Raw genomic sequence first — 576716 nt, 5'->3', positions numbered from 1 at the left:
AGCTAATTATTTACAAAAAAAATATCGATTATCAATTTAATGGTTATATTTTAATTAATGATTAAATATCTATTTTTTTGTAATTTACACGCGTGAAAGTAGACTAATATACAGTACTGTAGCTAAAATTTTCACTCGGAGCGACGACCGGCCGCGCAACGTACACTTTTAATAAATAATGTATGCTGCGTGTCAGTCGCTTCGAGTGAACATTTTAGCTCCGACTCTGTATCAGGCCTACTTTTGCGCTAAAAATTACAAAAAAAGTATTTTTAATCTTTGATTAAAATATAAAAATTGCACTAATTTTTGACATTCTTTGTGAGTAATTAGTTTGTACCATAGACTCACATTTAAGCTTTGAAACAATTATAACAAATTATAAACAACGGAGAAATCGTATATTTATTTTGCGGTTTCATAACTTTTTTGCAAATGGTTGGAAAAATTTTTTAAAGCATTCATTTTTAAGACCAATGAAATACGCATTTTAAGTATTTTTTAAAATTAGAATATAATAAACAATTTCTGAGAAATGTTAATTTGTTTATGATAATTTTTTTTAAACATTTAAAGATTATGCAAAAAAATTAAAAAATTTATATTTTGTCGACAAAATATTAAATAGGCATCACACCTTTATAATCTTTCTAAGTTTGATCAATGTCTCATGATTATTTTGGTTGTTATTGCGACTGTAAATTGTTAATTAAAAATTGAATTCTTGCTAAAATATTCGTTTTATTTTCACCGGCTTCTGAATTTATAATTTATACCAAGAAAGCTTTTATTTCACCAAGCTATATAATTATTGATAAATAATTACTGGCCCAAAAAATTTATTTGAAAATTCGAGATTTTGTTGGGAAAACCCACATTTTCCGAGGAAAATTTTCGTCGGAGCAAATCGGGAAAAACTTGCCACTATGTAGAATTAAATTGGGGTGAATTTTTATTTGAGTGTTTTTGGTATAAAGCTAAAATCTTCGGAGTTATAGAGCAATAATTGAAAAAAATACGATTTGTCGGCGCCATTTTGTTTATAAAAAAAGTAGCACACTATCTGCGGACTTTGCATACCTATATCAATAATATATAGGATCTTATAATTCGATTTCAGCAATAAAATTGCTGGTAAATAACCTTTCTTTGTACTTTACTAATTAGACCAATGTATTATAACTATTTTTTTTTTAATTTAAAGATTATGCAAAAAAAAGAAAAATTTATATTTTGTCGATAAAATATTAAATAAGCATCTCATTTTTATAATCTTTATAAGTTTGATCAATGTATCATTATTATTTTGGTTATTATTGCGATCGTAAATTGTTAATTAACAATTGAATTGTTGCTAAAATATTCGTTTAATTTTCACCGGCTTCTGGAATTACAATCTATACCAAGAAAGCTTTGATGTCACTAAGTTATTTAATTATTGATTAATAATTACTTACCTAAAACTTTATTTGAAAATTAGAGTTTTTGTTAGGAACACCCGCATTTTCCGAGGAAAATTTTCGTCTAAGCAAATCGTGAAGAACAGATCTCTATGCAAAATTTAATTGCGGTGAATTTTTATTTGGGTGTTTTTGTTGTAAAGTTAAAATCTTCGGAGTTATAGAGCAATAATTGAAAAAAATACGATTTGTCGGCGCCATTTTGTTTATAAAAAAAGTAGCACACTATCTGCGGATTTTGCATACCTATATTATTAATATATAGGATCTTATAATTCCATTCCAGCAATAAAATTGCTGGTAAATAACTTTTCCATGAATTTTGCTAATTAGCCCAGAGTATTGTGTCATGCTCCTTGCCTACTAATTTGACTTACAGTAGTTTTCCTCCATTCGTCCCTGTTTCCAACCAATAATTCCCTCATTTCTGAGATCTTCCTGTACTCTATCAAACCATCTTTGTCTGGGTCTTCCTTTCCCCCTTTTCGTGATTGGGCTCCGTTTTAGGATCATCTTTGGCATATTGTTCCTTTCCATTCTCATCACGTGTCCCATCCATTTTACTCTCTGTGCTTTTATGAAGCGACTGATGCTTCATTCGTTATACAGTTCCTCTAATTCCCTGTTTGTTCGTCGTACCCAACCGTCTTACGTGTTTCTGCCTCCATATATAGCATTTTCCTTTACCATCTTTTCATTTTATTCGTATTTGCTTTTTTCATTGTCCATACTTCGCTACCATACGTCACTGTGGGTCTTATTACTGTTTTATATATCTTTAGCTTTGTTTTTCTCGATAAATATTTGGATTTTATCAGTGGTCTTGGGCTTCCCATCTTTTTATTACCCTTTGCTAATCTGGCATTCTTTCTGACCTTTCTCATCTATAATAACACCCAGATACGTGAAATAGACCACTCTCTCCAAATTCGTCCTTTGTGGACGAATTTCGTCCACAAAGCTTTCAATTTTTTTATATGTGATTATAGTGCATGGGCCTATTGTAGTCGGATTTACTTGAATCATGTAATATTGTCTTTTCTACCGAACTCTTTCTTTTGCATGTTCTTTAACTCAAAGTTATATCTAGGCCTCCATGTTCAGTGTTCACAAACCCCTCCCAAGATTATTTTTCTACTGCCGTGCTAAAACAGCCACTTTCCCGCATGCATTTACTTTCCGAAAGTTAGTAGTGCGGAAATAGTTATTTTTCTACAACCACTATTCAAAGTGCACTTTTCTGCACGGTTTTATATTAGCAAACTTGATATTTTCTCACAGTATAAGATACTTGACATTAGTGTGCAGAAAAGTGACGTTTCTGTGCCGGAAAGTGACGTTTCTGTGCCGCAAAGTTCTTTTCTGCACAGTTGACTACCTCATTCTGAGTAACGTTATATTCTGTTTACATCCGTGGACTACCGCATTCTGAGTAACGTTATATTCTGTTTACATCCGTGGTTAAACGTTAGACAAATATATAACCTATAAGACAATTATTATATTTAACTATAGCATAGAAACTAAATTATGGATGTTACAACTGTTTTATTTTACAATTTTATTCTTATTAAACATTTTATAATTATCAAATAACCAATAAGGATTTAGCAACCTGTGCAAGAGACGTCGAATGAAGTAGGTTTTGTGTAAATCCGTGACTGCATAAATATAATGTAAATAATGTGTAATAGTTGTTTAAATTTAAACAAATTAAGGCAGTGCATTAATTTTTTAACTGATTTCTGTGCAATTTATTTAGGTATAAGGAATTTAAATTGATTAGTAGGTATTAATTAAATACAGTTTAAAATTTATCACATAGGTACCTATTATAATTATATATATTGTGGAAAACCATATATACCTATATATTTTTAGGAAAAACTGTGCTTGTGGAAAAAGTATAGTGTGAAACACGTGCAGAAAGGTAATTTCTCACTCGTTTGAATTGCGGCACTCGCTTGCGCTCGTACGGCAACTTTTCAAACTCGTGAGAAATTAGTACCTTTTTGCACTTGTTGCACAATATACTATATTTCATCGAATTGTCGCGTTAATTTCATTAAAACAGGAACACAATAAGATACATTTGAAATAAATTAGTAAATAATATCTAAATATTAGTTTATTGCATGTATTATAATTTCTTTAAGGCCATATTAACATATCTAAATTAACACGCGTGCGGAAAAGTAAAAACCGCGTGCGGAAAAGTAACACGCGTGCGGAAAAGTGAAACTTTCTAAACTAAAATGCGTGCGCGAAAGTAGACATTTTTGCACGCTCGTAGAAAAAATAGAATACTGTATAGTAATCTGGCTTTATAATTAGTATACAGAGTGTACCAGACTAATTTACGAATACTAATAAACGAATATAGATTTTCGAATGGGACAAAAGGTGATATATTCTACTTGTAATACACTTTAATATGGCGTACAAAAAAATCATCCCCTAAATAATCATCCCTTAGTTACAACCCCTAACTTTAATTTTTTTAATAGCACCCTGTATATTTTTTTTATAGTTTTGGATGTGGTCTTTTATCGTCTATTCAAAACATTTTTTGAAAATAAAATCGGTTAGTACATAACCTAGAAACTATCAGTTTATTTTTGTTAAATTGTGTGTCCCAGACTAATTTATTCAGGCTATATTTCTTAAACGAATAGAGATTTTCGAATGGCACAAAAACTGATCTATTTCATTTGTAATACACTTTCATATGGCGTAGAGAAATTCATCCCCTAAATATTCATCCCTAACTTACAGGGTGCTATTTAAAAAAAATAAAGTTAGGGGTTGTAACTAAGGGATCAATATTTAGGGCATATTTTTTTCTACGCCATATTAAAGTGTATTACAAATGTAATAGATCAGTTTTTGTCCCATTCGAAAATATCTATTCGTTTATGAAATATAGCCTTGATAATTTAGTCTGGGACACATAATTAACAAAACTAAACTGATATTTTCTTGGTTATTTACGAACCGATTTTATTTTCAAAGAATGTATGAATGAATGTATGTTGAATAGACGATGGAAGACCACATCCAAAACTATAAAAAAATATACAGGCATATAAAATTAAAGTTAGAGGTTGGAACTAAGGGATGATTATTTAGGGGATGATTTTTTTGTAGGCCATATTAAAGTGTATTACAAGTAGAATATATCACCTTTTGTCCCATTCGAAAATCTCTATCGTTTAAGAGATATATCGTGGGTAAATTAGTCTGGGACACCCTGTATTATAATACATACAATTAACTAATATTTAGATATTATTTACTAATTTATTTCAAATTTTTCTTATTGCGTTCATATTTTAATTAAATTTACGCGATAATTCTCAACACAACAAGACAAAGTAATCCAGTAGTATCTGTGATAGAAGCTAGACCAAAGAAAATAAGAAAAACCATTATCCTAGCGTTAGACTTAAGCCAGCGAGAAGAAATAAGCACCAGCCTCAATCAAAAGCAGTTTTCAGCAGAAAGCCAAATCCGCAAAACAGACAACATAGATGAAAAACCTAAGTATGTAAACACTACAATAACAATTATGAGAAAGATACACCTAACCAAATCTGCAAAGAAACATAAGAAGTGGATGACACCAGACAAACTAGAACTTATGAATGAAAGACGTAAAATGAAAAATAATGCAGAAAAATACAGAGAGGTCGATAAGAACATAAAGCAAATAATAAAGAAGGCCAAAGAATTTATCGATTAAAGAAGACATCAAATAAGTTTACTTAAGGACAAAGGCGGAAATATTATTATAGATTTAACAGAGAAAATTAATAAATGGAGTGAATATCTCACAGAAAATGTGTTGGAAATCCTCGTCTCACTAATTAATGATTCCTTTGAAAGAGGCAAATTCCCAGAGTGCGTAAAGATAGCCATTATTATTCCCCTTCATAAGGGTGGTGAAAAATCTAATGCTTGCAACTATAGACCTATTGCCTTACTACCGGTACTTTCAAAAATTATTGAGAGACTCATAAAAACCCGTCTTATGTCCTTTCTCATTGATAACAACATCTTATCCCAAAATCAGTTCGGCTTTTTAACCCGGCACCTGCCACGTGGCTTTGCAAGGCGCCAACTGCCACGTGGGGTGCTCACAGCACCCCTTAAAAATTTTCTGTGATCTATTTGTTTCAAAAACAGCATAATGTGTTCAGTAACACAAGAATATAAATAAACATGTTTTATTAACTTATTAGCCACTAATATGTTATAAAAGTTAAAAAATAAAGTGAAAAAGGTGTTATAAGCAAATTAGCAAGTACCAAGCCATAATAAATGAAGTCAAGTAAAATATCTAAAAAAATTAAGATTTAGTGAGTATAGAGTCTATATTAATAATTTAAATCAGGTACTTCAATAAACAATGTAAATTTGACCTGTTTATCAAAAATACAAAAAAAATTTAAAACTTAAAGTGCCAGATGATGACACCCCAATTCGACTTTAGAGCTATAAGTTCAGAATGACACTAAATAACCACTTCAAACACTAGCACATATATGCTATATAATATTATAGAAAGCTACTATGACGCACAGCTCGGTTACCAAACTTGAAGTACCAAATATTTGATAAAAATGTGTTATGGGGTGCACCCCACGTGGCAGGTGCCGGGTTAACTAATAAATGTACCACTGATGCCTTGTTTTCTGTGCTTCATGAGGTTTACCAAGCACTAAACAATAATCTTTATACTGCCACTGTTTTCTGTGACTATGCCAAAGCTTTTGATTGTGTAAATCACGACATTTTGATTAAAAAACTAAATTTCTATGGGATTCGAGGTATTTCTTTGAATTGGTTCCAATCTTACTTGAATAATAGGAAACAACTAGTTAGAGCAAATGATACTGACTCTAGTCTCAAAAACATTGTATGTGGAGTACCACAAGGTTCAGTATTGGGTCCTCTACTGTTCCTTATCTTTATAAATGACATCACTAACTTAAAAATCGATGGAAAAATTTTTCTTTTTGCTGATGATACCAGTATCACTTGGAGCAACTCAACTATTGCATCTCTTCATGCAACTCTAACTTCTGATTTGCTTACGATAAAAACCTGGTCTGACTCTAATTTACTCTCTTTTAATGTGGATAAGACAGTAGCACTATCCTATAAAAGTGCTCTTCAACCCCTGCTTGTTAATAACAAGCAACCTCAAATGGTCCCTTCATATCGATTTGTTAAGTAAGAAACTCGCCTCAGCCTGCTATGCTATAAGATCTGTTTCGAAAGAACTCAATTTAGCATCTTCTAAACTAACATATTTTTCCTTGTTCGAGTCTCATCTTCGATATGGTCTTACTTTTTGGGGTTCTAGTACAGCTGCCCAATTAGATGTTATTTTTAAATTACAAAAAAGAGCAATAAGGTACCTGTTTGGCCTCAGAAGAACAACACATTGCAGAAGTTACTTCAAAGATCACGGCATTTTAACCCTTACATCTTTATATATTTTAGAAGCTGTTTGCTTAATTCGTAAACACATGCATGTCTTTCCAGCAAGGCCTCGTCATGACTACTCCACCAAAAAAACTATACAACCATCTTCCTTTACAACTCAAATCTGCAACATCTTTCCCCAAGTTCCGTAAAATGACAAAAGCTCATCTATCTAAAAGACCATATTATTCAGTAGAAGAGTTTCTTAATGACTAACTAAGAAATTACAGTAATGTACAAGTAACCAAACTTATCTATATTTGGGTGTCACATGCAGCAGCTTAAACTTATTAGTTCCTGTGTCTATAAATAGTTTACTTTGTTGTATGTTCACTTTGCAATTTCTATAAATTGTTGCAATATATCGATTTTGTTTTTTTTTCTTTACTTTATTAACTTATATTTTGTATTTATGTATATTTTTTTTATATTGACGATTTATCAAATTTCAGAAAATTGTATTTGTTATTGTTATTGTTAGATATTATTTTTTTTCTGACTTTAATTAAGCTTTGTCCATAAAATTTGTATAATTTTCAGTGACAATAAAGCATATTTCTATTCTATTCTATTCTATTCTAATAGGTTCGAGAGAACATAAGAGAATTGTTTGAGGATATCAGAAATAACATTGTTCAGGTAAATGGTGAAACGGGAACCAAAATCCTAAAAAGGTGAAGTAGAAATGGCACTTAGAAATTCCAAAATTAGAAAGGCAAATAGACCTGATGAGGTTGCTACTGAATTGCTAAATAATAATAATAGGTAAAATATTACTATCTAACGCAATACACAATACTAGTTAGGGCTTCCAATCCCGCAGCCTGAGTTCAATCTCGGTATTTGCGGGACTACGAATTTTCAATCCCGCGGGATCTCGGTATTTGCGGGATCCCGCATGTTGAAAATAGTCATATTTATATAAGGCAAATAAAACAATAAATTAATCAAATAACTCCACATTTATTTAATTATTAATATTAGTATGAGATCAAAACCGTTCTTTCTTCACAAAAAACAGTAACACATACTGGAAAAACAAAAAATCTATCTTCAAAAAATACACCAACAAAATTTTAAAAATCAACCAAAAAGCCCATTTTTAACTGAAAATTAATATAGTTTACTAAGTTAGTTGCTATATTACTTATTACTATTATTTAGCTAAAGCATTCAATTGAAAATGTTTGCAAAGGAAACACAGCATATTGGATGGTATGAATAAAAACGGAGTATAAACTCCAAGTGCGTTCTCATGAGTATGAGCATAAAGTATAAATTTGTACTACATTTCATATGAATAAAAATATGTTGATGTGATGAGTTTCTACTCACCGTACATAAGAGTAGATATTACCCCGTGGAGTATGTACTCCAAAATATGGAGTATAAACTACATTTTTATTCATACGAGCAAATAGCTAAATCCAAACTGTCATCTGCCAAACTCCTGTGTATTTTATTACACACAATATAGCCAGCAGCAGAAAATGCCCTTTCGGCTTCCATACGTGAACGGTATTCCTTTTTAGGCTTTATATGTAAATTTAAGATATTTTCCCGTTGACTCCCCAGATTCATTGAGTCATTTCTATTTTAATAATGGGCTCAAGTGTATTAGCTCGAGATGACGACGGGCAAAGTAAATACATTACATGCTGACGATATAGTTAACTCTAACTCCTGTTGCAATGTAAGATCAAGATCGGAACTCGATGATGGAACCTCTACATTGTTTCTCACGTGTTTCTTACTTGATCAGCCTCTTCGTCATCATTGCTCTCAGATGAATTTAAAGGGCTGAAGTTCATTCCCGTTACAAAATCATTAATTTCTTTTCGAAGTAAACTTTTCGGTGGGAGATGAACAGTTTCATCGTGACACGACGCTTGGTAACTACGAGGCTTTTGGAGATAAATCAGTAGTGCAGTCACATTTCTACGTCGTTGTAAAATATGGCGCAAAGACAGTTTTTTGATAATTTTGAGCGTAGCTACAGCAGTAATGTACGCTTTTTTCAGTCCCGCAAATCCCGCGGATCCCGCACCTGTAATCCCGCATCACGCGGGATTGGAAAATGACACGGGATCCCGCATTACCGAGGTCTCGGTATTGCGGGATTGGAAGCCCTAATACTAGTATTATACCTCAAGAGTGGCTGTTGTCTACATTCGTTACACTGCCAAAGAAATCAAATGCAAAAGAATGTTCAGAACATCGAACAATCTCTTTAATGAGCCATCTGCTAAAGATATTTCTAAAAATCATCCACGACCGAGTTTATCAAAAGTTGGAGTCAGATATTAGTAACACGCAAATGGGGTTAACAAAAGGACTAGGTACTCGAGAAGTTCTCTTCGGTTTGAATGTTCTTACACAAAGATGCCTAGTCAAGAAATACATGCATGTTTTATCTATTTTGAAAAATCGTTTGACAGAGTACGCCATGATAAGCTAAAATACATTCTTGAAAAAGGACATAGATGATAAAGATCTGAGAATAATTCTTAATCTATATTTAAATCAGAAAGCTAACATCAAAATAGAAAATGAAACATCAAAAGCAATATTACTTCACAAGCGATATTACTTACTCAGAAGGTTATTATCATTAATAGAAATACGTAGAGGAGTACGACAGGGATGCATTTTGTCACCGCTGCTATTTAATGTATATGTTACATACAGTGCAAGTTGATTGTCAATTACAGTTGACTATTCCTAGTTCGAGTAAACGCCGACTAAAATGAGCAATAAGAGTTGATTTGAAAAATATAATTCAACTTTTAGTAGATGAAGTAGACTCTTCCTAACCCTTGTTAGTAAAAGTAAATCGCGGGAGAAATAGAATCAACTTTTACTATGTTTGAGTTGACTATTCCTGGATCAATTTAGTAAATGTAGATTAGACGAGTATAATCTCATGTGCTCTTTTGATGAGTGTACGTCTCTTTATTTTGACCGTTTCAACTACTTATCTCGATTTGAACATACCCAGTAACATTTAATTTCTCGAATCGGTTGTTTGTGTGAATCAACTCTTACTAAATGACATTGAGAAGAGTATACTTTTTCTAGTTGGAGTCTACTTTTACTAGTAAAAATGTTGAATACAAATTTTTATTTTATATATTTATAATCAACTTTTAGTAAAACTAGCCGTTTGAGTTGACTCGAACTAGGAATAGTCAACTCCAACTGGATAATCAACTTGAACTGTAACATATACATATAGTGAAAGCATCTGCCAGGAAGCCCTTTTGTAAGAAAACGAAGGAATCGTAATCGATGGAGAGGTTGTAAATAATATTCGATTCGCGGACGACACTGTACTAGTTGCAAGAACAGTAGAAGAATTACAATGATTACTTACAAACATAAATGTTGTTTGCAACAATTATGTTATGGCATAATATCAATATCAAAAAACCAAGTATATGGTATTCAGTAAAAACATGACCCAACCAGCACATATTAGTATAAACGCCACTTAAAATGAAAAAGTATCAAGTTACACAAACACTTGGGAACTTTAATCAACGACACTGGGGGCTAAAACAATGAAATAAAAAGACTTATCGAAAAGACGTATCAAGGTGCCAGGGTCACCTTCATAAAGATGAGAAAATTCTTCTGCAACAGAGATATAAACATCCCTCTACGATTAAGAATGCTAAGAGGCTACGTATTTAACACGCTATTATACGGTGTAGAGGCCTGAACTCTCAAACAAAACAACTTAAAAAATATTGAAAGTTTCGAGATGTGGTGCTACCGTCGAATGCTGAAGATAAGTTGGGTTGAAAGAGTCACAAACTTTGAAGTAATACATCATCATCGTCACGTAGCGCTACAACCCTGAGTGGGTCCTGGCTGACTGTACAACTTTCTTCCAATTTGTTCGGTCTTCCATCAACCTAGGGTCAAATGGAATGTTCATTTTTCGGAGATTTGATTGGATGTTATCTCTCCATCGCATTCTGGGACGTCCGAGTGGTCTTTTGCCTGTAGGAATCTCCTCCCATACCAGTCTTACAAGTCTCTCGTTATGAAGTCTGTGCACGTGGCCTGCCCATCTTAGTCGCTGTGATTTAGTTTCTTGGACAATATCGGTGTCATTGTAGAGTGCTTTTAATTAGATGTTGGTTCTGATATTATACTGGTTTGTGTTAATGTCATGGTGAGGTCCGGAAATTTTTCTAAGTATTTTTCGTTCAAACGTCTGAGCTTTTCTTCGTTTGATTTGGTCATGGTCCACATTTCGCATCCATATGGTAGTACAGGTCTGACGGTTGATTTATAGATTTTGATCTTCTAACTTCTTGTAAGACTTTTTGATTTTATAAGCTTATCCAGTGCGAATAAACAGCGATTTGCTGATTGAATTCTGTCTTTTATTTATTCAGTAACATCGTTGTCACCTGTGATTACGGCCCAAAGATACTGAAAACGTTGTACTCTTTGAGTACTCTTGACCGTCACATTTTGTCCTATACTGTCTTTTCGTGTCGTTCCATTTATACACATATATTTCGTCTTCATTAATCCTCAGCCCTACTTCGCTTGTTGCTCCTTCCACCTTGTTGAGTGGATAGGATAGGATGTTGTGGATAGGATGGAGCCTCCAACGAGATCAGTGTCATCTGCGTAAGCTAGTAATAACTTGGGACCTTGAACCGATAGCAGTTCTGTTTTTATTTCGGTCGACCTCATAGCTTTCTCTAATACAAGGTTAAAAGTAGTGGAGATAACGCATCACCCTGTTTGAGTCCACTATTGATTTCCAAGCTGAAGTTTGAAGTCATAAGAAGTTTAGGAAAGACCCAGAAATTTGGTAACGATAAAACGAAGAAAACTAGAATATTTGAGTTACGTGATGAGAGAACATAAATAAACATTATTTTAAAATGTAAAGCAAGGAAAAATAAGTCATGGTTGCGGAATTTGAGAGGGTGGTTTGGCTGCACCACTAATGAACTTTTTAGGTCAGCTCTAAACAATGTCAGGATAGCCTTGATGATTTCCAATCTCCGAAAGGGGTGGCACAAGAAGAAAATGACTCGATAATTTGTTGAAATAGAATTATTTTGACAAAGTATTCAAAAGTCAACTCAGTAGACAACAGCAATGCTTTTTAATCGTCGTCATAAAAATTGAAATAACTCTATTTATTGTGGCTTTTTTCCAAACATACGGCCGTAGAAAAAATATTTTCCTAACTCATGCGAAAAGTATCTTTTCCACACTCGACTGCTTGCCAAAACTCCGCTGTCGCGTCGTTCGGGTCAACGACCGGCGCTTGCGGGAAAGTATCACTTTCCACACTCGTTAGAAAAATATTTATTTTGGTATTATTGTTTGAAAAATAGGTATCTATATAAGATTCATCCGATTTGATTAACGTCCATTTATGTATCGTACGGCTCTTAGTACATATTATAGATAAATTATATAGAACTTTCTTCTTCTTATACTTCTACAGTCCATGTTTGAACATAGGCCTCTCCCAACTCCTATCGATCCATCGATTTCTATACTGAGCAACATATGTATTTACCAATTTGTTCTGGCTATAATTTTTTTCATATCATCTCATACGTGGTCTTCCTCTGGGTCGTTTACCTTCGTGAGGTCTCCAATGTTGTATTGTGGCATTCCAACGTTAGTTTTTTGTCTAGCAGTGTAGCTTGTGAAGCTCCTTTCAGTTTGGCAATTTTTGTTGTGATATCCTCGGCTTTCTGTTTTTGATCATACCCAACGGTTCCTCTTTAATCTGAAAGTCATATACCTAACATTGCTCTTTCTGTTGTGGCTAGTTTATTCATATGTGCCTTGGTTAGGGTCCAGGTTTGACATCCATTTGTCATGATAGGAAGGATGCATTGGTCGAACACTTTGCTCAAGTAGTTGGGTATTTTGCGGTTCTAAAAGTATGCAACCAAGTTTTCCACATTCTTTCCATGCCAGTCTTGCTCTTCTAGTGATTTCCGCACTTTGGTTCTCTTTTTCAAGTTTCAGAATTTGACCTAGGTAGAGACATTTCTGGTCTTGTTCTATCTCACTACCATAGTTATACGTCTGGGGCATCTGTGTTTGTCATTGTTTTTGTTTTTGTCATATTTATTTTTAGGCTTTTAAAAATTACTAATATGAACTTTGACCACGCTATGTCTTATATCATTTTACGTGGCGTTAAATGTCACATGGGGTTCCCATGTCTTGGGAACCGTTTGGGAGAGTTTGAATGCGTTGAGTTCCCATTGAGTTGAATTCCCATCGAACCCATAAAGTGAGTGAGTAAAGTGTCAACTTATCGTCTTAACTTCGGACTGGAAATGTGCGAATATATTGCGAGAATATACGTACAGAACGCATAATGTGACCATCTTAATTGGGAACGTAATAATCAATTTATACCGGAAAAGAAACAGCATTTAATAGGGAATCATACCAAAAGGGATAAAATATCATTTTAGCGGTTTTAACGAATATTTTTAACGAACTTTTTTATGAGTTCATAGTTTCTTATTTCGGAGTAATAAAGTGTTTTTCGACTATGAAAACCTTTTTATAAGAATAGAAGCCAAAAAATACATGGGCTCGGTTCGAATCTTGTCCTCATGCCCATAAATGAAATTTTAAACTATATTACCTACGCATAAATAAACACCTTGGGTGCAACTTTATCAGAGGGCCGCTTCAATTATTTTTGTTTTTATGAGACAGAGTCAACATATTGGCACCAATAGAAAATATGAAAAGACCCACTCATTAGTTTTATAAATAATAATTTAATAATAATAGTCTCCCGTTTTATACCGCTGACGCCGACGCGGCTTTGGGATTATAGCAGGGTAGACTGCTATCCGGTCCGTCTCTGGCAAGCAAGTAAGAAACACAGTGTTTATTAGCTCCCGACTAAAAATTATAATTAAGTGGTATAAAGAACAGCAAAAAAATTAATATTTATTGGAATTATTTAGTGAAAGTGCAACGTAAAATATGTAAAAAATCTGGAAACTGTAAGTGATTGCATGCTTTTTTAACAAATAGGTACTCTGAATTTCAAACGTATAAATGATAAAACAAATTGATTATTATCAATAGATTCAATTTATCGGCAAAAAGAGCCTAACAAAAATATACGAAAATTTAACAATCAACTACACTAACTTTACAATCAAGATGCAGTAGAAATAAACAAACCAAGACACGTTAAATGCTACTAGGAGCGTAGGAGCACTTCCGAATCATAATTTACAATGTATAAACTTTGGAAATCATGATTTGGGATTTTGGGATTTACAATGTATATACATTGTAAATTATGATTCGGGAGTGCTCCTAGTAGCATTTAACTTGTGTTGGTTTGTTTATTTCTACTGCATCTTGGATTTACTATAAGTAATTACTAAGCCTAATTGGATAGAAAAGACAGAACCGGCTTGTAAGTATTAGAAACTAATATAAGTTAAATTTAAGTTTAATTAATTAATTCATTTAGGATAGACGAGCATTCTAGAAAACCGGAGTGTTGTTTGAGAGGGACATCTGCTTTCGACGCGATGATTGAAGCGGGTGAGCTTATCGCGAACAATACTACGCGCAGAAAGAATAAAAACAGGTAAATAAAAAATTTAACAAATAATAATAATAAAGCAGATAAATGTCACACATTCTTAATAAATAGGGCGAAATGGATGCAGATGATGAAACGTCCGAAGGTAACAGGAACAGAAACAGAGAGGAAGATGAAGAAATATAAAACAGAAGTAAGAAAACAGCAAGAATCCCAGTCAAAAGCAATAGTCAGGATAGCAATATAGATAAACTGATCAATATGATAAGTGAATTAACGAATGAAACACAAACATTAACGACAGAGGTCCAGGAACTAAAAGAAGAACAAAGAGAATACAGGAAAGAGCTTAGAGAAATAAAAAAAGGAAGTAGAGCAAATTAAACAAGGTAATCACGCAGAGCAAATCGAGAAGGCAAAAATGAAAAAAGAACTGGATGATACGAAAGCTAGACTGGAGAGATTGGAAAGAGAGAAAAAGGAGAAAAATTTTATAATTCAAGGAATTCCAATCGAAACAGACGACAGAAACGTACTGAAAGAAGACATCAAAAACAATATGAAAAAAGAGATGAATGTGGAAGTAGCAATAGAAGAAGTGATAATACTAGGTAGCAAAACTTGCTTGGTTAAATTAGAGAAAAGACACAAAAAAGACATGTTCATGCAGTATAAAAGTAAATTAAAGTACATAAAAGATCATAGGATTTACATGAATCATGATTTAACAAAAGAGGAACCACAGATACAGGGAAACTTAAGACAAATAGCTAAAGAAGAAATACCAATGGGAAAAATCGTTAAAATCAAGTTTAACAAGCTAATAATATAATAATAGATAGAGAAGTGGGGAAATGGAATAGAGACAAAAACTAACTAGAAGAAAGTTTATTATCCGGCAATTCAAAAAACTGATAAGCAATAAAATGAACACGAATAAAAAAGAGATGACGGACTTGACAAAGAAAACTCAAATATGCGAGATAAAAAGGAAAACAAAACTGAGAAAGAAAAATAATACAGAAAGAGACATGAGAAATACAACACTTATTGGTACATGGAATGTAAGACCATTATACGAAATAGGCAAGTTGAAGCAAGTGCATTAAGAATTGAACAAATATAACGTAGAAATTATGGGATTAAGCGAAACACGTTGGAATGGCAGCGGGGAAATCCGGGTAGGAGATCGACAGGCAATGATATACTTAGGTAATATAAATGAAAACGATAAACATGAAAAAGGTGTTGCAATAATGATGTCAGAAAAAGGAAAAAATGTTCTATTACAATGGGAGGCAGGGCCGTCTTAACCCGGGGGAGCAAGGGGTGCGAGGCACCCGGGCGTCCAGTCCAAGGGGCGCAAGCCGAACACTTGCTAAGCTCAAACTTGCGTTTTTGTCCTTAAAAAACTACAAATAACAAAAACATACAAGTGCACTTTCGGTATCTTTTACAAAGGCTATTAATGCTTACTACACCTACGATATGCAAATAAAATATGAAACCCATTTAGATTATTCGGACAATAATTTCAAAAAGGTGACGCGTACACTATTTTGACCAATATTGAATGTCGAGTGACAATAATCACCATCTTGTATAAATTATCAGCGTTTCCGATTTCGTTGACAAAAGTATAATTGCTGTTTGGGGAGCTATGTACCTATGTAGAAGTAAGCAGTATTTTAAAAGCGACGCATTATAATATAATATATTATAGTCGGTATTTTTAAAGGTGGCGGTATACGGTATACCTAATCTTTTATAATAGGAAAATATAAATGCTGCTTTTCAAAAACCTAATTTTCTTCATTACGTTTGCGAAAAGAAAGACGTTCATAACGTTTTTACAAAGATACGAGAAAAGTTGTAGTCACTTAATTTGTGTAAAAAAATATGTAGATCTAAAAAAACACTTACTAGAAAGTCATACAGTAGAACAGGGGCGGCCAACCCTTCGATCGCGATATCGCGGCCCCTAGGTCAGTCGATCGCTGGCAAGGCAAAATTATCTACCTAGTACCTACCTACCTATTCCCGTCCTGAATATTAAAAAAATTCAGTAGATCGCAAAGAATTAGAAAGGCAGACAGTCGATCTCGAATCCAATTAAGTTGGCCACCCCTGCAGTAGACTCTGTCAATTTAGCAGCAATTGAACGCGAAAGAAAAAGGTGGACGGCGGATTTAGAAAGAACTATCGAAATAATAATATTTTTAGCAAGACAAAATTTACCATTAAGGGGAAAGGCGCAAAATGTCGCCCATCAAAATGTTCAATGTGTTTTAAATGTATTCATTTTTTTCGAATCCTGAGAAAAGTGATAAGTATTTTTGAAAAATTTTAAAGAATAAAAGATTACGTTATTACCGAGGGCCGAAAGTCCCTTAGAATAAATAGTTTCTTTTGAAAATCACACTAAATTTTCTCTTTTATTTTCACCCCTGTAACTTATTAAAATAAACATTATAGAATTTTTTAGGAACTTTCGGCCCTTATTATTAGCAATCTTTCATTGTGCGTTTAAATTTTTCAAAAATATTTATTAGTTTTCTCAGGATTCGAAAAAAATTAATACATTTAAAACACATTGATCATTTTGATACGCGACATTTTGCGCCAATGTCCTTAAGAGGAACCAGTCAAAGGTTGTGTGGATCGGATAACGGTAACTTTTTAAAATTAATAGAATGTATTTCCAATTTTGATAATACGCTATCAGAACACATTGCATGAATTCAAAGTGTTCAGGCATCGTATGCCTTATGATCTTGGTAGTCCAGGAACCGAAGCATTTCACCTCGCAATTTTTACAGAATGGATCGATTTGCTTGAAAATTTGAGAATAAGTAGTGGATAGTTCAAGGATCAAAATCTATATGATGCCGAAAGGCGCTTTTACCATGGGGTCGGTTGCCACCCCATCTTAAAGGTGGAAATTTTTTATTATATTTTGACAGCAAAAGTTGATAAAAACATTCATTCTAAGCAAAAAATGTTCTATACATTTTTTTGATAAAATTAATACTTTTCGATTTATTCGCTATCGAAAGTGTTGGTTTTATATAGAAAAAATCAATGTTTTTCGATATATACTCATTTACCAATCACTCAATTTTTGACGTAGAAAAACTTTTTTCAAACCAAGTTCTTGGGAATTAAATAACCTACAGTTTCATATTAAAACATTTTTTCGTATATTTGATGCTAATCTTTCTATTTTGAAGAAAATGGCATTTTTTACCAAACTACAAAAAGTCGTTATTCGCTTTTAAATCTAGTTTTTTTAAAACTAATCATTCTAAGCCAGTCAAACTTTTAAAATCTATTAATAATACATAAATAAAGAAGAATTAATAAGGCCAATGACTAAAAGCAAAGCTAACTTATATTATTATGCTTCCAATTAGATTTCTTTTTTTTTTGTTTTGAAAAAAATATATTGATTTTTTAACCGTAACCTTTTTAATTTTTATCTTAGAAAGTTTGTTAAAAAATAATTTGGTAGGTTTTTATAAGATCTATAAGACTTATAATATCACATCCTTTTAAAATCCTCAGTCGCAAAAAGTGGTGACTTTGAAAGGGTTGGTAAAGGTGATTTTTGCATGTAATTACAAGTTTTAATTGTCAATAGCTCACTCAATTTTTACCGTAGAGAAAATTTTTGCAAACCAAATTCTTAGAAATTAAATAAGCTACAATTTTTGTATTAAATATTTTTTTGTATCTCTGATGTTAATCTTTCTATTCTGAAGAAAAAGGAATTTTTTACCAAACTTCAAAAATTCGATATTTGCTTTTGACTCCATTTTTTTTAAAACTAATCATTCTAAACCAGTTAAACTTCTAGAACCTATTAATAATACATAAGTAAAGAAGACGAAATAAGGTCAATGACTAATTTTGATCAGGGTGGTGATTATGGGTTTGCTTTCGATCACTTTTTCGCTGAAAAATATAGGGTCTGACATTCTTTTCATTATAAGCCACCTAATTTTTGAGCTAAAGACTTTTTATTTTATTTTTGAAGATAGATATTTTTAAATACTTTCAATTAGTTTAAACAAGTAATCCTCGAAAAATGCATAGTTTTCCCGTCTTTTGACTTTGAAAGTACAGTATTTAGCATTTGCCCAAGAAGACATAACATATAATAAAGTATAGCTCGATTACTGTTGGTCTTAAAGAAAATTTAAAAACACGGTTTTGTTGATTTTTTCAAAAGGTACTTTTTTAAGCAAAGTGGTTTTGATAAAACAAAAACTTTTTGAGTTATTTGCAGAAAACTGATTAAAAACATTAATTTTTTTAATATAAAACTAACACTTTCGATAGCGAATAAATAGAAAACTATTAATTTTATCAAAAAAATGTATAGAACATTTTTTGCTTAGAATGAATGTTTTTACCAACTTTTGCGGTCAAAATATAATAAAAAATTTTCACCCCTGACATGGGGTGGCAACCACCCCCATAGTAAAAGCGCCTTTTGGCATCATATAGATTTTGATCCTTGGACTATCCACTACTTATTCTCAAATTTTCAAGCAAATCGATCCATTCTGTAAAAATTGCGAGGTTTTGTCCTATTTTAAGCTTCATTACTTGGACTATTGACATAATATTCAAAATTAATTAATAAGTGTAATTGGTGAAAAAATTTAATGCACAATTGTTGATCTTTTAAAATAATCTAAATATTATTCTATAATTTTAGATTGCACACTTGATATTTCACACAAGGAACAACTTACTATTGTTAGGTTCGTTTATCTCAAATCGTCAACAAAGCTTGCCGAAGTTAGAGAGCATTTTCTAGGTTTTTTACCGGTTGCTGATACTACCGGACAAGGATTAGCAAATTATTTGTTAGAATTTTTGAAATTATTGAATATTGATTTAGATGATTTACGAGGCCAAGGGTATGATAATGGGGCAAATATGAGAGGAAAAAAGATTGGACTTTATCGCTAGATTGCGAAACTAAATTTTCTGAAACTGTTCGTCCACGTCCCCGAAAAAGACATTTTATTATCGAGGCTGTAGACGAGCCTTTTTAAGACGCAAAACAAAATTTTAAAGTTAACTTCTATTATTATGTATTGGACATTGCCATTGCAAAATTTAGTGAAAGATTTGAAATGTTGAGAGAACATAATTGTAATTTTTCTTTCGTGGAAAATATATTGAGTTGGAGAAACTCTGAAGAAAACTTAAAAAAAACACAATGTTTAAATTTCCAAAAAAAAACTAGCGCATGGAAATAGATCTGATATAGGTGGCGAAGATCTATTCCATGAGTTAGAATTTTTACCAATATTTTTATTATTAATATAGACACAACTCCACTCATATTTTAAGTTATATAATATATTCTAATAATTTACTCTCCGTTTTCCCAAATCTTGCTATTTAACACTTCCAGTCTCAATAGCTGCAGGAGAAAGGTCTTTTTCTAAACTTAAATTGATTAAAAATTATCTGCGCTCGACAATGGACCAAGACATACTAACAAACCTGGCTTTATTAAGTATAGAAAATCAAGTAAAAATAGATATCACCGAAGCAATAAAAACTTTTGCCAACTTAAAAGCTAGAAAAGTTGACTTTGATACACTTTAAAAAGTATGGTATAATGTTATAAGATTAATCTTTTTTGAATACTAACACCATGTTTTTTAATTTATAAATAAAGAAAGCAAACATAATTAATTTTAATTTTACCGTCCCCATTACCTATATAATCTTCTGACAAAAGGGGGCGCAAAGATGAGTCTTGCACCCCGGCGCCGTATATGCTTAAGACGGCCCTGATGGGAGGCAACATCTGAAAGAATTATATCGGCGAGATTCAATGCATAATACTACAACATATTAGTAATCAACGTTCACGAACCCACAAATGAAAGCAGTGAGGAAGAAAAAGATGAGTTTTATGAGCAGCTCCAAGCTACATACGAAATGTAAATAATAAATACAAAAGAGACATAAAAATAGTAATTTAAGATATGAACGCCAAAGTAGGGAATCATAACACAGGACATTAATCAGTTATGGGAAAGAAACGATTAGGCGAAAGAAATGATAATGAAAGGCGACTAATACAGTTTTGTGAACAAAACGAGATTATAATAGGTGGAAGTTTGTTTAACCACGAAAAGATACACAAAGAAAAGTGGAGGTCTCCACAAGGAAGATACAGAAATGAAATCGACCATATACTGATCCAGTCCACATGGAAAAGTTAGCTACAAGATGTTAGGAGTCTACGAGGAGCAGATGTGGAATCAAAGCAGATGCTAGTAAGGGCCAAAATAAAGACTAGCGAAAGACAAAAACTGGAGGGAAAACAGAAGAAGAAGATACAATGTCGAAGCTCTTAAACAAGAAAACACAACAATCTAATTCAGAGAAAACTAAAACTAAACCGAACAGCTGTGTCCAAAACTGAGAAAACAGTGGAAAAAATATTGAAGAACTTCAAAGACATAATGTCAAAAACTGTAAACAAAATCATAGGGATCATAAAAAGAGAAAACAAGAAATGGATAATCAGAGACACATTACAATTAATAGAATAAAGAAAAAGGCTTAAAGAAGAAATGTTACAGAAAGAAGCAACAGAAGAAGAAAAAGAGCCAGAAACATAATACAAAGAAAAAAATATAAAAGTTAAAAATCAAGCCAGAAAAGACAAGAGAAACTATGTAAATGATGTGCTAAAAATGTCAGAAAAGGCAGCGCAAGAAAACGACCTAAAACACAATACACTATTATACGAAATTTGACAGAGGAAAGACTAATAGTAATAAACAAATCAAAGATAAACAAGGGAATATAATTAAATCAGAAAATGAAATATTACAAAGATGGAAAGAAAACTTAAGGGAAATAAACTCCAAACACGAGGAAACATCAGATATAGACGAAAAAATGTAATACAGGAGTTATACATTAGCACAGATGAAAGTATGAAAGAAGAAATACAAAACACACTGAAAAAAACTAAAAAATGGCAATGCCTCTGGAAGCGACAACCTACCGATACATTTAATAAATGCCGACACAAACGAATCAGTAGAAAAGTTATATAAATTCTTTAACAAGATATGGACCGACAAAAAGCTCCCAAAGGAATAGAACAAGGGTGTAATCATTAAGATACCAAAAAAAAGGCGACTTAAGCAAATGCGAGCATTGGCGAGCAATAACACTGCTAAGTGCCACATCCAAAAGAATGCCCAAGATCATATTGAATACAATGAAGCCAGAGCTAGACAAGAAACTAAGAAGCAACCAAGCAGGCTTTCGCGCTAAACGCTTCACTATCGACCACATTAATTTGTACTCTAAGAACTAAGAATTATCTTGGAACAAGCTAGTGAATGCAAAAAAATATAAACATAATTTTTATTAACTTTGAAAAGGCCTTCGATAGTGTAAACAGGGAACAAATGTGGAAGATTCTAAAACTGGATCGACTACCAATGAAATATATCAATGATTATTCTACAAGGAATGCAGAGCCAGACTGAAACATACGGTAGAAATGGTAGAATATATAGCTATACAAATCTGAGTTAAACAAGGATGCGTGCTATCCCTGACATTATTCCTAATAATAACGGATTGGATCATGCAGAAAGTAAGCGATAAAAAACAGATATTAGGTGGAATTTGCATGACCAGTTGGAGGACTTAAAGTTCGCAGACGACTTTTGTCTCATAGCCGAACATAGCAGCCATATGCAAAAGAAGATCGACAAGCTTTCAAAATACTCCAACGTAATGGGGCTGAGGAAAAATACAAAAAAAGAACAAAACTCTTGGAAAACAGCAACCAAGAACCTAAAATTGAAATAAATGGAACACAAATAGAGGAGGTACTTAACTTTACATATCTCTGATCAATCATGAAAAAAAAGGTGGTGGTAGATCAGATGTAGAAAAAAGAATAGTAAAGTCACAACATGCATACAACGCATTAAAGAAAATCTGGAACACACGCGGTATATCAAAATTAACCAAAATCAAAATATTTAACAGCTGTATTAAGAGTATATTATTGTATGGCGCAGAATCTTGGAGACAGGAAGAGACAGCTACAAAAAAATTAGAAACCTTTATAAATAAATCGTTAAGAAAAATCGTGAAAATATACTGGCCAAATAAAATAACAAACATAGATCTATGAGGAACAAAACAAGAGAAAATAACAGTCACGATTAAAAGAAGGAAATGGAGATGGATTCGACATACTCTAAGGAAGGACCGATATAATATAACTAGACAAGCACTCGAATACCAACCAGACAGAAGAAGAAGAAGACGAAGACCCGATAATAGATGGAGAAGAACTGTAACAAGAGATCATGAAAGAATTGGCCTGGGATGAAGAGAAGTCAAACAGAGAGCGAGAAATAGAGAGGAATGGAAAAGACTTGTAGAGGAAACCTCGAGGGAGAAACAAAAGAGGATGCGCTGATCCAGCCAATCAGCCATCTTTCACTTTTGGCTAAAAAATGCAAGAGCGCCCAATACCGGCAAGAGAGAGAGAGAGAGAGAGAGAGAGAGAGAGAGAGAGAGAGAGAGAGAGAGAGAGAGACTGCTATCTCTAGGGCCTACACGGTATACAAGGAAGGTAACAGGGCCAGTGCTACGCTTCAACCGCCTATTATTAAGCCAAGTTTTACCCGAGGTACTCATTTTATTGAGGCTGGGTCGAACTAGTGTCTATAGACATTTTTTTAAAATGTCTACTTGTTCTCGCCGGCGCTGGGATTCGATCCCCGGCCTTCCTACGTGGAAGTCAGACTCCTACAGCCTGAGCTATTTGGTCCGTTACTTTTTATAAAGTTTGACGTAAATTAACTGTCGGTTCAACTACATATACAGGGTGTTTCATTAGGAAACGGAAATACTTAAATGGTAAATAGAGATCACCGAGGCGGTTCTAGATATACTAAATTTTTTGATCTACCGACTTTTATAACCGAGTTACAGAACTTTACATATCTCTGATCAATCATGAAAAAAAAGGTGGTGGTAGATCAGATGTAGAAAAAAGAATAGTAAAGTCACAACATGCATATAACGCATTAAAGAAAATCTGGAACACACGCGGTATATCAAAATTAACCAAAATCAAAATATTTAACAGCTGTATTAAGAGTATATTATTGTATGGCGCAGAATCTTGGAGACAGGAAGAGACAGCTACAAAAAAATTACAAACCTTTATAAATAAATCGTTAAGAAAAATAGTGAAAATATACTGGCCAAATAAAATAACAAACATAGATCTATGAAGAACAAAACAAGAGAAAATAACAGTCACGATTAAAAGAAGGAAATGGAGATGGATTCGACATACTCTAGGGAAGGACCGAAATAATATAGCCAGACAAGCACTCGAATACCAACCAGACGGAAGAAGAAGAAGACGAAGACCCGATAATAGATGGAGAAAAACTGTAACAAGAGATCATGAAAGAATTGGCCTGGGATGGAGAGAAGTCAAACAGAGAGCGAGAAATAGAGAGGAATGGAAAAGACTTGTAGAGGAAACCTCGAGGGAGAAACAAAAGCGGATGCGCTGATCCAGCCAATCAGCCATCTTTCACTTTTGGCTAAGAAATGCAAGAGCGCCCAATACCGGCAAGAGAGAGAGAGAGAGAGAGAGAGAGAGAGAGAGAGACTGCTATCTCTAGGGCCTACACGGTATACAAGGAAGGTAACACGGCCAGTGCTACGCTTCAACCGCTTATTATTAAGCCAAGTTTTACCCGAGGTACTCATTTTATTGAGGCTGGGTCGAACTAGTGTCTATAGACATTTTTTTAAAATGTCTACTTGTTCTTGCCGGCGCTGGGATTCCATCCCCGGCCTTCCTACGTGGAAGTCAGACTCCTACATCCTGAGCTATTTGGTCCGTTACTTTTTATAAAGTTTGACGTAAATTAACTGTCGGTTCAACTACATATACAGGGTGTTTCATTAGGAAACGGAAATACTTTAATGGTATATAATCGCCGAGGCGGTTCTAGATATACTAAATTTTTTGATCTACCTACTTTTATAATCGAGTTACAGGGTGTTTTATCGATTTTGCTCATTTTTTTCTAAGCCATAACTTTAGAACCACCCTGTATATTTTTTTGATATTTGGTACACATGTGTCTCATTCAAAACTCAACGACCGACATAATAATCACTGGAAAAATCCAGGTCCGGATTAACAAAAAATTATAAAGTAATTGTAACTTTAAAACAACACCCTGTATTTTGCAGAATGGTAAAAAAACAGTAAATTGATATTTTGATTTAACAATGTTTACATTAATAATTTTACTTCTGTTTGACATTTGTCAGTAATAATGTACCTACTTGTTAGTTTTAGTTCTCTACTTCTCTATCTTGTTAGTTAGTTACCTACATAAATAAATTATTTAAAAATGAAAAAATTACTTGTTATTTGAGGAAGCAATTGAAATTGTCAAATTGACGTATATTTCATACCTACTGTTATTAAAGAAGAAAAATTATATGTTGCTCCACAATATTGATATGATATGCAATTATTATATAAAAGTAAATTCAATTAATTGTATTTTGGTTGTGGTACTGCATTCTAATAATCAGGGCCCCCGCTACCATATGTGCAAAGTGTGCAATGCACACGGACGCCATCCTTTGGGGGCCCCAAAACAGAGGGTCAAAAATTGCAAAAATATTTACAAAAAAAAATCAAAAAGCAAAAATTAATTTTAAAATAAAAGTTGAGAAATTAAATAGTTCAGATTTACTTTATTTGGATGGCATTATTAGTCTTTCTATAGATATAGAATAAAAAAATCCCGCTATAAAAATAACAAACACCCATTCTGTAGATAATAGATATCTAACTATACCCTGATTTCGTGTTAAAATTCCACACATGTAGGTTTTACATTGGTTGAGCAATAGTGTGTGGACGGTAATTCTATCTCATCGATAAGCGAACGATTATGTGGCGCTCCAATGATGAATCGGCAAGATTTAAAAATCGCATACCTATCAAATAACTAATTAGATCGAGCTGTATGGTCGTCGCCGTTAGCGAAATTATTCTGATTCGATTTTTTGCACAAACTTATTAAAAAAGAGGTCCTTATAACAAATCCACAGGATGCTAGGCGTTGCCGTGGTTGAAAAATTGTTAAAACAATTTTTTTAAACCAAATTCACAAAAATACTGGTTTCATTTCGAACAATTTTTTTTAAGACAACTGGGGTCATTCTGAGTAAAAAAGGTCTCTTGTCATTTTTCACTTAAATTGATTGTTGTCAATTTTAGTGAAATACGCGATTTAAAATTTTAAAAAATGTGAAAATGGCTATTTTTAATGCTTAATAACTCGATTAAAAATTATAATTAGGAAAGTGAAAAAGTGAATTATAAAGTCAAATCAAAGTTTAAAACCCCTGCATGAAGATACTGAAGAAATGTTTGTCATTATTTTATTACAAAGCTGTCATTTTTAATTATATTAACAATTAGCGCTATAGTCCAGGCTTTATCGTTGCCCACGTTAACGAAATTATTTCGGTTAGAATTTTTTGCAAAAACTTACACAAAAAGTCGTCCTTATAACAAATTCTGAGGGCTCCAGGCGGTATCTTGGTCGAAAAATTGTTTAAACAAAATTTTTTAAACAAATAATTCACAAAAATAATTTTTCACTTTGAACAACTTTTTTTAGATAATTTGGGTCATTTTGAGCAAAAAAGGTCTGTCGTAATTTGTCTCTAAAATTGATTTTTGTCGAGTTATATGGCCATTTTCGCATTTTTCAAATATTAAATCGCGTATAACTCGACAACAATTAACTTTAGAGAATAATGACAAGGGACCTTTTTTCCTCAGAATGACCCAATAGACCTGGATCCCGCGTACCAATAAAAAGTTGATTAAAGCTGAAAATTTGTTAATAGTTTAACGGTGTCTAGTACGATAAAGTTTGATGTATGGAAACACTGGAGCAGGGAAAGTTTAAAATGTGGAACAGGTTAAAAAATTTGAAACGTCAGACTACGAAAACGTCACATGTATTTTGTCGGACAGAACTTCAAATTGATGTGTTACCCATTCATTAAATTCTCATGCAAAAATCGGACTGGTATTTATCACCAACTTGGCGAGTAGTCCAAGTCCGACACGTAGAACATATTAAATGACAGGAATTATGTTGGTGATAAATAGCAGTCTGATTTTTGCATGAGAGTTTAATGAAAGGGAAACAAATCAATTGGAAGTTCTGACCGACAAAATACATGGGACGTTTTCATAGTCTGACGTTACAAATTTTTAACCTGTTCCACAATTAAGACATTCCCTGTTCCAGTGTTCCCGTACATCAAAGTTTGTCCGACCGTTAAGCTATTAACAAATTTTCAGCTTGCTATTAATCAACGTTTTTTTGGTACGCGAGATCCAGGCATACAAGTTATCTAAAAAAAATTTGTTAGAAATGAACACATTTTTTTTTTTTAATTTGTTTAAAAAAAATTGTTTAAACAGTTTTTCGACCACAGCACCGCCTGGCACCCTGTGGATTTGTTATAAGGGACCTCTTATTGAGTAAGTTTGTGCAAAAAAATTGAATGGGAATAATTTAATCAGTATTTTTTAAAAGGGCTTAAGTGACCAAATCTAAACTTTGGGAAATTGAAAAAAACTTTTCATCAGCTTAATCAGCCCTTTCAAAACAAACCAAATATTTCAAACAAAGTTTTGGCATAGAAAGTAACGTTGAACAGCTGCCTTTTAAAACAAACTGATAGCTCCAGTACCAATAATGAACCAAAAACTTCATTAAAATAAAAATGAAGAAAAATGTTGATGACGCCCTTTAAAAAAAAGGGATTCAATTTCGCTAACGGGGGCGACGATACAGCCCCGTCTAAATGGACAAAATTTGTAAATTGCGGTACTCTAGGTTCGCCATCCACAAAAAGGTGCGATGTTGTGAGTGGGGTGAGAAAAAATTTTCTCGGTTTAAGTTTAAACCCTCTAAGTGTGACAAGATGGTCCAGAAGAATTTATTCAATAAAGCCCCTTAAACCTTACTCAATTAAGGTTTGCTATGATGTTATTTGTACCTATTTTACTTTATTTAAAACACCTACCTACCTACCAACCTTCAAAAAAATTAAACAAAAATCATTATCAAAATGCCTTGGGGCGTCAATATCCTTTTTTGCACACAGGCGCCAGTAGTTCTTACGGGGGCCCTGCTAATAATTAATTTTATTTACTATATACAATTGTTTTTAATAACATAACCTCGATCTTACTTTGTCTTCTTATATTTTTGGGCTGTGGCCTGTGGCTTGTGGATCCAGCAACCAGAACTAATACAGAGTGAGTTTTATGTATGGAAACACTCAATTATCTCGAAAACGGCTTGCACGATTTTTATAGATTTTGGTAAGTAGGGGTTCTCAAATGTGGCATATATTATCATAGTGCTAATTATATTGTTGTCAGATCTTTCGTTTTTCTGGAAATCAAATAAACTTTCTTATTTCAAATAAAATACACTGTATATTTTTTAGCTTTTGAGGTCCTTAAGAAATACTGAATATTTTTTATGTTATATTCCCTATAGGTACCTAAATGCCATAATTTCGGAGTCATTTCTACATCTATTAAAACAAAATTAAACAAATTATAAAAATCAATTTTTTCGGCACGTGTAGACATTATTTTACGTTCTTTGGATCATTGGGAACAAAAAAGGTCTTTTGTAATTTTTCTCTAAAGTTAATTGTTTTCGAGTAATAAACAATTAAAAACTGAAAAAAATCGAGTAATGACGATTTTCACGGTTCAAAAACACAAGTAAAAGATATAACTTTTAAAATTACGAAGTACCTAAATTCAAGCTCATCTCTTATTCTAATAGCTTGCCATATCATTTTTTGGCTAGTTTTATTTTAAAATATTGTTTTTTAATTGCTAATGGAGTGCATATGATAGAACGGGCCATCGGGCTGCATTAACAACTAAACAACAGTGTATTAAAATGAAACAAGCTCAAATTACTTATCGGCAACTGATAAAATAAGGCTTGGTCTTGAATTTAGGTACTTCGTCGTTTTAAAAGTAATATTGTCTATTTGTGATTTTTAACCTTGAAAAATCGTCATTATTCGATTTTTTTTAGTTTTAAATTGTTTATAACTCGGAAACGATTAATTTTAGAGAAAAATTATAAAAAATCTTTTTTGTTCCCAATGATCCAAACAACCTAAAATAATAATTACTCAGGCCGAAAAAATTGATTTTTATAATTTGCTTAAATTTTTTTTAAATAAATGTAGCAATAACTCCGAAATTATGGCATTTAGATATAGGGAATATAACATTAAAAATAATCAGTATTTCCTAAGGACTTCAAAACGTAGAAAATATACAGGGTGTTCTATTTGAAATAAGAAAGTTCATTGGATTTCCAGAAAAACGGAAAATATGATAACAATGTAATTAGCACTATAATGTTGTTCTGAAGCTATTTCCTTGTGGCATTTTTATAATTACGTATTTTTTATGGGAAATAAGCCACAATTTTATTAAAAAATGAATTTATTAACGTTTCGAAGCCCAAATCGGGTTTCGTTGTCAAAATACAAAATACTATTAAAATAAAACAAACATGTTGTTGCTAAGTAAAAAAATTCTTCTAATAATTTATTTAATCTGACTCATTTATATTGGCAATTCAGACGTATATTATACATTTTAAAGTAGAAGACTTTAAAATGATATCGCCAATATTTATGAGTTGCGTTCCTGGGACGACTTTACTAAAAGATAGTTCATTCGATTACATGAAATCAATCCCAACTCAAGAATTTCCGTCGCAAAAAAAATCATAGCATGTGATCTGTCTTTAAAAAGACAACCAAATGCAACGATGACAGTAAAATTCTCGCGTTAGAGATTCCATAGTAAATCACGAGGGAAAACCAGAATTTTCCCTCGTGATTTACTATGGAATCTCTAACGCGAGAATTATTTTCCCTCGTGATTTACTATGGAATCTCTAACGCGAGAATTTTACTGTCATCGTTGCATTTGGTTGTCTTTTTAAAGACAGATCACATGCTATGATTTTTTTTGCGACGGAAATTCTTGAGTTGGGATTGATTTCATGTAATCGAATGAACTATCTTTTAGTAAAGTCGTCCCAGGAACGCAACTCATAAATATTGGCGATATCATTTTAAAGTCTTCTACTTTAAAATGTATAATATACGTCTGAATTGCCAATATAAATGAGTCAGATTAAATAAATTATTAGAAGAATTTTTTTACTTAGCAACAACATGCTTGTTTTATGTTAATAGTATTTTGTATTTTGACAACGAAACCCGATTTGGGCTTCGACACGTTAATAAATTCATTTTTTAATAAAATTGTGGCTTATTTCCCATAAAAAATACGTAATTAGAACTATAATATCGGCCGCATTAGAAACCCCTTACCGACCAAAATCTATAAAAATCTTGCAAGCCCTTTCTGAGATAATTGAGTGTTTCCATACATAAAACTCACTCTGTATAATTGGCCAATATAATTAAAAGTGCGAAAAACGTTGCCGAGCTATGAAACCAGATGTCGCTTTTCCGAACTTGCACGGTCCCAATTAGTTCGCTTCAATTTTTCGGCCAGACAATTTTTTGACTTTAATTTTGGAATTATATTGAATTTTTTAAGAACTCTCAAACTAAAAAGCAGGTATGGTATTATTAACTTTTAATATTATAAATGATTAAAGTTAATGAATAAATACTCATTTTAAAAATAATCAATAATTATTTACCACATTGGAACGACCCAATTACCTACTAATGACAAAAAAAATCCAGGTACGGGTTAACAAAATAATATAAAGTGATTGAGACCTTGAACCAACACCCTGTATATTGAAATTTCGAAAATTTGCGCATTTTAAAAGAGCATAAAAACTGTGATTGAAGGTTCATTTTAATTTTTTGCGCAGATGATTTAATTACGTCAATGTTGAAATTATATTGAAATATTAAAGAACTCTGAAATTAAAAACCATGTGTTATTAACTTTTAATAATTTAATATTAATGAATCAATAAAATTTTAAAAGTACTAATACTTATTTACTACGCTGGCTTCATGGATTCTCTGGATTTGTAGCTGAATTCACATCATTAAAAATTAGAATTGTGAGAATTGGGATATTTTAATGATTTAGTAGAGAATAAAAAAAAACAGCTATGTCTAATAAAAAAAATCATTTAAACAATTTAACAAAAATATTTGAACTATAACAGTTGTTTAAAATGTCCGCCATTTTGTTCGATGCATTTCCTTCATCGTTTTAAAAAATTTCGAATCGATTTCTAATTACATTGGGATTGTTCTTAATTTATCTGGCAGGTTTGTCACCTGCAAAATTGTCGTAATACTCTGGGCTAATTAGCAAAATTCATTGAAAAGTTATTTACCAGCAATTTTATTGCTGGAATCGAATTATAAGATCCTATATATTAATAATATAGGTATGCAAAGTCCGCAGATAGTGTGCTACTTTTTTTATAAACAAAATGGCGCCGACAAATCGTATTTTTTTCAATTATTGCTCTATAACTCTGAAGATTTTAACTTTACAACAAAAACACCCAAACAAAAATTCACCACAATTAAATTCTGCATAGAGATAAGTTTTTCCCGATTTGCTCCGACGAAAAGTTTCCTCGGAAAATGCGGGTTTTTCCAACAAATTTTCTCAACCAATTTTCAAATAAAGTTTTAGGTAAGTAATTAAATAACTTAGTGACATCAAAGCTTTCTTGGTATAGATTGTAATTCCAGAAGCCGGTGAAAATTAAACGAATATTTTAGCAACAATTCAATTGTTAATTAACAATTTACGATCGCATTAATAACCAAAATATTAATGATAAATTGATCAAACTTATAAAGATTATAAAGATGAGATGCTTATTTAATATTTTATCGACAAAATATAAATTTTTCGTTTTTTGCATAATCTTTAAATTTTGAATAGTTATACGTTGGTCTAATTAGTAAAGTACAAAGAAAGGTTATTTATCAGCCATTTTATTGCTGGAATCAAATATTATGATCCTACATAATAATAATAATATAGGTATGCGGTATGCAAAGTCCGCAAATAATGTGCTACTTTTTTATTAACAAAATGGCGCCCCCAAATCGTGTTTTTTTTTCAATTATTGGTCTATAACTCCGAAGATTTTAACTTTACACCAATAACATTTAAATAAAAATTCACCCCAATTTAATTCTATATAGAGGCATGTTTTTTCCGATTTGCTCCGACGAAAATTTTCCTCGGAAAATGAGGGTTTTCCCAACAAAATATCGAATTTTCAAATAAATTTTTTGGGCAAGTAATTATTTATCAATAATTAAATAACTTGGTGAGATAAAAGCTTTCTTGGTATAGATTGTAACTGCAGAAGTCGGTGAAAATTAAACGAATATTTTAGCAACAATTCAATTGTTAATTAACAATTTACAGCGGCAATAACAACCAAAATAATCATGAGACATTGATCAAACTTAAAAAGATTATAAAGATGTGATGGCTATTTAATATTTTGTCAAAAAATTATAATTTTTTTATTTTTTTGCATAATCTTTAAATGTTTAAAAAAATAGTTAAAAACAAATTATCACTTCTCAGAAATTGTTTATTATATTATAATTTTAAAAAATACTTAAAATGCGTATTCCAAAGGTCTTGAAAATGAATGCTTTAAAAAAATTTCCAAACATTTGCAAAAAAGTTATGAAACAGAAAATTAACCATACGATTACTCGGTTGTTTATAATTTGTTTTAATTGTTTCGAAGCTTAAAAGTGAGTTTATGGTACAAACTAATTACTCTCAAAAAATATCAAACATCGGTTCAATGCTTATATTTTAATCAAAGATTAAAAATCGTTTTTTGTAATTTTTAGCGCGAAAGTAGGCTTGATACAGAGCCGGAGATGTTCACTAGAAGCGACTGACACGCTTTAAACTCGCGCAAGTTGTGTATGTGGACGGATATAATACATAATACATAGCTACGGTGCTGTAGTAGTCTACTTTCGCGGGTGTTAATTACAAAAAAAAATATTTATAATCTTTAATTAAAATATAACCATTAAAATAATAATCGATATTTTTTGTAAGTAATTAGCTTGTACTTGGAAACAAAACTCTTGGAAAACAGCAACCAAGAAACTAAAATTGAAATAAATGGAAGACAAATAGAGGAGGTAGTTAACTTTACATATCTCTGATCAATCATGAAAAAAAAGGTGGTGGTAGATCAGATGTAGAAAAAAGAATAGTAAAGGCACAACATGCATATAACGCATTAAAGAAAATCTGGAACATACGCGGTATATCAGAATTAACCAAAATCAAAATATTTAACAGCTGTATTAAGAGTATATTATTGTATGGCGCAGAATCTTGGTGACAGGAACAGATAGCTACAAAAAAATTACAAACCTTTATAAATAAATCGTTAAGAAAAATCGTGAAAATATACTGGCCAAATAAAATAACAAACATAGATCTATGAAGAAGAACAAAACAAGAGAAAATAACAGTCACGATTAAAAGAAGGAAATGGATATGGATTCGACATACTCTAAGGAAGGACCGATATAATATAACTAGACAAGCACTCGAATACCAACCAGACGGAAGAAGAAGAAGACGAAGACCCGATAATAGATGGAGAAGAACTGTAACAAGAGATCATGAAAGAATTGGCCTGGGATGGAGAGAAGTCAAGCAGAGAGCGAGAAATAGAGAGGAATGGAAAAGACTTGTAGAAGAAACCTCGAGGGAGAAACAAAAGAGGATGCGCTGATCCAGCCAATCAGCCATCTTTCACTTTTGGCTAAGAAATGCAAGACCGCCCAATACTCCACAAGGAGGAAACGCAATAGAGAGAGAGAGAGACTGCTATCTCTAGGGCCTACACGGTATACAAGGAAGGTAACAGGGCCAGTGCTACGCTTCAACCGCCTATTATTACGCCAACTTTTACCCGAGGTACTCATTTTATTGAGGCTGGGTCGAACTAGTGTCTATAGACATTTTTTTAAAATGTCTACATGTTCTCGCCGGCGCTGCTCGCCGGCGCTGGGATTCGCTCCCCGGCTTTCCTGCTTAGAAGTCAGACTCCTACAGCCTGAGCTATTTGGTCCGTTACTTTTTATAACGTGTGACGTAAATTAGCTGTCGGTTCAACTACATATACAGGGTGTTTCATTGGGAAACGGAAATACTTTAATGATGAATAGAGATCACCGAGGCGGTTCTAGATATACTAAATTTTTTGATCTACCGACTTTTATAACCGAGTTACAGGGTGTTTTATCGATTTTGCTCATTTCTTTTCTAAGCCATAACTTTAGAACCACCCTGTATATTTTTTTTAATATTTGGTACACATATGTCTCATTCAAAACTCAACGACCGACATACTAATCACTGGAAAAATCCAGCTCCGGATTAACAAAAAATTATAAAGTAATTGTGACTTTAAAACAACACCCTCTATATTGAAACTTTAAAAATCTGCTTGCAGTTTGCCTATTTGAAAAGAGCACAAAAAACTAAGTTTTCCATCTACCTCTACCGAAAGTATACTTTTCCGGACCTGATTGTAGGGAACAAAGTCTTACTTTTCCTCCCTAGGGAGTAAAAGAACTTTTCCTCCCTAGGGGGAAAAGTAAAAGTGACGTCATGGTATTTCATTCATGAAATTTTAATATAACTTATTGACGCCCTGTAGAATATCTATTTTCTATTACGTGAGTATCTATACATTTTAACGTTTATTTATAAAACACCCTGTATTTTGCAGAATGGGAAAAAAACAGTAAATTGATATTTTGATTTAACAATGTTTACATTAATAATTTGAGTTATGTTTGACATTTGACAGTTATAATGTACCTACTTGTTAGTTTTAGTTCTCTAGTTCTCTATCTTGTCAGTTAGTTACATAAATAAAATATTTAAAAATGAAAAAATTACTTGTTATTTGAGGAAGGTGGAAAAATCATATGTATAACATGGGAGTAAAGTGCCTTTTCCTCCCTTGTTATACAAATAGCTATTATTCGCGGTGTGCAACTACTTGAAAGGGATACGAGAAACGATCGTGCGCGAATAGTGTAGCAATCTTGCAACTTTCTTAAATAATTGATATTGTCAATTGAAATTGTCAAATTGACGTATATGTCATACCTACTGTTATTAAAGAAGAAAAATTATATGTTGCTCCACAATATTGAGATGATATACAATTATTATATAAAAGTAAATTCAATTAATTGTATTTTGGTTGTGGTACTGCATTCTAATAATTAATTTTATTTACTATATACAATTGTTTTTAATAACATAACCACGATCTTACTTTGTCTTCTCATATTTTTTTGGGCTGTGGCCTTGACAATTATCCAGCAACCAGGACTAATACAGAGTGAGTTTTATGATCTTTCGTTTTTCTGGAAATCAAATAAACTTTCTTATTTCAAATAAAATACACTCTATATTTTTTAGCTTTTCAAGTCCTTAAGAAATACTGATTATTTTTTGTGTTATATTCCCTATACCTAAATGCCATAATTTCGGAGTCATTTCTACATTTATTAAAAAAAAATTAAACAAATTATAAAAATCAATTTTTTGGGCCCGTGTAGACACTATTTTACATTCTTTGGATCATTGGGAACAAAGAAGGTCTTATGTAATTTTTCTCTAATGTTAATTGTTTTCGAGTAATAAACAATTAAAAACTGAAAAAAATCGAGTAATGATGATTTTCACGGTTCAAAAACACAAGTAAAAAATATAACTTTTAAAATTACGAATTACCTAAATTCAAGCTCATCTCTTGTTCTAATAGCTTGCCATAACATTTTTGGCTAGTTTTATTTTAAAATATTGTTTTTAAATTGTTAATGAAGTGCATATGATAGAACGGGCCATCGGGCTGCATTAACAACTAAAAAACAATGTTTTAAAATGAAACAAGCTCAAATTACTTATCGGTAACTGATAAAATAAGGTTTGACCTTAAATTTAGGTACTTCGCCGTTTTAAAAATAATATTGTTTATTTGTGATTTTTAACCTTGAAAAATCGTCATTATTCGATTTTTTTTAGTTTTAAATTGTTTATAACTCGGAAACGATTAATTTTAGAGAAAAATTATAAAATATCTTTTTTGTTCCCAATGATCCAAACAACCTAAAATAATGTTTACTCAGGCCGAAAAAAATGATTTTTATAATTTACTTAAATTTTTTTTAAATAAATGTAACAATAACTCCGAAATTATGGCATTTAGATATAGGGAATATAACATTAAAAATAATCTGTATTTCCTATGGAGTTCAAAACGTAAGAAATATACAGGGTGTTTTATTTGAAATAAGAAAGTTCATTAGATTTTCAGAAAAACGGAAAATCTGACAACAATGTAATTAACACTATAATATCGGCCGCATTAGAAACCCTTACCCACCAAAATCTATAAAAATCTTGCAAGCCCTTTCTGAGATAATTGAGTGTTTCCATACATAAAACTCACTCTCTATAATTGGCCAATAAAATTAAAAGTGCGAAAAACGTTGCCGAGCTATGAAACCAGATGTCACTTTTCCGAACTTGCACGGTCCCAATTAGTTCGCTTCAATTTTTCGGGCAGACAATTTTTTGACTTTAATTTTGAAATTATATTGAATTTTTTAAGAACTCTCAAAGAAAAAAGCAGGTATGGTATTATTAACTTTTAATATAAATGATTAAAGTTAATGAATAAATACTCATTTTAAAAATAAACAATAATTATTTACCACATTTGAACGACCCAATTACCTACTAATGACAAGAAAAATCCAGGGCCGGGTTAACAAAATAATATGAAGTGAATGTGACCTTGAACCAACACCCTGTATATTGAAATTTTGAAAATTTGCGCATTTTAAAAGAGCATAAAATCTGTGATTGAAGGTTCATTTTAATTTTTTGAGCAGATGATTTAATTACATCAATGTTGAAATTTTATTGAAATATTAATGAACTCTGAAATTAAAAACCATGTGTTATTAACTTTTAATACTTTAATATTAATGAATCAATAAAATTTTAAAAATACTAATTCTTATTTACTAAGCTGGCTTCATGGATTCTCTGCATTTGTAGCTGAATTCACATCATTAAAAATTAGAATTGTGAGAATTGGGATATTTTAATGATTTAGTAGAGAATTAAAAAAAACAGCTATGTCTAATAAAAAAAATCGTTTAAACAATTCAACAATTTAACAAAAATTAAAAATATTTGAACTATAACAGTTGCTTAAAATGTCCGCCATTTTGTTCGATGCATTTCCTTGCTCGTTTTAAAAAATTTATTAATGCTCTGGGCTAATTAGCAAAATTCATGGATTAGTTATTTACCAGCAATTTTATTGCTGGAATCGAATTATAAGATCCTGTACATTAATAATATAGGTCTGCAAAGTCCGCAGATAGTGTACTACTTTTTTTATAAACAGAATGGCGCCGACAAATCGTATTTTTTTCAATAATTGCTCTATAACTCCGAAGATTTTAACTTTACAACAAAAACACCCAAATAAAAATTCACCGCAATTAAATTCTGCATAGAGATATGTTTTTCCCGATTTGCTCCGACGAAAATTTTCCTCGGAAAATGCGGGTTTTCCCAACAAATTTTCCCAACTAATTTTCAAATCAAGTTTTAGGTAAGTAATTATTAATCAATAATTAAATAAGTGACATCAAAGCTTTCTTGGTATAGATTGTAATTCCAGAAGCCGGTGAAAATTAAACGAATATTTTAGTAACAATTCAATTGTTAATTAACAATTTACGATCGCAATAATAACCAAAATAATCATGACACATTGATCAAACTTATAAAGATTATAAAGATGAGATGCTTATTTAAAATTTTATCGACAAAATATAAAGTTATCGTTTTTTTGCATAATCTTTAAATTTTGAAAAAAAAATAGTTATAATACGCTGGTCTAATTAGTAAAGTACAAAGAAAGGTTATTTATCAGCAATTTTATTGCTGGAATGAAATATTATGATCCTACATAACAATAATATAGGTATGCAAAGTCCGCAAATAGTGTGCTACTTTTTTTATTAACAGAATGGCGCCCCCAAATCGTGTTTTTTTCAATTATTGGTCTATAGCTCCGAAGATTTTAACTTTACATCAAAAACACTCAAATAAAAATTCACCCCAATTTAATTCTACATAGAGGCATGTTTATCCAGACATTTCCCATGTAGGGGAAAATGAGGGTTTTTCCAACAAAATATCGAATTTTCAAATAAATTTTTTGGGCAAGTAATTATTTCTAAATAATTAAATAACTTGGTGAAATAAAAGCTCGGTGAAAATTAAACGAATATTTTAGCAACAATTCAATTGTTAATTAACAATTTACAGTCGCAATAACAACCAAAATAATCATGAGACATTGATCAAACTTAGAAAGATTATAAAGATAAGATGCCTATTTAATATTTTGTCAACAAAATATAAAATTTTTATTTTTTCGTATAATCTTTAAATGTTTAAAAAAAAATAGTTAAAAACCAATTAACACTTCTCAGAAATTGTTTATTATATTAAAATTTTAAAAAATACTTAAAATGCGTATTCCAAAGGTCTTGAAAATGAATGCTTTAAAAAAATTTTCCAACCATTTGCAAAAAAGTTATGAAACAGAAAAGTAACCATACGATTACTCGGTTATTTATAATTTGTTTTAATTGTTTCATAGTTTAAAAGTGAGTTTATGGTACAAACTAATGACTCTCAAAAAATATCAAACATCAGTTCAATGGTTATATTTTAATCAAAGATTAAATATCTTTTTTTTTTGTAATTTTTAGCGCGAAAGTAGGCTTGATACAGAGCCGGAGATGTTCACTCGAAGCGACTGACGCTTTAAACTGGCGCAAGTTGTGTATTTGGACGGGTATAATACATAATACAAAATATATTTTTTTTATTTTTTTGTATAATCTTTAAATGTTTAAAAAAATAGTTAAAAACCAATTAACACTTCTCAGAAATTGTTTATTATATTATAATTTTAAAAAATACTTAAAATGCGTATTCCAAAGGTCTTGAAAATGAATGATTTAAAAAAATTTTCCAACCATTTGCAAAAAAGTTATGAAACAGAAAAGTAACCATACGATTACTCGGTTATTTATAATTTGTTTTAATTGTTTCAAAGTTTAAAAGTGAGTTTATGGTACAAACTAATTACTCTCAAAAAATATCAAACATCAGTTCAATGGTTATATTTTAATCAAAGATTAAATATCTTTTTATTTGTAATTTTTAGCGAGAAAGTAGGCTTGATACAGAGCCGGAGATGTTCACTCGAAGCGACTGACCCTTTAAACTCGCGCAAGTTGTGTATTTGGACGGGTATAATACATAATACATAGCTACGGTACTGTATTAGTCTACTTTCGCGCGTGTAAATTACAAAAAAAAATATTTATAATCTTTAATTAAAACATAACCATTAAACTAATAATCGATATTTTTTGTAAGTAATTAGCTTGTACTTTAAACTCACTTTTACGCTTTGAAAGAATTAAAAAAAAATTATAAACAACGTAGTAATCGTATGTTTATTTTGCTGTTTCATAACTTTTTTGCAAATGGTTGAAAAAAAGTTTTAAATCATTCATTTTCAAAATCTTTGAAATACGCATTTTAGTTATTTTTTAAAATTAGAATATAATAAAAACTTTCTGAGAAACGTTAATTTGTTTATAACTATTTTTTTAACATTTAAAAATTATTCAAAAAAATTTAAAATTTATATTTTGTCGACAAAATGTTAAATAGGCATCTCATCTTTATAAGATTTCAAAGTTTTATCAGTGTATCATAATTATTTTGGTTATTATTGCGACCGTAAATTATTAATTAACAGTTGAATTGTTGCTAAAATATTCGTTTAATTTTCACCGGCTTCTGGAACTATAATCTAAACCAAGAAAGCTTTTATTTCACCGAGTTATTTAATTATTGGTAGATAATTACTTATCTAAAATTTTATTTGAAATTTAAAGATTTTGTTGGGAAAACCCGCATTTTCAGAGGAAAATTTTCATCCGAGCAGATCGGGAAAAACATGTCTTTATGCAGTATTTAATTTCGGTGAATTTTTATAAGGGTGTTTTTGTGTAAAGTTAAAATGTTCGGAGTTATGGAGCAAAAATTGAAAAAAACACGATTTGGGGCGCCATTTTGTTAATAAAAAAAGTAGCACACTATCTGCGGACTTTGCATACCTATATTATTAATATATATAATCATAAGCTTTGATTACAGCAATAAAATTGCTGGTAAATAAGTTTTCTCAAAAATGGCCTATTCCCCGATAATCAGCCCAGACTATCATTAAATTATTTGCGCAAACATTTGACATGCATCTTTTAACGCAGTTTTTATGCTCTTTTAAAATACGCAAACAAATTTTCAAAATTCCAATATACAGGGTGTTGTTTCAAGGTCACAATTACTTTATATTTTTTTTGTTAATCCGGACCTGGATTTTTCTTGTGATTAGTAATTGGGTCGTTCCAAGTGGTAAATTAGTACTGATTATTTTTAAAATGACTATGTATTCATTAACTTTAATAATTTATAACTAAAAATTAATAAGACATGCTTTTTAAGCTAACCGATAGAGCCCCCGTAAACTGCAGACTTTTATCGGCCGATAGTGCCGATAGTAGCGGCAAATTTTTAAAATTGAAGAAATAATAAATTATGTTTTTAATATTATAAAATATGTCAGAAATAGTCAGTGTTGTAGGCTAAGTTTTAAAAAAGGGGTGCATCACTGGATGCCTCCCTACATGTCATTCCTAATTATTGTCAGTCCTATTACTTATTGTCTGTTATCTACCTAAACATTTAGGTTTAGATTGTATAGATAGATTGTAATAAATGTGGGGTTAAAAAAAAAAAAAAAAAAAAAATATTATAAAAAAAATACCCCGCACAAACCTTTTGGGAATTAGGTCCCAGTGGATTTCGTTCATACTTTGGGAAAATACTTTTTGAAGCATCCTGATAAACAGTTCTCATGGGCACAACTCAATCGTATGAAGGATTTTCAAGATATAGAGACACAAACTTGGAAAAGTATAACACTTACTGGGTATTCCAATTTCCTGAGTTACTGGTTATCTGGCAACATGTAGAAGTTTGGATCAAGGAAAAGTGCTAGTAGTCTAGGATTTTTCCTAGCTATCCAATGGCGACCTTTACTTTGACCTTGACCTTCAATGGACGTCATCTTCTAGAGTTTCGAGGGTTTTCGGCATTAAATTGATATAAACAGATTACTCATGGGTTTTTGGTATCGCTAAACACGAATATGCCATCAGAATATACCTCCGGAGGACGTGGAGGCCAGGACCATTGCAAGGGACATCATTTTCTATAGAGTTTCGATGGTTTTCTGCATTTAATTGATGCAAATGAATTACTGGAGGGTTTTTTGAGGTCGCTAAACACGAATATGCCACCGGAACCGATTCCCGGAGCACCTGGTTTCCAAGGTCAATGAAAGGAGCTCCTGGAGTTTCGAGTGTCTTTGGTATCACATTAATGCAAACGGATTAGTTATAGGTTTTTGAGGTTGCTGAACAAGAATACGTGATCAGCACATACTCAGGAGCACCTGGTGCCTAAGACAGGTTATCTTCTGGAGTTTCGGAGGAAACTCTTAGGTTTTTAACTCCAGAAGATAACCTGTCTTAGGCACCAGGTGCTCCTGAGTCTGTGCTGATCAAGTATTCGTGTTTAACACCCCCAAAACCTATAACTAATCCGTTTGCATTAATGTAGTACCAAAGACCCTCGAAACTCTAGGAGCGCCTTTTATTGACCTTGGAAACCAGGTGCACCGGGAGTCGGTTCTGGTGGCATATTCGTGTTTAGCGACCTCAAAAAGCCCTCCAGTAATTCATTTGCATCAATTAAATGCCGAACACCATCGAAACTCTAGAATATGACGTCCCTTGCAGTGCCCACGTCCTCCGGAGGTCAATTCTAATGGCATATTCGTGTTTAGAGATCCCAAAATCCCATGAGTAATCTGTTTATATAATTTTAGTGCCAAAAACCCTCGAAACTCTAGAAGATGACGTCCGTTGAAGGTCAAGGTCAAAGTAAAGGTCGCCATTGGATAGCCCGGAAAAAATCCTAGACTACTAGTACTTTTCTTTGATCCAAACTACGTATTGCCAGATAACCAGTAACTCAGGTAATTGGAATACCCAGTAAATCTTAAATTTTTACAATTTTGTGCTTCTATATCTTGAAAATCCTTCATACGATTGAGTTGTGCCCATGAGATCTTTTTATTAGGATGCTTTAAAGAGTATTTTCCCAAAGTATGAACGAAATCCACTGGGACCTAATTTCCATAAGGTTTGTGCGGGGTACTTTATGAACAAAAGCGGCGAAACCAATGACAGTCACCTAGGACTATCATCAGCATTCACATCTGCTGCCGCCTCTCTCAGTCCAACGACAGTCATCTAGGACAATCATCAGCATCTACGTCAGCTACTGATGACACTACTACTGTCTACTGTCACAGGTAACAATGTTATTATTTATTATGATCCAGCAAAGTGGCCCAATAAAATTAATGATTTTGTTAGAAGCACTTTGGTAACAAGAGGCCCCCGCCAAAATTATCCATTGCAGAGGCTCAGTTGTGCCCGAAAGATAATTCAGATTTCTAGATAGATGCCCGTAGATTTACAACTAACTACTACAGTTATAAAATCTACAATAGTGAAACTCTTGAGAGAAAGTGGTTAATAATTTGTTCTAAGACAAATACTTCTGTGTATTGGTTTTTCTGTAAAATATTTTCCAATGTCAAAATTAAATTTAGTGAAAATGGATATAATATTTGGAAACATATGGCTGACTTTGTCCAGCCACGCTAAGTCTCCAGCTCATCAACAGTCACAGCGCAAGAAGAAAACCATAGACGAAGAAACACAAAAAGTTATGTAAAACGACTTATATCAATCATAGAGTTCCTAGCACAACATTGTCTTCCATTGAGAAGCGATTCTGATAAACTTTTTTATCACAACAATGGTAATTTTTTAAAGCTTGTTGAGCTCTTTGGAAAATTTGATTCTGATTTACAAGAGCACATTAGGAGAACAACAAATGGTAGTAACAATCAGCATCACTACTTGGGAAAACGTATTCAAAACGAAATTATTTAACTCCTCTATGACCAAATCAAAAATAAAATTTTAAACTTTTTGAAATCAGCAAAGTATTATAGCATAATTTTAGATTATACATCCTAATATTTCTGGAGTGGAACAGATGACTATTGTTTGAACGTTTTGTCGATTTAGGTTCCTGTTCTTCACAAAGTGTAAAGATTGCAGAAGATTTTCTTAGATTTGTGCCTGTACTTGCAACCACTGTCTTGGGACTTATGGAAGTTATTTTTAAAAAACTGAATGAACTGGGAATGCCTTTGGAAGATATGAGAGGACAAGGGTATGATAATGGGGCAAACATGAAAGGGAAGAACTTGGGAGTTCAAAACAAAAGTTTGAAAATAAATCCTAGAGCATTTTTTGTCCCATATTCTAGCCTAGCCATTCACTCAATTTAGTTGTGAACGATGCTGCTAAAGCCTCACAGTTTGCAGTTTCTTTTTTTCCTTAGTGACAAAAATCTACAACTTTTTCTCAGCATCTATTTATTGTTGGGTTGTACTGAAAAATCATATTTCTAGTCTAGAATTGAAACCTTTCTCCGAAACTAGATGGTAAAGTAGAATTGATGCCATTACTCCCATCAGATACCAAATTGAAGAAATCTACAATGCTTTTGTAGAAACGACTATCAATAAAAACAACGATAAAATGGTTGCTCATGAGATAAGCTGTTTGGCAAATCAAATTCGTGATTTTACTTTTCTTTGCTCTGTGGTAATATATTTGACATTTTTCTTTACATCAACGTAGTCAGCAAATCACTGTAGAGTATTGATATGGGAGTGTATCAAGCTGTAAGTTTATTAGAAAAAACGGAAATCCATTTTAGGTCTCTCAGAAGTGATTTAAAATTCCAGGGCTATTTGACAGACGCAAAAGAGCTATCATCAAAGTTAGAAATCGAGAATCTGAAAATTGGAGGCACAGGAACAGACGAAAGAGAAAAGTGAAAAATGATATTAAGTTGACTTCTATTTAAAAATTATACACACAACCGTTAATGCATTAAGTGATAGATTTCAGCAAATTAAGAGCCATGGTGAAATTTTTGAGTTTTTGGGTCTACCAAGGGGGGGAGGCAGTCGCCGATCTTGCCCAGGGCGGCAAATTCCCTAGGGCCGGGCCTGGCTGTTAGTGCGCATACCGAGCCAACTAAACAGTCGGGTTGGTAAAGGGGGCGCAGACTAGCAACAACTGTCGACCAACTATTCTCGAACGATTTATTAAGGCTACGGCTCCACGGGCGAGAAATTGACGCTAGCAGTAGCAGTAAAATGAACTTAAGGTTCCGCGGAACGGAATAGGAATAGCCGAACTGTACCTACTACAGGACTTGTGCGTAGTCGGTTCAGTTCGGCTATTCCCATTCCGTTCCGTGGAACCTTAAGTTCATTTTACTGCTACTGCTAGCGTCAATTTCTCGCCCGTGGAGCCGTAGCCTTAAGTTCGTATTTGACTGTTGAAGTGAGTGGTTGCATAATGAAAAAATTGTCCAGAAATGTGATTATTGCTCTCATACAACGGAGGAGGAAAACCAAGAAAAGATTCCGAGAGTATTGGGAAATCCAATTTTCAGTTATACATTATTGAGTGGAAAATTTTACACGTTGCATACTAAATTACTTACTTGATTACCCAAAAAAGTTTTGCGCCTTTTATCGGATGAGCATGTCCAGCTTCAATTTCTCGTTTTCATGTTCTCGATACTGAAATATGGACTTGAATGCTGGACATTGAAGCAAGAACACATAAATAAGCTACAGTCATTTGAAATGTGGTGTTACAGAAGGATGTTTAGAATAGAATAGACACAGAAGAAAAGGAACACGGAAGTATTGCGAGAAATGGGCAAAGAATGCGAATTAATAAACACAATAAAAATAAGAAAGTTACAATATCTGGGACACGTAATATATACAGGGAAAGATAAGAGGCTGAAGGAGTGTAGGAAGAAGGAGAGTGTCGTGGTGGAAGAATTTAAGGGACTGGTTTAAATGCAGTTCTATAGAACTCCTTAAAGCAGCGGTAGATAGAGTAAAGATAGTGACGATGCTATCCAACCTCCGATTAGTAGACGGCACTTAAAGAAGAAGAAGTAGCAAACTTCGGTAGACCAACCGAAATTTGGGTAGCCCTGGCAACACTGCCCTAAACCATCTTTCTATTCTTTTCTCTACGAAAATTTCATGGGAATTTTGGCCTGGAATCGTGGAAATACCAAATTACATATTGTCAAAGTAAAAAACGCTAATACATTTTCTAAAGAAAGGCTATTCTCTTATCCATTGCCTGCTATTCTCTTTGTTATTTCTATTTATATTGTTAACATACGTGACTTACAACAATGGAATGGATATTAGGATATTTGCATTTTGTTTATATTACTGTAGTTCTCTGCTTCTCTGAAAAGATAACAAAAGGCTACCTTCCTTCATTGTCTTAAACATGACTGTATTCAAAAATTCAAACCGTCATTTACATTTCGGGTTTCCGAATCCGAAAATTGTCCGAGAATTCTCCAAACTGAATTATTAGCCGATAAAACAATCGTCATGTGTGCGCACTTTGTAGTTAGCCAATACTGATTAAACAGTCGGCCGATAGTTGGCCGACTTTTTAGTTTGAATGCAGTCGGGAAGCCCATCAAACTTTTTTGTCGGCCGAGACTGAATCGGTGTAATGTGCACTGGCGAAGCGTCCATGTAACCACTGTTACCACTGGTAACAGTTAAAAATCTTACAAATAAATATTTTATGACTATTATGAAATAATTCCATTTATAGTTTTTACCAACAGAAATATTTGTTAATACGTAGTACCTACCTAATTCAGTAAATAGCCAATTAGACGCACGAAAATATTGGCGAGATTACATGTGAATACATTTGAATCCGTTGCACGTTATTATACTCCGTTACCACTTCTAGTTCTGGTAACGAAAGATGATTCTCGCTGTCGCTCGGGACTGAAAATTTTTAAGGAATGACGGCTCCAGAGACGGCCGGGCACGCTGTGTATATCAGTATTGTAACCATTTTACAATGTGGTAACGTTAGTTTAGTAGCTATTCGTGCATTTGAACATGGAAGAATGTTGCTGCGTAATCGATCAAATACTTGAAAAGTCATTATCTTTGTATTTTTTTTTATATATAATTTTGAAGAAAAAAAATGAAATTATTGAAAATAGAAGATTTAAAATATAAACACTAGTTTTCAAAATATGTTCTGTTTCCTAGTTGCTTATTTTTGATGTTAATTTATTGTAGAATAATCTGTTTAGTTTGTTTATTATTTATTGTTATACCTATTACATGCATATAATACATGTATACATAATTCCATGCATATAATTTGGGAATAGTGATTTGTTTAATTTTATCCCACAGGATTGAAAACAAAAACTTATATTTGGGAGGTTCAAAAATAATTTTTATCTACTTTATGTCATACAGTCGAACCCGCTTATTAGAATACCCCTTATAGGAATATCCCGCTTTAAGGAATAGAAAGTTGAGGCCCTGAAACGTTTCTACTATCCACGAATGATCGGTTATTAGAATATCCCGGCTATAGGAATACTTTTGCTTAGCACGAAGGGTATTCCAATAAGCGGGTTCGACTGTATTACGTATAAGTTTTTAGTTTGTGAAAACTGTCATTATAGATAGCAGTGCGTGAAGGGTTTAAAGTGTGCGTGAAGTAACAATGTATTTTAAATGGGATTTACTTTTTCGCACACTTTCAATGGGTTTTTTGGCACACTTTCATATAATCAAGTATCCTTAACTTTCGCGTTGTCATGGTGATGACAATATGAGCAATGACTTACAATAGGGTGACCAAACGTCCCGAAAAAACGGGATTTTCCCGTTTTTTAACGATTTGTCCCGGTGTCCCGAAAAAGTCTCTCGGGACGCCTAAATGTCCCGTATTTGCGTTAGGTTGATTTTATGTATCTGACTTTTTGTCTCTTATTTTTTTCTTCAATTTCAATTGTTTCTTCAATTTCGGCATTTGTTTTTATTATTATTTCTCCCTCTCTTATAACATTGTCGTCCAGTATTGTTCTCATTATTGTTCGTTCAAATTTCGGAATGCTATATTCCTCTTTCTTATTAATCGTCGTTGTTTCCATCCCATATGTATCAACAGGTCTTATTAAGGTATTATATTGGTTCATATTATACTTGTCTTGTTTCTCAACAGATTTCTAATCATTCCATATGTTTTTCTGCCTTTCAGAATTATTTCCTCTGTTCTCTCTTTTCCGGTTTTCCATATTGTTACTCCCAAGTAGCTAAAGGTGGATACAAGTTTGTCCTCCTTAGGATTACTTTCAATATCAGATTAAATAATAGTGTCGGGGAGACAGAGTTACCTTATTTCACTCATTTATTTACATTTATCTCCTTAGAAGTTTTTCGTTGAAACTGATCCTTGCTTCGGTGTTCTTTAGGCTTACTGTTAACATAATTTGTCTTAATATTTCTGGGATTCCAACATTCTCTAGCTCCTTCATCATTTTCGTCCGATTGATTATATCAAAAGCGCTTTTGAAATCTATGAATATTCGGGGAATTTCTCTGTTGTATTCTCTAGATTTTCGAATTATTTGTTTCACTGTATGTGTGAAATTAATCATCGACCTCCTTGGTCTGAATCCATTCTGGTATTCTCCTAATATTCGTTCAGCGCATTATTTAAGTCTCATGTTTAGTATGTTTGCTAGAATGTTATATGTGATATTTAATAAAGTTATTGCTTTTTAATTCTCGCACTCCACCCGATCTCCTTTTTTTTCATATATTATAGGTACTATAATACCTGTTTTCCAATCTTCTGGTAGTCAGTTTTGTCCATAATTTGTTGTATTAGTTTGTTTATTTCTTTATGTAATTCTCTTCCTCCGTATTTTATTAATTCCACTGCTTTTTCATCTTCTCCTGCTGCTTTTCCGTTTCCTAGGTTTTTAATATTTGTTTTTGTACTTCTTCTGCTGTGAAAATTTCGACTTCGTCGTTATCTTCTACGGTTTTATTTCTTCATCGCAGTGTGTTACCTTCTTCATAGTGAATAGCATTTTTTCGTAATATTCTTCCCATATTTTGCTGATCTGTTTCTCTTCAAATACTGTTTCTCCTTTTTGGTTTTTTAGTCCTCTTGTTTTGCTTGATTTAATGCCGGGCTTATTTTTTGTTGCTCTGACTTTTTTGTAAAATTGCTTTATTTGCTGTTCAGTTAACCACTGTTTTGTTCTGACAAATTGTTGATCCATGATATTCTGGCTGAGTTTTTTAGTTTGTTTCGCAGTCTTGATCGTACGTAAATTACATATTCAAAGGTAAATTGAAAAGGATTTGTAGGTCCCAAATTAGCTAAAAGACCATGTTTCATCCTGTCTGTTTGGATATCGCCCCAAACCCTCCTTGGCAGTGGCGTACCCGGAGAGGGGACTTGATTAAGGCTTGGGGACTTGATGCTTTAAGCATCGCCGCTAGAGGCGCAAATGTTCGAATAGGTGCTACAAATGCATTAGCTCTTAGGGAGTTATTTATCATTTAACTCATTTTATTAATGTTTTTAGCCTAATTATGTTATCTTTTTAACACATTGACTTGTAGTACAAAGTGTATTCTTCCTATACCATTGTAGATGGAGATGTGAAATTAAATGTAATATTGTCATTACTTTAATTTGGGAAAGCTTATTTTGAAGCGGAAATATTTTTCACGTTATTATCTAACTGCCACATTTATATACCAATGATATTTCAACTGCAAATTAATTGATATCAAAACATTAGTCTTTTTGTACCTACTCAGTCAACAAGACAAACCCAAACTTTTCACATAAGCTTCCATCCCAGGCAACCAAATAACGTTTACAAAACGTTGAAAAAACGTCATAATTATCACCAAACGACGTCAGTCATAATTATCCCCCAGAGCATATGAAAAATATTTTAAAAAAGTAGGAATATGTAACTTGTCTTTCACAAACAATCCAAAAAAAAGCCAACCCCCTCCCCAGAGAAAAATTCTACGCTACTGCTCCTTGGATGTGTCCCGTTTTTCAAATTTATGATCTGTTCACCCTAACTTACAACAACATTTTTGAGAGTTTTGTGGTTTGAAAGTAGTTAGGATTTTTAAATGTCGAAGTTCTAAAAATTGTAGAATAGAAATGAATTACGCGATGTATAGCACTCGCTCCGTTGTCGCTCGTGCTCTAAATATCGCGTGCGTTCGCAAAAGCAAACTTCACGAACTGTTTCATAAATAACTATTTTTCAATAAGATTTTTTTACATCTAGTTTTGGTAACACTTTAGAAAAAGTCACGCTTCGCCACTGGTAATGTGCGCATCTGCATACCCCTCTGTAATGATTAAGAAGCCTACCAAACTATCGGCCGATAAAAAGTCTGCAGTTTGCGGGGGCTCTTCAAACGTAGTTTTTAAGCTCTTTTGAAATATGCAAATAGGTTTTCAAAATTTGAATATACAGGGTGTTGTTTTAAGGTCACAATTACTTTATAATTTTTGTTAATCTGGACCTTGATTTTTCTTATGGTTAGTATGTCGGTCGTTTGGGTTTTGAATGAGACATATGTGTACCAAATATCAAAAAATATACAGGGTGGTTCTAAAGTTATGGCTTAGGAAAGAAATGGGCAAAATCGATAAAACACGCGGTAACTCGGTTATAAAAGTCGGTAGGGCAAAAAATGTCATATATTTAGAACCGTCTCGGTGACCTCTATTCTCCATTAAAGTATCTCCGTTTCCCAATGAAACACCCTGTATACAAAAAAGGAAGTCTGAAATGCAGGTGTGAAGTAGGAAGGGTCAAGGTAATATAATGAGCTGTGTGGTGATGAAGCTCTTAGGCAATGCCCTCACCAACGTGGCAACCAAATGGCGTGAAAATGGCGCCGAAGTGATGTGGTGACCCAGTGACAAGTAGAATTGCTAAACCTGTATAAATATATGTGCAGTATGGAGACCTGTAAGAAGGAGTGGAAACGCAATGCATCGTTTGTGGGCTTATTTTTTAACATCTAATTCAGCTTTCAGCATCGCCGCTAGAGGCGCAAATGTTCGAATAGGTGCTACAAATGCATTAGCTCTAGGGAGTTATTTATCATTTAACTCATTTTATTAATGTTTTTAGCCTAAATATGTTATCTTTTTAACACATTGACTTGTAGTACAAAGTGTATTCTTGCTATACCATTGTAGATGGAGATGTGAAATTAAGTGTAATGTTGTCATTATTTTAATTTGCGAAAGCTTATTTTGAAGCGGAAATATTTTTTCACCTTATTATCTAACTGCCACATTTATATACCAATGATATTTCAACTGCAAATTAATTGATATCAAAACATTAGTCTTTTTGTACCTACTCAGTCAACAAGACAAACCCAAACTTTTCACATAAGCTTCCATCCCAGGCAACCAAATAACGTTTACAAAACGTTGAAATAACGTCATAATTATCACCAAACGACGTCAGTTTATCACGTTTTTTTGACGTCGAAAATCAAGTGAATATGTCCCACCATAATTTACGTCATTTTTATCACGTTTTAAATACATGATATGAAAAACGTAGTTTTTACGTCGATTTTGCGTCGTTTTTTAGATTTATTTTTCATTTTATGGTTTTAGAAATACACAATAATTGAATGAGTCCGCCACATGGTTTGTTTTTGAGAAGTCAAAGAAAAAGTTTTACATTGTGATAATGGTGAGTTTATACATTTTAAAGGTGAGTAACAGAGTTTGTAGTTTGTATTTAAAAACTGTATTACTAACCCTTAAAATGTATAAACTCACCATTATCACAATATTAAAACATTTTCTTTGACTTCTCAAAAACAAACCATGTGGCGCTTACAACGTTATTCGGCAGACCCATTCAATTATTCGTATGGGCATTTGCAATTTTTCCATTTAAGTAAAACCAAATGGACGGCTCGTTAAAATGCATAGAATTACAATATCCTCAATGCCACATATATATGTAACATACATAGAATTTTCACTTTTTATATTAGAAGTATTTACTGTGTCAAAAGTGAAACAACATATAAACTAATAAATCATTTATTAACCAATTTAACATTTAAGTCACAATTTAATAACAAACTTAAGTTTAAACCATTTAAGTAATATAATATATATAATTACAGGGTGTAACAAAAATACAGGTCATAAATTAAACCACATATTCTAGAACCAAAAATAGTTCGAATGAACCTAACTTACCTTAGTACAAATGTGCTCATAAAAAAAGTTACAGCCCTTTGAAGTTACAAAATGAAAATCGATTTTTTCGAATATATCGAAAACTATTAGAGATATTTTATTGAAAATGGACATGTGGCATTCTTATGGTAGGGACATCCCTAATAAAAAACATAGTGAAATTTGTGCACCCCTAAAAATTTTATGGGGGTTTTGTTAATATATTTAAAACTTTTTTGCCTCTTATTATTTTTTCGATAAGGCAGTTTTTATCGAGTTGCAGCTTCTTTTTTAATATGTTTACATACAAATTTTATGAGGGTTTTGTTCCTTTAAACCCCCCAAATGCTTGTGAACGTTCCAATTAAACTATTACTGCGATACCATTAGTTAAACACAGTGTTTTTAAAACTTTTTTGCCTCTTTGTATTTTTTCGATAAGGCACATTTTATTAAGATATGGCTTCTTTTTTAATATAGTTCAAAATATACCTAAAAATGTAAATTATAAATAAATTTTTATATTATTACAAAGTCTCCATAATCGTACTTAACCATATACAAATATGTGGTGAATTTGACAAATATTCAAAATATCTCGATAAACACTGACTTTTCGAAAAAGTACTAAGAGAAAAAAGTTTTTAAAACACTGTGTTTAACTAATGGCACTACAATAATAATTAAATTGGAACGTACACAAAAGTTTGGGGGGTTTAAAGGAACCAAACCCCCATAAAATTTTTAAGGGGTGTCCAAATATCATTATAATTTTTTCTAAAAATACTACTGCCATAAGAATGCCACATACCCATTTTCAATAAAAAATCTCTAATAGTTCTCGATATATTGAAAAAAAAAACGATTTTCATGTTATAACTTCAAAAGGCTGTAACTTTTTTTACGTGCACATTTGTACTAAGGTAAAGTAGGTTCAATCGAACTATTTTTGGTCCCAGAATATGTGATTAAATTTATGACCTGTATTTTTGTTACACCCTGTATAATTATACCACACACTTTAAAGGTACGATTCCGACAACGACTGCAGACGGCAGTTACATGACAGATATCATTATTTTGCACTATTAATTTGCATAATTATTAGCAACTGACGTTCTGCCGACAGCAGTTGCAGTCAGATGTCGGTATCAGTCTCATACAGATACATAGTGCAAAGTAGTAACATCCATAACGCCCAGAAATGCAACTGACGTTTGCAGTTGCAGTCTGCAGTCATTGTCGGGATCGTACCTTTAGTCAGAAATGAATACATACAAATAAGACCCAATATATTGAATTTCAATGAAAACTATCTGCTTTATATTTATAAATTTTAGGGAAGACGATTGAATGATGAAAAATAGGACAAAACTATAATAGTCTGTGTTCTCACATATATTTCCATACTCTTATAATCCACAAGTTGTTTTCAAATAATTATTTCAAATTTTTGCATACAAAAAGATCTACAGACACCAGAAAAATATGTTTTGTGGTTAAGGGACTGTAATGACCAAATTAAAATGATAAAAACAATTTACACGTGATATCTGATGATACACACTTAAAAGACTAATAGGGCTTTTCATCGACTGTCATTTGCTTCGACCTTCTGTCATGTGTCACATAATATTAATATATCTACGCCATACGTCTTTGGTTTGTATCATTGGTATATATCAATAACATATGACGTAGATATATTAATATTATGTGACACATGACAGAAGCTCGAAACAAATGACTGTGAATGAAAAGCTATACATAAATACTCATGATGAAGAAGTACAATATAATTAAAAATGACTAACCATTTTCATATCGCTGCAACATGAAGCCAAAGCCGTCTTATATTTCAGTTCGTTTAGAGAGCGCAACAAGCACTCTGACCGAACAGTTTCAAAACTCATTAGTTTTTCATCAGAGAATGTACATAGCTGTAACATCCGTACATGCATTGGGTTCTTCTTCTTCTGTCTTGCTGTGGGCATACTCAGCTGCAAATAAGATTGCTGCAATATGGCTGCAAACTTCACTATTACCGGCCATACACATACAATGTGAATTTGCTATGCCATTGGAACTGGCTATCACCCAAGCATCTAGTGGTTTAGCATTACCTTTTTGGGAATGCTTCACCTAAAAAAAATATTTTATCTTTTTGGGAATGCCTCAACCACAAAAATTTATTTTTGTTAGAGTATTTGCGTTCTTTACAATGATTGAGAATATTTTAAAATCAGACATTCATATAATATAATTTTAGAACAAACAATCATGACTGTCTATTATTCTCTTTTCTATCATAGCAATTACATGTCGTCTACCTAATTGCGTAACTCCATTTATCCAAATTTTACAGAGGCACAAAAAATTATTTCTCTAAATATGACTAATGTGAATACTACGTATCTCTCATTTTAAAAGATAGGATGCTAAAATGGAATATTTTATAGATAGGTACACATATCACTAACATTTGTACCTATATTGTTTAATGAATGTATTTAATATTATTTATCACCAACTTTTTCTTGAAAATATCACTTTCTAAACAGTGAGGTCAGTCATGTGGTATGACAAACTGGGGAGTAACAAATTTTTTGTACTAAATTTGCCGCAAGGAAGATACAGTGTATACGAAGATGTCACTGTTTACTCTTCTGGCAAAAATATGCATGTGCATCCTTTTTTAAACGAGTAGGGATTTTTTCAAATAAATGGCAGTAATAACTGATTTTCAGAGAAATATGGAGTTACATGTCTGGTTTCATACAGATATATAAATGTAAATAAATCTAATATTTAAAAACAATTTATCCAAAAGACACTAATACTGTTATCCGTATATTTCTTAATGGTGAATAAATAAAATAAAGGCTTACCTTTCCAACAATAATATAAAAATCATTACCAATTTTTACTCAAACTTTCAAAACAAATCCAGTTGTGAAGGCTTTTATGTTCCTGAAGGCTTTTATATGCTTTCATCTGCTACTTAGAGTAGTAACTGTGAGACTCCACCAGATATGTATAAACATCTATAATAGTGATTGGTGGGATAACTTTACTTTTTACTGTAAAATCCAATTCTGATGACTGAATTGTATAGGTATGGATCTAAATCTCCAATTATTTTCAGCTTCAATGAATATCTAAAACAATAAAAGAAATAATGTTATTGCTTGCAAAATTCATCATTATTGATAAATATAAGGGAAAAATAAATAGTAAATAAAAATTGTTTCGCTTACCTTTCTCCAACATCTGCGGAGTTTCCAATAATAATTTCCCTAAATAATCACTTTGCATTGTGGTAAATTTATAAAATTCACAAATGACAAACAAAATTTTTAAAAAATACACAAAAAAACAGCCAACAACATTTAAATGAATCCAAAATAGTCAAAATACAAGACAAACAATAATGAAACGACAACGACGATACAAACATAACCTAACCTTTGTTTTGTAACTTTTAAGCTCCTACCAATTGCGTGACGTCAGACTTAGGCTGTCTGAAATGAAAACGTCTTTTAACCGTATTTTAACGTCATCAATCTTACGTATTTAAAATCACATACAAAAGACGTCGATATGACGTAATGTTCAACCACGTGTATATATTCCACCAAAAACTTACGTTTCCTCGACGCTCTTGACGTCACTTGGTTGCCTGGGATAGATATAACTGTGGGTTTTCTTTAAAGACAATCGTAATAAACAAGTATATTCAAATGGGAAATAAGCTCCACTGAACATAGAGTTCAGTGGAGAGATTCAGGTATAGTCCTAAAAGAAGCAGATAGTAAAAAGAGAAAAATCAAAGAAGCGGCTCTAATTATGCTAAATGAAACCAATTGTGTCGCAAATTCCTCGGTAGAATGCAGTAGGATGTGGTTACCCATATTAAAGGAGGAAGTCAATAGAAAGAAAATACCACAATTAGTAAATCAGTAACATATCGAGTTAGTACATATTTAGTATTTTAGTATTATTTAAAATTTAAAATATCAAGTCAGAATTTGGTATTAGTTTTGAGAGTAAACTAAATGTAAACCCAAATACTTACGATGTCGGGATAGTATCACGAGGTTTTTCCTGGTTTTCCCTCGTGATTTACTATGGAATCTCTAACGCGAGAATTTCAGTGCCACCGTTGCATTTGGTTGTCTTTTTAAAGACAGATCACATGCTATGATTTTTTTTTGTGGCGGATATTCTTGAGTTGGGATTGATTTCATGTAATCGAATGAACTATCTTTTAGTAAAGTCGTCCCAGGAACGCAACTCATCAATATTGGCAATATCATTTTAAAGTCGTCTACTTTAAAATGTATAATACGTGTCTGAATTGCCGATATAAATGAGTCAGATTAAATAAATTATTAAAAGAATTTTTTACTAAGCAACAACATTTTTGTTTATTTAGTATTATTTTGTATTTTGACAACGACACCCGACTTGGGCGTCGAAACGTTAATAAAATCATTTTTAGGTAAAATTGTGGCTTATTTCCCATTTGAATATACTTGATTATAAAAATGCCACAAGAAAATAGCTTCAGAACAACAATCGTAATAAAAGTCCGTTTGATGTTTAACAGTTTTAATTAATAAAATAGATGACTAAATTATTGATACTATTAAATTGACGAAATGGTTGTGTAATTGCGACTAAAATCTTACGTGTTCTTATTCTTACAAAAAAGAAATGTATTTATAGATAATTTGCGTCTAATCAATATAATACCCGTCTTAATTCGTCTTTTTACATCTTATTAACCCTAAGAGCACATCCGTCGCGTTTATGATGGTAAAATCGACTGAATGTATTCCTTCTCTTTCCCTACGCTAAAACAAACCCTCTTAGGCTAATCTCCTTTTTCCTGTGAAACAACCCAATTAAAATTGGTTCAAAGCATATACCGACATCTTCCAATAACCCAAAACTACAAAAATTAGTCAAGCTAGCTACTTCGCTACTTGTTGATCTTTAACGATCGGAAATAAACACAACGATTAGATACGCCCACACAGCTGCCCTAAGGGACGGCCGTTAGTTTCGTATTTCTACTAATAATCAAGGAAAAATGATATACAGGGAAACTATTTACAATCCTACATTCGGCCATCCTGTTCGAATTCGACCCGAATTCCGTTTAGTTACCTATCCGCGACTTCATGTACTCTGCACACGTTGAAGTGCTTTGAAGTCCACCATGGTATCCAGATTTCTTTACCTCGTAACTGTCATTTGGATTCACTTGTACTACCACGTACGGTCCTAAATATTTCTTCTGCAGTTTGAGTCCTCCACCAAACTGTGTTCTCTTGATTGCCATTAAGTCGCCCTTTTTATACATCCTCGGCCTTTTTCTTCGTAGATCATATCTGCGTCTATTTTCCTCTTGAATTTTGACTAACTGACGTCGACTCTCGTTTCTCAGCATCTCTCTATCTTCATCAAATTGTTTAATTATCTCCTGTTCTATGATCTCCTTCATCCTCCGATCTTCTTTGTTCTTCATCTTCGTTCCGAACAGTACTTCAAACGGCGTCGACTTTATGCTTCTTTGTTCGCAATAGTCTTCGAATTCCTTCGCCGTAAATACCTCTGTCAGATACTATACGGAGCGGATTTCCGAAATCCTTTTGATGTCTCTTCACACATTCTATAACTTCTTTTTTGCTTCCAAGTATACATTTAACGCAGTTCCCTATGCAGTGCTCGATTTTTTCCCTAAGATTTGGAATGTAACATCCTCTTCGAATCAAATCTTGTGTTTTTGTTACATCAAAATGTCCTACCTTGTGTAAGCTTCTAATTACTTCTGTTTGCATTCTTTTCGGAATGACTAACACTTCCTTGCCGTCTTCGTATTTAAACAAAATATTATTTTTTATAAAGAAGTCCTCGTATGCTTCCGTCGTCTTTGTCTTTTCAGGTTCGTAACTTTCGACTAATTCTTCTACGTCTCTAAAAGTTAAGGCAAATGAATCATTCAGTCTGCCTCTCGTCATTTTGTTTGATTTTGATCTATTCCTCGTAAATAAATCCGTCGTTCTTTTATCTTCCCTATTATCATCATGATTACTATCGTCGTCGGTAACGTCTTTACCTTCTTCTTCGTCTTCGTGATAAGCGTCTTTATCACTATTAACGTCGTTATACTCATTATCGCCATCGTCGTCGGTAACGTCTTTACCTTCTTCTTCGTCTTCATGATCATTCTCGTCTTCAAGATTGAAGTCGTTCAAAAATGAACAAATACGTTCAATCACGTCGTCCTCTGAACCAGTGTAGTTCAGAACTAAAACATGGCAAACTGCTACTAAGTCCGGCATACTTAGTTTGTTTTTCACGTCGTCTATTTTTGTGGAATATTCCTCGGATTCTTTATCCCATGCAAAATTTGTGAAATTCCGCAAGTTCTTCCTTGTTTGTCGCGGCAACCCTTTATCACCGTATGCAACAACATGCAAGGCCTTAACAGCACTTAATGCCGAATTTCTAAGGTTTAAACTAATTTTTGGAAAATCGTTAAGAGTTTGTTTAGACTGCATTTTAAAAAGGTATATAATAACAATAAAAAATAAAGAAAAACAAAAATAAAAAGATAAATTATCTTTGAACTAAAAAGTAAGATTATTTTTTCCCGTGTGCAAATTGTATTATTGTGAACTGTAGAATTGTAGTCGCTTTTACTCCAAAATTATCAATATCTACTACAAATAGTAACAAAGTTATGATTTAAAATAAATAAACCCAAAGAAACAATGAAAAAACAAAAAGAAGTTAATCGTTAAATAATTTATGATAGTTCTTTCTCAACATTCACTGTTTATCGTCAAAGTTCCAGTTCACAGCTCCTCGAAAAAAATAATCTTTAGTCAGATTTCTAATTTCCAGACACAAGACCGAAGTGTCTTGACTACTTTTAAAATATTGGAACAAACACACCTGATTTCTCCTTGGTAATACTGCTTGCTATGATTGCGTCTCGTCGTCGTCATCGTCACTGCCCAAACAGCCGTCGTATTTGTCTAACAGCGTCGTCTACACTGTACTAGCCTGCTACTCCACCAACACAACAATTCACCAACAGTTTCCCAATTTGTGAAAGTCACCAATAGTTTAAAAATACGAAAATCACCAACAGTTTCCGCGTTTCCCGAACAGTCATAAACAGTTTCCAAAAATTAGGTCACGTCACCTGAGCCGATTTTTTAATTACACGTCACTTTACGGTATTTCGCGAACTTTACGACGAAATTGTCTTTCTTAGATCCGCGATTGAGCCCCCAAGATGTAGGGATTCATCTAAAGACAATCGTAATAAAAGTCCGTTTGATGTTTAACAGTTTTAATTAATAAAATAGATGACTAAATTATTGATACTATTATATTGACGAAATGTAAAAGTGTTGTGTAATTGCGACTAAAATCTTACGTGTTCTTATTCTTACAAAAAAGAAATGTATTTATAGATAATTTGCGTCTAATCAATATAATACCCGTCTTAATTCGTCTTTTTACGTCTTATTAACCCTAAGAGCACATCCGTCGCGTTTATGATGGTAAAATCGACTAAATGTATTCCTTCTCTTTCCCTACGCTAAAACAAACCCTCTTAGGCTAATCTCCTTTTTCCTGTGAAACAACCCAATTAAAATTGTTTCAAAGCATATACCGACATCTTCCAATAACCCAAAACTACAAAAATTAGTCAAGCTAGCTACTTCGCTACTTGTTGATCTTTAACGATCGAAAATAAACACAACGATTAGATACGCCCACACAGCTGCCCTAAGGGACGGCCGTTCGTTTCGTATTTCTACTAATAATCAAGGAAAAATGATATACAGGGAAATTTAAAATATAAGGTAAACTATTTAAAATCCTACATAACTATACTTACAACAATTTTTTACCACGCACACTTAGACTTGCGAATTCTCTAAATGACTTAAATATATTCTGCAAATCAGCAATTTTTAAGCTTAAACCTTGGTTGGTTTTTAGATCGTAATGTATTAGCTTTGTTATCCAATAGATATTGTAATATTTGTTCTTTGTGTTGACACTGTTTATGTTTTTGCTTTTGTCTGTGTAATATTTTTTTTGTAATAATATTTTCTGAATTGGGCTTGCCCGTAAATAAATTAATAAATAAATAAAAAAAAATTGTTCGTTGAAAAAATTTAATTTAACTGTGCCTAATTGTTTTTAAGTTTAAAAAGTTATTTAAATTATTTGAAGTTGATTGATCAATGTTTTTTAATTAATGTTTTTATCAAAATTTAAAATGCTTTTTCTTCTGAATACTTCATTTATATTTTGAAAGCTTAAGATGGTTAAGTTTAGTTAGTTAATAAAAATATATGTAAATTAACTACAGACGACAGTCTGAGTTTTATAAAATTAATGTTAGATAATTTTTGTGAAATATTTTGTCTCAAAAAATGCATTGTTTCGACAGAAAAACTTCAAGATCCTCTTATTACCTATAGGTACCTACAGGGCCGGATTTAAGGGGTAGCAGGCTGGGCAGCTGCCCGGGGCCCCCACATTTCGGGGGCCCCCACAAAGCCCCAAACATAAGAGGTTTATTTAAATAGATACTGGCAGGAGATACAGGAAGTCGACAATGTATGACAAGTACAAAATGAAGGAGCGTAGGAGTGATAATATAATACATTGTTCATGGTTAGTTATTCACCTTCCACCGGGGTGTATTGCTTCGTTTGTAAATTCTTATCTAGTGTTCGTATACATTTTAGCCACAGAGGATTTTGTGATTGGAAACATGCAGATAGTAGGCTTATAGATCACGAAATGTCTAAAGCCCACGAACGAATTGTGCGTATTGATATTTAAATAGCAAAACAGGCCGAAGAAATAAAGAATTATTGGAAAATGGTAACTCAAAGACTAATTTTAGTGTTGTAAAGTTTATTTGTGAACAAGATTTAGCATTTCGCAGCGAAAATGAGTTGTCGAATTCATCACAAAATGAAAACTACTTATTTGGGAATACTCCTGATATTATCTAAATATAATTAATTTTTGAAACACCATATTAATAAATATTCAAATCCTGGAATCGGACATGTCAACTATCTTTCATTAACTATATGTGAGGAAATTGTACATCCGATCGGTCAAAACGTATTAAATGAAATAGTTTCAAGGAATAAGTGAAAATACTATTCAGTTCATATCAATCAATTAAAAATCAATTTCTTAGAATAATTTTTTAGAATTTCTTGTATTTTTCACTTCCTCTACATATAGATACAACTTAACAGAATGTTTAAAAGCTGTATCTTTAAGCGACAGAAAGTGGCAAAAATATCATTGTTTCTAAAAGAGCAAATACTACAAGATGGTAATGCGGCAAAAGGACTAGTTAAAGGTTATATTCAAATTAAAGGAGCATTATCCAAAATTTCGGAAAACTATGAGCAACAATTTAAAACTCGTAGCATTGCAAATGGTTTGTACCTATAATCGAATGTGTTTACTGGAAACAGAGAGGATATTAGGGAGGACAAACAGCACAAGTCGTATTCTTCAAGATCCAAAATTGACCTTAATTCAGGAGTGGCAGAACTTAGATCACTTAAATAAATTATGTAGTCAAGACGTGACAATTTCGAAAGATATAAGAACATCAGATAAGTTTAGAACTCAAAATTTCAGTCACTTCATTACCTCTTTAAGTCATAGGCTTTCTACATATGAATCCATTCATCCAATTTTGGATTTTTACATTATTTGGGAAAATTGGAAAATTTAACTCTCAATGAAATTGAAACTCACTCACCAACATTATCATCAACTTACCAACATTTATAGCAATGATTTAGCTGAAAACTTATGTATTCATCTGGTACAGTTTGTAAGATTTTTCAATTCATTTAAAGATGAAATCAGCTCATCAAATATAAGCAAAGACAAAAAAAATGAATAAACATTTTCAATTTCGTTGCAAAACGAATATACAGCCGAACCATATTCTAGTCCAATCAGAGAGTGCTGCAAGCACCTCTACCGGTTTCGAAACTTATTAGTCTCTCATCAGGAGGCACATATGCTGCTCTCCCTGATCCAACCAAAACAAACCCCAGCGTGCAGTCTCGGATTGCAACGAACGAAATGGCATAGATGCCCTAGCGGCAACTGCTAGCAAAAAGACTAAGTTTTCACTCTAATGGCATATAAAACAACATAATGCTATTCTACATCCCACCAGAATGAAAACAATGGGAACCTTCTCTGGTTACACCTCCGAGGCTTCTACATTTTACAATTGGCTTGCAAATTGTAAATTAACCGGTAGAGTTGCTTGCAGTACTCTCTGATTGGACTAGAATATGGTTCGGCTGTATTTTCGCTTTACAACGAAATTGAAAATGGTTATTCATTTTTTATTTACATTTACTCTGTGTGAAGTATGAAGGGAACCATTCTCGTTGGAACTTTACCGCGCTGAGCAGATGGGACGTGAATTGTAAATTGTAGAATTCCCTCATCTTCCTTAGTCTCAGCATCCGTATGGCTTGCAAATTGTAGAAGCCTCGGAGGTGTAACCAGAGAAGGTTCCCATTGTTTTCATTCTGGTGGGATGTAGAATAGCATTATGTTGTTTTATATGCCATTAGAGTGAAAACTTAGTCTTTTTTATAAGCAAAGAACTTCAAATGTACCAACTGCTAAAAGAAAAGAATATGAATGATGCTTTTCCAAATGTTGAGGTGACACTTTGTTTATATTTAGTTGTGATGCTAACTAGCTGCAGTGGTTAGAGGTCATTCTCAAAATTTAAGTTAATTAAAAATCAACTTCCGTCTATGATGGGCCAAGAGTGTTTGAATGATCTCTCTACAATGAGCATTGACCACGATGTCTTAATGCAACTAGATATGTCCCACATAATCAGGAAATTTTCAATTAAAATATCTCGAAAAGTTTCCGGACTTTAAAACAATACATCTTACTATCATTTTTAATGTACTACTGTAACACGTTACAGCTCTTGTACTTTTTATTATTTAAAATTATATTTATAAAAGTAGACCAACATTTTTTTAATTGTAGGAGGTAGGGCCCCCACACCAATTTTGCCCAGGGGCCGCCACTGCCTTAAATCCGGCTCTGGGTACCTACATACTATTATCATTATAATTTTCAGGTTGAAATAAAAACCAATAATGGGTAAAATACAAATTTTATTTACACCGAAGAAAATATACAAACGAATTTAATCCATGAATGTATAAATAACAAAAGACAAATATTCATAAAAAGTCTTGTATTAACTTCATTAAGTTCCCTTTTGAATTTTTTATCGGATCGATAACCCGTTATAAATCCCGGTACGAAGCAAGTTCTTCTAGTGTAAGCTTTCTTGGCACTCATATTTAAATAATATTAACCACTAAAACCAGTAATCTTATATTAACTACGAATAATTAAATATTTTTCGAAATTTTCACATTCACTCCAATGCAAAATAACATCTATCTCTACACCAACGCCGCCATAGCGAGAAACCACAGCACACTGCGAGATTTCAGTTTCTCCAGGACTTGTGTTATGGAAGAATTTGGACCAATCACGGGTCACAGATTTTCTATTTGACACTTGACAGTGCGATGTGCGATTATCAGCTTTCGAAAATATAAAATATATCCATTTTTTACCTTACCACAATAAAAACAAATTTGTTTTTTATAATACTGTGTGTTTACCTCTTCCATTTTGTTATTTTTATCCATTTCTATTTTGTTCTATAGTATTCTGTCCTTTCATTCATCATTGTAGCCTGTAGGTGAATTGGATTTAAAGAAGTATAATTATTGGATTTACATTTATCAAAATATAGTGCGAACTCTCTAAAAATGAATTCAAATTCAGAAGATGTAAGTGTAATGTATGTAGATAATTAATGATAATTTTAATTCTATGAAAATGTAAAATAAATACACCTTAAATATAAATACAAATGTTTTAATTTATTACCAAAACAAATTTTAAATAGTAAATTTAAATAGTACCAACACTTTTGTTAGATCCAAACCCTCAAAAATAGACAAGTTACAATCAAAGAAATAAAATGATTGGGATTTTTTAATTTCCTAATATGTAGGTGTGTATTTTACCTTTCATTATAGGACTTTTTCTATGCTTGGAGTCACACAAAATAATAAAATAAATACTTGGTACTTGTGGATTTTATATAATTTTTTATAGAAAAACAACCAATATCATCTTGTTCTTATGGTATTCCCTACAGTACATAGTACATCTACTTATTCAATACTTTTGCTTATATAAATAAAATATATAAAACTATAATGTAAACCAATGTGTGTTTATACTTTTCAATACATACCTATACAATTTTATTTTAAGTATATAATCATACACATTACCCATTAAATTGTTAAACGTACACACAGTTAAAAAATGGACAGGAAAAACCTAAAATGAAATAAATACATAAGTACCATTCTAAAACTCTTTACCAAAATCCAAATTATTTATTAAGCTGGATTTATAGTTTGACGGACTGTAGACATAGACACTCTGAAAAAAGATCAATCAAAAAGAAGTTTGTATACTCTTGTTTATAAAGCTTGCCACGCATGAGGAGCTATACTATATCATATCGCTCACTATAACGATTCCTAACTAGGAACCTAATTAGTTAGGAGCTAATGGTTCCGTGCGTGCAGGTTCACTCATAATTACTATAATATCATATCACTCACTACAGCGATTCCTAACTAGGAACCTAATTAGTTAGGAACGAATGGTTACATGCGTGCAGGCTCACTCATTACTATAGTGAGCGATATTATGTATTATAGTATAGCTCCCAGTGTGTGACAAACTTTATAATCAAGAGTACATAAACATCTATGTTGATCTTTTTCCAGTGCGTTTTTCTCTACAGTCTGTAAAACTATAAATCCAGCTTAATAAATAATTTCGATTTGAGTAAAGAATTTAGAATGATGCTTATGTGTTTAACTCATTTTAGGCTTTTTCTGGCTATTTTTAAATGTGTGTATGTTTATTGGGTAATGTGTGTGATTATATATTGTAGCTGATTTGCAAAAAGAGGCCAAGTAATATTTTTTTTTAACTAAGTGGAACTTTAGCTCCCTTTTACACAACCAGTTTAAAACAAAATGTTACGTGGCACCAAAAAATTATGAGACTATCTCAACAACAATAAGTAATACAGAACCTTGTTTACAGAATAGGTAGACCCTTCGTACCTATCATTTTGGTCCCTCCTTTGAATAAAATGCCACTTGGCACCTTTTTGCAAATCAGCGAGGATATTTAAAATAAAATTGTATATTATGTATTTTAAAGTATCAAGGCACTTTTGATTACGTTATAGTTTTATATATTTTAATTATATAAGCAAAAGTATTGTATAAGTAGATGTACTATAGTGAATACCATAAGAACAAGATGACATTGGTTGTTTTTGTATAAAGAAATTATAGAACATTCAAAAGTATTTACCTTATTATTTTGTGTGACTCCAGCATAGAAAAGTCTTATAATGAAAGGTAAAATACTTACATACTAGAAAATTAAAAAATCCCATTAATTTTCATTATTCAAATACCTTTACTATTTGATAATAAAATTTGTTTTGGTAATAAATTAAAACACTTGTATTTATATTTAAGGTGTATTTATTTTACATTTTCATAGTATTAATATTATTATCATTAATTATCTACATATAATTACACTTACATCTTCTGAATTTGAATTAATTTTTAGTGCACTTTGATAAATATGTAAATCCAATTATACTTCTATAAATCATCCAATTAACCTACAAAGATCAATAAAAGTATAGAATACTACAAAACAAAATAAAAATGAATAAAAATAACAAAATGAAAGAGGTAAACACACATTTAAAAACAAATTTGTTTTCAGTTTTTTTATTGTGGTAAATGTAAATAAATGGATCTATTTTCGAAAGTTGACAATCGAACTGTCAAGTGTCAAAAAATCGAAAATCTGTGACTCGTGATTGATCCAAATTCTCCCATAACACAAGTCCTGGAGAAACTGAAATCTCGCCAGCACACCCCCACATAGCAATGCAAGTTCCGTGTTAACGAGTGAAACGACGATTGTCGCATAAGCCAGTGGTAGGGCGTGTAACTATACGCCATGTGGCGGTAAATTCAAAAGGGCTGTAAAATTAACTTGGATTGAGAACTCATTTTAATGTAAAGGAAAATCAATATAACCTTAAAATAACAAAAGAAAACAAAATCCTTATCCTATACGATAATACTTATTATATCGTTGATTGATAAAAGTATATCTGTATGTATTTATCAATCAACGTTTATAATAATTCGTATGCTATTTGGATTTTCTTGTGTTATTTTGAGGTTATATTTATTTTCCACTACATTAAAATGCCAAAGTGGTTAAAAAATTAAAGAATAAACATAAAATACAATCTTTATTTATAAAAATGTTTATATGTATGTTTATAAAATATGTTTGTTATCAATTATCAATGTAAAAACTTAAACACAACTACCTTATTACACATATATTATTTACACAATATTATTATTTATTCATCAGTCACCAAAATTGTATACATTTGAAATAAAACACAACTGCTGTAATTCACTTTACACTTTTTGTTGCTGGATGCACTATTTTGCACTATTTAAACGCTATTTATGAAAAAATAAAACAAATAAATATGGCTTCGTATTTTTCTCAAGGAAATGAAAACTGACAAAGAAAGTGACAGAATACAGAACGAACTGAACGAACGATGTGCAGAAACCTGCAGAAATGAGACTAGTGGTGCCATCCCGTGCAAGGGGATGTCATTATTTGATGTTGCACAGCCAGGTCATTTGTCGACTACCCGGGCCGCGTCTTCCTTCTATTTTCCCTTCTTAGAAGGAAGTTATACTGCCGTGCTAAGCCCAAAGACCGTAACTGATTTTTTATCGAAAATGAGATTTTGGTATTTTTAGTTAAGAGGGAGTATTTAGAATATATTTACAAAGTCTTTTGAGTTGTAGAAGCATTATATTTTAAATAAAATTGTAATTTTGTTAGCGGTATCTACACTTTTCGGTTAAAATACTAAGCCATTTGGCGGCAAATGTTAAATACTATGGCGTTTTGTAGGTATCTGCTACAGTTTCCGCCCAAATACCTTAGCATATTGCACTTACCCCTAATAAACTTTCAAAAACGCCACGCCTACAATTAGAAACCGCCAAATCGTCTTAGTATTACCATTGTATAACTAGACAATGTGTAGATTGTGTAGATAGATACACTACCATTGTGTAGATAAACAATGGTATTACAAAGTAAATTCGGACTAACTTTACAGAGTTATATTTATTGTGTTAGTTAAAAGAGTTGTTCGCAGAGTTCGTTTTGGTGTGTTTTGGCGAGTTAAAAAGTGATTTTGTTTGAACAGAAAATAATTAATTTTTTATTACGTTTGTGCCTTCCTAGCAATGTCGAGTAGATCGAGAGACATTTTAAAACGGGCTTTATTGCTATGTAAAAGCCAGGATTATTCCGCTAGTGAAAACACCGTAGAAAATATTTTGCAAAATAATTCATTAGGTAATGAATTTCAACAAAATGAAGTTGAACAAAGTTCTAAAAAGTTAACAACTAGTGGTTCGCAATGTCAATTAGAGGTGTCAGATAATTCTAATAATATTAATGCCCAGTTATTAAGTACAAGACAGCCTATTGGAGAAGTAATTAGCGAGGATGGTAAGAACTTTTCGAGATTATTATATCTATTGAAACTTATTTTTATTTTTGTTTATAGTATTTCAAGAACTAAACAATTATGTTGTCCTGGATGATATTATGACTCTGGGCCAAGTGGATAATTTATGTCTTGAATTAGGGGGTAAGAGCTTTTCATAGTTAAAAAATATTTCTTTTTTTTTAATTGAGTTTTAAAGTCTTTATGTACAGTGAAGACGTTTGAGTAGGAATAAATTCATAATCTCGAGAAGGGAGAAATTTGGAGAGAAATCCTGAGACAGGTCGACTTTTGTTTTTGAATTATGACTTTTTGGCATTATCATACTAGTTGCGTCATCCCTCTGAGCGTGATAGCGTAATCGATGATTTTTTTAAATGAGAGTAATGGTCGCGTGATAGCTCATTTGAAATATTATTTAATTATATATTCAGTAATGTAAACGTTAACATAATTATTTATACAGGTGTCCAAAAATTTGTTTTTTGAAATAAAGTACATTGAGACAAAAAGAAGGATGTATGTAAATCCATTTGATTCAAAATACATTTTAAGTGCTGCCATAAAACAGACAGAAATATTTATTTCACAAATAAACATTGTTTGTCGCTTAAATTGTTTTCGCATTGTTAAAACTGTCACCCACCCATCTCAGCAGTTTGAATATTGAATTTAAGCTACACGCAATATTTATATTTGTGAAATAAACATTATTATCCGTTAATCTTACAGTAGTAAAATATATTTTGCGTTAAATAAATTGCTTACATTCTTCTTTTTGTGTAAATTAATTTAATAAAAACCATTTTTTGGACACCCTGTATAAATATCTATGTTAATGTTTATATTAGTGAATACAGAATTAAATTCCCTATCAAACGAGCTACCACACAACCCCTATTCTCATTAAAAAAAATCATCGATTACGTCATCACGCTCAGATGGATGACGTCACTAGTATGATGTATATGCCAGAAAGTCATAATTTAAAAATAAAAATCAACCTATCTCAGGATTTCTCTCCACGGCATTGTAGCTTTGGGGCATCTTTAAGTAATCTTTTGAGAATCCTTTACGTAAGTTTTATACAAAAATGCTGTAGGCCTGGATCCCGCGTACCAAAAAAAAAGTTGATTAATAGCAAGTTAAAAATGTTTTAATAGCTTCTATCTGTCTAGTTAGACAAACTTTTGATGTATGGGAACACTGGAACAGGGGAAGTTTTAATAATTGTGGAACAGGTTAAATATTTCGAACGTCAGATTACGAAAACGTTCCATGTATTTTGTCGGACAGAACTTCCAATTGATTTATTACCATTTAGTTAAACTCGCAAAAATCAGACTGGTATTTATCACCAATTGGGCATTTTAATAAGTCCAACACGAAGAACATGTCAAATGACAGGAATTATATTGGTGATAAATAGCAGTCTAATTTTTGCATGAGAGTTTAATAAAACAGTAACAAATCAACTGGAAGTTCTGTCCTACAAAATACATGGGGTGTTTTCGTAATCTGACGTGCCAAATTGTTAAATTGTTCCACTATTAAAACTTTCTCTGTTCCAGTGTTCCTGTACATCAAAGTTTGTCCGACTAGACACCGTTAAGCTATTAACAAATTTTCAGCTTGCTATTAATAAACTTTTTTTTGGTACGTGGGATCCAGGACTACTAACTGGTTTTATTCCTTTATAAATTTTCTAGGTACCTGATTAATGATACAAATATTTGTTCAAAAATTAATGATGGTATTCAAAACTATGAATCAGTTCGATTAAATTTGTTTTTAAATCAGAGCTTTGTTGAGAATATTTCTGGACCTCGAAGATAAACTACACTATGTCATTTTAAGCAACTTTTCAGTAGAGCAGTTTGAATATTTAAAAATTTTTATACATATATCTCATAATTAGGTATCTTTTGGTCTGAAAGACAATGTGATCATATTTTAATCATAACATAATATAACTAGTTTGTACAATACAACTAATAAAATGTTAAAATTTGCTCTAATTACTGTAATTAATGGTATTTTACCAAACATAATCTGCGAAATAGCAAATAATATTTTATTGCTTATCCTTCTTATCTAAAATGAGATTATAACCTGCACAATAATAATAGTTGGGCCGATATCGGCGATCATAAAGTTTTTAAAGCTCTATAAATTATCGTAAAATAGGAAACCTTTGTCGCTGACAAATTATAATAGATGAGAAGAGAAAGTGAAAAGTATAGTTTAAATTTACAAAACTTGGACGAAAAATATGGTGTCGTAAAATGATCAAGCTGTGTTATAAAAAAAAATAAAAGTGAGTTTAACAATAAAATTCTTTAAAACGCATAACCTCAGATGTTTACCAGCTGATAAAAATCTGACTAGATTCTGTTTTTTTCCGTAGTCCGTAGTAGGCGTAGTATACAGTTTCTGGCTAAATTATTAGACGCATTATAAAAGATTTTATAAAAAATGTTAATTATGAGGTAATACCATTCTAATACTAAATATTTTTTCTGTATGTACCAGACACAAGGTATGTTGTTTGGTTGTCTATTTAATTTATTTGTCTATATTTTATCACAAATAGAACATTATTATTAATGAACCAATATTAGGCTTGGATCCAGCGTACCAAAAAAAAGGTGATTAATAGCAAGCTGAATATCTGTTATTAGCTTAACGGTGTCTAGTCTGACAAAGTTTGACGCACGGGAACACTGGAACAGGGGAAGTTTTAATTATTATGGAACAGTTTAAAAATTTGGAACGTCAGATTACGACTTGTTGGACAGAACTTCCAATTGATTTGTTACCGTTTCATTAAACTCTCATGCAAAAATTCGATTGCTATTAATCATCATTATAACTCCTGTCATTTGACATGTTCTTCGTGTTCCACTCATTAAAATGCCCAGTGAGTGATAAAAACCAGTCTGATTTTTGCATGAGCGTTTAATGAAATGGTATCAAATTAATTATAAGTTCTGTTCGACAAAATACATGGACATTTTTCGTAGTCTGACGCTCCAAATTTTTAACCTGTTCTACAATTAAAACTTCCCCTGTTCCAGTGTTCCCATACATCAAAGTTTGTCCGACTAGACATCGTTAAGCTATTAACAAATTTTCAGTTGGCTATTAATCAACTTTTTTTGGTACGCGGGATCCAGGTCTACATGTATTTATTGACTCTTGAAGGAAAACAGAAATAACGATAATTAAAAAAGATTGTCAATTTGTTGTTGTCATATTGTGGCTCAGCAAAATAATAACATTTAATAATACTTGTTGTTATTTCGTTTCTTTTATAATTCTTTTAAATTTAGCATAATTTTAAGTGATGCATATGCATAACTTTTGAAACTATGGCTATAATACCAATAAAATAATTCCTGGAAATAGACTAGTGTTTTGGTCAACAATTCCGGTAGTAATTGATAAATCAGAAAATGATGAGAACAACTGACGTATATTATCTTTAATTGTTTCAATTTAATAAACTTTAATAGACAGAAAAGCTTTTGATTTCATATCAATCAGAAATGTAAACCACATACCGCTAATAGGCTTAGTTTTATAGTAATTTTTGATAAGACGTTTTAGCGGTATCTACCTTTTTTTCTATAAAACTTTGTTTTAAAATATAATTAATGGTTCCCTTAATAAACTGACACATATATCTATGCATAAAAACTATTAGCTAGTCCATAAATCCCTAACGGGCCAAAATTTTATCACTCAATTTTGAAATCGATTTTGCCACCATTTTATCAAATGTTAGATACCGCCTTTGGGCTTAGCACGGCAGTATACCTGTTGTGTCTAAATATGTGCCCAAGAAAAGATGTTTTACGTTTCTTGACAATTTCTGTGAGTTCACGTTCTCTATTCATACGCCTTAAAACTTCTTCATTTCTTACGCGGTCGCTCCATGGAATTTTCAGCATACAACGAAATACCGACATCTCAAAGATCTCTAAACGTCGTAACGAGGTGACTGTTAACGTCCAAACTTCCACGCCGTGTAATAGTACACTACATACCTAACACTTTATCATGCGGTATCGTAGGGACAGATCAAGATTGCGGGCAGTGAGTAACTGTCGCATCTTTAAGAAGATGTTTCTTGCCTGCTATATTCTACATTTATTAATCTCTTGTTCTTGGTCTAAGGTTTCATGTATCCAACATCCTAGGTAGTTAAACTTTTTCACTTGTTTAACGAGGTTGTTGTTGACTAGGATGTTTATAGCTGGTGTATGCTTTTTTTAAATTACCATTGTTTTATTTTTTTACATTCACATTAAGGCCATATAGTGCGACTACACATACAGGTTTAGCAATTCTACCTGCCACTAAGTCACCACACCACTTCGACGCCATCAACACGCCATTTGGTTGCCACGTTGGTGAGCGCTTTGCCTTAACAAATGCTGAGAATATATTTCACGTAGCTATGTTGCCGGTTATTGACCAAATGTTTACAAAACTCAGTGATTGTTTTAACGACGTTCTACACCTTCGTTGTGGGGTATGCCTCTCAGAGGAAAGGGGGGAAACTTATATGCAAGCGAAAGTTGGTAACAATGCATTTATTGCAGAATATCCAAATCATATGTTTCAGTATTGAATACTTTATAAAAATAAATTATAATAAATTACGGAAATTACGGAATTAATTATAATAAATAAATTAAAAATAAATGGTACGGTAAACAATCCTCATTTTTTAATATGTTATTCCTTACAAAAAAACCTTTAATTTAAGCACAAATAATTTAAAATACTAAATTTGGGTCAAAAGTTATTAACTTTTTAAGAATTACCATAAGAGCCCGTGTTAAAACTTAACTTTGTCCCTTAATAGTAATTAAACGGCACAGTAAAATAATTTAAAAAAAATCAAATCTTAGTTTTTTGAAGTAAACTATAACATACTAAAATTTCATGCAAATCCTTAATTCTTTGCCGAAGGTGTAGAACGCCGTTAAGGATTTGGATAAAATAAAAAAAAGGTTGAAGGACTGATAAGTTTAAATAATTTAAACAAAGAGTTTAAATAATTTATTTCTTTAGATGAGCGCTTTCGGCATAAACGTCATCATCGGAGCTAATGCTAAAATAAAAAAAGAAATCTTGTAAGAAAAAGAAGTACAAAACTCTTTTTTTACTTACGTTAATTAGCAAAAAGTACCGCTACATTGAGGCACATGCGTGAGCACCTTAAGAATATTAATATGAATTTGCATTACAACTTTACTAAGTACGTTGTCCACCGTACAACCCCAAACAGCAAAAAACAGAAAAAATGGCCACATACACGTTAGACAAACACATAATAGTTATTTATGTACCAAGTCAGTAAAGTGACTCTTTATCGAACGAGTCTGATATTATGAGCCGAGCGAGCGTAGCGAGCAAGGCGAATAACAGACGAGTTCGATCAAGAGTCTTTACTGACGTAGTGCATACAAAATTTTATCGCCAATCATAAAAAACATTAACACTTACTTAACACTTACTTAATTACATCCTTCTAATGAAAAAGGCGTGTGTGTACTTTGTACGCACAGAAGTTATACTTCTATTATCATGATTTCAACGAAATAAATATATTTTAAACAGTTTTATCGTATTTATATTTAAATAATATACTAATTTTAACACTTAAAGTAAAATACCAAAAATAAAAAATACCGTTAATAGCTACGTCATTGTTTATGAAGTGTAGCGTGTAGCCTGCCGCAGCGAAGTTAATTTGCTGTGATGAATAGTAGAAAATCTAAATAAATACAATATAGGTATTTGCTAACAAATTATCAGTACCTACATATCTATGTATCTATTATATTATGTATTATGTATCTATTATATTATATTATGTATCTATTATATTATAATTGAATTAATAAAAACACCATTTCATACTATATTCGCATTAATACGAAACTTAAAAGATTTAAGAATTCTTTTACTTTTACACAAAACAAAAATTTCGTATGACAGTAATGACAGAAGGCTCTTGCTTGCATGACGGCCGATTTCGATGTTTAATCGATAGTTGTTAGGTATCAATATTGAATACCTAATTACTAAATCTGTAAAGTTTTGATTAATGTTTTATAAATATAATTGCAAAATACTAGAGAATTTCATTTTCTGACATAAATTTAATTAATAATAACGTAAATTTTGTACAATATTTTTAATAATTAAAGTAAATAAATTTTAAGGTCACTCAAATAAATAATCGATTACTGCCATCGACCACTTACATTCAATCTCAGTTAATTTGATTAATCGCGGCAGGTAAAGTAAAATTCTTTTTTCAGTACAATAAAGTGTTACTTTACTGTCGCAAATGGCGGCAAATGAGTACAATAATGAATGACTTTTTAGTGACGGTTGGCGATAAAAACTTTTATCATGGTATGGTGTAGGTATCACCCATCACCCATCCATTTTGGCCTAGTAGAGACAGCTGACTGACAAAGTTGGATATTCAAATCTGCTTTTTTCTGTTTCGTGTTGACGTTTAGTTTTTACTCACACGGTGTGTATCTTAGGCCATTTAGTCTTAAAATTAATCGTGTTATCAATTAATACAGTGTGTCCACGTATGGGGTGCCCAAGAGGAAAAACTTTTTTATTTTCAATTTTAGCGAAAAACGTCATTCTTGATAAAAAGTTTTGCTTGTTCTAAGACCCCATAAAACGAAATAAAATTCAAGTTTTTCAAAACCTGCTTAATTTTGTAGCCAATTTTATGTAAATCCCTACACATTTTTCCACTAAATTTGAAATCGTAACAATAATCTAGTGTTGCTAAACTACAATGTAGCTTAGTAACTGTCAACTCCGATAAATAATTTGCCAATTGTCATTTTTTCGACAATGTTAAGCATTCAACAAAGAATTGATCTAGCATTTTAAAATAAAAATTTAAAATTTATGTCAAAAAAATGACAATTCGCAAATTATTTATCGGAATTGGCAGTTACTAAGCTACATTGTAGCTTAGCAACACTAAATTATTGTAACGATTTAGAACTTAGTGCAAAAATTATAGGGATTTCCGCAAAATTGGCTACAAAATTAAGCAGGTTCTGAAAAATTTGAATTTTATTTCATTTTATGGGGTTTGAGAACAAGCAAAACTTTTTATCAAGAATGACATTTTTCGCTAAAATTGAAAATAAAAAAGTTTTTCCTCTTGGGCACTCCATCCGTGGACACACTGTATATTAGTTGATTAGTACAGACATCTAAGGTACATACATTTCCTTATCAATTCTATTGTAAAATTTTCAATTTTCCTTGTAAAAATGTTAAAAATATTCATATTTTAACCCCTTAATTAATGTAAACGGTTCATTCCATGTCAAATCACTCAGGCAAAAACTTTTGGATCTCCGATTTTTCTGAAACTTGGTGTATAGTTTCTGCTGGTGGTAAAAATAAGATATTTAAGGTCAAAAATCTTCTTCTTTTTTTTCTCAAAATGTTATTTTATGCGATTTTACAGTGGTTTGGTGATTATTTAAACAAATTTGCATTTTCTATCGTAAAAATCAATGGAAAAAATAATATTTTAATAGAAGGGAGTCAAAAATGTCATTATGTGGCATTATAACAAATTATTTTGATTCCAAAACAAGTTTTTTATTAAATTTTATAGTGTAGAAAACGTTAAAATACCGTTTTTTATATTTTCCTCCATTTCCAAAATACGTCATAATCGATTTGGCTGAAAATTTGCCCACAGATAGCCAAAACATAAGACGTTAAGTGGTTAGAATGATTTGAAATATATTGCAATACCGAAAAAGTTACATACAGTAATATCAGACTCAAAAGTATATTAGTCCAGTCTGGATAGCATTTGACCTGCATGCCAAGCTGCCCAAAATTAAATTTTTCTAATCTTTAGGGGGCTAAATAGTAGCCTAAATTTAAAATTGCGAATGAATTCCTCCGTTACGTTAGCTGCCATCTTGATTTTAAAGGAGAACGGTTTTTGCTTAATATCTGCGCCATTTTTAACTTTTTGACAAAAATGTTAGGAACTGAAATTGTGCCAAATATATCGTGTTTACAATTTTTACAATTTTTTTTTAACAATTTTTGTCGTGAGGTCGATATTTTCCGAGTTAATTGTACTTACAGTAGACGCCTATATGTTTGACTATGATATTGCATGTAACTTTTTTGGTATTGTAATATAATTTAAATCCTTCTAACCACTTAAAGCCCTAAATGTTGGCTATTTTTGGGCAAATTTTCAGCCAAATAGATTGTGATGTATTTTGGGAATAGAAGAAAATGTAAAAAGAGGTATTTTAACGTTTTCTACACTATAAAATTTGATCAAAAACTTGTTTTGAATCAAAAAACTTGTTTTATTGCCATATAATGACATTTTTGAGTCCCTTCTATTAAAATAATATTATGTTTTCCATTGATACTTCACAATAGAAAATGCAAATTTGTTTAAAAAAATACCAAATTACTGTAAAATCGCTTAAAATAACATTTTGAGAAAAAAATAGAAGAAGAAGAAGAAGAAGAAGAAGAAGAAGAAGAAGAAGAAGAAGAAGAAGAAGAAGAAGAAGAAGACGAAGACGAAGACAATTAGACCTTAAATGTTTTATTTCTACATCCCGCAGATGCTATATACCAATTTTCAGACAAATCGGAGATCCAAAAGTTTTTTTGATCCAAAATTGAGTGATTTGAAATGGAATCACCCAAACATTAATTTTGAAGTTTCGGTTAAAAAATGATCGAATTTTTTTTAAGTGAAAATGTTGTGTTTATATAATATATTTAATTAAATTGAAAAACAGTAATTTCAGTGTCGTAGCAGCTTTACTTAACCTGAGGATGAGGCGAGTTATTAAATTATATTTTCTTCATATGTAATATATAAAAATAATCTACATAAAATCTCTATATATATATATGGCATCAAATAGTTCTAAGAATAAAAAACAGGATTCACTTCAGACTGCTTCAAATATACTAACGCTTTGTATAAAAACAAAATACTGAAAATTCTACAAAATTCAATAATTCTTATCGATTTCAATGGTTCGGGCTGCAATGTATTAGAAAATAAATCTCATTTTACAATGTCTTAACACTGGCTGGCAATAAAAAAACGTATCTATGTACCGCTGTGTAGTACATAGGCCTTGGGCCCACATATACAATTATTATTTATGACCACCGTTGAAACTTTTTGTACTTGTTATTTGGGTGGAGTCGGACAAATTTGGAGCTTGGCGCATTATGGTAGTGGGGCGTTTGTCTGTCAAGCAGTGACGAAGTTGTCAATTTTATGCAAGAAAAAAATTTATAACCACATTGGTCATTTTATTTTAATCAATGGTATCTATCATATAAAGAGCGAAAACAATTTTGTCGGACAAAAATATTGGGGCATATGACGCGTCGGACACGCTGAAGATGTCAAATTTATGAAAAAAATAAATTTATTACCACATGGATAATTTTAACGGTATCTACCATAAAACCTTTTTACAATAATGTGGTAACCTTGTCGGACAATTTTCACGGGGCATATGCGCAGTCGGACGCGCCGAAGATGTCAATTTCCTGAAATTTTTTTATTTACAACCATTTTTCCAACAACATTAATAGGTTATAAATAATTATATTCTTAATCAAAAAATCAAAGTGTCGGACAAAAATATTGGGGCAAATCCAAATTCGGACAAAAAATTTAATTTTTATTGATAAACTATACTTTTAAATTATGCTGGGTTCGTGTATCCCTTATCTTTACAACCATTTTTCCGACAAAAGTAGTAAGTTACAAGTAATTATATTCTTAAACAAAAAATGCAATTGTCTGACAAAAATGTTGGGGAAACCGAACAGAAAACTTAATTCTTTTAGGCTATCGACGAAGAGGTATTATCAAAAAAAAGTTTAAAACAGTTTTTCTCGGTTATTTTTAAATCGATTTAGCTGAAAATTGGTACACACACTAAGTAAAACATTTAAAAGGGTATGACGTAGATCTGAACCCAAAATTTTCTTAAAAAATTTTCCGACAAGAGGGAAAATTTTAGAAAAATTTTGATCTGATAATTTGTGTACATACTCCTTGAACAACGACAAACATCGTCCTGTACTTTTTTTCTCGAATTAAAAAAAAAATTTCCGACACGTGTATCAGGTTATAAGTAGTTATATTCCAAATCAAAAAATCTAAGTGTCCGACAAAAATATTGGGGCAAATCCAAAGTCGGACAAAAAATTTAATTTTTATTGATAAACTATACTTTTAAATTATGCTGGGTTCGTGTATCCCTTATCTTTACAACCATTTTTCCGACAAAAGTAGTAAGTTACAAGTAATTATATTCTTAAACAAAAAATGCAATTGTCTGACAAAAATGTTGGGGAAAACGAACAGAAAACTTAATTCTTTTAGGCTATCGACGGGGAGGTATTATCAAAAAAATTTTAAAACAGTTTTTCTCGGTTATTTTTAAATCGATTTAGCTGAAAATTGGTACACACACTAAGTAAAACATTTAAAAGGGTATGACGTAGATCTAAACCCAAAATTTTCTTAAAAAGTTTTCCGACAAGAGGGAATATTTTAGAAAAATTGTGATCTGATAATTTGTCTACATACTCCTTAAAGTCGCGTTTACACGATGGCAATTGGCGAGACAATTGTCATTGAACAGTTGTCATCACGTGGTTGCGGATTGTCGGAGGCCAGTTCAGTTGAAAGAGAAGATGTTTACACGGGGCCAACTAAACATCATGGCCCCGTGTAAACATCTTCTCTTTCAACTGAACTGGCCTCCGACAATCCGCAACCATGTGATTACAATTGTCCAATGACAATTGTCTCGCCAATTGCCATCGTTTAAACGCGACTTTTAAACAACGACAAACATCGTTCTGTATTTTTTTTTCTCGAATTAAAAAAAAATGCCGACACATGTATCAGGTTATAAGTAGTTATATTCCAAATCAAAAAATCTAAGTGTCGGAAAAAAAATTTAATTTTTATTAATAAACTACACTTTTAAACTATGCTGGGTTCGTGCATCCCTTATCTTTACAACCATTTTTCCGACAAAGGCAGTAAGTTACAAGTAATTATAATCTTAATCAAAAAATCTAATTGTCTGACAAAAATCTGGGGGCAAACGTACAGAAAACTTAATTCGTTTAGGCTATCGACGATGAGGTATTATCAAAAAAATTTTAAAACAGTTTTCTCGGCTATTTTTTAATCGATTTAGCTGAAAATTGGTACAAACACTAAGTAAAACATTTAAAAGGGTATGCCGTAGAGATGTACCCAAAATTTTCCCAAAAAATTTTCCGACAAGAGGGAAAATTTTAGAAAAATTTTGATCTGATAATTTGTGCACATATTCCACGAACAACGACAAACATCGTTCTGTAGTTTTTTTTCTCGAATTAAAAAAATTTTCCGACACATGTATCAGGTTATAAGTAGGTATATTCCAGATCAAAAAATCTAAGTGTCCGACAAAAATATTCTGGGTTCGTGTATCCCTTATTTTTACAACCATTTTTCCGAGAAAAGTAGTAAGTTACAAATAATTATATTCTTAAACAAAAAATGCAATTGTCTGACAAAAATGTTGGGGCAAACGAACAGAAAACTTAATTCTTTTAGGCTATCGACGGGGAGGTTTTATCAAAAAAAAATTTTTAAAACAGATTTTCTCGGTTATTTTTAAATCGATTTAGCTGAAAATTGGTACACACCCTAAGTAAAACATTTAAAAGGGTATGACGTAGAGCTGTACCCAAAATATTCTTAAAAAATTTTCCGACAAGAGGGAAAATTTTAGAAAATATTGATCTGATTTGTGTACATACTCCTTGAACAACGACAAATATCGATATGTAGTTTTTTTTCTCCAATTAAAAAAAAATTCCGACTCAAGTATCAGGTTATAAGTAGTTATATTCTAAATCAAAAAATCTAAGTGTCCGACAAAAATATTGGGTCAAATCCAAAGTCGGACAAAAAATTTAATTTTTAATAATAAACTATACTTTTAAATTATGCTGGGTTCGTGCATCCCTTATCTTTAAAACCATTTCTCCGACAAAGGCAGTAAATTACAAGTAATTCTATTCTTAATCAAAAAATCTAATTGTCTGACAAATATCTTGGGGCAAACGAACAGAAAACTTAATTCTTTAGGCTATCGACGAGGAGGTATTATCAAAAAAAAATTTAAAACAGTTTTTCTCGGTTATTTTTAAATCGATTTAGCTGAAAATTGGTACACACACTAAGTAAAACATTTAAAAGGGTATGACGTAGAGCTGTACCCAAAATTTTCTTAAAAAATTTTCCGACAAGAGGGAAAATTTTAGAAAAATTTTGATCTGCTAATTTGTGTACATACTCCTTGAACAACGACAAATATCGATCTGTAGTTTTTTTTTCTCCAATTATAAAAAAAATTCCGACTCAAATATCAGGTTATAAGTAGATATGTTCTAATTCAAAAAATCTAATTGTCCGACAAAAATATTGGGTAAAATCCAAAGTCGGACAAAAAATTTAATTTTTATTAATAAATTATACTTTTAAGATATGCTGGGTTCGTGCATCCCTTATCTTTAAAACCATTGTTCCGACAAATGCAGTAAGTTACAAATAATTATATTCTTAATCAAAAAATCTAATTGTCTGACAAAAATCGTGGGTCAAACGAACAGAAAAGTTAATTCTTTAGGCTATCGACGAGGAGGTATTATCAAAAAAAATTTAAAAGAGATTTTCTCGGTTATTTTTGAATCTAGTTAGCTGAAAATTGGTACAAACACTAAGTAAAACATTTAAAAGGGTAAGACGTAGAGATGTACCCAAAATTTTCCCAAAAAATTTTCCGACAAGAGGGAAAATTTTAGAAAAATTGTGATCTGATAATTTGTGTACATATTCCACGAACAACGACAAACATCGTTCTGTAGTTTTTTATCTCGAATTAAAAAAAAATCCGACACATGTATGAGGTTGTAAGTAGTTATATTCCTAATCAAAAAATCTAAGTGTCCGACAAAAATATTGGGGCAAATCCAAAGTCGGACAAAAAATTTAATTTTTATTGATAAACTATACTTTTAAACTATGCTGGGTTCGTGTATCCCTTATCTTTACAACTATTTTTCAGACAAAAGTAGTAAGTTACAAGTAATTATATTCTTAAACAAAAAGTGCAATTGTCTGACAAAAATGTTGGGGCAAACGAACTGAAAACTTAATTCTTTTAGGCTATCGACGGGGAGGTATTATCAAAAAAAATTTTAAAACAGTTTTTCTCGGTTATTTTTAAATCGATTTAGCTGAAAATTGGTACACACACTAAGTAAAACATTTAAAAGGGTATGACGTTGAGCTGTACCCAAAATTTTCTTAAAAAATTTTCCGACAAGAGGGAAAATTTTAGAAAAATTTTGATCTGATAATTTGTGTACATACTCCTTGAACAACGACAAACATCGGTCTGTAGTTTTTTTTCTCCAATTACAAAAAAAATTCCGACTCAAGTATCAGGTTATAAGTAGATATATTCTAAATCAAAAAATCTAATTGTCCGACAAAAATATTGGGTCAAATCCAAAGTCGGACAAAAAATTTAATTTTTATTAATAAACTATACTTTTAAGATATGCTGGGTTCGTGCATCCCTTATCTTTAAAACCATTGTTCCGACAAATGCAGTAAGTTACAAATAATTATATTCTTAATCAAAAAATCTAATTGTCTGACAAAAATCTTGGGTCAAACGAACAGAAAACTTAGTTCTTTAGGTTATCGACGAGGAGGTATTATCAAAAAAAATTTAAAAGAGATTTTCTCGGTTATTTTTGATTCGAGTTAGCTGAAAATTGGTACACACACTAAGTAAAACATTTAAAAGGGTATGACGTAGAGCTGTTCCCAAAATTTTCCCAAAAAATTTTCCGACAAGAGGGAAAATTTTAGAAAAATTGTGATCTGATAATTTGTGTACATACTCCACGAACAACGACAAACAGCGTTCTGTAGTTTTTTTTCTCGAATTAAAAAAAATTTTCCGACACATATATCAGGTTATAAGTAGTTATATTCCAAATCAAAAAATCTAAGTGTCCGACAAAAATATTGGGGCAAATCCAAAGTCGGACAAAAAATTTAATATTTATTGATAAACTCTACTTTTAAACTATTCTGGGTTCGTGTATCCCTTATCTTTACAACCATTTTTCCGACAAAAGTAGTAAGTTGCAACTAATTATATTCTTAAACAAAAAATGAAATTGTCTGACAAAAATGTTGGGGCAAACGAACAGAAAACTTAATTCTTTTAGGCTATCGACGGGGAGGTATTATCAAAAAAAATTTTAAAACAGTTTTTCTCAGTTATTTTCAAATCGATTTAGCTGAAAATTGGTACACACATTAAGTAATAGATTTAAAAGACCCAAAATTTTCTTAAAAAATGTTCCGAAAAGAGGGAAAATTTTAGAAAAATTGTGCTTTGAGAATTTGTGTACATACTCCTTGAAAAACGACAAACATCGTTCTGTAGTTTTTTTTCTCGAATTAAAAAAAATTTCCTACACCTGTATCACAGAATAAATAACCATATAATATGTGGTTATACATTCCAACCATGTGTTTATATATTCTGTGCCTGTATCAGGTTATAAGTAGTTATATTGCAAATCAAAAAATCTAAGTGTCCGACAAAAATAGTGGGGCAAATCCAAAGTCGGACAAAAAATTTAATTTTTATTAATAAACTATACTTTTAAACTATGCTGGGTTCGTGCATCCCTTATCTTTGCAACCATTTTTCCGACAAAGGTAGTACATACTAATTTGTGTACATACTCCTTGAACAACGACAAATATCGATCTGTAGTTTTTTTTCTCCAAATACAAAAAAGATTCCGACTCAAGTATCAGGTTATAAGTAGATATATTCTAATTCAAAAAATCTAATTGTCCGACAAAAATATTGGGTCAAATCCAAAGTCGGACAAAAAATTTAATTTTTAGTAATAAATTATACTTTTAAGATATGCTGGGTTCGTGCATCCCTTATCTTTAAAACCATTGTTCCGACAAAGGCAGTAAGTTACAAATAATTATATTCTTAATCAAAAAATCTAATTGTCTGACAAAAATCTTGGGTCAAACGAACAGAAAACTTAATTCTTTAGGCTATCGACTTAATTTTTATTAATAAACTATACTTTTAAACTATGCTGGGTTCGTGCATCCCTTATCTTTGCAACCATTTTTCCGACAAAGGTAGTAAGTTACAAGTAATTATATTCTTAAACAAAAAATGTAATTGTCTGACAAAAATGTTGGGGCAAACAAACAGAAAACTTAATTCTTTTAGGCTATCGACGAGGAGGTATTATCAAAAAAAAAATTAAAACAGTGTTTCTCGGTTACTTTTGAATCGATTTAGCTGAAAATTGGTACATACGCTAAGTACAACACTTAAAAGGGCATGACGGAGAGTTGTACCCAAAATTTTCCAAAAAGATTTTCCAACAGGAGGGAAAGTTTCGGAAAATTTTTTTCGAAAAAAGGTTTTATGATAGATACCGTTAAAATTATCCATGTGGTAATTGTAGTAATTAGTGATTACCAGATTGTTAATAAAGAACTTTATTGAATAAGCAAGGTTATAAACATTGTTGTTGTTCCACATGGAACATCGAACCCCCCTCACGTCCAAGGGCGATGCCCTGCCCCGTGACCGCTGACAACCGTCCATAGACACTGTTGCCAGATGTCATCTTAACATTACAACATCTCCCTTTTTCCAAAAATATAGAAACATATAAAACTAAAAATATAATACTTAATTTAAGTGCAATAGTCCTTCAGATAGGCAGGTTTTCTAATAGTTCGTCCAAACTTATTTGTAGGAGGAGATCCTGTTTCATTATTGCTAGGTTGAACAGTCTTAGCAATATTATTGTGAATGTTACTATCAGGCAAACTTGGCCTGGGTATACCTTCTAAAAGAGGAACATCACACTTAGGATTAACTACAACATCATTGTGCGATTTTCTTAACTGAAAAGTGTTTCTTTTCAAAAACCGACCATCAGACTTTTGTATTACATAAGACCTAGGAACCTGACAAGGTTGAACAATTTTGGCAGGCGACAATAACTTAGATCTACCGTCTTGAACTAAGACATTGTTGCCTGTTTCAAATTTTTTTCTAGAAATTGCAGTCTGATCATAACTTAGTTTAGAATTAGCTTTAGACGCTAGTATTTGCTTACTGACATTTGTACAAAGTTTAGGCTTTAGAAGCTTTGTGTTACATGGTAATTTATCGCGCAACACACGTGACATTAGCATTTGGGAAGGTGAATAATTCATACCCGTGATAGGTGTGTTACGATAAGCGAGTAAAGCCAAGTTTACATCTTCATTATTTTCAGCACATTTCTTCATCAGTCTCTTGGCTATACCCACTCCCTTTTCCGCTAACCCATTGGATTTAGGATACATTGGACTTGATGTTATTATATTTATCCCCCACTCCTTAGCAAATACCTTAAGCCTATAACTACTAAATGGCATATTGTCAGATAGCATAACAGATGGTATTCCGAACAGTGAAAAAATTTCTTTTAAAACACTAATTACACTTTCTGAAGTTTTGTTTCGTAATTCCTTTATTTCTAGCCATCTGCTATAATAATCTACTAGGACTAAATAGTCTTTATTGCCAAATTGAAATAAATCAACCCCTACTTTATTGAAGGGCAGGTCTGGGACTTGATGGGGTATTAAAGGTTCCTTTGAATTTGATATGTTAAATTTTTCACAAATGGAACAACTTTGTACCACCTTAACAATATCATTACTCATGCCCGGCCAATATAGTACAGATCGTGCTCTATTTTTAGATTTGTTAATGCCATAATGGCCAGTGTGTATGATGTCTAGCATTTCCCTTCTTAAGCTTTTTGGGACTATTACTTTTAAACCTAAATAAAGAATACCATGTTGGACCGTAATGTTATCTCTTAGTTTATATAGGTTTTTAAGTTCATGACTCTCTATATTTGTATTATTTTTAGGAAAACCAACACTGTACCAGTCTAGAAATGTTTTAAGATTTTTGTCCTTGGCTGTTTCTAACTTTATTTGAGCTAAGCGATTATCACTAATGTGTGAGTCAACACTTATACAGTGGACTACTTCTAACAAGGTTTTATCTTCACAAGCTGTGTTTTTTAAAAAATTTCTTGAGAGAAAATCTGCCATAAACATTTTTGGCCCCGGAACATATTCAAAAGTCAAGTCATATTTTAATAATTTTAATAGCATTCTTTGCAACCTAGAACTTACCTTATTTATGTCCTTTTTTGCAATCGAAATTAGGGGCTTGTGATCAGTTTGTATAGTTACTTTATAACCATAAATGAATTGATGGTATTTTTCAACACCAGAACAAACTGCATACAACTCCTTTTCAATAGGAGCCCATCTTACCTGAGCATCTGTAAGACTTTTAGAATAAAAAGATACTGGTTGCCCCTCTTGTAAGAGGCAAGCACCCACCCCTTCTTTAGAACTGTCCGTTTGTAAAATTATGGGCTGGTCCTTGTTAAATATTTTTAAAGTAGGCGCTTTACTTAATTTATTTTTTAATTCTAGAAAAGCTTTGTCTTGCTTGTTACCCCAATTCCACATATTTTCTTTTTTAATAAGCTCTCGAAGGGGAGCTGTACTTTCAGTAAAATGTGGTATGAATTTGCTTAAATAATTGCACATTCCCAGAAAAGATTGCAAAGTTTTTACATTTTTGGGTGTTTCTAATTTTAATATACTTTCTACATGATCAGGATCACATTTAATTCCAAATTCAGAAATTATGACTCCTAAAAATTTAACTTGGTTTACCCTGTATTGCAATTTATTTTTATAAAATTTAACATTATGCTTTTTAGCTCTATCAATGACATTTTTAAAAATTATATCATGTTCCTGTATACTATTTGCTGCAATTATTAGGTCATCAAAATAAATTTCAATCCCATTTATGTCCCCAAAAATATTAAAGTTCAAATTCTGCATTACCTCAGGAGCTGATGACAACCCGAAAGGCATTCGTAAATATCTGTAAACACCATGAGGTGTACTAAAGCAACACATTTTACTGCTATCTTCATCTAACACTACTTGAAGAAACCCATCCTTCATGTCCAGGACTGAAAAGTATTTTTTTCCTGCCAATCTACTAAAAATTTCCTCCGCAGAGGGTATTAAACACCTCTCCCTTATGATGCCCTGATTTAGATACTGTGGATCAAGGCATAACCTTAAACTACCATTAGGTTTCTCCACAATAACTAAATTATGGCACCACTCAATAGGTCCCTGCACTTTTTGTATAATGCTCTCCTTTTCTAATTTGTCAAGAGCCTTTTTTAATTTAGGTTTTATAGACTCAGGAATTCTTCTCTGAGGCTTAACTACTGGCTCTGTTCCTTCTTTTAACTTTATACTATAGCTACCTATGTTACCTAGTCCCTCAAATACTACTTTATCTTTAGCAAAAAGGTTTTCTAGCTTTTCTTTGCTTGTGAATATGGTATCTACCCTTTTTATCAAGTTTAAACTAACACAATCCCTTAGGCCCAAAATAGGTACAGTGTTGTTTTGTTGAACTATAATGAATTTAATTTCTGTTTTCTTATCTTTAACGTTACAGTCCAAAACTGCTGTCCCAAGAGGTCTTATTTTGTTGCCATCATACACTACTAGAACAGTATCAGTAGCTACTAAAGTGGTTTTACTTTCATCAATTTTTAAAAAATATTTATGTGGCAAAATAGAAACCTCACTGCCGGTATCTAGCTTAAAAGGTATGTCAACATCATGCACACTTACCCTCTCTATCCAGCATTTATCTTCATGTTTTTCTACAGAATCTACTTCTATACAGTCAATTTGTAAGTAGTCACCTATATCACTACCACTATCACTTTCCACTTCCCGAAGTTCATGCACTTTCCTCTGACCAAATTTGCAGACATTAGCAAAATGATTTTGCTTTTTGCACACAACACATATCTTCCCATAAGCTGGGCATTCTCTGGGCTTATGCATCCTGACACAAAATTGACATTTCTTCTGTACTGCTACTGCTTGACTTTTATTTCTTAACTTGTTTTCTCTCCTGAAGTCCTTCTTCATTACTGCATCTATTGCTTTCTCATTATTAAGTGCTTTTAACTGTTTCTTACTCATTTCTGCAGCCCTGCAATATTCTACTGCTGTTTTTAAATCCAAATTTGGTGTTCTTAATAGTCTTTCTTGCAGCTCATTATTTTTAATTCCAATTACAATCTTGTCCTTCAACAGGCTGTTTTCAAGAGTACCAAAATTGCACGGCTTTACCAAAGTTTTAATATCCGTGAGAAAATGTTCAAAGTCTTCATTATCTCCTTGTAGCCTGTTGAAGAACTTGTATCTGTCATAAGTTTCATTTTTAACAGGAGCGCAGTGATTCTCAAAGGCTTGAATTACTTCTTTATATATTTTTTTCTTATCATCCTCTAGTTCGAAAGTTTCAAATACAACCTGCGCCTCCTCTCCCGCTATGTTTAAAAATATAGCTATTTTTGTCTCGTCATCTTTCTTTTCGTATCCCGATGCCTTCATGTAATACTTGAAACTATTATGGAACTGTTCAAAGTTTTTTGCTATGTCCTCATCGAATTTTAGGTTATTTGGTGGTTTAAAAGAAGCCATAATACCTTACTTATTTTCACTACTACTAGTTAGTTGCTAAAAGTTATTTGCTAAAAATGTTCTTGTTCTTTTATTTTACACGTGGCCTTTTTTCTTTAAAGCTTAACCTCAAAGTGGTTTTTATTTTTCCTGTGTTCACAAAAACACTATTCTTTCCTCTTTATGTTTCTGATGTTTTTCACCTGACACCATGTAGTAATTAGTGATTACCAGATTGTTAATAAAGAACTTTATTGAATAAGCAAGGTTATAAACATTGTTGTTGTTCCACATCGAACATCGAACCCCCCTCACGTCCAAGGGCGATGCCCTGCCCCGTGACCGCTGACAACCGTCCATAGACACTGTTGCCAGATGTCATCTTAACATTACAACAGTAATAAATTTATTATTTTCATAAATTTGACATATTTAGCCTGTCCGACGCGTCATATGCCCCAATATTTTTGTCCGACAAAATTGTTTTCGCTGTTTATATGATAAAAACCATTGATTAAAATAAAATGACCAATGTGGTTATACATTTTTTTTCTTGCATAAAATTGACAACTTCGTGACCGCTTGACAGACAAACGCCCCACTGCCATGATGCGCTAAGCTCAAAATTTGTCCGACTCCACCCAAATAACAAGTACAAAAAGTTTCAACGGTGTGGTCATAAATAATAATTTTATATGGGGGCCTAAGGACTAACACTAACGCTTCGAATAAAAACAGATTTTTAACAACTCAACAAATTTCAATGTATCAATAATTGTCAATGCTTCACATTGCAAGTTATTAGAAAAATAAATATCGTTTTACAATGACAACACAGTCTTGGCAACAAAAAAGGTATAGTTGTAAAAGAAGAAGAAGAAATGTAAAAAAGATTTTACCGCTATTTAGATAATGTATACGCTTTTATACTAATACTAACTTCGCAAGTGTTTGAAAAATTGAACGATTAAAATTTAATGGTCGCTCGTGTCAGAGTCGAGCGTGTACATTAAGGGGTTAATGTCAGCTGTCAAACGTCAACACGAAACAGATAAAAGCAGATTTGAATATCCAACTTTGTCAGTCTTTTGATGAAAGAAGAAATACTTTTTACAATACAGAACAAAACAAACACAACAGGCATACAACCACTACAAACGAATCAGAAACGAAACGAATACTCTAGTGAGGCAAATAAAAAGGGAGCACTTTCAGAGTTTCTCAAAACAGATGGAACACGACTTCTACGGAACACAAAAAGAAGTATGGAGAATGATCAGAGGGCAAAGAGAGGAGATGAACGAATTAATCAAAGCGAAACACATTCAGAAGGAAACATGGGCGATAATGAACCAGTAACACCAGAAATTACGACAAACGAAGAAATAAACATCGAGGAGGGAGAGGTAAAGGAAGCATTAAGGAAGAAAATTAAAAAATAGAAAATCTCCAGGAGAGGACAGCATATCGAACGAACTCCTAAAGTGCGGAGGACAAGATCTAACTAAACAACTATTAAAACTAATACAAAAAATAATAGAATAAAACAGAATACCACAAGAATAGAGATCAAGCATCCTAATATATCTTCAAAAAATGAGACAAATCAGACCCGGAGAAATACAGAGGGATTAACTTATTAAACAACACAACATTAAAATTAACAACAAAAGTGATAACAAACAAATTGAATGAAATTATAACATTAGCAGAAGAACAACAAGGTTTTAGGTCGGGAAGGTCATGCACTGACGCTATATTTATAATGAGGCAAGTTCAAGAGAAATCGTTGGAATACAACAAACCGGCATATTTATGTTTCGTGGACCTTAAGAAAGCATTTGACAGGGTCACATTAAAGGACGATATCCACTTGTTACACTCGCGAGAGGTACATCTGGGAATAATTAAAACGATAGAAAACATCTACCAGAACAACAAAATAAAAGTAAAAGTGGAAGATGAACTAACTGACCCAATTAAAGCCGGCAATATGATAAGACAGGGGGATTCCTTGAGTCCTTTATTGTTTAACCTGATCATGGACGAAATAATAAAAAAAGTAAGAACTAAAAAAGGATACCAAATGGGAGAAAAATAACTTAAAATAATCTGCTATGCGGACAATGCAATACTAATCTCTCAAAGTGAAGATGATTTACAACGTATGCTAAACCAATCCAACATAGTCGCCAGAAAATTTAGCATGTTAATTTCCTCAAAAAAGACAAAATGCATGGTTACAACAGCAGATCCAATAACATGTAAATTGGAGCTGGAAGGTCAGATAATAGAACAAGTGATGGAGTTTAAATACCTAGGCATCACATTATCTAGCTACGGAAGGCTCGAAACAGAAGTAAGTAGAGCAAACAGAGCCGCAGGTTGCCTGAATGACACAATATGGGAAATAAAAATATCGGAAAAGAAATGAAAGGCAGAATTTACAAAACAGTCATCAGACCAATAATGACATACGCGGCAGAAACACGACCCGACACAGAGAGGACAAAACGATTGCTCGAAACAGTGGAGATGAAAATCCTTCGAAAAATCGATGGTAAACTCTATGGAACAGAGCTAGAAATACAGATATACGACGGAGATGCAAGGTGGATAACATATATAACTGGGTAATAAACAGAAGAATAGAATGGAATGACCACATAAGCCAAATGACAACAAATAGGGTAGTCAGGACAGCGAGAGACGGTTCCCCAATAGGAAGAAGATCAGTGGGAAGACCACGAAAACTATGGAACGGCAACTTACTAGAGGCACACTGAAAAAACAGACAGAGTCAGTTCTATACAAAAAGAAGAAGAAGAAGAACTTTGTCAGTAAGTTATCTCTACTAGGCCAAAATGGATGGGTGATACCTACACCCATACCATGAAGTTTTTTATGTGTTTTCTAAAATACTCTCTACTAAAATGCTCTCTAAAATACTTGGGTGGTCCGATAAGTGTTTAGCCTAAAACAAAAAATCATTTGGAAAAAGTTGTGATTTATTTATGAACATGGTCTCCTTTTAGCTCAACACACTTGACCCAGCGATACTCCAACTTCTTTAACCCGTCTGAAAAATACGTTTTATCGAGGTCTGCAAAGTAGACTTTCGTGTCGATAATGAACTTTTCATTCTACTTAAATTTCTGCCGGTCACATGACTTTATAATGTTTGGAAACAAAAAGAAGTCGTAAAGGGCCAAATCTGGAGAATCCGGTGGATCAAATAGCAGATCGTAGCCCGATTCGCTCAATTTGACCGAGATGTGAGCCGGTGCGTTGTCATGTTGAACGAGCATTTTTTCTTCGCCAAATGGGGCCTTCACCCCTATTTTTCTGAAATTCGTCATCCAATCGACCAATAATTGGGTATAGTAAATAAAAGCTCTGTGATCGTTTTGTCCTTTTCCAGAAAGTTGATATAAATCACACGTTATGGATCCCAGAAGACGGTGGCCATCACCTTTCCGGCTGATGGGACAGTGTTTGCTTTCTTCAGAGCGTAACGTCAACTGTTTCGTGATGCTGGGTCTCTAGTCTCTAGTGTGTACTAGTGGATGCATATTTCGTCAGCGGTGAAACAATATAGAAACTCCATTGGATTTCGCTTAAAATGTCTCAAACACTGCTCTGAATCTTAAACACACTGCACAAAATTGCATGCAAAGTATGACTTACGCGATTTTTGAGATGTCTACTGTCTCAGCTATCTCACGCACCTTCAGTCGGCGGTCTTCCAATAAGAGATCGTGGATTTTTGACGTTATCCTCCGTGGTAGCAATTTTCAGATCATCTGGGAGCGACTTACAAAAACCGACGTAGAATTTAGTTGAAACTCTCTAAACCAATTTTTGACGGTCGCCAATGAAGGAGACGGTTAACTGTAGACAGCATGGTAGGGATAATCTTCCAATAAGAGATCGTGGATTTTTGACGTTATCCTCCGTGGTAGCAATTTTCAGATCATCTGGGCGCGACTTACAAAAACCGACGTACGATTTAGTTGAAACTCTCTAAACCAATTTTTGACGGTCGCCAATGAAGGAGACGGTTAACTGTAGACAGCATGGTAGGGATGGGAAAACCTACCGGTTATAACCTAAAACCGGGTTTTTTACTTCGCAATGACCGGTTTTTTCTTTCTAAAGTAATAACCGGTGAAAAACCAGATAAAAATTACCTTCGAAAAAAATAACCAATTTGGAGAAAAAAGATTGTTTGCTTAAATTCATCAATATTTCTTAATTTTTTAATATTTATATTCGTTAAACACTCACTGAGAAATGTTATAAGCTGAATTGACTATTTTGATGAACTTGAGAATAAGCACGTCTTGTTTGCTAAATTTGGGAATCCTTTTAAAAACACATATTAGTATCAATCAGCTGTGAAGTCATGGTTGTATTATAATAAATGCTATACCTACACAAATGAGTCTGTGGATTGTGGAATATTGAATCACTTAAAAAATAAAAAAAAGTTAAACAGTTTTGTGTAGCTATCTTTTGTAAAAAGTGATTTTTTTTTTCGGAAATACAACAAATTTTCAAAAATATTTAGGACCATAATACATCCAATTCAGAATTTTGACAATGATTCATTATTTGTTTTTACTACTTTTGATGTTCCATTTTTGGTTTTGTTTTATAATGCATATACATGTACATACACGTTATAGTCTCATTTACTTAATATTACGTTTATAGTCTTATAAATAGGTTCCTAATTTTACTACTTTTGAATTTTTTAATTGTTTGGTATTATTAGTTGGACCCGAACTTTTGATTGCGTTAGATTATTATAAAGGATGTAACAAAAAGGTAGGTCATAAATTAAATCACATATTCTGGGACCAAAAATAGATCGTATGAACCTTACTTACCTTAGTACAAATGTGCACTTTTAAAAAAGTTACAGCTCTTTGAAGTTACCAAATGAAAATTAATTTTTTCCAATCTATCGAAAACTATTAGATTTTATATTGAAAATAGGTATGTGGAGTATCACAAACTAAAGGGCAATGTAAATTTAGCATTGTAACCTATTGGCTATTGAATATTAATTCAAAAAACCGAAAACCGGTTTTTGGAGGAACCGGTTTTTTTGACCGGTTATAACCGCCAAGTTAAACCGCAAGTTAAAAAACCTCTTAACCGAAAACCGGTGTTTTATCAACAACCGCCATCCCTACAGCATGGCCCTGTTTACATTTTTTCTTAAATCCCTAGATACGTCCGCTTCCCCACACGGTGAAAACAAAACTTTCGATTCGGCTGAGATTTTGAAGTAGGCCGTTATACAAGAATGTATTACACGACAGTTGATTTCTTTTTTTATAGTCGCACCCTCGGGCGGAGAGGCTAAGTACTTTTTGGATAATTGAATACAAACAGGCATCCCTTATCAACATTATCAGTACATTTGCAGCTAAGACAGCTCGAAGAAATCAATTTTAAGGTATTTACAATACATAACAAATTTTTGCGTACTTAGTTGCAATTAAGTAACAGAACAAACAAATTATTGAATTATCGTTTATATCGAACTTGAGAAAAAACTTTTTCATTAAAACTTTTTAATAGCATACATGTGTGTGTAATTTCAATTAACGCTTCTAAAAAATTGCTTATGGGGTAAAGGTAAATAACATAATAAACAAGAATATTGTTTACGAAATAAAATAAGCCAAGCAAAGGAAAAGTGACTAAAATAACAATGCCAGGAAGACGTTACATGAGCAAAATTACTCATTTAATATCCATAAGAAAGTTAAACAGGTTATACTAAATGTACAATCAAGATGCAGTAGAAATAAACAAACCAAGACACTTTAAATGCTACTAGGAGCACTCCCGAATTATAATTTACAATGTATATACATTGTAAATCTCAAAATATGATTTCCAAAGTTAATACATTGTAAATTATAATTCGGAAGTGCTCATAGTAGCATTTAACGTGTCTTGGTTTATTTATTTCTACTGCATCTTGATTGCAAATTTAGTATAGAGTATCAGGAATAAAAAAATGAATTTGCAATTTTAGTTGAGATTACACCACAATTTTACTTTAAAATTAAGTTTATTTGGCATTTCAATTTCCACTTGTCGATATCAAAATAAACAAGCTGAAAATGCGAGCATTATCATAACGAAAACTTTGTTTATACAGGGTGTCCAGAAACTTTACCGACAAACGAAGACAGAAGATTCCTCAGATAATTTTAAGACAATTTAACCCAATTCACCTAGTCCGAAAATGCTTCTTAAGGGAGCTAGAGGTCTTTGAAAATGGCGTCATGAAATTAGTTTTTCTTAAATACCTCCAGAACGCTTAGATTTAGAAAAACGAAAATTGGTATGCATATTTAGTTTTTAGAGGTGAATCGATTCCATCTATCGCAAAATTCTAGTACCGGTCATGGGCGTCCGTTTTGGGTAGAGCAACGAGTATTTTAACGCATAACTTTTTTGTTCTTAACTTTTATGCATTTTTGACACCGTATTATTAAATTGTGAGGTATTCTAGTACTAAAAGGTACTCTTGCTTTAAGTCGGTAGGACACACCGTTTTCTAGAAAAATCGATTTGAAATTTTTCATTTTTGGAATTTGGAAAAAAAATGAAAAGAACTTTTCAACAAAAAACGAAGTATTTTACCAACATAAAGTAAGAGTAACTTTTAGTACTCGAATACCTCATAATTTAATAATCTAGTGTCAGAAATGCTCAAAAATTCAAGATAAAAAAGTTATGCTATAAAATAACTGTTGACCTACCCAAAACGGACGCCTGTGACCAGTACTAAAAATTCGCAATTAATGAAATCGATTTATCTCTGGAATATAAATAAATGTACCAGTTTTGGTCTTTCTAAACAGTTTTTTTTTTGAAAAAAATTTTTTTAATTCAAAGAGCGAAAAATTTTCAAATCGATTTTTCTAGAAAACGGTGTGTCCTACAGATTTAAAACAAGAGTACCTTTTAGTACTAGAATACTCCATAATTTAATAGTCCAGTGTCAGAAATGCATAAAAGTTAAAGATAAAAAAGTTATGTGATAAAATAACCGTTGCCCTACCCAAAACGGACGCCTATGATCGGTACTAGAAATTTGTAATGAATGGATTAGATTTATATCTTGAAGATAAATACGCGTACCAACTTTTGTTTTTCTAAATGGAAGCGTTCTGGAGGTATTTAAGAAAAACTAATTACAAGACGCCATCTTCAAAGAGCTCTAGCTCCCTTGGGAAGCAATTTCGGACTAAGTGAATTGGGTTAAATTAACTTAAAATTATCTGAAGAATCTCCTGTCTTCGTTTGTCGGTAGAGTTTCTGGACACCCTGTATACGTATTTAAATTCATAATATGGAAAATTGCTATTACGAAAAGTTGTTTAGAATTAAAAATTATGTTTTAATGTGCAAATATATCATTCTAATTTAAATGTTGTGTACTACACTGCGCGTCATAGAAAACGGGCACCCCAAAAAATGGGTAATTTTTCATGTCTCGTATCTCGTAAACCTGTGGTCCGCTTTAAGTAATTTTTTCAATATCTTATAGCTTTATTCTTTAACAATATCGCTGTATACAGGGTGTTTCATTAATAATTGTCCATATAGTAACTGGAGAAACCTTATCACAAAATAAGAAGATTTAACCTAAAACACTTAAATAAAATGTGGTTCCTTACTGAGTTACAGGGTGTTTTATCTAAAAATTTAAAAATTATTTTTGCTCAGCATTTTAAAACTATTCGACGTATCCTTTTCATACTTGGCAGAAAGTGCGACTACTAAACACTCTACTAAATTATGATAAACAAACGTTTCTAGCTACTACCAGAGGCGTACGACAGGAGATGGTGAATGGTTGACCCTTTTCAAATTCTACGCCACTGGAGTAATTACTATTTTGGTGCCATTTTTAGATTCTAAAATACTTTATACGTAAATAATATACTCTTCATTGGTAACGATAAAGTCATTAGTTTTCGAGATATTTAAAGTTAAATATGAAACGGCACAGTTATTTTGATTAATTTGTGATATGATTCATATGATTAAAATTTAAAAATTATTTGTACCCAGTACTTTAAAACTATTTGGCGTATCCTTATCATACTTGGCAGAAAGTGTAGGTACTGTACACCCTACTAAATTAAGATAAATAAACGTTTCTAGCTACTACCAGAGGCGTACGACAGGGGATAGTGGCTGGTTGATCCTTTCCAAATTCTACGCCACTGACGAAATTGTTATTTTAGTGTAATTTTTTGATTTTGCAATAGTTTTTATGTAAATAATATACTCTTCATTCGTAACGATAAAATGATTAGTTTTCGAGATATTTGAAATTAAAAATGAAGCGACACAAATACACTGATCAAAATAACCGTGTCGTTTCATTTTTAACTTCAAATATCTCGAAAACTGATGACTTTATCGTTACGAATGAAGAGTATATTATTTTCATAGAAAATTGTGAAAAATCCAAAAGTTGAACTAAAATAGCAATTTCGCCAGTGGCGTAGAATTTGGAAAGGGTCAACCATTCACTTTCCCCCGTCGTACGCCTCTGGTAATAGCCATAACGTTTGTTTAACATAGTTTAGTAGCTTGTACAGTACTCATACTTCCTGCCAAGTATGAAAAGGATACGTCAAATAGTTTTAAAATGCTGAGCAAAAATAGTTTTTAAATTTTTAGATAAAACACCCTGTAACTCAGTAAGGAACCACATTTTATTTAAGTGGTTTAGGTTAAATCTTCGTATTTTGTGCTAAGATTTCTCCAGTTACTATATGGACAATTATTAATGAAACACCCTGTATAGTAATAATGTTGTTGCTAAACAGGTACATTTTCATTGTATGCCTACCGGGTGTACCAATCAAACTGTGTTTTTTCCTTAAAGTTTGAAACACCCTGTGAAATATTCTAGTATTTATAAAACACTGAAATTAAAGCCCTACATATAGCCTCAGGTTTTCTTAACATTATGTTTCATGATTCATTCGCTTATGTTGGATAGTACAAAAGTTATTAGGTACTTTAATAATTAGACATGGTATTTATCAGTACAGGGTGTTTCTAAATGCGAGAACCAGTGCGACAAACTTTAAGGGATAATTCTGCATTAAAAAATAATGACAGTTTGCTCTACAATCGTATGCCTGCAAATGCTTCGCTGCCGAGATACGGGATGTTGAATTTTTTCTTACAAACTGACGATTTATTTATTGCTTAAAAATTGGTTGAGATATGCAAATAAAATTTGGTGGGTTTCATGACGTAGTTATTGCATATTTTTTTTTTGACATACAATTAAAAATTTTATATTCACCATTGGCGTGCATACGTGAATATAAAATTCTTAATTGCATTTCAAAAAATGCGCAATAGCTATTTCTTAAAATCCACCAAATTTCATTTGCATATCTCAACCGGTTTTAATGCAATAAATAAATAGTCGGTTTGTAAGAAAAAATTCAACATCCTGTATCTCAGAGGCGAAGCACTTGCGGACATATGTTTATAAAGCAAATGGTCATTATTTTTTCATGCAGAATTACCCCTTAAAGTTTGTCGTACTTATTTAGAAAACACCCTGTACTGATGATGAACATGGCTTGTTGTTAAAGTACCTAACTTTTGTATTATCCAATATAAGCGAATGTATCAATAAACAGAATGTTAAGATAGCCTAAGGTTATAGTTGAGTTGTAATTTCAGTGTTTTATAAATGCTAGAATATGCCACAGGGTGTTGCAAACTTTGAGGAAAAAACACAGTTTGATTCGTACACCCGGTATACAATCAAAATTTACGTGTTTAGCAACAATATTATTACAGCGATATTGTTAAAGAATAAAGCTATAAGATATTGAAAAAATTACTTAAATGGGACGACAAGTTTAGGAGACACTTGACATCAAACATGACCCATTTTTTTGGGGTGCCCGTTTCCTATGACGCGCAGTGTATAAAGATACTTTACTCGAAATTCATATTTTTTATATACCTCGTATAAAATTAATAAAATTTGATTCGTGATAGTTGCATCATAAATCTTAGACCAAGAAGAGCTTTTTATGAAGAATAACTTTTCTTCGTCAAATTAAAAATAAAAGATTTATAAATGAAAATGATGTTGGTATCCATAATTTGAGAAAATTCGTCAATTATAATTTTTTATTCCAAACAACACTTTAAGAACAATTTTCAAATATTGTGAAATACATAATACATAAAGATACTTTTTACTGATGAACTGTGTGTGACTGTGTAGTGTAGTAGTACTTATGGAACAGTATATTTTTCATTAAAGGGGAGGCCGTATACTTACTCGTACAAACCTTTTGAAAGTTATTAATACATTATTGCTTTCAAAATATACTCAAATTTTATTTTTATACATTAATTACACATATTATTTTATAATAATTAAATTCACTATAAAATTAGTTTGACATTCACGAAGTGTCAAACTCAAATGTAAATAATAACACTTGCTTTGCTTAAAAAATTCAGATTAAAAAAGTAGCCTACTTCCTAATCAAAGATTTCAGCGTGGTAGTGAAATAACCGGATTGTGACGTCACATTTTAGATTTTGAGGTCGATTATCTCGAAGACGGTTAGAGATATCGAAATGCCGTTTTCAGATTTGGATTCAGAAGACAAAACTACATAAGAATCCATCGATACATCTGCTCTAAGTATTGCAGGAGCGGCAACGCAATAACACACAGACTTTTGCAAATTTATAAACAAAAATTTTCGTTGAAAATATTAATAAATTAAACAAATTTTGTTGCTTGGTAAAAAATTGGTCTAAGAAGTTCAAGAGTTAGATTGTTTTAAAGAAGTTAAAAAGTTTTTTTTGTTTGTGGCTTTAGCACTTCGCTATTTAGCCAGATATTATCCGGTCAAGTTAGCATCAAAAATAGGGGTAAGGTTACATTAATTCGCACCTTCCTAAAAATTGGCATGGTTGTTGGGAACCCTATTATACACAATTTGTCAATTATCCACATCAATCCGGAGTGTGGAAAAAATTTATTCAAGGTCAAATGTTGCAAAAATCGGTTTTTTGAGTTTTTCAGCTAAACGGTAAGTTTTATAATAAAAATAGGTGAGACAAAAATGATTCATCATGCAATTATCTATAAAAATTGTTCCTACACATTTTTTCCTAAGAATCACCATTTCGAAGATACAGCGATGCAAAATGTTGAAAAAGTTGTATTCTTCATAATATGCATGTCAATTACCGTAATATACTTTACAGAGCGATAATATAAGTAAAAATATTTATTTTCGTAGCGTATACATACATATTATACAGTTATAAAAATATAAACTCGAAAAAGAACCAGTCCCTCATTTTATATGACGTACGGCCTTGAGCAACATCTGTCTGCTATTCCATTGTCCACGTGGCGACGTTCGTATACCTGCTCCTTTTTGAAGGGCCTTGCTAGATAGAATAGTATTAGTCTCAAGCATTCCTTCGTAGTAAGAACACGTAGTTATCGCTTGTATTTTCAAACAATTTGTGCAGTTTTGTGTTTGTAATAGAAATGTCGGAGTTGTGCTTTATTTGTAATAAACATTTGACCGAAAGTGAAACAGTTACTGTTGATCGTGGCCTACAGACATTAATTAATGCAAGTATTGAAAGAGGTGATGAATTCTCGGAATACCTGAAAGGTCAGACTTCTGTGACAGTTCATGTGCAGTGTCGGAAAAACTATACTCGGAAGGGTACAATCGCTGCATTGAAAAGAAAACAGGATGAAGAACAAGCTAGTACATCAAAAATAAGTCCACCTCGTACTAGAGCTCGCGTAAGTGAATCATTTTTTTGTTTTAAAAAGTGTTGCTTATTTTGTGGCAATGAATTGAATGAAGAGCTAGAGAACAGAAAAGCACTGAAGTATCGGCGTAAAATTTTTCATGTAACAACGCTTTCATTCAAAGAAACAATCCTGAATATAGCCCAGACTCGTTCTGATCATGTAGCAAAGGCAGTTATTACTCGAATTGGGTTCGAACATGATTTAGTTGCTGCCGAAGCTAAATATCATAAAGACTGTCATAATGCCTTCTTGAGACCGACTACGGGGGGTCAAGCCGGTCGTCCTCAATCTGAAAGTACGAATCTTTTAATGGAAGAAATATTTGCACACATCGAAAATAGTGATGATTGTCAATTTTCATTGGACGAATTACAAAATATTTGCAACAATTCGTTAGATAATAGAACCATTAAGTTACGATTAAAGTTGAAGTATGGCGATAAAATTATTATAACAGAAAAGTCAGGAGCATCAACATTAATATGTTTTGTTGATAATCATTATGACATTTTAAATCGAGCTAGTTACGAAAAAAAAACAACAAATGAAAAAGAAGAACGATTTAACATCGTGAAGGCTGCGGCAGCAATCATTCGAGAAGATATCCAATCTGCAGCTTTTGACAATTCTCATTACCCCCCGCCAGGTCGTATGTTCGAAGATATTAACAGTCAAATTCCAGAGTCACTGACTTATTTTTTGGAAAAAGTTATTTTGAAAAAAAAGCGATTTAATTTACAACATTTGAAATTAGTATGCACAAATATTAGCCATAGTATTATGACTGCTGTTCGACCAAGATCTTTCAAATCAAAGTTACAATTGGGTCTCTTTGTTTTTTCCATCGGCGATTTGGGTCAAAACGTCTTATACAAATTTTTTCGTCTTTCGGTTTGTGCGCATCTTATAATGATACTATATTGTACGAAGCAGCAGCAGTTTTTCACCGTCCACCTCACATTTTACCACCAGAAACTGGCACATTCATTCAGTATGTTGCAGACAATGCTGATATAAATGTAAATACGCTGGACGGTCATAACACACTTCACATAATGGGTATCATTCAAGTTGTTACTCCAAAAAGTTCAGTTTTACTAGAAGAGCCGATACAACGGATAAAAAAAGCTCCTTCAGCAACAGATTTCGCGGCAATAGCTCATGTGCCACTGCAGATATACCAAAATGATGGTATAGTAGGTTATAGTAAAATAATTGTCCATGATTTTGCTTATGATAGTGAAGTAATAGTATCTGTACTTAAAAAAGTCGATGCGATATGGTTCTATGGTAAATGGAAGAATTTTTCAATACCCGGTTGGAATGGTTTTATTGAACAATTAACAACTAATGTTACGAATTTTTCAACATCCAAAATTTTATTTTTACCATTTATTCACCAGCCGGCTAGTAATTACAATACTATATACACGACTTTACTTTGTGCATTAGAAAATGCAAAACGCTATGGTCATGATGTATGCATTGTTACTTTTGACCAGCCTCTGTATGCAAAAGCTCGAGAAATCGTATCAGCCGCACCTGAAGGGTCTGAATTATCGAAGATCATAATTAGGCTCGGAGGATTTTATCTACTCATGTCGTTTCTTGGTGCAATTGGTTACATTATGCAAGGAAGCGGCATAAAAGACATATTTTCTTTGATTTATGCACCTGGGTCATTAGAAAAAATGCTCAATGGTCATGCTTATGCGAGAGCTGTTCGAGCTCATACAATACTTCAATTAACATTAGCAATAATAATATTGAAAGCTTGATATTGATGACGTCATGGACGCAAATCTTATCATTACTGCTGAAAACATACTAGACAACACTATTTCATATAATGATGTTGAAAATAACGACGAAATATCTGGAGCATTACTCGATCGATTCAATGAAAAACTAAGAGAATATGAAGAACGTGGACCTACCGCAAAACTTTGGATTCAATATTTTTATATGGTATCAATTGTGAAGGAGTTTCTAAGGGCTGAGCGCATGGGAGATTGGCAAGCTCATTTGAACAGCGTTAAAGAAATGCTTCCTTACTTCCACGCTTCGGGACATTTTCCGTATGCTAAGTCCGCACACTTATATTTACAAGATATGTTACAATTAGAGAACTGTATGAATCCTAGTGCTTACAAACTGTTTACAGAAGGATGTTTCACTGTTCGACGTTCAGATAAATTAAGTTGCGGAACTTCAACAGATATGGTGATCGAGCAGTCAATGATGAAAGCTATGAAGACAGATGGGGGTATTGCTCGAGGGAGAAGTACAAAAGACAGTGTAATAAGTAAATGGGTTTATGGTATGCATGCAATGAATACTGTTTGTGAAGGATTGGAAGATCTCGCTAATGTTAGAATGGATACAACGGATCAGCATGTAGATGCAAGTGATTCAAGAGTTAAGAAAGATTCAAAAGGCTTACAAAACCTTCTGCAGTGGTTTTCATTGCATGATCCGTTTCCGGAAGTTAAAAAAATTGTATCTATTGCTAATGGAGTCGTTGGTGATGATAAAATTAACTGTCACAAAGCTCGTGAAGTTGGAATTGCCGCCATGTCCAAAATGACAGGAATGACATTTAATAACATAAAATTAAAACGCGCTGATAAAGTAGTACCTCTCTTAGCTATGAGTAGCACCGTAAAAGTTCACGATCAGAAAGTTCCTGTCGACCCTGTGTTATTATTTCAACGCATGAGTATTACTAGCGCTTTCGAAGATGAAATTGAGAAATATTTCGAATATGAATTGGCTCCGTATCCGTTGTCACTGTTCGATGATTCTGGAATGCGTAAATCACAAAAGTCAGCTATTTACGATTGTTTTGAAACAGTAAACATAGATATTGACAACATAAATGCTACGTACATAATCGACGGAGGATATCTATTACATCGTGTAGTGTGGGATCACGAAGAAACATTTAACCATATTTTAGATAAATACGTGCAGTATGTACATAGACATTTTGACCATAGAGTGACTGTGGTATTTGATGGCTATGCTGATTCTACAAAAAATATTAAAGCTGCAGAACAACGTCGTCGAGCTACAACAACATCTTCATCTTCGGACGTCATTTTTGATGAATTTATGACAGTTACCACAAGCCAACAGAAATTTCTCGCAAATACACACAACAAGTCTCGGTTTATTTCAATGTTGAAAGAAAAATTTACGTCTGAGAATATCTCTGTAAAGCAAGCTGATAATGATGCTGATGTCCTGATAGTTGAAACAGCAATAGAACATTTTAACTCGACAAATCCAACTATTCTTGTTGGTGAAGATGTTGATTTGTTGGTATTACTTACTGCTCGAACACCAACTGAAAAAATTATTTATTTTTTGAAACCTGGGAAGAGTCAACAACAATCAAAAATATATTCATCCAAGAGTTTATCTGCTTTTTCAAAATGCCAAAATCATATCTTATTTCTACATGCAGTAACTGGTTGCGACACGACATCAGCATTTTTCAGGAGAGGTAAAAGATCAGTTTTGAAATTGTTTGAGAGACAGGATTTAGTTGATTGTGCTGAAGTTTTCAAAGAAAGTACCTCTACTCCACAAGATGTAATGACCAACGGAATTCGCTTTCTTCTTTCAATGTACGGAGCTCCAAAAAAAATTACATGCTTAGATAAGTTTCGATACTTATCTTTTGCAAAAGAAACATATAAAAAGAAACAAGTACAATTAGCTTGTCTTCCTCCAACCTCTGCTTCTGCTCATCAACATCTATTTCGGGTATATTATCAAGTTCAAGTATGGCTTGGTAATAAACTAAACCCAGAAGACTGGGGTTGGAAGTTAATTGACAATATATTGGAACCAGTTCAGACTTTACTCCCTCCTGCACCAGAAAAACTCCTCAATTCAATTTTTTGCAATTGTAAAAAGGGATGTACTGCTAAATGCGGCTGTAAAAAAGTTGGTTTGTTTTGTTCATTAGCATGTATCAGTTGTCGAGGCCAATCGTGCTCCAATGTTGAATCGCCAGTAGAAGAGGATTCTTACGATATAGACGGGGAGACATCTGATGCATCGCTCTTTGAACAATTTATTTGTACCCAGCAAGAAGAAAAAGAAGAAGAAGAGCAAGACAGTCTGGATTATGTTCCATTAGAAGAGTATCTATCAGACGAATAATTTTCTTAATTTACACATTACTTACACCGCTCTTGTTATTTACAATAGTACCATTTTCAATTTAATATAATAGCTTTTTAACTTAACAGAAGCACAATAGATCGTGGAATAGGCCTACCGGGGAAACCACGTAAAAAAAAACGCGCCATGTACACTACCTCACGGGTGGCGCGGAAACGTGTGCATATTATGAAGAATACAACTTTTTCAACATTTTGCATCGCTGTATCTTCGAAATGGTGATTCTTAGGAAAAAATGTGTAGGAACAATTTTTATAGATAATTTCATGATGAATCATTTTTGTCTGACCTATTTTTATTATAAAACTTACCGTTTAGCTGAAAAACTCAAAAAACCGATTTTTGCAACATTTGACCTTGAATAAATTTTTTTCCACACTCCGGATTGATGTGGATAATTGACAAATTGTGTATAATAGGGTTCCCAACAATTTTTATAGATAATTGCATGATGAATCATTTTTGTCTCACCTATTTTTATTATAAAACTTACCGTTTAGCTGAAAAACTCAAAAAACCGATTTTTGCAACATTTGACCTTGAATAAATTTTTTTCCACACTCCGGATTGATGTGGATAATTGACAAATTGTGTATAATAGGGTTCCCAACAATCATGCCAATTTTTAGGAAGGTGCGAATTAATGTAACCTTCAATGTCTATTTTGACCGGATAAATACATGTTACATGTTGATAATAATAATTAATACTAATACAAAAAAACAAACTATTAAAGCTAATACAAATTATAAAATACGTATTATTCTAATTTACTTAATACTAAATAAAAAAGTGTCTATCTATACCTACTATTAATTGCTATTGCAAACAGGTCATTAGAGTCAAAGAAAAGAAAAGAAAAAAAACCTCTTAAGAACTCATAAAACGATATCGATCAGCAGGGCTGCCTAGGGCGGCAAATTGTGAGAGGGCGGCACAGGGGCTTGAAATTTTGATTGGGGGAGGGCAAGCATTATATAATATACAATAGATTATATTATATGATGTAATGATGAAAACTGAAAGTATTTTTTGTAAATTTCAGTCATTTTCAGTTTCAGGGGAGGGGGCAACTGTCTCCCCTCACCCTATCAAATTACGCCCCTGGGGCGGCAAAACTACTGTACAAAAAAATATTTGTATGTTCATCATTCATCCATCAATGAAATAGAAGTGGGCGTTCGTTTCTAAATAAAAGAAATTGCATTCATATCAAAAATAAAACAAACATAGCATTCTGTTATCTTAAACCTAACACTATTCATCCAAAAAACGAAAGTCATAAATTTAGTGATTATTGGGCCGCCAGAAGCTCCGCAAGGACGGTGAATTGACTGATCACATCAATATTGCACATATTGCAGAAACTAAAGATTACCAGTAGGAAATCGAGTTAGAGTTGGGATTTTCAAACTGAATTATTACAAGGAGATAATATTCGTGTCGTCGCACTGATATAATACTCCAGCCAGGGAAATAAGCAAGAAATAGACCATGTTCGGGACAATGAAATTAATATCAAGGTAGCTGACTACTTTTTAGTTATTGTGGACTTGACCTATAGGATGAAAACCATCATGTTTCCTGCCTAGAGTTCGTGTTTTTTAATTATTAACAATTTGGTGCAATCAACGCGATTTTTTCCATTTTTTGCACTCAATTAAAAAGCTAAATAGTTGACATAAAATTACAAAATTTATTTTTTTAGAACATTGAAAACCTTCAAAATGACGATTTTTTAAAGTCAAAAAGTTAATTTGTAGCTTCGTAAACTGCAAAATAACTGAAAATCATTATTTATTAGTTTTCCTAAAACTAACTTAGAACTGTAGTGTTTCGTTTTACTCAAAGTTATGTATTGGGGTACATAACAAACTCCCAAAATTTGAGACGGATCCATTAATTAGTTTAAAAGTTAGGTATTCTATTTGTTTATCCCAGAGACCTTTGTTTTGCAATAACAAATGACAGAAAATAATGAAGATAGGACAATTCTGCCTATGCCAAATGAAAGTAGAAAAGTGATCCTATCAAAATGTATTAAGAAAAGATAAAAAATTATCTAATATAGTAAAAAATACTAGTTTATAAACATTTACAATAACTTTAAAAATTTTGTCCGTAGAAAACATCTTTTACATAGGTATTCGGAAAGATGATATTTTACTCGAATTTTTAAAAATTTAGTTCAAATGATGATTAGTCATCAGATTAGTCAAGTGAAGGGGGAGCTTCTGCGTTGATTGCACTAAATTGTTAATAATTAAAAAAGAACGCGAGCTCTAGGCAGGAAACATGTACGTTTTCATCCTATAGGTCAACAATTAAAACAGTTGTCAGCTACCTGGCGGGAGCCGAAAAATGCACGAGTTCAAAAACTAAAAAAGCAACTTAAAACTACTACCATTTTCTATATCTTGGGATCTACTCAATGAATTTTGATATTTCTTCTTTTAATTTGTATGTACTTTTGTGTAAATTACAAATATGCAATTTGTCTAGACATTTAATAATTAATAAACAGTCTAATTTTTTAAAAATTTTTGAAAAAATAATATTTTTTAAAAAATCCATTTTTTGTAATGATACTATCATTATTAATCATAGAAAAAGTTAAGGTATATTTTAATGAATAAATTATGTTCAATAAATTATTATTTAATAAAAATAATTTATTTATTAAAATATACTTTAACTTTTTCTATGATCATTAATACTATGATAGAATTGATTCAAAAAATGACAACCCAGACATCCAAAGTGAAAGTTATCCTCGAACACCAAATTGTTCTATATCGTCCATGTAATGTTCAGAAAAAGGTACACTTTTTGAGCGTCGGGTTTGGGGGGAGAGGGGGGAGAAGGAGAAGTCGGTAAATTCGTAGTTTTTTACGTTTTTCGTCAATATTTCTAAAACTATGAGGTTTAGCATGAACAACATTTTATACAAAAATATTCTACAATAAATTTGAAATAAAAAATGTCCTATACATAATCCTTCTAAAATGAACGATTCCAAAGTTACGGAGGTAGTATAGTATAATTGGTCCAAAAAAAGGCCTAACCTAGACATCCAAAGTAAAAGTTTTCCTCCAACACCAAATTGTTCTATATGATCCACATCCTGTTCAGTAAAAAGTTACACCATTTTGAGCGTCCGGTTTGGGGGGGGAGATGTGGGAGAAGTCGGTAAATTAGTTATTTCTTTACGTTTTTCGTCAATATTTCTAAAACTATGTTTAAGCGTAAACAATGTTATATACAAAAACATTCTACATAAAATTTAAAACAAAAATGGTCCTATCCTTAATTGTTATAAAATCAATGGTTCCAGAGTTACGGAGGGTGAAATGTGGAAGTTTTCGATACTTTATATATTTTTTGGGCAATTGAAGATGATTTTGGGTGGTGAGGTTGACGTTTAATTCTTCAAGGGATTATCACTAACATGCCATCGGCCACAGAAACAGCAAATCCTGTTAAAGAAAATTTATTTCAATCAGTAGAAATATTATAAATTGCTCAACAAATATAAAAAGTATCGAAAACCTCCACTTTTCACCCTCCGTAATTGTGGTATCGTTGATTTTATAACAATTATGTATAGGACCTTTTTTGTTTTAAATTTAATGTAGAACATTTTTGTATAGAACATTAAAGCATATTTTTAGAAATATTGATGAAAAACATTAAAAAACTACTAATTTACCGATTTCTCCTCTATTTACCCCCAAACGGGACGCTCAAAATGGTGTAACTTTTTACTGAATAATATCTGGACCATATAGAACAATATGGTGTTGGAGGAAAACTTTTACTTTTAATGTCTGGGTTAGGCCTTTTTTGGACCAATTATACTATACTGCCTCCATAACTTTGGAGCCGTTCATTTTAGACGGATTATGCAGAGGACCTTTTTTGTTTCAAATTTAATGTAGAACATTTTTGTATAGAAGGTTGTTCATGCTAAACCGCATAGTTTTAGAAATAATGACGAAAAACTTAAAAAACTACGAATTTACCGATTTCTCCCCCCTCTTCCCCCTAAACCCGACGCTCAAAATGGTGTGACTTTTTTCTGAACATTATGTAGACCATATAGAACAATTTGGTGCTGGAGGATAACTTTCACTTTGGATGTCTGGGTTTGGATCTAGTTATACCATACTATAATGATATGATTAAGAAAATAGGTATTTGAAAAAATAGTACATTGTTTACCGGGTAGGAAAAGCTTAACATTCCTGGACGACTGTGAAGATTGCTAAGTCGAGGCGCAAGCCGAGACTTAGCAACACAGAGTCCAGGAATGTGGCTTTCCCTACGAGGTAAACATACTATTTTTCCGCAAATCGTTTAAAATTCGACAGATATTGATTGATTTAAAAAAAACGCGATAATTTTATTCCCAAATAAATGGTGCTTTGAAATTCCTAATAAAATTACTTGGATTACTATGGAAACGTATTGAGGTTGAATTGTCAAACTTGACGATTATAAATTTAATTGCTGGTGTTCTCGAAAGTAAAATGATAAGTGATGATGAAATTTCCATTCCTGGGACTCCTCCAGAGCTGGTTGAGGCAGTGAATACTGCTTCATTAGAATTATTGCCAAAGAAATCAAGAGAAAAGTACGAAAATGCATACAGACGTTTTATGGATTTATGTAGAACACTAACAACTGTACGGAAATATCATTTCCTTACAGTAAGGAAATGACATTTCCTTACAGTAAGGAAGTCCTGACTTTTTCTTCAAGAAATTTTGACAGGAATGTCAAAATTTCCTGGCGATTTGCGGAAAAATAATTTTTTCAAGAAATGTTTAAACAAAGTAGACCCTTTATTAATTAATACATTTATAATAAAATTGCATATATGTAATGTATGTAGAAATTACATACAAATTAAATTGTTAATAATTAGAAAAACGGACGTGAACTCTACACAGGACACGGGTAGGTTTTCTTCCTATAGGTCTACAATAATTAAAAAAGTAGTCAGCTACCTGAATATTTCAGTTGTTATTAAAATGATGTAACAGTGTGAAATAGCTTCAGTGAAATAACAGTTAAAAATAACGGCTACTGCTATCGCAACACATTCCTATCTTATACTAGTGCAAATTGCAAATTATACATAATCATAATTTTTCATTTTTATGTAAAACATTCTGTGTTTATTTCACCGGTCAAAAGTGAATTCATACCATACTGTGATCAGTGTGATTTTTGTTCTTCTCACTTGTGTAAAATATTATTTTTTATAAATTCTATGTTCCTCATTTTAATACATTTCCAAACAATACATTTCTTATTTAAGGGACCGTTCAAGTATTACGTAACGCAGGTTGGGAGGGGGGTCAAAAATCTTCAAAAATTGCGTTACGCAGGAGGGGAAAGCGGTCAAAAATCTTCAAAAATCGTGTTAAATAATACTTGAACGCTCCCTAAATAAAAAATTCTTCTTTCCTTTTTTTTTCGCAAAAATGGTACATGTTTGAAGGGCGGCTACTAGAGAATTGCCTAGGGCGGCAATTGACCTAAACGCGGCCCTGTCGATCAGAGACCTATTAAGGTTGTGTTTACTTAATAAGACATTACTATAAATAGGAAAAACGAGGGTAAATAAAACAATTGGGTTAAAACAAAGGTTAATGAGATTAGATAATATTGATTACAGACACACATTTGTACTACGTATAAATTTGATTAGACAGTCATATACTCTTTTATCATTAGTAGCCGATAGGTTATTTATTTGGTATGGAGGAAATATTTGCACCGTTTGCAAGTTGTTTAAAATAGTTCCTGAATGCTGAATATATTTGGAACACTTAAAAAAGATATGATTAAGGTCTTCTTGTTCTTGACATGTTTTACATAAGTCCGAATTGTAAATTTTGATTTTAGCAAGATGAGCAGGATAACAAGCGTGACCAAATCTTAATCTTTTAAGGTTGTTATATATTTACGGGTGTTATTAAATTTCTTAAACCATCTCGAATTTGGGATGTGTGGTTGTATATTAACATATTGTGTTGTTGAGTGGTCGCAAAAAGATTGCCAAGAAGTTTTCCAAGGATCTATTTGATTTCTTTTAGAGATACAAAAAGTGTCACGAATACAAATTCTCTCATCTGGTACAATTTCAGCTGAAGAGGTTATTGCAGCTTTAGCAATAGAATCAACATGCTCATTATATTTTATACCAACATGAGCTTTTACCCAAATAAAATTAATAGTTTTATTTTTATTTTTAAGGTTGACAAGCATGTTCTTAATTTGGTAAATGAAAGGATTAGAATTATAATTGGGTAACTTTGAACTTTTGAGAGATAATAAAACTGACCATGAATCGGAAATTATTAAAACTGAATTATTGTTTAAACTATCGAAATATATCAGGGATTCAAGAATTACAATTGCTTCAGCACTAAAAATTGAATAGGGTAATTTCAACATTTTTTATGTCGACTTAGATGGAATGTAGAAAGCACATCCGGTCCCTTCCGATGTTTTGGATGCATCTGTATAGATTACAGTTGCTTTGGGCCATTTGTCTATACAGGAATTTAAGATGGATTAATCTAATAATGAACTATTATAATATGTCGGTATATGTATATCAGGTTCATAAAAAAATGCGAAATAGTCGTTATTATCAAGGTTGTTAATATTGTTGATATACTTATTGTTACACATGGCTCTAAAGACATAAAGTATACATCCATAGTCCAGAATAGATCTGTTGTAAGATTTGTAAAAAAGCAAAGCTGTTTCTACATCAGCTCCCAACCAAGTTTTAGAAATGGATTTTAAAAAGTTAAGACCTTTATTGCTTTTGTCAATCATATACTCGATGTGTAATTTCCATGTTAGCTTTTACCACTGTCACTATGACCGTTTTAGTTGACATAATCCTCTGATACGTATAAAGGTGGGAAACAATCAATATAATGTGAATTAATATGTTAATATCGCTAAATTTCCCAGCTCGACTAGTTTCATTTGTTTTTATCTCACAACTTAATACGTTCTCCATCTTTTGCGCTATTTTGCTGGTTATTAGCACGCTCATCACTGTATTTAGATTTATGCATTTAGTCCAGAAAGCCACTGCGCATCCGCTAGGAAAAATATTCTGATTCGGATTTTTTGCACAATCTTACTCAAAAAGGACTCCTTTTAACAAATTTGTATGTTGCCAGGACCAAAAGGTGGTCAAAAATGTTTTAAACGTTTTTTTTTTGTTTTTTTCCTAAAATTATTTTTTTTGCATGGAAAAAAGTTTTTTTTTTAGGTTTTTGGATCATTCCAAACAGAAAAGGTCTTTAGTGACTTTTCTCTAAAAATGATAGTTTTTGACATGAGTATAAGCAATTAAAAATTGAAAAATTGCGAAATCGGCCATTTTTAACAATCACACACTATGTGAAAAACTGAAAATTTGAATGTTGCCAAGGTAGGTAGATATTCTTTAAACATGGATTGATGAAATCCCGAAGAGTTTTTTGCAATGCAATATTCAAAACTCCTTTGTTTTTTAATTGCTAATCAAGCGTGCGCGACACTATTTTCCACCGACATTGACAGTATGGTGCAAATGAAAGGAATAAATTCGTTATTTCGTAAACCGGCGACTTTAAGGAAAAATCCCGAAATAGGTCGATTTTTATTTTTAAGTTATGATATTGTGGCATATATGGTATACTAGTGACGTCATCCGTCTGGGCGTGATGACGTAATCGATGATTTTTTTTAAATGAGAATAGGGGTCGTGTGCTGGCTCATTTGAAAGGTTCTTCAATTCTTTATTCAGTAATGTAAACATTTACATAATTATTTATACAGGGTGTCCTTCTACTTCTTTTTTTGTCAAATAATTTAATTTAATAAAAATTTTTTGGACACCCTGTATAAATAATTATGTAAATATTTATATTACTGAATAGAGAATTGAAGAACCTTTCAAATTAGCCAGCACACGACCCGTATTCTCATTTAAAAAATCATCGATTACGTCATCACGCCCAGATGGATGACGTCACTAGTATACCATATACGCCACAATATCATAACTTAAAAATAAAAATCGACCTGTTTCGGGATTTTCCTTAAAGTCGCCGGTTTACGAAATAACGAATTTATTCCTTTCATTTGCACCATACTGTCGCGACAGTCGCAGTCGGTGGAAAATAGTGTCGCGCACGCTTGATTAGCAATTAAAAAACAAAGGAGTTTTGAATATTGTATTGCAAAAAACTCTTCGGGATTTCATCAATCGATGTTTAAAGAATATCTACTTACCTTGGCAAAATTCAAATTTTCAGTTTTTCACATAGTTTTTGACGGTTAAAAATGGCCGATTTCGCAATTTTTCAATTTTTATCGCTTATATGTCAAAAACTATCATTTTTAGAGAAAAGTCATTAAAGACCTTTTCTGTTTGGAATGATCCAAAAAACCTAAAAAAACTTTTTTCCATGCGAAAAAAAATAATTTTAGGAAAAAAACAAAAAAAAAAAGTTTAAAAAATTTTTGACCACCTTTTGGTCCGGGCAACATGCAAATTTGTTAAAAGGAGTCCTTTTTGAGTAAGATTGTGCAAAAAATCCGAATCAGAATATTTTTCCTAGCGGATGCGCTGTGGCTTTCTGGACTAATTATAAAATGCATCACAAACAGATGTCCAGTTTTTTTTATATTCGATTGTCCCTTCGGTTGCCATTACAAAGTCTATAGGGTCGCCTGTGTATGCTCTGCGTGGGCAGTTCTGAACAATGTGTCTGATCGTTTGTCTTGCAACGCCGCAGTCACAAGAAGGTGAAGGAAGTTTACCCCATCTGCAGAGGGGGTCAGCGCATCTTCCACAGTTTGTTCGAATTCGATTAAGGGCTGCCCAAACCTTGCGGGGACGTTCAAATTCGCCAGGTTTTTCTATTATGTCCGGTAGACTATGGTAATGCGGATCTGTCTTACTTTCCCAATCTTCTCTCCATCGGGTATTTAAGTCAAAGTTGGATTGCTGCAGCGCTTGAGCAGATTGTAGAGGGGGTAACCTGGATCGGAGACGGTTTCCAAGAATATCGGGGATGTCGTTGTGGACTAGAAGCTGTCGACTGTCCATTATTTTGTTGTATTCTTTAACCAATGCATGTTCGCGGCGTAGGTTGGGTGGTGCTATATTACTAAGGATGGGTAGCCACATTGTAGGGGTGGGCTTAATTGTGCCTGTTATCATACGCATAGCAGGGTTTAGTTGAGTGTAGACCAGGTGGGTGTGCCTGCTATTTAGCCACACTGGTGCACAGTATTCTGCCACCGGATATATCAGGCCAAGAGCAGAGGATCTTAAAGTTGATGCTGTGGACCCCCATGAAGTGCCGCAGAGTTTCTGTATTATATTGTTGCGTGTTTTCAATTTTGCTGCTGTTTTCGTCAGGTGTCCTCTGAATGTGAGCGATCTGTCTAGAGTAACCCCAAGGTATTTCGGGTATTTATTGTGTTTCAACAGCTTGGTATTAAAATACACTCGCAATTATCTGTTTGCCAGCTTGATGTTGAGATGAAAAGCTGATACTTCAGTTTTTGTAGTACTTGGTTGTAGTCTCCATTTCTTAAGGTATTCGCTGAGGATGGATAAGTCATTCGTGAGAATGATTTCTGTAGTTTCCAAAGATCGGTGGCTTGTTGCAAGGGTCCAGTCGTCAGCATATCCAAACTTCCGAGATTCGGTTTCAGGCATGTCAGCAATATAGAGGCTGAAAGTAAAGGGGCAAGGACAGAACCCTGTAGAAGGCCATTGTTAAGTTTCATCTGTCTACTCGTCTCCTTTCCCATTATAACCTGGAAGGCTCTGTTTGTCAGCATGTTGTCAATGAGATTAATTATCTTCCTGCAGGGGATAATATGGGTCAGTTTATATATTAATCCCTGTCTCCAAACAGTATCATATGCTGCTGTTGGATCTATGAATACTGTTCCTGTTTTTTGTTTCTTTTGAAAACTAGCTTCTATAAAAGTTGTTAATGACAGCACTTGGTCCATACAGCTTCGATGAGGGCCGGGATGTTTCAATGGGGACGTTTTCTAGTATCCTGTGACTAATTCTGTTGAGAAGAAGCTTTTCTAATAGTTTATATACCATGCTGAGTAGAGCTATGGGACGGTAGTTTTCAGGCTTATCGTTTGATTTGCCCGGCTTCGGAATTGCACATATCTTTGTTCGCTTAAGTGAGAAAGGAATTTTACCTGACTGAAGTATATCATTAAAGAACATTGCAAGCCACTGTTTCGTATATGCACCACTATGTATCAAGAACTCAGGATGGATACCATCAAACCCAGGTGCTTTACCTGACTTCATTTCTTTCAGCGCATGTGTGATTTCAGAAATAAGTATTCTTGCTGAGTATTTGGAGTTAATTCTGTTCGTTTGTTTTAATGCCCTTAAATCTCTTTTCACGTTGGTGGTATGTATTCGATCTCGTGGAGCTCTGAATAGAGATACTATATGGGAGGCAACCTTGCTAGGAGACATTTTAGACTCTCTGGATTCCAGCTGGTTAGCTCCTCCAATTTTCCGCAACAGGGACCATGTCTGCTGGCTTGATTTTTTGAAGTCAAGGTTTTCGACAGTCTTTATCTATTTTTGGCATCTAGCTGTATCGATGTTGTGTAAAAGCTCGTCGGCTATTTCTCGGTCACCACTTTCGAGAAACTTCGCGTATAAGTCTTCACATGTTTCAGTCCACCCCGGCACATATTCTTTGCGATACCCCCTAGGGATGGTATCCTTGGCAGCGCTTATTACTGCACCCACAAACCTCTCGTAATGTTTGCTGGTTGGAGGGACCCAGCTCAAGGTCCGGTCTAGTTGTTCAGAGAACTTCTTCCAGTTTGCTTTTCTAAGATTCCACCTGGGTCGAGGATATGATCTAATTATTGGAATTGATATTCCGATGGTGCTAAGCACAGGATGATGTTGAGTATGTGGGAAGTCTGCAAGGACACTTCTCGCAGTTGTTAGTGGTCTGTCAGTGGTATCTTTTGAGACAAAACGTAGGTCTGGGTTAAATTCTTTTCTCCATGCAGCTGATTTAAATGTTCCTCTGTCTTTGGCATCAAAAACTAGATATGTGTTTTACTCTTCGGACCATTCTACTAGTTCCTAACCATTTTCATCATTCGTGGTGTACTTCCACATTTCGTGGTGGCTGTTGAAGTCGCCGATGTATATAGTAGGATGTGAATGAGTCTTTAGCACTTCCGGGTTCCATGTAGTGGCTGGAGGTTTGTATATGTTAACTACGGTAATCTCTCCAATTTTGGTAACCACTTCATGTATATTATTTTCATTGGAAGCAGAAAGCAGGAGACCATTTTCTATATTGCAGCGAATATAGGTTGCGACGCCGTAATGTTTATCATAAGTGGCTCCCAGTAAATCGTAGTCAGGTGTCTTTCCCCTTAAATCAAGCTAGGGATGGGAAAAACCTACCGGTTTTAGCCCAAAACCGGTTTTCATACTTCGCAATAACCGGTTTTACCGGTTGTTTTTTGTCCCGGTTTTACCGGTTGTTTTTTGTCCCGGTTTTAACCGGTTTTTCTTTTTAAAGTAAAAACCGGTTATTAGGTTTTTACGGTGATTAGGATTAGGTTAGGTATTAATTATTCTCAAGTAATTATTCCAAACAAAACCATAAGTTTATTTTATAAATACAGATGCAAACAGAAAGTGCAAACTCACATCAGCCAAAAACAAGTTTTATTATAATATTTCGTTGAAAAGGTATTTCTAATCATAATATTTACATAAGAAGTGATCTGGTTGAAGTAGACGCAAACATCATCTATTTTTCACACTTGACTCTTGACATTGAAAGTGGGTAAATGACTTTTTCTGATTACCAAAAAAAATGTATGAATATCGAATTACCGATTACGAATACGAATCTCCAAGGATTTTCCTACGTTTTCAAAACGATACACCCATACAGGAAGTATTAAATAAGTTAAAATGTAAATACCTATTATATTATACAAATATATACAAACGTGTTAAAAGAAATGCATGATAAATTTTTTTTGATTGTAGCAAAAATAAAAGATAAATTGCATTATCCAATTTATTTTTAAGTAAAATATTTATGTTGATATTTTTTTTAAATCGCATTTGAAAGAGTCTGGGAAATTTTTTATAAGTTGAAATGGTTGGGTTAAATTGTATATTATTGCAATATGTACATATTAATCTTACGCTATACGCTGTGAGCTCGTACGTAGAGGGGATATTTATAAATTCGTGAGCGCCAGTAGTGACAAGTCTGTAAACGTTTACCGGAAATTTGACATAAATGTCAAAGTGATTAATTTTAAATTAAAATTAAAAACATTAGTTATAAAAAATATTAGTTGATCAAAGCTCTGGTTTATATTTTTATCTTAAATATACTTACGTTTTAAATACTGAATTTACGTTTTTTGACGTTTTGTAATATGTAATTATAAATTAATCTTGGCGCCATCTACATGATAATTGTGAAAGTATTCGAAGTAAGAAATTAATATTTCATCAATAGAACGTCAAAATGATTAGCAAAATCTTAAAAAAATCTATTACAATTTAATTACTTTTTAGCGTTGTAAATATTAAGCAATAACAATTAAATAATAAATTTAAAAATTACCGGTGAAAGTTGAATTAGTAACCGCTAGGGGCGACACCAGCGAAGCTCAGAGCGTATATCATATTTAATATTAATCAATAAATATATAATAAAATAAAATAATAAATAAATATAATAATTAATAGAATAAAATGGTTTTATTAAAAATTGTGTTTTATTTATATTGATATTGATGTTCTTTCGATAGTACTAATTTTGATCATATTTATATCGAGTATCGAGTCGAGTGGAGTATCGCAAACTAAAGTGCATTGTAAATGTAACACTGTAACCTATTGGATTCAAAAAACGGAAAACCGGCCGGTTATAACCGCCAGGTTAAACCGTAAGCAAAAAAACCGGTATAACCGAAAACCGGTGTTTTGTCAAAAACCGCCATCCCTAAATCAAGCTGGATTTTGTCTTCAGTATGGGTCTCTTGTATGGAAACCAGGTCAATGTCGTTATCGTGTAGGATTTTTTGCAACACTTGGCATTTTGCCTTGCTTATGCCCTCGATGTTAAGGTGATAGACTCGGATACACGGTCGGAGATCTCTAGTCAGTTGGTTCTGAGAAGGACCTTTATTTGTTCCCATCGTATGTTTACGTATAGATAAGATTTCTGTTTGTGATCTGGGATATTGGCAGGATTTTTTTTCGTTCGTCTGCCGCCATATTTTACTAGTTCATTTAGCGTTACCCAGGGTTCACCACGTGGAGGCGAACTAGCGTTACACCCCATCAAAAAATGTGTTGGTTACTCTTAGTTCGTTTTTTGTGCAGAAGTCTACCATTCTCTTTCCGTTCTCATTGAAGACTCTCTCGTTAAATCTTTGTTTTATTCCTGGTATTCCTTTGTCTCCTATTCTGGCATTGAAATCTCCCAATAATATAAGTAATTAATTTTGCTTTACTACTCTTTCCACTAATGTTTGTAGCTCATCAAAGAATTCTTCTTTATCGCTGTCGGGTTTGCAGTCTTCTGGTGCATATATCCTTATTATGTTTATAATAATTTTGTTGTTCGCCCTAATTTTTACTAACAGTATTCTCTGAGATATATACTGGCAATATTTAATTTGATGTTTATATTTTGTTTTGATCATTATTGCTACACCTTTCTTTGCTCTTTCTTGTTTCGGAACCCCACTATATATTAGTAAATATTCTCCAAGTCACGTGTGTCCTTTACCTTTCCTCTTTGTTTTTTTCTGTAGGGCGCAGATATCTATTTGATGTTTTCTCAACTCTTTTTCTATTTCCTGATCTCGATTATTTAGGCTTTTTATGTTCCACATAGCCACTCTCATTATATTTTTCGTTTTCCAGTTCGTCGTCCTTTTTTTCGCCTTTGTCGTTGCCATATTTTCCGTCCTAATCCGAGGCTCTTCACCGGTTCTTTGAGCTTTTTTATTTTTTATATATGGCACGCTGCTAACCTTACCCTACACTACAACCCTTCTTCTTTATCCGGGCTTGGGACCGGAAACATCACTCACCAAGCTACTCGATCCACCTAGTGAGTAATGCAGGCGAAATTGAAAATGCAGCCATTAAGAAGTAATAAACTGCTCGTCAAAATGTAATACACGAGCGGCACACCCTCAAAAAAGCGCTTAGTTTTCGAGATACTGACCACGGAGGGGTGAATGGCCAATTTTATTCATACTTTATATTTTTAAAGTTGCTGAAAACGAAAATGAGGTTTATTTTGAATTTTATGTGGGGGAAACATTGTCAAAGTCGCAATTTTAACCTAAAAATAAAAAAAATGAGATCACGTTTTTTTGCGTTCACCTCGCTACAACTCTGTTCCATTTTAATATTTTTTTCTGAAATTCTTACAGTATATAGCTCTAACATTTCTGAAGATAACAGTACTGAACAGAACTGTTTCAAGCTTCTATTCTTATCCTGATAAAGGTTATGAATTTTTCAAACGAAAAGGTGCAGATTTGTGCATTGCAAAGTTTAATCGCAAAAGTTGATGAAAAAGTTTTAAAAAAATTTAGCTTCTTAATCACGTTTATGTTGAAATGGAGAGTACAAAGAAGTTTTCTGGTAAGTTTTAGATCAAAATGTTTTATAGAAAAAAAATAGTGCAACTTTTAATGTCGACATTAGAAATCCCCAATATAACGCTTATTTTTCGAGATACTAACCATGGGTGGTGAATGGCTAATTTTGGTCTTAGATTATGTTGTTGACCATTGTACAAGAATTCATCTGTACTCAGTAGATATATCTTAAAAACACCCTGTAATTATCTACGATAATTACTTTCAGTTATTTATGTCATCATAACAATATTACAACCTTCATTCGATTATATAAATATTGTTATCCTAGATCACGATTCACTAATAATTGCAGAGTCAATTATAAACACTTTTCATGGTCGATGCTGAATAGGCATTTCTAAATATATAAACAGCAAAACTATAACAAGGGAATTCTTATTATTATATTAGACATTCGTCATTCTATTTTGATCAGACGTAATATTTCCACATTAAAGATAGTGTCTCTTTTTCTTCACGAGACGTTCTTTGGGTGCGGTGCTACCAGCTTATGCTCATGCGAGTGTAAATAAAACAACTCAACAAGTAAAAGCGTATCAATTATTCCACCCCTCGGATAAGGGATAACCACCCTCACCGGGAGAAGATAGCCTTAATGCCAGGGCTGTCATATGGCGATCCAAGACCAGGCGAGAACTCAGAACTAGCAGTCTAGAACGAGAAATGGGAAAACACGTCAATGTTCAGGCACCTAGACCACCTTAGACAACAGTGTGGTATGTAAAATGGATGGAGACATCAGGCCGACGCGGAGCTGAAAATGGAATAGTATGGAGATGGAACATCGTGGGACAATGGACAATGGACAATGCTATGGAACGTGCAGCGAGGACTTGTGATACGAACAAAGACGTGTAAAAGTGGTAAGTCCATATTAGCTATTTTTATGGTATTTCCTGATTAATATAAATTATAAAGTATAAACATTATGTGCTACCTTAATTACATTAATATATGTTTCAAGTTTACCTATTTTTACTTAATTATTCTATTCTATTACCAATATTTATCAATATACAAAGATTTTTTTTTACCCTCATATTAAGTTATTATAGGACGCAATGATACAATTTTATATGATTTTTTACATATTTATCAACGTATACTTTATCCTTGCTGACTTTTATTCATTTATTATTTGACTACTGATTTTTAGTACATTTTTGCAATTTTTTATGATTTTAATATTTGCTATCGTAAATATACCTATCAAAATAAATATACGATATATAACAAATATACGCTATATGCATAATACATTTAAATTATTACTCTAACTACTTATTTACAAGGGTTAATATTTTTTTTTTTTTATTTAAACAATATAAATACACCTAATCTACAAGATTAATCAGTATTTTTTCTTTACCCTAATTTCCCTAAAAAATGTTTGTAAACTAGATGTCACCTGGTCCATCCTAGCTTTTTTTTACATGAAATGTCCACTTCTTTGTTGTGGCTACACAGCACAGCACTGACTCTGCTTTTCACTAATTGCTCACGTATTTGTTGTGGCTACAATACAATGCACAACACTAACTAAGCCCGGCACAACTTCACACATTACACGAGCTCGAACGGTTTAGTCCTCTTGAGCCTTCGCATCTGGGGTTCGTTGACAAGAAGCTGAAGTGCTTCATGGTTGGGATGCTTATGGAGCCTGTCTTCATGTCTCCTGGCGACTTTCTTGATTTCATTTGGAATAGATTCGATTTTAAGATCTCTACGCAAATCGTCGTTCCGAACATACCAAGGAGCACATACAATATTCCTTAATATTCGGTTCTGGAGCGTTTCTAAATTTCGGTAATTACTTTTTTTGGTACAGCCCCATAATTGTAGGCCATAGGTCCACACCGGTTTCAATATCTGTTTGTAAATTAGTACTTTGTTCTGGATGGAAAGTTGAGAGTACCTACCTATTAGCCAATACATATTTTTGTACTTTATCTTCATCTGTTCAGTTTTCTTTTTAACGTGCTCCTTCCATTTTAGTTTGACGTCGAGATTTAAACCCAGGTATTTCGCTGTTTTTTTATTAGGAACAACGTTGTTGTTTAGGATAATTGGAAGATTATTGATTTTCTTGTTAGTGAAGTTAATATGAACTGACTTCTGTTCATTAAACTTTATACGCCATTTTTTGGACCAGCCTTCTATACCATTAATTGCATTTTGTAAGTTAATCGTAGATTCCTCTATAGTTGCTCCTATTGTCATGACTGCTGTATCATCAGCAAATGTGGCCAGTTGGATGTTTTCCCTCTCCGGAATGTCAGATGTGTACAAAAGGTATAGTATTGGTCCAAGAACGCTACCTTGTGGAACCCCTGCATTTATTTGCTTTAACTCAGAGTACTCGTTTTCCATTTTAACTCTAAATGTTCGCTGGTGTAGGTATGACTTCAATATTTCAACGAGTTGCATAGGAAATATTTTCTTTAGCTTCATTAACAGACCATCGTGCCATACTTTGTCAAATGCTTTTGCGATATCCAGGAATACTGCCGAACAAATTTTGTCCCCTTCCAGTGCTTTTTCTATTTCAGTTACTATTCGATGGATCTGGTCAATTGTGGAGTGTTTATCACGAAATCCAAATTGATGAGTTGGAATAATATTTTTTTGTTCAATTATATGGTTCATTCTTCGTAGTAGTAATTTTTCAAACACCTTTGAGATTATGGATAGTAAGGAGATTGGCCTGTATGATGTTAATTCATGGTTATCTTGTCCTACTTTTGGTATCATTATAGCCTCTGCCGTTTTCCAAAGGATGGGAACATATCTAAGCCTAAAGGATGCATTTATTAGTGTAGTAAGCTTTACTATGGCTTTTCTAGGTAATTTTTTTAGTATCTCACCATTGATCAGGTCAAACCCAGGCGCTTTTTTTGTATTGATGTTTTTGATTAATTTTTGAACTTCTTTTGTAGTAGTCAGTTGTATGTTAACAGAATCAAAAGCTACTGGTTCATCGTCTACATGAGTTTCCCCAGGGTTTGGCTGAAATATGTTTTCTAAATAATCAGCGAACGCATCCACTTTCTCTTTGGGATTTCTTGCCCATGTTCTGTTTTCTTTTCGTAGAGGAGGTACATGCTGAACTGGCTTATTTATCTTTTTGGCTGCCTTCCAAAGGGAGTAATCGGTGCATTCATCATCAGTTAGTTCTCTCAGGTACTTATTGATTGATTCGTTTTTAATTTTCGAGATTTCCCTTTGCAGCTGTTGTGTGAGCCTATTAAGCTTATTTTTATTTTCTTTAATTCGAGTTCTTTGCCATATCTTCCGAGCCTTTCTTTTTTCCTGTATCAAGTCTCTAATTTCTTTGGGGTAATTGTTTCCTACTGTTTTTCTTTGGATTATAGGTGTGTTGTTCCACGCTGCCTGCTGGATGTTTATCATAAATAGATCGGTTTCTTGTTCCAATTGTTCTGTCGTTTGAATAAATCCACTGAACTCAATTTTCTCATTAATTTCTGATTGGAAGTTTACCCAGTCCGTAAACTTATTGGTCAACGCGGGTTTCATTTCAGTGGTAACAATTTGCTCACTAATTGTTAGTAGAATTGGAGAGTGGTCAGATATAAGCTCCTCTACATCCTCTACTTTTATAAAATTTGTTGCTACACCTCTGGATATGAAAAAATCTAGGAGGTCTGGGATTCTGTTTGCATCACTTGGCCAGTAAGTGGGTTTCCCAGTAGAGTGCCATCTACAATTGTGTCCGGTCACAACATGCTGCAATTCTTTACCTTTAGGTGTTGAGAGTCTGGAGCCCCAACAGATATTTTTTGCATTAAAGTCTGCGCCAATTATGTATTTTTCACCCAAGGTTGACAAGAAGTTAGCATAGTCTTCTCTTTTGAGGTTATGTCTAGGAGGGAAATATGCAGCTGCAATGTTAAGTGTGTATTTCTTAGTTTTAACACTGATAGAGGCACATTGTATTTCTTCGGTTTCAATTTTTTCACGTTCCCAGTGGAGAATACTATTTTTAACAGCGACAGCAGCTCCGCCTCTGGCTGAATTTTGTGGATGTATGGCATGATAGATTTGATAACCTTGCAGCTTAATAAATGATTGTCTAGTTAGATGTGTTTCTGCAATTAGGCATATGTCTATTTTTTGTGTTTGTAGGGTTACTAATAACTCTTGCTGGTGTTGTAAGAGTCCATTTGTATTCCATTGGAGTATCCTAAGGTCCGGGGGCATTCTAGTCTTATTATGATCGGCTTCTGATATTTTCAAGTCTGTCCAGCCTTTCAAGTACTTTTTTGTTAAATTCTTCTTGTTTGCTCATTTTCTCCATTATTTTTTGCAGCATTTCAGTTACTGTGTCTGTATTATTTTCAGTTTCTGGTTGTGCTACTTGAGCATAAGATACTCCAGCTCTTCTTAAAGTTTGGTGTCTATCTTCCATATTTTCTATATTTAATCTGCTCTCAGGAGCCTTGTTATTTATATTTTTATTTCTTAGTGTTTGCAGAGCTTTTGCAGTGCTACATCCTCTATAATTAGCTGGATGGTCATTGCCGCAGTGAACACATTTTGGAGCTATATTTTTGGGTTTTTTACAGTCTTTTGTTAGATGTTTTCCAATGCATTTGACATATCTTGGTTCCCTTTTGCAGTAATTCTGTGTGTGTCCATATTCCTGGCAGCGCTTGCATTGGGGCAGTAATTTAGGTTTTCTGAAAGCCTCTATTTGTACTCTCATATTTAATATTTCATTAATGGCTTATATTTTTTTTATATCTTCATCTTTATCAAAGGATAAAGTAAAAAGCGGAAGTGGCGTTTTATCTTTCCCGGTTAGTATTTGATTTACCTCCAGTATTTTGAAGCCTTTGTTCTTTAGGTCTTTTACAATTTGTGCAGCTTTGCATGACTGGTGTAAGTTTCTTGCAACTATTAACAAGGGTTAATATAACATTATTTATTTTTGAATTTTTTATTACCACTGCAATTTTTACATATTTTTACCATATATTGACGTATTATTTTATCTCCATATTTTTTTACTATATATCTATATACTACATATCTATATACACCGTAAGACTATCGAATTTATATTTTTGCTAAGAAGTGCAGAAGCTGGAAAAAAGAAAAAAATTATGTATAAATGAGTAGCAACAAAGTTACTTGGGAAGATTTTGTCAAAATAGTTGAGGAAATTGCACAAGAAATAGACAGGCAAAGCAGAAGAGTCTTAAAGAAAAAAGTTCCGAAATCTAAGGACATAAAGGAAGAAGTGACGACACAGCTAATTAAAGCTTATAACAAGTTCACGCAATTGACTAGGAAAAACTGGGAAGCACTTTCGGACAAACAAAGGGAATCGTGCAACAAATATTTTGGAAAAATCAGAGACAAAGTTATACGATCATTTCAAGCAGTAAATGTGAGAACAGTGGTTCCAAGTTCAATACATCAACCAATCGACAAGGAAGTTGAAGAGGAACAAAGCGATGAGGAAATAGAAGAAGGAAAAAGCGACGAGGAAGGAGAAGAAGAAATAATTAACGACGGAACAAAAGAGGAAAAAGGCGACATAAAACAAGATATAACAATATTAAACATGGCTTTGACAATCAATGAATTTTTGAATATCGCAAGCAAGATATTGCCCAACGAGTTCGATGGAAGCGCAGGGAAATTACAACCATTTTTAGACGCATTAGAACTACTTGGAAAATTGGCAGAAGGTCATGAAGACACAGCTGTAACGCTAATAAAAACGCGACTCACCAATAAGGCTAGGAACCTAATAACCACAGAAGATACGATTCCACGGATAGCTGAAGCACTAAAGAAAGAATTAAAAGGTGATAATCCGAAGAATTTAATAGCCAAATTAGCCAAAAAAAGGCAAGGGCATAGAGATGCAGCAGTGTACGCATCTGAAGTGGAAGAGTTAGCAGAACAATTAAAAGTAGCATACATAGCGGAAGGAATGCCACTTGACTTAGCAAAGAAATATACGACGGAAGCAGTAGTAACAACAATGAAACGAAACGCTAATGCAGAGAAAGCTAAGCTAATACTGGAAGCAGGTAACTTTACATCACCGCAGGAAGTAGTATCTAACTTTTTGTCGATCGATACGACTGAAGAAAATGCACAAGGAAGAGTCTTAAATTATAGGACAAACTACGAGAATAGGAGAGGACAGCAGCAATACAGAAGAGGATACCATAACAAATATGACAGAGGAAGAAGAAATAACTTCGGACAACGGAACGAAGGAGAAGCAACGGACAATCAACGAAATTATTCGAACAGAGGATACAGACAATTTAACAATCAAACATACAGAGGAAACCAGAGAGGCGGACGTAACAGGAACGTAAGGTTACTAGAAATAGAAGACAGTCAAGAAGAGCAAGAAAACCAGCAGTTGGGGTTTTGAATGAACAAGAAGTTGGAAGCACACAGGCAGAAATAAAATATAACATTTACAACTTCGACCTAAACCTAACGAACTTTGTACGAATGAAAACAGGAATTCTTGAAAACACAAGAACTTTTATCATAGACACAGGAGCTGACATTTCAATACTAAAATGTTCACAAGATTTTATGAAGGAACAGGTGAAACCAAACACAAAGGCGAAAATAAAAGGAGTCACTAAAGGAGAGTTGCAAACAATGGGAGAAGTTGAGACAACACTCGAAGTAAAAGGAACTCGATTCGAACACATCTTTCAATTGGTAGAACCTAACTTTCCAATTCCAACAGACGGAATCATTGGGAGAGACTTTATTTCTAACTTTCAATATATACTAGATTACGCAAACCTTAAAATGCGCATTAAAGAGGACAACGATTGTTACATTAGTACGAAAATTCTGGATAATATAGACAATGACACCATAATAATACCGCCTAGATGTGAAATTTACAGAATCGTAAAAATTTTTCAAACGTTAAAGAAAGACAGGATAGTGGAACAGCAAGAAATACAACCAGGAATATTCATAGCAAGAGCAATTATTTCAAGTAATAATCCATACATCAAAATTTTGAACACAACGTACGAAACAGTAAATGTAGACGCAAGCACAATCAGGACGTTGGATATTAAACTATTCAATATATAGGCTAGTCAACGACAGCAAGGACAGAAAAAAAGAATTACGAGAATCACTGAAATTAGACATACCAGAATACATGCGAGACAACTTAGTATCGTTATGCGAGGAATATTCAGACATATTCGCCCTAAGGCATGATATGTTAACCTGTAACAATCTCTACGAACAAAAACTAAGAGTTAAAAACCAAACTCCGGTATATATCAAGAATTATAGGACACCTCATGCGCAAACAGAGGAATTAAATCGACAAGTACAAAACCTAAGAGACCAAGGAATCATAGAACCATCTACATCCGAGTACAACAGCCCAGTAGTACTGGTACCGAAAAAAGCTATAGATGGAGGAAAAGCATGGAGATTATGCATAGATTTTAGACAACTGAACAAGAAGATAGTTACAGACAAATTTCCATTACCAAGAATAGATTCGATATTAGATCAACTAGGAAGAGCAAAATGGTTTTCAGTTATAGACTTAATGTCAGGCTTTCACCAGATACCATTAGAAAAATCATCGAGAAAATACACATCGTTCAGCACAGAAAATGGAGCATTTCAATTTACCAGATTACCTTTTGGATTAAATGTAAGCCCAAATAGCTTTTCAAGAATGATGTCAATAGCATTTTCAGGATTAACACCAGACAAAGCATTTCTTTACATGGACGATATCGTAGTAATTGGAATATCCGAAAAACATCACTTAGACAACCTGAAAAAGACATTCGAGACATGTCGAAAATTCAATTTGAAACTTAACCCAGGAAAATGTCAATTCTTTAGAAGGGAAGTAACATATTTAGGACATGATCTTTCTCAAGAGGGAGTATCACCAGACAAAGCGAAGTATGCGGCAATTGAACAATATCCGACACCTAAGACAGCGGAAGAAACAAAGAGATTTGTAGCATTTTGCAACTATTACAGACGTTTTATTAAAAATTTTGCGGAAATATGCAGACCACTCAACAAATTATCGAGGAAAGGAGTAGAATTTTCGTGGACCGAGGAGTGTGAAAAAGCATTCAAAAAGCTTAAAGCATCTCTGACGAAACCACCAATTTTAAAATATCCTGATTTCAACAAACAGTTTATCTTAACAACAGACGCATCCAATGAGAGTTGTTCAGCAATCCTAAGTCAAGATTACAACGGAATTGACCTACCTATAGCATATGCATCAAGAAGTTTTAGTAAAGGAGAATGTAATAAACCTATAATCGTTAAGGAATTACTAGCGATTCATTGGGGAATTAATTATTTTAAATGTTATCTATATGGAGCACCAACATTCAAAGTAAAAAACAGACCGTAAACCTTTGACACATCTATTTGCAATGAAAGAACCAACCTCAAAACTCACGAGGATCAGATTAGACCTAGAAGAATATGACTTCGAAATAGAGTATATAACAGGGAAAAGTAACTACGCAGACAGCCTTTCAAGAATAACATTGCATCAACTAAAAAACCTATACATAGACAACGCCCATATACTAGCTATAACAAGAGCTCAAGCAAAAGAAAAGGAGAAAGAAGCAAGACAAACAAAGGCTGAAAGTGAACTCGCACTACAGCCAGAAGCCACCAAACAGACAGTAAGGAAGGTACTAAATAATTTAGAGGCGCATAGACTACCAATTTTGTCCTTTGGAGCAGAACTAATCTCACCAAGACTGAGCATTAGGGCCAAAAACAAAATAAAATGCAGCAAAAGCATAGCCAAAGGATTGAATCGTTTCGATTTAAACCAAGCGTTGGTACAGCTTGATAAGCTGGCGGTAGAGAATGCAGTACGTAAAGTAAAAATATACGTAAATGATATTATTTTTAAAATGTGCACAATTGATGAATTTATTAAAGAAGGAAATAAAAAATTGAAGAATATAGAAATATACATATGTGAAGTACCAGAAACAATAAAAGATGACAAAGAAAAACACAGATTAATAGGAGAATACCATAATCACCCGATGTTCGGAGGACACGTAGGGAATAACAGACTAATTAAGAAGCTAAAGGCAAGATTCCGATGGAAAAATTTGGAAAAAGACGTAAGAAAATACGTAAAACAATGCCACAAATGTCAAATTAACAAACCGAAAAGAACACATGTCGAATATATGGGCTGTCATAGATGAAAACGATAATTAAATTTATGTTAAATTTTAGGTGGGGGAATATTCTACCCTAAAAATTAAAAAAAAAGAAATCACGTTTTTTTGCGTTTAGCTCGCTACAACTCTGGTCCGTTTTAATATTTTTTTCTAAAGTTTGTACACTATTTATCGCTCACCTTTTTGAAGACAATGGTTTCTGCTTTAAGCATTTTGTCTTATTCTAGTAAAAGTTATGAATCTTTTAAATTACAAGGTGCAGATTCGTGAATTGTAAAGTTTAATCGCAAGATTTGACTGACAAAATTTGAAATATAGATTTTAAATCAAATTCAAAGATAAAACATAAGTACAAAGAAGTTTTCTGGAAAGTTTTGGATCAAAATGTTTTATTGTTGTTCTGAAACTATTTCCTTGTGGCATTTTTATAATCACCTATTTTCAATGGGAAATAAGCCACAATTTTAGAAAAAAAAATTTATTAACGCTTCGACGCCCAAGTTGTATAAAATGTTTTATAGAAAACAAACGGTGCAACTTTTAATATCTACATTATAAATCCCCAAAATAACGCTAATTTTTCGAGATACTGATCATTGGTGGTGAATGGCTAAGTTTGGTCTTAGCTTATGTTTTTGATGGTGCTGAAAATGAAAATCAAGTATATTTTGAATTTTAGGCGGGAGAACATTGTCAAAATCGCAATTTTGCCCTAAAAATAAAAAAAATTAAACCACGTTTTTCTTAAAATTAAAAGTTGCACCATATTTTTTCTATAACACATTTAGACCTAAAACTCCCCACAAAACTTCTTTGAACTCTATGGTTTAACATAAACGTAATCAAATAGATAAATTTTAAATTTTGTCACTTAATTTTTGCGATTTAACTTTGCAATTCACGAATCTGCACCTTTGGTTTTTAAAAATTAATAACTTTTATGAAGGAAAGACTGAAAGACTACAGTTGCTTTCATAGTGTTCACAAAGGTGAGAATATATGCTGTGGAAATTTTAGAAAAAAATATTAAAATGGAACAGAGTTTTATTGAGTTAAACGTAAAAATTCGTGACTTCACTTTTCTTTTATTTTTAGGGTAAAATTGCGATTTTGACAATGTTCCCTCACATAAAATTCAAAATAAACCTATTTTTCATTGCTAGCACCATCGAAAACATAAAATAACAATAAAATTAGCCATTCACAACACCGTGGTCAGTATCTCGAAAAATAAGCGTTATTGATTATTATTATATGGGTTTTTTCGATGACATCCGAAACGATTATGGGCAATCCACCGTCATAATTCTGAAGGAGTGGACCAAAATTACCATCAAACTTGCTGATTTACACAATCAAAGAAATTTTTTAAAAATTGATATAAAAACTTTTAACGTCTATATTAAAAGTTGCGATATTTTTTTTTTATTAAACATTTGTAACTAGAACTTTCCAGAAAACTTCTTTAAACTCTATGTTTTAACATAAACGTGATTAATAAGATAAATTTCTAATTTTGCCACTCAACTTTTGCGATTAAAATTTGCAATTCACGAATCTGCACCTTGTGCTTTAAAAAATTCATAACTTTTACTAGAATAAGACTAAAATCTGAAAACAGATATCGTCGTCTTCAAAAAAGTGAGCAACATATAGTGTACATAACTTAAAAAAATATATTAAAATGGACCAGAGTTGTAGCGAGTTAAACGCAAAAAAACGTGATTTGACTTTTTTATTTTTATGGTAAAATTGCGATTTTGAAAATATTCCCCACCTAAAACTTAAAATAAATTTCATTTTCGTTTTCAGCACCGTCAAAATCATAATATAGGACCAAAATTAGCCATTCACCACCAGTGGTCAGTATCTCGAAAAATAACCGTTATATTGAGGATTTCTAATGTCGATAATAAAAGTTGCACTATTTATTTGCTATAAAACATTTTGATCTAAAATTTTCCAAAAAACTTCTCTGTACTCTCTATTTTAACATAAACGTGATTAAATGGCTAAATTTTAAATTTCGTCACTCAACTTTTGCGGTTAAACTTTGCAATGCACAGATCCGCACCTCTTCCTTTGAAAAATTCATAACCTTTATCAAAATAAGAATTAGAGCTTGAAACGGGTACCGTTGTCTTCAGAAATGTTAGATCTATAGACTGTAAAAATTTCAGGAAAAATATTAAAATGGAACAGAGTTGTAGCGGGGTAAACGCAAAAAAACGTGATTTTATTTTTATTTATTTTTATTGTAAAATTGCGATTTTGACAAGTTTCCCCCTCATGAAATTTAAAATAAATCTCATTTTCGTTTTCAGCACCGTCAAAAGTATACAGTATGTCTAAAATTGGCCATTCACCTCTCCGTGGTCAGTATCTGGTCATTTTTGGGGTGCCTGCCGCTAGCCTGTATAGTCTAGACAAACTCAACGGTTTCGGTTTCTTATAGGTTTTTGGCTGCTGATTACGAATTTCGAGGGTGGATTTCGATCCGAGTGGTCAAAAGATTGTTATAAACAATTATAAATAATTTAATCGTTTATAAGGCTCATAAACTAAAAGAGATTGAAAAAAATGTTTCAAATAAAATTTGTTCCTTAATAAAAAAAACCAAAAAAAAAACGTTTACTAAACTTAAATCTAACAATTAGTACTCAAGATATTGTAAAATTAGTCCACAATGCAAACTGCAAATTGCAAAATACGTATTTTTGGAAGCTTTATCGATCGTAACTCGGCTTCTGCGTACGCAAATGATCCTTAGAAGGTATCATTTTAGAGGTTAATCAATAGGTTTCCAAACAAAGTTTGTAAATTACTTTCTCTTCATTTGTTAAGTTATACCCGTTTGAAGTTATAATTTTCTTGAAAAAATTGTACATCAATTTGTTTATAAGGGTTTCAAGCAAATTTGAGCTATAAACATTTATATTTTAATTAACAACAATGATAGAAGAACTCAAAACAAACAATTTGAGCCTACGAAAATGTTCGTAAGCTCAAAGCTCGTAGTTTATTTTTAGCCAAGGTATCGATATTTTAGTGGCGCGCTATGAGGCGCAAGATCGGCTCACAGTCAAGTAAGTATTTTGCGACGCTTTATCGATCGTAACTCGGCTTCTACGCATGCAAATTTGCTTTTCAAGGTCTCATTTTAAAGCTTAATTAATAGGGTTCCAAACAAAGTTTGTCAAATTACTGTCAAATTATCTTCATTTGTTTTAAAGTTATACTCTTCTTAAAAAATTGTACATTAATTTGTTTATAAGGGTTTTTAATAAATTTGTGGAATAAACATTTATACTTTAATTAACATTAATAATATTTTGACTTTAGGAAAGTGTTCGTAGGCTTTATTTTGTAGGTTTATTTTTGGCCAACATACCGATATTTTAATAGCACAAAATTCATTTATGAATTGCTCGGAGTTATCTATTCAGAAAAACCTTAAACTAGTGGAAGAATTTTTGGCAAATGTTCTGAATAACTCAGAAAATGTGAAAACTTTTGATGAATTGCGCTTTTGTTTATAGGACCATGGAGGTGTTTCTCTTGTTGAAGATATGCCACCAACATCGAACTCAATACAATTGCATATAAAACGAGCATTTTATGTGGTGTACACACAATGAACGTGCCTCGAAGATACTTCAAAAGAACTTGATCCACTCCTTGTATATGGATATCATATAGATAACGAAACTCTGAAGCCCCAAAAAGTTTTAATTTTAATGCCTTCAAGATCAGATTTAGTACCACCATGTATCTGTAAAAAATGCTCTAAGAATTTATGCAGATGTAAAAAAGCTGAGATTCCCTGTATATCTCGATGCAGATGTATGAAAGAAAATGTTTATGAAAATAGTATTAATAAATAATATCAACTAACCTTTTAGTTATATTTCTGAAATATTAGTTTTTAATGAATTTTTTTCTCATTTAGATAGAAATCTCATTAAAAATAGAAGACAAAGTAAATAAAATGAAAGGTGATAAGAGGTACAGTATGATGATTTAGTTATAAGAATTATATGATAAAATTTTATTAGGATCTTCAAAAATGAAAAATGAAGATAACGTATATATACATAGAAATTATAATTTGCATCGAGAAGCTAGCGCGTGAACCTTTACGCTGTGAGCCGATATTGCGCCTCTATTGCGCTATCTATTAAAATATCGATATCTTGGCCAAAAAATAAACTTACGAACATTGCGTAAGCTCAACATTGTTAATTAAAGTATAAATGTTTATAGCCCAAATTTGCTTGAAACCCTTATAAACAAATTAATGTACATTTTTTTTAATTATAACTTCAAAATCAAATTTTCAAATAGATAAACCGCAAGAACATCTGCCAGATGCAGATGTAGCAAAAAGTGATGGTGAATGGGTAGCAGTCCACCACAATAAACATCAACGCAAAGACGACAGTCTTGATTTGAAAAAACCAAACAAGCTACACTCAATGATTATTGGCTGAGTAAAACTGTTCATACATCTAACAGATACGAGTTACTTGAAGATGATACATTTCGTGAAGAAGTTGTAACGTTGGAAGACCGAAGAGAGGAGCAGCCACCACCCATATTTATACAAAATTACAAAATTACTACAGCAGATAACTCCAGGTAAATATACTTTAAAATGTCTTGCTAACAATCAAATTAAAGTTCAAGCTGATTCATCAAAAACCTACTCAATAATCGTAAAATCTCTATCAGAAAAAAATACTCAGTACCATACATACCAACTAAAACAAAACCGAGGATTCCGAGTTGTTATACGTCATATCCACCCTTCAACAGATCCAGACGACATTAAAAAAGCATTGCTGGATTTCGGGCATACTGCACTGAACATCTCTAATATTAAGCAAAGAGGCACAAAGAAAGATCTGCCGCTATTTAATATAGAACTGGCTATTCACAGCAATAATAAAGATATATATGAGATCACGAAATTACTCAACACCATTGTCACAGTTGAGGCACCGCATCCGAAGAGGGAACTACCGCAATGTCAAAGATGTCAACATTTTGGCCATACACACAATTATTGCCACAGGAGTTCGCGCTGCGTAAAATGCGTAGGAGATCACCTATCGTCTAAATGTCCAAAAGAAAAGAATATAAAAGACGTCCAATGTGTAAATTCATCCTTCAAGTTACAAGGGATGTTCTGTATACAAAGAGCTGCAAAAGAAAAAATTTTCATCGCTTCGAGAAATAAACGCAAGTCTACCACCTCGTGTTGCACATTCGGCAATCACTCAACCAAATATCAGTTATGCGAACATTGCTGCAATAAAAGATAATAAAAATACAACTAACACAAATGAGACTACTCACGAAATAGAAACAGCAACTCCCCAACATATACAAAACAATTTATAACTTGTGGTACATAAGCTAATGGAAAGAATGGATAAGATGTTTGATCTAATAATGTCTCTGATATCTAAGCTTAACCTTTAACACTAAACTTAAGATGTGCTGTTAAAATGTCAATGGCTTAACTAATCATTTTGACGAAGTAAAAGCTTTTATTTATTCTCATAATTTTTTTTTGAGATGAGGTTCTTCAAAAGACCGTCTGGGAAGGTGTCCCAGGTGTGTCGGATTTGATCCGTCACGCTTCATCGTGCCGAACCGCCTACGAGCATGTCTGATCCGTCGACCTTACTCATAACTCCCCCCGGGCACCCTCTGCGTGCACTCCGTAGATTAAGTGGCCACCCAGCCGCCCCGTCCCGCACACACCCCGCACAAACACCGGTCGGTGAAGACGACCGTCCCGTGCAGCCCATGTGCGGGTGGGGCGACCGGGGTGCCCCCAATCCAACATGAACTAGCAAAAGGATACCAGTCGACAGTTACGAGCAAATCCAAACATTCGTGCTTTAATCAATTCGCACTCACACTCATACCCTTCTTCTTCTTTGAGTGCCTCTCCTATCGGAGACTGGATATCATTAGGGCGAGTCTAATTTCATTTACTGCTGTTTTGAACAATTCGTTAGTGGTACAGCCAAACCACTCTCTCAAATTTCTCATCCAGAACATTCTTCTACGGCCTGGATTTCTTCGTCCTTGGATTTTTCCTTACACTCATACCCATTCATTCTACAATTAAAAGGAAGCAGTCAGTAAGGTTGGGTGTAAAAATTCTTCCCCACTACCTGATACAAAAAAAACAGACTAAAAAAACAAGACAAAGCAGAAAGTAAACAAAACAGTACAAAGGCGGTCAGCATGGGTCAGATGTAAAAAGTCCTCCCCCTGCTGACTACCGCTTACAACACCCAACACATTTGACTATTAAAATTGATTTAAAATGATAAATATTGTATAAATAAGATTGAAGAAGTAAATAAGGAAATAAAACAAGATCAAATAAGTAAATAAGTAAAACTAGTTAAAATAAGACAGACAGCGCAGGTTGGATGTAAAGGATCCTCCTCCCACTGGCTGCCATCTACGACACAAAAAAAACGTTAAAAAATAAATAAATAGACGGTCATCCCGCTTGCAGTCGCCTCTCTTTCTCCTCTTTGTGCTTCATCGTCTTCGTGACAAAAGCAATGATCAGGTCGAAGTCTCTCTTGCTATTGATAGCTTTATCAATTAGCTCGTGAGGCTCGCCTAGAGGGGATCCCAGTCCCAGCTGCAGCTCGGTACGTCCCGCCTGGTATGCAGGGCACACGAATACGACATGCTGCGCGTCATCCACTACTCCACACTCAGGGCATAGATCGTCTACGGTTTTTCCTATACGATGAGTAAATTTCCTGAACGATCCATGTCCCGTCAAAAATTGTGTGAAATAGTAGCTGACGCGCCAATGCCGGCACTCGTACCACCTCACCACATCTGGAATCAGGGATCTCGTCCAGGCCGCCTTCTCGACTTCGGCTGCCCATTCCCTCTGCCACATCTCTAGACTTCTTTTCCTTTCTTGTGGACCTGAACCTATTGCCCCGTTGCCCCTCTGGTACATTCGGACTCTTTCTCTGGCCAGGATGTGCACCAGTACAGACCCAACCACCACCTATAAGGCAATGGCTGATACGGTTCTGTACGCGCTGCACACCCTGATCAAAGGTTTCCTTTGTGTCCTAAGAAGCACGTCTTTATACTTTTTCATTCGAAGGACCTCGTGCCACACTGGGGCTCCATATAAAACTATCAATAAGATGGATTGTGCCATCACTATTCTCTTCTGGGATCCAGGACCCCTATATTTGGCATAAATTTATTTAGTATAGAGATCCTTTCTTCTGCCTTCCGACATGCTTCTTGTACGTGTTGTCCGAATTTAAGCTTGTCTTCGAAAATAATTCCTAGGTACTTAACCGTCTTTTGGGGTCTTATTACAGAGCCTTTGTATCCAAATATTATGTCATCTCTCTTTCTTGGTCCCCTCAAGATAATGGATTCTGTCTTCTCTACTGCTAACTTTAGATCATTTCTCTCTATCCAATCTGCGGTCTTCTGTATTGCTTCGTTTACTTTTTGTATTATTCCCCTATTCATGTCGTCTTCGACCAGTAAGGCTAGGTCGTCCGCGTATGCAATCGCTCTCACTCCTCTCTGCCTGTTTACTTCTAGTACCCCGTTGTATAGTATATTCCAAAGTAAGGGTCCCAGGACTGACCCCTGGGGTACACCCGCGGTCATTTCTTTCTTCTTTTTTTTCGATATGCATACGGTTCTTTCAGATAGGTAGTCCTTTATTATGTTGGACACATACTCTGGAGCCCCAAATTCGACTATTCGGTCTATTATGTGACCCCAGTTTGCTAAATTAAAAGCATTTTTTATGTCCAACAGAACAAGGACCACCCATCTTTTTTTACTTGCTTTAGCCGCGTCCCTTATCCAGGTCGCGGCGTCGACTGTCGATTTACCTTTTCGAAATCCATATTGTTGATTTGATAACACTCTCTGATCTTCCAACACGCCCTCCAGCCTCTTCTTGATAAGCCCTTCGTAGAACTTACCAAGGCAGTCCAGAAGGCATATTGGCCGATAAGAGGCTGCTGAATCAGGGGGTTTCCCAGGCTTTAGGAGTAGAACTAAGTTCGCTTCCTTTAAATCCCTGGGAAACTCTTGCTTCTGCAGTAGGTCGTTGTATATTCTTCTGATCAAACCTGGTTTCTCCGTTGCTATTATTTTATTGCCTCTGGTGGCAGCCCGTCAGGGCCGGGAGCTTTCCCTGTCTTCATCTCCTGACCAGCTGTTCTAACTTCCTCTTCCGTGAACTCCTCTACCATCGTTGGAAATATCTTGATGAAATTTTGATGATCCTTGGTAGGAAAGAGTAGCTCAGCTGATTCCATCCGCTGGTCTTCGTCGAGTCTATATGGGGCGATTATTTTCAGCGTCTTCATAGTGATCTTGTATGCATCGCCCCATATATCTTCGTCGAATGCTTTTATCAGGGTCTGCCACTTTTCTTTTTTCTCTTGTTTTATTTTTTTATTTAACGTTTTCTTTAGATCTTTATATATTTCCTTGAGCTCGAGGCTGCCCTGGCTTCTCGTATAATTCCTTCGAGCTCTGAGGCATCTCTCCCGTAGACCTTCTATCTCATCCGTCCACCAGTAGGGGGATTTTTTATTATCCTTTCTCTTCACGGTGGCCAAATTTGCTGCACTTTGCAGTGCTCTTCTCAGTTGGCCAAGGTGGGAAATCTCTTGTTCATTAATCTTCCTGAGCTCCGATAGGTACGTGGTTTTGTTGAAATAAATTTCCGTGTGTCCTATCGGCCGTCTTATTCCCCCTTTAACCTTTATTTCGTATTGTATATACCGGTGGTAGGTGAATAACTGATCGTCAAGGACATCCCAGCCGTGCACTCTCCTGGATAGCCCTTCACTCGCGAACGTAATATCAATGTGTGTTCGGCTGACCCCCCTTACGAATGTTGGTTTGTTATTGTTTAATACTTGGAGGCCAGCCTGGGCTATCCATTCATTCCATATTTCCCCCTTTCTGTCGTTTATTGGGGCACCCCACAACCTCGATTTCGCGGTAATGTCCCCGGCGATCACCACTTCTTTTTCGTTCGTGGCTGCGCTCATTATTTCATCTACGATTGCTTTGTGTCTTATCATAGGGATATTTGGGGACATGTAGCATGCCAGCAGGCTGAAATCCCTCAGTTTGATGAGGATATGATTTCCTCCCCTGACAATACCACGCACCCCCAAACCCCTATTTCTAAAGAGCACCGCCACATTTTTCCCATTATCCTGGACCCAACCACCGGCTGATGTTATTTTTTTGTTTGGTTCCGGGACGATGAGCAAGTCTATTTCTAGCTTGCAGGCTTTTGCGTGGACAAGGTCGTGTGCTCGGCGTGCGCTGCCCATGTTCACCTGCAATATCCGTATACCAGGTTGATCCTTGAGGTCCACTTTGGTTCAGTTCCCAGAGGTCGTTTCTGCGTCGGACTCACGTCTTTCGAATAAATTAAAAAGCATAAAAGCTAAAACAAATAAATAAATTAATATAAATAAAATAAATAGATACGGTATATAGATAAAATATGTAAAAGTAAAAGAATTCAATAAATAAAAGTGGTTTAGTAAAATCGAAATAATAAAGTAAAATAAAATAAATAAAATAAATTTTAAAGATATAAAATAACACCTAGGTGGGCTGTATATGGGCCCACCTTCGTTTTCCAAGGAGTCTATTTTATGTTTGTTTAGCATGTTTTAGGGGTTCCCCTCTCCTCCCCTACCGTATACAAGGGCTCGGTACGACGGACAGGCCATCCTGTCCATCCTATGCCCTTCTTCTTTGCATACCGAGCAGTACGGTTTATTACCTCAGCTTGCAACGGTATGTCCTGTTTGGAGACAATTATAGCAGCACGCCGCCCTGCTCTCTTCCTTGCAATCGTAAGTGTTGTGCCCGAACTTTAGGCACTTAAAACACCTAACTGGGTTGTGTCTCTCCATTATTGGACACACGACCGACCCTATTTTTATTGAGCCGTAGGAGAGGCGTACGGCTATCGTAGCTACCTGCTCCGCATATCTGTTTGTTCGTAGAGCCTTGACTTCTATATCTCTCTCAGAAACGCCTGTATAGCTCTTTATCATTTTCTTTAAAGTTTCCTCACCAATCCCGGGGTCCAACCTCGTAATCGTGAAGAAAGTTTCTTTTCTTCTGATTGCCGTGTCCATCCCGTTCATTTTGCTGTCTAGTTCAGCCCTCAACTTCTCCGCAGCCCCTCTTCCCTTTAACTTTACAAGTAGATCTCCCCCATTCGTTCTTTTTAACTTCTCCACTTGTAGACCGATCTTGCCGATGTCGATTTTTTCTCTCATTTCGCTAAGAACTTCGTTATATTCCCCCGCCCCCCCATCTTTATAAGGAGGGCTTTTTCTTGTTCTGACTTCTTCTCTGCCTTGAGTTCCTTCCCTCTTACTATCATCTCCCATGAGATATTTTCTATCCGGCCCACATATTCGAGGGCTTTCCTTATGATCTCCTTGTTAAGGTCGTTACCGGCTACAACCCGTACAACCTCTGGTGTTTCATGCATCTATTTCTTAATTTTAGTTATAGCCTTTTCTTCTAGGTCGTATATATCGCCACCCCTTTCTTTTTCTATTCCGGCGACGAACGTGTACCAAATTGTTTTTTTATTTTCTTTCCTCCTAAAGTTCTCAAGGAATTTGATTTCTCCCTCGTTCACTTCCTCTAGTGTTTCTGCCAGGTCCTATTCCACGTCCTTTATTATATTTTCTACCCCCTTGTCCTTCGCATCCTTTTTTGTTACTATCAGACATGTTTTCTTCTTGACCGTTTCTCGTGACCCCCTTGTTCCCACTTTGTCTTTATATATGCTTTCTCCTCCCATTTGCTGTTACATATACTCATGAAGGTTTTTTTCCTCCCCCCATGTTTAGAGCCCTTTTAATTTTTTCTTGCTCTTCTCTCTGTCTTTCTTGTTCCACTTTTAGCTTGCAGTGGTCGCATTTTACTTCTTGTTGTGTTATTTCGGCTATACTGTCGTCTTCTTTTTTGTTGTTGGTGGATTTTATGACCACTAACAGTTTTTTTAATTCCGTGTCCAACTCCACCTTTTCTCCCTTTTCTTCACTTAGGCTAGTAAATATCTCTATTAGTTTATATTCTTCGGCCACGTGTGAAGAATGTCGAACGAGAGGCTAACAAAACGAGTGTTCGAAACGAGAGTGCAGGGGAAAAACAGAAGAGGGAGACCAAGAGTTATGTGGGTGGATGAAATCAGGAAAGAAGTCGAGAAGAAGGGATTGACATTGGAAAGTGCAAGAAACCTAACGCAAGGTCGGAAAGCATGGAGACTACAATGCCAAACTCAACTCCACCAGCCTTACACCTAAAGGTAGAAAGGCTTAGGACTAAATAAGTAAGTAAGTAGTTTTATATTTAACTCTTCGAGTTTCCTGTTTATTTTTTGTTGTTTGGTTTCGTTAGGAAACTTAATACTCTCTTCGAGTCTCTCCCTCTTCAGATCATTTATTCTCTCTAGACTGTCCCTTTCCTTTTCTTCTTATTCATGGTTTCATCATCAAGCAGGAAAGAGGCTAACACCCTCTCCTGAATATTTTGCCATCCTTTTTCTATTTTTTCCACTTCCTCTTGTGATCTTTCCTCCCCTATCTCATCGTCATTATTTTCACTGCTTTCCAGCATTTCATCCCCTACTAGTGTCGACTGTTTTCTTCTGTTCATCTTCTGTTTCTTTTTATGTGAGTTTATGAGCTCCCTCTCAAAACTGTTCATTCCTTCTTCCCATTTCAAGTCGTCAGGCGACTGTTTTTTCCTATTCTCATTTCCATATCCGTTCCATTGTCCGTGTCTCGCCGATGGTCGTCTTCACTCACCCCCGTCTGTTCAGGATTTTGTTTATTGGTACTCATATAAATTTCCACGAGTTGGGACGTACTATACGTCTGGCGCGGCAGTGCGCCCTTACGACGCCAAGGCTTGGTTACTTCGGGAGGTCGCCAGGTATCCCGAAGGGATCGTTTGTGATGCTCTAACCCTCGCATCTCTCATATTTTTGGCACGATGCCTTCCACCGTGATAGTGGGGATTGTTTTATTGAGGTTTACTCCTCTAGGCTTTTTTTCACGGTTGCCTCCGGACGCAGTGGCAGTTTGTATTCACAGGCTACCTGGAGTTTCCGCGTAACTGCTGCCTCCCCTGTTACGCGGGATTTGGAATGGATGTGTGGTGAGAAAGGTGCTGGTGAGGTAAGACATGACGGCTACTCGTAGTGGGTATGTCGAAGAAGTTTTCGAATAGAAATTTGTGATCAGAGTCCGACGGCGGAGCCCCCCGCACAGTGCTTTGGGGCCCCCTATCGACCCCCGGTCACAATGCTGAGGTGCACGAGATTAACTTTTAGGGATTAGAGTAGCCGTAGGGAAGTTGGAGGGTGATATACATCTGCTGAAGGCGAAAGGCGTCGCAACTGCTCTGTAACCCTTATAGTAGGGTTATATTTTTTTTTGGTACTAAAATTTGATTGATGAAGAGAAAGGAGTAGTGAGAAACGGCTTAACAAGTTAAAATTAGAATGAAGATAACAAATTAATTATGAGGATGAGGATGAGACGTAAAAGCTCAGGAAGTGGAGATCGGCTTATTTTCGTGCTGTTGTTTAGGGGAGAAAGAGATAGTGATAAAGGAAGAAACCAGAAAAATTAAAAAGTAATGAAATACTTAAAAGAAAAGAACTGACCTATGATCAATAAACCAAAGATGGGCGCCAGAAGTAAATGCCTTTTTGAGCCTTTACTTCGTTGATAGAACAGTGTGGGAGACTAGAAAAGAGAGAGAGAGAGAGAGATATAGAGAGAGAGATATATAGAGAGAGATATAGAGAGAGATATATATATAGAGAGAGAGAGAGATATAGAGAGAGAGAGAGAGAGGGGGAAAGAGAGAGAGAGAAAGAGAGAGAGAGAGAAATAAGGAGAAAGATATAAACAAACCAAATAACTTAATCCTGAAATAAAATATTATATGAACCCATATAGTTGAGAGATATCAGGTGCAGGTGAAATGATACAAACCCAATAGGTATACCTTATTTTTATTGTGTAAAAAAAATATCTAGATATATGTAAAGTAAGATTTTGGTAACTAATGTATATATATAATGTAAAATTTCTAGCTAAAAATATAAATAATGTATAATAATGTAAAACATTGGCTTGCAAGATGAATATATAATAGTAAAATTTAATTAATAATATAAATAATGAATATAAGTAATGTTAAAATTTTGGTTGCCAAGATATAAGCAGATAACGTCAAAGTTTCCGACTATTAAATGATTTCTATGAGTTTACGTTTCTTTCAGATACAAACAATAAAGAGACAGAAAAACAATAGTGAGTGCTAGTCAACAGAACCAGATGATATTCTTCATAAGACCGTATTAATATACTTGTATATTATCTACCACAATACCTAAGTTATTATGTAATGAACCCTATAGAGACCAATGCTTTAGGTCTATAAGTACTTATGTTCCCTTACATGCATTGAGATTTAGATGAAAAATTGACAAAATATTATTTGTTGTGTAGACACAACCGATAGTAAAAGATATGATAAGGGAAGTTAAAAAAAATAATCTAGTACTTAACAACAAATGTCCAATAAATATATAATATATTGCGGAACACAATTCGGTCTATAAATGAGAACATTAATTAAGTACACTTATCTTTGTTCCAATCTAGATGAAATTCCTTCAGCTCTAATTCCAAGTGTTGGCTTATGGACGTGCCGGTTTATCAGACGGTAAGCGGCTCTATGAGTATACACATCTTAGGGAAGATTTACGTTCCAGATAATTAATAGGAATGTTATTCTTAGTGCATTTTCCATATAAGTTGTCTTTGTGGGATATTAAAAGCTTGGTTCTATTTTATAATTCTCTAGGTACGGCTAAAAAGAGAGGTTCTCATTAGGTATCTAGAAATTTTTTCCTGGATACAAGGTGAGACAGACCGGTTACAAAAGATAACCGAACATATTCTTCCACATAAATGGGAAGGTCATTTATCCAAAATGAAATTACATTATTACTTAAGTAATATATTTCTAAAAGTAGCTTTGCTAGATTTGACTTTTTAAGGTATAAAATTATTCATTTTGATATATGTGTTTCCTAAATTTCCAAAAGAAATTTTTAAAATAAAATCACTTACCAGACGTTCATTTTAGGTATATTATATCTTTACAGATATATTTAGCTTGCTTTGTAATTGCAATTCCAAAATAGATTTATTGAATATCTCCTATTCTTTTATGTATGACATCTGCCGTTTTTTCTCCAACACATATTTGTCTGTATTTGACCTTCTTAAGTCGTTGGTTAGCTAGCACTAATTCTGTTTTCATTTTCCTACCTCGATCGTAAGGTAACTTTTTGTTATTCGATGTTAATTATTACGGTTGTCGGGAGTGGCTACTCGTAAACGTAGCGGAACGCTACATTCCCCCTCCACTCGATATAATTTTCCTTCAGAAAATTATTCTGGCAAAAACCAAAACGAAGTTTATTCTTGGCAGGGTTAGTACTTTAATATGGGTCAGGAGTAGTAGCTCCTAGCAGTTGTAGCTGTAGTTACAGTCACAACCACTCCACAAAGTTAAAGATAGGATTAGTACATCAACTAACTAATCTAATCTAACCTAAAACATTAATTTTGAATTTGGCTCAAAGTGGGTAAACATCCACATTATACCACATATTTACACAAGGGAAATAAAAGGCAACACTTCTCATGCTTCCGAGCATGGAAGAGTGCGGGCACAAAAGTATGACACACTTGTGTGGATCCAACACAAGAGTGCATCAAGGTAAGTTCCCAAGATTCCGGAACCGGTATGGTTTACGGAGATCGCGAGAAAGGAACTTTTCCTTCCTTAACGTAGACAAGGACTAGTCTGATGATCTGCATCCAGACTTTATTTACGAATGAACCGTATACTAGGTATCTTAAAGTTTACTAATAGTTATTCTTGTTGTACCCTTACTTACATCAATTAAACTTATTAAATCGTTCACATTAAAGGCTTAGATTACACGTAACCCCAAATTGTGATCAACGTGAACTAAAGGTACTAAAAAAAAATATTCCTGACTAAAACAAAGTATCCACCCAACTACATAAAGAACCATTAAATTTGGCCTTACTCACTATCGGACTCACTATCGATTTGGATATTAGCACCTAAGTTAATCCAAAGATGAACACAAAATTTATTGTTGACATATTCAACCGAGAGTAACCAGGATATTCTCCAACCGATTCAAAACATGGTATCAAAGATAACTTAAGGTAAGGAAATAGAGATGTAACATAACTCTCTTAGGTAAGATAAGATAAGATAAGATAAGATAAAGTGAAGTACGATACGCTAAGTTAAATATATTATATATCCAATGCAGATATAAACCAGGTAGTTAAGAATGCACAGCAAAACAAAAAATGGACAAACAAAACAGTTCCACAAATGGATAGCCATTATCGTATCCATCCAAATATGGTTCCGTCAGTATAATTCATAATCCATTCCCGAATTGACTTAATATAATCACAGGTAATAATCATTGAAAGGTAACCTAAAGATAACCTAACTTAATATCTGTATCCGATAAATCTATAGCCTAAGGCTACAGCTGATTTCAGTGTACGATATACCAAAACGTTTGATAATCAGTGTATTTTTATACTAACACATGTATAAGCATCAACACAAGTAAGTTCTTAACTACAATTTCTCAAAGGTAAAACTAAAATTTAAGAACCAAAATCAAACAATTTCATCTGAAACCGTATATTTATAGGTCAGTTCCTAAAATCAATGACAGAAGAGGTCCGAACTGGACTACTATAGTGGACCAATGCGTAAGAAAACGAAAACCAAATATTAGAGTAGTCACTAAACAACAGCTAATGAATGTATTTTCCAAAATTATTGATATAACAACCATCAACGAAATTAATATTAAAGGTATTGGGTTATCGCCTTGTACAAGAAAAAAATCCATTGTATAACTTGATGAAGACTTAATCTATGCTACTGAACCGAAGATGGTCAACGACCATATTCGCCACATAGCGACTCCAGGTAAAAGTACATCCATCACAAAATATAGCATGGATTACGAAATCCGCTAACGATCTAGTCCGGAATTTGATCAACGAATTCGAACCCACGTATTATGCTTAGATACACCTATATACCCATATACAACAAAATTTACTAATAAAAGTGAAAAGACAATATTTAAAAGCAATTTACCTATAACAGTCTAATATTTTGAGAAGTGATAATAATGGAATACCCTGTATAATGCATTTATTACACCAGACAAATGTTATGACATTCCCTGTGCAAACGCTGAGTCCATAATATATGTGAACACTTAACTATCAAGGTAAAATCAAGAGCAGAGGTAAAAATAATAATTACCAAATAGCAAAAATAAGAGTTTTTTTAGGAAACTAGCAAGTTGCAGACTGCGATAAAAGGTTCCAAAATTAATGCAGAACGCAAGTTAATACCTAATCATCCTCTGAGGTCGAGGACTCAGAATCCATGACTGTTTTATCAGGTAGGAGATCTTTGACATGAAAACGACCAATTCGTTTATTGGACGAATTGTCTTTTAGTTCATAGACAAGAGGCGATATGACTTTTAAAACCGTACATTGAATATACTTCTGACAAAATTTCGCCGCTATGGCATCATTTTTACTTGATTTCACAAAATTTCGTTTTAGGACTCGGTCTCCAGGATAAAAACGTAACGGTCTTTTCCTTAAATTATAATATTTCTGGGAACGTAAATAAGAAGATTTCAATCTCTTCCGAATATCGGCAAATATAGGGGGTAGGTTTTGGAGATCCTCTAGTCGATGAAGATTCTCAGAAACTTGTGGTAAAGTAGTTGCATTATCGGAAATTAAACCAAAATAATCGCCTGAGAGAGGAACATTTCGACCAAAGTTAAGATACGCGGGAGAACATTTAGTGACCTCGTGAGTGGAAGTCCTTATGGCTTGGGCAACAGAATGAATGTATTGATCCCACGACCTATGGTCCTCAAATGTATAAGACCTTAAAGCGGTAACAATACTACGATTTACACGTTCTGAGTGGTTCGCTTGAGGGTGATATGCAGCATTATAGAAAATCTTCTGCACCCTATATTTGGACATAAGAGTCTTGAAAGCGTTCGAGATAAATTGGGGCCCATTGTCACAGGAGACAATTTGAGGAACACCAAATACTAAAAATACTTGTTCTTCCAAATACTTAATAATTGCTGGGACTGTGGCTTTCCGAAGAGGGCAAACCAAAGGAAATTTGGTGAAATAGTCCACTACTACGAGACAATAAGTATTTCCTGTATAGCTACGAGGGTATGGACAAATTAAATCGAGAGAAATCATCTGCCAAGGGAAATTAATATTTCTAAAAGAACCCATAAGGCCAGCTTGTGGTAAGTTACTTGGTTTACAAGTAGCACAAACTATGCATTTAGAGATGTACCTTTTAATGGATTTGCGCATGCCAGGCCAATAATATAACTCAGCAATACGGTGGTAAGTTTTATAGAAACCAAAATGGCCAGCAGTAACTTCGTCATGACACATACGCAAAATATTTTCCCTGTTTGGCGTAGGTACAACTATTTTCCATTCGGTCATATTCGATAATACCTCAACAGGACTTAAAATGTGTTTGTACAGCACATTGTTCTCCACCTTAAAATCGGGATATCTTTGTGGGTCTTGAGTAACCTTATCGACCATATTTTGATACCACGCATCAGGAGTTAATGAAGATAGATCTAAAACATTAATATCAAAAACACGGGAAAGAGCATCAGCAACCACTACTCCGGCTGCCTTTCGATGGACAATCTTATACGAATAGGCAGTCAGTTTACATATCCATCGGGAAAGTCTCTGAGAAGGGTTTTTCATGCTGTGAAGCCATACCAAAGAACTATGGTCCGTAATTATCGTGAAATTACGACCCTCTAAATAATAACGAAAAGCTTCTAAACCCTGAATAATAGCTAATAGTTCTTTCTCCGTAGTCGAATAGTTTTTCTGCGCCTTATTCAGTTTCTTACTTGTATAAGCTATTGGGTGTTCAGAGCCATCTTTCACCTGAAATAGCACGCCACCAGAAGCGGTGTTAGAACAATCGGTCATCAGATAAAAATGTTCGTTAAAATTAGGTGAGATCATGACTGGAGCGCTCGTTAGTGCATCTTTAACGCGCCTAAACGCTTCATCGGCCTCAGGAGTCCAAATAATCGTTTGGCCTTTTTTCCTATCCTTCAGAAGATCAGTAAGGAGTGATAGTAAGGTAGAATAAGACGGAACAAACCGACGATAATATCCACACATGCCTAAAATTCTGCGAACTTGGGTGGTAGTTTTTGGGATGGGAAAATCTCTTATAGCGGCGACCTTTTCAGGGTCTGTCCTAAGACCCTGGTTATCAACCATATAGCCTAAAAACTTCAAACTTGGTCGACAAAATTGACATTTATCAAGATTAACCGTTAAATTGGCCTCTTTTAACCGGACAAATAATTTATTCAAAATTTCGATATGAGTAGAAAAATCCGGGGTGACTACCAAGATATCATCAAGATAATAAAACACGTAGGGCTCTAACTGAGGACCTATTACTATATCCATGAGACGACACATAGTTTGGGGAGCAGATACTAACCCAAAAGGCATTGTTACAAATTGAAACAATCCTTTACCATTGACGGCAAAAGCGGTATATTTCCTACTTTCAGTACTAAGAGGTATTTGTAAAAAAGCTTTTGAAAGATCTATAGACGATATGAACTTCGAGTTTTGAAGTTTGCTCAAGATAATATCAATTCGAGGGATCGGGTAAGCATCCCGATTTACTGTGATGCTGTTTAACTTACGTCCATCAAAACAGACCCTAAATGATCCATTCTTTTTTTTTTTCGTGAGCCATAATGGACTACTATAGGAAGAGATAGACGGTTCGATGATATTAAGTTTAAGCATTTCATCAATCTCTTGGTCTAAATCTTTTTGCCACGCTTGGGGTATCGGATATTGGTATTGCCTAAATGGTGTGGGATTATTCACTTCAATAGAATGGGAAAGCAAGGTAGTACGGCCTAACTTATCCGTAGAGGAGATAGAATTAAACTTGGAGATAGTTTCTTGTAACTGATTTTGTTCCTCATTTGATAAACTAGAAAAATCTTGTACGGCATTCAAGCTCGAAATATTAAATGAAGATATAGACATAGAAAAATCAGAGCAGTTAAGTGTGCTATTAAAAACATTAAGAAAGTCCATTCCAAGGATAACTGAATTTTGCACTGAGGGGATAACATAAAAAGTAACATTTCTGCGTATATTCGCTACAGAGACTTCTGTTACGAATTTTCCCGTGATGGGTTGTACAGTGCCATCAGCAGTCGATACTTGAAGAGAAGAAATCGGGTTAACTTTGACTTTATCGTTGTCTATTAAACGAAGAGATAAAGAACCTAGTAAAGATATGTTTGAACCACTGTCTAGAAGTGCTAAACAAGATTGACCTAATACTTCGATAGGGAGATACGGACGATTATCGTTATGTTTCCTAACTAATAGAGAATTTAAATCTAAGGTTGTTTTATCAATCACTATGGTGTTGCCAGAAAATTGAGATAAAGGTAGACAGGTATCTCCTTCCTTAATTTTTCTGGAAGAAGAAGGTAAAGGTAACGGAATTAACGCAGAGTTAAGTTCTTGCTCGAGACAAGGAGATGGGAGATTTAATGAAGATACTGAGAAAGAAACACTATCATTATCTGATTCGACATTAAAGGGTGTCTGCTTCAGATAACTTAATCTTGAGATAGGTTGTTGTTTGAAGTTGTTGTCTTTTTGGACGAAATACCTTTCCCTTTTCGACTGGTAGAAGGTACGGGAGGGCTTGACGTGTTTAGTCCTGTATTGTTTATGGAAGTTACGGAATTCCCTGATGGAGAGACTGTCAGAGGAGGGCTCAGGGTACAATCCTCTAAACGACCGTTTCCCTGACAATTCCTACACCTGGGTTTAGTGGTATTTTCAAGGCCACACCCAAAACAAAAGGGACGCAATCTGGGGTTTGGGCATGCAGAGAAGGCATGTCCCTGAGTATAACAATTCCAACATACGATCGTGGAGGTAACGGTAGATACATTGTGTTTCGGTACTTTATTTTGCCATGATCGATTTCGTGAAAAGGAATTCTGACTAGAAGACGGGAAAGGACGAGACGAAACTACAGTTGAGGGTTGATTAGACCAAGAAAATGTTTCTTCTAACCGCTTACATTTTTCCGTAAGTTCGTCGATACTACGGATTTCTACAAGAGCTAGTTGAGAGTGATATGAGGGTAACAAAGATTTCATGATGATTCTTACCTTTTCGGATTCCGTGAGAGGAATGTCAAGACGACTACACAACCCAAGGATGTTGTTGATAAACATAGTAACGGGTTCATTCTGGAGTTGTTTCCGCTTTTTAATGTCATCCAAAAGATCATCTTGGTAGGAATATGGTAGGAAATCAGCTTTAAGTTTTTGCACCAGATCTTTCCAGCAAGAAAGGTTAGAGCGATTATTCATAAACCAAGTGAACGCAGGACCGGTAAACAACTCAGCGGAGGCTGCAAATAAGTCATCCTCTGGAATACATCTAGAGATTCGTAAACATTCAACTTTCTCTAAGAAAGCGACAACAGTATCACGATCACCTGTACCAGAAAAAGAAATACCCCATTTATGAACTTGGGCAGATTTAGAAAATGGGAAGGGTGACGCATTGTGTACGGGTGCATTTGGAGTGGAGGTAGCAGCTGGGTTTCCACGAGCATCGAGATCACCTTCAATATCCAAGATTTTGACTGCGACGGTTTTCTGGTATAATTCCTGTTCATCGGTATCACACTCTAAGCGACTTACTCGTTCAGATAAATGAGCTACTCTAGACGACAATCTAGCAAAGGTAGGATCCAGTATTGTACCCCTGAATATCCCGATTTTCTGGGTAAGGTCTTTCAGTGTGTCCTCAATCTCCTCCTTATGTTTGTCAAAGGGAATACAGGAGGAAGAAATTTGCCGAAAACTCCTATTTTCCTTCTCCTGTCGCAGAGCTCCACGCAATATTTTGCGTTTAGCCTCGACGGTAGGATATTCAGTAACATCAATACTTCGGATTTTAAGCTCGTAATCTAAATCTTTTACCAGTAAATGATCAACTTTAAAAGTGGACATTTTAAAAAAGAAACTTTCAGTATCAAGACAAAACACCCCAATGAAGTTTAGATAGATAAACTCAATAAAAAAATTTTACAACTGGCACAAAGCCCGCAAATTTAATCGCATACAGTAATCTAAAATTGAGATAGAAATCAGAACCTAATAAACATATACCTATAACCCAAAATATATAATTGTGTGGATACAAGTGCCAGTACAGGATATCATAATAATTATAAGATACCAAAAAATATGTAACGTATAAAAATGTAAAAATTCAGTTTATTAAATATTAACGTCACCTTCAATAAACATTTATATATTACCTTTTAACTTATGTTCGTATACCACCCAACAATTAATGCTATATCCTCAATTCTAAAATAATTTCCCTTACACCTGTATACTCTCTCAAAAAAAAAACAAAATGATACACTGCTACTATCAACTTTTTCTTTTTTTTTTATTCCAAAACAACAAACAAACTGTAAGTGATAATTCGCAATAACCAAATTGAATAAGGGAGTGTAGTGTAACTAACACTAAATCACCACCTAAATGAAAAACAACATCCCCACGTTGGGCTCGCCACTTTGTAACCCTTATAGTAGGGTTATATTTTTTTTTGGTACTAAAATTTGATTGATGAAGAGAAAGGAGTAGTGAGAAACGGCTTAACAAGTTAAAATTAGAATGAAGATAACAAATTAATTATGAGGATGAGGATGAGACGTAAAAGCTCAGGAAGTGGAGATCGGCTTATTTTCGTGCTGTTGTTTAGGGGAGAAAGAGATAGTGATAAAGGAAGAAACCAGAAAAATTAAAAAGTAATGAAATACTTAAAAGAAAAGAACTGACCTATGATCAATAAACCAAAGATGGGCGCCAGAAGTAAATGCCTTTTTGAGCCTTTACTTCGTTGATAGAACAGTGTGGGAGACTAGAAAAGAGAGAGAGAGAGATATATAGAGAGAGAGATATATAGAGAGAGATATAGAGAGAGATATATATATAGAGAGAGAGAGAGATATAGAGAGAGAGAGAGAGGGGGAAAGAGAGAGAGAGAAAGAGAGAGAGAGAAATAAGGAGAAAGATATAAACAAACCAAATAACTTAATCCTGAAATAAAATATTATATGAACCCATATAGTTGAGAGATATCAGGTGCAGGTGAAATGATACAAACCCAATAGGTATACCTTATTTTTATTGTGTAAAAAAAATATCTAGATATATGTAAAGTAAGATTTTGGTAACTAATGTATATATATATAATGTAAAATTTCTAGCTAAAAATATAAATAATGTATAATAATGTAAAACATTGGCTTGCAAGATGAATATATAATAGTAAAATTTAATTAATAATATAAATAATGAATATAAGTAATGTTAAAATTTTGGTTGCCAAGATATAAGCAGATAACGTCAAAGTTTCCGACTATTAAATGATTTCTATGAGTTTACGTTTCTTTCAGATACAAACAATAAAGAGACAGAAAAACAATAGTGAGTGCTAGTCAACAGAACCAGATGATATTCTTCATAAGACCGTATTAATATACTTGTATATTATCTACCACAATACCTAAGTTATTATGTAATGAACCCTATAGAGACCAATGCTTTAGGTCTATAAGTACTTATGTTCCCTTACATGCATTGAGATTTAGATGAAAAATTGACAAAATATTATTTGTTGTGTAGACACAACCGATAGTAAAAGATATGATAAGGGAAGTTAAAAAAATAATCTAGTACTTAACAACAAATGTCCAATAAATATATAATATATTGCGGAACACAATTCGGTCTATAAATGAGAACATTAATTAAGTACACTTATCTTTGTTCCAATCTAGATGAAATTCCTTCAGCTCTAATTCCAAGTGTTGGCTTATGGACGTGCCGGTTTATCAGACGGTAAGCGGCTCTATGAGTATACACATCTTAGGGAAGATTTACGTTCCAGATAATTAATAGGAATGTTATTCTTAGTGCATTTTCCATATAAGTTGTCTTTGTGGGATATTAAAAGCTTGGTTCTATTTTATAATTCTCTAGGTACGGCTAAAAAGAGAGGTTCTCATTAGGTATCTAGAAATTTTTTCCTGGATACAAGGTGAGACAGACCGGTTACAAAAGATAACCGAACATATTCTTCCACATAAATGGGAAGGTCATTTATCCAAAATGAAATTACATTATTACTTAAGTAATATATTTCTAAAAGTAGCTTTGCTAGATTTGACTTTTTAAGGTATAAAATTATTCATTTTGATATATGTGTTTCCTAAATTTCCAAAAGAAATTTTTAAAATAAAATCACTTACCAGACGTTCATTTTAGGTATATTATATCTTTACAGATATATTTAGCTTGCTTTGTAATTGCAATTCCAAAATAGATTTATTGAATATCTCCTATTCTTTTATGTATGACATCTGCCGTTTTTTCTCCAACACATATTTGTCTGTATTTGACCTTCTTAAGTCGTTGGTTAGCTAGCACTAATTCTGTTTTCATTTTCCTACCTCGATCGTAAGGTAACTTTTTGTTATTCGATGTTAATTATTACGGTTGTCGGGAGTGGCTACTCGTAAACGTAGCGGAACGCTACATGCTCGCCTCAGTTGCGACGCCTTTTAGCGTCCAGCGGCGGTGTCCGGCGCTCACTCGGTGCACAGTCGCTGGACGCTGGGACTGTCCTTGGTTTCACCGGTCGTGCTCCCCTCACAATTTTAGGGACCACGATCGGTTAATCGGCCCTCCCACCGTCGTCGAGGTAGAAATACAATCCCAGAGAGGGATTCTTATAATCTAGATGTTATGTTTATTTCCGAAGCACACATGATTATTAAGAGTTATTTTAATATTTCCAAATATTCAACCTATGTAACTCAACATTTATTAGGAAAGGCCCATGGGTTACGGCAATTTTTATAAGAAATAATATTAAGCATCATGAAATAAACAAAATTAGCAGAGTTAACACTCAAGCCACATCAGTGTCAGCAGAAGATTCACAAGGCTCGATTATTTTATTCGGTGGACTGTAAACAGCAGATAATTTTATTTTATTTTATCTGCTGTTTACTGTCCACCGAATAAAATAATTAAAGCTGATCATTTTACTGAATACTTTAAGATACTCGGACACCGTTTCATTGCTGCAGGAGATTACAATGCCAAACATCACAAATGGAGCTCCAGAATCATAACCTTACAAGGGCGAGAATTATTAAAAAGTATTAATGAGAATCATTTAACTCCTCTCTCTACTGGACAGCCTACGTATTGGCCCACTGATAGACAAGAAATTCCCGATCTTATTGATTTCGCTGTATTAAAAGGAATAACACACACCTATATCTAAATTTCTCCTTCTTTTGACCTATCATCGGACCATTCCCCTTTCTTCATAGACCTACTAAGCCAAATTCACAATTGTCCTAAACTTCTAACACTTTGTAATAAAAGAACAAACTGGAATAGGTATAGAGACGAAATAAAATCATCCATTAACCTAAACTTGCCTCTTAAAAGTGACAGTGACATAGAAAATGCAGTCACTCACTTAACTACAGTTATTCAGCAAGCTGCTTGGTCGCCCACCCCAGAAATTACCTACACACACAACTCCGAGTCGTATCCTGCTCACATAAATACACTTAAACTGGAAAAAAGAAAACTAAGAAAGAGGTGGGAGCTCACTAGGCACCCAGAAGATAAAACAAATTTTAATAGAGCCTTGCAGATTACTCAAAAGAAACTTGATTCAACATAAAGACAATGGAATCAACAATTATTTAAAGAACCTCTCACCTTCAAATGATACAAATTATTCTCTGTGGTAACTAATAAGAAAACTTAAAGACAACGAACAAATGAATATGCCAATCAGGAAACCAAATGGCACATGGGCTAAAACTGACAAAGATAAATCTTATACTTTCGCAAATCATTTATGCGAGGTATTTCAACCGCATCAGAGGGAAGTCTCAGCTGAAGAAGAAGAAGAAGATATTCATGAAGTCATAAACGCACCATATCAAATGGCACCGCCTATTAAAATTTTCAAGAAATCTGAAGTTAAAGAAGTAATTGATAATCTGGAGAATAAGTCACCTGGGTATGATATAATACCTAGTTTGGTACTAAAAAATCTACCCAACGAAGGTGTAAGTTTAATTACTTATATATTCAATTCAATATTAAAAACAGGTTACTTTCCACTCCAATGGAAAGTAGCTCGAATTGTTCTAATCCCAAAACCTAATAAGGATCACGCGGAAGTATCTTCATATCGTCCAATAAGCTTGTTGCCTATTATATCCAAAGTATTCGAGCGGCTTTTCCTGAGAAGACTAGAGCCTACATTAGACAGCAACAATGTTTTACCTAACTATCAGTTTGGCTTTAGGAAACAACAATGGTACCATCGAGCAAATTCATAGGGTAGTAAAAACTATCAGAAATTCGCTCGAACACAAAAATTACTGTACGGCTGCATTTCTAGATGTCTCACAGGCATTCAACAAAGTTTGGCATGTAGGTCTTATCTCCAAAATTAAATCCATATTTCCTTATCCCGTAAGTTCACTATTAAGATCCTATCTGTCAGATAGATTTTTTCAAGTCAAAAGAGGAGGGGAAATTACTAACTTGTTTCCAATATGTTCTGGAGTTCCACAAGGAAGCATATTAGGACCAACACTCTATTTAATATACACATCGGACCTTCCAACCACCATTAATACAACAATTGCTACATATGCGGATGACACAGTTATAATGGCTTCAAATCCTATAGCAACAGAAGCATCCGATGTATTGCAAAATCATCTGAATAAACTAGAGAGCTGGCTGAAACTGTGGCGAGTATAAGTCAACAGCTTAAAATCCACACAAATAACATTTACTTTAAAAAAAGGTGTCGCGCCTCCGGTTTCTATAAATAACACTCCACTACCAGTCAATACCGCCGTAAAATACCTGGTAATTCATTTAGGTAGTAAACTTAACTGGGGCACCCACATCTGGAAGAAACGTCTTCAACTCAGCTTAATCTACAGGAAAATGTATTGGTACATGAGTAGAAAATCAAATCTTAGCCTGGAGAACAAACTTATGATTTATAAATCTATTGTAAAACCGGTATGGCTATATGCAGCACAAATATGGGGAACAGCAAGTAATACCAACATTCAAAAACTTCAACGGTTCCAATCAAAAGTGTTGCGCCAGATCTGCAATGCCCCTTGGTATGTTACGAACCAGATATTACACCACGACCTACAGCTACCAATTGTTAGCGAAGCAATATCTGCTGTAAATTCTAGATACAAGACCAGACTATCCTGCCATCCAAATCCGCTCGCCACCGACCTGCTCAACATTTCTCATGAAAGAAGATTAAAAAGACCTGACCCTTTTGACCTCTAGTACATCTGAACATCAGAGCAACAACAGAGTGCAGTGTCCTAGTGCAGTGTCATAGTGCAGTGAAATAATCTTGTTTTAGCTTCAGTGATTTTTTAAACTTCTTTCGTATTTTTATTCATGTTTCTTAGACTTTTAATAATCATATTTGTTGTCTGAACTGTCCACTATACAAAATTTTATGTATTTATTATGTTCCAAGTTATTGTTATGTCTTATTTTAAAATTATAATCTTATATGTCTTACTGGGTGCTCGCCACTGGGGGGCTTCCATCTATGTTATTTTTCAATAATTATATGTATTGCTTATTGTTTGTAATGAGACAGAATGCAATAAACATTGGATGTTAAAAAAAATAACTTCAAACGAGTATAACTCTAAAACAAATGAAGATGAGGTAATTTGACAAACTTTGTTTGGAAGCCTATTAATTAAGCTTTAAAATGAGACCTTGAAAAGCTCATTTGCTTGCGCAGAAGTCGAGTTACGATCGATAAAGCTTTGAAAAATACTTATTTTGCAATTTGCAATTTCCATTGTGCACTAATTTTACAATATCTTGAGTTCTAATTATTGGATTTAAGTTTAGTATACGTTTCTGTCTTCATTTTTTATTAAGGAACAAATTTTACTCGAAACATTATTTTATATCTCTTTTAGTTTACGAGACAGAGCCTTACAAACAATTAAATTGTTTATAACAATTTTTTGACCACTCGTATCGAAATCCACCCTCGAAATTCGTAATCAGCATCCAAAAATCCATAAGAAACTGTTGAGTTTGTCCATCAGAATTGAAAAGGACACGATGACCTCTATTTGGCGCCTAAACTAATAAGGGATATAGAAAATTATACTGATTTTCATAGTTGATTTTTTCGCGAACGGATTAACGGATTCCGCTATTTTTTTTTATTATTTTAGATTTTTCTTTAGTAATTACACAATTGTGTAAAATTGTATAAAACTCTGAATAATGTAAGAAAGGAATTCAAACCAAGGCTAAGACTATGTAAGGATAAGGAGGGGCACATACTCAATACAAAGAAGAAATATTGAAAAGGTGGGTGGAACACTATAAAGAACTACTTACCATCGAAGTAGAAGATCCAAATCAACCACACCCAAGAGCAACCAACAATACACCATTAGAGCCTCCATCAATTCAAGAAGTAAGGGATGCAATAAAACACCTTAAAAATAATAAATCTCCAGGAAGTGATGGTATATCCGAGGAACTTATTAAATATGGAGGTGCTACTCTGACTAATTAAATATATAAAATAATACTGAGAGCTTGAAATGAGGAACAAATCCCGGAAGAGTGGTGTATTGGAATCGTTTGCCAGCTACACAAAAAGGGTGATCAATTGGAATGTAGAAACTATAGGGGAATAACCCTTCTTAATACATCATCATCAGCCTCTCTCAATCCACTGCTGGACATAGGCCTCCCCTGTTTGTCTCCAAAGTGCTTGTGTCCAAAGTGTCTCTATCTTGTGCTTGCGGTACCCAGTTTTTTGTTGTCCTTCGTAAGTCATCGTGTCATCGTGTTGGTGGTTTTCCTCTTCTACGTTTATCGGCTCTTGGTCTCCATTCAACTAGTTTACGAGTCCAACTTCCTTCATTCTGGCAAAGTGTCCAGCCCATTTCCATTTTAAGTTACAGCTTCTTTAAATGACGTCTATAACTTTGGTCTTAGCTCGTAAATCTTCGTTTCTAATCCTGTCTCGCAGAGTGGCCCCTATCATTGATCGCTCCATCCTTCTCTGCGCTACTCTTAGCTTTTGTGCGTTTTTCTTTGTGAGCGATAATGTTTCTGTACCATAGGTCATCACTGGTAGCACGCATTGGTCGAAAACTTTTTTCTTCATATTAGTTGGAATGTCACTCTTAAAAACGTTCCTAAGAGCTCCGTATGCTGCCCATCCTTGTATTATTCTTCTGGATACTTCGGTTGTTTGATTGTCCTTACCTATCTTAATTTCGTGACCTAGATATATATATATATATTTGTCTACCAGTTCATTTGTTCATTTTGTATTTCAAGGTGTTTACTTGGTACTAAGTTCGTCATATATTTTGTTTTTGTTATATTCATTTTTAAGCCTATTTTATGACAGGCTGTACTAAGTTCTACCAACATTTTCTTTGTTTGTCCCAAATCGTCTGCAATCAGGACTATATCGTCTGCCTAGCTTAGGTGGTGTAGCATCTCTTCGTCCACATTTATTCCTTTGTCACCCCATTCGAGGTTTTTGATCGCTTTTTCTAGAGCCGATATGAAAAGTTTAGGTGATACAGTATCACCTTGTCGGATACCTCTTTGGATTTTTATTTGGTTGCTGTTAGCGTGTAGTTGTATCGAGCTTGTCGCATTTTTATATATATTACATATTAGCCTCGAATATCGGCTATCAATGCGGCTCTCGTTTAGTGCTTCTATAACAATGTCGAGTTCTACTGAGTCGAATGCTTTGTGGAAATCTACAAATGTTAAAACTAAGGGCTTGTTATATTCTATGGATTTTTCGATGAGTTGTTTTATTGTTTGGAGATGATCGTTGGTTCCAAAGTTTGCTCTGAATCCAGCTTGTTCTCTACTTTGATATAGGTCTAATTTCTTGTCTAATATTGTGGTAATTACTCTCGTGAAAAGTTTATAAAGATGGTTTAACAGACTGATTGGTCGGTAATTTTCCAGATCAGTTTTTTCTCCTTTTTTGTGCAGAAGAATTGTTTTGGCTCTATTCCATTCAGATGGTATGGATTTCTTTGTCAAACATAGATTAAAGATATCTTTTATTTTTCTCATTAGAGGTTCACTGCCATTCTTCACAGCCTCGATCACTATTCCATCGTCACCTGGTGATTTATTGGATTTCATTTTATTCATCGCTTGTCTAATTTCACTGAGAGATATTTCTGGCATGAGTTCAGAGCCTTGATTTAATATTGTTTTGTTTATTGCATCATTTAGCTGTGTTTGGTTCATCCGTCTGCTTTTATAAAGTTCTCCATAGAAGTCTTCTACTATTGTTAAAAGCTCCTCTCTATTTGTTGTTATGTCGCCCTTGTTGTTTTTTAATTTAATGATCTGGCTTTTTCCATTATTTAGTTTTCTTCGCAAACTTTTTAGGCCTTTATTATTTTCTATGGTTTGTTCGATTTTTAGTGTATTGTACTTTCTTAAGTCTTTTCTTATTGCTTTCTTGACTTCTCTGTTTATCTTTCTCTTTTGCACTCCATTTGGATCATTTCTTCTTAATACAGCTTACAAAATATTTTCGAGTATCTTATATGGTCGCCTAAGTGCACATTCAGAGGAGCTTCTTGGAGAATATCAAAGTGGTTTTGAGCCTGGTCGATCAACAACAGACCAGATCTTTGTACTAAGGCAAATACTGGAAAAACCAATGAATTCAATATCGACACATACCATCTTTTCGTAGATTTTAAATCGGCCTATGATAGTGTCCTAAGAAATAAATTTTATGAAGCCATGGATGAATTCCACATTCCTGATAAACTGATAAGATTGGTTAAGGCTACAATGCGTAACGTCGTTTGCAAAGTCGAAATACAAGGCGAACAATCACAGGCGTTTGAAACGCATGTTGGGCTGCGACAAGGATATGCGCTAACGTGTCTCCTCTTCAACATAGCTCTGGAAAAGGCGGTCAGAGATGCTCGAGTAGACAACAGAGGAAATATTTTTAATAAATTATCCCAAATTTTGGCATATGCCGATGACGTGGACCTAGTTACCCGCACAACACGAAAACTAGAAGAAATGTATACCACCTTCTCAAATACCTCAAAAAATGGGCCTGAAATTAAACGATAAGAAAACTAAGATCACACCAACACATCAACACCCAACAACAGAGCCAGAAACATGGGTCACCAATTTACTGTTGATAACTCTACCTTTGAAGTGATGGACAAATTCACATACTTAGGCTCCCTGATCACCAAAGCGAACGTCATGATGGATGAAACCAAGCGAAGGATTATCCTAGCGAACAAATGCTATTTTGGACTGAGTAGACATATGAGAAGCAGAAACTTAAGCCAAAAAACAAAAATAACCATATACAAAACCCTCATACAACCAGTGTTGACATATGGATCGGAGACATGGACCATCTCCAAGGCAGATGAAAACCTTCTGCTTATATTTGAACGAAGGATCCTGAGAGGAATATTCGGTGGCATCTGTGAAAATGATATTTGGAAGAGGAGGTACAACTACGATGTGTACCACAGATATAAACATATATATTTGGTGGTAAAGACGTAGTATCTCTTATAATGTTGTACTGTTGTACGGAGTTGAGTCGTGGACTCTCACAGACGCCACCTGCAAGAAAATTGAGGCTTTTGAGATGTGGCTTTATCGTCGAATCCTGAAGATATCTTATACCGACCACATTACTAATGAGGGTGTTTTGCTGAGAATGAAAAAAGAAAAAGAGCTGTTAATCAAAATAAAAACAGCCAAAATCGAATACCTCGGTCACATCATGAGGAACAGTGAGAGATATGGACTGCTGCAACTGGTCTTGCAGGGAAAAGTAGAGGGAAAGCGAGGACCAGGAAGGCGAAGGATTTCCTGGCTGAAAAATCTACGAACGTGGTTCAACACAACCACTACAAATCTTTTCAGATCAGCAGTGTGCAAAGTGCAGATTGCCATGATGGTCGCCAACATCCGAAACGGATAGCCACTACAAGAAGAAGAATCTCTTATAAGAATAGGAAGACTAAGATGGGCAGGACATCTAGCAAGATCACAGCATAACAACCCTCCTAGAAGAATCCTTATGTCACAACCTGTGGGAAGTAGAAATAGGGGTAGACCAAAACTCAGATGGAAGGATGGTGTAGATGAGGATGGGAGAAAAATAGGCGAAGCAAACTGGCAACGGTTGGCAATGGATAGGACTGACTGGCGTAATAGACTTGGAAAGGTCGAGGCTCTTTCATAGGGCTGTAGCACCATTGATGATAATGATGATGATTTACACAGTTGTGCTAAGGTTTACTCAAACTTATTTTTTGTACTTATACCGGGTGGAAGAAAAGAAATGTTTTTCTTATGTTAAGTTTGAGACATCCTGTAGGGAGAACGAGGTAGAAATGTGAATTGTTATCTTATCTTTTGTGAACATTTTAGACCATTTTTTAATTTAACATGTGTTTTAACCGAATCAAAAGTTTGAGACACCTTGTAGGGAGGAAAAGGCACAAAGGTGAGTATACCTCGATATTTTGTTGTCGTCTCATATTTTGTGAAAATTTTTTTTTTTTTTTAATTTCTCTGATGTCTTTAACAACAAAGAAACTAGACGGTATTACTCTTTAATGGGTGTTTCTATGTTTAATGTGTGTGACGCATGTCGTCAGATAAAACACATATTAAAGAGTAATACCGTCTAGTTTCTTTGTCATTAAAGATATCAGAGAAATTTAAAAAATCAAATATTCACAAAACATGAGACTACAAAATAACGTCGAGGTATACTGTACTCACATTTGTGCCTTTTTCTCCCTACAAGGTGTCTCAACTTTTGTTTCGGCTAAACGCATGTTAAAATCGTCTATTTTTTGTTTCTAAAGATATCAGGGACTTTCAAAAAAACAAAATGTTCACAAAACATAAGACTATAATACGATTTCGATGTATAGTAACATTTATACCTCGTCCTCCCTACAGGGTGTTACAAACATAACATAAGAAAACATTTATTTTTATTAATTTAATTTAATTAAATTACATTTAATGTTTTTCAATATTATTAATGTTGCTATTAGGATTGAGAACTTTACCTTTCAATTGCCAGATGACGCTAGTCACCTAATCCATACACGTCGGTTGCAATGTGGGGATAAGCTTTCATGGTTGGTCACTTCGAGTAGAGAGCAGCAGGCCTGGGCCTTTCCGATGATGACTCCAATAAGGGTCGAAAATCGTCGATTCAGAGTGCTAGACTGCGCTCCCTATTCTAAGTGAAAAATAAGATTGTATTGCCTTCGCATTGCAACTGAATAAAAGTGGTATACATTTTTATTTTTACTTTCTTCTTCTTCTTAAAGTTCCGCTCCTATCGGAGATTGGAAATCATTCTGGCAATTATAATTTTGTTGGTTACGCGCCGGAATAATTCAGTTGAGCTGCATCCAAACCATTCACGGAGATTGTGTAGCCACGAGATTTTACGTCTTCCTACGCTTCTTCTGCCTTTGATTTTGCCCTGCATTATATTCCTTAATAGTTCGTATTTTTCACCTCTCATGATGTGCCCCAAGTATTCCAACTTCCTGATTTTTATGGAATTTAAAACTTCGCATTGTTTTCCTAGTTGTTCGAGCACTTGTGCGTTTGTTTTACGATCTGTTCATGATATTTTCAGAATACGTCTATAACACCACATTTCAAATGCTTCCAGGTTTTTAATGTTGGATTGTTTTAGTTTCCAATCCTTAACCCCATACAAAAGGGTGGAGAAAATATAACAACGAAGCATTCCTATCCGGAGCGTTATATTGATATTGCGATTACAGAAAAGTTTCCTCATTCTGTTAAAAATGGATCGTGCAATTTCAATGCGGCATCTTATTTCTTTTGTCTGATCAGTATCTTCTGTGATCCATGCTCCAAGGTATTTGTACGAAGATATTTCCTCAATTTCTGTATTATCCAGTACTAGTCTAACTCTGATGTTTTGTGCTTTTGTAAATACCATGAACTTGGTTTTCTTCAAATTTATTTTTAGTCCATAATCGTTGCAATCTATATTTAGTTGTTGAGCAAGGTGTTGCAATTCTTCCAGTGTTCCCGCTAGAAGTACGGTATCGTCAGCATATCTTATATTATTAAGTGGCTCACCGTTTATTATTAGGCCCTCATTGACTTCGGCCAACGCTAATTCTGAGATGGCTTCACTATATAAATTAAATAACAATGGTGATAAAATACACCCTTGGTGCACCCCACGGTGAATCTGGATATCCTCAGTCAGTTCATTTTCAACTTTTGCTGTTTGATTCCAATAGAGGTTACATATAATTCTAATGTCTCTACTGTCTTTGTTTTTATTTAACAAAATTTCTTTGAGACGATTATGCTGCACTTTGTCAAATGCCTTCTCAAAATCAATGAAACAGGCATATACTTCCTGATTCATATCTAGGCATCTCTGCGAAAGAACACTTACTGCAAACAGTGCGTCCCGTGTTCCCAGACCTTTCCTAAATCCCATTTGTGTATCACTTATGCATTCGTCTAATTTCTTACGTATTCTATTGTGAATCACTTTTAAAAACAATTTCAAGACATGACTAATTAAGGCTATGGTGCGATGTTCATTGCACTCCTTTGCATTGGCTTTTTTTGGGTAGCAGTATAAATGTCGATTGGAGCCATTCTTTAGGTATTATACCTGTTATATATAAATATGGTGTTAAATAAATCCAAAAGAAGGTCAATAGATTCAGTATCCACAATTTTGAGTAATTCGATAGGAACTTCATCAGGCCCATGAGATTTACCACTTTTAGCTTGTTTCATTGCATATTCGACTTCTTCTCGTATAATGTCAAGTCCAGTATCATCTTTAAATTCTTTTGGTGCTTCTGTTCTCTCTTTGTCTTCAAAAAGCTGTGCTATATATTGTGTCCATCTCTGCATTTTCTGGTTTATATCTGTCATAAGTGCACCACTTTCATCTCTTAGTTGCCTAGTTTGAAGTGTATTTTTACTTGATATTAGTATTACTCCTATAGAGTAACTAGGTCCATTTTCCGTTGGAACTTTACCAAGCTGCAGACGGGGGTTTTGAATTGCATAGTGTAGAATTCCTTCCCCTTTGTCTTCACTGCAGCATCCATCTGGCTTGCATATTGTAAAAGCCTTGGAGGTGTCACCAGGGAAATGGACCAATCAATTTTCAATTTAAAAATCTTTTAGTAATATTTTTCAATATTATTAATGTTGCTATTAGGATTGAAAACTTTACCTTTAAATTGTCAGATGACGCTAGTCTCCTAATCCATACACGTCAGTTGCAATGTGGGGATAAGCTTTCATGGTTGGTCACTTCGAGTAGAAAGCAGCGGGCCTAAGCCTCTCCGATGATAACTCCAATAAGAGTCGAAAATCGTCGATTCAGAGTCCTGGACTGCGCTCCCTATTCTAATTGAAAAATAAGATTGTTTGGCCTTCGCATTGCAACTGAATAAAAATGGTATACATTTTTATTTTTTATAACATTTATTTTCTTCCACCGGGTATAAGTACAAAAAAAAGTTTGAGTAAATCTTTGCCCAACTAAAAAAATAAAAACCTTATTTTGTAAAAGGTATATTTAAAATCCCTAAAAAGGGCTGTATCACAACAAAACGTTTTCGGAATCAATATTCCATATATTATGATGGAACAACAATAATTCCATATATGATGGCTGTATCGCAACAAAACGTTTTCGGAATCAATATTCCATATATGATGGCTGTATCACAACAAAACGTTTTCGGAATCAATATTCCATATATGATGGAATATTGATTCCGAAAACGTTTTCTTGTGATACAGCCCTTTTTATGGGATTTTAAATATACCTTTTACAAAATAAGGTTTTTATTTTTTGTGATTTATGGTATATAGCCAGTAGGTACAGGAATTTTTCCTTGTGATATATTTGCCTAACTGTGTAAATACTAAATGAAATCTTCAATAATAGAAAAAAATTAGCGGAATCCGTTAATCTGTTCACGAAAAAATCAACTATGGAAATTTAGCATAATTTTCTATATCCCTAACTTTTGACGAGCAGTTTATTTTATTCATGTCTACTGATCTAAACAATACCGAAAAGAATTTCAGAACTGGATGAATTTTACGTAGATAATATTTAAAATTTCTTCTTCTTCTCATAGTGCCTATCCGTTTAGGATGTTGGCGACCATCATGGCAATCTGTACTTTGCACACTGCTGCTCTAAAAAATTTGTGCTTTTCGTGTTGAACCACGTACGTAGATTTTTCAGCCAGGAAATCTATCACCTTCCTGGTCCTCACTTTGCTTCTACTTTTCCTTGCAAGATTAGTTGCAGCAGTCCATATCTTTCCCTGTTCCTCATGATGTGACCGAGGTATTAGATTGTGGCTGTTTTTATTGTAATTAACTCGGCATCCGACAGGTGGGGTGTGGTACACCCCAACAATGCTGAAGCTCCTAAAACATAAGGAAATTTTGTTTTTACACATAGTTTTTAGTCATCTGTTTAGTTTCAGCAAGTACATTTGGATTGAAAGTGGTCACGCCCCACGTTTCTGATTTTGTACTTTTTGTAGAATTGTTTTTATTTTGTTTTACTCCTATAAATAAGTTAGTATAGGTAAGTGACTAATACTTATTACAGAGTGTAACATATTTTTTATTAGTCTAAGCTAAAATAAATTACGCTCGAGAATAAACACGTCTTCAGGTCTTATGGGATGAAACAAACAGTGACGAATGACGAATGTATTGATAGTCCAGTTAGGTTAGAATTGGTCGGCAAAGTGCGGCTCCAGAGCCGCATGTGGCTCTTTGGCTCCTTAAGTTCGGATCTGGCACAAATATCCATGGAAAGAGCAATATTTTTTATTAAAAAAAAAAACGTTGTGAGAAAAAATTACATCTTATTTTAATAAACTAGCATTTGCAAACTTTAGCATTAAATGCTAACAAATTTTGTCAAAAATCCTCTTAATAACCGAATTGAAATTTTCTTCTTTTGATATTGACATTTGTAGCGTTTAAATACAATTGATGGATTTAAAAACCAGGAGAACGTCTAAAAGGCGTTTTAAATTCGAACGTCTTTGTGTTGAATTGGAAACATTTGGAGAAGAAAAATTGTGATCTTAGTTCATAACACAACTGGTCTGCATTAAATGATCTGGCGAAGGAAGACATGATCATTTTCAACGCTTGGAATAGTATTTGTGACTCTTATGATCATCTGAAACAATTCGCGTTTTTTTGTTCTTTCCCTTTTCTGTTCTACATAAATATGCAACATGTCACATTTAAGATGAAGACACTTCCTATATTTCGACTATCAAAATAAATACAGATTTGAAATTTTGCATCGTCATACAGTATACAGGTTGATGGTTCACATTTTTTAACCTTCGGATGACCAAGGGGGGTAAATTTTGACCCCAATGTATGTTTTTATTGAATAAATTCAGAAATATTTTCAATTTTAAACTCATTATTTTTTTATGTGACTTTAATATGAGATACCCTCATACAGTGGAACCCCGATAAGTCGGCCCCCGATAACCCGGAACTCCGGCCAACCCGGACCGATTTTTGTCAGACAAACATTTCAACAATAAAAATGTATGTAATATAATATTTGAGAGATAATGGGTATTTGTGTAATTTGAACTACATATACCATAGTAAAAATGACTCATGGCAGACCACATTCATTGTCGTGTTATCGAAAACAACAGGCACCTGTAGTATCCTTTATTTATTTGAAACTGCCTTAGCATTGTTTAGAAAAAAATTAAAGACTATTAAAATTCTTTTTTTAACAATGGTCTTAGTCATCACTGTTATTAAATAACATAACATCAGAGACGGTATTGTGTGTAGTAAAGTCGTATTGTTCGCTTCCGTTCTGTAATCGTTCGTAAATCTATTCAGATTTTGTGTTTGCGTGTTTTTTGTCTACGTAAGGGCAACAAAACGTAAAATGTTGTAGTGACAATGGAAAATAAACTAGAAGCATTAAAGTAGAATTGATAAAGGCGAATATTGCAGCATCATATGGTGTCGGTACATCTACAGTATCGGATTGGAAGAAAAATAGAACTAAAATCTAAGAATAATTTTGTTTCAAAATGATATCAAAAGACAGTTTGGACAATCGGTGCAAAGCTAAAAATGAGACTCTCGACGACGCTTTGTATGTGTGGTTTTGTGCGTAACGCGAACGTGGTTTACCAGTGTCTGCGTGACAATTATAACGGAGTTTATCTGTAAGCATGCCATATTATATTAATTTTTACCATTTTCTCCGGCTAACCCGGATTTTCGATAACCCGGATCGGTCGCGATTAATCCGAGTTAACGGGGTTCCACTGTATTTTGTAATAAAAACATTCCCCCACGATTTTTTTTTTAATTTGGGGTCAAAGACGAACTCCCTTGGCCTTCCATGGCCCAGTTTTATATTAAGTACCTAAATACCGTCTATTATGTGAAATTGTTTGTTAAACCTGTGGTGGCGTAAATTAGTGTATATTTTAAAATTTCTTTAGTTCTATGTTGAGAATGATGATTCCTGTTTTGTTCAGTTGTAATAAAAATATGTTTTTAATCAATTGTCATTTTTGACTGGGGTCATTTTTGACCCCCGTTGGTCATCCGTGTAACAAAAAAAGGTTGGTCAGCGGATTCCACAAATAGGGTGAATTTTCGATATTTTGCTTCGCGTTAGAGATATCGGAAAAAGTTTTCTTTCAAATATTATTATAACCCCACATACCAAATTTCATGACAAAATCCGCACTTTTAGTTTGTTCAGTATTTGTAGTCAGATTCTCAAACCTACAATTGGCTGTCCCGAGACGCGTCTCTGGACAACTAATTGTAGGTTTTAGGATCCTGACTACAAATACTGAAACAACTAAAATTGCGAATATTGCCATGAAATTTGGTATGTGGAGTTATAAAAATATTTGGAACAACTTTTCCAAATAACTTTTATTCCAAAAGAATGGAATATCCACATAAGCAGAAAGGGTGAGACACGTGTTGTCAAAATAGCAAGAAATCACCAATCTGTAGCAGTGGTGTCATGGCAAAATTAGCAGTGCGAGAACGCAGTGCCGGAACACACTGCTAATTTTTGTTTACAAAACCTAAATTCTCTATTATTTTTTTTTTCGTTGCTTAACCAGTGCGGGAAAGGCGTTCCCATGCGTTCCCACACCATGACACCACTGATCTGTAGAAGAAGTATCGGTCGACCTCGCAAAATATTGAGTGACAACCTTCCATAGAGAATCTATCCGCCAATGAGCAATCAGAATTGCTTATCAAGAGGAAGAAGAAGAAGAAGAATGAAATTTAGTTTCATTTAGTATACTACTTATTTAGTGTAATAAAAGTTTACTAAACAAGCGGATTTGGCTCCCAAATTTTTTTTAAATTGTTGCAATGTTCATATATTTGGCTCTTATAAGTTTGCCGACCACTGGGTGAGACGAATAACAGGCCTAACATTGCATTACGAGCTGCTCCAAATTTTATTTTTTTAATCTTTAGAGGGGGTCAATGCTAATGTAAATTTAAAATCTCGTCTGAATTCCGCCATTGCGTTAGTCGCCATCTTGATTTTAAACGAGAACCGTTTTTCTCAATATTTCCGCCATTTTCAACTTTTCGACAAAAAGTATACAAACCAAAATTGTTGAAAATATGATTCTCTATAATTTCTTTTATTACAGTTTTTTCGTGCGGTCGATATTTTTGGAGTTATTGGGAGAAACAGTAACAGTTAGAGCATAATTATTGAATTATTGAATTATCTCGTTTATTACTAGTTTTACAACAAATGTGTTTCTATATAATAATGAAGAGAATTAAGTTTTGCACAATTTTGATCTCTTTCATTTTTTTGATAAAATTAATATTTAAGGTAGTACGTATGCGATAAAGGTGTGAGTGTAAGACCTGATTGATTTTATAGCAATTTTTTTTGTTCAATATTTCCGCCATTTTCAACTTTTCGACCAAAAGTGTAAGGACTGAAATTGTTGCAATAACGATTTACTACAATTTTTCGAGAGAACCAGTGGCGGGTCTACGAGGGGGGTGGGGAAATTCCCCCCAACAGGGTCCAAAATAAAGAAAAAATTGTTAAAATATAAAAATATATTAGCTGACATGAAACTTAAAACAGACAAATTCAAGACAGACAAATTCAACCAATAAAACCCGCTAGTTAATAAAATTTAGTGAACTTGCATACATGTAAGTCATTATTTATGTCTTTTATGTAGGTACTTAGTTTGGTTGGTGTTTCATTGGAAGTTTCAAAAATTGTGTAAAATAAGTTCTCTTTATTTTTATTTATGTACAATTATGTGGTAAAGTTAATAATAAATGAGACAATTCAATAATTATGCTTTCCCTACGCTTCCACTATTTTCCCCTTAACTCGGAAAATATTGACCGCATGAAAAAATTGTGTAAAATAAAGTATATGAAATTGCATTTCCAACAATTTTAGTTCCTACCATTTTTGTCGAAAAGTGGAAAATGGCGGAGATATTAAGCAACGACCGTTCTCCTTTAAAATCAATATGGCGGCTAATGCAAATGCGGAATTCAGTCGAGATTTTAAATTTACACTAGTATCTATCTCCCCTAAAGGTTAGAATTATAAAACTTGGGGCAGCTCGGAAACAAGATTCAATTCAATAATTATGCTTCCCCCACCACTTTTCACTATTTTTGCACTTAATTCGGAAAATATCAACCGCATCAAAAAAATTGTTAAAAGGAAATTGTAGGAAATCATATTTGAAACAATTTTAGATGAAAATGGCGCAGATATTGAACAAAAACAATTATTGCTATAAAATCAATCCGGTCTCACGCTCGCGCCATTACCGCATACGTACTATCTTAAATATTGATTTTAGCAAAAAAATAAAAGAGATCAAAATTGTGTAGAATTTAATTCTCTCTATTTTTAGTATAGGCGCCAAATAGAGGTCACCGTGTCCTTTTCAATTCTGATGGACAAACTCAACGGTTCTTATGGATTTTTGGGGGTCTAGGACATTTCGGCGTCGCCGTTTCGGCGTGGCCATTTCGGCGTGGCCGTTTGGGCGTAGAGCCGTTTCGGCGTAGGCCGTTTCGGCGTCGGCCATTTCGGCGTCAGAGATTTTATTTTAGTTGACTAAATACCTACATTGGAGTCTATTAGTAAGACATTATTTTGAAAAAAATCTTTTAATATAGTTATTTAAGTAGATACATTGGAGTCCATTGATCACAAAATTTTAATATTAATGGTAGATTTGTATATGTCAATTTTATACTTATGTGTGTGTGCTTGTTATTTAGCTCATAGTTAATGTAATATCTGTAATTGGCTTCTAGCTGTAGATATTATATATAAATAAATGAATAAACAAGATTTTGGAAAAATGAATATTTTATTTTAGTTATTATTTACATGTTATAATTAGATATGTGCTAGTCCAATTAAAAATTCTGAAACATTTATACTTACATACAAGACATTTATATTTAACCTACAAAACTTATTCACGAAATATTAATTAAAATAAAGTACCTACTTACATATTATAATTATGTGCTAGTCCTCTTAAAAATTCTAAAACATCCCCGTTTGCATCAAAATTTCCCACAAGCCGTGAAATGCGATCATCTGCGTCTCTGTATTTTCTTAATTTCAATGGTGGGAGATTACCTGCCACAAGTTGCTCGAAATAGACATCTCGACCTTTCTGCACCTGACGCAGGCCATCTATAAATTTCCATATGGTTGGATGATCTGCTCCCAATTCCATCTTGAGTCTTCTATGGGCGGCCTCAGCGTGATTATTTGTCCGGTCTTCTCCATCCAGAGTTCTCTGGTAGAGGTTCCACATCCTTTGGGGAAATAAACTTGGTCTTCTGCCATTTCCTCTTCTGTTCATACGTCCAATATAGTAGTCTTCAAACCAGTCTACAAGTGGTTGGTGTTCAGCAGGTAGAGCTTCCGCTAGAACGGCAAAGGCATCATCTAAATGTTCGATAGGAACAAATGCTAATGCTGTCAACATTCTGCAATTTAAAGCGAATTGTGGATCAGCATTATACTCTCTCGTATATCCCATAGCAGCCACTTGTTTCTTCATATTTTGTGCCAAATGGAAAAAACATCCATTGATGTCGACGCCTGGAAAACAATCTTCCATTGCCTTAAATGCCGCCTGTTCGAAATCGCAATGGATTGCTCTGGGTTGCAAATTTGGTACAATTTGTCTGATCAATTCAAACATACGGGTATATGTGGATCTTGTTTTATTCGGCAGCATGGCATAAAATATTGGATGGACTCCATTATATTTTGTGGCCATAACTGTGTATACTTGTAAAAATAGAGATGGTGCTATAGCAAATGTACCGTCACCATACCACACATCTGAGGTCTGTAGATGTTGCAGCCACGATTCTCTCCCGAAAATCAAAATTCTTTGCAATCCTTCTCCATCATCTGCTAATAAAAAATTTTCTTCTACACCATCTTGTAACGTGTAAACACGATAAGACTCGGGAATTACTAACTCTTCAACAGTTGTCGGATTTGATGGGGCTGCATGAACTTCGTTACGTTTTCGTCTGATGAATTTTCTCATCGCGCCAGTGTTTGGGAGCCGACCATGACAAGCTTGACTTGTATTTCTCAGGCACTCATTGATTACCACTATTGTCCCTTCGTTTGTTTCTGTAGCACGCTTTTTCATTTTTGTAACAACTTGTGCTACTTCCACGTCCATCGCCGAGGAGTCGTGAGTGTGAACATTTACTTTCTTGATGACTTCACCATCTCTTGTATGTATTCTTGCTTTGCACGTTTGTTTCCTCTCACACCTCCAAAATTTTAGGGATTCATCGCTTTTACTAACAGCGTCAAAAACATACATGAAACCATCAGTGGTAAATTTCTCTCTTCCTCTGGTCGATAAAATTTTTCGTTCCATAGCTTAAAAATTCTTCGTCTGTATATCGTATAAATACTACTATGAAATATTATAAGACACTACATAAACTCTTAAACTGATCTCTGTTCGAGGTATTTCCTAATAATAGTACATTATATACCGCGGGACTGAAGTAGTACATTTAATCCTGAAGGTAAAGTTTATGGCCCGACCGCAGGGAGGGCCATAATTTACCTGAAGTTTTACCTAAGTTTTCGAGGAAATGTTAATAACATTATTATGTGATTTATAGAATTTTGTATTTAAATTTTCGAAGAAACTGCAATAAATATAGGGATAACTAATATTATACTAACTAATGGTAAATATTTTAAAAGCAGATTCCTTTCAAGAAAATATTGTATAATTTAATTTTTTTTAAAAATATACATTCTGCAAATATTTTTGCTTAAAAAAGATATTTTAACAATATTAAAATTCTCCGTCTATATACCATATAATGTATGTCTAATTAAAGTTGAAAAATGTCAGTTATCATCTAATTAGCTCTGGGACAATTAAGAGAACAGCAATTATTATTAATATGCATTAATAAAAAATCCAATATAGGTATTTGCAGAATAAAATATAACAAAATGTTTATAAAAGAAATATATTTAGTTTATTTTTCTACTTGACCATTAATGTTAAAATTGTGTGACCAATGAACTCCAATGTATTTAAATAACTATATTAAAAGATTTTTTTCCAAAAAATTGCCTGACCAATAAACCTCAATGTAGGTATTTAGTCAACTAAAATAAAATTTCTGACGCCGAAATGGCCGACGCCGAAACGGCCTACGCCGAAACGGCCTACGCCGAAACGGCTCTACGCCCAAACGGCCACGCCGAAATGGCCACGCCGAAACGGCGACGCCGAAACGTCCCATTCCGGGATTTTTGGCTGCTGATTACGAATTTCGATGGTGGATTTTGATCCGAGTGGTCAAAAAATTGTTATAAACAATTAAATTGTTTATAAATTAAAAGACGAAGCAAGTTTTCAATCCTAATAGTAAATTAATAATATTGAAAAATATTAAAAATCACTAAAAGATTTTTAAATTGAAAACTTATTGGTACATTTTCATGGTAACACCTCCAAGACTTCTATAATTTGCAAGTCATATGGATGCTGCAGTGAAGACGAAAGGGAAGGAATTCTACACCTTGCAATTCACATCCCCCGTCTGCAGCCGGCAAAGTTCCAACTGAAAAATGCACCTGGTTACTCTACGGAGTAATACGAAAAATAAAATAAAAATGTGTACCATTTTTATTCGGTTGCAATGCGAAGGCAAACCAATCTTATTTTTTAATTAGAATACGGAGTGCAGTCCAGTTCCTTTAACCGCGATTTTCTGCTCTTATTGGAGCTTCATCAGAAGGAACGTAGGCACTGTTAGCACTGTAGAGCAGAAAATCGCGGTTAAAGGAACTGGACTGCACTCCGTATTCTAATTAAAAAGTAAGATTGGTTTGCCTTCGCATTGCAACCGAATAAAAATGGTACACATTTTTATTTTATTTTTCGTATTACTCCGTAGAGTAACCAGGTGCATTTTTCAGTTGGAACTTTGCCGGCTGCAGACAGGGGGATGTGAATTGCAAGGTGTAGAATTCCTTCCCTTTCGTCTTCACTGCAGCATCCATATGACTTGCAAACTATAGAAGTCTTGGAGGTGTTACCATGAAAATGTACCAATAAGTTTTCAATTTAAAAATCTTTTAGTGATTTTTAATATTTTTCAATATTATTAATTTACTATTAGGATTGAAAACTTGCTTCGTCTTTCAATTGCCAGATGGCGCTTGGCACCTATTATCATCACTTTGGTTGCGATGTGTGGGAAAACCTCTCGATGCAATTTGGTTGGAGTATGGAGAACAGTGCCTACGTTCCTTCTGATGAAGCTCTAATAAGAGCAGAAAATCGCGGTTAAAGGAACTGGACTGCACTCCGTATTCTAATTAAAAAGTAAGATTGGTTTGCCTTCGCATTGCAACCGAATAAAAACGGTACACATTTTTATTTTGTTTATAAATTGTTTATAAGGCTCTGGCTCATAAACTAAAAGAGATAAAAAAAAATTAGGGCACTCGTGGGAGTGCCGACAGAAGTGAAAACTTCTTACGAAGCAAGTCCCTTCGGGTACACACTCTATCCCTCCTCCAACCATTATAACTTTGGTCGAACTTATACGCAATTTAACCTATAGTATATAAATTACTAATATCTGCCGTGTCGATAACGATCGCGAGTTCAATGCTTTTTCCCCATCCATAAAGAAGTGATAGACCTACATTATATACCCATTGGGTGCATCCTATATTATTTATATATACATACACATAATACATAAACGTACAGAATTTATTTCGGCGAAGCGATGACGGTCACGAATTCAATGCTTTTTCCCCATCCAGAAAGTGCACAAAATCGCTACAGAAGTTTTCACTTCAAAAATACTTTAAACACTAATCACTTATAATGATTGGAGTAGGGACCGTGTGGCCCCTTATGCCCTTGCCTCGAAAGCTCCTTCGGGTACACACTCTATCCCTCCTCCAACCATTATAACTTCGTTTGAACTTATACATACGCAATTCAACCTATAGTATATAAATTACTAATATCTCGCCGTAACGATGACGGTTGCGAATGAATTGCCTTTTCTCAATCCAAAAAGAAGTTCTATACCTATATTATACACGCGGTCCGTGCGTCCTATACTATTTATATATGTATACATACACCTAATATGTAGGTACTACAAACGCGAAAATTTCAAACCAATAAGCCTGTTGCCACATCCGTACAAAATGCTCACCAAAATAATTACTAACAGTCTATCAAATAAATTCGATAGTTACCGGCCTGTTTACATAGTACCATAGAACACCTACAGACAATAACGACACTTATCGAAAAGTGCAACGAATACAATGAACCTCTTCATTTGGCATTTGTGGATTACAATAAGGCATTCGATTCCATAGAACTCTGGGCCGTATTAGAAGGAATGAATAACACGAGGATTGATTCTAGATATAGAATACTCCTCAAATACATATACGTCAATGCAACTATGCAAATAAATGTATCAGAAGGTCTAACAACAAGCAAAATAAGAACGGAGAGAGAAGTTAGACAGAGGACAAAAACAAATAAAACAAAAGAGATGACAAATCAATATATCATAATCGACTTAGATGGAAGTGATATCGAAAGTGTCGAAAAGTATATATACCTAGGGCACACGATCAAACTAGGCAAACAGGATCAAACGGCAGCAATAACTAGAAGAATCCGAATGACTTGGGCAGCAGTAGCAAGACTCAGTGATGTGTTGAAGAACAAAAAGATAACAATAAATCTAAAGAACAGGGTATTCAACAGTTGTATTCTACCAATTATGAGCTACAGAATGGAGACGATGACACAGAGGTATCAGCCAACAGATTGAGAATGACACAGAGTGCGATCAAACAAGCCATGTTAGGGGTATCTCTGAGGGAACATATACAAAATGAGGACGTGCGAAGCAGGATGAAAGTGGAATATGTAATTGGAAGAATTGAAATGCAAATGAAACGTGAACGAGAAACGTTGTACATTGGAGACCACGCGAGCACAGTCGTAGTAGAGGAAGACCAGAAAAACAATGGCTAGACGACATCAAAGCAAAAATGGGGAGACACTGACAATAAATAGCACAAAACAGAGACGAATGGATAACTCATGATGAGGCCTTTGTTCAGGAGTGGATGCAAACAGGCTGAAGAAGAAGATAATATATATGCATACAAAATTTATTTCAACTAAACGATGACGGTCGCGAAATCAATTCTTTATCCCCATCCAAAAATAATTGTTATACCAATATTATATACGCGTTGCGTGCCTTCTACACTATTTATATATACATACACATAATAATATACATATACGTTCAAAATTTATTTCGCCGAAGCGATGACGGTCGCAATGACGGTCGCGAATTCAATGCGTTTTTCCCATCTATAAAGTGCACAACGTTCTTAAAGAAGTTTTCACTTCAATAATATTACTATTATACGTACATTATAATAATATACGTACAAAATTTATTTCATCGAAGCGATGACGGTCGCGATGACAGTCGCGAAATCAATCCTTTCTCCCATCCTAAAATAGATTTTATATTTATTTTAAATTTAAATACTTCTAGAAAATTTATATAATACATACACATAATAAATATAGGCACAAAATTTATTTCGCCGAAGAGATGACGGTCGCGATGACGGTCGCCAAAAAATTCTTTTTCCCCATCCAAATATAGGTTTTACATTTATTTTAAATTTAAATATTTCTATAGAATTATTATTTATATATACATACGTACAAAATTTATTTCGCCGAAGAAATGACGGTCGCGATGACGGTCGCCAAATAAATCCTTTTTGCCCATCAAAAAATAGGTTTTACATTTATTTTAAATGTAAATACTTCTATACAATTTATATACAGTGCTAGTCAAAAGTCCGTACCCCCCCTCGTATCTTTTGAACGGTTACACCTACAATAGTGAAATTTGGAGGGAGGAAATAAACGGACGTAAGCTTCTTAACTAGTCATGACAGGTGACGTAATAGTGACAGATGACGTTACAGAGCCACTGTGACAGATAATTTTAAGTAGGACCCTATGGCAAGTGATACTTGGTTTGAAAGGTATTTAAAATACCTATTCAGTCACACTAATTTTTTTGGGTTTAAGTTAATTTTGATTTTGGTGGATAAATTAAATAAATATAATATTGTAGTTTTGAATTTAATTAATAAAAATTCAAATGTCCGCCTATGGATTTTTTGTCAAAAAAGTTGACGTTTTTTAATCCTCTAGTAGTTTTTACGTCAACTTCAACCTGTTTGACAAGTAATTATAGGCGGAATTTTGAATTTTTATTAATTAAATGCGAAACTACAATTTTATATTTATTTCATTTATTCATTAAAATTAGCTTAAACTCAAAAAAATTAGTATCACTGAATAGGTATTTTCAATACCTTTCAAACGAGGTATCACTTGCCATAAGGTCCCATTTAAAATTATCGGTCACAGTGGCTCTGTAACGTCATCTGTCACTATTACGTCACCTGTCATGACTAGTTAAGAAGCTTACGTCCGTTTATTTCCTCCCTCCAAATTTCACTATTATAGGTATAACCGTTCAAAAGATACGAGGGGGGGGGTACGGACTTTTGACTAGCACTGTATACATACACATACTGTACTGTATATACCTACAAAATTTATTTAGCCGAAGAGGTGACGGTCGCGATGACGGTCGCCAAAAAAATTATTCTTCACCATCTTAAAATATGTTTTACATTTATTTTAAATTTAAATACCTCTACACAATTTATATATACATACACATAATATACAGCATAAGCGATGACGGTCGCAATGACGGTCGCGATGACGGTCGCGATGACGGTCGCGATGACGGTCGCGATGACGGTCGCGATGACGGTCGCGATGACGGTCGCGAATTCAATGCTTTTTCCCCTATCCAAAAAGTGCACAACGTCCCTAAAGAAGTTTTCACTTCAAAAACATTAAAAACTAATATGTCAGAAATACAACTAAAAAGTAAGTTGATATTATTTATTATGTACATATTACTATTTTTACAGACATTTTCTTTCATACATCTGCATCGAGATATACAGGGAATCTCAGCTTATTTACATCTGCATAATATGTTCTTAGAGCAATTTTTACAGACACATGGTGGTACCAAATCTGATCTTGAAGGCATTAAAATTAAAACTTTTTGGGGCTTCAGAGTTTCGTTATCTATATGATATCCATACACAAGTGGACCAATTTCTTTTGCAGGATAAAATACCCGTTTTATATGCAATTGGATTGAGCTTGATGTTGGTGGCATATCTTGCAAACTTTGTTTGGAAGTCTATTAGTTAAGCTTTAAAATGAGACCATGAAAGGCTCATTTCAATGCGTAGAAGCTGAGTTAGGATCGATAAAGCGTCGAAAAATACTTACTTGACTGTGAGCCGATCTTGCGCCTCATAGCGCGCCATTAAAATATCGACATCTTCGCCAAAAATAAACTTACGAACATTTTCTTAAGCTCAAATTGTTCCTTTTGAGTTCTTCTATCATTATTGTTAATTAAAGTATAATTTTTAATGTACAAAATAGTGTACAATTTTTTTAAGAAAATTATAACTTCAAATGGGTATAACTTTAAAACAAATGAAGATAAAGTAATTTAACAAACTTCCTTTGGAAGCCTATTAACTAATCTTTAAAATGAGAAATATAAGACCTTTAAAATTACCTTCTAAGGCTCACTTTCATGCGTAGACGCCGAGTTACCATCGATAAAGCTTCGAAAAATACTTATTTTGCAATTTGAAATTTGCATTGTGCACTAATTTTACAATATCTTGAGTTCTAATTCTAATCCATCGCAATGGAACAACGTATCGGGACGAGGCCCCAACAGTGCGTTGCGCTGCGACACGTAGATCAGTTGTGATGTTTTAACGGATAGACGGACAATGGTGTTCTTCGATGGCACTATCATCGCAAGCGTTAATTGAATACACGTTGATTAAATACACGAATTCGTGTATTCAATCAACGTCGGAAGGCAAATGTGCCATACAATACGTTGTTCCGTTGGGCCACCATTGTCCACTAGTAGAGCCTCGTCCTAACAGCTCTTCTTCTTTTTGCATTCTCAGCAAAACACCCTAATTAGTAATGTGGTCGGTATAAGATATCTTCAGGATTCGACTTAGTATTAAGGAGGGGGGGTATAGTTAAATCTGCGTTTTTTTGCATAATTTTAAAACGTTTTCCCTTGAAACTGGTGGTTTTATGTTAAATGGGTAAAATGCTATCTTAAAGAACAACACTTGAAGATTATTCAGTTAAATTTTTATTGAAAAATATTAAAAAATGAAGTGTGGCGTCATTTTTAAGTAGACGATCCAAAAAAAGATGATTTGCGGTGTACACTATATCTTATGACAGAATCATTTGAAACATACACACCAAAAAGATTATTTTAGTTTAAGAGTTTCTTGACGTAGTGACGTCGAGTTTTTATGATTATATTGATTTTTAAATTCATGGTATAACTTTAAAGTTAAAAAACAAGAAAAAAGTGTGTTCGGTAAAGAGAAAAATGGTAATATAAAAAAATTGTTAAAATAACCAAAAACTCGACGTCACTACCTAGTCAAAAAGGAAGTGTGCAAAATTTCAGAAAGATCAGTGCATTACTTTTTGGGTTATGATGTACACCGCCTCAAAAAAACATGTTTTTCAGAAAACTCGTTTAAGAAAATGTAGTTTTTATAATTACGTATTTTTTATGGGAAATAAGCCACAATTTTACTAAAAAATGAATTTATTAACGTTTCGAAGCCCAAATCGGGTTTCGTTGTCAAAATACAAAATATTATTAAAATAAACAAACATGTTGTTGCTAAGTAAAAAAATTCTTCTAATAATTTATGTAATCTGACTCATTTATATTGGCAATTCAGACGTATATTATACATTTTAAAGTAGAAGACTTTAAAATGATATCGCCAATATTTATCAGTTGCGTTCCTGAGACGACTTTACTAAAAGATAATTCATTCGATTACATGAAATCAATCCCAACTCAAGAATATCCGTCGCAAAAAAAATCATAGCATGTGATCTGTCTTTAAAAAGACAACCAAATGCAACGATGACAGTAAAATTCTCGCGTTAGAGATTCCATAGTAAATCACGAGGGAAAACCAGGAAAAAACCTCGTGATACTATCCCGACATCGTAAGTATTTGGTCTTACATTTAATCTACCTTCAAAAAACTAATACCAAATTCTGACTTTAATATGTTTAAATTATAAATAATATTAATATTACATAGATATACAATAAGTAATACTAAAATATAAAATTTGTACTAACTCGATATGTTATTGACTTCTAATCGTGGTATTTTCTTTCTACTGACTTCCTCTTTCAGTATGGGTAACCACATCCTACTGCATTCTACCGAGGAATTTGCGACACAATTGGTTTCATTTAGCATAATTAGAGCCGCTTCTTTGATTTTTCTCTTTTTACTATCTGATTCTTTCAGGACTATACTTGAATCTCTCCACTGAACTCTATGTTCATTATCCCATGCGTGTTGACATATTTGAGATCTATCAAATTCTCTATTTTTAATATAAGACTGATGTTCACTTATTCTAACGTTTAATGGTCTTGATGTTTCACCTAAATAAAATTGTTCGCATTGACAAGGTATTCTATAAATGCAATTCTTTGTTCTTTCTTGTTCATTGTTAGGTTTAGTTTTAGATAGAATAGATCTCAATGTGTTTGTTGTTTTGAATGTTGTTGAAATGTTGAATTTATTTCCTATCGTTTTAAGTTTCTCGGATAGTCCTTTTATATATGGTATTGTTATTTTCCTCGTATTATTTCTTGTGAATGTTGTAGGATCCCGTTCTAAGTTGTTCTGTTCCATTCGATCCAGTCTTGTAAATTCCTTATTTATAAACGATAAAGGATAATCATTTTTTAATAAAACAGATGTTAACAATTGTTTTTCTTCTAAAAATTAATTTTTGTTAGAACAAGTAATTTTGGCTCTATCATATAAGGATTTAATGATTCCCTTTTTAACGTTGATGTTGTGATTTGATTTGTAATTGAGATATCTGTTGGTGTGTGTTGGTTTTCTATACACTTGAGTCTCATATCCAGTATCCTTCTTTGAGACTAAAACATCGAGAAAAGGCAAAGTGTTATTGTATTCCTTTTCCATTGTAAATTTTATTGTCTCTTCTTGATCGTTTATGATATTCAGGAATGTATCCAACAATTCTGATCTATGAGGCCATATTGAAAACACATCATCTACATATCTCCACCATACTGTGGGTTTTAAATTTTGTTTAGAAATAATATTAGTTTCGAAATCCTCCATAAATATATTAGCCAATAATGGAGATAAAGGAGAGCCCATTGCTAGACCAAAATTTTGTTTATAGAATTCATTATTTAGTTGAAAATAGGTATTATTAGTACATAATGTCAATAACTCCATTATAGCTGATACATTTAGTTTTGTCCTAGTTGTCAATGTATTATCATTTTCTAACTTCGTTTTAATTATGTTTAAAGTTTTATCTAATGGCACATTTGTAAATAAACTGTTTATGTCAAAACTTACTAAAATATTATTTGGATTAAATTCAATATTTGTTAATTTGTTTAAAAAATGTTGTGTATTTTTTATAAATGTGTCATTGTTATTTGCAAATGGTTTTATAATATTTAATAAAAATTTTGAGAGCTCACTACAAGGAGAATTGATGGTACTACAAATGGGTCTAAGTGGAATATTCGCTTTATGAATTTTCGGTACTCCATAAAAATGTGGTGTCTTACTGTAATGAGGTGTCATTAATGTTCTTTGATAGTACGTTAGATCATTTTTAAATTTGAATAAAGTTCTATAAATTTTGTTTTCCAGTGTCTTCGTTGGATCCTTCGTTAATTTGGTATAAGGTCCATTTGTAATTAGATCTGTAATTTTGTCCTCATATTGTATTTTATCCATTATTACAGTTGCATTTCCTTTATCTGCTGGTATGATTGTTATGGAGTCATCATTTTTTAAAGTTTTTAAAGCTTTCATTTCCTCTTTGCTGATGTTCTATTCAATTTTATTAGATTTTTCCAATTCAAGTTTACATAGTACCCTATATTGTTCTTTTTCATGATTTGGTAAACACTGGGATATTTTTTCCACTGAGCTAATTATGTCTAATTTTGGAATAGATGGATGAGTAACAGCATAGTTTAAACCTTTTGACAATACTAAATTTTCAGTTGCATTTAAATTTCTATTTGATAGATTGACAACTGTCGCTAATATGTCATTATTTCTATTTAGGTTATCAAAAGCATGTAAACTATTTTTTTTTTATTTACACAAATAAACCCGCATCAACCACTAAGGGTTATTAGCGGGGGGACATACACAAACAGTAAGATACATATTATTATATAAAAATGCTTTACAATCTGGTGTATTGTTTAGTCATTTTGAGATAATTTAATAAGGAGTTTAGGTTTGAAGTCAGTACACTTTTAATATTGTCACTAAGAGCACACGCGATCCTTTCTTTCTGGTACACTGGACACTCGATAATTATATGTTTCACTGTCAGTTGCGTGTTGTAATTGGTACACATCGGAGCGGCCTCCTTGTTGAAGATATGCTTGTGTGTTAGTAACGTATGTCCTATTCGGAGTCGGTTGATGATGACTTGGTCTTTTCTATTACTTGGTAACATGAGTTTAGTTCCTACTTGACTTAGGCATTCTTTTAGTTTGTTGTTAGTCTGATCCCAAGTAGTTTGCCACGTTCTGTGGACATGACCTTTGATATTTACTTTGTGATCAGTCCAAGGTATTTGATCTGTGATAGAAATACTTTGGTCGGTAGTTGCATTGCTTGCTAGAGAGTCCACTTCCTCGTTGCCAATGTTCATTATTAATTATTTTTGGCAATAAATTACTTGAAGAAATTCGCAGTTTTGTTTTTACTAGCCGATTTAATAACATTTGTGAGGGAGCATATCCTAATCTAGGGAGAGGTGTATTTCTATATTCAAGCAAATAATATGGGAACTCATCAATATGTTTAATTTTTTTAAGCATAATTTTAGAAATATCAACATATTTTTTGCAAAGCCATTTGAGGAGTGATGATGGGGGCTTGAAAATTCACACTCAAAATTCCAACTCTTAGCAAATTCTTTAAATTCTAAACTATTGTATGGGACATTATCTGAATAAAAAATGTCTGGGCAACCAAACTTTGAAAATATATCTTTACAATGTTTAATAAATGTTTTAGCAGTTTTATCTTGTGTTAAAAAATTTCTAACCAATGAAAATATGAGTCAAAAATTAATAAATAACTTTTGCCTTTATAGTCAAAAAAGTCTGAAAACAATATTTGCCATGCTCCCTCGGCAGTTTTACGACTAATAAGCGTTTCTTTTTGGTTAGCAGGCTTGTTAAGTTGACATACTTCACAATTAGCTACAAGATTCTCTATGTCTGATGACATGTTTGGCTAAATCATTATCTCACGCGCTCTTGTACTTTTGTTTTCCAAAATGTGCAGAGTGAATTAATTTCAGCATATCTTGCCTCAAATTGGAAGGAACAATATTTTTTCTTTATAAAAAAGTAAGTTATCTGACAGAAGTATATCCTGTCTCAGATTATAAAAATATTTAAGATCTGAGCTAAGTTTTTTATTATTTTTAGGCCATTCAGTTAAACCAAAATTCTTAACTTCTTTTAAAAAAAACATCACTATTAATTGCATTTTGAAATGCTGATTTCTTTTCTTTCGTAATGGGCAAGGTTAAAGAAAACACATGGACTATGTACTCTAAGTCAGTATCAATAGGAGTCTCCTGTTTAATGTAAGACCTACTTAATGTATCAGCAACATACATTTGTGATCCAGGCAAAAATTCAATTTTAATATTATATTTCTGCAGCTTTAAGAGCATTCTTTGCAATCTGTTACTGACATTATCAAGATTCTTTTGAAAAATAGGAATTAATGGTTTATGACAGTGATTCTCAACCTATGGGGCGCGCCCCCCTAGGGGGGCGCGCTTTTAGTAATGGGGGGCAGTGAGCATATCAAAGAAAAAACACCAACAATATTGACTAATTTACTAAAGTCAAATCAAAACAAAATTCTGACAAAATGAAAAATAAAATACACATGAACACTGATAAGGAGCTATAGTTATAAAGAGCAGGGAATATTAAATTAATTATCAACAAGTTTAATGTAAATTATAGACTTTCTTGGGTCTGTTTTGCAGAGCAAAGTTTATCGAAACAGGGTGAAATATAAGAAATAGATGCTCTCAGTTCTTTTTCTATATTTAGCTGTGATCTATATTTGGTCTTCGAAGCAGCCATCGCGGAAAATCCTGTTTCGCAAAGGTAGGATGTTGAAAACGGTAATAGTATACGGAACGCTTTGGTTTTCAGTGCAGAAACATCATACTGTTTTTGTCAAAATACTCAAGGTATATTATTATTGCATAAATAGATTGTTATTGTACCAGGGGGGGGGGGAGCGCGGTGAAAATAATTATGGAAAATTGGGTCGCAAATGGTAAAAGGTTGAGAAACGCTGGTTTATGATCCGTTTTAATGATAACTTCACGACCTAAATCCAGAAGTGAAACTTTTCACAAGTTCTTAAAAGTTCTTTCTCAATTTGAGCATATTTCTCTTCAGCTTCAGCCTTGCTTAAAGATCGTGAAGCAAACGATATAGGGTGATTGTTCTGCATCATACAGGAACCAATCCCCTTACTAGAGGCATCGGTTTCTATTACAATTGGTTTTTCTCATCAAACATTCTTAAAATTGGCTTACTTGTGATTAATGCTTTTAAATCATCCATTTCTCTTTGATGTTCCATTAACCACTTAAATGGTATATTATTTCTTGTTAACTTCCGCATATTATAAGTTAAATTTGACAAGTTTGGTATAAATTTTACAAAAAAATTTAAAAAGCTCTAATATTCTCAGAAACACCTACAGCTTGAATGTTCTTTTGTGAAGGTTTAATACCTTTTTTTGAAATAATTTGCCCTAGAAAGTTGACTTCATTAAGCTTGTACTGTAGTTTATCAAAGTTGAATTTAATGCCTGTAATGAAAGTAAATGCCAGTTTAAGTAGAGCTTTGAATGATATATCATGTTCTTGTTCATTTAAACCTGTTGCAACAGAAGGAGAAGGAGACAAGCCACAGTAGTTATTGTAGTAATCAACATGGCGGCGGAACATTCCCGTGTGTGTAAACGGAAAATAGACTTTTCTGAGTTTGATTCTGAACACAGTGACCAAGATCCGTTTTTAAATGAAAGCGAAGATGACAAAGACTATACAGTATCCGGAAGTAGCAGCGATTCGGAAACAGGTCCGAAAAATAGCGTAAAGGCTGTATGACACTATGCATTTTCTTGTATCATTTCTAATATCGTTTCTGATATGTCAAAAAAATGTAAAGTGTCATACACAGATACAAGAAACGATATCAGAAACGATACAAGAATTTGTGTCAGGCACAGATTCTTGTACAATAACAGCGCCAATTTCTGCGCAAAGAGCAAAAACGTAAAACCTGCTGGTAAAACTTCTAAATGTCATAATGGCGGCTGAAAATGAGATCATATGATTTATGTCTTGATGAATTTATTTGTGTTTTGTAGGTATTATTTATAAATATTTTATTGATACTTAATATACCGTTTGGTATGGACTACTGTTCTACTAATAACCATATATTTAGAATAACTTTGGGTTTCATATTGCATAATTTTTTAATAGAGGAAAATACAATAGTTCCAATTTGGATCAAACTGAAGATAATTATAATGCAAATATTTTAGCACAAATATCAAAACAAAATAAAAAACACAAATAATCAACAGTCAACGTAAAAATTCTAGTTATTATAACATTAAAATATTTGTTTTTAAAAGTTTATAAATTTTATAAAATCCTTAAAATCAGCTGTAGACACAGTACTACCATAAGTACCATACCAACGTAACGTGACAGGGTGACAAACAAAATTTCGACCAATCACGTGCCGAATTTCATACAGTTTTCGATACAAGAACTTGCATAGTGTCATACAGGGCACAAATGTATGTACAAGAAATGATACAAGAAAATGTATACAAGAAACGATATCAGAAACGATATTAGAAATGATACAAGAAAATGCATAGTGTCATACAGCCTTAACGCGGAGCAGTTCGGGTCGGTGGTCTATCTATCTCTCTCTACCGGCGCTTAGCTTTCTCTCTCTTGCATATGATGGCTGCCGCCTCTGTGTCACTGTCGTTCCATTACTCCCACCTCTTGGTAGATACGCTCACACTCGTACGACAGACAAAGATAGCTAGACCACTGTACTTGGCGTTACACCCCGATGCATTGAGTGGCGTATCCCTAGCCAGATCTATTGTTGACATATCTCTGCGCCTTCTATTGGCTCCGTGCGTCTCCCCTCTACTTACAGTCACGTGACACGCTGTCAGATTTTGTCAGGACGTTTTAACATTGAGTCTTATGGGATTATTTTGTTAAACTTGAATATTTTATTTTGTAGTGATAATAACCGAATACAATTGTTAGAATTCATTAGTTATTAATTTATACTGTAATCTATAGTGCAAAAAAAATATTTTCCACCTACCTCTACCGAAAGTATACTTTTCCGGACCTGATTGTAGGGAGCAAAGTTGTACTTTTCCTCCCTAGGGAGGAAAATATTTTTCCTCCCTAGGGAGGAAAAGTAAAAGTGACGTCATAATATTTCATTCATGAAATATAACTTATTGACGCCCTGTATAATATCTATTTTCTATTACGGAGTATCTATACATTTTAACGTTTATTTATAAAACATCCTGTATTTTGCAGAATGGTAAAAAACAGTAAATTGTTATTTTTATTTAACAATGTTTACATTAATAATTTGACTTATATTTGACAGCTGACAGTTATATTGTACCTACTTGTTGTTTTAGTTCTAATAAATTTTGTTGGTTAGTTACATAAATAAATTAAGTAAAAATGACAAAATGACTTGTTATTTGAGGAAGGTGGAAAAACCATATGTATAACATGGGAGTAAAGTGCCTTTTCCTCCCTTGAATGATTACTGCCCTCCGCTACGCGTCGGGCAGTAAACTTCATTCTCGGGAGGAAAAGTTACACTTTCCTCCCTTGTTATACAAATAGCTATTTCTTTGTCGTTAATAAAGATTTATTGACATAAACTGCGATAGTGAGGTTATGTATACAAAATCAAACTGATAATCAAGATTGGAAATAGAACAATTTATATCAGATTAAGTGCGTTTTTATTTTCTGTTTATATTAATACATAATATCACTAGTAGTCCAAGTAATGAAGCTTAAAATAGGACAAAACCTCACAATTTTTACAGAATGGATCCATTTGGTTGAAAATTTGAGAGTAAGTAGTGGATAGTTCAAGGATCAAAATCTATATGATGCCGAAAGGCGCTTTTACCATGGGGGTGGTTGCCACCCCATGTCGGGGGTGAAAACTTTTTATTATATTTTGACCGCAAAAGTTGGTAAAAACATTCATTCTAAGCAAAAAATGTTCTATACATTTTTTTGATAAAATTAATAGTTTTCGATTTATTCGCAATCGAAAGTGTTAGTTTTATATTAAAAAAATTAATGTTTTTAATCAGTTTTCTGCAAATATCTCAAAAAGTTTTCGTTTTATCAAAACAACTTTACTCAACAAAAATATACCTTTTAAAAAAGTAAACACAACCGTTTTTTAAAAATTTCCTTAGGACCAATAGTAATCGAGCTATACTTTATTATATGTTAGCTCTTCTTCGTCAAATGCTAAATATTGTAGTTTCAAAGTCAAAAGACGGGAAAACTATGCATTTTTCGAAGATAACTTGTTTAAACTAATTTGAAGTATTTAAAAGTATCTATCTCCAGAAATAAAACAAAGTCTTTAGCTCAAAAATTAAGTGGCTTATAATGAAAAGAATGTCAGACCCTATATTTTTCAGCGAAAAATTGATCGAAAGCAAACCCCTAATCACCACCCTGATAAAAATTAGTCATTGACCTTAGTTCGTCTTCTTTACTTATGTATTATTAATAGGTTCTAGAAGTTTAACTGGTTTAGAATGATTACTTTTTAAAAAAATGGAGTCAAAAGCAAATATCGAATTTTTGATGTTTGGTAAAAAATTTCTTTTTCTTCAGAATAGAAAGATTATCATCAGAGATACGAAAAAATATTTAAATATGAAATTGTAGCTTATTTAATTCCCAAGAACATGGTTTGCAAACATTTTTTCTACGGTAAAAATTGAGTGAGCTATTGACAATTAAATCTTGTAATAACATGCAAAAATTACCTTTACCAACCCTTTCAAAGTCACCACCTTTTGCGACTGAGGATTTTAAAAGGATTACATATTAATAGTCTTATAGATCTTGTAAAAACCTACAAAATTATTTTTTAACAAACTTTCTAGGATAAAATTTAAAAAGGTTACGGTTAAAAAATCAATATATTTTTTTGAGAAAAAAAAAGAAATTCAATTGGAAGCATAATAATGTAAGTTATCTTTGCTTTTAGTCATTGGCCTTATTTATTCTTCTTTATTTATGTATTAATAATAGATTCTAGAAGTTTCACTGGCTTAGAATGATTAGTTTAAAAAAAAACTGGAGTGAAAAGCGAATAACGACATTTTGTAGTTTGGCAAAAAATGCCGCTTTCTTCAGAATAGAAAGATTAGCATCAAATATACGAAAAAATGTTTTTATATGAAATTGTAGGTTATTTAATTCCCAAGAACTTGGTTTGAAAAAATTTTTCTACGGCAAAAATTGAGTGAATGGTAACTGAGTATAAATGAGCAAAAAACATTGATTTTTTCTGTATATAACTAACACTTTCGATAGCGAATAAATCGAAAGGAATTAATTTTATCAAAAAAATGTATAGAACATTTTTTGCTTAGAATGAATATTTTTATGAACTTTTGCAGTCAAAATATAATAAAAAATTTCCACCCCTAAGATGGGGTGGCAACCGCCCCCATGGTAAAAGCGCCTTTCGGCATCATATAGATTTTGATCCTTGAACTATCCACTACTTATCTTCAAATTTTCAAGCAAATCGATCCATTCTGTAAAAATTGCGAGGTGAAATGCATCGGTTCCTGGACTATAGCGTGACACGGCATTTTTTTAATGTCTCATTTAAACATACACAAAGCGTCCTGATAAAATTTAAAAAAACCGCCACCATGAGCAGGTCGGTCGATTTTGCTTTGACACTTTGTTAACGCTCAGAGCGAATAGATGGAGACACAAGGATACCCAACGACATAAAAAAATTAAACTCAAGACTAAAAGAAATCTAGGTTACGAATATATAAATACAAAAGGGAGAAAAATAGAACCACAAAAATTAGATGCACCTTGCGGTTGCACAAAACACCCGTGTTGAGCTGCCCCCCCCCCCTCCCCACTTGCAAAAATCAAAAAACAAATAGCCCTGATTTATGAGCTATTTATGAGCTCTCATATTCCGCAAACTAAAAATTTTAAGCTCGTTCCCCTGAGCAGAAATTTGATACTTTAGTGGGGGGCTGAGTCAGCCGCCCCCCCCCCCCACTACTTAAAAATAGGAATATTGAATCGGTTTTGCCGCAGAATTACGAGCTATTTATGAGCTCTTGAAATTATATAGTTTAGATTTTTGAGCTCATCCCCTTCACCCCCAAACAACCCTTTAATTGATTTAACTTAAGAGAAAAATGCTGAGAAAACTTAAAATATATCGTATTGCGGATATAATTCCTATAGCTTATATACTCTAAGAATAAACTATTAAACCACGTGCATTTCGATTATTGAGCTACAACCCCTTCGCAAGAAAACCACCCTATCTTCCCGGCTTAAGAGAAAGTTGTACTTAAAATGCATTAAACTAATTATTTGGCGACTACATATCATTGACTAATTTATAAGCTTCCAAATTACGCGCATTTAGATCAGTAAATTGCAATTTATTTTGTATAGTGCAGTCACTGAAGGTAAAAATCAATGATTACCTTCAATTTCGGCGAACCTTCATCGATTTTCACGAAAATTGGTCAGTGGTTAGAGGATACGTCAAGAAACAAAGGTGACATGGTACCACCTTGCGCCTTTACCCTGAGGGTGGATACCGCCCCTTCTCGGGGGTGAAAATTGTTTTATTAAAAATAACTGCACAAATCAATAAAAGAACAAATTAAAAGCAAAATTTATTATATAAAGTTAATAAAATAAGTCAATAATTAAGTATTTTCTATGGGAAATAAGCCACAATTTTACTAAAAAATGAATTTATTAACGTTTCGAAGCCCAAATCGGGTTTCGTTGTCAAAGTATAAAATACTATTAAAATAAATTATTGAATTAAAATAAATTGTCAAAATAGAAAATACTTAATTATAAAAATGCCACAAGGAAATAGCTTCAGAACAACAATAAGTCAATACTTTTTAAGTTATTAAAGATCAAAGATTTTAATTATTCGTGAAAAAAATGCATGTTATGAAGTGGTTTTTCGTAAATCACTGAAAAATTGTAAGTTTTTACAAAAAAGTTAATAGTAGTTTAATTCGTATAGCTTATATTCTAAGAATAAACTCTTAAATCAAAACTCTTAAATCACGCGCCTTTCGATTATAGAGCTACAACCCCTTCGTAAGAAAACCATCCCATATTCCCGGCTTAAGAGAGAGTTGTACTTAAAATAATTTAAATTAATTATTTGGCGACTACATATCGTTTAATAATTTATGAGCTTGCAAAATATACGCATCTCAATTATTGAATTGCCATTTTCTTTTTATAGTGCAGTCACTGAAGGAAAAAATCAACTATGACCTTCGATTTCGGTAAATCTCCTTCATTTCCACGAATTAACAATAACAACTTGGGGTTTTAACCTGGGGTATATGTCACCCCTTCTCGGGGGTGAAAATTACTTTATTAAAAATAACCCCACAAATCGAGAGAGGGACAAATTGTAAGCAAAATTTGTTATATAATGTGATTGAAATAAATCAATACTTTTTGAGTTATTAAAGATCCAATATTTTAATTTTTGTGAAAGAAAATGCATGCTTTAAAGCGATTTTTCATAAATAACTCAAAAACTGTAAGTTTTTACAAAAAAGTGTTCATCACCTAAATTGAAGCTAATAAGAAATATAATAAATTGCTTACTTGAAAAACCCTTTAATGTTAATTTAAAGTAAGTTATTGGTAATTAAATGTATATTGTTTCTGCGACTATTCAAATCTAAGGATTCAAACTTAAATAATGGGAAAGAGATGCATTTTATAACACTTAGGTACTAAATACTTGTCAAAGTACTTAGAAATACCTATCAAAAATGAGCTCCAGAAAAAGTTGATAGCATCAAAATCCGCTCACCAATTTTCGTGAAAATGAATGGAGATTTACCGAAATCGAAGGTCATAGTTGATTTTTACCTGCAGTGACTGCACTATAGAAAGAAAAGGGCAATTCAATAATTGAGATGCGTATATTTTGCAAGCGCATAAATTATTAAACGATATGTAGTCGCCAAATAATTAATTTAAATTATTTTAAGTACAACTCTCTCTTAAGCCGGGAATATTGGATGGTTTTCTTACGAAGGGGTTGTAGCTCTATAATCGAAAGGCGCGTGATTTAAGAGTTTATTCTTAGAATATAAGCTATACGAATTAAACTACTATTAACTTTTTTGTAAAAACTTACAGTTTTTCAGTGATTTACGAAAAACAGCTTCATAACATGCATTTTTTTCACGAATAATTACAATCTTGGATCTTTAATAACTTAAAAAGTATTGACTTATTTTATTAACTTTATATAATAAATTTTGCTTTTAATTTGTTCTTTTATTGATTTGTGCAGTTATTTTTAATAAAACAATTTTCACCCCCGAGAAGGGGCGGTATCCACCCTCAGGGTAAAGGCGCAAGGTGGTACCATGTCACCTTTGTCTCTTGACGTATCCTCTAACCACTGACCAATTTTCGTGAAAATTATTATTATTATTATTATTATTATTAACATTCAATAAGAATAGAGGATTAGAATCCTATTATACTCTAAAAGCTAAACAAATTTTGGTACTTAGCTGTTTTACACTTATGCTGATTTACATATAATTAAATTAAAAATACAATCAATTATTATCGAGTCTATTCTTAAAACTATTTGTACTAGGAGCCATAGCGACATAAACCGGTAATGAATTCCAAGCATAAACAACCCTATTTGATAAAAAGTTTAACCTGATGTTGGTTCTGCAGAGTTCTCTTCTTAGCTTTCTGGGATGGCCTCTTAACCGCTCATCTGTATTTATTGTAAATAAATTTCTGAGTGAAGAAGTTTCGTAATGAAATGAATTGAATGTTGTAATTAAGTCGCCTCTAAGTCTGCGGGCGGATAATGGAACTAAATCCATGATCCTTAAACGATCTTCATATGAGGGACGCACCAATGAATACGGGATCCGTGTTACTCGTCGCTGTACATTTTCCAGCATATTTACATCACGCTGAAGAACCGGACACCACACTGAATTAGCAAATTCTAATATAGGTCTCACATAAGTTTTATACAATTTTGCTAAGGTTCGACTGTCACAGGACGAAAAAACTTTACTAATAAGATATACCATGCGATTGGCTTTATTACACTGTTGCAACGTTTGAGGAGTCCAGGACAATTGTGAGTCTATTAACACGCCGAGATCAGAGTGACAATCGGTCTTTTTTAAAACGGTGCCGTTAATAAAATAATTTAACCGAGGGTTATTCTTGCCGAGATGAAGAACGACACATTTTTCTATATTAAGCGGTAGCAACCAGTCAGTACACCATCGAAAAATGCTGTCCAAGTCTTTTTGCAAACACTGAGAGTTTATTTTAGGATTGTTGTACAGCTTTGTGTCATCCGCATAAACCGAAAACTTTGATGAAATGATGTATTTTAGCTCCGATGTAAATATATTAAACAGTAGTGGCCCTAAAACAGATCCTTGGGGGACTCCACTTATCACGTCATATAGGGGGCTACTTGAAGACTGTATTCTTACTGAAAATTTTCTTTCACTTAAGAAGGCTGAAATCCAGTTTAACAGTTGCCCGCGAATTCCAATCCTGTTTAATTTTTTCAAAAGCCTTTCCCTTGGAACTTTATCGAAAGCCTTGCTAAAATCTAAGTAGATAATATCAATATCCTGTCCCATATCTACTTCGGCAGTCCAGTCATTTAGGCAACATAACAAGTTGGTAACAACCGATCTTCCACTGGTAAAGCCATGTTGTTCGTTCGGGATTATTTGATGCTGGTTCAAAAATATGTGTAAATTATCCACAATAATTGATTCCATAACTTTGGATATAACTGGAGTGAGACTAACAGGCCTATAATTTTTGGGGTCGAGTTTATCTCCTTTCTTAAAGATTGGTTTCACCCGTGCTTCTTTCCAAATAAGTGGCAGAGTAGCAGAGTGGAATGATTGTTCCATAAGCAAATGGAGTGGATATTTAAGAGCATTTGCACATGATTTCAAGAAAGTAGGAGAAAGATTATCTGGTCCTGGAGATTTGTTGGTGTCAAGTTCTTTAAGTTTTTTAAAAATATCATCAGGAGAAAATTCTACTGAGGTAATAGAACTATGATTTACGGGTTCATAATGTAAGTCTGGGAGCGGGCCATCAGGTTCTAAAGTAAAAGATCCGTAAAAGCTCCTAGCAAAAGTTGTAGCCACTTTCAAATCATCATTTGTAATATCACCTGAGTCTGTTTTTAATTGAGGAACAGAAACTTTTGTGTTTATGGAAGTTCTAATATACTTATAAAACTTCTTTGGATTATTGCTGTCTATAATATTTTTTTCATAGTTTCTCCTAGCATTGCAAATTTTTGTTTTCAATAGATTGGCAACTTTCCTATGCGTAACAAAATCATTCTCCAAACGTGATCTTTGATACTTTTGCCAAAGAGCTTTCTTTCTCTTAATCAGTCTTTGAATATCCCAATTAATCCAGGGTTTAGAAGGAAATGTAGTTATAAGTCTTGAGCTTGTATTCTTTTTTATGATGTTGCTACATTGTTCATGAAAAATATTCCAGTTTTCCTGTACATTTGGTAACGACAGGGCGGAAGCCCAGTCAACCAGTGACACATCATGATTAATACCTCTATAATCAATAAAATATCTTGATGAGTATAGTTTTTTTGGATCAGTAACAAGAATTAACTGCATTTGGAACTGAAGAATTGCATGATCGGATTTAGCAAAAGGGGGATAGTATTCTAGATTGTTTATTAAATCATTATCAGAAGTAATAATTAAATCCAAGATGGAGGGTTGCTGCCCAGAACGGAAACGAGTTGGTTCAGTAACGATTTGTTGGAGATGTGAATCTTGTACAAAATCAAGAAGAAGTCTAGATGAAGCATTTTGAGGTACAGGATGTGGCCATTTTAAATCTCTATGATTGAAGTCACCAGCAATAATTAGGTTTTTGTAAGTTGAAGCTAGAACGGATAAAAAATTAATAAGTTGAACATAATTATTATAAGCAGTATCAGGCGGTCTGTAAACACAGCAAATCGTAAAAGATAAGTGTTTATTATGAAAGAGAAGACATATTGCCTCGAAGCCAGGAATATTGGAAGGTAAAACAGTTACTGTAAATTGAGAAAAAACAGAATCTAACACATAAATGCATACTCCACCTCCAGTCGAAAGCCGGTCGTTGCGGAATATAGTATAACCTTGTACATCTATGATAGAATTAGGTATATGTGGTTTAAGCCAGGATTCTGTTATAAGCGTAATAGCAGGCTTCTCTAAATCCATATAAGGAACAAATTCATTGAGTTTTGCCATTAAAGAATCAATATTAGTATAAGATATAGAGAAATTAAGAAAATTTGACTGTTTCAGTTTTTTGATGGTACAATAGAGGGGGTTCCTCTGATGAACTTTATAGTAATATCAGTCTCGCCTTTAGCCTTTCGATCATTTAGCTCCTTTCTCAACTGATCCAAATACTCCATTTGCTTAGGTGTTTTATCATCTCTAATAATAAATTTATCAAAACGGGTTCCCGTTAATGAGTTCTTGCGTTTAAGAATATCCTTTGCAATTGATGCATTGTTAAATGAAAGTTTCATTAATTTTGGTCTATTGGGTGAAGGTTTGCCAATTCTGGTTATGCTAACAGGAATATGTGGGGTTGAATTCCCACACACTACCCCCAAAATATCGGATGCTAATTCTTCATCATGCTTTTTACGTTGATCGATACTGCCTGTACTTTCTGGAGCACCAACAATAATTATATTCTGAGCTCGCACCATCCTCTCAGTTGCCTCGGAAACAACTTCTTCAAAAGTTTGTGGTGACATCTTTTGGTTTGTAATTTGTGTGCTTAGATCATCAAACTTTTTATTTAATTCTGACATTTTAGTTTCAAACTCATTTTTAAAGCCTTCAAAAAAAGATTTTAATTGATCAAGATTACCAATATTTCCTGAACAATTATTACAAAGAATCTTAACGCTTCGTGATTTATTTCTAGTCATTCTAACATCTTCGGCGGATTGCATTCCAACACACTTCAAATGAACAGTAGATCGACATCCGTCACACATTGTTGTTGGCGTAGACCCTAAAGCTGATCGACAATTCTGGCAGTCACTCATATTTAAAGCTGTTTGACCTTGGTAACGATAAACAATTATTGACTAACCTGTTTATACGGCAGAACAGCTTCCAGATATCTTCTAATTACTCGCTTAATTTATGTTGCACAGATTTTAATTTTTCACTAATATTACCACTATAATTAGACGATTAAATTGATGCCAATTAAACAATACAAAAATAACTATTTCCTTGCAAAAATAGCAAATAACTACGAGCGATTTTAAAAACGTTCTACACAGTACCGTGTTGGGTTATAAATCTATGAAGGTTCACCGAAATTGAAGGTAATCGTTGATTTTTACCTTCAGTGACTGCACTATACAAAATAAATTGCAATTTACTGATCTAAATGCGCGTAATTTGGAAGCTTATAAATTATTCAATGATATGTAGTCGCCAAATAATTAATTTGTGCAGTTATTTTTAATAAAACAATTTTCACCCCCCGAGAAGGGGCGGTATCCACCCTCAGGGTAAAGGCGCAAGGTGGTACCATGTCACCTTTGTCTCTTGACGTATCCTCTAACCACTGACCAATTTTCGTGAAAATCGATGAAGGTTCGCCGAAATTGAAGGTAATCGTTGATTTTTACCTTCAGTGACTGCACTATACAAAATAAATTGCAATTTACTGATCTAAATGCGCGTAATTTGGAAGCTTATAAATTAGTCAATGATATGTAGTCGCCAAATAATTAGTTTAATGCATTTTAAATACAACTTTCTCTTAAGCCGGGAAGATAGCCGGGTGGTTTTCTTGCGAAGGGGTTGTAGCTCAATAATCGAAATGCACGTGGTTTAATAGTTTATTCTTAGAGTATATAAGCTATAGGAATTATATCCGCAATACGATATATTTTAAGTTTTCTCAGCATTTTTCTCTTAAGTTAAATCAATTAAAGGGTTGTTTGGGGGTGAAGGGGATGAGCTCAAAAATCTAAACTATATAATTTCAAGAGCTCATAAATAGCTCGTAATTCTGCGGCAAAACCGATTCAATATTCCTATTTTTAAGTAGTGGGGGGGCTGACTCAGCCCCCCCCCCCACTAAAGTATCAAATTCCTGCTCAGTGGAACGAGCTCAAAATTTTTAGTTTGCGGAATATGAGAGCTCATAAATAGCTCATAAATCAGGGCTATCTGTTTTTTGATTTTTGCAAGTGGGGGGGGCAGCTCAACACGGGTGCACAAAACAGTGTAGGCAGAAAGTGATGCTTGTCAATAGATTCTACCAGATACTGAGAATAGGGCTTTTCATTCACAGCCATTTGTTTCGAGCCTCTGTCATATGTTGTATTTTGTATAATCCGTGTATATTAATATTATACACGGATTATACGACATTTGACAGAAGCTCGAAACAAATGACAATCGATGGAAAAGTCCTATCTGTGAGCTCGTACCTAGAGGGGATATTTCAGAATTCGCGAGCGCCAGTAGTGACAAGTCTGTAAACGTTTACTGGAAATTTGACATAAATGTCAAAGTGATTAATTTAAAATTAAAAATAAAAGCATTAATTATAAAAAATATTAGTTGGTCAAAGCTGTGGTATATATTTTTACCTTAAATATACTTACGTTTTAAATACATACTGAATTTAAGTTTTTTAACGTTCCTTAATATGTATGTAATTATAAAATTAATCTATTAATATTAGAGCCATCTACACGATAATTGTGAAAGTATCAGAAGTAAGAAATTAATATTTCATCAATAGAATGTCAAAATGATTAGCAAAATCTTAAAAAAATCGATTACAGTTTAATTAATTTTTTTACGTTGTAAATATTAAGCGATAACAATTAAATAATAAATTTAAAAATTACCGGTGAAAGTTGCATTACTAATCCGCTAGGAGCGACACCAGCGAAGCTCAGAGCGCCACTGGATGGAAGACATTGAACATTTGGAGACTTTTCAGATAGGTATTGAAAATTTTGACCACTGAATTATTTTATTGTTGCATCTTATGTTCATTTTTTAGAATATAATTTTTTATACAAAACGGGATAAGCCTCATATTTTTTCAGAAAATGTTCAAAAACCGTTAAATAAACATTTGTGTTACTTTTCTTGGGTGTTTAATAACATATTTGCAGACGATTATGGACCTTACTTCGGAGAAAAATGTAAAAATTGGATTTCACATTTCAGGATTTGAAAATAAGTTTAAAATGATGTTATCTCGAAAATATTGTTTGGTGGCATGTCCCCTTCTGGTCCCAAGGTCTTCAATTATTAAACTGTATAATTTGCATTTAACATAATTTAGGCAATCTAGCAGTTAGTATTTAATTAAATTTAAATTTTTTTCGAAGTATTTAATTCAATTTAGGATTATTCTTGTTAATCTTCTAATGCAGCGGTTCTCAATCTCTGGTACATGTACCACTGGTGGTACATTTCATTATTTGAGGTGGTACGCAAAACTCAAAACAGCCAAAATCAGCACCACCATTGGCACAATTATAGTTAATTAGATCACCTAGCTAGACAGGTATTTTAGTTAGGTGGTACCAAAAATAATAAAAAGTATTTGGTGGTACCTGACTCAAAAAGATTGAGAACCTCTGTTCTAATGACTTCCCGTCTTTCTGAAAACACATTAGTTGATGACAAATAAGTTGATGTACTAAGTGGTAAGTGACTCATAATACAATGGAATGTATAAGGAATTGCCTAACAACTGATTAATAATTTTGCCGCCATTAACTGTATATTGTTTAAAATTAAAATAATGTAGTTTTCCCAAGTTTTCCACATAAGAAAAATGTCTGCAGTTTTATTACAGAAATTAGTAAATAATGAAATTAATTTTTATAATTTTAAACAATGGATCTTATCACAGGTAATCTTTAAGAACCTCTTACAAAATGAAAGTTAACCTAACTTTTTGATTTTAGGACCAACTATGCAATTTTAACTGTTCCCAAAATGAGTTTTTAACATATTTTTTAAATTTTGTACATGAGGATATTAGTATGTAAGTAACTAAATGTATATTGAACGTTTTGTGTTTCTAATTGTCGAATATATTTTAGTCACAGTAAATCTGGAACCATTTCTCAAACATGTACACCCAGAAAGATAAAACCTACTACAAACGAGCAGAAAACGCTAAGGCAACAAATCAATTTAATAGAAAAATCATCAACTTTTCCTGGTTCGTCTGTAAAGTCACTTGACAAAAGTTTCGTAGACCTTTCATGCAATTCAAATGTAAGCACTCCAAAATGTATCAAAAACAACTCGGACTCACGTTTAAATTTAAGTTACTATAGTCCAGTATCTCCACTTTATAGTGAACATAGTTTTAATAATTCAAAAGGTAAAAAACATACTGTTTGTCTTGGAGATTTTGTTATTACAAATGTAATGAAACCTACAAAGAAGAAAACCCCACTGAAAAAAGGAAATGATGATTTCAACAAGAGGATTACTCCAACAAGCATTAATAACATACCTACTAATGAAGCTTTTAAATCGTCCAATAGTTTTAATGAGTTTAATACAAAAGCAGTTGTTTGTGATAATGTAAATACATCTAGAATGAATTTAGCTAAGGAACGCTTAAAGTTTTTAACGAGGAATGATTCAGATGATAGATCAGCATTGGTTAGTTCAAGAAAGATAATACTACCTGATCAAAGAGAACAAATTGAGCCTCAGTTGGATTTAATTACTTATAAAAATGAATTAACTATCTTGTCAGATATTTATATCCTTATATTAAAAAACAACATGGTATTAAACATTACCGGAGAAATATATTTTTTGACATCTTTGTTAGTTAGTAAACAATACATTTCAGATCAAGTTGATGATCCACATGTAGGAATAGATTTTTTAAGTGAGGATGTAAAACATGAGTTTACATCAAAAAGCAGAGTGCTAAGTTGTTCTGACTATTTTGATAACATTCACAATGTTTTATATTTTGCTGTTAGATGTTTAGAATCACAGTTTGATATACTAAAATATTATGATAAAACAACACTAAAAATGTTATCTTTTAATAAAAGAATCAAAGAGTTTTCAATCAAATTTTCTGAGAAGCTAAGAAAGTGCGCTGAGAAAAAATTAGATAGGATTGTTGAAATATTTGAAGGGAGAGCCAATGTTGGATACAATCTGGATACTGACAGTAAAGATAACTTCCCTAATGACGTTAGCTTTTTATCGTTCCGTAAGCAAAGGGATTTATTTTATGACATTCTTAGGATATGGGAGAAGAACCATATTGTTGCTGGATGGAATTTTCAAATAGGAGTAGGAGGGAAAATTAAAACTTTGTTGGGATTACAAGCTGATCCTACAAATTTTATGCACTTTTGCAGATTATTTAAGGCACAGTTGTTGAGTTCATGTGGATTTTCAGCAATGGTAAGTCTAGCTATTTATTTATGTATATTTTTGAACATCATGTGAGCCTCTATTTCAGTCATCTAAATTGAAAATCTAGATATATCTATTAAAATGAATTTTAAGTAAAACCTAAAAATCTTATAAAAACTTTGAAAAAACCTGCATCAAGGCTATTTCAACACCTAATAAATGTTGCCCATAAATTTTATTGTATCAGAGTTTTTTTAATGAAATTTAAATTTGGATGCCTGGTTTTGCATGTTGTTGGCAGCTTGGAAATGTTATGTTCTGGCCGCAAACTCTTGCTTAAATTGAAAAAACTTCTGATAGACTAAATTTTTGATATTTTTTATTAAACAAAAATACATATGCATACACCAGTAGTATGAAAAAGTGCAAAATATTTCAATATTATAATGTAAGTGTGTTATTTGAAAAAGAATTTTTTAGTTCTGTTGTCATCAGATTCGTACTTCCTCAACTAGCTTCTTTTGAGTAAGATGCTGTAGGATTTCCATCAAAGGATTTATTAAAAAGAGCAATGTTTTATTTGTTTTTCTAAGAGTCTCTGTCTTCTTTTCTTTTTCTTTTGCCCTTTAATTCGTCCATTTTTCATAGGCTTCTCCCAGTTTCCTCCATTCGCTTCTGTTTAGTGCTTTCTGTTTCCAGTGTGCTCTTCATATCTATCTAATGTCATCTCCCCATCTCATCTGGGGTCGTCCTCTTGCTCTCTTTCCTGTTCATGGTCTCCATTGTTATATTGTGGTATTCCACCTATTGTCCGTTTGTCTGGCGTTATGACCTGCAAAGCTCCATTTTTTTTTATTAAGCGCAACAGGCCTTGTAGGCCTAGGGCTAAAATGTTTACATTTCTGATTACATAAATAATAAATAACTTAATATAACTTATAAATTTTATTTAATTATACTTCAGTCTTTTTATACACTCCTTCACCACCTCCCTCCATCTCATTCTGTCCAATGCTAGTTCTTTCCATCTCTTAATGTTACTTTTCTTCAGGCCTTCGTACACACTGTCCTTCCATCTTTTCCTTGGCCTGCCTTTCCTTCTCTTTTGTATTGGTCTTCCTGAGAGTACCATTTTTGGCATTCTTTTACTTCCCATTCTCTCGAAGTGCCCCAAATATCGTATTCGCTGTGCTTTGATTGTCGTCGAGATCGTTGGCCCTTTATATAGTTCTTCCAATTCTTTATTGGTTCTTCTTCTCCACTGACCTTCTATTTTCACACCTCTATATATATTGCTCTTTGCATTTTTCTCTTCCATCTTTCTAAAAGGTCTGTTTCTTTTTAGCACCCACGTTTCGCATGAGTATGTTACTGTAGGTCTGATAACCGTCTTATAAATTCTTATTTTTGTTTTTCTTGATACATATTTGGATTTCATTAATATGAGTAATGCTCCATATTTTTGATTTCCTTTAATAATTTCTTTGGTTTTTTTTTTGAACGAGTATGTTTTTTCTCCATCTATTTGTACTAAGATGTTATTTACTTTTTCTTTTTGGATCTCTCCCATTCTCATATACTTTGTCTTTTTTCATTTATTTTAAGTCCCAATTTTTTTGCTTTTGTTATTATGTTTTTCATTAACTTTTGTAGTTCTTTCTTGCTTGTTGCTAATAGTGTCAGATCATCTGCAAACGCTATGCATTGGTGGCCGTTTTTAAATATCGTTTCTTGCATGTTTATTCTGCTTTTCCTGATTTTTCCTTCCAATATTAGATTGAATGCAGTTGTTGATAGTGGGTCTTCTTGTCGTAATACTTCCTTGGTTTCAAACTTTTTGGATGTATACTCTTTCCATGCTATTTCATTTGCTGTGTTTTCCATCGTCATCTTTACCATCGTGACAATTTTACTTGGTATCCCCAATTCTTTCATCAGTTCGTACATCTGCTGTCTGTTTACTGTGTCGTAGGCCTGCTTAAAGTCGATGAACAAAACATATAGTACTGTTTTATGTTCGTAACAGGTATTTCTTTTAAGGCAAATATTTGGTCCGTAGTTGATCTGTTGTTTCTAAAACCTGCCTGGTATTCTCCCAATTATTTTCCGAATATTGATATAGCCTTGTTCTTATACTTTATGCCAAGATTTTGTAAACTATTTCTACTATTGCGATGCCTCTATAGTTTTCGCATAGCATTCTATCACCTTTTTTCTTTATAAGGCATATCCTTGCTATGGTCTACCACCAATGTTTGGTTCATGCCTTCCCAACGCCATATTTCATGATCGTCAATTTTTTATACCCACTTTTCTCCCTTCCTTTCTTAGTTCTTGCTTTTTTTGTTTGACATGTTTCTGTACAATTCTGTCGTTCTTGACTGATGATTTTTCTTTTATCTTCTTCCTTTTCAAGTTCAACCAAACAAACTTTTTCTCCTAACTTCAGGATTTTCTCTATTTGTACATCTACTTCTAATTCTGTCTGCATAAAATTTTTCATTGCGTGCTTTAGAATATCTGGGATATTTATATCTATGTTCAAACCCTGTATAATTATACTTTTTCGCCTTTTTTGATTTTGCAAACTTTCAAGCCATTCTTCTATTTGATAAGCTTCTCCTATCTTAGCTCTCTTATTTCTTCTCTATATTATTTCTGCTCTCTACGAATCTCGCTGAGTTGTGTTTATTGTTCTTCGATCTTTAAAAATCCTGCCATCATTTCCATAATTTTTTGTACATTTTCCTCCGTTTTCTCCTTTCTATAGGACGGAGATCTGCTTATTTTTCGACTTTTGTTAAAAGCCTGTTGCAATTCTTCCTCTTTTCTCTTGTCGTTTTCGTCTGTCGTAGTACCGTCACTTTCTATTCGAAATAGATCTTCGTATTTTTTATCTTCTCAGCTCATTACAAATAGTCCGATTTACCGCGATAAAGGTCTCGTTCGGATCGACTCCTCATAAACTTGACCCTTCTCAGTGTAACGTCTTACTTTTCAGTGTGATTTTTAATTTCAAATATCTCATTCAAAAGAAACTTTTTGGTTATTCTAAGGGACCATTGGCCCTCGGTAATAATGCAATCTTTGATTCTGCGTTAAAATTTTTCAAAAATGCTTACCTATTAGTTTTCTCAGGATTCGAAAAAAAATGAATGCATTTAAAACACGTTGGGGCCACATTTTGCGCCTATGCCCTAAACCAATTTTTGCCTTTGTCAGAAAGTAAAACCTAAGTTGTTTGAGATGAAACTTATAGATTATATGAACAATACATAAGTAAAGTAACTTTTGTGAAGTGATCAAGATAATTTCATTTGGTATGCTAATTAGGGGGTGATTTTCACGATTTTTTTTACCAAAAAGGGGACCAACTTTATTGTGAGGGTAACTTGCTTACTTTTGATAGCTAGCTAGCGGCTTAATCAGCTAGCCTGATTCTAACCGCAACACGGCTATATTCTGTTTTGACTATGGGGTCACGAGTATGTTGGAATAGACGTAGGAGCCGTATTTTGCATTTGATTTGATTTACTATGTGAGGGGGTAGTGGAGGTCTAGTAGGGTTGATAACCTCAGAATTAGGATCAGGGACTGATATATCAATTGCTTGATTTATCAGTGTTTGACGGACCGTGATATCGTGGTCGATATCTGCTTGGGTGTTGCGATTACCTAGCTGTGGGATATTGTTATTTAGAAAATTGCTGTATAGGTTTCAGTTGGCCTGCTTATAGTCTCTTATTGAATGAAGGGTTTGAGGTGGGTCAGGATTTAATACCTGCTCTTTTACCAAGATAGGAAGGTGATTCGAAGTCGAAGTTATAGAATTACCAATGATTCACCTACCATCAAGAACGTCGACACGATCGACGGACATACCTTTATGATTAAAGAACGTCGGTTCCCGGTTTGTTATTCTGTGGATAGGTAGTTCTAGGAGCTATCTGAAAGGTAGTTGCCTGCATGGTTTGTGACCGTGTCGCCAAATTGTGTGTGACTGGCGTTATAGATCGCCTTATTCTGGCAGGAGACATATTCAAACAACTCTTGTGATAGGTATTGTTCAGGGTGTTTGTAATAAGTCACTACAGTTAGTGTAGTGTTATCGGTTAGGTGTATTTCCACTGCCAGGAAGTCTTCGTCAGTAAGGGCTATGTGGGGAGGGATGGTGTGAGGTGAGAAAGGAATTCCGTAATTGATAAGGAAGCCGTTACCTTGAGATATCCGACATTTAGGACGGTAAAGGGTACAGTATCCAGGAAAGGTTGGAGGGGTGGCTAGACGGGTGTCAGTGAGGGCAAGGATTTGGATGTTGTAAATAAGGAGTAGGTTTTTGATGATTGAGCGTTTTCTCCTTACACTCTGGCAGTTGACAGCACCTAGTATACTGTCCATTAGTAGTGTGGTAAAAAGGTGATGGAGGCCGTTGCTATGCGCCAAGAGCGTGCTCGTGTGGGCAAACATCAGGGAGGTTAAGGAATTGATGACTTGTATGATTAATTAGCGTCTATCTGGAAGGAGGTTGATAAGGAGGAGGGTAGTGAGTATCATGACTGTCTTCATGTCTGATGACAGTTCGTAGAGAGGGATACGTTTGTCAGTGGATATTGGTTGGGTTTCATATTGTCGTGTTTTAGGAACCACCTTCCTGAGGGGACATTTGGCCGAATAGACCGCATGCTCGCCACTACAGTTATGCTCCCCACTACCAACAATCCGCCATTTACGGGATTGTTGGCTAGGGCATGCGACGGATTTGTGATCACAAACACAAGTAGGGCAGCGATATTGTCTATCTGTGCATTCGGTGATAGAGTAACTGTTTTGAGAGCATCTGCTGCAATACCTAGGGGTGGGAAGGAGAGGGTTGTCATTTACTGGGAGCTCTACATGCAGGCAGGGGCCATCAAGGAATACTCCTCTCGTAAGCATCTCAGTGTATTTGTTTTCACTGTTCGTAGTGACTTTTACAAAGGAGGTAGCAGTCTTGGATACTACGGTTTATTGGTTTACATCACATATTTATTAAAATTTTATTTATTAAAACGACTCACTGTTTATTTTTCTTAGTTGAAGCCATTCATAAGCTTTAAGAGCACACAGCGATCAACAGGTAGCAACAAACGCAGTCCAAGATTGCGAAAGTTCTGCGAACTTTCAAAAGTGAGGCAACAGTGCGTCGGTAATTCGACACTGACAGTGACGTTTATACTATCAAAATAGTATATTATTCAACGAGTATGTAATGATGGCTATTACCGTAAGGTAGCCGTAGGCGAGTGTCGTAATTCATCAGAGTGAGTAATAGACATTACATGCGAGTAGAATACTATACTTTTTCTACGACCTTTTTTTATTTGGATTAGTAAAAAAATATAATTATCAACTACTAACATTATTTAAAATCAAAAGATTTTATTTTTCATAAGAAAACATGTTATATTGTATTACCTATATAATTCTAACATTCATAATATTATAATTGAATATAAGTCAATGTCATTTTTTACGTTTTCATTAATTATGTTTGTTCCTTTAAAATTATTTAAAAGCATCCGCTCAAGAAGCTTATTATTCTGACGATGATTAAAGTAATAATTGAAACGTCACCATGAATTTTAATTTAGTTATGGGTTTTATCTTTAAATTTATTATTTTTATCAAATTCTAACATTGTTAGAATTACGTTTCTTGAGCTAGTAGTTGTCATTAATGTCATGCATGGTATATAATGGTGGTGGCTTTTAAAAATATGACATATTTTAAGGCAATTACATGAAAAAGAACATTTGCTCCCAATAAATATCTATTGTACAATCAACAGTAAGTGACACATGATTACATTGATATAAATTTCATGTCCGTAAACCCTTTTACGGAATTGGTACCTACGCATTGTTTGTTTACCTTTTAATAACGTCAATCTTAAAATGTCAAATGTTGAAATTTATAAGTAAAAAATGTACTGACGCATTGTTACAGTTAAAAATCCTTTAAACATTTTCGAAGTTAATTGTTGATATAAATTACAATGGTTATTTTATTCAATAAACAAGTTTAAGTAATTTTATTTGTTAATAATAAGTATATTAAAAGTGCCATACACCACTTGAATCTAACTTCAACCCGTGAGTAATGACCCGTGTGTAACTTCAGCTCGTGAGTAATGAAATATTACTCACGGGTAAAGTAATGGGTGTCATTATCTATTCAAAAATAGTGAATAATGAGCATATTATTAAACGGTCGTAGAAAAACAATAATTTTTATACATATAGGCGCGAAATGTTGCCAAGTTAGTGACGTTCGATTTCTTGTTATAAAAAATCGATTTTTAGTAGTTCTAATGCGACACAAAATCTAGGCATGGGATAAAAAGGTTTATTTGAAAAAAGTGTATTTTTTGTCTTTCTTAATGGCGGTACAGGCTCCTTTTTTCAATATTTTATTTATTTATAGAGTAATTTCCACATACTAACATATTTCTGAAATTGTGCTCTGTGCCGCAATTTTTTATTATATTACGAATATGTGTGCCAAATATCTCGACAAAATATTCAAAATTAGAGCCGCAATCTTGGAACGCGTTTGTTGCTACCGGTACTATCACTTCCAGGCATTTTTATAATTACATATGTTAGACCCTCCCTATATTACCGAATTCTTCTAAATATTTCTTTCTATTTTTTAGGAAGAAGGTCAATCGGAAGAAGATCAATTTCCAATTAACTTTCCTAGTGTAGACCCCAACAAACTATGCAAATTAAAAAACAGATTAACTACCAAACAATCATCTAATGGATTGAATTCACCTCCACATTTTAGTGGCCATCAAGAATTTTTCAAGGAATTTATTGTAGTAGCTGCTAACCATTCCTTTAATATTCATTTGCAAGATACATTTGTCAGTGAAATTGTAGAATTGAATAAGAAAAAATTTGTTGGTTTGGAAGAGTCAGGTAAAGGATTTCCTAATAACTTGTAGTTAAGTAAGTGTAGCTTAAAATCCACAGTACCTCTTAATTTTCAGGAACAGATCAAATCTGGGATGATCTTTGTTCTTATGCTTGTTTAAATCTTACTCTTGGGAGAGTATTAAACTTTGTAAGATACAACCGCAGGCATAGGCTCTGTCCATGCGGAGATTCAATAATATTCTAATATCTAGAAAACGCACAACATCATTATCAAAGGAAGCTATACATACGTAGATCAGAAACTAGTGATCTTACGTAGATCCATTGTTAAGTAGAATATTATTATGTTGTCTTCTGAATACAATAATTACCTAAATTATTATTTGGGTAATTATTACTAATTATAAAATAATAATAATTACCTAAATTATTATTACCACCATTATTCTTTAGGGCTCACCTATCCACAGAGAACGGCAGTTCTCACCAGTGGCGCACAACACCCCTACAAGCGACACTATATATACACGAAATTTTCGATTTTCTAAACCTGACTGAATTGAAAATTAAGCCAAATCCCATCTTAAAGTATAGAAAAAGACTCGTCCAGCCATATGTTACATCTCCATTTTGGTCCAAGGGTGTGGATTTTACGACCCTTCCCATTTAGAGTCTGTTTTTTCGTTCTCGTCCCCAAAACTCCCAAAAATTTCAAAAACTTAAGCCCGACCTTTGCGGCTTCTGATAGCACAGATCATTATTACCTTTCCAACGCATGTTTAATTTTGAAAATCGGTTATACCATTCAAAAGTTATCGAGCTCAGAAGTATGACTCAATTTTTATTTAAAAAAGGGAAAATGTTTGTATGTATGTATGTATGTATGTATGTGTGTGGAAAAGTTACACCGATCTGAATTTTTTTTGTGTTTCAAGAGGGTGTGAGGGCCGATTTAGAACCGGTCTAATTTTTGACTTCTGACTACCCGTAAGCCAGCTAGAGGACTAGGTAGATACAGAATAGCATATTTTTTGGGCGTATATATCTTAGGTTCAAGGAGAGACAGGAAAACCGCAAATACACCAAATCAATAGGGTTGGGTTAAGCTTTCAAATGGTGCTTAAGCGATCAACCTGAGACATACACACTGCTCACCATAGCCGAAAAACTGAAAAATTAAACTTTGAAAATTTTGTTTTTTCGACAATTACTCAAAATTTCAACCTACGAATTGCGCCAATAACTGAGCGTTTGTAGGAGGACTCAGGACGCGTCTAACGGTGTATATCTCATATCTGAGAAAATTCGAATTTTTTAGTTATAGGCTTCATAAGTATGATCAAATCTATTTCTTATGGGAAAAACCGTTTTTCAAGCTCAATAATTCATCAGATACTACTTGTCAATACGTTTTAAACTCATGTTTAGTGATAAACATCAGTTCAGCCGTTCAGAAGTTATAGAGCTCCAAAAGTATAATTAGTCCAGGAACTGAAACTTTTCACTTCGCATTTTTTACAGAATGGGTCGATTTGCTTGAAAATTTGACAATAAGTAGTGGATAGTCCAAGGATCAAAATCTATATGATGCCGAAAGGCTCTTTTACCATGGGGTGGTTGCCACCCCATCTCGAGGGTGGAAATTTTTTATTATATTTTGACTGCAAATGTTGGTAAAAACATTAATTGTAAGCAAAAAATGTTTTATATTTTTTTGATAAAATTAATAGTTTTCTATTTATTGGTTATCGAAACTTAGTTTATATCGAAAAAATCAATGTTATTAATCAATCATGGTTTATGTTCTTGTAGTGGTTACGATGCTAAGTTTGATTGGGCAATCCGAGTTCATTCGCCGGCCATAATTACATAATTATTAGGATGGCTGGGATATGAACTCGGATTGTCTTATCACTGGTGTCTTAAGTACTAGATCATTTAGGAGAGAATACGACCAAGGCGACCCCAGAAAACGGCAATTCTCGCTAGTGGCGCACAACCCCTCTACATGCGACACTATATATACACGAAATTTTCGATTTTCTAAATCTGACTGAATTAAAAAATTAAAGTTTAGGAAAAGACTCACCCATCCATACGTGAACATTTCATTTTGGTCATAGGGTGTGGATTTTACGTCTATTCCTATTTAGGGTCTGTTTTTCTTTCTCGTTCTCAAAACTACCAAAAATTTCAAAAATATAAGTTCGACCTTTGCGGCTTCTGATAGTACTGATCATTACCTTTCCAACGCACATCTAATTTTGAAAATTACCAGAGAACGGCAGTTCTCGCCAGTGGCGCACAACACTCCTACATGCGACACTATATATATATATATATATATATATATATATATATATATATATATATATATATATATATATATATATATATGTCTTCATATCAAGGCGAGATCCGTTTGTATCATAAGCTATACAAGATGAGATCCGTTTTGCAAGGCGAGATCCGATTTTGGATCTCACCTTGTATTCACGTGTATATAGTGACATCTCGATGTAACAATGGTTAGGGTACAAGGAAATCGATTTTTGTCTGGACCTCATTTTGCACCCCTTTTGGTGAATTTTATATTGCAGTGGTTCCACTAAATCCGCTGTAGAGGGCAGCGCGCGCGATCCGTTGTGTATATGGTAAATATATATTTTGCAGACAACCCGAGATCCGGTAAATTTGGCAACATCGCAAATGAATTTCACGGCCAGCTCTCTCACTCGGCTTATGTCTAGCTTGAATAAGAATGTTTACATTATTTAAGGGCTCTGTCCAGAAAGGCGATTGTCAAATATCTCGAGAACTAGACGGCATATCGAAAAAACTTTGGAATGCTTTTTGAATGGTTTTTCAAAATCTATATACTTATGCAATAGCAGGGTTCTTATTCTGCCTGCGAAAGCGGTGGGTGTAGCAACTTTGAATTTTCAACTGAAACACTTTATTTTTAATTAAATAGTTGAAATTTAGAATTAAAAATACACAACTTTTGTTTGAATCGATAATAGCTTCTTTAATCCAGTCGGAAGAGCTTCAAAATCGTCCTTTTGATGACATTTTTAGGGTTTAGGGGTACCTCAGGTAGTTAGCTTAAAACGTAAGAAATAAATTTGAATAGTTAATGTTTATTGATAAACAAACCTCCAATTCTATTTTGCTTCAACTCATTTTAAGGCTATTTCAATAAACTAATCGGTTCTTTTTTCAGTTTTTTGGTAAAACATTGTAACTTATAGACGAAAATTCTTAAAATCGGCTATTTTTCATTTAAATTGTCAAAAAATAATTAAATTGAGAAAAAATTGGTCAGATTTACATAAATTTTGTTATTCCGTCCATATAGAAACTAAAACAATTGTTACGTAGTTACACTGAGTGTCATAAAAACCGTGTATTTTTACTCATTTCTTTGAGCTATTTCACGTAATATCGAGATATAAGTTGTATTTTTTACATAAGTTATATTAACGTTAAACTGACTTAATTTATAGTTTTATAAGAAACAATTAAGTATAGCGAAATTTATAAAACCTTGTTTAAATTGTTTTACATGCTCTATAATGCGGTTATCTTAAATTTTGTTTTGAATATTTTTCTTCTTACTGGTAGACAAAAAATGGCAAAATGTGCATTTTTGACATCAAATTGTTGATAACCAACATAGTTACTACTCAAAATATTAAAAAAACTAACCGTCGGTATAACAGGTTGCCTGGAAACCAGATGCAGAACAGTACCATAAATGTTTTAGACTTTTTAGCACTTTCTTTAAGTGAAATTTAAAATCATTTACCACCCATGTACACTCATTATGGAATCTGTTACAAGAATTTCAGCGATTTCAGCCATTTTTTCAAAATTTATTTGGATTTTCTCTAGTAATCCTTCCAAAAGACAATACATAAATGGTGAATACCTTTTACACCAACTTCAAGGAGGGTAATTTATACAGGTACATACCTGGAATTATTATATGGACCGTTCACTCTTGTCAGAGTATAGTTCGCTCAAATATGAGCTCTTTTAATCCATTTCACGCGGTAAATTAGTCCGCTTTTCCTTTAGGTCTTAGTTCATAGGTTGTGATGTTTTTTTGCCCTCTCTACTATCTTCTTCCACTCTCTCCGGTCCTGAATCTTTTCTCTCCAGTTTGCAATTTCCATCTTTGATATATCGTCTAGCAGTTGATCTTCCCATCTAATTTTTGGTCTTCCTCTTGGTCTATTTTTTACTGGTTTCCAGTTCATTATCTTCCTGATCAGTTCTTCTACCCCTCTTCTTTGTGTGTGCCCAAACCATCTGATGCTTTGTGCTTTAATGAATTTTACTATATCTTCTCCTTTATTTATATTTATTCTTTCATGGTTCATCAGCTTTCAATATTCCCCTGTTTCTGTCTTTACTGGGCCATGTATCCTTATAATTTTTCTCTCAATTATTTTTAACTTTTCTTCGTCTTTTTTCGTAAGGCACATTACTTCTGCTCCATAGGCTATCACTGATCTGATTGCTGCTGTGTATATTTTTGATTTTGTTTTTTTTGCTCAGGTTTTTGTCCTTGAGTAGTTGGTGATATTTCCAATATAGTCTATTACCTGCTTTAATTCTGTCGTTTATCTCTATACTCCTTCCGTTTTTGCCGTCCACCATCACCCCCAGGTATTTGAAGCAATCTACTCTCTGGAAAGTATTTTCACCTATCTTTATTTCTGCTATTCTGTTTACATTGTCTCGTGTGCTTATAAGATATTTTGTTTTATTCTGATTGATTATTAGTCCTCTCGTCTTTGCTTCTCTTACCAGGGTTAAAAGTGCCTCTTCTAGTCTTTTTTTATCTCGTGCTACCAGTCCCAGTTCATCTGCATATCCTATGATCTGTGTTGAGCTTTGAATAATTGTCTTTTTCAGCCCTGTGTCCCTAATTACTCCTTCTAGAGCGATATTAAATAGTGTCGTTTGTCGTTGACAGACTGTCTCCTTGTCTTACTTTTTCTATTTGTCTGTTGTCTGTTGTCTTATTATCTTATTTTTCTTTACAAGTTCTATTTTGATGTCATTTGTATCGCCCTCATTTGTTTTAACTTTTGCTGTTGTCTCTTATTGTCATTCTAGTTAGTCTTATTAATTTTGGCGGTATCTCCATTTTTTTCATTTCTTTTAATAATTGTTGTCTGTATATGCTGTTGAAGGCCTGTTGGAAGTCGATGAATAGTATGTGTAATTCTATGTCATGTTCATAGCTTTTTTCAATTGTTTGTGTCAGTACGTGTATTGCATCTATTGTTGATCTTCCTTTGATCTATTGTTCTAAAACCCTGTTGATATGGTCCTATAATTTTTTCTGTGTATTGATTTAGTCGGTTTCTTATAATTGTGGTCAATATCTTATACGTTGTATTTAGTAGCATAATTGGTCTGTAGTTGCATCACTTAGTTGGATCTCCTTTCTTAAAGATTGGTGCGATGTGTCCGTTTTTCCATTCTATGGGCATGCTTTCGTCCTTCCAAATTGTAACCATTAACTTGTGCATTCGCTTCGTGAGCTCCTCTCCGCCGTTGATGATCAGTTCTTTATTGATTTCATCTGGCCCTGGTGTTTTGTTTACTTTTAGTTGTTTTAATACCTCCATGAATTCCTAATAAGTAGGTGCGACTTCCTCTTCATCTCTGTTATCTCTTATATCCACATCCTCTGAATATGCCTTATTGTCGTTTTTGTATAGGTCCCTGAAATGTTTTTCCCAATCTTTTTTGTTTATTTTTGTGACAGATTTTTTGGTACTGTGTTGTTGTTTTATCTATTCGAACAATTTCTTGTTGTCTTTATTATTCGTTTCTAATTCTTGCATTTGTTCAGAGATCCATGTGTTCTTCTTTCTTCTATAGAGTTTCAATGCTTCTTGTTTTTCTTTTCTATATTGGTCCAGTTGTTCCTGTTCGGCACTTTGTAGCCATTTGTTTCTTGCGAGGTGCTTCAGTTGACTTTTTTGGTGACATTCCTCATCAAACCATTCTTTCGATTCTTTGTTTTTTTGGAATCCTATTATTTGTTCTGCTGTCTCTATTATGCTGTTCTTTATGTTTTTCCATTCTCCTTCTATTTCTATGTGCTCGTACTGACCCAATTTCTGTTCCAGTTGTTCTGTATATTGTTGCTTTGTTTCTTGCGTTTTAGATTGGCTATATTTCATTTCCTTCTTTTTCCTTCCTTATGATTATTTGCTTTGATTATTTTCATCTTAAGTTTAGCTATCAACAATATGTGGTCAGTGCCTCCATTTGCCCCTCTATATGACCTTACGTCTTGTACTATTTGTGTCCACTTTTTCGAAATTAGAGTATGATTTATTTGGTTTCCATCCATTCTTCCTGGTATCATCCATGTTATTTTGTTTTCTTTTTTATGTTTATGCCCAGTACTAACTATATATGTATTTGTTGCTGCTGCTAGGTTGCAGATTTCTCCTCCATTATCATTCGTAGTTTCATGAATGGTTTCTTTGCCAGCTACATTACGATTATAGTCCTCCTTTCCGATCTTTGCATTGAAATCACCCAATACTATTAATATGTCATTCCTCGGAATATTTTCACAGATTTCTTCCAGGATGTCTTAGAATTCTGTTTTATCTTCTTGGTTTGCTTCTTCGGTGGGTGCATAGCAATTGACTATCGAGATGTGGGCTTGTTTATTTTCTTATGTAAGATATCCTTTCATTAACTGCTTTGAATTGTATCAGTTTTTCCCTCATTTTTTTGTTCACCATAAATGCCGTACCATTCGTTCCCTGTGTGTTTTCTCCCGAATAATACATGCTAAAGTTTTTCTTCTCAATTTTTCCTTCTTTCTTCCATCGTATTTCCTGTACGGCTAGGATTTCTAGTTGGTATTTTTTCATTTCAAGAGCTATTTCTTGCATCTTACCTGCTGCCAGCATGGTTCTAATATTCCAAGAGCCCATTCTAATGGGTTTTGTTCTTTTCTTCTTATTGAGATTCTTTCTTTATTTTGTGTGCGTTATTTTGTTTTCGTTAACCGTTTGCATTTCCGAGTCTTTTTTTGCCATGTCAATATCATATTTCAGCCGCTGTTCTTCGTTTATTAGTTTTTTGAATTTTCTATCAGCTGTTCTCTCTCTTCGTCCCATATCTAGATTTTGCCATTCACTATTAATTTCTTGTAGCCGATTTTCGTTTGCTTACCTTTGCTTCTTTCGTCCTTTGCTATTTTAGTTATTTCCTTTTGTATTTCTTTTTCTTTCGATGTCCAATCGTTGTTTATATAGATACAATCTTTATGCTGTTTTAGTTTACGTTTCTTGTTTAGGATTTCCATTTTATCCGTGAGGGCTTCTGTTTCTATTGCGCATACTGTTTCTCCTATTTTTTTTGCACTTCTTAGTTTTATTTGTATTTGCAACTCTTGGGCTCTGAAATTTTCCATTTCTTCTTTTAATTTCTTATAATCATTTGTTTCTACTTTCAACCCAGTTACGGTCAAGCTTTTCTTTTTGCTAAATTTCTCCAGTTACTCCATTCATTCATGTAGCTGTTTTACTTCTTTTTTTAGTTTTTGTTTCTCTGCTTTTACACCCATTAACTCTTTATTGGTTTGTTGTTATTCTTTCCTTATTGGTTTTATTTCCTGAAGCATTTCATCGTTTTTATTCATTAGCTCTTTCATTATTGTAATCATAACATTTTCCATGTCTTCCTTGTTTTCGTTGCCTGCTTTGCTTGGTGACCGTTTTTTAATTTTACTTCTATTAAAACAATCATCCAAGTTTTCTCTTTTGCGTTTCGTTTCATCATCGGTTTCACTTCCTGTGACATTTTTTCCATTTTCTAGGAGTGCAGCGCTAAATACCTGGAATACCGATATTAGATTATCAACAATACTTAAAAAATGAAAGTTACCAATTCACCGGTAGTTAATGCGTTATTTAAAAATTACCTGCGCACCAGAGTTGCCAGTTGGTCTGTAATTAGGATGGGGATTAAAATATATACGAATTCACCGGGACCCGGAAATATGCACACCCTGATATTCTAGTTACGTAAGCTCGTCCGATTGGCGCATGACGTTAACAACAGAGTAAAGCATAGTCCCGTCTATGCGTTCGTAATACGAACGCGAATGAAATTTGAGAATAGTACAAATGAATGAATTATGACTAAAAGAAACTAAGTGATTTTTATAGTTTAGAGGAAAATTATTAAACTATTTACTTTTATTTAAATTGATTTTCAGTTATTTGTAAAGTTCCCAGTTTCTTGATTATATTGGTATCCGGAAAATAAAAATATTCATATAATCGATATCTACTAAAATTATTATATTTCGTTAGTTGGCAAAAATTGATTAGTGGCCTACACATTAGTAAATATAATTTTTACCAAGGGGAAGAAAAGCCCCAAAATAAAACCATAAATTTAATGGATTGATAAAAAAACAAAATTTTTTATTTTTTAAATAATGTATTTCATCAGATTTAAGTAAGAGGCTTGGAAAAGACAAAAATAAGTTTTACAGTTTTCATGCCATGCACTTTATTTAAATTTTGTGCATGTGAAATAGACGTACATACAGCAACTATGTAGCAATTTTCATAATTTTTCTTTTACGCAATGTCAGGTTGTTAAGAGACTTGTTTAATTCTTTAATTCGGAAGTACATCCGAGACCTAAAAAATAACTTGTTCGCTTTGTTAGAACAGTCTACAGTTACACTTTTGGACATAAGGTTTTCTAAATAATTTTTAGTTACCAAAATGGAATCACCATTCATGTGGAAGGAAAAATTGTCTCCAGTTACTTAATATATGACAAGAGAGTGTCTGATGGTTTACATAAACCACACTCACGCAAATGATCAACCCACGTGTACGTTGAAACATCTTCGGATTGAATACTGGAGTCCTTCAATTTATGGCAGATATAACCAGCCAAATTCTCCAAACCATCATACTCGAGGTCACTAATGTTTTTTCATTCTAACTCTCATTGAAAACTTGAAAATCCACAACTGTTTCGTTGTTAGAATCCAACCTTTGGATCAATTGTCCAGAAATTGGTAAATCTGGGATGTCGTCTGTTTAAACGTTCGAAAATTCGTTCCGTTGTCTCTCCTACCCGTATATAACTTTTATAAAATAAAATAAAGCTTTTTGTTAACACTTTAAAAAAATTTTAATGGGTTTTCCCCGAAAAGAGCTTCATTTTTTGGTACTATGTATCACGTTAAAATATTTGATTTGGAATTTGAAGGATAAGATCGTCTTTTTTATGAGCTACAAATTTACTTTTACTGGTTCTATAGACTAAGAATATACCATTTTTTCGTTTTTTTTATATGCTACATTTTTTCCAAGAATATTTTTTCGATATAATACTTACTTTTTGAGTATTTGCGAAAAACCGCCGAAAAACGTGTTTTTTTTTTGTTGAAAAGTAAATATTTTTAGTCGCAAGTGACTCTAGTACCTACTACCAAATTAACCTAGTACCTAAGTTAAAAAAACTCTATAGAACAAAAGTTGCTTAAACTTAGTCAGATCTGTTTCCGGACTTATTTTAAACGTATATTTTTTCACCCTCCAAGTAAAAGCAATCAACGGCACAAATTCAACTTTGAAGTGGGTATGGGTAGAATCTAAATCCAAATTTTCATGCAATTAGAAGTTGACCCTGAAAATTATGTGTGTTTCTTTTTATCTTTTAAATCATTTTACTTAAAATCATTTTTTAACTATCAAATAATAATTACATATTGAGTTATTTTATTTTTTAAACTTTAATAATATTTATAAAAAATTTTACTTTCTTGTAATGTATTTTTAAAACAAGCAATCATTTAAATAATTATTTTGTAACAATTTGTATTATTTAAGAATATAATAATTACATTTTGGTTTCGTAGTAAGTGTTTTTTAAGAATATTAATGTATAGTTTTAAAATATTGTATTGCAAATAATTATCATTATTAAATGGTTATTATTTGTCAAGTATTCTTTTTCTTTTTTCACACCCTTATGTATGTAATAAAACTAAGGAACTTTCTGAAAGGTCAATCGTAGACTTTAAAGACACAAAAGAAGAGATACTTAAAAGTTACGCCCATTATATATCTTTATATCGTGGGAAATATACAATACAACACGAGCTCCAACCGCTCGACTAATACTCTTTAGAGCTGGCATCAGTGTGTGATCTCGCGTTGAACGGTAAATATCTAAAATTTCGTATATAAGTCCTCCCCTTTACTTTTCAGCGACGGATCTCGTTTCGCTGTAAATTTATCAGAAAAATTTAAGTACAAAAATCTTTTCCCCTCTAAGTGTGCCATGATTAATATGTTAATTATAAAGATACTTATGAACAATATACTCCAATAATTAATTTCCTATTGGTGGATCTCGGGTTGTCCTCGATTTAGTCGGATCTCGCCTTGATATGAAGACGTATATATATATATATATATATATATATATATATATAGTGTGTCAATTTTAAAACTTACAATGGCTATATCTCACGAACAAAAGCTGAAAATGAAAAATGCTTGAAACCGTTTCTAGGATAGTAAGGGGGAACTAAAATGACATGAAAGAGAACTCACCCCCATCAACCCCCTAGGCCCCACCCACCACAACCAAAAAAGTTTAAATTGCAAACCCCTACTTGTGATACATCATTGAAAAGGCTATAAAAAATGCTATCCAATGGTATAAATAATAATTATACAGGGTGAAGCAATAATTGTGAAACTATGGCTTAAATGAAAAATTTAATGAGGTTTTGTTGAACTACAAATTTGATAAAAATGTCAGTTAAGTAAATGTTCAAAGTGGGTTCCGTTGTTTTGTAAACAATAATACAATCTATTTTCAAATTCTGCACGAAATTTGACAAATGTTTTTCTAGTAAAAGGGCGACATGCTTGAGTAATTATTTCTCGCAATTTCTCAAGTGACGCAAGTTAAGTTTTATAAACAACTGATTTAAGTCAAAAATGGAAAATTAAGTTTTAATTAACAAAAAAGTACGAGCGGACGCTTACCATTTAAAATAATAGTCCGGGAGATAGCATTACAAAGAAAAAAGTCATAGTAAGCCAGCTGATATTAACACCCTGTATAATTATTATTTATACCATTGGATAGTAGTTTTTATAGTAGAATAGTATATTACTTTTTTCTAAGGGGTTACCCTAAATCAGTTGTTTATAAAACTCACCTTGCTTCACTTGGGGAATTGCGAGAAAGAATTACTCAAGCATGTCGCCCTATTACTAGAACATTTGCTAAATTTCGTGCAGAATTTGAAAATAGGTTGTATTATTGTTTACCAAACAACGGAATTCACATTAAATATTTACTTAATTGACATTTTTAATAAATTTGTAATTCAATAAAACCTTATTAAATTTTTCATTTAAGCCAAAGTTTCACAATTATTGCTTCACCCTGTATAATTATTATTTATACCATTGAATAGAATTTTTTATAGCCCTTTCAATGATGTATCACAAGTGGGGGTTTGCAATTTAAACTTTTTTAGTTATGATGGGTGGGGCTTAGGGGGTTGATGGGGGTGAGTTCTCTTTCATGTCATTTTAGTTCCCCCTCACTATCCTAGAAACGGTTTCAAGCATTTTTCGATATCAGCTTTTGTTCGTAAGATATAGCCATTGTAAGTTTTAAAATTGACACACTGTATATATATATATATACGAAATTTTCGATTTTCTAAACCTGACTGAATTGAAAATTGAGCCAAATCCCATCTTAAAGTTTAGGAAAAGACTCGTCCATCCATATATTACTTCTCCATTTTGGTCCAAGGCTGTGGATTTTACGGCCCTTCCCATTTAGGGTCTGTTTTTCGTTCTCGTCCCCAAAACTCCCAAAAATTTCAAAAACTTAAGTTCGACCTTTGCGGCTTCTGATAGCACAGAACATTACCTTTCCATACATACATACATAATCGATGATCCTCTTATACCGTAAGGTGTCGAGGTGTCTTTTTTACTCGTTATTCTCTGCGAACTTACGCCACTTTTTTCGGTCCCTAGCTAATTCTTTGGCTTCCTGCCACGATTTTCCTCTATTCTGCAATATTTCCATCACACTGGTATTCCACGTTTTCTTTGGTCGGCCTCTCCTGTTTTCCCTATCGGCCTCGCTTCCCATGTCATTTTAACCTGGCTGCCGTCGTTCATTTTAATTTCTTTTCATGAATTTTTTCCTTTAACTATTTTACTTTTAATTATCTTCTAATATCTTCGCTACGTCTTTTATCGATTCTCCTAGCTCCCACAACTTTTCTTAAGTACCTCGTTTCCGCTGCTTGCAATCTCTTTTCTTGTTTGTCGTTCAATACCCAGTTTTCTGCTCCATATGTGGTGATAGGTACGTAAATTGTTTTAAATATTATCATTTTGGTTTTCCTAGTTATTTCTTTTGTATTTAAGAAGTTTTTATACAGCGAATGATATGTTCTTGTCGCTGCTTTTATCCTATTTCCAATTTCGTCTTCTTGTGTCCCCTTCTTATTTAAAATTATTCCAAGGTATTTAAATGTATCTATCTGTTCTATTTTTTTTTCCTTGGATTTCAATATTTAAGTTAACATCTTTCTTTGATATTGCCATTACTTTTGTTTTTTACATATGAATTATTAGATTGTAATTTTTTAATTCTGCCTCCCAGATTCTTATGTTCTCCTCCAGAGCTGTTTCAGTTCTTGCCACAATAACAATATCATCCGCAAATACACAGGCTTCAATTTTTATTTGTTGTAGGTTTCTGTATCCTATGGTATATTTTTTTTTGTTTTTGGCCAGCATTTTTTAATTACTTCGTCTATTACACAGATAAACAGTAGGGGGCTCAATACCCCTCCTTGTCTGACTCCGTCGGTATTCGTAAATTTGCTGGAAATAAGATTGCCTGTTCTTACCTGATTTATGGTATTGCAATACAAACTCTGGATTGTGGTGTATCCTTTACTATTACCTTTCCAAGGCATGTTTAATTTTGAAAATCGGTTATACCGTTCAAAAGTTACCGAGCTCAAAATTAGAACTCAATTTTTATTTAAAAAGGGGACAAATGTTTGTGGATATGTATGTATGTATGTATGTGGAAAAGTTACACCGATCTGAATTTTTTTTTCTGTGTTTCAAGAGGGTGTGGGGGCCGATTCAGAACCGGTGTAATTTTTGACTTCTGACTACCCGTAAGCCAGCTATAGGGCTAGGTAGATACAAAATGGCAAATTTTTTGGGCGTATATATCTTAGGTTCAAGGAGAGACAGGAAAATCGCAAATACACCACATCAATAGGGTTGAGTTAAGCTTTCAAATGGTGCCTAAGCGATCAAGCTCAGACATACACACGGCTCAGTATAGCCGAAAAATTGAAAAACTAAACTTTGAAAATGTTGGTTTTTCGACAATTACTCAAAATTTTAACCTACGAATTGCGCCAATAACTGAGCGTTTGTAGAAGGACTCTAGGCGAATTTAACGTTGTTTACCTCATATCGAAAAACGGTTTTTCAAGCTCAATAATTTCTGTAACAGCTTTAGTTTTCATACTTGAACTCAGATGCATCGGATACGTGTCAATACGTTTCAAACTCATGTTTAGTGATCAAAATCGGTTAAGCCGTTTAGAAGTTATTAAGCTACAAAAGTATAATCCAATTAACGATTATTCCCGAAATGGTTTATGTAGTTGTAGTGGTTACGACGCTAAATTTTATCTGCAACGGGCAATCCGAGTTCATTTACCGGCCATCCCAATATTTTTATTCAATCTATTTCGACTAGAAAAAAAATCTAGTGTACATTCGATGGACACTAGATCATTTGGGAGATAATGCGACAAAGGTGACAATTTATAAAGCTTAACGTGTAATCGAGAAAAATTGCATTCAACTTCATACATTTAATTTGTATATAACTTGAAAAACTCCTGATACAAGAATAAAAACCGCTAAACGCCGTAAAAATGACTGGCGCATACAATATTCCAGCTACAAAAGATCTGATATGAAAATTACGTGGCGCGAAAATGTATTTTCATTTTGATGCAAAACAAAATTCTAGTTTTATTTTAAAAGATTTTTCCATAATATTTGCTAAATTTTATGGAACAATCTTTTAAAATAAAACTAGAATTTTGTTTTGCATCAAAATGAAAATATATTTTCGCGCCACGTAATTTTCATATCAGATCTTTTGTAGCTGGAATATTGTATGCGCCACTCATTTTTACGGCGTTTATCGGTTTTTTATTCTTGTTACAAATAGACAAGGCGACTTCGTTGGAAAAAATATTCCCATGAGATTTTTTGCATAATCACATTTGTGAGACACCCCAGAATAAGGTTCAAGAAGTCGTCCACGCGAAAAGTGGTCCCAATTTGTTTAAACAAATTGCAAAAATCAATATTTTCGGCACCGGACAAAGGTCTGTTGTAATTTTTCTCTAAAGTTGATCGTTTTCGAGTTACAAGCAATTTAAAATTGAAAAAAAAACGAAACATGGCGATTTTCAAGGCCCAAAAGCACCAGTAAAAAGTATTATTTTTGAGTTACCAAGTGCCTAAATTAAAGTTAAAATCTTCTTGTATCCGTTCCCGATGAGTATTTTGGGTATTTTATTTTAAACTATTGTTTTTTAATTGTTAGTGCAGCGCTTATGACAGGGCGGGCGCTCGGGCTATAGCACGTCTGGACTATATCATATTATGTAGTTCGGGCGTTCTTGGCGATTTTTTATACTTGTTAAATATAAATGTACGTTTTGGTAACCATGATTTTGTTTCTATAAATCAATATGATTTTTTGATGTTTATGTTAATTTTTGAAGGTATAAATAAATAACAATTAAAAAATTAATAAAGCGTTCGAAATTTTACAAATGTGTAGCAAAATTGATTTTTTTTAGTTTTTATCATTGAGATCTAAAATTTTTTAAGATTAAAATAAAATTTAGTAATTTTTAAGATTAAAATTTTAAAGTATAACTTGAAAGCAAAACCGCCGATATCAAAAATAGAGTACAAAATTATTTAGTCATAGTTTACGAGTATATCGCCTATGGTTTACGAATTAATTTACAAAATATCAGGTTTTAAATTTTCAAGTTTTTGGTTACGTGGCAGATGAAACAGGAGTATTATCACCCAAGTTTATGTCAAAAAATCCAGTACCTAATGAACTGATTTAACGATGCAAATGTACAAAAACTTGGTTAACTAAAGCATGTAATTGTAAGAAAAATAATGTTACTTGTGTACATTTATGTGGTTGCAACGTATACGAATGCAAAAATATGAATTTTAAATAAATTTTGCTACACATTTGTAAACTTTCGAACGCCTTATTAATTTTTTAATTGTTATTTATACCTTCAAAAATTATAATAAACATCAAAAAATCATATTGATTTATAAAAACTAAAATACATGGTTACCAAAAACGTATGTATATTTAACAAGTATAAAAAAGCGCCGAGAACGCCCAAGTTACATAATATAATATAGTCCAGACGCGCGACAGCCCGAGCGTCCGCCCTGCCATAAGCGCTGCATTAACAATTAAAAAACAATAAGGGGGAAAGGCAGTTTTGCTTTAATTTGATTCAGAGTTGGACCACCATCTACAGATAGTTATTTCTGCATCTTATGCCTCATCAGTGTAGCTATGCAGTCCCTAAAAATCCCTCCCTAAAAATTACTCCCTAAAAATCTAATCTAATCCCTAAAAAAAACAATAGTTTCTTTTTCATGAAAAATGGCTTTGATAGAGCCAATTAGCCAGACTTGTTTGTGATTGATCGCAGATTCATAGTCACAAATTTCTTATTTCATAAGCTAAGTACTACAATATTATTGTTATAGCTTATAGGTACATTGTGTTGCTTTTTTTATTTTGTTTTTTCATTATTTAAACAATAGTTTAAAATAAAATTAGCCCAAAATACTCATCGAGAATGGATACAAAAAGGTTTGAACTTTAATTTAGACACTTGGTAACCTCAAAAGTAATATTTTTTACTGGTGCTTTTGGGCCTTGGAGATCGCCATTTTTCTTTTTTTTTTTCAATTTTAAATTGCTTATAACTCGAAAATGATCAACTTTAAAGAAAAATTATAAGAGACCTTTTTTGTTCAGAATGGTCCAGAAAACCTAAAAAATGTCCGTGCCGAAAATATTGATTTTTTGCAATTTATTAAAAAAAACATTGTGTACTTTTCCACTTTTCGCGTGGGCGACTTCTTCAACCTTATTCTATTCTAGGGTGTCTCATGAATGTGATTAGGCAAAAAAAATCTCATGGGAATATTTTTTCCAACGATGCCGCCGTTTTCGCGTTGTCTAAAACTATTTTTGATCGTCTAAATAAATTGTTATTTGAATATGGTTCTGAAACCACAATTCTAATTTAAAATAACTTATGTTTGACATTCAAATGTTCTATATCGAACATCGTTCTCAAAATACTTTACCAAATTTTTACAAACAAATAACAAACTTTTACTTCTTAAAAAAATAATTGTAGCATATGACAGCACTGCTGTTTGTAAAATTGTATAGTTTTGCTTCCGCATTGAAAATTTACAGAAAGAAAAACAACATTTTTGAATATAAATGTTTGTAGATAACATTTTTGATATGGAAGTACTTCTACTACAATGAGGTTCAGACATACTTTCCTGCATCTATTCTTCGTTGGATCAATTTTCACAGTCCGTTTATTTTAACTTTTCCTGACCATATCGTGGGTTCTCTTCCTGGAATGAATAGTATCTGTCAAATATAATGAACACTTTTGTGGCGATTTGTGTGTCAATTGTCGACCACTGCAATAGTTTTGTCACATCGGACGTAGAAATGGGAAACACGGTGAGCTTGAAACATGTTATTATTTAATTTACGATATCTTCAACTTTTTTTGTTGGAATATCTTCTATAACTCAAAAGTAAACAATACAAGACAAAATTTAAATCCGCTAAACGCCCCTTTTTGAAAAAAACGATTTAAAAAAATATATAAATTTCTGAAATTTCTGAAGGATTTCTTGAACCCTCCCGCATATCCTCCACCCGCTGCATTTTTTTTTAATTTGCATACTAGTGGATAAAAGAAAAAAAAGTAGATATGTATTTATTTATACAGGGTGGGCCAAAGAAAAGAGTTCACCTCGATATTTGGCAGTAGTTATTAGATTTTATGGAAATGCCGAAACAGGCCGTTTTTCATCTTTAAATTACAATTTTTTGAAATATATTTCATACTAGTGACGTCATCCATCTGAGCGTGATGACGTAATCGAAGTTTTTTTATGGTAATAGGGGTCGTGTGGTAGCTCATTTGAAAGGGCGTTCTCTATTCAGTAATATAAACAATAATATCATTATTTATACAAAAAAAAATATTAAAAAGATATTTTTGAATTAAATTAATTGACACAAAAAGAAGAATATATGTAATTTATTTAACTCAAAATACATTTTATTGCTATCAGAAAATAGAAAAAAAATTTTATTGGGCAAATAAGCATTGCTTTTCGCTTAAATTAAATGTTAAAACTGTCACAAGAGGTAGGTGGGAGGCTGTTTGTGATTTAATTTAAGCGGAAAAAATGTTTATTCGTGAAATAAACATTTTTTTTCTATTTTCTGACTGCAGTACAATGTATTTTGAGTTAAATAAATTAAAAGTACATTCTTCTTTTTGAGTCAATTAATTAATTCAAAAAATATTTTTTTGGTCGCCCTGTATAAATAATGATATTAATGTTTATATTACTGAATAGAAAATTGAACACCCTTTCAAATGAGCTACCACACGACATAACTATTGCCAAATATCGAGGTGGACTCTTTTCTTTGGCCCACCCTGTATTTATTATTGCTGTGTTCATGTACTATTAATATAGAAGTTTGAATAAACGTTTCTTTCATTTTGAAAACGATTACGATAGTTATTGCAAAATATTTATGTGAAATGTTACTTTTCAGAAATTTATATTTTCTAGAAAAAATCGTTTTTTTCAAAAAGGGACGCTTAGTCGATTTACATTTTGTCTTGTATTGTCTACTTTTGAGTTATAGAAGATATTCCAACAAAAAAAGTTGAAGATATAGTAAATTAGATAATAACGTGTTTCACGCTCACCGTGGAAATAAATATGGGGCGAATGGTGGAGCTGTAAATTTGGGAAAAGAGAAATAGACGAAAACCGAGAAGATGGAAGCACTCTGCGGCAGAGGTCTTGAGTGAGAAAGGTCTAAATGAAGAAGACACGATAGACAAAAATGAGTAGCGAAGAAGAGAAGGAGTAGGGACCCCTGAAAAGTAGTCGACGACGAATTTAACTACAGGTTTTTTCGTTTTTATTTTCGTTTCGAATTTATTTACATTCGTTCAATGTGATTATGAGTGTATTATTTGTGCCTAAGTATTATTATTGTCTGAAACCATTTTCTTGTGGATTCTTCCGCAAGAAAATGGCTTGTTGTGTAAAAATTACGTTTATTAAGAAATAATAATTAATTAATTTTAAAGTAAAATTGTGGCTTATTCCCAACAAAAATAGTAAATTGTAAATATTATTCGAGCATTTACTTATTTGTGTATTATATGTATCTAACTTGATCCATATAAGGTATTTTTCTATATTAAAGTAACGATTATACAAATATAAGTGGGTGGGGGGTAATTGGAAAATAGATGGACATGCATGCAGTAGAATTAGGGTTGAGTTGATGAAGTGGAAGGAAGTGATGTGTTGTGTGACAGAAATATTCTAATAAAGCTGAAGGCTGAATTCTATAAAACGGCCATAAGACAAGCTTTGATGTACGAAACTAAACGTTGGGTAGCTAAATAAAAAGAGGAATAAAATTAAGAATGAGTATATTTAAGGGTGGCACCAATTGATGCCAAAAAGAGAAAACATAGGATAAGTTGGTTCGGGCGTGTTTAACGTTGAGACGCTAATCACTCAATACATAAAGAGAGACGCTTAGGCAGGATTGATATTAGTATAACCCGAGATAGAAACTTAATAGTAGGGGAGCCTTGGTTACTAATTTTGCAGTTACTGAAGCGGCATGGGGACCTATTGGGTTGTGAAGATGAGGTCCTAAAACCAAAAAAACCTAAGTTTTCCATTGTAGTGGAGATTTTTCATTTTTTAATTTAATTTTCCCTTTCCATCTATCCGTAATTCGAAAACATGTCTCGAATAAAAATTACTTAAGGCCCATTCTCACGGTTCGATTTTAGTTGATCAACTTTAGTGGATCAACTAAAATCAAGTATTTTCTATAGGAAATAAGCCACAATTTTACTAAAAAATGAATTTATTTACGTTTCGAAGCCCAAATCGGGTTTCGTTGTCAAAATACAAAATACTATTTTATATAATATAATTCATACGGTTATAAATTCATTTTTTAGTAAAATTGTGGCTTATTTCCCATAGAAAATACTTAATTATAAAAATGCCACAAGGAACTAGCTTCAGAACAACAAAACTAAAATCAACAAAATTGAAGCAATTGGATTTAATAAAATGGCGCCACGTGTAGTTATACGCAAAAGCATAAATATTATTAGTAGTTTACTGATTCAGCAACTCACGAAAATTATGTTAAAACGGAATAAAGAACATAAAAAACGTTTCTGAATACGAAATTGGATTAAAATGAAAAATGAATGTGGTTTTCACAAACTCTGCTAAAAGAACTTGCTTTGGAGGATACAGAATAATATAAAAATCTGTACATTACACTTTCTGACTACTTTAAACTCATTTTGATATAATTTCACTCCCCGAAATTAAAACTGTCAAAGTGTCACTCGGGAAAAATTCGATAATTTTAGAGCTCTTGTGCAATTACTACTGATAACTTTTTACGCATACGGACGAGATAGTAGTAATTCAAGTTGACCAACAAATGTTCATAGGCTTCAAACGATATTCAACTCGTCTAAAAAATGTCAATTTACTCATAACTTTAACGATAAAGTTTGACTCGATCAATCTTTTGTCGAATCAAAAAAGTTGACCGATTAAAATTATTGAAACATATGTTCTCACAGCTATTCTCATTTGATTTTAGTTGATACACTAAAGTTGATCAACTAAAATCGAACCGTGAGAATGCGTCTTTATTTTTACGTAAGGAATCCAAATTTGCAATAACAAATGGGGGTTCCTATTTAACACATTAAACGTTACATGAGTTGTGTTTAACTTATTTAATTTATTTTATTGATTATTTTGATATGAAGATGTTCTATTGTTTTGCATATTAGTTTTTTAGCTAATAGAAGAGACATACAAATTTGTTTTATTTTTTTTTTAATGCTTCTACAGCGTATTTCAAACATGAGATGCAGTGTACAAGGATGAATGAATGCAAACTAAATGAAAATTTTTTTGACAACGTTGTTGCTCTTCATGGCAGCGGCCATGAAAGGTAGTATTAGGCAGGTAATTGTAGAGAATGATCGCTGTTAACTGTGGAATACTAAAGGAGGATTTATTTATGATAATTCACAGGATGACAAACCCGCTTGCAATATACAACCATACTGATTCTAACGTTTCAAACGGAGTATAGGTGTGTGTATATGTGTGTATGCCTGTTTGTGTATATGTATTTCCTACGACAAATTTAGTTACAGTTACAGAACGCAAATATAAGATTTGAATATTTGACACTACTGTTCTCGATTACACATCTCGTTTGTTTCTAATCCGCTTTCTCACTAACTAAATTCATATCAAAAATAGCGATATGCCCTAGCATATAGCCATTTTTTTTTTTCATTTTTGAGTCCTCTTTACGTTAGGTTCTCTGTCTTCAAGATTCACTTCCACATTTCTGCCACTTACTGAGCAACCGTGGTAAATCCCGACTGGTTATTTCACAAATTTTGGGTCCGCTCATGAATGCAAGTGGAATGGCGCATGGAACTACTTCTTTCAGTATTATAATACTAGGTCTTGCTGCATTATATTAATGTGTTTTCTACACAATTTTTTTATTCCTGCTACATACTAAATAAACTAATAATCTTTGATGGTTATAAGTCTCATAAGCAGATTAGTAGTAGTGTCGTAAGCAGAATTAAGTGAACGTAATGATGCCACGTATTTTATTATTATTATCCAGATTTAGCCATACGGCTCACACTCCCTCTAAGGGGAAAATTGACTCATCCCAGATACCTACGGTATCAAAAGGATTGAGCTCTGGTGGGACTTTTTCCGTGTTATCGAGCCCTAGGTGACTTGGTATGCAGGTGTATCTCTTAAAAATTTTCGTACGCATCTGGCCGTTGCGAGTAGTACTGCTTTCTGCATGGTCTTATAAAGATGTTAATTAAGACCCAGCTTTTTTATGCTTTCGAGGAGGGTCTTCGGAATGACTCCAGCAGTAGACATAATAATCGGTATCGTCTGGGTACTTTGCATTCTCCATTGTCTCCGTATTTGAATTTCCAGATCTCTGTACTTGGCGATCTTTGTGGCGACTCGCCACATCAATTAGGGTTATTTGTCTCGTTAATTTATTGACTAATACGAGATCTGGTCTATTATGCGCCACTGTTTAGTCTGTGAGCACAGTTCGGTCCCAGTATAGCTTGTAGTTGCCATCCTGAAGCATACTCTCAGGGACGTATTGATAATATGGGAGATGGTCCGTTTGGAGGAGTCCCAGCTTGATAGCTATCTCTTGATGAAGAATTTTTCCCACTGCGTCATGCCGTTCCTTGTATTCACTTGCAGCAAATGCCTGGCAGCCCCCTGTAAGGTGTTGGATGGTTTCTTGGGCTTGACATCCATATCGGCATCTGTCGTTTTGAACCTGAGGGTCTTTGATGATATATTTCAGGTGATTTCTGGTTGGTATAACCTGATCCTGAATGGCCAGTAATGAACCCTCCGTTTCAGGGAACATCTTTCCTGATGTCAACCAGTAGTTAGACGCTATATTGTCGACATAATCTTGGCTGACCTCATTGGGATGTCGCCCGTGCAGAGGTTTACCCATCCAGGCGCGCACTTTTTCGTCCTTAGTAAGGTGGTTTATGCGCATTTCTGGTTCCCTCAGTTTGATCGGTGTTGTGTCATCTACTGCGCAGATAGCGCGGTGTAGAGTAGATGTCTCAGCTTGCATCTGAAAATAAGTTCTTAAATTAGCAATTTGTTTATCTAATTGCTCACCTATGTCCATAAGTCCTCTTCCTCCTAGATTCCGTGGTAATGTTGTTCTTTCTACTGCACTTCTAGGATGGTGTTTTTGTGCCTTGGTGAGGTGTGTTCGTAATTTTCGCTGAAGATTTTCTATATCTGTTTTTGTCCACTTAACAATACCAATAAATGAATAGCTAAGCGCGGAACAAGCGTAGGTGTTTAGTGCCTTAAACAAATGTTTACTGTTAAGCTGTGAACGAAGCAGCTGTTTTATCCTTCGTATAAACTCAGTAGTTATTTCAGTTTTAATTTGTGTGTGTGTGTGTGTCAGAGTGGTAGTTGGCTTCGGACATAATCCATTAGCCACAGATTTTTTTATTTTAATTAATTTGTTAATTAATTAAGATTAAATACGAATTTGAGATTGTTTCAGGAAATCAATTAGTACATCAAGAACCTCTTTATCAGAAGTGCATAATAACGTACTAATACTAGTAAGAAACTGTATATTACGTAAAATGAGCGAGTTTACTAAAACTGAAGTATTATTTTTATATTTAGTGCAAGAAAAAAATACGTGATTTAGGTCTCCATAAGAAGAATTATCACAGTCACAAAATGGAGTTCTATTGATACCTAATCTATATAAATGAGCCGGAAAGCATCCATGATTAAATCTTAATCTGGTTATGGTAGTGGCATATGCCCTACTGATAGTATACGAAGATATATGTGGAATAGTTCTTGGAAGGGTCGGGTGAATATCGGCATAATGATTGGTCGAAGTTGTTACAAAAGTAGTCCAAATGTTTTCCCAGTTTGTACGTACTTCTTTCTTTAATACACAAATTAAATCATGAATAGTAAAAACATTCTCTATCTGTTCAAAGCCACAAGCCTGTTTAGCAGCCATGTCCACAGTTTCATTTCCTTGGATACCAGTATGACTCTTAACCCATATCAAATTTATCTTTACATTTTTTAAGTATAACTGGTATAATAAACTTCGAATGCCTATGACTATTGGATTGTTATAATATTTTAATGCATGGTGCTCTAAAGATTGTAATACGGATTTAGAATCCGACATGATTACTGCACTATTAACTTGTTCACTGATGCACCATTTTAAAGCATACTCTATTGCTTTCGCTTCAGCTGTGAAGATTGAACAATAATTCGATATTCGTCTTTGATACAAACACTGATACAAAGCTCGGAACAAACACTGCATACGCAGTACCCGCTCCGCACCTCGACCCATCTGTATAAATGTGTGTTGATTTTTGGTACTGTGAAAGTATGGATTTTACGAGAGTATGATTATAAATATTAAGATCACTATATTTTGGATATGAGACTGTAAACTTGGTAGCAGTGACCTTAAAATGCTGGTCAAAAAGTGGAAATTTTGGCATATTTATGATATCATTATTTAATTTAGATGTTTCGACAAATGCTGCTGCCAGCAATGGAGATTTTTTCTTAGACCAGTAAGGACTGATTAAATCTGAATTACTTAATTTGGAAATAGAGTGGTTTAAAAATGTATTATATGCTTTATATTTTATAATTAATTTATTAGCTAAGAATTGCCTTCGTAAAGATAAAGGAGGCTCTTGTGCTTCAGCAAGAATTGCACTGCATGGAGATGATGCCATTGCACCAAGGCAAATTCTAATTGCTTTATATTGTATTTTATCTACTATTTTTAGATTAGAGCTAGATGCTGAGCCATAAAACACACTTCCATAGTCCATTATCGATCTTATATAACTTTTATAAAAAATGAGTGCGACTTTAGGGTCAGCACCCCATTTAATTTTAGTTACATATTTCAGCATATTAATACCTTTATCACATCTATTTTTTAAATAATGTATGTGTTTGGTCCATAGCAATTTTGTGTCTAGTACTATACCTAAATACTTGTAGTGGTTTACAATAGGGTAGTTAGTATTATTTACAGAGAGGGTTTGGTTAGTAGTACTTCATCTATGTCGTGTAAACCACATTACTGCAGATTTTTCTGGAGATATAGTTAGCCCCATATCTTGCAGCCAATTTATAGTCTGAGACATTGCATTTTTAATATTACTGAAACATTGTTGGTATGAACTATGGACAGTGTATATAAAAATATCATCTGCATACTGTATTACTTTAATTTCATCATCTAAGATGCTATGCAGTTCTGCTGTATAGATATTAAATAAAATTGGTGAGAGCACAGACCCTTGTGGAAGCCCATCATAAATAACTCTAGGTCCATGTAATACATTTTTATGGTCTCTGATATATATTTTTCTGTTTTTAAATATTTCTATTATACTAAGGCTACGGCTCCACGGGCTGGAAATTGACGCTAGCAGTAGCCGCAAAACGAACTTAAGGTTCCGCAGAACGGAATAGGAATAGCCGAACTGTACCGACTACGCACAAGTCCTGTAGTCGGTACAGTTCGGCTATTCCTATTCCGTTCTGCGGAACCTTAAGTTCGTTTTGCGGCTACTGCTAGCGTCAATTTCCAGCCCGTGGAGCCGTAGCCTAACAGCACTATTTCTGTCCACACCTATGGAAATTAATTTACTATGAAGCAAATCCAAGACTACAGAGTCATATGCATCTTTGATATCTAAAAAGAAACAAGCAAAATAATCATTCCTTGTAAACGCATTTTGAACGTCAGTTACTAATTGCACTACTGCATCTATTGTACCACGTCCTCTCCTATATCCATATTGTGAGAGTGGTAACAAGGAATAGTATTCTGTATACCACTCAATCCTTGTTTTAATCATTCTTTCTAGAGTTTTTGTGAAACTAGAAAGTAGGGAAATTGGACGATAAGAAGTGACTAAATTTGGATCTTTAGAGGACTTGAGCTGTACACAGACTACTATTTCCTTCAGCTGCTTAACAAAGTCGCATTTCAACCACCAATTATTATATAAGTCTAAAAGTATTATTTTAGCATTATTTGGTAAATGATTGATCATACTATATGTAAAGCTATCTAGTCCCGGAGCAGTATTTTTTGAACTTTTTATTGCAATATCTAATTAATCGTAAGTAAATGAACCACTAATTACATTACTTTTTTTGGGATAATAAAATTTAGGTATTGCTTTTCAATCAGCTGAAGCGGGAGCATAGAAAGGATATAAAATTATGCCCTCATGCAAATTTTTAGCTTCCCAGAGGTCCTAAAACGTCTTAAATCAAGAAAAGAAGAATTTTTATGTTTTATTTTTTTGTGAGCGCATTTTACTTTAAAAAATCTGAAAAAATTCAAGAAGTTGTCTCTTTCGAATACAAAACAACCTAATTTTTTTCAGATTTTTGTAATGAAAAATGAGCCCAGGAAAAATTTTTGAAATTTTCAAACAATTTTTAGGTTATGATAATATGATTTGGCCAACTTTTAAATAGTATTTTTTTGTGTACTTTTTGCCGTTCTTTTAAATGGCAGAGGCAGAATTTTTAATATCTGAGCGGAAAGAACCAAAAAATCGAAAAAACCGTTTTTGGCTGTCTCGAGATGCGTCTCGGGACAGCCAATTTTTAGGATTTAGGATCCTGACCACAACAACTGAAAAAAAAACTAAAATTGTGAATTTTGTCATACAATTTGGTATGTGGGGTTATAATAATATTTGGAATAACTTTTCCAAATACCTTTTATCGATATCTGTAACGCGAAGCAAATCGAATCGCATATCGAAAATTCACCCTGTTTGTCGCGTTTAAAATTTAAAGTTCAGTTGACTATTTTAAAAATTGTGAGCCATCACCCTGTATGACTGTGCAAAATTTCAAATATGTATATATTTTTATAGCCGAAACATAGAGGTGTCTTCATCTTAAATGCGACACACTGTATCTTATCAATTTGATAATTTATTGCAACTAATATAGTCGTATTATTTATATATTCAAAATACACAATCAAGGTACTGACTAATTCACTAATTTTATCATAAAAAATTCAAATTGATTGCATTGAAGTATTGAACCAATTATTAATGTGTATTTATAAAAAATAATGTTTATATAATTATGTGTATATTTATAATTATGTGTAATGTGTAATTATATAATATAATATACTGAGTGAGTTTTATGTATGGAAACCCTCAATTATCTCGGAAATGGCTTGCACGATTTTTATGGATTTTGGTGGGTTGGGGTTTTCTAATGTGGCCGATATTATAGTAATACTTACATTGTTGTCAGATCTTCCGTTTTTCTGAAAATCTAATTAACTTTCTTATTTCAAATAGAACACCCTGTATATTTTTTGCGTTTTGAAGTCCTCAAGAAATACTGATTATTTTCTATGTTATATTCCCTATACCTAAAGGCCATAAATTCGGAGTTATTGCTACATTTATTTAAAAAAACTTTTTAAACAAATTATAAAAGTCAATCTTTTCGGCCTGCGTAGACATTACTTTACGTTCTTTGGACCATTGGGAACAAAAAAGTTCTCTTGTAATTTTTCTATAAAGTTAATCGTTTTCGAGTTATAAATAATTTAAAACTGAAAAGAAATCGAATAATTACGATTTTCAAGGTTAAATAAAACAAATCAAAAATATTATTTTTGAAACTGCCAAGTATAGAAATTCAAGCTAAAGCCTTATTTTATCAGTTACCAATAAGTAATTATTTGAGCTAGTTTTATTCTAAAATATTGTTTTTTAGTTGTTAATGCAGCCCGATCGCCCGTCCTCTCATATGCGCTTCATTAACATTTAAAAATCAATGTTTTAGAATAAAACGTGCCAAAAAATTTTATAGCGAGCCCCTGGAAGAAGGGTTTTGGGTACTCCGCAGTTTCAAAAATAATGTTTTTTATTTTTGTTTTTAAAACTTGAAAATCGTCATTATTCGATTTTTTTCAGTTTTAAATTGTTTGTAACTCGAAAACGATTAACTTTAGAGAAAAATTACAAAAGACCTTTTTTTGTTCCTAATGATCCAAAGAACGTAAAATAATGTCTACACTGGCCAAAAAAATTGATTTTTATAATTTCTTTAATTTTTTTTAATAAATATAGCAATAACTCCGAAACTATGGCATTTAGGTATAGAGAATATAACATAAAAAATAATCAGTATATCTTAAGGACTTTGAAACGCAAAAAATATACAGGGTGCTCTATTTGAAATAAGAAATTTCATTAGATTTCCAGAAAAACCGAAAATCTGACAACAATATAATTATCACTGTAATATCGGCTGCATTAAAAAACCCCTACCTACCAAAACCTACGAAAAACGTGCAAGTCGTTTCCGAGATACTTGAGGGTTTTTATACATAAAACTCACTCTATTATAAATATTATAATAATTATTATAATAATATTATATTAATACGTATTAATTGGTTCAATCTTTCAATGCGATCAATTTGAACTTTTTATGATAAAATTAGTGAATTAGTCAGTATTCTCATTGTATGTTTTGAATCTATAAAAAATACGACTATATTAGTTGCAATAAATTATCGAATTGATAAGATACAGTGTGTCGCATTTAAGATGAAGACAGAAAATATATACAGATTTGAAATTTTGCACAGTCATACAGGTTGATGGTTCACAATTTTTAAAATAGTCAACTAAACTTTAAATTTTAAACGCGGCCTACTGCGAATCCACAAACAGGGTGAATTTTCGATATGCGATTCGATTTGCTTCGCGTTACAGATATCGATAAAAGTTATTTAAAAAAGTTGTTGCAAATATTATTATAACCCCACATACCAAATTTTATGATAAAATTCACAATTTTAGTTTTTTTTCAGTTGTTGTAGTCAGGATCCTAAATCCTAAAATTGGCTGTTCCGAGATGCATCTCGAGACAGCCAAAAACGGTTTTCTCGATTTTTTCGTTCTTTCCGCTCAGATATTAAAAATTTCGCCTCTGCTATTTAAAAGAACGGCAAAAGTACACAAAAAAATACTATTTAAAAGTTGGCCAAATCATATTATCATAACCTAAAATTTTTTTGAAAATTTCAATAATTTTTCCTGGGCTCATTTTTCATTACAAAAATCTGAAAAAAAATAGGTTGTTTTGTATTCAAAAGATACAACCTCTTGAATTTTTTCAGATTTTTTAAAGTAAAATTGCGCTCACAAAAAAATAAAACCTAAAAACTCTTCTTTTCTCGATTTGAGACGTTTTAGGGCCTCCGGGAAGCTAAAAATTTGCATGAGATCATAATTTTATATCCTTTATCGAAAACATAAGTAGCGGGGCTGATCGGTGCGGGGGCATTTTTGACCATCTTATCCCGCTATAGCCTTTAACAAGTTTTCAATCAAATCGAAGGAAAAAACAGTCTTTTTAAATTCAACTGAACTATTTTTTATAGCCTTCATATATGTCCAAATATCAGAGGCACTAGAATGCTTATTTAATTTACTTAAAAACTCTTTCCAATTCTTCCGCTTTTTTTGATTAAAAAGTAATTTAGCCTTAGCTTCAACGTTTTTATATTTTAAATAATTATCAGAATTTGAAAGAGTTTTATATTTAATTAAAGCATTTTTTTCTCAAGCGGACTATATTTGAACACTCATCATCCCACCAAACTGGTTGTATTTTAGATGGAGTGAATAATTTTTTGACAGGCATCGAAAGATTAGCACTGTCAACAATAGCTGAAGACAAGATAGAAAATATTTGACTACTATTTCTGTTGTTCAAGTTATCAGCCGAGATTCTAAGTTTCTCTTGGATTATGTATGAAAATGTTGCCCAATCCGATTTTTTATCATTCCATTTAGTTGAAGGGTTAATGGTAAAAACATTTGCACCACATTCGTATTGTATTATAATTGGTAGATGATCTGAACCTAAAGGTGAGTTAATTACTCTCCAATTTAATTTATCTACAATATCTGTAGATGTATTTGTAAGGTCAACAGCTGAGGGATTTTCATTTGGTTTGCTTATTCTAGTTGGAGTACCATCATTAATTACAACTAAATTTGCTGAATCTATGGCTTCAGTTAATATTTTTCCTTGCGAGGAATCTAGAACAGATCCCCAAAGGGTATGATGACAGTTGAAGTCCCCAGCAAAGATGGTTCGACCCTTATCAAATTGATTAAAAAGACAGTCCCAATCTTTTTGGAGAACTTTTTTATCTGGGGATTTATAGATTGAAAGTAGAGTCAAATTTAAATCTGTTAATTTGATTGCGCATACTTCAATATGGTCACTAAAATTTGCTTTTATATTCTGTTCTATATAGGAAAGCTCATGTTTAACAAATATTGCAATACCACCATAACCATCTGATCTAATTTTTTTAATAATATTATATCCCTTTGATTAAAAATTGTATTTGAATTCAACCATGTCTCTGATATAATGAGAATATCTGAGGGATATTCTCTTAAAAATTGAAGAATATTTGGTCTTTTATTATTTAAGGAACCTGCGTTCCACTGTAAGATGCGAAATTTAGTATTCTGACTGTTCGCCATCACTAATTTATATCTGAGATTCTTTTATAGTATTGATATTACTGTCATTAGGTTCTGTTATAAGGGTAGAAACAAATTTTTCTATTTCGTCTTCGCTGACTATATGTTGATTTTTTATAGAAGTATTAAGAAAATGTGTTATTTTAAAAATAGTTTTTTCTTTAAAAAGCATAAACTCATCATGAGCATCAAGTTAGCTAAACACCTATCACAAATCGATTCGAAAGTAGGTGGATAATTTGCCGCTAATTAGTCGTTAATTAGTTGTGAAAATACCGATTTTGTCGTTTCTTTTTTTTTTTATTTTTTTAGGTGCTTTGCTAACTTGATATAAAGTTAGCAAAGCACACCTCCGAAAAATGACTTTAGAGCGTTCGTAGGAGAATCGGAATAGGATTAGTTTTTGCCGCTAATTAGTCGCTAATTAGTTGTGAAAAAATTAATTTTCTAAATTTATTTTTTTTTTTTGTTTTTTTGGGTGCTTTGCTAACTTGATATAAAGTTGGCAAAGCACGCTTCCATAAAATGATTTTAGGGATTTCGTAAAAGAATGAAAATAGAATGAGAATTTGCCGCTAATTAGTCGCTAATTAGTTGTGAAGAAATTAATTTTCTAAATTAATTTTTTTTTGTTTTTTCGGGTTCTTTGCTAACTTGATATAAAGTTGGCAAGCACACCTCCGAAAAATCATTTTAGGGTTATACTGTCATTAGGTTCTGTTATAAGGGTAGAAACAAATTTTTCTATTTCGTCTTCGCTGACTATATGTTGATTTTTTATAGAAGTATTAAGAAAATGTGTTATTTTAAAAATAGTTTTTTCTTTAAAAAGCATAAACTCATCATGAGCATCAAGTTAGCTAAACACCTATCACAAATCGATTCGAAAGTAGGTGGATAATTTGCCGCTAATTAGTCGTTAATTAGTTGTGAAAATACCGATTTTGTCGTTTCTTTTTTTTTTTTTATTTTTTTAGGTGCTTTGCTAACTTGATATAAAGTTAGCAAAGCACACCTCCGAAAAATGACTTTAGAGCGTTCGTAGGAGAATCGAAATAGGATTAGTTTTTGCCGCTAATTAGTCGCTAATTAGTTGTGAAAAAATTAATTTTCTAAATTATTTTTTTTTTTGTTTTTTTGGGTGCTTTGCTAACTTGATATAAAGTTGGCAAAGCACGTTTCCATAAAATGATTTTAGGGATTTCGTAAAAGAATGAAAATAGAATGAGAATTTGCCGCTAATTAGTCGCTAATTAGTTGTGAAGAAATTAATTTTCTAAATTAATTTTTTTTTTGTTTTTTCGGGTTCTTTGCTAACTTGATATAAAGTTGGCAAGCACACCTCCGAAAAATCATTTTAGGGTTTTCGTAGAAGAATAGGAATAGAAAAAAAATTTGCCGCTAATTAGTCGTGAATTAGTTGTGAGAATACCGATTTTGTCGTTTATTTTTTATTTTTTATTTTTAGGTGCTTTGCTAACTTGATATAAGGTTAGCAAAGCACACCTGCAAAAAATGACTTTCGAGCGTTCGTAGAAGAATGGGAATAGAATGAGAATTTGCCGCTAATTAGTTCTGAAAAAAATAATTTTTTTAATTAATTTTTTTTTTTGTTTTTTTGGGTGTTTTGCTAACTTGATATAAAGTTGGCAAAGCACGCATCAATCAAATGATTTAAGGGTTTTCGTAAAAAAATGAGAATAGAATGAGAATTTGCCGCTAATTAGTCGCTAATTAGTTGTGAAAAAATGAATTTTCTAAATGAATTTTTTTTTTTCGTTTTTTTGGATGCTTTGCTAACTTGATATAAAGTTGGCAAAGCACGCCCCCATAAAATGATTTTATGGGTTTCGTAAAAGAATGAAAATATAATATGAATTTGCCGCTAATTAGTCGCTACTTAGTTGTGAAGAAATGAATTTTCTAAATTATTTTTTTTTTTTTTGTTTTTTTGGGTGCTTCGCTAACTTGATATAAAGTTGGCGAAGCACGCCTCCCTAAAATGATTTTAGTGTTTTCGTAAAAGAATGAAAATAGAATCAGAATTTGCCGCTAATTAGTTGTGAAGGTATTTCATCCATAAATTCTGTTTTTTTTTGGTTTTTACGGTGCTTCGCTTACTCAACATTAAGTAGGCAAAGCACGCATCTTTAAAATGATTTAAGTTTTTTCGTAAAAGCATGGAAATAGGATGAGAATTTGTCGCTTATTAGTCGCTAATTAGTTGTGGACGAATTTTTTTAGCAATTTTTTTGATATTATTTTTGTTGTTTCAGGTGCTCCGCTAACTCGATGTAAAGTTAGTAAAGGACACGTTCAAAAAATGACTTCAGAGCGTTCGTGGGAGAATGGGAATAGGATTAGTTTTTGCCGCTAATTAGTCGCTAATTAGTTGTGAAAAAATTAATTTTCTAAATTAATTTTTTTTTGTTTTTTCGGGTGCTTTGCTAACTTGATATAAAGTTGGCAAAGCACGCTTCCATAAAATGATTTTAGGTATTTTGTAAAAGAATAAAAATAGAATGAGAATTTGCCGCTAATTAGTCGCTAATTAGTTGTGAAGGAATGAATTTTCTAAATGAATTTTTTTTTTTTTGGGTGTTTTGCTAACTTGATATAAAGTTGGCAAAGCACGCCTCAATAAAATGATTTAAGGGTTTTCGTAAAAAAATGAGAATAGAATGAGATTTTGCCGCTAATTAGTTGCGAAGGAACTTCATTCAGAACATTTTTTGTTTTGTTTTTTACGGTGCTTCGCTTACTCGATATAAAGTTGGTAAAGCACGCCCTGATACAATCTTTTCAGGGTTTTCGTAAAAGAATATGAATAGAATAAGAATTTGTCGCTAATTAGTCGTGCAATAGTTGTGAGAATACCAATTTTGTCGTTGTTTTTTTGTTTTTTACGGTTCTTTGCTGACTTCATATAAAGTTTGCCCGACCGCCCGCCTTTTTACCACTCATATATAAAAGTTATTCTACAGTAGTAATTTTTAAAAATGAATAGATTTTGACTTCGATGGTCATCGACCACCAAATTCTTATTATGTGTAATTTCCAATCTAATCTCAAAGTCCCAAGGAAAAACAAAGAGTAAAATAACAAAATAGTTATAAATGAAATTTAGTGGAACGTATTTCATTATAAACAATTTACCATTTTTGACAATAAAAAGTTAAAAACTTTTATTTTCTCTGATATTGCGTTGTATTTTTTAAAAAAACACGAAATGGTTCAAAAAAAATTTTAGTTGACTGATGTTTAGTATAAGAAAATAGTTGTTTACAACAAAATAAAGTTGTAGACATTGTCTCTACTCAATATAGTAGTCATACGAGTCCTTGAAAGAACACGAATGGATGATTCTCTGAACTATTTTACGTGTAGGATTATATCTGACTATCCCGAACGGAAATTCTGGATTATTCTTTTGTATGTATCTCTGAAAATGCATGGTCAACGACCCAGTGAGCCCGCTGCTCCCTGAGGACCAAGCCGGAAAAGCTAACCATTGGTTGCACCTAAGAACAATGCATTCTTCTTAGTCGCATCGTTTCTTGAGACAGTTTGCTTCGTCAAAGGCCTAGCTGTGAGTCTGATTTCACAGAGTTCGACAATTTATTTCTTTCCGTGTTTTCAAAGTGTCCTGCAAAATGAATCCTTTTATATTATTACGTGTGACATTACAAATCAATCACGATTAAAAAGTACATTTTCCATGGTGCAAACGATTTTTTAATCATAATGGGAGAAAAAGCCGATTTTTGTCCGCTAAGCGGGCAAAAAAGGAGGCTTTTTGGACCGCTTTGATAAAAAATAGTTATTTTCATTCCTTGGGGAAAAAAAAATTTCTTGCGAAGGAAATATTCACTTGAGGGAAAATAGCTATTTTCGTACGTGTGAGCAAGAAGTCGATTTTGGCGAAGACGTGATTTGACCCTTTTGACGGTCTGAGCCTTTTTTTTATTGCCTGCTCTGCTAAAGATATATCAAATGACAAACGCACCCGTAAAAAGAAAATTTTAAAATAAACGCCTCATATGATAAAAGTAGAATTTATCAATAGCATTCTATCATCTGAGTCACACTTTCAACAATTACACTTACAAAAGTTAGACTTTTTTTACACTTTTATCAACATATATACAAATTTTTACACATTTTCAACAATAACACTTACGACAAAAAAACAACAAAAAGATTGATTGAAAAAATTAATATCTTTACAACTAATTAGCGGCAAAAACTAATCCTATTCTCATTCTTCTACGAACGCTCTGAAGTCATTTTTTGAACGTGTACTTTACTAACTTTATATCGAGTTAGCGGAGCGCCTGAAACAACAAAAATAATATCAAAAAAATTGCTGAAAAAAATTCGTTCACAACTAATTAGCGACTAATAAGCGACAAATTCTCATCCTATTTCCATGCTTCTACGAAAAAACTTAAAAAATTTAAAGATGCGTGCTTTGCGAACTTAATGTTGAGTAAGCAAAGCACCGTCAAAACCAAAAAAAAAACAGAATTTATGCATGAAATACCTTCACAACTAATTAGCGATTAATTAGCGGCAAATTCTGATTCTATTTTCATTCTTTTACGCAAACACTAAAATCATTTTAGGGAGGCGAGCTTCGCCAACTTTATATCAAGTTAGCGAAGCACCCAAAAAAACAAAAAAAAATTAATTTAGAAAATTCATTTCTTCACAACTAATTAGCGACTAATTAGCGGCAAATTCATATTATGTTTTCATTCTTTTACGAAACCCATAAAATCATTTTATGGGGGCGTGCTTTGCCAACTTTATATCAAGTTAGCAAAGCATCAAAAAAAACGAAAAAAAAATTCATTTAAAAAATTCATTTTTTCACGACTAATTAGCGGCAAATTCTCATTCTATTCTCTTTTTTTCACGAAAACCCTTAAATCATTTGATTGAGGCGTGCTTTGCCAACTTTATATCAAGTTAGCAAAACACCCAAAAAAACAAAAAAAAAAAATAATTAAAAAAATTATTTTTTTCAGAATCAATTAGTGACTAATTAGCGGCAAATTCTCATTCTATTCCCATTTTTCTACGAACGCTCGAAAGTCATTTTTTGCAGGTGTGCTTTGCTAACCTTATATCAAGTTAGCAAAGCACCTAAAAAAATAAAAAATAAAAATAAACGACAAAATCGGTATTCTTACAACTTATTCACGACTAATTAGCGGCAGATTTTTTTTCTATTTCCATTCTTTTACGATAACCCTAAAATGATTTTTCGGAGGTGTGCTTGCCAACTTTGTATCAAGTTAACAAAGCACCCAAAAAAACAAAAACAAAATTAATTTAGAAAATCAATTTGTTCACAACTAATTGGCGACTAATTAGCGGCAAATTCTGATCCTATTTTCATGCTACTTCAAAAAAACCTAAATCATTTTATGGATGCGTGCTTTGCGAACTTTATATCAAGTCAGCAAAGAACCGTCAAAAACAAAAAAACGACAAAATTGGTGTGTTCACAACTAATGCACGACTAATTAGCAAAGAATTCTTATTCCATTGCTATTCTTCTCCGGAAACCCTAGAATGATTGTATGGAGTCGTGCTTTGCCAACTTTATATCGAGTAAGCGGAGCACCGTGAAAAACAAAAAAAAAAATTTTTGTGAATAAAATTCCTTTACAAATAATTAGCGACTAATTAGCGGCAAATTCTCATTTTATTCTCATTCCCTTACGAAAACTCTGAAATCATTTTATAGCGGCGTGCTTCGCCAACTTTATATCGAGTTAGCAAAGCACCCAAAAAAACAAAAAAAAAATTAATTTAGAAAATTCATTTCTTCACAACTAATTAGCGACTAATTAGCGGCAAATTCTCATTCTATTTTCATTCTTTTACGAAATCCCTAAAATCATTTTATGGAAGCGTGCTTTGCCAACTTTATATCAAGTTAGCAAAGCACCCAAAAAAACAAAAAAAAAATTAATTTAGAAAATTAATTTTTTTACAACTAATTAGCGACTAATTAGCGGCAAAAACTAATCCTATTCCGATTCTCCTACGAACGCTCTAAAGTCATTTTTCGGAGGTGTGCTTTGCTAACCTTATATCAAGTTAGCAAAGCACCTAAAAAAATAAAAAATAAAAATAAACGACAAAATCGGTATTCTCACAACTAATTCACGACTAATTAGCGGCAAATTTTTTTTCTATTCCTATTCTTCTACGAAAACCCTAAAATGATTTTTCGGAGGTGTGCTTGCCAACTTTATATCAAGTTAGCAAAGCACCCGAAAAAACAAAAAAAAATTAATTTAGAAAAATAATTTCTTCACAACTAAGTAGCGACTAATTAGCGGCAAATTCTGATCCTATTTCCATGCTTTTTCATAAAAACCCAAATCATTTTATGGATGCATGCTTTGCGAACTTTATATCAAGTCAGCAAAGAACCGTCAAAAACGAAAAAACGACAAAATTGGTATTCTCACAACTAATGCACGACTAATTAGCAAAGAATTCTTATTACATTGCTATTCTTCTACGGAAACCCTAAAATGATTGTATGGAGTCGTGCTCTGCCAACTTTATATCGAGTAAGCGGAGCACCGTGAAAAACAAAAAAAAAATTTCTGAATAAAATTCCTTCACAAATAATTAGCGACTAATCAGCGGCAAATTCTCATTTTATTCTCATTCCCCTACAAAAACTCTGAAATCATTTTATAGCGGCGTGCTTCGCCAACTTTATATCGAGTTAGCAAAGCAGCCAAAAAAACAAAAAAAAATTAATTTAGAAAATTCATTTCTTCACAACTAATTAGCGACAAATTCTCATTCAATTTTTATTCTTTCACGAAATCCCTAAAATCATTTTATGGAAGCGTGCTTTGCCAACTTTATATCAAGTTACCAAAGCACCTAAAAAACAAAAAAAAATTCATTTAGAAAATTCATTCCTTCACAACTAATTAGCGACTAATTAGCGGCAAATTCTCATTCTATTTTTATTCTTTCACGAAATCCCTAAAATCATTTTATGGAAGCGTGCTTTGCCAACTTTATATCAAGTTACCAAAGCACCCAAAAAAACAAAAAAAAATTAATTAAAAAAATTAATTTCTTTACAATTAATTAGCGACTAATTAGCGGCAAATTCTCATTCTATTCCCATTCTTCTACGAACGCTCGAAAGTCATTTTTTGGAGTTGTGCTTTGCTAACCTTATATCAATTTAGCAGAGCACCTAAAAAAATAAAAAAAAAAATAAACGACAAAATCGGTATTCTTACAACTTATTCACGACTAATTAGCGGCAAATTTTTTTTCTATTTCCATTCTTTTACGATAACCCTAAAATGATTTTTCGGAGGTGTGCTTGCCAACTTTGTATCAAGTTAACAAAGCACCCAAAAAAACAAAAACAAAATTAATTTAGAAAATCAATTTGTTCACAACTAATTGGCGACTAATTAGCGGCAAATTCTGATCCTATTTTCATGCTACTACAAAAAAACCTAAATCATTTTATGGATGCGTGCTTTGCGAACTTTATATCAAGTCAGCAAAGAACCGTCAAAAACAAAAAAACGACAAAATTGGTGTGTTCACAACTAATGCACGTCATTTTTTGCAGGTGTGCTTTGCTAACTTTATATCAAGTTAGCAAAGCACCTAAAAAAATAAAAAAAAAAAAAGAAACGACAAAATCGGTATTTTCACAACTAATTAACGACTAATTAGCGGCAAATTATCCACCTACTTTCGAATCGATTTGTGATAGGTGTTTAGCTAACTTGATGCTTATAAACTCATCCCCATAGGGATTGGGAATAATAGACTTTGAAACTGGATTAGAAACATTCCTTTTGGATGATGACGCTTCTGGAGGAGAAAAAGGAATTTTCCGTTTTTTCGAGTTAGATGTTGAATGAGATGTATTAATAGACGAAAGTTTTGGTTTTTTTATTGCATTAAATTGATGGTCTGAAGAAGAAGGTAGCTCAGGAAAATTATTAACTTGGTATAACAAATCAAATCTGTTATTCGTGGCTACTTTTGCATAGCTGGGGTTATCTACTATTTTTTCTGCATCCTTAAATGTGATATTATTTGTAGCCATTGTTTTTTTAATTTTTTGTTGCTTTAAATAAGCTGGACAATCTTTAGATATAGTTGAATGTTGACTGCTTTTACAAAAAGTGCAAAAAATATCTTTAGTACAGGTTTCCGTAGCATGTTCACCTGTACATCTCTGACAACGAATTTTCCCACGACATTGAAACTTTGTGTGTCCAAAAATTAAACATTTGAGGCACTGAACCACAGGATACACATACGGCTCAACTACAAAATTGCACATATTTATCTTTACATGTTGTGGAAGAGTATTACCTACAAAAGTTAAAATTATTATCTGCCTATCAACATATTCCACTGTACCATCACTATTAACTTTTCTCCGTTTCATTCTCTTAACATCAGATACCTCTTTCACCGAAACGATGTTTTCTAATATCATCGCCTCAGAGAAAAATGTGTCGATTTGTCTCACGATTCCCTTTCTGTGTGTGAAAAACTTTGGTATGTATGCTATAAGATTATTTTTAAGTACAATTTCATGATTTACTAATGAGTTTGCAATACTAAATGTTTTGAAAATTACTTTCACTCTATTCTTGCCAATATTTTGTATATCTAAGATGTCCCTTTTAAATTCTGGAACTTGTTGAAGATAGTGTCCCACTCTAATAGGGAACAACTTTCCCAAGCTCTTATCCTTATGCTCCAAGTAAACGATATATGGACCATTATCAAAAATCTTATATTTGTTGTTAAAGTCATAAGTATAATTATTATTAACAGAATTATCATTAATACTACTAGAATTATTATTAACAGAATTATCATTAATACTACTAGAGCTATCATTTACCTGGGGCGACCCGGGAGACGGGCCGCCCGTATCAATATCCATTGTTAAATTTTACACTAAACAAATTAGACACTATAATTAACTTTTTAAAAAGTACTTAGGTTTTTCTGTGAATGCTTATCGGAACGTCAACGTTACAATCGACTAACCACTGCGAGCGATCACTCAAGACGCAGTTTTCATTTGCTTGTGGTCAATTTTCCGCGCCTGCTTTACTCCAAGATATTTGTATATATCGTTTTCACCCATGGCCTCGATGTTCTGGCCATTTTGCATATCGAATCCACCGGGCTGTATCTTTCCTCTGACTATATTTAAAACGCGGCACTTGTCTAGTCCAAAGTGCATATTAATATCATTAGAGAATGTTTCTACTGTTTTTAGCATCTGTTCTAGATTCTCTCGAGTAGAAGCCATTAATTTCAAATCATCCATATACAACAGATGATTAAGCTTCGCTACTACAGTATTGTTGTTTTTAATGCTAAAACCCGAGTCAGTGGAGTTTAATAGCTGTGATAGGGGGTTCATAGCTAAACAGAACCACAATGGACTCAGCGAATCTCCTTGAAACAGGCCCCGGTTGATTGCGATATTTTCCGTTTCGATATTGTTTTCGCCAGGTATTTGGAGGTGAATTTTAGTTTTCCAACTTGTCATTATATGCCTTAAAAAAGTCACTATGTTATCATCGACTTTGTATATTCTTAATATATCTATAAGCCATTCATGCGGCACTTAATCAAAGGCTTTTTTGTAGTCAATAAAAGCAGTAAAGAGGTTCCTTTTTTTAGTGAATGCCTGGTTAGAAATGACTGAGTCGATGATAAGTTGTTCTTTGCAACCAATAGAACCCTTAGCGCATCCTTTCTGTTGAGGCTCTATGATATTGTTTAAAGCACAGTGTTGGTAGATACGCCGGGTTATACAGGATGTGACCAATTTGTACAAAGTTGGAAGACAAGTAATTGGGCGGTACTTGGCTGGATCTTGGGTGTTATTTTGATCCTTCGGTATTAAATAAGTGGTCCCTGAGTTAGAAATGATGGTATTTCCTGCGGGTTAGAGATAACATGATTAATTAATGTTGATAAACACTCATGAATACTCCAAAACTTCTTAAGCCAGAAGTTCTGAACTCCGTCTGGTCCAGGAGATTTCCAGTTATGAAGCTCTTTGATGATATTTGAGACCTCTTCAGTTAGTCTTATTATTACACAGTCAATACACAGTTAATACTTACAGTCTTATCCAGATTTAGCCATACGGCTCACACTCCCTCTAAGGGGAAAATTGACTCATCCCAGATACCTACGGTATCAAAAGGATTGAGCTCTGGTGGGACTCTTTCCGTGTTATCGAGCCCTAGGTGACTTGGAATGCAGGTGTATCTCCCAAAAATTTTCGTACACTTCTGGCCGTCGCGAGTAGTACAGCTTTCTGCATGGTCTTATAAAGATGTTCATTCAGACCCAGCTTTTTGATGCTTTCGAGGAGGGTTTTCGGAATGACTCCAGTAGTAGACATGATAATCGGTATCGTCTGGGTACTTTGCATTCTCCTTATTACAGTCTTATCCAGATTTAGCCATACGGCTCACACTCCCTCTAAGGGGAAAATTGACTCATCCCAGATACCTACGGTATCAAAAGGATTGAGCTCTGGTGGGACTCTTTCCGTGTTATCGAGCCCTAGGTGACTTGGAATGCAGGTGTATCTCCCAAAAATTTTCGTACACTTCTGGCCGTCGCGAGTAGTACAGCTTTCTGCATGGTCTTATAAAGATGTTCATTCAGACCCAGCTTTTTGATGCTTTCGAGGAGGGTTTTCGGAATGACTCCAGTAGTAGACATGATAATCGGTATCGTCTGGGTACTTTGCATTCTCCATTGCCTTCGTATTTGAATTTCCAGATCTCTGTACTTGGCGATCTTTTCAGTAAATTTACTACGTAGATTATTGTTGTTAGGTATCGCCACATCAATTAGTGTTGTTTGTTTTGTTAATTTATTAACTAGTACAAGATCTGGTCTATTATGTGCCACTGTTTGGTCTGTGAGCACAGTGCGGTCCCAGTATAGCTTGTAGTTGCCATCCTCAAGCATACTCTCAGGGACGTATTGATAATACGGGAGATGGTCCGTTTGGAGAAGTCCCAGCTTGAAAGCTATCTCCTGATGAAGGATTTTTCCCACTGCGTCATGCCGTTCCTTGTATTCAGTTGCAGCAAATGCCTGGCAGCCCCCTGTAATATGTTGGATGGTTTCTTAGGCTTGACATCCATATCGGCATCTGTCGTTTTGAACCTGAGGGTCTTTGACGATATATTTCAGGTAATTTCTGGTTGGTATAACCTGATCCTGGATGGCCAGTAATGAACCCTCCGTTTCAGGGAACATCTTTCCTGATGTCAACCAGTAGTTCGACGCTGTATTGTCGACATAGTCTTGGCTGACCTCATTGGGATGTCGCCCGTGCAGAGGTTTACCCATCCAGGTGCGCATTTTTTCGTCTTTAGTGAGGTGGTTTATGCGCATTTCTGGTTCCCTCAGTTTGATCGGTGTTGTGTCATCTACTGCGCAAATAGCGCGATGTAAAGTAGATGTCTCAGCTTGCAACTGAAAATAATTTCTTAAATTAGCAATTTGTTTATCTAATTGCTCACCTATATCCATAAGTCCTCTTCCTCCTAGATTCCGTGGTAATGTTGTTCTTTCTACTGCACTTTTAGGATGGTGTTTTTGTGCCTTTGTGAGGTGTGTTCTTACTTTTCGCTGAAGATTCTCTATGTCCGTTTTTGTCCACTTAACAATGCCAAACGAATAGCTAAGCGCGGAACATGCGTAGGTGTTTAGTGCCTTAAACAAATTTCTACTGTTAAGTTGTGAGCGAAGCAGCTGTTTTACCCTTCGTATAAACTCTGTAGTTATCTCTGTTTTCATTTGTTAATGGTCAATTTTCCGCGCTTGCTTTACTCCAAGATATTTATACATATCGTTTTCACCCATGGCCTCGATGTTCTGGCCATTTTGCATATCGAATCCTCCGGGCTGTACTTTTCCTCTGACTATATTTAAAATACGGCACTTGTCTAGTCCGAAGTGCATACTAATATCATTAGAAAAAGTTTCTACAGTTTTTAGCATCTCATCGAGTTGGTTTCGAGTGGAAGCCATTAATTTCAAATCATCCATGTACAATAAATGATTAAGCTTCGCCACCACATTGTTGTTATTTTTGATGCTAAAACCTGCGTCTGTGGAGTTCAATAGCTGAGATAGTGGGTTCATAGCTAGACAGAACCACAGAGGACTCAACGAATCTCCTTGAAACAGGCCCCGGCTGATTGCGATATTTTCAGTTTCGATGTTAATTTCACCAGGTATTTGAAGGTGAATTCTAGTTTTCCACTCTGTCATTATATGCTCTAAAAAGGTCACTATATTATCATCGACTTTATATATTCTCAATATATCAATAAGCCATTCATGCGGCACTGAATCAAAGGCCTTCTTGTAATCAATGAAGGCAGTAAAAAGATTCCTCTTTTTGGAATATGCCTGGTTAGAAATGACTGAGTCGATGATGAGTTGTTCTTTGCATCCCATGGAACCCTTAGCGCATCCTTTCTGTTGAGGTTCTATGATATTGTTCAGAGCACAGTGTTGGTAGATACGCCGGGCTACACAGGATGTGACCAATTTATACAAAGTTGGAAGACAAGTAATTGGGCGATATTTGGCTGGATCTTGGGTGTTATTTTGATCCTTCGGTACTAAATAAGTGGTACCCTGAGTTAGGAATGCTGGTATATCTTGCGGATTAGAAATAACATGATTAATTAATGTTGATAAGAATTCATGAACACTCCAAAACTTCTTGAGCCAAAAGTTTTGAACTCCATCTGGTCCAGGAGATTTCCAGTTATGAAGCTCTTTGATGATATTTGAGACCTCTTCAGTAGTGAAGGGTTCGTAAAGGGTAGTAATGTAGTGTTGGCAGTTCTGTGTCGTATCTTCTATCCATCCAGCATTGTTGTTAAGAGCAGCTGGTGTGGAAAGTTGATTTCCCCAAAACTCATGAATTTCTTCTTGGCTTGGGTAAGTCTTATCGACACGTTCTACAGTGGAATTGAGTTTTCGATAGAACGCCTTCTCAGAACTCTCAAAAAGAGCATTGTCGCTTTTGCGTTTGTTACTAACTTTGTACCTCCTTAGTCGCCCTGAATAAACGGATAGTTTTTGTTTTAATGTATCCAGACACTGATGGGCTGTGTTGTTTTCTGGATCATATCTTGAGTGTCTTGCGGTACTCAGCATTATTTCTTCAGCTCTCCTGATAACTTTTCTACTTGTTACACCTCGTATGTGTTCTGTGATTATACCAATATCCTTACGTAGTAATTCAATCTTTCCGAGCAGTCTTTTTTCCCAAGGTGCAATTCTGTTACCAGTTCTTTCGTTATTAGTACCCCGTCGTGTTCTGATCTTAACGCCCATTACATTAGCAATTGCTGTTGCTGCACAGTAGATTAGCATGTGCAAATATTCTAATGTGTGGGCTTCTGCGACATAATTGGGTAGGACTTCATTGTTCACAATTTGTAACAGCGCACCTAGTTTCTTACAAGAGTTTATTCGTGGTAGCGGTGGTCTGCTAAGTGGGTTTGTTCCATTAAACTCCTGTACCGCACGTGCCATTTCGCTTACTAGGTTATCACGTAACTCGTTGTTTTCCTGCTCTGTATTGTCAGGTTGAGTTTCTTGTATGGCAAGCTCAGGAATCTGCTCATGAACTTCAACAGGGACTTGATCTTCAATTACAACATCGTTCTGAATCTCCCGTTCGACTTCGCTTCTGATGGTATTGCGTCTAGCCTCTGGGATAAGGTTGTTTCTTATAATTACCCGGTATTGGTCTGATACTCGTTGCTCCGATACTTGAATATCTGGGTATGTCCTGCAAAATTCGGCATACAACTGTTGTCGGTAGCCGATTGTTTCTTGACCGAGGTTTGTCACCTTGAAGTAGAAGCGCAAAATGTTTTCATTAATGGACACAGTCCATTTCATGCGCTGCCTCGGTCGTCCCGCTTGAGTGAGCGCCGGCTGATGATCCAGCGCAGCACCTTCGGCGGGTGGAGCTCTTGTTGTTGTTTGGCTCGCTTGTGGTTGTGGTTGTGGTTGGGCTGTAGCTGATTGTATGACAGGGGCCCGCCTCCTCAACACCCTGCCACCGACGTCCCGCATGCTGTCACGTCCAGCGCCGGCTCCAGACGTGCCCTGACGATCCCCAGGCAGCGATCCTAAACATAAATTATTAATCTCCATTCTCATGGGTGTGCATTTTATACCTACTGCCAGGTGTCAGTTTTTGTTCCACGGCAAGTATTCCTGCTACTCTCTGGGTATTGGCGCTACGAATACCCAGAAAGCATCCCCCATTCGCAGGGGGCCGCGCCTGATAGAAGAACTGACAAAAAACTCCCACAGGACAGTCTTATTATTATTATTATTATTATTATTATTATTATTATTATCAGATTTAGCAATACGGCTCACACTCCCTCTAAGGGGAAAATTGACTCATCCCAGATACCTACGGTATCAAAAGGACTCTCTGGTGGGACTCTTTCCATGTTATCGAGCCCTAGGTGACTTGGTGTGCAGGTGTATCTCCCAAAAATTTTCGTACACATCTGGCCGTTGCTAGTAGTACAGCTTTCTGCATGGTCTTGTAAAGATGTTCATTTAGACCCAGCCTTTTTATGCTTTCGAGGAGGTTCTTCGGAATGACTCCAGTAGTAGACATAATTACATTATTACTAGACATATAGTAGACATTATCCAGATTTAGCCATACGGCTCACACTCCCTCTGAGGGGAAAATTGACTCATCCCAGATACCTACGGTATCAAAAGGATTAAGCTCTGGTGGGACTCTTTCCGTGTTATCGAGCCCTAGGTGACTTGGAATGCAGGTGTATCTCCCAAAAATTTTCTTACACTTCTGGCCGTCGCAAGTAGTACAGCTTTCTGCATGGTCTTATAAATATGTTCATTGAGACCCAGCTTTTTTATGCTTTCGAAGAGGGTCTTCGGAATGACTCCAGTAGTAGACATAACAATAGGTATCGTCTGGGTACTTTGCATTCTCCATTGTCTCCGTATTTGAATTTCCAGATCTCTATACTTGGCGATCTTTTCAGTAAATTTACTACGTAGATTATTGTTGTTAGGTATCGCCACATCAATTAGTGTTGTTTGTCTTGTTAATTTATTAACTAGTACGAGATCTGGTCTATTATGTGCGTTTGGTCTGTGAGCACACTGCGGTCCCAGTATAGCTTGTAGTTGCCATCCTCAAGCATACTCTCAGGAACGTATTGATAATATGGGAGATAGTCCGTTTGGAGAAGTCCCAGCTTGTTAGCTATCTCTTGATGAAGGATTTTTCCCACTGCGTCATGCCGTTCCTTGTATTCAGTTGCAGCAAATGCCTGGCAGCCCCCTGTAATATGTTGGATGGTTTCTTGGGCTTGACATCCATATCGGCATCTGTCGTTTTGAACCTGAGGGTCTTTGACGATATATTTCAGGTAATTTCTGGTTGGTATAACCTGATCCTGGATGGCCAGTAATGAACCCTCCGTTTCAGGGAACATCTTTCCTGATGTCAACCAATAGTTCGACGCTGTATTGTCGACATAGTCTTGGCTAACCTCATTGGGATGTCGCCCGTGCAGAGGTTTACCCATCCAGGTGCGCAGTTTTTCGTCCTTAGTAAGGTGGTTTATGTGCATTTCTGGTTCCCTCAGTTTGATCGGTGTTGTGTCATCTACTGCGCAGATTGCGCGGTGTAGAGTAGATGTCTCAGCCTGCATCTGAAAATAAGTTCTTAAATTAGCAATCTGTTTATCTAATTGCTCACCTATATCCATAAGTCCTCTTCCTCCTAAATACCGGGGTAATGTCGTTCGTTCTACTGCACTTTTAGGGTGGTGTTTTTGTGCCTTTGTGAGGTGTGTTCGTACTTTTCGCTGAAGATTTTCTATATCCGTTTTTGTCCACTTAACAATACCAAATGAATAGCTAAGCGCGGAACAAGCGTAGGTGTTTAGTGCCTTAAACAAATTTTTACTGTTAAGCTGTGAACGAAGCAGCTGTTTTACCCTTCTTATAAACTCAGTAGTTATCTCAGTTTTCATTTGCTTATGGTCAATTTTCCGCGCCTGCTTTACTCCAAGATATTTGTACATATCGTTGTCGCCCATGGCCTCGATGTTCTGGCCATTTTGCATATCGAATCCACCGGGCTGTACCTTTCCTCTGACTATATTCAAAACACGGCACTTGTCTAGACCGAACTGCATACTAATATCATTAGAAAATGTTTCTACAGTTTTTAGCATCTCTTCTAGGTGTTCTCGAGTGGAAGCCATTAATTTCAAATCATCCATATACAACAGATGATTGAGCTTCGCTACCACAGTATTATTGCTTTTAATGCTAAAACCTGAGTCAGTGGAGTTTAATAGTTGGGAAAGGGGGTTCAAAGCTAAACAGAACCACAATGGACTCAACGAGTCTCCTTGAAATAGGCCCCGGTTGATTGCGATATTTTCGGTTTCGATATTGTTTTCACCAGGTATTTGGAGGTGAATTTTAGTCTTCCAATCTCTCATTATATGCCTTAAAAAGGTCACTATGTTATCATCTACTTTGTATATTTTCAATATATCTATTAGCCATTCATGCGGTACTGAATCAAAGGCCTTTTTATAGTCAATAAAAGCAGTAAAAAGGTTTCTTTTTTTTATGAATGCCTGGTTAGAAATGACTGAGTCGATGATAAGCTGTTCTTTGCAACCCAGGGAACCCTTAGCGCATCCTTTCTGTTGAGGCTCTATGATATTGTTTAGAGCACAGTGTTGGTAGATACGCCGGGTTACACAGGATGTGACCAATTTATACAAAGTTGGAAGACAAGTAATTGGGCGGTACTTGGATGGATCTTGGGTGTTATTTTGATCCTTGGGTATTAAATAAGTAGTTCCCTGAGTTAGAAATGATGGTAATTCCTGCGGATTAGAAATAACATGATTAATTAATGTTGATAAGCACTCATGAATACTCCAAAACTTTTTAAGCCAGAAGTTCTGAACTCCGTCTGGTCCAGGAGATTTCCAGTTATGAAGCTCTTTGATGACATTTGAGACTTCTTCAGTCGTGAATGGTTCGTAGTTAGCAGTGACGTAGTGGTGACAGTTGTGCGTCGTATCTTCTATCCAGCCAGCATTGTTGTTAAAAGCAGCTGGTGTGGAAAGTTGATTTCCCCAAAACTCATGAATTTCTTCTTGGCTTGGGTAAGACTTGTCGACACTTTCTACGGTGGAATTGAGTTTTCGGTAGAACGCCTTCTCAGAGTTCTCAAAAAGTGCATTGTCACATTTTCGGCTGTTACTAACTTTATACCTTCTTAATCGTCCTGAATAGACGGAGAGTTTTTGTTTTAATGTATCCAGACACTGTTGGGCTGTGTTATTTTCTGGATCGTATCTCGAGTGTCTTGCAGTGCTCCGCATTATTTCTTCAGCTCTTTTAATGACTTTTCTACTTGTAACACCTCTTATATATTCTGTGACTTGACCAATATCCCTACGCAGTAATTCAATTTTTCCGAGAAGTCTTTTTTCCCAGGGTGCAATTCTGTTACCAGTCCTTCCGTTATTAGTACCCCGTCGTGTTCTGATCTTAACGCCCATTACATTGGCAATTGCTGTAGCTGCACAGTAGATTAGCATATGCAGATACTCCAATGTGTGGGCTTCTACGACATAATTGGGTAGGACTTCAGTATTCACAATTTGTAACAGGGCACCTAGTTTCTTACAAGAGTTTATTCGTGGTAGCGGTGGTCTGCTAAGTGGATTTGTTCCATTAAACTCTTGTACGGCACGAGCCATTTCGTTCTCTAGACTATCGCGCAACTCGTTGTTTTCCTGCTGTGTATTGTCAGGTTGAGTTTCTGGTATGGGAATCTCAGGAATCTGCTCATCAAGGATTTCATTAGGGACTTGATCTAAAACTAGCTCTTGGTTATTAATCTCCCGTTCGACTTCGCTTTTGATCGTATTGCGTCTAGTCTCTGGGATAAGGTTGTTTCTTACGATTACCCGGTATTGATCTGATACTCTTTGCTCCGATACTTGAATATCTGGGTACTCCCTGCAAAATTCGGCATACAGCTGTTGTCTGTAGCCGATCGTTTCTTGACCGAGGTTTGTCACCTTATAATAGAAGCGCAAAATGCTTTCGTTAATGGACACAGTCCATTTCATGCGCTGTCTCGGTCGTCCCGCTTGAGTGAGCGCCGGCTGATGTTCCGGCGCAGCACCTTCAGCGAGTGGAGCTCTTGCTGTTGTTTGGCTCGCTTGTGGTTGTTGTTCTTGTTGTTGGGCTGTAGCTGTTTGTGTGACAGGGGCCCGCCTCCTCAACACCCTGCCACCGACGTCCCGCATGCTGTCACGTCCAGCGTCGGCTCCAGACGTGCCCTGGCGATCCCCAGGCAGCGGCCCTAAACATAAACTATTAGTCTCCATTCTCATGGGTGTGCATTCTATACCTACTGCCAGGTGTCAGTTTTTGTTCCACGGCAAGTATTCCTGCTACTCTCTGGGTATTGGCGCTACGAATACCCAGAAAGCATCCCCCATTCGCAGGGGGCCGCGCCTGATAGAAGAACTGACATAAAACTCCCACAGGTTTTATTATTATTATTATTATTATCCAGATTTAGCCATACGGCTCACACTCCCTCTAAGGGGAAAATTGACTCATCCCAGATACCTACGGTATCAAAAGGATTGAGCTCTGGTGGGACTCTTTCCGTGTTATCGAGCCCTAGGTGACTTGGTATGCAGGTGTATCTCCCAAAAATTTTCGTACACATCTGGCCGTTGCGAGTAGTACTGCTTTCTGCATGGTCTTATAAAGATGTTCATTAAGACCCAGCTTTTTTATGCTTTCGAGGAGGGTCTTCGGAATGACTCCAGTAGTAGACATAATAATCGGTATCGTCTGGGTACTTTGCATTCTCCATTGTCTCCGTATTTGATTTTCCAGATCTCTGTACTTGGCGATCTTTTCAGTAAATTTAGTACGTAGATTATTGTTGTTAGGAATCGCCACATCAATGAGGGTTGTTTGTCTCGTTAATTTATTGACTAATACGAGATCTGGTCTATTATGCGCCACTGTTTGGTCTGTGAGTACAGTGCGGTCCCAGTATAGCTTGTAGTTGCCATCCTCAAGCATACTCTCAGGGACGTATTGATAATATGGGAGATGGTCGGTTTGGAGAAGTCCCAGCTTGATAGCTATCTCCTGATGAAGGATTTTTCCCACTGCGTCATGCCGTTCCTTGTACTCAGTTGCAGTAAATGCCTGGCAGCCCCCTGTAAGATGTTGGATGGTTTCCTGGGCTTGACATCCATATCGGCATCTGTCGTTTTGAACATGAGGGTCTTTGATGATATATTTCAGGTAATTTCTGGTTGGTATAACCTGATCCTGAATGGCCAGTAATGAACCCTCCGTTTCAGGCAACATCTTTCCTGATGTCAACCAGTAGTTCGACGCTATATTGTCGACATAATCTTGGCTGACCTCATTGGGATGTCGCCCGTGCAGAGGTTTACCCATCCAGGCGCGCACTTTTTCGTCTTTAGTAAGGTGGTTTATGCGCAGTTCTGCTTCCCTCAGTTTTATCGGTGTTGAGTCATCTACTGCGCAGATAGCGCGATGTAGAGTAGATGTTTCAGCCTGCAACTGAAAATAAGATCTTAAATTAGCAATTTGTTTGTCTAATTACTCACTTATATCCATCAGTCCTCTTCCTCCTAAATTCCGTGGTAATGTCGTTCTTTCTACTGCACTTTTTGGATGGTGTTTTTGTGCCTTTGTGAGGTGCGTTCGTACTTTTCGCTGAAGATTTTCTATATCTGTTTTTGTCCACTTAACAATACCAAATGAATAGCTAAGCGCGGAACAAGCGTAGGTGTTTAGTGCCTTAAACAAATTTTTACTGTTAAGCTGTGAACGAAGCAGCTGTTTTATCCTTCGTATAAACTCAGTAGTTATTTCAGTTTTCATTTGCTTATGGTCAATTTTCCGCGCCTGCTTTACTCCAAGATATTTGTATATATCGTTTTCACCCATGGCCTCGATGTTCTGGCCATTTTGCATATCGAATCCTCCGGGCTGTACTTTTCCTCTGACTATATTTAAAATACGGCACTTGTCTAGTCCAAAGTGCATATTAATATCAGTAGAGAATGTTTCTACTGTTTCTAGCATCTCTTCTAGATTGTCTCGAGTAGAAGCCATCAATTTCAAATCATCCATATACAACAGATGATTAAGCTTCGCTACTACAGTATTGTTGTTTTTAATGCTAAAACCTGAGTCAGTGGAGTTTAATAGCTGTGATAGAGGGTTCATAGCCAAACAGAACCACAATGGACTCAGCGAGTCTCCTTGAAACAGGCCCCGGTTGATTGCGATATTTTTTGTTTCGATATTGTTTTCACCAGGTATTTGGAGGCGAATTTTAGTCTTCCAACTTGCCATTATATGCCTTAAAAAAGTCACTATGTTATCATCGACTTTGTATATTCTCAATATATCTATAAGCCATTCATGCGGCACTGAATCAAAGGCCTTTTTGTAGTCAATAAAGGCAGTAAAGAGGTTCCTTTTTTTGGTGAATGCCTGGTTAGAAATGACTCAGTCGATGATCAGTTGTTCTTTGCAACCCATAGAACCCTTAGCGCATCCTTTCTGTTGAGGCTCTATGATATTGTTTAGAACACAGTGTTGGTAGATATGCCGGGTTATACAGGATGTGACCAATTTATACAAAGTTGGAAGACATGTAATTGGGCGGTACTTGGCTGGATCTTGGGTGTTATTTTGATCCTTCGGTATTAAATAAGTGGTTCCCTGAGTTAGAAATGCTGGAATTTCCTGAGGGTTAGAAATAACATGATTAATTAACGTTGATAAGCACTTATGAATACTCCAAAACTTCTTAAGCCAGAAGTTCTGAACTCCGTCTGGTCCAGGAGATTTCCAGTTATGAAGCTCTTTGATGATATTTGAGACCTCATCAGTAGTGAATGGTTCGTAGTTAGCTGTGACGTAGTGGCAACAGTTGTGCGTCGTATCTTCTATCCACCCAGCATTGTTGTTAAGAGCAGCTGGTGTGGTAAGTTGATTTCCCCAAAACTCATGAATCTCTTCTTGGCTTGGGTAAGACTTGTCGACACTTTCTACGGTGGAATTGAGTTTTCGGTAGAACGCCTTCTCAGAGTTCTCAAAAAGTGCATTGTCACATTTTCGGTTGTTACTAACTTTATACCTTCTTAATCGTCCTGAATAGACGGAGAGTTTTTGTTTTAATGTATCCAGACACTGTTGGGCTGTGTTATTTTCTGGATCGTATCTCGAGTGTCTTGCAGTGCTCCGCATTATTTCTTCAGCTCTCTTAATGACTTTTCTACTTGTTACACCTCTTATATACTCTGTAACTTGACCAATATCCCTACGCAGTAATTCAATTTTTCCGAGAAGTCTTTTTTCCCATGGTGCAATTCTGTTACCAGTCCTTCTGTTATTAGTACCCCGTCGTGTTCTGATCTTAACGCCCATTACATTAGCAATTGCTGTTGCTGCACAGTAGATTAGCATATGCAGATATTCCAATGTGTGGGCTTCTACGATATAATTGGGTAGGACTTCAGTGTTCACAATTTGTAACAGCGCACCTATTTTCTTACAAGAGTTTATTCATGGTAGCGGTGGTCTGCTAAGTGGATTTGTTCCATTAAACTCTTGTACGGCACGAGCCATTTCGTTTGCTAGACTATCGCGCAACTCGTTGTTTTCCTGCTGTGTATTGTCAGGTTGAGTTTCTGGTATGGGAATCTCAGGAATCTGCTCATCAAGGATTTCATTAGGGACTTGATCTAAAACTAGCCTTTGGTTGTTAATCTCCCGTTCGACTTCGCTTTTGATCGTATTGCATCTAGCCGCTGGGATAAGGTTGTTTCTTATGATTACCCGGTATTGATCTGATACTCTTTGCTCCGATACTTGAATATCTGGGTACTCCCTGCAAAATTCGGCATACAGCTGTTGTCTGTAGCCGATCGTTTCTTGGCCGAGGTTTGTCACCTTATAATAGAAGCGCAAAATGCTTTGGTTAATGGACACAGTCCATTTCATGCGCTGCCTCGGTCGTCCCGCTTGAGTGAGCGCCGGCTGATGTTCCAGCGCAGCACCTTCAGCGGGTGGAGCTCTTGCTGTTGTTTGGCTCGCGGGTTGTTGTTGTTGTTGGGCTGTAGCTCATATGACTCGTATGACAGGGGCCCGCCTCCTCAACACCCTGCCACCGACGTCCCGCATGCTGTCACGTCCAGCGCCGGCTCCAGACGTGCCCTGGCGATCCCCAGGCAGCGATCCTAAACATAAATCAATATTCTCCATATTAATGGGTGTACATTTTATACCTACTGCCAGGTGTCAGTTTTTGTTCCACGGCAAGTATTCCTGCTACCCTCTGGGTATTGGCGCTACGAATACCCAGAAAGCATCCCCCATTCGCAGAGGGCCGCGCCTGATAGAAGAACTGACAAAAAACTCCCACAGGTTATTATTATTATTATTATTATTATGCCAGTATTTCCTTTCGTTCAAACCCATTTTCGATATTATATAAGTGTTTGGTATCATTCGATAAATGTTTTAAAAATATTGAATGCGTGTATTTTGCAATTTTTCGATCTAATGTTTATTTCGTGAAATATCGCGGGGTTCCTATTTAAAATTCTAAATTTACCCTCCATCCCTCTCCATGGGGGGTCGGGTTTGGTACCATTTGATAGAAATTTTGAAAAATAAAAAACACGTATTTTTTGGTTTTTTGATCTGACGTTTATTTCTCTAAATATTCGCTTTTTTCTTGTGAAACTTTGTGACTCACCCATTTCCTTACGCTTCGTTAAAACCGTCAGATTTTTTAAATATACACCGTTCTGCATGTACTTAACTTACCGTAACTTAATCTGACGATTTCGAGTGTGTCTAAGGATAGATTTTTTTTCGGATCCCCCTTAACGAACTCCCCTGTATTAAGATCCAATATATGGTAGGGATACATTTACTGGGTACGAGGTTTATTCCCATGCGATTTTCTGACGCGCTCGAGTTACTGCAAAAATCCCCGCTTGGGCTCCCCTACCATAAACAAAAGTATTTACCATTTAATATGAACTAATTTATGTTAATTAATTACAAGTTTATGCTCCGACTGCGGACAAACCAGAGAGCGATATTGAAACTTTCTACGAAGACCTAGACAATATTTTAAAATCCATTAAAACGCAGGATGTTACAATTATATTGGGAGATTTTAACGCAAAGGTTGGAGACGAAAAAGTAGAAGAATGTACAGGAGGATATGGTCTGGGCAACAGAAACGAAAGAGGTGACAGTCTTATCGAATTTTGCCAAAACAGTAATTTTGTCATAACTAATACATTGTTTAAAATGCCAAAGAGAAGACTATATACCTGGAAGTCACCAGCAGATCAAGAAGGGAGAATTGTAAGAAACCAAATAGATCATGTATTGATTAGACAAAGATACAAGAACGCAATTATATCTTCAAAAACCTATCCAGGTGCCGACATAGGATCAGATCACAACCCAGTAGTGACCAAAATTAGGGATGGGAGTGCAGTTGATCTTTTATGGTGTAAACACATTGAAAAATCGTTGCGAGTAAAATCGGCAAATTAAGCTTTTCGAGGCAAATCACAAGTGTAAAAAAGGTGCAGAATATACAGTGAAATAGTTTCCAAGCTTTAAGGAAAAGGAAACACCGAATTTAAGGTAGGATCTAACCTTTATCTTGTATATATAATTTCATATTGACAACTGACAGATAACATTCCCATATCAATTTTCGAACTTGGGTGTGGACGAACTGCACACAATTTTGAAAGAGTTTTAAGATACGAGAGGAGAAAAATTTTTTGAAGAGACAAAACAACAATAATCGGCATTTTTGAGGTAGGGGTAAAATTCTTCGGCGTGTTGACTGGGAAACCACCCCTGGCGCCACAAATTTGCGAATTTTTCGAACGGTGACTACAAGGAACAGGAAAATGGACGAGGTGCTGGAAGAAATTAAAGAAATGAGAAACGGATTCCGTGAATACCTCAAGGAAATTAAAGAAATGAAAATTGAACTCCGTGAATACCTCAACGAAATGAGTGAGCTAAGAGCAGAAAATAAGCAAATTAAAGCAGAAATTAAAGAATTACGAGAAGAAATGAAAACGCTAAGTAAACTAAAATTTAAGGAGGCAGTGCCAAAGAGACTAAGCGACCTAGAGGATAGAACGGAACGAGAAGAGAAAAGGAAAACTGAGAAAAACGTAATAGTCAGGGGAATTAAAATAGGAGAAGAAAATGTAAAAGAAGATCTAGAAAAATTACTAAAAATAAAACTGAACGTTGAAGCTAAAATAGAAGAAACAGAGATAATTAGACCAAGAAATTCACAGCCATTCATAATAGCAAAATTGAAAAATATACAAGGTAAAAAGAAAATAATGGAACAGAAGAAAATCCTCAAAGGTACAAAAATATTTATCGACGAACAAAGAACCTATGAAGAACGAAGCAAATAACAAGCAAATAAAGAAAAGAGCAGAGGTGGAAAAGGAAGCAGGGAAGAAAGTGAAGATGGGCTTCAAAAAACTATGGATAGACGATCAACTTTGGGAATGGAATAACATAATAAAAGACTTAAAGCTGAAGTGTAATGGAAACAACAGAGAAAATCCAAGAAACTGAAAGAATCAAACCGAAGGATACTGGAAACAGACCCGGCTACGGAAATGGATAATGATAATAATAAAACAATGTACAAGAAAAAGAGGAATAGAATTAACATGAATAAAAGAACTAAACCCATTAGAAGTGGATCATGGAATATCCAGACAATGTTAAAAGTAGGGAAAATGCAGGAAATTGCTTTAGAAATGAAAAAATATTAACTAGAATTACTAGCACTACAGGAGATACGATGGAAAAATGAAGGAACAGTTAAGAAGAAAAACTTTACTATGTATTACTCAGGAGAAGACAAACAGGGGAAAATGGAACGGCTTTTATGGTGAGTAAAAGAATGAGAGAAAAAGTCATACAATTCAAAGCTATTAATGGAAGAATCTCCTACATCAGAATCGAAAATAAACAAGCGAATATATCTTAAGTTAACTGCTACGCACCTACCGAGGAAGCAGACCAACAAGATAAAATGGAATTCTATGAACTTTTAGAAGAAACCTGCGCAAATATTCCTAGAAACGATATCTTAATAATACTGGGAGATTTTAACGCGCAAGTGGGAAAAGAGAGCTACAATCAAAATGTAACAGGAAAAGAAACGATCCACAATGTCACAAACGATAACGGGGCAAAAGTTTGCAATCTGGCAGCAGCAACAAATACCTATATAGTCAGTACGAAATTTATACATAAAAAGGAACACAAGATAACCTGGATGTTACCAGGTAGATCAGATGGCAACCAAATAGATCATGTATTGATTTCAAAAAAATGGTCAAAGATAATACAAGATGTGAGATCCTTTAGAGGAGCAAACGCTGATACTGACCACATACTCTTAATAGCCAAAATAAAGATGAAAATCATCAAATCTAATAACAAGGTAGGAAAAAGAAGGAAGTGGAACATAACCAAATTTAAAGTGCAACAAACAAAACAAGAGTATTCAGAGAAATTAGTACAAATACTAAAGAGGTACGATGGCACGAACGTAGAAGAGGAATGGACAAATATAAAAATGAGCATCATAAAGGCTGCGGAGCAAACCATAGGACCTCAAGAAAAGAAAAAAACCAAAGAATGGTTTGACGAAGAATGTCGATACCAAAGTCAACTTAAAACGCTGGCGCGAAACAAATGGCTTGAAAATAGCGGTCAAGAAGAAAGAGAACAATACCAAAAAGAAAAGAGAGAAGCGGCCAAACTTTATAAAAGGAAGAAAGAGACATGGATCTCAGATCAAATGCAAGAGATTGAAACAAATAATAAAGACAACAAAAAATTGTTTGAATACATAAAACAACAATATAACGGTAACAAAGTGACCAGCAAAATAAGCAAAAAAGATTGGGAAAATCACTTTAAAGGTATAAATACAAGCAACCAAGCAATCGACGCAGAAGAAGAAGATATAACAGATAACCGAGATGAAGAAGAAGATGCACCTACCTACCAAGAATTTATAGAAGTAGTAAAACAACTAAAATCTGACAAAACTCCAGGACCGGATGAGATTAACAATGAATTGATTGCAAATGGAGGAGATGACCTAAACCGTTTATATAAATTAATGGTCAATATTTGGGAAAAGGAATACATGCCTGAAGAATAGAAGAATGGACTCATTATACCAGTTTTTAAAAAAGGAGACCCAACGCTCTGCAGCAATTATAGAGCAATCACGCTATTAAATACAACATATAAGATCATGACAACAATTATAAGAAATCGGCTAACCAGATACATAGAAAAAAAAACTTACCGTATCAACAGGGATTTAGAAAAGGGAGATCAACAATCGATGCAATCCACGTTTTAACGCAAACAATCGAAAAAAGTTACGAACATGGCATAGAATTGCACATATTGTTTATTGATTTCCAATAGGCTTTCGACAGCATCTACAGAAAACAGCTATTAAAAGAAATGAAAAATATGAATATACCTGCAAAATTAATAAGATTGACCAGAATGACAATGAAGGACTCAAAAGCGAAGGTTAAAACAGTGGATGGTGAAACAAAGAATATCAACATAGAACATGGGGTAAGACAAGGTGACAACCTATCGACAACTCTCTTTAATATACCCTTGGAGGGAGTAATTAGAAACACAGGGATAACAAAAAAGACCAAAATCCAAAGCTCTACACAAATAATAGGGTATGCAGATGACCTAGGATTGATAGCCCGCGACAAGAGAAGTCTAGAAGATGCATTGCTAACATTGACAAGAGAGGCAAAAATCAGGGGGTTAATAATTAACCAGAAAAAAACAAAATACTTAATAAGTACGCGAAATCAAGACCAAATAAATAGAATAAAAGAAATAAGAATAAGTGATAATGTATTCCAAAGGGTTGACTGCTTTAAATGCTTAGGAGTGATAGTAGATGGTCAAAACAGAAGAAGCATTGAGATAAATGAAAGAATTAAAGCAGGGAATAGGGCATTCTGGAAATACCACAAGCTACTTAAAGATAAAAACCTGGGCAAGAAAACAAAGACAAAGATATATAGAGCGGCAATTAGACCAGTCATCACCTATGGAGCAGAAGCAATGTGCCTTACAAAAAAAGATGAAGAAAAACTGAGAATAATAAAAAGAAAAATTATGAGGAGAATACAGGTCCAATTAAAACAGATCAAAGAGAAATACGAATTCTGATGAATCACGAAATAAGAAATCTAATGGAAGGAGAAGACATAGTGAGATTCATTAAAGCACAAAGACTAAAATGGTTTGGCCACATCCAAAGAAGAGGAGTGGATGAACTAATTAGGCAGATAACAAATTGGACGCCAGTAATAAACAGACCTAGAGGAAGACCGAGAATAAAATGGGAAGATCAACTGCGAGAGGATATATCCAATATGGAAATTACAGGCTGGAGAGAAAAAATACAGAATAGGAAAGAATGGAAACAGATCACAGAGAAAGCAAAAAACACGAAAATCTATAAAGGATAATGAAGACGGCTTATGCGGACCAATCCACCGCATGAAATGGATTAAAAGAGCTCATGAACCTGAGCGACCTATACTCTACTAGAGTGACCGGTCTATATATATATATATATATATATATATATATATATATATATATATATATATATATATATATATATATATATCATATATATATATATATATATATATATATATATATATATATATATATATCATAAAGGAGTACGACCGTCAATTCCAATATAACAAAGGAGCACTCGTAAGTGTAGGGTTTTATCGGTCAAGTGGGTGAAAAAAGAGACAAAGAATTCAGCTACTTCATCTATTTATTGAAGACGTTTCGTCTACTGCTCAGTAGACATCATCAGTTCATCTACAAAAAGAGTGGTATAAGAGACAACATCCATTGTTTACCTCTCTTTTGGATGTTGTCTCTTATACCACTCTTTTTGTAGATGAACTGATGATGTCTACTGAGCAGTAGACGAAACGTCTTCAATAAATAGATGAAGTAGCTGAATTCTTTGTCTCTTTTTTCACCCACTTGACCGATAAAACCCTACACTTACGAGTGCTCCTTTGTTATATATATATATATATATATATATATATATATATATATATATATATATATATATATATATATATAAAGAAGACAATGAGTCTTTGCTGACAGTAAATGTACAGTTTTTGGTTATTGGGTTATGCAGCAATTGATAAGTGTACTCTTTTAAGTCTTTATTCCGAGCTTTCGTTCATGATTATGAACATCGTCAGGGTGCTACAATTATATTATATATGTGAAACAATATGAAAATATGTATATAAAATTATATGCACTTACAACTTATTGAGGATATTTCAAATAGGTGGTCATTAAAATGAGAATTGTACTTATTAAAATGGTCATGTAATGTCTCGATAAAACAAAATTATTCAAATAAAAATTTTATAATTTAGTTCAACTTCAAAATCGACGAAATATAAAATGACACTTGGACATTCATGACATGGCATTATTTGAAATATCTAACAAAAATTTTTTTAAAGATGATCAATTTAGTAAACGACCAATAGGGTCAATGATAATTAAGAAAGTATTTTTTAAATTTTATAAATTACTGTTGAAATTATAAATTAAGGTAAAATTTAAAAAAATTAGTAAGATTTTTTGATCAAGTTTAATTAGAAGTTTTAAATTATTTATATAAAAGTAATTTATAAAGTTGTTGACAAAAATTAATTTATACAAAAGTAATTTATAATGTTGTTGACAAGTCAGAGTATCTAGAAGAGGAGTTAGGAGATAACTCACGATTATCTAAAAATAGTAGATAAGAAAACATTTCATTTAGGTGGCCTATATCAGTACGATGATTCATCGAATTTGGATTTTTATTTATGTGAACCATTTCCAAAAAAAGCCGCTTTGAAGTATGTGACTCACGGTCCAATATTTTAGCGTTATTGTAATCAATTCGATGATTATTATTGAAAACATGTTCACCCAATGCACTTCTGTCAGGGTACAATCTGCAGTCTGACTTATGTGAAGTTATTCTGTCTTTTAATCTTCTTGATGTTTGACCAATATATATTTGATTACAATCAAAACAAGGAAGACTGTAGACTGTACCAGTTTTAGAAAGCATTGGAGTCTTGTCTTTGACGTTTGAAAAAACCTTATTGACTGTGAGAGTCGTCTTAAATGCAAGTTTGATATTTTCGAAAGACTTAAAAAGTCTAGTAAACTTCGGTGCAATATCGCTAATATATGGTAAGGTCATATAAGTTACGTTAGTAACGGGAGTCGCGTTGGTTTGCGAGTTGTCTGCATCAAAATTGTTATTAACATTTGTTGGTTGAATGTTAATTGTATTAAACAGTAATTTCTTCAACAAAGACTCTGGATAACCGTTTTCCAAAAAAAGTTGATACAATATTTTTAAATTTTTTGAGTGAAAAGAAACATCGCTGATTTTTAAAACGCTGTTTTTCATGGATTTAATTAAATTGATTTTCATAACGTGTTTATGGTATGAACTATAGTTTAGATATCTGCCTGAACGTGTTACCCTTCAAATTATTTTTCATCAAAAGATATGTAGATGACATTCTACTTTGCTTGCCTACTAATGAACTTGATAATTTGTTATTCTATTTTAACAGCTTTAACCATCATATACAATTTACTCTTGAAAAAGAGGACATATTGAGTTCTGTACCTTTTTTGGACACTAGAGTTATACGTAAAAATAACATTTTATTAGTGGATTGGTATCGTAAACCACTTAGTTCAGGCAGATATCTAAACTATAGTTCATACCATAAACACGTTTGAAAATCAATTTAATTAAATCCATGAAAAACCGCGTTTTAAAAATCAGCGATGTTTCTTTTCACTCAAAAAATTTAAACATATTGTATCAACTTTTTTTTGGAAAACGGTTATCCAGAGTCTTTGTTGAAGAAATTACTGTTTAATACAATTAACATTCAACCAACAAATGTTAATAACAATTTTGATGCAGACAACTCGCAAACCAACGCGACTCCCGTTACTAACGTAACTTATATGACCTTACCATATATTAGCGATATTGCACCGAAGTTTACTAGACTTTTTAAGTCTTTCGAAAATATCAAACTTGCATTTAAGACGACTCTCACAGTCAATAAGGTTTTTTCAAACGTCAAAGACAAGACTCCAATGCTTTCTAAAACTGGTACAGTCTACAGTCTTCCTTGTTTTGATTGTAATCAAATATATATTGGTCAAACATCAAGAAGATTAAAAGACAGAATAACTTCACATAAGTCAGACTGCAGATTGTACCCTGACAGAAGTGCATTGGGTGAACATGTTTTCAATAATAATCATCGAATTGATTACAATAACGCTAAAATATTGGACCGTGAGTCACATACTTCAAAGCGGCTTTTTTTGGAAATGGTTCACATAAATAAAAATCCAAATTCGATGAATCATCGTACTGATATAGGCCACCTAAATGAAATGTTTTCTTATCTACTATTTTTAGATAATCGTGAGTTATCTCCTAACTCCTCTTCTAGATACTCTGACTTGTCAACAACATTATAAATTACTTTTGTATAAATTAATTTTTGTCAACAACTTTATAAATTACTTTTATATAAATAATTTAAAACTTCTAATTAAACTTGATCAAAAAATCTTACTAATTTTTTTAAATTTTACCTTAATTTATAATTTCAACAGTTATTTATAAAATTTAAAAAATACTTTCTTAATTATCATTGACCCTATTGGTCGTTTACTAAATTGATCATCTTTAAAAATTTTTGTTAGATATTTCAAATAATGCCATGTCATGAATGTACAAGTGTCATTTTATATTTCGTCGATTTTGAAGTTGAACTAAATTATAAAATTTTTATTTGAATAATTTTGTTTTATCGAGACATTACATGACCATTTTAATAAGTACAATTCTCATTTTAATGACCACCTATTTGAAATATCCTCAATAAGTTGTAAGTACATATAATTTTATATACATATTTTCATATTGTTTCACATATATAATATAATTGTAGCACCCTGACGATGTTCATAATCATGAACGAAAGCTCGGAATAAAGACTTAACAGAGTACACTTATCAATTGCTGCATAACCCAATAACCAAAAACTGTATATATTAAACGAAAAGATTTCTCTGGTATACAGAAGAAATCTTTTCCGTAGCGGACGCGAAAATGTAAATTTCAAAGTCTTCATAAAAGACGATGAACGACAAAAGACACCTCTTTGTGTCACAGATTTGTCTACAAAGCCACGTTATTCGCTACATATTCTTCAATAACGGAGAAACCGTGATATGAAAGGAAACGGCAATTGCATTTTATTTCACTTCGACCACCACCGATATTCTACACGACGTGTTTCGAGCTCATGTCAAGCTCTCGTCAGGAACATCTAGGTGGATGGTCGAGGTGTAACAAAATGTGGTTGGCCTTTCTGGTAATAATAAAATAACCAGACTTCAGTACACTTGGTAAGACATCTATACGAATTAAACGAAAAGATTTCTCTGGTATACAGAAGAAATCTTTTCCGTAGCGGACGCGAAAATGTAAATTTCAAAGTCTTCATAAATTTACATTTTCGCGTCCGCTACGGAAAAGATTTCTTCTGTATACCAGAGAAATCTTTTCGTTTAATTCGTATAGATGTCGTACCAAGTGTACTGAAGTCTGGTTATTTTATTATTACCAGAAATGCCAACCGCATTTTGTTACACCTCGACCATCCACCTAGATGTTCCTGACGAGAGCTTGACATGAGCTCGAAACACGTCGTGTAGAATATCGGTGGTGGTCGAAGTGAAATAAAATGCAATTGCCGTTTCCTTTCATATATATATATATATATATATATATATATATATATATATATATATATATATATATATATATATATATATATATATATATATATATATATATATATGGATTCCGACTTTAGGAAGCCAAAAACGCTATATCGCACCGGTCATACGAAGCCCGACACCTCATTACGAAGCCCGGATTCGGGCTTCGTAATTCTTTAATGTTATTTCCCCAAAAAACGTACTTTACACCATCTCTCGATATTTTAACCAAGCTCAGAACATGTGAATACGCTTGGGCTTCATATATATTCGGACAAATTTTAGAAATGTACCATAGGTAGCTCTGAAATCATGATTAACAATACGAAGCCCGGGCTGCTTATGCCTGGAATTATTATCAAAACATACACTCGTAGTTCATGGTATCTACCACCAGTTTGCGCTGCGAAAAGGAGTATATACTCTGTAGAAGTTCAGCAGCGTTAGGAAGCCCACATTGAGCTACCGATTATAAGAAGCCCTGAAGTTTGGCAACGTTTTTGCATATTCCTCAAAGTACTATTAGCTTGTAAACATTTTTATTATTACCTGGCAATGCAAATTTTTTGTATTTTTGGGTCGTTCATCGTCATTAATCTTGTGTACTAAGACTCCCGAGAACAGATTATGGTAATTCTTAGCATTACCTGTACACAGTAAGATACCGACAGAAAAAAGATTTAAAAATTGAATCGCAAAAGAATTATTTATTTTAATTGATACAATTAATACAAATTAACACTTTGTATTACTAATTTACTATTTTAGTTTGTAATAAGCCACAAAATTTGCTACCAAATAGGAAATTAATATGACAAATTAAATTATTGTTTTTTTTTATTTAAAAAAGGTTAATGCCTCGACAACTAATGGCAATTGGCATGGTAGGTACGGTAATTTTTAACAGTTAGGTACCTAGTGTAATGTGTAGTGTGTGTGTGTGCGTTGAGTAAGTGTCTTGTTACTTTGCAAAGTTGACGTCATTGTCTTTGCAAAGAGACGCTAACTGTATCCGAACGTCTGCGGTTCCTCCGGTGAGTACCGATCCCACAAGGACAGAAACTATTTTCATTTATTGATTTATAATAAATGAAACATTTCTGACCCTGGTGAGATTCGAACTCACAACCATTCGGATTTTTCGATCCAAAGGTAGGCGCTCTTACCACTCAGTCAAGGACGGAGTTAAAGTTATTATTATTAAATATTACTTTATAAAATTAAAAATAGTCATTCTTATGAATTATGCGTATTATTCTGATTCTGATACGATGAACACTTGTTTGATGGGTCTGAGCCACACAATTGAGGGTTAGGCCACTGTTTCATTCGTATTTTTAGTATTTGTCAAGGCAACAATACATTATGTAGTGCCATATTGCCAAATATAGAGCTAGATTGTGTAGACCACTGTTGAACCATATATCCAATTTTTCTGCTTTTATTGATGTATTAATCTAAAAATGCTCAATTTGTGGACTGTGCCACTGTTGCTCTGAGCGCCTCATTTAATACAAATACAAAATATTTAAAACAATAATGCATATAGATTTTCCCTTCGGAAAAAATCAAACAATATAGATGTTTTTTTAATTTCATTAAGGGAATGGGCACGTAGTTTCTGCTGAAATGCTACTCAAATGGAATTCATTTTTTTTTTCGAATTCTGAGAAAACTAATAATTATTTTTGAAAATTTTAAACTCAGAATAAGAGATTACGTTATTAGCGAGGGCCGAAAGTCCCTGAGAACTTCTATAATGTTTATTTTAATAAGTTACAGGGCTAAAAACTAAAAGAAAATTTAGTGTGACTTTTAATTTCAAAATATCTCATTCAAAATAAACTTTTTATTTATTGTAAGAGACTTTCGGCCCTCGGTAATAATTTAGTCTTTCATTTTGCGTTTAAATTTTTCAAAAATATTTATTGTTTTTTTTTTCAGGATTTGAAAAAAAATGAACACAATGTCCGTGGTAATATTTTCCAAATCTTTGTCAGTAGTAAATAGAATATTGCCAGCATATTGTCAGTCAGACAGTGACAATTTTAAATATTTGACCTGGCATTGGGAATATTTTCAGTTGTTGATTAAATAATATTGATAATGTGTTTAATAAATAATTGATTTAAGACGTGAACTTAATAAAAAGTTATTTATTGTTTATTATTTATGGAAGATCCAAAGCAGAGAATACACCAGGATATATTCAGTGATCCAAGTATTGTGTTGTTACAGATGTTCAAAATTGTAAGCGTTTCATAGTAACAATATATTATTAAAAAATCACTTTTTCACTTTTCCTCTTTTCTCGATTGATTATTAGCTTTTGTTGTACAGTAGATAAATTATTACTGAATACATAGGTAGTGAAAAAATTATCAGTAGTAATTGCACAAGAGCTCTGAAATTATCGAATTTTTCCCGAGTGACACTTTGACAGTATTAATTTCACGACCCGAAGGGGAGTGAAATTACGTCAAGTGGCACGAGGGAAACAATTCGATAATAATTTCAGAGATCGAGCTGCAATTTGCTGCGATTATTTCATGAATAAAACTGTTTAAAACCAAAATTTTATTGTAATTTATTTATGTAAGTACAAATTAGTACAATTAAACACACAGTTGTTATAAATATTTGACGATTGAAAGTCATCACTTTTATAAGTTTTAAAACAGTAATTGTCATTAATGTCACTGAATGTATTTTTTCACAGCAACGAAGGGCATCTGACGTAATATACTTGACGATGGGATATTATCAAAAATGATCAATTTAATTTGTATTTCTGTAGCTTTCTATTGGTCGGAAATATGAAATAATCATATTAATTAACTGAATTAACAATTAAGGCAATTAATTATACTAGTAAAAGTTATCCAAGAACATTCAAAAGCCATCTTTACAGTTAATGATGAAGTTGTCAAGTAAAGTTTACATATCCATACCAGTGACAATTTTACTACACGTAATTTGCCGTGTAAAGACAGAAAGAGTGGGGATAGCCTTAAAATATTTGCGAATTATGTACCGATGGCCCTAAGAAATGTTTAATAAACAACATATTAAAAAGTTCTACTCTAGAAGTGGGCACTTAATTTTTTATTAAACAAATGAACTGCGAAATTAGATGTTTCTTTAAATAACCCCGAAAATATAAATTTTAGAAAAAAACTGACTTGACTTGAAAAATTCAGACTATTGAAAAAAACCTAAATATAAGATTAAAATTTTTATAAAATTAAATCTGTAGCTTCTATAATTTTTTATTTATAACGCTAAAGTCACCCTTCTCACAAACATTGGCGCACTGTAAACTAGCGAAGTGCACGGCTGAGTTATTTCAGTGTATTTCTCTAATTAATGGATCAAATAAAATTTTACAAATTGGACAAGAAAGAAGGAAATTAAGAGAAGGAACAAGAAAGAATAGCTTAATTGGAAAGAAGAACAATTAAGCTATCTTATGGTTATAATAAAAAGAAATAAAATGTATGGGCATAAGTACGGTGTGGGCTGCATTTTGTTTAAACATTATTTAAAAATGTGTAACTAATAAAATTTTTCTTATAAAGCTCTCAAATTTGCACAACTTACCTTTCAAACATCTTACTAAACAATGTTTCATTCAAAAAAATGCCAAAAATTTAATTCAAATGATATGACGCAAAACTGCAATTTTTTAAAACTTTTACGTAAGTTTTAAGGAAAAACGTAGTTTACAGAATTACCAGCACTTTAAAACGGTATTACTCAAGTTTGAAAAGATTTTTTACAATTTTATAGGTGATTTTTTAAAGCATTTGATGTATTTTTAAAATTTACTCAATAATTTTATTTTAGAAATGAAACTATGAAACTATGAATGAAACTATTCCTTTTTGACAAAAATTAAGAAAGATAACAAAAATGTACCTAATACAAAAACCGAAAATTACCAACTAAAAAATTGTTTATAAAAAGTGATCAAAAATGTTTTCTCTAAAACTTACCTAAAATAAATTTAATAATAAGCTTGAACAATAATAAATTTTCAACAAAAAAATATTTTTAGCTCTTAAACATTATGTCTGCGTAACTTCGAACCTATTAATAACTTTTTTATTACCAGTTTTACGAAAAAAGTTATTCTTTATAAAATACTCTGCATCGTATATGATCTCAGATGCAACCATCAAATATCAAATTTTATTAATTTTACATACGAGGTTTTACATACGATTTTACATTTTGACATACGAGGTATGTAAAAAAATATGAATTTCACTCAAGAGTAAAGTACCTTTAGATTTCACAATATCGAAAATTATTATTAAAAAAAGTTGGTTGGAATTACAAAATATGTTTCACTGTTTAATTACATTCTTCTAAATGAGATATTGTGAACTATAAAGGTATGGTATGTTTAACAGTAAATGGTCGAGTTCAATTAGTTACCACTATAAACATCCTGGAATAACCGATAATAGTATAAAAGGTCCGGTTTCAGGTAAAATTTAAATATGTTTTCTGGTACAATTTCTTTTAGTCCTGTCGCCAGGGGGGGTACAACGGCCTCGTTAATTCAGATGGACTTACTCAAGTTTTTTTTATGTATTTTGACCCGTAGAACACGAATTTTTTGGGTAACAGTTGATCCGGATGTCGATAAGATTGTTATAGACCAAGAACTTGAGGAATCAAATAACAGCGATTTTTGGCAAAACAAAACACTATTTTGTATTTTTTGGGCCATTTTAAGTAAAAAATATTTCTACAAGTTTTTTCGTAGGATGCACAGTTTTCGAGATAAACGCGGTTGAACTTTAAAAAAATCGAAAAATTGCAATTTTTGAACCCGAATAACTTTTGATTAAAAAATAAAATAGCAAGTCTGCTTACCGCATTTAAAAGTTTAAGTGAAATTATATCGGTTTTGATTATTTCCATTGGTAAAAATTTATTTTTTTATTGTTTAACAAAGCTATAAACACGTAGGGTTTCCCGTGCTTTTACATGTGTTTTAACGCATGTAACGTAGAAATAGTCTTAATTGCACTAGTACCTATTCTACCTACTCGTTCGATTTTAAATGAGAAATCATAGAAACATCACTCACGCACTAGTTGTTTGTAGCTTTGTTTAACAATAACACAATAAATTTTTAGCAATGCAAATAATCAAAACCGACATAATTTGACTTGAACTTTCAAAGGCGCTAAGCAGAATTGCTATTTTATTTTTTAATCAAAAGTTATTCGGGTTTAAAAATTGCAGTTTTTCGATTTTTTGAAAGTTCAACCGCGTTTATCTCGAAAACTGTGCATCCTACTAAAAAACTTGTAGAAATATTTTTTGCTTAAAATGACCCAAAAAATACAAAATATTGTTTTGTTTTGCCAAAAATCGCTGTTATTTGATTCCTCAAGTTCTTGGTCTATAACAATCTTATCGACATCCGGATCAACTGTTACCCAAAAAATTCGTGTTCTACGGGTCAAAATACATAAAAAAAACTTGGGTAAGTCCATCTGAATTAACGAGGCCGTTGTACCCCCCCTGGCGACAGGACTATTTGCTTTATTATGGGATTACCGTCTAGTCAGTGTTAATTGTCAAAAGACCAACTCTGTCTACCTCGGTTGCTTATCGCTCCGGGTGGGTCTTAACAATGGGCCAGGTCAGATAAATTTAATAATATTTACGACCGCACTAATTGAACTCAACCATTTACTGTTGAACAAACCATACTGAACTGTTAAGCAAAAGTCATATTTGTTTGATATCTGATGGTTGTTTTTTGGACTTTAGACCAGAATAGAGTATTTTATGAAGAATAACTTTTTTTCGTAAAATTAATAATAAAATAGTTGAAATAATTCAAATAAAATAATGATGATGGGTATCCGTAATTTGAGAAAACATTGAATTTTTTTTTCAATTATAATGATGTAATTATAATAAAACATAGTTTTTAATTTCCAACAACTTTTTATAATACCCATATTTTGATATTCTGGAATATAAAGGTACTTTACTCTTTAAAAAAATTCGTATTTTTGACATACCTCGTATAAAATTGATAAAACTTGATATCTGATGATTGGGTTTTAGATTTTAGACTATGCAGAGCAATTTATGAAGAATAAACTTTTTTTCGTAAAATTTGTAATAAAAATGTTTCAAATATGGTTCCTTGCTACGCAGACATAGTGTAGAAGAGCTTCTTTATAAGCATTTTCAAATTGTAATGCCATATTCGGATTCAGCATAATCAAAAACAAAATAGAAACAAAATTCAACGATATTTTTAAAATTATTTTAAATTATATAATTTAACATGATTGTTTGGAATTAAGAACTATATTCTGATATGCAATTTCATCCTTCTAATGGAAAAAAAAATTTAGAAAATTTTTCTAATCAACATTATTTTTAGTTGTTTATTTCAATTATGATACATATAGATATTTGTATAACAAGGGAGGAAAGTGCTTCTTTTCCTCCCGAGAATGAAGTTTACTGCCCGACGCGTAGCGGAGGGCAGTAATCATTCAAGGGAGGAAAAGGCACTTTACTCCCATGTTATACATATGGTTTTTCCACCTTCCTCAAATAACAAGTCATTTTTTCATTTTTACTTAATTTACACACACCGGCAAAATTAGCCGAACACGTTAAAAATGGGACATGTTTGATGTCTCGTATTTCATAAACCAGTGGTCCGATTTGAGTGATTCTTTTAGTATGTTATAGCTTTATTATTTAAGAATATCGGTGTAATAATATTGTTGCTAGACAGGTAAATGTCATTTTATACCGGGTGTAACAAGCATACTGTGTTTTTTTCTTAAAGTTCGGAACACCCTGTGGAATATTCCAGCATATATAAAATATTAAAATTAAAACTCAATTGTAGCATTATGCTATCTTAACATTTTCTTTTTTGATTCATTTGCTTATGTTGGAAAATAAAAAAGTTATGTGCTTTAACAACTAGCCATGTTTTTTATCAATAAATCCTCATAGTAGGGGAGAAAAGTATGCTAAATTTGCAATTACTCGAGCGTTCTTGTGACCTGGAGTGGATTGTGAAGAGTGGGCGCTACAACCAAAAAAAGTTAAGTTAAGTTTTCCATAAAGTGTGTGACTCTCCATTTTTCAATTTAATTTTCCATTTCCACCAATCGTTTTTTTCCGATTCTAGCGCTATTTATCCATAATAGGAAAAAATGTTGCGAATAAAAGTTGCTTATTTTTACGTCAAGGATCCAAATCTGCAATAAAAATTGGGGGCTCCAATTTAATATTTTAATGTAACCCCCCACCCCACCTCCGTGGGGGGTCGTGTTTGGTGCCATTCGGTAGATTTTTGAAAAATATTGAATAGGTGTATTTTGCAATTTTACGATCTGATGTTCATTTCGCAAAACATCGCAGGGTTCGTATTTATAATTTTTAATTTACCCCCCACCTCCGTGGGGTGTCACGAGCCCCCACGGAGGTGGGGTGGGGGATTTAATTTAAAATCTTAAATAGGAGCCCCAAATTTTTATTGCAGATTTGGATTCTTTACGTAAAAATAAGCAACTTTTATTCGACATATTTTTTCGAATTATGAATAGATAGCGCTATAATCGGAGAAAAATGATTGTTTCAAATGGAAAATTAAATTAAAAAATGAAAAGTCCCCCACTTTATGGAAAACTTAACTTAACCTTTTTATGATTTTAGCACATACTCTTCACAATCCAATAGGTTCCCATAACGCTCGAGTAACTGCAAATTTAGTATACTTTCCTCTGCTACTATGAGGATTTATTGATGAAAAACATGGATAGTTGTTAACGCACATAACTTTTTTATTATCTCACATTAGTAATTGAATCGAAAAGGAAAATGTTAAGCAAGCCTAAGTCTACAATCAAGTATTAATTCTAATATTTTACATATGCTAGAATATTCCACAGGGTGTTCCAAACTTTAAGAAAAAAACACAGTATGATTGGTACACCCGGTATAAAATGACATTTACCTGTCTAGCAACAATATTATTACACCGATATTCTTAAATAATAAGGCTATAACATACTAAAAGAATCACTCAAATCGGACCACTTGTTTATGAAATACGAGACATCAAACATGTCCCATTTTTAACGTGTTCGGCTAATTTTGCCGGTGTGTGTATTTGTGTAACTAACCAACAAAATTTATTAGAACTAAAACTAATAAGTACGTACAATATAACTGTCAACTGTCAAATATAAGTCAAAATAAAAATGTAAACATTGTTAAATCAAAATAACAATTTACAGTTTTTTACCATTCTGTGAAATAGAGAGTGTTTTATAAATAAACGTTAAAATGTATACAAACTTACGTAATAGAAAATAGATATTGTACAGGGCGTCAATAAGTTATATTTTTATGAATGAAATACCATGATGTCACTTTTACTTTTCTTCCCTAGGGAGGAAAAGTACAACTTTGCTCCCTACAATCAGGTCCGGAAAAGTATACTTTCGGTAGAGGTAGGTGGAAAACTCTTTTATTATTCATTTTACGAAAAACAGTTATTCTTTATAAAATGTTCTACAGGGTCTAAAACCTAAAATACAACCGTCTAATATCAAATTTTGTCAATTTTATACGAGGTATATAAAAAAATATGAATTTTCCCAAGAGTACTTAAATAATATACCCTTATTTTTCACAATATTGAAAATTGTGCTTATGTAAAGTTGTTTAGAACTAAAAACCATAATTAACCCGCCAGTGGTCGCTATATGAGATTTTCTCTCACGGTTTCAGAAAATTGCACAGAATTTTTTTTCTGGGTAATTATAAGATCTGTAGTTCCTTCTAGTCTCCTAACTATCCTCCCTCGACAATCTAATAGAATCGTCCGCTTAGATAGTGACTCAGTTGACCTAATATCACCCAATTGTTGAGTCAGCGCGCTTCAAGTGAGACATTCTCTCATCAAGCGACCACCCGCGTTACGAACTGTACATAAAAATTAATTTTATTTTGGCACTTAAAACCTAAAATAATGTAAAAAAAATTGTAATTGTCATCAATCAATTTTTCCAGAGCATTCTTGTTATATTTGTGTGCTGTGCCGTAAATTATCAAGATACGGAGATTGATTAATATTGGTTTAATTCCGATTATTTCTTTTTATTTTATTATATTATTATCTATATTATGTTACATTTTTTTTCTTATTATTAGTTAATAAAAAAAGTTTAAAAACTGTTTTAAAAACTTTATTTTGTAAAAAAAGGTAAAATTTGGATATGTGAGAGAAAATCTCACGCGCGACCACTCGCGTAACAATCTACCTAGCGACCAGTGCCGGGTCGCTAGGTTGGGAATCTATCTTTGGTTGGGAAATAAGCCACAATTAAATTGAAAAAATAATTTTATTCGCGTTTGGACGCCCAAATCGGATGTCGTTGTCAAAATATAAAATATTACTAATATTTACTCGGTAATATTTTGTATTTTGACAATGACATCCGATTTGGGCGTCGAAACGTTAATAAAATTATTTTTTCAATTTAATTGTGGCTTATTTCCCAATCAAAATAATTATAAAAATGCCACAAGAAAATAGCTTCAGAACAACACTAAAAACCATCTTCCAATATTCCATCCTTCTCATTGAAATATTCTGAACTATAAAGGTACAGTGGAACCTCGATAACTCGGATTAATCGGGACCGCGGCCGATCCGGGTTATCGAAAATCCGGGTTAGCCGGAGAGCATTGTAAAAATTAATAAAATACGGTATACTTATAGATAAAGTCCGTTATAATTAAAATAACATGAAATATATATGCACAGTACACATCTAACTTACCTATTATAGTTGTATATTGTATAGAGTATAGAGTATAGTATAGACAGTATAGAGTATTGTTCATTTCTAGGTGAAAAAAATTCAGTCAATTTCGGTTGTGTCAATTTCGTCTGCCATCGGAACGATATGTTATTTAAGAACAGTGGCTCTTTCATTGTTTAAAGTTTAAAAGACCATTGTTCTAAAAATAATTTTTTAAAAGACAGTTAAAAATAAATAAAGGAATAAAAGGTGCCTGTTGTTTGCGATAGCCCGATAATGGATAATGATCGTCGCTCTACCGCCGTTGCCGCCGTGTGCCATGAGTCATTTTTACCATATAGTTCAAATTACACAAATACCCATTATCTCTCAAATATTATATTATGGTCCAAGCCAAGTTTTATCAATGAAACTCGATATTTTTAAGACATTCCAGAAGCGGCTACAGATAAAATGTTTTAACATAATACATACATTTTTATTGTTGAAATGTTTGTCTGATGAAAATCGGTCCGGGTTAGCCAGACTTCCGGGTTACCGGGGGCCGACTTATCGAGGTTCCACTGTACTTTATTCTTGATCGAAATTTATATTTTTTGACATACCTCGTATAAAATTAATCAAAATTGATATAAGATGGTTGTATTTAAGGTCTTTGGCCATGCAGAACTTTTTACAAAGGATAACTTTTTTTTCGTATAATTAATAATAGACCAGTAAGGATCTGTTTTTAGATGGATGTGAGAGGTGGCATTCAGATTTTTGCGGATAAAGTTAGGTGATAACTTCTTTATTAATAATTGATTAATGCTCCGTCTCAAATATGCCCGGAACATTAATAAAAAAAATAAAATACTTAAAAATTTCAAAAAATTTCGTTTTTTTTTTCTAATTTTTTTGCTTATAACTTTAAAACGATTCATTCTGGAACAAAGTCTTATAGGAATAAAACAAAGGTAATTAAATTTTCTATCAGATGCGATTGGTTAAAAGTCTCTTAATTAATCACCCTTGCTGCAAAATAGCAATAAATATAAAATAAGGGGGCAAAACAAGCCTGTTATTATTCAATTATTTTACATCACTTAGGTTACACTTGGAACCTTCCTAATTCGCTTAGAAAATTTTTGTAATGTGCTAAAACCGTACACCAAATTTCATTAAAATTGACTTACTAGATTTTGAATAATAATTTTGCAATCTAAACTTTTTTTAAAAAATTTAAATTTTTTAAAATCTTGCACAACAAAAACTAGTGTATACAAAGATTTGTCAATTTTTCTACATATAAAGAAGCACTCCACCTATCTAATGCACTTTGCAGAATTAAAATCGGATTGTTTAAGCAGCCTCAGCAATGTTTTAAAGTTATAAACAATTTTTTGGCTTATAAACAAATTAGTCCTGTGGCCAGGAGGGGGTGCTGCGGGCTCCTTTATTTAGATGCACTACCCAAGATTTTTATGTATTTTTTGACCCGTGGAACACGATTTTTTTGGGTAAGAGTTGATCCGGATATCAATAAAATTGTTATAAACAAACAACTTGAGGAATTACATAACATCGATTTTTCGCAAAATAAAACACTTTTTTATATTTCTTGGGTAAGTCTAAGCAAAACATGTTCTTACAAGTTTTTTCGTAGGATGCATAGTTTTCGAGATAAACGCAGTGGAACTTTCAAAAAATCGAAAAAGTGCAATTTTTGAACGCGAATAACTTTTGATTAAAAAATAAAATAGCAATTCTGCTGACAGAATTTGAAAGTATAAATCAAATTATACCGGTTTTAATTATTTGCATTGCTAAAAATTAATTTTTTATTATTAAACAAAGCTATTTGTTTATAAGCCAAAAAATTATTTATAAGTTTAAAACATTGCTGAGGCCCCTTAAATAATCCGATTTTAATTATGTAAAGTGTATTAGATAGGTAAAGCACCTCTTTATATGTAAAAAAATTAGACAACTTCTAAATGGTCTACTTTTTGTTCAGAAAGATTTTAAAAAATTTGAACTTTTTTAAAAACATTTAAATTGCAAATTTATTATGCAAAATCTATTAGGTCGATTTTAATGAAATTTGGTACACAGTTTAAGTATGTTACAAAGAATTTCCTAAGTGAATTACTAAGGTTCTAAGTACCACCGAAGTGGTTAAAAACATTGAATAACAACAGGCATATTTTGCCCCCTTATTTTGTATTTATTGCTATATTGCAGAAAAGGTAATAAGTTAAGACATTTTTGACCAGTCGGATATCATACAAAATTCAATTATCTTTATTTTATTTCTCTACGACTTTGTTCCAAAACGAATCGTTTTAAAGTTATAAGCAAAGAAACAGAAAAAAATCGACGTTTTTCGAATTTTTAAATATTTTATTTTTTTTATTAATGTTCCGGCCATATTTGAGAAGGAGCATAAGTAAATTATTATTAACGAAGTTATCACCTTACTTTATCTGCAAAAATTCGAATGCCACCTTTCACATCCAAAAATAGACGTTTTTTCACAGATCCTTACTGGTCTATAATAAAATAGTTATCATAATTGAAATAACTGAAAATAATGTTGTATATCGATAATTAAAAAAAATTCAACTTTTTTTTAATTAGAAAGATGAAGTGGAATATTAGAATATAGTTCTTAATTCCAAACAACTTTTCATTACAACAATTTTTAATATTTTGAATAATAAAGCTACTTTACTCTTGAGTAAAATTCATATTTTTTGACATAATATCTCGTATACGGCTTAAAAAAAATGAACTGATGGTTCTATTTTTAATTTGGACCATGCACAACTTTTCACGTTGACGAACAGAACGTCTATAGTCGTCTAATTTCCATTGATGTAATGTGACACAACGTCTATATACGTTGAATTTTTCCCTATTCTACTTTGCAAAATACATATAGTGTCACAACACTTGCTTATACATTTGACGCAGTGTCCGACAACGTGTTAATTGGACACACTGTACAAAACAATTATTGTTATTGTTTAAACAAATAATAATCAATTAGCGGCAAAATCTGTGAGTAGAACTTTTTTACTTTAACATGTATATAAACTAACAAAAAAAGTTTTAGAAAAAGATAATCTTGTTTGAATTGCTCCGAAACAATGCATCTTTTCGTTCTATCTTGACTCTTCTAAAATGCTTCGTATAGATTGCTGAATAGAATTGGGCTTCTTATAACAGGCAATATGACGACTTATATACACATATAAGGATCTCGTAGAACAGTCGTATTATTTAAACGTAAATTAAAACATGGCAACATCGCCGGGCTTCGTATAATGCGTAATCCATATACACTGTGAACGCGTTTATACGAGTGGGCTTCGTAAGACTGTAGGAATAAGACAGTGCTACAATCCCCTTACCCCGTAAACCGCGGGCTTCCATTCATCGGCAGGTTGTAGCGGGCTTCCTATCATTTGTGAGCCATATATATATATATATATATATATATATATATATATATATATATATATATATATATATATATATATATATATATATATGGTAGGGATACATTTACTGGGTACGAGGTTTATTCCCATGCGATTTTCTGACGCGCTCGAGTTACTGCAAAAATCCCCGCTTAGGCTCCCCTACCATAAACAAAAGTATTTACCATTTAATATGAACTAATTTATGTTAATTAATTACAAGTTTATGCTCCGACTGCGGACAAACCAGAGAGCGATATTGAAACTTTCTACGAAGACCTAGACAATATTTTAAAATCCATTAAAACGCAGGATATAACAGTTATAATGGCAGATTTTAACGCAAAGGTTGTAGACGAAAAAGTAGAAGAATGTACAGGAGGATATGGTCTGGGCAACAGAAACGAAAGAGGTGACTGGCTTATCGAATTTTGCCAAAACAATAATTTTGTCATAACTAATACATTGTTTAAAATGCCAAAGAGAAGACTATATACCTGGAAGTCACCAGCAGATCAAGAAGGGAGAATTGTAAGAAACCAAATAGATCATGTATTTATTAGACAAAGATACAAGAACGCAATTATATCTTCAAAAACCTATCCAGGTGCCGACATAGGATCAGATCACAACCCAGTAGTGACCAAAATTAGGCTCAAAATGAAAATAATAAAACGCAGAACAACAGATGTAAAAATCGATACAAGTAAACTAAGAAACCCACTCATAAAACAACGCCTGACAGATGAAATTAATAACCGTTTAACCCTTAAACGCCCAAGGGTGGGTAAAAAATGTCCACTTAATGCGTATTCCCTTGTAACATATTTATTACGTGTTTAAAATTTTTTCAAAAATTACTTATTGTTAAAAAGACAGCCCTTTATCGAATGTTAATTTGGTTCTACCGATATTTTTGAAAATAAAAGTAACATCTTGAATTACATATGGGTGGGCACAAAAAGTACACCCTTGGTAAAACTTGTTACTAAAGGTTTCTATAATATTTCTCGTTGGTAGGAACATAATCCATATAATTATCGACATATAATTACATAATCGACATAATTATCTGCCAATGAGGAGGCTGAAAGGAAGAATGTGGAGAAAATCAACAAATCTGAATTACTGGCTTTTACTTGTATATTAATTTTGATGTACATTGTAATTTTGTTGTAAGGTTTGTAAATTGTTTATATTAATATTTTAGAAGATGCTGTGTTTATTAAGCATAAGATTCTTAAGTTTAATCCATTCCAACAACTCTCAATAAATATATTAGCTATTTCCGAGGTGGACATTTTTTACCCACCCTTGGGCATACATGGAACCTAAAAAAGGTTGGGCGTTTAAGGGTTAATGAATGTTAAAGAACAAATCCAGCAAAATACTGAAACAGAGACAAAATTGTTATTAATAAAGACAGAAATAGATACATGTCAAAAAGAAATTTTACACCAACCAGATACAAAAAGAAGCAATGGATGACGGAGGAAATATTAGATTTAATGGAAGAAAGACGTCAGCATAAAAATAAAGATAATCAGATATACAAAAATGTGGATAAACAAATAAAATCCAAAATTAAGCAGGCTAAAGAACAATGGTTAAAAAACAATGCGCAGAAATAGAAGAACACCAGAAAAGACATGATAATTTTAACACACATAAAAAAATTATGGAATTAACTCAGAACAACAGAAAAAGAAAACCGGGAATACTAAAAGATACAGATGGGAAACTTGTGTTGAGTACTAACGAAAAATTAAAGAGATGGACAGAATACATAAATGAATTGTTCAAAGACAATAGAACAGAGCAGATGGAAGTCGAAGTAGAAGATCATACTGTTTTGAAGATATTAAAAGAAGAAATTAAATCGGCATTAAAAAACAGCAAAAATGGTAAAGCAGTAGGTCCAGACCAAATCCCAGTAGAAAGCTTAAAATGCATAAATGATGAAACCTTGGACATTATCGTAGACTTGTTTAACACAGTGTACAAAACAGGAAACATACCAAAACAATGGTTACTCTCAACCTTTTGTTGTCTCAAAAACTAGAAGAAGGAATAGATGATAGTCAGTTTGGGTTCATAAACGGACTAGGAACCAGAGAGGCGTTATTTGCTTTTAATGTGTTAGCTCAAATATGCATGGACATGAATGTGGATGTGCATGTTTGTTACGTTGATTTTGAGAAAGCTTTTGACAAAGTAAGACATGAAAAATTAGTCCAAATTCTAAAGAAAAAAAAACATAGACAAAAGGGACTTACGAATAATAACAAACCTTTACTGGAATGAAAGAGCACAAATTGTAATAGATAACGAACCCAGTCCAGAAATGGAAATCAGGAGAGGAGTTCGGCAGGGATGTATTATGTCTCCATTACTCTTTAATGCATATAGTGAAGCCATTTTTGAAGAAGCATTGCTATCTCAAAGTGAAGGAATAATAATTAACGGAAGATCTATTAACAACATAAGATATGCAGATGACACCGTGATTATGGCAAGCTATGCTGAACAACTCCAACTACTACTAAACAAAACAAACAATTTCTGTGAAGAATATGGACTAAAAATGAATATAAAAAAGAACAAATACATGATAATAACTAAGAAAACAAACATACAAACAAACATACATTTGGGAAATGTAATGATAGAAAGGGTTGATAAATACAAATACCTAGGAACCTGGATTTCAGAGAAAAATGATCAAACAACAGAAATAAGGACCAGGAAAGAAATAGCAAGAAATGCGTTTGTAAAAATGAAAACAGTTCTCTGCAACAAAGACCTTAGCTTAGAAGTGAGAGTGAGAGCTTTGAGATGCTACGTGTTCTCGATACTACAATATGGACTTGAAAGCTGGACATTAAAGCAATAACACATAAATAAGCTACAGTCATTTGAAATGTGGTGTTACAGAAGGATGCTTAGAATAGCATGGACACAGAGGAAAACGAACACGGAAGTACTGCGAGAAATGGGTAAAGAATGCGAAATAATAAACACAATAAAAATAAGAAAGTTACAATATCTGGGACACGTAATGAGAGGACCGTGATATGAAATGCTAAGACTGATAATACAGGGAAAGATAAGAGGCGGAAGGAGTATAGGAAGAAGGAAAGTGTCATGGTTAAAGAATTTAAGGGACTGGTTTAGATGCAGTTCTGTAGAACTCTTTAGAGCAGCAGTGGATAGAGTAAAGATAGTGATGATGATATCCAACCTCCGATTAGGAGACGGCACTTGAAGATGAACTAATTTTCTAAATAAAATTTCTAATATAGGTACATGAATTAAATTATTTTTCTTTTTTGCCAAAATATAATAAAATCCTCAATTATTCAAGTTTACTTTCATATACATAATAGATATTATCAAGTCACTTACAACCGTTCATTTCTGTAAGTATCTTCTTCTTCTTCTTTAGGTGCCGTGTCTGTATTCAGACGTTGGCCGTCATCATGTTTACAATTTCCTGAAATCTCTCTCTATCGGCTGCTGCGCGAAATAATTCTTCTACTGTGCAGCCACACCATTGTCTAATATTACGCAGCCATGAAAGTTTCTTTCGAGCAATCCATCTCTTTCCCTCCACTTTTCCTTGTATTATAAGGCGAAGCAGATGGTATTTAGGTCCTCTAATTATATGGCCGAAGTATTCTGTTTTTCTCCTCTTTATGATGCTTATGAGCAGACGTTCCGAATTCATCATTTGAAGAACATCTTCATTGGAAGTGTGCGAAACCCACGATATCTTTAGGATTCGTCGATAGCACCACAATTCGAATGCTTCTATTTTGTTTAGCATTGTGGTTTTTAACGTCCATGTCTCACATCCATACAATAGGATAGACCACACATAACATTTCAGCACCATCTTTCGAATATTCATCGACAGGTTTCTATTACATAAAACTGGTTTCCAGGTCATAAAAGCCTTCCGTGATATTTCTTCTTCTTCTTCTTCCTTCTTGTATGTAGGCTTTAAAGCCTGTTTCTTCTTCAATATTATCCTCCTAAATTGTTTAGGTTATCGCACCACCTTTTTCTTGGTCTGCCAATACTTCTTCGTCCATTTGGTGACTTATCTCGTGCTATTCGTACTATCCTATCCTCTGCCATTCTACTAATATGTTCGTTCCACTCCTGTTTCCGTTTTGTCACCCATCCATTTATGTCTTCTATATTGCATGATCTTCTTATGTTTTCGCTCCTCTCCCTATCCAACAGACTTTTCCCTGATATTCGTCGGAGTATTTTCATCTCTGTTGTTTCTAGTAGTCGTCTCGTTTTAGATGTGTCAGGCCTTGTCTCCGCCGTGTATGTTAATATAGGTCTAATTGCTGCTTTATAGATTCTTGCTTTTGTGTCTTGTCTTAAGTGTTTGTTCTTCCAGATTGTGTCATTAAGAGATCCCGCCGCTTTACTTGCTTTTAAGCTTTGTTGTCGTACTTCCTCTTCAACATCTCCGTAACTGGTTATATCAATCCCCAGATATCTAAACCTTGCTTCCTGCTTTATTATTTTCCCATCAATTTCGATTTTACATCGTAGTGGGTATTTAGATGTTGTCATACATTTGGTTTTTTCTGCTGATATTATCATATTGTATTTCTTGGCTGTTGTATTAAAGATGTGTGTTAATCTTTGGAGATCGTCTTCTGTCTCGGCGATTAATGCGGCGTCGTCTGCATAACACAATACTTTGATTTCTTTATTCCCCATTCTGTAACCACGACCTTTACGTACTGCTTCTATTATTTCGTCCATTATTATATTAAAGAGCAGTGGGCTTAATGAGTCACCTTGTCTGACTCCACTTTGTACTGGTATAAACTGCGTTAGTTTTCCATTTATCTTTGCCTGCATTCGATTATGAAAGTAGATATTTTCGATGGTTTGTATAATATTGATTGGTATGTTTCTTCCATACAGTAAATGTAAGACGTCTTCGACTTGGATGCGATCGAAAGCCTTTGTCAGGTCTATAAAACATAGATATGCTGGTTTATTGTACTCAATGGCCTTTTCTGTGATTTGTCTCAGTACAAATACGGCGTCTACGCAGGATCTTCCGCATCTGAATCCTTGTTGTTCATCTGATAAAGTTGTTAGTTTATTGATTTTGTTGGTTAGGACTTTTGTGGTTAGCTTAAGTGCGGTGTTTAGTAGATTTACACCTCTATAATTGTTGGGGTCTTCTTTGTCTCCTTTTTTTAACATTGGTATCATTATGCTGTTTCTCCATGCGTCTGGTATCTTGCAGTGCAATATTAGTTTTTGTATAAGTTTTGTCATCTCTGGGGTTATACTTTCTCCTCCGTATTTTAGAAGCTCGTTGGTTATTCCGTCTGGTCCTGGTGACTTCCTATTTTTGAGTGAATTTATGGCTACCCCTACTTCCTGAAAACTGATTTCAATTTCGTGTCTTAATTCAGGTAGGTTATTATTTTGATTATGATTTTCCTTTCCTTTAAACAGTTCCGTCAAGTATCTTTCCCATTCGTTTGCTGGTATGTTATTGTATTCCTTCAATTCTGCCATTTCTTTCCGTTGGTTTCTTATGAATCTCCATATTTGTTTTTGTGTTCCGTAGAAGTCGCTTTCCATCCTTTTTGTAAACTGTTCCCAGTGTTCATTTTTTGTTCTTCGTACCAATTGCTTTGTTTCATTTCGTATTCTTCTATAGGTGTCTCTGGATTCTGGAGTGTTTGATGTTTTATACTTCATGTAGGCGTCTCTCTTCTCTTTACATTTGTCTTTTATTTCTTTTCTGAACCATGGTGTATTGTTGTTGTTTCTTTTGTTCAGTATGACTTTGCGTTTTCCTAGAGCTTCTGTTGCTGCCTCTTCAATATTGTTTTTAATTTTCTCCCAGCTCGCGTTTATATCTTCGATGTCGTCTATCTGCTTCAGCTGTATCTTCTGTGCTAGCCTCCTTTGGTACATTTCTTTGGTAGAATCGTTCCACAGTGATTCTACATTGAATTTTTCCTCGGTGATTTCCTGTGGAAAATGTTTTGGTGTTAGTTTCATTCTTATTTTTGCTAGGACTAATTTGTGTTCACTCCCTGCGTCTGCCGAGTTTAAAGTTCGAATATCTAGAATCTGCTCTGGGTGGATTTTTCTATTAGTGACTATAAAGTCAATCATAGATTTGTGTCCCCTGGAGTTTTCAAACGTATATTTATACTGAAGCTTATGGTCGAAAAATGTATTATTGATTCGCAGTTCGTTAAAAGCACAGAGATTAGCCATGAGTTCTCCATTTGAGTTGACATGGTTTTCATTGAATCTTTGTTTTACTCCTGGAACTATTTCATTTCCGATTCGTGCATTAAAATCCCCCATAAGAATTAAGTGTTCTTCATGAGGTATATCGTCCAGGATGGTTTGCAACTGTTCGTAGAATGCCTCTCGTTCCTTCTTAGGTTTGCAGTCCTCGGGGCTATAGATAGATATAACATTTAATTTTTGGTAGTCCATTGTGATGTTCATATGTATTATTCTTTCGGAGACGTAACGGCAGTTACTTATGTTGTCTTTAAATTTTTTATGGACAAGTATACCTACGCCTGCTCGTGCTCGTTCTTCTTTCTTCACTCCACTATATGCTAAAATATATTGGTTATAGTCTCTTTGACCTTTACCTTTCTTCTTGGTTTCTTGGATTGCACAAATGTCTATGTTTTTGTTTATCAGTTCTTCGATTATCTCTTGGTCTTTGTTGTTGAACGAAGTTATGTTCCATGTTGCTAATCTGATTGTTGGCTTCTTTTTCCTTCTCGTTTTCCTTTTCTTTGCGTGGTTCGTCATATTAGGTTCCGTCGAGTTCCGAGGCTTTATATCGGTTCTTTGAGCCTTGTTTTCTTTTATAATGGGTAGGATGCTAACCTGGCCCATCAACCCTCCTCTTTTTTCCGGGCTTGGGACCGGCTGTGAGTGTGAACGTGACTTCTGAGCTACTCAATCCACTCAGTCTTCGCGCTCACAACCCCCAGGCAGAGTTCCGTGATATTTCGATCCTAGTTATTATCTCTTCATCAGAGTCACAATTTACATTTAACCAGCTGCCAAGGTACTTGAAATGATTTACCCGTTCTAACTCCTCTCCATCAAGAGAAAGCTGACCTTGATCTATATTAATCTTTCCAACTGCCATCCACTTTGTTTTTGAAATGTTGATTTTAAGGCCTCTCCGATAGCTTGCTTCACTGACTAGATTTAGTAGTGTCTGAAGATCTTGTAAATTTTCAGCAAGAATGGCTGTATCGTCAGCGTATCTAATATTGTTGATTACTTCTCCACCTAGCCTTACTCCCTCTTGTCTGTCATCCAAAGGCTCCCTAAAGATTTCTTCAGAGTACAGATTAAAAAGGGTGGGTGATAAAATACAACCTTGTCATACTCCACGTTTTATCGGCAGTTTTTCAGTACGACTGTCTCCAATTAGGATAGAGGCTACTTGATTGTAATATAAGTATTTCAGCAGTCTTATATCGTAGTGGTCAAGTCCTGCTGCCTGCAGGCAATCGAAAAGTGTATCATGTTGTACTCGGTCGAATGCCTTCTCGAAGTCGATGAAACAAACATAAACGTTCTTTCGGAATTCACAACTTTTTTGTAATAGAACGCGCATACAAAATAGTGCTTCTCTAGTTCCTAGACCATTTCTAAATCCAAATTGCTTATTACCCATTCTAGTTTCGCACAGAAGGAATACTCGGTTTTGTATAATACGTAAAAGTATCTTAAGTGTGTGACTCATCAAACTGATTAGTCTAAAATCGCTGCATTTGGTGGGCCTGCTTTTCTTTGGTAATGTTATAAACAGTGACTCCAACCAATCATCTGGTATTTTTTCTTCGTTGTAAATTTTGTTAAAGAAAGTAGTCAAGTAGGTAATGTTTTCCTCATCCAAAAGTTTAGGTAGCTCAACAGGGATTTGATCTGGTCCAGGTGCTTTATTGTTTTTGGCTTGTTGTATTGCTTTTATGACTTCTGACTTCAGTATACTGGGACCTCTGTCTAATTGGTTGTCACAGGTAGTATTTGGAGCATTTTCTCGAGAAACATCGTCAAAAAGGTCACTGATGTGTCTCTCCCATTCTTTGCACTGTTGTTCGTGATCACAAATTTTTCCGTCTGCGGTTTTAGGTACGTGAGCATTTTTCTGTTTTCTGATTCCGGAGGTATATTTAAGTTTCTTGTGGAAGTTGAAACTGTCATGCTTTTTTTGGAGGTCTTCTATTTCTTTACATGAATTCTCGAGCCAGGATTCTTTGGCCTGTTTAATTTTTCTTTTTTTTTTCTCTGTAAGTATAACTTTTACATTATAAAATGAAGTGTTTATTAATTTTCTCTTTTAAAATACATTTTCAAATAACAATTATAAAGTAAGTAATTAATTTTTCAATTTAAATACTCTATATCTATATTCAAAATTAGGCTCAAAATGAAAATAATAAAACGCAGAACAACAGATGTAAAAATCGATACAAGTAAACTAAGAAACCCACTCATAAAACAACGCCTGACAGATGAAATTAATAACCGTTTAATGAATGTTAAAGAACAAATCCAACAAAATACTGAAACAGAGACAAAATGGTTATTAATAAAGACAGAAATAGATAAATGTCAAAAAGAAATTCTTACACCAACCAGATACAAAAAGAAACAATGGATGACGGAGGAAATCTTAGATTTAATGGAAGAAAGACGTCAGTAAAATCCAAAATTAAACAGGCTAAAGAACAGTGGTTAAAAGAACAATGCGCAGAAATAGAAGAACACCAGAAAAGACATGATAATTTTAACACACATAAAAAAATTAAGGAATTAACACAGATCAACAGAAAAAGAAAACCGGGAATACTAAAAGATACAGATGGGAAACTTGTGTTGGGTACTAACGAAAAATTAAAGAGATGGACATAATATAGAGAGAATACATAAATGAATTGTTCAAAGACAATAGAACAGAGCAGATGGAAGTCGAAGTAGAAGATGATACGGTTTTGAAGATATTAAAAGAAGAAATTAAATCGGCATTAAAAAACAGCAAAAATGGTAAAGCAGTAGGTCCAGACCAAATCCCAGTAGAAAGCTTAAAATGTATAAATGATGAAACCTTAGACATTATCGTAGACTTGTTTAACACAGTGTACAAAACAGGAAACATACCAAAACAATGGTTACTCTCAACCTTTTGTGCTATCCCTAAAAATACAAACGCTAAAGATTGCAGTGAATACAGAACAATATCATTAATAAGTCACATTCTCAAATTGTTCTTGAAAATAATACATGGTCGTATAAACAAAAAACTAGAAGAAGGAATAGATGATAGTCAGTTTGGGTTCAGAAACGGACTAGGAACCAGAGAGGCGTTATTTGCTTTTAATGTGTTAGCTCAAAGATGCATGGACATGAATGTGGATGTGCATGTTTGTTACGTTGATTTTGAGAAGGCTTTTGACAAAGTAAGACATGAAAAATTAGTCCAAATTCTAAAGACAAAAAACATAGACAAAAGGGACTTACGAATAATAACAAACCTTTACTGGAATCAAAGAGCACAAATTGTAATAGATAACGAACCCAGTCCAGAAATTGAAATCAGGAGAGGAGTTCGGCAGGGATGTATTATGTCTCCATTACTCTTTAATGTATATAGTGAAGCCATTTTTGAAGAAGCATTGCTATCTCAAAGTGAAGGAATAATAATTAACGGAAGATCTATTAACAACATAAGATATGCAGATGACACCGTGATTATAGCAAGCTCTGCTGAACAACTCCAACTACTACTGAACAAAACAAACAATTTCTGTAAAGAATATGGACTAAAAATGAATATAAAAAAGACCAAATACATGATAATAACTAAGAAAACAAACATACAAACAAGCATACATTTGGGAAATGTGCCGATAGAAAGGGTTGATAAATACAAATACCTAGGGACCTGGATTTCAGAGAAAAATGATCAAACAACAGAAATAAGGACCAGGATAGAAATAGCAAGAAATGCGTTTGTAAAAATGAAAACAGTTCTCTGCAACAAAGACCTTAACTTAGAACTGAGAGCAAGAGCTTTGAGTTGCTACGTGTTCTCGATACTACAATATGGACTTGAAAGCTGGACATTAAAGCAAGAACACATAAATAAGCTACAGTCATTTGAAATGTGGTGTTACAGAAGAATGCTTAGAATAGCATGGACACAGAGGAAAACGAACACGGAAGTACTGCGAGAAATGGGTAAAGAATGCGAAATAATAAACACAATAAAAATAAGAAAGTTACAATATCTGGGACACGTAATGAGGGGACCGCGATATGAAATGCTAAGACTGATAATACAGGGAAAGATAAGAGGCGGAAGGAGTATAGGAAGAAGGAGAGTGTCATGGTTAAAGAATTTAAGGGACTGGTTTAGATGCAGTTCTATAGAACTCTTTAGAGCAGCGGTGGATAGAGTAAAGATAGTGATGATTATATCCAACCTCCGATTAGGAGACGGCACTTGAAGAAGAAGATATCTATATTATGATTTGGTACTGCATTTGAAAAGTAAACAATAAATATTCAAAATGTAGTGGTCGGGATTTTTACTTATGCGAGGATTGTGGCATGTCGGGATTTTGGCATGTCGAGATTTTGGTATGTCGGGATTTTTGCTGTCGGGATTTTGGGTGCCACCGGTCGCAAACGGAAGTCGTGGCTGCGAAATATAAAGAACTAGACAGGCATAACTAACATTGGCTAACTTTTGCCTGCCGAAAAAATCAGACGTCTGATCTTAAGCTAATTCACCAATGCACTATAATAAGAGGTTGTCATGTTTGTCACTCTATTTTGCCCAAACTTAGTGGGCAAAATTAAATTGTGTCCAAACAGTCAATGCAAACCCCGCACAAACCTTATGGAAATTAGGTCCCAGTGGATTTAGTTCATTCTTTGGGAAAGTACTTTTTGAAGCATCCTGATCAAAAGTTCTCATGGGCAGATCTCGATCTGATGGAGGATTTTTGAGATAGAGGCACAAATTGGGGAAATTATAAGATTTACCGGGTATTACCTGAGTTATAGGTCTGGATCCCGCGTATGAAAAAAAAGTTGATTAATATCAAGCTGAAATTTTGTTAATAGCTTAAGGGTGTCTAGTCGGACAAACTTTGATATATAGGCACACTGGAACAGGGGAAGTTTTAATTGTGTAACTGGTTAAAAATTTTGAACGGTCAGACCACGAAAACGTCACATGTATTTTGTCCGACAGAACTTCCAATTGATTTGTTACCCTTTCATTAAACTCTCATGCAAAAATCGGACTGCTATTTATCACCTGTCATAATTCCTGTCATTTGACATGTTCTACGTGTTCCACTCATTGTAATGCCCATTTGGTGATTAATAGCAGCCTGATTTTTGCATGAGAGTTTAATGAAAGGGTAACAAATAAATTGGAAGTTCTGTCGGACAAAATACATGTGACGTTTTCGTGGTCTGACTGTTCCAAATTTTTAACCTGTTCCACAATTAAAACTTCCCCTGTTCCAGTGTTCCCATATATCAAAGTTTGTCCGACTAGACACCCTTAAGCTATTAACAAGTTTTCAACTTGCTATTCATCAACTTTTTTTTCATACGCGGGATCCAGACCTATTACTGGTTATCTGGCAACATATAGAGGTTAGAATCAACGAAAAGTACTAGTAGGCCAAGAATTTTTCCTGGCTATCCAACGGCGACCTTTACTTTGACCTTAAGTACATGCCAAGGTCACGCGTTCTTATTCGAGCGGGAACCCATGTTTCTAACTGCAACAATGAATAGAATGGCTATATGTACGTTTGAATATGACCTTGAAAATCATGGTCAAGGTTATTTGGTTAATGAGTTATAGTTTCCTAAGTAATGTAATAAAAGTTTGAGATTTTTCCACGACTTAACGATAATAATTAATGGATATTATATATTAATTAATATATTAATTTTACATGGCTTAATATTTTTTCATAACAGTTACTTGTATAATCGCGTAAATTATTTAATTATTTAACTAATAGAATTATTATTTCACTAGCATGATTTTTAGCGAATTTCACTAGATGAGGGGTTAAATATACTTCTCATTTTTTTCTTAAAATACGTTAGTCATCAAATTTTTTACAGTTTATCTCGCATAGTTTGAATGTAATCGACATTTAATATTGCTTATTTTAAAGGTCTTTTCATGCACAACAAAAGTTATTGGTAGCCTTATTCATCTAAAACCAACCGTTTCTCTGTTATTTCAAGTTAAATACACTGATTTGAGCATGCACCAAGAAAACAAGTTTTTTTCACTTACCATATCTCTTTTTCTGTTATAACTAGAAGATTCGTAAAGGAAAGAATCTCTTTGTTATTTTATAAGCTACAAAAATGTTATATATGGTTTTTTTAGTTAGATGCGTAGTTTTTGAGGTATTCGCACAAAACCGTTTGAAAAGGTGTTATGTTTCAATGAAAATGGCCAATTTTCAACCAGGAATAACTCAAAAAATATTGAGTTTTCGAAAAAAAATTATAGAACAGTTTTTGCTTAGTATTAGGTTCTCTAGCAACTTCCGTAGTTATTTAAGCAAAAAATGTTCCATCCCCGAGAAGGGATGGGAACCGCCCCCAAGACAAAAGCACACATCGGCATAGGGTAGACTTTGTTTCTTGGGCTATTCCCTACTTACTGTGAAAATATAACGTAAATCGATATAGTAGGATGGAATTCGGAGCCACATACCCTCATTGACTGCCCTATCCCGCGGTGATATAATTTTGGTTTCAACGTGAGTTTAATAAATATTGATAGGTAGCATCTGATTGATTTATCTCTAAAAATTCAATTAAAAATAAACTACAGATAGGAAACATTACGTTATCTAAAAGAAAAAGAACATTAAGGTTTGACATTGGGTAAATCAACTGTGCAGGAACGCTCCACCACCTTATTCTTTGAATTGATAAATATCTTGTTCCTCACATAAGAAGAGAACCTAATTCTTTCTAGGTTTATTCCAAAGACTCTGATGAATTTTGTCGAGTCGAAAACAAGGTTTTATTCGGAGTTGAAATGAATGTTAGTTTAGAAAGTTTCATTTTTCCGCACGCGTGTTACTTTTCCGCACGCGGTTTTTACTTTTCCGCACGCGGTTTTTACTTTTCCGCACGCGTGTTAATTTAGATATGTTAATATGACCTTAAAGTAATTATAATACATGCAATAAACTAATATTTAGATATTATTACTAATTTATTTCAAATATATCTTATTGTGTTCCTGTTTTAATGAAATTAACGCGACAATTCCATGAAATAAAATTATTTTGACATAATATTCGAAAGTCAAATCAGTAGACAATAACAGTCGTTTTGAATCATCGTCATGGAAACCAAGATCGTCGTCATGCTAACTAATTATATTGAAACTTTGGTTTTGACAACCTTGTGAAATAATTAATTTGTGTATGTATGTATTTTCATATTAATTAAATTAATTGATTAAGATTTGGTAATTTTTTAAAGACTCTTAGAAAAAATATTGTTCCTAACTCTTGCAGAAAGTCTCTTTTCCGCACTCGACTGCTTGCCGAACTCTCGCTTCGCGTCGTTCGGCAAACTGCAGTCGCGTGCGGAAAAGAATGACTTTCTGCACTTGTTAGGAAAATAACTATATTTCATATCACAAATACTTTTTAACACGTTGAAATACTAAAATAACTAAATTTAATTTACTAATTTGCTATGCATCAAAAATTATTTTTTAATTATATGTCAAGTGAGAATTGTCAAAATCTGAAGTGAATAAGAGAGCCGTGAATTTAACGATATGTTACAGAGCTGTAACATAACACCCCCCGACTTAAATGGGAGTAATAAATGTTATATGTAAAAGGGAAGGGGGAGAGGACGAACTATTATTAGAAGTGAAGAAAGAGAAAATGTAGCTAGTCGTACTGCGGTAAGGGATATAATTTTGTTATTGGTCAAACAAGATCTCCTGTACTAGTCCTAATCTTGACTGTCCGAACATGATTATCTGAACCGGGAAAAACTTCTAATACTCTGACAGTGGGCCATTTTAGAGGGGGAGAGTTGTCAGTTTTTAACAAAACGAGATCATTTTCCTTAATGTTTTCATTTAATTTGGACCATTTTGGCCGGCTATGTAATTGGCTCAGGTATTCGACCGACCATCTTTTCCAAAACGACTGTTGTATTTGTGAAAGTCGTTGAAACAAGTCTGTTAACTGGAAGTTGTATTAATGTTTTTTCAGGATACGAAGTAAGAGTACTCCCAATTAGAAAGTGTCCAGGGGTGAGGCATTGCAGATCAGATGGATCATTTGACAAGGGGCAAATAGGGCGTGAATTCAGAATCGCCTCGATCTGCGTGAGAATTGTACTGAATTCTTCAAAGACGAGATTAGCGTTTCCTACCATTCCGCGAAGATGATATTTGGTACTTTTAATTGCTGCTTCCCATATACCTCCCCAATGTGGACTATGAGGAGGAATAAACTTCCAATTTATGAAGTTTTGTGAAGCAAAATTTTGTATATCCTTTGAAAAGCTGGGGGATTTGAAAAATTCCCGTAAATCTTTGAGTTCATTTTTTGAACCAGTGAAGTTTGTTGCGTTGTCACTGTATATAAGTGAAGGAAGACCTCGTCGGGAAATAAATCGTTTTAAGCAAAGCAAAAAACACTCTGTAGAGAGGGAAGACACCAGTTCGATATTTACGGCTTTTGAGGCTAAACAAACGAAAATGGCTATGTAACATTTTTGCATTGAAGCCTTTCTTAACTTCGAAGATTTAATAAAAAATGGGCCACCGAAATCGCAGCTAGTATTTTCAAAGGGGCGAGAAGGGGTAATTCTAAATTTGGGTAAATTTCCCATGATTTGCTCTAAGGGTTTAGCGCGAAATCTGAAACATATGTGACAACTTCTAACAATTTTTTTTTAGAGTTCGCAGCCCATTTAAGGGCCAGTAATTGAGTCTAACATTAGATAAGGTGGCTTAGGGTCCGGCGTGGCCTAGACGACAATGTTCATGAGCAAGTAATAAATTGACGACGTGGGAATTAGAGGGTAGTAATATTGGGTGTTTTTGTTCGTAGGGGATGTTAGCGTTTTCTAGACGTCCACCGACACAAAGAAGACCTGAATTTAAAAAAGGATTCAGGGTTATTAAGGATTTATTTGTGGTAACCCCTTTATTTTTTAATTCAAGAAGCTCTTTTGAGAATTTTAGGGATTGAGAAGCCTTAAGTATTGATATTGAGGCGAATCGCAATTCGTCTGGAGATAATGTGTCAAGTTTTTTATGGGCTGAACGTCTTGTATTGAAAGAAAATCTGTGAAGGTAGGCAATAGTGCGTAATAACTTAAAATATGAAGAGAACTTGGAGAAGAGATTATTAAAGAATGCATCTTCTGTTGTGATTTGTGGGCGTGTGATCATAAGAGATGACAATCTTTCTTCGGGTAAGGTTACTTGGGCAGATTTAGGATTGAATTTAGTCAATTTTAAATCCTTTTTAAGTAAAAATTCGGGCCCTTTCCACCAAGTGCGAGAATTTAGAAATTCCGTAGCGGTCAAACCACGAGATAAGCAATCTGCTGCATTTTCTTGAGAACGAACATGCCTCCATGAAAAATTTGGAGTCAAGTCCTGAATTTGAGTTACTCGATTTGCAACATAAGCGTTCCAGCGAGATGGAGAGGAATGTATCCAAGATAGGGCGATTTGTGAATCAGTCCACAAATTAACAGAGGAAAAATTAACACAATTTTCAAAAATGGATTTTATTTTTTTGGTCAATTTTGCTAGCAATAACATTGCAGAAAGTTCCAATCTAGGAATTGACACAGATTTGTCGCGCTAGACGAGATTTGGATGCGATTAAAGTGCAACCGACAGTAACATCAGTGTAAATGGTGCGAAAATATATAACAGCGGCCTGAGCCTTATTTGATGCGTCGGAGAATTCATGTGTTTCTATTTTTAAGATTTGTTTGTTGTCGAACAAATTGCGAGGTACCTTTAAAGACTTCAGGAGTATGAGATCGTCAAGAAATTTTTTCCATTCAAAATTAAGAGCTTCAGGGTGAGGGTCATCCCAATTTAATTTTTGGAGCCATAATTTTTGGATAAAGGTTTTTCCAGTGACAGTGAATGAGCCCAAGAGTCCTATGGGATCAAATATTTTGGCGAGTGATGAGAGCGCACTTATTTTTGTGTAAATGTCGTTGGCAGTTGAAGAACTTAGAATTGAAATGTTAAAATAATCTTCTAGAGGGTTCCAAGAAAGACCTAAGACTTTGCTATTTAAGTCAGTTGAAAATATTTCATAATTTGATTGAGATGACTGTATGTATTTGGCTGAGAATTCTGAAGAATTGGAAACCCATTTGTGAAGATTAATGCAGTGGCAATTTAACATGGCGTTTAGCTGATGATAAGCGGATTCTAGTTCAGCTAGACTATTAGTTCCATATAGAATATCGTCGACGTACGTTTGATTTAACAACGCGTCAGAACCAAGAGGATATTTTGTGGCATAGAGAGTAGCTATTTCCTTTAGACATGGAGTGGCTAGGAAGCTAGAGCAAGTTACTCCATAAGTTACAGAGGTTAATTCAATACACTTTAAGGGTTCACTGGGATTATTTCTCCAAAGAATATTTTGTAAGAATGTTTGATCGGGGTTGACGTTGATTTGCCGATACATTTTTTCTATATCTGTGATGAAAACAAATTTAAATTGTCGAAAACGACATAGGATATCAAAGAGATCAGGTTGTACTCGATAACCAGTGAGTAATATATCGTTGAGAGAGTATCCGGAAGTAAATTTTGCGCTTCCATCAAATACTACTAGCAATTTAGTGGTTAGTGAATCCTTTAACACGCAATGATGGGGCAAAAAATATTTATTTTCGTTTAGGGAGTTTTGGAGAGTGAGAGGAACGTATTTGGCGTGATTCAAGCAAATATGTTGATCAATAAATTTTTTGTATTCTTTGAATAAAGAAGGATTGTTTGTTAATCTTTTTTCAAGTGATTCGAAACGCTTTTTTGCAATGGGGAACGATTCACCAAGCTTAAGATGTTCGGATGGTGATTTTTGAGGTAAATTGATTTTAAATCGGCCATTTTCAAGAATTTTGTGGTGATTGTTAAAATTTAACTCAGCTGACTCATCATCAGGAGACAGTCGTTTTTCGTCGAAACATTCTTCGGTTTCCCAAAACTTGGAAACAAGGGCATCAAGATTTGAGTCTGCGGAATGGGGGTCCTGAGTTTGAACAAGTAGAGAGATGTTTTCTTTAAACTGAACTTTATTTAAAATATTATCTGCGATAACCCATCCAAATGTTGTATTAAAAAGGGTGAGGAGATTGTGTCCTAATTTTATGAGACCAGGTGGCAGAATGTTGTAATAAGAGTCTGCTCCTATCAAAATTTCAATATTAGATTTTTGATAAAAATATTTGTCAGCGAGAGTGAGATATTTGGGTATATTGAGAGTATTGGGGTAGATGTGGAATTGTGGTAGCGGACAAGTTATTTTTGGAATGACAGCACATTCCAAGTTAAGATAAGTAGATTGTAAGTTAGGTGAATATAGCTTAATCCTTGCCATTAATTTTGAAGTAAGGGAACCTTGTGAAATGCCACAAATTTTTAATTCCCTGCGGGAAGTTTCGGAATTAATTCTACTTAAGAGGTCTTTAGTTATAAAAGAAACTTGGCTTCCAGAATCAAGTATTGCCTTAGTTAATATGGGGTTTCCTGAATTGTCGATTAACCGGACTTAAACAGTGGCCAAGAGAACTGAAGAATGTGTAAAAGCTTTATTTGTAGCGCTTAGAGCAACGTTAGAGTGGTTTTCATCTTCCTGAGGATTGTTGAAAGAAGCTGCTTGGGCATTATTTGACTGAAATGAGTCAGTGGAGATCGTAGGATTTTTGGAGAGGTATGAAGGACCAGGAGAATTCGCATTATTATGTGGACGAGAACAATTTTTGATTTCTGTTGTTATTTTCTTGAGAGGATTGCACAGAGGGTGTAAGTCTAGAAGAACTTACATTTGTGTTACTTGAGCGATAATTGCAGGACTGAGAAGTATTAGAAGGAGGAGATTGCTTAGTATTTTGTACATATGAGTTTTGATGTATCAGGGTGTGATGCTTCTTTGAACATATGGAACAACCGCGGGAAGAGCAATCAGCAAGGGTGTGTCTTGTACCCAAACAGTTGAAGCACATATGAATTGATCTTAGAAAATTATATCTTTCCGAAGAAGAAAGAGGAGAAAATTGCTTGCAAGAGTATATTTTCTGTGATGAATCGTTGCAGTAATTACATATGATGTAATTGCGAGAGGGGAGAGGTGCAGAGGTATTTGAATGAAGAGAACTAGCGTTAGATTTAATGTGTAATTTATCCCTTTTTTATTCAGTTGTTAGGTCTGCAAGAATGTTGCAGCGTTCATTAAGAATTTCAAAAAGTTCATCAACTGAGGGATTACAACTTCTATCTCTTCTTTCACCATAATATCGTTTAGTGGCAAAATCGAGCTTGCGTGTAATTAAATTAATTAAAATATAATCCCATGATTTGATGGGAACGTCTAAAATTTTTAAGGAGTCAATATTTCTTCTTAGATTATTTGTAAACTCACTCAATGAATGATAATTACTTCTTGATAGAGTAGGGAAATCTATTATAGAGTTAATATGGGCATTTATTATAGCAAAATTATTATCATATTTCTTTTCGAGGATCTTTATGGCGAGATCAAAATTTTCATTTGTGATTTCAAGTGAATCTATTAAATTTAGTGGTTCATCGCGGAGAGAAGATTATAAGTAAATCCATTTTTGAGCCTTAGTAAGAGTGTGGTTTTCAGATATAAGGGAAGAAAATAGTTGATAGAAAGAGAGATATTTACTATAGTCGCCATTGAAACTTGGAACAGAAATAGGAGGTAGTCTTACATTGGAATGATTAACGTGTTCGTGTTGAGAGGGTACAGAAGAAGGAGATTCAACTTTTGACAATTGAGCCAATTTACCGTCAAATCGTGACAGCAGAAAAGTATTTTAGTTCAATTTCGTCTCTATTTTCGGTATGCAAGTCAACATTCTCGTATGTGTCAATTTTATTACAAATGTCATTATAATTGTTAAAGGCATTGATTAGATGTGTTCTTCGGTGTTTTAATTCAAATTCGTTAGTTTGAGTATCCATATAATTGTTCATCCAATTTAAAATGCGTGTGATTGTGGACTTGCATATACCACGTTCTCTCTTTAATAGGTCCATAATTAAAATTTATGAGTATTTTTATAAATTAGAGATATTAATTACCAATGACAATCTGTAAATACGATTCGTGTAATAAATAAAGAGAGATCGTGGATAAACCTAGAATAATATGTAAATGTGAATAATAATGCACAAATATTTAGAAGAGAAATAAAATTAAAAAAAATAACGAGTCAATTGTCTTATAACCACACGTGAACAAAAATTTATAGAGTGATATGTAGAGTAAATATTTAACTGAATATAACAAGCGAAAAGTTTATGAAGGCTTTGTTACCGCGATGTTACTTTTTTCTGCTTGAATGAAGCGTTGCTTGTAGAAGTGGAGGGTATCAGCGTGGCAGCGGGCAGCGGGAAAGACACAGCAAACAGTCTAGACTGGGGCAGTCTGGGGTAATCTGGGCTTAATCGTCTTGAGGTGTGGACAGTGCAGCGTGACGTGAGGAGAGCCGTGTAGCTGGAGATGCGATCTAAGCCGTCTCTCGGGATTGGGACAGCCGATGGCGATGAGAACAAATTTCAACTTACTTGAACAGCCTTGCTTCTGTGTACATTGACGATTCTTTTTGAAATCGTCCCACCAGGGGTACCAAATTATGTGCAGGAACGCTCCACCAACTTATTCTTTGAATTGATAAATATCTTGTTCCTCACATAAGAAGAGAACCTAATTCTTTCTAGGTTTATTCCAAAGACTCTAATGAATTTTGTCGAGTCGAAATCAAGGTTTTATTCGGAGTTGAAATGAATGTATGATTAACTTGGAGAACTACAATTATTTTATTTCGTATGACAAATACTTTTTAACAGGTTGAAATACTAAAATAACTAAATTTAATTTACTAATTTGCTATGCATCAATAATTTTTTTTTAATTATATATCAAGTGAGAATTGTCAAAATCTGAAGTGAATAAGAGAGCCGTGAATTTAACGATATGTTACAGAGTTGTAACATCAACATTCGAGGGCTATCGAACGAGCTATGTTAAGAGTATGTCTGAGAGAATATATACAAAACGAAGATGTACGAAGTACGACAAAGGTGGAAGATATAATTGGAAGAATTACGCAAATGAAATGGAACTGGGTAGGGCACGTGGCACGGCAAAACAACGACAAGTGGACGAGAAACATTATACATTGGAGACCACGTGAACACAGTCGTAGTAGAGGAAGACCACAAAAACGATCGCTAGACGACATCAAAGCCAAAGTGGGGAGAAACTGGCACCAAATAGCACAAAACAGAAGAGTGCTCATGAGGAGGCCCTTGTCCAGGAGTGAGTGCAAACAGGCGGAAGAAGAAGAAGAAGAAATCAACGTTGATAATCGCTACATTTGAAGAAATATTCACCTTTATTTTTGAGATCCTATTCAAACAAAGAATATTGATATGATCAAAAATGTCATGATCAAGGTCAAATTCAAGGCCGGTATCGTTAAGCCGTGGCAAAATATCAAACTTTTCTTACATTACTTTGAAGTTTATAACTCATTAACTCAATAACCTTGACCATGATTTTCAATGTCATATTCAAACGTGGATATATCCATTCCATTCATTCTTGCAGTTAGAAACATGGGTTCCCGCTCGAATAAGAACGCGTGACCTTGGCATGACCTTGAAGGTCAAAGTAAAGGTCGCCGTTGGATAGCCAGGAAAAAGCCCTAGACTACCAGTACTTTTCGTTGATCCTAACCTCTATATGTTGCCTGATAACCAGTAACTCTGGGAATTGGAAGACCCGTAAATCTTATAATTTTCCGAGTTTGTGCCTCTATATCTCAAAAATCCTCCATCAGATCGAGATCTGCCCATGAGAACTTTTCATCAGGATGCTTCAAAGAGTATTTTTCCAAAGTACGAACTAAATCCACTGGAACCTAATGTCTATGTTACGCCGAATGACTAAGAAGCTTTGTTTCAAGAATGTTTAATAAAACATAATCAAAATGGGGCTATTCCTGAAATTTAAGAGATACAACTATTCACTGATTCAGCTATTTATGGTATTTTCTAAACAAAAGCTCTACATTTCAACAATCATATTTTTTACTGTTATAGATAGTGATGTCGATGCTTCCACCAGGAAATCATACGATATGAATATGCGACAATTGAGAGTACTAGCAAAGTTTTTGGGATTTGTTGAAAGTATGCCATATAAGTCAGATGTTAACAGCTATCCTGAAAATTTATTTACTTCATTGGTTACAATCAGAGAAAAGGTTTGTTGTTAATATAATAATAAACTCTCTAATATTTCAAACAAGTAATAAATTAATTGATAATAATTGCTGTTTCTAAGCTTAACAGACTTGTTATGCTACACATTATTCAATGTGTAGCAGCTTGGATAGATGAGTCTTTAATGCTAGTTTAATAATTGTGGAAGGAATGCATTATATGGGAGCAAGCTCAGATTCTTCTCATTTAACTGTTAAGTAGTCTACATTTATTCTGTTATTCCAGTTGAAGTAAAAATATATTTTTGCTATCGCACAAATTGGTTACACAGCATAGTGTGCTAGAAGAATCATGGCACTCTACAGATACAAAACAATTAAACAATTATCCTCCCTAGAAAAATAATGTACAATTAATTGTATTTCATATTTTCACATTTTATATTCTCACTTTTTTGTTAAAACTTTATTCCGTTAAAATATATTTACCCAACCGAACTAATTTTTACAATAATTACATTTGTTGTAAGAGTCCGTACTATATTCGAAGCTCATTTCTAACGGCCAGTAAAGGCATGCAGTTACTACGGAAACGGCACGCAGTAACTATAATATTTCCGAAGAACGTCGTCCGAAGATATGGCGATAAAATCTATGTTTAAAAACAATCCCGGGATATAACTTGACAATCGATTGGTTAAACGTAGATACGTATTACATAATTGTATTGTTTTTATAAAGTTTGAAATGACAATAAGAGCGTGTAAATTAATGAAACTAAACTTAAGTTCGAACTAATTAGAGCCGAAAATGTGTACCGATCCCCTTAAATTCATACGAACCTCGTCGAACCATTTACGTATTTTCTCTTTAGTTACTGCGCCTGTACCATCGTGAATATATTCCGCTTTCTTCTGTAAAAGTTGCTTGTGCCTGGGCGATCATTGATAAAAGGAGTTTTAATATTTGCCTTCCGAACAAGTTTTTGTACGGAACTCAATAACCCGTCTTTATCAATTGGAAACCTCCTCTTCGCACAAGTTAATATCCATTCAACTAGAAGGTCTTCAGTCTCTTTTCTTAAGTTAGAGTCGAATCTACAGTGCACTGAATCTCTTGGAGACTTTCCGGATATTTTATTAGGCAAAAAAAATGGAAAAAGAAAACAACTGCTATGGATGCATAAATATAATGGGTGAGAATAGACTATTAATGAAAGTGATAGTTGGAATAGCTAATAAGAAGAATAGGTAGATGGAACAAATCCAGGAAATCGGGATTGAAATAGCGGAAACATTGCAACATATGAAGAAAATGACAATATACAGGAAGGTGTGGAAGAAAAAGGTAAAAGATGATGGATGCTAGTAAAATCCGACGCTCTTATAGAGCATAAGGAATGCGCGATGAAGAAAAGTAATTATATTGGTGTATAAAATAGCGAAAGAATTGTATCAAATGATTTTTATTAATTTTAATTTTATTTCCTCCTTATAGTACTTACTTTTGGTAAACTTATTTGTTTTAGAAAACACCAGTTTTGGATGTAAAGCAAATTCTTCTCTCTTCCATAGCAAGCAACACTGTCATTCTCACATTACCTTGGCTTGTAAAATACGTATCAATGTTAGACTATATTACCCTCCGCCTTCCTTATTTTCTCTCATTGTATGAGATTTTGTTTCAAATTTACCATTCGTACGAAAAACCGTCAACTGTCACAGATTACAACAACGCCTTGATTAAATTCTGCCTGGGTTGGCTGTTTGACTTACCACATTTTCCCGACACTGAGTATTCCAGGTTTTGCTCTAGCAAGAATTCCCATTTCGTCAGGAAAGATCACACTCTGGATGGTATTTCTATAGTGGATCAGAATGTGTTGTATTTTTGCTGTCCCTACTTGGAAGAGATTAAGAAAATGCTGAACAATACTTCCGAAAATAATCGTACCGTAACTGCTAAGCATATTACTCCAGTAACTGCTGCAGAATCTTCAGAACAAATTTCTAAGAAGAAGTTAGAAGTAAGTGTTATTTGGACTTATTATTATGCTTAAAACTTATCTTGTGGCGTATTTATGCTAAATTTAGTTATTCTAATGTTGAGGTATTGTGAAAGTAAATGCGCATTCTCACGGTTCCATTTTGGTTGATCAACTTTAGTGGATCAACTAAAACCGGTCAAGTTTTTGTTCACACATTTCAAACAAAATTGAAGCAATTAGTTTTAATAAAATGGCGCCAAATGTGGTTATACGCAAAAGTATAAATATTATTAGTAGTTTACTGATTCAGCAACTTACGAAAATTAAGATAGAATAAAGAATGTAAAAAACGTCGTTTCTGGATACAAAATTGGATTAAAAGAAGGAATGAATGTTGTGTTTCAGAAACTCTGCTAAAAGAACTTGCTTTGAAGGATACAGACATCTGAACATAACACTCTCTGACCACTTTAAATTCATTTTGTTAATTTAAACTCAACAATTTACGCAGACAAGAGTGATTCACGTCGACCAACAAATGTTCATACGCTTCACACACTTCAACTCATCTGAAAATGTCAAGTTGAACGATAAAGTTTGACTCGATCAATGTTTTGTTGAATCGACAAAAGTTGACCGATTAATATTGAAACATATGTTCTCACAGCTATTATCATTCGATTTTAGTTGATTCACTAAAGTTGATCAACCAAAATCGAACCGTGAGGATGCGCCTGTATTAATCGACATTTTTCAGACAAGTTTAATCGCGTTTGAACATTATGAACAGTTGTTGGTCGACTTGAATCACTACTATCTCGTCAGTCTGCTTAAAAAGTTATCCTTCAAATCAAAAAATGAGTTGAAAATGGTCAGAGAGCGTTATGTTCAGATTTTTATATCCTACTGTATCCTAATGTTGTTCTCAAGCTATTTTCTTGTGGCATTTTTGCAATTAACTAGTTAATTCATAGATCTCAAATATGTCAACACTCATGGGATAATGAACATAGAGTTCAGTGGAGAGATTCAAGTATAGTCCTGAAAGAAACAGATGGTAAAAAAGGGAAAATCAATTTAATTATGCTAAATGAAACCAATTGTGTCGCAAATTCCTCGGTAGAGTGCAGTAGGATGTGGTTACCCATACTAAAAGAGGAAGTCAATAGAAATAAAATACCAGGATTAGTAAGTCAATCACATATCGAGTTAGTACATATTTTATATTTGAGTGTTGTTTATATATCTATGTATTATTAATATTATTTATAATTTAAAATAACATATGTACATATTAAGGTCAGAATTTGGTATTAGTTTTGAGAGTAAACTAAAGTAAGACCTAATACTTACGATGTCGGGATAGTATCACGAGGTTTTTCCTGGTTTTCCCTCGTGATTTACTATGGAATATCTAGCGCGAGAATTTTACAGTCACCATTGCACGTGGTTGTCTTTTTAAAGACAGATCACATGTTATGATTTTTTTGTGACAAATATTCTTGAGTTGTGGTTGATTTCATGTAATCGAATGAACTATCTTTCAATAAAGTCGTCCCAGGAAGGCAACTCATAAATATTGGCAATATCATTTTAAAGTCTTCTACTTTAAAATGTATAATATATGTCTGAATTGCCGATATAAATGAGTCAGATTAAATAAATTATTAGAAGAATTTTTTTACTAAGCAACAACATTTTTGTTTAATTCATTAATATTTTTTTTTATTTTGACAACGGCACCCGATTTGGGCGTCGAAACGTTAATAAAATCATATTTTTAGTAAAATTATGGCTTATTTCCTATCAAAACTAGTTAACTACTGTATCCTCCAAAGTAAGTTATTTTAGCAGAGTTTCTGAAACACTACATTCATTTCTTCTTGTACTCCAATTTTGTATCCAGAAACAACGTTTTTTATGTTCTTTATTCCGTTTTAACATAATTTTTGTGAGTTGTTAAATCAGTACACTACTAATAATATTTGTGCTGTTGCGTATAACTACATTATTTTATTAAATCTAATGGCTTCAATTTTGTTTGAAATGTGTGAACAACAAACTTGACCGATTTCAGTTGATCCACTAAAGTTGATCAACTAAAGTAGAACCGTGAGAATGCGCCTTAAAACTAGAAAATAATCATATGTAACAATAAAAAAAGTTGTTCTGAAGCTATTTCCTTGTGGCATTTTTATAATCAACTAGTTTCAATGGGAAATAGGCCACAATTTTACCAAAAAAATGATTGTATTAACGTTTCGACGCTTAAGTCGGGTGTCGTTGTCAAAATACAAAATAATACTAAATTAAACAAAAATGTTGCTTAGTAAAAAATTCTTCTAATACTTCTGCACCTTTTACTTTAAACAATTCATAACTTTTATTAGATTAAGACAGAGAGATTGAGACAGGTCCTATTGTCTTCAGAAAGGTAAGAAATATATACCTTAAACATTTCGGAAAAACATATTAAAACGGAACAGAGTTGTAGCGAGTTGAACGCAAGAAAACTTAATTTCATTTTTTTTTATTTTTAGGTTAAAATTGCGCTTTTGACAATGTTCCCCCACGTAAAATTCAAAATTTACCTAATTTTCTTTTTTGGAACCATCAAAAACATAAAGTATGATCAAAATTAGTCATTCATCACACCGTTGTCCATATCTCGAGAAATAAACGTTTTTTGGGGTGTGCCGCTCGTCTAGTCACATAACATTTTCCCTATTGCATATTTTGACTTAAAATTTTCCAGAAAATTTTTCATGAATCATATTCTATTGATGTGTTGGTCAAAATTACAAACTAAAAAGTTTGTAACTCAACTTTTTGAAGTAAACATGAAGCTAACAAATTATGACGATAAAATGTTTAAAAATTAACAACACCTCTTTTAATTGTTATCCAAATACTTTAAAGATGACACAGTAAAATTTTCGAAAGGAAACATTTAGAGTGAGCAAAAATACAGCGAGGTAAATCATCAAAATTGATTTTTCGCATTTTTGCATAAAATTTGATTTTTGAACATGTTCCACCAATTCTAAATAAAAATAAACTTCATATTCGCATTCAGCGACCTCGAAAACATAAAGAATGACCAAAACTGGTAATTCACCTCAAAGTTGATTTTCTTGGTCGGTATAACGTAATTTTAGGGGTTGCTGCCGCTCGCATATTGTGGTGGATTCTGCAAATATTCAAAATAACTCGATAAACACTGGCTTATCGAAAAAGTACTAAGAGCTAAAATAGTTTTAAAAACATTGTGTTGAACTAATGGTACCACAATAATAATTTAATTGAACGCATGTGGGGGGGGGTTAAGGGAACAAAACCCCCATAAAATTTTTATGAGGTGCACAAATTTCACTGCAGTTTTTTAGATGTTCCTGCCATAAGAATGCCACATGTCCATTTTCAATAAAAAATCTATAATAGATTTCCATATATTGGAAAAAATCGATTATCATTTGGTAACTTTAAAGGGCTGTAACTGTTTTTATGTGCACATTTGTACTAAGGTGATTCAATCGAACTATTTTTGGTCTCCGAATATGTTACTTAATTTATGACCTGCATTTTTGTTACACCCTGTTTCACTTTTATACAAAACATGGAGTTCTTCGTTTTAGGAGCGATTTATATTTATTAATGTTTTTTTTTTTCACCAATAATTTCCTTGGCTGACACTAAGATATTAGTATTAATATTTTTCTAGCGCTATTATATTGTGATATCTTATGCAATGTACTATGTTATTTGGAAATAAGCCACAATTTAAGTTTGACATTAAAGTCATCTGACGTTTCGATTTCCACTTCTAAAATCGTTATCAAATTACAAAACATTAATAAATTAAACAAATATTGTTTTTGTTTCTTGGTAAAAAAATTGTTTCTTATAATTGAATTTTATCTGACTCATTCATATGAACAATTCAGACATATATTATACATTTTAAATTAGATGACTTTAAAATGATATTGCCAATATTTATGAGTTGCGTTCCTGAGACGATTTAATTGGAAGATAGTTAATTCGATTACATGAAATTAACTTTAACTTTAACTTTAATATCACGCAGAAAAAATCATAGCATGTAATTTGTCTTTAAAAGGACAACCACATGCAATGATGACAGTAAAATTCTCGTGTTAGTGATCCCATAGTAAATCACCAGGAAAAAAACATGAAAAAACCTCATGATACTATCCCGATATGGTAAGTATTTGGTCTTACATTTCGTTTACTCTCAAATTAATACCAAACTCAAATTTTATATGTATTTTATTTTTAAGTATAATGTATCCTCGATATGTTATTGACTTACTAATTATGGTATTTTCTTTCTGTTGACTTCCTCTTTTAATATGGGTAACCACATCCTATTGCATTCTGCGGAGGAATTTGCAACACTATTGGTTTCGTTTAACATATGTAATTAGTTAATGTTTCTCTTTTTACCATCTGTTTCTTGAACAAGGACTATACTTGATTCTTTCCACTGAACTCTACACTCATTTTCCAATGCGTGTTTGTATATTTGAGAGATATCAAATTATCTATTTTTAATATAAGATTTATGTTCACTTATTCTAACGTTTAATCATCTTGATGTTTCACCTAAATAAAAATGTTCGTATTCACAAGGTATTTTATAAATACAATTCTTTGTTCTTTCTTATTCACTGTTAGGTTTAGTTTTAGATAAAATAGATCTCAATGTATTTGTTGTTTTGAATGTTGTTGAAATGTTGTGTTCATTTCCTATCTTTTTAATTTTTTCGAATAATCCTGTTGTGTATGGTATTGTTAATTTCCTCGTAATATTTCTTGTGAATATCATTTTAAAGTCATCTACTTTAAAATGTATAATATAGATAGGTATTTATGAATTGTAAATATGAATAAAGTCAGATAAAACTAAATTATTAGGAGAATTTTTTTACCATGCAACAAAAACAAAATTTGTTTACTTTATTTACTTTTATTTGTTTATGTTTTGTATTTTGATAACGATTTACGAAGTGGAAATCAAAAGTAAATAAATCGTTTTTCAAATCTTGGTGGTTTATTCTGGTGTTTTGTTATCACATATTGTGTTTTCATTCTGATTTTGCACAATACCAATTTATGATCGGCTCCTATTTCTGCTGATGTTATTGCTCTTACATCTAAGATTTAAGACGGGTGTATCTCTCTATTCAACAGAATATATCTCATAGATCTTTGTCCCCTAGTGTTTTCAGAAGTATCGTTCTTTGTGAGAGAAAATGTATTATTAATATGTATTTTGTTAATGATGTAGGTAGAGGTCCGTCAGAAGGTCTCAACAAGAAAGCTCATAACATGAACTTTAAAATCACCTATAAGAAGGTGGGAGATTTAAATCACACTTTGTTTGAGTGCACAAAAACATTCCATACACCTATACTTTAATCGAAGATTTAATAAAATGTAATGTTTTTCCACCTTCCAATAAAAACAAAAAAGTTATGTGATAAAATAAACGTTGCCCTACCCAAAACGGACGCCTATGACCAGTACTAGAAATTCGCAATGGATGGAATCGATTTATCTCTGGAAGGTAAATATGCGTACCAATTTTCGTTTTTTAATGCGTTCTCTGGGTATTTAAGAAAAACTAATTACAAGACGCCATCTTCAAAGAGCTCTAGCTCCCTTAGGAAGCATTTTCGGACTAGGTGAATTGGGTTAAATTCTCTTAAAATTATCTGAGCAATCTCCTGTCTTCGTTTGTCGGTAGAGTTTCTGGACACCCTGTATATTGGTCATTTGGGGTCTTGTTTATTACAGTCTGAAGGTGTTCATAGAAGTTTTCTCTTGTGGTAGTATCTTTGTTGTTCTATTTTCATAGATTCGCATTCAGAGGTATCCAGTATGACTTTTTTTTTCGAATATGTTTAGTGTCTAAAAATAGCAGGTCGACCGTTTCCTCGTCGGATAGGAGACGAGCAATAATAGATACATTGCGCAATATTTTGACAGGGTGAACACCTAGTCTGTGAGCAGAAACAAGACACCAGCCTCTCTTCAACTAACTAATGAGTAATCGGGGATCTAGTATATTTCTAATAGCCTTTATTTAAAAATTTTAAGTATTTAAAAAATATTTGACCAAGTTGCTTTATACACATTTCAGAAATTATTTTTCCAAATACATATACAGTGTTTCTTTCCTTGTGCACATCTCTTTATCGAATAAATCTTTTTATAGCAACAAATAGAAGAAGCATTTTTTAATGGTCAACCAGAATCTTTAAGAAAGACTGTAGAATTCGTCAGTGAACGATTAGCATCAGCGTGTGTGAAACATATATGTAACGCCATCGTTCCTCCTTTCAAAAAAGACGCTTCTTTGTACATTAAGGAATTTTTGGACACTCAAAAGAAAGAGATTCAATTGATGTCGCCTGGACGAGAGAGAAACCAGAAGGTCTGTATATTTTTGTAACATAAATTATTAGTAGATCAATCGAAAAACTAAATATATAATACTAATTTTTAATACATTTCCTATATTTGAAATAAACTTTGAAACTCACCTCACATTTTTTAAATATTAATGATTTTAAAATTGTAACCAGAACAAGTGAACTGCTTTAAAATTCATTCAAAAACTACGTGCTTTAGAGCCAGAGGTATTTTATTTATTTATTAGTTTAGTAGTTATTGTTGAGTAAAGGTATTAGGTGATATGCTGCCAATGTATTTTGTAGATCAGAAAGGGGTAGTTTAGGCTCTAGACTCTCTACATAGAGACGTAAATATATTTTATGTTTATCCTACATCTGTGGTTAGTTCTTGAGATCTATACTACATTCACTTCCAAGGTAAGCTAATGCGCCAGTTTCAGACGCCTGGTCGGTGGATATGTCGTGTCGTCGCAGCTTGTCTTTGGTTAGAAATTAATTTTAACCGATCAGGCGTCTGTAACTGGAGTCTTAGCTTACATTGGAAGTGAACGTAATGTAGGCACTTACGAAGGCGTACTATATATTTCGGAACTCTGTACGGTGTCGATACGGTTCCCATGCTGTTTGGACATCGAACATGGGTGGTTTTAAAATGTTGGTTTTTATAATAATTGTGCCTGGTTCAACTATGGAATTTGATAAAGTTATTTGGTCTGATTCGGCATTTGTTGCTGAAACAATATTGGATAAAGAAGCTTGGGTGTTAATTTTTCTTTTTAACTCAACTATTTGTCTTTCTAAATTTAATTTCAAATTATTATGTTGCTGTTTTATTTCATTTTCTAAATAGTTTTGTTGTTCGTCCCTTTAAGCCACTTTTGCCTTAAATGTGTTAACACAACGATGCAGAGACATGAATGTAGATGTTTATGCAAGTTTTATTGATTATCAAAAAACATTTGACTGCGTTAACCCTCAAAAGATGATCGAAATTCTAAGAACAACTGGAATTGACGAGCAAGACGTGTGAAATATTTCAGAACTATATTCGCACCAAACAGCAACAATTGAAATAGAGCACACAACTGGGTTGCGTCTTATCACCGCTATTATTTAATCTGTATTCGGAGTCTATATTCAGAGAAGCATTAACGAGGTCCAAGGTGGAATCAAGATCAACAGATCCAGCATAGACAACATCAGGTACCGTCCTAATTGCAAGCAACGCACAAGAACTACAAAATATAATAAATGCGGTAGTTCGTCGTAGCGAAATGTTTGGTTTACACTTAAACGTTTCCAAAACTAAAATTTTAGTATTCTCAAAGACACCAGTAAACGTACATTTGTATGCCAAGGGACAAATAATAGAACAAGTAACGTCCATAAAATATTTGGGAGCAAATATCAATAGCCAGTGTAACCCAAAAAAGAAATCCTATCAAGAATCGAACAAGCGAGGAAAACACTCATGAACGTGAAAACATTTTTTACAAGGTCAGATCTGAATGATTAGATGTTATGTGCTTTTCTATATCGCTGCATGATTGTGAAAGTTGGACAATGGACTCTGAAACAGAAAAGAGAATAGATGCCTTTGAGATATATATACAGGGTGTCCCAGATTAATTTAGCCACGCTATATCTCTTAAAGGAATAGAGATTTTTGAATGGGACAAAAAGTGATATATTCTACTTCTAATACACTTTAATATGGCGCACAAAAAAATCATCCCCTAAATATTCATCCCTTAGTTGCAACCCCTAACTTTAATTTTTTTAATAGCACCCTGTATATTTTTTTATAGTTTTGGATGTGGTCTTTTATCGTCTATTCAACACATTTTTTGAAAATAAAATCGGTTCGTAAATAACTAAGAAACTATCAGTTTATTTTTGTTAATTGTGTGTCTCAGACTAATTTATCCAGGCTGTATTTCTTAAACGAATAGAGATTTTCGAATGGGACAAAAACTGATCTATTCCATTTGTAATACACTTTCATATGGCGTAGAAAAAATTCATCCCCTAAATAGTCATCCCTAACTTACAGGATGATATTTAAAAAAAAATAAAGTTAGGGGTTGTAACTAAGGGATGAATATTTAGGGAATAATTTTTTTCTACGCCATATTAAACTGTATTACAAATGTAATAGATCAGTTTTTGTCCCTTTTGAAAATCTCTATTCGTTTAAGAAATATAGCCTGGATAAATTAGTCTGGGACACATAATTAACAAAACTAAACTGATATTCTCTTGGTTATTTACGAACCGATTTTATTTTCAAAAAATATCTTGAATAGACGATAGAAGACCACATCCAAAACTATAAAAAAATATACAGGGTGCTATTAAAAAAATTAAAGTTAGGGGTTGTAACTAAGGGATGAATATCTAGGGGATGATTTTTTCTACGCCATATTAAAGTATATTACAATTAGAATAGACCACTTTTTGTCCCATTCGAAAATCTCTATTCGTTTAAGAGATATAGCGTGGCTAAATTAGTCTGGGACACCCTATATATATATATATATATATATATATATATATATATATATATATATATATATATATAAATAAGCAAAATCATTGGCTAATACTCGTAAAGTGAATGCGAATTTAGTTGGAAATATATAAAATGATGAAAGGTCATCATTCCATACATTTCTGTGCAACTATATACACCGGTGTTTCGGCCTATTTGGGCTTCGTCAGTATAGTGTAGCAAGTTAAAAAAGTTGTTTGTTAACTTGTAAAAGGATTACTACAGGAGCAAGGTTACCAATTTTGGTCAGGTTGTTAGAAGAAATTGGTAACCTTGCTCCTGTAGTAATCCTTTTACAAGTTAACAAACAACTTTTTTAACTTGCTACACTATACTGACGAAGCCCAAATAGGCCGAAACACCGGTGTATATAGTTGCACAGAAATGTATGAAATGATGACCTTTCATCATTTTATATATTTCCAACTAAATTCGCATTCACTTTACGAGTATTAGCCAATGATTTTGCTTATTTATTTTTATATTTGTACTCGATTATCCAACATCATTTTATATATATATATATATATATATATATATATATATATATATATATATATATATATATTGATGCACGTTAAGTTGTGACTTCCGGTATACAGAAGAGGCTGTCTGGCTTCCACCTTTTCTACTTGGGATTATTTTTTAAAAATTGCATATTTGATAAGAGGGGGGGTGCTACGATAGATCTACATATTGAGGGGAAAGGATTTACCATAATAAATGTTGTATATATATATAGGTATATACGGAAGCGGACATAATACGTTGTGGCTTCTGTAAATAGGGTAGTTCAAGTCGCGTTGTCACTTCCAGCGATGTTGTCATGTTTTTGGAAGTCACAACGTCTCTTCTGCCAAATTTACCTCGTAGTTTGAGCGTGATCTGTTATCTTAGAGTCTCACACTTGGCAGTGGAATTCATTGGTATCTAGCGTTCCAATAAGAATGTCTTCTTTTTAAAGTGCCTACCCGTTCCGGATGTTGGCGATCATCATGGCTATCTTGACTTTGTTTACCGCAGCGCGGGACAGTTCAGTGGTAGTCATGTTATACCACGTTCGTAAAGTTTACCACTTTTACCACGTCCTCTTTTACCACTTACCTTCCCTTGAAAAATCCGTTGGAGAAGGCGGTAACGTTCTTGATTTCTCATTACATGTCATTTTCGCATTGGAAATCGAAATTGGTTAATTGGTTTAATTGGTTAATTGGTTAAACGGCTTAATTCTATATATAAAATATCATTAATATTATATAGTTTAACTGTAATAATAATTGTTACAATAATTAAAACTATGCATTAGTCAATTACATCTATTAATGAACATAATTCTGTGAATGAATATGAGTCTGTAATTCGGACCCCCGGAGAATTACAGAGGAATTAATTTATTAAACACAACACTAAGTGATAACAAACACACTGAATACAATTATAAGATTAGCAGAAGAACAACAAGGTTTTAGGTCGGGAAGATCATGTACCGACGCTATATTTATAATGAGGCAGATTCAAGAGAAATCAGTAGAATACAACAAACCGGCATACTTATGTTTCGTCGATGTTAAAAAGGAATTTGACAGAGTCAAATTAAAAGACGTTATCCATTTATTGTACGCAAGAGAGGTACCTCTAGGAATAATTAAAACGATCGAAAATATCTATCAGAACAACACGATCAGAGTAAAAGTAGATAAAGAACTAACTGACCCAATTGAAGCTGGCAATGGGATAAGACAGGGAGAAAATTAAGAATTTTCCGAGCTCTGTTAATATGATGTATTTCTGCACACGTTTAAAGCAAAAAACTTTTAATAATTAGATACAATTATTCTATTATAGAGTGAACTCTCCCTTGGATGGACAGTAGTTGATCCGCATAATCTGTCCGTTTAAGGCAGGCGTCCGTTTAAGGGAAAAATAAATATGATATAATTAATTATTTTTAATGAGAAATAAGCCACAATTTTACTAAAAAAAATTATTTCATTAACGTTTCGACGCTCAAGTCGGGTGTCATCAAAATAAATATTAGTAGAGTAACAATGTATTACTAGAGTAATATTTTGTATTTTGACAACGACAAATATAAAAATGTCACAAGGAAATAGCTTCAGAACAACAATGAATATGTTAATTTAAAATTTTTAATAACTTTAAAACTAAAATTATTTCAGTTATTATACAGTTATTCAGTTATACTTTAATGATATGTACATATAGGTTGATGGCTCAGATCATGCACAAAATTTATTGTGAAATTTAATCCGAAAATAATTTACGAAATTTTTACCAAAACGCTAAGACCTACAAATTAATACAATGACGTCTATTGGAACTCAAATATCTTCATTCGACAATTAAGTTAAGATTCATATTTCAGTCAAAACACAAAAATTTATCGAGGTATTTATTATCAGAGTAATAATGGGGTCAGCAATTCTTTCATGGATCGACATACACATTAAAATTTTGCTTGCGTTGCTAACAGTTAAAAGATGTGAACAGATTTGTATTACATAATTAATATAGCGTAAACAGTATTCATACCTAATATCAAATATCACTCGTGTAAAGATCTGTTGCCCGATCAAGGAATACAAAACTTATCGAAAACCTCCAAAAAATAAATTAAGGATGAAAATTTGGGAATAGGTAGTTGAAATTGTCTATTATTATATAAGAAAATGTTTACAATTCTACATCTGCTCCATTTTACAAAAATGGAGGGGAATACACCCTTCTTGGGGTTGAAAATATACATTCAAAATAAGTCCGGAATTGGATAAAATAACTAATTTTAAGCAACTTTTGTTCTATAGAGTTTTTTCACTAAGTCAATACTTTTCGAGTTATTTGCAAGTGAATATGTTCATTTTTATGCTTATGAACGGTTTTTCGCAAGTAACTCAAAAAGTAAGTATTTTATCGAAAAATGTATTCTTAGCAAAAATATAGCTTATAAAAAAGTGAAACAAATGGTGTACACATGAAGTCTGTTGACCCAGAAGAAGCAGAGTTGTAGCTAATGAGGAGTAGGTCCTTCTTCGTCAAATTTCAAATCAAATGTTTCGACGTGAAATAACCAAAAAACGGAGCACTTTTCAGGGAAAATTAATTACAACTTTTTTAAAGTGTTTAAAAAAAGGTTTATTTTTGTTTTTTAAAAGAACTTTTAACGTTAAAAGTAAGTGAGTTAGGCTCAAAATATTGTTACGCAAATAAAAGGGCTCAACCCTTTTTATTTTTTGGTATAAAAATCGCGAAAGTCACCCCCTAATTAGCATCTCAAATAAATTTAATCGTTACCGCTTCACACTTTACTTTTCTTATGTATTCTTTATATGATCTGTAAGTTTCATCGGTTCAAAGTGCTTCTTTTTGAAATGGCTTTAGTTAAAATGGCTTGAACAAGTCACTAATCACGAGTGTATGCAAATTTTGAACAGTCTTAGCATAACCAATTTTTGTCTACCAGGAAAACAAAAAATCCAAAATAATCAGAAAAGCAAAACGTACATTTTATTACTGTTTGAGGTTTTTGGTATTACTAATAATTTTTCAGTTATTTTGAAACAAAAAGGAATTTTTTTCAAAATCAGAAAAAATGTTTTATTTTAAAACCAATTTTTTTCAAAATTGAACAGTTTGAACCAATAAAACTTATAGATCATTATAAAGAATACATAAACAAAATACCTTGTGAAGCAGTAACGATTCATTTTATTTGGGATGCTAATTAGGGGGTGATTTTCGCGATTGTTTTTACCAAAATATAAAAGGGAGCAAAAATATTTTGAGCGTAACTCACTTACTTTTAATGTTAGAAGTTAAAAAAAAAACAAAAATAAACCTGTTTTTAAACACTTTAAAAAAATTTTTAATAAGTTTTCCCCGGAAAGTTCTCCGTTTTTTGGTTATTTCACTTTAAAATATTCGATTTGGAATTGGGCGAATAAGGACCTACTTTTCATTAGTTACAACTCCGCTTCTACTGGGTATACAGATTTCATGCGTACTCCATTCTTTTCACTATTTATAAGCTATATTTTTACTAAGAATATCTTCTTCGATAAAATACTTAATTTTTGAGCTATTTGCGAAAAACCGTCTAAAACATGTTTTTTGTTGTTAAAAATGAATATATTCACTCGCAAATAACTCTATATTTTTCACCCCCGAGAAGGGGTATTCCCCTCCATTTTTGTAAAATGGAGGGTGTGTAGAAATTTTATAAATTTTATAAAATATAAAATATACTTTTTCTTATATAATAATAGACAATTTCAACTACCTATTCCCAAATTTTCATCCTTCCTTTATTTTTTTTTTTTTTTGGTCAGATCGGGCTATGTATCAATTTGAAACGATAAAAAATGACCTACAGTATCATACGCAAAGCATGCGAACATGGGTGCTGAAAAGTCAGAAACAGACCTTTTAGAAAGATTGCAGAGAAAAATGCTAAGAGCAATATAATATGGAGGTGCGAAAATAGATCAGTGGAGAAGAAGAACCAAGAAAGAACTGGAAGAACTGTATAAAGAGCCAACGATAACGATGACGATCAAAGCACAGAGAATAATATTTGGGGCAAATCGAAAGAATGAGAAGTAAAAGAATGCCAAAATGGTACTCTTACGTAGACCATAACAAAAGAGAAGGAAAGGCAGGCCAAGAGACAGATGGGAGGACAGTGTGTACGAAGACCTGAAGAAAAGTAACATTGAGAGATGGAAACAACTAGCATTGAACTGAAGGAGAGGGAAGTAGGTGGTGAAAGATTGTATAAATGGACTGAATTGTAATTATATAAAATTTATAAGACTAAAATAAAATGTAGTCAGAAATGTAAACGTTTTATTCCTAGGCCAACAAGGAATATTGAGCTTAATAAATAATAAAAAATGTAGTTTTATATCGTAAAATATTTGGAAAAAGTTCTTCATTTTATATTTACTATCCACATTTGCGGATACGTGCTGTCGTGCACGGATGGGTGCTGTCGCCACAATTATTCAATGTGTACTCCCAACTAATATTTCAGGAGGCACTATGGGAAAGAATTGAAGGTGTAAGGATTGGAGGGAGCATCATTAATAACATAAGATTTGCAGACGATACCGCAATCATGGCAGAGAATATAGACAATTTACAAATTCTCCTATATATCATTAACAGAGAAAGCAAAAAGATGGGACTAACAATGAATATAAATAAAACCACATTAATGGTGATCTCGAAAAACCCTGTTGACAACATACATCTGACATTGGAGGTAAACCGATAGAAAGAACCGAGAGGTATAAATACCTAGGAGCAATTATAAATTCACAATTAGATCAAGATGAGGAAATAAAGGTGAGAATAGAAATAGCTCAAAAAGGATTTATAAAATTCAAGTTAATGTTTACAAATAAGAAATTGAGTATGGACATTAGATTGAGGTTCGTCGAATGTTATGTTTGGTCGCAACTACTATATGGGGTAGAAGCTTGGACTCTAAAAGCACAATCCGTAAAAAAATTGGAGGCATTCGAGATGTGGCTGTATAGGCTTATTCTGAAAATTCCTTGGACTGCAAAAGTCTCAAACGAAGACTTGTTAAGAAGAATTGGACATGGCAGGAAGTTTATGAACACAATTAAAATAAGAAAAACATCGTATCTGGGCCACATACTTCGTAACTATAAATACTCTCTGCTACACGTCATCATGCAAGGAAGAGTAGCGGGGAAAAAGTTTTGGGAAGAAAGAAGAAATCTTGGCTGAGGAATATCAGAGATTGGACTAACCTCAGTGTTGAACAGATATTTCACTTTGCAAAAGACAGAGAAGCGTTTAAAAAGGTGATCGCCAACCTTGGTTAGAAAACGGCATAAGAAGAAGAAGAAGATCCGCATTTACACATCATTTTTACTGTCAACGTCCGGTGTTGAGTGTCAGTTGTCAGTTGAAGGGTACAGGTTCATATATCGCCGAATTATTTTTGTTTGAAAAACCGTCCATATAGCGGAGGTGCCCGGCAAAGGGAGGTGTCTGTTAAGAGAGAGTTTACTGTATTTCATATTATTACTAGAATTTATTACTTTATTAGAGCTATTTATCACTTTTAATTCATTGTTTAAATTTTTTTGTGTGTTTTGATACTTTTACTTACTTCCGAAGTAACAATCACTAAAATTGACTTTTCAGCCTAGGTCCAAAATACATATACGCGATTTTTGGCAATTTCGTGAAATGAAAATACTTACCTAAATTTATTTTTTAATAAGGTTTTTAAAAAATAATTTATATTATTTAATGGACACTTTGAATTTTGTACATGTATAATATACTAATTATAGAGATAATATATTTAATTTAACGCTAACTATGAAAGTAAATCAGATCTGCTATTACTCATATTTAAATAACAGCTGCACAAAATACTACGACCGCAAATCTATAACAATGAAATGTCTGGCGTCTGGGAACGTTTGCACAGCGTTGCCAAATAACGGAAGTCACAACGAGCGGTGTGGTATACGGAAGTCCCTACGCGTTGTGTATATCACGTGCATTCTCGTACGGGAGCGACACTAGCGCTGATGATATACCGTCGTACTAAAATCTGATCTTATGAGTATATTAGATACGATGTGACTTCTAGTGAAATTTTTGATATAAGCCTTCTAATACCATCTAGTAGCCAAATTCGTAAAAATTTAGGCAAAACGTTGTGACTTCCGATATCGGAAGTCATAACGGTATATATGAAGTGACAACGTATTACGAGTATCCACTTTGGAAGTTACATGGATACATGTATCAATATATATATATATATATATATATATATATATATATATATATATATATATATTGTTATATTTCTATTTGATATGAAAATTAAAATTTGATAATTATAAACAGAATTCAATTTAATATAAAATATTTTCAATTTTCTCAACCACGGGCATATAAATTTAGAACAACCTGTATACAACAAATTGTTATATTTAATTTTAAGAAGTGATTAAATAAGACTCAAGTGAAATCGTTAATAGGTCATTATCGTTGTTCGCGGAAGGATCGATTATTAGCCGATGCTAAATAAGACTAAGTGGAAGTAGAGAATAGGTCATTAAAATTTGTATATAGTAATTTTAGAATGGGAATTAACTATTTTCTTTGAAATCCATTAAGCATATTTAGAAAGTTTAAAAATTGGTTTTGAGGAATACTGCGAATGAGAGTTGGTGGTGGAATTTTGATTTGTGAATCTGGAAGGGATATTTAGAAAGTAGGGGAATGAATGACAAATAGAGATCAGAATGTTTTGAGCTGTCGAGAAGTGAAGTCCAGTAGTAGACGGTAGTGTACGGAGAGTGAGAAAGCCGGTGTAGTTCCGTGAGTGTGGAGTATATATCGTGGAACGAGAGGTAGGCCAGGTTGAGAGTAAAAGAACCTCCTTGAGCCAAGAGTTCCCGGTAGCTGATTGCAGTTTCGAAAAAGGTAGAACACAGCATCACGACAGAAGCAGGAAACGAGAGCTATACGAGCTAGTTTCAGAGGAGAACATTACTGGAAGCCAGGACGAGGTTTTGATTGCAGCCAAGGATAGCAGGAAACGGGTTTGGTGTGAAGACATCCTCAGTTCACCAGAAAAAGGTCAGTCTCATTTGTTTGGACATGAATGTATGGGTTTTTCGTATTAAATACCACATTTAAAATTGAAGAAACATAATCAATAATATCAAAAAAAAAGCTTCATCAAACTTAAATAGAATTGTTGCTAATAAATCATAATAGTTAAATGTTAATAAAAACTTTCAATTGGAAACCAAAAGGAAATAAGATTCCCATGTGTAAATGTTATTTTTAAGAATAATAAGATATAGCAAATAATAAGCAGTGATTGCCATTTAAATAAAATAAACAATATTTTGATTACAATTGTAACCCATATGTGTTATTATTTTACTCTTTTCTTTCCTATCCCGATTAGGAACCATTGAGAAATACTTAGAAGCCACGTATGTAAGTAATTAATTTTATAAAAAGCCCTGAGATTGAAAACATATTGATATGTGATCTGGTAAATTAATTAGATTATTATTAATGCATTGATTAAATTAAATGACATATAAAATTATTATCTCATATCAATAATCAAGATCACATCAACTGTCGTCCAACGTGGAGGGCATTGTAAAGTATTTCTAGTGGCAAATTTGAAGGATAGAAAGAGTAAAGCCGGTATTTGAAAATTTATATGCCTGTGGTAAAAAGTGAGATACTTACATTTGATAACATAAAATTTTAGATCTCTTTAGGTACAAATTTTACATAACTGATTTAATATTTTTATTTTTACGATATTTACATTTGATATATTTATTGACAATTTATAATATTTGGGTGAGAAAAAGTCGTCGTGGTAACATACTAGTAAAATTTCATATTTGGCGGGGACAGTACTTCTTGAAAACAAATGTCTGTGACAAGAAGCCAAAGCAAAGACAACAAAAAACAAAAAGAACATTCAAATCAAGAGAATAATTCAGACCAAGAAGATATTTTAGACACGACAATCATGGCATCAGGACAGCAAGAATTATCAGGAATAGATAAATTATTGCAAATGATGCAACTCCAGTCACAAAGAATAGAACAGAAAATGGATGAAACACAACAAAAACTGGATGACAATCAAAGAGAAACAAAACAAGCAATGGATGAAGCAAAAAGGACGATGGATAAAAATCAGGAAGAAACATCAAAGAAAATGGATAAAGTGGAGCAAAAAATGGATGACAATCAACAGGAAACAAAACAAGCCATAGAAGAAAACAACAGAAATATAGAGAGTATTAAGAAGGAAATGGTTAAAAAAATAGAAGAGATTGCAGAAAAGAGCGAGAAACAGGAGTTAGAGATTAAAGAAATCAAAATCAAAATAAAGCAGATAACGAATTGCCAGAAAAAAGAAATGGAAATTTTGGAAAACAAGTTGCAAAACGCTATTCAAGCAGACATAGAAGAAGTGGAAAGAAAGATTGCGGAAATCAATACTCAACAAAATGTCGGAGAAAGAAGAGAAATGGTTATACATAGCACAGATGACGTGAAGATAAGGTTTGGCGGGGACGTAAGAAGATTACACCCAGTGCCGTTCATAAATAGCCTGAAAAAGAAAATACAGCACATCGGAAATTTCGAAACAGCAAAAGAAACTATCAGAAACCATCTCAAATATGAAGCAAGCCTATGGTTCGATAGCAAAGAAGAAGAATTTGACAGTTGGCAACAATTTGAACAAAAGTTTTTGAATTATTTCTGGGGAAAGGTCCAACAATTGGAAATTAACAAGGAATTGCAAAATGGGAAATACAATGATAGGATGGGTGTATCAGAAAGGACATATGCTTTGCAAATTTACAATAATACAAAACATTTACAATATAATTACTCATCGGAACAATTAGTCGAACTGATTGCAAGACATTTCGAGGAAACGCTGGAAGACCATATCACATTGCAAAATTACAAAGACATAGATAGTTTATGCCAATTCCTACAAATAAGAGAATCACGTCTAAGAGAAAGAAAATCAAGAAGGTCGCGAGAAGATTACAGGCCCCGAGAAACACAAGATTATAGAGATAGAAATCAAAATAGGAGGGACTATACAAGACGAGATTTTAATCCCAGAAGGGAAAACGAAAATAGAGACAACGGAAGAGGAAATTATGAACAAAGAAATAGGCAATGGAATGAGGACAGAAATCGAGAATACCAGAATAGAAACACCACACGCTCAAATCAAGAAAACAGAAATAATGGTAGACAAAATGAACAGGGATATCGAGAAAACCGAAACAGATCCGACAGACCAAGAGAAAATAGAAGAGAAGTAAATAATACCCAGACAGATGAACATGACGGAGAGAGACATTATGACGAAAATATAAACAACGATGAGCAACCGGCGTCTTTTCACGACGGCGCTCACTAAAAACCAAAAATCAAACAGGAATCTTTTGTAACCCCAAGGAGTTTATTAAATTGGCAAGAAACAACGAAAAGAAAAATGGAGTTAATTTAAAATTTGTGAATGGATTTATCAACGAGAAACCAATTAAAATTATGATAGACACTGGATCTGAAATAACATTGGTCAACAGAAAACTAATAGAAGAAGTTAACTTAACAAATTTAATTTACAAAATACCTAGGGTAAATTTAGTGGGCGCAAACAAACGGACATTGGCAACTATAAATGAAGGCATAAGAGTAATGGTACGACTGGGTAAGAAGATGTATGCACTACAATGTGTAATAATGCCAAACATGTCACATGACATGATAGTAGGAGTTGACGAATTGGCAGAAAAACATGTAGTGATAGATTTTAAAAATAATACGATGAATCTAACAGAAGAAAAAGAAGAAGAACAGAACAAGGAACAGGAGAAACAAAATACGGACGAATCAGGTAAAGAACAAACAGTGGAAATGAATTCGGCAACGAAGCAAGGACAAAGAAGAAAAGGGAGAAAAAGTCAGAAAAAGACAAAAGAAAATGAAACCTGTGGCTCCTCAAAAGAAGAGTTGAGCCCAGAAGAAGAAAAATTGAGAGTATCAAAAGCAAAAGAAAACTGGGATTCCTCAAAAGAAGAGATGAGCTCAGGAGAAGAAGAAATAAAGCTAACAAATGAAAGCGAAAAAGATATGATCGAAACAGTGGCATTTGAAGAGGAGGCATATGAAAACGAGGATGCAGAATACACGGTAAAAGTATGTGAAAAATCTGAGGAAAAAGACAGAAGATTGATATGGGAAAAAGGGAAAGACAGCATAATAGCCGACACTCTAACACAGGATGAGGACACTGAAAATAAGGAAACAATTACTCTACAGGTGGGACTAGTTAGAGCAATACAAGAAGAAGGGGTATAAGACGTAGATTAAAGTAAGGGAATATACAGGGAGTTGGTTTTGCCTCGAGAAAATTTATTTAAAAATGCAGATAAATTTTATCGAATACAAGGCGGGGATTTGTTATATTTCTATTTGATATGAAAATTAAAATTTGATAATTATAAACAGAATTCAATTTAATATAAAATATTTTCAATTTTCTCAACCACGGGCATATAAATTTAGAACAACCTGTATACAACAAATTGTTATATTTAATTTTAAGAAGTGATTAAATAAGACTCAAGTGAAATCGTTAATAGGTCATTATCGTTGTTCGCGGAAGGATCGATCATTAGCCGATGCTAAATAAGACTAAGTGGAAGTAGAGAATAGGTCATTAAAATTTGTATATAGTAGAAAGTAATTTTAGAATGGGAATTAACTATTTTCTTTGAAATCCATTAAGCATATTTAGAAAGTTTAAAAATTGGTTTTGAGGAATACTGCGAATGAGAGTTGGTGGTGGAATTTTGATTTGTGAATCTGGAAGGGATATTTAGAAAGTAGGGGAATGAATGACAAATAGAGATCAGAATGTTTTGAGCTGTCGAGAAGTGAAGTCCAGTAGTAGACGGTAGTGTACGGAGAGTGAGAAAGCCGGTGTAGTTCCGTGAGTGTGGAGTATATATCGTGGAACGAGAGGTAGGCCAGGTTGAGAGTAAAAGAACCTCCTTGAGCCAAGAGTTCCCGGTAGCTGATTGCAGTTTCGAAAAAGGTAGAACACAGCATCACGACAGAAGCAGGAAACGAGAGCTATACGAGCTAGTTTCAGAGGAGAACATTACTGGAAGCCAGGACGAGGTTTTGATTGCAGCCAAGGATAGCAGGAAACGGGTTTGGTGTGAAGACATCCTCAGTTCACCAGAAAAAGGTCAGTCTCATTTGTTTGGACATGAATGTATGGGTTTTTCGTATTAAATACCACATTTAAAATTGAAGAAACATAATCAATAATATCAAAAAAAAAGCTTCATCAAACTTAAATAGAATTGTTGCTAATAAATCATAATAGTTAAATGTTAATAAAAACTTTCAATTGGAAACCAAAAGGAAATAAGATTCCCATGTGTAAATGTTATTTTTAAGAATAATAAGATATAGCAAATAATAAGCAGTGATTGCCATTTAAATAAAATAAACAATATTTTGATTACAATTGTAACCCATATGTGTTATTATTTTACTCTTTTCTTTCCTATCCCGATTAGGAACCATTGAGAAATACTTAGAAGCCACGTATGTAAGTAATTAATTTTATAAAAAGCCCTGAGATTGAAAACATATTGATATGTGATCTGGTAAATTAATTAGATTATTATTAATGCATTGATTAAATTAAATGACATAAAATTATTATCTCATATCAATAATCAAGATCACATCAATATATATATATATATATATATATATATATATATATATATATATATATATATATACGTCTTCATATCAAGGCGAGATCCGACTAAATCGAGGACAACCCGAGATCCACCAATAGGAAATTAATTATTGGAGTATATTGTTCATAAGTATCTTTATAATTAACATATTAATCATGGCACACTTAGAGGGGAAAAGATTTTTGTACTTAAATTTTTCTGATAAATTTACAGCGAAACGAGATCCGTCGCTGAAAAGTAAAGGGGAGGACTTATATACGAAATTTTAGATATTTACCGTTCAACGCGAGATCACACACTGATGCCAGCTCTAAAGAGTATTAGTCGAGCGGTTGGAGCTCGTGTTGTATTGTATATTTCCCACGATATAAAGATATATAATGGGCGTAACTTTTAAGTATCGCTTCTTTTGTGTCTTTAAAGTCTACGATTGACCTTTCAGAAAGTCCCTTAGTTTTATTACATACATAAGGGTGTGAAAAAAGAAAAAGAATACTTGACAAATAATAACCATTTAATAATGATAATTATTTGCAATACAATATTTTAAAACTATACATTAATATTCTTAAAAAACACTTACTACGAAACCAAAATGTAATTATTATATTCTTAAATAATACAAATTGTTACAAAATAATTATTTAAATGATTGCTTGTTTTAAAAATACATTACAAGAAAGTAAAATTTTTTTATAAATATTAATAAAGTTTAAAAAATAAAATAACTCAATATGTAATTATTATTTGATAGTTAAAAAATGATTTTAAGTAAAATGATTTAAAAGATAAAAAGAAACACACATAATTTTCAGGGTCACCTCCTAATTGCATGAAAATTTGGATTTAGATTCTACCCATCCCCCACTTCAAAGTTGAATTTGTGCCGTTGATTGCTTTTACTTGGAGGGTGAAAAAAATATACGTTTAAAATAAGTCCGGAAACAGATCTGACTAAGTTTAAGCAACTTTTGTTCTATAGAGTTTTTTTAACTTAGGTACTAGGTTAATTTAGTAGTAGGTACTAGAGTCACTTGCGACTAAAAATATTTACTTTTCAACAAAAAAAAAACACGTTTTTCGGCGGTTTTTCGCAAATACTCAAAAAGTAAGTATTATATCGAAAAAATATTCTTGGAAAAAATGTAGCATATAAAAAAAACGAAAAAATGGTATATTCTTAGTATATAGAACCAGTAAAAGTAAATTTGTAGTTCATAAAAAAGACGATCTTATCCTTCAAATTCCAAATCAAATATTTTAACGTGATACATAGCACCAAAAAATGAAGCTCTTTTCGGGGAAAACCCATTAAAATTTTTTTAAAGTGTTAACAAAAAGCTTTATTTTATTTTATAAAAGTTATATACGGGTAGGAAAGACAACGGAACGAATTTTCGAACGTTTAAACAGACGACATCCCAGATTTACCAATTTCTGGACAATTGATCCAAAGGCTGGATTCTAACAACGAAACAGTTGTGGATTTTCAAGTTTTCAATGAGAGTTAGAATGAAAAAACATTAGTGACCTCGAGTATGATGGTTTGGAGAATTTGGCTGGTTATATCTGCCATAAATTGAAGGACTCCAGTATTCAATCCGAAGATGTTTCAACGTACACGTGGGTTGATCATTTGCGTGAGTGTGGTTTATGTAAACCATCAGACACTCTCTTGTCATATATTAAGTAACTGGAGACAATTTTTCCTTCCACATGAATGGTGATTCCATTTTGGTAACTAAAAATTATTTAGAAAACCTTATGTCCAAAAGTGTAACTGTAGACTGTTCTAACAAAGCGAACAAGTTATTTTTTAGGTCTCGGATGTACTTCCGAATTAAAGAATTAAACAAGTCTCTTAACAAGTTGACATTGCGTAAAAGAAAAATTATGAAAACTGCTACATAGTTGCTGTATGTACGTCTATTTCACATGCACAAAATTTAAATAAAGTGCATGGCATGAAAACTGTAAAACTTATTTTTGTCTTTTCCAAGCCTCTTACTTAAATCTGATGAAATACATTATTTAAAAAGTAAAAAATTTTGTTTTTTTATCAATCCATTAAATTTATGGTTTTATTTTGGGGCTTTTCTTCCCCTTGGTAAAAATTATATTTACTAATGTGTAGGCCACTAATCAATTTTTGCCAACTAACGAAATATAATAATTTTATTAGATATCGATTATATGAATATTTTTATTTTCCGGATACCAATATAATCAAGAAACTGGGAACTTTACAAATAACTGAAAATCAATTTAAATAAAAGTAAATAGTTTAATAATTTTCCTCTAAACTATAAAAATCACTTAGTTTCTTTTAGTCATAATTCATTCATTTGTACTATTCTCAAATTTCATTCGCGTTCGTATTACGAACGCATAGACGGGACTATGCTTCAATCTGTTGTTAACGTCATCCGCCAATCGGACGAGCTTACGTAACTAGAATATCAGGGTGTGCATATTTCCGGGTCCCGGTGAATTCGTATCTATTTTAATCCCCATCCTAATTACAGACCAACTGGCAACTCTGGTGCGCAGTTAATTTTTAAATAACGCATTAACTACCGGTGAATTGGTAACTTTCATTTTTTAAGTATTGTTGATAATCTAATATCGGTATTCCAGGTATTTAGCGCTGCACTCCTAGAAAATGGAAAAAATGTCACAGGAAGTGAAACCGATGATGAAACGAAACGCAAAAGAGAAAACTTGGATGATTGTTTTAATAGAAGTAAAATTAAAAAACGGTCACCAAGCAAAGCAGGCAACGAAAACAAGGAAGACATGGAAAATGTTATGATTACAATAATGAAAGAGCTAATGAATAAAAACGATGAAATGCTTCAGGAAATAAAACAAATAAGGAAAGAATAACAACAAACCAATAAAGAGTTAATGGGTGTAAAAGCAGAGAAACAAAAACTAAAAAAAGAAGTAAAACAGCTACATGAATGAATGGAGCAACTGGAGAAATTTAGCAAAAAGAAAAGCTTGATCGTGACTGGGTTGAAAGTAGAAACAAATGATTATAAGAAATTACAAGAAGAAATGGAAAATTTCAGAGCCCAAGAGTTGCAAATACAAATAAAACTAAGAAGTGCAAAAAAAATAGGAGAAACAGTATGCGCAATAGAAACAGAAGCCCTCACGGATAAAATGGAAATCCTAAACAAGAAACGTAAACTAAAACAGCATAAAGATCGTATCTATATAAACAACGATTGGACATCGAAAGAAAAAGAAATACAAAAGGAAATAACTAAAATAGCAAAGGACGAAAGAAGCAAAGGTAAGCAAACGAAAATCGGCTACAAGAAATTAATAGTGAATGGCAAAATCTAGATATGGGACGAAGAGAGAGAACAGCTGATAGAAAATTCAAAAAACTAATAAACGAAGAACAGCGGCTGAAATATGATATTGACATGGCAAAAAAAGACTCGGAAATGCAAACGGTTAACGAAAACAAAATAACGCACACAAAATAAAGAAAGAATCTCAATAAGAAGAAAAGAACAAAACTCATTAGAATGGGCTCTTGGAATATTAGAACCATGCTGGCAGCAGGTAAGATGCAAGAAATAGCTCTTGAAATGAAAAAAATACCAACTAGAAATCCTAGCCGTACAGGAAATACGATGGAAGAAAGAAGGAAAAATTGAGAAGAAAAACTTTAGCATGTATTATTCGGGAGAAAACAAACAGGGAACGAATGGTACGGCATTTATGGTGAACAAAAAAATGAGGGAAAAACTGATACAATTCAAAGCAGTTAATGAAAGGATATCTTACATAAGAAAATAAACAAGCCCACATCTCGATAGTCAATTGCTATGCACCCACCGAAGAAACAAACCAAGAAGATAAAACAGAATTCTAAGACATCCTGGAAGAAACCTGTGAAAATATTCCGAGGAATGACATATTAATAATATTGGGTGATTTCAATGCAAAGATCGGAAAGGAGGACTATAATCGTAATGTAGCTGGCAAAGAAACCATTCATGAAACTACGAATGATAATGGAGGAGAAATCTGCAACCTAGCAGCAGCAACAAATACATATATAGTTAGTACTGGGCATAAACATAAAAAGAAAACAAAATAACATGGATGATACCAGGAAGAATGGATGAAAACCAAATAAATCATACTCTAATTTCGAAAAAGTGGACACAAATAGTACAAGACGTAAGGTCATATAGAATCGAAAGAATGGTTTGATGAGGAATGTCACCAAAAAAGTCAACTGAAGCACCTCGCAAGAAACAAATGGCTACAAAGTGCCGAACAGGAACAACTGGACCAATATAGAAAATAAAAACAAGAAGCATTGAAACTCTATAGAAGAAAGAAGAACACATGGATCTCTGAAAAAATGCAAGAATTAGAAACGAATAATAAAGACAACAAGAAATTGTTCGAATAGATAAAACAACAACACAGTACCAAAAAATCTGTCACAAAAATAAACAAAAAAGATTGGGAAAAACATTTCACAGACCTATACAAAAACGACAATAAGGCATATTCAGAGGATGAGGATATAAGAGATAACAGAGATGAAGAGGAAGTCGCACCTACTTATTAGCAATTCATGGAGGTATTAAAACAACTAAAAGTAAACAAAACGCCAGGGCCAGATGAAATCAACAACGAACTGATCGTCAACGGCGGAGAGGAGCTCACGAAGCGAATGCACAAGTTAATGGTTACAATATGGAAGGACGAAAGCATGCCCATAGAATGGAAAAACGGACACATCGCACCAATCTTTAAGAAAGGAGATCCAACTAAGTGCTGCAACTACAGACCAATTATGCTACTAAATACAATGTATAAGATATTGACCACAATTATAAGAAACCGACTAAATCAATACACAAAAAAAATTATAGGACCATATCAACAGGGTTTTAGAACAATAGATCAAAGGAAGATCAACAATAGATGCAATACACGTACTGACACAAACAATTGAAAAAAGCTATGAACATGACATAGAATTACACATACTATTCATCGACTTCCAACAGGCCTTCAACAGCATATGCAGACAACAATTATTAAAAGAAATAAAAAAAATGGAGATACCGGCAATATTAATAAGACTAACTAGAATGACAATAAAAGACTCAACAGCAAAAGTTAAAACAAATGAGGGCGATACAAATGACATCAAAATAGAACTTGAAGTAAGACAAGGAGACAGTCTGTCAACGACAAACGAAACTATTTAATATCGCTCTAGAAGGAGTAATTAGGGACACAGGGCTGAAAAAGACAATTATTCAAAGCTCAACACAGATCATAGAATATGCAGATGACCTGGGACTGGTAGCACGAGATAAAAAAAAAGACTAGAAGAGGCACTTTTAACCCTGGTAAGAGAAACAAAGACGAGAGGACTAATAATCAATCAGAATAAAACAAAATATCTTATAAGCACACGAGACAATGTAAACAGAATAGCAGAAATAAAGATAGGTGAAAATACATTCCAGAGAGTAGATTGCTTCATATACCTGGGGGTGATGGTGGACGGCAAAAACGGAAGAAGTATAGAGATAAACGACAGAATTAAAGCAGGTAATAGAGTATATTGGAAATATCACCAACTACTCAAGGACAAAAACCTGAGAAAAAAAACAAAATCAAAAATATACACAGCAGCAATCAGATCAGTGATAGCCTATGGAGCAGAAGTAATGTGCCTTACGAAAAAAGACGAAGAAAAGTTAAAAATAATTAAGAGAAAAATTATAAGGATACATGGCCCAGTAAAGACAGAAAAAGGGGAATATTAAAAGCTGATGAACCATGAAATAATAAATATAAATAAAGGAGAAGATATAGTAAAATTCATTAAAGCACAAAGCCTCAGATGGTTTGGGCACACACAAAGAAGAGGGGTAGAAGAACTGATCAGGAAGATAATGAACTGGAAACCAGTAAAAAATAGACCAAGAGGAAGACCAAAAATTAGATGGGAAGATCAACTGCTAGACGATATATCAAAGATGGAAATTGCAAACTGGAGAGAAAAGATTCAGGACCGGAGAGAGTGGAAGAAGATAGTAGAGAGGGCAAAAAAACATCACAACCTATGAACTAAGACCTAAAGGAAAAGCGGACTAATTTACCGCGTGAAATGGATTAAAAGAGCTCATATTTGAGCGAACTATACTCTAACAAGAGTGAACGGTCCATATAATAATTCCACGTATGTACCTGTATAAATTACCCTCCTTGAAGTTGGTGTAAAAGGTATTCACCATTTATGTATTGTCTTTTGGAAGGATTACTAGAGAAAATCCAAATAAATTTTGAAAAAATGGCTGAAATTCTTGTAACAGATTCCGTAATGAGTGTACATGGGTGGTAAATGATTTTAAATTTCACTTAAAGAAAGTGCTAAAAAGTCTAAAACATTTATGGTACTGTTCTGCATCTGGTTTCCAGGCAACCTGTTATACCGACGGTTAGTTTTTTTTAATAGTTTGAGTAGTAACTATGTTGGTTATCAACAATTTGATGTCAAAAATGCACATTTTGCCATTTTTTGTCTACCAGTAAGAAGAAAAACATTCAAAACAAAATTTAAGATAACCGCATTATAGAGCATGTAAAACAATTTAAACAAGGTTTTATAAATTTCGCTATACTTAATTGTTGCTTATAAAACTATAAATTAAGTCAGTTTAACGTTAATATAACTTATGTAAAAAATACAACTTATATCTCGATATTACGTGAAATAGCTCAAAGAAATGAGTAAAAATACACGGTTTTTATGACACTCAGTGTAACTACATAACAATTGTTTTAGTTTCTATATGGACGGAATAACAAAATTTATGTAAATCTGACCAATTTTTTCTCAATTTAATTATTTATTGACAATTTAAATGAAAAATAGCCGATTTTAAGAATTTTCTTCTATAAGTTACAATGTTTTACCAAAAAACTGAAAAAAGAACCGATTAGTTTATTGAAATAGCCTTAAAATGAGTTGAAGTAAAATAGAATTGGAGCTTTGTTTATCAATAAACATTAACTATCCAAATTTATTTCTTACGTTTTAAGCTAGCTACCTGAGGTACCCCTAAACCCTAAAAATGTCATCAAAACGACGATTTTGAAGCTCTTCCGACTGGATTAAAGAAGCTATTATCGATTCAAACAAAAGTTGTGTATTTTTAATTCTAAATTTCAACTATTTAATTAAAAATAAAGTGTTTCAGTTGAAAATTCAAAGTTGCTACACCCACCGCTTTCGCAGGCAGAATAAGAACCCTGCTATTGCATAAGTATATAGATTTTGAAAAACCATTCAAAAAGCATTCCAAAGTTTTTTCGATATGCCGTCTAGTTCTCGAGATATTTGACAATCGCCTTTCTGGACAGAGCCCTTAAATAATGTAAACATTCTTATTCAAGCTAGACATAAGCCGAGTGAGAGAGCTGACCGTGAAATTCATTTGCGATGTTTCCAAATTTACCGGATCTCGGGTTGTCTGCAAAATATATATTTACCATATACACAACGGATCGCGCGCGCTGCCCTCTACAGCGGATTTAGTGGAACCACTGCAATATAAAATTCACCAAAAGGGGTGCAAAATGAGGTCCAGACAAAAATCGATTTCCTAGTACCCTAACCATTGTTACATCGAGATGTCACTATATACACGTGAATACAAGGTGAGATCCAAAATCGGATCTCGCCTTGCAAAACGGATCTCATCTTGTATAGCTTATGATACAAACGGATCTCGCCTTGATATGAAGACATATATATATATATATATATATATATATATATATATATATATATATATATATATATATATATATATATATATATATATATATATATATATGCCTGCATGCAGGGCTTCGGCAAAAGCTTTGCCAATGTTAGATTTTACCCAGATGGTACCCATTGATATACGGAGGATTTAACGATGTGATCTTACACTATTTATTTGGTAATATATATATATATATATATATATATATATATATATATATATATATATATATAAAGAAGTTTGGTATTATTGACTGACAATATGTAGACTTTAGTTTTTTATTGAGGTTGCAGTCATTTATTTCTAAGGGGCAGGGTAAGAGAAACTCTGTGTTATAATCAAGCTTTCGCAAAATTTATTTGCTTCGTCAGGATTAGCTAAAATTATTATATAGTTATAAATAAATACAAAGAAATGAAAGAACATTGCATAAAAATTAGTACAAAAACTTACAACGTGAGGTTTGTTCCTTAATTTGACATTTCTACAAAACATAAAATATCTAAAAAAATCTTTATCTTAATGGTTTTCAAGTTCCAATGTTTTAATTTTTACAATTCATGATAAAAAATATGATTTAATAATTTTTGTACTAATTTTTATGCAATGTTCTTTCATTTCGTTGTATTTATTTATAACTATATAATAATTTTAGCTAATCCTGACGAAGCAAATAAATTTTGCGAAAGCTTGATTATAACACAGAGTTTCTCTTACCCTGCCCCTTAGAAATAAATGACTGCAACCTCAATAAAAAACTAAAGTCTATATATATATATATATATATATATATATATATATATATATATATATATATATAGGATGTGTGATCACAACTGACCAGTTAGGCACTAAATTGCTAATATAATTGGGTGTGCAGTTGAATAGGGAAAAAGAAGACCATTAACGTGTTCTCATTTAAACCAATGCATTATATTTCGTACATAGTCATGTACATCATCAGATGCTAGGCTACAATATACAAATAGTGAAAAAACAATCCAAATGTTACAAAATTTGATTACTTACTTTATAGAGAAAGGATTCATGTTGGATAGAATAACTTTTTCCACTTCATGGTTTTGTACATGTACATACGAAATTACGTCTCAAAAAAACAAATCGTAAAAAACTCGTCACAGGATAAAAACAGATTTCTATATCTTCGAAGATGTATATTTAAAACAGTTTAAAATTAATAAATATGTAGGTTGACTATATTGACATTATCGATGGATTTGCCTTATTTTATCAGAATTATTAATAATTTTATTTAATTTTGTACCGGCTTCTTGTGTCAACCTCTAAACGACGTCAACCATGTGACCACTGACAGCAAGACAGAGAGACCACCTCAGAACTCAGAGGGCTTCCTATATCTGACTCCTGTCAACAATCACACGGAGCAAACAGAAACTGACAACTTTGTGACTGTGTAACGTAAAGAGATTTGAAATATGTACAGTAAATAGAATTTATAACAATATATAAAATTAGCAGAATTGATAACTGAAGAAATATTGTTTTAATATTTCTGACTATAATGGTCTGTGGAAAAAATTATTAAAAATTATTGATGTTCAAATTTGAAAGACCCTAACTCAAATTTTCTTTGAAAAAACTCTAAATGTTAGATAACATGTAGATGTTATTGTTAATTTTATTTATTCAAGAATAGTATCTGAAACATTGAAAGTTTTGTTTTTTTCTAACATTAACAAAAAAGAGTAGATTTCACTGAGATTCTGAATGTCTGATCTTTTATTAATAACATGGTCTTCTTCTGCAATATATGCCATCTCTAGGAACAGCCTTTTGTCTAGTTTGTTTTCTTTTGCAAGAATCTTGACTTCATTGAAGTTCATTGTGTGGTTAGATTCAGTAACATGTTTTGCTAGAGAACACCTTTCTGCATAGTGTCTAATATCAGATTTATGTGATACGATTCGATCTCTAAGATATCTCGAACATTGGCCGATGTATTTTTTGTTACAATCATTACATGGGATACTATACACTATGCCTGACTGGAGCTCTCTAGGGGTCTTGTCTTTTAATTTTGAGAAGATAGAATTTACTGTTAAGACCGTTTTAACTGCCACTTTAATTTCCAAATATGGTTTTAATATGCGTGTTAACTTAGGTGTGATTTCTTGTATATATGGTAAAGTGACGAATTTAGTGGTGGTTGGGTTAGCATTGCTGTTTGCTGACGGATCTTGTTCAGTTAATTGATTGTTGTTAATTATGTTTATGGATGATGTACTGAATAGGATCTTTTTTAATAATAAAGATAGAATCTTTTTTGTTAATGTTAGAAAAAAACAAAACTTTCAATGTTTCAGATACTATTCTTGAATAAATAAAATTAACAATAACATCTACATGTTATCTAACATTTAGAGTTTTTTCAAAGAAAATTTGAGTTAGGGTCTTTCAAATTTGAACATCAATAATTTTTAATAATTTTTTCCACAGACCATTATAGTCAGAAATATTAAAACAATATTTCTTCAGTTATCAATTCTGCCAATTTTATATATTGTTATAAATTCTATTTACTGTACATATTTCAAATCTCTTTACGTTACACAGTCACAAAGTTGTCAGTTTCTGGGTGCTCCGTGTGATTGTTGAGAGGAGACAGATATAGGAAGCCCTCTGAGTTCTGAGGTGGTCTCTCTGTCTTGCTGTCAGTGGTCACATGGTTGATGTTTAGAGGTTGACACAAGAAGCCGGTACAAAATTAAATAAAATTATTAATAATTCTGATAAAATAAGTCAACCTACATATTTATTAATTTTAAACTGTTTTAAATATACATCTTCGAAGATATAGAAATCTGTTTTTATCCTGTGACGAGTTTTTTACGATTTGTTTTTTTGAGACGTAATTTCGTATGTACATGTACAAAACCATGAAGTGGAAAAAGTTATTATATCCAACATCAATCCTTTCTCTATAAAGTAAGTCATCAAATTTTGTAACATTTGGATTGTTTTTTCACTATTTGTATATTGTAGCCTAGCATCTGATGATGTACATGACTATGTACGAAATATAATGCATTGGTTTAAATGAGAAGACGTTAATGGTCTTCTTTTTCCCTATTCAACTGCACACCCAATTATATTAGCAATTTAGTATATATATAAAATATATTGGGCAAACGAGTCAGTGGTTGAAACAGCGTATCAGTCAACATAAAAGCGACTGCAAAAGAAGAAATAACACATGCGCTGTTGTCGAACATTTTATACAAACAGGCCACCAGTTTGATTATGAAAACGTAAAAATATTAGAATCATTAACAAATTATAAAGATAGGCTGTTTCTCGAGATGTGTCATATTAATCTAAGTCAAAATTCTATTAACTATAAAACTGACACGAGTAACCTTAGTAATATATATTGCAATATTTTAAAAACTTCAAAGTAACGTCAAATATAATTTTCAAAATAACGTCAAAAAATACCTCTCTAATAAATTTAATTAAGAACATCCAAAAAAAAATAGTTAATAGTTTTCCAAATTAATCATATAATGTGTTGGAATGTAGCTTAACGATTCCGCTCTGTAAGTTTTGATTTTTTTTGTAAGTATTTTTTAATTATTATTTGTTTCTTATTGAAATTTTAGTGTACTCCTGAGGAAGCCAATAACCATTGGCGAAATATAGAGTTTTCGAGAAAATAGAATCGTTTTAATTTTTGACCGCAAAAACCTGATAAAAAACACCTTTTTTACTTACTAAACGGTCGATAAGATATAAAAAAAATAACTATATACAGGGTGAGTCACCACTAACGGGACGGAATATTACAGCGAAACGGTAAAAGATTTGAAAAAAATTTAAATTGAATAGTTTGTAAGTTGATAAAAGCTACATTTTAAAATTATTTTGAAATATACAGGGTGCCCCAATAAATGGCGGCGTATCAAAGTTATATTTTTTCTTATGGAACACCCTGTATTTTATTGCATTTTTTAATTGTCCGCAAAAAATAAGGTGTAGTTTCATAAGGCTTCCCTATACCTATGTACAGAGTGTTCTGAGTTATGTTGACTTTTCTTAAAATGTAAAGTTTTAAAAGAAGGCTTATTCTCAAGTTATTTAAGAAATTATTAAAACATTACTTTTACATCTAAATAGTTGGATATTGGTTGAATGTATTCCATGATTAATTATTACACATTTGTCTACAGGGTGTTCAAAATTTATAGTTTCATTAGTGGGGTATTCATTGTGTCATATGATGCGTATTTTAAATGGAACACCATGTATATTAATAAATAATTATACTTAACAAATGTACCTCTTTCGAATGGTATATGGATGTTCTATACCTAGGTCTCATAGTTTTTGCGTAATTTACAATTATTTAAATTCTTACTCTGTAAATCGATTTTAAAACAAAAGATGAAGTTAATTAATGTCATTGTATGACATTGTCATTTCATGACAATACGGTCTGGTAATTATCTTATAATTAATGCATTCCATGATTGATTATTACACATTTATTTACAGGGTGTTCAAAATTTACAGTTTCATTATTAGATTATTCATTGTAGCATAATATGATGGGTATTTTATTAGAACACCATGTATATTAATCAAAGATTGTACTAAACACAGGTTTCTGGGTTAGGAAGTGCAGCATTTACAATATTTTTAATATAACCTTATTTAAAAAAATTCATCTTGGTCAATCCTGGTGACCTAGGTGGCCAAATATATGGACCGAATCAATCTATCCATTTATTTCTAAATTTTATGTTGAGGTTGTTCTTAACATCACGTCAAAAATAAGCAGGAACTCCGTCCACTTGGAGTCACATGTTTGTTCGCACGCTAAGTGGAAGGTTTTAAGAAGGATTCAAAAAACTTGTTTTAAGAAATTTAAAAAAGTTGTTCCATTCAGATTTTCGTCAAAAAAATATGGGTCGATAACGTACTGGCTCAGAATACTGCCCCAAACATTAACACTTCATCGGTGTTGGCGATCAACATTAAAATGTTTGTTTACTGTATCATAATAAAATGAAAGCTATGTCTATTAACTAGACGATTATTATGAAAAGTAGGTAGATTCGTCTGTACATAATACATTCTTAAAAAAAATCAGGATCTTCTCCAAATTCTAAAGTCCATAAACGAAAAGTTAAACGTTCCTGTTCTGTCTAATGCTGGTGTAGTTGAGTTTTATACGGATGATAGTGGTTTTTCTTATGTAATCTACATACACTTGTTAGACGGATCTCCAATTGACTCGACATTTTTCACGTAGGTACTAGTATTTGGGTTTTCCGTAACAAAAATCAGGACATCAAGTTCGTTAACGTCATCAAAAATAAATGGTTTATTCTTATTTAACTTTTCCTACCTATGCAAAAGTACCAGCAGCACAATCTATCGAGAAATTTTTCAAAAACGTCTTTTTTGGGTGTTCTCTATCAGGATACTTTTAAGCGTAAACTTTAGAAGCTAAGAGAAAATTTTAAAAATATTCCCCAATGCAAAGTAGCATGTCTACTCTTTCATAGATAATGTGATTATTCATTTTTAGGAACAATTAAATTTGAATATAATTGGCTCTTCCAAAGCCATTTTTAAGTAAAAAAAAATTGAATATCATACATAGATGTTTATAGTTTTGATAATTACCAGACCGTACTGTCATAAACTCACAATGTCATACAATGACATTAATCTTTTGTTTTAAAATCGATTTACAGATTAAGAATTTAAATAATTGTAAATTACGCAAAAACTATGACACCTAGGTATAGGACATTCATATACCATTCGAAAGAGGTAAATTTGGTTAGTATAATTATTTATTAATATACATGGTGTTCCATTTAAAATAAGCATCATATGACACATTGAATACTCCTATAATGAAACTGTAAATTTTGAACACCCTGTAGACAAATGTATAATAATTAATCATGGAATACATTAAACCAATATCCGACTATTTAGATGTAAAAGTAATGTTTTTATAATTTCTTAAATAACTTGAGAATAAGCCTTCTTTTAAAACTTTACATTTTAAGAAAAGTCAACATAACTCAGAACACTCTGTACATAGATATAGGGAAGCCTTATGAAACTATACCTTATTTTTTGCGGACAATTAAAAAATGCAATAAACTACAGGGTGTTCCATAAGAAAAAATATAACTTTGATACGCCGCCATTTATTGGGGCACCCTGTATATTTCAAAATAATTTTAAAATGTATCTTTTATCAACTTACAAACTAATCAATTTAAATTTTTTTTAAATCTTACCGTTTAGCTGTAATCTTCCGTCCCGTTAGTGGTGACTCACCCTGTATATATATATATATATATATATATATATATATATATATATATATATATATATATGCTTTCTGTTGTTTTGCGGGTTTGACTCCGCGTTGAATAATTTTGGTTTTGAGAAAAACCATTATTTTGACGACGTTTCGGCAAGATCTCACTTGCCATTGTCAAGTCAGGTAGTTCCGCTTCTCGCTGCTGCTTGAAGTAAACTGAATTTTTTACTCACGATACCGTCGCTTATGTAGTTGATCCTGCTGCTGCTTGCCCTGCGCGAACTCTGGCTCTTGTTATTGGTCCGGTGTAGGTTGCAGTCGTCGGCGGGATGTTACGTGTGGATGTTGCGGCCTGATTTATTTTGGTCTTTTTCTTCAGTACTGTTTTCCATGTTGTAGGAAGCCGTTGCGCATCATCTCTTTGGTTTAAGCCGTTGGGATTTCTTTCAATTTCTATCGATTCTCTGATTTCCCGTTTTCTTTTTACTTCGATGTTAGCTAACATCGTTGTTTGGTTCAGGTTTATTGTGTGTCCTGTATTTGCGACATGTTGAGCCAGGGATGACGTGGTTTCTCCCCTTTCGATAGCATTTCGGTGTTCTTCTCGTCTTACCTGGATTCTTCGGTTGGTCTGTCCAATGTACGACTTTCCACAATCCCCACACGGAATCTCGTATACACCTTGGCTTTCTAACGATATTTTGGTCTTTGGTGTTGGTAAAATAGTTGAGATCTTTCTGTCCGTATTAAATATCGTTTCTATGTTGTGTTTTCTCAGCACTCTCCCTATTTTCTCTGTCGTACCCTTCACATATGGCAGAATGGTTTTGCCGATCGGTTTATTGTCTTCTGTAGGGTCCTTATCTCTTCTTCGAGCATTTTGAGCTTTTTCGATGTTGTATGTTGAGAAGCCGTTTTTTCTTAATGCTGTTTTCACGTTATGCATTTCTTCATTTTGATGTTCTTGGTCTGTCAGTCTTTCGGATCTTGTAATCAAGGTTTTGATGACTGAATGCAATTGTGCAGGATGGTGGTGTGAAGCAGCATTTAGATATCTATCGGTATGTGTCGGTTTCCGATACACTGTATGGCCTATGTGGCCGTTTTGTTTCTTTATTATTAACACATCTAAGAATGGAATTTGATCGTTTTCTTCCAGTTCCATGGTAAACTGAATTTTATGGTGGATATTGTTGATGTGTTCTAAAAAAGCCTTTAGTTTTACTTCTCCGTGGGTCCAGATGATAAAAGTGTCATCCACGTACCTAAGCCACAGTTTGGGTTTGTATTCAGCTGTTTCTATTGCCCGCTGTTCTATTTCCTTCATAAACAAGTTCGCTATTACTGGTGACAGTGGGGAACCCATCGGTGCTCCCTCAACTTGTTTATATCTTTGTTCCTTATAGATGAAATAAGTGTTATTTAAACAGTGTTTGGTTAGGTTTAGTGTATCCGGTGATATTGGATACTTTTTGCTTATGATGTCCAGTGATTCATCTATAGGAACATTCGTGAAAAGTGAGACAACATCGAAGCTGACTAGCAACAGCTGAATACAAACTAGAAACAGCTGAATACAAACCCAAACTGTGGCTTAGGTACGTGGATGACACTTTTATCATCTGGACCCACGGAGAAGTAAAACTAAAGGCTTTTTTAGAACACATCAACAATATCCACCATAAAATTAAGTTTACCATGGAACTGGAAGAAAACGATCAAATTCCATTCTTAGATGTGTTAATAATAAAGAAACAAAACGGTCACATAGGCCATACAGTGTATCGGAAACCGACACATACCGATAGATATCTAAATGCTGCTTCACACCACCATCCTGCACAATTGCATTCAGTCATCAAAACCTTGATTACAAGATCCGAAAGACTGACAGACCAAGAACATCAAAATGAAGAAATGCATAACGTGAAAACAGCATTAAGAAAAAACGGCTTCTCAACATACAACATCGAAAAAGCTCAAAATGCTCGAAGAAGAGATAAGGACCCTACAGAAGACAATAAACCGATCGGCAAAAACATTCTGCCATATGTGAAGGGTACGACAGAGAAAATAGGGAGAGTGCTGAGAAAACACAACATAGAAACGATATTTAATACGGACAGAAAGATCTCAACTATTTTACCAACACCAAAGACCAAAATATCGTTAGAAAGCCAAGGTGTATACGAGATTCCGTGTGGGGATTGTGGAAAGTCGTACATTGGACAGACCAACCGAAGAATCCAGGTAAGACGAGAAGAACACCGAAATGCTATCGAAAGGGGAGAAACCACGTCATCCCTGGCTCAACATGTCGCAAATACAGGACACACAATAAACCTGAACCAAACAACGATGTTAGCTAACATCGAAGTAAAAAGAAAACGGGAAATCAGAGAATCGATAGAAATTGAAAGAAATCCCAACGGCTTAAACCAAAGAGATGATGCGCAACGGCTTCCTACAACATGGAAAACAGTACTGAAGAAAAAGACCAAAATAAATCAGGCCGCAACATCCACGCGTAACATCCCGCCGACGACTGCAACCTACACCGGACCAATAACAAGAGCCAGAGTTCGCGCAGGGCAAGCAGCATCAGGATCAACTACATAAGCGACGGTATCGTGAGTAAAAAATTCAGTTTACTTCAAGCAGCAGCGAGAAGCGGAACTACCTGACTTGACAATGGCAAGTGAGATCTTGCCGAAACGTCGTCAAAATAATGGTTTTTCTCAAAACCAAAATTATTCGACGCGGAGTCAAACCCGGAAAACAACAGAAAGCACATATAGCTCCCGCGGAAACTTCAAGTGTAACATATATACAGGGTGTCCCGAAAAGAATGGTCATAAATTATACCACACATTCTGGGGTCAAAAATAGTTCGATTGAACCTAACTTACCTTAGTACAAATGTGCTCATAAAAAAAGTTACAGCCCTTTGAAGTTACAAAAGGAAAATCGATTGTTTTCAATATATCGAAAACTATTAGAGATTTTTTATTGAAAATGGACATGTATCATTCTTATAGCAGGAACATCTTAAAACAAAATTATGGTGAAATTTGTCCTCCCCATAAAAAATTTATGGGGATTTTGTTCCCTTAAACCCCCCCAAACTTTTGTGTACGTTCTAATTAATTCATTATTGTGGTACCATTAGTTAAACACAACGTTTTTGAAACTTTTTTGCCCCCTAGTATTTTTTCGATAAGCCAGTTTTTATCGAGATACGGCTTCTTTTTCAATATATTTACGTAAAAATTTTATGGGGGTTTTGTTCCTTTAAACCCCCCAAATGTTTGTGTACGTTCCAATTAAACTATTATTGTGGTACCATTAGTTAAACACAGTGTTTTTAAGACTTTTACCTCTTAGTCTTTTTTTTTATAAGTCACCTTTTATCGAGATGTAGCTTATTTTTCAAAATATACCTAAAAATGTAAATTATAAATAAATTTTCAGATTATTAACAAGTCCGTACTTAACCATATACAAATATGTGGTGGATTCGACAAATATTCAAAATATCTCGATAAACACGGACTTATCGAAAAAGTACTAAAAGGCAAAAAAGTTTTAGAAACATTGTGTTTAACTAATGGTGCCACAATAATAATTGAATTGTAACGTACACAAAAGTTTGGGGGGGTTTAAGGGAACAAAACCCCATAAAATTTTTATGGGGTGAACAAATTTCACTTTAATTTTTTTTTTAAGATGTTGCTGCCATAAAAATGCCACATGTCCATTTTCAATAAAAAATCTCTGAGAGTGTTCGATATATGAAAAAAAATCGATTTTCATTTTGTAACTTCAAAGGGCTGTAACTTCTTTTGTGTGCACTATTGTATATAGGTATGTGAGGTTCAATCAATCTATTTTTGACCCCAGAATCTGTGGTATAATTTATGACCAATCTTTTCGGGACACCCTGTATATATAAGATTGGATTTTTTTCTAAAGCATAACACAATATGATTCTCGTCTAAAACAAAGTTTATTTAATTTTTACATAACTAATATTAACTAATGAAATACTAACCTAAAACAAAGAATCGACAATTAAATGTTCATGCTTTACATTTCTTATTATAAGAACTTGAATTGTCTTTTAAACTTTTAAATATTAAATTATATTAAAGCAAATTCATTTATGATTGTAATGACAACTTGCCAAAGTCAGTGTCACCACAAAGCTTACATCACCCCCCTTCGAAATGCAAATTTTCTTCGTAAAATTTAGCCGCTAAAATCAAAAGTCAGTGAGCATAGGAATGAGCTTTGTGACATGATACAATCCAATTGATCTTGTTCCACGACCGGTATTTATTTTAAAAACTGAATCCGATATTTTTTCTTCTATTTCAAAGGGACCAATTCTAATTTCATCCATTTTCTTTTTATTTAATTTGTTTCCATAGTCAACAAATACCTTATCTCCTTTTTTAAAATCATACTGTAACCTGTTCTTATTTAATAAAGATTTATTATATTCAGGCGATTTTATTGACCTTTGGAGTGCTATTTTTCTGTCTTCTTCCAAATTGTTGGTTAATACATGTTTTTCTTTTAGTTCATGGGGTAACAAGTCTGTAGACTCACCAGATAGCAAATATTTAGGAGAAAATCCTGTTACAGAATGGTTTGTTTCATTATATCTATTTCTACACTCTTCTGCTACTTTTGACCAATTTGTTTTTCCTTTTGACTCATTGATTTTGCATCTTATTTTGTTGACAATTGTCTGATTTAGCCTTTCATTTAAACCGTTTGAAAACGGTGCGTCTACCGCTGTAAGTATTAATTGAATATTTCTGTTATTGAGGTAATTTTTGAATTCAATTGAATTAAATGCTGGATATTGATCTGTAAGCAAGATGTCTATTGTTTCTTCTTTAGGAATTTTTTCTAAAAGTTTAATGAAGTCTCGAGCATATTGATTCTTGGAACATAGGATATATGTATATCTAGTAAAGTGGTCAACTAATAGATGTAAATATCGTTTTGTTGATCTTTGTCCTCCAAATCCTCCTATTGTGTCCAGTGACATTATTTGAAAGGGTTTAGTAGCTGGGCCTAATTGCGACATAAAGCCATATTTTCTATTTAGTCTTGTTTTGTTTTTTATACATATCTCGCAGTTTTCGCATATATTTTTAATATTTTCTGATAGATTTGGTGCAGTATAAAAGGGTTTTATTTTAGATTCTGTTTGATTTATTCCAGTATGACAATATTTTTCATGTATTTTTTTGATTATCGTTTTACTGTAATCTTCAGTTAGGACTATTTTTTTCATATTTTTCCCACTTTTTTTATAATAAATTCCATCTTCTAAAACCATGTTCTTTTCTAATTTTTTTATTTGCAAATTTTGTGCTTGGTCATGTTTTATGTCATGAATATCAATAATATTTACTGTTCTTAAGTTGTCTTCATAATTTTCATCAACTTCCAACACCGGATTTCTGCTGAGACAATCCGCTTCTGTATTATTTTTTCCTGGAAAATATTTTATTTCACAATTATATTGTGACAGATAATGTGACATATCGCCTAATTCATCGTCAGGTCTGTTTCTTATATTTAACTTCTCTAAAGGTTTGTGATTTGTATAAACGGTAAAATAGTTTCCAATCAACCAATGTTGCCAAAACTTTATGCTCTCTTTTATGGCTAAACATTATAAAAATATTGCTTTTTTCTTTTTTTGAGATTCATTTATTTTTTTAGAAAAATACGCAACTGGTTTTTCTTCACCATTGTGTTGAATTTGTTTCAAAACTGCTCCTATTCCTATGGCACTGGCATCAGTATAAATAAATATTGGTGCTTGTGGATCATAAATGGCTAGTATGGGTTTGGAACTTAGATAATCTTTAATTCTCCGGAATGCATGCTCACTCTGTTCTGTCCAATTGAATGTCTGATCTTTTCTCAGCAATTTATGTAAAGGGTCAAGAACTATCGAGACATTAGGAATGTATTTTCCATAAAAGTTAATTTTGCCCAAAAATTGTCGTATTTGTTTTCTATTTTGAGGAATAGGGAAATCTTTTATTGATTTTAAATTGTCTTTTAGAGGTGAGATCGTATTCTTCTGTAATATATGTCCTAAATATTTAACAGAATCACTTGCAAACTTACATTTTGTGAATTTTAGCCTGAAACCTTCTTCTCGAATAGCCTCCAGCAATTTTTTTAAGTGTGTGATATGTTCATCAAATGTCTTAGAAAAGACCAGTGTATCATCAATGAAATTTACTGCAAATCCTGTCAGGTTATTTTTTCTTATAATATTTCCCAAAATTCGTTGAAATATGGCTGGAGATGTTTTAAGTCCGAATGGTAAACAGGTCCATTGGTAATGTCCTTCTTGCGTTACAAATCCAGTTTTGTGTCGGTCTGTAATTTTTAATGGAATAGCCCAAAAAGCTGAATTTATATCCAGAGTTGTAAAATAATTACAATTTATTGTTTTTGTTATTAAATCTTCTATGAGCGGAAATGGTTGTGATTGAGGTATAATTATTTTATTTAAATCTCTGAAGTCTATGCATAATCTACTTTTTTTTCCTTCGTCCCTTTTAAAAGCTAAGGTAACAGGTGCCGCAAATGGACTGTAAGATTCCTCAATCAACTCATGTTTTAAAAGTTGTTAGATTTGATTTTCTATTTCTATCTTGTCTTGGACTGAACATCTATATGGTCTTTTATAGCAATATTTATCAACTTGCAAATCTATACAGGCTTCATATTTCTTCACTTTGCCAGTATCATATTTATTTTTAGCAAAAATTTCAGTGTAACTATCCAATAATGTGTTTATCTGATTTCTTTGATCAGTGTTTAAATGTTCTGTATCTATATTAAATTTGTTGGTATCTATACCTTCATTAAAGTTCACTGCATATTCTTCTTCTTCTATATTTATTTCCATATTTTCAGTTTGTTTATCTTCAGACATATTTTTACTACTTATTTTGAAATTATTTGTATTTTGTATTTGGATATTTAAATTCTCATTATGAGTCAACCCAAATTTTTCTATTGAATCTAATCCTAATATTAGATCATACTCAAAGTTTTCATTTTCAAAGATAAATGCATTTATTTTCTTCTTTACATGTAATAACTCTGCATCCAGCATAATCAATCCTTTAGTTTTACCTCCTCCACGTATTGTTTTTATTGTGTCATAACAATAATTAGGTTTTATATTCGTCACCTGAACTAATTTTGAATTTATTAATGTTATTCGTGAACCAGGATCATACAGCGCCTTGACTTCTAATTTATCATTTAACATCACTGAAATCTCAATTAGTGGAGGAAATTTTAGTTTTTTGAATCTTCATTACTCAGTTCAACTTCTAATAATGAATTAGAATTTACGTTTTTATCATCTGTCATTTCTTTTTCATAGTTATACCAGCAAACATTCTCTTTATGAAATCTATTTAATTTTCCTTTCTTCTCACAAATTCTACAAGATTTTTTTTCAGTTCGATTTATTTCTTGGTTATTGTATTTATTTCCAGTGCTTAAGTTTTTCTTTGTGTAGTTTTTTCTTGTTAAATTTTCTAGCCCTCTTATGCAGTTAAATAAGTCATTTGCATATTTAAGACTTTCTCTGTCTATTCTATCCGTTATGTAGTTTGGTAGACCGGTGGCAATCAAATAAATCAGGGTCGGTATATCTATGGATTTGTTTATTTCCAGCAACAGTCTCTCTTTTTTTAGAGCATATTCTAACATTGATCCTTGTATATACTTAAAATTCATAGCGTACCTTATTGGTGACCAGCCTTTATCAGCAAATGTTTCACTTAAACTTTCTTTCCATACAGACCAATCAGAATCTATAGTATGTTTGATAATCATTGAAGTGTACCAATCTACGTAAGTATCGTCTAATAGTAGTTTTAGAATTTCTATTTTGTGTATATCTTTATCTATTTTTAAACGTGTACATTCACTTTCAAAATTTTGTAACCATTGTTTGACATTTGTCGTATTTCTTGAAAATACCTCTATTGAAAATTCTGCTGCTAATCCGATCTTATTTTCTGGATTTTTTGTCAATATTGGTTTTGTCGATAACAACTCATGACTTTCTTCTAACTTTTCAAGTAAAAACCCATCAAATTGTACATTGTCATTATCTAAATATGTTGACTTCATTTCCTTGGTTAATGTTATCCAAACTTGTCTCTTGTCGTGTCTTCTCTGCAGGGATCTTTTTATTTTGTCAAATATTTCATGCTTTAATATTTCCTTGTGTAAATTAACTGGTTGATACTCTATAGGCACAATAAAAGTTTGATTTTATGTATCCGTAATGGAAGTTATGGCATAAATATTTGTCTTGTTATCATCTGGTTTAGCTTTTACAATAAATTCAAATCGTAATTTCTCCATTATGTAGGTATCCAATTTAAATTTTTCCACATGTATACGAATTGTCGATTTATAAGATTGGATTTTTTTCTAAAGCATAACACAATATGATTCTCGTCTAAAACAAAGTTTATTTAATTTTTACATAACTAATATTAACTAATGAAATACTAACCTAAAACAAAGAATCGACAATTAAATGTTCATGCTTTACATTTCTTATTATAAGAACTTGAATTGTCTTTTAAACTTTTAAATATTAAATTATATTAAAGCAAATTCATTTATGATTGTAATGACAACTTGCCAAAGTCAGTGTCACCACAAAGCTTACATATATATATATATATATATATATATATATATATATATATATATATATATATATATATATATATATATATATATATATATATATATATATATATATATATACACGTCTTCATATCAAGGCGAGATCCGACTAAATCGAGGACAACCCGAGATCCACCAATAGGAAATTAATTATTGGAGTATATTGTTCATAAGTATCTTTATAATTAACATATTAATCATGGCACACTTAGAGGGGAAAAGATTTTTGTACTTAAATTTTTCTGATAAATTTACAGCGAAACGAGATCCGTCGCTGAAAAGTAAAGGGGAGGACTTATATACGAAATTTTAGATATTTACCGTTCAACGCGAGATCACACACTGATGCCAGCTCTAAAGAGTATTAGTCGAGCGGTTGGAGCTCGTGTTGTATTGTATATTTCCCACGATATAAAGATATATAATGGGCGTAACTTTTAAGTATCGCTTCTTTTGTGTCTTTAACGTCTACGATTGACCTTACAGAAAGTCCCTTAGTTTTATTACATACATAAGGGTGTGAAAAAAGAAAAAGAATACTTGACAAATAATAACCATTTAATAATGATAATTATTTGCAATACAATATTTTAAAACTATACATTAATATTCTTAAAAAACACTTACTACGAAACCAAAATGTAATTATTATATTCTTAAATAATACAAATTGTTACAAAATAATTATTTAAATGATTGCTTGTTTTAAAAATACATTACAAGAAAGTAAAATTTTTTATAAATATTATTAAAGTTTAAAAAATAAAATAACTCAATATGTAGAAATTATTATTTGATAGTTAAAAAATGATTTTAAGTAAAATGATTTAAAAGATAAAAAGAAACACACATAATTTTAAGGGTCAACTCCTAATTTCATGAAAATTTGGATTTAGATTCTACCCATCCCCCACTTCAAAGTTGAATTTGTGCCGTTGATTGCTTTTACTTGGAGGGTGAAAAAATATACGTTTAAAATAAGTCCGGAAACAGATCTGACTAAGTTTAAGCAACTTTTGTTCTATAGAGTTTTTTTTTAACTTAGGTACTAGGTTAATTTAGTAGTAGGTACTAGAGTCACTTGCGACTAAAAATATTTACTTTTCAACAAAAAAAAACACGTTTTTTCGGCGGTTTTTCGCAAATACTCAAAAAGTAAGTATTATATCGAAAAAATATTCTTGGAAAAAATGTAGCATATAAAAAAAAACGAAATTTTTTATATTTTTAGTATATTTTTAGTCTATAGAACCAGTAAAAGTAAATTTGTAGCTCATAAAAAAGAAGATATTATCCTTCAAATTCCAAATCAAATATTTTAACGTGATACATAGTACCAAAAAATGAAGCTCTTTTCGGGGAAAACCCATTAAAACTTTTTTTAAAGTGTTAACAAAAAGCTTTATTTTATTTTATAAAAGTTATATACGGGTAGGAGAGACAACGGAACGAATTTTCGAACGTTTAAACAGACGACATCCCAGATTTACCAATTTCTGGACAATTGATCCAAAGGCTGGATTCTGACAACGAAACAGTTGTGGATTTTCAAGTTTTCAATGAGAGTTAGAATGAAAAAACATTAGTGACCTCGAGTATGATGGTTTGGAGAATTTGGCTGGTTATATCTGCCATAAATTGAAGGACTCCAGTATTCAATCCGTAGATGTTTCAACGTACACGTGGGTTGATCATTTGAGTAAGTGTGGTTTATGTAAACCATCAGACACTCTCTTGTCATATATTAAGTAACTGGAGGAAATTTGTCCTTCCACATGAATGGTGATTCCATTTTGGTAACTAAAAATTATTTAGAAAACCTTATGTCCAAAAGTGTAACTGTAGACTGTTCTAACAAAGCGAACAAGTTATTTTTTAGGTCTCGGATGTACTTCCGAATTAAAGAATTAAACAAGTCTCTTAACAACCTGACATTGCGTAAAAGAAAAACTATGAAAACTGCTACATAGTTGCTGTATGTACGTCTATTTCACATGCACAAAATTTAAATAAAGTGCATGGCATGAAAACTGTAAAACTTATTTTTGTCTTTTCCAAGCCTCTTACTTAAATCTGATGAAATACATTATTTAAAAAGTAAAAAATTTTGTTTTTTTATCAATCCATTAAATTTATGGTTTTATTTTGGGGCTTTTCTTCCCCTTGGTAAAAATTATATTTACTAATGTGTAGGCCACTAATCAATTTTTGCCAACTAACGAAATATAATAATTTTAGTAGATATCGATTATATGAATATTTTTATTTTCCGGATACCAATATAATCAAGAAACTGGGTACTTTACAAATAACTGAAAATCAATTTAAATAAAAGTAAATAGTTTAATAATTTTCCTCTAAACTATAAAAATCACTTAGTTTCTTTTAGTCATAATTCATTCATTTGTACTATTCTCAAATTTCATTCGCGTTCGTATTACGAACGCATAGACGGGACTATGCTTTACTCTGTTGTTAACGTCATGCACCAATCGGACGAGCTTACGTAACTAGAATATCAGGGTGTGCATATTTCCGGGTCCCGGTGAATTCGTATCTATTTTAATCCCCATCCTAATTACAGACCAACTGGCAACTCTGGTGCGCAGGTAATTTTTAAATAACCCATTAACTACCGGTGAATTGGTAACTTTCATTTTTTAAGTATTGTTGATAATCTAATATCGGTATTCCAGGTATTTAGCGCTGCACTCCTAGAAAATGGAAAAAATGTCACAGGAAGTGAAACCGATGATGAAACGAAACGCAAAAGAGAAAACTTGGATGATTGTTTTAATAGAAGTAAAATTAAAAAACGGTCACCAAGCAAAGCAGGCAACGAAAACAAGGAAGACATGGAAAATGTTATGATTACAATAATGAAAGAGCTAATGAATAAAAACGATGAAATGCTTCAGGAAATAAAACAAATAAGGAAAGAATAACAACAAACCAATAAAGAGTTAATGGGTGTAAAAGCAGAGAAACAAAAACTAAAAAAAGAAGTAAAACAGCTACATGAATGAATGGAGCAACTGGAGAAATTTAGCAAAAAGAAAAGCTTGATCGTAACTGGGTTGAAAGTAGAAACAAATGATTATAAGAAATTAAAAGAAGAAATGGAAAATTTCAGAGCCCAAGAGTTGCAAATACAAATAAAACTAAGAAGTGCAAAAAAATAGGAGAAACAGTATGCGCAATAGAAACAGAAGCCCTCACGGATAAAATGGAAATCCTAAACAAGAAACGTAAACTAAAACAGCATAAAGATCGTATCTATATAAACAACGATTGGACATCGAAAGAAAAAGAAATACAAAAAGAAATAACTAAAATAGCAAAGGACGAAAGAAGCAAAGGTAAGCAAACGAAAATCGGCTACAAGAAATTAATAGTGAATGGCAAAATCTAGATATGGGACGAAGAGAGAGAACAGCTGATAGAAAATTCAAAAAACTAATAAACCAAGAACAGCGGCTGAAATTTGATATTGACATGGCAAAAAAGACTCGGAAATGCAAACGGTTAACGAAAACAAAATAACGCACACAAAATAAAGAAAGAATCTCAATAAGAAGAAAAGAACAAAACCCATTAGAATGTGCTCTTGGAATATTAGAACCATGCTGGCAGCAGGTAAGATGCAAGAAATAGCTCTTGAAATGAAAAAATACCAACTAGAAATCCTAGCCCTACAGGAAATACGATGGAAGAAAGAAGGAAAAATTGAGAAGAAAAACTTTAGCATGTATTATTCGGGAGAAAACAAACAGGGAACGAATGGTACGGCATTTATGGTGAACAAAAAAATGAGGGAAAAACTGATACAATTCAAAGCAGTTAATGAAAGGATATCTTACATAAGAAAATAAACAAGGCAACATCTCGATAGTCAATTGCTATGCACCCACCGAAGAAGCAAACCAAGAAGATAAAACAGAATTCTATGACATCCTGTAAGAAACCTGTGAAAATATTCCGAGGAATGACATATTAATAATATTGGGTGATTTCAATGCAAAGATCGGAAAGGAGGACTATAATCGTAATGTAGCTGGCAAAGAAACCATTCATGAAACTACGAATGATAATGGAGGAGAAATCTGCAACCTAGCAGCAGCAACAAAATACATATATAGTTAGTACTGGGCATAAACATAAAAAAGAAAACAAAATAACATGGATGATACCAGGAAGAATGGATGGAAACCAAATAAATCATACTCTAATTTCGAAAAAGTGGACACAAATAGTACAAGACGTAAGGTCATATAGAGGGGCAAATTGAGGCACTGACCACATATTGTTGATAGCAAAACTTAAGATGAAAATAATCAAAGCAAATAATCATAAGGAAGGAAAAAGGAGGAAATGGAATATAGCCAATCTGAAAACGCAAGAAACAAAGCAACAATATACAGAACAACTGGAACAGAAATTGGGTCAGTACGAGCACATAGAAATAGAAGGAGAATGGAAAAACATAAAGAACAGCATAATAGAGACAGCAGAACAAATAATAGGATTCCAAAAAAAACAAAGAATCGAAAGAATGGTTTGATGAGGAATGTCACCAAAAAAGTCAACTGAAGCACCTCGCAAGAAACAAATGGCTACAAAGTGCCGAACAGGAACAACTGGACCAATATAGAAAAGAAAAACAAGAAGCATTGAAACTCTATAGAAGAAAGAAGAACACATGGATCTCTGAACAAATGCAAGAATTAGAAACGAATAATAAAGACAACAAGAAATTGTTCGAATAGATAAAACAACAACACAGTACCAAAAAATCTGTCACAAAAATAAACAAAAAAGATTGGGAAAAACATCTCACGGACCTATACAAAAACGACAATAAGGCATATTCAGAGGATGAGGATATAAGAGATAACAGAGATGAAGAGGAAGTCGCACCTACTTATCAGGAATTCATGGAGGTATTAAAACAACTAAAAGTAAACAAAACGCCAGGGCCAGATGAAATCAACAACGAACTGATCATCAACGGCGGAGAGGAGCTCACGAAGCGAATGCACAAGTTAATGGTTACAATTTGGAAGGATGAAAGCATGCCCATAGAATGGAAAAACGGACACATCGCACCAATCTTTAAGAAAGGAGATCCAACTAAGTGCTGCAACTACAGACCAATTATGCTACTAAATACAACGTATAAGATATTGATCACAATTATAAGAAACCGACTAAATCAATACACAGAAAAAATTATAGGACCATATCAACAGGGTTTTAGAACAATAGATCAAAGGAAGATCAACAATAGATGCAATACACGTACTGACACAAACAATTGAAAAAAGCTATGAACATGACATAGAATTACACATACTATTCATCGACTTCCAACAGGCCTTCCACAGCATATACAGACAACAATTATTAAAAGAAATGAAAAAAATGGAGATACCGGCAAAACTAATAAGACTAACTAGAATGACAATAAAAGACTCAACAGCAAAAGTTAAAACAAATGAGGGCGATACAAATGACATCAAAATAGAACTTGAAGTAAGACCAGGAGACAGTCTGTCAACGACAAACGACACTATTTAATATCGCTCTAGAAGGAGTAATTAGGGACACAGGGCTGAAAAAGACAATTATTCAAAGCTCAACACAGATCATAGGATATGCAGATGAACTGGGACTGGTAGCACGAGATAAAAAAAGACTAGAAGAGGCACTTTTAACCCTGGTAAGAGAAGCAAAGACGAGAGGACTAATAATCAATCAGAATAAAACAAAATATCTTATAAGCACACGAGACAATGTAAACAGAATAGCAGAAATAAAGATAGGTGAAAATACATTCCAGAGAGTAGATTGCTTCAAATACCTGGGGGTGATGGTGGACGGCAAAAACGGAAGGAGTATAGAGATAAACGACAGAATTAAAGCAGGTAATAGAGTATATTGGAAATATCACCAACTACTCAAGGACAAAAACCTGAGCAAAAAAACAAAATCAAAAATATACACAGCAGCAATCAGATCAGTGATAGCCTATGAAGCAGACGTAATGTGCCTTACGAAAAAGACGAAGAAAAGTTAAAAATAATTGAGAGAAAAATTATAAAGATACATGGCCCAGTAAAGACAGAAACAGGGGAATATAGAAAGCTGATGAACCATGAAATAATAAATATAAATAAAGGAGAAGATATAGTAAAATTCATTAAAGCACAAAGCCTCAGATGGTTTGGGCACACAGAAAGAAGAGGGGTAGAAGAACTGATCAGGAAGATAATGAACTGGAAACCAGTAAAAAATAGACCAAGAGGAAGACCAAAAATTAGATGGGAAGATCAACTGCTAGACGATATATCAAATATGGAAATTGCAAACTGGAGAGAAAAGATTCAGGACCGGAGAGAGTGGAAGAAGATAGTAGAGAGGGCAAAAAAACATCACAGCCTATGAACTAAGACCTAAAGGAAAAGCGGACTAATTTACCGCGTGAAATGGATTAAAAGAGCTCATATTTGAGCGAACTATACTCTAACAAGAGTGAACGGTCCATATAATAATTCCAGGTATGTACCTGTATAAATTACCCTCCTTGAAGTTGGTGTAAAAGGTATTCACCATTTATGTATTGTCTTTTGGAAGGATTACTAGAGAAAATCCAAATAAATTTTGAAAAAATGGCTGAAATCGCTGAAATTCTTGTAACAGATTCCGTAATGAGTGTACATGGGTGGTAAATGATTTTAAATTTCACTTAAAGAAAGTGCTAAAAAGTCTAAAACATTTATGGTACTGTTCTGCATCTGGTTTCCAGGCAACCTGTTATACCGACGGTTAGTTTTTTTAATATTTTGAGTAGTAACTATGTTGGTTATCAACAATTTGATGTCAAAAATGCACATTTTGCCATTTTTTGTCTACCAGTAAGAAGAAAAACATTCAAAACAAAATTTAAGATAACCGCATTATAGAGCATGTAAAACAATTTAAATAAGGTTTTATAAATTTCGCTATACTTAATTGTTGCTTATAAAACTATAAATTAAGTCAGTCTAACGTTAATATAACTTACGTTAAAAATACAACTTATATCTCGATATTACGTGAAATAGCTCAAAGGAATGAGTAAAAATACACGGTTTTTATGACACTCAGTGTAACTACGTAACAATTGTTTTAGTTTCTATATGGACGGAATAACAAAATTTATGTAAATCTGACCAATTTTTTCTCAATTTAATTATTTATTGACAATTTAAATGAAAAATAGCCGATTTTAAGAATTTTCTTCTATAAGTTACAATGTTTTACCAAAAAACTGAAAAAAGAACCGATTAGTTTATTGAAATAGCCTTAAAATGAGTTGAAGTAAAATATATATGACCTTTACCTGACGCGATAGAGGTGAGCAGACCCCGGATTTGTGATCAGCCACTCCAAAAACCCCCTTGTCATATGGTTTCGTCAAATTGTCCGAAATTTAGTTTTTTTTGTAAACCTGTGCTTTTTATGATAATATGATTGATATTTATTTTACAAAAATACTAATATATTATTATTGCTGTAAAATGGATTTATTGGAATTAATTAAAAAAGTGTTAATAGTAAGTCATTTATTTACGAAAATTATATCAAAAATGTTAATAAATAAATTTGAACTTATAGAAAATTTTAATATTTTAGATTTTATTACAGGCACCGTCCTTTTAATTTTTGATGTACCAATAATAATATGTAATAAAAAATTAAATGGCTAAACCCTCCAGGTGGGGATTACCCGCTAAAAAGCTATCTAGATCCATCTTTTTCGAGCAGATTTTTCCCAATCTGCTACTCGATACTATTGACTATGCTTCTCCATTTCTTTCTATCCTCTTTTGTTTTTCTGCTAGTCTCTAATTCCTGCCCTATATAAATTTTCCTTTAATTTCTGTAACCATTTATTCTAGTTCCTCCGCGTCTCCTTCTAACTCCTGGTCTCCATTGTAAAATTGAGTTTATAGTTGTTGCGCTACCTGCTCTCCTTATATGCCCCAACAATCCAACTCTTTGCCCAAATCAGAAAATCTGGAATAATATCTACCCGGGTCGAAACATTTTTTTTTTAATATATGAAAATAGTTATTTATGAAACGGAGTGAGTGCTATACATCGCGTAAGTTCGCAAAAAGTACTTCACGCACAATTTCATACAATATTTTATCTACGATAAACAAATAAAAATACTGTAACTCTTCGTCACTGGAATTCATTTCTATTCTACAATTCTTAGAACTGTGACATATAAAAATTCTAATTTCTTTCAAACCACAAAACTGTCAAATTTTTTTTTGTAATTTATTGCTCATTATGTCATCACCTCTCTTGTGCTCTGCACAAGAGATCTAAGGTTAGAGCTAAGAATAAGGTTGGCTAGGTGCTACGTTTTCTCGACTCTGTTTTACGGAATGGAAGCTTGGACCTTGAATGCGGCATCAATGAAAAAACTGGAATCATTCGAGATGTGGGTATATAGAAGAATTCTAAAAATATCATGGACAGAACACGTCACAAACAAAGATGTTCTGCGAAAGGTGAATAAAGAAATGGAAGTCTTAAATACAATTAAAACCAGAAAATAGGAATATCTCGGACATATTACACGTGGAGAGAGATACAACTTGCTCCAACTCATTATGCAGGGAAAGATTCAAGGATTATAGTCAGAAGAAAATTAGATCATGCACCCCTTGTTTTTTATAATTGTTAACATACTAAATTACATATCCAATAATTATTGTTATCCATTAAATAGATCGATGCAGATCGGCCTTATATCGGATCCTCTTCTATTAGTCCGTTCGCTGACGGTAAAATATTGCAAAACCCATAAATTTTAAAAAACCACTTAAGATTGACATGAAATTTGGCATACACATAGGTAACATATCAAAGAAGAAAATTGATATTGTGCCGATGTTTTCTTTTGCCAAGCAGACATTCCGTTAACATTTTTAGTCACAACATAATATCAATGTTAAAGTATTATTAGAGCAACGCGTTATGGTGTCACATTTCTTTTAATGACCGACACACAAAATATTTTAATGACGGATCCCACACTAGAACCAGATTTTTATTACCTACTGCTGATAAGGTAAAGAGTTATTAAATATCACTCGTTGTCATCTCTGTGTTAATTTGAAATAATAAAATATAAATATTGTAGTTTTGTATTCTAAAATATTTGGAAAAAATATCTATGTATTTTTTTTTCATACATCATTTTAAGGGATTGTCCGGAAGAGTACAGGCTCAATATATCGGCAAATGAATTTTGTTTTAAATACCGTCCGTATAGAGGAGGTGCTCGTTGGGGATAGGCGCAAAATCTTAGTCCAGTGCTAATTAAATGCATTAATTTTTTTCGAATTCTGAGAAAACTAATAAGTATTTTTGAAAAATTTAAACGCAGAATGGAAGCTTACATTATTACCGAGGGCAGAAAGTCCCTGAAAACTTATATAATGTTTATTTTAATAACTTATATACCTAATATATGTTTATTTTAATAAAGATAATGGGATGAAAAAACAAGAGAAAAGTTAGTGTGATTTTTAATTTCGAATATTTCATTCAAAAGAAACTTTTTTTTATTCTAAGGGACTTTCGGTCCCCCGTAATAATGTTATCTTTCATTCTGGGTGTATGTTTTAAAAAATATTTATTAGTTTTCTCAGGATTCGAAAAAAATAAATGTATTTAAATAGCATTGGACAGAGATTTTGCGCCTACCCCCTTAAGAGAGAGTTTACTGCATTTTATATTATTACTAGAATTTATTACTTTAATCTTTTTATCGCTCTTGATTCATTTTATCGTGTATTTAATTCCATTCAATTGTAATTGTACATTCAATTTTTTTGTAATTTTTACACGTTTTATTACTTTCGAAATAACAATAACTATAAAATCGATTTTTCAGCCTACTTGGGTCAAAAAAATACACAATTTTCGGAAATTTCGTTAAATGAGAACATTTACCTACATTTCTTGTATTTAAGCTTTTAATAAGATTTTTAAAAATAATTTAGATTATTTAATAGATACATTCACCGGCACGAAAAACGGGCACCCCAAAAAATGGGTCATTTTTGATGGCTCGTATCTCCTAAACCTATTCTCCGATTTAAGTATTTCTTTAATATGTTATAGCCTTATTCTTTACCTATATCGCTGTAATAATATTGTTTCTAGACAGGTAAATTATCATTGTATACTGGGCGTACCAATCAAACTGGTTTTTTTTTCAATTTTCACAACACTCTGTGGAATATTCTAGCCTTTATACAATATTGAAATTAAAACCCAACTATAGCCCCAGGTTTTCTTAATGTTCTGTTTGTTATTCATTCGCTTATGTTGGATAATAAAAAAGTTAGGGACTTTAACAATTAAACATGTTCTTTATCAATACATGGTGTTTCTAAATAAGTGCGACAAACTTTAAGGGGTAATTCTGCATGAAAAAATAATGATCGTTTACTTGATAAAGCTATGTCCGCAAATGCTTGCAAATATAAAATTATTTTGCCACACGATCATTATTTTTTCATGCAGAAATTACCCCTTAAAATTTGTCGCACTTATATTTAGAAACACCTGTATCGATAAAGAACATGGCTAGTTGTTAAAGTCCTTAACTTTTTTATTATCCAACGTAAGCGAATGAATAAAAAAACAGAATGTTAATAAAACCTGGAGCTATAGTTAGGCTTTAATTTAAATATTTTATAAAGGCTAGAATATTCCACAGGGTGTTGTGAAAATTAAGAAAAAAACCCAGTTTGATTGGTACACCCGGTATACAATGAAAATTTACCTGTCTATCAACAATGTTATCATAGCTATATTGTTAAATAATAAGGCTATAACATATTAAAAACATTACTTAAATCGGACCAAAGGTTTGGGAGATACGAGACATCAAAAATTACCCATTTTTTTAGGGTGCCCGTTTTTCGTGCCGATGAGTGTAGATTAAATTAGAAGTTCATTGTAAAAAAGGAAGTAAACAAAAACACGAGAAAAATGAACTTATATAAGTAAATAGGTAAGTAAATATTATAGATTGAAATAAGTACAGAAAATATATAATTATAGAGATATATAATCACTTATTGTACCTTCATTTAAGGCTAACTTTAAAAGTAAAGCAGATCTGCTATTATTCATGTTTAAAAACAAAAGGCACACAAAACACTAAGTACGATTAGGACCGCGAATCTACAACAGATAAATGTCTGGAAACCGTTACACAGGGTTGCCAAAAAACGGAAGTCACACCGAGCGGTGTGGTATACGGAAGACGCTACGCGTTGTGTACATAACCTGTATAGTAGCACGGGAGGGACACTAGCGCTGGTGATATACCGTCGAACTAAAATCTGATCTTATGAGTATATTAGATACGATATGACTTCCAGCGAAATTTTTAATATAAGCCTTCTGATACCATCTAGTAGCCAAATTCGTAAAAATATAGGCAAAACGTTGTGACTTCCGAAATCGGAAGTCATAACGGTATATATGAAGTAACAACGTATTACGAGAATCTACTTTGGAAGTCACATGGATACATGTATCAATATATATATATATATATATATATATATATATATATATATATATATATATATATATATTGATACATATATCCATGTAACTTCCAAAGTAGATACTCGTAATACGTTGTCACTTCATATATACCGTTATGACTTCCGATTTCGGAAGTCACAACGTTTTGCCTAAATTTTTACGAATTTGGCTACTAGATGGTATTAGAAGGCTTATATCAAAAATTTCACTAGAAGTCACATCGTATCTAATATACTCATAAGATCAGATTTTAGTACGACGGTATATCATCAGCGCTAGTGTCGCTCCCGTACGAGAATACACGTGATATACACAACGCGTAGGGACTTCCGTATACCACACCGCTCGTTGTGACTTCCGTTATTTGGCAACACTGTGTAAACGTTCCCAGACGCCAGACATTTCATTGTTATAGATTTGCGGTCGTAGTATTTTGTGCAGCTGTTATTTAAATATGAGTAATAGCAGATCTGCTTTACTTTCATAGTTAGCGTTATATTAAATATATTATCTCTATAATTAGTATATTATACATGTACAAAATTCAAAGTGTCCATTAAATAATATAAATTATTTTTTAATAACCTTATTAAAAAATAAATTTAGGTAAATATTTTCATTTCACGAAATTGCCGAAAATCGCGTATAGGTATTTTGGACCTAGGCTGAAAAGTCAATTTTAGTGATTGTTACTTCGGAAGTAAGTAAAAGTATAAAAACCCACAAAAAAATTGAAACAAGGAATTAAAAGTGATAAATAGCTCTAATAAAGTAATAAATTCTAGTAATAATATGAAATACAGTAAACTCTCTCTTAACAGACACCTCCCTTTGCCGGGCACCTCCTCTATATGGACGGTTTTTCAAACAAAAATAATTCGGCGATATATGAACCTGTACCCTTCAACTGACAACTGACACTCAACACCGGACGTTGACAGTAAAAATTATGTGTAAATGCGGATCTTCTTCTTCTTCTTATGCCGTCTTCTAACCAAGGTTGGCGATCACCTTTTTAAACGCTTCTCTGTCTTTTGCAAAGTGAAATATCTATTCAACACTGAGGTTAGTCCAATCTCTGATATTCCTCAGCCAAGATTTCTTCTTTCTTCCCAAACCTTTTTCCCCGCTACTCTTCCTTGCATGATGACGTGTAGCAGAGAGTATTTATAGTTACGAAGTATGTGGCCCAGATACGATGTTTTTCTTATTTTAATTGTGTTCATAAACTTCCTGCCATGTCCAATTCTTCTTAACACTTCTTCGTTTGAGACTTTTGCAGTCCAAGGAATTTTCAGAATACGCCTATACAGCCACATCTCAAATGCCTCCAATTTATTTACGGATTGTGCTTTTAGAGTCCAAGCTTCTACCCCATATAGTAGTTGCGACCAAACATAACATTCGACGAACCTCAATCTAATGTCCATACTCAATTTCTTATTTGTAAACATTAACTTGAATTTTATAAATCCTTTTTGAGCCATTTCTATTCTCACCTTTATTTCCTCATCTTGATCTAATTGTGAGTTTATAATTGCTCCTAGGTATTTATACCTCTCGATTCTTTCTATCGGTTTACCTCCAATGTCAGATGCATGTTGTCAACAGGGTTTTTTGAGATCACCATTAATGTGGTTTTATTTATATTCATTGTTAGTCCCATCTTTTTGCTTTCTCTGTTAATGATATATACGAGAATTTGTAAATTGTCTATATTCTCTGCCATGATTGCGGTATCGTCTGCAAATCTTATGTTATTAATGATGCTCCCTCCAATCCTTACACCTTCAATTCTTTCCCATAGTGCCTCCTGAAATATTAGTTGGGAGTACACATTGAACAATTGTGGCGACAGCACCCATCCGTGCACGACAGCACGTATCCGCAAATGTGGATAGTAAATATAAAATGAAGAACTTTTTCCAAATATTTTACGATATAAAACTACATTTTTTATTATTTATTAAGCTCAATATTCCTTGTTGGCCTATGAATAAAACGTTTACATTTCTGATTACATTTTATTTTAGTCTTATAAATTTTATATATTTACAATTCAGTCCATTTATACAATCTTTCACCACCTACTTCCCTCTCCTTCAGTTCAATGCTAGTTGTTTCCATCTCTCAATGTTACTTTTCTTCAGGTCTTCGTACACACTGTCCTCCCATCTTTCTCTTGGCCTGCCTTTCCTTCTCTTTTATTATGGTCTACGTAAGAGTACCATTTTGGCATTCTTTTACTTCTCATTCTTTCGATTTGCCCCAAATATTATTCTCTGTGCTTTGATCGTCATCGTTATCGTTGGCTCTTTATACAGTTCTTCCAGTTCTTTATTGGTTCTTCTTCTCCACTGATCTATTTTCGCATCTCCATATTATATTGCTCTTAGCATTTTTCTCTGCAATCTTTCTAAAAGGTCTGTTTCTGACTTTTCAGCACCCATGTTTCGCATGCTTTGCGTATGATACTGTAGGTCATTTTTTATCGTTTCAAATTGATACATAGCCCGATCAAAGAACAATCTGACCCAAAAAAATAAAGGAAGGATGAAAATTTGGGAATAGGTAGTTGAAATAAATTGTCTATTATTATATAAGAAAAAGTTAACTACTATACACACCCTCCATTTTACAAAAATGGACGGGAATACCCCTTCTCGGAGGTGAAAAATATAGAGTTATTTGCGAGTGAATATATTCATTTTTAACAACAAAAAACATGTTTTAGACGGTTTTTCGCAAATAACTCAAAAAGTAAGTATTTTATCGAAGATGATATTCTTAGTAAAAATATATATAGCTTATAAATAGTGAAAAGAATGGAGTGCGCTAGAAATCTGTATACCCAGTAGAAGCGGAGTTGTAACTAATGAAAAGTAAGTCCTTATTCGTCCAATTCCAAATCGAATAGTTTAAAGTGAAATAACCAAAAAACGGAAAACTTTCCGGGGAAAACTTACTAAAAATTTTTTAAAGTGTTTAAAAACAGGTTTATTTTTGTTTTTTTTTTTAACTTCTAACATTAAAAGTAAGTGAGTTACGCTCAAAATATTTTTGCTCCCTTTTATATTTTGGTAAAAACAATCGCGAAAATCACCCCCTAATTAGCATCCCAAATAAAATGAATCGTTACTGCTTCACAATGTATTTTGTTTATGTATTCTTTATAATGATCTATAAGTTTTATTGGTTCAAACTGTTCAATATAGAAAAAAATTGGTTTTAAAATAAAAAAAATTTTCTGATTTTGAAAAAAATTCCGTTTTTTTTCAAAATAACTGAAAAATTATTAGTACAGTGGAACCCCGTTAACTCGGATTAATTGGGACCGCGGCCGATCCGGGTTATCGAAAATCCGGGTTAGCCGGAGAAAATGGTAAAAATTAATAAAATATGGTATGCTTACAGATAAACTCCGTTATAATTGTCACACAGACACTGGTAAACCACGTTCGCATTCCACACAAAACCACACATACAAAGCGTCGTCAAAAGTCTCATTCTTAGCTTTATTAGCTTTGCACCGATTAAACTCTCTTTTGTTATCATTTTGAAAAAAAAAATTCTTCGATTTTAGTTCTATTTTTCTTCCCATCCGATACTGTAGATGTACCGACACCATAATATAATGCTGCAAAATTCACCTTTATCAGTTCTACTTAATGCTTCTAGTTTCTTTTCCATTGTCACTACAACATTTTTACGTTTTGTTGCCCTTATAGACAAAAGACACGCAAACACAAAATCTGAATAAATTTACGAACAATTACAAAACGGAAGCGAACAATAATACGACTTTACTACACATAATACCGTCTCTGATGTTATGTTATTTAATAAAAGTGGTGACTAAGACCATTGTTAAAAAAAGAATTTTAATAGTCTTTTCTAAACAATGCTAACACAGACAGTTTCAAAAAAATAAAGGATAATACAGGTGCATGTTGTTTTCGACAATGAATGTGGTATACCATGAGTCATTTTTACTATGTTATATGTAGTTCAATCCGGTTCCATTATCTCTCAAATATTATATTACATAGAGTTGGTACAAAACCTCGTGAACCTTGAAAATGCGTATGTATAACCGAAATAAAATGAAGCCAAAAACATACGACTATTTTATTTGCTGCGAATTGCGCGACAGGGTCCCATCTGCACCCTGATATTTTCAGTAATGTCGGATTCATCAATCGTTTCGTTCGTATATTGACGTCACCAAATGAATGAATTAGGTTCACGAGATTTTGTAACAGCAATACATTTTTATTGTTGAAATGTTTGTCTGATAAAAATCGGTCCGGGTTAGCCGGAGTTCCGGGTTATCGGGGGCCGACTTATCGGGGTTCCACTGTAATACCAAAAACCTCAAAGAGTAATAAAATGTACGTTTTGAGTTCTGATTATTTTGGATTTTTTGTTTTCCTGGTAGACAAAAATTGGTTATGCTAAGACTGCTCAAAATTTGCATACACTCGTGATTAGTGACTTGTTCAAGCCATTTTAACTAAAGCCATTTCAAAAAGAAGCACTTTGAACCGATGAAACTTACAGATCATATATAAAGAATACATAAGAAAAGTAAAGTGTGAAGCGGTAACGATTAAATTTATTTGAGATGCTAATTAGGGGGTGAACTTCGCGATTTTTATACCAAAAAATAAAAAGGGTTGAGCCCTTTTATTTGCGTAACAATATTTTGAGCGTAACTCACTTACTTTTAACGTTAAAAGTTCTTTTAAAAAACAAAAATAAACCTTTTTTTAAACACTTTAAAAAGTTGTAATTAATTTTCCCTGAAAAGTTTTTTGGTTATTTCACGTCGAAACATTTGATTTGAAATTTGACGAAGAAGGACCTACTCCTCATTAGCTACAACTCTGCTTCTACTGGTTCAACAGACTTCATATGTATACCATTTGTTTCACTTTTTTATAAGCTATATTTTTGCTAAGAATACATTTTTCGATAAAATACTTACTTTTTGAGTTACTTGCGAAAAACCGTTCATAAGCATAAAAATGAACATATTCACTTGCAAATAACTCGAAAAGTATTGACTTAGTGAAAAAAACTCTATAGAACAAAAGTTGCTTAAAATTAGTTATTTTATCCAATTCCGGACTTATTTTGAATGTATATTTTCAACACCAAGAAGGGTGTATTCCCCTCCATTTTTGTAAAATGGAGGAGATGTAGAATTGTAAACATTTTCTTATATAATAATAGACAATTTCAACTAACTATTCCCAAATTTTCATCCTTAATTTATTTTTTGGAGGTTTTCGATAAGTTTTGTATTCCTTGATCGGGCTAACAGATCTTTACACGAGTGATATTTGATATTAGGTATGAATACTGTTTACGCTATATTAATTATGTAATACAAATCTGTTCACATCTTTTAACTGTTAGCAACGCAAGCAAAATTTTAATGTGTATGTCGATCCATGAAAGAATTGCTGACTCCATTATTACTCTGATAATAAATACCTCGATAAATTTTTGTGTTTTGACTGAAATATGAATCTTAACTTAATTGTCGAATGAAGATATTTGGGTTCAATAGACGTCATTGTATTAATTTGTAGGTCTTAGCGTTTTGGTTAAAATTTCGTAAATTATTTTCGGATTAAATTTCACAATAAATTTTGTGCATGATCTGAGCCATCAACCTATATGTACATATAATTGAAGTAACTGAAATAATTTTAGTTATTAAAGTTATTAAAAATTTTAAACTAACATATTCATTGTTGTTCTGAAGCTATTTCCTTGTGGCATTTTTATATTTGTCGTTGTCAAAATACAAAATATTACTCTAGTAATACATTGTTACTCTAGTAATATTTATTTTGATGACACCCGACTTGGGCGTCGAAACGTTAATGAAATAATTTTTTTTAGTAAAATTGTGGCTTATTTCTCATTAAAAATAATTAATTATATCATATTTATTTTTCCCTTAAACGGACACCTGCCTTAAACGGACAGTTTATGCGGATCAACTACTGTCCATCCAAGGGAGAGTTCACTCTATAATAGAATAATTGTATCTAATTATTAAAAGTTTTTTGCTTTAAACGTGTGCAGAAATACATCATATTAACAGAGCTCGGAAAATAAGCACTTAAAAATTCTAAAAATGTTTTAAACAAATTGTTACAGTTGCTATTTTTGTGCCGTAAAAAATTTTTTGGATCACTGTTACTGTTAAAAAAACTGACACTGACACTGACACTGACTTTGGATCACTGACAAACTCCCTGAGCGTTTTTTGCAATTATAGGATTTGCAACATTTTGTTTTTTATTTGTTACTAAGCTCGATTTTCTTGGCCGGAGTGTATCTACCTTTATATTGTTCATAATATTTTATTATTCAATATTATATTATTAAATTTAAAATGTCGTTAGTAAACTCCAACTCCAACATTAACCTGGAGCTAAAATAAAATCACTAAAAATATTTGTTAAAATTACTATTACCTAGCATCATTTTATTCATTATATTCATTTATTCTTCTTCTTCATCTTTTTGTGTAGACATAACTCTGTCTGTTTTTCAATGTGACTCCAGTAAGTTGTCATTCCATCGTTTTCGTGGTCTTCCCACTGATCGCCTTCCTATTGGGGAACCGTCTATCGCCGTCCTTACTACTCTGTTTATTGTCATTCGGCTGTTGTGGTCATTCCACCATTCTACTCTTCTGTTTTTCACCCAGTTATTAATGTTGTCCACCTTGCATCTCTGTCGTATACGTATATCTGCACTTCTGGCTCTATCACATAGTGTCTTACCATCGATTTTTCGAAGTGTTTTCATCTCTGCTGTTTCTAGCATTCTTTTTGTCCTTTCTGTATCAGGTTGTGTTTCTGTCGCGTATGTCATTATTAGTCTGAGGACTCTTTTGTAAATTCTGCCTTCCATTTCTTTTCCGATATCTTTATTTCTCCATATTGTGTCATTCAGGCAGCCTGCGGCTCTGTTTACTTTATTCACCTGACTTGTACTTCGGTTTCGAGCTTTCCGTAGATAGAGCTAGATAGTGTGATGCCTAGATATTTAAACTCCATGACTTGTGCTATTATCTGACCGTCCAGCTCTAATTTACAACTAGATTTGTTGTTATAACCATGCGTTTAGTCTTTTTTGGGAGATCAACATGTTAAATTTTCTAGCGGTTATATTAAATTGGTGCAGCATACGTTGTAAATCATCTTCACTTTGAGAGATTAGTATTGCGTCGTCTGCATAGCAGATTATTTTAAGTTGTTTTTCTCCCATTTGGTATCTTTCTTTTGTTCTTACTTTTTTTTATTATTTCATCCATGATCAGGTTGGACAATAGAGAACAAGACAGGGAGTCTCCCTGTCTTATCCCATTGCCAGCTTAAATTGGGTCAGTTAGTTCTTTATCTACTTTTACTCTGATCGTGTTGTTCTGATAGATATTTTCGATCGTTTTAATTATTCCTAGAGGTACCTCTCTTGCGTAAAATAAATGTCTTTTATATATGCGTCTTTTAATTTGACTCTGTCAAATTCCTTTTTAAAATCGACGAAACATAAGTATGCCGGTTTGTTGTATTCTACTGATTTCTCTTGAATCTGCCTCATTATAAATATAGCGTCGGTACATGATCTTCCCGACCTAAAACCTTGTTGTTCTTCTGCTAATCTTATAATTGTATTCAGTGTGTTTGTTATCACTTAGTGTTGTGTTTAATAAATTAATTCCTCTGTAATTCTCCGGGGGTCCGAATTACAGACTCATATTCATTCACAGAATTATGTTCATTAATAGCTGTAATTGACTAATGCATAGTTTTAATTATTGTAACAATTATTATTACAGTTAAACTATATAATATTAATGATATTTTATATATAGAATTAAGCCGTTTAACCAATTAAGCCAATTAACCAATTTCGATTTCCAATGCGAAAATGACATGTAATGAGAAATCAAGAACGTTACCGCCTTCTCCAACGGATTTTTCAAGGGAAGGTAAGTGGTAAAAGAGGACGTGGTGAAAGTGGTAAACTTTACGAACGTGGTATAACATGACTACCACTGAACTGTCCCGCGCTGCGGTAAACAAAGTCAAGATAGCCATGATGATCGCCAACATCCGGAACGGGTAGGCACTTTAAAAAGAAGACATTCTTATTGGAACGCTAGATACCAATGAATTCCACTGCCAAGTGTGAGACTCTAAGATAACAGATCACGCTCAAACTACGAGGTAAATTTGGCAGAAGAGACGTTGTGACTTCCAAAAACATGACAACATCGCTGGAAGTGACAACGCGACTTGAACTACCCTATTTACAGAAGCCACAACGTATTATGTCCGCTTCCGTATATACCTATATATATACAACATTTATTATGGTAAATCCTTTCCCTTCAATATGTAGATCTATCGTAGCACCCCCCCTCTTATCAAATATACAATTTTTAAAAAATAATCCCAAGTAGAAAAGGTGGAAGCCAGACAGCCTCTTCTGTATACCGGAAGTCACAACTTAACGTGCATCAATATATATATATATATATATATATATATATATATATATATATATATATATATATATATATATATATATATTATATATATATATATATATATATATATATATATATATATATATATATATATTGTATTTGCGTCCCTCGTGGCTTCTGTATAGTTTTGACTCTTCGTGACTTCCGATCAATATACAGCGTGTATATTAACAAGAATAATTTCATACAGTTAGCGCTCGCTTTGGCATCCGTTATACTGGCAACAACGTACTTATAATATCAAGTAAAATATTTAACCTTGGTCGTGTTTAAGTGCAAATTTAGTTGTAGAACCCAGACAAATTCTATTTATAACTTTTGCCAATTAGATGGTTTTGCTCGGATATACGATAAGGATTTGCTGTAAATTGTTTGTTTTCGTTTTTTTATACTCTTAAATCAGGTTAGAAAAACTTATTTCTTGGGTGTAGTTATGAATGATGTATTTTCTAAACTTTTAGATTTTCTATTTTATTTCGATGGAAGAAGATTATGGATTTCGGAAGATTTCGATGGAATAAGTTATATTGTAATATACTTAACAATACCACTATATACCCTTGACAAATTTTTATTTTTTAAAGTTAATAATTGTTTGATGAGACTTTCGATAAGTTAGGTTAGGTATATTATTAAATTTTATTTTGATAATAATCGGTACTGTTTCTCTCTCTCTCTCTCTCTCTCTCTCTCTCTCTCTCTCTCTCTCTCTCTCTCTTTTCCTGTAATCCCTTCCCAGCGCATCCTTATCTGTTTTATTCTTTCGAAATTTGCTATACATTTATTTTCCATTGCTCTCTGTTTCTCGCTCTCTGTTTGACTTCTCTCCATCTCAGGCCAATTCTTTCATGATCTCTTATTACAGTTCTTCTCCAGCTATTATCAGGTCTTCCTCTTCTTCTTCTTTCGTCTGGTTGGTATTCGAGTGCTTGTTTGGTTATATTATTTCGATCCTTCCTCAGAGTCCGTGTAATTCATTTCCATTTCCTATTTTTAATCGTGACTGTTATTTTCTCTTGTTTTGTTCTTCTCCGTAGATCTATGTTTTTTATTTTATCTGGCCAGTATATTTTTAGGATTTTCCTCAACGATTTATTTATAAAGGTTTTTAATTTTTTGCTAGTTGCTTCTTCCTGTCTCTTCCTGTAAATATTTTGATTTTGGTTAATTCTGATATATCGCGTGTGTTCAAGATTTTCCTTAATGCATTATGAATATATAATGAGTGCATATTGTGCCTTTACTATCCTTTTTTCTACATCTGATCTACTAGCGCCTTTTTTTCCATGGTTGATCCCAGATAATATGTAAAGTTATCTACCTCCTGTATTTGTCTTCCTTGTATTTTAATTTTAGTTTCTTGGTTGCTGTTTTTTAAGTTTTGTTTTTTTTTGTCTTTATCTTCAGGCCCATTACCCTGGAGTATTTTGCAAGCTTATTTTGCTTATGGCTGCTATGTTCGGTTAGGGGAAAAATGTCATCTGGGAACTACAAATCCTCCAACTAGTCATGCAATTTCAATCTAATACCTGTTTTATTATTGCTTACTTTCTGCATGATCCAGTCCGTTATTATTAGAAATAATGTCGGGGATAGCACACATCCTTGCTTAACTCCGCTTTGTATAACTACATCTACTACCATTTTTCCCGCATGTTCTAGTCTGGCTGTATATTTCTTGTCAAATAGTCTGATTAAGTTGATGTATTTTATCGGTAGTCCATATAGTTTTAGAATATTCCACATTTGTTCTCTGTTTATACTATCGAATGCCTTTTCAAAGTCAAAGTCAAAGTAAACATTATGTTTATATTTTTTTGCCATTCACTAGCTTGTTCCAAGATAATTATACAGTACAGGAGATACAGCGGTACAGGTACAAGATACAGAGGTGCTGATAGAGTACAAATGTGGTCGATAGTGGAGCGTTTTGCGCGAAAGCCTTCTTGGTTGCTTCTTAGTCTTAGTTTCTTGTCTATTTCTGGCTTCAGTCTATTCAATATGATAATTGACATTATTTTGAATGTGGCACTTAGCAGTGTTATTGCTCGCCAATTCTCGCATTTATTTAAATCGCCCTTTTTTGGTGTCTTAATAGTTACACCCTCGTTCCATTTCTGTGGGAGCTCCTGGTCGGCCCATATCTTGAGTTTGTGTAACATTTCTACTAATTTGTTTGCGCCCGCCTTTATTAAATTTATCGGTAGGTTGTCGCTTTCAGCGGCTTTGCCATTTTTTTAGTTGATTCAGTGTGTTTTGTATTTCTTCTTTCGTAATTTCAATTGTTCTAATGTTTATTTCCTGTATTACGTTATCTTCGTCTATATCTGGTGTTTGGAGTATATTTCCTCGCAGTGTTGTTTTCATCTTTGTATTATTTTATGTTCTGATTTAATTATATTTCCTTGTTTATCTTTGATTTGTTTATTACTGTTTAGTGTTTTCCCTGTCAAATTTCGGATGATATTGTACTGTATCTTCAGGTCGTTTTCTTGCGCAGCTTTTTCTGACATTTTTACCATATCATATACATAGTATCTTTTGTCTTTCCTGGCTTGCTTTTTAACCGCTATATTTTTTCTTTGTATTTCCTTTCTACTGCTTTTTCCTTCTTCGGTTGCTTCTTTTTGTAACATTTTTTTAAGTTTCTTTCTTTCTTCTCTTAGTTGCAATAGTCCAGAAAAATAAGGTTTTTGTCGGGACACTTGACCAGCCAGGTTGCAAATGGGTTTTTTGGAGTTATACCTATTACATTATAAATACAACAATGCCCGTCACAGTTCGGACGAGAATTTTAGTAATTAACAAATAAGGGTCAAATATGACAGTTTTTCGTTTAAATCGCTACAGGTAAAAATAAGGTAATTAAATATCTTATTTAGATTATTCACCTTTTAGTAGATAAGCAAAGGTTTAAAATTTTTTAAATTTTGATCCGATTATTTGTTACTTCGGAAATTGCAAAATAAAACTAAATTTCGAAAATAAAAAAATTGTTATAACTTATAAAAAAAATGTTATAAAAATGAAATTAAGACTTTGATATTGCATGAAATGTTGAGTCAAACAGTCCATAATGCACAATAAATTTGAAGACGATTTGTCAATTAGTTTAAATTTTATTCGATTTGTTTATCACAAAGAGCTTTTTTTGCAATGTTATTGTTCAGAAAATTATAATAATACAGCAATTCTGTGGAAACCACAGGAAAGAAGAATACTTATATTTTTAACTTATTTAAAAAATCAATAAGAAGTCATTTTTAGCATTCTGAAAACATTTTACGAAGGTAGAATCATTTTTGGCTTCTAAACAATTTTAATAACCATATTAACATATTGACTAAATCTGCGTTGGGATTTGAAAAGCTGATATTTTTACACGAATTTTCAAAAAAAAACTGTTCGCCTAGGTTAATTACGAGCAAAGTTAGCCACTTTTATTACTTATTTAATTCACAGTTACTTCTATGTACATAAAATTCTCCTGTAACAGTGTTAGTTATCATATTCCTCCGAAACGGCTTGACCGATTTTTATGAAATTTTACACGTATATTCTGTAGGACTGAAAATAGGTGGTAATCTATTATTTACACCCATACGTTATAAGGGGGGTTGCCCCCTGCCACTTTTTTATTGTTTTGGAGAAAATTGTCTATCTTCATTTTATATTATGTACCATTAAAAATATATACAACCCTTAATTTTCACCTTTCTACCACCAACCCCTATTTTTTAATAGTTATCTATTTATTTACATCTATAAAATTCTCCTGTCGTAATGTTAGTTGCCATAATCCTCCGATACCGCTTGAACGATTTTTATGAAATTATATATGTATAAATATACTTGTATATGTTCGGAAAGGTTTCCGCGGTTAATACAATGAAACTTAAAGCTAAAATCAATATCAACAAAAGAATTAATATTAAAATTAAACTCACCAGGCTTCCGGGTTGAACCGCGTCGTTGGTTTCTAGGCCGAGCTTTCGACGTCCTCTCTGACGTCATCTTCAGGGCTTCCGGGGTGTCAGTCTCCTGAGGCTCCAGACACTACACTCACTACTCACTACTTCACTACTCACTGCAATACTGTTGTTGCTGACGCTGGGGCGGTCATTTATACCGTGGACTGATGTGACTGACGTGGCTGTCGATGACGTGGCGGAGTGGGAATTAGCGCGAAGACTATTTGGAGTGGCGCGAAGATTTTTGACGGCTGGAATTGTATTTGTAGATGGAGCGGACGATGTTTTCTTTAGATTGGAGACCCCTCCTAAAGAAAACATCGTCCGCTCCATCTACAAATACAATTCCAGCCGTCAAAAATCTTCGCGCCACTCCAAATAGTCTTCGCGCTAATTCCCACTCCGCCACGTCATCGACAGCCACGTCAGTCACATCAGTCCACGGTATAAATGACCGCCCCAGCGTCAGCAACAACAGTATTGCAGTGAGTAGTGAAGTAGTGAGTAGTGAGTGTAGTGTCTGGAGCCTCAGGAGACTGAGACCCCGGAAGCCCTGAAGATGACGTCAGAGAGGACGTCGAAAGCTCGGCCTAGAAACCAACGACGCGGTTCAACCCGGAAGCCTGGTGAGTTTAATTTTAATATTAATTCTTTTGTTGATATTGATTTTAGCTTTAAGTTTCATACTTGTATATGTATACATAACATTTTGTATTGTTAGGTGGGTATATGTGTACATAACATACTCTACAAAACTACAGGTATATATAAATGAAAAAAATAATGATCAAAGTCCATCAACAAACTCCGGAGATATTAAGCGCAACATATCTTTGAAAAGTTAATTTCATTTTTTGAGTGCACGGATTTTAATAATTCCGCTCCACAGACCACGAGTCGATTTCGTTAGGACGTCATTTTTAAAGATATATTAACAACTCTGTTCAAGTTTACTCAAACTTTTACACATAAACTATATACATACCTTGAACTTTAAAATAGCGCTAGTTAGGTTTCTTAATTGTTATAAAGAAACTAGCTGTGAATTAAATAAAAAAAAGTGCCTAACTTTGACCGTAATTAATCAAGGTAAAAGTTTTTTTTAACATTTATGTAAAAGTACACATCGAAAACAATGTGATAACTACAGGGGTAATTTGTGTTACTAAAAGATAAATTTTTCATATCTACAGTATTTTTTGATAAAATGCATATTTTTCGAGGTATTCTCAAAAAACCCTCTAAAAAAGTCGATTTTTTCGTCGAAAAACTGTTACTTTCAAGCGCGAATAACTCGAAAAATATTAGTTTTACGAAGAAAATGTAAAAAACATTTCTTTCTTAGAATTACTTTTTACATCGATTTACATGGTTAAAATGCAATAAAAATTTCCCGTCCCCGAGATGGGGTGGCAACCACCCCAAGCTTTTAGCGTACAGCGGCATGATATAGAAAATGATCCTTGGCCTATTCCCTACGCCCTACCTTCTGTGAAAATTTCAAGTAAATCCATGCTGGACGAAAAAATTGCGAGTCAAAATGCTTCATTTCCTCGACTATAGAAGGAGGAGAAACAATCAGTAAATGTAACGAATATAAATACCTGGGTATGAATATGAAAATCACGAATGATGGAACACTAGACGGAGCCGTTAAAGAACGAAACACTCAGGGCAGGAAAGCAATTAGGCTCCTAAACTCAGTACTCTGGGACAAGCAGGTAAACAACCAAAACAAGAAAAAGATCTATAACGCCGTAGTGAAAAGCATTATAACATACAGCTGCGAAGTATGGCATATGAAGGAAAAATCAAAACGAATGTTAGAGGTCACCGAAATGGATTTCTGGAGAAGGGCTGCAGGAAGATCAAGAAGAGAACATGTCACCAATGAACGGATACGAGAAATAATGAAGGTCACACATACAATAAATGACGAAACCAACGAAATACAACTACGATGGTTTGGTCACGTATAAAGAATGCATGAAGACAGAATCCCAAAACAAGGGCAAAAATGGAAACTGCAAGATAGAAGAAGATGAGGTAGACCGAGGAAAAGTTGGCAGGCAGGAATAAACAAAGCCATGGATGAAAGAGGTCTGCAAGTAGATCAATGTACGGACAGAGAGGAATGGCGAACGGGTATCGGAAGACGAAGAACGTTATAAACCGATAATATAATAATAATGTAAAAGTACCAGCTTTTTAAATCCTAAAGTCTAGGGATGGCGCTTGTTGAACAAAAAACCGGTTTTTGGTTATACCGGTTTTTTTAACTTACGGTTTAACCTGGCGGTTATAACCGGTCAAAAAATCGGTTGTTCCAAAAACAGGTTTTCGGTTTTTTTTAATCAAAAGCAAATACTCAATAAGTTATAATGTTACATTTATATTGCACTTTAGTTTGCTCAATTTTCCTCCCGAAAAATTCCCCAACCAATTCAACCTATAAAAATTTTCCCAGACGCTTTCAAGTTACCCTAAAAATGGGCCAGAGTACCCCAATCTCTGATTCGTCGCTCGTTGTAGACGGCGCGCGCGGCGTCGGCGTATATTGCGTTGTCAATAATTGGGATATTCCCAAAAGTGATGATCCTATCGATCTATCAAAATGTCCCTTGGATCTATCAAGTTTTAAAAAATGTCCAAATGACTTATAGGTATTTTACAAAATAAATTCGATAAACCAATTCAGTATTTACTTCTCTATTGCCATCAAAAAATTTCAGTAGGTAATATTTTTTAATACGTTTGTATAATACCTACCATTTATTTCGTAAGAATTATTTATTGTTTAAAAATTACATAATGGAGATTCCTAATCGTATTTCGGTATTCACATTATACAAGAGTCTCAAGTCTCAAGTACTCAAGTATAAACAATTTTTTAGCTGATGATGGTTGGAATATCGATTTCAAGCAGATCACATACTTTTATGTAAATATTATCATCACATGCACCATTTCACCAGTCTTTGAAATATTTATTAATCTAAATAACTATTCTCAAAATTGTTTCATAAAAGCTGATTTGACACTTTCGTCCAGTTCTCTATTAGTAAATAAAAGTTGAATTATGGTTGTTTGGGTTAATTACTTCGCATTTATTATTTATAATATTATATGATTAAGATCGAAAATATATAGAAATTTCTTCATTTTTCTCTAAATTAATTTTTTTCCACAGGCAACTTATTCGGTTTTTTAATGGTTATTACTTTAAAAAGAAAAAAACCGGTTATAACCGGGACAAAAAATTAACCGGTCAAACCGGTTGTTTCGAATTAAGAAAACTGGGTTTAGGTTATAACCGGTAGGTTTTTTCCATCCCTTAGTCGATTAATTTAGTTTGCAGTCAATACTAACAAAGTTATTCAAATTGTTTATAAGCCAAAAATGACTCTACTTTACTAAAATATTTTCGGAATGATAAAAATGAGTTTTTATTATTTTTTTAAAAACTTTGAAAACATAAGTATTCTTCTTTCATGTAGTTTCCACAAAATTGCTGTATCATTATTATTTTATGAAGAAAAGCATGCTTTATCATTGAAAAGAAAAGGATTTTTTATTAAACAAATTGAATAAAATGTAAACTAATTGACGAATCACCTTGAAATTTTTTGTTATATCTGGACTGAACATGGACTGTTTGACCCAAATTTTCATGTAATATCAGTCTTAAGTTTATTTTTGCAAAAGTTTATTTTTGCAACTTCCGAAGCAACAAATAATCGTACCAAAATTCTAAAACTGCCACTTTAAACCTTTGTTCATCTACTAAAAATGAATACTCTATCTCAGTGGTTTTCAATGTTTTTGAGCCATGTACCACCAAAATGCTTATAATTATTTTTGGTACCACCTAACTGAAGTATCTATGGAGGTAGGTAATTTAATTAACTACAAATATGCTGGATTTTGGCTGTGGTTTCGCGTTTTGTGTACCACCGCACCTAATGGAATGTACCACCAGTGGTACATGTACCACAGATTGAGAACCCCTGCTCTATCTGATATAAGATATTTAATTACTTATTTTTACCTGTAGCGACTTAAACGAAAAGACTGTAATTTTCAGGGCCGTGCCGTTCTATGATGCGGTGTGGCAGCCGCATCAGGCGGCATCACAAGGGGGCGGCATAATCAGTAAAATCTAATATCTTCTTCTTCTTCAAGTGCCGTCTCCTAATCGGAGGTTAGATATCATCATCACTATCTTTAATCTATCCACCTCTGCTCTAAAGAGTTCTATAGAACTGCATCTAAACCAGTCCCTTAAATTCTTTAACCGTGACATTCTCCTTCTTCCAATGGACACGCGCCAACTCGTAACTCTTAATGACAAACTTTTTCAAATCAAAATGTACACCGGCCAATTCGTAACTTTTTTACTACCTGACCCTCCCAACTTGCAACTTATACAGGTGAATTCGAAACCATTGTTTAATTCTAATTCTATTTACACATAAACATTACATCTACTGGTAATGCAGCAGAGTTATGCTCCACGTAACGTAGAGCCACACCCAGAGCTTTAGTGGCATCTGCGTGTGACTCTCAATATGACAGGGAAACTTCTTCCTCGCTTTCTTCATCTTCATTAGTCATTAGGGTTGCCTTGAGGTTGAACCAAGTCTACAATGTATTCATCCGTAAATTCTTCGCTCCCTTTGTCGTCAGCTTCAATCCATTCTGTAATTACACTTTCTTCTTAGTTTTCTGATCCATCTCGTATAGGGGAACGGGGAAAAATGGAGCTTATTCAAATTAGAAATCAAGCCATGGAGTTAACGACTAAGCACAAATGATGACACTGGCTCTGCATCAGTGACATCAATCTGAGATGGGTGGAAGAGGGAGAGAGACAGGCACAGCGACTCAAAATCAATGACAAAGTAAACTTTCAATTATTAGTTAGGCTAACTTTCGGATAATCCGACCTTTTCGGAATCCGAACAGGCTGTCCCCCCAATTAGTTTGGATTTGCGGGGATTTTACTTAGTCCTGTCGCCAGGGGGGGTACAACGGCCTCGTTAATTCAGATGGACTTACCCAAATTTTTTTTATGTATTTTGACCCGTAGAACACGAATTTTTTGGGTAACAGTTGATCCGGATGTCGATAAGATTGTTATAGACCAAGAACTTGAGGAATCAAATAACAGCGATTTTTGGCAAAACAAAACAATATTTTGTATTTTTTGGGTCATTTTAAGCAAAAAATATTTCTACAAGTTTTTTAGTAGGATGCACAGTTTTCGAGATAAACGCGGTTGAACTTTCAAAAAATCGAAAAACTGCAATTTTTAAACCCGAATGACTTTTGATTAAAAAATAAAATAGCAATTCTGCTTAGCGCCTTTGAAAGTTCAAGTCAAATTATGTCGGTTTTGATTATTTGCATTGCTAAAAATTTATTGTGTTATTGCTAAACAAAGCTACAAACAACTAGTGCGTGAGTGATGTTTCTATGATTTCTCATTTAAAATCGAACGAGTAGGTAGAATAGGTACTAGTGCAATCAAGACTATTTCTACGTTACATGCGTTAAAACGCATGTAAAAGCACGGGAAACCCTACGTGTTTATAGCTTTGTTAAGCAATAAAAAAATAAATTTTTACCAATGCAAATAATCAAAACCGATATAATTTGACTTAAACTTTCAAATGCGGTAAGCAGACTTGCTATTTTATTTTTTAATCAAAAGTTATTCGGGTTCAAAAATTGCAATTTTTCGATTTTTTTAAAGTTCAACCGCGTTTATCTCGAAAACTGTGCATCCTACGAAAAAACTTGTAGAAATATTTTTTACTTAAAATGGCCCAAAAAATACAAAATATTGTTTTGTTTTGCCAAAAATCGCTGTTATTTGATTCCTCAAGTTCTTGGTCTATAACAATCTTATCGACATCCGGATCAACTGTTACCCAAAAAATTCGTGTTCTACGGGTCAAAATACATAAAAAAAACTTGAGTAAGTCCATCTGAATTAACGAGGCCGTTGTACCCCCCCTGGCGACAGGACTAACTGTATATAGGTACCTACTATAATATCTGCGTTCCAATCGGCTGGTAGTGTTTTGTTCATATTTTTTGTTGTATTAGCTGGTTTATTTCCTTATGTAATTCTCTTCCTCTGTATTTTTTTCCACTGTTATTTCATTTTCTTCTGCTGCTTTTCCGTTTTCTATGTTTTTAATATTTGTTTTTGTACGTTTTCTTCTGTGAAAATTTCTACTTCGTTGTTATCTTGTTCTTCTTCATCTGTTTCCTTCATACCGAATAGCATTTTTTCGTAATATTCTTCTCATATTCTGCTGATCTGTTTGTCTTCAAACAGGGTTTCTCTTTTTTTCTTGTTTTTTAGTACTCTTGTTTTAATGCTGGACGTATTTTTTTATCTGACTTTGTTGTAAAATTGTTATATTTGATGGTTTTCTGTCTTTTTTAATGTCCTCCAGCGAAACCCGTCATTTTTCTTCTTTTTATTTGTTGAGTTTGCTGTGTTTCTCGCTATTTTTTATTCTTCCCTGTTTTGTTTTGACGGATTGGTTGTTTATCCACGTCATTCTAGCGTAGTTTTTTAGTTTTCTGCGTTTCGCAGTCTTGATCGTACGTAAATTACACATTTAAAATTGAAAAGGATTTATAGGTTCCAAATTAGTTAAAAGACGGTGTTTCAATCCCTGTTTGTGTATTATCGCTCCAAACCCTTCTTGGCAGTAGCGCACCCAGGGAGGGGGGTTTGGGAGTTAAACCCCCTTTCCCCCAGGGCATATGAAAAATATATAAATAATAGCAGGAAAATGTAACTTGTCTTTCACAAAATATAGAAAAAAATTTCGACGCCCAAGCCAACCCCCTTCCCCCCAGAGAAAAATTATAGGTGCGCTACTGCTGCTTGGATGTGTCCCGTTTTTTTCAAATTTATGATATGGTCACCCTACAGTAGAAACGCTTCTTAATTCACGAGAGTATTCTACACACTTGTTCTTAATCCAGGATACAGTTTTTTGTGTCAAATTAGAATTTCATAATGGTAGATAAGTTTATTTTAATTTTCTAATCTATTTCAACAGTAGGGCCCCCGCATACTGCAGACTTTTTACCTGCCGATAGTTTAGTCGGGTTGGGCAAAATTAAAGATTTTTCTTTTTAAAATATGTAAGAATGTAGTTCGTTTGGTATGGCATGAGTGCTTTAATTTTTTTTAAGTATGTATTCTATTTGTTTTTAATTTTGTAGACTAGCAGACTTAACTACTTTATGTAATGTGAAATTTAAGACTTACTACTATATTTTAAATATTTTTCAAAATATTATTTTCTATATCCTTACATAAAAAAATACATTGAGTGTATGAAATAAGTAAGCAATGTTTTAAACATTTTTATTATTTTCCAGACACCTTTGCACCTATTAGTTGAACAAATTATATTATTAAAAATTTTGTACTTACTTTACTTAAGCCGTCCTCTTGTACCCTACGCTGTCGAGGTAAAAGTTTTGTAATAAAAAATTAAGAATTCAATTTTAACACTTCTATAATATGTTACAATTGAGCAATTAGACCAGCAGATTCGGCAACTGGTTATGATAAATTCATCAATTTTAATGAACATACTTTTTAATTTTTTATTTTTGCAGTGAAAAAAAATACATTGATAATTATACAAAAAAATATCATTAATATATCACAACAATATTTTTTTCAACATACTACAATAATCAATTATAAAAATATCCGAAGTCTACATTCCAACATTTGAGGTGACAACAGCGCAGTGGAAGCCATGAGGACATAAATTCAAATATACGGAGACCACTACAACCGCAAACTGAATAAATATATATATTTGGATGCCATCAAAACCGTTAAAGTGATTTTAGATATACAGCAAGCGAACATGGCGCGCCTGACGGCAATTGCTCCAAGTAATGTGTATATTATTATACAGATAACGTGACTGAGGACGTCCGGCCAATATTTTGTGTAAGCATTGTAGGAAGTGGTACCTTTCATTTGCGATACATTTTAGGGAAAGTCCTCGTGGCAACCGTATATCGGAGTTCACGAAGACCTGGAAGCCACGAGAGACTACGGTTTAACATGGGGGGACGTCATAAGATGCTAAAAATAAATATATATATATATATATATATATATATTTATATATATATATATATATATATATATATATATATATATATATATATATATATATATTGATGTGATCTTGATTATTGATATGAGATAATATTCTTATGTGTCACTTAATTTAATCAATGTATTAATACTAGTCTAATTAATTAACCAGATCACATATACTTACATATAATTAACACATACTTTCGTGGATTCTAAATATTTCTTAATGGTTCCTAATCGGGATAGAAAAGAAAAGAGTAAAAAAAATACACATATGGGTTACAATTATAATCAAAATATTTTTTATTTTATTTAAAAAGCAATCACTGCTTAATATTTGCTATTTCTTATTATTCTTAAACATAACATTTACAAATGGGAATCTTATTTCCTTTTGGTTTTCAATTGAAAGTATTTATTAACATTTAACTATTAGGAGTTATTAGCAACAACTCTATTTAAGTTTGATGAAGCTTTTCTGATATTATTGATTATGTTATTCAATTTTTATGTGGAATTTAATACGAAAAAACCCATACATTCATGTCCAAACAAATGAGACTGACCTTTTCCTGGTGAACTGAAAATGTCCTCACACAAAACCCGTTCCTGCTATCCTTGGCTGCGATCAAACCTCGTCCTGGCTTCCAGTAATGTACTCCTTTGAAAAACTAGCTCGAATAGCTCTCGTTCCTGCTTCGGTCGTGATGCTGTGTTCTACCTTTTTCGAAACTGCTATCAGCTACCGGGACACTCTTGGCTCAAGGAGGTTCTTTTACTCTCGACCTGGCCTACTTCTCGTTCCACGATAGATACTCCACACTCACGGAACTACCGGCTTTCTCACTCTCCGTACACTACCGTCTACTACTCGACTTCACTTCTCGACAGCTCAAAACATTCTGATCTCTATTTGTCATTCATTCCCCTACTTTCTAAATATCCCTTCCAGATTCACAAATCAAACTTCCACCACCAACTCTCATTCGCAGTATTCCTCAAAACCAATTTTTAAACTTTCTAAATATGCTTAATGGATTTCAAAAGAAAAATAGTTAATTCCCATTCTAAAATTACTTTCTACTAATTACAAAATTTTAATGACCTATTCTCTATTTCTACTAAGTCTTATTTAGCATCGGCTAATGATCGAAACCTTCCGCGAAAAACGATAATGAACTATCATCTATTTCACTGAGTTTTATTTAGCATAGGCTAATGATCGACCTTCCGAGAAGAACGATAATGGTACGCGTCATTCACTTTGTTTATCTAAGCACATTGTTCCGAGTTTCGTACGCTTATTCTAATCACTTCTTAAAATTAAATATAACAATTTGTTGTATACAGGTTGTTCTAAATTTATATGCCCGAGGTTGAGAAAATTAAAAATATTTTATATTAAAGTGAATTTTGTTTATAATTATCAAATTTTAATTTTTATATCAAATAGAAATATAACAAATCCCCGCCTTGTATTCGATAAAATTTATCTGCATTTTTAAATAAATTTTCTCGAGGCAAAACCAACTCCCTGTATATTTCCTTACTTTAATCTACGTCTTATACCCCTTCTTCTTGTATTACTCTAATTAGTCCCACCTGTAGAGTAATTGTTTCCTTATTTTCAGTGTCCTCATCCTGTGTTAGAGTGTCGGCTATTATGTTGTCTTTCCCTTTTTCCCATATTAATCTTCTGTCTTTTTCCTCAGATTTTTCACATACTTTTATCGTGTATTCTGCATCCTCGTTTTCATATGCCTCCTCTTCAAATGCCACTGTTTCGATCATATCTTTTTCGCTTTCATTTTTTTGCTTTATTTCTTCTTCTCCTGAGCTCGTCTCTTCTTTTGAGGAATCCCAGGTTTCCTTTGTTTCTGATACTCTCAAATTTTCTTCTTCTGGGCTCAACTCTTCTTTTGAGGAGCCACAGGTTTCATTTTCTTTTGTCTTTTTCTGACTTTTTCTCCCTTTTCTTCTTTGTCCTTGCTTCGTTGCCAAATTCATTTCCACTGTTTGTTCTTTACCTGATTCGTCCGTATTTTGTTTCTCCTGTTCCTTGTCCTGTTCTTCTTCTTTTTCTTCTGTTAGATTCATCGTATTATTTTTAGAATCTATCACTACATGTTTTTCTGCCAATTCGTCCACTCCTACTATCATGTCATGTGACATGTTTGGCATTATTACACATTGTAGTGCATACATCTTCTTACCCAGTCGTACCATTACTCGTATGCCTTCATTTATAGTTGCCAATGTCCGTTTGTTTGCGCCCACTAAATTTACCCTAGGTATTTTGTAAATTAAATTTGTTAAGTTAACTTCTTCTATTAGTTTTCTGTTGACCAATGTTATTTCAGATCCAGTGTCTATCATAATTTTAATTGGTTTCTCGTTGATAAATCCATCCACAAATTTTAAATTAACTCCATTTTTCTTTTCGTTGTTTCTTGCCAATTTAATAAACTCCTTGGGGTTACAAAAGATTCCTGTTTGATTTTTGGTTTTTAGTGAGCGCCGTCGTGAAAAAACGCCGGTTGCTCATCGTTGTTTATATTTTCGTCATAATGTCTCTCTCCGTCATATCCATCTGTCTGGGTATTATTTACTTCTCTTCTATTTTCTCTTGGTCTGTCGGATCTGTTTCGGTTTTCTTGATATCCCTGTTCATTTTGTCTACCATTATTTCTGTTTTCTTGATTTGAGCGTGTGGTGTTTCTATTCTGGTATTCTCGATTTCTGTCCTCATTCCATTGCCTATTTCTTTGTTCATAATTTCCTCTTCCGTTGTCTCTATTTTCGTTTTCCCTTCTGGGATTAAAATCTCGTCTTGTATAGTCCCTCCTATTTTGATTTCTATCTCTGTAATCCTGTGTTTCTCGGGGCCTGTAATCTTCTCGCGACCTTCTTGATTTTGTTTCTCTTACACGTAATTCTCTTATTTGTAGGAATTGGCATAAACTATCTATGTCTTTGTAGTTTTGCAATGTGATATGGTCTTCCAGCGTTTCTTCGAAATGTCTTGCAATCAGTTCGACTAATTGTTCCGATGAGTAATTATATTGTAAATGTTTTGCGTTATATTCTCCTTTTCATGAACATTTTTCAGTGCGTCACAAATTATAGAAAAAAAGGTAAGTCCGTGATAATACACATTTATGACATTTATTCTAACGTGACATTTTAGTTAAATCTGACAGTTGTCAAATTTTATTTTCAATTTGGAATAAAACCAAATCAATTGTGTCTATTGCATTTATAAAATGGTATTTTCTTTCATTTGTATAGTCTTATAAATTGTACAGATTATATTGATAATATTATTATTTTATTTAATAAATAATTCTTTTTTGATTATGGCGCCATCTATCGACAACTAGAATAATCACCGAACTAGAATAATTACCGAAGTATTCCCAGACGTGCCTTTTTTTCTGTCACATACAATTTAATGCGTTAGAGAGAAATCGAAAAACTGTGACGCACTGAAAGATGATCATGAGAAAAAGAATAGTAAATTTGTAATGCATATGTCCTTTCTGATATACCCATCCTATCATTGTATTTCCCATTTTGCAATTCCTTGTTAATTTCCAATTGTTGGACTTTTCCCCAGAAATAATTCAAAAATTTTTGTTCAAATTCTTGCCAACTGTCAAATTCTTCTTCTTTGCAATCGAACCATAGGCTTGCTTCATTTTTGAGATGGTTTCTGATAGTTTCTTTTGCTGTTTCGAAATTTCCGATGTGCTGTATTTTCTTTTTCAGGCTATTTATGAACGGCACTGGGTGTAATCTTCTTACATCCCCGCCAAACCTTATCTTCACGTCATCTGTGCTATGTATAACCATTTCTCTTCTTTCTCCGACATTCTGTTGCGTCCTGTTTTCCGTGACTTGTTTTTCTATTTCTGTGATTCTTTTTTCCACTTCTTCTCTGTCTACTTGAATAGCATTTTCCAACTTGTTTTCCAAACTTTCCATTTCTTTTTTCTGGCAATTCGTTAACTCCTTCATTTTTATTTCTTGTTCTTGCATGTGATCTTTAATTTTCATTTCTTGCTGTTCTATCTCGTTTTTCATTGTTGTCAAACATCCTTTTATTTCCTTTTCATACTTTTCTATGCGTTCCTCTATTTTCTTATTGTTCTCTTCTATTGCTTGTTTTGTTTCTTTTTGATTGTCATCCATTTTTTGCTGTGTTTCATCCATTTTTTGATCCACTTTATCCATTTTCTTTGATGTTTCTTCCATGGCTTGTCTCGTTTCATGTTGATTTTCATCCATTTTTTGTGACTGGAGTTGCATCAGTTGTAATAGTTTATCTGTTCCTGATAATTCCTGATTTTCTGATGCCATGATTGTCGTGTCTAAAATATCTTCTTGGTCTGAATGTTCTTTTTGTTTTTTGTTGTCTTTGCTTTGGCTTCTTGTCACAGACATTTGTTTTCAAGAAGTACTGTCCCCGCCAAATATGAAATTTTACTAGTATGTTACCAAGACGACTTTTTCTCACCCAAATATTATAAATTGTCAATAAATATATGAAATGTAAATATCGTAAAAATAAAATATTAAATCAGTTATGTAAAATTTGTACCTAAAGAGATATAAAATTTTATGTTATCAAATGTAAGTATCTCACTTTTTACCACAGGCATATAAATTTTCAAATACCGGCTTTACTCTTTCTATCCTTCAAATTTGCCACTAGAAATACTTTACAATGCCCTCCACGTTGGACGACAGTTGATGTGATCTTGATTATTGATATGAGATAATATTCTTATATGTCACTTAATTTAATCAATGTATTAATACTAGTCTAATTAATTAACCAGATCACATATCAATATGTTTTCAATCTCAGGGCGAATTATAAATTAATTACTTACTTTCGTGGATTCTAAATATTTCTTAATGGTTCCTAATCGGGATAGAAAAGAAAAGAGTAAAAAAAATACACATATGGGTTACAATTATAATCAAAATATTTTTTATTTTATTTAAAAAGCAATCACTGCTTAATATTTGCTATTTCTTATTATTCTTAAACATAACATTTACAAATGGGAATCTTATTTCCTTTTGGTTTTCAATTGAAAGTTTTTATTAACATTTAACTATTAGGAGTTATTAGCAACAACTCTATTTAAGTTTGATGAAGCTTTTCTGATATTATTGATTATGTTATTCAATTTTTATGTGGAATTTAATACGAAAAAACCCATACATTCATGTCCAAACAAATGAGACTGACCTTTTCCTGGTGAACTGAAAATGTCCTCACACAAAACCCGTTCCTGCTATCCTTGGCTGCGATCAAACCTCGTCCTGGCTTCCAGTAATGTACTCCTTTGAAAAACTAGCTCGAATAGCTCTCGTTCCTGCTTCGGTCGTGATGCTGTGTTCTACCTTTTTCGAAACTGCTATCAGCTACCGGGACACTCTTGGCTCAAGGAGGTTCTTTTACTCTCGACCTGGCCTACTTCTCGTTCCACGATAGATACTCCACACTCACGGAACTACCGGCGTTCTCACTCTCCGTACACTACCGTCTACTACTCGACTTCACTTCTCGACAGCTCAAAACATTCTGATCTCTATTTGTCATTCATTCCCCTACTTTCTAAATATCCCTTCCAGATTCACAAATCAAACTTCCACCACCAACTCTCATTCGCAGTATTCCTCAAAACCAATTTTTAAACTTTCTAAATATGCTTAATGGATTTCAAAAGAAAAATAGTTAATTCCCATTCTAAAATTACTTTCTACTAATTACAAAATTTTAATGACCTATTCTCTATTTCTACTAAGTCTTATTTAGCATCGGCTAATGATCGAAACCTTCCGCGAAAAACGATAATGAACTATCATCTATTTCACTGAGTTTTATTTAGCATAGGCTAATGATCGACCTTCCGAGAAGAACGATAATGGTACGCGTCATTCACTTTGTTTATCTAAGCACATTGTTCCGAGTTTCGTACGCTTATTCTAATCACTTCTTAAAATTAAATATAACAATTTGTTGTATACAGGTTGTTCTAAATTTATATGCCCGAGGTTGAGAAAATTAAAAATATTTTATATTAAAGTGAATTTTGTTTATAATTATCAAATTTTAATTTTTATATCAAATAGAAATATAACAATATATATATATATATATATATATATATATATATATATATATATATATATATATATGAGCAATATTTCTACTTTTCGGTGAATTTTGTGGGGAGGGTCCTCGGATCTTCTTCAAATTTTAGTATGTTATTGGACCTATTTAAAAAACGTTATCCTGAGAGTTACAGACCCCTAGGGGCCTTAGAGCCCTAGATAGGGCCCGTCAAAGACCCAAAAAAGGTCGTTTTTGCCGTATATTTGACAGGCTGTATATCGGCTCCCTTTTAACCGATTTTAACTTACCAAACGTCATTGTCTTTGTAATTTTAAGTAGTTTTTTCAGCGACAATTTCAAGTCTTTATTCAATAACCCTGATTTTTGGGACCATTTTAAGTAACGCTAAAAATTTCAAAAAATTACTATTTTCAAAAATTTGTCAAAAATCTAATTTTAATCCGATTTTCATTTTCTGGACGAGAGTTTAAAGGTATTAAAAAGGGCTTTAAAATGATATTTTGTGAGTTAAAATCCGTTCAGTAGAAGTGGAGATAAAACAGATTGAAAATAGACATTTTTGTAAAAATCGCGTTTTTACGCATTTTCAAAGTGCTGGTATCTTTTGGGGTATATATTAGATTGTACAAAAAATTTTTTACAGGTAGTTTTTTATATATATAATAACGTTTCATTGGATATTTTCTTGGCCCGAGCCTCTATCTACCTTATATAACCCTCTAAAAATGAGTATTTTGTTACTCAAATGAGGCAACTTAACAAACAACTTACGGCTTATTTCTATCAATCAGTTAGCCTGAAGACTTTATCTATTATAGATTATAAAAGTAGAGATTAAAACCTTTTATTTAAGGGGTCATACAAACTTCTAGGTAGCCTAGAAGTGCAGTTATGATATTTCAAAGTCTTAACTAAAATCAAAGTATCAATTCTGTGAACGCTACTTTTATAGACTAAGAGCCGCTATAGATGAAATTTGATAATTATTTTAAGCACGATAAGAGCCTAAAAATTAAATAGTAGAACCTAAAAGAAAAGCTATGAACACTCTGCCGTCACTTTTTAGAGGCACACACCTCGACAGTGGCGCATCAAACATTCCACTTATGGAGGGGATAAATAAATTAAAAGGTACCCTCCCTCACTCCCAGAATTTATTTTTTTATTTTTTAAATTTATATGTGATTCAAAAATAAGACTCAGTGTAATTTCAACCCGCCTCCCCTGTTTTCCTACCCCCACCATCAAAAAGTTCATTTCTCGTTTTTTATTTTTTTTAGGTGGGATATAATCAATTTTAAAATTTCAAAAAATTCACACGCATACTTGTGGCTTTTACAAAACATGCCTATTTTTTATAGACACGTAGGTTGAGTGACATAACCTAAAAAAAATATTTTTTTATTTTTATAAACTTTTAAACGAAAAACTTTTTTTGGGGACGGCTGTTGGACTATTTTGTTTTAATCATGTGTATTTTATTAAATGCTATATTTCTAATTTATTTCAGAAGTTTCCGTAAGGTTCTCCATCTTCAAAAATCCAAAAAATTGTTCGTAGAGGGGTTTTTTTGGGGGTTTCGACGTATTTCTCCAATTTTTAAATATTCTACAGGACACAGTTACTTCAATTTACATATAACCTATAAAAAAACATTAATTTAATCTATTTTGAAGTCTATGAAATAGGGAAAATCACCAAAAATCCCCTAAAAAACAGTTTTTTTGGATTTTTTGGTGGTGGGGGATGGGGGTGGCGGGTTAAAATTACACTGAGTTTTATTTATTAATATCGTAGAACTTTAAAAAATTAACAAAATTGAATTCTGGGTGTAAGGAAGGGTACCTTTTAATTTATTTATCCCGTTCATAAGTGGAAAGTTTGATGCGCCACTGTCGAGGTATGTGCCTCTAAAAAGTGACGGTATAGTGTTCATACGTTTTCTTTTAGGTTTTATTGTTTAAGTTATGGCCTCTTATCGTGCCTAAAATAATTAACAAATTTCACCCATAGCGGCTCTTAATCTTTAAAAGTAGCGTTCACAGAATTGATACTTCAATTTTAGTTAGGACTTTGAAATATCATAACTGTACTTCTAGGCTACCTAGAAGTTTGTATGAGCCCTCAAATAAAAGGTTGTGATCTCTACTTTTCTAATCCGTAATAGTTAAAGTCTTCAGGCTCTCTGATTGATAGAAATAGGCCGTAAGTTGTTTGTTAAGTCACCTCATTTGAGTAACAAAATACTCATTTTTAGAGGGTCATATAAAGTAGATAGAGGCCCGGGCCAAGAAAATCTCCAATACGAAGTTAGTATTTATATAAAAAGCTACTTCTAAAAAAATTTTTGTACAATTTAATATATACCCCAAAACGTGTCAGCACTTTGAAAATCCGTAAAAACGCGATTTTTACAAAAATGTCCATTTTCAATCTGTTGTATATCCGCTTCTACCGAACGGATTTTAACTCTTGATATATTGTTTTAAAGACCTTTTTATTACCTTTAAACTGTCGACCAGAAAAAGGAAATCGGATTAAAATTAGATTTTTAACAAATTTTTGAAAATAGCAATTTTTTAAAATTTTTAGCGTTACTTAAAATGGTCCCAAAAATCAAGCTTATTAATTAGAGACTTGAAATTGTCAGTGAGAAAACTACTTAAAATTACAAAGAAAATGACGTTTGGTGAGTTAAAATCGGTTAACTGAGAGTCGATATACAGCCTGTCAAATATAGGCTAAAAACGACCTTTTTTGGGTCTTTTACGGGCCCTATCTAGGGCTCTAAGGCCCCTAGGGGGCTGTAACTCTCAGGATGACGTTTTCTCAATAGGTCCAATAACATACTAAAATTTGAAGAAAATCCGAGGACCCTCCCCACAAAATTCACCGAAAAGTAGAAATATTGCTCATATATATATATATATATATATATATATATATATATATATATATATATATATGTTACACTTGAAGTTTCCGCGGGAGCTATATGTGCTTTCTGTTGTTTTCCGGGTTTGACTCCGCGTTGAATAATTTTGGTTTTGATAAAAACCATTATTTTGACGACGTTTCGGCAAGATCTCACTTGTCATTGTCAAGTCAGGTAGTTCCGCTTCTCGCTGCTGCTTGAAGTAAACTGAATTTTTACTCACGATACCGTCGCTTATGTAGTTGATCCTGATGCTGCTTGCCCTGCGCGAACTCTGGCTCTTGTTATTGGTCCGGTGTAGGTTGCAGTCGTCGGCGGGATGTTACGCGTGGATGTTGCGGCCTGATTTATTTTGGTCTTTTTCTTCAATACCGTTTTCCAAGTTGTAGGAAGCCGTTGCGCATCATCTCTTTGGTTTAAGCCGTTGGGATTTCTTTCAATTTCTATCGATTCTCTGATTTCCCGTTTTCTTTTTATTTCGATGTTAGCTAACATCGTTGTTTGGTTCAGGTTTATTGTGTGTCCTGTATTTGCGACATGTTGAGCCAGGGATGACGTGGTTTCTCCCCTTTCGATAGCATTTCGGTGTTCTTCTCGTCTTACCTGGATTCTTCGGTTGGTCTGTCCAATGTACGACTTTCCACAATCCCCACACGGAAGCTCGTATACACCTTGGCTTTCTAACGATATTTTGGTCTTTGGTGTTGGTAAAATAGTTGAGATCTTTCTGTCCGTATTAAATATCGTTTCTATGTTGTGTTTTCTCAGCACTCTCCCTATTTTCTCTGTCGTACCCTTCACATATGGCAGAATGGTTTTGCCGATCGGCTTATTGTCTTCTGTAGGGTCCTTATCTCTTCTTCGAGCATTTTGAGCTTTTTCGATGTTGTATGTTGAGAAGCCGTTTTTTCTTAACGCTGTTTTCAGGTTATGCATTTCTTCATTTTGATGTTCTTGGTCTGTCAGTCTTTCGGATCTTGTAATCAAGGTTTTGATGACTGAATGCAATTGTGCAGGATGGTGGTGTGAAGCAGCATTTAGATATCTATCGGTATGTGTCGGTTTCCGATACACTGTATGGCCTATGTGTCCGTCTTGTTTCTTTATTATTAACACATCTAAGAATGGAATTTGATCGTTTTCTTCCAGTTCCATGGTAAACTGAATTTTATGGTGGATATTGTTGATGTGTTCTAAAAAAGCCTTTAGTTTTTCTTCTCCGTGGGTCCAGATAATAAAAGTGTCATCCACGTATCTAAGCCACAGTTTGGGTTTGTATTCAGCTGTTTCTATTGCCCGCTGTTCTATTTCCTTCATAAACAAGTTCGCTATTACTGGTGACAGTGGAGAACCCATCGGTGCTCCCTCAATTTGTTTATATCTTTGTTCCTTATAGATGAAATAAGTGTTATTTAAACAGTGTTTGGTTAGGTTTAGTGTATCCGGTGATATTGGATACTTTTTGCTTATGATGTCCAGTGATTCATCTATAGGAACATTCGTGAAAAGTGAGACAACATCGAAGCTGACTAGCAAATGTCCCGGCTCAAGAGTCACACCTTTTATACGCTCGATGAAGTGGCTCGCGTTCTTGACGTAAGACTCCGCTTCTTCCGCGTATGGTTGCAGCTGTTGGGCCAGAAATTTCGCCAGCGGTTGTAAGGGAGATCCGATGGAACTCACAATTGGTCGCAGTGGTAATCCTGCCTTGTGTACCTTGGGTAGGCCGTAAAATTTTGGGCATCTAGATGACTTCTCTCTAGGTATGAGATGGACCTGTTGTTCTTTATTGATATTTGAGGCTTTGATCTTGGCTTTTGTTATTTTCTCTAGATAGGTTGTCGGGTCTGACGAGATGCTTTGATATGTTGTATCATTTAAGATGTCGTTTATTTTTGTTTCGTAGTCTTGAATATTCATCACTACCGTAGCGTTGCCTTTGTCAGCTGGAAGCACGATGATTTCTTTGTTGTTCTTCAAATTATGTAAGGCTTCTTTCTCTTCCCGTGTTAAATTTCTTTTTGGTGGTTTAGCTGTTCTTAATATTTTTGATACGTCTTGGCGTATGATCTCGGCTGTTTCTGCTGGGAGATTAGTAATTGTAGTCTCTACCTCAGTAATGATGTTTTCTACGGGAATGTATGTAGGTGCAACAGCAAAATTGAAACCTTTTGCAAGAACACTATTCGTGGCTTCATCCAGTGTCAGATTTGAAAAGTTATATACTAAATTGTTTGTTTCTATTTGTGGATTTTCTTTCTTTTTTGGCCGCTGTTGTAGTAACAAATTTTCAAACTTTTTAATTTGTTTGGTCTTAGTGAGATCAGCATCTGTTTCTGCTCGAAAGTTTGTCAGTTGTTCAAAGAAATTCCATAATGTTGGATGGATTGTGTTACTTAGTTTAAGATGCAGCTGTAATGATTCTGCATTCATTTTGTCGATGTCTCGTCTGGTATCATGGATTGCCTCTCTAATAAGCGCCAGGCTTGCTCTTCTTAAGATGTTTTTAGTTTTATAGTTGTTTTTGTGAAAAGTGAGCTTCATACAAGTCGGTATAATGCTTTCGTCACGGCAGCGTTCTAAAAACGTAAGGTTGCATAACAACGTCCTTCGTTTCGATCGTAGTTTTTCGTATCTTCTGATGTCTGGTAGAATTTCCTCCCCGTAGAGGTTAATTATGTTACACTTGAAGTTTCCGCGGGAGCTATATGTGCTTTCTGTTGTTTTCCGGGTTTGACTCCGCGTTGAATAATTTTGGTTTTGATAAAAACCATTATTTTGACGACGTTTCGGCAAGATCTCACTTGCCATTGTCAAGTCAGGTAGTTCCGCTTCTCGCTGCTGCTTGAAGTAAACTGAATTTTTACTCACGATACCGTCGCTTATGTAGTTGATCCTGATGCTGCTTGCCCTGCGCGAACTCTGGCTCTTGTTATTGGTCCGGTGTAGGTTGCAGTCGTCGGCGGGATGTTACGCGTGGATGTTGCGGCCTGATTTATTTTGGTCTTTTTCTTCAATACCGTTTTCCAAGTTGTAGGAAGCCGTTGCGCATCATCTCTTTGGTTTAAGCCGTTGGGCCATACAGTGCATCGGAAGGCCATACAGTGTATCGGAAACCGACACATACCGATATATATCTAAATGCTGCTTCACACCACCATCCTGCACAATTGCATTCAGTCATCAAAACCTTGATTACAAGATCCGAAAGACTGACAGACCAAGAACATCAAAATGAAGAAATGCATAACGTGAAAACAGCGTTAAGAAAAAACGGCTTCTCAACATACAACATCGAAAAAGCTCAAAATGCTCGAAGAAGAGATAAGGACCCTACAGAAGACAATAAGCCGATCGGCAAAACCATTCTGCCATATGTGAAGGGTACGACAGAGAAAATAGGGAGAGTGCTGAGAAAACACAACATACAAACGATATTTAATACGGACAGAAAGATCTCAACTATTTTACCAACACCAAAGACCAAAATATCGTTAGAAAGCCAAGGTGTATACGAGATTCCGTGTGGGGATTGTGGAAAGTCGTACATTGGACAGACCAACCGAAGAATCCAGGTAAGACGAGAAGAACACCGAAATGCTATCGAAAGGGGAGAAACCACGTCATCCCTGGCTCAACATGTCGCAAATACAGGACACACAATAAACCTGAACCAAACAACGATGTTAGCTAACATCGAAATAAAAAGAAAACGGGAAATCAGAGAATCGATAGAAATTGAAAGAAATCCCAACGGCTTAAACCAAAGAGATGATGCGCAACGGCTTCCTACAACTTGGAAAACGGTATTGAAGAAAAAGACCAAAATAAATCAGGCCGCAACATCCACGCGTAACATCCCGCCGACGACTGCAACCTACACCGGACCAATAACAAGAGCCAGAGTTCGCGCAGGGCAAGCAGCATCAGGATCAACTACATAAGCGACGGTATCGTGAGTAAAAATTCAGTTTACTTCAAGCAGCAGCGAGAAGCGGAACTACCTTACTTGACAATGGCAAGTGAGATCTTGCCGAAACGTCGTCAAAATAATGGTTTTTATCAAAACCAAAATTATTCAACGCGGAGTCAAACCCGGAAAACAACAGAAAGCATATATATATATATATATATATATATATATATATATATATATATATATATATATATATATATATATATATATATATATCAACAAATGAAATAGAGAATGTGGACTAATCCCCTTACGAATAACTCACACATCCACTATTTCGGGCTGGGAAAAATTTTCTGAATAGAATCAAAGATCCAAACACCAGTTCTCAGTTATATACATATATACACAAACACCAGTTATATATATATATATATATATATATATATATATATACATAGAAAAGAAAAATCATTGGCAAATAACTCGCAATGGGAATGTGAATACAAAGTTAACAATATAAAAAGATGGAATGCAACCGCAGACACGTGTTTCTGACTCATTAGTCGTCATCAGTACAGTATAGCCAAGTTAAAAGAATAATAGTTTAACTTGAAAAAAAATCACTACAGGAGCAATATTACCATTTGTGACAACAATGTCAGAAGACCCTGCCTTTCAGGGCGACGACCAACACAGTCACGGAGGTAAAGCTACCTGAGGAAAAAAAAGCCAAAACCTTATACAATAAAGGATGTTAAGTAGGCGAGTACAACTATAAACATAGAAAAGAAAAATCATTGGCAAATAACTCGCAATGTGAATGTGAATACAAAATTAACAATATAAAAAGATGGAATGCAACCGCAGACACGTGTTTCTGACTCATTAGTCGTCATCAGTACAGTATAGCCAAGTTAAAAGAATAATAGTTTAACTTGAAAAAAGATCACTACAGGAGCAATATTACCATTGGTGACAACAATGTCAGAAGACCCTGCCTTTCAGGGCGACGACCAACACAGTCACGGAGGTAAAGCTACCTGAGGAAAAAAAGCCAAAACCTTATACAATAAAGGATGTTAAGTAAGCGAGTACAACTATAAACATAGAAAAGAAAAATCATTGGCAAATAACTCGCAATGTGAATGTGAATACAAAATTAACAATATAAAAAGATGGAATGCAACCGCAGACACGTGTTTCTGACTCATTAGTCGTCATCAGTACAGTATAGCCAAGTTAAAAGAATAATAGTTTAACTTGAAAAAAGATCACTACAGGAGCAATATTACCATTTGTGACAACAATGTCAGAAGACACTGCCTTTCAGGGCGACGACCAACACAGTCACGGAGGTAAAGCTACCTAAGGAAAAAAAAGCCAAAACCTTATACAATAAAGGATGTTAAGTAAGCGAGTACAACTATAAACATAGAAAAGAAAAATCATTGGCAAATAACTCACAATGTGAATGTGAATACAAAATTAACAATATAAAAAGATGAAATGCAACCGCAGACACGTGTTTCTGACTCATTAGTCGTCATCAGTACAGTATAGCCAAGTTAAAAGAATAATAGTTTAACTTGAAAAAAGATCACTACAGGAGCAATATTACCATTTGTGACAACAATGTCAGAAGACCCTGCCTTTCAGGGCGACGACCAACACAGTCACGGAGGTAAAGCTACCTGAGGAAAAAAAAGCCAAAACCTTATACAATAAAGGATGTTAAGTAAGCGAGTACAACTATAAACATAGAAAAGAAAAATCATTGGCAAATAACTCGCAATGTGAATGTGAATACAAAATTAACAATATAAAAAGATGGAATGCAACCGCAGACACGTGTTTCTGACTCATTAGTCGTCATCAGTACAGTATAGCCAAGTTAAAAGAATAAAGTGTAAAGAATAATAATAAAAGAATAACTTGGCTTTGCAATGCATTTGCCAATGATTTTTCTTTTCTATGTTTATAGTTGTACTCGCTTACTTGACATCCTTTATTATATATATATATATGTTATATGAGAAAATATTAACATTGAACTAGCTTAAGTTCGCCGACTTCATATTTCATCATACCATTCCCACAGAAACCGCTGAGCAAGCAGCAGAGGAACTTTGTACGAACCGTTGGCCAACATTCATGGGAACAGCGATTCAGCACTTTATACCAAACCTATAAATTACCATTTTCAGATGCCGGGACCACTCTTAGCTGCAACTTCGACCAGTCCAGTTATTGTAGTCATTTTAAATTAATTCAATTTTGTACTATTTTGAAATATTATTGTGTAACAAATAAAGTTCTTTTTTAAAAAGTCAAATATGTGATTAGTGATCTAACAATTGGCGCAGTCAGTAGGATCCGTTTAACGTTGCTAGAACACGTGTATACTCACTGGCAGCGGCGGATTCTTATCCCTTAACGGATCAAAGAATCTACGGAAGTCCTCACTCCTGTGAACTACGGAAGGAACACTTAGTGAAGCCCCTGGTAGCCGAGCACAGAGAACAAGACGACCCTTAAAGAAGAAAGAATCTCCGAACAACCTCACTCCTGTGATCTACGGAAGGAACACCTAGTGAAGCCCCTGGTAGCTGAGCAGAGAGAACAAGGCGTCCTGATGTTCTTCTAATAATTTACAAAATTGACTATACTGCAAGTCAATTAATCAAAATACAAAAAATACAAGTTGATTATCTAATATTTGAAAGTATTGATATTGACATTTTTCTTTATACGATTTTATACTGATATTTTACTGACATATTTTTTATTACTTGGTATATTTCTGACATATTTTTTATTACTTGCTATATTTTTGGTATATTTTCTATTGCTATTTTTTTATTGATATATTTGATACATTTTTATTGATGTATTATTTGATATTTTTATATTGATACATTTTTGTCTCTATATAACATTTTTAATTTTTATTGATACATCTTTGCCCTTTATATACCACATTTTTATCTCCCTTACATACAGACATTTTATATTTCTCCATACTTCTATTATTCATATTCGTTTAAAAATATCCCGCAAAATGTCCGAGACACGTTCCCAAACTCAACAAGATATTGAACCATATAAGCTTTCGGAAATTTTTTCCATTATCCCAGAATTTGAAGGCGATCCGATTTCTCTTTCAACATTTTTAGATGCTTGCGACTGTGCTATTAAGATGGCCACAGGTGATCAGCGCGTTCTTTTAACGATTCACATAAAAAATAAACTCAAAGGTAAAGCTGCACAGCTTATTAATTCTAGAAAACCACTTTCTTATAAAGAAATAAAACAATTACTAAATCTACATTTCGGAGACAGTAGAGACCTGACCTCCTTAATACAAGACTTACAAAGACTAAGACAACTATCTAACGAATCTCCTCTAACTTTCTTTAACCGCTTACAAGTTTTGAATGCAAAAATGCAGGCCTCGATCCAAATAGCAGATTTAACACCAGAACAAAAAACCGCCCAATGTGACTTAATTGATACCATGGCTCTAAACACGCTTTTAACCGGTTTAGAACCTCGTCTAGGACAAATTATTAGGGCTAGTAATCCAAAAGATCTCATTGAAGCAAGCAATCGTATCCGACGCGAACTTCAATTATCATATTTTGAAGAACAAAAATCTAATTCTAAATCAGATATTCCTAAGCCCTCTCAACCAACGAGAAGACCCTCATCTCAATTTACAAAATGCACAAATTGTGGCCGAATGGGTCATCAAAATTTTGAATGCCGCTCTTCCCGTTTCGTACAACCAAATCAATCTTTTTCTAGGCCTAACGGTTATCAAAACCAATATAATAATGGACCTAACAACTATCAAAACAATCAAAACCCTAATAGGAATCAATATTCCTCCAACAATCCAAATTTCAACCAACAGAGACCTTCCTTTTCATCTCAGAATCAAAATCAAAATCGTCCATCCGTTATTCAAAGAAACCCAAATTTTAAAAGGGCACATGTTTTAAACGAATACCCTGATGAAATGACGACTAACTATTATACAGACGATAATTATACAAATAATTATTATACCGATAACTATGAAAACTATGAAACAGATTATTATACAGAAAATAATCCACAAACCGATAACTTTTACGAAACCACAACTAACACACTCGACACAGAAAATTATCAGGATTTTCTTTCACTTCAGAATCAAAATCATCCTCCCAACCATACGAACCATTCAACGGATATTACGAATATCCAAGAACAAATCCAAGCACTCATCTTGGACAATTTTCATCCGGATCTCAATTTTCCGGAACAAAGGTTCCTGTAACCCCATTTCATACCATGAGTTCAAAAAATTTATATTACATTAACGATGCAACCAACACTTTTAAACTTTTAATCGACACAGGTGCTGGAATCACTGTTTTCAAAGAAAACACAGCACGTAATTATCATAATAGATTTCCTGAAAACGTTACTATCCAAGGTATAAGCGATCAAAAATTGTTAATAACAGAATCTGTCCTTATTCCCTTCACTGACGATAATCCTCACAAAGTATTTATTTTCAATTTAGACATTGATTTCGATGGCATAATAGGCCTAGACTTTCTAGATCATTATGAATGCGTAATAGATCTCAAATCCCGACAGTTGCATACAAATTTTAAAACTCTCACCCTTCACAAAGTAGGACACGATACAAACACACCTCCTAAAGACATATCACCGATACACCCTACACAAACAAGACAAAACGAACCTAAAATAAAAATTAAACCAGATTCTAAACAGGAATCAAATTTAAAATACCAAAACCCTATGAATGAAAAATACACTATCGTAAATAACCGAGATCAAGACAAAAATCTTGAAAGACCGGAGAGAAAACGAATAAAAGGAAAAAACATAATTACCATTGACAGCCGGACCGAACAAATATGCAGACTAAAATGCAACTTATCAAATACAGATGCCATATTATCAGCTCAAGAAATAGAAAAAGTTAGATTACCTCATGCATTAGTCCATGTAGACGAAAATGGAGAATTCTTAACTTCCGTCCTAAATGCTAATGCTATGCTGAAGACAATCGAATTTTCAGACATTTCAATCGAACCTTTCAAAAATTCGGAGACAATCCTAGCCTACAACGGAAATGATTTTGAAGAACCCGTAGTAGACAGAACAAGAATAATTAAAGAACAACTAAGAATTGATCACCTAAATTGCGAAGAACAAGAACTAATTTTAGACATCTGTACTGAATATGCAGATATATTTTATGTCGAAGGCGATAAATTGACTTTCACAAACGAAATCAAGCACAAAATCGATACAAACAACGCTAAACCTATCTTTACTAAATCCTATAGATATCCTCAAATACATAAGGAAGAGGTAAAGACGCAAATTAATAAAATGTTAGAAGAAGGAATAATCCAGAAAAGTGTCTCGCCATATTCGAGTCCAGTCTGGGTTGTACCAAAGAAATTAGATGCCTCAGGAAAACAAAAATGGCGAGTTGTTATTGATTATCGCAAGCTTAACGAACTCACAGTACAAGACCGCTATCCTCTCCCACAAATATCAGAACTATTGGACCAACTAGGAAGATGCCAATACTTCACAACGCTAGATTTAGCGTCTGGATTTCACCAGATTGAAATTGAGCCGCAAGACATCCAGAAAACGGCCTTTTCAGTCGAAAATAGACATTACGAATTTGTCCGCATGCCATTCGGACTAATGAATGCTCCATCCACTTTCCAAAGAGTAATGGACAACATCCTCTTAGGAATACAAAACGAAAGATGCCTAGTATACATGGATGACATAATTATCTACTCACCCACTATTCATGATCATATGTCACGATTAACAGAAGTTTTTAAAAGGTTACGAAAAGCAAATTTAAAGATACAACCAGACAAATGCGAATTTTTAAGAAAAGAAGTGGCATATTTGGGCCACCTTGTAACAGAAAATGGAGTAAAAACAAATCCAGCTAAAATTTTTTGCATCAAAAACTTCCTGGAACCAAAGAACACCAAAGAAATAAAATCATTTTTAGGCTTAGCCGGTTACTACAGAAGATTTATTCCAAATTTTGCCAAAATCTCTAAACCACTTACAAAACTACTGCAGAAAGGCGTACCTTTTATTTTTAATTCTAAATGCAAAGAAGCCTTTAACGAACTTAAAAATATTTTAACATCAGATTCAATACTCATATATCCGAATTTTGAGGAACCATTTTTACTAACAACTGACGCTAGTGCATTCGCGATTGGAGCCGTTCTATCACAAGGCCCTATAGGAAAAGATTTACCCATAGCTTATGCCTCTAGAACATTATGCGGTGCAGAAACAAAATATTCAACCATAGAGAGTTACTAGCTATCGTATGGGCAGTCAAACATTTTAGACCATATCTTTTTGGCCGAAAATTTACACTTATTACCGATCATCGACCCCTTACATGGCTTTTCTCGATAAAAGATCCCGGAAGCCGATTAGCGCGTTGGCGCCTAAAACTCGAAGAATACAATTATAAAATAGAACATCGTGCAGGAAAAATAAACAGAAACGCTGATGCCCTCTCAAGGATTAAGATTAACCATTTTAAGGATTGTGCAAACTTTCAATCGAAAATCACATTACATGCATCGAATGAAGACGACACGGACACACAAGAAAACGAGGAAGACAACGATGAAGAAGATATAGAAAAAATGTCCGAAGAACTTGACAAGTTTATCGAACTTTATAGAACTAAGTCGATAATAGATTATTCTAAAGTTGAAACATCGAATAAGGACTTATTAGACAAATCTAACAAAAATATTGTTACCTTTTTCTGGCAAAATAAACTTGAAGAACTTCACGAGAAAATAATGAATGACATATTCGAAGAAAACATGAAATATAGTAACAGAAGAATTAATATCGTACACAGCAAAACAGTAAAAGATCGAAAATATTTTATTATACCATTACCGTTTGATCCCGAACGAGTAATATCACATCTGTTTCTTGTACTTTTTGCAAATAAGGATCGATTCGATGAATCAAAAATATATTGTGTCGAAAATAATCTCGAACTACCTATTCTAGAGATATTTTCTTATATTTTTGCTGACAAAGAATTAAAATTAAGAATCTGTCAAAATATAATTAAATCAGCTAGTGAAGACGAAATCCCTCAAATTTTAGATCATTACCATTGTGGTAAAAATAATTTACACCGTGGAATAAACGAAACTGTCAGAAGAATTAAGGAAAAATATAATTGGAAAAATTTAACAAAAGATGTAGAGAAATTTAGCATGTGAAATTTGCCAAAAAGTTAAAATTTGTAGAAAAAACTTAAGTGGACCACTAGTCATAACAGAAACTCCAAAAACACCATTTGAAAGAATCAACATGGACATATTCGAATACCCCACTAGAAATTATGCATTAACTATTCGTGACGAATTGACAAAATTCACACAAGCCTATCCTTTAGAAGACAAAAAGGCAGTAACAGTAGCCAAGACACTCCTACTCTTCTTTCAACACTATGGAACACCACTAAGAATTCATTGTGACTGCGGTTGAGAATTCGAAAATGCTATAATCAAAGATCTATGCGAATTATATGACATCAAACTAACATTTTCTAGTGTTAACCATCTACAATCTAATGGATCCGTAGAGAGATTTCATGCCACACTCTCAGAAATGATTAGAGCAAATCAAGCCGAAAACCCGAATGATCATCCCTTCAATATACTCCCTTATGCAGTAATATGTTATAACAACACGAAAAATAAGACCCACGGTTTTACACCATATGAACTTATATTTGGGCACACTGCAGGCCGTCCACTAGAAACTCTATACAATCAAAAAACACTAATGAGTAAATATATTCGAGACCTAAATAATCGCATGGAATATTTTTACAAAGTAGCCAGAGCAAAAACAGAGAGACAGAAGGAAAAGGCGAAAGTAAGATTTGACGAAAATATTTCAGCGCAAAGACCTGATTTTAAAATTGGTGACAAAGTTTACGTAAAAGAATCCCAAATTAAATCAAAATCGGAAAATCTTTTTAATGGACCTTTCGAAATTCAAGAAATTTTTACAAATTCGGCAATTATCCTTAACCCCAAAACTAACCAAACCTCTAAAGTAAATTTTGACAGACTAAAACCTTATTTTGAATAATTTTCCTTTACAGATTCTATGGACTCCTTTCTATCGTCCAATCCCAAATTCTCCTCACTCCCATTAATAACACAATTGGAATATTTTTCCATGAAAAAGGAACTATACGAATATCTAACGACAAATGGACTTTACTTGTTTACAAAGAATTATTGCCTATCAAAACTACAATATCCAACAATGACAAAATTTTGGAAAACCTATTAGAAAAATTTATTAACGTGGATACACCGAGAAAACTTGCCTTTCAAGCCGAAGTACAGACACATGTTTGTCTGCTAAAACAAATCTCAAACTCCGTTAACTTAAAATATAAAGAAATAACCTCTGACACAGTACCTTATAATAAACGCGTAAAACGCGGTTTAGTAAATGGTATTGGAACAATATGGAAATCCATTACTGGAAATTTGGACGCCTCTGACGGCGAATACTTTAATAAATGTATAAATAAGATAAACTCCGATGAAACTCAAATTGAAAATCTCTTAAAAAATCAAATATCTGTTACCACTTCAATTATAAAAACTTTCAACACTACTATTCAAAAATTGCAAATAGACGAAGAAACCTTTAACAACGACTTAAAAAGTATAGAGACTACACTTCTGGACATTAATAATGACATCTCCTTTTACCAAGCACAATTACAAATACTAGATTTATGTGAGTCCTTAATGGAAAGCTACGTATTTTTAGAAAATTATTTAAATGATATACTAAATTCTATCACATTCTCTCGCCTGCAAATTTTACATAGTTCTATTATTTCGCCCATAGACTTAATGGAAGCATTAAAAGAAATCTCACAGTCATTACAAAATAACGTTTTTCCTCTACCCACTTATATGTCAAATATAGCTCAGTATATTGACATAATAAAACTACAAGCTTATCAGCTTGATTCAAAAATTGTTTTCGTTCTCGAAATTCCGTTAGTTGATCCCGAAATCTTCACTTTGTATCAACTATATTCAATACCAATATTAGATAATCAAACTGGTTTTCATCATATACTTTCAACTGTTCATAAATACATAGCGCGAGATGATGATTCAATTTCATATGTCTTACCCATGGACACCGGGAAATGCAATCAAATCAGTCAAAACCAAATAATGTGTACAGACATTCTTCCATACCCCATAGACACCGATGCTATATGCGAAGCCCAGCTTTTGAAACCTCTCAGCAACTTGCCAAAAACTTGCCAGATGTCCATGCTCTTGGCACAAGGTTACAACATTCAAGAAATTGACCGAAATTTATGGTTGCTAACCATTTCCGATCCATTACCAGTAACAATCAAATGTGCAAGAAAAGATGTCACTACACGAATAATCAAAACAAATTCAATCTTAAGATTAATTCCCGAATGTATTGCATTCATTGGCAGTACCAGAATTCATGCCAAAGACCAAATCGAGAAATATACCAATATTACGTATAGAAGTCACCCAGTTAACGTACCCTACAGATGCTGTGACCATTTTGAGACAAAGAGTCACCTATCAAAATTGAAACCACTAAAACTCAGTAAGATCAACGTAGATGACTTAAATATTGCACAACACAAATTGGACCAATATTCAGAAGAACTGGACCATATCATGAGCCAATCATTCATCGAGGAACATTTACCCTTATTCACCATATCTACCTTATCCCTGATTATCATCCTAGTTATCTTATACCTTTGCTGTAAATATCGAACCAAAATATTCCCAAAAATTGCAATCTCCTTGTCCCAGGATCAGCCTCCAACTTCAGTACCACGCAGGAATTCCATTAGACAGAAACTTCAAAGCTTAACCTCCTTCAGAAGAAGACCCAATGTCCAACAAGAAAGCGAAGAAGAAGCAGAAACACCAATTTCTCTGTAAAAGTCAAAGCAATGGCATTGACTTTTCACTAATAAGGGAAGTTGTTATATGAGAAAATATTAACCTTGAACTAGCTTAAGTTCGCCGACTTCATATTTCATCATACCATTCCCACAGAAACCGCTGAGCAAGCAGCAGAGGAACTTTGTACGAACCGTTGGCCAACATTCATGGGAACAGCGATTCAGCACTTTATACCAAACCTATAAATTACCATTTTCAGATGCCGGGACCACTCTTAGCTGCAACTTCGACCAGTCCAGTTATTGTAGTCATTTTAAATTAATTTAATTTTGTACTATTTTGAAATATTATTGTGTAACAAATAAAGTTCTTTTTTAAAAAGTCAAATACGTGATTAGTGATCTAACATATATATATATATATATATATATATATATATATATATATATATATAAATCCTACCATCATTGCTGCATCCTTTTACCATAGGTATGTTTGTGCGTCCACTCGAAAAATTGATGTATATCTATATTTTATAACATTGTTGGCTATCCTGCAACCATGGCTACTTCGGCATCAACTCAGTTTTCTATATACTCTAAGAATAATGGAGATGATTTTTACTTTCACTGCGATAGCAATTTTGCATCCACATATTTTGCTATCGTTGAAACGTCCGAATATACCATATTACAGCATGCCGGCATTTCTGTGTCCGCAACGGGTATCTTTGTTCATAGGAAAGCTATTTCTGCGTCCGCAACGTTGCCACTATCAAATACCTCGGTCCAGTTTATCATTTCATTTTGATGTGATCCTAAATGCTACCTGTACCCTGTTAGAACATGTCCGTGTAGAAAAGGTCATCTTATTTTCTCAAGGTTGTTTGCTAGATAATGAGTGGCAAGGTACAATACAAAGCATGCATTGTTTTGGAAAAATTCAAACAAACTTATATTTTTCTAAAATTTTTTTTTGTTAGTTTATATACATGTTATGGTAAAAAGTTCTTTTCAAAGATTTAGCCGCTAATTGTTTATTAATTGTTTAAATAATAACAATTTTTGTGTATAAATTATTTTAGAAACAAGTAAGTGGACTTCGTAAGTCCTAGCTTTTCACCCAAAGTAATCGAAAGTAGAAATGGAAGTCGATATTTGAACTCTTCGTGTAACTTTGCGTCGATTAATATACGATTTTACTAATTTTGAGTTATCTTTATTTACACTCATATCATATTTTATGTGACTTTAAAACAGTACTTACGATTGCTTAACTCTAAAACCGAAGTCCTGTGTCAAATTTCTCATCTTTACTACTATCCTTGGCTTATAAGCTTTCATTCGACACCTTATTTGTCATTCCATCTGTATTAATAATGGAGGAGTTGTATTCGCGGAGGGACGGACCGACGGACAGACAGTCATGAAACCGAAAGTATATATTTGTTCTCATTTTTCGAAGGCGCGTCGAATAATATATCACTTGTACTATTCCGGTGACTTTAAAACAGTACTTCCGGTCGCATTTTTAAAACCGGAAGTCCTAAGTCAAATTTCTCACCTTTAGTACCATCCTTGGATTATAAGCTTTCATTTGACACCTCATTTGTCAGTCTACCTGGTATAGTGACGAGCAGTCTTATTCGCGGTAGGACGGATAGACGGACAGACAGACTAGGTTAAATTTCTCACCTTGATTACCATCCTTCCAGGGCCGCCGCCATAAACAAAAGTAAGGGTCAAAATCTTTAACTCGATTTTCTATTCTAGAAATTAATGAAAAAACAAGAAAAATTTATGTTTAATAATCATCATAAGTGATTTATTTTCTGTTAACATTTCTGTTACCATTTTAACTAAACGTAAAATTTTGGATTATCGTACAGTATTGTAAAATTTATTAATTGAGACGGATTTGTGTTATCTTAAGCTGTAATTATCCTCGGGGGTCGACGGATCCTTCGTTTACAAGCTATCATTTGACACCTCATCTGTAATTCTACCTGGTATACTGACGGAGGAATTGTGTTCGCAGACAGACAGAAGGATGTGTAATATAATTCTATGATTTCACATTTTTTTAAATGGATGAAAACAATGTGGTTGAATTCATTAATTTACTTTGATAAAATATGTGTCTATTTTGTTTTTGATTATCCTGAATCCGAATATGGCATTACAATTTGAAAATTTAAAAATTTTGAGCTACATATTATAAAGTATGTCTGCGTAACTAGGAACCATATGGGAAACTTTTTTATTACCAATCATACGAAAAAAAGTTATTCTTCATAAAATTCTCTTCATAGTCTAAAATCTAAAACTCAACCATCAGATATAAAATTTTATCAATTTTATACAATGTGTGTCAAAAATCAGAATCAACAATTTCAGAATATCAAAAATTGTTACTATGAAAAGTTGTTTGTAATTAAAAACTATGTTTTAATGTGCAATTACATCCTTCAAATTGAAAAAAAAATTGCAAACTTTTCTCAAATTACGGAGTCTTAACATCATTTTATTTCAATTATGATAGATAACTATTTTATTATCAATTTTACGAAAAAAGTTATTATTCATAAAATACTCTAACTTGTCTAAAATCTAAGATGCAACCATCATATATCAGACTTTTTAAATTTAATACGAGGTATGTAAAAAAAATTTTCGTCAAAGGTTATGTTTGGTCGTAACTACTATATGGGGTAGAAGTTTGGACTCTAAAAGTAAAAAATTGGAGGCATTCGAAATGTGGCTATATAGGTGTATTCTGAAAATAGGACTGTAAAAGTCTCAAACGAAGAAGTGTTAAGAAGAATTGGACATGGCAAGAAGCTTATGAACACAACTAAAATAAGAAAAACATCGTATTTGGGCCATATACTTCGTAACGATAAATACTCTCTGCTACACGTCATAATGCAAGGAAGAGTAGAGGGGGAAAAAGGCTTGGAAAGAAAGAAGAAATCTTGGCTGAGGAATATCAGAGATTGGACTAACCTCAGTGTTGAACAGATATTTCATGTTGCAAAAGACAGAGAAGCGTTTAAAAAAGTGACCGCCAATCTTCGTTAGAAGACGGAACAAGAAGAATGTAAAAAAATATGAATTTCGCTTAACAGTTAAGTACTTTTATAGTTCACCATAATTGAATATTTAACCATAGTTTTTAATTCCAAACAACTTTTCTTAATAACCATTTTCGATATTCTTCTTCTTCTTCATGTGCCTTGTCCGTTGCGGACGTTGGCTATCATCATAGCAATTTTAATCTTGTTTTCGGCGTTTCTGAATAACTCGATCCATGTTGATCCACTCGTTCCAGTTGGACTATATGATATTTATCATGTCTCATAATATGACCGAGGTAGTGAAGGTTCCGTTTCTTAATTGTGAAAGAGATTTCTTTTTGTTTTCCCATTCGGCGCAATACATTTACGTTGGTGGTGTAAGTCGTCCAGGATATTTTGAGGAGACGTCAATACACCCACATTTCGAATGCCTCTAACTTCCTTATTAATGTCTCCGTTAGTGTCCATGCCTCTGCTCCATACAGCAAGACTGGAAATACATAGCATTTTAGCAGCCGTATTTTTAGTGGGAGAGATATGTCGGAATTGGTGCCTATATTTCTCATGCTGTTAAATGTTGCTCTGGCCTTGTCAATTTTAGATCGTATTTCTGTTGTTTGATCCCATTTCGAGTTGAAGACTGTTCCAAGGTATATATTTATACGAGTCAACGTGTTCAATTGATTGGTTTTTTATTTTCAATTGTCTGGCAGGTTTTTGAGTTTTGCTGACCAGCATCCATTTTGTTTTATTTATGTTGAGGTTAAGTCCTTTTTCTTCACTCGCTCTTTGTACCCTGTCCATAAGATACTGTAGTTCATCGATACTACTGGCAAGTACGACTGTATCGTCCGCATATCGGATGTTATTTGTCAATTCTCCATTGATTTTTATGCCTTCGTTTTCTGCATCCAGTGCTTTTTTAAAAAATTGTTCGGAGTAAATATTAAAAAGGAGAGGGGAGAGAACACATCCCTGTCGCACACCTTTCCTGATATCAATGCTCTCTATGGACGCATTGCCGACTTTTACCCTGGCTGTCTGATTCCAGTAGAGACTTGTCACAATCCGGATGTCCTTATCATCAATTCCTATATTTTGTAGAATTTCAATTAGTTGGTCATGTCTTACATTGTCAAAGGCCTTCGAGTAATCTATAAAGCACATGTAGATATCCTTGTTCATATCTCTACACCTCTGTACTAATGTTTGCAGATAAAACACTGCCATTTTGTGCCCAAAGCGTTCCTAAAACCAATTTGTGACTCGTTGATTTCCGCTTCACACTTGTTGTAGATTCTGTTATATATGATTTTGGTGAAGACTTGGTGATATGTGAAATATTTTCGATATTGTGAAATATAAAGGTACTTTACTGTTGAGCGAAATTCACATTTTTTTTACATACCTCGTATAAAATAATAAAATCTGATATCTCATGGTTGCATTTTAGATTATATACAATGCGAAGCATTTTATAAAAAACGAGGGATATAAACAGATTAGAAGCCTTCGAAATGTGGCTTTATCGCCGTGTCCTAAAGATACTATGGACAGAGAAAGTCACAAATGTAGATGTCCTTAAAATAATCAACCAAGAGCGCCACCTTTTCGAAAACATCAAGAAAAAGGAAAACGGCGTATTTGGGTCACATCATGCAAAACGAAAAAAAAACAGTTCCTTCAACTTATAATCCAGGGCAAATTGAAGGCAAGAAAGGAATAGGACGCAAGAAAATGTCCTGGCTCCGAAATATAAGGCAATGGACAGGGATTAACGACATAAAATATCTGATACGCATTGCAAGAAACAGAGAGTTAATGGAAAATGTGATCGCTAACATCCATTAGTGGATTTGCATCTAAAGAAGAAGAAGAGGAAAACTGCATGTGGATTCGGCGGCGAACTTCTTTTATATTTTATCGTTTCATTATTCCACCTTCAGCCAAAGTGAAGACGAAAGTTTCGCCGAAGGTTTTTAGCTGAAGATTATGCTGGCCGAAGCTGGCCGAAATCGATTAATCGGTCAGTCTCTAAAGGTTTCTTCTATCCAAGGAATTACATGAAATAAAGGAAATAATTTTCTGAACATTCTGAACGACTTCTTAGAATGTGCTTAGCATCTAGCAATTTTTTTCCATTCTCTTTTTTTAGCTTTTTCGTGGCGTATATGGTGTGAGACGTAATATTGTTCTTGAAAACTAATCCAGTGTTATTAGACTTTTCTAAATTTTCTGGACACAATAATACCTATATTACATATAATCTTTATTACCGGTGAAACATATCGATTTAAAGTAAAATATTTTCTTAGTGGTTTTCATAACATGCCTTCATCAGAGTCTACATCCGATTTATCAGGGATACGGTCTTGAACATTTGAGCATATTATTTCATTATTCGTTACAAAACTGTCATTCATTGAAACGGAAAGTAAAATAAAAAAATGTACCTATCAGTAAACATAATTGAACGCATCGTTTTCTTATAAAAACGCAAATGTTTTAAAGAATGCATTATTTTTCCTTATAAAAACAATTTTAACCCGCGAGTAGTTGCGCGGTGAGATAGAATCTCAATTTTTATCCTTTTTCGCGATAACTTGATGAAAAATTTTTCAATTTGGAAAAAAATTCGTAAGTGCCTCGAGGAAGGGTGTAGTAATGCGTAGGAATTTTTTTTCTTCTTCTTCTTTTTGTGGAATTTATGGCTTTGGGGAGAGCCAATTAGGTTTAACCCGCGAGTAGTCGCGCCGTTAGATAGAATCTCACATTTCATCCTTTTTCGTAATACAGTAAAACCTGTCAGTAACGGCCACTAAAAATGAAAGAACTATTGGCCGATATAGAAAGGTGGCCGCTATTGTCAGTTTTTGTAGTCTACATATAATTGGTTTGGGAAATTTTTAAACTGGCCGGAGTGGCCGATATTGGCAGGTGGCCGTTAACACAGGTTTTACTGTACACTAAAATTTGTCAGCAACGGCCACTAAAAATGAAAGAACTATTGGCCGATATAGAAAGGTGGACGGTATTGCCAGTTTTTGTAGTCTACATAATATAATTGGTTTGGGAAATTTTTAAACTGGCCGTTAGGACAGGTGGCCGATGTTGGCAGGTGGCCGTTAACACACGTTTTACTGTACAGTAAAATTTGTCAGTAACGGCCACTAAAAATGAAAGAACTATTGGCCGATATAGAAAGGTGGACGGTATTGACAGTTTTTGTAGTCTACATAATATAATTGGTTTGAGAAATTTTTAAACTGGCCGTTAGGACAGGTGGCCGATGTTGGCAGGTGGCCGTTAACACAGGTTTTTTTAATAAAATTGTTAGAAATATATATTTTCAATATAAAAAGTAGATAAAAATAGTACAAAATAAAAATTTGTTTTAAATTCGTATTTTGAGATAGAATCTCACACGCGACTATCGACGTTACAGAAGTGAGCGCGACTACTCCAGGGTTAATTTGTACTTATTGAACTTATTTTTTTTAGCAAAGGCCTACCTGAGTTCTGTGATGACAATATTTCATTTTCGTTATCCATTTCTTCCGTTGATCCAATATCGACATTTAAAATACTTGTATAACGGTATTTCAGACGGTTACCAATGTTGCCAAATTGAGAAGACGCAGAATAATCGAAAGAATGAAAATAATATTCACCAGTGAATTATACTCGATTGGTTCATGCGCCTCCTGAAAGAGATATCTTGAACTAATGTATACACAAACATTTCATGCTAATATTATTGTTGCGTCACTTAAAATCCTCAATAAGTTTTTTGCTGTGTATCACAACTCTATGAAAATTGGCCACATTACTTGTTTGGATTACTAGTGCCCCCTTATATTACCTAAGAGAAATTGGTAACGACCATTACCGAAATATAAGCGATTGTAATACTGCGTCCGTATATTGACGCAACAATGCGGTGGATGCAGCATTACATGCAAAAACATAAATGTATGGACGCATCAATGTCTGGAAGATGTATATATATATATATATATATATATATATATATATATATATATATATATATATATATATATATATATATATATATAAATATATATATATATATATATATATATATATATATATATATATATATATATATATAATGTGTACATTCTGGGTTCGGCAGAGAGCGCCGCCTAACGCTAAGATGTAATTACCAAATAAATAAAAATTTAAATAAATGGTAAAAATAGCACACATCGTTTCTATCCTGGTTACGAGTTGGTGTTCAATAGGATGATACAGCGCTGTTTCGGACTCTCGTCACTAATCAGCCATCCGAGGAGAACACGAACTCTTAACCAGAATAGACTCGACGTGTCAGGGGAAATTCACAATTTCAGTGAGGCAATACAAGAGCGCCATCTACTCTGATGGCAGTGCCGCAGGTCATCTCAAAAAGAGAAGATTCCTGCTATCTCTTGTACCGTATAGAACGATGCGTACATTCTGGGTTCGGCAGAGAGCGCTGCCTAACGCTAAGATGTAAATACCAAATAAATAAAAATTTAAATAAATGGTAAAAACAGCACACATCGTTTCTATCCTGGTTACGAGTTGGTGTTCAATAGGATGATACAGCGCTGTTTCGGACTCTCGTCATTCATCAGCCATCCGAGGAGAACACGAACTCGTAACCAGAATAGACTCGACGTGTCAGGGGAAATTCACAATTTCAGTGAGGCAGTACAAGAGCGCCATCTACTGATGGCAGTGCCGCAGGTCATCTCAAAAAGAGAAGATTCCTGCTATCTCTTGTACCGTATAGAACGATGCGTACATTCTGGGTTCGGCAGAGAGCGCTGCCTAACGCTAAGATGTAAATACCAAATAAATAAAAATTTAAATAAATGGTAAAAATAGCACACATCGTTTCTATCCTGGTTACGAGTTGGTGTTCAATAGGATGATACAGCGCTGTTTCGGACTCTCGTCACTCATCAGCCATCCGAGGAGAACACGAACTCGTAACCAGAATAGACTCGACGTGTCAGGGGAAATTCACAATTTCAGTGAGGCAGTACAAGAGCGCCATCTACTTTGATGGCAGTGCCGCAGGTCATCTCAAAAAGAGAAGATTCCTGCTATCTCTTGTACCGTATAGAACGATGCGTACATTCTGGGTTCGGCAGAGAGCGCTGCCTAACGCTAAGATGTAAATACCAAATAAATAAAAATTTAAATAAATGGTAAAAATAGCACACATCGTTTCTATCCTGGTTACGAGTTGGTGTTCAATAGGATGATACAGCGCTGTTTCGGACTCTCGTCACTCATCAGCCATCCGAGGAGAACACGAACTCGTAACCAGAATAGACTCGACGTGTCAGGGGAAATTCACAATTTCAGTGAGGCAGTACAAGAGCGCCATCTACTCTGATGGCAGTGCCGCAGGTCATCTCAAAAAGAGAAGATACCTGCTATCTCTTGTACCGTATAGAACGATGCGTACATTCTGGGTTCGGCAGAGAGCGCTGCCTAACGCTAAGATGTAAATACCAAATAAATAAAAATTTAAATAAATGGTGAAAATAGCACACATCGTTTCTATCCTGGTTACGAGTTGGTGTTCAATAGGATGATACAGCGCTGTTTCGGACTCTCGTCACTCATCAGCCATCCGAGGAGAACACGAACTCGTAACCAGAATAGACTCGACGTGTCAGGGGAAATTCACAATTTCAGTGAGGCAGTACAAGAGCGCCATCTACTTTGATGGCAGTGCCGCAGGTCATCTCAAAAAGAGAAAATTCCTGCTATCTCTTGTACCGTATAGAACGATGCGTACATTCTGGGTTCGGCAGAGAGCGCTGCCTAACGCTAAGATGTAAATACCAAATAAATAAAAATTTAAATAAATGGTAAAAATAGCACACACCGTTTCTATCCTGGTTACGAGTTGGTGTTCAATAGGATGATACAGCGCTGTTTCGGACTCTCGTCACTCATCAGCCATCCGAGGAGAACACGAACTCGTAACCAGAATAGACTCGACGTGTCAGGGGAAATTCACAATTTCAGTGAGGCAGTACAAGAGCGCCATCTACTCTGATGGCAGTGCCGCAGGTCATCTCAAAAAGAGAAGATTCCTGCTATCTCTTGTACCGTATAGAACAATGCGTACATTCTGGGTTCGGCAGAGAGCGCTGCCTAACGCTAAGATGTAAATACCAAATAAATAAAAATTTAAATAAATGGTAAAAATCGTTTCTACCCTGGTTACGAGTTGGTGTTCAATAGGATGATACAGCGCTGTTTCGGACTCTCGTCACCCATCAGCCATCCGAGGAGAACACGAACTCGTAACCAGAATAGACTCGACGTGTCAGGGGAAATTCACAATTTCAGTGAGGCAGTACAAGAGCGCCATCTACTCTGATGGCAGTGCCGCAGGTCATCTCAAAAAGAGAAGATTCCTGCTATCTCTTGTACCGTATAGAACGATGCGTACATTCTGGGTTCGGCAGAGAGCGCTGCCTAACGCTAAGATGTAAATACCAAATAAATAAAAATTTAAATAAATGGTAAAAATAGTATATATACGTATATATATATATATATATATATATATATATATATATATATATATATATATATATATAATGTAGTTTGGTATTATTGATTGACAATATGTAGATACAAGTTTTTATTGAGGTTGCAGTCAGTGTAAGGGGCAGGATGAGAGAAACTCTTTGTTACAATCGAGCTTTCGCAAAATTTATTTGCTTCGTCAAGATTAGCTAAAATGAGTATATAATTATAAATACAATGAAATTAAAGATAAAAGAACATTGTATAAAAAAGCACAAAAACTTACAACGTGAGGTTAGTTCATTAATTTAACATTTCCACAAAACATAATTATATAAAAATATCCTTATTTTAATCGTTTCCAAATTCCAATGTTTTAATTTTTACAATTTCTAATGAAAAATTTTGATTTATTAATTTAGTTCTAAATTTGATTAATGCCAGAAAGACACTCAATTAATGTCAATAAGACATTAAATAGGTATCTGTTTATTTTATTTTAAGTTGTTAAAAACTAGTTTTTTGATTATTACTTACTTGCGCACTTAAAATTATGGAAGGTATAGATAGGATATAAGTACATGTTTTGTTGATTATTGTTTTATTAACAAATTAAAGTGGCGTTAATTTTAAAAATTTAATTTTTGAAATTTTGTCAGGGAATTTACTATTCTTTAATTAGAATATCATTTATCGTAAGATAAAATATAATTATAGATGTTACTTAGTTTATTTATGTCTGTTCTTTTATTTACACATTGATATTTATTTATGCACACCATTTCTAAAAATTCTCTTTTATTTAGTTTATTTTCATGTTTTAATACCGTTGTTTCATCGAATTTGAATGTATGATTTTTGTTTATTGCATGATTTACTAATGCACATGTGTTTTTATTATTTCTAAGGTGGCTTTTGTGTGACGTTAGTCTACCTATTAAATTCCTGGATGTGTGTCCGATGTATGACTTATCGCAATTTTCGCATGGTATTTTATAAAATACCATGTATTTTATAAAATATTTTATAAAATATTTATAAGCTCAAATGTAGTTTATAGCTATAAATGTGGTATTTATAAGCTCAAATGAAATCAATCAAGTGAAATAGAGAATGTGGAGAAATCCCCTTACGAATATCTCACACATCCACCATTTTGGGTTGGGAAAATTTTCTGAATAGAATCAAAGATCCAAACACCAGTTCTCAGAAATGTGTTTCGCCCTCTTCAACCTCCCTGGGCTCATCGGTAAAGATGAGAGGTTGAATATCTTTAGACACATTCCACTCAAAAACAACATTCAAGACCAAGACATAGCAGAAGCGTAGATCTACGTCAAATCTGAAAATGACAGTCTCAAGTTTTAATTCCCTAATTACTTAAAGTAAAAAATATGTTTAAAACAAAAGATGAGAAGTTATTGTGGTTTAACGGCCACTCGTATGAAATCAATCAAGTGAAATAGAGAATGTGGAGAAATCCCCTTACGAATATCTCACACATCCACCATTTTGGGTTGGGAAAATTTTCTGAATAGAATCAAAGATCCAAACACCAGTTCTCAGAAATGTGTTTCGCCGTCTTCAGGGCGAAATGTGTTACCTTCTCAGAAATGTGTTACCGATGAGCCCAGGGAGGTTGATCATGTGTTATTAATACACTTTATGAGTTTGATGTATTTAAAATGCTTAGTTTTAGAAAAATTGGAGGTTAAAAATAAATAGATTTTTGCAATTTCGGATTTTTCATCCTTTACTTCAAAATATCTCCGAAAATACTGGAAATGCGAAAAAAATGATAAAGTACTAAATTGTAGCTTTTTTAATAATTAATCATTGACTGGCCAGTTGGTTGCTTAAACCAGTGCCAATAAAACATAAACACACACATTAATAATTAACATTTCCTTGTGCATACATTTTGCTTTACAGTGAATGTTTAGTGAGGTATAGCTGTTTAACCTGTAACTACCCGCGCATCAAGTTATAACATAACTACACGCGTGGCGTACTTTGTACGCCACAAGAAAATACACTTAAAAACAGCGGATTTGTTTAATTTTTTTTTGAAAAAATACACTTAGTTGTTTGTTATAAACCTTATTCGGCATCAGTGAATACTTGGAGTTCCTTTTCAGTAAGCCAATTGGGATTTATAACTGGAATCATGGAATAACTGGATTCCATGATAAATAAAATTACTAATAAAAAGTTTTTTCTTCAAACGTCAAATAATGATGACATTACTTATCTAACTTGATCCTGTCAAAGTTTGATGTCTCCGCCGGCAGCAGTTTTTTTTCCCATTTCTTTACGGCGGAGGGAAAAATGTTGTCATGGCAACAATATGAAACATGTCACAAAGCAACAATACAAATGTCATTAACAACAATTAAACATCATTTTTATTTATAGTAATATTAAAAGTACAATCAGTTAATGAGGCATTTTCAAAATTGAAACCGTGCAAAAATGTTCCCGACTCTTGATACGCATTGGTAATTGTTGATGATACTGATGGTCGAGCACAACTTTCAGCAATCATTCCCGATGTTGGCGAATCATGACTTATTTTAATTTCTAACATCTAGACGACTTTGATAGTTGTCACAGTTAATTTCGAGTAAAAATAGCGTATGAATTGTACTATTTATGGTTGAAAATTGCTACGTTTGAAGAAAAAATAGTATACTTTATTCGGCAAAGAAGCGACTTTTCTTGACTTGCCCTCTATTACGCGCCTCACTTCGTTCGGCGCGTAATATCGGGCGCGTCAAGAAAAGTCATGCTTCTCCGCCTCATAAAGTAATATACTATTTTTAAATGTGATTTTTTACAGAAGAAAAAGTATTGTTTACAAAGAAAAATAAACTCCTGGACAAAATTAACGCACCACTCATATTTCTCTCAATAATCTTTATTTATGTATAATTTACTGTACGACAAGTTGCCTATGGACCTTGTTTGACAGTGACAGTTGTTATGTAAGCTAATAATAGTCTTGTTCATAGAGAAATAATGTCTTGTTTTAACAATAATTTGTTTAAACTTCGTTTTAGACTAAAAGTGAGTTAAACTTTTCATAAAAAGTGCCGATTAAAGCAAAGTGCTTGTGAGAAACAAGCTTTTTATTGGGATATTTTTCATCACATGCATGTTTGGAAGTTCATTTGCATAAAAATCAAATAAAAAAATGAACCGCCAAAGAAATTTGTCAATGGAGGAAGCAATGCGAGCATCGACTCTCCTAGATGAAGGATATTCAATGCGATACGTTGCAGGTTTGTTAGGAAGACATCATTCCAGCATCAGTCGCAAAGTGAGGCGATATAATGAAACAGGGTCGTACCATCGAAGACCAGGGCAAGGGCGAAAACGTTGCACTAACCAAATTGATGATCGTTTTTTGAGACAACGTGCTCTCAGAGATAGGAGAGTCACCAGAAATTTGCTAAAAAATTAATTAGCAGATGTTCGAAATGTCGCGATATCGTCTCGAACAGTTAGAAGACGTTTACATGAAGCAGAATTGAGCAACAGGAAACCGGCCAAAAAACCCTTGCTTACCAGAGAACACAGGGTTCAGAGATTGAATTTTGCAAGATTGCATCAAAATTGGACCATCGATGATTGGAAACGAGTTTTTTTCTCCGATGAGACTAGAGTAAGCCTAAAAGCTCCAGATGGTCGTGAGCGTGTCTGGCAAGGGCGAGGAGAAAAGTTTGCCAGCTACAATATCTCTCCTAAAGTACCTTTTGGTGGTGGCTCTAAAATGTTTTGGGGGAATTTGTTTTGAAGCTCGTACGGAGTTGGTCCCCATTCGTACGAGGTCTATGAATGCCCATTATTACTTAGACAACATTATTGTCGAACATGTAATGCCTTTTGCTCCGTTTCTTGGACTTAATTTTTTATTCATGCAAGGCAACGCTCGTCCTCATGTGGCTCGACAGGTTATTAACTACCTAAATGATGTTGATATTCCATTATTAGAGTGGCCATCTAACAGTCCAGACATGAATTATATAGAGCATCTATGGGACTATCTCAAAAAAAAAAAAATTCGAAGTCGTAGACCCCCTATTGCCAATCACAACCAACTCATTGAGGCCGTTATTTAAGAGTGGGAGAATATTCCGCAAGCTTTTGTTGAACATTTGATATCAAGCATGCCTCAACTAGTAAATGCAGTCATAAGAAGTAGAGGAGGGTCTACATGGTATTAGTGTTGACCCAGATGCATTTTATTGTGTTAGTTTACTGATTTTTTTCTTTTTGCAATTAGCTTATGCTAGCTTATTTACGCATTTCCGGCAAAAACAATTTTTTAAAGAAACAATAAGGCAAATTAAGGTCATGATAAAGTCATGTTGGACTTATTTGTATGTGTTTATTATTATTTCAATGTAACCTAGTTTTATTTTGTGTTCATATTGTAAATATTTAGATTAATTAAAGTGGTGCGTTAATTTTGTCCAGGAGTTTATATTTTTTGCCATAATGACTAAAAAACAATTAAAATATGTACTTATATTACGACTTATAGTAATATAATCCTGGGGTATATTGTCCACCACCGGAAACAACAAATAATAAAATGTAAATTACGATCTTTCCAGAACGCCGATTATAACGAAACTAAAACCAAATTGTTAGTATCGCACATTCCAGCGATAGGTTAGAAAAATAAGCAAGGTCAAAAATTAAATTTTTAAATATATTTCCAGTAGAATTCTTATTTCTGGCGTACTTTGTACGCCAGCGCGTGTAGTTAAAGGTTAAACCCTCTATTAACGAGCAAACATCCCCTTATTCAAGCCCTCTAAACTCACCCCACTGAAAAACTAAGGGATCTTACAAAATTTAATTTACATAGTCTTATAGCTTCTCAAAAACCCTACAAAATCATTTGTGAAAAACTTTTTATCACAAAAAATGAAGGAGCTATGTTTATAAAACGATTTTTTTTTCTTCGAAAAATTCGAATAGACCGCTTGTGAGTGTAATGTAATAGAGCATTTTCAATGTATTTAGTACCACAGAACCTGACATCGATCTCGATGAAGGTGAAATAACTATTTGTATTTGTAAATTCGTATTTTTGTGTAAATAAATGTTTTTATACGTAATTCTACTTTTTTTTCTGTACAGATCTATTAAATTACTTATGAAAATTGCAATGATATTACGGGTGGTTTTTAAGGGTTGAAATATAATATTATCTTAAATATCTAAAATCGCATAACAATCATTATTTAACTGATCAAATCCAAATTTTACCCATATTAAAATTTACAATGTTTTTATATTATAATGTTTGACAATAAGGGGTAGTTTACAACCCTAAAAATAATAATAATAATATCGTATGGCATTTTTGCCGGGGAGATCCTTTCGGATAGTTCCAGCGCCAATTACATCTTTAACCCTGTTTCAAGTAACTAGTGTCGATGTACACTAGCCCAGGGGGACCGACGGCTTAACGTACTCTCCGAGGCACGGTGAGACGGCTCGTGTCATTGTTGGAAATGAAAATGGTTTGTCTTTGGCAGGGATCGAACCCACGTCTACTGGCGTATGAGGCCAGCGTTTATGCCGTTACCCACGGCCGCTCACAACCCTAAAAATAATCAACACTTTTGAACATGATATAGAAAATGAAGTACAGGGTGAGATTATCCTAATCCCAAATTTTTATTCAAATCGATGCAAGCCGAAATCATTCTTTTGTGATAAATAAATTATATATATATATATATATATATATATATATATATAGCTCCAACAAGGGTGGTCTTTAAGGGTTGAATTATTATGATATATCGTAGAGCATAAAACAATCATTATTTAACTATTAAAAACCAAATGTTGACCATATTAAAGTTTAAAATATTAAAAATGAATAACCATTGTCAATTCCGTTGCAACACGAAACTACAGCCGCATCATTCAATCAGAGAGTGCAGCAAGTACCTCTACCTAAGAGTGCTCAGCGCGGTAAAGTTCCAACGAGAATGATTCCCTTCGTACTCCAACCAGAGTAAACATGTAAATCAAAAATGAATAACCATTTTCAATTTCGTTGCAACACGAAACTACAGTAGCATCATTATTCCAGTTTAATCAGAGAGTGCAGCAAGCAGCTCTACCGGTTTCGAAACTTATTAGTCTTTCATTAGGAGGCACATATGCTGCTCTCTCTGACCCAACTAGGACAAACCCCGGCGTGCAGTCACGGATTGCAGCGAACGAAATGGCAGGGATGCCCTAGCGGCAACTGCTAGCAAAAGACTAAGTTTTCATAAAAATGTATACCATTTTTATTCAGTTGCAAGGCGAAAGATAAACTGTCTTATTTTTCACTTAGAACAGGGAGCGCAAACCAGCACCGATTTTCGACTATTTTTGGAGTCATCATCGGAGAGGCCTAGGCGTGCTGCTCTCTGCTCGAAGTGACAAAACCACGAAAGCTTATCCCCGCATTGCAACTGACGTTAATGGAGTAGGTGACTAGTCATCTTGCCACTGAAAGGCAAAGTTTTCAACCTAATATAAACATTAATAATATTGAAAAATATTAAAAATATTAATAAAATATTTTTAATTGAAAACTTATTGGTCCATTTCCCTGGTAACACTTCCATGGCTTCTAAAAATTGCAAGCCAGATGGATGCTGCAGTGAAGACAAGAGGGAATTCTAAAAAGTTGCAATTCACAACCCCGTCTACAGCTTGGTAAAGTTCCAACGGAAAAATGGACCTAGTTACTTTATAGGAGTAATACTAATAAAATAAAAATGTATACCATTTTTATTCAGTTGCAATGCGAAGGCAAAACTGTCTTATTTTTCACTAAGAACAGGGAGCGCAAACCAGACTCTGAATCGACGATTTTCGACTCTTTTTGGAGTCATCATCGGAGAGGCGTAGGCTTGCTGTTCTTTGTCACTTCGAGCAGAGAGCAGCAAGCCTACGCCTCTCCGATGATGACTCCAAAAAGAGTCGAAAATCGTCGATTCAGAGTGCTGGTTTGCGCTACCTGTTCTAAGTGAAAAATAAGACAGTTTTGCCTTCGCATTGCAACTGAATAAAAATGGTATACATTTTTATTTTATTAGTATTACTCCTATAAAGTAACTAGGTCCATTTTTCCGTTGGAACTTTACCAAGCTGTAGACGGGGTTGTGAATTGCAACTTTTTCGAAATCCCTCTTGTCTTCACTGCAGCATCCATCTGGCTTGCAATTTTTAGAAGCCATAAGGCGGGTATACATATGCGCTCTGCTCGGTGTGTGAGCCGCTCGCGCGCAGCATATTTGTTAGATTAGTACGTGTTTTCAAGTGGCACACAAACGGCTCGCACACGGCGCACCACGATCTAACTTCTGTCGGCTTTTCAACAAGTGCTTTGATGGTTCGCAATACATATTTGGACGGGTTTGCGAGTGGTTTGTTGGTTTTGGCGCGCATGAGTTGAATATTTGTTAGTAATGGAATGGTCGGAACTGTCGGAAGGAAATATCTAACTTATTGATGTTTGTGTGTGTGTGTGAGATCCTGGCATCAGACAAAATCTATTTGCCACAAAACATGTAAATTCTTAATTACATTAAATGATTTCATATTGTCTATTTTTAAACTATACCGCTATTTTTGAATTTCTGATAAAATTAATGATGGAATCTAGTACCGCTTTATCTGAGGAAGAAAGGAGAGCTGTAATATTTAGTGGCAATGGACACTCGTGATGAATTAGTTCTTGATACAGAATTGAAGAAGATTGAGAGTTCAGAGAACATTCTAGAAATATATGATTTAGATCACCAATGGATATATTGTCACAACTACAGACAGGGGAGTTAAGTATTCCTATTTTATATAAGTGAGACGGAAAGCGAGCATGGTTCAATTTTAAACGAGTCAATACTGACATGTGTGCTCTATTATAATTAAAGGTGAAATGAGGGGAAATGTTTTTTGGAAGTGTAGGGTGAATTCTGAAATAATGGTTTGAAGATTTACCTGCAATTCTTTTGTAATCAGTTTCCCATTTCCTTCTGATATTAGGTTTGAGAGCATTATTCAAATCTTTTAAATTAAATACTTTGTCAATATGGTGGCAACTGTGACTACTTTTTGCGGCTATATCCGCAATTTCATTACCTTCGACTCCGCAATGTCCTTTCGTCCAAATAAACGAAACAGTTACATTATTTTGTTTAAGATCCATAATTAATTTTTTAATCAAAATTAAGGCATTTCGGAATTGGTTTATTGGGTGACCGCTAATAGCTTGTAATGCTGATTTTGAGTCTGAAATTATTGCCACATTCGTGCATGTTTGAGTTGCACACCATTTTAGTGCCTTTTCAATAGCAAAGGACTCGGCGGTAAAAATAGAACAATAATTTGAGATTCTGTACTTTTCAATATGATTTATGTTTGAAACAAAAAATGCCGAACCTGTATTTAGCTTCGTTTTTGACCCATCTGTATATATTTTAGTTAAGTTCGACCCGAGACCATTCACAATGGATTTTATCATGGCTTGGTTTAAGATATTACAATCTGAATACCGAGGGAATATGGTGATAGGTTTGTCAATTATAGAATCGAAACTGTGTGCATACAATGGTATTTTATTAAGTTTAACAATATCATTTTGAAATAAGTTTGTATCAATAAATGCATCTGCCAAAGGAGGAGAGTTTTTCTTTTTCCAATAATGATTTGTCAAATTGTCAATTACAAGAAAGTTAATTTTTGCGATCAAATCACTGTTGTAACATCTATATTTTAATAGACTTTTATTTGCTAAAAACTGTCTTCGAAAACTAAGAGGAAGTTTTTGAGACTCTGCCAGAATGGCATGATTTGGTGAAGATGCCATGGCTCCCAAACATATTTTCAGAGCTCTATATTGTATTCGATCAAGAGTAAGTTGGTTCGTATTGGAGGTAGAACCATAGAGAGTACACCCATAATCTAAAATCGAGCGAATATAAGACTTATAGAACATTAAGGAAATTTGTTGATCCGCGCCCGAGCTCTGTTTGGAGAGGAAGCGCAGAAGATTAATTCCCTTTTCGCATCTTTGTTTGACATACTTAATGTGACTGGTCCATAGAAGTTTACTATCTATAATTATACCTAAATATTTATATTCTTTTACGATAGGAATAGTGTATTTACCTATAGAGAAATTATCGACTAACTGATATCTGTGCCTTGTGAAACACATCACAGCTGTCTTTTCTGGTGAAACACTAAAACCCATATCGTCGAACCAGTTTTGTAACCTGTCAAAAGTACGTCTTAAGTCTATCATGCAGCGATCGTAGGTATTATGGGTGACATAAATGCATAAATCGTCCGCGTATTGAATAATTTGTATGTCATCGCTCATCAAATCATGCAAGTCTGCAGTGTATAAGTTAAACGTTAAAAAGGGGACTTAAAATAGAGCCTTGTGGAAGCCCGTTGTAAAGTACTCTTGGACCATGTAAAACGTTATGACTATCTCGCAAAAATATTTTTCTATTAGCAAACAAATTTAAAATATTTATAGAGACTCTTTTATTGATACCAAACGTTACCATTTTTGAATATAATATTTCCAAATCTACCACATCATAAGCCCCTTTAAGGTCCACAAAAAGACACAACATGTAATTATTTTTTGATAGACATAATTGAGCATCTGTAACTAAATGGGAGATTGCATCAATTGTACCTATACCTCTACGAAATCCATACTGATTTTTTGGTAAAATTGATCTGTTTTCGACAAAATGTTCGAGTCTAAATTTTATAAGCCTTTCGAAAGTTTTTGTAATACACGATAACAATGAAATAGGTCGGTAGGACGAAGGTAAGTCAGGTGGTTTCTTAGGTTTCGCTAGAAGACACACAGTTATATTTTTAAGACTATCTGAATACTTTTGTTTCAACCACCAATCATTAAAAATTTCTAATAGAAAAAGTTTACCACTTTCAGGCAATTTATTTATAATCGTATAAGTGAACCCGTCAAGTCCAGGTGCAGTATTTTTTTATTTTTTTAAGGCTAATTCTAATTCCGAAAAGCTAAAATTTTTTGAAAGGGTGTCTGAGTCTTGATGGAAGTGAAATTGATTAATGTTGTCGTTAAAAATTGGACCTGCAGCAGATGAAGGAGCCAATGTATCAAGAACTTTTTGAATAAGGCTTTCGTCTAATTGTGGTTTTTTTTTTGATGGTGTTTATTGCAAATAGATCTTACAGTGTTCCATATCTCAGTCAGAGGAGTGTTTTTATTTAGTTTATTCAAAAACATTTTCCAACTGTTTTTTTGTTTAAGTTTAAACGTACGTTTGACATTAGCAGAAATGTTTTGATATTGTAGATAATTGATAAAATTACCTTGTTTTTTAAACTCGCTGAGAGCTTCTTTTCGTTTTTTAACAATCGCAGAACATTCCTCATCCCACCAATAAGGTCTTGGTACAGAAGGTGTGAAAGATTTCTTAATAGGCATAGATTTCGATGCTGCGATTGTGATTGCATTGAGGAAAAATTCGATTTTGTCTACAGAATTTGAATTCCTATCTAAATTATTGAGCTCACTAATTTCTAATTCAAAAATATTTCCAAAAACAGACCAGTCAGCACGAGAGTCATTCCATTTTGTTGATGGGTTGATGACAAAGGAGGAGGGATTGATTTGAATTTCTATATTGATTGGGTAGTGATCTGAACCTAATGAATCTGAATCTACTGACCAAGCTATACGGTCGGCTAAGAAGGGAGATGTTAGAGTTAAGTCAACGGCTGAATGATTACTAGTTGGGGATATTCTTGTTGGTGTTCCGTCATTCAATGTAATTATTTCACAATAATCCATGGCCTCCACTAATATTCTACCATTTCTGTCGTCTGCAATTGGCCCCCACATGCCGTGGTGAGCATTAAAATCTCCCAGAAAAATAGTTTTTGCAATATTAAACTGAAGGAATAGGTTGATCCAGTCTTTTAGTTCTATTCTAACATCTGATGATCTATAGATTGATACTAATGAGAGATTAATTTTGTTCAAAAAAACTGCGCATGCTTCTATACTGTCATCGAAATTATTATTAATTTCGGATTCTTGGTAATCTATTCCCTGTCTGATGAAAATACCTACGCCACCGTAACCATCTTCACGACATTTATTGATAAAGTTATATCCTTTAAGTCTAAAATGATGACCGGATGTGAGCCATATTTCTGATAGAACTATTATATCTGTATGGTAGTTGTTAATATGATGGATAAGACTGCCTTTGTTACTATAAATGGATCTACAATTCCATTGTAATATGGTTAGTTTTTCTGTAATATTTTTAATAGCCATTTTCACTATCTGTGAGAATGGATTCTAAATTATCTTCATTATTATCGAATATTGTAATGATATTGTCCCTGATCTTATTTAATTCAAATTTTCCTTGATTATTAATTATATTTGTAATTAATGAATATATCTGTGAGATAAGTTTATCTCGACAAAACATGAAATTATTCTGTTGTGGAGCGGGTGTATATGGGGGAAGAGAAATTTGTCTTTTTTGATGGGAATTTTCTAAATCTGAATTACTAGTGCTTGGAGTCTGAGAAGAAGTCTCAGTTCTTCGCCTTTTAATTGTTTTTGATTCTAATGCGGTTGAATTTGATTTTGGTTTATTTAAAGGAGCATTTTGTTTGCTGGTGCTAAATCGGGAAAGTTTTCAAGATTATTTAATATATCAAACCTATTGTTGGTATTAATTTTGGCATAAGCTAGATTGTTAATCGATAATTCGGCATCCTTAAAACTTTTATTTTCGAAAGCCATTACTTTTTTTATGTCTTGTTGTTTTTTATACATTGGGCAGTCTCTTGAAATTGAAGGATGATCAGAAGATTTACAGTGAACGCACATTTGCAACTCGGAATTACATTCAGCGGAAGAATGCTCATTTGCACATCGAGAACAACGTGATTTGCCTTTACATTGAACGATATTGTGACCGTAACGTAAACATTTTACACATTGAACAACGGGATGGATGTATGGTTCTACAGGAAAATTAACCATATTTATATTAATAAAGGACGGAATTTTATTACCTTTAAAATTTATTGCTACCAATTGTCTATTGACAAATTCTTCTTTTTTGGTTTCAGCGTTTATAATTTTTCGTTTCATTCTTCTCACTTCCGCCACTGGAACTATGGAATTAATTGCTTTTTTCAAGTATTCTTCAGTAAAAAAGGTATCAACGCCGCGTATTATGCCTCGTTTATGCGTGAAAAATTTTGGAATATAAGCAATCAACTTATTTTTTGTTAATATTTCGTGATTAATTAATAAATTAGCGATTTTGTATGTTCTAAAAATTACCTTAACACGTTTTAAACCTACAGAATGAATATCAATAACATCATTTCTAAATTCAATTACTTGTTGTAAATAAAAGCCAATTCTGACAGGAAAAAGACGACCAAGATTCTTATCGGTATGTTCCAAAAATACCTGATACGGACCTGCATCCGTCGGTTGATATTTATTATTAAAGTCATATTTTTCGAAATTTGAGGATGTATCCATTGAAGAAACATTAATTTGACTATCATTATTATTAATTTGATTATTATTATTTAAATTAACCGAGGGCGGGCCAGGACCGCCCCCGTTACCTGACATTTTCTGTAAAACAAAACTGTCTTCTAGTTTTCCACAAAGTACCACAAAACACAAACTATTAATAACACTCTGCACGTGGAAACAAGGCCGGAATGTACCAAAACTCTGCAAAAATTAATAATTCTTTGGGACGAACTCCAAAAAACGAACACGACTTTGACAGTTATTTTGACGTTGATTATTGATGTTTACCGTGGAAAATAAAAATGAGATGATGACACTGAATATATTTAAACATGTTAGCTTGCAACCCCCAAGTTGCAACCAACTTGCAACCATCTTGCAACCAACTTACAACCGACTTACAACCGACTTGCAACCAACTTGCAACCAATTTGCAACCAACTTGCAACCAACTTGCAACCAACTTGCAACTCAACTTGCAACCAATCGGAATGAAACCAAACACTTCTCGATGAGAATAGAAGAAGCTACTCCCGACGTCGCGGCCGATATCGGATCTGATCTGATCGGTGAAAAACGGATCCAATGTAGGCACCCACATTTAATACTAATTATCTACAATTACTAAATGTTCGTAAGTTTCCCCTGGATCGCAGAAGGTTCGTCAAAATGAAAAATTTTAACGAACATTAACCGCGCCACGAACGCCTGGCGCTCACACGGCGCGGATATGTATCTCCGCCTATAGAAGTGTTACCAGGGAAATGGACCAATAAGTTTTCAATTAAAAATATTTTAATAATATTTTTCAATATTATTAATGTTTATTTACTGGGTTGGGATAAAGTATGGAACCAAGCAAATATCTTTGAAACGAAAAGAACAATATTTATGAAACTTTTCATGCAAGTACAGTGAAAGGCATCTGTTGCCATATTTTTTGTTACTATTCCACTTCTGGTTTCACCGGAAATACCCCTAACTTATTTAATTTAAATGGGACACCCTATATATTTTTGCGGATTTTAAAAGAACTTGTTATTTTTAATTCATACATACCAAATTTGGTAGAGAAAATTTGTTAAAAAGTGTCTGTAGATAATTTTTTGTATTAATACAACGTAATAGGAAATAAACGAGTACCATCTATACTGTAGACTAAAATTGTTGTTTACATGCACTGCATGTCTTATTTGAATTTAGTATAGTAGGTAAAACTGTTACTGAATTAATTGACAGAAATAAGTTGTATTAAAAATGGTTCATTTAATTGGAAAAGATCGTATTGAAATATTAATGATAATAGGTTATGGTGAATCTTCATTTTTTGGAAGTGAATTTTCCAAATCCATGGATTGGACGTAGAGGATTCATAGAGTGGCCCGCTCGTTCTCCGGACCTCCACCCGTTAGAATTTTTTCTTTGTGTTATCTAAAATTACGTGTTTACGTTAGGCGACCAACATGCTTGCAGGATTTGAGACAAAGAATAATAATTGATGAATGTGAACTAATACGTGGAGAAATCTTGCAAAAAGTGACTCACGAAGTTATTTATAGGCTTGCACGTTGTCAGGAGGTGAACAGCAAACATTTTCAACATATGAAATTATTTTTTTTTATTTTTAATATCATTGGTCTAACGTAAATAAATTAACCTATTGTTTAACTGTAAAGAGAATTATTTCTTGTTTTAATAGTTTTTTCTTCCAAACATGGTATGTACTTAAGAATTAAAAATAACAAAAAAAATGAATAACCATTTTCAATTTCGTTGCAAAACGAAAAAACACACAGCCGAACCATATTCTAGTCCAATCAGAGAGTGCTGCAAGCACCCCTACCGGTTTCGAAACTCATTAGTCTCTCATCAGGAGGCACATATGCTGCTCTCCCTGATCCAACCAAAACAGACCCCAGCGTGCAGTCCCGGATTGCAACGAACGAAATGGCATAGATGCCCTAGCGGCAACTGCTAGCAAAAACTAAGTTTTCACCCTAATGGCATATAAAACAACATAATGCTATTCTACATCCCACCAGAATGAAAACAATGGGAACCTTGGAACCATTCTCGTTGGAAATTTACCGCGCTGAGCAGATGGGACGTGAATTGTAAATTGTAGAATTCCCTCATCTTCCTTAGTCTCAGCATCCGTATGGCTTGCAAATTGTAGAAGCCTCGGAGGTGTAACCAGAGAAGGTTCCCATTGTTTTCATTCTGGTGGGATGTAGAATAGCATTATGTTGTTTTATATGCCATTAGGGTGAAAACTTAGTCTTTTTGCTAGCAGTTGCCGCTAGGGCATCTATGCCATTTCGTTCGTTGCAATCCGGGACTGCACGCTTGGGTCTGTTTTGGTTGGATCAGGGAGAGCAGCATATGTGCCTCCTGATGAGAGACTAATGAGTTTCGAAACCGGTAGGGGTGCTTGCAGCACTCTCTGATTGGACTAGAATATGGTTCGGCTGTGTGTTTTTTCGTTTTGCAACGAAATTGAAAATGGTTATTCATTTTTTATTTACATTTACTCTGTGTGGAGTATGAAGGGAACCATTCTCGTTGCAAATTTACCGCGCTGAGCAGATGGGACGTGAATTGTAAATTGTAGAATTCCCTCATCTTCCTTAGTCTGAGCATTCGTATGGCTTGCAAATTGTAGAAGCCTCGGACGTGTAACCAGAGAAGGTTCCCATTGTTTTCATTCTGGTGGGATGTAGAATAGCATTATGTTGTTTTATATGCCATTAGGGTGAAAACTTAGTCTTTTTAAAAATAACAAGTTCTTTTAAAATCCGCAAAAATATACAGGGTGTCCTATTTAAAGTAAATAAGTTAAGGGTATTTCCGGTGAAACCGGAAGTGGAGTAGTAACAAAAAATATGGCATCAGATGCCTTTTGCGTCACTGTACTTGCATGCAAAGTTTCATAAATATTGTTCTTTTCGTTTCAAAGCTATTGGCTTGGTTCCATACTTTATCCCAACTCTGTATGTCTAATAGTACATAAAACAGTACCAAAAAATGTGACTCTACATCCTACCAGATTGAAAACAATGGCATGGCATCCGTTATGGCTTGCAAATTGTAGAAGCCTCGGAGGTGTTACCAGAGAAGGTTCCCATTGTTTTCAATCTGGTAGGATGTAGAGTAACATTTTTTGGTGTTGTTTTATGTGCTATTAGATTGAAAACTTAGTCTTTTAAAATATTATTTTGTAATTTTTTACAATTAGGGGTAGTTTTCGCCCTTAAAAAACCAAAAGCGTACAACGGCTTGATATAGAAAATGAACTAGAGGATAAAATGAGCCTAATCTCAAATTTTTCTACAAATCGATGCTGGACGAAAATCGCTTCATGTCCTGACCTATTTGTTTAGTAGATTCCGTTTCTTGGTCGACTTTCGTCGATATGTTTTAGTTGATACATTTTTATGTATTTATAATTTTTATTCGTCTATAAATTTCTGGGTATTATCTTTTAAAACCTCGTAGATTTATTTGGTTCTGTTTTCTCTTCCTAGATATTTATATATTTCATGACTTCTTTTTTTAGACTGTTCTCAAAATGAAGATATCCCAACTGGCCCAGGAATACCTGAATAAGCTACACCAAAAATGTTTCTCTGAGTTATCAAATATACTTAGGGAACGAATTCCGGTAACCTTAGAAAATCTTTTAGCCCTAGACACTCTACAGGAAACCAAAACAACATGTATATCAATAGCAGCCAGGATGTGTAAGGATAGATTAAAGCAGTGGATCGGATCTCACATGACAGTTAATATATTTTTAAAAGATTTCGAAAAAGAACTGCATAAAATGTGGATTCACGAAAATAAAAAACTGGTAGAAGAAAAAACAGTTTTCGCCTTGCCCTCTGACGGTAGGACTGTCGACCATTATGAACATTCCTTGAGTGCATTTCATGTATTAGAGAACATTAAGGTACGTATAATATTGATCTACAAAATATATTGTCATCACTCAGTGGGCGAAATACTCGGTAAACGTTGTTAAAATAAAGTTGTCGCTAGAAAACGTGGTAAAATTCAGTTCGTTGTATAACTATATAACTTTAGTATATAACTTTCCATTCCAATCTGGGCCCTGATTATAATTCAAATTTTAACCCAAAACACTTCAAAATCAATATGGCGACGTCGAAATACGACTTTGCGGGCCTTTTCACTTAAACTAACTAAAAAACGTCATTAAATTTCGATATATCGAAAGTAATTTCGACTGCAAAAATGTAGTTAAAATTTCATTTCGAGTCGAAATTATTATGTGACATGACTGGCCGGACTTGGAGAAGTGAGGTAAGGTTTAGTTTAGGAGGTGCCGTGATTTGTTTGCTTCTTTCAAGGAAAACTGAAGCGAAAAGTATTAATATGGCTGCATTTTATGGAAAGTACCCCGCACAAACCTTATGGAAATTAGGTCCCAGTGGATTTAGTTCATACTTTGGGAAAAGACTCTTTGAAGCATTGTGATGAAAAGTTCTCATGGGCACAACTCGATCGTATGGAGGATTTTCAAGATATAGAGGCACAAACTCGGAAAATTATAAGGTTTACCGGGTATTCCAATTCCCTGAGTTACTGGTTATCTGGCAACATGTAGAAGTTTGGATAAAATAAAAGTACTAGTAGTCTAGGATTTTTTCCTGCCTATCCAATGGTGACCTTTACTTTGACCTTGACCTTCAACGGACTTCATCTTCTAGAGTCTCGAGGGTTCTCGTCATTAAATTGATATAAACAGATTACTCATGGGTTTTTGGGATCGCTAAACACGAATATGCCATCAGAATTGACATCCGGAGGACGTGGTGGCCAGGGCCACTGCAAGGGACGTCATGTTCTAGAGTTTAGATGGTTTTCGGCATTTAACTGATGCAAATGGATTACTGGAGGATCTTTTGGGGTCGCTAAACACGAATATACCACCAAAACCTACTCCCGGAACACCTGGTTTCCAAGGTAAATAAAAGGGGCTCCTGGAGTTTCGAGGGTCTTAGGTACTACACTGATGCAAACGAATTACTCATAGGTTTTTGAAATTGGTGAACACGAATACCCCATCAGAACAGACATCGGAGTACCTGGTGCCTAAGGCACGTCATGCTTTGGAGATTCAAGAGCTTTCGGTACCAAATTAATGTAAACTGATTGCTCACAAGTTTTTGGGACTGATGAACGTGAATATGGCATCAGAACCAACCCACGGAGCACCTGGTGCCTAAGGCAAGTCTTCTTCTGGAGTTTCGCCAGGTTTCCGCATTAAATTGATGCATCAGAACAGACACCGGGGTACCTGGTGCCTAAGGCACGTCATTCTTTGGAGATTGAAGAGCTTTCGGTACCAAATTATTGTAAACTGATTACTCACAAGTTTTTAGGACTGATGAACGTGAATATGGCATCAGAACCAACCTACGGAGCACCTGGTGCCTAAGGCAAGTCTTCTTCTGGAGTTTCGCCAGGTTTCCGCATTAAATTGATGCATCAGAACAGACACCGGGGTACCTGGTGCCTAAGGCACGTCATCTTCTGGGGTTTTGAGAGTTGTCGGTACTAAATTGATGCAAGCGAATTACTCTTGTGTTTTTTGGGGTTGCTGAACACGAATATGACTTAGATAAATGACTGGAGTATCTAGTGACCACGATGAATAACACTATCAAAATAGAATATACAGGGTGTTTCATTAATAATTGTCCATATAAAACTGGAGAAACCTTAGCTCAAAATATGAAGATTTAACCTAAAACACTTAAATAAAATGTGATTCCTTACTGAGTTACAGGGTGTTTTATCTAAAAATTTAAAAATTATTTTTGCTCAGGATTTTAAAACTTTTCGACATATCCTTTTCATACTTGGCAGAAAGTACGACTTCTGTATACAGCCTACTAAATTATGATACACAAACGTTTCTAGCTACTACCAGAGGCGTACGACAGGGGATAGTGAATGGTTGACCCTTCTCAAATTCTACGCCACTGGAGGAATTGCTATTTTAGTGCCATTTTTAGACTCACCAATACTTTCTACGTAAATAATATACTCTTCATTGGTAACGATAGTCATTAGTTTTCGAGATATTTGAAGTTAAATATAAAACGGGACATTTATTTTGATTAATTTATGATATGATTCATATGATTAAAATTTAAAAATTATTTGTAGCCAGTACTTTAAAACTATTTGGCCTATCCTTATCATACTTGGCAGAAAGTGTAGGTACTGTACGCCCTACTAAATTAAGATAAATAAACGTTTCTAGCTACTACCAGAGGCGTACGACAGGGGATAGTGAATGGTTGACCCTTCTCAAATTCTACGCCACTGGAGGAATTACTATTTTAGTGCCATTTTTAGATTCACCAATACTTTCTACGTAAATAATATACTCTTCATTGGTAACGATAAAGTCATTAGTTTTCGAGATATTCGAAGTTAAATACGAAACGGCACAGTTATTTTGATTAATTTATGATATGATTCATATGATTAAAATTTAAAAATTATTTGTAGCCAGTACTTTAAAACTATTTGGCCTATCCTTATCATACTTGGCAGAAAGTGTAGGTACTGTACACCCTACTAAATTAAGATAAATAAACGTTTCTAGCTACTACCAGAGGCGTACGACAGGGGATAGTTGCTGGTTGACCCTTCCCAAATTCTACGCCACTGACGAAATTGCTATTTTAGTGTAATTTTTTGATTTTCCAATACTTGTAAATAATATACTCTTCATTCGTAACGATAAAATTATTATGGTTCATTCCACCAACATACGCCTGTTTTGGATTATCGCGACAACGAATATTTCAGTGTGCAACTTAAGAAGTACGAAAGTAAATGGCTCTAATAATTATTCCATTAAACAGCAGTGTAATTTGCAATCTATTTTCGTTCTTCATATTTTGCACAATAAAATATTCGTTGTCGAAATAATCCAACACAGGCGTATAGGTCTGGATCCCGCGTATGAAAAAAAAGTTGAATAATAGCAAGCTGAAAATTTGCTAATAGCTTAAGGGTGTCTTGTCGGATAAACTTTGATATATGGGAACACTGGAACAGGGGCAGTTTTAATTGTGGAACAGATTAAAAATTTGGAACGGTCAGACCACGAAAACGGCACATTTATTTTGTCCGACAGAATAGACTTAAACTCTCCGAACAGAGATTAAACTCTCATGCTAAAATCAGACTGCTATTTAACACCTGTCATAATTCCTGTCATTTGATATATTCGACATGTTCCACTCATTAAAACGCCCATTTGGTGATAAATTTTTTTGCATGTTTTTTGCATGAGAGTTTAATCTCTGTTCGGAGAGTTTGAGTCTATTCTGTCGGACAAAATAAATGTGCCGTTTTCGTGGTCTGACCGTTCCAAATTTTTAACCTGTTCCACAATTAAAACTGCCCCTGTTCCAGTGTTCCCATATATCAAAGTTTGTCCAACTAGACACCCTTAAGCTATTAACAAATTTTCAGCTTGCTATTAATCAACTTTTTTTTCATACGCGGAATCCAGACCTAGTATATTCGTGGAATAGGGTATACTTTTCGAGATATTTGAAATTAAAAATGAAGGGATACATTACATTAATCAAAATAACCTTGTCGTTTCATTTTTAACTTCAAAGATCTCGCAAACTAATGACTTCATCGTTACGAATGAAGAGGATATTATTTTCATAGAAAATATTGGAGAATCCAAAAGTTAAACTAAAATAGCAATTCCGCCAGTGGCGTAGAATTTGAAAAGGGTCAACCATTCACTTTCCCCCGTCGTACGCCTCTGGAAACAGCCAGAAACGTTTTTTAACATAATCTAGTAGTTTGTACAGTACCTATACTCCCTGCCAAGTATGAAAAGGATACGTCGAATAGTTTTAAAATGCTGAGCAAAAATAGTTTTTAAATTTTTAGATAAAACACCCTCTAACTCAGTAAGGAACCACATTTTATTTAAGTGTTTTAGGTTAAATCTTCGTATTTTGTGCTAAGGTTTCTCCAGTTACTATATGGACAATTATTAATGAAACACCCTGTATAGTAAATCGATCTTAAAATAAATGAAGGAAAAACATTGTCAGATATAAATTGAGTTTATATTTATAAATAATTAAAACAATTGAATAGCACAACATAGTTATTTTAAGAAAAATCTGCAAGTAGCAAAAAAAACTTTTCACCAATTTGTACGCTTTCTTTGAACAGCAACTCAGAAAATCTCCGAGTACTCGGTGTGTACCAATCCGTTTGCATCAATTTAGTACCGAAAACTCTCGAAACTCCAGAAGATGACGTGCCTTAGGCGATAGGTGCTCCGGTGTCTGCTCTGATGGCGCATTCGTGTTCAGCAACTCCAAATAGCCATGAGTAATCCATTCGTATCAATTTAATGCCGAAAACTCTCAAAACTCGAGAAGATGAATAACCTTAGTCACCAGGTGCACAACATAGTTATTTTAAGAAAAATCTACAAGTAGCAAAAAAAAAATTTTCACCAATTTGTACGCTTTCTTTGAACAGCAACTCAGAAAACCTCCGAGTACTCAGTGTGTACCAATCCGTTTGCATCAATTTAGTACCGAAAACTCTCGAAACTCCAGAAGATGACGTGCCTTAGGCGATAGGTGCTCCGGTGTCTGTTCTGATGGCGTATTCATGTTCAGCAACTCCAAAAAGCCATGAGTAATCCATTCGTATCAATTTAATCCTGAAAACTCTCGAAACTCGAGAAGATGAATAACCTTAGTCACCAGATGCTCCATGGGTCGGATCTATGGCGTATTAGTGTTCAGCGACCACAAAAAGCTATGGAGTAATCTGTTTTATCAATTTAATGCCGAAAATCCTCGAAACTCCAGAAGACGACGTGCCGTAGGCACAATTTGATTCGTGGGTCGGATCTGATAATGTATGCATGTTCATCAACTCCAAAAACCTAAGAGTAATCCATTTGATTCCTCCGAAACTCCAGAGGATAACCTGTCTTAGGCACCAGGTGTTCCTGTGTCTGTGCTGATCACGTATTCGTGTTCAGCAACCCCAAAAACCATAAATAATCCGTTTGCATTAATGTAGTACCGAATACCCTCAAAACTCCAGGAGTCCCGTTCATTGACCTTGGAAACCAGGTGCTCTGGGAGTCGGTTATGGTGGCATATTCGTGTTTAGCGACCTCAAAAACCCTCCAGTAATTCAGTTGCATCAATTTAATGCCGAAAACCCTCGAAACTCTAGAAGATGACGTCCGTTGAAGGTCAAGGTGAAAGTACAGGTCGCCATTGGATAGCCAGGAAAAAATCCTAGACTACTAGTACTTTTCTTTAATCAAAACTTCTACATGTTGCCAGATAACCAGTAACTCAGGGAATTGGAATGACCAGTAAATATTTATAATTTTCCGAGTTTGTGCCTCTATATCTTGAAAATCCTCCATACGATCGAGTTGTGCCCATGAGAACTTTTCATCACAATGCTTCAAAGAGTCTTTTCCCAAAGTATGAAATAAATCCACTGGGACCTAATTTCCATAAGATTTGTGCGGGGTACTTTGCTGGTTTTGGAAGAATTAGAGAGAATAGTATTAAATTAGAAATATAATAATTGAGGATGACCACACAGTGATTAATCAACTCAAATGAAAGATGTAACGTAATACTCTGGACAAATTAGTAAAAAACAAGGAAAATTTATTTACCAGCTATTTTATTGTTGGAATCGAATTTTAAGATTGCATATATTGGTAATATTGGTATGCAAAGTCTACAGTAAGTGTGCGCTAAACAAATTAGCGCCCCGAAATCTTTTTTTTAACTTGCTCTGTAACTCCGAAGATTTTAACTTTAAACCAAAACCCCCAAATAAAAATTCACCGGAATTTAATTATGCACACAGATGTTTTGTTACGATTTCCTTCAACGAAAATCTTCCTCGGAGAATCTAGATTTTCCCAACAAAATCTTTCATTTTCAACTAAAATTTTGAAGAAGTAATTATTTATTGATAATTAAATAAATTGGTGACATAAAAGCTTTTTTGTAGTAGATTGTATATCAATAATTTAGCAATAATTAAAGTGATAATTTAAAAAATTTCGCAATAATAACCAGAATAATTATGATGTGTATATCAGAATAACTACGATTTTCGTATAAAAAGGCACTATAACTATTCCACGTTTATTCGTTGACGTATTCGGACACTTCTTTTAAAAGAAAAAAAAATTGAATTGCGAGGAGTGGTTCAAGATACAACCGGTCAAAGTTGACCGGCATTTGCGATGAAGTTATAAACAATAGGATCGTAATCATTGAATAATTACCTTTTCATTTCGGTCCTCTTTCTACATACAAATTTTCATATCTGCAAGAGATTCATAAAAAACAATAATAAAAAGATAGGTATTACGCGTGGAAAATACCAACATTCCAATCAAAAACTAGGTTGACGAAAATAGAATTTAAAAGTTTAAAATCGGTGTACGTTAAAAAATGTATTTTCTCGGCTTCCCATAGAGCAATTTTTTTTAATCCGACGTAATTCGAGTAGAGCCACCTAACGCAACGCGTTACTAGTTGCCCAAAATTATTTAAATTTGTTATAGTAAATTTATTTATTACAATTTGTTTTAATTTGTTTAAACAAAGATTGTTTAAATAACTATACAGCTTTCAAATGAGAATATTTGTATTTTGAACGTTAAAAGATACACGCTTAAGTTTTTCTAAAAAAATATCTACAATAGGAAAAATGTGTAGTTTTATTTTGCTAAAGATAAATTAATTTATTATAACAAAACTAAAGAAATGTTGGCCTATTCGCGGTGTGCAAGTACTTGGAAGGGATACGCGAAACGATCGTGCGCGAATAGCGGAGAAATATTGCAACTTTCTTAAATAATTCATATTGTCAACTGAAATTGTCAAATTGACGTACATTTCATACCTATTGTCATTTAAGAAGAAAAATTATATATTGCTTCACAATATTGATCTGATATGCAATTATTATATAAAGGTAAATTTAATTAATTGTATTTTGCTTGCAATACTGCATTTTAATAACTAATTTTATTTACTACATACAATTGTTTACTTTTGAATTACACAACCTAAATCTTATTTTTTCTTCTTATTATTTTTTTTTGGACTATGGCCTTGACAATTATACAGTAACCAGGACCATATGATTGGCCAATATAATTAAAAATGCGAATAAAAGTTCAGAGCGTAGAAATAGGTGTCGCTTTTCCGAACTTGCACGGTCCCAATAGTAATGCGTTGGTTAGGTGGGTCTACTCGATTTACGTCAGAAAAAAGAAAAAAAGATGAAGAAAATTGTTCTATGAAAAGCCACGAAAACATTTTTTACGTATACCGATTTTGAACTTTGAAATTCTATTTTATTCAACCTAGTTTTTGATTGGAATTTTGGTATGTATTTTTGGTATTTTTCACGCGTATTTAGGTACTGTTTTATTGGCAAATAAGCCACAATAAGGGGAAATACGCAAAATGTCGCCTGTCAAAATGAAAATGTTCACTGTTTTTAAATGTTTTTTTTTCGAATCCTGAGAAAATTAATAAATATTTTTGAAAAATTTAGACGCAGACTGAAAGATTACTTTATTACCGAGGGCCGAAAGTCCCTTGGAATAAATGAAAAGTTTGGCTGAATGCTGCTATTCTGCATGCTGCCAACGTACGCTTCAGATGGTAAGGTTTTTTGACCTTATTATGATCAAATCTCTGTAATGTGTTTTTTGTGAGAGTCCTTTGTGCCCGTATTAGATGTCTTCAATGTTTCAACCTCAACCGACAACACTTATATTTTTTTCCAAACGTCAGACAGTTTTTCCTACCAATAAAAAACTGCATAAGAAGTAACATTTTTTTAAATCTTACATGGGATCCCTCTCTCTTCATAGTGGTATTTTTAAATTATTGACCATAGCTCTGAAGATGGCTTTTTAAGCCGAAAGCGCTCAGCTAGGATTTAAATATTTTACACACTTCAAAAGTACGCTTCTCCCTGTCTTTCAGAAAATAAATTTTGTTTATGTTGCTTGGTAAAACAATTCTTCTAATAATTTAATTTAATCTGACTCATTCATATCGGCAATTCAGACATACATATATTATAGAACATTTTAAACTATAGTCCAGGGTCGAAAAATAAAAACGGGAAAAAAATCAATACAGGTATTTGAAAGTGCTAAATCGTAAGGGGGATATAGTTTATTAAAAATACATACAGAGGTACTCGTAAATCGACCTCATTTTTTTATAAAAAAATGCCAAAGTCAGAAAATATTGTTTTTTGCCTATAGCATTTTTAGTATTATATTTACAGCAAAAGTTGTATTACAAAAGTTGTGTATCATGAAAAAACGATTATTTTGAATTTTTATAAGTTAAAATCCATAAAGAATTAACCGAGATAATTGCAAAAAACCACGTTTTTTGCACTATTTTGGATATGTTAATAACTTTTACCAAATAGGCCGTAAGGAAATTATTATACCTTGATCATGAGATAATTAAGTGCTTTTATTAGTGTATAAAATCTCAAGAATATATGTTTGTTAGTTTACGAGTTATGTTAAATGTTTATCCCAGACATCGAATGTTTAAACAATCATTGTTGCCCAAGGAGTGTCTTCAGAGCATTTTGGCAAAGTGCAATGAGTTCCTAAAGACTAAAAGTACTAAGAAAGTAAAAAAAAGAATATATTTGTTTTTTAAATGCTGTTAAACAAGTCGATAAAAAAATGGTGAGTTTTTTTCTTATAAACAATTAGAATATCTTTGTCATTTTGTCTGATAAATAATTATAATTGGTTGTGTCAAAAAGCTGGTAAAAAAATGCACATTAAAAAGGAAAAAAAATTTCCAGGACCAATAATAGCCAAGTTATACTTTTTTTTTGAAAAATCACATCTCTATTGTTTATAAATATTATGAGTTGAAATTTGTACAGAATGGTAATAAATATCTACATTTTATATTGCAATTGATAAGTACGGAATATCTTCTATTTAAAATGAGTAATAACCCTTTAAAGTGAAGTTACTCACACTGACTGAGCTGGGACCGTGTGATGGGAAAGAATGTCGAAGTACAGTCTCTCGCGTGGAAATTTTGCATAGAAACTTCAATTTGGAGCGCTTGAAAAATTTTACAATATCTCAGCTTCCAGAGAATGTAGAGCCTTAATTTTTTTTAAATTGGGGTAACTCGACGAAAGAGTAACAACTAGCTAATTTTAATTTACCGAAAAAATCTAAAAATTCTGGAAAATGGACTTTTTTATCCAATATTCATTTACAACGTTAACTCTAATATATTTTGATAAATATTTTCATAAAATATTATAAATATGTGAATAAATATTAAAATATAATTATAGTATATTTATATCTATTTATATACAGGGTGGTTCATTTTATTCGACTCGGTGTACGGAAAACGACTTTATTTAAAAAAAAATTCTACATAGAAATATACGGAGCCTTTAATACTACAGGGTGCTTCAAAAAAGAGTGGTATATCAAAGATATATTTTTTCTTATGGAACACCCCACACCTGATGAAATTTTTAAATTGCCCTTAAAAGATAAGCTAGAATATACCTAAGTACAGGGTGTTTTGATTTATTTCAATTTTCAGAAAAATGTGAAGTTTTAGAAAAATAAATATTTACGAATCAAAGAATCGGTGACAAATTTTTTCTTGGATCTTCATAATAGACTATTCAGCATATTTAAACAGATGTTTATTGTACATAACTAAATTTATAATTACTTAATCGTACATTTTTAGATTTAAAAACTAATTGAAAACAAAAACATTCTCAAATTGAAAAAAAAAATGTATGGATAGATTATAATTATTGATCTTCGTTAATTCTACACGTAATCTTGTAATTTCTTGAACATTAGGTATCCCTAATTTTTTTAAACAAATCTTCTTCAACTTCACTTTCGTCGGTTGTAGCATCTTTTTCGTCAGTGTCATCTTTGCAATTTATGCAAAGCTCGGTACAATTGATTTATTTCAAGAAATTATGGATAATGTGGAAGAAATTAACGAACCTGTATAAAAATTGTGTAGAATTAACGAAGATCAATAATTATAATCTATACATCTTTTTTTTTTCAATTTGAGAACGTTTTTGTTTTCAATTAATTTTTAAATCTAAAAATGTACGATTAAGTAATTATAAATTTTGTTACCCCCTCTATGGCTCAGTGGTAAGAGCGCCTACCATTGGATCGAAAGGTCCGAATGGTCGTGAGTTAGAATCTCACCAGGGTCAGGAATTTTTCGTTTATTATAAATTAATAAATTAAAATAGTTTCTGTCCTTGTGGGATCGGTACTCACCGGAGGGACCGCAGACGTTCGGATATAATTAGCGTCTCTTTGCAAAGACAATGACGTCGACTTTGCAAAGTAATAAGACACTTACTCAACACACACACTACACATGACACTAGGTACCTAACTGCAAAAATCTACCGTACCTACCATACCAATGGCCATTAGTTGTCGAGGCATTAGCTAAATAAAAAAAATTGTTACAATAAACATCTGTTTAAATATGCTGAATAGTCTATTATGACGATCCAAGAAAAAATTTGTCACCGATTCTCATATTCGTAATTATTTATTATTTTTTTAAACCTTACATTTTTTTTTAAATTGAATAAATCAAAACACCCTAGTACTTAGGTATACTCTAGCTTATTTTTTAAGGGCAATTCAAAAATTTCATCAGGTGTAGGGTGTTCCCTAAAAAAATATATCTTTAATATACGACTCTTTTTTGAAGCACCCTGTATAATTTACATTATTTTAGATTGTAGTGTTAATGGCCCTGTATATTTCTATGAAGAAATTTTTATTAAATCAAGTCGTTTTCCGTACAGACACCGAGGTGAGTAAAATGAACAACCCTGTATATAAATAAACATATACTATAATTATATTTTAATATTTATTCACAAATTTATAATATTTTATGAAAATATTTATCAAAATATATTAGTGTTAACGTTGTAAATGGATGTTGAATAAAAAAAGTCGATTTTCCAGAATTTTCCGATTTTTCCGGTCAATGAAAATGAGCTAGTTGTTATTCTTTCGTCGAGTTACCCCAATTAAAAAAATTGAAGGATCTACGTTCTCTAGAAGCTGAGATAGTGTAAAATTTTTCAAGAGCTCCAAATTGAAGTTTTTATAGCAAAATCTCGACGCGAGGAACTGGACTGCGACATTCTTCCATATCACCTCACGGTCCCAGCTCAGTCAGAGTGAGTAACTTGACTTTAAAGGGTTATTACTCGTTTTAAATAGAAGATATTCCGTACTTATCAACCGTAGTATAAGATATAGATATTTGTTATCATTCTGTAAAAATTTCAACTCTTAATATTTACAAAAAATAGATATGTGATTTTTCAAAAAAAAATTATAACTTGGCTATTATTGGTCCTAGAAAGTTTTTTTTTCTTTTTTAATGTGTCTTTTTTTACCAGATTTTTGATACAACCAGCTATAATTAGATATCATAAAAAATGACAAAGATATTCTAATTGTTTATAAGGAAAAAACTCACCATTTTTTTACCGACTTGTTTAACAACATTTAAAAAACAAATATATTATTTTTTTAACTTTATTAGTAATTTGAGTCTTTATGAACGCATTGCACTTTGCCAAAAAGCTCTGAAAATACTCCTTGGGCAACAATGATTGTTTAAACATTCGATGTCTGGGATAAACATTTAACATAACTTGTAAACTATCCAACAGATATTATTGTTAACATTTACAAAATAGTGCAAAAAACGTGGTTTTTTGCAATTATCTCGGTTAATTCTTTATGGATTTTAACTTATTAAAATTCAAATTATTCGTTTTTTCATGATACACGACTTTTGTATTACATCTTTTGCTGTAAATATGATACTAAAAATGCTATAGGCAAAAAACAATATTTTCTGACTTTGGCCTTTGTTTATAAAAAAATGAGGTCGATTTACGAGTACCTCTGTATGTATTTTTAATAAACTATACCCCCCTACGATTTAGCACCTTCAAATACCTGTATTGATTTTTACCCTGAAATCGCTCATATTTATTTTTCTACCCTGACGTACTAGACGACTTTAAAATTATATTGCCAACATTTTTTTAAGTTGCACAATTCCACATCCGACGTGGAAGTCGAAACGTCAATAAATTTCATTTTTAACTTAATTGTGGCTATTTCCCAATATAGTACCTAAATTTCATAAGATGTCATAAGAAACAGCTTAAAAACAATATTTTCACGCGTAATACCGATCGTTTTTATTATTTTATGTTATGAGTCTCTTGAAGATATCATTTGTATGTAGAAAGAGGACCGAAATAAAAAGTTCAAAGATTACGATCCTATTGTTTATATCTTCGTCGTAAATCCCGGTCAACTTTGACAGGTTGTATCTGGAACCACTCCTAGCAATTCATTTTTTTTTCTTTCAAAAGAAACGTACTGTCGCGCCCTTTCCAATACCGTTATCTTACTTTAATTTAATCTAATAGTTGCCGAGATATTCTATTTGTTTATAAGCTAAAATATTGTTTGTTAAAAACATTCCTGAGACCACTCAAATAGTCTAATTTCAATTTTGTAAAGTACGTTGAATAGGTATAGTGCCTTTGTATACGAAAATCATCGTTATTCTGGTGTATCATAGTTTTTCTGGTTATTATTGCGTCCGAAATTTTTTAATTGACAATTTAATTATTGTTAAATCGTTGGTTAGATTGTCGCCGGCTTCCTGATATATAATTTACTACAAAAAAGCTCTAATATCACCAATTTATTTAATTATTGATAAATAATTGCTTTCCTAAAATTTTAGTTGAAAATTAAAAATATTGTTGGGAAAACCCGGATTTTCCTTGAAGCAAATTTCCTCCGTGCAGAATTGAATTACAGTGAATTTTTATTTGGGTGTTTTTGGTAAAAGTTAAAATCTTCGGACTTAAGAGCAATAATTGAAAAAAAGATTTCGCAGCGCTAATTTGTTTATAAACAAAACAACACACTTTCTGCGGAGTTTTCATACCCTAGACGAGTATTACAAATATACAGTGCTAGTCAAAAGTCCGTACCCCCCCTCGTATCTTTTGAACGGTTATACTTATAATAGTGGAATTTGGAGGGAGGAAATAAACGGATATAGGCTTCTTAACTAGTCATGACAGGTGACGTAATAGTGACAGATGACGTTACAGCGCCACTATGACAGATAATTTTAAATGGGACCTTATGGCAAGTGATACCTCGTTTGAAAGGTATTGAAAATACCTATCCAGTCATACTATTTTTTTTTGGGTTTAAGTTGATTTTGATTTTGGTGAATAAATTAAATAAATATAACATTGTAGTTTCGTATTTAACTAATAAAAATTCAAATGTCCGCCTATGGTTTTTTTGTCAAAAAAGTTGACGTTTTTCAGTTCTCTAGTAGTTTTTACGTCAACGTCAACCTTTTTGACAAGTAATCATAGGCGGAGGTTTGAATTTTTATTAATTAAATGCGAAACTACAATTTTATATTATTTCATTTATGCATCAAAATCAGCTTAAACTCAAACAAAATTAGTATGACTGAATAGGTATTTCCAATACCTTTCAAACGAGGTATCACTTGCCATAAGGTCCCATTTAAAATTATCTGTCATAGTGGCGCTGTAACGTCATCTGTCACTATTACGTCACCTGCCATGATTGGTTAAGAAGCCTACATCCGTTTATTTCCTCCCTCCTAATTTCACTATTATAAGTATAACCGTTCAAAAGATACGAGGGGGGGTACGGACTTTTGACTAGCACTGTATAATATATTTTGGTGTTGCAATCTTAAGGTTCGATTCCAGCAATAAAATAGCTGGTAAATAACTTTTCTCAAGAATGGCATTATTTCGATAATTTGCCCAGACTATGAACAAACGTTGCGTGGCCAATAAACAAAATAGGCGAGCGGCAGTAACCCCTAAAATTACGTTATACCGACCACGAAAATGAAATTTAAGGCGAATGACCAATTTTGGTCGTTCTTTATGTTTTCGAGGTCGCTGAATCTGAATATGAAGTTTATTTTTATCTAGAATTGGTGGAACATGTTCAAAAATCAAATTTTATGTAAAAATGCAAAAAATCAATTTTGATGATTTTTCAAATTTACCTCGCTGTATCTTTGGCCGCTGTAAATATTTCCTTTTGAAAATTTAACTGTCATTATTGAAGTATTTAGATAACAATAAGATTTCTCCAAAATATTTAAACAAATTAAAAGAGGAGTTGTTAATTTTTAAACATTTTGTCGTCAGATTTCGTCAGTTTCATGTTTACTTAAAAAAGTTAAGTGACAAACTGTTTAGTTTATAATTTTAACTAACACAGCAATAAAACATGAAGAAGTTTTCTGGAAAACTTTAAGTCAAAATATGCAATAGGAAGAAACTTATGTGACTTTACAACAGACTAGCGGCACACCCCAAAAAACGCTTATTTCTCTAGATACTGACCAAGGTGTGGTGAATGTGGATTTTTATTATAATTTATGTTTTTGGTGGTGCTAAAAACGAAAATTAGGTTTATTTTGAATTTGACGTGGGGAACATTGTCAAAGTTGCAATTTTACCCTAAAAATAAAAAAATGAAGTCACGTTTTTTGCGTTAAACGCGCTACAACGCTGTTCCATTTTAATATTTTTTCTGAAATTGTTACACTATATATTTCTTATCTTTCTGAAGACAATGGGACCTGTTTCAATTTTTCAGTTTTATTATAATAAAAGTTATGAATTGTTTAAAGTAAAAGGTGCAGATTCCTGAATTGCAAAGTTTAATCGTAAAAGTTGAGTGACAAAATTTGAAATTTAGCTTTTTAATTAAATTTATGTTAAAACATAGAGCATAAGGAACAAAATTTTTTATAGAAAAAAAATGGTGCCACTTTAAATTTTGAGAAAAACGTGATTTCATTTTTTTTTGTATGTTTAGTGTGAAATTGCGATTTTGACAATGTTCCCCCATCTAAAATTCAAAATAAACATCCCTCGTTTTTAGCACCATCAAAAACATAAGGTATGATCAAAATTAGCCATTCAACACACCGTGGTCAGTATTTCGAGAAATAAGCATTTTTTGGGGGAGTTCCACTCGTCTATAAAGTCACATAACTTTTTTCATATTGCATATTTTGACTTGTAATTTTCCAGAAAACTTCTTCATGACTTATGTTTTAATGCTGTGTTGATTAAAATTACAAACTAAAAAGTTTCTCACCCAACTTTTTTAAGTAAACATGAAACTAACGAAATCTGACAACAAATTGTTTAAAAATTATCAACTTTTCATTTGTTTAAACATCTTGGACAAATCTCTTTGTTATCTAAATTCTTTAAAGATGACACAGTAAAATTGTCAAAAGGAAATACTTACAGAGACCAAAGATACAGCAAGGTAAATATGAAAAATCATAAACATTGATTCTTCGCATTTTTGAATAAAATTTGATTTTTGAACATGTTCCACCAACTCTAGATAAAAATAAACTTCATATTCGGATTCAGCGACCTCGAAAACATAAAGAATAACCAAAATTTGCCATTCACCTGTCATGGTCGCTTTTTCGATTTCTAAGCCTCAAATTAGTGGTGTGCCGCTCGCCTAAAAGGGCCAACCCAAATTCTGAGCAGTGTCAAAATGATGAAGTAAATATCCCCAGTTGTGACTAATATCGAAATTAATAAGAATCGCTAGCTATGACGACTGTCATTTCGTAGTCGCTTTTAAATTTCGATCTCGAAATGAAGTAGAATCAGGGCCCGATGTCAGAACCTTAAAATTCAAAACGGCAAATGCAATATAGATTACCAAATAAATATATTACAATGACATGTGTAGTAGCTTATATCTTATCTTAGGAACTGATCTCAAATGCTACATTTCTTTCAGCTACATTTTTAGCATCCACGCACTATATAGCTTCAACCAATTGACCACCTTGAGTATTTGGTGTCTTACATTATACACTCATCGGCACAAAATTCTGCCACCAAAAATTTTTGATTAAGTTTGACAGTTTGTAACTTTATTATTTGTACTCCGATTTTGAAGATTCTTGCATCAGCTTGTAGGTATATGTATTTATATCGTTTGTTATTATATATATATATATATATATATATATATATATATATATATATATATATATATATATATATATACATCCCGCTATCATTATGTCATCTTTTCATGTTGCAGTCATTTGGCATCACTAAGAAATACTATCATTTTCGAATTTTAATTCGTGTATGTTTGTTGAGCGCATTTTTTAATGCCATGTATCGTTCTCAGTTTTCTAAAATTTTGATTTTAAAAATTTAAATTATATACAAAAATTTTTACACTTCACAGCCATTTTGACTTCCACCACATAAAAATGTGTATTTGCGATCTATTTGCCGTCAATCGAGGTTGCCACGAGTTAAAAATATCGAGCGTTTGAGGCCAGGTAGAAAAGGTATATTAGAAACTATATAAAAGGTGGGTTCTTTACCTGTTCGGCTGGTAAGGGTCCAAATATTTTACGAGTTGAATTGTGTTTATTTTATTTCATCTGTTAAATTATAATTTTCTCATAACGACTTAAAATATTTGTTTGAAAAATTAATTTTGTGTCATTCCATTTCAAATCACTCAATTTTGGAGCAAAAAAAAATTTGGACCTCCGATTTGTCTGAAAATTGGTATATAGCTTCTGCGGGACGTAAAAATAAGATATTTAAGGTCAAAAAATCTTCTTCTTCTTTTTTTCTCAAAATGTTATTTTATTCGATTTTACAGTGATTTGGTGTTTATTTATACAAATTTCCATTTTCTCTCGTAAAGTATCAATGGAAAACATAATATTTTAATAGAAGGGACTCAAAAATGTCATTATATGGCATTATAACAAGTTACTTTGATTCAAAACAAGCTTTTGATCAAATTTTATAGTGTAGAAAACGTTAAAATACCGTTTTTTTACATTTTTCTCCATTCCCAAAATGCATCATAATCGATTTGGCTGAAAATTTGCCCACAGATAGACAAAACATAGGACTTTAAGTGGTCATAAGGATTTGAATTATATTACAATACCCAAAAAGTTACATGCAATATTATAGTCAAAAATATAGGCGTCTACTGTAAGTAAAATTAACTCGAAAATATCGACCTCACGACAAAAATTGTTAAAAATAAATTGTAATAATTGTAAATACGATTTATTTGGAACAATTTCAGTTCCTTCCATTTTTGTGGAAAAGTTAAAAATGGCGGAGATATTGAGCAAAACAGGTTCTCCTTTAAAATCAAGATGGCCGCTAACGTAACGGAGGAATTCATTCGCGATTTTAAATTTAGGCTACTATTGACTCCCCTAAAGATCAGAAAAATAAATTTTTGTGCAGCTTGGCATTCAAGGTCAAATGCTATCCCGACTGGACTAATATATACTTTTGAGTATGATATTACTGCATGTAACTTTTTGGTATTGTAATATAATTCAAATCCTTCTAACCACTTAAAGTCCTATCTTTTAGCTATCTGCGGGCAAATTTTTAGCCAAATCGATGATGATGTATTTTGGGAATAGAGGAAAATGTAAAAAACGGTATTTTAACGTTTTTTACACTATTAAATTTTATCAAAATCTTGTTTTGATTCAAAATAACTTGTTATAATGCCATATAATGACATTTTTGAGTCATTTCTATTAAAATATTATGTTTTTCATTGATACTTTACGACAGAAAATGCAAATTTGTTTAAATAAACACCAAATCACTGTAAAATCGCATAAAATAACATTTTGAGAAAAAAAGAAGAAGAAGATTTTTTGACCTTAAATATCTTCTTTTTACGTCCCGCAGAAGCTATATACCAATTTTCAGACAAATCGGAGATCCAAATTTTTTTGCCTGAGTGATTTGACATGGAATGTACCTTTTACATTTTCATTTAATTTACTTACGGTTTTTGTTCAGAATTTTGAAGAAACGCTTGGTTTGACATACAATTTGGGACACGCATAGCTAATATGTTAAAGAAAAAAAGTGATATTGTGCCGATATGTGCTTTTGATCTGGAGGTGAGTTTCGTCCGTTATCGGGGATGAAAAATACGTTCAAATAAGTCCGGAATTGGATAAACTGACTAATTCTAAGCAACTTCTATTTTATAGAGTTTTTCACTAAGTCAATACTTTTAGAGATATTTGCGAGTGAATATGTTCATTTTTCAACAAAAAAAAAACACGTTTTTAGACGGTTTTTCGCAAATAACTCAAAAAGTAGGTACCTACTTTATTGAAAAAAAAAAAATTAGCAAATAGCAAATATAGCTTATAGAAAAGTGAAAAAATGGTATATGTGTCAGGTCTGTAGACCCAGTAGAAGCAGAGTTATTGCTAAGCTGTGTTTTAAAACCAAGAGGAGTAGGTAAACTAACCCTAATAGCACACGACGTCCTCTGGACGTCGAAAATAGGTCCATTTTTGGTCCTAACGTCCATGGAATATAAATGGACGTCCTTTGGACGTCCGGCGTTGGACGTCCTTCGGTGGACTAAATATGTACGTCCTTCGGACGTCCGACGTTGTACGTCCTTCGGTGGACTAAATATGTACGTCCTTCGGACGTCCGATGTTGGACGTCCTTCGGGTGGAATAAATATGAACGTCCTTTGGACGTCCGTACTGGACGAAATACGGACGTTTGCTGATCGTCCATATTCGACATATTATACGAATTACGGGATAAAATAGCAAAATAATTCAATAAAATATTAACTTAATTATGTTAATAAAATAGTTTACATCGAAAAGATAATTATATTTAATTCAAAATTGTACAGTTTAATATTCTAAACATGTTTTTGTTTTTTTTTTGTAAAGTGTGAAAATCTTATTTGTAAATTATTTGTTACAATGTTTTATTATTCTAGTTACCAAGATGACATAAGTTTGCTAATTAATTCTAGTAAGCAAAAATATAATTTTTATCAATGTATCTGTACTAAAAATGAATCTTAAGAGCATCTTTTTGAAGTTGAATATACGTGGCCGTGCCCAAAATAGGTCCAGTCTTAGTCCTAATGTCTATGGACTATAAATGGATGTCCTTTGGACGTCCGACGTTGGACGTACTTCGGGTGGAATAAATATGAATACGGTGGACTAAATATGTACGTCCTTCGGACTTCCGATGGTGGACGTCCGATGGTGGAATAAATACGAACGTCCTTTGGACGTCCGTACTGGACGAAATACGGACTTTTTGTGGACGTCTGAAAATCATCCCCACTACTTGGTTCCTCTGTTCACAAAACTATAACGATAGGCGATAGATTTTCGATTCACCCACCGATATCAGTTCGAAGTTGGAGAGTTGATCTCTCAGTCGTTGTCGTCGTTAGGGCTCCCGCGTAGAGTTTTATTCATTAACCACTGATTTTCATAATGTAAGAAATTATATTATATACGAATTAAAGTATAATATACTTACATATACTATATATTACGTAAAACTATGAAGACGCTGTTTCACAACATAACACAGAGTCCGACCGCCTCATCGGGCCATTTAGAGCATCAATGCATAAGCCCATCGAATGGATTATTATGTGCCCCTTTGACATAGGCGCACAACATTTTAATCTACCACCCTGAGGATTCCTGCTCCTGGAGTTTTTCTGAAGTGCCGAAACAGTCTATGTTCCTGATTCCTCGATCAGATGAGGAGTTTTCGGAGCCATCAACCCCAGACAGCTACTGGAGCTCCACGTTGCAGCCAGTCACTTCTTGGTAAGTGAACGCCAAAGAGGAAGCATTCAGACTCTGCTGCTACCACCGTCTGGACATAGCCTATCGATCCCTGATGGCCTAGAGGACAAACTCACCGAGAATGATGGAAAAAACCACCAGCCAGGACAACTGGTATCCAAACATTGGTATTATTTACGTTTTTTATTACATTTACATATTTTTTCATGCTCTTTGATATATATTTCTTATTCTTTCTGGTATATTTTTCATACATTTTTCAATCTTATGGGTGTTTGGTAAAAAATAGGCCATAGCTTAACCTTGGATTACTGAGCTTAAAATAGGTCGATTTAAGCTAACTTACTTTAGTACGAAAGATGATAATAACCGAAATACAGGGTGTCAAATTTAAACTTTTATTTTATTCTTGATTATTTCCTGGGCAATATATCACTTTTGGTGTTGAATTTAGATTTCTTGTCCCAAAAAAACCCCGCTTACCAAATTTCGTGATATTATCCCATGCTTGTTAGGAAATATTCAAGAATAAATAAAATAACAGTTTAAATTTGACACCTTGTATTTCGGTTATTATCAACTTTAGTACTAACGTAAGTTAACTTAAATCGACCTATTTTACCCTCCGAAATCTAAGGTTAATCTATGGCCTATTCTTTACCAAACACTCTGTATAAGTACATATTTGTATTCTAGTCAATCTTTTTGATTTTCTATAAAGTATAGACTTCCTTGAATTTTGAATTACAATTGTTAAAGGAAAGTTTCGCTACCGCGGTCGCCTTTTGTTCGTCTTAACTTATTACCTTTACCCATAACGGTTCTTTTGTCAAACAGATTGGGTTGGTTATTGTACCTAGTAAGCAAAAAGTATTTATCTCAGTATTTTATAATCTATTTATAATATTGAATTATCTAAAGACAGAAAGCGAAGGCGGATGAAAAAAAAATTAGACAAAAGTTGAATGATTATTATAATATTATAATATAATATTACACTATACAGTGAGCACGTAAAGGTTGGAATAAATTCATTTTCTCGAGAATGGACTATTTTGGAAAAAAATCCTGAAACATGTCAATTTTTATTTTTAAATTACGACTTTTTGGCATGTATATTATACTAGTGACGTCACCCATCTGGGCGTGATGACGTCATCGATGAATTTTTTAAATGAAAATAGGGATCGTATAATAGCTCATTTGAAAGGTAATTCAATTCTCTATTCAGTAATATAAACATTAACATAATTATTTATACAGGGTGTCCAAAAAATTTTTTTTGAATTAATTTAATTGACATAAAAAGAAGAATGTGCGTAATTTATTTAATTCAAAATACATTTTACTGCTATCAGAAGACAACAAAAAATGTTTATTTGGCAAATAAATATTGTTTTTTGCTTAAATTCAATATTAAAGCAGCCACCCACCAGCCTCGTGACAGTTTGAATATTTAATTTAAGCGAAAAGCCATGAATATTTTTCAAATAAACATTTTTTTGTTTTCTGAGAGCAGTAAAATGTATTTTGAATTAAATAAATTACATACATTCTTCTTTCCATGTCAATTAATTTAATCAAAAAAAAATTTTTGGACACCCTGTATAAATAATTATGTTAATGTTTATATTACTGAATAGAGAATTGAATTACCTTTCAAATAAGCTATCACACGACTCCTATTCTCATTTAAAAAAATCATCGATGACGTCATAACGCCCAGATGGGTGACGTCACTAGTATGATATATATGCCAAAAAGTCGTAATTTAAAAACAAAAATTGACCTGTTTCGGGATTTTTCTCCAAAATCCTCCATTCTCAAAAAAAAAATGAATTTATTCCAACCTTTACGTGCTCTCTGTATAATAAGTATACATAGATAGAATATCTTCTTTTTAAGAAATTGTCCATTATCTCCAAATGAGCAAGGTGTCGATTTGAAATAATATGTATATGTATAATATACAGCCCATTACGCACCACCTTAAAAATTGAGCATTTTTGATGTCTCGAATTTCCTAAACCAGTTGTCCCATCTAAGTGATTTTTTTTATAATATTATAGCCTAGGCTATAGGTTACCTCCTTAAGCTTGTCATGCACGGGGAGCTATATACTGTAATATATATTATATCACATAGCTCTCTATAGTAATGAGTGAGCCTGCACACACGGAACCATTAGTTCCGTGTCTCCAGGCTCACTCATTACTATAGGGAGTGATATGATATAATATACATAATATATTACAGTATAGCTCCCCGTTCATGACAAGCTTAAGGAGGTAACCTTGTAGCCTAGGCTATAATATAAAAAAAATCACTGAGATTGGACAACAGGTTTAGGAAATTCGAGACATCAAAAATGCATCATTTTAAGGTGGTGCGTTAATTTCTTGGAGAAGTGTAATTGTAATTTAATGTAAATAATGTAATATCCAATAATTGTAATTTAATATAAGATGTAATATAAGTTCCTTAAAAAATGTATTTTTGATTTCCCACAATACATTCTCCACAGGTCTAAATATCGTCGCTAGACGTCCACCGAACGTCCTCTCAGGACGTTAGATGGACGTTCGGCAGCACGACATTGGACCAAACTGGGACGTCCTATGAAGGTCCAATTGACGTCCACCGAACGTCCCCTCGGACTTTAGGTGGACGTCCATTGGACGTTAGATGGACGTCCATTGGACGTTTGGCAACGAGGCATTTGGACCAAACTAGGACGTCCTGTTAAGGTCCAATTTACGTCCCCTAGGACGTCCGATTAAGGTCCAATTTACGTCCGATTAAGGTCCAATTTACGTTCGATTAACGTCCAATTTACGTCCGATTAAGGTCCAATTTAGGTCCCCTCGGACGTTAGGTGGACGTCCATTGGACGTCCTTGTGCTATTAGGGTAAAAAGACAGATTCACACCCAAGAAAGTCACTAGAAATATCTTCAGATACATCTTCTTTTTTGGTTGATCATATCGGCCTTTGACGGTAATATTGACTAAAAATCTAAAAATAAAAGGAATAACGCAGAAAATGCAAAAATCGCTGATAAAATAAATAAACTAACCTATGAAATGCCAATAGTGTTAAAATTTTATAAATGTCATTATTGTCAAAATTTGATATGAGTAAAATTGCCTGAGGTTGTACCAATTACAAACAAGGTTTACGGCGCGGGAAATTTGAATTACTCCTCTTGGTTTAAAAACAGACTATAGTGAAAAATAAGCTCTTATATGTCAAATTCCAAATCGAATATTTTAACGTGAAATAAAAAAAATGAAACACTTTTCTGGGAAAACTTATTACAACTTTTTTAAAGTGTTTAAGAAAACGTTTATTTTTATTTTTTTAAAAAGTTTCTAGCAGCAAGAGTAAGCAAGTTACGCTCAAAATACAGTTGTTCCTTATTTTTTGGTTAAAAATATCGTAAAAATCTCCCTCTAATTAACAGCCCAAATGGAATTAATCGTTACCACTTCACAAGTAACTTTATGTATTGTTTGTGTTTGTAAGTTTCATCAGTTCAAAGTGCTTATTTGTGAAAAAATTTGGTTTTAAAGTAAATTTTAAATCATTAATTTTGAAAAAAAAAGACTTTTTTCAAAATAACTTAAAAATTATTAGTGATACCAAATATCTTAAAGAGTAAAAAATGTAGGTTTTGCTTTTTTAAATATTTGGGATTTTTTGATTTTGTGGAAGACAAAAATTGGTTAAGATATGGCTGTTTAAAATTTGCATATACATACTCGTGACTAGTGATTCGTTAGAGCCCTTTCAACAAAACCCCTTTCAAAAATAAGCATTTTTAACCAATGCAACTTACAGATCATATACAGGGTGTCCCCGAAAATAGTGCGTTCCTTAAAGGTATAGATAGAAAGCACAATGTAGAGCAAAAAATTCTTATAATATTTTCAGCCGTTTAAAACTTTTATAGAACAAAATTTGCTTAGAATTAGAATTAGTCTGTTTATCCACTCCCGGACTTATTTTGAACGTATGTTTTTTCACCCCCAAGAAGGGGTGAAAGTCACATCCAGGGCAAGAGAACATATCGGCATAATCTCATTTTTTTCTTTGGCATCTTAGCTACGTGTGTGCCAAATTTCATGTCAATCCAAGCGGTTCTTTAAAATCTGGAGGTTTTGCGATATTTTACCGTGAGTGAATGGAATGATTGCCGTTGTCACTTTTAGATAAGAAGTCATTATCACAATGACATAGTCAGGTTAACTGAATTATATAATTATTGTTTTTATTATTAAATGTGAAAACCTAGAATTATCCATGTCTGTCCGTCAATAAACACAACTCCTCTGTTAGTAGGACAGAAAGAATGACAAATAAGGTGTCAAATGAAAGCCTATAACCAAAATATGATATTTTATGTGAGAAGTTTGACCTCGGACTGGCTGTTCCAGAGTTGCAACCGAAAGTACTGTTTTAAATTCGTCGAAATAGTACAAACTATTATTCAACGCGACTAAGAAAGACCAGAACAAATACATACTTCCGGTTTCATGCCTGTCTGTTCGTCCATGTCTGTCGGTGAACAAAATTCATCCGTCATATCAACTGACAAAAAGTTACACGAAGAGTTCAAATATCGACTGCCGGTTCAACTTCCGGTCACCTTGGGTGAAAAATTAGAACTTACGATGTCCAATTGCTTGTTACAATTTTTTTACAAGTGTTCTACTCTATCTATTCTGACTTTTTCTATAACTTACTTAGATCACATATAATTTAATACAGTTTTGATGTCAGGGTCTTCAAAATTTATGTGGTGAGTTCCGGTATGTGATGAATGAAAAACGACTCTATAAACAGAAGAAAAAAGTGTTCTTTAAAGTGTTCTCAAGACCTAAGGCAATACATCGACTCACAAGAGCGTTGTCACAGTAGCAAAAATTCGAGTTGGGGTTCGAATTACTTTCTCATGCGGCTTAGTCTCCTGACTTGGCCCCCTCCGATTATTAAGTGTTCCCAAATCTGAAGAAATGACTCGTAAATAAAAAAATCAGCTGAGATAATTGAAGAAAAAAATAACTATTTTTCAGAGCTTTCAGAATCGTATTATGCGCATGGCATCGACATAAAAAATTTGTAAAACCGTTAAAATCGCTGTATTGAACATATTGAATAAAATTAAAGAATTTTCATGAAAACATGTTTTTCATGAAAATATGTCTACTTTTATAGGACGCACTTCAGCAGTTCACAAAAAAAGCTTACAGACTTTCTAATGCTTTATGCTAAGTAGCAAAAATAACAAAAATTTTATTACTCATGAAGAAGATCAAGCAGCTAAATTTAAAGTAAAATCATTAGATGGCATATAAATAGATATGGAATAATGGAATAGAAGTTGATATCCACTTCTGAACCCACCTCAGAAGAAGTGGACGAAATAGAGTAATTGGGAGTCCTTCAAAGGTCACCTGAGCACTCATAACCTAGTACCAGTGCGTGCAGCTGCGATAATATTGAAATCCGACAAAAGAATTGAGAGGGAACTCTGGACCAAATATCAAAAACCAGTGTAACCTAACACTTCCAGCTTCATATTAATAATAGAAAATCACCGAAAGACAAATATGTCCGAAAAAAATAATATAATAAACACACTTTAAGAGCAGATAGAGAAAATATATGGATTATCAGAAGGTTCAAACGGCAGAATTATCAACGATTAACAAGAAACAGTCAACGAGATAATGATTCTGGACCAACTGTTTTATTATAATTAGGGGTACGGAATTTTCGTTTTTACGAAATAGATGCGAATTTCGGCGAAATTTTGAACGTAAATGCGATAAATGTGAAATATGGAGTTTTTGTTTATTTCCGCGAAATACCTGCAGGTGCCCAACTCGCCCGTAAATAAGTAGGTAGTTACGTAGTAAATAAGGCATGGAAAGATTTTACGGAAAGTTTTCTATTGTACATAATTTTTGAAAGGTTGTTTATTTTTCTAACACGTGTTGAAACAGAAGGAACTTTCATTGTTCATCATTAAATAGATAAAGATAAGATAAGGAATTGATATTTTTCAATGTTGATTCTTTGAGAAATATAAATAATCTGACTGTTGTTATCTGCATTTCGGTCTTTTGTATTGGTAAAAATCTAAGTAGGAATAAAAGTCGGCTAATTCTTATTTTCTAAACATATAAATTAGTCAAACAGGACAATCAGTCAATTTTTATTAAGAACATGGTCTATCAAAAAAGTTTTCATAGTAACATAAAGTTACTTAAAGTATCCCCTAAAATGGGACGCCCTAAAACAATTTTGAGTGATCGAGTCAAAGAATTTGCAACAGATGACCTATATCTGTGTGACACAAGACACAATTGCTACACAGTGCAGTTTTCCGTCATTTGCTAAAGCAGCATTACAGAGCATTTGGAGTCCAACGAACAGCGTAGACGCAGAACGATTCTTCAGCACATATAATATTGTAGTGACAGATCGAAGAACAGCTCTTAAAGAGTCGAATGTCGAAATTACAACGATGCTAGCTTTTACTTAATGTTTTCTGTTGTTTTACTCGTAGTTAAAAATAAATGCGAAATTTTGTAATTATAAAAAAAGTAAATGCGAAATTCATGTTTTTGTTTGCGAAAATTCCGTACCCCTAATTATAATTAGTTATAAAATAGCTTCAATGGGAAAAAGCTGTAAGCTTAGACCAAACACCAGTAGGGGGCATCCAATTAATTGAGGAAAAAAATTAAATGTATAACAATATTCACTTCATTTACTGAAAAGGCATTGTCCCGCAAGAATGGTTGAAATCACAATTAATAGCCCTACAAAAAGACAAGCGCTTAAAACTGATAAGACCATTGAACAATAAGCATGTAAGCTACCTTTTAAACACATTCTCAAAAATAATCCATAACACAAGGATTGTTAGGAAATTCTTTTATAGACTTCAGGCAACAAATTCTCCTGATCATGTTTAAAAAACGTACGGAATGTACTAAATAAAAAAATATATTTATCATTTAAAAATATATACCCTTATACTATAACATAATTCTAACGTTGAATATATAATGCTTTCCTGTGGAGTATACAAAGGATGGTCCTGTTTTTCCCGCACGCTGCCTTGTTTAGTCTTCTTTGTCGTTTAATTCGTTAAATTGTATCCTCTTATGTCACGGCTTCAGGAAGCAGTGGATATATGCAGTGAACGGGAGGCCTATGTCGAACAGTGAACGAACGGAGCCTTTTCGCGTTTATCATGTAGAGAAGTCACTTGTCAAAAACTGGACATATGTAATCGTATTCAATTTGTTAAATACTGTCACATAATATGTCATACAGCTCTGTGCGTTAATCCATTTTATTTCTACAATTTTAAGGTGCTATTACATGCCGCCATTTTGATTTGTCTACAGCCGCATTCTGCCCGTTAAATCCCATCGTTTGAGGCGCTGTACGTCACGATTGGATCAATTGTAGCGAAGCTGAATGACTAAGGCCCTTTTAACATGTTGCTGTATTTGATTTTTCTGTGCCATTTTATATTATTTGTCAAATACTATTATTTGAGGTGCTGACCATCACGATTGGACCAATAGGACCGTAGATACAAGACTAAGGCCCTTTTGACATGCTACTGTATTTGATTTTTCTATGTCATTGTATTCTATTTGACAAATCCAGTTATTTGAGGTGCTGTACTCCACGATTGGACCAATAGGAGCGAAGATACGTAAATAAGGCCCTTTTGGCATGTTGCTGTAATTGATTATTCTGTGTCATTGTATTCTGTTCGTTTAACCCTATCATTTGAGGTGCTGTATGTCACGATTGGACCAATAGGACCGAAGATACATAACAAAGGCCCTTTTGACTTGTTGCTGTATTTGATTTGTTTGTGTCAAATTTGATTCTATTTATGAAGTCCTATTATTTAAGATGCTGTACGTCACGATTGGACTAATAGGACCGAAGATACGCTACTAAGGCCCTTTTGACTTGCTGTTGTATTTGATTTTTCTATGTCATTGTATTCTGTTTGTCAAATCCTATCATTGGAGGTGCTATACATCACGATACATAACTAAGGCCTTTTTGACATGCTGCTGTGTTTTGATTTTTCTGTGTCATTGTCTTCTATGATGCCTAAGGCATGTCTATGATATGCCTTATTTTTAAACAAAACAAGTAATTGGACTTCGTAAGTCCTAGGTTTTCACCCAAAGTAATCGAAAGTAGAACTGGAAGACGATATTTGAATTTTACGTGAAACTTTGCGTGGATTGATATACGAATTTACTAATTTTGAGTCATTTTTACTAAACTTTGACATTTGTCACCTCATTTGTAATTCTACCCGGTATAATGGCGGAGGAGTTATATTGGCGGTCGTACGAACCGACAGAAAGATTGCCTAGGTCAAATATCTCACCTTTAGTACCATCCTTGGATTATAAGCTTTCATTTGACACCTCATTTATCACTCTAGCTGGTATAATGATGGAGGAGTTATATAAGCGGGCGTACGAACCGACGGAAAGACAGCCTAGGTCAAATATCTCACCTTTAGTACCATCCTTGGATTATAAGCTTTCATTTGACACCTCATTTGTCATTCTACCTGGTATAATGATCGAGGAGTTATATTCGCGGTCGGACAGACCGACGGACAGACCGCCAAGGTCAAATATCTCACCTTTAGTACCATCCTTGGATTATTAGCTTTCATTTGACACCTCATTTGTCATTCTACCTGGTATAATGACGGAGGAGTTATATTCCCGGTCGTACGGACCGACGGAAGGACAGCCTGGGTCAAATATTTCACCTTTAGTACCATCGTTGGATTATAATCTTTTATTTGACACCTCATTTATCATTCAAGCTGGTATAATAATGGAGGAGTTATATTCGCGGTCAGAGGGGCCGACGCACAGACCGCCTAAGTCAAATATGTCACCTTTAGTACCATCCTTGGATTATAAGCTTTCATTTGACACCTCATTTGTAATTCTACCTGGTATAATGATCGAGGAGTTATATTCGCGGTCGGACAGACCGACGGACAGACCGACGGACAGACCGCCAAGGTCAAATATCTCACCTTTAGTACCATCCTTGGATTATCAGCTTTCATTTGACACCTCATTTGTCATTCTACCTGGTATAATGACAAAGAAGTTATATTCGTGGTTGTACGGACCGAAGGAAAGACAGCCTAGGTCAAATATCTCACCTTTAGTACCATCCTTGGATTATAATCTTTTATTTGACACCTCATTTATCATTCAAGCTGGTAGTTATATTCGCGGTCGGAGGGGCCGACGCACAGACCGCCCAAATCAAATATGTCAACTTTAGTACCATCCTTGGATTATAAGCTTTCATTTGACACCTCATTTGTCATTCTACCTGGTATAATGACGGAGGAGTTATATTCGCGGTCGTACGGACCGACAGCCTAGGTCAAATATCTCACCTTTAGTACCATCCTTGGATTATAAGCTTTCATTTGACACCTCATTTTTCATTCTACCTGGTATAATGACGGAGAAGTTATATTCGCGGTCGTACGGACCGACGGAAAGACAGCCTAGGTCAAATATCTCACCTTTAGTACCATCCTTGGATTATAAGCATTTATTTGACACCTCATTTATCATTCAAGCTTGTATAATAATGGAGGAGTTATATTCGCGGTCGGAGGGACCGACGCACAGACCGCATAAGTCAAATATGTCAACTTTAGTACCATTCTTGGATTATAAGCTTTCATTTTACACCTTATTTGTCATTCTACCTGGTATAATGACGAAGGAGTTATATTCGCGGTCGTACGGACCGACGGAAAGACAGCCTAGGTCAAATATCTCACCTTTAGTACCATCCTTGGATTATAAGCTTTCATTTGACACCTCATTTGTCATTCTACCTGGTATAATGATGGAGGAATTATATTCGCGGTCGGACAGACCGACAAACAGACCGCCAAGGTCAAATATCTCACCTTTAGTACCATCCTTGGATTATCAGCTTTCATTTGACACCTCATTTGCCATTCTAGCTGGTATGTTGACGGAGGAGTTGTGATTACAGACAGACGGACGTGGATAATACAAAGTTTTCACATTTTTTCAAAATTGGGTGAAAACAACATGATGCCAGAATGATTTGTTGATGAAAATAATATATACATTCTCAAATTGCCTATTTTTCGGTGTGGATAATATTATATTCAACAGTGATGCCAAATTTCTGATGCCAAAATGATTGATAATGAAAGTGGGATATACGTTTTCATGTATATAGCGGCAGCGACAAAACGGTAAAACACTGAACTAAATGTATATAATATTTTCACTGTACCATCATTTTGGACTCAAACATTTTATGGAATAAACTTATATAACTTAGTAAGGGATAAACAAAGAAAGCTGAAATAGTAAAGTAACATCAAGAAATCAAATCTCTAACTACCGAGTTGATTAGACTTCTGGTAACAAGTGCAGAAAAAAAGTTATTAAGGTAGTGTAAAGTGGCATCGATATACAGATGCCACTTTGCAAGACGATGCCAAATCGATGGTAAATGCATAATGTATCGATGCCAAATTGATAGTAGGATGTATATATATATATATATATATATATATATATATATATATCCCGTTCACAGCGTAATACGCCTTTGGGTTCCCGTTCGCCAAGCCTGTCTATTCTGCCAGTTTTCTTCAGATAGATTTCTTGCTGACATTGCTTTTGAGATTCCTTGGATCCATGTTGTTGGTGGTCGTCCTCGTTTTCTTTTCTCTGGTGGTACCCATTCTAATATCTTTTTGGGTAGTCTTTCTTCCCCCATACGTCTAACATGTCCGTACCATATTAGTTGTTGTTTTTCGATGTCTTCTATAATTGATCTTTGTACTTTCATTTGTCTCCTGATGTCCTCATTTTTCACATGTTCTAATCTAGACTTTCCCGCTGCTCTCCTCCAAAAATCCATTTCAACTGCCAATAGGTTACCTTTAAGTTTTTGTGATAACTGCCACACTTCTGAGCCATAGACGATTACTGGTTTTAATATGGTATTATATATTCGTTTTTTCGTTTCCGGTCTTATATTTTTTTGCCATAATACTGAATTCAACGCACCTATAACTTGTTTTCCTTTGGTTATTCTGTCTTTTATGGCTTCATCACTTCGTCCTGTCTTTGTCAGTTTTACCCCCAAATATGTACATTGGTCACATTTCTTAATAGTTTCATCTTCTAAGTCGAGGTCATCTGGATTATTTTCTCCTCCTACGCAAAGATATTGTGTTTTTTGGACATTTACTTCGAGGCCCCATTTTTTGTACTCTTCCATTAGTTTTCTAGCCATATACTCCAGGTCTTCTTTGTCTTGGGCAATAACTACCTGGTCATCTGCATAGTGCAACGTATATAACGTTTCATCCCCAATAGATAGCCCCATCCCTTTACACTTCTTCTTCCAGTGCCTGAGTGCTTCATCGATATATATGTTGAACAGTATGGGAGATAAACAACAACCTTGCTTAAGTCCTTTTGTTACCTGAAAACCATTAGACACCTCTTTTCCTATTTTATCGTTTGTTATTATTCCGGTAACAATTTTTTTTTTGATTTGATGAGGGGGTGAATGGAAGCGTCGTATTTTCTCCCAACTTTAAAAAAATCTGTGGAAAAATATAAAGGCCGATTTTGTTTCATACTACTTTCATATTATCTCGGATGTATCCCTAAAAGCCCACGCAAACTGCAGACTTTTTAATCGGCCGATAGTTTAGTCGGGTTGGGCTGTCCATGATGGGAGCCGCCGCAAACTGCAGAGTTTTTAAGCAAGCCGCGCACTGAATCGGCATAGAGCGATCGGCTCGGCTAAAAGCAATCGGCAGATTTTGCTATACATGGAAATAAATGATCCACCGCGCACCGCCTAAGAACGTTCGACTCGGAACGGTCAGATCGCTTCGGCTGTGGCGAAGAATGATAGTAGAGGCAAAACCCGCCGAATGGTCCGATGCCGTTGTTTATGTTTTAGTAGTATTTTATGCATTGGAAGGTATTCTACAAGTCTATAATTTTTAAGAAACGCAAATTCCTATGCTTTATTAACTGCATCATATATAAATATTGATACTTATGTTGTTTTGATTTCAACGCCATTTCTTTCATAAGTATAAAAATACAATGTACCTACTAACTAAATAGAATAGAATATTTAATTTCTATTCATTCTTTTAAGAATTGTTTCACACAGAATATTCAGTAAATAAATGAACAACAGTTTAATATTTATTGCTGCCAGACGTTCGGTGCCAAAGTGCTATATGGTAACATTATGACTGTGACTGATAAAAAGAAATATGAAACGCAATGAAAAGTATGCGATAAAAGTAATATAAATTCTTGTTTATTCTAAAATAGGGTATAATTATATTCGTGAAACTTTTATTTAAATTAAATTAAATTTAAATATACCAAACAATACCAGAAATAATAAAAATATACGACGTAGGTACACCTTCATAATAAAGAAAGTCCCTCTCCCCTTTTCCAGTTCATGAATGTTCCCTTAGTACTAGATACATATATTTTAGTCTTGTCGCCAGGGGGGTACAACGGCCTCCTTTATTCAGATGGACTTACCCATGTTTTTTTTATGTATTTTCATCCGTAGAACACGAATTTTTTGGGTAACAGTTGATCCGGATGTCGACTAGATTGTTATAAACAAAGAACTTGAGGAATTACATATGCTTCTTTTCATGAGCATTTTTCAGTGCGTCACAAATGACAGAAAAAAAGGTTAGTCCGTGATAAATACACATTTATGACATTTATTCTAACATGACATTTTAGTTAAATCTGACAGTTGTCACATTTTATTTGCAATTTTTTATGAAAACAAATCAATTGCGTTTATTGCATTTATAAAATGGTATTTTCTTTGATTTGTATAGTCTTATAAATTGTACAGATTAAATTTTTTTTATATAGAATAATATAATCTTATTTAATATTATATTATTAGCGCCATAAATTGACAACTAGATTAAATGTTATAAATGTCACCGACGAAATGTAATCAGCGACGTGCGTTTTTTTTCTGTCACATACAATTTAATGCGTTAGAGAGAAATCGAAAAACTGTGACTCACTGAAAAATGCTCATGAAAAGAACCATAACAGCGATTTCTCGCAAATCAAAACATTTTTTTGTATTCTTTGGATCATTCTAAGCAAAAAATGTTCTTACAAGTTTTTTCGTAGGATGCATAGTTTTCGAAATAAACGCGGTTAAACTTTAAAAAATCGAAAAATTGCAATTTTTGAACCCGAATAACTTGACTACAAAATAAAGTAGCAATTCTGCTTACCGCATTTGAAAGTTCAAGTCAAATTTTATCGGTTTTGATTATTTGCATTGTTAAAAATTTATTTTTTTATTGTTAAACAAAGCTATAAACACATAGTGTTTTCCGTGCCTAATACATGCGTTTTAATGCATCCTACGTAGAAATAGCCTCGCCTGCACTTGTACCTACTCTACATACTCGTTCGATTTTAAATGGGAGATCATTGAAAACATCACTTAAGCACTATGTGTTTATAGCTTTGTTTAACAATAAAAAAATAAATTTTTAACAGTGCAAATAATCAAAACCGATATAATTTGTCTTGAACTTTCAAATGCGGTAAGCAGAATTGCTATTTTATTTTTTAATCAAAAGTTATTCGGGTTCAAAAATTGCAGTTTTTCGATTTTTTGAAAGTTCAAGCGCATTTATCTCGAAAACTATGCATCCTACGAAAAAACTTGTAAGAATATTTTTTGCTTATAATGACCCAAAAAATACAAAAAAATGTTTTGTTTTGCGAGAAATCGCTGTTATGTAATTCCTCAAGTTCTTTGTTTATAACAATCTTATAGACATCCGGATCAACTGTTACCCAAAAATTCGTGTTCTACGGGTCAGAATACATAAAAAAAACTTGGGTAGGTCCATCTGAATAAAGGAGGTCGTTGTACCTCCCCTGGCGACAGGACTATTTATCTATTAATACTTCAAAGTTTGATTGATTAATTGAAAATGTGCCAATTTTATTGTACTTATACAGTGTGCTGGAATAAGTGTTACCCTCCATATTAACTTATTTATTTTCAGCACATAAGCAAAACGCTCGAACAGGTCGATTTTTAAAATAATTATAGTATATTATAGCATCAATGTTTCGAACTTTACGCGATTCTTCTTCAGGTGACAGTCATAACTTTGATTTTTTTAAATAGGAATGTACATCATGTGACACCTCATTTAAAAGCTTTTGAAATACTGATTACAAAAATGTATAAGAATATATTTGAAATTAAAAATCATACTAAATTTTCTCTTCGTTTTCATCTCTGTAACTTATTAAAATAAACGTTATAGAAGTTGTTGGGGACTTTCGGCCCTCGGTAATAATGCAATCTTTCATTCTGCGTTTAATTTTTTCAAAAATTCTTATTAGTTTTCTCAAGATTCAAAAAGATGGATGCATTTAAAAAGAATTGGACCTAAATTTTGCCGAATTGCCTGAGGCAATCGTAACATCTTCTTCAGAATCTGATGAACTATTAGAACTCATTTTTAAAATGACTGAAGTCTATATCACACTGTTGCTGACACGAAACTGCAGTCGCTGTGAGAAACTGCCGATGTGCCGATGCCGAGGTGACGGAGTCACTGCGAGAGTACACTTTGCCGATCGTACCGTTCCGAACCGACCGCTCTATGCCGATTCAGTCCGTGGGCTCCTTTAATCGGCCGATAGTTTAGTCCGGTTGGGCTGTCCATGATGGGTGAGCCCATCAACCTTTTTTTGTCGACCGAGACTGAATCAGTGTAATGTGCGCATCTGCATACCTCTCTGTACTGATTAAGAAGCCGACTAAACTATCGGCCAATAAAAAGTTTGCAGTCTGCGCGATACTAATCCAGAGATGCTTGGACGTGAACCAGGATATGTACGTCTGTTTCATAGATTACAACAAGGCTTTCGATAAAGTCCGCCACAAACAGCTAATGGACGTCCTCAAAGCAAAACAGTTACAATACAATGACCTTCGAATTATAACAAATCTATATTATAAACAGCAAGCACACATACGCATTAACGAACACACATCAGAAGAGTTCGAAATTAAAAGAGGAGTGCGACAGGGGTGTGTATTGTCACCACTACTATTCAATGCATACTCTGAAGAAATTATGAAAAGAGCTCTTGAGGGAGAAACAGCAGGAATAATGGTAAATGGAACGCCAATTAACAATATTAGATTAACAAGAATATGGATTATCAATAAACATCAAGAAAACTAACTTTATGAGGATATCAAAAACCCAAAATAATGATGAAAGCCTGACAATTAAAGGTAAAACTTTAGAACAAGTAGAAAACTACAACTATCTTGGCACAATAATTAATCACACAAACGATTACTCCAAAGAAATCAAAGTTCGAATAGAGAAAGCAAGAACAAACTTCAATAAAATGAGAAAGGTACTGTGTGCAAGAGAACTGAAATTAGACTTGAGAGTTAGGCTGGCAAGGTGTTATATTTTCTCGACTCTGCTTTACGGGATAGAAGCATGGACACTTAACGCATCGACTACTAAAAAGTTGGAAGCATTTGAACTGTGGGTGTATAGAAGAATCCTGAAGATATCATGGACCGAGCATATAACAAACAACGAAGTCATGAGAAGAGTCAACAAAAGACTGGAAGTATTGGAAACCATCAAGACGCGAAAGCTGCAGTACCTGGGGCATGTTATGCGTAATGAGAGATACAACATACTTCAGTTGATTATACAGGGGAAAATCCAGGGCAAGAAAAGTGTAGGAAGGAAACGAATCTCGTGGTTGCGTAACTTGAAGGAACAGTATCTAAGATCAGAATAGCCATGATGATTGCCAACCTCCGTCGCGGAGATGGCACGTGAAGAAGAATAGTCTGCACGGGCTCTAAGTTTTTGTTTTTTAAATTATCCGAATATCTCTTTTCTTGTAAAAGCTTTAAATAAAAGCACTGCTTTGAAGGTTTATTTATTTAAAAATATCAAACGCACTAAAATTAACAACACAAAATAAAACTAACAACGAAACAAAACAGTTCAATAGCCGGTATGTCCACTTCTCGCATCAACTGTTTGGCATCGAATAAATAAGCTGTGTTATCCTTGTATTAGGAATAGCCCGATATTCCTCTACCAGGGTCATAACTGTACCAAATTTTCTGGAGGCCTAGAATGACGGCGTATAGCTATTTTCAATTCATCCCATAAATTCTCGATAGGACTGAGATCTGGACTGCATGCGGGGCATTCTAATCTTATCAATCCAACCTCTATTATTTAAGATATTTATGTTTATGTGTCAATCAGCGTTTTTATTTACAAAAAAATGTACAGCTCTTACAAGAAAAGAGATATTCGGATAATTCCAAAAACAGAATCTTAGTGATGCCTCCGGGATAATATAAAATAACTGTTCAAACTGTTCAACAAAATCAGCTGTTCAATTTTTTCCACAGAATGTTTTAAATTTAGGAGAAAATACAACAGTTCCATTCACCCCCGTAGAATGCCATCTAAGCAATTTTTTTGTTACCGGAATAATAACAAACGACGTCAATACATGTGCTATTCTTCTTTTTATGTAGGCATGACTCTGCCTGTTTTTAATGTACTTCCAGTAAGTTGTCATTCCAACTTTTTCGTGGTCTTCCCACTGATCGTCTTCCTATTGGGGAACCGTCTCTCGCCGTCCTTACTACTCTAGATATCAATACATGTACCTACAAACTGATGCACGAAAATCGGAGTACAAATAATAAAGTTATAAGTTGTCAAACTTAGTCAAACATTTTTAGTGGCGGAATGTTGTGCCGGTGAGTGTATAATAAGATAAACTAAACTAATCACTTAAGAGGAAACAGTAGCGATCAACAGGTAGCAAAAACGCGTTCCAAGATTGCGGCTGTAATTTTGAATATTTTTTCGAGATATTTGGCACACGTACTCGTAATATAATTAAGAATGGCGGTACAGAGCCCAATTTGAAAAATATATTAATATGTGGAAATTACTCTGTAATAAAAAACGAGCCTGTACCGCCATAAGAAGAACAAAAAAATACACTTTCTTCAAATAAACTTTTTTATCCGATGCCTAGATTTTGTGTCATTTTGGAACTACTAAAATGTTTTATTTCATTAGTAGTTCCAAAATGACACAAAATCTAGGCATCGGATAAAATAGTTTATTTGAAGAAAGTGTATTTTTTTGTTCTTCTTAATGGCGGTACAGGCTCTTTTTTTTAATATTGTATTTAATTACAGAGGAATTTCCACATAATAATATATTTTTCAAATTGGGCTCTGTACCGCCATTCTTTATTATATTACGAATACGTGTGCCAAATATCTCGAAAAAATATTCAAAATTACAGCCGCAATCTTGGAACGCGTTTTCGCTACCTGTTGATCGCTACTGTTTCCTCTTAAAAAAGCACACTAAAATCACTATTACATATAACTTTGTACTGGTTTTGACTTTAGTTAAATTTAACTACTGAGCCACCGAACAGACAACACAGAATTTAAGTAACCTACATCAGAATAATTTCGATTCTGCTACATATAGTCGCTATTTTACGGCATTTAGTTTCAATTGTACCACGTACCGTTGCGATTATTTTACGGATATTCGTTATTTTGTTGCAGATAGTCTAGGTTCTATTGGGCTAACCCGTACTCATACCCTTCCACATTGACAATGTGTCATGTCTGTGTTCAAGTCCTTTTTTGCAGTTGTCATTGTATTATATAGAAAAGGGGGTTTTTCTCTCAAGAATGTCGTTTTCTAATGAAATAGTACATAGTATCAATGAAAAAATCAACTTGCTAAAAGATTTAAGTCTTTTTAATGTGCTGTAATTGGATGCAACAGTAAAAGTCGTGTAAATAATTAATTTATATCCCATTGTCTACCTGCTCCAAGGAAAAGGTTGTAACTTTATTTTGATAATAAAGACAGTTGATAATTTAAAAAGCTGGAAAACTGTATTAAGATTAAAAAATGTTTATCCTAACACAAGAGTTCACTTCGTTTTAAGGAAGAGGGTTATTGTATACGATCAGGTAATTTTATTTAAGGGCACATTATGTAATTTTGAGACGCCTTTTTAATCAGTTTTCATTAACTGCATTGGTATTTTTATTTCATAACTTTAGCCAAGGAATTGCATTTAACCTCAATCGTGGAACTTTTTTTTATTTAAATATTAAAGGAGAGACATTTAATCATATCTAACAATAAAACACTGAAAACTTGTCATTATTTCCACCAAATTTATTATAAATTAATGTCACTACAGTTGTTTCGGCAGAGTGTCTTTCTCAAGTGATGTGTTTTTACTATTCGTCTACACTTTAAAGTCTCTAACTTAATAGGTTGAGGAGTGGGAAGTTGTTTGTCTCTAGTTTCTCATTCAGAATTATATCTGTATTTTTTAATTTATTAATTTCTTTATTAATTTCAATTTAAAAATCTTTTAGTAATATTTTTAATATTTTTCAATACTATTAATGTTGCTATTAGGATTGAAAACTTTACCTTTCAATTGCCAGACGACCCTAGTCACCTAATCCATACACGTCAGTTGCAGTGTGGGGATAAACTTTCATGGTTTGGTCACTTCGAGCAGAGAGCAGCAGGCCTACGCCTCTCCGATTATGACTCCAATAAGAGTCGAAAATCGTCGATTCAGAGTGCTGGACTGCGCTCCCTGTTCTAAGTGAAAAATAAGATTGTTTTGCCTTCGCATTGCAATTGAATAAAAATGGTATACATTTTTATTTTATTTTATATTAGTATTACTCCTATAGAGTAACTAGGTCCATTTTCCGTTGGAACTTTACCAAGCTGCAGACGGGGGTTGTGAATTGCAACTTTTTAGAATTCCCTCCCTTTCTCTTCACTGCAGCATCCATCTGGTTTGCAAATTTTAGAAGCCTTGGAGGTGTTACCAGAGAAATGGACCAATAAGTTTTCAATTTAAAAATCTTTTAGTAATATTTTTAATATTTTTCAATATTATTATTGTTGCTATTAGGATTAATTATTTCATTCATAGGAGATTCTGACCAATAGAAAGCTACAGACATGCAAATTAAGGTGATAATTTTTGATAATCTCCCATCGTTAAGCATATTACGTCAGATGCCCTTCGTTGCTACGAAAAAATACATTCAGTGACATTAATGACAAATGTTTTAAAAATTATAAAAGTGATGACTTTCAACCGTCAAATACATATTTATAACAATTGTGTGTTTAATTTCACTAATTGGTACTTACATATATAAATTACAATAAAATTTTGGTTTTGAACAGTTTTATTCATGAAATAATCGCAACAAATTGCACTCGAACTCTAAAATTAATATAGAATTTTAGAGCTCTTGTGCAATTACTACTGAAAACTTTACCTTTCAATTGCCAGATGACGCTAGTCACCTAATCCATACACCTCAGTTGCAGTGTGGGGATAAACTTTCATGATTTGGTCACTTCGAGCAGAGAGCAGCAGGCCTACGCCTCTCCGATGATGACTCCAATAAGAGTCGAAAATCGTCGATTCAGAGTGCTGGACTGTGCACCCTGTTTTAAGTGAAAAATAAGATTGTTTTGCATTCGCATTGCAACTGAATAAAAATGGTATACATTTTTATTTTATTTTATTAATTTCTATAGATTCTAATAAATATAGCTTAAGGCCTTTATGTTGCATATGAAGAATTTGATACTGTTCATTAAAAGAATTATTATGATCTACACTGGCGGGCAAAAAATTTAGGTCACTAAATGAATTATACACGTTTGATGCCTCGAATTTCCTAAACCTGTTGTCCGATTTGAATGATTTTTTTAGTATCTTATAGCTTTATTATTCAAGAATCTCAATGTATTAATATTGTTGCTAGACAGGTAAATGTCATTTTATACCGGGTGTAACGTCTTTCCTTAAAGTTTGGAACACCCTGTGGAATATTATAGCATAGGTAAAATATTGAAATTAAAACTCAATTGTAGCCTTAGACTTTCTTAACATTTTCTTTTTTTATTCATTTGCATATGTTGGATAATAAAAAAGTTAGGTACCTTAACAACTAGCCATGTTCTTCATCAATACAGGGTGTTTCTTAATAGGTGCGACAAACTTTATGGGGTAATTCTGCATGAAAAAATAATGACTGTTTGCTTTATAAAGATATTATGTCCACAAATGCTTCGTTTCCGAGATACGTAAAAATGTTGAATTTTTTCTTACAAACTGACGGTTTATTTGTTGCTCTAAATCCGGTTGAGATATGCAAATTAAATTTGGTAGTTTTTAAGAGGTAGTTATTGCGCATTTTTTGACGTACAAATAAGAATTTAATATTCACCATTGGCGTGCATACGGGTATAAATATTTTAGATACATCCCGTATGCACGCCAATGGTGAATATAAAATTCTTAATTGTATGTCAAAAAATGCTCAATAACTACCTCTTAAAACCTACCAAATTTCAGTTGCATATCTCAACCGGTTTTAGAGCAACAAATAAACCGTCAGTTTGTAAGAAAAAATTCAACATCCCGTATTTCGGAAATGAAGCGTTTGTGGACATATGTTTATAAAGCAAACGGTCATTATTTTTTCATCCAGAATCACCCCTTAAAGTTTGTCGCACTTATTTAGAAACACCCTGTATTGATGAAGAACGTGGCTAGTTGTTAAAGTACCTAACTTTTTTATTATCCAACATAAGCAAATGAATCAAAAAAGAAAATGTTAAGAAAGCCTAAGGCTACAATTCAGTTTTAATTTCAATATTTTATCTATGCTATAATATTCCACAGAGTATTCCAAACTTTAAGGAAGAAACACAGTATGATTGTTACACCCGGTATAAAATGACATTTACCTGTCTAGCAACAATATTAACACATTGAGATTCTTAAATAATAAAGCTATAACATACTAAAAAAATCACTCAAATCGGATAACAGGTTTAGAAATTCGAGGCATCAAACGTGTATAATTCATCTAGTGACCTAAATATTTTGCCCGCCAGTGTAGAAGATGAAGTGCGTACATAGAATCTGTTTTTCTGTTATTGAAAACCCTTTGGTATTGAAAAAAGAAATTCTTTTACGCACTTCACCTTCTAGATCAGCTTTGACACGTTTTCTAGCATTTTTATCTGTTAGGCATCTCTAGAGTTAATAAGTATTATTTGATAATATTGTTTTTAGATCTTATCAGTTGATATACTGGAGAGATCCCATCATGTTAATAGAGACGTTGTAACTCATATTGTGATAGAAACTTACAGAACACTAACATCTAGATGTGATGTTAACGATGTTATAACCGTTTGCATTTGCAATTCTCTTTTAGAGCTCGCCTTATTACTAAGTAAGTAACCTTTGTAAGTAGATATCTTTATTTATATCCAAGGAAATAGTTAACAGTTCTTGATCTATCCCGATGTCACCATGTTACAAATTAAATTGTCTGCATGTCCAGCATAATATTATTATGTCATATAATAATAAAGGTGAACTTGATCAGAAGCATTTATTTTTTTATGTGCGAGTCTAAAGGTTGTGTTTTTGGGCTATTGATTATGTACTTTAGAAAGGAGCTGCAACGTTAACGGAGTTGTATTGTTTCATATGGTCCACGGACCTCGAAATATGAAAAAACCGCGAAGTGCTACCTTTTAAAGGAGTGCGTTTTTGAGAAAGGTGTGAATTAGTCCCTAGGCACAGGGTGTATTAGGGTGAGTTCTATGTACTTTTGGTACAAACACGTCTACAGAAAAATTGTTCCAGATTAAATTTACTCTCAAAATATCACCTCTTAAAATAAAAAAAAAAAGTTTTTTTTACAAAAATATATTAAAAAAAACAAAAAAAAAAACACGAAAGAAAGCAATTTTGTTTTTTGCCCGATAATTTTTTCCACGGGGACATAGGTATAAGGCATTGCTTCACAGGAAAAAACTTCCATCTTTCCTCTTTAAAATGACGTTGGGTAGAAGTATCTAGAGTTTATAGTTCCCGAAATATGATATTTCAAAATTCGCCGCTAAAAGCATTTTTGGGCCATTTTTCCCATTATTTCGCAAACATTGTTCTGTAACTGTTTCCTACGCATTTCTAGGTATATACAATACATTTAGTAGGAAGACAAGTCAATTACCATCGAAATGGTCTATTGTACATATAAGGTTGTACGACTATTTTTAAGTAAGTTATGGTTTTTCAAAATTTTAACTTTTAACGATTTTTTATTTTTTTACGATTATTTTTTAAATTTCTTATTATAACTTTTTTCTTGTACATATAGGTATATACATTGTGGAATAAAAAAGAAAGCTTATTTTCTTTACTTTAAAATGGTGTACATATTGTAAAAATTTCTAGGATTATTTTTAAACAAAATATCCGTAGGATATTCAAGGGTATCCGTAATTTGACAACAATTTTGATTTTTTTTGCAATTATAAGAATATAATAATTACATATTAGAACATAATTTTTAATTGCATATAACTTTTCTTAATTACACTTTTCCATATTGCGAAATATAAAGGTATAGTCGGTTCGCTAAACTCAGACACAACTGGCTAGTGATTTTAGTAAGCAATTTTGCCAATTTGGTCAAATTGGCAAAAAAAATACTAAAAATAGTTAATAATTACTAAATAGTTAGTAAATTGCCAATTTTGGCAAAATTGGCAAAAAACAAAAAAATTACAAACTAAAATCACTAGCCAATTGTGTCTGAGTTTAGCGAACCGACTATATTCATAAAATTTGATATCTGATGATTGCATCTTAGGTTTTAGGCTACGCAGAGCATTTTATAAAGAATCATTTTTTTTTCATAAAGTTAATAATAAAAAAATTTTCCATATGGTTCCAACTTAGTGGGACATATTGCTTGTGTATATTTCTCACCTTGAAAAAAGCATATCTTGTTTAAAAATAGTCCTAGGGTTTTTTACAATACACCATTTTAAAGTAAAGAAAATAAGCTTTCTTTTGTATGTTGCAATGTATATACCCAAATGTAGTAGAAGAAAGTTATAATGAGAAAGTTAAAAATAATCGTAAAACATATCAAAAATCGTTAAAAGTATAAAACTTTGAATTGTCTTCTTACTAAATGTACTAGTGCTTATACCTAAAATTTCATAGAAAAAAGTTACAGAACAATGTTTGCGAAATAATAGGGAAAATGACCCAAAAATGCTGTGAATGGCGAACTTTAAAAAATCGTGTTGTTCTGAAGCTATTTCCTTGTGGCATTTTTGTAATCAACTATTGTAAATGGGAAATAAGCCACATTTTAACTAAAAAAAAATGATTTTATTAACGTTTCGACATCCAAATTGGATGTCGTTGTCAAAATACAAAATATTAATAAATTAAACAAAAATGTTGTTGCTTAGTAAAAAATTCTTCTAATAATTTATTTAATCTGACTCATTTATATCAGCAATTCAGACATATATTATACATTTGAAAGTAGAAGACTTTAAAATGATATTGCCAATATTTATGAGTTGTGTTCCTGGGACGACTTTACTGAAAGATAGTTCATTCGATTACATGAAATCAACGAGAATTTTAGGTACTGTCACCGTTGCATGTGGCTGTCTTTTTAAAGACGAATCACATGCTATGATTTTTTTGTGACGGATATTCTTGAGTTGGGGTTGATTTCATGTAATCGAATGAACTATCTTTCAGTAAAGTCATCCCAGGAACGCAACTCATAAATATTGCCAATATAATTTTAAAGTCTTCTACTTTAAAATGTATAAATGTCTGAATTGCTGATATAAATGAGTCAGATTAAATAAATTATTAGAAGAATTTTTTACTAAGCAACAACATTTTTGTTTAATTTATTAATATTTTGTATTTTGACAACGACATCCGATTTGGACGTCGAAAGTTTAATAAAATTATTTTTTTAGTTAAATTGTGGCTTATTTCCTTGTGGCTTATATTATTTAGAATAGTTGATTTTCAAAAATCATATTTCGGAAATTATAAATCTTAAAGACTTATACCAAACGCCATTTTAAAGAGGAAGGATAGTAGTTTTTTCTGTGAAGCAATGTCGATACCTATATCACCGTGGAAAAAAAGTTATGGGGCAAATAACACAATTACTTTCTTTCGTATTTTTTTTGGTTTTTTTTAACATATTTTTGTAAAAAAAATGTTTTTACTTTAAAAGGTTATATTTAGATAGTAAATTTAGTCTGGAACAATTTTTCTGTAGACGTGTTTGTTCCAAAAGTGTATAGAACTCACCCTAATGCACCGTGTGCCTAGGGACTAATTCACCCCTTTCTCAAAAAGGCACTCCTTTAAATGGTAGCACTCCGCGGTTTCTTCATATTTAGAGGTCCATTGACCATATGAAACAATATTTTGTCGATGAAGAAATAAAAAAAATCGTCGATATGCATAGTTTATCGTCAAAAAAATGGTCTCTGCGAGGCGCAGCTATAAATAAGAACTACTGAAAAATATTTACTGAAAATCATATGATTTTAGAAGTTTGAGATTTACAGATAAACTAGTTAACTACCTAGGCATCTTAGAAAAAAGAAAACTAATTTCCTAATTCTGAATAATCAAACTGAAACTGAAATAGTTCTATCATAAACTTCTTTAACCATTTACTAATCGATCACATCAATTAGATATTTAACATAAATTCCCGACATTGTGGTAGCATCAATATTCGCCCTTCAAAACCAGGTAGCACCAAAAATTCAAAATTTACTGTTCTGACGCTATTTCTTTGTGACATTTATATAATTTACCTTTCTATTTTATTTATATAATTTATAAATTTTAAAATTAATTAGTGTTGTTTAAGATAATCAAAATTGAACCCTCACGCACAAGTTGTACGCGTACAACTTCAGTGAGGAACTGAGTTTATTATAATATGTATAATTTATGTTCTACGAATAAACTCCATTATTATTATTATTATTATTATAAATAAGCCACAATTTGATTTAAAAAATGATTTTATTGACGTTTCGACTTCAACCACGGACGACGTTATCAAAATACAAAATATTAATAAATTAAACAAAAATTTTGTTGCTTAATAAAAAAAATCTTCTAATAATTTAATTTAATCTGACTCATTCATATCGACAATTCAGACATATATTATACATTTTTGAAGTAGAAGCCTTTAACATAATAGTGCCAAAATTTATGAGTTGCGTTCCTGGGACGACTTTATTGATCAGTTCATTCGATTACATGAAATCAACTCTAACTCAAGAATATCCATCACAAAAAAATCATAGCATGTGATCGGTCTTTAAAAACACAACCACATGTAATGGTGGCAGTAAAATTCTCGTGTTAGTGATTCCATAGTAAATCACGAGGAAAAACCACGAAAAAACCTCATGATACTATCCCGACATTGTAAGGTTTTGTCTTACATTCAGTTTACTCTCAAAACTAACACCAAATTCTGATTTTATATGTATGTTATTTTAAATTATAAATAATATTAATAATATATAGATATATAAATAATACTAAAATATAAATTATGTACTATCCTCGATATGTTATTGACTTACTAATCTTGGTATTTTCTTTCTATCGACTTCCTCTTTTAGTATGTTCTCTAATTTTAACACTGTCGCCTTCAATTGTAACATTAATGTATACTCTGGATTGGCAAGTGTTAATTATTAATGTAGGTACACTTGTAGCCACTTAAAACGCTGGTATGGTTTTGGCGCACGACGAAAGAATTTAAAATATTATTGGCGGCGAGAGTGCTAATATACGACTGATGTTCACTTATTCTAACGTTTAATGATCTTGATGTTTCACCTAAATAAGATTGTTCGCATTCACAAGGTATTTTTAGATAAGTTTTAGTTTAAGGTTTAGTTTTAGATAAAGTAGATCTAAATTTATTTGTTATTTTGAATGTAGTTGAAATGTCGAATTTATTTCCTATTGTTTTAAGTTTCTCGGATAGTCCTTTTATATATTCGCGATGTGCAAGTACTTGGAGGGGATACGAGAAACGATCGTGCGCGAATAGCGGAGAAATCTTGCAACTTTCTTAAATAATTCATATTGTCAATTGAAATTGTCAAATTGACGTATATTTCATACCTACTGTCATTGAAGAAGAAAAATTATATGTTGCTCACAATATTGATATGATATGCAATTATTATATAAAAGTATATTTCATTAATTGTTTCAAAATGTTATGAAAACTGCAGGAAATATGAAAACTGAGTTGTAAAAAAATAGAATTTAAAAATTATGTTTCCACAAGCTTTGCACAATATCGCTTACCTGGAAATCGGTGATGTTTAGGATATGGTAAACTTGTAGATCCAATGGGTGACTCAATTCTGGACTCCTTCCATGGAATTCGCGATGCACGTGGAACGCGGGACAGTACCGTCAAGATCACGAAAGGGAGTACCTTTTTCGTTGAAAGCTTGAAGCGAAATCACAGTAGTGGTACCTTGTCCTTAAAGTACTTAACGCATGTCCAGTTTTATACATGCGTACCGAAAGCGATAAGCTTTGAGCTTGTGGATAATTTTAAAAATTGACATTAAGAAGGTTATTCCGCGTCATTTTACCATACCAAAACCAAAATACCTAAATATAAATACCAAAATAACTAAATATAATTAAATTGTCTAAAGCTTATTCTACCCGAAAATAAATAAATAGTAGAATCATAGCAATATTAAAATAAAGAAATAAGGATTCCCGAACATTCACCCCGCCAAAACGAATGTTTTCAAAGTAAGAGAGAAAGAAAAAGAATAAAACTAAAGTTAAACTCAATTAAACTTAATTAAAAAAGGCAGTTACATTGCCTAATTGCCTGGAAGAGGACAAATCTTGACCACCGGTCGTTTCATCGTGCCGCGAGAAGTTTTGACTTCGACAACGCGAATTACATCATCCTGTCCCGGAAATACGTTAACAATACGACCAAGTTCCCATTGCAAAGGAGCTTGCTGCTCATTCTTAATAACTACCAGATCTCCTTTAGAAACCGGAGGAGACTGTTTAGTCCACTTGTGTCTTTGTTGAAGAGTGTTAATATACTCTAAAGACCAACGTTTCCAGAAATCGCTTTGGATACGTTGCAGTAGCTGCCAACGACTTAGTTTGTTAAGACTTAAATGCTCTAAATTGGGTTCAGAAATCGGATTATTTAACGATTCGAAAATCAGAAAATGTCCAGGCGTAAGTGGCTGCAGATCATTAGGATCTGAGCTAATGGGACACAAGGGACGAGAATTTAGAATAGCCTCGACTTGTGTTAGAACTGTATAGAATTCTTCAAAGGTTAAAATTTGATTTCCCATAACTCGGTAAAAATATGATTTAAATGACTTGACGCCAGCCTCGGCCAATCCATTCAAATGCGGAGAAGCGGTAGGATTAAAATTCCAAGAAATGTCTAATTTTTGTGCTGTAATTTGAGCAAGTTCTATTAATTGATTATTAGCACCCTTAAAATTAGTGCCCTGATCACTTACAATATGATTGCACCTACCCCTTCGGGCAATGAAACGTCTAAAAGCTGCTAAGAATGACTCTGAACTAAGATCAGATGTGGCCTCCAAATGAATGGCCTTAGTAGCGGTACAAACAAATAAACAGACATAACCCTTAAAAGTTTTTGCTCCTCTGTGTTTGCTCATCAAAAGCGAAAATGGATCAGCGAAATCAATGCAAACTGATGAGAATGCCTTTAACTGAGAAACGCGGAACGAGGGTAAATCAGCCATATACGGATTATATGACTTGGGTTTAGAACGAAATCATGTAATACATGTAGATAAACATTTATAAATTGCTGCTTTAGGGGATAAGATCCAATATTGTTGAAGCAACAAGTATTGCAAAGTCTTTAAACCAGGATGAAAATATGAGCTGTGAACTGATTCTATTATCAATTCTGTCAGTCTGTGTGTTTTGGGCAAAAGGATAGGATGTTTAATGTCATAACTAAAAGAAGATCTTTTAAGCCGACCACCAACTCTAAGTAAACCATCTGGGTCCACAAATGGGGCCAATTTACGAAAAGGTTTTGACAGTAACTGATTTTGATTAATCTTAAGAAAAATATCAGAAAAAACATCCAGCTGAACATATCGAATGATCGGTATAAGTGAAGAATTTATTTCCTGAGGAGTAAGGATTTTGTTTTCGTTGAGTCTTTGTTTAGACCTAGAATTTTTTATAAACCTTATAACATAAGCTAAAATTCTTTGAATTTTAAGCAAAGAAGACAATCGGTTAAGTAAATTAAATAGAAAATTGTCACTATTAACTGTCACCACAAGTGCAACTTGTTTTTCCTCCTTTTGGATCTCTATTGATAAATCAGAGTAAGATTCAGTTGCAGGCTGACAGGGCCAAGTGGTTCTAGGCATAGAAAGAAAAGGAGGGCCTGACCACCACATAGAAGTATTTAGAAGTTGAAGCGGACTTTGACCACGACTTGCATAATCGGCAGGATTCTGTGAAGACGCCACATGATGCCAACTAGAATTAGGGACAGTTTCTTGTATATGACTTACTCTGTTTGCTATAAAAGTCTTCCATCGACTTGGTGAAGAAGACAACCAAGCCAAAGTTATCATAGAATCTGACCACGCATATACAGCGTCAAACATTATGAAGCCCTCATAACTTCTTTGAACAAAATTAATTAAGTTAGCCAGAAGAACTGCTGCCAAAAGCTCCAAACGAGCAATAGACTGGGTCTTTAATGGAGCAACCTTGCACTTAGCGCTAACCAAAAAGGTTTTGATATTACCAGTGGTTTCTTCAATTCGAAAGTAAACAACACTAGCATAACCTACTTGAGAGGCGTCACAAAAGCCATGTAACTCGACGCGAGATATGGCTTCAGAACCCAAATAACGAGCAATTTTAATATCAGCGAGATTTGGTAATTCCGTTTTGAATTTTGTCCAAATTTCGGTAATCTCGTCGGATAAGATTTCATCCCAAGGGACATTGAGCTCCCACAATCTTTGTAGCAGACGTTTTGCAAACAGAAGACAGGGTGAAATAAATCCGAGAGGATCAAAAATCCTACTAATTTCAGACAAAATGTGTCTCTTTGTACAAGAGCGATCAAAAGGGACATAGGAATAGGAAAATATGTCTGATGACGGATCCCATTTTAATCCCAACAGTTTGATGAATGAAGGTTCGTCCTTATCAAAACTATAAGATGAGTTCTGACAATCGGAAGCAGAAAGATGAGTAATTAGATCAGGGTGATTACTAGCCCATTGTCCAAGTTCAAAACCTCCTCTTTTCATAACTGCAATTAAGTCAAATTGAAGAGTCAAGGCTGAGGGAATATCATTAGCTCCCAGTAAACCATCGTCCATATAAAATTGAGTTCTTAAAGCTTTAGCTACATGAGGATAATTATTTTCTTCAGAAGCTGCGAGTTCATACAAGGTACGTAATGCCAAATATGGTGAAGAAGATATACCATATGTCACAGTGCGTAAATGATACTCCTGAAGAGGTTCGGATAGGGAGAAACGCCATAGAATGCGTTGATAGTCCCAATAGTCGGCAATCACATTAATTTGTCTGTACATTTGCTTAATGTCGCAAACAAAGACATAGGCATAAAATCGAAATCTAAGTAAAAGACTAGCAATGTCCTTCTGAAGCTTTGGACCTACAAGTAAGGTGTCATTTAGAGATACACCGTTTATGTCACGCAAACTAGCATCAAATACTACCCTTATTTTAGATACAATCTCGAATTCGGAAATTTGTTCCTTAAATATAGCATGATGGGCGATATAATAGGCCGAAGGAGAATGGTTATGCTCTGTAGGAACGAGAGACATGTGACCCTTATTTAAATAATCTTGCATAAAATCACAATATTTTGTGCGTAAATCAGGATTTTTTCTAAAACGATTTTCAAGCATCGAAAAACGTCGATGGGCTTGAGAATAAGTATCAAGAAATTTAGGTTTTTCTTGACGAAAAGGTAACGGGACAAAAAATCGACCTGTAGAATCTCTAAGAGTTAAAGACTTATATATTTCTTCACATTTTTTATCTTCAGAGGATAAAGGTAAGGATTTAGAAATCTCCTCAAGCTTGTAACGATGCAGAAACACGTTAATTTCTTAAAAGAATTCCATCTCACTTGGAGAAGAAAAAGTCTCGTATCACCCTGTATGAGTGAAATTTCGCCGTGAAAAAGTTCCCAAGTAAGAATCGTAATGTTCCTGCGCTTTAGCGTAGATTGATTTATGTGTCATTTTTCTTACAGCCTCAAAAATGTTTATGCGATATGTACTATTCGAAAATTTAGGTGTTTACACAAGTGTCTGTTCCCTTGCGGTAAACAAAAAATACGACTGAACCTTGAGTGGGTCATTAGTGTCACCATAAATATGATCGACTTTACGGTTCTCTTTAGAGTTAATTCGTTTTCCGTGTCAACTCGCATCCAAAGTAAACATTGAGAAATTGATCGAAGTTATCCAATAGCTCTGTTTGTTGTTCTTATTACTTAAGTCAGCTTAATTAGGAATGAATTATGATCAATCTTTTGGCGTGATCTAATGGAAACATCTTGCAAATGTAAACACTTTAAAACTTATTTATTTTCCAAACTAATAGTCGCATACTCAGGATTTAACGTAAAAGAATGACTACGCAAAAATATAAATCGTCGTATTCTGTTCTGATTTGCTAAACATTGTGTCATGCAAAACCACAGGGCTTAGCATTGGTTAATATTTGTCATCTGAAATCACGGTATCTCATTTTTGATTGGCTGGACTAACGTTTTGTGATATTTTGGGAGAAATGGTGCTTTTCAGGGTTGTTCTTGTTTCTGTAATTGGTTGCGTGATTCGTCAATTATTTCGTCATGCAAAGGACAATGTTTGCTTGATTGGTTGGTCGGATCATGGTGTGTGGGCTGAAGGAGAGGTAGTATGTTTTCTAGGATAGGAGCGATGAGGAGGTAGCTAAGATGAGAATGATCGATTAGCTAACGGGTGAGAGAGGTGGAACTTCTGATGATGTAGTGTCCAGTGATGTCTTCAAAAAACACTGGGAGAGTTTGCATTTAGGTGCAAATATGGAGATTGTGAATTTGGCTGCAGAGTTTGATGTCGGCAGTCAACGACCTTTATTTTCGTCTAGAGGACACCCCCTGTTCCTTTTGGAACACATTTCATATTAATCATTTAAGCAGTTCTTATTAATAACCATGGTGAAATGAAGTCGTGTATTTACGTCACAACAAGTTACTTAAGTTATTAAAACCAGTAAAGCATTGCTGAACTTTTCAAACTAAATACTTTTGTAAATTCGAAAATGTACCACATCAGTACTGTATTTTGTGGTAGTAAAGTGAAAAGTGCTACGACCGTATACCTGGACTTTGCGTTGGAAGCTGCAGGACATTAAAGCAGAGACACAAAGGTACCTAATTAATGTTGTATTTATTTGTATTTGTGGACAATACCTCTTAAATGTAAAACCAGAAAGAGGTCAACTTTAACTTCTTTTTTTATAATTTTTTGTTTAATAAATAGTATTAATTTTTAATAATGTTGGCTTGTAAATAATTATCCATCTCCCTTCTCTCTGGTCAAGTGAGTAAGAAACAACCAGGTAGGTTTTATTTATCTTTTTTCTTTATATACTTTATATTTATCTTGAAAAGATTATTTTTATTTAGTTGCCTTTTAATTTGTTGTTTGTTTTATCTAAAGAGTTTTTCTTTGTCTTCCCTTTTAAAACTAAAAGATCAAAGTGGCGCCCTTTTGGCTTAATATTGATTCATTGTTTATTTAATCCTTTTGTCCATTGTGTACTAATTTAGCTCTAGTAGCTATTTTCCTTTTTTTAATTTTTTTGTCTATTATTCATATATTTCCCAGCTAATAAGAAACTATAAAGAACCACCCCACACCTCTAACCGATTCTGAGCAACGGAGCCTTCGTTCATCCCATATGTGTTGACAACTTCTTCTCCTTTCCATTTTATTGCCACACTTAAAAATGACGCTGACCAACGTGGGACAAGATCTATTTTCTTCTTCTAGATCGATTTTATTATTAGCCTTATCGTAGTTAATTTTCCATCCACATTCCTGTCTCTTATGTTACGAGGAGATAACTGAGAGTTAGACATTTTCGTTGAATTTTATTCATCAAAAAAAAAATCTCATGTTTCGTCTACCCCTTTGCTTTCTGTTAGAGCAAATAATGACTAGTGTTTTCAAAATTTATTGCTTTTTTAATCCTACCTTAATTATTTAGTTCTTACGACCAGGAGAAGGGATAATAAATATTTTGTTTTTAATAGTACCTCATAAATCTTTGCTTGTACAGTGTCGTACAAATAACTGTTTTCATTGTTTTTCAATTGATTGTATATAAAAAAAAGACTTTTGTAGATTGTTTTGTAAAAAAAAAAAATGTTATGTAAATAACGTAATGAAAATTTCAGCAATTTCACCCTAAATAGATAACGTAAAATTTGATTGCGAAAGACTGCTATTAATTTTTTTATTTTATTTTATTTTTATTTGCTATTAATTTTTCTAGTATATATTTAGGATCTAACTGAAAAGATATCCACCTTAATTCGACTTATATCGACGTTTTCTTGTCTGTGTTTGTTTTGTTCGTTATTTGGTTTGATTTTCTTTGTTTTGAGCGGAGAAAATGGATTCTTCAGTTGTTCAATTCCTGAAAGTTGACGAGATTGACTATGAACTCTATATTAGAGGAGTCAAGACCAAGAAATCTCTTTCCGACAAGAAAACTATGCTTAGAAAACTTCTTAGGAAAGAAGGTGAAATTAATCTTCTTACAAATGTTCTAGTATTTGATACGGAAAAAGTTGATATTGATAAAATTTTGAGTGACATTTCTTCTTTAGTTGATGAGTTTGATGGTAATATTAATGATTCTGTTTATAGAAGGGCGAAAGCGCGTTTGTGTCACCTATCTTTGAGGATTGGGCGATTACCAGTCGATAGTAGTGTAAATGATGAGATAGAGTATAGGGATGAAGTTTCTTCAACTTGTTTATTACTGGAAGGTAGACTTGATGAGGCAGTAGTGACTGCTCAGTCAGTTTCTTTGCCTAGCACTTCAACTGTTCAGTCGGTAGTTCAACCGCTCCCGCCTATTGTAAATGTTTCACACCCAATTAACTTAACAGACTGGAATATAAAGTTTAATGGTGATCCTAAGGCCGTGTTTTCTTTTCTCGAAAAAATACAGGACATGGCTGATTCGAGAAATATCTCTAAAGAAGTTCTTTTCCGTTCTGCAGTGGAACTTTTTACAGGTAGTGCAGCTATTTGGTTTAGAAGTATCCGTGGTACTGTGTCTAATTGGCAAGAGCTAACAACCCTTGTTAAAGCTACATTTTTACCCCATGACTTCGATGAAGAGTTGTGGAATCAGATAAAATTAAGAAAGCAAAAAAGGAACGAGTCCTTTGCACTCTTCCAGGCACAAATTTTGGCTTTGTCCAGACGTCTCACGGTTGCTCCTTTGGAGAAGACTCTTATTAAACATCTTAGACAAAATATATTGCCCGAGTATATTCCTTTGATCGCTTTAATAGATACCAATACAATAGATGAATTATCTTCGGTAATAAGAAAACTAGAAAACAATGCGCAATTATTGCCCCAAGGAAAAAAGGAACATTCTTCTAGTGTCTCTTTTGTTGATCAGGACCGCAATGTATCTAACAAGAATAAAAAGAAATTTTCTAAACCCCCAACCCAAAATCGTGATAAATCTCCTTTGCCTTCCGTTAGCAACTCTGCTAATAATAGATCTAATGTAATATGTTGGAACTGTAGAAAAATAAATCATACGTTCCCTGAATGTAGGCAACCGTTGCATAGATTTTGTTTTGGATGTGGAAAGGAAGGGTTCACAAAACCTTCTTGTCCAAGGTGCTCAAAAAACTGAACGATGAAACCTTCATGTTCGGTGGTTGTGTTTCTAGTTCTAAGTTCAAACCCGAACGTTCTCGCTTATTCACTCAATCGAAACCTAATAAAAATAAGTCTAAAGTCAGTAATTCTAGTGTACAGGTTTCTCCTGTTATTCTTTCCAAAAAGGGTGATAAAAGGCCTCATCTTAAGGTACGAATATTCTCTCAATGGTTTACATTGCTGCTAGATACAGGTTGTTCTACTACATTAGTTGGTTCGTTGGGATTGGAGTTTCTTAAGAAAAATAAGGTAAAAATTAATAAATGTGAGTACAAAGAAGTTATTCTGGCAGACGATTCGAAGAGGGAGATAATTGGAATTGTAGATTTGCCTATAGAGGCCAGTGGAATTTGTCATATCATTAGTTGTATTGTAGTCCCATCGATACCTCTTACTTTTATGCTTGGTGGTAATTTCGCTTCGAAATTTTCCCTCCAAATGGATTTCAAACAGAATACATGGAGTGTCGATAACAGCAGTGATAGCTTGGCATCCGCTTCTTTAGTTGATTCATTTCCTTCTTTGTGTTCAGTGGATTCTTTTGGTCCCGAGCAGAGAGAATTTGCAGATCACGTTGTTCTTAGTTTCGATGAAGTAAATAATGGTTCAGGAATAGGTCGCACTGACAAAATCATGTTAACAATTGATACCGGTGATGCAAAACCCTTCAAAAAACGGCCATTCCCAATGTCACCCTATATGTCAAAAATTTTAAATGATGAATTGGACGAGATGTTACGTCTTGGTGTTGTTGAAATTTCTAATAGTCCTTGGTGCTCGCCAGTCCTCCTTGTTAAAAAGAAAACTGGTGAATACAGATTTTGTTTCGATGGTAGATCTTTGAATGAAGTTACTCGTCACGATGCTTATCCTCTACCTAATATAGATCGTATATTGTCTTTGCTTAGAGGTGCAAAATATATTAGTTCTATTGATCTCAAAAAGGCGTTTTGGCAAATTCCTTTGGACCCTGCTTCACGAGAGAAGACTGCTTTTGCTGTAATTGGGCGAGGATCGTTCCAATTCACAGTAGTTCCATTTGGCTTATGTAATTCTGCACAAACCCAACAAAGGTTGGTAGATGCAATCTTTGGTCCCGAATTTGAACCTTATATTTTTTGTTATCTTGATGATATAATCATCTGTACTAATACGTTTGAAGAGCATATTTCGCTTCTTCATCAAGTAAAAGAAAAACTCAAAGAGGCCAATCTTACCATAAATGTTGAGAAATGCGAGTTTTTTAGGACCCAATTAAAGTATCTTGGCTATATTGTTGGTGATAATTGTCTGCGTTCAGATCCAGATAAAATAGCGGCAATGATTAATTATCCGCGACCTACCAATACCACAGAAATTAAACGTTTTATAGGACTTTGTTCTTGGTACCGTCGTTTTGTTAAGAATTTTTCTTCATTAGTGGCTCCGATTAATGATCTTCTCAAAGGCAAAAAGAAAAAGGAGCCTATTTCTTGGAATGCCGAGGCAGAAAATGCTTTTATTTCTATTAAAGAGGACCTAGTTTCGGCTCCTGTGCTAGTTCAGCCTGATTTCGCCCGACCATTTACAGTTCAATGCGATGCTAGTGACACCGGTCTTGGTGCAGTACTTACCCAGGAATTTGACGATGGTGAGAAAGTAATTTCTTATGCCAGTCGTTCTCTAAGTAGAGCTGAGAGAAACTACTCGGTCACGGAACGTGAATGCTTGGCTGTGATTTTTGCAGTAGAGAAATTCCGTCCCTATGTCGATGGTGTCAAATTCACTGTCATCACCGATCATTATTCACTGTTATGGCTAACTACCCTTAAAAACCCCACAGGACGTCTTTCCCGTTGGGCCATGCGATTAAAACAGCATGATTTCGATCTTGTTCATAGAAAAGGTGCTTTTCATAAGGTCCCTGATGCATTAAGTAGAATGCATGAAAACAAGATCGATATAGAGAAGGTGGACGTTGCTTATTTGGACGTAGACGTTGATAGAATTGACCCATGGTATGACAATCTTCGGTCAAAAATAACTGCTGATCCTGATCGCTATCCACAATGGAAAGTTGAACATGATTTTGTATATAAATTCATTCCTGCTTGTCTTCCTTTTAACACCAATTCAGTTGAATGGAAAATTCTAGTACCTAAACCTCAGCGAATAGAAGTTATTCGTTCTTGTCATGAACCACCTGTTTGTGCTCACATGGGTTGTTATAAAACCCTCGCTCGTATTCAGGAACGTTTCTATTGGCCTAAAATGAGGCAGGATATTGTCAAGTATGTTCGCTCTTGCAAAATTTGTGGTGCTCAGAAAGCTCCAAATACTGCTCAGATGGGGCAAATGGGAAAACAAAAAAAAGTTGATTTCCCTTGGCAAGTCATCGCTGTAGATCTTATCGGTCCATTAACTCGTAGTAAACGAGGTTATTCTTGGTTGTTAGTTGTTGCAGATTGGTTTTCAAAATATACTTTATTACACCCTATGAGGAAAGCTACGTCTAAGAATATTTGTGATTTTTTGGAAAACCAAGTTTTTCTAATGTTTGGAGTGCCACAACATGTAATTTGTGACAATGCGTCAAATCTTAATTGCAAGGCTATGGAGGAGTTATGTGCCCAATATCAGGTTCAGAAAATATGGTTTAACGCTGTTTACTCGCCGCAGTGCAACTTTGTAGAAAGAAATAATAGGACAGTCGTTACCGCCATTCGTAGTTATATTGAAGATCATTCAGATTGGGATAAGAACTTGTATAAGATTCGTCAAGCCATTAATACGGCCAAACACGAAGTGACTCAATTTACCCCTGCTTTCCTTGACTTTGCACGTCATGTGCCCATTTCGGGTAATTATTATGGTCAAATACCTGCCGTCCCGGCAGATTTGGAAATAACACCAGGAGATCGTAATAATTACGCTTCTGAAGTTAACGGACTAACAGATGTCTTCTCAACAGTTCGTAAAAATTTAAATAAAGCCTACGAACGCAATGCAAGGACTTATAATTTACGAAAGAGAGACATTCAATTTAAAGTTGGAGACAAGGTGTGGAGAAGAAATAAAGTTCTCTCTAGTGCACCGAAACATTTTATGTCTAAATTAGCTCCTAAATATGTCTTGTGTACAGTTGTTAAAAAACTGTCCCCATTGGTTTATTCTTTAAGGAATCCTGATGGTTCCAACGCCGGAAATTGGCACATAAAGGATTTAAAACCTTATGTCCCTGAAGAAGAATCAGAAGATGATTCTGATAATAACTTTGAAGATTAGTTCAATTAAAATACATCCACTAATCTCTAAATATTCCTTGTGTAAATAATTCTAATGTTTAGGAGAAAATTTTAGTTAAGTTTATTATTTATTGGTTACCATCTTGAGACTAACTTTTTATTTAGATTGGTTAGTTGAACCGAACCCATATTGAGTTGTTTTATGTCAATTAATTTGAATTTTTCTATTTGGTTTCATTTGGGGCATATTTCAGCTAATTTAATCGTTTCCTTTTTTTTGGACAAATGGTCCACAATGAGTTAATTTGTTTGATTCGATAGAAGATGGCAATATTTTTTTATTAATACCCTAAAAAAAAAAACTATTTTTACCTTTTTTTGTTTCGCCGTCTCTTCGACTATTGGTTTAGGCCATTTCAGTAAGTTTTTAATTGCGTGTAACGAATTCGCATTCAAATGTTTAAGCGTTCATCTCTTCGTTATACGTAGTTCACTTGAGTTTATTTTGGTTATTCCCATACAAGTGGTGTTGGTGGGAGTGTACCCTTTATTTTATTTGTTCCCGTACAAGTGGTGTTGTTGGGAATACTCCCTTTATTTGGAGTTACTGGTAACAAATTCGCATTAAAATATTTGAACGTACATACTTGTACTTGTTATACAGTAAGTTCACTTTATTGTTGATTGTACTTGATTAAAAAATGCTTCGTCCTGCAAGGACAAAGTAAATCAAGTCAGCATACTACTAGCTTTGACTAGTGCGTGTGTTTTTATTTAAGTCTTGGATCCAAGTTGTTGATTTTATTGATTCGCATACCGCTGGGATGTCTGTCCCGGATACTAAAATAAATCCGTGACATTGGACATTGTTTGTGTTGATTGTGTTGAATTTGCATACCGTTGGTATGTATGTCTCGGACTGAAAATCCGTGACATTGTTGATGTAGATTTTTGAAAATTTTGACATTGAGTAAGTCCAGGTAAAATTTTCTTTGGCATCATTGCGTTTAATTTTCGATTTTATTTATTGAGTGAAACTTGATACTTCCTTCGTCGTGGCCAGACAAAGTGAGGTGAGATCTACACCACTATCTTTGGTTAGTGTGTATATCTTTGTTTTTGGAGTTTGTTTATATAAGTCCTGGATGAAAAGTCCATTGGTACTTTTGTATATAGTTGATTCGGTTTGAGTTTTTTTGTTATTAGTGGACGCACTATAACAATTTTTTTTTTAATTTAGTTTGCTTTTTTTTGAGTTTGCTTTTGTTGATTCTATCTTAGTTAGGTTAGGTTAATATAGGTTACAGTAGGTTAGGTCTACTTGTGTTGATTATATTTTTATTGGGTAGATATTACTAAAGGTGTTCTTGACATCTACCTTTTTTTTCAAAATTATATTTTTGTTTTAACGTTTTGGTTTTAAATTCATCTCTTGTCTTACTGGGAGTTTCCTAACATGGGAGATTTTCCGATGAGATTAATCCCGGAAGATTTTCAAGGAACTTTGGCCATCCTTTCTTCTTCTTTTTTTATTAATGAGTCTCGACTTGCAGTTGGAAGTATTCCGATTGCTGGTTGGAAGCTTGATGAATTTTATTTTGATTATTGAATATACTGATTTGTTGGCCACCCGCCTATGCTGAGCTGGAAGCACTTATCTTTTCCGTTTCCAGAAACTTCAGCACTGGTCTGTTCCACCTTTTGGTTAGGCTAGAGCCATTTTCATAAAAATCTGCCATTGGTCGTTGTGCTTAAAAGCCAACGAACCTTACCTGGTGTCTACTCTTCAAGTCGAACATCCAGTTTAACTTTGTGTTATGAGATTACAGATGTTAGTCTTCTTCTTTTATGGTATCGTTCCATTTTATTTTTGTGGTGTCTATTCCGATTTCAAGCTGTGGTTTATCCCAAGTTAAAATCGTGGGGAGGCTGTGTAACGATGCAGAAACACGTTAATTTCTTAAAAGAATTCCATCTCACTTGGAGAAGAAAAAGTCTCGTATCACCCTGTATGAGTGAAATTTCGCCGTGAAAAAGTTCCCAAGTAAGAATCGTAATGTTCCTGCGCTTTAGCGTAGATTGATTTATGTGTCATTTTTCTTACAGCCTCAAAAATGTTTATGCGATATGTACTATTCGAAAATTTAGGTGTTTACACAAGTGTCTGTTCCCTTGCGGTAAACAAAAAATACGACTGAACCTTGAGTGAGTCATTAGTGTCACCATAAATATGATCGACTTTACGGTTCTCTTTAGAGTTAATTCGTTTTCCGTGTCAACTCGCATCCAAAGTAAACATTGAGAAATTGATCGAAGTTATCCAATAGCTCTGTTTGTTGTTCTTATTACTTAAGTCAGCTTAATTAGGAATGAATTATGATCAATCTTTTGGCGTGATCTAATGGAAACATCTTGCAAATGTAAACACTTTAAAACTTATTTATTTTCCAAACTAATAGTCGCATACTCAGGATTTAACGTAAAAGAATGACTACGCAAAAATATAAATCGTCGTATTCTGTTCTGATTTGCTAAACATTGTGTCATGCAAAACCACAGGGCTTAGCATTGGTTAATATTTGTCATCTGAAATCACGGTATCTCATTTTTGATTGGCTGGACTAACGTTTTGTGATATTTTGGGAGAAATGGTGCTTTTCAGGGTTGTTCTTGTTTCTGTAATTGGTTGCGTGATTCGTCAATTATTTCGTCATGCAAAGGACAATGTTTGCTTGATTGGTTGGTCGGATCATGGTGTGTGGGCTGAAGGAGAGGTAGTATGTTTTCTAGGATAGGAGCGATGAGGAGGTAGCTAAGATGAGAATGATCGATTAGCTAACGGGTGAGAGAGGTCGAACTTCTGATGATGTAGTGTCCAGTGATGTCTTCAAAAAACACTGGGAGAGTTTGCATTTAGGTGCAAATATGGAGATTGTGAATTTGGCTGCAGAGTTTGATGTCGGCAGTCAACGACCTTTATTTTCGTCTAGAGGACACCCCCTGTTCCTTTTGGAACACATTTCATATTAATCATTTAAGCAGTTCTTATTAATAACCATGGTGAAATGAAGTCGTGTATTTACGTCACAACAAGTTACTTAAGTTATTAAAACCAGTAAAGCATTGCTGAACTTTTCAAACTAAATACTTTTGTAAATTCGAAAATGTACCACATCAGTACTGTATTTTGTGGTAGTAAAGTGAAAAGTGCTACGACCGTATACCTGGACTTTGCGTTGGAAGCTGCAGGACATTAAAGCAGAGACACAAAGGTACCTAATTAATGTTGTATTTATTTGTATTTGTGGACAATACCTCTTAAATGTAAAACCAGAAAGAGGTCAACTTTAACTTCTTTTTTTATAATTTTTTGTTTAATAAATAGTATTAATTTTTAATAATGTTGGCTTGTAAATAATTATCCATCTCCCTTCTCTCTGGTCAAGTGAGTAAGAAACAACCAGGTAGGTTTTATTTATCTTTTTTCTTTATATACTTTATATTTATCTTGAAAAGATTATTTTTATTTAGTTGCCTTTTAATTTGTTGTTTGTTTTATCTAAAGAGTTTTTCTTTGTCTTCCCTTTTAAAACTAAAAGATCAAAGTGGCGCCCTTTTGGCTTAATATTGATTCATTGTTTATTTAATCCTTTTGTCCATTGTGTACTAATTTAGCTCTAGTAGCTATTTTCCTTTTTTTAATTTTTTTGTCTATTATTCATATATTTCCCAGCTAATAAGAAACTATAAAGAACCACCCCACACCTCTAACCGATTCTGAGCAACGGAGCCTTCGTTCATCCCATATGTGTTGACAACTTCTTCTCCTTTCCATTTTATTGCCACAAGCTCCCAAAATTTTCTTAATTGCGTGTCGATATTTGTTTCAAGAGACATATGACAATTAACAAGAGTATTTATAGAAGAATCATTAGGGAGGCAATTTACTTTACCTTGAAGAACGTATCCAAAAACAGTTTCTAATGCCACTGGTTGATTTGGATTTCCAAAATTTCTACCCGATTTTAAAATAAACGGAGTGAGTTCTGCACCAACTAACATGTCTATAGGACCAGGTATGTGGAACTTAGGATCTGCCAATTTTAAAGTTTGAAGATGTGTCAACTCAGAAGGATTAATTAGGAATTTTGGCTGATTTGAACATACTTTAGGAAGAACAATGGCTTCAAATGAAAATGTTGGATCGATTTGTCCACACGGTTTCATTGTGCACTGCACTATACCACTGTTTGCAGCCAATGATATTCCATTGAGACCTTCAACAGGAATCGAAAAATTTCTTTTTGAAAGGCCAAGACGTTGAACACAAGATTCAGAAATAAAATTCGCCATAGAACCTGTATCAAGAAGAATTCGTATTGTGGTAAAATTACCTCGAATATCCTTTACTTCCGCTTCACAGGTTGACAATAAAATAGTTGATTGAGGAAGTGATAAGGTGCTTGTAATACAGTCAGAATTGATGTAAGTATTTACAAGGGTATTGGTAATCGAAGAACTAGTAGACGGGTTGCAACCCACTGACGGACCAACAGAGGGGTTGGAAGAAGTAACCTGAACGTTTGAATTCTGCTCAGAAGCTGTATCGTTTGATTTTTTATCAAAGTGCAATGTTGTATGATGGGGGAATTTGCAAACACGACATTTATGAGATGACACACAATTCCTCATAGAGTGTGGCGAAACTAAACAATTAACGCAAAGTTTGTGTTGTTTAGCAATAGAAAACCTCTCTTGAGGGGATTTAGAAAGAAATATTCCGCACTTATATAAGGCATGAGGCGAAGAACATAAGATGCACTTAGACTGCTCAACTGAATTAGGGCTGGATTCCACCAGAAAACTAGATACGTGTTTTTTATTGTTCACCTTTGGATTGTGAGATGACGAAGCAATATACTGAACTGACTCCAGTGCGATGCATTGTCTATCTAAAAACGACATTAATTGCCTATAAGTTGGCAATTCCTGGCTAAGGCTATGTTCCAGTTCAAAATTGGTTCTGGTTTTTGAATCTAATTTATTAAGAAGCATGTTAAATAGCAAAAAATCCCAATGATCTACAGGCAACTTCATTACCCTGAGAGCAGCAACATTTTCTGAAAAGACACTTAATAATTTTCTTAGTTCAAAAGAATTTGCCTTTGAAATTGAGGGAGCATTAAAAATTTCATTATAATAGTGGCTAGCTAAGATACGTGTATTTTTATATCTTTTTTCCAGCTTTTCGTATGCTACAGTATAATTGCCCTCAGTAAGAGGAATGCCTTTGATTAAAGCTAGGGGTTCATTACCCAAAGAAGTAAGCAGATACTGAAACTTTTCAACATTAGATATGTCAGGATTATTGTGGATTAGACTGTTAAAGACATCAAAATAAGTAGGAAAATCTTTATAAGAACCTTCGAAACGCATCAAGGAAAGCTTTGGAAGGTTTACGACACTTCTACGGTTAGAAGAATTAGAATTATCTACAGTCGACATGTTTGCCGCTTGAGAAGATGAGTCATTCAACAAAAAATCATGTTTTAGTGATAAAACTCCATAAAAGGCTTTATCAGCATTTAATCTCATCTCATCATAGGAAGAAAATTCATCATCATTGATTAATGAAATAACAGTGTTATGATTACTTTGAAATTCATTATAAGTGCCATCAATAGCATTGGCTCTAGCAAGAAATTCAGGCTTTAAAGACTCATCATTCGAAACTTTAAGACCACACTCGTAAGTTTCTTGTAATCGTTTAAAAGCAGTAGTTCGCTTTAAATTGGCTTTTGTTAATTTATCAGACATGTTAGAAAGTTAATTTAACAAATTAATATTCTAATAAAATTTACTTAAATGTGATTGATTTGTATTCTAAATAGCGAATAAAAAATTTATTAATCAAAGACACAAGTGGTTTAAATAATAAACGTAATTCAAATAATAATTGTTTTGTTATAAATAAGCGAACAACAGCAAGTAACTTTATTTATCAAAATCGACATAAAAATAAACAAGAAATCCTAATTAACGTGAACCCATCAAATTAACCGATAATAATAATTAGCGACAGGTTTAGAAAAGCAAAAACTAGAAAGCGATGTACCGTTCAATTTCTCGATTCAAAAATATGTGCGAGAATTTACTTTAGGTATCGTATTGTAAAGTTTTTAAAAGTTACAAAAAAGTGACTGTTAATAAAAAGCCTATAACGTTTGTCGTTTATAGAAGCTTACAAGGTTTAAAAATGACGCAAAATAAGCTTATATTATGTAAAATAAATAGAAAAAAGGCTCAAAATATGGCTGCGAAGGACCGAAATGTATGAAAATGTTATGAAAACTGCAGGAAATATGAAAACTGAGTTGTAAAAAAATAGAATTTAAAAATTATGTTTCCACAAGCTTTGCACAATATCGCTTACCTGGAAATCGGTGATGTTTAGGATATGGTAAACTTGTAGATCCAATGGGTGACTCAATTCTGGACTCCTTCCATGGAATTCGCGATGCACGTGGAACGCGGGACAGTACCGTCAAGATCACGAAAGGGAGTACCTTTTTCGTTGAAAGCTTGAAGCGAAATCACAGTAGTGGTACCTTGTCCTTAAAGTACTTAACGCATGTCCAGTTTTATACATGCGTACCGAAAGCGATAAGCTTTGAGCTTGTGGATAATTTTAAAAATTGACATTAAGAAGGTTATTCCGCGTCATTTTACAGGGGGCATACCAAAGTAACTAAATATAATTAAATTGTCTAAAGCTTATTCTACCCGAAAATAAATAAATAGTAGAATCATAGCAATATTAAAATAAAGAAATAAGGATTCCCGAACATTAATTGTATTTTGCTTGCAGTACTTCATTTTAATAATTAATTTTATTTACTACATACAATTGTTTGCCTTTTAATAACATAACCTAAATCTTACTTTTTCTTCTTATAATTTTTTTGGGTTACGGCCTTGACAATTATCCAGCAACCAGGACCATCATGATTGGTCAATATAATTAAAAGTGCGAAAAAAGTGGCCGAGCTATGAAACCAGGTGTCGCTTTTCCGAACTTCCACGGTCCCAATATGGTATTGATATGTTCCTCGTATTATTTCTTGTGAATGTTATAGGATCCCGTTATAAGTTGTTCTATTCCATTCAATCCAATCTTGACAATTTATTCTTTATAAACGACAAATAATAATCATTGTTTAATAAAACAGATGTTAACAATAATTGTTTTTCTTCTAAAAATGAATTTTAGTTAGAACAAGTCATTTTGGCTCTGTCATATAAGGATTTAATGATTCCCTTTTTAACGTTGATGTTGTGGGGTGATTTGATATTTAGGTATCCAAAATGGATGCTCAGAAGACATTCCATATATCCCAACAGAGGAAATAGAAACAGCTCTCTCGGAGATGAAAAACAATAAATCACCTAAAGATGGGATAGTCATAGAACAAATCAAAGAGCAGAAGATAATGTTTGTCCTTCCAATGTGGTAATGCAATAATAACCATAATGCGCAAAAAATTTGACATTTCAGACCTAAAGAACTACAGACTTAGTAGTTTGCTCTGACATAAGTACAAACTATTCATAAAACGGCTTGTGAACAAACTGGTTAGTTACCAACCTTGCGAACAGGCTAGTTTCTGCTCCAGATACGGACCAAATGATCATCTACAAGTTATTAAAATGTTAATAGAAACATGCACAGAATATAACAAGCCTATCTTGATTAAAGAGTAAGTGGTGGATTAGACAAGGTGATACTATCTCGCCGAAATTATTTACAGCTGTACTTCAATAATGTTCAAAGGAATGGAATAAGAGTCTAATATGGGAATTAATATAAATGGAGAGTATCTGAACCACCTAAGATTAGCCGATGACGTCGTTTTAATATTTGATAGAGTTGATAAAGGGTCGCTGATGGCGATTTCCTCACCAGACGATACGTCCATAGAAGTATCTTCTTTTTCAGATGATCTCTTTGTCGATCTGGTGTCAATCTGAAAGGGTGGTTTGAGAAAACAGAACACAAAATTAGTAGAGAACAGAGAATGAAAGCTCCATTGATGGATTTCTGTACACTAATTCCGTCACAGACAGAAACAGAAAAAGTGTTTCGTTCTAACAAGAACGTAAAAATACAAAGAAAATGTCAATATACAATTTGTATACACTCACGACGGAGTTAAACGAAACGTAGCTGGAGTTGCCGCAGAGCTTGGAGTCGTCTGAAGTGTAGTCGTCTGGAATTGGCCTCTCATTGAAAATGTTCGACTATTTGAAGAAAATCGCAAGATTCTACCGTCGGCACACTAACGGTTGTCCGCTGAACGGTTGAGACAAAAGTTCTAAATCGACCAAATTCAACGCCGATTCTTGTTCTTCTTCTTCTTCTTCTTCTTCTTTCAAGGACATAGATGAAGTAGGTTTAAGATAGGCATCAGTAGGCGTTACTCCAGGAATAAAGGCTAAAAAATGCTGGAAACGCTCTATAAAGAGTCAAAAACAATTAGTCTTAAAATTAACTCATCAAAGAAAGAATTTATGACCAACCTTTTGGTTTTCTTTTTTTTTTTTTTTTTTTTTTCTTTTGAGAATATTACCATTGCAATTAATTTTCATCTATACATAATAACTTTTATTAAATATTTAAATCTACCTTTTGTTTCTAGACATTCTTTCTTGTTTTTGTTTCTAAGCATGCAGGCTGGGTAAAATTTAATGGTTAGCATAGCAAAATTTAATGCGATATCTAACAAAGATATAAAATCATGTTTTCAGCGAATAGACAAAGATACCAATCATATTTCCCCTTGTCCCCACCACATTGTACATGTACGCCCATCAGCGAATGTCAACACGAATCACGATTATTACCGATCCAGCTATTATACGTAAAATGCAGGGTTGCTATTTCATATTTGAATTAAAACATTGAATTGATTCTAAAAATTGGACTGAACTAGGTGAAGATAAAAAAAAACACTAATTGACAAATACTGGTACAAAATTTCTCAAAATCATGAGAAATTTACAGATTCGCGTTTTTATTTGACGAAATTGTAACACAAATTTATACAACTAAAGAACGAGTACAAATAATAAGATTGTACTTTCATGGGGGCCATTCAGTACAAGGCACTATCAATGAATTTATTGTAACTTATCCAAATAGGGCTTTTCATCGATTGTCATTTGTTTCGAGCTTCTGTCATGTGTCACATAATATTAAGATATCTACGTCATACGTCTTTGGTTTGTATCTTGTTTATATTATTGTATATACCAATAACGTATGTCGTAGGTATATTAATATTATGTGACACATGACAGAAGCTCGAAACAAATGACTGTGAATGAAAAGCCCTATAGACAAATACCTGTCGAAAAAACTGTATTGGCAATTATTCACAAATTTGAAAAAGTTTGGCTGTACTAATGGCAGATGTAAAAATGCTGCCCACCAGATCAACCTCGCGAAAAGAAAATCTCTCAAGAACGAGAAACTAGAGAAATTCAGGTCTGTGCATTGGCAGAAGCGACGGCGTGTTCTAGTAAACAAATTGTCGATGAAGTTGATTTGAATGCAAGAATAGTGAGGAATATTTTAAAAATAAATTAATACCGTTGCTGTAAAGTGCAGAGGACTCAAGAAATTTCCTGATGATCATTTTAAACGGATGGTTTTTTGTGAAGATGTGATGAAGAGATACAATAGAAATAATAATTTTATGAAAAATATTTTGTTTACAGATGAGTCCTCCTTCACTATTCACAAGATACATAATTCATCCGTTGTACGTTATTGGCCTCAGGGAAATAAGCATTTGAGTGTGTATGTACGTACACAGTATCCACAAAAGTTAAATGTTTGGGTTGGAATTTTGGGAGACGATATTTTTGGTCCTTTTTTCATCGAAATAGATTTAAACGTTGGCATCTATCCTGATTAATGTAAAATCAAATTATTCCTGCACTTGTACGTCTACAAACTAAACTTGGTTTCAACAAGTAGGGTTGTCCTGCACATAATACAAATGCCGTTAAAAATTATTTATCTTTAATTTTTGGTAAACGTGTCATTAGTACAGACGCTATAATAAAATGACCCCCTAGGTCACCGACTTAGCTCCCCTAGATTTTTATTTTTTGGGGAATGTTAAAAAACAATTTGTACGGGCATGAGTTCGAACGAGCCACCAACTTGGAGCAACTGAGAGAAAAGATTATCCAACTTACCCAAAAAACATATCGGCAGATGAACTCAATGCCATCAGAAATGCGTTGTATAACAGATTTGCTTATTGTTTGCAACAATATGGTGGTTTGTCTGAAAATTTACTTACCTAAGAATTTAATTTAGTTTAGAATTTCTAATTATTTGGAATTACATTGTTAATTTAAACAGTAGTTTTGGAATTATTATTTGATTTCATTTTTATGGAACTTATTTTAACACCTATTACCTCCAAAAAATCTTAAAGAAAATATGGTTTCAAAGATATTATTTGAAAAATACCAAATATCTTATTTTTGCAATTTTCCCCAATTTAAATTTAATTCAACACACGTTCCTTTAACAGATGAACCAATACTAAACTATGTTTAAGAGACACAAGTTCGGCTGTGACGCTGTCACCACACCCACCTGACCAGCACTTGTGAATTATATACACAACGTTGCCAATTAATATTTTTCTGATTTTTTTTCTTGTGGCACCTTAATGCAATTTACTGTTGGGAAGAAGCCACAATTTGAATTTAAAATAAGTTTATTTGGATGTTTAGATTTCCACTTCGGAAATCCTTCGTAAAATACAAAACATTAAGAAATTTTATTTATATAAAACGATTTCCAAAGTGAAAATCAAAACAAGTAATTGAATTTAGATAAAAAAGATCAAGGCAGGTTTTGTTTATATTTGATTCAGAGTTGGACCACCATCTCCATATAGCTATTTCAGCATCATTATGCCTCATCGGTGAAGCTCAGAAGCTAATTGAATTTAGTAAGTCGTAGGTCTTCACCGAAAGTGATCGAAAGTAGAACTTGAAGTTAGAGCCCGATCAAAGAACAATCTGACCCAAAAAAAATAAAGGAAGGATGAAAATTTGGAAATAGGTAGTTGAAATTGTCTACTATTATATAAGAAAAAGTTTACAATTCTACATCCCCTCCATTTTACAAAAATGAAGGGGAAAACCCCTTCTCGAAGGTAAAAAATATGTATTTAAAATAAGTCCGGAATTGGAAAAAATGACTAATTCTAAGAAACTTTGGGTCTATAGAGTTTTTTCCTTAAGTCAATATTTTTCGAGTTATTTGCAAGTGAATATGTTCATTTTTAACAGAAAAAAACATGTTTTTGGACGGTTTTTCAGAGATAACTCTAAAAGTAAGTATTTCAGCGAAAAAAATATTCTTAGCAAAAATATAGCTTATAAAAATTTTTAAAAAATGATGTATGCTTGAGGTATGTAGACCCAGTAGAAGCAGAGTTGTAGCTAATGAAAAGTAGGTTCTTCTTCATGAAATTCCAAATCGAATATTTCACTGTGAAATAACTCAAAAACAAAGCACTTTTCGGGGAAAATTCATTTCAACTTTTTTAAAGAGTTTAAAAAAAGGTTTATTTTTGTTCTTTAAAAAAACTTGTAACATTAAAAGTAAGTGGGTTGCGCTCAAAATATTGTTGGTCCCTTTTATTTTTTGGTAAAAAAATCGCGAAAATCACTTCCTAATTCGCATCACAAATAAATTTTATCATTACCACTTCACAAGTTACTTTACTTATGTATTATTTAAATGAACTGTAAGTTTCATCGGTTCAAAGTGCTTATTTTGGAAAAAACTGTAGTTAAAATGGCTTGGACGAGTAACTAATCACGAGTTTAGGCAAATTTTGAACAGCCATAGCATAACCAATTTTTGTCTAACAAGAAAGCAAAACAAAGAAAACAAAAAGCAAAAATATTCAGAAAAGCAAAATGTACATTTTATTACTCCTTAAGATTTTTGGTATTACTAATAATTTTTAAGTTAATTCCATGAACAATTCCATTTTTTTCAAATTAAAAATTTTTTTTTATTTTAAAACCAATTTTTTTAAAGTGAGCACTTTGAATCAATGAAACTTATAGATGATATAAATAATAGATAAGTAAAGTAACTTGTGAAGCGGTAACGATTAATTTTATTTGGGAAGATAATTAGGGGGTGATTTTCGCGATTTTTGTACCAAAAAATAAAAGAGACCAACAATATTTTGAGCGTAACTCACTTATTTTTATTGTTAGAAGTTTTTTTTTTAACAAAAATAAACCTTTTTTAAACACTTAAAAGTTGTAATGAATTTTCCCCGAAAATGCTCTGTTTTTTGATTATTTCACATTGAAATATTCGATTTGTAATTTAACGAAGAAGAACCTACTTTTCATTAGCTACAACTCTGCTTCTACTGGGTCTTCAGACCTCACGCGTACACAATTTTTTTCAATTTTTTATAAGCTATATTTTTACTCAGAATACTTTTTCGCTAGAATACTTACTTTTTGAGTTATCTGCGAAAAACCGTCCAAAAACATGTTTTTTTTTAATAAACATATTCACTCGCAAATAACTCGAAAAGTATTGACTTAGTGAAAAAACTCTATAGAACAAAAGTTGCTTAGAATTAGTCATATTATCCAATTCCGGGCCTATTTTGCACGTATATTTTTTCACTCCTTAGTATTTCCCAATTTTTGTAAAATGGAGGGGATGTAGAATTGTAAACTTTTTCTTATATAATAATAGACAATTTCAACTACCTATTCCCAAATTTTCATCCTTCCTTTATTTTTTGGAGGTTTTCGTAAAATTTTGTGTTCCCTGATCGGGCTATTACAACTTTACGTCGATTGATATAAGATTTCACTAATTTTGAGTCATTTTTACTAAACTTTCGGTCATAATTATTGTTTAAACAGAAATTACTTCAAAACCGGAACTAAAGATTCAAGCTTGACTTTTCGATACTATTCTATTGATATGTTACATATATAATTTCTGCAACTATAATACGGCACTTCCGGTTAGAACTTTTTTAACCGGAAATTATTTAAAAACTAAAAGTATACATTTATTCTTATCTTGCTCAGGTACGTCGAATAATATATCGCTTATACTGTTTCGTTGACTTTAAAACGGTACTTCCGGTTGCAACTTTAAAACCGGAAGTCCGAGGGCCAAATTTCTCATCTTTAATACCATCTTCGAGTTATAAGCTTTCATTCGACACCTCATTTGTCATTCTATAACGGAAGATATTCGCGGACGGATGGACAGACAGTCATGAAACCGGAAGTATATATTTGTTCTCGTCTTGCTAAGGCGCGTCGAATAATATATCGCTTGTACTATTCCGGTGACTGCAAAACAGTAATTCCTAGTTTAAAACAGTACTTCCTAAAACCAGAAATCCTAGGTCAAATTTCTCACCTTTAGCACCATCCTTGGATCATAAGCCTTTTATTCAACACCTCGTTTGTCATTCTACCTGGTATAATGACGGATGAGTTATGTTTGCCGGCGGAGGGACTGATAGACGGACATGGATAATTCAAAGTTTTCACATTTTTTCAAAATTTGGTGAAAACAATATTAAATTTGGCTTATTTTAAAGTATTACTACCGTAGCTACTACCATAGGCGTATGACAGGGGACAGTAAATGGTTTACCCACCCCAAATTTACGCCATTGGCGGAATTGCTATATTAGCACAATATTTCGATTCTCCCATACTTCCTATGTAAATAATATACTCTTTATTCGTAACGAGAATGTCATTAGTTTTCCAGATATTTGAAGTTGAAAATGAAACGCCACAGCTATTTTGATTAATGTCTTGCGCTCTTTCATTTTTAACTTCAAATATCTGGAAAACTAATGGTTTTATTAGAAATTATATGATTATTATATTTGCATTGAAAGTATTGGAGAATTTAAAAATTATGCTTAAATATCAATTCCATCAGTGGCGTAGAATTTGGGAAGGGTAAACCATTCACTGTCCCCTGTCGCACGCCTCTGGTAGTAGCCAGAAAAGTTTATTTAGCATAATTTAGTATGGTCTACAATACCTAAACTTTTTGGCAAGTATGATAAGGATATTTCAAGTACTTTTAAAGTACAGGGTACAAATAATTTTTAAATTTATAAATCAAACATACCTATTACATAAATATTAAGTATTGGTATCCATAGTATTTAACATATCCTTAAGTATTTAACATATCCTTATCATACTTGGCAGAAAGTGTAGGTACTGTACACCCTACTAAAATATGTTAAATAAACCTTTCTTGCTACCACCAGACGCGTACTACAGGGGAAAGTGAATGGTTGACCCTTCTCACATTATACGCCACTGGCTGAATTACTACTTTAGTGCAACTTTTCGATTCTCTAGAACTTTCTAAGTAAATAATATACTCTTCATTCGTACCGAAAAAATAATAATTAGTTTTCGAGATATTTGATGTTAAAAAAGAAAGAGCGCAAGACATTAATCAAAATGGTTGTCCCATTTCATTTTCAACTTCAAATATGTCGAAAACTAATGATTTTAACGTTACGAATGAAGTGTATTATTTGCTTAGAAAGTATTGGATAATCAAAATATTGCGCTAAAATAGCAATTCCTCCAGTGGCGTAGAATTTGAGAACGGTAAACCATTCACTGTCCCCTGTCGTACGCCTCTGATAGTGGATTCCTTTAGTAGCCCCAAACGTTTATTTATCGTAATTTAGTAGGATGTACAGTGCCTACATTTCTGCCAAGTATGACAAGAATATATGTCAAATAGTTTTAAAGCACTGGGTAAAAATAGTTATTGTTCGTCCGCTATAACTTTTCCCATGCGTCACGATTCATTTTCAAACAAGAACATAAAGTGAAACGAACGTCGATGTGTATATACATTTTGTATACTGTATTACCAGAGAACGGTAGTTCTCGCCAGTGGCGCACAATAGCACTACATGCGACACTATATATACACGAAATTTTCGATTTTCTAAATCTGACTTAATTGAAAATTGGGCCAAATCCCATCTTAAAGTTTAGGAAAAGACTCGTCCATCCATATGTCAACTCTTTATTTTGGTACAACGGTGTGGATTTTACGTCCCTTCCCATTTAGGGTCTGTTTTTCTTTCTCGTCCCCAAAACTTTCAAAAATTTAAGTCTATCCTTTGCGGCTTCGGACAGTACTGATCATTACCTTTCCAACGCATGTCTAATTTTGAAAATCGGTTATCCCATTCAAAAGTTACCGAGCTCAGAATATGACTCAATTTTTATTTAAAAAGGAGAAAGTATTTGTATCTCAGGGCTCTTTTACTAATTAAAACAAAACTTGACTTCAAAGTATTTTTTGCTAGTTGCTTTTGAGGAAAGGGATAGACAATAGGAAAATAAATTTAAAGCAAAATTATGAAATTATAAAGCAAATGTTATATTTTAAAACCAATCAAATATTAGAAGTAAAAATATTAAATAAACATATACCATATACAATGATCAGAATAATAAAAAATTTCAAACATCCATCAAATCATACATCCAAAATTATCAATAACAATTAATTAAACTTATATCCAAATCAAAGATTTCTTAATTTTAGTGATTCACGATAAGTTATAATTTATTTTAATTCTCAATAAAAAAAACCAACAAAACGAATCACTCTAATTTAAATAGGTGGTCGTGATTGATAGTCTCTGTTTACTAAAATGACGAAACTAGCCTTTTGTCCCCAAAATTGATGACTTCACCTCACGCTCCTTTGATTATGCCTTGTCCACCTTGCTCGTACTTTTCAGTTTCTCCAAATACTCCTGCTAACTCCTCTGCTCCAAATCTTAACTACATGAACAAACCCCTTCTCTTCAGACACAAGGATATCTCAACTAATCGACTTGGTCCAATATAAAACTATACATCTGTTTATTACTTACAGCATGTCAGTTATTTCTTCTCTCTGCTACCACACTTGGAACTTTTCCACAAACACAAATACTACTTTTCACAACATATACTTTTTTCAAAACTTGGCTAATTAGCAACTTCGTCTCCGCAGAAACTGTAGTGTTCTCGCCCGGTATTCAATTCAAAATGCCCTTTCCTATCTGGCAAAACTCCATCCAAATCATTAAATCTCCCTCCTCTTTTTTATTGAACCAATCAGGACGTATCTCCATCCAAACAAATTTTACTGCCTTCTCAAAAAAACCAACTTTCTACTTTCCAATAATCCGTAAGTCATTCTTAGTAAACACATAATAAACATTTTCAATTTCTACGGAAAAAAGGATAATTACCTATCCCTGATAACCATTCACTAAACCTACACTTTTGTATAATTCTTGTCATTTTTCGTGGTAATGCATACAATAGAAAGTTCTATGGTCTTCCTCTCCTACTCCTTCCAGGAATCTGCACTTCAGCAATTCTTCGTATTGAATGGGTGATTAGCGTCTCGACGTTGAACATGACCAAACCATCTCAACCTATGCTCTCTCATTTTGGCATCAATTGGTGCCACACTTAGACTTCTCCTAATATACTCATTTTTAATTTTATCCTTTTTTGTCACTACACTCATCCATCTAAGCATTCTCATATCCGCCACATGCATTCGTTGTTCCTCTTTCTTTTTCACTGCCCAACATTCAGTTCCGTACATCATAGCCGGTCTTATAGCTGTTTTATAGAATTTTCCCTTCAACTTCATTGGAATTTTCCTGTCACACAGCACACCACTCGCTTCCTTCCACTTCATCCATCCAGTCCTAATTCTACTGCATGCATCTCCATATATTTCTCCATTACTCTGTAATACCGATCCAAAGTCACTTGCTGTCATACTTTCACCATGTGAACAAGTCAAATCCACAGCTCAGATGTTACCTGGGGCATATTAGAAAAATACTTTAAACATCCATGCTTAATGTAGCATTTTAAACCGATGTTTCCTTGACGGACTACTTTTACAGGGCTTTGATACACATATTTTTTTTTAAATTATATCTTGGTGGTTAGCATGTACATTTCACGTTATATTCATTTTAGGTAAGCACTGATGATGACTGGTAAACCAGTCGAAAACTAGTTATGTGATTGTGATGTAGCCCTTTTTAGGGACTTTAAATATACCTTTTATAAAGGATTTTACTGTTTTTTCAAATCGATAGAGTTGAGTTAAGCTTTCAAATGGTGCCTAAGCGGTCAGGCTCAGATATACACACGGCTCAGTATAGCCGAAAAACTGAAAAACTAAACTTTGAAAATTTCGGTTTTTCGACAATTACTCAAAATCATACACTCTAACGGTGTATACCTCATATCTGGGAAAATTTGAATTTTTAAGTTATAGGCTTCATAAATGTGATTAAATCTATTTGCTGTGGGAAATAACGGTTTTTCAAGCTCAATAATTCCTGTAATACCTTCAGTTATGATACTTGACCTTGGATGCATCAGATACTACTTGTCAATACGTTTCAAACTCATGTTTAATGATCAAAATCGGTCAAGCTGTTCAGAAGTTGTCGAGCTCCAAAAGTATAATCCATTTAACCATTATCGCCGAAATGGTTTATGTAGTTGTAGTGATTACGACGCTAAGTTTGATCGGGCAATCCGAGTTCATTTGCCGGCCATAATTATTAGGATGGCTGGGATATGAACTCGGATTGTCTTATCACAAGTCTGGTGTCGTAACTACTAGATCATTTGGGAGAGAATGCGACAAAGGCGACCAATTATAACGCTTAACGTGTAATCGAGAAACATCACATTCACCTTCATTCTTTTAATTTATAAAAAAACTTATGAAAAACTCCTGATACAAGAATAAAAAAACCGCTAAAGCCGTAAAAATGAGTATTCCAGCTACAAAAGAGCTGATATGGATATTACGTGGCGCGAAAATGTATTTTCATTTTGATAGAAAATAGAATTCTAGTTTTATTTTGAAGGATTTTTTCTATATTTGCTAAATTTTAAGTAGAATGCGCCACAAAAGAGCCTCAAAATGCAAACTGTTTCAAAGTTAGTCTTTTTTGGCGCATTTTATTTCAAATTTAGCAAATATTATGGAAAAAATCTTTCAAAATACTTAAAACTAGAATTTTATTTTCCATCAAAATGAAAATACATTTTCGCGCCACGTAATATCCATATCAGCTCTTTTGTAGCTGGAATATTGTATGCGCCACTCATTTTTACGGCTTTAGCGGTTTTTTTTATTCTTGTACTATATACTACACACATCGGCGTACGTTTCACTTTATGTTTTGACTTAATTTGTTTGAACATTAATCGTGACGCATGGGAAAAGTTATAGCGGACGAACAATATTAAATTTTTAAAGAAAACTCGCTGGAACTCAGTAATTTTATTTAAGTGATTTGAGTTAAATCTTATATTTTAAGGTCTAGAATCTATAACTCGGAGATTGGACATTCTTAATGAATCCCCCTTTATAACCCGAGCATAAATGGGATCGAGCATGTGTAGGACAACTTAAAAAATCGTATTTGGAAAAGAAATCCCGTTCCTATTACACTGGAAAGTTAGGAACATCCTGTGGAATATTCTAGCATTTATAAAATATTAAAATTAAGACTCAATTGTAGCCTTAGGCTTTTTTAACATTTTGTTTTTTGATTAATTTGCTTATGTTCAATAATAAAAGAGAGATGTACTTTTATAATTCAAATCGTTTTCATTAGGATATCGTAAGAAGTGCAAGTTATAAAATAAAATTAAAGTAAGAAGAAAGAAATGCGAGAAGCATAATTGATTACATAGTATATCCTCGAGACGCAGACCTAATGATACAAAATATAAAAACAGAAAACGAAGCCGAACTCGGTACCCAACGACTAGTGACAGCAGAAATAAACATGAAACTAATGGAAATAATAGAGAGTCCTCAATTTACAAGAATAGCAATACATAAGATGAAAAATATGGAAGTGAGGAAGTTATACCAAAGAGAGACAGATAAAATACTGGTACAGCATGAAAACAATGAGGAAATATGGAATATGGAAGAGAGATGGAAAAAATTGAGAGACACGTTATGGAACACTCCAAAACAAGTATGTGGAATAAGAAAGAATGGGAAGAATAATAAAAGAACTGGATGGTGGAATAAGGAAATAAAGCAAGCAGTAAAAAAGAAGAAAGAAATGTGGAAGCGATACATAAACACAAATGAAGAGCAAGACAGAGACGAATACAGAAGACAGAGAAATATAGTGAAAGAACTAGTAAAAGATGCGAAGAAGAGCTGGAAGGAATTCGGTGAAGAATTGAACGAAGGTTTTGGGAATAACAATAAACAGTTTTGGAATAAAATAAGAAGCATGAAAGGAACAAAAAGGAAACAAATAAGAGGAATTAGAAATGAGCGAAATGAATTGAAAACAAACATACAGGACATACTAGCCATATGGAATAAGCACTATAAAGAAAAATTCGAGGCAAGCAACCAACTAAATGAGGACAGAGGACAGCAGTAAAGAGAAGAGGATAGGGACAATCGAGTGGACGACATTCATATCAAAGATATTGATCAAAGAATAAAGATTGGAAAAGCGGGAGGTACAGATGACATAGATCCGGAGATGATGAAGTACTTGGGAGAACGAGGCAAGTTTTGGCTACTGGAAATAATGAGGGAAGCGTGGAGAACAGAAAAGATACCGAAAGACTGGGAAGAAAATTTATTGATACCAATACACAAGAAAGGAGATGAAGCGGAATGTGATAACTATAGGGCTATATGCCTATCATCAGTGGCATATAAAGTCTACACCGGGATAATAGAAAGGAAGCTCAGGAAAGAACTGGAAGGAAAACTAGAAGAACAAGCTGCTTTTAGGAAGGAAAAGGAACAACAGATAATATATACATACTGAGAAATATAATTGAAAGGAAAAACGAAATAGGAGAAGACATGTATTACGTTTATAGATATTAAAGCAGCTTTTGATTCTATAAATAGAGAAGTAATATGGTCAGTAATTGAAGACCTGCAAATCCCGCAAAAGATAGTAAGCATGGTAAAAAGTACATATGGAAACGTACTGGCTAAAGTACAAATAAACGGAAACAGATCGCCAATAATAAACCTAAGGAGAGGAATAAAACAAGGGGACAGTCTCGGCCCAGTTTTGTTTATATTAGTAATGGATAGAGCAATGAAGAGCGCTAAAAGAAAGTCAAGGCAATTACAGTCAACAATTTAGTACCAGTGAGAATGGAGGGTACAGGAATTTAGTACCAGTGAGAATGGAGGGTATGCAGATGCCCTAGTAATAATAGCAGAAAATAAAGAGAAAATGCAAAAATTAATCGATATCTGGGTGGAAGAAATAGAAAATTTGAAAATGGAGGTAAATGTAAAGAAAACGAAGACCATGATAGTAGCCCAAAAGAAAAGGGAGGAAATAAACCAAACGATATTTAGGTGCAAAAACGAAATAATAGAAACAGTCTCGATGTTTGAATACCTGGGAGTAATAATATCAGAGGATGGAAAGCTAGATCAAGAAATCTCATACAGGATATTCGCGTTATAAGTGCTTCTCCCCCATGCTTGATTAATTCTGCAGTAATACCATTGCTGCCTGCACTTTTGTTGTTTTTCATACTATGTATGATTTCTCTTATTTCTTCCACGGTTGGAGTCTCTACTGTTTCCGCCGGGCCTCTGACTTCTTCTACCATTTCCTCTTGCTCCTCCTCACTTCCATCAGGTTCTTCATTAAGTAGCTCTCTAAAATGCTCCTCCCATCTACTTAGCTTCCCCTGCTTATCTCCTATTAGGTGCCCTTCCTTGCTCTTGTAGTAGTTCTGTTTTCTTACACATTGGTCACTGCTCCTTTTCGCCTCCTGGTAGAAGTTTCTTACATTTTTATTAATATAATGCTCTTCAATCTCTTGAAGCTTTTTATCCATATGCTCCCTTTTCTTACTCCTACACACTTTTTTCGCGTTTCTTCTCGCCGCTTCATATTCATTCCTGTTTTCTTCACTTGGTTTATCCATATATTTTAGTCTTGCCTCATTCCGTGTGTTAAGACTTTTCTTGCAATCGGTTTCAAACCATTCTTTGTCGCTCCCCTTTTTAACTTGACCCAACCGCTTTTGAGCTGCTTCCTTCATAGCGTCTTCTATTATTCCCCACTCCATTTCAATGTCACCTTGCTCTTCGCTCTGAAGTATTTTTGCTGTCACGTATGTCTGGAAGTTTTCGGCGGTTTCTTTTTTCTGTAGTTTGGGAACGTCATATTTTTTATTTATTATTCTCTATTCTCTGACCTTTGGGATAGTTTCTCTTAATTTCGTAATCATTAGTATGTGATCGGAATCTGCGTCTGCTCCTCGGTAAGTTCTAATATCTGTTATTAATTTCGCGTGCTTACTCTCCACTAGGACGTGGTCGATTTGGTTGCGTGTTCTGCCGTCTGGAGCGATCCATGTTTCTTTGTGGATTTTTTTGTGGTCGAAGTAAGTACTCATAATTCTCAAGTTGTTATCTTGCGCAAAGCCTACCAGCATCTTCCCATTCTCGTTACTTTCGTCATGTTTACTTTTACCTCCAGTAGTTTTTCGGTACATCTCTTCATTCCCCACTTTGACATTCAAATCACCTATTACAATTTTAATATCATATTTTGGAGTTTGATTATATATAATTTCAAAATCCACGAGGAAAATAAACTTCCTGTAGCTGGCTGTATACCATAAATCACAAAAATACCAAGTTTCTTGTAAAAGGTATATATTAAAATACCCTAAATAAGGGTCACAATACAAAACGTTTTCGGATTAAGGAATCCATCATCAGTGTTTAAAAGCCCTAAAATTAAGTATAACCTAATTAAATGAGATAAAAGTTAAAATTGACAGAGGTTTTCAAGAACAAGAGGTCATACTTACAAAATTTGCATGCCTGAGCCACCAAAATGTATAGGGTAAAAACCCTTTAAATGTAAATAATAAAGATATTTTACATATTTATATAAAATTCATCGGATGTTATAGATAAACCTGGATGTTACCCAGGGCAACACAGGACTCTCCCCACGTGGTTGGAACTTTTTTTGGAGAAAACCTCACATATTGGATTTCAATGGCCAACTGACAAGTGAATTCAAGAGCAACCCGAAATGACATCAAGAACTGTCAATGTAACCTAGTTGTAATATTACTTCAGCCACAACGTTAAAGATTAATTTAAATGTTTTAAGATAAAAAACAGTATCAAATTTACAAATAGTAAAAATAAAAGATGTTCACAAAATATGAAAGATTTTTTTTCCCTAGAAATAATGCATTAATTAAGTATTCAAAATAGGGAAATGAAATGTTTACGTTACAGGAAGTTATGCAGTCAACAATACCAATAGGTGTTGTATTAGTGGTATGAAATTGTCAATACGATTAGACAAATAATGGTAAAGGCCTTATACTAGGAACACAAAATAGTATGTAATGTGTACATATGTGTACGATTTTAAGAGTATTGATGAAATGATAATTGTTTAATGACTGATAACTTTCTTGGTAGTCGACCCAACATAAATTGTATAATGATAGAAAAAGTGATATGATAATTGTAAAAATACTGTTTTGTTTTTATCTGATATTTATCTGAAAATGAGACTAAAGTAACTTGATGAAACTGAGTAATCCAGAGACCTGACATCAAATTGGTTAAAAATGAAATGGTTGTAAAATATGGGGGGGACTAGGACAGTATGAGAAGTCTGACAGAGTATGTTGTGATATTGGACCATGGAAGATGTGTAGTGTGTTGTTATGAAATAAGAGTTATCTAATCTATAAGCTATGAGATGAGGCTAAGAAGACAGGTGGCTGGAATGAGACTCAATTCTGATGGATGTGGTTGTATATGTGATGTAGGAGCTAAATTTTGGAAAATTAAAGCTGGTGTGAAATAATGAGGATGTAAGAGGATGAGGTACAAATGAATATTAAAGAGTTAAAGTAAGATGTTGCTTATCGACAATTGGGAGTGAAATAGATGTATGTGGTAGTCATGAATGGTGTAGCAGAGAAGAGGAAATTGTATCTGATGTGGTTTATGAAAAAAGTTGACGGTGTAGGGGTTGAAAATCTCGGTTAAATGACACATGGCGATTGACACAATTAGGACTTCTCTGCTTCTCTTTAACTATTTCTAAGTCTTCATACAGGTCCAATTTTAGGAAGTTTTTTTGTGAAATATTATGTAATAACGAGACATCTTCTGGGATATTAAGGGTATGTTTGTTTTTTACAAGATGTTGAGAGAAAGTAGAAGTGTTTTCTCTTTTGGTGTGCTCTAAGGAGCGTGAAGATAAGGATCTACAGGTCCTACCTATATATGTAGCGTCACAATCAGAACATTGTAATCTATACACACCACTACGATCCATGTAGTTGATAGGGTCTTTGGAATTGGTAAGACACTGTCCCAGATTGTTGGGCACTTTGAAAGAAATATGAGAATTATCAACTGCTCTTTTAAGAATATATCTAATGTCTCCAGAAAGACGTTCATGAAGATATGGTAAGGAAGCATATGAGGGTTTGAAGGTCAAGTCTCTAGGGAAAGCAGTCTCTCTCAAGACTCTAAGGTGTCTCTTTTGAATAAGTTTGTAGACAATATTAGGATCGTAACCGTTGTTGAACGCTATTTGACGAAGAATATTAAGTTCTTTATCATAGTTTGATGGTGATAAAGGAATAGTTTCAAGTCTATGGATGTAACTATGGAAAGCTGCATATTTATGTGACATAGGGTGGTTAGAAGATAAAGGTATGACATGATCAGTCTGTGTTGGTTTCCTATAGATACTGAAATCGAAATGGTCATCTAATCTGGTAATAGTGAGATCAAGAAAGTTAATTGATTGGGAAGATTCTAGTTCCATAGTGAACTTGATGTTAGGGTGGATTTGATTGACTTTAGAGAGCAATAGGTCAGCTGAATTAGAATTACCGGAAATGAAAAGCAAAATATCATCTACTTATCTAAACCAATGGAGTATTTCCGGATTTTTCATGATATGAGTGGATTCTAAATGATCCATGAAAATATCAGCTAGGAGAGGGGATAAACAACTACCCATGGCTAGGCCATCAGGTTGTCTATAAAATTTATTATTAAATACAAAGAAGTCTTGAGCTAGACAAAATTGTAGTAATTGGATGATGGAATTAGTAGTAGACATAGTAATAGAGTTGGCTCTTAAAAGAGAATGTACCAGATTAATAGTTTCAAGTTTAGGGACAGAAGTAAAAAGGTTGCTAACATCAAGTGAAAGCAAGGTTTATTTGTTGGAGATTGTTGACTAGTTGAATGGTGTTTTTGACTGAGAAGCGTGGGGTGAAATTCTTCAAGTTGTTAATGAGATTTAATATGAATTTTGATAAGATAGATACTGGTGTGTTTATGAAGCTAACAACTGGACGGATGGGGATGCCCTCTTTATGTATCTTAGGTAAACCATACAGTCTGGGTGTCAAAGGATTGCTTGGTATTTTATAGTAGGGAGCAAACTGTTCTGAAAAAAATTCTGCAAAGGGTTTCAGGTTGTCTTTAAGTTTATTGATGATCTTTTTTGAAGGATTGTCTGTTAGTGGAATGAAGTTATTGTTAGAAAGAAAAGTAATGACTTTGTCATTATATAACGTTTGATCTAGGATTACTAAGCAGTTACCCTTGTCTGCTTTGCTCCCTCCACTTCTCAAAACTCTTTGCACAACTCATCTTTCCCTCAATTCTCTGACAACAAACGGAACATTCATCTTCAAACCCTTAATTCAATCAAAAACAAAATCAAAACACACAATCTAATCATCAGCAAAGCAGACAAGGGTAACTGCTTAGTAATCCTAGATCAAACGTTATATAATGACAAAGTCATTACTTTTCTTTCTAACAATAACTTCATTCCACTAACAGACGATCCTTCAAAAAAGTTCATCAATAAACTTAAAGACAACCTGAAACCCTTTGCAGAATTTTTTTCAGAACAGTTTGCTCCCTACTATAAAATACCAAGCAATCCTTTGACACCCAGACTGTATGGTTTACCTAAGATACATAAAGAGGGCATCCCCATCCGTCCAGTTGTTAGCTTCATAAACACACCAGTATCTATCTTATCAAAATTCATATTAAATCTCATTAACAACTTGACGAATTTCACCCCTCGCTTCTCAGTCAAAAACACCATTCAACTAGTCAACAATCTCCAACAAATAAACCTTCGTCCCAACATTACTATGCTTTCACTTGATGTTAGCAACCTTTTTACTTCTGTCCCTAAACTTGAAACTATTAATCTGGTACATTCTCTTTTAAGAGCCAACTCTATTACTATGTCTACTACTAATTCCATCATCCAATTACTACAATTTTGTCTAGCTCAAGACTTCTTTGTATTTAATAATAAATTTTATAGACAACCTGATGGCCTAGCCATGGGTAGTTGTTTATCCCCTCTCCTAGCTGATATTTTCATGGATCATTTAGAATCCACTCATATCATGAAAAATCCGGAAATACTCCATTGGTTTAGATATGTAGATGATATTTTGCTTTTCATTTCCGGTAATTCTAATTCAGCTGACCTATTGCTCTCTAAAGTCAATCAAATCCACCCTAACATCAAGTTCACTATGGAACTAGAATCTTCCCAATCAATTAACTTTCTTGATCTCACTATTACCAGATTAGATGACCATTTCGATTTCAGTATCTATAGGAAACCAACACAGACTGATCATGTCATACCTTTATCTTCTAACCACCCCATGTCACATAAATATGCAGCTTTCCATAGTTACATCCATAGACTTGAAACTATTCCTTTATCACCATCAAACTATGATAAAGAACTTAATATTCTTCGTCAAATAGCGTTCAACAACGGTTACGATCCTAATATTGTCTACAAACTTATTCAAAAGAGACACCTTAGAGTCTTGAGAGAGACTGCTTTCCCTAGAGACTTGACCTTCAAACCCTCATATGCTTCCTTACCATATCTTCATGAACGTCTTTCTGGAGACATTAGATATATTCTTAAAAGAGCAGTTGATAATACTCATATTTCTTTCAAAGTGCCCAACAATCTGGGACAGTGTCTTACCAATTCCAAAGACCCTATCAACTACATGGATCGTAGTGGTGTGTATAGATTACAATGTTCTGATTGTGACGCTACATATATAGGTAGGACCTGTAGATCCTTATCTTCACGCTCCTTAGAGCACACCAAAAGAGAAAACACTTCTACTTTCTCTCAACATCTTGTAAAAAACAAACATACCCTTAATATCCCAGAAGATGTCTCGTTATTACATAATATTTCACAAAAAAACTTCCTAAAATTGGACCTGTATGAAGACTTAGAAATAGTTAAAGAGAAGCAGAGAAGTCCTAATTGTGTCAATCGCCATGTGTCATTTAACCGAGATTTTCAACCCCTACACCGTCAACTTTTTTCATAAACCACATCAGATACAATTTTCTCTTCTCTGCTACACCATTCATGACTACCACATACATCTATTTCACTCCCAATTGTCGATAAGCAACATCTTACTTTAACTCTTTAATATTCATTTGTACCTCATCCTCTTACATCCTCATTATTTCACACCAGCTTTAATTTTCCAAAATTTAGCTCCTACATCACATATACAACCACATCCATCAGAATTGAGTCTCATTCCAGCCACCTGTCTTCTTAGCCTCATCTCATAGCTTATAGATTAGATAACTCTTATTTCATAACAACACACTACACATCTTCCATGGTCCAATATCACAACATACTCTGTCAGACTTCTCATACTGTCCTAGTCCCCCCCATATTTTACAACCATTTCATTTTTAACCAATTTGATGTCAGGTCTCTGGATTACTCAGTTTCATCAAGTTACTTTAGTCTCATTTTCAGATAAATATCAGATAAAAACAAAACAGTATTTTTACAATTATCATATCACTTTTTCTATCATTATACAATTTATGTTGGGTCGACTACCAAGAAAGTTATCAGTCATTAAACAATTATCATTTCATCAATACTCTTAAAATCGTACACATATGTACACATTACATACTATTTTGTGTTCCTAGTATAAGGCCTTTACCATTATTTGTCTAATCGTATTGACAATTTCATACCACTAATACAACACCTATTGGTATTGTTGACTGCATAACTTCCTGTAACGTAAACATTTCATTTCCCTATTTTGAATACTTAATTAATTCATTATTTCTAGGGAAAAAAATCTTTCATATTTTGTGAACATCTTTTATTTTTACTATTTGTAAATTTGATACTGTTTTTTATCTTAAAACATTTAAATTAATCTTTAACGTTGTGGCTGAAGTAATATTACAACTAGGTTACATTGACAGTTCTTGATGTCATTTCGGGTTGCTCTTGAATTCACTTGTCAGTTGGCCATTGAAATCCAATATGTGAGGTTTTCTCCAAAAAAAGTTCCAACCACGTGGGGAGAGTCCTGTGTTGCCCTGGGTAACATCCAGGTTTATCTATAACATCCGATGAATTTTATATAAATATGTAAAATATCTTTATTATTTACATTTAAAGGGTTTTTACCCTATACATTTTGGTGGCTCAGGCATGCAAATTTTGTAAGTATGACCTCTTGTTCTTGAAAACCTCTGTCAATTTTAACTTTTATCTCATTTAATTAGGTTATACTTAATTTTAGGGCTTTTAAACACTGATGATGGATTCCTTAATCCGAAAACGTTTTGTATTGTTACCCTTATTTAGGGTATTTTAATATATACCTTTTACAAGAAACTTGGTATTTTTATATATAATTTCAATATTACCATAGAAATCCTGTTTTACATTTTGGTCTTTATTCTCTGAGGGAGCATGCACATTTATTAGATTTAGTTTTCTAGTCTTACCTCTTAGTCTCAACCTGCAAATCCGTTCAGATATGGGCTCGAACTCCACTATCGCACTTTGCAGCCGGTCACTAACTATAAAACCAGTTCCCAACATCCGGTCTTCGCCACTACTACTGAAAAAGCTGTAGTTGTCTATCATTGTTACACCAGTTCCCTTTTGTTTTGTTTCTTGCATTACCAGGATATCCAGTTTGTACTGCTTCATCACTGACACTATATGTTTTAGGGCGCCTGCTTCATAAGTACTTCTCATGTTCCAGGAACCTATCCGGAGTGTGCTTAAATGGCCTTTACTTTTTCTTACTTTTGCTTCCCCTATTAATAATCCTTTCGTGTCCTCATCCATTGCCATAGTTACATTATCCTTTGATCCATCCCTGCTGCTCAGTTCTAGTTTGCTGGTGGGTCCAGCTTTCCTTTTGTACGGTTCCATCTCCATACTCTGCCATCTATTGTGATCTTCCGAAACCCCCTGTTTACTGTTCTACCTTCTCTTCTGGCCTCTTGTGCTTTTTCCTTTATTTCCTCTTGCATTCTTTTCTCAGTTATTGTCAAATCATCGTTTATGAAAATTCTTTCTTCTTTATAATCTTTTAATTTTCTTTTGTTTCTCATTAGCTTCTCCTTTTCCTCTTGGTTTTCTAGCTGTAGCAGGCATGTTCTCTCTCCTATCTTAAGAGCTGATTTAATCCCTACTTGTATATGTAAAGTTTCTTCTATCTTTTTTCCCATAGCCAGTTTCAGCATCTCTGGCTCCTCAGCATCTATATCCAAACCGGTTACGATCACGTTATCCTTTTTCTTCTCTTTCTCTAGGTAATCTAGTGTAGTACTTAATTCTCGTACTTGCTTCTTTGTCTGCTCACTTTCCTTCTTAATAGCTTCATTTTCTTCCCTCAGCTTTTGATTTTCAGCTCTTAACTCTTTTAGTTCTTCTGCGTAAATTCTTTGCTCACTTTTAATATCCTTCACATCCAAGGCCAATTGTTTTAGTATTTCCATCATCTCATCTTCTCTTTCGACTCCGCTTCCTTTTCTTGTATCCATCTGTCTACTTTTCTTCACGACCCCTTTCTCCCCCTCTTCATCTCCTTTTCGCATTCTCTTGCCCTCGTCCTTCAGTTCGTCGGACGACATTTTTATTTTTGTTCCGCTTTCCCCCAGTAATAAGTCGTTTATCGAAACTAGCGTAGAAAGTATATTCTGCTTCGTTCGCTCAGATACGAAACCCTTATCCACCTATCAATACCAGTTCTTTTTGAATTGTGCGTTATACATACACCGCGCTAAGTGCCCCGTCCAAGTCGATCCTTCAGAGACGTGAGTCTTCTCAGTGTTGTTGAAATTTACCGTATTTTAAATTAAAAAATAAATTTTTATTAATTCACTATTATTTTGGAACGTTAGGTCCCACCTCTATCTTTCAAAAGACCAAATTATCAGTTCCAGTTTTTACGCTAATTTGGATTTTAACTGTATAGGTTAAGCATAATGATATTGTAAGTCTTCTTCTTCTTCTTCTTCTTCTTCTTCTTCTTATAATAGGCCTCTTGGCCTGTTCTTACCGATTTTGAGCTTGTATTTGTAGCTGTGATGTTGACTGCCAGCTATCTCGCCACCTTTTAAAGGGCCTTCCTATTGGTCTCTTGCCTGTTGGCTTCGAATCCCTGGCTATACGGGCTATTCTCTCGCTGTCCATTCTCGTCACATGCTGATTCCACTCTCGTCGTCTCTGTCTTCCCCACCGTACTATATCTTTTATGTTACAGAGATGTCTTATTCTGTCGTTCGGTATTCTGTCTCTCAGTGTTTTCCCAGTTATTGACCTCAGCGTTCTCATTTCTGATGTTCTCAGTATCCTCTTGGTTTCTGCTGTCACATCTTGTTTCTATCGCGTACGTCATGATCGATCTTACACATGATTTGTATATGCGTACTTTCCCTTCCAGCCTCATATCTTTGTTTCTGCAGATGACATCCCTCAGACATCCTGACACATAATTGACTTTATTTGCGTGCTTTCGGACGCTCTCTTTAACATCTCCATAACTACATATTTCGATTCCCAGATATTGGAATCTCGAGACTTCAGGGCTGTACTTAGACTTATTGTAAGCCTACTTCAGTAATGTAATTACGAATCCCTAATTTTTTGCCTCTTTCTATGCACTGCGGCCACCTGTTTTTTGTTAGTATATTGTCTATAAATAATATTTTCTCTGGTTATATGTTTTATTGTTATTTTCCATAGAAGATCCGTCTTTGTAATTTTGTTTATTGGATATATTCCTGAAAATGTCAAATTGGAATGTAAGTTTACTTTTGTAAAATAAATATAACAGGCAGTGTAGAAATAAATAATTTTCATGTACCTACACTCCTTCTAAATGGAGTAAGAATTTTATTTTAATAATCGTTAATAATCCAATAATAATGTTATTACGCAAAAGTTGGTTTTCAAAATAACTCTATAATTATTAATCTATAGAAATAACCTCAAAAAAGACAAAACAAATTTTAAGCAAAGGCTTAAACCAACTCCCGCGCGAGCTTAAAATTATTTGGTTTAAGCCTATGCTAAGCCTCAAATTGAAGTGAAAATACAGGCATCTAAGCTTAAGCTCAGGCTTAAAGTAAGCTTTGGCTTAAGTGTGGTTGGAAATACCGGCCCCAAAGTGTCCATTCCTCAATATATTTTCTGAACCTAAATTTAGTTTCAGTGATGTAATTATAAACAAGTGATAAATAATTTTTAACGGTGTTAATGTAAGCTCCTGAACCAATATGTAATATTCAAGATAGAAAAAAAGAAGAGTTTGTATGTTTTGGTTTATGTTTTGGTTTATCTTGCGAAACTATTGTCAAAATTGTTACACGTTTTTAATATTCCCAGTTCTCAGGCTAATAGTTTTATAAACTATTTACTATAGTCCAACCATTTTTAATTGAAGGCGACTCATCTACAAATTGAACTGAGAACTATCGGCAACAATGTTAAATTTTAGAACTAAATTTATACCGGGGGCATTTTTATTGTGTATCCTTTGCCAATGTGGATAAGTGAAAAAATTAGATGATTTCCGAAAATTTGCCTCGGTAGCAATATACCTCCAGCCGATGGGTCAAATTTACAAGTGGCTAAGTTGAACAAATTCGTTGAATACTGTGAATCATTGGTAACCTTATCAATACTTCGCTGGTCTATATATTTATGTCCGTCGAAGGGTGAGAATTCTTAGAAATATTTTACTCGTCAACAAGTGTCCTTATCCGTATAGACGTCGACGTGGGGTGTTTTGTTTCTTGTGACATGGGAATAAGTCACAATTAAGTTTTAAATTAAATTTATTTGACGTTTCGATTTCCAACTTGGAAATTATTATCAAAATACACAACTTTAATAATTTAAACAAATTTTGTTTTTGTTGCTTGGTAAAAAATTCTTCTCTAATAATTTAATTTTATCTCACTCATTCATATTGACAATTCAGACATAATATATTATACATTTTAAAGTAGATTTATCTATTAAATCTTAATCTTCGATTTATTGTCTTCACTCTTGTTCGTATTCTCACTGTCTTGTCTTTCGTTTACTTGATTAAAAGAAATGCTCCACCATCTTTCTATTTTTAGTAGGCGTGTAAATTGGAGATATAGTTCATTAAAATGAAACCAAACATTGCTTTTTGGTGGTGCCATTTGCCATTATTCTTTCACGTTTTAATATCTGTAAAATATTATTCATGCCGTTCCCAAAGATCAAGGATAGTAAATGAAACTCAATACTTATTATAAACACACATCATAATGACAATTTAAAGTGGAAATTGACCTTGAAATACTGTATAGGTACTCTTAATTAATAAAATTTTACTTTATTTATTATTTTACTTCGAAAATAAGCCCACTTTGAAAATTCAATTTATTTGACGTTTTGACTTCCACTTCGGAAATCGTTATCAAAATACAAAATATTAATAACACTTTCAGAAGTGGAAGTCGAAAATATGCCAAAATGCAAAATTATTTGCCAAGTAAAATAGTGTATTCGCTCTGAGCGTTAACAAAGTGTCAAAGCAAAATCGACCGATCTGCTCATGGTGGCGGTTTTTGAAAATTTATCAGGACGCTTTGTGTATGTTTAAATGAGACATTTAAAAAAAATGCCGTGTCACGGTAGTGATATTATGTATTAATATAAACAGAAAATAAAAACGCACTTAATCTGATATAAATTTTTCTATTTCCAATATTGATTATCAGTTTGATTTTGTATACATAACCTCACTATCGCAGTTTATGTCAATAAATCTTTATTAACGAAAAAGAAAATATTTCTGTTGCACTATAAATTACAGTATAAATTAATAACGAATGAATTCTAACAATTGTATTCGGTTATTATCACTACAAAATAAAATATTCAAGGTTAACAAAATAATCCCATAAGACTCAATGTTAAAACGTCTTGACAAAATCTGACAGCGTGTCACGTGACTGTAAGTAGAGGGGAGACGCACGGAGCCAACATATAACTAATATTGGATATAAATGGAAAATAGAAAAATAGAAAATAGAAAAAATTTTTAATTCAGAAATAAACATTGTTTTTCGCTTAAATTAAATAATGTTCAAACTGTCAAGGGGCAGATGGGTGGCAGCTCGAGTATTGAAATTAAGCGAAAAACAATGTTTATTTATCAAAAACCATTTTTTTTTGTCTTCTGAAAGCAATAGAATGTATTCTAAATTAAATAAATTACATGCCTTCTTCTTTTTTTTTGTGTCAATCTAATTAAAAAAAAATTTTTTGAACAGCTTGTATAAATAATTATGTTAATGTTTATATTGCTGAATAGAGAATTGAATAACCTTTTAAATAAGCTATCGCACGACCTCTATTGACATTTAAAAAATCATCGATTACGTCATCACGCCCAGATGGATGACGTCACTAGTGGGATATATGTCTCAAAAAATCATAATTTAAAAGTAAAAATCGACCTGTTAGGATTTTTCCTTAAAGTCGGTGGCTTACGAAATAACCAATTTATTCCAAACATTTGCACCATACTGTATGTAATTGCATAAGATGCCACAAAGAAATAGATTCAGAAGAATATTTACTTTATTTTGTTAGACAACTAGAAAATATCTGTCAAAACATACATGATAATTTAATAATTACATCGATCTTTGATTTAACTTTTACGTAATTACGTGTATAAATAAGTAATAAATAATTAAAATATTACTTTGGTACGCCACTGCAAATTTGACAAGAGAACTATCGGTGACTTGCTTTAAGTGCGATGTTGCCAATGAAACACCTTCAATTAAAAATTGTCGAAGTATAGTCGACAGCAGAGTTATTTTATTCATCAGGTTATGGGCGCAGACACCGTATTTTGAGATTTGAAAAATAGCCTATTGATTTCGGACCGATAAAAACCGTAAAAAATTTAGTTGTTTCACGTTTATAGTTTAGTAAACTTTTTACTAATCGACAGCAGAGTTATTTTATTCACCAGGTTATTGGCCCAGACACTGTATTTTTAGATTTGAAAAGTAGCCTATCGATTTCGGACAGAGTGTGTATACATGAAGCAGCCAACTGGTTTTGTAAATAAGTCACAGAACTTAGTGTGTATAATAATAGTCTCCCGTCTTATACCGCTTTCGTGGCTTTGGGATTATAGCAGGGTAGTCTGCCATATCTAGGGCCTACGGTATACAAGGTAGGTAACAGGGCCAGTGCTACGCTTCAACCGCCTATTATTACCCATGGTTTTAGCCAAGGTACTCATTATTTTATTCAGGCTGAGTCGACCTGGGGCCTATAGGCATTTTTAAAAATGTCTAGTTGTTCTTGCCGGCGCACTGTGGTTCCAAATGCCGAAAGCGTGGTCATGAACCTTTAAAAGCGTATATTGTGTATACAATTCGGAATTACTTTCGTTCTTAACGAGTTTTTGGCATCGCTGATTACGAATCTGACATTATTTTTTCTGAAAAACTAAATGGCGGATCCAACATGGCGGAAAGAAATTGAACATCTTAATCAAATCGCAAATTTTTTTGTCAAATTTGGTAGTTTAGGGTCACTGATTATAGTGTTGGAAAATTCTCGAGAATGAAAAATCAGAGAATATTCTCGATATGGAGAATTTTCTGAGAATGAACCCTATGACAGGGATATTGTTGAAGATGAAATAGGGTATTAAAAATCATAAAATTATATACAAAATTATGAGACTAAACAACAGTGTTCTTTAATATAAACAAAATACAAAAACAACAGAGAACACAAAATTTATTTGATAAAAAATGAAAATTTCTTCTTAACAACAAATAATACAAGTAACATGAGGCCTCAGGTTCAGAATCTATTTCTATCATTCGCTCATCTTGGTCATGTACATTCTGCATTTCAATGTACTGATAAGAAGTTGTGGAATTTTATTTTTCATGAGTCGTCAGCTCAATCATGTATTGGTCTACGTCTAAAGGGGCATTTAGACGGGCTAGTTTTTGAAGCAATATATTGTCGAAAATATATATTTGGTATGTTTCTGGCAACATTACAGCCATATACTGAAAATATCGCCGTTTGGCTGGGCCATGTGGCCGAAATCTTACTGGTATTTGAATACTATTGCAGTGCCTGATGCGTTGCCGATAAAGTCAAACTGCTGTGGAAAATTTTGCATGTTGCTCTGTATTTCCTCTTTATTTCCTGTACTCTGTTGAAATTTAATTTGGTTTTGTCAAAACATACAAAGAAAAGATGAATATGTGGTCAAATGAAATCACAATAAGGTTTATTAATGCAGTAGATTTACGTCCAGAGTTGTGGAACTTAGCATACTCCTGGAACTATGAGACAAATGGAAGAGTAGTGCCCCCTGAATAAATACATTAAACTAAACTGTTAGTATATATAAATAACAATTGCTAATCTTGTTGAGATTGGTATTGCGTTTCTCATGTTTGATCTTTCTTCTCTATTCTTGTAAAATTTTTTTGACAAAACATTTTTTTTGTAAAACACTTTTTGACATTCTTGTAAAATTCTTTAAGAAATAATTGTCTAGCATTATTTCCATAGTTAAATTACTCATTGTTTCGCGTTTACTTATAAAAGCCATCCACATTTTCCGTTTTTCATTTTTCTTTTTTGTGTATCGTCTTAGCACGATTAAGGACGAAGCAACTCTTAAGAGAATATTCTCGAGAACGAGAATATTCTGACTGAGAATATTCTCTTCTTACATCACTAACTGATTACAAATCTAACATTACTTTTTTTAAACGAAAGTCGGATTCAATATGGCTGAAATAAATTCGAAAATTTTATTTTAAACGCATATTTGTTTAAAATTTTATATTACAAGGGACTTTTGAATCTTTTGAATACTTAGGTATCCCGAATAAAGTACGTGCCTCCTAGTGGCGGGATACGGGCAACAATACATTGGCTTATAGGGCAGCCCTTACAGTAGGGATCCTGGCCTATACAGAAAAATGCAGGCGGGTGTGGGGTAATACTGTACTTTGGTTGCATTGGTGGTGTATTGGCTAAACGTGCAGGGCAGGGTATGGTGCTGATAGAAAAGGCATTCAGGCATCAAATACCAAAACAAAATCTTTTCAGGCCATAAAAATGAAAAGACCTTCTCCAAAGATATAAAAACTTATACTGAAATGATGGCATCTCCTGAGATAAAATATACCGGAAGTAAAATGAGCCTCCGTTCGGATCTCCGGGTGAGGACTATCTCAGGGGAACACCATTGCAGGTTAAAAAAATCAGGATAGGGTCGTGGAATCTTGGTAGTCTTACAGGTAAGAGTCTGGAGTTAGTGGACGCGCTCAAACGAAGGAGAGTTCAAATTCATCCCGAATTCTTAATTAACTGCGGCAAATATGCGAGAGAATGGATAGCCCACTTTTTCACGGACATTATGAAGACCGGTATCATACCACAGGAACTCAAACGCTCGAAGGTCATTGCCATATTAAAACCAGGGAAACCAAATGATAACAACCCTAAGAATTACAGACCAATAGCCCTACTATCGGTTACGTTTAAGCTTCTAGAGCGCCTTATCTACAATAGAATTAGCACAAAGCTGCTTGAAACAATACCGGTTGATCAGGCAGGTTTTCGACCCAAAAGAAGCTGCGCAGATCAGGTTCTTTCACTTACCACATTTATCGAGGCAGGGTTCCAGCGAAAACTTAAAACTGCAGCCGCATTCATAGACCTAACAGCGGCCTACGATAAAATCTGGAGAGAAGGCATGATATACAAGCTCCTCCGTACAATCCCCTGTAAATCCACCGCTCGAATAATCAACAGCATGCTAGCCGACAGAACGATTCAAGTGGTCATGGGATCTGACATCAGCACCCCAAGGAAACTGAAGAATGGACTGCCTCAGGGATCTGTCTTGGCTCCTCTTCTCTTTAGCCTATACATCTCTGATATACCAGAAACCAGATCAAGAAAGTTTGGTTACGCCGATGCTTGGGTCCTTGCAACAAGGTGTAAGTCATTTGAAGAAACAGAAGAAATCCTCACGGCGGACTTACACATAGTGGGAAAATATTTCCGTAAATGAAGGCTCCAACCAAACGCTACGAAAACAGGTTTCCAGTTTCCACCTAAATAACAAGCTTGCAGGAAGAATACTCAATATTCAGTTCGAAAACACCACACTCGCCTACAATAAAACACCAAAGTACCTTGGGGTGACTCTTGACAGAACCCTATCATTCAAGGAACATCTGACAAAAACAGCGGAAAAACTTAAATCCAGAAACAACATCATCCAGAAGCTGTGCGGCACAACATAGGGAGCATCGGCTTCCACCTTGCGATCATCTGCCTTGTGTCTAGTCTTCTCAACTGCGGAATACTGCTCTTCAGCATGGCTTAACAGCCCACATATACACAAAGTAGATGTCCAATTGAATAATACAATGAGAATGATTGCTGGAGTTATCAAATCAAACTACGACGCATACACGCACTCACTAGTGAGTACAGAAAGATAGTAGGTAACGAGAACCTGCCAATCCATCAAGATATAGATGCCGCCAACGGTAACCGTCTACGCTCCAGACGACCACCAATAAAAACAGCAAAGGTTGCTGTGGAGGGTGAGTTCAATTTAACAACATGGACTCGAGAATGGATGGAACAACAAAATAGCAACTTACCCTGCATCACACAAAAACCACCAGGCTTTGACTTACCACGCAACACATGGTCTATGCTGAACCGAATCAGAACCCAACACGGCAGATGTGGTTACATGATGCACAAATGGGGTAAACGACCATCCCCACCCTGTGACTGTGGACAACCACAAACCATCTATCACATCACAGAACAGTGTCCCACAAGATTATATCATGGCAGGTCAGAGGATTTCCTGATGGCGACTCCAGAGTCGATAGACTATGTAAATAAGTTAGATGTGCGTTTGTGAACCTATGTATTGTCTTATACAAAATATGTGTAAATGTAAATGTGTCAGGTGCCATACGCTAAATAAAATTCAAATTGCTTGCATTCAAGAAACTAGGTGGAAAGGTCAAAGGGCGAAAGAACTGCGTGAAGATTACAAATTGTGGTATGCAGGGAGTAGTAACACTAGAAATGGAGTTGGTATAATTGCTGTTAGTGAAATGAAAGATAACGTAGTGGAAGTTGTAAGAACGAGTGATGGAATGATGTCAGTGAATTTTGTAATTTATAAAGAGGTATTGAATGTTGTGTGTGTGTATGCTCTCCAAACAGGTCTGGGTGAGAATGAAAGAAGAGCTTTCTATGAACAATTAGGAGACGTCGTGAGTGATATTCCGTCAGAGGAGAAAGTTATAATAGGAGGTGATTTCAATGCACATGTCTGCCAAGCCAAGGCAGAATACGAAGCAATACTTGGGGGATTAGGATTTGGAACTAGAAATGAAGCTGGAGATGATATGTTTGAATTAGCAGCAGCATTGGATATGGCGATTGTTAACACATTCTTTAAAAAGAGAGAAACTCAACTTATTACCTACAAAAGTGGACAACATCAATCCCAAATAGACTACTTCATGATAAGGAAAGAAGACATACGTGAATGCAAGGACTGCAAGGTAATAGTTAGTGAGACAGTAAGCCAACAACATAAGCCCCTTGTTCTGGACATCGAAGTAAAAAGCGAAACTAAACAAAAATATCGGAGAGGACCACAAAAAATTAAGTGGTGAATGCTAAAAGATGAGAAAGAAGGTCTATTCAGGAGAAGAATAGTAGAAAAATATGCTGGAACATGAAAGGAAGCCCTAATACAATTTGGAGAAAAATGGCCAGTAATATTAGAGAGACTGCTATTGAAATACTTGGGAAAACGTCAGGAAAAAAGTTTGAGGATAAAGAGACTTGGTGGTGGTCAAACGAAGTACAAGGAAAAATAAAAGAGAAGAGAAAAGTATATAAAAAGTGGCAAGAAACCAGATCCGACACAGATCCTCAAAACTATATGGTGGCGAAAAAGGAAGCGAAAGTAGCAGTAGCAAAAACCAAAGCAGAAGCGTATTCAAACCTATACGATCAACTTGATACCAGGGAAGGCGAAACGAAGATATTAAATAGCCAAACAGAGAGCAAAGAAAGCAAAAGATTTTAATCAGATTAGATTTATCCGAGATGAAAATAATAAAATATTAGTTCACGAAAGGGATGTCAAAAGGAGATGGAGAAAGTACTTTGACAGCTTATTAAATGAAGAATTTGACAGACAGCCTGTCAACGGAGACAGTAGCAGCAATGGTCACCAAAATAACAAACGAGGAAATGGCTCAAGCGCTTCAAAGAATAAAGAAAGGAAAAGCGGTAGGACCAGATGATATTCCTGGGGAAGTATGGAGAGCATTGGGAGAGACAGGAACAAGGTGGCTAGCAGGTCTATTTAATAGAATTATGGAAGTTGGACAAATGCCAGACGAATGGAGAAGCAGTATACTGGTACCTGTTTACAAAAACAAGGGAGATATACAACAATGTACAAACTACAGGGCTGTAAAACTGCTTAGCCACACCATGAAAATATGGGAAAGAGTAATTGATAGACGGATACGTGAAGAGACCGAAATTTCCGAGAATCAATTTGGCTTTATCCAGGGCAGATCAACAACAGATGCAATTTTCATTATAAGTCAGTTGATGGAAAAATACAGGAGTGAAAACGCTCATATGGTATTCATTGATCTTGAGAAAGCATATGATAGAGTTCCTCGAGAGAAGCCACACCATGAAAATATGGGAAAGAGTAATTGATAGACGGATACGTGAAGAGACCGAAATATCCGAGAATCAATTTGGCTTTATGCAGGGCAGATCAACAACAGATGCAATTTTCATTATAAGGCAGTTGATGGAAAAATACAGGAGTGAAAACGCTCATATGGTATTCATTGATCTTGAGAAAGCATATGATAGAGTTCCTCGAGAGATTCTGTGGTGGGCACTCAATAAGAAAGGAGTCCCTGGTGAATATGTAAAGATTGTGAGGGATATGTATGAGGGAGTAACGACTAGTGTTAATGTATGCTGATGATGTCGTGTTAGTAGGAAATAGTGAAAGAGACTTAGAACAAAAACTGGAACAGTGGAGGCAAGCTCTGGAGGAATAAGGTTTAAAACTTATTAGGACAAAAACAGAGTATTTGTAATGTTCATTTAAAGATGGAGTTACTACAAATAAAATGGTATCTTTGGATGGTGAACTGATTGTAAAAAGATATAGTTTTAAGTACCTGGGATCGGTATTACAGAGTAATGGAGAAATAGATGGAGATGCATGCAGTAGAATTAGGGCTGGATGGATGAAGTGGAAAGAAGCGAGTGGTGTGCTGTGTGATAGGAAAATTCCAATGAAGTTGAAGGGAAAATTCTATAAAACAGCCATAAGACCGGCTATGATGTACGGAACTGAATGTTGGGCAATGAAAAAGAAAGAGGAACAACGAATGCATGTGGCGGAAATGAGAATGCTTAGATGGATGAGTGGAGTGACAAAGAAGAATAAAATTAGGAATGAGTATACGAGGGGAAGTCTAGGTGTGGCACCAATTGATGCCAAAATGAGAGAGCATAGGTTAAGATGGTTTGGTCAGTTATGCATATACCACATGCATAGGCAGTTATAGGCAGCTAAACCAAAGTGATTCTGTATCTTCTTACTATATGTTTTAAGATTAATAAACATTAGTCGCAGAATTATGCAGAATGTTGTACTTTTTGAACGTATCTTTACAAAATTTTGATCATTTCAAGTATATTTTCACAGTTTATGCATTTGTTACTAAATCTTAAGTTAATTTACACCTTATATTACTACATACTTAAAAAAGAAGAATCTGCTTTACAGCGATAAAATTGATAAGCTACAAAACGTTTTACAGCGTTTTCAATATACGCGTTCTTTTTCACTTTCTCTGCCGGCCAAAATCACCTCGGACATGGCTCGCTTGTTCCTGAGCTATGAACGAGAATACATCGAGTCTGATCCTTATACCTGCCTATTACGAGTCTACGATAGTATGAGAGAACAACTGTAAACATGAAAATTCCTAGATAGGGACTTTTTTTCGCATCATGACCACATTTTCAGCATTTGGAACAATTGTGCGGCGCTAGGATTTGAACCCCGGCCTACCAGCACTCGAGTCAAGCACACTACCGCCTGAGCTACGCCGGCCACTTAGTGTGTACATTGAGTAAAGGCTTATATGGACTATGCAATCACCACGATGCTGGAACCAGAAGTTTGTATAATTTCTTAAGCAAATTAACTTTAGCCAATTAAAAAGTGATCAATCTGTTTTTGTAGGTAATTTTGCAAATGCTATTTGACTATTTGACAATAATTGAGGGCAACATTATGAGCATTTGCTTAATTGAAATAATTAATTTCAATTATTATTTGATTACTTGTTTTTCATAACTTCGTTATTTTTTATTATCTTGTATATGGTAGGGAATAAAATTTTGAAATTTTGCAGTTATGTATAACTTTACACACCCTATCAAAATAGCTATCAAAATGACAGTGTTGCCATTTAAGAAAATCAACAATGACGTAATATCTCTAAATTGGGACACCCTGTATACATTATTATTATATGTCAAAAATGACAATTTGAAATACTAATCGACGGGTCTGAGCATTTTTCAAAAAAACAATTATTATTTGAATTATTGAATTTATTCCAAATTACAGACATAACTTTGTTATTTTTTATTATCTTGTATATGGTAGGGAATAAAATTTTGAAATTTTGCAGTCATGTATAACTTTACACACCCTATCAAAATAGCTATCAAAATGACAGTGTCGCAACGTCTCAACGATGGCGTAATATCTCTAAATTGGGACACCCTGTATACATTATTATTGTATGTCAAAAAGGACAATTTGAAAGACTAATCGACGGGTCTGAGCATTATTAAAAAAAAACGATTAGTATTTAAGATATTGAATTTATTCCAAATTACAGACTGACTCTGTAAAGAAAAACTTCTTGCTAAATTAATTATTACTAATGCTGACCCCTTACAGATTTCTGCAGAGCCTAGCGTGCCTTTGTCTAAAGGAAATATGTTAAATTGTAATAAATCTTTGCCATATCGTGAGGTTGTTGGTTCACTAATCTTTCTAGCAACCACCAGTCTCCCAGATAAGTATTACATTTGCAGTTAATCAGGCAAGCAGATTCTTTATTGCTTGGACTGATGAACGTTGGAGAGCAGTAAAACAAATTTATCTAAAATATACTGCTCATTATAAAGTTGTGTACAGAAAAACTACACAAATCAAGGTAATAGGCTATACTGATGCAGACTATGCTGGATATCTAGATACAAGAAAATCTACTAGGATATGTTGTATTTATACTAGGCAATGGCCATATACTTGGAAGAGTCAAAAACAGAACATAGTGGCACAATCAAAGACAGAGGCCGAATATGTGTCCTTGGCTTTTGGTTAGGGTGGGCTGAAAAAAAGTTTTTGGATATAAGAATTCTAATAGCGCGGAAAAGTGGCGCATAGGCACGCTAATAACGGGAAAAATAATAAAAAAATTCCTGATTATATTCATCAGATCGCGCAAAGGGCTCAAAGTTTTAGAAAAAGTAAAAAAAAACCATTTGTTCAAAAATCTGTAAAAAATATTCAAATATTGTTAATCAAATTCTAATAGCGTGGAAAAGTTGGGGAATGGTACGCCAATAACCAGAAAAATACCTTAATTATTGCTGATTATATTCTTCAGATCGCGCATAAGGGTTAATCTTTAGAAAAAAGTCAAAAATCTGTTGATTTCATAGCATGTATCATCATATTTAGACAAACCTTGCAGCTCTTCGCTCATTTCTGCAATAATCATTTGCTGAAATGACCCAGAACACACCAGCGCGGAGGTGGCTGCAAATCGAGTTCCACCCACACTCTACCCAACCATCCAACCAATTTGGGCGTGGGGCTCTAACTTATGGGATTTGCCTTGAAATTTTGTTTAGTTTCAAAAATTGGCATCATAGCCCTAGATTTCAAAGTAGCTCTTATATACCCATCTCTGTTGTGATGTCCGCACACTTTGCCTGCTGCTTCCGTCACTAGCTTGACGCATCTCTCAACAGCTTGAGTGTGACATGGGTATTTTAAAAACTCAAAGTCTGGTATATTTTCGTCCGTTATGAGAGATGACATTATCTCTGTTGTCATCTTCTCCATTAAAGGAGGTGGTGTAAGTATACATGTATTCCAATCTATCAATTCGATATAGTCCGTAGCATTAAAATTTAGTATGGGAACCTTAAATGTTCTAACACTTTCTGTCGTCATCTTCTGATTCTTGGACTTAAGCACCCTCCTGTAACCTAATTCTCGGATGTGTCGTCTCTTGTCTGTTACCATCGCCAACAGCATGTTCTCTGGATGACAGAAGTACGCATTTCTAGCGATGACAGGATCGATAATATTTTTAATGTTGTCTGGAAAATTCCTTGTAGTTTCCACGACTTTAAATATGTGTTTGGGCCCGTATTTCACTGAATGATATTGTTTTATATCAAACCATACAGGAGCATATGTCATCATAATATAATCCACTAGTGTCTTTAACTCTCTTGAAGGACTTGTTTGGGAGATGTATAGTCTTAAAACACCGTTAGCACATGTTAACCAACGGGAGTGACTGATTGGCCCAGGATCTTTTACAGCAAGTTCTGGTTCACAGTGTCCGGTCTGGATTGCTTTTACCATGTCCAAAAGGTACAACTGGTCTTTACTCAGATCTTTTTTTGTAATATTGATACTTTCTGATTGGATTGGTAAGTAATCTACAACAGGTTGTTTCTCACAAGCACGCAGCTGTTTTCCAATGATCCCAGAAAATGATGTAGGTCCCGCTGTTTGACCATCCAAGTATTCAAACAAGTGTCTGAAGGGCAATTCATTGAAGTGTAGTAAACAAATAAACCACTGCACTGGACGCTTAAGCTCGACTTCAATGGAATGTATGACGCCACTTTTCCAACCGGTATTTATAACCGTGCCATCACATCCGATTGCTTCTACTGAAGTTATATCAAAATCATTATCATTTAAATTTTTTAAAATAGATTTGGCTATTTCAACTCCTGTACCGTCATTTGGCGTTACGTGGCCAATGAACTGGCTACCTGGTTCACTAATTATTGAAATGTGTTCCTCTTTTAAAGTTCTTCGATACATTTTGTTTCCTACCTTTTCTTGTACAATAGTTTCATCTTTTCTACCATCAAAGTAAATTCCATTTAGTAGTCTTGACTGATTTGCTTCTTCTTTCACAGTTTGGCGAGCTTTCTGCTTTTCTCTTCTTATCTTATTTTTGTCGATAACTTTGGACATGTTCAAATCTGATACAATCCCTAGATCATTTAGAACACCAGAAGCTATAGCAGCTGTAGCTCTGTTAGACACACCATATATATCGCTTAATAAGGCAGCAGAGGGCAATTTACAACGCATTTGAGAGGTTGACGTTCCTGGCTGCGATAAATTGGTTTCACTGTTTCTTTCTTTAGGTGGCTTTCGAGTAGATCCTGTTTTATTTGTGTTAATATCAGTATCAGGGTAGGATTCTGAAGTTGTTACTTCTTGCAACGTACGTTGTTTCCTTCTTTCGTCTTTTAACTGTATATTTAAAGTTTCTTTTCTATCCAAATTAGCAATATATCTTAATCTAAATGTACGCTGGTCAAGTAGAAATCTTCTTTCAATATTTGGGATCCTCTTTATTTTTTCACAAATACAGTCAATAGCTATGGGACAATCACACAAGTTTGCAGTTTTTCCACATACACAAGTAAATGTCATAGGACACTTGCAGGCTGCAATATCAAACATTTTAGAATTTGCTTCAGCTACAAAAGCCTCAACGCCTTTCTTATATGTTTCCTTTGTATGGTCCCGGTTGTAAGATTTCCTTAAACGATAATATTCATCATGGTATGCGTTGATCATTTGCACAATTCGTGTGTGAGTAACCACTGGAATTGACGCTTTACTGTATATTAACTCTAATTGAGAAGCAACAGCATCTGCTATAGGAGAAAATGGCACTTTTTTCTTAGAATTTTGTGATATAGTCATTTTATACCTCTTTTCAAAGCAACACAATAGAACGTCCTTGAATGTTGGCAGCATTGCGCCACTCAGTTCTTTCGGTAATCCAAATAACGGGAAAAGATGAGATTGTCTTGTAACAATTATACTTTGCTGACCCGCCATTGTAATATTACACAAAATAGATCTGTATTATAATACCTGTAAGATCTGTGGTTAACGCACACAAACACGCACAAGCACGATCAGTTGATCACTCTTATAACAATCACTAGCACAGTACACAACTAACTGACTTGCAGCGCAGTAGCCGACAGACTGGCGCACCAAGGTCCAGACACAATGCAATGGCGTGCAGGCTATTTATACCCATAGTTTAAGCTCTTTGCGTGATCTAAAGAATATAACCATGAATATTTTATATATTTTTCTGGTTATTGGCGTACCATTCCCCAACTTTTCCACGATATTAGAATTTGATTAACAATATTTGAATATTTTTTACAGATTTTTGAACAAATGTTTTTTTTTACTTTTTCTAAAACTTTGAGCCCTTTGCGTGATCTGATGAATATAATCAGGAATTTTTTTATTATTTTTCCCGTTATTGGCGTGCCTATGCGCCACTTTTCCGCGCTATTAGAATTCTTATATCCAAAAACTTTTTTTTTTCAGCCCACCCTACTTTTGGTGTTATTGAGGCTTTATGGCTTAAAAGTTTTTTAAAAGAGATTGGAATTGATATCTCACTGTCAACATTTTGTTGATAATCAATCTGCCATTAAGCCAATACAGGCCCAACAATTTCATATCAGAAACAAACATATTGATTATTAAGGCCATTAAGGTTCACTTTGTTCGAGATGAGTGTAAAAACAAGAATATCTATGTCAATTCAAGTAATCACTTAGCCGATTTGTTCACCAAAGCATTGTCAAAGACAGTTTTTAACAATATATTTAATAAGTTGAATTTGTCACTTTAAACTATGTATTTGTTGTACTTGTTTGTATCAGGTCTTTGTTTTAATATTTGTTATCAAATCTTGAATAAGTGGGAGTGTTAACGTAAGCTAATTTGTAATATTCAAGATAGAACAAAGAACAGTTTTTGTTTTTTAGTTTTGTGTACAATATTGTCAAACTATTGTCAAAACTGTTTTTTGTTAATATTTTCAGTTCTCAGGCTAAGTTTAACAAACTTTTTACTAATCGAAAGTAGTGGTATAACATTTTATTCAATCAACTATTTCTAATGGGAATAAGCCACAATTTTACCAAAAAAAAATGATTTTATTAACGTTTCGAAGCCCAAATAGGGTTTCGTTGTCAAAACACAAAATACAAAAAATACAGTATTTTGTATTTTGACAACGAAACCCGATTTGGGCTTCGAAACGTTAATAAAATCATTTTTTTTGATAAAATTGTGGCTTATTCCCATTAGAAATAGTTGATTAAAAAATGCCACAAGGAAATAGCTTCAGCACAACATTTTATTCATCAAACGGGATCATACGGCACGTAATACTGCATTTCAAAACGGGTTTTTTGCCGCGAAAGATACGTGACTTAATATTTTTTCTTCGTCACTTTCAACTGAAAACTCCAAACTAAAAAAATATTAATCTGATACGAGTTCAGTTACCTACTCTCTAATAAAATTAAGCTTTTTGGTTTAGGAAATATATTATAAAAGATAATAATATGTAATTGAAATCAATATTTTGTGAGTTTTGGATCTTTTTGGTACTCTTAATCGATTATAATATGTCCTTAAACAGACTGAAAACGACTTTTAAAATTAGGTATGTATTCCTTGCCATATAATGCGGTTTAAAGTTATCGTACAAAGTGGCACCAGTCTGTCATTTTTAATTATTACGTCACAGATACATACAAATTGTAAATCTTAGTTCAGTTTTCCAAAAACAATTTATGCTTCAGGAAATATGCTGAAAGTAGGAGGAAACTATATTGGGGTCAATGTTTTAAAATTATTATGGAATATAGAGATCAGAGAGCATTTTATAAACAATGTTTTTTTTTGTAACATTTTTCGATTCGTTAATCATTTCTTTTTTTTTTTGTAGTTACGCATAGGCCAGACATTATGTATGCTGACAATTTGACTTCAAATTTTACAAAAGTTTGGCAATGGTATTCTACCTTCAAAAACGACTTGTTCAGTGATATATTGTCACCTAAAAACGTTACCTTAATCAATCAATGCAAGGATCATGAAAGAGTCTGGAAAGATTTTGCTAGATTCGTAGCTTTTCTTATACACGAAAATGTTTTGATCTGTGATAAGTTCGAAACGCAGTGTACTGCATTTTTTAGAAAAGAATGGGAAGAGGTAAATATGTCTTTTATATTTTAAGTTTTTAGCGATATGCATTGTATCTACTTACCCTCAACAACTAAACAAACATTACGTCAAAAACTTTAAGTGAAAATGATAATCGAGTCACGTCTTATCTTTCAATTAAGCAATTTTGCTTCAAGAAAAATGCGTTGAATTTAATAATAAAATATACACAAACAACAGTGTAGGCCTTATTATGGGCAATCCTCTAAGCCCATTGCTATCATATATTTTTATAGCAGCTTGAAACAACAATTTCAAAACATTCCGTATTCAAACAGTTCTTAGATTGGTGGAGATACGTGGATGATATACTAGTATGCTTTACAGGAACGAACAGGCAACTTGACCAATTTTTATCATATATTAATTCACTCCATAGTAGTATTGCGTTTACAATAGAAACAGAACAGAATAAGTTCATAAACTTTCTATTAGATGTAACAATTACCAGACAGTACAACAAACATGAGTTCTCCGTATTTCATAAATCTACCCATACTGGCACAACTATACACAATTCATCATCCCGTCCTACACAACATATTAGCAGCCTACCATGTCAAAAAATAACTTCGAGATAGAACTGAACATAATTAAGTAAATAGCAGTAAACAATGGCTGCAAATGAACAAACAATTAACAAAATTTTAAACCAAAAACTCAATAATAAAGCCCTGAAATTAGTCTATCCACCACCACAGAAAGAACCCAGTACCTTCTGCTTTATCACATATACCGGCAAGGTATCAACAAAAATAGATAGAAAGGAATAACACTAGCTTTCAAAACTAGCAACAACTTAAGCAAATACATTAAGAATAATAGAAGCCGAAAGAAAAAGCAACTACAGAGTGTTGTTTACAAATTAACTTGTGGTGACTGTCCGAAAACTTACATCAGTCAAACTGGCAAAACCTTTGACAAACGGATAGCAGAACACAAAAGGGCTTTCAACAATAGAGAAACAAATTCTACATACGCACTTCACCTTCTAGATCATAATCATTCTTTTAATGAACAGTTTCAAATTCTTCATATTCAAAATAAATTCCTTAAGCTATCTTTATTAGAATCTATGGAAATTAATAAATTGAAAAATACAGATATAATTCTGAATGACCAACTTGAGACAAACAGCTCCCCACTCGTCAACCTATTCAGTTAACGACTTTAAAATGCAAACACATAGTATAAAAATAAATCACTTGAGAAAGGCACTCTGCCGAAACAGCTGTAGTCACATAGTTTTATAATAAATTTTGTGGAAGTATCGAAAACAAAAGTTTTCAGTGTTTTTATTGCTAGATCTAATCTAAAGCTCATATGAACAAGGTGCAACAAAGTTTGCCTTCGGCTTCTGCCTAATACCCCACTGGAGAAGGGAAAAGGAAAAAATGCCAATTTTCTGTATGTCGTAGAAAACGCTTCAATTAACAAATGTAGCGATAATTATAACCAAAATTCAACTCACATTACAAATGATTTCATGTCACGGTAAATGCTTTCGCATTTACCGGTAGTTAAAGTTGTAGTTAATTTTGTAGTTAAAGTTGTGTAATTTCCAAAAACGTACTTGTGTTATCACAAAGAAGCAATTTTCAACGTTTTAGATCGTTTATAAAGTGAAAGTCTAATTTCAGCGTTTTTAGGCATATTTCAAAAGCTTCATATTTGTTGCCAAAACTCAATATCGAAATATCATTTTATAGGTTTTAACAATGGAACTAGTCAATGGAAATAATTAATTTTATTGATCTCATGAGAACCGTAAAAATGGCAAAAATCAGGCAACTTTTATTTATTTACTCATAAACTACTTGAAAGAAACAAATATAGTCATTTAAATGAATATAAAATAGGTATAAATATAACAAAACTAATAAAGTAAGGTAAAAATAAAATAAAAATCTGTTGCTAACGAACTTGCATCCAAGCCATTTTTCACAGACATGTGTGAAACTGATTTTATTTGCGAAAAAATTCAAAAATTGGGTACTCTAGTTGCACTTTTTGCCATTAAAACGCATTTTGATTGAACACTGTAATCAAAAATAAATATCGATGTTTTACCGTCGAGTTGATACAATTTTTTTAAATTAATTTTGCAAACGTAACTGTCGTTCAAAATCGCCGGTCGCTTCAAAAGTTGTTTCTGAGATAACGGTTCATTCTACACAAAAAGTGCTAACAAACATTTTTGTTCAAAATCTCAGCTTCATTTGTTATTTAAAACATTTTTTACAACGTACAGATTCTTGTTAAATCGATGTTTTCCGTTTCCCCCTTTTGAGAGAACTTTTAGGGGGAATCCTGAGACTAGGAGTGCCATCGTTTTTGGGGTCAAAACATTCTCGGCAAAATTCAGCTTGTTTGTATGATTTTTAGAGGTCAAATCTCTGAGAATTGGTTTGACGATTCAATCCAGGGTCTATTTGTCTGTATGTGTAGGAGTGTGTATACACATCAGTAATATACTCACACATATTAAAATAGATGAAAATCCGATTATACAGATGAAGAAGAATATAAAAAAGAAAAATAAATTGAAAAAAGCTTCTTTTGCGCACGCGTATAACAGTGCCCTATTGAAGATTTTAATATTGACGTATTTTTGATCTACAAGTGATACTGCAAACATAAAGCAAAAAACAGGGGCTAGATTAAATTTTATTTAAATTTTCTCTTGAACGCTGTGTGTTTAATAGTTTCAATATATTTTGTTTTGTTTTGCGAGTCTTTTCATGAATGAGTTAGTTTTATAGTGGTGTTACGTGCTAATATGAACCTGTGTTGGATTTTTTTAACAGTCTCCTTTATTTGTAATGAGTGGTCCGAGTTAGTAACGGATTGCGGTATATTATCCTGATTCGTGTTTTTTTGTCAGCATAGATATGACTATATTCCCTGCTCATCGTGTCCAGCTTGCCTATCATTTGGACCAGTATCCCTACTGGTCCAAATAACTACTAAAGTTTTTTATTTCATTAGTAGTTCCAAAATGACACAAAATCTAGGCATCGGATAAAAAAGTTTATTTGAAGAAAGTGTATTTTTTTTGTTCTTCTTAATGGCGGTACAGGCTCGTTTTTTTAATATTGTATTTAATTACAGAGTAATTTCCACATATTAATATATTTTTCAAATTGGGCTCTGTACCGCCATTGTTTATTATATTACGAATACGTGTGCCAAATATCTCGAAAAAATATTCAAAATTACAGCCGCAATCTTGGAACGCGTTTTCGCTACCTGTTGATCGCTACTGTTTCCTCTTAAGGTGGGAAGCTAGATTTTGTCTCTACCCTGATTCAAGATGAGTGAGAATTTAGAGAGCAGCTGGTCGACAAGAGAGCCTCAGGATATACATGGTGTTCGTCATTATAGTGGTCTAGAAGTAATAATGTGGGCTGGAATAATTTTTCAACATCGAACTGTTCCGGTTCTTGTGGAAGTCACCTTGAAGTAATATCAATAGAAAGATAAAAAGGGGGTTGTGAATTGCATAGTGTAGAATTCCTTCCCTTTTGTCTTCACTGCAGCATCCATTTGGCTTGTAAATTGTAGAAGCCTTGGATGTGTTACCAGGGAAATGTAATAAGTTTTCAATTTAAAAATCTTTTAGTAATATTTTTAATATTTTTCAATATTATTAATGTTGCTATTAGGATTGAAAAACTTTATCTTTCAATTGCCAGATGACGCTAGTCACCTAATCCATTCACCTCAGTTGCAGTGTGGGACTAATATATGTCGAAAAATTTACTGGATTAGAGAAAAGCAACCTATGCATTCTCTGAAGAGCCTCTAACAAGAGGTGAAATCGTCGATAAGAGTGCTGGTTGCGCTCTCTAATCTAAGTAAACATTAATACATTTTTGGCTTCGCATTGCAACTGAATAAAAATGGTATACATTTTTATTTAATATCAATAGATTGATCGTATTTTAGAACCTGTTGTCCTTCCATTTGCCAGTGCTGCAGCTCCTGAGTTGCGTTATATGAAGGATAATGTAAGGCAACATACTGCAGTAACTGTAAGATGTTGGTTTCATAAAGAGGATATTACACTTGTATCGGTCTTTCTTTCAGGATTAATTTATTGTTTCCTTACCTAAAAAGGAATTGTCGCTGCAATAAATTCAGCATCATTAGAATAAGGTGTGCAGCGACGAAGAAACCATATTTAAATAAAAGAAATATCGAAAAACATGTTTCTTTTTTTATTTGTTAATATGGTTTGTGCCTTTTTATCTTTAATTTGTCCAAAAATTGAAGAAAAGTCTTCTGCGTAAAAGGTATATTTATTTTAAATACCCCAAAAAAGGGCTACAAATACAAAAGAGAACGTTTTCACTCTAAAGAGTGCATCATCAGTGTTCTTTGCCTAAAATAAGTATAACCATAATTAGTGAAGACAAAGGTAAAAATTTTTAAAAGTTGACCAAGATAAAAAAGTTAGGTTAGGCTCTACATGCTAAGCCACCAAAAATACATGGGTTATAAAATACCCTTAAAATTTCGACTAAAAGTCTTACATTAAAATGTTATATGCTGAATCCTGATGAGGGATGAAATTAATAAGGATACCCCAAGGCATTATATGACTTGCCACGAAGCACGTGGGTTGTTGAGTCGAATTCTCTGTCTTCACATAGAGAAAGGTGAAAGCCACCTGAAGTACAGGTATATTTCTGACTGATGACAGAACGAGAGAGACAATGCAACTTGAAGTTTTGTGAATTGATATATAGTTAGGTACACTAGCCATTAGTTTTAAAAATTATTTGTAGTAAAATTCAATAATAACAACAAACATCAGTGTGTTGGGATTAAAAGTATGTATTCCATATTAAGCTAACATGAATAATGTAAGGAGTGAAATTAAAGTTATTTGAAACTAATTGTCAGCAGGGTTCAAATAAATGTATTAAGTAAAGACAGGCAGACAACCATACATGCTTTGATTTTAAAAGAAAGATATTATTTTAGTTGTAATAGTTATAGAAAAGGATAATATGTCCATATATGCTCAGATGCATCAAGGACAGAAAAAACTATTAAATTTGATAAAGACGATGTATAGGTTGCAGTTTGTATATTCCTGTAAGTAGTTATTTGAGATCCAACAAAAAGATGATTGATGCAACAAATTGAAATGAGAAAGTGTATAGTCAACAAAGTTGTGACTACTGGTAGTACGATGAGACAGGGAGCTCCAGATGTCTGATATCTAATATGAGAACATAAAAGTATATATTGGTGTGGAGGATGAATTAATGTAGACTGATATTAGTGCGAAAGTAATGTATGGGATATTTAAAGGTTAATTAACACTGATTTAAAATAAAAGTTGTTATAAAAAGGTTTAGAAAAGTTAATCTGTTCTTATATGTAAATATCTAGGATAAGGACAATTTAATATGATTTTCTAAACTTTTAAATTTATGGAGAATGAGAGAGAGAGAGAGAGTGTTGAGTAAAAATTGTTGAGTAAAAAAACAGCATTGATGGATCGTGAATGAATAAAAAGTAAGTTGTGGAATAAGTTATTATTAGATAGTGCAAATCATAATATTAAGTAAAGTCTACCTTAAGTTGTCTACCTAAGGTAGGTTGTTTGCCTACCTTTACTTAATTACTTAATATATTGATTTGCACTATCTAATAATAACTTATTCCACAACTTACTTTTTATTCATTCACGATCCATCAATGCTGTTTTTTTTTTTAATTTAAAACAATAACAATTTTTACTTAACACCCTCTCTCTCATCCCTCATAAAGGTAAAAGCTTAGAAAATCATATTAAATTTTCCTTGTCCTAGATATTTACATATAAGGACAGATTCAACTTTTCTAAACATTTTTATTACAACTTTTATTTTAAATCAGTGTTGAGTACCTAACCCTTAAATATCCCATACATTACTTTCGCACTAATATCAGTCTACATTAGTTCATCCTCCACAGCAATATATACTTTTATGTTCTCATATTATATATCAGACGTCTGGAGTTCCATATCTCATCGTACTAACAGTAGTCACAACTTTGTTGACTATGTATATACTTTCTCATTTCAATTTGTTGCATCAATCATCTTTATGTTGGATCTCAAATAACTACTTATAGGAATATATAAACTACAACCTATACATTGTCTTTATCAAATTTAATAGTTTGGGAAAAATCTACTTATTTTTCTGTCCTTGATGCATCTGAGCATGAGCATATATGGACATATTATCCTTTTCTATAACTATTTAAACTAAAATAATATCTTATCAAAGCATGTATGGTTGTCTGCCTATCTTTACTTAATACATTTATTTGAACCCTGCTGACAATTAGTTTTAAATAAAAATATCACAAGGAAAAATTCCTGTACTGGCTGTATACCATAAATCACAAAAAATAAAAACCTTATTTTGTAAAAGGTATATATATTTAAAATCCCTAAAAAGGGCTGTATCACAAAACGTTTTCGGAATCAATATTCCATCACCAATGTTATCACCTAAAATAAGTATAACTCTATAAGTAGAACAAACGTGAGGTTAAATTTTGACAAAGGTGAAAAAAATGAATCGATAGTTATACTTACAGGTTTACATGCTTTAAGCCACCAAAATGTACGGGTAAAAACCCTTAAATTGATTTTAAACAGTTGGGGTTACATTATATTATCTGATTTTGAAAGATGTTTAAAATATTTCCAGATTAACCCCTGGCATCACATGACATCAACCATATTGGTTGGAAAATTGAAGGTAGACTTTACATGGCAGAGTTTAGGTGACAACTGATCGGAATGGCCCCCAGAAGGATGTCATTACCAGACTGACACCGCACCTTGACAGAATCTAATATTTGTAGTTAATTCAGCCAAAAGAATATAAATTTTATGTTAATATTTAAATAATAACAGTAGTGAAAAATATTGGTTGGGATTAAAAATAATTTACCCTAAATAAGTATGATGGATGAAAGGTAAATTATAGAATCAAACAGAAGTGAATTAATACTTTCTTTAGGGTAGGCAATTATCATTACATTAGATGGGAAATTATGTTATTGGGTAAGCTGATGTTATGAGCTTAATATTTGGTGTAATTTATTAATAGAAGGATCCAACAAAATAGATAAAAAGATGATATATATTTAGTTTGGCTGAAGAAATATGTATTACTAGATGTGAATATAAATAAGAAAAGTATTAATGAGGAGACTGAGAAATCCAGAGACCCGACATCAAAGTATCTGGAGATGAAAAATTTTTTTTTGCAATGATGGGACAGGAAGGATATAAGGTTATTGGTGTGTAAGAAAGGAAAAAGAAGTGGTGATGAAAGAAGGGATGTAAGTTGATATTGGTGAATTGGTCTGTTACAGAAAATAAGACTGTGAATGAGGTTTAATGAGTGTGATAAGTCATAGGTATCACTTATCGAAAATGTGGTTTAGAGTCGAAGTGTAAATGAAGATGGATAGGTAAAGAGGAATAGATGAATAGTGGATATATTGACTATGAGAAAAGTTGGCGATGTAATGGAATGAAGTTTCGATTAAACGATACATGACGGTTGACGCAATTAGGGCTATTTTGTTTCTCGTTGACTATTTCTAGGTCCTCATACAGGTCCAATTTTAGGTAGTGTTTCTGAGGAATGTTGTGTAACAAGGAGACGTCTTCTGGGATGTTGAGAGTGTGTTTTTGTTGTTTAAGATGTTGTGAGAAAGTGGAAGTGTTCTCTCTTTTGGTGTGTTCTAGGGAACGAGAAGCTAATGATCTACAAGTTCTACCTATGTATGTGGCATCACAATCAGAGTATTGTAATTTATAGACCCCACTACGATTCATATAATGAATAGGGTCCTTAGAATTAGTAAGACACTGTCCTAGATTATTAGGGACTTTAAAAAGAGCAGTTGATAACACCCATATTTCTTTTAAAGTCCCTAATAATCTAGGACAGTGCCTTACTAATTCTAATGACCCTATTCATTATATGAATCGTAGTGGGGTCTATAAATTACAATGCTCTGATTGTGATGCCGCATACATAGGTAGAACTTGTAGATCATTAGCTTCTCGTTCCCTAGAACACACCAAAAGAGAGAACACTTCCACTTTCTCACAACATCTTAAACAACAAAAACACACTCTCAACATCCCAGAAGACGTCTCCTTGTTACACAACATTCCTCAGAAAGACTACCTAAAATTGGACTTGTATGAGGACCTAGAAATAGTCAACGAGAAACAAAATAGCCCTAATTGCGTCAACCGTCATGTATCGTTTAATCGAGACTTCATTCCATTACATCGCCAACTTTTCTCATAGTCAAGATATCCACTATTCATCTATTAATCTTTACATATCCATCTTCATTTACACTTCGACTCTAAACCACATTTTCGATAAGTGATACCTATGACTTATCACACTCATTAAACCTCATTCACAGTCTAATTTTCTGTAACAGACCAATTCACCAATATCAACTTACATCCCTTCTTTCATCACCACTTCTTTTTCCTTTCTTACACACCAATAACCTTATATCCTTCCTGTTCCATCATTGCAAAAAAAATTCTCATCTCCAGATACTTTGATGTCGGGTCTCTGGATTTCTCAGTCTCCTCATTAATACTTTTCTTATTTATATTCACATCTAGTAATACATATTTCTTCAGCCAAACTAAATATATATCATCTTTTTATCAATTTTGTTGGATCCTTCTATTAATAAATTACACCAAATATTAAGCTCATAACATCAGCTTACCCAATAACATAATTTCCCATCTAATGTAATAATTGCCTACCCTAAAGAAAGTATTAATTCACTTCTGTTTGATTCTATAATTTAACTTTCATCCATCATACTTATTTAGGGTAAATTATTTTTAATCCCAACAAATATTTTTCACTACTGTTATTATTCAAATATTAACATAAAATTTATATTCTTTTGGCTGAATTAACTACACACATATTAGATTCTGTCAAGGTGCGGTGTCAGTCTGGTAATGACATCCTTCCGGGAGCCATTCCGATCAGTTGTCACCCAAACTCTGCCATGTAAGGTCTACCTTCAATTTTCCAACCAATATGGTTGATGTCATGTGATGCCAGGGGTTAATCTAGTCCAGGGGTCAATAGTGTAACAATTGACCAAAATAAGAGACACATCAATCTTACCGTTAAAAAATTATGACGAATACAAATTTCTGCAAAAATTAACAATTCGCCCTGTATATTATTAAACAATGGGAGTAGACACTTTTTAATGGTCATTTGTTATTCCCCATAGAGGCCTGCATACGTGGTAGGAGTATGTACAGTTCCTCATGACTCACCCTGTATAGCCCTTTTTGGGGGTTTTAAAATAAATATACCTTTTACGCAGAAGATTTTTCTTCAATTTTTGTAATTAATGGTATACAGCCAGCTACAGGAAACTCTTCCTTGTGGAATTTATTTTGTCCCTTTTTGATATTAATAAAATGATGTTTTTATTCATACCCTTTAATGTTGTTTTTTTGATATAAATAGTATATTGAAATTTCTTTTTTAGGGTGTTCTCAAAAATGTTTGTTATTGTATAAAACATTTTGTTGAGTTTCACAAAGAAAACGGAGGAGATTTTACAAAGTTTATAATGTTGCTGGATTTTTTAGCCGATTCTTTTATTGATATTTGAACAAAAAATGTTTATATTATGTTTTTATTGTTTTTTGTATTTAATTGTGTTTAATTAATTATTTATTTACTGTGTCTATTTTAATTAAATATTTTCTAAAATAAAAACTTCAGCAGGATTCATTGTAGACTGTAAAGTATGGTATGTCAGTTATTCCGATGGTTCTTTTGTGTCAGACTTTATTTTTTATCCAAGAAAGTCTCAATCAAAAGCGCAGTAGTTGTGATTAAACCAGTCTTTATTTCCTGGACATACGAGCTAACATTAAATTTATAATATTGCTGTGGGCAAATTAGAAAAATACAAGGAAAAGTTATTTACCAGCAATTTTATTGCTGTAATCGAATCTTATGATGGTATACAGGGTATTTGGTAATAAATGGGCCATAGCTTAACCTTAGATTTCTGATCTTAATAGGTCGATTTAAGCTAGTTTTTCACATTAAGTAGGGAATTGCTCAACAAACAAAGTCTACCGTATACACTATGGCGCTTTTATCTTGGGGGCGGTTCCCATCCCTTCAAGGGGGTGTAAAAATTGTTGGTCAAAATAACCACGGAAGTGGCTAGAGAACTTAACACTTTTTGAGGTATTCTTGGTTGAAAATTGGCTATTTTCATTGAAAAATGCCACCTTTTCGGACGGTTTTTTGCGAATACCTCAAAAACTATACATCTAACTAAAAAAAAACTATAAAAAAACATTTTTGTAGCTTATAAAAAAAACAAAGAGATTCGTTTCTTCATAAATCTTATAGTTAAAATAAAAAAAGAGATATGATAGATGAAACCAGTTTGTTTGTTTGGTGCATGGTCTGATCGGTTTATTCAACTTGATTTAACAGAGAAACGGTCGATTTTAGGTGTCTAATGCTACCAGTACCTTTTGGATTGTTTGAAAAGACCTTTTTTTATTGGCTTTAGGATAAGACCATGCGGCCAGAGACAAATTAAGTAGTACATACATAAACATAATATATCTTACCTAAATTATCTAATTAGTAATCTAAGTTAAAGTTATCTAAATCTGACCGACCTTTTTGTTAAGAATAGATATGTTAAACATTTTTTTTTTCAAAGTGAATTTTTGTTAAATTAATCTTAATGAGCAATTATAAATGTCGATTACGTTCAAACTAAGCGAGATATGCTGCAAATAAAATTGATGACTAATGCATTTTAAGAAAAAGTGTATGTTTAACCATTCATCCACCAGAATTTAAATGTACCGTTTTTCTTCTACAATACCATTTACTATAATGCTATTTCTATGTTCAAAAATTTAGATGGGTTTAAAATAAATAGTTTTTGAAAAAAATAAGGTCAAATTATAAGCGCATTTTTAAATTTTCTTAGAAATCTTTCTTTTTCTCCATGTAACTCAAAAATGATAAGAGATACGAAAAAAGATACTATACAAAAATTTAGGGTTTTTCTAGGTCTAACTTTTGTTCTTGTTTTTTGTTACTGTATCTCTTATCATTTTAAAGTTACATGGAAAAAAAAGATTTTTAAGAAAATTTAAAAATGCGCTTTATAATTTGATCATATTTTTTTCAAAAACCATTCATTTTAAACCCGTTCACATTTTTGAAAATAAAAATACACTATGCATTTCAATTAGAATACTTTGAGCCATGCATTTAAATTCTGGTGGATGAGGGGTTAAATATTACTTGCCATTTTTTCTTAAAATAGGTTATCAATTTTTTTTGTCGCATAACTCGCATAGTTTGAATGTAATGGACAATTATTAATAGTGTTCGTTTTAAAGGTCTTTTCAAGCGCTACAAAAGGTATTGGTAGCATTATACACCTAAAATCGACCGTTTTTCTGTTATTTCAAGTTGAATACACCGATTTGAGCATGTACTAAAAAAAACAAACTCTTTTCACCTAGGTATCATATCTCTTTTTGTATTATAACTAGAAGTTTTATGAGTTAACAAATCTCTTTGTTTTTGTATAAGCTACAAAAATGTTTTATATAATTTTTTTAGTTAAACGCATAGTTTAATAAAATTTAAACGCATAGTTTTTAAGGTATTCGTAAAATACTGTTCGTTGCTGTTGCCACCCAAGGCCTATTAATTTTGTAATAAATAACACTGGAGAGTACACTTTACTATTTTAATTTTACAAATACTACAACAAATTGAAACAAAGGATTTACATGAGTGTAATGTCTGTAGGTTAGGTTAGAATCGTTTTATTTTTTCTTTTTCGGAACATGCGTTTTTCGTCTGTTGTCACAACGGTTCTTGTGGATAGAAGAAGAATCAATGTTGCTAGTGTTACCGGTTATAAAAATAAGAATGTTCAATACTTAACATAGCCGGCTCCCTTGAAGGCTGATATGAAAGACCATTTGAGAGGAGGAAGCCCATCCTCCTTGATTAGCACAAGTGTAACCGAAGTCAATACTTAGGGCTCTGATTTCTTCCATTTGTTTCGAGATTGTAGTTGTGAAATGTATTCGGATGACCATCTCTTCCAAAACAATTGAAGTCTTTGTTGGATCAGCTGATACTTGTTGAGACGATTTTCGTTAACATCAAGCCAATAATTGTGGTCTGGTATAGAGCAGAGTGGTCCTCCTATCAAAAAGTGCGCAGGTGTTAGAGAACTAGGATCATTAGGATCATCAGATAGGGGAGAAATTGGTCGGGAGTTTAAACAAGACTCTATTTGAGTTAACAGGGTAGTAAAACGGCAGCAACAATTCTGGCCATTTCTCCTTGTAAAATCCAATAAGAAATCGCTAAGGTCCATTCTGGTAATTTTTGTCTCGTTTTGTGGTGGAGGCGCGAAGGCTCATCGGATCGTGACGTAATAGGGATCATTAGAAAGGGGAGGGGGTAGCGAATATGCTAAGACAGAAAACAACGATGGCGGCATTGCCAAAAGGCATTATCACATATCTCCGTTGTTATTGGTCTGATTTTTGACGTCTACTGATAGGCATGGGTCTGCTGAGCTACGTTCACCTTTATACAGGCAGCATTATTGTTGATTGTGAAAAGGCAAGAGACAATGTAGGTACCGTTTTTATCTCCGTTGGTATTGACTGGAAAGTTCACCGGTAGACATGTAACAGCAGCATGACAAACGAAAAGAAGAAGTGACAATGGCTCGACACAATCAATAAGAATTGACAAATCTAAAATTAGAAGAGGTTGACGTGACAAACGAAAAGAAGAAAAAGAATTGACAGCAACATGACAAACGTAAAGAAGAAGAAGAATTGACACACCGAAAAGAAGAAGTGACAATGGCTCGAGACAAAGAAGAAGAAATTAAATATGATTTCAATATTCATAAACAGCTACATATCACATCTAATACTAGTATTAAGTATGATTTCATTAGTCATACAAAACTAATGTGTCAGCGGAAGCAAGGCACATTCCTTATCTCATATTACACCTGTAACATGATGTGCAATAGTAAGAATGTAGGGCAATGACCGCAAAAAAGCAACGAATATATTTTTTGCAACATCGCCAGAAACACCTTGCAATTTTTACACGACTCGTTAAAACGGAAATTAAAACTGCAAATTCTAGAAATAATATTCACATGTCGTCTAATATTACATTTTAACCCGATAGTGCAAAATTAGTAAGAATGTATAATATAGCAATGACCGCAAAAAAAGCATCGAATTTATTTTTTAGTATACGATTTCATTATTACGACAGCACATTCGACAATACGTGTTAAAAACGGAAATTAAAACCACAAATTCTAGAAATAATATGCATATGCCGTTTCAAAGAATCCTGCAAGTACATGCAAATTATAATGCGTCATCAAATTAACCTACTATATAAATAGAAATCAGAGGATAGTCAGTTCATTGAGTTTCTGACAAGCATAAAATAATAATTGTGTATGTGTATAACCAATTGTGTACGAGCTATATTTAGCATCTGAACGTTTCGCTAGTAAGTTCGCAGCGCAGTGATAAATATTGAATCAAGGTAAGCGATTTTTGTTGTTCATTTGTTAACATTTTTTATGTGTACTTGTGTTTCATGTTTTAAATATTGTTTAAATAAATTCTTGTGTTAGTATTATGTACTTGTGGTTGTTTTACGCATTTTTAAAATAATTACGTGCAAGAAAAATTCACGTCTACTCTGCTTTAATAATTTTGACTTCTATTTCTCTCTCCCCAATTTTTTTTGTGCAGGCCTTCTATGTATTTGTGTTTCTTTTATCTATGTAGTTTTAAAATAATTACATGCAAAGAATTTTCCGTCTGTTCTGCTTGAATAATTGTGGATTACTGTTTTCTATTTCTCTCTGTTTGTGTGTGTGAATAGCAAGTTAGCATTTGACAATTTTAGTGCTGCATTATGTTAGTATAATATAAAAACACTATGCGTTTTTTTTTAATTTTTCATATTAGTACATTGTAATAATTAAAGTTAATAATACAAGTTAATAATTAAAAACTAGACGTCCTAGCCGATTTATTTTAACATTTTCATTCATAGATCTAACGGCATAATGGTTAAACGATGATGTCTCATATTCTATGCCTGTGCGCTGTTTAAATTGTAGGGCAGATGGTTCATCACTATTATGACGTTTTCTCATTTTTTCTGTGCATTTTCAAGGCGGCTTTGACGATGTGGTTGCTAATTTTTAAACAAAGGTGTGATGATTTTAATAAATTTATCCGGGAATGCTTGATATCTCAAATATCGTCGAGAAACTCTATGAATACCTGTGACTTCTAATATTTTTTTATAATTGAGGCTGTTAAAGCAAGTTAGGATAGGTGATGTCATCGCTCCTTTTAAAGGTAGTGACGTGTGCAACCGATGAACTGGTATGTAGATAATAAAAGGTACACTAAATAAATTCAATATTTTATTTGTTAAAAATTAATACATATAAAACACAAAACTTTAGTATATTCATTCTTGAAGGTCGTCCGGCTTATCTGTTACTGAGAAGGTGAACGTAAATTCTGAAATTTCTTGATTGTTCTGAAATTTCTTGTTTTCTTGAAGTATGTGTCTGTTATTAGTCAATAATATATAGGTACCTGAGTTCATCTATAATTTCAGCTGCTTCTTTTCCAGTTAAAGCGTCGGCGTTTGAAAGAATTTTAAGGCCTTTCACAAGCATGTTCGGGTCACCATGTTCGCTATAGAGGCACCATATCTCTTCCAGTTCGTCAAGTATCTGCTACTTTGCTACATCATGATCCCTTGTTTCAGCAGTTCTTGTAGGAACATCACCACAGTTTTTCTTTGAACCTTGTTGTTGTATGTCTGATGTATCTTCTACTTGGGTATATGTTTCGACATTTCTTGCGGTACCATGTAAGGCCTGTGTTCTTCTTCTTTTTCCTTGATACATGGCTTAATAATTTTTTCTTATTTTGCTGTGTGAGATTGGTGACGTAGACGTCCACGGTCATCTTTATGCACTCCGGATTCGTCTAGAAGAGTTTTGTAAATTTTTTGATCGGCTAGAGTATATTGTGTAGGTTCCTTCGAGAAAATCAGGTCGTACAGACCGGGTGTAGCTTTAAAAATGTGTGAATCTATTTGAATGCTATCTTTACCGAACTCAATGGTGTGATTTCCAAACTCCCATTCACCCGTCTCCCAGTTATACTTGGGGCCAAATATCTGATCAGTATTCACTAAATCTTGCGTATATGTTTCTAAATACGGGTTGTACGATGTTTCTATATGTAGAGGTTCGTCGTCACTGGTCTGTGATGGCTAATTAATTTGTGAGCCATCTTCGTTGAGATCTGGTTTAGGAACATTTTCATTCACATAATTGGTTATTTCTTTAAGAGGCGTAGTTATTGGCTTAAACGTTGTCTGTAGAAGTTCTTTTTCATCAGCCTGCATTGTTCTAAGAGCTTTGTACTTTTCTCTCACTATTACCGCAAGTTTGTTTACTTGGGCCGCTCTACATGTTAACAAATGAACTCTCGACTTTTTATACCTCTGTGCCCTTCTGCAAGCGTGTCTCTGTAGACGTCTGTACGCCTCAGGTAACCCTCTGTGATCGTCTGTGCCTTCTGTTAGCGTGTCTCTGATGACGTCTGTATGTCTCTGTGGTCGTCTGTGCCTTCTGTTAGCGTGTCTCTGATGACGTCTGTATGTCTCTGTGGTCGTCTGTGCCTTCTGTTAGCGTGTCTCTGATAACGTTTGTATGTCTTTGTGATCGTCTGTGCCTTCTGTTAGCGTGTCTCTGATGACGTCTGTATGTCTCAGGTTCCCCTCTGTGGTCGTTTGTGGCTTTTGTTAACGTGTCTCGGATGACGTGTGTACGTCTCAGGTACCACTCTGCACGTCTGAGATTTTTCAATATTTTTACATCTAAAATTTGTATTTATACAATTGTGCAGTGTTTATAGTGCTTGCTATATCGGTATTATGTTGGTAGTACTGATACTTTCGTGTTTTTCTTTCATAAGTATGGAAAAATGTAACCAAGTTCAATAAATGTCCTAAATGCAGCACTTTTACATTGATTCTTATGGAAGAACAAGCACAAATCTACACATTTTAGGGGCCTTTTGAACATAATATACCGTTTAGTTTTTCGTCCTTCCACCTTTTCTGCGCACTTCGAAATCTCTTAGGCTCCGCCCAGCCCGCCTCACTGGTGACTCGCGGTATAAACACTTTTTTCTTTATAAAAATGGGATCACACATGAATTCGCTCTCTTAGTCTTCAACTGTTCGAGCGCTCGTCACCGAGCTTGGGCTTCGCCCGCTTTCCGGCCTTTTGGCCGCGCTACCGGCATTATGCCGTACGCTACAAAGTATCTGTGCTGCTGCTTTTTCAAACTACAAAACTGTGTTCTATTTTCTACAAACCTACACCCCATCAACCTTTCAGGGTGCCAGATAAGAGTCAAATTGACATAAAGATACGCCTAGAAAGGCATCCTACGAGAGGAAGTTGAAATATACGAACCTCTCACTTAGGACACAGCACAAACTTCCAACTATTACATGGAATGGAGAGCATCATGGAGGTGGGCTTCGCATCTTTACCTTGAGCCACTTCTACACCCCCAGATGACATGGCGCCCATAACGTGGTTTTACCCAAGATCCTGAGATGCTGGTTCTGGTTTCCTGCCTGGTGGAGATGCTGTTTCCTGTTCCGAAGCCAGTTAGAGTCCTGAGGCATGAAGTTCCGAGAGAACCCTAGCCTGGCGTATGGGTCGAGGCAGGGTGAGCGCGCCTAGCAGAGCGTATGGGCCGCAGGCCCCGGAAAGCTGATGGAAATGGTGGAAGATTCCAGGGACAGCTACCGTAAATCACGGTGGCTCCAGCCAGGACCACTTCTTCAAAAACGTGAGTTTTTACAAACAATTTTCTGTTGTGTTCTAAACTTTTACATATTTTAACTTCTTCACCTTCACATTTTTCATTTTTTGCAATACTCTTACGTATTAATATTTTTTTGTGGTATTAAATAACATACTTTACATGTTTAAATTAATATTCACAGCTTTAAAGTATCTTTATTTGCATTTTAGTCTGGTCAGATTGTAGTAATTAAAATTTTGATATCATTACATATCATTTTTAATCATCGTTTTTGAAGCGTATCTTGCTACGCATTTTTGAGTATTTGACATGTTATTTGATACTTCTATCATTTTCATGTACTTTTATTGTCCATAATTTACGTTCATACACGCATATTGCATTTTTCGTCACTATTTCCACTAATTTTTACAAATTTTATAAATATTTTGACTTGCAATAATATTCGCTTACATTTTATTTAATTTTTTTTATGTTCTTACACATTTAAATGATATTTTGCGAATTGATAATGCCGTTTTGATACTAACTTTAAACGTTTTTCATAATTTTTCAACGATTTTCACATATTTTACAACTTTTTTTCTATATACTAACTTTTTTCTATATATATTGTTGTATATCTTATTTATTTATATGTGATGATATTCTTATATGTAATTTAATTTAATTAATGCATTAATGATAATCTAATTAATCAACCAGATCACATATCAATATGTTTTCAATCTCAGGGCGAATTATAAAATTACTTACTTACTTTCGTGACTTCTAAGTATTTCTCAGTGGTTCCTAATCGGGATAGAAAAAAATAAAATAATACACACATATGGATTACAATTATAAATCAAAATTTTATTTATTTTATATAAATGGCAATTACTGCTTAATATTTGTTAGATCTTATATTTATTTAATACAAACATTTAAAAATGGGAATCTTATTTCCTTTTGGTTTCCAATTTGAATTTTTTATTAATAATGAACTATTAGGATTTATTAGCAACAAATTGATTTAAGTTTGATGAAAATCTTCTGATATTAGCGATTATGTTCTTCAATTTTTAATGTGGTACTTAATACAAAAAAACCATACATTCATGTCCTGACAAATGAGATTGACCTTTATCTGGTGAACTGCGAATGTCCTCACACAAGACCCGTTTCCTCCTACCCTTGGTTGCGATGAAAAACTCGTCCTGGCCTCCAGTAATGTTCTCCTTTGAAAACTACCTCGTATCGCTCTCGTTCCTGCTTTTCTCGTGATGCCGTGTTCTATCCTTTTTCGAACCACTTCAATCAGCTACCGGGACACTCTTTGCTCAAGGAGATTCTTTTCTCTCGACTCGGCCTACCTCTCGTTCCGATGGGTACTCAACACTCACGGAATTATACCGGCTTTTTCACTCTTCGTACACTACCGTCTACCACTGGACTTCACCTCTCGACCGCTCAAAACATTCTGCTCTCTCATCCTCATTCATTTCCCTACTTTCTAAATATCCCTTCCAGATTCAAAAATCAACATTCCACCACAAATTATAATTCGCCGTATTCCTCAATACCAACTTTTAATCTTTCTAAATATGTTTAATGGATTTCAAGAAAAAATAATCATTTCCCAATTTAAACTTACTTTCTACTTTTTACAAAACTTAATGACCTATTATCTATTTTACTGAGTCTTATTTAGCGTAGGCTAATGATCGAATCTTCCGCCAAACACTATAATGGTCCGCGTCACTCAACTTGTTTATCTTAGGCGCATTGTTACCGAGTTTCGTACACTTCTTCGAATCACTTTCTTAAAAACTAAATATAATAATTTGTTGTATACAGGTTGTTCTAAATTTACATGCCCGTGGCTGAGAAAATTGAAGATCTTTTATATTAATTTGAATTTTGCTTATAATTATAAATTTTAATTCTCCTATCAAATAGGAATATAACAAATCCCCGCCTTGTATTCGATAAAATTTATCTGCATTTTTAAATAAATTTTCTCGAGGCAAAACCAACTCCCTGTCTATTTCCTTACTTTAATCTACGTCTTATACCCTAACTTACTATCTACTTTATGTAATTCTGTCTTTTATTCGTGATATTTGTATACATCGTGAATATTATAAATTCCTCGGATCTTTTCCGAGTTCCTATGCCTCAACTCATAACTATTTATCCCATTTTCATTATTCACGATGTACGGGCCTTCGAAAACAGGCATCAACTTTGCGCAAATGCCCCCAGGAAGATTTGATACTCGTAATGCCCTCACGAGTACTTTTTCACCCTTTTGGAAAGTCACTGGTCTTCTTTTTCTATTGTTTTCCTGTCTTTGAATATACTTTTCGTTGCTTCGCCGTAATCTTCTCTGTACTGTTTCAATCACCTGTTGATATTCCTTTGGCTCTGGGTCTTCCCATGGCCTTATCGGCAGTACACCCTTCATGATGTATTCTGGGGTCTCTTTTGTTACTGTGCTCGGAATTGTATTTAGATACACTTCTATTTCCGCCATTTTCCTGTCCCAGTGGCGATGTTGACCATCTGTTGCAATGCGAAGAAATTTCGTCACTTCCTGTATGAATCGTTCCGAAGGATTACTCTGTGGATGCCTGATGCTGACAAAATTTGTCTCTATTCCGCGTTCTCGAAGTTGTCCCTTGAAACGATCATTTCGGAAATACGTTGCATTGTCCAGTAGAATCTTTTTTGGTGTTCCTACTGTGGCTATAAAATTGTCGATTTTTCTTAATATTTCTTCTCCCTTTGTGGTGCGGCAACTATATAATTTTACGTATTTTGAAAACACATCCACCATCACTAGAATATGTTTGTTCCTTTTAGTGGTCATAATTAGATCGCTTAACATATCTATTGCTACAATGTCTAGTTTGTTTCGGGCTTCAATATTTTTGGCAATATTTTCGTTTTTAAAATTTCTACTCTTATATTTTTGACATACATCGCACTTCTGGGTAATTTCCTTTGCAATGCGGTAATCCTGTCGGCTGATGTAATTTTCCCTAAAAACGAGCCAAACCTTTCTGCTACCAATATGCCCATAGTCCTCATGTAATTTCTTTATTATCTTTTCTGCCAATGTCTGTGTCACTAAATATAGTTTCTTTCCGTCTATTCTCTTAAAATATATGTTATTTTCTACCTCCGCTCTTCTTTTCTCTCTTTCCTCTAGGTCTTCCTGGTTTATCCTTATCTCATTTAACGAATATATCCCTTCTTCTTGTATTAATCTATTTAGTCCCACCTGTAGAGTAATTGTTTCCTTTTTTCCGGTGTCCTCATCCCGTGTTAGAGCGTCGGCTATTATGTTGTCTTTTCCTTTTATATATCGGAACTCAAAATCATACTCCTGTAATAATAGAATGCCTCTGTGTATTCTATTATTTACTAATCTATTCTTCATGATATGTACTAAAGCTGCATGGTCTGTTTCGATTGTGAATTTTGCTCCCAATAAGTAAAACCTCAATTTGTTTACGCAATATAGTACACTGGCAAACTCCAATTCTGTAACACTCTATTTTCTCTCATGTGTTTTAGTCACTCGAGATATAAAGCATATCGGCACTTCTTGGTCGTTTTGTATTTGAGACAGAACTCCTGCGAATTTTTGTATGGACGCATCAGTTCGGAGTATAAAAGGTAAATTGTAAATGGGGTGGTATATTTTCGTTCCTTTTGCGAATTCTCGTTTTAATGTTTTGAAAGCTTCCTCCTGTTCTTCTTTCCAATTCCATTTTATTCCCTTTTTTAGCAATTTTATCAGAGGAATTTCCTTTTGGCTCAAATCGGGAATCAGCTTTTTAAAATAATTAATCGTGCCAAGAAAACCTCTCAATGTTTTCAAATTCGTTGGTCTTGGGTATTCATCTATGAGCTTGACTCTGTCTTCGGCTAATCTGACTGTTTTGGTGTCCAATTGAAAACCCAAATAAATTACTTCTTTTTGAAAAAATTGACATTTTTCAATGTTTAATTTCAATCCCGCTGTGTCCAATTCTTCCAGAATTATTTTTATGTGTTCCAGATGACTCTGAGTATCTTGTGAAAAAATTAATAAATCATCGATATAATGAACTATGAAATCTTCATGGCGATTTAAAATGGTATGTAGAGCTCGGACGAGTGCAGCACAAGCACTCTGCAATCCAAATGGCACTACCTTAAACCGGTAGACAATACCATCAATCGAGAAAGCGGTGTAGTTTCTACACTTTTCAGCCAAAGGTATCAACCAAAAACTGTGTTTTAAGTCAATTTTAGAAAATATGTGTGATCCCGTAATTCTTCCAAAAATGGCCTCGATGTTTAGAGGTGATTCATATTGTGATACAGTGTGCTGGTTGATATTCCTGGCATCTAAACATAATCTCAATTCTCCATTGCTTTTCTTTACTATCACAATCGGGTTAACATACGGTGAATCACATCTTTCGATGATTTGATCTTCCAACATTTTATTAATTTCTTCTTTCACCTCTTGTCGATACTTGTATGGAATCGGGTAAGTCTTTGATCTAAAATTTCCCAAGTTTTTCACCTCAAATGAATGTTCGTACTTTTTCGCCACTCTGTTTTCCTCATTGATCAAATTTTCGTAGTTTCTTAACATCAACCGCAATTCTTTTTCTTTTCCTTCTCCACATATCAATTTTCTGTCTTTTTCCTCAGACTCTTCACATATGTTTACCGTGCATTCTGCATCCTTGTTTGCATATACCTCCTCTTCAAATACCACTGTTTCAATCATATTCTTTTCACTTTCATTTGTTAGCTTTATTTCTTCTTCTCCTGAGCTTGTCTCTTCTTTTGAGGAATCCCAGGTTTCTTTTGCTTTTGATACTATCAATTTTTCTTCTTCTGGGCTCAACTCTTCTTTTGAGGAGCCACAGGTTTCATTTTCTTTTATCTTTTTCTGACTTTTTCTCCTTTTTCTTTTTCGTCCTTGCTTCGTTGCCAAATTCATTTCCATTGTTTGTTCTTTCCCTGATTCGTCCGTATTTTGTTTCTCATGTTCCTTGTCCTGTTCTTCTTCTTTTTCTTCTGTTAATTTCATCGTATTATTTTTAAAATCTATCACTACATGTTTTTCTGCCAATTCGTCAACTCCTACTATCATGTCATGTGACATGTTTGGCATTATTACACATTGTAGTGCATACATCTTCTTACCCAGTCGTACCCTTACTCGTATGCCTTCATTTATAGTTGCCAATGTCCGTTTGTTTGCGCCCACTAAATTTACCCTAGGTATTTTGTAAATTAAATTTGTTAAATTAACTTCTTCTATTAGTTTTCTGTTGACCAATGTTATTTCAGATCCAGTATCTATCATAATTTTAATTGGTTTCTCGTTGATAAATCCATCCACAAATTTTAAATTAACTCCATTCTTCTTTTCGTTGTTTCCTGCCAATTTAATAAACTCCTTGGGGTGACAAAAGATTCCTGTTTGATTTTTTGTTTTTAGTGAGCGCCTTCGTGAAAAGACGCCGGTTGCTCCTCGTTGTTTATATTTTCGTCATAATTTCTCTCTCCGTCATATTCTTCTGTCTGGGTATTATTTACCTCTCTTCTATTTTCTCTTGGTCTGTCGGATCTGTTTCGGTTTTCTCGATATCCCTGTTCATTTTGTCTACCATTATTTCTGTTTTCTTGATTTGAGCGTGTGATGTTTCTACTCTGGTCTTCTCGATTTCTGTCCTCATTCCATTGCCTATTTCTTTGTTCATAATTTCCTCTTCCGTTGTCTCTATTTTCGTTTTCCCTTCTGGGATTAAAATCTCGTCTTGTATAGTCTCTCCTATTTTGATTTCTCTCTCTGTAATCCTGTGTCTCTCGGGGCCCGTAATCTTCTCGCGACCTTCTTGATTTTCTTTCTCTTAAACGTGATTCTCTTATTTGTAAGAATTGGCATAGACTATCTATGTCTTTGTAGTTTTGCAATGTAATATGGTCTTCCAGCGTTTCTTCGAAATGTCTTGCAATCAGTTCGACTAATTGTTCCGATGAGTAATTATATTGTAAATGTTTTGCATTATTGTAAATTTGTAAAGCATATGTCCTTTCTGATACCCCCATCCTATCATTGTATTTCCCATTTTGCAATTCCTTGTTAATTTCCAATTGTTGGACTTTTCCCCAGAAATAATTCAAAAATTTTTGTTCAAATTGTTGCCAATTGCCGAATTCTTCTTCTTTACTATCAAACCATAGGCTTGCTTCATATTTGAGATGGTTTCTGATAGTTTCTTTTGCTGTTTCGAAATTTCCGATGTGTTGTATTTTCTTTTTCAGGCTATTTATGAACGGCACTGGGTGTAATCTTCTTACATCCCCGCCAAACCTTATCTTCACGTCATATGTGCTATGTATAACCATTTCTCTTCTTTCTCCTACATTTTGTTGCGTCCGGTTTTCGGTGACTTGTTTTTCTATTTCTGTGATTCTTTTTTCCACTTCTTCTCTGTCTACTTGAATAGCATTTTCCAACTTATTTTCCCAATTTTCTAGTTCCTTTTTCTGGCCATTCGTTAACTCCTTTATTTTATCTTGAATTTTCATTTCATACTTTTCTATGCGTTGCTCCATTTTCTTGTTGTTCTCTTCTATGGCTTGTTTTGTTTCCTTCTGATTTTCTTGCATTATTCTTTTTGTTTCATCCATTTTTTGATCCAATTTTTGTTGTGTTTCATCCATTTTTTTTTATGTTTCTTCCTGATTTTCTTGCATTTTATCCATTGCCCTTTTTGCTTCATCCATTGCTTGTTTTGTTTCTCTTTGATTGTCATCCATTGTCCTTTTTGCTTCATCCATTTTTTGTGACTGGAGTTGCATAAGTTGTAATATCTTTTCTAATTCTGACAATTCTTTTTTTCCTGTTTCCATGATTGTTGTGTCTAAAATATCTTCTTGGTCTGAATTTTCCTCTTGATCTGAATGTTCTTTTTGTTTTTTGTTGTCTTTGCTTTGGCTTCTTGTCACAGACATTTGTTTTCAAGAAGTACTATCCCCGCCAAATGTGAAATTTTAATAGTATGTTACCCAAAACGACTTTTTCTCCCCCAAATATTATAAATTGTCAATAAATATATCAAATGTAAATATCGTAAAAATAAATTATTAAATCAGTTATGTAAAATTTGTACCTAAAGAGATCTAAATTTTTATGTTATCAACTGTACGTATCTCACTTTTTACCACAGGCATATAAATTTCCAACTACCGGCTTTTCTCTTTCTATCCTTCAAATTTGCCACTAGAAATACTTTTCAATGCTTACCACGTTGGACGACATTTGTTGTATATCTTATTTATTTATATGTGATGATATTCTTATATGTAATTTAATTTAATTAATGCATTAATGATAATCGAATTAATCAACCAGATCACATATGAATATGTTTTCAATCTCAGGGCGAATTATAAAATTACTTACTTACTTTCGTGACTTCTAAGTATTTCTCAGTGGTTCCTAATCGGGATAGAAAAAAATAAAATAATACACACATATGGATTACAATTATAAATCAAAATTTTATTTATTTTATATAAATGGCAATTACTGCTTAATATTTGTTAGATCTTATATTTATTTAATACAAACATTTAAAAATGGGAATCTTATTTCCTTTTGGTTTCCAATTTGAAATTTTTATTAATAATGAACTATTAGGATTTATTAGCAACAAATTGATTTAAGTTTGATGAAAATCTTCTGATATTAGCGATTATGTTCTTCAATTTTTAATGTGGTACTTAATACAAAAAAACCATACATTCATGTCCTGACAAATGAGACTGACCTTTATCTGGTGAACTGCGAATGTCCTCACACAAGACCCGTTTCCTCCTACCCTTGGTTGCGATGAAAAACTCGTCCTGGCCTCCAGTAATGTTCTCCTTTGAAAACTACCTCGTATCGCTCTCGTTCCTGCTTTTCTCGTGATGCCGTGTTCTATCCTTTTTCGAACCACTTCAATCAGCTACCGGGACACTCTTTGCTCAAGGAGATTCTTTTCTCTCGACTCGGCCTACCTCTCGTTCCGATGGGTACTCAACACTCACGGAATTATACCGGCTTTTTCACTCTTCGTACACTACCGTCTACCACTGGACTTCACCTCTCGACCGCTCAAAACATTCTGCTCTCTCATCCTCATTCATTTCCCTACTTTCTAAATATCCCTTCCAGATTCAAAAATCAACATTCCACCACAAATTATAATTCGCCGTATTCCTCAATACCAACTTTTAATCTTTCTAAATATGTTTAATGGATTTCAAGAAAAAATAATCATTTCCCAATTTAAACTTACTTTCTACTTTTTACAAAACTTAATGACCTATTATCTATTTCACTGAGTCTTATTTAGCGTAGGCTAATGATCGAATCTTCCGCGAAACACTATAATGGTCCGCGTCACTCAACTTGTTTATCTTAGGCGCATTGTTACCGAGTTTCGTCCACTTCTTTGAATCACTTTCTTAAAAACTAAATATAATAATTTGTTGTATACAGGTTGTTCTAAATTTACATGCCCGTGGCTGAGAAAATTGAAGATCTTTTATATTAATTTGAATTTTGCTTATAATTATAAATTTTAATTCTCCTATCAAATAGGAATATAACAATATATACTAACTTTCCTTGACATTTGTGGTATATATGGATTTCATGCCTTTTCGACTTTAATTTTGACATCTTCTGTCACGTTTATGTTTTAGTCGTCTTAGGCCGTTTTAGCCAACTCTGCCTGTTTTTGACTCTTGGTGTGCCTCCTGTCGCTGTAGACCGCGTTTGTTCTAAGTTTCTGCAGGACTTTGGCAAATATTGGGTCTCCGATGACGAGGATACATACTATATAAGGGGAAAACTTGCAGCAGCGCTTCACCGGCGTATTAGTGGAATCAGACGAATTATTTCCAAGATGTCCGCGAGATTCTTACCGATTTTAGAAGGTGTTGAATTTCCGTGAAAATCTTCGAAGCAGGGGGTAACACCAGGTGTAGACTATCAGCAGTCGACACACGGCGTACGTTTCTCCTCCCCTCCCACCCCTCTGCCCTGTTGGCAACTAAGTACTCAAAAGTCTTTGCTCTTCTTCCTATTGGACTTATAGAACTGCATACCAGTTCGTCGATAGGATTTTTCATTCCCAGATAGACACAGTGCATCATTTCGCACGTCTCTCTTTCATTCAGAGTCCATGACACCCTTTTCAACAGTAAGTTCTTGTGTACATTTACTTTAACTTTTGCCCCCTTAGTGTGGTGTGTTCGTAATCGGTCTGTTCGCGAGGCAGATCGAGGACTGGACACACTTTACATGATACTAGGCTTCCGTGGTACCTGTTGGACGGTGTGTGGCCACCTCCATGGTACACTTTCATATCGACTTAGCGACTTAGGGCGGATATAGGTAAAAAAAAATTTTTTTTATTAAGTATGAATTTTTCGTAAGTTTTTTAGCTTGACTTCCTTCTAATCTGTTTTTAGCGTCCCTACATTTAGCGTGACCTACACATGTATCCTTTATTTTATTCTACGAGCATATTTTGTAAAAATTATGATAGGTTCAAACACTTAAGAAATTTTTATGTGCTCTAGTGGTGTTGTCTGTAGAGGAGCATCGCATAGAGGCCCTCACCACCTCTGCTCCCTATAGACACACGATATTGTAAACATAAACATTTTGACTGTATTGTACATACACTTGTTTTATTTTGACACTCTAGTAGGGAAACTTTTAAATAAAGGTTTCACCCATTGTTTTCCCTAGAGTTGTCTAGTATTATATAAGACTGTTGTATTCTTGTACATTTTACCGTTTACCTTGCTAAACCTTGTTATTTTTTTTGTGTACTTTTTTTTCAATAAAAACTGCACAGCAACACAGATCCTTCGAAGCAGGGGGGTGTTACAAAGCGCACTTTTTCTGCGCACTTCGAAATCTCTTAGTCTCCGCCCAGCCAGCCTCACTGGTTGACTTGCGGTATAAATACTTTTTTCTTTATAAAAATGGGATCACACATGAATTCGCTCTCTTAGTCTTCAACTGTTCGAGCGCTCGTCACCGAGCTTGGGCTTCGCCCGCTTTCCGGCCTTTTGGCCGCGCTACCGGCATTATGCCGTACGCTACAAAGTATCTGTGCTGCTGCTTTTTCAAACTACAAAACTGTGTTCTATTTTCTACAAACCTACACCCCATCAACCTTTCAGGGTGCCAGATAAGAATCAAATTGACATAAAGATACGATCAGAAAGGCATCCTACGAGAGGAAGTTGAAATATACGAACCTGTCACTTAGGACACAGCACAAACTTCCAACTATTACATGGAATGGAGAGCATCATGGAGGTGGGCTTCACATCTTTACCTTGAGCGTGGTATTCGTGGTGGTTTGAGTCAAGTATGCTCGAAACGTCGCGTTCACGCTAATAACAAGTATATGGCATCTTACGATCCATCAAAGCCCGACTCCTATCTGATGTATTTCGATGTCAATAATCAATATGGCTGGGCGATGTCGCAATTCCTTTCGTATGGAGGGTTCGAGTGGGTCGATGCCAACATTGATGTCCTGTCCATACCTGACGATGCTTCTGAAGGGTACTTTCTCGAGGTTGATCTGGAGTACCCCCAACATATCCACGATCATCATAAAGATCTTCCGTTTTGCCCCCAATCATTGAACCCTAAAACTAGGCTTCCTCCTAAACGACCGCGAGAGCAAACAAAATTAATGGCTACCCTTCACGATAAAGAAAGATACGTAATTCATTACAGGGCCTTGAAGCAAGCGCTAGCTTACGGATTGGTGCTCAAAAAGATTCACCGAGTCCTGAAATTTAAGCAGAGTCCCTGCTTAAAGTCATACATCGACTTGAATACAAATCTCCGGAAGGCAGCGAAAAATGAATTTGAGAAAAATCTCTTCAAGCTTATGAATAATGCTGTGTTCGGCAAGACCATGGAGAATGTGCGCAAGCGCGTTGATATTAAATTGATTACTTTACGGAGCTGCAGCTAGAATAAGCAGTCCCCTGTTTAAGAATGCTGCCATTTTTAATGAAAACTTGGTACCGGGCGAGATGCATAGAGCGGAAATATGGTTAGATAAACCAATATATGTGGGCATGAGTATATTGGATTTGGCTAAAACCACGATCTACGATTTTCACTATGAGTATTTAGATAGAAGGTTTGGTGAGAACTTTACGACTTGCTATACAGATACCGATAATGTGATCGTGGAGATTCGGGAAAAAGATCCCTATGAGGCTATGAAAACAGACTGCGATCAGCACTTTGACACGTCTGGCTATCCTAAAGACAATAGTTATGGCATTCCCCAGGTTAACAAGTTGGTATTGGGTATGATGAAGGATGAGAATAATGGCTGCATCATGACTGACTACATAGGGCTCCGATCTAAATTATATACGACAAAAGTAGCTATCACAGATAATGACATCAAAAAACTGAGGGGGAAGTTGATAGATCGGGAATATAGTCTAGGCGCCAAATAGAGGTCACCGTGTACTTTTCAATTCTGATGGACAAACTCAACGGTTTCTTATGGATTTTTGGCTGCTGATTACGAATTTAGAGGGTGGATTTCAATCAGAGTGGTCAAAAAATTGTTATAAACAATTTAATTGTTTATAAATTGTTTATATGGCTCTGGATCATAAACTAAAAGAGATAAAAAATAATGTTTCAAATAAAATTTGTTCGCTGATTAAAAACGAAGAAAAAAACGTTTACTAAACGTAAATCCAACAATTAGAACTCAAGATATTGTAAAATTAGTACACAATGCAAATTGCAAAATAAATATTTTTCGAAGCTTTATCGATTCTATCTCAGCTTTTACGCATGAAAATTAGCCTTAGAAGGTCTCATTTTAAGCTTCGTTAATAGGCTTCCAAACAGAGTGCTAAATTACTTGATCTTCATTTGTTATAAAGTTATACCCGTTTGAAGTTATAATTTTCTTAAAAAAATTGTACATTAATTTGTTTATAAGGGTTTCAAGCAAATTTAAGCTATAAACATTTATACTTTAATTAACAATAATGATAGAATAACTCAAAAGGAACATTTTGAGCTTACGAAAATGTTTGTAAGTTTATTTTTGGCCAAGATATCGATATTTTAATAGTGTGCTCTGAGGCGCAAGATCGGCTCACCGCGTAAAGGTTCACTCGCTTACTTCTCGATGCAAATTATAATTTCTATGTATTGTTATATTCCTATTTGATAGGAGAATTAAAATTTATAATTATAAGTAAAATTCAAATTAATATAAAAGATCTTCAATTTTCTCAGCCACGGGCATGTAAATTTTGAACAACCTGTATACAACAAATTATTATATTTAGTTTTTAAGCAAGCGATTCGAAGAAGTGTACGAAACTCGATAACAATGCGCCGAAGATAAACAAGTTTGAGTGACGCGGACCATTATAGAGTTCGCGGAAGATTCGATCATTAGCCTACGCTAAATAAGACTCAGTGAAATAGATAATAGGTCATTAAGTTTTGTAAAAAGTAGAAAGTAAGTTTAAATTGGGAAATGATTATTTTTTCTTGAAATCCATTAAACATATTTAGAAAGATTAAAAGTTGGTATTGAGGAATACGGCGAATTAAAATTTGTGGTGGAATGTTGATTTTTGAATCTGGAAGGGATATTGAGAAAGTAGGGAAATGAATGAGGATGAGAGATCAGAATGTTTTGAGCTGTCGAAAGGTGAAGTCCAGTGGTAGACGGTAGTGTACGAAGAGTGAAAAAGCCGGTGTAGTTCCGTGAGTGTTGAGTACCCAAAGGGAACGAGAGGTAGGCCGAGTCGAGAGAAAAGAATCTCCTTGAGCAAAGAGTGTCCCGGTAGCTGATTGAAGTGGTTCGAAAAAGGTAGAACACGGCATCACGAGAAAAGCAGGAACGAGAGCTATACGAGGTAGTTTTCAAAGGAGAACATTACTGGAGGCCAGGACGAGTTTTTTTTGTCGCAGCCAAGGGTAGGAGGAAACGGGTTTTGTGTGAGGACATTCGCAGTTCACCAGATAAAGGTCAGTCTCATTTGTCAGGACATGAATGTATGGGTTTTTGTATTGAATACCACATTAAAAATTGAAGAACATAATCGCTAATATCAGAAGATTTTCATCAAACTTAAATCAATTTGTTGCTAACAAATTCTAATAGTTCATTATTAATAAAAATTTTAAATTGGAAACCAAAAGGAAATAAGATTCCCATTTTTAAATGTTTGTATTAAATAAATATAAGATCTAACAAATATTAAGCAGTAATTGCCATTTATATAAAATAAACAAAATTTTGATTTATAATTGTAATCCCTATGTGTGTATTATTTTATTTTTTTCCTATCCCGATTAGGAACCACTGAGAAATACTTAGAAGTCACGAAAGTAAGTGAGTAATTTTATAATTCGCCCTGAGATTGAAAACATATTGATATGTGATCTGGTTGATTAATTAGATTATCATTAATGCATTAATTAAATTAAATTACATATAAGAATATCATCACATATAAATAAATAAGATCACAACAGTATATATACGTTATCTTCATTTTTCATTTTTGAAGATCCTAATAAAATTTTATCATATAATTCTTATAATTAAATCATCATACTGTACCTCGTATTAGCTTTCTTTCTATTTACTTTGTCTTCTATTTTTTGTACTAAATGAGAAAAAAAACATTAAAAACTAATATTTCAGAAATAGAACTAAAAAGGAAGTTGATATTATTTATTAATACTATTTTTACCAACTTTTTGTTTCATACATCTGAATCGAGATATACAGGGAATCTCAGCTTTTTGACATCTGCAGAAGTTCTTAGAGCAATTTTTACAGTTACATGGTGGTACTAAGTCTGTTCTTGTAGGCAGTAAAACTAAAACTTTCTGGGGCTTCAGAGTCTAATTATCTATATGATATAGATATAATCTGTCGACTATAATCTATATATAATCTAGATATAATCTATCCACTATCTAGTGGATGGTGGACAGTATCCATATAAAGTGGATCTAGTTCTTTTGCAGCATCATCAAGGCACGTCAGTTGTGTGTATGCCGCTACAACATAAATGCTCGTTTTATATGCAATGATGATGCTGCTAAATAACTCAATCCATTTTTATATGGATATTACATATTGGCTCATTTGCATGCGTAGAAGCCGAGCTACGATCGATAAAGTGTCGAAAAATACTTCACTGCTTGACATAGCGCACCATTAAAATATGTATATCTTGACCAAAAATAAACTTACGAACATTTTCTTAAGCTCAAATTATTCCTTTTGAGTACTTCTATCATTATTGTTAATTAAAGTATAAATGTTTACAGCTCAGATTTGTTTGAAACCCTTATAAACAAATTAATGTACAATTTTTTTAAGAAAATTATAACTTCAAACGGGTATAACTTTAAAACAAATGAAGATCAAGTAATTTAGCAAACTCTGTTTGGAAGCCTATTAATGAAGCTTAAAAATAAGACCTTCTAAGGCTCATTTGCATGCGTAGAAGCCGAGATAGGATCGATAAAGCTTCGAAAAATATTTATTTTGCAATTTGCACTGTGCACTAATTTTACAATATCTTGAGTTCTAATTGTTGGATTTACGTTTGGTAAACGTTTTTTTCTTCTTTTTTTAATAACGAACAAATTTTATTTGAAATATTCTTTTCTATCTCTTTTAGTTTATGAGCCAGAGCCTTATAAACAATTAAATTGTTTATAACAATTTTTTGACCGCTCAGATCAAAATCCACCCTCGAAATTCGTAATCAGCAGCCAATAATCCATAAGAAACCGTTGAGTTGGTCCATCAGAATTGAAAAGGGCACGGTGACCCCTCTGGCGCCTAGACTAATATGAGGACTAGGATAAAAATTATGGTGTGACAAAGAAGGCGAAGGGGGTTAAGAAATCTGTTGTAAATAACTTTACCCTCGAAGACTACGTCGAGTGTTTAGATACCTTTACAACAAAGATAGCCTCTCAGAATCTAATACGCTCCGAAAAGCATTATGTTTATACCATAACAGCAAGATTGCGCTCAGCCCCAATGATGATAAAAGACATCACCTTCCGGAGTCATATGATACGCTTCCGTGGGGGTGTAACGATCAGCGTTCTAATCGTTACTAAATGGTATGCAACCAATTATACAGCGAGTCGTGTGAGATATTGCGTGGATTTTGAGTAGGTTTTGATGGAATATTTGGTAACATTGAAATTGGTAAGTTGGCAATCTGTCAAGAAATGTCCGCGGAATTCATTTGACAATGTCAAAGACTTTCACTCACTACTAGGCACTCCTTTCGAAGCCTCCGGTAAAGCTGGACTTTCCATTTTCCAATGGCCGGTGATTTTTAGAATTTAATTTATGTTGGAAATTTTTTTTTGAGAATAACTTAAGTTAGAAGTGGTGTTTTGGTTTTGGTGAAATTTAGGAAAGGAGTTTCGTTGGTTTAACAAGATCACCGGGTATGTAGAAATATTTTCTTCTAATTTTTTTCCCTTTCTTAAAAAAATAACATCTTTATCTTTTCCTAATACTAGATTTATATCATATTAAAATAAATGTTACAATTCAACAAGTAGATTTTCCATGCTTCAATACGTCTAATCTACGTTCTACAGATAAAAAATTCTGAGAATTACATTTTCACTCCAAATAAGTTTAAAATCCATGACATTTTCATTCTCTCATTTATCTAATTCAATAAAGTAATCTTGTATTATATTATCTATATCTATTTGATCGAAATACTTCCTCAAATATTGCTCAAAAACCGATTTCAAGCCAAAGGTCATAGAAGGTCAAACAAATACTTCAACGATTGTCACTAGGCTTTACTTTTTATATGATTTCTTATTATAAGGTTTTATACCTTTTCTTATAGGCCCTTTCCATATATACTAAAAGGTTTTTTTTATATTCTTTTAGTCATTGGAGAAGAAGAAGGAAATTGAGTCACAATTTTGGTTAATTTTTTTTTATGGAAGAATAATAATTTTGGGAATTTTTGGTCGAGTTTTGGACTAATCTTTTATTTAATGGTTTTGGAGAAATGGAATACATCTTGATTTTACGGTACTAGACGTGTACCTCCTTGTTGCCGACAAGTATTTCCCCTCCAGTGTTGGTGAAACTGGAAATTGACTGGTCGTACCCACCATCTTGGCCGTCAGGTTGCAAGGATCTAGGCCCTCACTCCTGGAGGAGTGACAGGTTTTTTTTATATAATTAAATTTTGCATGTAAATTCTTTTAATAATATTGGTCCAACTTTAATATTTTTTTTTGTCCATAACTTGTATAAATTCACTTACCTAAAACATATTTTAATTTAGCTTCATTTTTATAACTTTTATTAATTCATTTTGCTTAATTCATCATTGTATTTTCTCTTCGTCAGGTTTGTGCCTATTTATTTATATTACTTTTAATATTTGTCGGTTTTAATTTAGTTGTACGTAGCAGGCGTACTATAACCATTTGGTAGAAATCTCATGTGAGTTGTACCCTATATGTAAGAGGTACTTATAGAAGTTTGTAACCGGTAATATTATTGTTGTTAACTCAAATATAACTTGTGTATAACTTATGTCATTTTAGAGTCACATGATATGCACTTTGTGTAACTCAAAGATTGTCAAAAATCTAGGTAGTTATTTTTAATAAATATTTATTTATTTTGTATATCATTTATTTTTATTACTCCTTTATGTTCATGTTACTGATTTAATATATTTGATAGCAGTGTAAGATACCTGGGAGAGTGATCGAAGATCATTCAATTTGTTCTTCCTTAGCAGTTATTCATCTTTATACATTTTCAGAACATTATTCTTATCTTAGCATATTTCCTTTTCTAGTCATCATCTCTCTTTAGTTTGAGCTACTGTTCTTCGACAGGCATGCAAACGAGCCGTACCCATCCTTAAGTGTCAAGTTGTTCTCTTGCATCTCTTGCTAGCCAATTCTATTTAGTTTGCCTCTGTCTCTTCCCACTTCTACGTCTATCCCTTTTAATCCCCCTTTCTTCAGTACTACTGCAAAGTAGTATTTTTATTACTTCAGCCTCTCCAGCGAGAAGCTATTTTCTGTTTATTTTCATTTTACTTCCCCTTTCTTCCACTACACTATCTTTATCATTATTTATATATATATATATATATATATATATATATATATATATAAAATCAAACAGATGAAATAGAGAATGTGGAAAAAAAAAAATAAAAAAAAGATCTTTTGATCACTGAGTGTGTTTCAAGGATCTACATCTCATGTTTTTAAATATATATATATATATATATATATATATATATATATAATATATATATATCTAGCTTACAGTTACTTTCTTTTTCCTTACTTCTGTTGGAGTTTATAACTCTCTTTACTTTCACTCCAACAGAAGTTCTTCTTTTTTTTGTTTCAACATGAATGGTTCCTTATTAGAATATGCTCTTAAAAAATAAAGACTCTTACTACAAATAAACAAGTCATTGAATAAAAAAAAATTATGATTTATTTGATAGCTGTTGGTCTTCCAAATTATATAGCTGATAGAATTGATAGACACTTTGAAAGAAACAGAAGATCTCTTCAATAAAATTAGAGGTCTAGAACATTTAATAAAAATGAAGACTTCAGAAAAAAAAGAAAAACCATACTTTAAGAAAAAACAAGTCTGCAAAATTTGTGAAAAAGAAGGGAAAGGTTTACGTTACCATCTGGAATCAAGTTGCTGGTTCAGAAGCAAAAGTGAAGTTCCGAAAAATCAAGAGGTAAGAACTGTCAACAACCATAAACTAGAATTAGAATTAAACGAAACAAATCCAAAAAACAACTGTTAATTCTACCACTAATTAGAACCAAGTTACTATTAAATGACACTTTAGAGATCTATGGAGTATATGACTCAGGATCAAATGTATCATTGGTTAATGCAAAATTATTACAGATAAAGGCACAGAATAGAGGTGACCTTCAAATAGTAAACTTGAGGACAATTATGGTGTGAAAAAAGCAAATTGTATAGTAACACTTAAGATAAAAATCTATGACTTAAAAAAAATGGATGTATTTATTGTAGATAATAAAAATTTTAATTATGATTTCTTAATTGGGTTAGATTGCATTAAAAGTTTCAGATTATAGTCCAAACAACAGCTGTTATCTCGTGGGATTTTGAGAACCAATGTAGATTTTCTTGAAAATTTGGATTTAGGTAGTAATTATAACCTTTGTCAAAATCTACCCTATGCCGAACTGCGCTTTTGCCATGGGGGTGAAAACAATCCCATCTAGGTGATGAAAATTTTTTTAATCAAAATAACTACCTATTGAAATCGATAGAGTAACCAACTCTGAATAAATTTTGTTCTATAATTTTTTTTGCAAAATTGACACTTTCCAAGTTATTTGCGATTGAAACTATGCATTTTTCATTGAAAAAACTCACGTTTTATAACCGTTTTTCATGAATAACTTGAAAAATTTTAATTTTTTAGAAAAAATCATTAAAAACAAAATTGTAGCTAATAAAAAAACAAAGAGATTTGCGTCTGAAAGACCTATGTACACCCAATAACGACTGAGTTATTGCTCTTTAAAGAATGGTTATTTTCGAAGAACATCGAAATGGAGAACCTTTAATCTCAAATAACTCGAATGTGGTGCAATTTTTGGGAAAACTTAACAGATATCTTTTAAAGTTCGTTCAAAAACCTTTCCAATAAGCTCCGATAAAAGTTTTTTCATAAGAACTGGCTGACTTATGACCAAAATAAAGTCTCTCTCTGCTCTTTTCTTTTTGAAATGTAAAAATTAAACCCATGTCGTTACAATCCTAATAGAAACAAATAGCTTCTCACTTGAAATTAACTTTATTTAAGTATAATTGATACGATCCAAGTGATTTGACCGGTTTGGAATGCTTAGTTTAGAAAAAATAGTTGATTATATCGACAATGACATTATAATTTAAAAAAGTGCATTTTTCTTAAAATAAACCTAAATGTATTCATGATACAAAAACAAAAAAAATCAAAATTTTCAGTACAAGAAATTCTACAATTAGTATTTGAAACATTTTTTCATGTTATTAATACTTTTAGATTTATTTAAAAAAATGCACTTTTTTTAAAAATTTTAAGAATGTCATTTTCGATTTAATCAACTATTTTTTTAAACTAAGCATTCCAAACCAGTCAAATCACATGGATCGTATCAATTATACTTAAATAAAGTTAATTTCAAGTGGGAAGTTATTCGTGTCTATTAGGATTGTACGACGAGGGTTTAATTTTTACATTTCAAAAAGAAAAAAGCAGAGAGCGACTTTATTTTCGTCATAAGTCAGTCAGTTCTTATACAAAAACTTTTGTTAGAGCTTATTTAAAAGGTTTTTTAATGGACTTTAAAAGATGTTTGTTAAGTTTTCCCAAAAAATTGCACCACATCCGAGTTATTTAAGATTAAAAGTTCTCCATTTCGATGTTCTTCGAAAATATTATTATTTATTAAGCTCAACAGGCCGTGAAGGCCTAGGGCTGAAAGATTTAATTTTTCCTTACAATTACTATTACATATTTATATATAATGCTATATCCTATACTACTATAATATATACAATATTACATTTGTTTGTATAAAACACTTAATACTACACTTAACATTATAGTCTTTCCATACATTTCTTCACCACTTCCTTCCATTGTTTTCTGTCCAAAGCTTTTTCTTTCCAGTTTACAATATTACTTTGTTTTAAGTCTTCATATACGCTGTCCTTCCATCTCCTTCTTGGTCTTCCTATTCTTCTTTTTTGTATTGGCTTACGTAATAGAACCATTTTTGGCATTCTCGCCTTTCCCATTCTTTCTATGTGTCCTAAGTATCGGATTCTCTGTGCTTTGATTGCCGTCGTTATTTTTGGTTCATTATATAGTTCTTCAAGTTCCTTATTATTTCTTCTTCTCCATTGACCGTCTATTTTCACGCCTCCATATATTGCTCGTTGTATTTTCCTCTCCCATCTTTCTAAAAGGTCTATTTCTGATTTTTTAAGCACCCATGTTTCACATGCATATGTAGCTGTAGGTCTGATAACTGTTTTGTAGATTCTTATTTTTGTTTTTCTTGACACATCTTTGGATTTCATTAATGGACGCAATGCTCCATACTTTTTGTTTGCTTTTGCTATTCTTGCTTTTATTTCCCCTTCCCCATGTCCCTTTTCATCTACTTTTACACCCAGGTATGTAAATTCTGAAACTCTTAAATGCGCATACATTTTCTCCTTCTATCTCCAATGTGAAATTGTCTTCATTTTCTTTATCTGTTTCTCCCATTATCATGTATTTTGTCTTTTCCTTATTTATGAGAAGACCAAAAGGTTTGGCTTGTTTTATTATATTGCTCATTAATTTTGTTAGCTCTTTCTTACTTGTCGATTCTTCGAAAATAGCCATTCTTTAAACAGCAATAACTCAGTTTTTATGTTATGAGGTTTACATAGGTCTTTCAGACGCGCCTCTCTTTGTTTTCTTATTAGCCACAATTTTGTTCTTAATGATTTTTTCTATAAAATTAAATTTTTTCAAGTTGTTCATGAAAAACGGTTATAAAACGTGAGTTTTTTCAATGAAAAATGCACCCGTGTTGAGCTGCCCCCCCCACATGCAAAAATTAAAAAACAAATAGCGCTGATTTATGAGCTTTCATATTCCGCAAATTAAAAATTTTGAGCTCGTTACACTGAGCAGGAATTTAATATTTTAGTGTAGTACTAGTTTAGTACTTAAAAATAAGGATAATGGATCTTTGCGGCAGAATTACGAGCTATTTATGAGCTCTCGAAGTGACAGTTTCGATTTTTGAGCTCATACCCTTCACCCCCAAACAACCCTTTAACTTATTTAACTAAGAGAAAACTGCTGAGAAAATTAAAATATATCATATCGCGGATATAATTTGTATAGCTTATATTCTATTCTGAGAATAAACTCTTAAATCACACACATTTCGGTTATTGAGCTGCAACCCCTTCGCAAGAAAACCACCCCATCTCTCCGGCTTAAGAGAGAGTTGTACTTAAAATAAATTAAATTATATATTTGGCGACTACATATCGTTTAATAATTTATGAGCTCCCAAAATACGCGCATTTATATCATTAAATTGCAATTACTTTTATATAGTGCAGTCACTGAAGGTAAAAATTAACTATTACCTTAAATTTCGGTGAACCTTCATCGATTTTCACGAAAATTGGTGAGTGGTTAGAGAAACAAAGATGACATGGAGCAACCTTGCGCCTTTACCTGAGGGTGGATATCACCCCTTCTCGGGAGTGAAAATTATTTGATTAAAAATAACTCCACAAATCGTTAGAAAAACAAATTATAAGCAAAATTTGTTATATAAAGTTATTAAAATAAATCAATACTTTTGAGTTATAAAGATCAAATATTTTAATTTTCGTGAAAAAAAATGCATGCTTTAAAGCGATTTTTCATAAATAACTCAAAAACTGTAAGTTTTTACAAAAAAGTTTTCATTACCTATGAGTTTATCTATGATTTCAAAGCTAATGAAAAATATAATACATTCCTTACTTGTAGAAACTTTTAATATTAATTTAAAGTAAGTTATAGGTAATTGAATGTATATTTCTTCTGCGAGTACTCAAATCTAAGGATGCAAGCTTAAATAACGGGAAAACGATGCATTTTATAAAATATACTTACTAAACACTTGTCAAAATACTTAGAAATACCTATCAAATGAGCTCCATAAAAAGTTGATAACATTTATACTCCAAAAATTTTTCCAAAAAATATTATTGTTGTTTTTTGGAATAACTCTGTTAATTTTTATAATATCAGGCACATCCAACTATTTGATAGGTAATTTCAAGAGCTAAAAAACTGTATTACATTTTTTTAATCTTTCAAATACTTTATTTATTTAGGATAAGAGATTAAATGCTCTAGTTATATTGTTCTCGCAGTAAAATTTAGGCTTAAACGTTTCTATCTTGGTTATGTTGATTCATGCAGAAATAAAAACTCAAGTAAAATCTTTACTAATAAAAAAACTCAAATTTCGTTCTCTATCATTTTTTACGTGTATGAGTATTGTTGGAGTTATTATCAAAAGAAAATAATTTACGAAAATTTGAAAAATTTTCATTTTTTTAAATTATACAAATATATTTTTTTTTAAATATGCATTTTAAATTGGTCAAAATGTTTAAAGTCATCACTTATGCTAAAGTAAAGAAAGTCTTATAGGGATTACGAAAAATTTTAATTTTTGTGGAAATTGCGTACGTTTTATTTTTTTAATTTTTCCTAAAAAATTCGAAAGGTTCCTATTATTTTCATGTTCACTTGCTTAATTTTGATGCTATCAACTTCTTTCGAAGCTCATTTAATAGGTATTTCTGAGTACTTTGACAAATGTATATTAAGGGGAAAGAAACAAAATGCAAAATTTTGACCCTTGTCGAAATTTTCAATGTATTTTAAATGTAATCATTTTTTTCGGATCCTGAGAAAACTAATAAGTATTTTTAAACAATTTAAACGCAGAATGAAAGATCTCTTTATTAACGAGGGCCGAAAGTCCCTTAGAATGAATAAAAAGTTTCTTTTAAATGAGATATTTGAAATTAAAAATAACACTACATTTTCTCTTAGTTTTTCACCCCTGTAACTTAGTGAAATAAACATTATAGAAGTTTTCAGGGACTTTCGGCCCTCGGTAATAACGTAATCTTTCATTCTGCGTTTAAATTTTTCAAAAATACTTATACGCCAGTCAATGGGAGCAAGAATAGGATATTACCTCCAAATTCTATCCTACTGCATGGATTTTAATGAAATTTTGGGCCTAGCCTCTACTTATCTCCTAATTCAAAGTCTACCGTCTACCCGCTACCCTATACCGATGTGTACTTTTATCTTGGGGGTGGTTACCACCTCTTCTTAGGGGTGGACAATTTTTTGGTTAAAATTACCACGAAATTAGCTAGAAAACCTAATTCTAAGCAAAACCTGTTCTATAATTTTTTCTTGAAAACTCAATACTTTTTGAGATATTCGTGGTTGAAAATTGGCCATTTTCATTGAAACATAATACCTTTTCGAACGGTTTTTTTCGAATACTTTAAAAACTATGCATCTAACTAAAAAAACTATATTAAGCATTTTTGTAGGTTATAAAAAAACAAAGAGACACTTGCCTTCATAAATCTTCTAGTTATAATACAAAAAGAGATATGGTAGGTGAAAATAGTTTGTTTTTTTTTTGTACATTCTCAAATTGGTGTATTCAACTTGAAATAACAGAGAAACGGTCGATTTCGGTGTATAATGCTACTAATACCTTTTGTAGTGTCTGAAAAGACTTTTAATATGAGCTATATTAAAGGTCAGTTACATTAAAATTAAGTGAGATATGCTGCAAACAAAATTGATAACTAATGTATTTTAAGAAAAAATAAGAAGTAATTTTAACCCCCATCCACCAAAATGTAAATGCATCGTTTTCCTTCCAAATACGTTTTATTATAGTGTTATTTCGATGTTCAAAAAGTTGGACGGCTTTAAAATGAATGGTTTTTGAAAAAAAAGATCAAATTATAGAGCGCATTTTTGAATTTTCTTAAAAATCTTCCTTTCTCTCCATGTAACTTGAAAATGATAAGAGATAGAGTAATGAAAAATAAAAACGAAATTTGTATCTGTAAAAGCCCTATATTTTTGTGTGGTATCTCATTTTCGTATTTCTTATCTTTTTCGATTTACATGGAGGAAAAGGAGGATTTTTAAGAAAATTTAAAAATGCGCTCTATAATTTGATCTTATTTTCTTCAAAAACCATTCATTTTAATTCAGTCCAACTTTTTGAATATAGAAATAACACTATAATAAAAAGTATTGTAGAAGGAAAACGATGTATTTAAATTCTGATGGATGAGGGGTTAAATATACTTCTCATTTCTTCTTAAAATACATTAGTCATCAACTTTTTTGCAGAATATCTCGCTTAGTTTGAATGTAATCGACATTGAGTATTGCTTATTTTAAAGATCTTTTCAAGCACTACAAAAGTTATTAGTATCATTATACACCTAAAATCGACAGTTTCTCTGTTATTTTAAGTTGAATACACTGATTTGAGCATGCAGCAAAAAAACAAACTCTTCTTACCTACCATATCCCAATGGGAGAAAGGCTTGTTCTCAGCCCGACTGCGACCTACTTGGGAGTACTGTTTACCAGGACTCTTAACTAGGACGCAGACCTAAAGGCAACTTTACATAGGGTAAGGAACAGAGCCAGACTTCTCAACCCACTCTCAGGACGTATTGGCAAGACACACAAGAAGACTCTCTTACACACTTACAAGACCTATATTCGACCCGTCCTCTTAACTGGGACGCAGACCTAAAGGCAACTTTAGATAGGGTAAGGAACAGAGCCAGACTTCTCAACCCACTCTCAGGACGTATTGGCAAGACACACAAGAAGACTCTCTTACACACTTACAAGACCTATATTCGACCCGTCATTGAGTACAAATCATGCCTCTACTCTCTATGCACTAGAGCAAAGAAAGAGAGGTTGTTGCGAGTGGAACGGAGAATCTTGCGTAGATGCAACTACGAGCACTGGAGATATCACTCAAACGAAATCCATAACCTCTCAAACATACCCACAATTATCGAGAGAATAAACTCTCTGAACAGGAACTTCACAACCAAAGTAATCAGCGATCCCCCCTCCGACACACAAGAATCTCTCAAATGTTCCTGTTCATCTTCTGGCCACGTATTCTACCACGCAAAGCCCAAGCGAAAAAAGATTCACCCACCGTCTGCTCTAATGCAAACATGCATTGACGAACTCCCAGTAGAATACGAAAACATCCTCGAGGCTACCCCGTTAGCCTACCGCACCCACCTTTAACATATCCTATTCCCTACCCCGAACAGGGAGAAGTTGGTTTTTTGCGGTTTCCCAACTTCATTGCACAATTATACCTGTTCGTCCCAAGAAAATAGCCGCAACTATTTTCATCACTCGAACGCTCACTGTCCACGCTGCGCTCAAAACCACCTCTTGACCGCCGACGAGGGCCGCTGGTTCTACCAGTTGGCGTACAATGGTTTCTAGAGGGGTGGTCGAGGGCAAAGCACGGACAGTACACGTAAATGTCAATGGAACCAACATCAACTCCATCTAACTTTCTTCTCTGTTGTCTTTTTTTTGGCCTTCTGGACACCACCATCCGGCATAACCCAGGAAGACCACACTTGCCCCAGTGCGTTTTTCGGACTGTTTGCTTTTGCGATCCATCACAATACATTCACCACAAACCCTGAAGAGGACAAAATCCTAAACGGGGACACTCATTGATAGCATTTCCACAAAGCATTTTATCTTTACACGCAAATCAATACAATGAGATGATGACCATATCCCACTTTGTATTTTAACTAGAAGATTTATGAAGGAACGAATCTCTTTGTTTTTTTATAACCTACAGAAATATTTTATATAGTTTTTTTGTTAGATGCATAGTTTTTAAGGTATTCGCAAAAATCCGTCCGAAAAGGTGTCATTTTTTAATGAAAATGGCCAATTTTCAACCACGAATAACTCAAAAACTATTGAGTTTTCAAAAAATAATTATAGAGAGTTTTTGCTTAAAATTAGGTTCTCGTGGCTATTTTAACCAAAACATCCTTCACCCCCGAGAAGGCGTGGGAACAACCCCCAAGATAAAAGCGCACATCAGCATAGGGTAGACTTTGTTTCTTGAGCTCTTCCCTACTTACTGTGAAAATATCAAGTAAATCGATGTAGTAGGATGGAATTCGGAGCCAAGTACCCTCATTGACTGCGCTATTATCAGTTTTCTCAGGATTCGAATTTCGTATTTTATAAAATACATACATGGTATTCCCGTTATTTGAGCTTGAATTTCTACTCTACATAGATTTGAGTACTTGCTTACATAAAAAATATACATTTAATTACCTAATATGTAACTCACTTTGAATTATTAATATTAGGTTTTTCAAGTAAGGAGTTTATTCAATGTTGTATT

General features: G+C 33.5%; 1 protein-coding gene across 2 annotated transcripts; it reads left to right on the top strand.

Moving 5' to 3' along the window:
- Nucleotides 1-195607: 195607 nt before the first annotated feature.
- On the top strand, nucleotides 195608-543316 carry LOC114347173 (codanin-1). Of its 2 annotated transcripts, XM_050645616.1 has the most exons (11): nucleotides 195614-195809; nucleotides 195865-195944; nucleotides 196003-197344; nucleotides 203991-204258; nucleotides 300973-301136; nucleotides 302623-303120; nucleotides 309323-309541; nucleotides 428556-428948; nucleotides 470307-470469; nucleotides 533195-533460; nucleotides 543055-543316. In XM_050645616.1, exons 1-11 carry the CDS (start codon nucleotides 195732-195734, stop codon nucleotides 543178-543180), a joined length of 3597 nt encoding a protein of 1198 aa, XP_050501573.1. In that variant the 5' UTR covers nucleotides 195614-195731; the 3' UTR covers nucleotides 543181-543316. The 2 variants fall into 2 exon arrangements, with proteins under 2 accessions (XP_050501574.1, XP_050501573.1); XM_050645617.1 differs by lacking the exon at nucleotides 302623-303120 and having other exon boundaries at nucleotides 195608-195809.
- Nucleotides 543317-576716: the final 33400 nt, after the last annotated feature.

This window comes from Diabrotica virgifera, chromosome 3 (genome assembly GCF_917563875.1).
Source record: "Diabrotica virgifera virgifera chromosome 3, PGI_DIABVI_V3a".
Taxonomy (NCBI): Eukaryota; Metazoa; Arthropoda; class Insecta; order Coleoptera; family Chrysomelidae; genus Diabrotica; species Diabrotica virgifera.
This window is presented reverse-complemented; position numbering and strand designations above follow the sequence as displayed.

Excerpts from the sequence above, each read along its gene's own strand:
- LOC114347173 (XM_050645616.1), top strand. The coding sequence starts at position 195,732 with ATGTCTGCAGTTTTATTACAGAAATTAGTAAATAATGAAATTAATTTT. Across the intron at positions 309,542-428,555 it reads GACGAGAGAGAAACCAGAAG|ACTGTTCTCAAAATGAAGAT; the intron begins GTCTGTATATTT and ends TTCTTTTTTTAG. Across the intron at positions 470,470-533,194 it reads AGAGCTCGCCTTATTACTAA|TTACGCATAGGCCAGACATT; the intron begins GTAAGTAACCTT and ends TTTTTTTTGTAG.